The sequence below is a fragment of the Amblyomma americanum genome, chromosome 6 (genome assembly GCF_052857255.1).
Source record: "Amblyomma americanum isolate KBUSLIRL-KWMA chromosome 6, ASM5285725v1, whole genome shotgun sequence".
Taxonomy (NCBI): Eukaryota; Metazoa; Arthropoda; class Arachnida; order Ixodida; family Ixodidae; genus Amblyomma; species Amblyomma americanum.
Window position 1 is genome coordinate 75,423,049 of NC_135502.1, and position 508,584 is coordinate 75,931,632.

The 508,584-nt window shown below is 46.7% G+C and overlaps 4 protein-coding genes and 1 pseudogene across 13 annotated transcripts; 1 reads left to right on the forward strand and 4 right to left on the reverse strand.

Annotated features, from left to right (window-relative positions):
- Positions 1–117,275: 117,275 nt before the first annotated feature.
- Positions 117,276–121,067, reverse strand: LOC144094773 (uncharacterized; annotated as a pseudogene).
- Positions 121,068–125,984: 4,917 nt separating this feature from the next.
- Positions 125,985–136,646, reverse strand: LOC144093722 (BOS complex subunit TMEM147). 2 transcript variants are annotated; one of them, XM_077627377.1, is made up of 6 exons: positions 136,374–136,646; positions 135,873–136,011; positions 132,649–132,669; positions 131,134–131,355; positions 128,841–128,962; positions 125,985–126,207 (listed from the first exon to the last, which is right to left on the reverse strand). In XM_077627377.1, exons 1-6 carry the CDS (start codon positions 136,448–136,450, stop codon positions 126,078–126,080), a joined length of 711 nt encoding a protein of 236 aa, XP_077483503.1. In that variant the 5' UTR covers positions 136,451–136,646; the 3' UTR covers positions 125,985–126,077. The 2 variants fall into 2 exon arrangements, with proteins under 2 accessions (XP_077483503.1, XP_077483504.1); XM_077627378.1 differs by lacking the exon at positions 132,649–132,669 and having other exon boundaries at positions 136,374–136,638.
- Positions 136,647–138,350: 1,704 nt separating this feature from the next.
- Positions 138,351–182,368, reverse strand: LOC144093723 (DDB1- and CUL4-associated factor 8). Of its 8 annotated transcripts, none has more exons than XM_077627379.1 (14): positions 182,211–182,368; positions 180,644–181,006; positions 176,128–176,351; positions 173,923–174,273; positions 166,524–166,664; positions 164,418–164,512; positions 161,726–161,833; positions 161,499–161,565; positions 159,097–159,154; positions 157,848–157,955; positions 149,067–149,197; positions 147,610–147,729; positions 142,619–142,738; positions 138,351–139,077 (listed from the first exon to the last, which is right to left on the reverse strand). In XM_077627379.1, exons 1-14 carry the CDS (start codon positions 182,218–182,220, stop codon positions 138,970–138,972), a joined length of 2,004 nt encoding a protein of 667 aa, XP_077483505.1. In that variant the 5' UTR covers positions 182,221–182,368; the 3' UTR covers positions 138,351–138,969. The 8 variants fall into 8 exon arrangements, with proteins under 8 accessions (XP_077483505.1, XP_077483511.1, XP_077483506.1 ...); XM_077627385.1 differs by having other exon boundaries at positions 138,351–139,109; positions 182,151–182,355; XM_077627380.1 differs by having other exon boundaries at positions 182,101–182,355.
- A 71-nt stretch (positions 182,369–182,439) lies between these two features.
- Positions 182,440–218,421, forward strand: Hsl (hormone-sensitive lipase). The gene is made up of 17 exons (XM_077629099.1): positions 182,440–183,400; positions 183,898–184,134; positions 190,406–190,588; positions 191,684–191,794; positions 193,580–193,724; positions 196,317–196,535; positions 197,031–197,701; positions 200,861–201,055; positions 201,135–201,169; positions 204,961–205,726; positions 207,069–207,305; positions 207,835–208,020; positions 208,525–208,641; positions 209,874–210,018; positions 214,514–214,732; positions 216,872–217,446; positions 218,066–218,421. Exons 1-17 carry the CDS (start codon positions 182,894–182,896, stop codon positions 218,276–218,278), a joined length of 4,761 nt encoding a protein of 1,586 aa, XP_077485225.1. The 5' UTR covers positions 182,440–182,893; the 3' UTR covers positions 218,279–218,421.
- Positions 218,422–219,800: 1,379 nt separating this feature from the next.
- LOC144093725 (cell adhesion molecule Dscam1-like) lies at positions 219,801–486,331 on the reverse strand. Of its 2 annotated transcripts, XM_077627387.1 has the most exons (37): positions 485,749–485,995; positions 346,089–346,412; positions 342,181–342,339; positions 333,636–333,782; positions 332,747–332,864; positions 328,972–329,162; positions 322,972–323,247; positions 319,497–319,663; positions 317,225–317,474; positions 309,192–309,350; positions 295,314–295,598; positions 289,244–289,363; positions 272,031–272,204; positions 270,078–270,219; positions 267,142–267,296; positions 265,644–265,775; positions 263,100–263,282; positions 262,248–262,318; positions 260,662–260,914; positions 259,655–259,804; positions 258,855–259,037; positions 257,530–257,672; positions 251,982–252,150; positions 250,372–250,486; positions 242,635–242,789; positions 241,675–241,692; positions 240,222–240,332; positions 232,119–232,394; positions 231,084–231,395; positions 230,033–230,197; positions 228,141–228,338; positions 227,494–227,582; positions 227,324–227,390; positions 225,494–225,649; positions 224,555–224,654; positions 223,181–223,233; positions 220,063–220,277 (listed from the first exon to the last, which is right to left on the reverse strand). In XM_077627387.1, exons 1-37 carry the CDS (start codon positions 485,885–485,887, stop codon positions 220,210–220,212), a joined length of 5,973 nt encoding a protein of 1,990 aa, XP_077483513.1. In that variant the 5' UTR covers positions 485,888–485,995; the 3' UTR covers positions 220,063–220,209. The 2 variants fall into 2 exon arrangements, 1 of the variants encoding a protein (XP_077483513.1); XR_013306314.1 differs by lacking the exon at positions 241,675–241,692 and having other exon boundaries at positions 219,801–220,277; positions 242,631–242,789; positions 485,749–486,331.
- Between the last annotated feature and the right edge of the window lie 22,253 nt (positions 486,332–508,584).

The window sequence follows — 508,584 nt, forward strand, 5'->3', positions numbered from 1 at the left end:
ATTTAACTGCCACCTACCACGGTGGTCAGCTTGCTCACAATGCGGTGGGTAGGTTGTGATGACGCCGCAAGGTCACGTGACCAAGGTTGCCCACCTGCCTCCTAGGTTGCTTCACTAGAGACTTTTCGTGGATTTTTCGCTCACGGTCAACGACGACGCCGACGGCGATGCCGAATTTTCTGTGACACGAGCTCCTCAACGCTATATATGAAATATATATAGAGAGGATATATATAGAGAGGATATATATAGAGAGGATATATATAGAGAGAAATATATAGAGAACATGAAAGGCAGGAACACAGTAAAAGGTCTCGTGAACCTCAGCGACGCACTCTGTCTGGCGGGCATCGAACTAAATTCCTTGCCCATTCCACACGACTCAGCGAAACAGTAGCAACTGGGACATTAAAACTGGAAAAATTAAGAACGAAGTCAAACAATTAGAAAAAATATCGCGTAGACAGCAACATGCAAAAGACTGGAGGTGGAATTGCGTAGCCTGTAGTGGGCCATTCAACAGAACAATGCCTGGTGTTGTCTGAGCACACTGCAGTCTTTCAAAAAGACTGGAAATGACTGCCTAGATGTTCACAGAGCCAACCCTGTGTGCATTCATTGCTAGGATTAGTAATGTGTTGATTCTAGAAGGGCGACTACTCATTTTCTGTATGCACATTTTCATTCTTCCCTATTAGGTGGTGCGAAATGTAAAATTTTGAAGGGTTAAATTTCATTAAATTTTACGACGTTCCTCTTCAGCTGACCTTTTCAATTTGGCAAGCGTGATTCCAGGACGGTAGGGAATAGTTTGGCGTTATTTGTTTTTTAATACCTGCGAATAATACAGAAGGAGTAAAAAGGAAATAAGCCGTACTTTAGCACATTCCCTTTTATAAATGGGAGTGCGCTAGATGACAGCTTACTCTTTTTTTACTCCCATTTAGGCATAATAGTGTTCAGAGTGCATTTCCATACAAGAAATGAATGGCTGACATCTCGCTCTTATTTAGCCGTTACGTACGCGCTAATCCTTTCCGGATAATATGCCCAGCACTTTAACTCGTTCAAGGCTTGCGCTTGCTTCGAATCTTTTTCGTGCCCAAACCTTCCCTGTCCTGTCGACTCGGAAAAGCAGCGAGGTATAAGTTCAGCGGTTTTACTTCAACCGAAATCTTGAATTTTTTAAGCATTTCTTTAAAGAGAAGCCGTACACCAGTAAATACACATATGCGAACAAGTCCCTTTTTTTCTGGCATTGGTTCGTGAACTGCACGACGTCATATAGATCTTTTGCGGGTGCAACGCTTCGCCTGATTCAACGTCACGTCCAAACTCATCTGGCGATGTCGGGAACGCAATGTACGACTGCGAGCGACGCAGAAAGCCGTCACGTCCTCTACACCGTGTGTACATCCTCTTCCAGACGTAAGATCAAAACTGACACGCACCGCTTCTCCGCACTACTACGCTTAAAAATGTATAAATACTTGCTCTCTGGAATCGACGTGGGTGCTCGGGAGCGTATACCTGACGTCTCTCCGGGAACTACGCAGGTCCTTCGGTTATCTTAACAAAACGAGGCGGGCCACGTGGGTAGAGCAGACCGGCCCTCAGCTGAAAAAACAAAGGGCCAAGCCTTAGTCGGGAAGGAACTGGTCCGTGCTTGCGAGAGCCGGGAACCCCGGAGAGATTTAGGAATGGCGAGAGGGGGGGCTAACAACGCAGTGCTCCTGAGACGGCGAGCGCACCCTCAGGAGCCGGACTGTTGGGGGCCCACTCGTGTGCTCAGCCGGGCGCGCTCGCGCACTGGGTGAGGGGCCTGCCTTCCTCCTTCCCGACGCCGCACCTGGCAAGAGTCGCGTAGGCTGCCCAGGAGCGCTGGAAGCCGGGGCCGCTGGTTGCCCAGGGGGGAGGGGGAGGGGCCGCTGTGCAAACACGCCGCCGGCGCGCGGAGGATGGCCTCGCTGTGCTGCTGCGGACTCGAACGGCAGACGGTCCGCGGCAAATTTGCTTGCTGGGGCGCTCGCGCTCGCGCGCACACACACACACATACACACAGACACCCGTGCGCACACGCGCATGGTCTGATGCTATTGCCCAATGCCTGCATCGCTCCCTCTCTCTCTGTGCACCCTTCCCTCTATGCATGTTCTGACGCTTGCTGTGTGTGTCTGCAGCAGTTGTTTGCCGGACGCCCTACAGCGTTATTCCATTGGCTGGCAGAGCTGCCCGTGTGCCGCCCGCGGGCCATCCACGGAATGCCGCGTTCCAACTCGGGCCCCGGCAGCGAGACCTTTGGTGCGGCGGGAGAGCGTGCGAGGCTGTGGGGCACCGCAGTCGGAGCTTTAGCTACTTGGATGCAAATGCTAGAAAGGTTTCATTTTAGCCCTCTGACGTCAATGTGGAAATTAAAAAAAAATTGCGTCACGTTTTAATTAAGGAGAATCGATTATGAAGATGGCGGGTGTTGCTGTTATGATTCCTCTTATTTAATGCAATCGGCAATGGAACTCAAAAGTGTAAAAAATTACAACACTGGTGTTTTGCTGGGGAGCTAAAAGCACAATTTTTTTTTCTATCATGAGTTGCTGTTTAAGCCTGAAACTGCTCGTTACAACCCTTTTACCACGTCACACAGAACCAACAATCGTGTATTGCCAAGCTCACGAGAAGCTTACTGAACTCTTTTTTGAAAAAAAAAATCCTATAAATACATCGCTCAATGAGGCTCAGTGAGCTACCCCTTCCCCCCCCCCCCCCCCCCCTTCGCTTCCAAGGGGTACTCTTAAATGCTGTACATCGAATATATCTTCCCACACTTCGAAAAAAAAAATTATCGGTCCTCCCTACTCAGACAAAGGGTATCAATGCAAGTATATTTGTTAAGGAATGAAGACGCGCTTTGGTGGAGTGAAGTGGTAAAGGGTTGAAAATTGGGAGCGGGTGGGTGGTGCCACAGCACTATGTGTTGTGGAGTAATCTTATGAGCCGCTGACGATTTGATACTTAACTTTTGCTACGACGGTAGCGTGAGCGTGCTATCTCCATCGAGAGAATTATCCGCTGAACACTAAGCTTCAGAGTCCAGGGTATTTTTGCTGCCACTAACGTAAATTCTTCTGTTGTTGCCAGGAAAAATGAAAAGGAATGTGCACAGGCCTGCCCACTGGCTCAAGCTGAGACACAATCGCTACCACGTGCTGAAAATAGGAGAGTTGAAAGATAGGATAGAAAAGACGCGCGCTATAATGCCCCAGGCCGATCCCGGAGGCAGTGCAATACCGGGCCAACCGGTCGCAGAAGTGAAGCAACCTTCAAGCACTCCGCTACATTTCCAAAAATATGTTGGGTTCAAATGGGACCCGGATCAGATATTCTATAACAGAAAACGGCCCACGGGGCTTCGAACCCAAGCACCCTCTCCTCTTAACGTAAATTGCTGCACCGCCTGCCAGGACACCCACGGATGAGCGAGCCAAGCCGACTGGGCTGGTGGCGACATCTGCTGGGATTTAAAGGAATTAGAAACATGGCGACTGAATCTCGCAGGAACTCCCATGTGGCGAACAGCAGGTTTTATAATTATATATTTATACATGCCAAGCTAACACTGCCTACAGATACAATCTGTAGTTAAGTGCTATAGGCGACGTTTGACCACATATTGCATAACGAGCACCGAGATCTTAAAACGTTAGCTTCTCTCGGATTTCGCCCCCATCGGAATGCGCCTGCCGCGACTGACATCGGCCCCTCATGCTCGTGCTTAGTGGCCTATAGCGCCACAGCCAATGAGCCACCACTTTGGAAATGAGCTAGAATGCTGGCACTTGTAAGCTGTGTGATTAAATTGCCTGTTTTGAAAATCACAGGAGGTGGTAAGGCGTGTCAAATGAAGTTAATTTTTAAGAGTTGCACTATTTGCCTTACCTTCTCCATTTTCATCTGCAGTTTCAACATGCATCCACGTCCCATCGTCAAAGCTGGCTACGTGCGGAATGGTTTCAAACACAATTTTTACGGCAGCTGCTAATGGTACAACCAAAGCCTTGTATGGAGTCAACGGTGTTCGACTAAATGACGTGATGATTGCCTCGCGCTCTCACTCTTACTAGGACGCTCTTACCAGGGCTGCGTTCCAATAGTACCAAGTAGACGGCTACTTAGACGTCTAGCCGGACAGCCGCCATCTTGGGACGCGTTCCATTTCTCGGCGAAGCAGTCTCATAAGACTGCTTCGCCGAAGTCCACATCGATGCAGGCTAACTTGCTGTCTAAAGATGGCGGAGCTGATGTACGCGGATGAGCGAGTCGTGCTCTTGCGGGCGTCGGACTGTACACGGAGTATAGGAAAGGAAAAATGTGAGTCATTCCATTATGTTATTTGGTACGCAAACTAGTGGCTAATTAATCTTCGTGGACGTGCGATTCCTAGCAGTGAATCACGCAGGAGAAAATCGTGCAGTTGAGAGCTTTGCTACAGCAGCGGACGCTGTAGGTCTGTTTACGTGATCCGGCATTTGACGATGCCGGATCTTAATTAGCACCTTGATTTTAGAGAATACTCGTCGCTGTCGTTGGTTTCCTCGACGGGCGTTAAGACGGCTGGCGTGACGGTTAACAAATGTGTTCTTCTGTTGCTGTATTAGTTACATCAACTCTTTCGCGTGCATTCCTTTTTATCTCTACACTCTGAGAACAAATACACCGGCATGTTGCGAATTGATTTGTCTTTGCAGGATTAAAGATCGCTGCTGTATTTAGGTCTCTCGCTGTCTCCGAGTGCCACGTGCGGCAGACAGCAGGTTTAATGTCACGTATGTATCTTCCTGTTGCAGTGTATATTAGCCGTATCGCATTTCGCGCATATTGATTACAGTCTTTCGTATTCTTTCTTATGTTTACAGGACCGTCTGGACGAGCACGTTCGAGGAGCATGTACAGTTTAGCATCAATAATAAAAGAATAATCGCATATATCTTTAGCGTCGTCTTCTGAGAGCGGCCCCGTCTGCTACAAGTAGACTGACCGATAGGCACATCCACCAGTCCGGTTTACGCGCAAAGTCATTGCAGAAGAAATGTGTAAACTTGTTGAAAACACGTTTTTAATTATCGTTATTGCTCAGTTTGTGAAAAATAGTAGTACAACTGTTCATAAGCTTTAGTTACATTATTATGCCGCGAGGCGGCGTGAGCAGTAGACAAGTTCCAATACACGGACATGTAGACTGCTTCCTAGACGTCACACTAGACGTCTTGTTAGACGTCTAGAGTATTGGAACGCAGCCCAGGGCAGGTTCTGCCTCCGTGCGCAGCTAGTCCTCAGTGTTCACGGTCAGGTTTTTTTTCTCGCTTGTTTGCTGTTCATTGAAGGCTAAAATGTATAACCGCCCTCTTGTGATGGCAATTATGTTGGAGCAGTTTTAAGTATTCTTTCGGTTTTGCATCTGATTTTAACGCACGTGGAGGTCCATTAATTTGATGAAAAAAAAAAGGTGAGCGTTAGAGAATCGTTTGCTTCAATGGGTGAACTCGACTGCTCCACAAAGCCACCCTCTCCTCATGATCGCCTTAGCGCATGATGGTTGGCGCATGATGATCTTAGTTGCCTATGTGCCATAATGCCCAGCATAACTTTCCTCTGCTTCCGAAATCTTTGGAGTGCACTGCACCGCATGTATCACTAGCCACAGTACTAGAACTCTTATAGTTTGAGATTTATCATCCCAAAGCGACTCAGGCTTTGACGCCCAGCCGCGGCGGCCGCGTTTCGAACCCGAGAACCACGGCTCGGTTGCCGAGCGCCCTAACCACTGAGCCACCGCGGCGGTTATTGCAGACGCTGGTGAATTTCTGTTCATCCACGATGGTCGGAAACCATGTCTTTAAAAGGTGACTGCGAGTTTTGCCAGACTTCCATTGCCTGATTCTGTAATAAGCCCATCCTTAAACCTACTCTTGGTTCCTGGGAGACGGAGTTCCTGGGAGACCGCCACTGGGGCGCTGAACTGAAATCGCCGTCCAAGGTACAAGAAACATTCATTTTCTACGAATAAACGGTTTATAATATCTATTTTAGAACGCGAAACGGGATCAGAATTAGGGGGGGGGGGGCTGAAGAAAGCAGCGTCATCAGATATGCTATGCTTATCATGGGGTGAAAGCTGGCTCATTACGCACGAAATTGATGACCCGCCGAAAAAAAAGCAAAATTAAATGCGTCGGCTTTTTGGTTGCAGTGGATACAGGCTACGAGTTGTAAATAATTATTATTTGCGGATATTAAATAACGCCATTAATGCAAGACTGCGGAATGTAATTTCGCCTGAAAGTAATATGCAACAAGTAAAATGAGCAGCTAAACTCGACTGCTCCACGAAACCACCATCTCCTCATGATTGCCTTAGCGCATGACGGTTGGCGCATGACGGCTTCAGTTGCCTATATGTACCATAAAACACAGCAAAACACAACCCACCATTTGCTCTGCTTCCGAAATTTTTGGAGTGCACTGCACCGCATGTATTACTAGCTAAACTACAAGCACTCTTATGGTTCGAGGCACTCCGTAATGGAGGGCTCCGGATAATTTCGAACACCTGGGATTCTTTGACGCGCACTGACATCGAACAGTACACGGTTCTTTAGCATTTCGCCTCCATCGTAATGCAACCGCCGCGGTCGGGGTTGAACCCGCGCCTTTCTGGTCCGTGTTTTCTTTCGCAACTCTCTGTTGATTCCTTCGTTATTGTCCCTTACCCTCATGTCTTTTTGATGGTGCTATCATCATTCACCGGAAGTTGAGAAGCAGGCATGTGCTAAGATTATGAGCTTAAAAGAAACGCAAATACATTGATCATGATAACATGTTAACTTAACATCCGTTCCGCCAAAACAGTATAATAAACTAAGGAGCAATGAGATCAGTCTAAGGAAAAGGTATACGCAGGGCTCAATATGTACTGAGCCAACTTTGCGAGTGACAAAAGTTGTACAGAAGACGCGTGGCGGGTCTGCTGCGCCATTCCTGACAACCCGAAGCCCTAGAAAGTGAGATACATGCACAGAACATGCACATAACATTTTTACAGAGCATGCTTACAGAACATGCTTACAGAACATACACGATCAGCCGGGACTACGAACTCTTGCGAAGCATTGTAAGCGTCAGCGAAAAACCCCGAAAGAGCGACAAAAACTTCAAGGTACAGGAGCTCCAATGAAACGCCTGACCTTTCACTGCTGGTTCACGACTCCTTTGGGGAAGCAGTAACCATCTTGTCAAGTTTACACAATGACTTCTTTCTGAAATAAGATTCAGGAAGCAGTGAATAGGTGTTCAGAAGAAGTGAAAAAAATGTGATAAAATACAAAAAAGCGTGGATAAGGACTCGGGTTAATTGTTCCGAGCTTCTTGAAGGTAAAAGCAGTGAAGGACAGCATGAACATTTCAACCGGACGTTACCTAAAAGGGTCTCAGCTCTGAAATATACTTGTTCAGCAATGGGTTTCCTTTCTCGTTTATTCTTAGTTTTAACAGCAGCCAAGTTGTCTTTAATTTCGGACTGTTATAATGTCCGGATTTGCGCGTATCAGAAAAAAAAATAGTACTTAGCTCGTTCGTGGGATTCTCAAGCTTTAAGAGAGGACAACTTAATTTAGACGCATCGTACTAATAGGCCGATGGGAAGAGAAATTTCGCAAGAAAAAAAAAACTAATCTCTTCGCACCAGACTTCACTGGAAGGTCGCTGAAAAACTACGTTTTATTTTTAATTTTTGTCTCCTCACATCAATGCCGAGAAGTGCTTTGTTAACGACGACTCTTGTAAACAAAAACTGGGTGACGAAAGGGATGAATTATGTGCATGTGTAAGCCTGTCAATCTATTTTCGATCATATGTTGTAAACTGGTAGCGTCGGTCAAAAAACACAAAACCAATCGGTATACTGTAAACTGGAAGCAGAACATATGATTATGCTACGGTATCTTAGGATACTACACCTGAACGCTTGCATAACAGAAATAGACAACTGTGTCTGCTCTTTCTGTCTTCAACCGCCGCGGTGGCTGAGTGGTTATGGCGCTCGGCTGCTGGCCCGAAAGGCGCGGGCTCGGTCCCGGCCGCGGCGGTCGAATTTCGATGGAGGCGAAATTCTAGAGGCCCGTGTGCTGTGCGATGTCAGTGCACGTTAAAGATCCCCAGGTGGTCGAAATTTCCGGAGCCCTTCACTACGGCGTATCTCATAACCTGAGTCGCTTTGGGACGTTAAACTCCCATAAACCATAAACCAGTTTGCTTGCACGCATAATTCTTAATAATACGATGCATATTTAATGCCCTACGTAGGTAATCATGGAAGAAGGAAAAAAAACCGTCCTGCTCAGTACCTCTCCGAATTCTGTTCCGCAGCTTGAACCGTACTTAACGCTTAGCAAAATATAAATTAAACAGAAGCCGCGGAAGATCATCTAGCCATGAGAAGACAAACTAGCGCGAATAAAGTTATTTAAAAATTTGTAGCGCATTTGTCGCTTCAATTACTGGAACTCCCGTCATAAGAAACGCAAACGGGGCAACTGAAATGTGCGTACGGTTCCTCTTCCCGCAACTGGTTTCCAAACTCTGGCATACTAAATTACCGCGTTCCCCTGCGCGCTCGCAACTATCTCGAAGCATCGCATATATACACTCCCCAAAACCGCCCACTTTCCGGACACGAAGCGTTTTCTCCACGTTTCACAAGAAGGGTTTCGTAAGGGCTTCTCTTGTGAAACACTGCTGACCATCTTCGTACCGGGCTTCGGTGCCGGTCTTGCCTTCTGCCCGTAGACTAGAAGTTTTTCTTCACTTTTTTTTGCAAGTTTTCGACATACTACTTCACAAGCTTAAGCAGTAAGTGCTCTCAGTGCTATTGCCCGAGTCTAGTTTTAGTTATACTCCGGTATCTTGAATCAACTAAATCGCTGCCAACGTACCCCCCCCCCCCCCCCCCCCATGTTTTCGCTAAAAATTTCCTCGCCCACTTAAACTCTGCTTGCCACCAATGGGCTTAATGCGTATGCATCAGCAATTTACTGTTGCTTTAGGCTTCGCATTCTTTTGTTGTATTCTTTTTTTTTTTCAATTTGCAGGCAGCTTCACGGTTATGCATGGCCGCAAGTAAGGATAGGCGACAAGCTTCGCGTGATAATACTGCGACCGCGAAGGAATCTTATGAAAGATGAAAATCAAGACTTGGGCGTTGTAAAAGCGCATGCGTGTTATTAATTCTTCCTGACGGGTTCTTTCTATCACAGAAGTTTGAAGTTCATTACTTCTTGAACTACGTCAAACGTACAGACGCATACCTGTTAAAATACATAACGAGGTCCCACAGTAACGTACTGCAGGAGGACCTTTTCAAATAAAAATGACAAATTAATGAGAATTGCTCACGACATTAACAACGATGACAGTATATAAATGAAATATATAAGGTTATCATCATAATATAATTGGTAAAAAAATATCAGCACTAGCAACAGTGACAGGAGCGAGTTGCAACATACATGCTAACCATCATAACAAAGTTTGCTAGCCAAAAAACATGTATTGAAGCATAAAGTGAATATAATGAATAAAAAACGTCAAAAATAAGGGGGAAAAAGAACTCAAGCAAAAACATACTACTGTTTAGAAATAAACACACTAAGCTGGGATTTAAGTGCGAGAGATGGAGCTGCTTTAAGGTCCTCAAAGGCTCCAACCGGCGGCGGGCACCCACCGCTGATACTACGGGTACGAGCTTTTCCACGGCCTAGTGCTTGGCTTATTTTGGGTGAAATGCTTGAAAACTGAATCTTTGACCCCACCTTGTATAGACAAAAAAAAATGGGCTGTGGTTTAGCTCTGGTTAAACCTGGAGTGACGCGATAGCTACAGCTGGCCGAGAGGAACTTGGTCACGTGACCAACCACGTGGCGAACCACGTGATCAGCCACGGCGCCGCGCCGCCGGCAGTTGCTCCGCACCACGTGACCAATCACGTGACAGCGTGGCGGCGCAGCCACAGGGTGGCGGCGCCGTCACGCTGAAGGCTCGAAATCCTACCGTAATCTAGCTTTCGCTGCATTATCGTGTGCCATGGCGCCTTTTGGCCAAAGCTGATCACCCTTGCGCCGTTAAAACAAATCATCAACATCATTACCTCTGATAAAAGATAACGAATTAAAAAGCTAGAAAAATGAAAACCCCACGGCTTGGATGCCAAACATTGCACGAAAATTTGCTAGGAAAAAGTTAGTCTGGTGGGAAAAGTATGTGACATTATAGAATTTGTAACATCTTTCATAACATATTATTATGATCATTATGCACGGATTATGAGACATTTGTGATATGTTATGATAATCGACCACCCGAGTGCCAAAAACACCAACACTAATTTACGCGGCGAAATAGTTGCAATACATGAAGAAAACAGAAGTTTTGCAGTACAATGTGTCCTTTCCAAACTGCTTACAAAATAATTTAATTGCTAAAAATAGAGCGTTTTATGTCCCGCAAAAAAACGAATACGTGCTTATAGTAAAAAGTCTTCTGCGACCAAACATGACCTGATAAAATCGAAATACGCGGGCGCTACGTGCGCGCGGCTATGTATATACAGTTTATTTCTTTCCTGTAAATAATTGTGCGCAGTGGCCGCTTGCGGGCACTTATTTTCGAACAGAGCCTTAACATTAGCGCGTGAGCGGCGTGAACTTGATTGTTTTATGTATTTTGTAAATAGTGTACAAAGCCACTCCTTTCTTGCTATCGCTCCGCTCTATACTTCGCCTCGCTATCCTCTCCCGTTCCCTTTCATCTCCGCCGGCTTCAGCTCGGGTGCTTAAGATATCTGATAGCAATTGCCGCGGCCGGCAACATTCTTTTCCTTCCGTTTTTTTTATTTTTAAATAAACCACTACTACTCATACTACTACCATCTTTTTGTTGAATAGCCCGATTTATATCAGAATTCGAGCTAAAAATATATTGAACGATCGTTACCCTTCGAATTGTTGCAAAAATGAAACCCGGAAACGAAGTCTTGTTTATAAGAGGCCAGTCACCGAGTAAGCATTCATCAGAAGTTGATTCCTGTTGAATACGCTTCGCGAAAGTAATGAAGAGCGGACTGTCTTTGTTGCTCTCGTTGAGCATGGGGCAGCATTAATACGCATGTGTTCATATGCCCCAAATAAAACTGCTTGGTGTGCAGCTTGTCATTGTCGGACATCGTTTCGAATGCGGTTCTAGCACAAGACCCATGGGGCCAGAAGGCGTCTTTGGTCGTAAAATTCGCCCATTGGCCTCAAGGAAGCGACTTCACTTGACCGGTGCATTGCTATTGGCTGGATGGGAATGACATCACTTCCCGTCTGATGACATCATTTCCAGTAAAGGCATCAACAGTTGCTATTGCTATTGCATTGCAAAGACATAGTGCAATCAGGTGAATTTTTTTCGCCCTCTGCGACGATATATATGTATTTTTTTTTACCATGTAACAGTAGCTAGCCCGGCAAAAAGTATTAATGAATCCGCGTGAAGGACATCCGAAGGTTACACACTCAGTGTGCTGGAGGTGCGTTTGCGGCTGAAATGTCGCACACATTTGTTCATCATTTCTGTTTAAAGGGACACTAAGGGGAGGGGGCAGTAAGGAAAGACTAATTACGTGCCGTTAGATCCAGAGATTAAAGACTTGGAACTACGAATACGTTATTTTTACTGAAATATTTTTAAGACAGAAAACTACGTGAAAGCGAAAGACTGCAGCCACGGCCCTCTAGAATTTAGGTTGCTGCGCCCCGGTGAAATGGATTCTTCGTCGGCCACTACTGGTCTATTGCTTTCACGTGCAGAACTGCTTCGACTGACAAAAGCAGTCAAAATAGGAGGCAGCAGCACGGTGAGAGTGCTACCAAGATGCGAGAATGAGAATGAGTTTCCCATGTCACTTGGTGGGCCTGCGTGAAGCCGCCACGTGCAAATCTTCGTAAGTGCCATGCAAGGAGAAGCTCTTCGAGTATACTTCGGGTCATTAGTGCTCTTTCCGAACAGCGAGGACGCCGTGTTTTAAAATAAGTCAGATGGTGATGATAATGAAGTTTAACAGTATTATGGCACCGCCTATTGGTAAATATTGTAAAAAAGTTTTGAGACGAAACTTAAGCTGCACCTTAAGGGTATCACGCGATAGCGTAGTGGGTTAGGCTTTCCATTCTGAGCAGCTTGACGCCTTTGAACGCATTTTTCATTTTTGTTCAATTATTGCAGTTAATTAATTGGTCCGTTACACACCCTGAATTTTCTTAACTAGCATCATCAAGCATTGGATTTTCACTCTGAGCATTTGGACACCTCTGAACTGCCCTTTTTCAATTTTTAATTTTTTTCATTTCTTTAGTTAGTTAGTCAATTAATAACAATGAATTCGTGAACTAGTCGTCGCTTATCACACACCTATCAATCATCAATCACTATAACTACAAATTACCATAATACCATTTTTTTTTTGCGCAGCCCCCGATTACTTCCGACACGCGGTGCCGACTATGCCGACGTGGTGCCGACCGAATGAGCTGTATACCCTATCGCGTAAAATGGCCTTCTCATCGCAGAACAAGGGATTTCGTATTCGTACGTGTTCTCTGATTCGCCAAGAGCCCTGACAGTCTACATGCCATAAAACTGACGAATCATTACCCACGTTGCGCAGAAATGTTAATGGGGCAGGAAATCCGGGATATCATTTGCTATCCTCTGATGAACGCAGCCAACTTATCGTGAAGAGAAAAAAAGCATGCTGGTAGAGTTTCCAAAAACCAATCTCTTAGCCTCATGTAGCTTCTTGTTGCCACATATTTCCCATTAGCATTTCTTATAATATTTCCCGCCATTATATAGTCCTGTGAAAACAACCATTACACAAAAACCTTGTTCGCTGAGCCCCGAACTGCCCTATCAGAAGGTCGTTACGTTAGAGTTGTGTTCTTTCGCTTTTTTTAAAAACGTCGCTGACTTAAGCGTACAGTATAAGTTACAGGACAGTGGAATGGATATTCTAGCCTACAACATGGGTGTAAATCAGACTTTCTAGTAAAAGAATCACCTTTGGGAGAATGTAAAAATAGAAGGACGCACGAAAACGAAGACAGCTAACCCTTGTAAAGTGGCCGTGACAGCTGTTTTTTTTTTTTAATACGAGAACACCGTACTGCCTCAAAGACAGGTGTCATTCCTCTCCGCCTTTGTTTTCTGCTCCCCGCTTAGCGTGCCAGCGCCCGAAGACGTCAGCAAGGGACAGCATATGGGGCTCATAATTCCGAGCCATCCGGGGAAGCAACGCGACATGCGTCGAGGCTCCAACTCCGGATGGCAATTCACATTGGTTTGCCATGGCAGGAAGGCAGCCGTTCGTTTGTGCGTGTATGCGAGTGAATAGCCCCGAACAGCAGCAGCGTGGAACGAGTGGTGAGGCTGAGCAGCGCATCGGAGTAGGGAGCACCGCTGCCGTCAGATGGCCACGGTTAAATCTGGCTGCGTGCGCGGCTGCTAACAAGATTTGCACGGCACAACGGCTGTCGTGCCGGTCGTACACGTCTCGAGGCGCAGCTGGCCTTCAATCTCAATTTGTCTCCACTAAAAGTTCTCTGCAGGGCACTTTCTGCTGGCTCGGCAAGCATCGATCACTCCTCCGGTGCCCCTGGGATTCAAATCGCTGCGAAGCCGTCGGGAACTGCACGCCGACAGTTCGCACCCCGGGCACTATCCGGAGAAGGGGGGGGGGGGGGGAAGCAGCCGGCAGGAAGCGGCACCGGAGCAAAACAAAACAGAGAAAATGGGGCCGCGAAATGGAGAAAGGTCGTAATAGACAGAGCAGAGCGCCGAGCTTTTATTTCACCCAGTTTAGGCCTCGACGCGTCTGTGTCGGCTTTCGAGTCGCCGACTTTTGCTTTGAGCGCGACCCGCTTTCGTACGTGAGTGTCGTGTCGTCTCATAGTCGATCGAAGAACAACATAAACCAGTGGCACTTCATTCCTGAGGAGAAAGAGCCCGGGCAAAAAAAAAAATGAAAGCGAGAAAGTAAGGAAGGCGTTGTTCGGTAGAACTATTTAGAATGAAAGGATTGCGTTTCGGGACAGACATGCGCGCAAGCGCACGCGCGGGAACAGTGGGAAAAGTTAAACCAAGAGCATATCTTATAAAGCGAGCAGGAAAATATTACGCCTGCAGTGCACAAGCTATTTAGAGTATAATTGGAGGTCTAGGGCTGTGGCCAAAACGCGACATGAATAAAACTGCAGCGTTCAGAGTTAAAGAGAAAATAGAAAGTGCATCTTCGCGCCTGCCTTTTTCAGGCGTCGACAAAGGATGACCGAATGAAGGTATATGAAAAGGGGTAGCACGTTGGTCTAATTTCGTATCTACGGAAGACAACATGCCCACTAAGGTACAAAGTTATTCGAGCATAACAGTTGGGTCTAAAGTAGTCACAGCGGAGACCATCGCTATACCCGACTCAATTATATCGCCGACATGCTTACACACGCACCGAGCACTTCTCTGTGGTTCTCTACACATAGGCGCCCCCCCCCCTCCCTACTAAATAGGCACGGAGGATATTTTCCCTATATTAAGGCGAAAGCCTTTAATGGCTCACACTCACGGCGTCCGACAATCCGTCCGTCCGTGCCTTGGAACGGTGCCAGCTGTGGCCTCTCCCCCTCACACTCACTCAGCAATCACGTGATGGCACAGCGGCGCATAGCAATAGTTGCGCCGCCACAGCTGTGGCCTCTCTCTCTTATACCCTCTCAGCAATCACGTGATGGCACAGCGGCGCGCGTGGCAACGCTCCTTCATCAGACGTCTTGTTGCAGCAAGTCGAGTTGCTCCCAAGCGGCCCGGTCATGATTCCATGGCAAGCGGTTCGGAGAAGCGCCCCAAGAATGTGGATTCCCCCGATACCAAACGCCAGAAGAATGAGCGAATGCGCATGCGGCGGGCTAACACGTCACCGGGCACCAAGGCCAGGTAAGCGGAAAGACACGGCATAGTCAGTCGAATGGGCACAGGCTTTCGCCGAACACACTTTGGAATTTACAGTGTCCTTCAATTTTTCTTCCTTGCTCCTCAGATGACATGAACAAGTTCTATTGTGAACTTATCGCCCTCAACGAACGTTCAAATCGTCCCTTGTCTCGGCCTGGCTGCAAAGCTTCATTCATCACAAAAAAGATTGTGCAGATGCTTTTTGAGCCTTGTGCATCATGCAAGCTCGAAAAAGCAATGGTTCAAGCAAGGTTAGTTAGCTACAACGGGCCGTTTCGCAGTCATCGATGAAAATAAAATGAAAATTGGTTTTGGGGAAAATGAAAAGGCGCAGTCTCGCATATCGGCTGACACCCGAACCGCGCCGTAAGGGAAGGAATTGTAGCGACCCGTGCGGCCGGCAGTGGCGGAATGGCAAAACCGACGAAGTGTCCCCAGCACGCACTCGGTAGAACGCTCGGGACCTTGGCCAGGGCCGGACGCTGCCGCCGCCGGTCCGGTGTTGTCTCCTTCTCGGCAGCCCTCTATAAATGGGGCCCCCTCCACAGGATAAAGGAGGGACTGAAAGGAAAAAAAGAAGAAAGAGGTGCCGTAGTGGAGATCTCCGGAATAATTTCGACCACCTGGGGATCTTTAACGTACACTGGCATCGCACAGCACACGGGTGCCTTTGCGTTTCGCCTCCATCGAAACGCAGCCGCCGCGGTCGGGTTCGAACCCGGAAACACCGAATCAGTAGAGGAGCGCCCTAACCACTGAGCCACCGCGGCGGGTTTCATCGATGTGGCATATTTGTCAATCTGCCCTTGTCCTAAATTGTGGAGGTAGCACAAACACAACCGGGAATTGCGACCAAAGAAGAATTAAGCGTTTGCAGGCACGTTAACTTTACGACAACGAACGATCACAACTTCCATAAGCGATGCTTCTGGCCGTTCCCAGTACAGGAACGCTCAACGAAATTCAAGTGAGCTCTAGAGCTTTCATAAGCGCCCCTTGGAGCGTTGACAGAAGTTTGGTAAGTACAAGTGCAAGTGCAATGACCATGCAGAGAAATCGAAGGACTGCAGCTGTTGTAGCCTCTTGTGGCCGGTGGAAGTCCCAATCACTTTACATGCATTTAGTGATGAAAGAAGCGTGGGTACACGTCTTGGATATGTTTTCTTGTGAGAGCAAGTCTCCTCTGAGACCAGTCATATGGTTTTGTAAACAACCTTTGTTACGTACGTGCGACAGAATGCGAAATAAAAAAACAGTATAAAACAGTTTCCATGCTGTCTATAGATCTTCAGTCCTTGTCACATAAATGTTACAGAGTCACTGTGACGCAACAGCCGCCTATCAGCTATTCAGCGTATACGTAGAGTGTGAGTCGGCTTGTTAAAAGGGATGACAAGGGAAAGAGAAAAAACGAGCACGAGGACCAGGCCACGAGGCATACTGGGCATGTACAAACATAACAACCGCAAAAACACTGAAACGATCAACAGACTCACGGCCATGGTCAATCAGAATGTGCGGCTAATCAGACGGATCTCCAGCAAAAGACGAGGCATGAAAGAAAAAGATCTGTGTCGACTTCTGCAGGCTTTCGTGCTTAGCAGGGTCGTCTACCACATGCATACTGGGCATGTACATACAGAACAATCGCAAAAACAGCGAAACGATCAGCAGCCTCACGGCCACGGTCAATCAGAATGTGCGGCTGATCAGACGGATCTCCAGCAAAAGACGAGGCATGAAAGAAAAAGATCTGTGTCGACTTCTGCAGGCTTTCGGGCTTAGCAGGGTCGTCTACCACATGCATACTGGGCGTGTACATACAGGACAATTGCAAAAACACCGAAACAACCAACAGACTCACGGCCACGGTCAATCAAACTGTGCGGCTAATCAGACGGATCTCCAGCAAAAGACGAGGCATGAAAGAAAGATCTGTGTCGACTTCTGCAGGCTTTCGTGCTTAGCAGGGTCGTCTACCACATGCATACTGGGCATGTACATACAGAACAATCGCAAAAACAGCGAAACGATCAGCAGACTCACGGCCACAGTCAATCAGAATGTGCGGCTGATCAGACGGATCTCCAGCAAAAGACGAGGCATGAAAGAAAAAGATCTGTGTCGACTTCTGCAGGCTTTCGGGCTTAACAGGGTCGTCTACCACATGCATACTGGGCGTGTACATACATTACAATTGCAAAAACACCGAAACGACCAACAGACTCACGGCCACGGTCAAGCAGACTGTGCGGCTAATCAGACGGATCTCCAGCAAAAGACGAGGCATGAAAGAAAAAGTTCTGTGTCGACTTCTGCAGTCTTTCGTGCTTAGCAGGGTCGTCTACCACATGCATACTGGGCATGTACATACAGAACAATCGCAAAAACAGCGAAACGATCAGCAGACTCACGGCCACGGTCAATCAGAATGTGCGGCTGATCAGACGGATCTCCAGCAAAAGACGAGGCATGAAAGAAAAAGATCTGTGTCGACTTCTGCAGGCTTTCGGGCTTAGCAGGGTCGTCTACCACATGCATACTGGGCGTGTACATACATGACAATTGCAAAAACACCGAAACGACCAACAGACTCACGGCCACGGTCAAGCAGACTGTGCGGCTAATCAGACGGATCTCCAGCAAAAGACGAGGCATGAAAGAAAAAGTTCTGTGTCGACTTCTGCAGTCTTTCGTGCTTAGCAGGGTCGTCTACCACATGCATACTGGGCATGTACATACAGAACAATCGCAAAAACAGCGAAACGATCAGCAGACTCACGGCCACGGTCAATCAGAATGTGCGGCTGATCAGACGGATCTCCAGCAAAAGACGAGGCATGAAAGAAAAAGATCTGTGTCGAATTCTGCAGGCTTTCAGGCTTAGCAGGGTCGTCTACCACATGCATACTGGGCGTGTACATACAGGACAATTGCAAAAACACCGAAACGACCAACAGACTCACGGCCACGGTCAATCAGACTGTGCGGCTAATCAGACGGATCTCCAGCAAAAGACGAGGCATGAAAGAAAAAGTTCTGTGTCGACTTCTGCAGTCTTTCGCGCTTAGCAGGGTCGTCTACCACATGCATACTGGTGGTCATGTACATACAGAACAATCGCAAAAACAGCGAAACGATCAACGGACTCACGGCCACGGTCAATCAGACTGTGCGACTGATCAGACGGATCTCCAGCAAAAGACGAGCCATGAAAGAAAAAGATCTGTGTCGACTTCTGCAGGCTTTCGGGCATAGCAGAGTCGTCTACCACATGCATACTGGGCATGTACATACAGAAAAATCGCAAAAACAGCGAAACGATCAACGGACTCACGGCCACGGTCAATCAGACTGTGCGACTGATAAGAGGGATCTCCAGCAAAAGACGAGACATGAAAGAAAAAGATCTGTGCCGACTTGTGCAGGATTTCGTGCTTAGCAGGGCCGTCCACTCCCTCCCTTACCTGCAACTGCAGCTCGCGGAAAGGAACAAGGTCGAAGCTACAATCCAGCAGGCCTACAATGCGGCCCTTGGGCTCCCGCACAGTACGTCCACTGAAAGGTTGCTGGCCCTTGGGGTTCGCAACACACCCTCGGAGCTGTGCGAGGCGCACTTCGTTTCCCAGCTCGGACTACTCACTCGTATGAGCGCGGGAAGGGCCATCCTATACAGACTAAAGATGTGCGAACAGCTCCCAGAGAGGGACTCGAAAACGCAGTTACACACGCACATCAGGAAAGCTCTTTTGATTAGACCCCTACCCAAGAACATGCACCCCGCGCACCACGAAGGCCGACGCACAGCGAGGGCTCACGCCCTACACACCAAATACGGCCGAAACGACAATGTTTCGTACGTTGACGCAGCGGAATACCGACAAACCCCGAGAAAAGCGTTTGCACTGGTCGCAGTGAACGGGAACGACGCCCCGTAGGCGGCCGCGTCGATAGAAACCACCTCATCCGAGACGGCGGAGGAAGCGGCAATAGCCTTATCGATAGCGAACACGCGGGCTGATATTATATTCAGCGACTCCAAAACAGCCATTCGCAATTTCGTGGGGGGCCGTATCCGCATCCTTCAAAACACACCCCTTCCGATTAGAGAAGTTGAATCGATCTGGGTCCCGGCCCACTCGTTTAATCCAGTGAACGAGGCGGCTCACGCGCAAGCCCGAGGTTTCGTCGACCGGGCAGTGAGCGCGCCCTCCGACCCGAATTTCACGAGGGACGGGTTGATCTCATCTCATGGCATCACCCATCAGTTTAGGCTGGAGAGGCGCGCATATCCTCGTCCCCACAAATTGTTAACAAAAGCGCAGGACGCCGACTGCAAACACGCTCCCTTCTGAATCCGGCAGTGCTTGCCCTCATGTACCCTGGCCAGTACGACCCAAACTGCCATAAATGTGGTGAAAGGGCCGCATACGACCACATTCTGTGGAACTGCGCAAATGATCCGCCTCCGGCAGAGTTAATACAGCTCCCTTCTCCTGAGAGGTGGGACGCCGTTCTGGTCAGCTCGGACCCTAAGATTCAAGTACGGGCAATCGAGCGGGCCAGTGAGGTCGCCACCAGCCATGGGCTAGAAGCCAGCTAGTATTTGTCTCCTGCTCTCGACGCAATAAATGTTTTACAATCCAATCCAATCCACGGGGCGAACGATAATCACGTGTTTTCCTTACGCTTGTCTTTGCTGAGCGCGTATTACTGCCTCTTTGCCCTTCAGCATATGTACTACTCCCGCTCTCGTCACGTCTTTATTTTACGTATGGAATCAAGTGAGTATGTCGGCTAAGTTCACATGTACGTTTATTCCCCAAGATCACCTCTTCTACAACACTTACAAGATCCCCTAAATGTATAACCAGCGGAGAGTGCGCTTGATAGGATACCTAAGTTTCTTATCCTCCCTGTGTACTGTGTACATGTGGAAAGGCTGTGGTCCAAAACGAATACTTTTCTAGACTGTTTCAGAATTTTCCTAAGTGGTGCTTCGTTTGGCCCATACTTGACCCTCTGTATAGTATTGCTTGCATTGTGACCTGTGGTTTGGGTGTTAAAAGAGGTGTCGGTGATTATTACTTCCTCTCCATTTCCTTTCTAAGCTAATTTTGTTTTAATAAGCCGTCAGCTGCCCGGTATCAGGTATCAGTATTGCTTATACGCCCCTAAAACATCTTTAAAAATACCAACTTACTGTTAGATCCCAGTTATTGAGTTCTTTTAATTAACGTATTTCCAGCGATGTCGCTGCGCGTCTTTGAGTGCTTTCCTTCAGCCTAATCTTTTATAAAGAAACCAAAATTTAAGTCACTAAACAAGTCAGTAGATGAACGTCGTTTCGAAATCCGACGTGTTTTATGTTTACATGAGGCGGTCAAGACAAGGTTGCTTCTTATATAGGCCGCCGCGGTGGCTGAGCGGTCATGGCGATCGGCTGCTGGCCCGAAAGACGCGGGTTCGATCGCGGCCGCGGCGGTCGAATTTCGATGGAGGTGAAATTCTAGAGGCCCGTGTGCTGTGCGATGTCAGTGCACGTTAAAGAATCCCAGGTGGTCGAAATTTCCGGAGCCCTTCACTACGGCGTCTCTCATAGCCTGAGTCGCTTTGGGACGTTAAACCCCATAAACCCAAACCCGCTTCTTATATGGCATGACATGACGCAAAGTTCGGGAATAAGCTATAGACTGGAGCCAGTAATAAACTGAACATTACACGCACGCGACATATACAGTGGACATTTTGCAGCTCCATCAAACATCCATATTAGACTTGTATACCAAGAATCTACGTACCATAACTCCAAACCTCCGCCTCCTTCTTCCTCCTTCTCCTCATCTTGCTCGCAGCGAATCCACTTTCCTTAGACAACCGCAAATAAATTCTCTACCATGTGACCTGCACAACCACCACATTACTCAAGAGCTTTCGCCATCCCCGCTGCCAGGTATGTGGCGCCTACCCTGACAACACACACATATATTGCACACTTGCCACACAAGCCGCGTTTACATGAATACGACAGAAGTCGACTCCAGCCCCCTTCTTGAGGGAAAGTGCAAAAACGTCGAGACAGAGAGTAAAAAACGAGTCACGCCTTTCCTTCTCAAAACCTGCTCTTTCCCTCAAAACGGGGACTAGAGTCGACTTCTGTCGCATTCATGTAAAGGCCGCTACAGTCACCGCACTACCTCCAACGCAGATTCCTACCTACCCAGATGTCCTCTTCTTAGAAAGCTGGGCCGCTCCTTCTGTTGCACTCCGCCCAACACAGTGACCACTGCTCTTTGCCCATATCGCCCATGTGCTGGGCGATATGGGCTCCGGCTCTTTGAGTTGAGGCGGCGACCCGGACCAGGATTGGGTTATAATTTTTTTCTCTCTCTCTCTCTTTCTCCAAAATCAACGTCCGTCCCCTGCTTTAGATGGCTGTTAACTCTAGATGGCTAGATGCTGAAACTGCATGTGAACGCGATATTTACGGATTTCCAGCATGAAGGATACACGAGCCGTCCACACGGTCTAGACATTTATGCTGTACGTGAAATACCCGTATACATGATATCAAAAGATTAACTCATCATTTCATACAAATGGACATCTTTGGTCTGCTAAAAGCAAACATTTGTCCAGACAAGCTCTCAAGCACGGATACAGTGAATATTGCCGCGAATATTTGCAGTGTGTTCGTTTTTCAAATCTGCCGCCACATCACTTTATCGCTTTGTTTGCTACGCAAGACGCGACTAGATTTATCTCGATTGACCACAGCCAGGCAGAGCTGATTCTACGTTGTTCCGGAATGTTCTAGTAACTTTGCGCTCTTTATCTCGAAAGTTCGCTATCAGCTTTAAATTGAGCACGGCCGACAGCGGCGGGCATTCTGTTCGACAACTGCCGAGCACGCTTGTCGCTTCCCTGCCGCCGACTGATTCAGTCCATTTTGGGTGCAAGTCAGCCCAATAAACAGTTTTCTTTTAGATCTTTTGTCCGTCTTCATCGCTGCTTCGACTGCCGTCACCACTACGTGACATCTGGTGGAGGTGCGGGGTAGCCTTCCATGTTCCGGGCGAACCCTTCAAGTCTTGAAGCCAGCCCTCAGCGCTTCGCCCCCGAGGACGAGCCAGCAGCTCAGCGAGCCAGCCGACGTCTCCAGAAAGAGGAGCCTGAGTTCGGGACCCTGCCGGACCGCACCAGACAGCGAAAAGACGCATCCACGAGCACCGCAACCTCGCCGAAAATGTCGAAACCGATCATACTGCAGCAGCCGCGGGTGCCGCCGACTTTCAATGGATCCATAGGCGAAGACCCTGAAGAATGGTCAGACCAATTTGAGCGCGTGGCGTCATTCAAAGGTTGGATGATGCGTCAAAAATTGGACACGTGTTTTTCTCATTGGAGGGCTCCGCAAGCACGTGGTACGAAAACTACGAGTCGTCCCTTACTACATGGGAGCTATTCAAGAGAGAACTATTGAAGGTATTCACCAGTGTCGTGAGGAAAGAAAGAGCCGAACGACTCCTCGAGTCAAGGATCCAGCTTCCGAATGAGCCCGTCCGCGGTTACGTCGAGGAGATGAAGCACCTATTTCGCCGCGCCGACCCCGAGATGACCGAGGAAAAGAAAGTTCAGTTTTTAATGCGCGGCGTAAAATAACAACTCTTCGCCAACCTCGTCCGCCAGCCGCCAAAAACAGTCGAGGAATTCATGCAAGAAGCCTGCACGATTGAAAAGACCCTCGACGTCCGAGCTCGGCAGTACAATTGCCCTTCCTCTGCTTTTGCAATCCGTTCGGACAGGCCGGCCACCACCAGCGACAGCTTGCGGGAAGTTATCCGCGAAATCATCCGAGAGGAGCTACGCCGGTTACTGCCATTCTCCCTACAGCCACAAGCAGCGACTCTGATGGACGTGGTACGGGAAGAAGTGCAACAGGCACTTGGCACCCCGACGGCCACAGAACCCCAGGCCATGACCTACGCCGCGGCACTAAGGACTGCTCAGCCCCAACGACAACCCCCACGTCCTCCCCGAGATGAGCCACTTGTTCCAAAACGCCACCTCCTGGCCCCCGCCCGCCCAGCCTATGACCGACGCTCAATCCCCAGGAAATGCGACGCCTGGAGGACTTCCGACAACCGGCCATTGTGCTTCCATTGCGGTGAGTTCGGCCATATTCTTCGTCACTGCCCGTACCGACGTATCGGTCTTCGAGGATTTGCGGTTAACGCCCCACGACCACGCTTCGGACAACGTCCGCAGGAAATCGACGAGTACCTGCGTCGAGAAGAGTACACGCCGAAACGCTTTTCGCGCTCACCATCGCCGTCAACCTCGCGCTTTGCGTCGCCACGCCGCCGCTACGCAGCCGCGGTACGAGGAAGGTCTCCCAGCCCCCGTAGGCGAAACTAAAGGCAGCAACCTCTGGAGGTGAGGTTGCTCAAGAGCGAAACGCCGAAGATCCTCCACCGATCACGGCCCATGAAGACGCTGCACCCGCGACGCCGCATGAAGAACCGGCACTCGCTGCACCGACGCCGCACACAATGAGAACCCCGACCACGACGCAGGCTGCCTTGAAAACGACGCCGCCACCAAGAAGAGCTTCGACCACACGCCCCACCCGCAACTCGCATACGCGACGAAGCCGTGACCCGACGCCAAGAGTGACGTGCAATGCAAGAGCCAGGACCTCTGACTTAGAAGTGACTATCGACGGCCGGAAAGTTACCGCTCTAGTCGACACAGGAGCCGATTACTCGATGATGAATGGAACATTCGCTGCGCAGCTGAGAAAAGTCACAACGGCTTGGGACGGCCCACAAATTCGCACCGCAGGGGGCCACCTCATTACGCCATCAGGACGATGCACAGCGCGAGTGACTGTCAAAAGACATACCTATCCTGCGACCTTTGTTGTCCTACCGCAATGCTCCCGCGAAGTGATCTTGGGTATGGATTTCCTTAATGAGCATCAGGCGATCATCGACCTGCAATCCAAGCTGATCACGCTTTCGACGGACGAAGCCATCCCTTCGATGAAAACTCGGAAAAATCACGTTGACCTGAGTGTCCTGGAGGAAAAAGTGAGCGTCCCACCCCGATCAAGCGTTATCGTGACCGTAGGCGCCACGAAAGCCATTAACGCTGAAGCCATCATCGAGGGCAACATGCAGTTGCTCCTAGACCGAGGAATCAGCATCGCAAGAGGCATCGCACATTTGCGCAATGGCCAGGCCGAAGTACTGCTGACTAACTTCAGCGAAGAATACCGGCACATTAACAGAGGAACGACGATTGCTTTCTTCCACGAAATATCTGACGTACGAGACTCATTCGCCCTCTCCGACCCCTCCGCAGAAGGTTCGCCTGACCAAGAGAACTCGCCCACTTTCGACATCAACTCAGCCCTGCACTGGAACAGACAAGACCAGATCCGAAATCTGCTTCAAAGCTACAGTGAGTGTTTTTTGACATCGCCGAAGGTGCGACCGACGCCAATTGCCAAGCATCGCATTATAACGGATCAACACGTCCGACCTCTCCTTCAAAGCCCCTACCGTGTGTCACCGCGAGAACGACAAGCCATCCGGGACCAAGTCGAAGAAATGCTTCGCGACGACGTCATCCAGCCTTCAAACAGCCCATGGGCGGCACCGGTTGATCTAGTGAGAAAGAAAGACGGCTCACTTCGATTCTGCGTGGATTACCACCACTTGAACAACATAACAAAGAAGGACGTCTACCCTCTCCCCCGCATCGACGACACACTGGACCGCCTCTACAATGACAAATATTTCTCATCGATGGACCTCAAGAGCGGCTACTGGCAAATTGAGGTCGACGAAAGAGATCGCGAGAAGACAGCATTCATCACTCCGGATGGGCTGTTTGAGTTCAAGGTGATGCCATTTGGTCTCTGTTCTGCACCGGCGATGTTTCAGTGAGTAATATAGTGCCGGCAGGCGTGAAGTGGCAAATTTGTCTGGTATATTTAGATGACGTCGTTGTCTTCGCCTCGAACTTTGAAGAGAACCTCAAAATATTTCGAACAGTACTAGACGCAATCAAGTCGTCTGGCCTAACCTTGAAAGCAGAGAAATGCCACTTTGCTTATGAAGAGCTGCTGTTTCTAGGCCACATCGTTAGCAAGGAAGGAGTACGCCCAGACCCACAGAAAACAGCTGCTATTGAACAGTTTCCACCGCCGGCCGATAAGAAAGCAGTGCGCAGATTTCTCGGACTGTGCGCATACTACCGACGATTTGTGAAAAACTTTTCGCGCATCGCCGAGCCCCTGACCAACCTGACGAAAGCAGACGTGCCGTTTAAATGGGAAGCGCCGCAAGCAGAAGCCTTCAAGGAACTTCAACGTCGTTTACAGTCCCCACCGATCCTCGCGCATTTTGATGAAAACGCCGATACTGAAGTTCATACCGACGCAAGCAGCGTGGGCCTAGGGGCCGTTCTCGTTCAAAAAAGCGACGGGCTGGAAAAAGTTATCGCATACGCTAGCCGTTCTCTTTCAGAGGCCGAGGCTAACTATTCGACAACTGAGAAGGAGTGCCTTGCCATCATCTGGGCTACGTCAAAATTCCGCCCCTACCTCTACGGACGGCCGTTCAAGGTGGTCAGCGACCACCACGCTCTCTGCTGGCTTGCCAATTTGAAGGACCCCTCTGGCCGACTCGCTCGATGGAGTCTGCGTCTCCAGGAGTTTGACGTCACCGTCGTTTACAAGTCCGGACGCAAGCACTCTGACGCCGATTGCCTCTCACGAGCCCCTGTAGATGCATCGCCGCCGGACGACGATGAGGACGTCTTCCTGGGACCCATCAGCCCCAGCTCTTTTGCTCAGCAGCAACGCTCGGACCCCGACCTAAAAGGCCTCATCGAGTACCTGGAAGGCAAGGTTTCTTCACCCCCCGCTTCATTCAAGCGAGGACTGTCTTCCTTCTGTGTGCAGAATGAGGTCCTTGTGAAGAACTTTACAGCGAACAAAACAGCCTACCTCCTTGTTGTGCCTACTTGTCTCCGCGAAGAAGTTCTACAGGCTTCACACGACGAGCCGACAGCTGGACATCTCGGGTTTACTCGCACCCTCCGCCGCATTCAAGACAAGTATTACTGGCCCTGTCTGCCGATGTCGTACACTATGTGAAAACCTGCCGAGATTTTCAGCGACGAAAGACTCCTCCCGCACGACCAGCAGGATTTCTGAGCCCCATTGAACCTCCCTCAAGGCCCTTTAAGCAGATTGGCATGGACTTGCTTGGCCCTTTTCCAACGTCAACATCTTGAAATAAGTGGATCATCATAGCGACCGACTACCTGACCCGCTACGCCGAGGCGAAAGCCCTACCGAACGGAACAGCAGCAGAAGTCGCCAAATTTATCGTGGAGTGCATTCTTCTTCGACACGGCGCCCCCGATGTGCTCATCACGGACAGAGGAACAGCATTCACGGCGGAACTAACGCAAGCCATCCTGCGCTACAGCCAAACCAGCCACCGGAGGACAACTGCATACCATCCGCAGACCAACGAACTGACCGAGCGCCTGAACAAAACAATCGCCGATATGCTCGCTATGTATGTCGATGCCGAACACAAAACCTGGGATGTCATCCTGCCTTACGTCGTCTTCGCCTACAACACCGCAGTGCAGGAGATCACCCAGATGACGCCTTTTAGGCTCGTCCATGGCAGGGAGGCCACGACCACGCTAGACGCCATGCTGCCTAACGTTACAGAAGAAGAGAACGTCGATGTTGCGGCCTACCTTCAACGCGCAGAAGCAGCTCGAAGGCTTGCCCGATGACGGATCAAAGATCAGCAGCGGTCCGACGCCAGACGCTACAACCTACGAAGACGCAACGCGGAATACAAGCCAGGAGACCAAGTCTGGCTTTGGACGCCCATTCGCCGCCGTGGATTGAGTGAAAAGCTTTTGCGCCGCTATTTCGTCCCGTACAAGGTTCTTCGTCGGCTAGGTGAACTGGATTATGAAGTCATCCCTGACGCAATGACTGCATCCCAGCGACGCCTAGGTGAACTGGATTATGAAGTCATCCCTGACGCAATGACTGCATCCCAGCGACGCCGCGTACGACCAGAAGTTGTCCATGTAGTCCGTCTGAAGCCGTATTATGCGCGCTAAAGGCCGCTGCATTTCCATGCTCTATTTTCGCAAGATCCGTTTTTTTTCCTTACTAGTCGCATTATTTGTTTTAATGCATCGGGTCGATGCTTCTTTGAGAGGGGAGTAATGCCGCGAATATTTGCAGTGTGTTCGTTTTTCAAATCTGCCGCCACATCACTTTATCGCCTTGTTTGCTACGCAAGACGCGACTAGATTTATCTCGATTGACCGCAGCCAGGCAGAGCTTATTCTACGTTGTTCCGGAATGTTCTAGTAACTTTGCGCTCTTTATCTCGAATGTTCGCTATCAGCTTTAAATTGAGCACGGCCGACAGCGGCGGGCATTCTGTTCGACAACCGCCGAGCACGCTTGTCGCTTCGCTGCCGCCGACTGATTCAGTCCATTTTGGGTACAAGTCAGCCCAATAAACAGTTTTCTTTTAGAAGATCTTTTGTCCGTCTTCATCGCTGCTTCGACTGCCGTCACCACTACGTGACAATGTAGTTTTGGTACACTTTAACTGCTCTTGGAATACAGAATGATATGTAATTACATTGTCATACAATTTTTCACCGAAACATATTTGAGGGAAATAGTAATACCGTACCGCAAGCGGTACACACATCTCTTTACTAGCCCGATTCGAACAGATCAGCTTCACTCATGCTTGCATACCACTCAGGAAAGCTGTCCCCATGAAGGCTAGTGTACCTTTTATTTAGTTATCTAAATAAATATTGTGGCTTTTTATTCATTCTGGGTACTATACAGTTTAACAAGTTCATCTACAGAGTTCTGTTAGTGGAGAGCTGTAATTGTTTCCAAAACACTAAAATAAGCTCAAGTATCAGCTGTTGATTTGAGTGCATTGCTCATTCAAACGTCGACCCCTATGTCATACATCCCTGTGATGTACAGTCTTTGTAAAATTGCATCCAGTCCAAGGAGTCTGCTTCCGAGCCCTGCAGTGCAGCTCCTCTTGCATACTCAGGGGCCCTAATCTCACGAAGGCGGGAAGAACTGAAGTCCTCAACCCTCCCAAGCTTAATACTGTCAAATGTGCTAAAGAGCCTCAATACACGGCCTATAAGCAAGCCCCTTGGCCTGTATATTTTTGACAAACACTGTACATTAGACTGCCTGTGCTGCCAAAATGTTTAGTCCGTATATCCAGGAAGGAGCCGTTCAAGGTAAATCGCTTCTTTAAGGCAACTGGGCCCAAATTGCAGAAACACCAGTGGTCCCCTAAAACGAACTGCAATTGAACAATTTTGAACGCGTACTTCCAAAAGCAATTTTGCCTAGAACTTTAAGCAAACGCACGAATCAGATACAGGCAGAGGTCACCAGGGTCGAACCAATTTACCTTAACAGTCATCCTTGAACTCTAGCATGCGTCCAAAAAAATACGACTGAAGAGAAGTGTATGGGTATATTATATGGCTTGCATTCTTTGGTTGTTACTATATCTGCCCTATATCTACACGTAGCCTAAGACTTTTGCCCATGGGCGTCCAGAAGGGGGGGTAAGGAGGGGCGGGGGGGCGCATACCCCGCCCTCAAGGATTTCTGGTGATGTATACTCTTTGTATGCATTAGCAAAAATCTACACAGCTTGATAAGCCCATTCAAGTCCCGCAAATCCGCACGAAACGCCTTTCAGGATTGCTAGCCAACTTGACACGTTGCACACTATATGACTAGTCTTGCCGGTCATGTCACGGCAGTGGAGCAAAAGTGGCTGTACTTTCCATCGAAGATGGTTAACGGTTCTGAGAGAAAGGTAAACGTTTTCTTTTCCTGAATTCAAAGAAAAATATGCAGTATTGTTGCGAGAAGTTGAGTTTTAGGTATAAAATACTGGCTATATTCAGATGAAAATCTTGACAGCTACACTTAGTGGGGAGCATCTAACACCCTGCGGTAGCGTCACATCTTCTCGTAGGCCCTTCTTGCATCCCCCCCCCCCCCCGCTGACATAATTTCTACCACCCATTCCCCCAAGACCCCTAATCTGACCCAAAAATCCGCCCTTCAAAATGCTTGTAAGATTGTAATATATATTGAACGTCAAAGAGGAACCAGTAGTATCCTTATTACGAGAACCATTTCTTGACAGGACTAAGATATAGTTATACTGGTCCAAGTTAAATGAAACCTAAAGCTATTTTGTGCGTGGTTATTTATCTAAATAAAATAGTCAATTAAATACGTTTTTCTATTCTGAAAAACTTTAGTGCATAACATTGTATGCCTTTATTCGTTTTCTAGGCATGAGAACGAGTGTCAAGCGCTTCAGACGAATACAAGCAATGCAAACACCCAGGAAGCCGCACTGTACTCAACACGGCTGCGGTGCAGGTGGTGCGGGCGGTTATCGGAGGGAGATTTCAACTGTCATAGTTGGCATGGTTGGTGCAGTGGTGCCAACGAAGCGTCGGCTGGCGTTGTGGAGAGAAATCTTCATGACAACTAGGCGCAGTGTAGGGTCCCCTACACCATGGACTAGGGTACTTACGGAAGAATTTTCGTAAGAAACACCCGTTGCAAAGGGAAAGCCACATATCCAAACCCAAATCTCTACAGCGTGGAACAATGCATATGCCTTGGTGGCGGGCTTTATACGGCGAGAAGGGAAGAATGTAACGAGCAACGATTACAGTAAGAAAAGATGGATTAGAAAAATGAAAATCACCAACAAGGTCAGGGGGAGATAAAAATAATGTTAAAAGTTTGCCGTTTCTAATTTTTGTTTTACCTGTTTGGTTATGACCACAAATAGTGCCTTTCTGGTAGTTTACTACATTTCACCCCCCCCCCCCCCCCCCTTGTGAAAAGTGGTGTGGACGCCCTTGCTAAATGTAGATAATACAATGCGGGTTCTCTGTTGGCAAATGTTGAAATTTTGGCACATGGGACGTCTAAAAGATGTTACCTCAGGACACTGACGTTTAGGCTCAATCGAGACGTCGCAGAGATGTTTGCAGTTTATAGCGGAATAACGCAGCAATTATGGTGAAAGAAAAGGTACAACGAGCTGGCTTCTGCTTTAATATCATTCCTGATCCAACGGTCACACGATACCCTCAGCATTTAGTGCGCCTTGAGCGCCTCATGGGAACAAAGAACCCGAATTCTCTTCCTTCTGACAGGCATCCTGAATAAACAAAATTATGTTGGACAAACTATGATGATCGATGGCCCTAATTTTGCAGAAAAAAAAGTGTTTAAATGATCTTTTTTTCAGTGCCTTCTCTTGACGTTACACATTAGCGCATTCAGGCAGTACCGCACTGGTGACGAACGATTTGCGCCTCGTTAAATTCGGATTGTTCCTTCGATACCGCATCCCACTTCTTCGATCCCCAAACTATCATAATCGTTTTGTTTCCCTTGTCAGTTGTTCTGCCCCTTAGTATGAAGAAGCAAGCTGTAACCCCCCTTTTGGTATTTTTCGTTTTCGGTATTCATGCATGAGTGAGTTATCTTTATTAACTGGCACGAAATCCATGCATGCAGCTATTCGTATTTTTAGGCTATGCTGTTGGTGATTAACGTCTTGTAATGATATTAAGATGCTCGGATCTACGCAATATTCACTTGTTTATTGTATTTGCTTATACAAGGCTTCAAGTCGTGTTGAACCCTTGTTGCGAATAGGGAAGAGTGCGGAAATAATAAAACATACATGCTGGTATATAAGATACGCATAAAAAATTGTTACTGTGTATAAAACAGCAACACAACCGCAGGCTGGCCATTTAGAACCATAATATTTCAGGACTCTACAAGATCGCTATTATGAATTCTTGTTTCTGATACTGGTGCAGTTGTTTCACTTCATTTATTGCTTTAGGAGAAAATATACACGTTCTATGGTTACAAGTTTTCCTATTGTCCGCACAAGCTGCGCCATCTGATGGTGCTACCAGGAAACGCAACGGGCGTTCGAATAATCTGGCAGACTGGTTCCAGTGACCTCAATCTCAAGGGTTTGTACTGCGGCAAGAAGGAAATAGTTGCAGCTGAAGAATATTTGCATTAGATACCAAAACTTCTAACAAGAAATGCCATCAGTCGCTTGGATTTACGTGGCTTATGCGCAGAGATATCCCGCTCGAAATAATGTGAGTTGTGTTTGCCTGTCACCCTCAAATTATGAACACCAGCTTAACAATGCCTCTGAAAATGGGAAGTGTGCAAGTATACAGCACATGTATCTTGCCAGTGCTCCGTTATTGGGCCGATATTGGCGCAGTGAGCAATGTAAAGGTAACTAATATGGAGTGAAAAGTTTAGGCAATAGGACAAGTTGTCGGACTAGTTGGTGCTAATCCACCTCGCCGTCGCCAACCTCTACCAGGAAGTGTCGTGAACTTTCTACCATCGCCGATTGGACCACCGAATTCCTGTGGCAGCAAATCCTACCAAGTCTGCGTTCAGCGCCTGTGACGTCGTCTTTCATGTTTTCTGCCTTCTGCCCGTGTTTTTAAGCGCTGTCAACAACAAAGGTTTAGGCAGTTTGCCGGAATTGCGCGGCCGGAAATGGCACAGTACAACAATTAATTGTAGGTCGTTGGAAGAGGCAAACCGTGGTGAGCTGAACTTGGCTGACAATGGCGATTATGGTGGCGACGCTTGGAAGCCATCACACAAGTTATAAAGAGATGAAATGGCACAAACAGAAGCACTGTACTTGCCTTAATTTGTGTCACAGTTTGTGTTGTCCCAGAATTCATTGTTTTGAATAGAAAACGCCGATTTCAGCTTGTGAGGCGATGATGAAATCTCATTGTAATACAGTTGCATATTCAAAGATATGTGCTATAATAATATCTTTAGATACCAATAAATTAAACAGACTTTCCCTATCTCTGATAAAAAGGAGCTATTATCAACCCGCATGTCATGCAACCTTAGACTGCTTATAGAAGGGAGGAAATTTACAAGAAGCTTGCTGACAATAATCGAAATCACATTGTAGGTTTACGGTTAGCTCTTCGTAAATACGGGCAACTCTCCTTGAAAACGACAGGCATAAAATGCTCTGTCGCAAACTGCGCAGCCTACTTTGACTTCTTAATATTTCCTAACGTTGTGCATACAGAACGTTACCGATCGACACCCACAAAACCTGAGAGCGGGGCCAGGCAGGACCGAGTGAGCGTTATTTTGCAGCTTGTCGCTCAGCCTACAAGCATCGGTGTTATATATCTATTCTTTCTGAAAGCAATTACCACGCTGTGCATTTCCGGCAAACTGAAAAAGACAAAAAGAGCCAGCTGCCGTATGTCTGCCGCATAACTTAGACGCAGTCATAAATATTGCATTCAGTAGTTCCATCGAATCGAATCTGCCATTTTCACCATAGTCAACACATGTTAGGAAATTCACGCCCATTCCTTATGGGTCAGAAAAGGCAGCACTTGCCGTTGCAACCATGATATTTTTGATACTTCCCTTTGTACGTTAGTTTTATTCACTTGAGATAATCTTTCTTTTTGTGTAGTTGAGGGGAACCACTCTCGTGCATTGAACCGTGAACTTGAGAACCCGACTGCGGCGACTGCGTTTTTATGGAGGCAAAACGCTAAGGCGCCCGTGTGCTGTGCGATGTCAGTGCACGTTAAAGATCCCCAGGTGGTCTAAATTAAAAGAACGTCTTGCTGGGCAAGTTGGTACATCTTTGGATTACAGGCGCGAAAACAGACAGACCACAAGGTAGATAAACGGGACGGAGCGCTCCCGTTTATCTACCTTGTGGTCTGTCTGTTTTCGCGCCTGTAATCCAAAGATGGTCTAAATTATTCCGGAGCTCTCCACTACGGCACCTCTTTCTTCCTTTCTTCTTTCACTCCCTCCTGATCCCTTCCCTTACGGCGTGGTTCAGGTGTCCGACGATATATGAGACATGCTGCGCCATTTCCTTTCACCGAAAACCAATTATTATTATTATTATTATTATTATTATTATTATTATTATTATTATTATTATTATTATTATTATTATCATTATTATTATTATTATTATTATTATTATTATTATTATTATTATTATTATTATTATTATTATTATTATTATTATTATTATTATTATTATTATTATTATTATTACCAACAGCACATGCTATCACTGTGCACACGGTGTTAAGAGGGAGCCATGAACGGAGGTTTGTTCTTGAGGCTCTCCATCTCCTTGGATTCGCAAGATGTAACGTCGCTCTCAGTTAAAACTTCCCTCGCCCTCCCTTCCTTTTTATCTTCTTTATATTCATTTCTTGAATCAACACTCAATAGAAAAGATAGTACCGCAAGAGCGTCATAAAATTCACGCGGTTTAACTTTAGGGCTCACACTTAACGTTGTGGGACATTCAAGTTTTCCTTCTGACTCCTTTGCTCTGTGCTTCCCCTTCGTTATTCTTCTTGACGTCCCCATTTAACGAGGGAGTGTGCTAATGAGCCCCGCGCACCGCAGGACAGCGTAAAATAAGAGAAGGGCCCAGCGGAACAGAGAAGCTAATGCGCTTATCAAACGCTTAAAAGAAGAAAAAACATCCTGCGAGAGCTGCACTTAGCTCGCAGCGTTATCGGGGCTGCCTTTCTTGCTCGACTCGTTTCTTGAAACCAGAGCCGCACGCCTTCGTGTTTGCGCGTCTTATTGGCGCTTGCGAAAAGCAAAGTCAAAGCCTGTATCATGCCGCTTCCCGTTTTCGCTTGGCTTTGCAACTTTGCTGCCTTCCATGGGGACCTCGAGAGCTGGATTGTTTGTATTAGGAAGCTGCAGTCGGAAAGAATTACCGCTGAAAGGCTGAAGGGAGTAGCTTGAACACTGGTTCTAGCCAGAAATAAAGTTCCTCCCATCCTCTGACTTACCTTACTCCGAAGAATACTGGGAATGTCCTGTTAATTTCAGAGGTCTTCATAAGACTTTCACAGTTCGAACACCTTAGCGCAAACTTTCAGGCATTGCCTGTTTGCACTGCGGGGCTGATTTTAAACGCCGAGCATTTTCTGTAACATTCAGATGCAGAAGCTAACGTGGAGCCCGTCTAGCAGGCACACGGATGGACGAAAAAAAAAAAACAGCTCGCTTCCTCATTCAACACGGTTTCAACGGCTTCTTTCCAGCGTTTGATAGGTACGGCGTAATCCAAACAGAAAGGTGTAGAAAGTCAGTAAGCTGTCCTCTAGCGATAAAAGAGTGTTCCCAAGAACACAGCATACTCCCTTTTAACTCCCATATAATCGTATTAGTGTTTAAAGCGTGTGCTCACGCAAGCTACGTCAGCGACAGTATTTCATCACTAAACAAATCCTCCCAATTATGGTTATGTAGATGTACACTGACCTCCGAACACTACGGTGAATACTTTGTTTAACGAAGAAGTGCAAAAATACGATTTCTGAATGACCGAGCTCGTAGCGTTACGCATGGTGAAAGCATGCTTCCTTTATAACGATTATTCTTCGCTGCCATGAGAGGCGATGACAGAAGAATTAATCGCTTCAACACACATTAGCTGCTGCACACGGTGGTTGTGGGACTGCAGGCTCACTTCTTCATTTAAGCGTGCCTGTCCTGGGCCTTTAAGCTACTTCCATCCACTGTGACGTTTTTCTCCATTTATTAGTTCATTTACTATTTATTTGAAGAGAGGAACAACAGCCGAGAATTTTGAAAAGTGGTTGGGGAAAATGCAGACTAAGATATCATATGAAAAGCTTAATATATGATCAGTATCTATCATACGACACGTATGCTCCCTTGCTAAGCAACGATGCATGAAGGCAGTCTGATTGAAAGCTAGCGTTTTGGCGGTAGGATTGTCATTTTCTTTCAGCTGGCCTTCATATATATAGGCGTATCTCATACCTGCCTACCGTTCTTTAAAATGACGTAAAGACAACGCCCCCAATTTTATTTATCACTGAAATGTACTTTGTGGCTTTTTGTGGCAACAAAAGGAGCATTTATTACTCAGAAAATGGGTTTAAAAATTGCATTATGTTTTACATCGAAGCTGTATACCTCTATCATCCAAGGAAATTTTCTGATCGTCGGCGTCGTCAGAAAAACACGGCGGGCTAAAACTGAAGACTACTCCGAGTGGAAAAGTATCCAACAGCATAGAAATAGTATATCCTACTGATCACAAAGCAGTCGTAATATAGAAAATAAAAAATAGACAAGAAATAAAGAATAGAAAAAATTGAATGCAAACAGCATATCTCCTTTGAAATCAGGCATACAGCATGCAGCTCAGTACTTGTCTCACTTGTCTCTGGTTTCACTCTTTGTAGAGCCACGTGTGTGAATTTTCAAATGACGTCGCAATGGGTAATTGGGTGTCGTTTTACAGCTTCGCTGTCCAACCACCTTCACAGCGTGGATTAGAGGCACATTTTTTTTCCTTGCTACTCATGGAGTTACATTTGGCTATCCAATTGCTTTTTTTTTGTGAGAGATGTCGCGTATGCCTCAGCCTGCTTGCTGAGAGCCGCTATCTTAAGTTTCAATCTCCGATTATGCTTTTGTCTACGCCATCTCTTAGAGCTTTCCTGGCCTACCACAGATGCATGAGGTGGTTTTCCACCGCCGGTGAGTCCTCATTTGTTTGTAGCGTGGTCGTGTATTGTTCTCTCCTAGCAAAATTTCAGCAAGCGCGCAATATAGCTCAATGCAGAGAACAAAACTACTGGTATGGGTGCCCGGACATCAGGGAATAGACGGGAACGAGGCTGCTCACACAGCCGCCCGAGCGTCTCTCCCCCGGAGTTCCACTGAATTCTCAGACTCTGTCAGGACTCCTGTACCGAATCCGCTTACCACATATGCGGACATTACAACATATCTGCGCCTCAGTAGGCAGATGTTTCCAGAGCCCGCCAAGGGCTTGGATAGAACTGAGGAACGACACTTCAGAAGGCCGCAAAAGGGGTCTCTTCTTAGGCCTGCGATTCTAAAACACATACCAAACTTTTTCGGGGTACTGTAATTTTTTTTAGATGTGGCACGACGCACATCATGTGGTATGGGCCTGCCAGAAAAATTCGCAAATAAAGAGAGTAAATCAGCCAGCCATACAGGGCTGAGAGGCAACCTTGTCCTGCTCCTTGGACCTGGAGTCCCAGAGGGCTCTGGTTCAAAGAGCGTGGGCAGCGGCTACCGCCAATGGTGTCCCGGATTGAGGCCCACCACACAGGCAAAGGAGTGGAGAAACCTTCCACTCCCCTCAAAAACACGCCTCAGTAATAATAATAATAATAATTGTTTTTTGGGGGGAAAGGAAATGGCGCGGTATCTGTCTCATATATCGTTGGGCACCTGAGCCGCGCCGTAAGGAAAGGGATAAAGGAGGGAGTGAAAGAAGAAACGAAGAAAGAGGTGCCGTAGTGGAGGGCTCCGGAATAATTTAGACTACCTGAGGATCTTTAACGTGCACTGACATCGCACAGCACACGGGCGGCTTAGCGCTTTTCCTCCATAAAAACTCAGCCGCCGCGGTCGGGTTTGCACCCTAGAAATTAAAAAAAAAATTAGAAACATTCCCCTATGCACCTTGGTTTCGGTGACTGTTGGCTTCCTTAATATGTTTGTGAAACGAGCCCCTCATTTCATTTGCCTTGTCTGCTAACAGCTTAACGGGGGTCTCGGTTCTGGCAGTCTTCATGCCATAGGTAGCATAAGAGGACTCTCGCACAGTTTCTGCCCTCGCCATTAGATGACATTCTACGTCACACTCGCAGTATTACAGGACGTGCTACGTCCACCGCTATGGACGAGGGTGGCGCTGATGAACACTCTCAAGGTTCCCTTACACGCAAAACATAAATACCCAGGAAAGCAGCAGATTGGACGGCCGTCGCAGTAGCTCAGTTGGTAGAGCACCGGACGCGATATTCGGAGGTCGTGAGTACGGATCCCACCGGCGGCATGGTTGTTTTTTCTGCTGCTTTATAAGTCATTTTCTTTAACCAATGGACTGGCACTAGAAATTTAAAAAAAAAGTTAGAAACATTCCCCTATGCACCTTGGTTTCGGTGACTGTTGGTTCGGTGCGTGCGTGTGCGTGTGCGTGCGTGTGCGTGCGTGTGCGTGTGGGTGTGTGCGTGTGCGTGTGCGTGTGTGTGTGTGCGTGTGTGTGTGTGTGTGTGTGTGTGTGTGTGTGTGTGTGTGTGTGTGTGTGTGTGTGTGTGTGTGTGTGTGTGTGTGTGTGTGTGTGTGTGTGTGTGTGTGTGTGTGTGTGTGTGTGTGTGTGTGTGTGTGTGTGTGTGTGTGTGTGTGTGTGTGTGTGTGTGTGTGTGTGTGTGTGTGTGTGTGTGTGTGTGTGTGTGTGTGTGTGTGTGTGTGTGTAACGAAGAGTGGTAATGGCATCTCGAAAGCACTGGATATAAAGAATAATGATGAAGTATGTCGTAGCCGAAAATACCAGATATGACGAATAGTCTTGTCTAGTATGTCGTAACCGAGAAGAAGGAACGCGCTTGCTATCGCGCGAACTCTTAGGCGGTGCCTAATCGTCCCCTATTTCTTTTAATTAACCTGTATTATGTGTAACCAGCTTTATTCTGAAGCAAGCTGTGTTGTTCGCCTAGCCATAAAATGTATACCTACTTTGCATACTCCTGTGTGCAGTTTTTGCGATGTTGATTTTGTGCGGGAATATTTTGTATTTGTCCTGATGCAAGTCACGTTACCTACAATGGTTATTGAATGTACTTGTTTTGCACTGTCTCACTGCTGACAGACAAGGGTGTCGAGACCCGTCAAGCGGCCCACCGCGCTGCTTTCTTTTCTCGCCACTCTCAGTTTTGTAGATAAAAACTAGGATAAGCAGAACTGATAGCAGCAAGTATAACGCAACCAAGCGATGCTAAATAAAACGCAGATGCAAACAACTCTCGCTGTGGCATCGCTCCACACGAGCATTTATGTTGTTGTTTATAGACGCATTTAATATTGAGTATCTTACACCGGAGTGATTTCCGTGCTCATGACTCAAGGACCGTACCCAACCCTTTGTGTGGTTGTTACAACTTAACGCAAACATTGGGCCACGAACACTAAGGCCAGGCGATAAGGCCTATAGCCATTATGACAGTGAAGGGATCTAAAGCCGGGAATACGTAAGGCAAAACACTAAGTAATGAATTCGCTGAGATTAATATACACTTGCAGTTCTTTGTCTGTAGTACTTGTAACGCGCTTTGCAACTTGTGTTCTGCTGTTTCAATGGTTTCAGTATTTAGCCGTTTCGAGAGCAGCGTGCGTAGCACATGGTTTCGTCGTAGTTTCTGACCTCTACCTTCTGTGCCCTGTAGGGTGCACCTCAGTCACGCTCAGTGAAGTTGAGCGCATCTGCAGCAAAAAGGCTGAAGTGCTGTAGGTTAAATTTTTACCATTTTCTTTTTGACGTGTAACTTGAAGAAGAGAGAGGATGAAAAGAAAACGCAGGGAGGTTAACCAGATGTGAGTCTCCGGTTTGCTACCCTACACTGGGGATGGGGGATAGGGGTTAGAAAGATGACAGAGAGGAAAACGCAAAAAAAAGGAACGTGCACACATGGAGACACACAGTCACAAGGCGTTCCAGTTAAAGTCTTTCACACAGGCCGGTAGATTGTAAGAAGCGCAAAAGCGCTTACACGGCCTTCTTCTGCGACGGTAGGTCCTTTCGATGTAACTTGAAACATTGTTTCGAGGGAAGCAGGCAAAACCGTGTCAACGAATTCTGCCACATTTGTTGTGTTCAGTGTTGTGCTCTGTCTGCACTTCTCTCGCGCTGGTGGGGACGTATCTTGCACTTTAATTTAAAAAAAATGCCACAAAATAAATTTTACTGGCCGCCCTTCTTTATCGCAGGTGCAGTGACGCGAAAGGCTACTAATTAGAGGCACACGCCGGAGCGCATTCCAAGATAAAAGTCATACAAGACAGCTGCAAAACCGAGAATGAAAGCGAGGAGGAAACCACTCGTTTTCCGTTCATGTTTCATTGTGTTGTCGTCGGCATAGCGCTCCTAGCCCTACAGTCCTGGTTTCTTTGTACAATGAGCACTCAGATAAGCCTACCAGATTCTGACATAGATGTTATCGGGACTGCAGAGAGCCCTCAAAGGGCTGAGTTCGGCGGCAATCTTCGCCGCCAAGCTTGTCGCTCTTATCACATCTCTCAGCACAGCCCTCGTAACGTATTCGCTTGAAATTGATAAGTGGCACTTTAAAAATGGTCGTGTTTTAATGTATTTAAACGGAGTAGACGTGGGAAAGCATCTGTTTAGCGTGATTTGCTCATCGCTTTGCTTTGCAGGGTCGTCGGCACGTCTGGCAACGATATTAGACTACGGTTAAGCTCTGACCGAGGTTAAGCTGATCTGATCTCTTCGCGCCGCCGATGAAAGTTAACGAAGACGACGACGTGCAATGCACAGCGCCAGTGTGTGCTGCAGTTTAATTCTAGGAGTGATCGGCTGCGGCGAGAGCCCAGGTGCTCTCGTGAAGTGGCCAGGAAGCCGAGTTGGTCGCGCCGCCTCGGGTTCGAATCTCAGTCGCGGCAATATTGCTTTGTTTATTTCACACACAAGAAACTTCACATGGCGTCGTTGTTGCTAAGCAAAGGCTCAAGACCGTAAGATCGGTTGATTTGACTCATGGTCGCAGTTGGTGAACGTAGTTTCGCACTAAAATGCTGTCGACACATGGTATACCGTTGGACAAACTCCTCGCGTCAATGGCGACGGAAAACTTCGATGTCGACATGCCGACTCAAATATATACGTCATGACAGCCCAGTGCCGTGGCGTCATCTTCGAGGATTTAGAAACATTGCACCGGCATAAAGAACGGAGACATCAAAGAGAAGCAGACACCACAATCCCTTTGGTGGAGACGTTTGGTCCTCTTCTTTGTTTGGGAAACATTCCGAAGTTGTAATCACCAACGCGTCCACCTTTCGGCTTTAATTGAAGTTCTCAGCGATCATTGCCTGAAAATTACCCTGCGCCTGCGAAACTTGTTGTACACCTGGCACTCGCGCTCGCTCAAGACAGTGCCCTCTAGCGATAGATCGCGCAAAGTCGGTAGCGAGTCCAATTAGCGGCAGGAAAGGAAGACGACGATAAAACTTTTATTTCCTATAAAGAAATTACTACCCACTTCAAGAAAGAAAGACAAATCTTCCCAGAACCGCATAGATCTCTAAGTAAAACACAACAAGTCAGTTGGCGGCAGCTCCAAGCAGACACCTTTAGGGTGCCTCGATGCCAGCGCCGGGTGGAGACTACTTAAGCGACGCCGCCATATTGAATCACAACTGGCCTCTCCCATGTGCCGCGAAATGCTCGACTGGTAGCCCAGTGTAGCTCTCGCTGCAAAATGCCGTTCAAGTTAAAGCACTTTGAAGCGCGCCGAGAGCATGAACGGCGCCGTTACAAACGCTAGCGCCGCTGATCCCGTGTGATTCAATATGGCGGCGCCGCTGAAGTTGTCTCCACCCCGGCGGCGCTGGCATCGAGGCACCCTAGACACTTTCTTTAATCCGTACAGGTACTCCACCTTGTTCCCAGAGCAGTTCAGCCCCGTCTGTTCTCTCTGTGGACACCGTAAGGCAGACACACCACACATCCTATACTCATGTAATCAAGACAAGCCGTCGAATAGTCTGCAGCTCTCTACCCAATCGCAGTGGGAGGCCACGCTGCTCAGCTCGGACCCGGAGGTTCAACTCCGAGTCACGGAGCGGGCCGAAGAGGTCGCTGACCGACGATTCGTTCGGCCACCTGGCGTCCGGCCTAGAAGAGGAGCCCAACGCGGGGAGGGGAACGTCACCCCAACCCGCGCCTAAGACCTGTTGTTGTTGTTGTTGTTGTTGTTGTTGTTGTTGTTGTTGTTGTTGTTGTTGTTGTTGTTGTTGTTGTTGTTGTTGTTGTTGTTGTTGTCGTTGTTGTTGTTGTTGTTGTTGTTGTTGCTGTTGTTGTTGTTGTTGTTGTTGTTGTTGACCTCACACAATGTCAAATATTTAATAATGTTTGCCTCCTCCTCCTCCTTTCGGCATGGTATTTGAATGGACCAGGTCAATACCAATCAAAGTGCTTACAATAGACCAGAAGCGTTTGGAATCGTGCTACTAAGGGAAGGAAGAAAGAGTAGAGTCCGTTCAATGAAAAAAAAGAAACGATACCTGCTGCAACCTTCTTTTTACTAACACATCAAGCAATGTTCAAAAAGGACGCCATCTAGAATACTGCACTGATGACAATGCAAATGTCACAGTATAACAGTAAAAACTATCGTCTGTCATGCGTGCAGCTCTTGATATTCCGCAGCTAACGCGATGACATTAAAGCGCAATTCTTCATCACATCATCATCATCAGCCTTGCTACTCCCCCTGCAGGACAACGGCCTCTCCCTTACCTCTCTAATCAACCCTGTCCTGTGCCGGCTGCGGGCACCTCATCCCCGCAAACTTCTTTACCTCATGCGCCCACCTAAAGTGCTGCTGCCCCCTCCTTCTTGCCTTCTCCTGGTATCCACTCCGTTACCTTCATCGACCGTCGGTTATCTTGCCCTCGCATTAAATGCCTTCGCATTATGGCGTCCACGAGCCCATTATATTTTCTTTATTTAGGTCATAATGTTGTCGCCTGAGAATATCTGGTGATCACCTTACAACTTCTTCGTTGTGTTTCTTTCTCACAATTAAAGAAAGCTTTATTAAGATTAATGGCAGGACGCATTACCAGGATATTTGACGATGTTGACAGTGATGGATGTTCTAGCATGCATTTCGCGCAGTTTCTGAATGATGGAGGTTGGTATTGGGGCGTGTTCGCCGGCAGTACGGTCTGTTCGAGTGTGGAGAAAGTTTTTGTAGCCCGCAAATAAAGTGTCAGGGTAAATGCCTACCTTTATCTACGTACGACGATGGTAGCGAGAAATTAATTTCACCCTATGATTGCACGGAAACTGCATATTTTGGCATATGCTAGTGTCACCACCAGTGTGGGATCTTGATAATCAAAAAATCTTAGTGCAGATTAGCGCGATTTATTCTCTCAGCGTGTTTAAAATGTAACTACTATGAAACCTACTTTGGCATAGCATCACAACGTAAGATCGCACGGTTGTGGCTTTTTTTACGAAATGTTTTATTACGACTGCACGCGATGTGAATTTCCCGTTCTTCCTGCACATGATTCATCGTGCTTATTAAGCCCAGGTCATGCGAATCATTGCTATATTTATTCTCGGGGCATTCTGGAGATATAGAGTGGCGTACCACTATCATGTTTGCGTTCCGCGCTATCTAAGTCATACTGCCATTTCATGACTGGAGCTTTGATGGTCCTGATTGTGCGATCATGCAGCCTGTCAGAAACTTATGCGTTGGGTTAGAGGAGAGTATAGGCATGCTTATGCGAGTGAAACTTGTAAGAGGACGGTGACTGTACCTAAGTACAGATTCTCTCCGATTTGGAAGGAGGCAAAGAAGGCAAACACCAATTTTTCAGTTATATCTCTACTAAAGCTGAAAATAACTTTGGGACATTTTGAATTTAAAAAACTAGGTAGAAAACAGTATAAGGTGTGCTTTCTATATATAATGATGAAGCGGTCATTAAAGGAATGCTCAAACTGTTCCTTTCATGCTAAAGGGAGCTTTAAATAGAATATCACATAATCTCAAGGAGGTTTCACAGCGGCCCGCGTGGTTAATGTTGTTTTGTCTTCACCCCTGAAGCTAAACTGAGTCCACAGAGTGGTTTCAGTTTGCTATAAAGCTCAGGCCCGTTTATGTTCCGCATGCATGCGTGGTGGTTTACCGTAGAATGGCGAAGAGTGTGGCCTTAGGTGTGCACCCACGAAATCAGAACTCCTTCATATCATGGGGGATAAAAAATCGGCAAGCAAAATTCAAATATACATAGATGGAACTCAGGTCTCGGAGGTAGAAAACATCCGCGTGTTAGGGCTACAAATTAAAAACAAAGGTAATTATGCCATAGCGATTAACAAACTAAAGTCCACGCGCGAGCAAATCTGTAGGATGATTGGCAGGCTATCTGGAAAGCACGGTGGACTGATAGAAAAGGAGACGTTACGCCTGATGCAGGCTTTCGTCATTAGCTGAATAACATATGCAGCGCCCTACCTCAAACTGCGGCAGAGCGACAAGAAGAAATTAGACGTAATAGTCAGAGCGGCCACCAAGAAGGCGCTTGGACTCCCCTCCAAGACGTCCACTGGTCGCCTCCTCCACCTAGGAATGCATAACACGCTGGAAGAACCACTCGAAGCTCACCAAACAAGCCGAATAATGCGGTTATTGGCGACCAAAGTTGGTAGACGAGTCCTCGAGGATCTGCACATAGCGCTGCCCCCAACAACAGAAGTCAGAGGGGACATTCCGAAGGACTGGAGAGATGAGCTACTAGTTAAATCAATACCAAAAAACATGCATCACGAGCACAATCAAGGTAGGAGAGAAGCAGGAGCTAGAGCTATAGAGGAGTATTAAGGCAGCAAAAATGGCACGTATTATGTAGACGCGGCGGGCCCTACGCAAGTGGGCATCTGCACCGTCGCGGTCATACACGAGGGAAAGCAGGTGGATGGACTCTCGGTGCAAACTAGTGAAGTTGTGTTAGCCGAGGAAGTGGCGATAGCGCTGGCAGCCACTCATTCCGACGCCACGCACATAATTTCTGATTCTCAACACGCCCGTCGAAATTATATAAGGGGAAGAATAGCGCCGCTGGCCAGCAAAGTTTTCGCAAACGCGCAACATAGCTCAATGCAGAGAACAAAACAATTGGTACGGGTGCCCGGACACCAGGGAATAGAAGGGAATGAGGCTGCTCACACAGCCGCCCGAGCGTCTCTGCCCCGGAGTTCCACTGAATTCCCAGACTCTGTCGGGACTCCTGTACCGAATCCGCTTACCACATATGCGGACTTTGGAGCATATCTGCGCCTCAGTAGGCAGACGTTCCCAGAACCCGCCAAGGGCTTGGATAGAACTGAGGAACGACACCTCAGAAGGCCGCAAAAGGGGTAGTTTCTGAGCCCTGCGATTCTAAAGCACATAGTCCCAACTTTTTCGGGGTAATGTAAATTTTGTGAGATGTGAGCAGACGCATATCTTATGGCATGGGCCTGTCAGAAAAACCCAGAAATAGAGTAAATCAGCCAATGAGAGAGGGCTGCGAGGTGACCTTGTCCAGCTGCTTGGACCTGGAGTCCCAGAGGGCTCTGGTTCAAAGAGCGCGGGCAGCGGCTACCGCCAATGGTGTCCCGGATTGAGGACTACCACTCGGACAAGGGAGTGGTGAAACCCTCCACTCTCGTCTAAAACCCGCCCCAGTTGTCAGTGCGGCCTGGACCCTGAAATTGGCAACAAAGAAAACACCAAAGTCGTTGCAGTTTGCTCACGTAAGCAACCAGTCGCACCGATGTCTAGCTTAAAAATGCTCTGTTTTCATTGAGAGTAGCCGATTTGTCATGAGAACATGATAATCTATTGACACAGGCCAATATAAATTTGCCCTCAGTTTCTCTTTAGATGACGCCGCACACAGACTGCGCTGCTCACAAAGTAAAAAAAAAAAGCCCTACGACCCAGCAACGCTTTTTCTCTACCAATTTCAGTTGCAAATGATAAGAACGTCTTTGCTCTGAATGCGACACACCCCAATCTGTTAACCAAAACACACCCATGGTTTGCGCTGCTTAAGAACACGCCTGCTTTCGCAGCCGTGAATGAAATGAGTGCCAGGCTCATTTCAGCGACAAAATGTTCGGAGCTTTCTCGTTGCTCTGTCGTCTCTACCCCCTAAACTAATTTCCCTGTCGAGCGGTTTTCAATGCTCCACTTTTCTGATGCGTTCGCGCACGTTTCGCGAACATTCGCTTTCCTATAAGTGTCGCGCTGATACGGCCGGCACTTTCCTCAAAACTTTGTTTTTTCGCATCTCATAAAGAACGAGACCTGCACGCGATCAAGCCGAGCGAAACTCGACAGCTCCGAAAAGAAGAAGAAGCGCGAAAAGTTTGGAGCCTTCACACCTTGTCGCCTTTAAATCCACATCGAATCAAAAAGCGCTCAGCAAGAAGGGTTCAAAACTATCTGATCCAACATGCATACTAGATCGAGACAGCGATGAAAAAAAAAAGAGTAAAAGACGGCCCTGACGGGCCGCCATGACTCTGCAAGGCAGAAAGACAAGGAAGAGGAAAAAATACATTCAAACGACCCAGACGCTGCGTTCGACATCTTCATATTCAAAGGGCTGAGGATGGAGGTTTGAAAAGCAATAACGTATACATGGCTTTACGATTTGTCAAAGCGCAGCGAATGCCCAAGAAGCGGATTCTGTACGAAAAAAAAAATCGGGAAAGACATAAAAACATATAATTGCGTCGCGAAAGTAAAAAAAAATGCAGTACGACTGCTTCCTCGAACAACGTTGCTATATGTTTGAAGTAGAAAGGGGTTCAAGCATGCGCTAAGGACAAAGCACAAGCTCCTGCTAAGCACCGCCGTAAGTTTTTTTTCTCTTTAACATATTTTTTCCTCCTTAATATTATACGGAACAGCATCTTTAATCCGTACGGCGCAGCAAGTATTGAGAAAAAGCATATGCTGAGTTGGAATAACCATTAAAGAATGGGTCGCGAAAAACTTTTCTGACGGATCCTAAGGTATCAATTTTGGAAGCAGCAAGACATAAATCGAGAAAGCCAACACAGACGGCTGATTTACAAGCACTGACGTGGAGCTTGACAGATTCCTAACCGCCCGCAAGGGACATATAATGGTGAAGTGATGGAAGACGGCTCGTAAGAAGAAAAGGAAGTGCAAAAAAATGTATTTTGTTTTTATTTCATTCTTCGAGCCATCAAAGCCACCTATGAGCAAGATTATCCAGTAGTCATAGAAATAAGGAGTCGCCCCCCCCCCCCACTCCCCCACCCCCACCAAAAAAAAAAATATATATGGCATGACATGGCACGAGACGTGCCGCTATAGGCGCATGCGCGTGCTGCGTACATGCACATAATGAATTTTGTTATGTGTCATTACCAGACCCAGATCACTGCCAGAAACGTCGCTTACCGCTTGGAAGCAAGTTCGGCTCCACCTAAAAAACGCATTTTTTTTTGCGCATAGTTTTTGGCTGTCACTTTTCCAGAACATGTACCTATTCAACTGTGGTTGCGTTTGATTTTGCTTCTTCCCCTGGAATCTCGTTTTCATAAAGCGCTAAGTACCACACTCTGTACGCGTAAGCGCTGGACGGGAAGGATTGGTTTTAGACCCATCAATCAGAGCACTCAAGCTAATTAATGGTTTATTATTACCAGCAATTTCTTTCCAATTCTTTACAGCAGTATAGAAACCATATTTTTGGCCGTGTGTTTTCTCCGTTGTAATGATGCGTATATTATATATGGAGCACCATGTGGTATTCGTCGACGGCTAATAAATGACTTATAATTCAATTTTTTCTCAGACCTGTTACAAACTCGGTTGCAACAGCCTAGCGATGGCTTTGACTTCAAAAGTCAGTTTAGGTCACCTGAGGCATGAAAACACTGCGATGAAGCAGTGATGATATTGCAGCTTTCTTCATGCGCCACGTGACCTATACTGGCATTTGACGTGACATCCGCGCTCAGCTGCAGAAACCAAAATAGGCGAGAGAAAAAATTTAATTGTAGATTTTTTACCCGTTGTAGACGAATACAACGTGGTAGTCCATATATGCCAATGTTTATGCATCATTACAAAGAAAAAAACATGCAACCGAAATTTGGCGCCTATACTCCTTTAAAACAGCATTGAAGCCTTGCAAGAATAAAAGTAAATGCACAGGATTAGGCCAACCAACATTCTCACTTCATGCCCTGTTACGCAAACTTGCTGAAACTCCAATACCCAGGAGCTCAGAAGTTATGCCGTTGTGGATACACCAGCATTGCATTTCACTTTGCCGAGCTAGTCACTCGCATAGCACACGTGCTGAAATTTCCGTTTTATTTGCGTGTGTGCTTTTGTGGCAAGCTGCAAGAGCCGTAAACCGTTTACGGTATTATTCCGCTGCTGCACACGAATGCTGTAGTGTAAAATTTTCCTTTTTCCCACGCAAAGAAAAGACTGCAGGTCACGCATCTCAGTATTACACATGCCGGCTAGCAGATGAAACAACCGCTACTTTTTGCTCAGCTGCACTAAAACAATCTATATTTTCCTTTTTATCCGCTCCGGTAACAAGAAACTCTAAATAAACTTGAAATACTTTACGAGGTAATCAGACCAACACAAACTTTGCTGCTGTCAGCAGGAAGGTAGTGCGGTACCTGAGCAACGGTGCGGCTCTTAGCTCAGTGACGCGTTTATTGAAGGCTCCTTTCATCCAGCTGTATCAACATACTGTCAAGTACAGAAGTCTCCAGGACGCGTGATTGTCTATCCAAGCGTATAAGGGCGATGTGGGATAAAAGAACGTCTGATTTAACTCGCACGCTTTGGAGAAGGCGAGCTGAAGTTCATCTCCGCAAACATGGTCCCCAGCCACATGCAGATAAAACAGCTGTACGTGCACGTTGCTGCTCGCGCGTTGTGGAGACTTTTGTCCCCGATAATACATATAGTCCATATTTTTTATTGGCCCCATCCTTATCAACTCTGAAGGAGTTGGCTTTGCTGCCACCAAACAAAAACTCCTCATATTTATTTATTTATTTATTTATTTATTTATTTATTTATTTATTTATTTATTTATTTATTTTTTTATTTATTTATTTATTTCAATACCTTCAAGGCCCATGGAGGCATTACAGAAGGGAGTGGAATGCATGAAAAATATCTATATGTATGCAATTATAACACAGGAATTGCGACAATACAGACGGTAAAAATAACAACAACAACAATAACGCGGTAAGATGCAGATTACTTGAAGTAAACATTCTTAGAGAGCAGATTTGAACAAAATAGAGTCGGTAATTGTGGCAATTGATGTTGGCAGGTTGTTCCATTCATTGCTTGTCTTGGGAATAAATGAGTGGAAATATATGTTCATGCGACAAAAGGGGATGCCTACTTTATAAGGGTGGTCTCTACGGGACGAAATGTATTCAGGTTCGGAGAGAAGCGCTTCTTTAAGATGGGGATTGCGATGATAAACTTTGTGAAAGAGAGATAAGCGCGACGTTTTTCTTCGTAAGGAAAGAAGTGGAAGGCTTAATGTAGCCTTCATGTTTGATACACTAGATAAACGAGAGTAGTTGTGAAGTATGAATCTTGCACAGCGATTTTGCACAGACTCCAGCGCCATATGGCGCAGATGGTACCGAGCGGAAGCTTGCTGGAAGACTGCTGAATACTCGTCCGCCATTTTGGAATCTTTTCTCGCATTCACTGTACGGCATGCTATCCTTCTTAACAGACTGCTGTTGTGAGGGGTAAGGATAAGAGGGGGAGGACATGTTTTTTTGCAGCAGCCGTTCGCCCTTAGCAGTACCCACGAAGACAGTGTGCACTAGGGTTGAAAAATAACAGAATAAAACTAGAAATATGTCATCAACATGCGAGCTTTCAATTCAGTGAGACACGAGATAGAGTTCCCAAATGATATGCGCAGCGTTTTGCAGTGCTTTAAAGCAATCCACGGCTGTCTCAGCGTGTGAACCAGTGGCTGTGGTCTCAGCGTGAAATGCGTCTGCTGCATAACATGATGCACTTAGGTTTGCACGTTTCTACTGTGTTTTAATAAATTACTTGCTCGCCAGTGAACAAGCAGAATGAGTACCACTGTCGTTCACCATCATCACGTAGCTGATAAAATTAGAAGCCCAGCTGACTGCCAGTCAGGATAAGAAGACCAGACCACTTTTTTTCCAAAAGTGCGTATATGTTCAGAATATGATGATTAATTTTTATGGCGAAAGGGAAGCTGTGGCAAAAGAGCGCCATGACACCAGGTAGTTTGCCCAAGGTGGGGCCAAAGACCAATTTCCCAAGCATATCAGCCTAAAGAAGCCGAGCACCCGACGGGGGAAAGCTTGTACCCATTGTATCACCGGTGGGTACCCGGCGGCACTGGGGATCGAATCCCGCACCTCTTGCATGCGAGGCGGATGCTCAAACCACTAGGCCACCGCTGCGGTACAACATGCTCAGAATAGGCCACAGGCCAAAAGCTAAAAAAATAGCCTGAAAATGCCTGCGGACTTCATAAAAGCCACGTGAATAAGAAAAAAAGATACATGCAGCGGAGGCAGGTCGTACGCGAGCACACTGCCGGCCAATTATGAGCAAGAAAAAGCAGAAAACATCCTCGTACATAGCAGAGTAATAAAGAGGAATTATGAACTAACTACTTGCGAAACATATTAAGGTCAAACAAAAATACATTCTATGTTTCATACACTGGTGGGGCGATGATAACGGGAACCGCAAAAGGATGTGCATACATACTGTAATGAGTAGAGGTTATAAAAATTTGTTTTTAAGTTACAATTTGAAATCATGTCGCGGGAGGTTACAGACGCTAAGTCGGCTAGATTTATACCAATTTAGTATATCAGATATAAGTTAATTGAGTGTTTGTTTACCGTACTTTGTTAAAGTGCGTGGATGGGACCATTTCTCAGTGGCTCGGGTTCGGCTTTAAAAATGCAATATTACGCTAAAAATACGAATTAATGGCGAAGAAAATTTTAGGTAGTATAATTGACGATACTTGGGGAAAAAATTTGCGCGGTTTACTTCACATTGGTAAACTAATCAGCCGTAGGAGCAGTAAACCTAGCACCTTGGATATGCCTGATAGCTTTCTTTTGAAGAATTACAATTTTCTGAAGATTCGCTTTAGATGTGGTAGCCTATACTATGTGGCAGTAGATAATGTGTAATTGGAACAGGGCACGATAAATTATTACTTTTAGACGTGGGGAGAACTCAGTGCGGTAGCGAGCAAAAAAGCCAATGGAAGGAAGGTGCTATTTTCTTAACGAGATGCGTTGCATGCGCGGTCCAGCTCATACAGGCGTCAGATACAACGCCCAGTGATTTGAAGCTCACTATATTTACTTTGTGGTCTTGGTTAGAGTTAATTTTGAGGTTCCTGAGTCTGAAAAAAAATGCTTTTGATTTAGTGGTATTAATAGACAACCCATCAGAACAGCGAGCTATGGAAAGGAAAATGGCAGGTATAATGTTAAGAGACCGGAATAGGCAGGGTGAGTGAATGATCAAACACAGGTTAACGACATCCTAGAAAAAATCAGGAGAAAGAAATGCGCTTGGGCAGGGCATGTAATGCGAAGGCAAGAGAACCGATAGCCCTTAAGACTAACGAAATGGATTCCAAGAGCAGGCAAGCGTAGCAAGGGGCGGAAGAAAGTTAGATTGGCGGATGAGATTAAAAAGTTTATAGGGATAATGTGGGCGCAGCTGCCAAAGGACAGGGTTATTTGGAAAGGTATGGGAGAGCCCTTCGCCCTGAAGTGGGCGTAGTCAGGCTGACGACGACGATGGTGCTGCTGATGATGATGATGATGACGACGACGATGGTTGGAACAGGAACATACATGCAGTGTCTTAAGAACAGTGTTGTCGCGATTTAGTAACTCGTGTGTTGAAGGGCCTGTTAGAAAAATACTAGTGTCATCTGCGTACAAAATTAATTTCTCGCTGCTGACAATGCTTACACGGTCATTTATGTACACATTAAAAAGAAAAAGACCTGAAAGGCTGCCCTGGGGCACACAGAAATTTACGGTCTGAAGACTGGAACGTGGCCAGCACATATAGCAGCTTGTTTACGATTAGTGGGGCAAGAATGTAGAAGATTGAGACAAATACCTCGAACACCATATTTTTCTAGTTTGGCAAGCAAAATATCATGGTAAAGAAGGTCAAATGCTTTGCTGAAGTGAACAGGTTAGGCATTACCGTTCAAAATTTTGCAAGATGAGTTCTTTTTCAGGAGTGCAAACTGCTGGGCTAGTTGGTTCATATTGTATAGAAAAGGAACCAGCGAAAATAGACGCAAGACAAGAACAAAGGAGGCACACACCACAACGCTGGACTTACAACTGATTTATTGCGATGAAAAATCGCTCATTTTAAAGGAATTTCCTGCCTGCGCACCCACCCTACAGACAATACACTTCGCGCACCACATGATGACATGCCTGCTATAACGATAAAAACTTGTACTCCTTTTCAGTGATAATCACAGACGGCTCGCTGACGCATTTCTGCTTATTCTTTCTGATCATGAATGCCTCCAATAGCTCACGCTCACGTTTAGATTTCCCCCGCCCGATAATGCTTTAATGTTCTTTTTTTGTGTGTGATAGCAGAGCAGATTCAGTACAGCGTCTCTTTCGAAACCCGAACTGTGAATCAGTTAGCAAGCTGTGTTTAGTGAGAAAGTTGTCCATTCTTTTTAGTCTTATCTGTTCATACACCTTTGAGAAAACCGGAAGTACAGACATTGGACGATAGTTAGCCAATACGGTTTTATCTCCTCCTTTAAGGATAACTGCTACTTTGGCATTCTTCTTCTGAATTGGAAAAATAGCTGATGAAAGGGATAGCTAAAAATGGAAAGCTAGATGTGGGACTATTATGTTTAGAACAAACTTAAGCGGCTTCACTTGCAGTTCATCATAATCAACAGAGCGTGTAGATTTCTTATTCATTAATACTGTGAAAACTTCCTCGGAATCACTTTGATAAAAAAAAAACACAGATTCATTAGGCGTATTAATAATTATATTAGTCGCAGCACTGGCATTTACACTCGGCGTAAAGCCAGTGAAGTTAATTTTTCTGCAAGCGAGGCTCCGGATTTTCAACAAATAATTCAACTAACCCTTTGTTATGACTTTTATGCGTTGCATATTGCAATCACTCAGTTCAACCCTTGGGCGCGGCCGGGCAGCCACCAAACCACGTGACGTGACGTCACGACAGCCGGAGGAAAAGCTGGGCCCCAACTCGCGCGGTCGCGCGCGGCCGCAGCCACCAGCTGACTCCCGATCCTCCCGCTAGGGGCGCTGCGCCGGCGCGTGACGTCACGGAGGAAAAGCTGGGCCCCAACTCGCGCGGCCGCAGCCACCACCTGACTCCCGCTCCTCCCGCTAGGGGCGCTGCGCCGGCGCGTCACGTCACGGAGGAAAAGCTGGGCCCCAACTGGCGTGGTCGCGCGCGGTCGCAGCCACCACCTGACTCCCGCTCCTCCCGCTAGGGGCGCTGCGCTATGATTGACGTCACGGCATATGTATAAAAGAGCTGCGCTCCTTCGCCGGGAGTCTTGTACCCCTGTCACACGGGCATTTCGAGGGCCCTCGAACCGATAGTCTATCGACTCAAAGGCGATCGAGCGCTGCTACACGGGCAGTTTCAATGGCGATCGAGTCAATAGCCTATCGAGTCAACGGAGCAGCACGGAACTCCATCGAGATATGGAGCGCATTCTTGGCTTAACCAAGCTAAGCCTGGCCATTTTTTGAGAACAAAAGCTTCATTCAGAACTTTCCATGGCTGTCGCGGATTGTGCACGTTATTACTAAGTAAGCGCTGTTGATAACCTTACTTTTTCGTTTCAACATTTTAATAAGAAACGAGGTTACCTACGGACGTCGGATCTTGGATTTTTTAGTTTGTGAGAACACCAGTAACAATGCTCCATCAAGAGCCACTGTAATGCGGTGTAGTGCAGTGTAGTGTATTGTAGTGAAGTGTAGTGTAGTGCAGTGCAGTGCGGTGCGGTGTGGTGAAAGTGTGGTTAAGTGCAATGCAGTGTAGTGTAGTGTAGTGTAGTGCCGTGCAGTGCGGTGCGGTGTGGTGAAAGTGTAATTAAGTGCAATGCAATGTAGTGAAGTGTAGTGAAGTGTAGCGAAGTGCAGTGTACTGTACAGTGTGCTTTACGAGAAACGGAGCCATTAAGTCACCGCGAACAAGTTAAAACGACATGTAGAAAAGTCATCATTTCCGCCAAAGCAAGACGACTGCCATGCAGAGTAGAAAATTAGTATACACAAGCACGACTACCCTCAGCACTGCTCCCACTTTCGCCTAGAATTAGGTGTCTGAAGCATTGTAGCGAACCGAGTACAGTCACAAACGGTCACAAAGGTCCAAACTGGAATGAACAAGAGCATGCACATGCATGCAGATTTAAATATATGATTACTAAAGCAATAACTGGCTTTCTAAAGAAACAATTGAAAAAGTAATTTCGTTGCTAAATTTCCACAGGTTTCAAAGCCGCATGAACCAGCAAATGCGGTGTTAGTCCAAAAGCTTGGCGCGCAGCATGATACTGAAAGACGCGCAAAAGAACTTGGGTGGTCCAATGAAGCTGCTTTTAAGCGAGTAAGCCATTGGCAGCTGTGTGGACGAGGGTCGCAGGATGTGAATGTGCCTTCGCCCCTTCGGGGCGTGTTCGGGGTTTCCTGGGCATAATAATGGCGGTGGTCGAAAGTGCGGCTATCCAGGGAGAGCCTATAGTCCACCCCCACAGTTTATGTCGCTGCCTGCTGCATGCTTAGTGGTTAATTTCACAGGCCTCTTTCCCGGCTCACGCCCACCTGACCTCCCGAATTTTCGTGAAATTTTGATACCGACCTCAATGTGTCCATGCGCTTGACGCTTGAGCTGACGTCTGAGTTTACGCTTGTGCTTATTTCTAGATAGGCATGGTTATTTCTTGTTTTGCTTATTCTTCTTAGCTTCTTTTGCCTGGGAAACGGCTCTGAACCATCTGCATTTCCGGTTCCTGCCCCACCATTGGAAATAACCATATTAAGAAAGAAAAAAAACTCAATTCTGAAATGAAGACATTTAGTTTTTATATTGTCTTAAGAGACCGAAAATACACGGTCTCGACTTTTAATACAACTTCAGCTGCGTGCACATCTGCCCCTCGTCGTTTCTATTTTCAATCTGGCATGTACAAAAACAAGTCTCACAAAGAGCTGCAAACAATAACACCCCAGAAGTGTCCTGAGAGGGCCAGAAACGGCTTTGGATTTATTGAGAACCTGCTTTCTGTGACCACCTTTCTGTCCTACGAATACTGTATGACTGATTTAGCCCGAAATCGACAGCGTCACTCTCAAAACCGGGTTATGACCTCCCGTGCGAATAAAATGGAAAGCGGCATCGGAATATTTTTCGGTTTATTACACGCTTTCGACAGCAAGCCTTTTTGATGGCCTCTGAAACGCTTAAGCTAACTCAGAGCGCCGGCATTAGATTGAGTTAAGCGCAGTGAGTATGGAAAGGAAAATGAAATGGAGTAAAAGAGGCTCTTGTCCTGAAGATGACGCAACCAGGCTAGTGATGATGATGATGACTAAGAGAACGATGATTTGGCTTCATCGTGCGAGTCGGACGCGTAGTAACGCAAGAAGGAAAATGTGATCAATAGAGGCAAGAAAAAGTTACGGAAAGTGGGATATCAAATCAAAGAATGCGTTTTGTCTGCCGCTTGCGAATAAAGGAACTAATTCATATCAATAAAAGCCGGATATCTGCGCTAATGTGCACCTCACGGGTCCTTGAAGTAAAAAAAAGAGGCCGTTTCGCAAGCACTAGCTCATTTTCTCTTCGTTTTCGTCTGCTTTCCGTTTATACCAAGCGCGAAACTTTTCTGTAAAGTGCCTAGAAGTCTCCGAAAGTCCGTGCTTTTTCTAGAAAGTCAAAAGACAACTCTCAAAACAGGTTTGCACTGATGTTCACTTCGCAGTGTTCGTGCATATTCGTAGCACTGATCCAGTGGCTGGACTCAATACCCGCAGCACTGATAAAAAAAAAGAAATAAATAAGAGAAACAGGGCCGAACCCCGAAAAGCAGGAATGGTGTAACGCCTCCCTACAGGGTATATACGCTTTCTTGTTTGCATTAACGGCGCCTGCGCAGCATCAACTACGGTGCAGAGCAGCAAGGCGCAAAGAGGTGGCAGAAAGGAAAAGAAAACAAATAAAGAAGAAAAGTATGGAACAGTGAGAGCATTGCCGAAGGTGGCGGGCGCCTAGCGTGAGGCAGGGCCCACGGCGTGCAAGACTGCGGCAGTCTCAGGTAAGGCGCAACCGAGGAGCAAGAAAGAAGAAAAAAGAGAGAGGAAGCAAGAGGTGGGGAGGCAAGGAGCTGCTCCGGCGAGGCGGCAGACGCGAGCCAGCCTCCGTATAAAAAGCGCTGCCTTATAGACTGGCTCCGCACGCTCCGCTGGCCGCAGGTGAGATGGAGAAGTCGCGCCCAGGGACCGTATTTCAGGAGAACAAAGGAGAAGGCCTGAGTTATAAAACAACAGAAGCCGAAACCGAGCCAAGTCGAGCCTACAGGCCGTGCCGCTCGACAGGCTGTAAAGAGAAAGGCAACCCGCTATTATTTTTTTTTTTCACCTGCGCCTTCGTATATATATATATATACATCTGTGTTTTATACGCACATGCAGCCGTGTCTATATATGTGGGGGGGCTTGACGCGTAGCCGGAACGGGGAGAAAGGCTTGGAGGAAAGGGGCCGGGCCTTAATATGGCAAGCTCGCCCGTGGCTCGCCCTGGCAGCAGACTTCAAATAAGAGCCTGACGCCCTGAACGAGAAGAGGCGGGAACCGAACGCCAAGAAGCGGGACTCCGGGGCGTATACTCCGACGAACAGAAAAAAAGAAATAATAAAGAGAGAACAGTAGGAAAGCGGTCCAAAGTGGCAAGCCACAAGCATAACAAAAAGCTCGAAGTGGTAAGCTGGGTTCCTTTCTGCCGCGAGCCCGGTAACTTCCGATGCGCGCTGAGGCAATACCAGAAGAGATTGCGAGGATTGCGCAACTGTCGAGGGCTTTAAGGTTTCAACGCTTCCCGCGTCTTTGCTTCTCTAGTGGACGGGATGGGGCGAAAAGCGTTGCGTCCTACCGCGAGATGTCTTACGGTGACGTCGGAGCTCAGCGTCACATATAACATGTCGGTTTCGTCAGCGGAGGAGATGCAGCAAGATGCACTGCTGTTCCTCGACACGTGCGGCGATGCGGGCATTGGAAAAACTAGAGGAGGCCGCTTTGGATTTACCCCCGCCTTCTGCGCTCAACTTCCGGTAAATAATGACGCTAGACTGCGCCGCTTGCTTGCGCCACTGTCAGCTGAGTACCGGCGTATGAAGGCTCGCCAAAGGGCGCTCTGGTGTATCCCACATCCCAAGTAATGAGTTCTGTATCAGAGTATAAAGTTCCTGCCTAAAGTTCCCAGCATCCTGATCATGTGCGTCATCATATCGCAACTTTTCATGCCAATCAAAATACCACGCATCGTTCAGGAAAGAGCGGCGTTTTGTTGTTGCCTGCAACCTCCCCAACGTAAGCGCAAGTCCGCCAGGGGCGCCTTCCGGTTCATGCCTTGAAGTTCAGAAGACTGAAATCCATATAAAGCGCGTCCCTATCGCAAGAATCCATGACGCAAGCAAGAACTCTACTTGCCCAAGTTTGTGTAATCAATGTGGCGCGAAATTCCAGACACCAGCTTCTCTGCCGTTGCGTCCAGACACAGGGCTCTGATCTGTCGACATCGTAGCTCTTTAGAGGAAAAATAGAATAAAACAGAAGGAAGCGAAGAGGGCGCAAATAAAAAAGCGTAACGAAGCCCTGGTTAACTGCTTCTTAGGAAGCCACTTCGACTACATCGTATCACGTGCGGTTTCGTCGGCTATCGCAAAGCTATATTAACATCGCTGCATCATATACCTCCACCACCGCACGCTCTGCCGTCATTATAACGCCGGTACCTGGCCGTCCAGAACCCGTTCCCAAAAGAAAGCATTCGCAACAGGCGGCAAGAGCGCGTTTTACGGCAAGACGAACCTCGCAATGGCGGGCTATCAGTGTCGAACACTCCTCCTCCCTTTCCTCCTCATCTTGCCCACCTGTGCTCGCGGCAACGACTAGCGCCTGGCATCGCTGTAGTGCGAAGCTCGCCGGTCCGCCGCCAGTTCACTTTTGCAAATGAGGTTATTATCTCTCAGCGAACTCCACGTAACGCTTTCAGTGTTCGATCCAACCTTCATTGCAGTACGGTCTCATCGCACACTCCTGCTGTGCCGAGCTACGGCTCCGCACCGGCTGTAATCTTTGCATCTCGCTCGCCGCTGCCGACGAAGAGCTCAGTTTCTTGCAGTCTTCCCTTTTATTTTCGTCCACTTAACCCGTTCTCCCTTATCACATTTGCTTTCTTTCCCCACGCGAAAGTGAGAAGGAAAAGGCGGTGTACCGCTCACACTGCAACCTGCATAGAGCAAGAAAAGGCGCAAGGAATAAGGCGGGGTCTGCTTTTCTGTTTCCCTACGCTCCTTTCCTTCCCCTCTTGAAGGAAGGGAGGAAGAGAACCTCCGCTACTATACGGCGACCCCAAATTTTGCAAATTGCGTGCGCCGGACGTATTAACGAGACGAAATGAAAACAAATGGCCACGTGGCGCAAGCTCCATTTCCGCCATTATATGCGAGCGCACGGGCGCGCTTTTGTTCCTGCCACCCTTTTTTCCCCTTTTCCTTTCCCCCTTGACCCGGCAGCCCTCGCCCTTTCGCGTCTGCCACGTCTTTTATTGCTGCTTGACTCGGGCGCGTGTACAGTCCGAAGAAACGCGCCTGAGGCCGCTCTTCTCCTTCCCTCTGTCTTCCCCAATTTTTGTTTCTTCCCCAACTCCCGTTACGGCGCGCCATAAGTAGGCAGATTACAAAATAGTGCGGCCTTCCTTACGAAGTGCCGGCTCAACCTCAGCCGCGCACCGCGGCTCGGAAACCAAGAATATTGGATGCGCGCAAGCAGGGCTCGTTGTAGTCGTTTGCATGCTACATAGCGGGCCCGCCGCGCCAGGCGGCGAGGGCGAGGCGCGGGGAACTAGGGATGTCGGTCTGCGCCGGCGGCTAGGTGAGGCGGAAGGTGGGAAACAACGCATTGTTTTCGAGCCAGAGAAGATTTCGCGATGGAAATGCGCTGCGGCAGCGCTGATGACGGGCGCTTTGTTACCGCGGAGAAAGGGGTGTCGTTACCGCCGCTGCTTCCCGAATCCCGCGCGCGCTTCCTTCTTGGGGATTCAGCTGAGAGGCTGCTCTGATTGTTGAGGAAGCGAGCGCTCGCATTCGTGCGAGAATGGCGGCCAACATTTCCTTTTCTTTTCCTTTTTCTTCCCTACATCCACGTGTGGACCGCCTTGGCGGGAATGAGCTTTGTGGTTGCCTCTGCATAATCACGAGCGAGTGTTCGCGTTAGGTTGATCTTCGTGGTCGTTAAAGACATTTGTGTTTCCTCCCGGCGCCCGCGGCCGTAAAACAAGTGCCGCAACCAGCCGAAAGATTTTGCATAATAAGCGACATGGATAAGGACAAACTTTCTCCTGGAAGTGCAAGTGCGTTAATGGTGGCGCCCCCTCGTAACAAGTACAGAACTGGCACAAACGCAAAGACAAATGCGTATGACTAGCCGCGAAAGCAAAGAGCGTTTGTACGAAAAGCGAAGGCATTGTATAAGTAAGCAGGTTTCAGATGTTGTTTTAGGCGCGGGATATGGACGCGGGAACCTTAATTAGGGTAAATTCGACTCCCTAGTTTCTTCTGGACAAAAACTTGGTCCTTGCCCAGGAAGTGTTAGCAAGAAGATTTGAAACGTTTCGCAGACTATGCTTAAGACTGCATAGTCATTTGATGAGCATGTCTTCTTAATACAGTTTGCACTACCCTCACACTCTTCCTGCAGACACAAGGTTGAGGTGTGTCTCTATTTAAAAGACCTGTAATGGTCGGGGAGGCGATAAAAAACCAGCTGACGTAACTCTTTTACAGCCCTGGCGTTTGCAGCACAGAACGAGGGATGATAATATTCAAATACTTTATATGTACCCTGCAGATTTTCACCTGCAGGATCGTTCAGTGATTATCTCCTTGACCACTGTTCTTTGGAGGATGCTGAAGAAGGGAGTGAGTTTCCAGCCTGCCAAGCCAGTTTCGCTAAGTGACCGCTGGTTCCTGTGTAGTAGTGAATCTTAAAATTTAACCGTCGCCTCATCATAAATCCCAACAAAGCCAATACCGCATCGAGAAACGCATCGAGGGGTCCGGATAACCTAGCAGCGTCGGACGAATTTGCCAGTACCACTCGTTGATATAATGACGCTGTCAAACCGTACCAGGGGGCCCCTAGAAGAAACCAAAATTTTTAACTAATTAAGTGTGCATTTATTTCTCAATGCGAGAAATTAGGTGCTGTCGTCCGGTAACATCTAACGAAGTCTCCCTCCGCTGACGTCTGCATGTGACCCATATGACACTTTGTCTACGTCACAAACTTGAACAAGGGGATGGAGGAAACCCGCATTCTGGTAAACAACGCTTCAAGAGTACTGAGACTCTTCGTGAACATAGAGGGACTGAGAGACATTATCGCGTATCCGCAGAGTGCGAAAATGGATCTCGAAAATGCCTTTACAAGCGATAGCTATGCAGGTGACTCTTTTCGTGGGGCAAACGGTGAAACCGTAGCATGTCGTTGCCCAAAACTCCGGCGGTTACCTCCTGGCCAATAAGGGTGCCGTTCAGGCGGGCCAGGTAGTGGGTGTTAATCTAAGAGAGCATGCCGCGTGTGTGGCCATGTGATTCAGGTGAGCCTCTAGCCTATGGGATATAGCTGGCAACGTAGAGGAGCTCTATAGTATTAACGAGAGGGTAGTAGCTATAGTAATTAGGCTGAATAGGAGGTACAAGCTGAAAGTGGTGCAGGCCTACGCGCCCACATCCAGCCATGATGACCAGACCGTTGAAAGTTTCTATGAGGACGTAGAATCGGCAATGAATAAAGTAAAATCACAGTACACTGTACTGATGGGCGACTTTAATGCGAAGGTGGGCAAGAAGCAGGCTGACGACCACGCGGTAGGTGACTACGCGATAGGCTCTATAAATAGCAGGGGAGAGTTATTAGTCGAATTCGTGGATAGAATTAACTTACGGATCATGAATACCTTCTTCCGCAAACGAGAAAACAGGAAGTGGACCTGGAAGAGCCCCAATGGTGAAACTAAAAATGAAATCGACTTCATACTATGCGCTAAACCTGGCATCATGCAGGATGTGGCCGTCTTCGGAAAGGTGCGTTGTAGCGACCACAGAATGGTAAGGTCTAAATTAGACTTGAAGAGGGAACGGAAGAAGCTAATGAAGAGGAAGACCATTAACGAGTTAGCCGTAAGAGGGAAAGCACAGGAGTTTAGGATAGCGCTGCAAAACATATATTCGGCTTTAACTGAGGAAGACGATCTTGATGTTCATTCAATGCACGATAATCTCACATCAATAATTACGGAGTGCGCAGTAGAAGTAGGCGGTAGGACAATTCGACAGGATACCATCTCAGGTGACGAAATATCTGATTAAGAAGTGCCAAAGCATGAGGGCGTCAAACCCTACCGACAGAATAGAACTAACAGAGCTATCAAAGTTAATAAATAAGCGTAAGGTAGCCGACATAAGGAAGTTTAATATGGAGAGAATCGAGCATGCTCTAAAAAACGGAGGTAGCCTAAAAGCAGTGAAGAGGAAACTAGACATAGGTAAAACCCAGATGTATGCATCAAGAGACAAGCAGGGCAATGTCATTAGCAATATGGATAAGATAGTTAACGTAGCCGAAGAGTTCTACACAGACCTGTACAGTAGCCAATGTAATCAGAGGGTTAATGAGAAAGACAGCAGTGCACAGCAATGCGTCATCCCGCCAGTAACGAAAGATGAAGTAAAGAAAGCCTTAGAAGCATTGAAAAGGGGAAAAGCAGCTTGGGAGGATCAGGTAACAGCAGATCTGTTGAAGGATGGAGGGGGCATCGTGCTAGAAAAACTAGCCACCCTGTATACGCAATGCCTTATGACCTCGACTGTACCAGAAGCTTGGAAGAATGCAAACATTATCTCAATTCATAAGAAGGGAGACGCCAAGGACTTGAAAAATTAGAGGCCGATCAGCTTACTATACGCTGCCTACAAAGTATTTACTAAGGTAATCGCTAATAGAGTCAGGGCGACGATAGACTTTAATCAACCAAATGATCAGACAGGCTTTCGTCAAGGATATTCCACAATAGATAATATTCACACTATCAATCAGGTGATAAATTCGCAGAATATAACCAACCTCTATATATAGCTTTCATTGATTACGAGAAAGCATTCGACTCAGTGGAAACCTCAGCAGTCATACAGGCATTGCGTAATCAGGGGGTAGAAGAGCCTTAAGTCAAATTACTAGAAGATATATATATATATATATATATATATATATATATATATATATATATATATATATATATATATATATATATATATATATATAGAGAGAGAGAGAGAGAGAGCAACTGCACAGCTACTATAGTCCTCCATAAAGTCAGCAATAAAATTCCAATAAGGAAGGGCGTCAGGCAAGGAGACACGATCTCGCCAATGCTGTTCACCTCATGTTTACAGGAGGTATTCCGAGGCCTGAATTGGGAACAGTTGGGAATAAGAATAAATAGAGAATACCTAAATAATCTGCGATTCGCTGATGACATTGCCTTGCTGTGTCACTCAACAGGTAAACTGCAAATCATGATCAAAGAGTCAGACAGGCAGAGCAGAACGATGGGTCTAAAAATTAACATGCAGAAAACCAAGGTAATGTTCAACAACCTAGCAAGGGAACAACAGTTCACAATTGGCAGCGAGAGCCTGGAAGTTGTGACAGAATACGTCTACTTAGGGCAGGTAGTGACAGCTGATCCGGATCATGAGAGGGAGATAACTAGAAGGATAAGAATGGGGTGGAGCGCATATGGCAAGTTCTCGCAAGTCATGAGTGGCAGTTTACCAATTTCCCTCAAGAGAAAAGTGTACAACAGCTTTATCTTACCGGTACTCACCTACGGGGCAGAAACGTGGAGGCTAACGAAAAGAGTTCAGCTTAAGTTAAGGACAACGCAGCGAGCCATGGAAAGAAAAATGATAGGTGTAACGTTAAGAGACCGGAAGCGGGCAGAGTGGGTGAGGGAACAAACACGGGTTAATGACATCCTAGTCGAAATCAAGAGAAAGAAATGGGCTTGGCCAGGGCATGTAATGCGAAGGCAAGATAACCGCTGGTCCTTAAGGGTAACGGAGTGGATTCCAAGAGAAAGTAAGCGTAGCAGGGGGCGACAGAAGGTTAGGTGGTCGGATGAGATTAAGACGTTTGCAGGCAAAGGGTGGATGCAACTGGCAAAGGACAGGGTTCATTGGAGAGACATGGGAGATGCCTTTGCCCTGTAGTGGGTGTAGTAAGGCTGATGATTATGATGATGATGATGATGATGAACTTTTAGGGCCTTGGAGTGGACCATTTAGAGATCCGTTATAGAGCTATCGCGGCCGACGAAAAGGTTTGGCGGAAAAAAATTTCAAAGAGAATTCACGGGCGAGTGCCGACGCGGGCCCTTCATGGGCCCTTGGCTGTTCTAAAAATTGGTGGCACACTCTATTATTGGTTGTGCAAAGCTGGCCACCGGTACGCATCGAACTGCTAGCTCGGCTCCTACACTGCTGTTCCTTTTTTTTTTAATTCTAGCCACTGTTAATGAAATATGAGGTATGTCCGGCCATAAGGGAGCGGGGTCGTGTCCTTGATATTAAGAACATTCACAGGCACGGAGCTGGCCTTGACTGCCACGCGCTCGCATGTTCGCTTTATTATTGTTTGCCCCTGCAAATGTGAGCATCAGTACTTGTATTACTACGTCACCATCCCCACACATGAAAGCACTCCAGGGGTCAGGACCGAGATGGCCAGATGACTTGTACGTTCAGCACTTCAGCCCAGGATACAATACCAGGCTCAGTTCTATCGATTGACAAGACGGCAATGGGTGGCACTAGAAACAATCGGAGCGCAATGCGCGCCATCATGGCCTTGCTAAAACTTCCACCCATCCTGATTCTTCAGGAATATGCACAGCTGAATACACTTACTGAACTTTTGAACAACGAGAGGCAACTAGACATCTAAAGTGAAAGTACCTTACGACCGCTGCAGCTGCATACAATGAGGTGAGAGCACCGCCGCCGAAATGCCATACCAGTCTTCGTGGACATACGCTCCAAAAACAACAAACAAGACGACCAAGCTCCATCGTAGAGCAAAGCCGACAACTCGAATAGTGATTGATATAGATCCTGGAATGTGCGTAAGCTATATGTAACTTATACTGACGCATCGGTCATAGAAAAGGGCGGAAGAATTGCGACGACTAGCCCTACACATTGAGGTAACCACACATCGGGTACACGTCTCGGACCATCCGGACTCGCTTGTGATGGAGCTGTACGCTATCCGAGGTGCGATGGAATCTATATATAACGTAGCGTCTATAAGAGAACCCCAATTTCTATACCGACTCCTTAGTGGCTATTTTAAACAACTCGAAAGAGTGACGAAAACACTAAGCCTCAATCAGGAGATGAAAAATATGAAACGCATCAAGATTCATTGGATACAGGAAGGTACGTAGAACATTGACCAGAGGAAACCAGACGCTCTTACATAGCAAGCCCAAAATTCGAATGCCTCCCTTTTGATCTCCGCTCCGCTCTTGCCATATTGTCGTCCTCTATAAGGAGAAGTACACGTGTTCCGATTCCCCCGTGCACTTGCCCCCGCCCTTATAACTTAAGGAGATATATTAACGAGATTGGAAGCGGAGTCGTTCAGAAGGATAAGGGTTGGGCCTTACTCCTTCGGTGCCCAGGACATGTCCCAAATGTTCCATGCCGGCCGCTGAGCTGGATCTCCTCCACCTTTTGTGGGCGTGCCCAGGAACGCAGGATTCAAGCAGACGAAGGTTACTGGAAGTTGGACTTCCGGCTACTAGGGAGGAACACACTTCCTTGTGGCTAACGGACAACTCTAAGAGCAGGAGCCTGCTCAGGTTTCCAGCTGAGAACAACCTCCACGACCTACTTCAGCTTATTGAAAGCCCCTGTTTATGCCACACCGCAAGCCTTCGAATTAAAAAATAAATTCACCGCATACCACGTCACGGCGCCGCTTCATTTTCTTCGTTTCCACTAAACAAATTCTCTTTTTATTTATCGGACGCTTCCACTCAACCACTGTGAGTCTACGACTGACTGGAGATATGGCTGCGTACTACTGCCGAGGCGACAGTCAAGGGTCAGCTCGTCAGACTAACTGCTGGGTGACCGTCGAGACACTGTTTCGAACATCACCAGTGGGCATTTTCTCCGTAGACCTAAAAAAAGCTCCCTCTGCTAATCTTCAATCAAGTGCCACTCTGTGAAAAAAAAAAAAAACAGGCATGCCACCATACCCAGAGTTGTCTTGCGATGACTTGAGACACCAACCGGAAAGAGCATTGGAATTCAAGTGGCTGTGCCAGAAGAAGACGACGCCAAAGAACAACATGTCAAGGGTACAAACTTGCCGTGCATCCCTGTGCTCCTTGCTGGCAGTCCTGCTGCTATGTCCTTCGCTGAGCTCTTGCGGCGGCGACCGGAAGTCCGGTCCGGCAAGCTGCGACGCGCGGCGCTGCGAGAAAGGTTGTGTCCGGGATGGTGCCGACGGTGGGGAGTGCCACGACACAGCCTGCGTTTGCGTCCTCGACAGATCACCCGAGGAGACACTCTTCCCTTACAAGGACTTCATGCCAACCGACGACGAGCTGGGTGGCGACCGCTGGTAGCGTCATACGCCAAAAAAGCATGCTCCTATACGCACACGCAACCGACCGCATGGGTGCCTGGCGTCTGCTGCGACCACCTACCACAGACGACAGTGTTCTGATGTGTAAAGTCAGTGGAACTGTGCTTCCTGCGTTGCCAGAACGCTGGATTGCGTTTTTTTTTTGTAGAGCCAATAGCGCTTAGACGCAGTATCGAAACATTCGTGCAAACCCTCGCTGTTCACTAGTTAGTTTTGTGCCTTTGCGTTGACTGTTATGCGACTTGCAGAGCAGTATTTTCAAGGCTAAATGACGACCATCACCCAGCAGAGTTCATACGACTGAAACCTTCGTTTTAATGTGCTTGACGAAAGCGTTCGGCTAGCTCTCGTTATCAGAGTTGGCACATCAAAAACTTCCCTCTCAATTTTGTTTTTGTTCCGACTGGCTTTTTTTTTTTTCACAGAAGAACGTCGCCGATAAGACTCGGTATCGAGGAATCTCTTGGAAACTCGGCAAAGTTTGACCATTACGCGCTGCGACGGATGACGCAAGAAGGCAGCCAGCAGCGCACCGCGAGGCGCTAAGAGAGCCGGGAAAACAAAAGCGAGCCGGCGCACTCCCTCCCCTCCAACGACAGCAGAGAGCGAAGCGATCTATCACGTCAGTCCCATCTCCACGAGGGAGAGAGCCGGGCGCCCCGTAATAGGCGTGCCTGTCTTTCTCGTACCTGCGAGCTCATTGTCTCAGCTTCCCTTGTACATCTTTTTCTCTACATCTCTTCGGCTGTTCACTTATCGTACCAGAAACTTCGTTTGCGAGATGATCTTCCGAGGAAATTCTCTCTATCCCTTCTTTCTCCTTCTTCGCCCGGTGATCTCGTTCTGCTACAGCGGGTGAACGTACGGAGCCTTTCTGGGTGCGACCAGGTGTGAGTAGCTGCAAAAAAGACAAACGGGAAAGAGCGCGTTTGCTCCGTGGAACAAAAGACGTTGCCCGCCGCCAGTCGTATAGGCGTCGCTGCCTCTGCTCGCTTGTCTATCTGTGTTCGCTTGATTAATCTTCGCCCCCTTTTTCCGACCGTGGGGCCCCCTTTGTTTCGGCGCACGATTCGCCACGGTTCCTCGCAGGGCCGTCGCGTCGGGCGAGGCCGACCGGCTTGCCAACGTTGGCGGCTGGTTTGATTGGAGATGAATGGCGAAGAGCACACCCCTTTCGCCAAAACTTTGCGCGCAGGTGCCGGCGGGGCAAACTTTTGCCGAACGACCCATGCGTGTACGTTTTCTGCGAGGAGCATCGCGGCTCGCGTGCGCGCTTGGACATCCACTTGTTTGCCGTCGCCGCGCTGACGCTACCGCCCCCACTCGGGAAGAGGAATTGTGCGGGGAAGTTCGCACGCCTGTGCTTGCAACGGCACCGAGAGGGGTCACGTGAGACGTGTCCTAGAGGTGTAAATTGGTCCCTTGCTTGCGCAAAGCGCGGGATACTTGTCACCGCCTTCATTGATGTACGGGACCGAAGTCCTCATAAGAATAAGAACGAAGAAACATGGGAGAGACGAAGTTTGCCCGCTGGCGATAATAAATCTGGTCGGCAGAGGAACAAACGAGCGGGTCCTCTTGGAGGTCGTCCCACAAGCTCATCGTGGTCACCGCACCTTGTCCAGCCCATAGAGAACGCATTTCTCTGTGCGACACGCGCGATTCACCACGAGAGCAGTGTGCGATATTAGCTATTTTCACGACCTAAAGAGGGCGCTTCAATTGATCCAAAATGGCGGCGCTACGGAGGCCTGCTGCCAGGGTCAGCCTATGTGGAATCGCGCTTGGTGTAAAATTTCACGATAAACTCGCTCATGTGTGCTGATGAAAGCAACCTCGTGTGAGTCAAGGACAGTCTGTTCTCAATTATACAAACGAACAAACGAGAAACAACGAACAAATCGTTGCTTCCGTTTGAAAACGGCCGACACGATGGTGGAGCGGGAGACCACTGACACGCGTTCCAAAGAGAATTTAAAATCCCTGACATTCTATGAAGAAGAATTTTGTACAGCGGGTGAATGACAAAGCCAGGAGATCACGTAAGCAGGCCCCACCGATTTTCTCATAAAACAAGCTAGAAAAGTTTGGCTGTCATTGTCGCTTGTGTTTAAACTGATAGTGCTGCGCCTTCTGCGTTTTTTCATGCCCACGAGTTTTAATTACTACCTGCTACATTAAATGAGTATCAATTTTTAATCGTAGATATTAAGTTGAAAGCGAGACCAACGAGGTAGCCTGGTTCCGCGCACTGTGTTCTCGAAGCAATTAACCGCACCCTGGGCCCTCAGTATGTTTGTATTCAGTGGATGGAAAGCATGAAAGGAATGTAAGATACGATTATTTACGTTCACTTCTATTCGATTCTTGTCATCCGTCCGTCTGTCTCACTGATTCCAACGACAGCAAGTGCGTGCGCAATATAAGTTCAAAAATAATCACTCTGATATGGAATTAAAATGATATCATTGAATCGCCCCCTCCGTGGATAAGAAAGCCCCATGTCACCATATACGCATGCCGCAATAAGGCCTGCAGGTACAAAGAATCGTGCACAAAACTCTTCTTGCTTGAAACATGCCCGGTATAGTCTCGTGTGTTCAGCGACGTTTTTTTTTCTTCATCATATAGTGTCTCGTATTTACATATATGCTCTTTTAGTCCACGAAAATCATATTTTTACAATTATGTAGCTTAAATGACGAACTGTGCTGTCATGGTCCTGCGAGCATTTCACGGCAGCGAAGAAACCTCCTGTTGGCATGCTTTCTCTCTGCATTGCTGGCACCAGAAAGATCACGCAGTGACACTGTGACATGCATGACATGCATGACATGCAGTGACATGCATGCAACAGCGCTCCCAAGAAATATTTTTACAGCAACATTTTAAACACATCTGAATGTGCCGGCCAACCATTCAGGCATCGGAGCAAACGATGCGGTTCCGCGTGCCGATTCTTTTTAAACTACGAAAATTACAGAGTCGATCACAGTTGTCTAGAGCGCTCGGGCTGTGCCGCCCGGCGGAAATAAAGCGAAATTCTAAAGTAAATGTTGACTTTCACTGATAATACTTGCGCTCGAGAGCAGCCTAATAGACATGTGAACCGCACAGGCACCAGCACCTTAGCCCGAGGAAAGCATCTGCAATAAGATTTAACTTAATTTTCTCCCAAGCACAGCACTCCAGCGCTCTAGACAAGTGTGACCGACTCTGTACTCTTTGGATGACCAGTTAATTGGTTCATGATAAAAGTTACGACGACGCGAAAGGACACGGACGTAAGGAAGGGACGAACAGGACGAGACGAGAGCCGACGCTCGTTTCGTTCCCTTTGTTCCTTCCTTAGTCTCGTCTTGTTCGTTAAAGCCAAAGGCGCCCAAGAGCATGTGCAGTCGTCCACAGACCTGTCTAGAACGCTCGAACTCCGGGCCGTCTGCGCTCTGCAGCGCGCAGAGCGACGTCTAGCGGCAACGCCTGGTTTGAGATAGCGCATGTCTGATGCTCAGACCAAGACCTACTGAACTAGAGACCTGCACATTTGACACATGCTCCAGCGCGCATGTTCTAGTTCATGCTTTTTGCCGCTAGGGAAGGGCAGCTACGGGCTGCGTGGCGCTACAGTTAACCTGTTGAGAAAGATGGCGTCTGTTATTTTACTTCAAGGATATAATAGTTTTGTCATTTGTCTACGTCTTGAGTATTCATCATTCATCCATTGCCTAGCAAAGATGCCAGAAAGTCTCACGCATGCATGCGCGCAAACAATATTCACCGCTAGGATTTAAAGAAATGTCATATTTGCATCGTTAATTACTAGGTTTCAAAAAAAGAAGACAGGACAAATGCACAGGGAGGCAGTGAGAGGAGAGAAATCATTTGTTGGAAGCAGACGATGATGATGATCATGACAGACGAACAGGTCAACCGAGCGCCCTCAACGGCCAAAAAGTTAACGAAAGTTGGCGCACGCAGTCCCATAGGGCCCCGCCATATGTGGAGGTCTCTAGTGCAGTAGGTCTTGGCTCAGACGACACTCAAAGATGCGCGATATCGAACTAGGCGCTGCCGCCAGAAGTCGCTCTGCGCGCTGTGGAGCGCAGACGGCACGGAGTTCGAGCGCATAGACAGGTCGGTGGACGACTGTATACATGCTCTGAAAAAACTGCCTGTACTAGAAGGCGCATTTCCAACAGCCTCTTTTACGCTGCCATGTACACTGTACATTAGACGTTTTACCTAGGGCGCCTCGATACAGTTTTCCTTTGATATGGGTGGCGACACGTGTTGTCCAATCGGGAGACGACCCATTTTGAATCACAACGCATCGCGCCGATGCCTACAGTAAAGAAAAAGGTTCCAAAATGTGATTTAAATTAAGACTTGCTTGTCTAGAACCAGTACTGGACGCTATCATATGAAAAGGACGCAAAAATGCCGATTTCCGCGAGAATACATTGGTGCAGTTTAATGAGCTTGTGCTTCGAAATGACGGAGATGTCGCCAGCATACCACTGTAAGCTGCATCTAGGCACCCTAGTTTTATCTCACATTAAATGAAAATGGAAATTGGTTTTGAGGAAAGGAAATGACGCAACAACTGTCTCGCATATCTCGATGGACACCCGACCCGCACCGTAAGGGAAGGGATAAAAGAGGGAGTGAAAGAAGAAAGGAAGAAAGAGGCGCCGTAGCGGAGGGCTCCGGAATGATTTCGACCACTTGGGGATCGTTAACGTGCACTGACATCGCACAGCACATGGGCGCCTTAGCGTTTTTCCTCCATAAAAAAGCAGCCGCCGCGGTCGGGTTCGAACCCGGGTGCTCCGGCCATGGCAGCTATCTCACATTCCATACTTCTCGCTTCTGAAACGTTACAGTGCGGTAAAACGCGACAGGGGGCTAAATGCGACGTTTTTGTTATCTAGCGCCATCAAACATTTAAATAAGAAAACAGATTAACTTGACATTTAGCTTATATGACCAACCACACGTCCGCTACAGCTGACTTTAAGGTTGAAGAGATTGTACCTTTTCGAGCAGAGGAAAAAAATTGCGAAGTGAGCCTTGGTGAATGAGAAAGCGCTTGTAAAGGCGCAAAATTCTTCACGCCACCATTTTTTTAAATGTGCAGCTGAATTAACCTAGCGTCCTAGATTAACGCAAGTCTGTGGTACTGTGCCGGGTTGGGGTACGTGAGCGTCTGCAGTTGTCTGAGAGCCACCGCGTGCGCCCTGTCCAGCTTGTCGTTGGGCGGAGGGAAGGTTCGGCGGGCCAGGCAGAGGGCCTTGGTAATTTCGTTGTATGTGGTCAAACAGTCTTTGGTGCTGTCCCATGGACGACGCTAGAACTGTGTGCCATGGAACAAAACAGTGCCGAGTTCAATCTGAGTACAGTGTCTGTCAGTCGAAGTCTCTCTCAAAGATTGTAAGATGTACATGGAGCTAATTTAGTGTGCATTTATCGCAAGGGTGAGTTATACGTTATTTTGAAAGTTTAAATGAGACGCGTCTGATTTTGCCCTATGCACTGTTTCGTTTTGTCCAGGTGGGGCAAAATGTGACATTTTGAAATTTTAAATTTCATTGTATTTTATTATGTTCCTCTATAGCTGGCCTTTCCATATTTAGTGAGCATGATGCCAGGGTGGTAGGGAATAATGCGACAGTATTTGTTTGCTGATAGCTAGAAGTAAAAAAATATTGGCGGCGATTTTAAAGTCTGTGTCGTGTTTTACCCCACTCTACCCTATACAACTAAGAGAAGTTATGAAGTTTTATTTATTTATTTATTTATTTATTTATTTATTTATTTATTTATTTATTTATTTATTTATTTCCAATTCCTCAAACGCCCCAGTGAAGGAGTTTTACATGAGGGGTGGGCATTCGTAATGACAGGTGGGTTCTTCAGTAAAACGCTTGAAGTGGTCGTGATTGTGGAGTGACAGCAACAGCAGAAAGATCATTCCAGTCCGTGGGCGCTCGTGTGAAAAATGAGGAAAGATGGGATGTTGAGCAGGCTGAAGATGGATACACGCAAAGCCCCTAGATAAGCTGGCGCGCGGTCTTGTCATGGCTGAGCTGGCAAGAGTGGCGGCGTGCTAGCAAAATAGCAAGGTTACGTGGGGATTTATGATAGAATTTATGGGAGAGGGAGAGGTGAGTGAATATGCAACAATATAGAAGAGGTCTGCTTGTGCTTTGAATTTAGGAGTACTAGACGTATATGAGTAATTAAAGAAAGATAAAACGCGCAGCACGGTTCTGCACGAATTCTATTAAACTGATGTGGTTAGCGGACGATGTGGTTTGCGGAAAGTGATCGGTCGATGAAAGGTAGGCAATTAAGTTAATTCATAAGTACCTGTAAGTAGTTAAGGAGCTGAGGTTAGAGCCAAACAAAATGTATTTCCGGATCGGGTGGGCCTGTCTACTATGGAAGGTAAGAATAGATGATTTCTAAATTTTTGAAGACTTCAGCCATTTTTCGCATCAGTTTTTGACGTTTTCAAGATTGGATTGAAGCGCATTAACACGTTTGTGTTGTTAATATGGCGATAGATCGCACAGTCTAACGGGAACAAGCGGATATTTGAGGCGAAATTCAGGCAAAATATGCAATGTACAGTGTACTATACTGAAACGTCCCGAGCGATCCTTTTTCAGCAGACTATAAAAAGCACTGCAGAGACACTGGCGAAAGCTTGGAACCTTGCATGTGCGTCGAGTGTCGCACTTCCCCGCGGATTGAAACCATTACTGCGTCACAACAGAGAGAGATGCGTATGCGCCCATTCTTGAATGCCGTCCATATGGGCTGGGCTGAAAGATGCGCTTACGTCACTCTACTGTGTCATGTCCACAGAATTGGCAGCAACGGGAGCTTTTCCTTGGCGCATGGTTCCCGTCTCCTTTTCGCAAGTCGGCACTGTTAAGTGAAATAGTGACTAGCAACAACATGGTATCTCGGTGCGCAAGAAAAACGTCAAGAGATGAATGAAGCAGAGATTTAACGGTTAAATAGTCATTCTCCGTAAGTGTGAGTATGTTGAAACCTCATTTCAACATTTCAAGCGTTTCGTAGCGAAAGCTACATTGTCCACGAACTCGCAGTTTCGCCGTGGTCGCATCGCACCACGTGACCAACCGCGTGAAGAGCTCCGTGACAACAACTAGCCAGACAACCAGACTAACCTGGACTTGCAATCAAGATTAACCAAGGCTAACCAAGCTATGCCTTAGCTTTCGCTACGTATATCCTGGCATAGCAGAGTCAAGTCACTGCCCATTTTTTTTATTTCAAAAGTGTCCCTGTTTCCAATTCGTTGAATGCAAAAGAAGCCTAGTGCTAATGCTCTTGCAAAACATTGGCTGTATAGTTTAGCTCTGGTTAACCCTAGTTGAATTGCGAAAGCTTCGTTTCCTCGGCACGTCGTCTACGCAGCGTCTCATTCCGACGCTCTCGAGAACTCAAACTTGTCTCTTCCGTAGTTGAAGAGTCACTCCGGGACGTGGCACGACTTCTTCTAGCCGCATCTTCGTTACGACGCTTCTCAAGTCGTGCGGCGCGTTCTTTTGGCGTCTCTTGAGAGCGTTATCTCTTCCTCGCTTCGTTCTGTCGCTGTTGCGTCTCCTTCGCGCTCTCCATAACGACTACAGTACACTGACTGACTGACGTTGCTGCGAGGAAGTAGGAAAAGGAAAGAGCACGGGCCTGCCTACTGGCTCAAGCCAAGCCACGCTCGCTGCCACGTGCTGAAAGTAGGAGGCTTAAAGGATAGGAGGGAAAGGTAGATAGATAGAAAAGGCGCCGCGCGCTAATAGGCCCATAGGCCACGGGCCGATCCCGGAGGCAGTGCAATACTGGGCCGACCCGCGCCAGAGTGCGTCTAGCACTCCGCCATATTCCAAAACTAAGTTTAATGTGTTGGGTGCAAGGACCAGCAGCAGATAGTAAATCAGGTATCAGGTATCACCGTCCTAGTACACTAAGGCGAAAGCGAAGCGCATATATATATATATATATATATATATATATATATATATATATATATATATATATATATATATATATATATATATCGCGAGGCGAGACCTTCTCTCCCTCTACCCCAACGGAGCACATCTGGTGGAGCGAGCGGCGACAGCAGCGGCGTCGACGGCGGCGCCATCCGTTGGAGCGCGGCTGCGGTGCTACCTAGCCACACCACAGCCGACATACGGCATACGGTGCGACGAGCCGAAATGGCTCGCTGGCTGGCGTAGTAAAGCTTTCGCTTAAAAAAAGATATAGCATAACAGCTGAGCAACAATATTCATGATGTCCACGTGCTTAACTTTCTTTTTTAAAGCGCAGTGCGTTTAAGGGCTGCTGCCCGAGGTTTCTTTCCGGGAATTTCGGAAAGGGTTCATGCTTCGAGCCATCACAATCAGTGGAAGGGGTGGGCCTATAGGAAAAAGTAATCGGTGTTTCCATAAAGGTAGCCATATCCCTATTTAGAAATCGATTTGTAGGGCGTTAATTGTACTTGAGAAGCTTTGGTAACCTAATTAAGAGGTGGATGCAATAGTGAAGTGACTCGCCGATCTTTCTTTCTTCTCCCCTTACTCTCATCTGTCTCTCCTCTTCCGCTGAAGCTTTCGCCGCTGTCGTAGACGTGTGCTGCCGCTGTCGAGGTATGCCGGATGCGCCCGAAAGCGCCAATGCGAACCATAGCCACTGTATTAAGGCATATTCGCCCCTCCTCCTCCTCTTTCCTGTCCTTCTCTCTCTTCGCTCGGTCGTTCGCGGGTATGCACGGTGTGTTAGCTGCATTACCTGCGATATTGTCTACGATTCGCCTCAACGAATTTCATTCTACAGCACACCAATTCAGCGGGAGCGAATTGGACTTTTTTTTTTAATTCAAAACCACTGATTTTATATGAGCTGCATGCAGCATCACCCCTTCCTTATACGAACCAAAGTTCTTGCAATGAAGTAGATAATTATGAGAGCTAAATCCACTGCTCGCGCCTTCATCATCCTATCTCGAGCCAACGGCATGAAAAATTCCTGTTCCCGTAGATCCCATACTCACACCTTGCGCCACCCACGTCCGCTCTATCACCGGGATTTTTGAGACCTCATCGTCCCATCCAAGCGTAAAAATACGAAATTTTCGGCGAGCTGGTCTAACATGATGTCAAAACAGCGAAACGTCACGCGAACAAAAAGCGAACACCCTGTATTGCGTCGTTTCTTCGCTCTTCGCCCCTGCGTCTTCGCGCTGTTTTATCACCATCCCTGCGGCCATGACACGTTTCCCTTAACTCGTTCTGTTCGTCTACCGCTCTGTGCATTACATTGTCTTGCCATGCCGTGTTAACGACCGGGGTGTAAAAGTCTGTGACATTGCAGAAAGCCCAGAATAAACCCACAGCACTAGTGCTGCTCACAGTAATCACTTTCTCCGCAAGCTTCAGCGGGCTTTTTTTTAGCTAATTTTTTTTTGCAAGTAAATCTAAAAAAGAGGGTACAAAAACAGCAACGGGACGATCTCATCAAAAGGTCAAGGTGCTCAAAGGTAAGCAAAAACAAAAAAGGTACCACGCATTCGCGTATGGTTGGATGGAAGCGTACTGCTCCTTAAAGTTTAACGAACTGGACGAAACGGGCTGAATAGCAAAGAAGCTGTCAAGAGCCACAGTAATGAGAAGCCGCACGATTAATTTATTCGCACGAGGCGCTCGCGTCGAAAAATGACTTTTAATAATAATAAAAAAAAACTAACCACGTCGCACGAGGTTCCGGTGAAGACTATAGGGCGGGCATCGCTGCTGTTTCATCAGCAGCAGATCGATTGATTAATCACGCTGAGAAAGCAGGCTATATATATATATATATTTTTTGGAGGGGGAGTGCAGTTACGCAATCCACCCGCCATCTTGTGGAGAAGATTAAACCGCATGAAACGGAGCAAACATTCAGAGCAAAGTCAACAAAGCTTTCGGCAACATCAAAGCGAGGACACGTGCGGCTTTCATAGCACCACCGCCATCACACGGTGAAATAAAGAAAATTGAGCGGCAGCGCAACCCGAAATACGAGCTTACGGTGATGCACATAGGAACAGAAACAAGAAATAAAAAAAAGGCAAGCGCGCAGCAATAACGCGAACGCGGTGTACCGAGGAAGGGAGCACATGTGTATAAGGAAATGCAGAAGCACCGAGAAAGCAAAAAAAATACGGGCAACAGTAAGTCAGAAAGATATCTAAGACATGGTCACAACCTGGCTCGGCATCGGGACTGAAACACCTTCGCTGCGGCAAGGAGATGGGCGACACCGCGCGATAGCGGGGACGGAGGAGGGGGTGGGGGGTTGAGACTCGCCGTGCGCGGTGAAGCGCGCCTAGTTACGGACGAACGCTCCGCTCTTCGATTGAACACATCGGTTACCTGCGACTGACACACGCCATCCTTCTTGAGACCCGGCCGACATAGCCGAGGGCTGCTGCAAGGTGGAGCAGTGGGGAGGGGGGAGGGGGGGGGTGGAAGGCGCGCGTACCTATAATATAGGTTCTAAGCCTCGTGGTGCGTTCTTCTCTTCCTCTCTCCCACCTTTCTTGCCAACCCTCATTCGTGGCGTTTCTTAGCTCGGCTCCCCTCTCCCTTTCCCCCTCACCTATGGCCCTTCCTCGGTGTTTGCGCGCTCTTTTGTGATTGCCGTCTTCATTGTAGCTCCCGAGGCTCGCCCTGCACCGGCGTTACCGCGACTCGAGCCCCCGAGACGGAAAGCTGTGTCCTTCCTTCCACACTGCGGCAACCGCCGCAACCTTTATATACGCCGCTCCGCCGCCTCTGTAGGTCGTTTCGGCGAAAGCGTGCCGCGTAGCCTCCGTGTTCGAGACCGCGTTCGAGATATGTCACTCGATTTTCTCGACGCGGAGAAGAAAATTCCCACTTCCCATTACTTCTCCGGTCTCCTCTTCTTCCCGCTTTACTTTTATTTTACTTCCTGCGGTCTCTCCAAGGGGGCGCAGTAATTCTCTCCGCCTCGCTCCGCCGCAGCGGTACTTTCTCGAGACTCTCGGATTTCCGTTTTCTGTTACCTGAGGTTGAAGTACGGGGACTTTTCACATTATATCACGCAGCATTTCTTGCTTAAGTCTGCTGCTTGCAGCAGCCGCGCTTCCTAACTTAGGGCGACAGTGTGAAAAATAAAAACAAATCCTGCGACGTTTAATAGCTTCGTCTCCAAGTTCTTTCTCTCACTCTCTCTTTTTATACGCTTGTGTGCTGCATTTTCCGGTTTCTGCACCACTACGAGACCACGATCTTCAAATTGAGCCCATTTGTCAAATCGTGCTTCAGTAATAACGTGTCTAAGAGTTTGGCGCGTAAGCGCCAGCGTTATCGTTCCTGAACGCAATCTTTCTTTCTCTTCGACCTTGAAACCATCATTGGACTGCGAGGCGGCATACCTGCTGCAAATTTCGAGCCCGCGTTCTTCATATGTCTGTTGTGTTCTTCTAAAACACTTATTGCCACTTGATCTTCTGAAACGTACAGCCGCCCTTCGATTCGAAGACACTGTTCCAATTCATTAGTCCTCTAGCGGACTTTGACGAGTTACGCTCGTCATAAACCGACCGTCATTTCTCGCTCATGATGAGTTTGGCTTTTCGTGTATTTTCCGCCAGTCTGAGTCCGGTTTAATGCGAATAGGGCTTGTACATAGCATTTCTTTCATTTGTCGACAGATGGCATCACGGGTACTAAATGACCATATTGGCACCATTTTAGAAAGAAAAAAGGTGCCCCCAGGTGGGTTAAGCGGAATCTATAAGCAGCAGCACGACTTTGCCCGTTCGTTCTGTCCTTCTGCCTTTTCTCGCGGATAGAACAAAATACACTAAGTATTTCCGTGGACCAAAAAAAAAAATTACGAAAGTGCGGGACAGACCTGGACGAAAGCGGAGAAGATAATTTTAGTTAAGCTCGACAGCTTCCCGTCAGAACGGACGACACTAAGTAATCACAGCTTCCTTCCGAAAGCATTTTGCATAATATATATAGGCTGTACATGAGCCTGTTCGTATGTAGCAACTCATATGAGCTAACCGGCTCATTGCACGCTTTCGTAATCACAGTGGCCACAGCAACAAGACCACCGAGTATGGGTTCATGTACGAAGCGAACAAAAAGGACGGCACATTTTACTACGATCCAACGATAGGAAAAAACTGAGGCAGCTTCGTTCTCAGTTCTTCATATTTTTTTTTCGCTCGTAAGCCGATTAATGTTAGGCGTTCTTCTTCCTTCCGGATTAGTACTTATCGATTACGAAACATACTTTCTGGATACGTGGACAGAGGAGGCTATGTCTCTAGAGCTCGTTCCAAAAATAACTTTTTTCTCTCGGGCGTCGTTACAACTGCGCGAAAGAACGAAGACAAATTAAGAAAACATGTACCGTGTATTTTTCTTACACCTGCCCCTCCTGTTCGCTCAGTAGAAACGATAAAGAGCAGTGAACCAAGAGCCCAGTAAGTTTTAGTGACGTTTCTCTTGTTCGGAGTCACAAGCAGAAAGCACTGTCATTCTACAGTGTCCATCCGGACAGCAATAAGAACACCAAAGCAAAAGTCATCACCAACCATGTTTTTAATACCTGTTTCGTGCTGTCATAATTGCTGCGGAAGTAGTGCGCAAAATATCGTTGTTTTCAATAGCCATTGCATTTTAGTTGCGCCGTCGCTTTGAGTCATACCCCAAGCCTTTCAGCGTCTGTAAGCTTGCAGTACCTCGCTGTGTCAAAGCGTATCCGTGTGTTGAGGACTTGAAAGAGTTTCGGGGCAAATATAGATGCTGTGCAGTCTATGGGGGCAACAGAAACGGCAGTAAGAAAACAATCGGTCAGATTGAAAGAATTATTAGACACCAAAATTCTGCCCCGCTTAAATGACGACGACTAAAGAAAGTGTCCCATTTATACAGCAAGTGCAACCTAGCAACACATTCCAATTAGAGCTTTAAAATTCGAACCACAAAAGGGACCTCCTTCAAATCTTAGCAGCTGCTGTGTGACGAACTTGTGTGGAGTCACAGAAGATCTGACGGTATGGGAGATAGTAAAGAGGCCGTGGGAAATTAAGTGAATGTTGGTCTCATAAACTTGGGGCCTTCTTAATCACATTCTTAAAGAAAATGCGATAGCATTTGGAGGTTTGCCCACACCCAATTATTCCAAAAGACCACCAAATTTCTGAAGCAGGCCCATTCCATAAAACGAATTAATGTGGATTAGTAGGAATAAGTATGTGGATCAATGAGGATTAGTGTGAATTAGTGGGTGAATTACTTCGATAATTGGGGAATTGTTGGTGACTAAGTTGTATTAGTGGGGGTTAGTGGGCGGATTAAGGTGGAAGATATTTTTGGGTTAGTATAATGCCACAGAATAATTCAATGGAAGGTACTCGAACATTCTATTCCTCAGATTTAAAAATTTGGCAGTGCTGATGACGTCATGACTCTCTCGACCAATCAGGAAATTTTCTACGGATAAAACGGATGGTATTTGCAAGACGACAGCCTAAATACTAACGCATTGAACAAAACATACAGGCTTTCCACAAACTATAATTTCTTTTCACACACTATCCTTTCTAGGAGCACCACTTGGCGGCATAATAAATGGGAATGGGAGAAAATATTCATGTTTATTCGGCATGAAATGCTCTATTCATGGGTGCAAGATATTGTCACTCATGACTCACGTGATGTCGTTTTCAACGTCTCATTTACCTTTGGCTGTTGTGGTCTTTCTGGGCTTCTCAGATAATGCATGCTCGCTGGCGAGCTTTGTTCACGTCCTCGCAAAAAGAATACCAAGATGGCGGAACAAAGAAAAGCAGCTAAAATGAACATGTAAGAAGGCGCCAATTAAAAATGAAGACACTCTATGCAGCGTAAAGAAATGTGTAGGCGATCAGTTCTGGCTTAACCTGCCTAGATGAAAGTGTTCTTTAACAGCTTACTTTTCAGTTATAAGGGAGAGAGCATATCAGTATTTATAGCCCTTCGATTCTTTCATCCTAAAGCCGCCGCGGTGGCTGAGTGGTTATGGCTCTTGGCTGCTGGCCCGGAAGGCGCGGGTTCGATCCCGGCCGCGGCGGTCAGATTTCGATGGAGGCAAAATTCTAGAGGCCCGTGTATGGTGCGCTGTCAGTGCAGGTTAAAGAACCCCAGGTGGTCGAAATCTCCGGAGCCCTTCACTACGGCGTCTCTCATAGCCTGAGTCCCTTTGGGACGTTAAACCCTCATAAACCAAACCAAACCACCTTTCACTATGTGATATCCTGTTTACGAGAAAAAAAAGGAGGACACACTTAAACTGCGCCTTAAGGTTATGACAAGATAGCTTCAGCGGGTTAGCACCCATATATGCGGAATTAGTCATTCTCTACTTCACATTCATAGATCCCTGGGTGTCCTCATACCTGTCTTGGCGCTGTGGTGTAGCGTTTAAGCGATGGCCCTGCGATGGCAAGTGCTCCCAGCGATGGGCTTTATGCGACCTAGGTTGTTCTTGCCGAGCGACGAATCATTAACTGGCACCTGCCACGGTGGGCAGTTTGCTCACTACCCGGGCGGCAGGTCGTGAGGGCGCCGCAAGGTCACGTGACCTAGGTGGGCCACCTGTCTCCTAGGTTATTCTCTGATTACCACTTGCCAGAGCCATGCCCATGAATTTTCGGTCACAACGCCGGCACCGGATATTCTGCGTAACGGGGCCTTTAACGCTACCGCGTTAAAACTGCGTCGTCGTCGCGCCAGGAAAGACTTTTTTTAAAAACGAAATTTATTACCCCCGGGGCATCAATGATGGGTGAAGGTGTGATGAATGATATATTAAAGATTAAATGAATTGAAAAAGGTTAGCTGATTTGATGAAGTCCAGTAGAGAGCGATGGTACGGTCCCTGCGTCCAGGCAATGTAAGAAGCAGGGTTGCTTGGTGAAAGACCTGCTACCATCAGGTGCCGGATCCTTGTAGGCTTGAGAGCTAGGCAGTCCCAGAGTAAGTGATGAATGTCGGCCTCAATGTCCTCGTGTTTTCATATCGGACACCCTGGCCGAGGAAGCAATTCTCGGTACTGAGGCCAGGAAAGACTTACTAATATTAATCTCGTTAGGTCAGCGAGAAACTCGACCACATTCACATCGCTTCGTTGCGCACAAGCAAGAATACGAGCACTGGCATGTGCGCCATCAGCCACCCGTTCCGTTGAAGTCTGCTGTACCTATAGGCATACGCAGCTACGTGTCGATGCGCCACTTAGAAGAACGACTGACCCGGTCGAAATGTGGCCCTTATGTACATACGTCCAATATGATTTTTCCTTCACGTAACAGTCTCGCGAGAGTCGACAGCACAGAGGCTCCACTCCTCTACCCGGAACTAAGGCGACAGGACCGATAGAGTGAGAAGGAAAGAAAGCTAAGAACAAACGCCTAGAGCCAGGCTGTATAAGCCCTTGGTGTGCAAGGACAATGGTTCCCTCTATATAGTCGGGTAGGCAGTTTCACCGGCAGGGACGTCGAGTCCGCGGCGTAGTCCGGTCCGGGCTGTCGCGACGCGGCCGAGGAGGGCCGCTCTCGCGATACGTATTGCACGACGTCGCTCTCCGCGGACAGCGGGCGAGGGCGCGCCTTTTACGACCTCCAACACAGCGCCACCTACGCCGGAGGTAAGGGAGGACAGGTACGCGAGCGGTAAATTTCGCAGCGCTCTTCGCGCATTGTAAGCGCCGCGGGGTCCCGAGTTAATACCGGCGATTTATGGCATTGGCCCGGGCCCAGGCGGCCGCGCCATTAATCTCGGCCGCATTAGCCTCGTTGCCAGTTTTGCGGCGTTAATTTTTAACGAGCCAACTTTGGTGCTTGCGCGCAGCTATTGCGGCCGTCCCTTCTGCACTGGCCAAATCTCTCTCGTCTCCCTCCTCCTCCTCCTCTAGCTTTCTCCGCACCTCCGCCAGCGCAGGCGACAGAGTGTACAGGACACGCGCTTATCAGAGACAACATTGCGTCACTGCAGCCTTCACGCCCGCGAGGGTATGTCTGGGTTTGCGGGATCAGTACAACCTGTCCACGGTAAGTGCGTCTGTCACAGAAACGCTCGTAACAGATGTGCCACGCCAAGGGAATTTGCTCAGTTTGAGCAACCGTAACTAAACTTGAGTTTGCGACAGGGAATGGTTAGTGGAAAACCTCCAGGAAAAAAAAATCGTGTGACGTTTCGTGTATTGCATACCAACATAAATTTCACGCACAGAAGCGGTGGTCCATTTGTTTGAACATCCGCCTCGTGTGCGGGAGGTTCGAGGTTCGATCCGTAGTGCCGCCGGGTATCCACCGGTTTCCAATGGGTACAGCATTTCTCCGGACTTGGTGTTCGGCTTATACGGTGTGAAATGATCGGGAAACGGATATCGGACAACATTTTGTATAGACCAAACTATCTTCTGCCATTGAGTTCTATCGCCAAACTGGCCAAGCATCATTAAAATCCATCATCCATTCATAATCTTCGGCCAGTAGATGCAAATTTGCACTAGGAGAGAAGCTTTTCATGAACATGCTCTTTTTTAACTTTTTTCTACTTCCTTGGCACCGGCGTATATCCGACAGATATGGGCCTCCTGGGTCTCTGAGGGAAACGTGGCCGTTCCCTTGCTGAGCCTTTCTCGTAAACTTATTTAGCGCACCCGCACAGGCACCAACACTTTTCAACACGTGCGTCAAAGCAGCGCAGAAAAATGTGGCGCAAATTAGTTTTACGGTAAAATTTATCTCACTTATCTAACACACATGTAGAATAAAAACGAAACTATGCTAACTAAACATGAACTGGCATTTAATGCAGGTGCTGGCAGGACGAAAACAACGTAGAGATTCTGCTTAACCTTCGAAGAGAGACTTTGACATTGAAAGAAAAAACAAACTGCCCATTAATACTCTGCAACAAATTCACATGCAACAGAAGACTTTGTCATCGTTTCAACGTCATCCAAGAGGGCAGTTATGATTTCGAAAACGAGAAAAAAAAGGATAAAGACCGCCGTGCTTGGAAGACAAGTAATTAGCACTAATTCAAGTTTCCCAACGCACCTGGCAATCGCGGCTGCCCCGTCTAATGTTGCGCACGCAAGAATATCGACCTTCGCTCAGCTCAGCAATCCAGGCGCAGGCACGTTTGGTAACTGCCTCGCTCGAGTTGTGCGGTTACAAGTGCATTGGCCGTTATAAAGATATCCCGAGCAAGCGAGGCTCCTTTAAAAGAGACGCCTTTCCCCTTTCCCGCGCCCCTTCTCCCTTCCACGTGAAACTTACATCGTTAGGCGCCCACAGAGAGCCGGGTTACAGCGCGCATGAATGTCGTAATGAACGTTTTATGAGTTCGAACGGCCGACGGTTATGGCGTCGTTTCCCATCGGAAACGCGCCCATGCGAGTCGGTCTGAGGGCGCCCGCGAGGGGGCGCAAGAGTAATTTGCCTCACATCGCTGACGGTGGAAGAACGTAAACACTGGCAGGCGGCCCGGAGCTGACCGATGTCGATTGCGCCCAGAACCCCCCGAGCCGAGTGCGCTTTCTTATAATGCGGGGAATCGTGCGAGTTCGGTCAAGAAAACTAACTCGCGTTCGCTTGCAAGTGGTCGAAACTCAAAGCTGGCCACGAAAAAAAGAAAAAAAAACTAAAAAAATAGGTCACGTGTAAGCGCACCACCGTCGTTTATAAAGTCATTAAAAGTTTTCGGTTCCGCATTCCCCATGAAGAACTGAATTAGTGCGTATAGCCCGTCTTCACTTACCATCTTAAAATAGGCTGAAAAGTGTTGACCAAAAGCAAGATGATGTAAGCTGCAGGTAAGTTTAGCCGCGCGAGATTTCTAGAGCAACTCATCGTCCAGCGCGTACGTAGGTTCAAATCATTTCTAAAAAAAAAGAAGAAGGCATTAATGTGAGAAAGATTACGGCGACCGACCGACCTACCAAGAAACCCGTTAGTATTGTTTTACGTGAACACAAGGACTGCATCATATGCTCTTCGTAAGTGACCCTCGGAGTGCTTAAACGGAATATTAAGCGGGAAGGAATACTAAGCTTATCTAATTGAGAGACTAGTGTTCCAAGATCGCATGTGAAATGCAGCGGAACACGTAAAGGACGACGTTCACCGGAGAAAGTCTTTCATACAGCTATTGTGGTGAAAAAATAAAAATGAGAACAGATTTCATTTGTCCTTTCAGTACTCCAAAGAGATTCAATCTCCCCAATGAACCCCGAACCAACGCGCCCAAACGCCTCCATTGCAAATGCGGCATTTTACCGAGAAAAGCACTTGGATAAGACAGAAAACTGCGTAAGAGTAGAAGACATATGCGACGTCCCTAGCGGAATCCAGTAGCTACACCCGGTCAAGGAAACTCATCAAAGGCCATGATTGCTTTACCGCTTTCGTGCGCAACGCTACTTCGACGCGGAGAAAGCATGCCGAGTTAGAATGATGCAAAACATCCCTCGCTTTGTGTGCCACATATAGTCGACCTGCGTGAAGCAGAGCTGGCTTGTGAAGCTGTCGTGCTCAGCTACAGATCAGAACCGCAAGCCAAGCAAACTCCCTCAGCGCTCTGTCAGAGCGGCGTCTTGAGCCCTGTGGTCTTGAGAGAAGGCGAGAGAACAGATAGTTGACAGTATGGTGGCGCCATCTGTTTTTATGTACGAGCTGAAACAAAACGGGTGTCAGTTCGGCGGGCCAAGTAGTTATGTTTTTTTTTGTTTTTCCTTTATTGGCTAAGAGCTGAGAAAGATACAAGTCATAAGAAGGAACGTAACACCACCAATCCTGCATGGCGTTGTGAATGGGGACCGAAATAGAGCAGTTGTAATTTTCTCAGCAACGCAGCCATCTTTTCGCGCAGAACAAACGTTTTTTAGTGTTCTAGAAGGCTCATCTATATCAGTACCACGCAGCTCCTTATTTCAGTTAATACTTCTCATTAATGTCCCTTTAAAGCAGTTGAAATGCCTGCTGCTAAAGCGGACGGAGGTATCCGGATTGAAAGTGTGGCCTCAACCTTAGTACGAAGAAATCCACAGGGACACCTAATTGCATTATGTGTTGTCAGTGCGACAGCATTAGAAGCTGTTGACACCTTTTCCAGAAGTGACGTCACTTCCATCCAGCCAATGGGCGAATATTTGTGATCGACTACACTTTTTTTTCCCCGATGAAGATTTCAATGATATCGCATTAAAACTCCTCCGAGAAGTGACAGCAACACGTGCACTGCCACCTCTCTGCTGCTTGATCATAGCGTTCGCTCATCTTCCCACATGGGCCAGGCCCATCTGATTCTATTGATCATAGAAAACGCAATCTGACGAGCGCACGCTTCGCGGTCAAATAGATAACAATGCCTTTACTCCGGAGAAGGTTTCTCACACACGTATAGCGGTATAAAAAATGAAGTAAAAACAGATTTAATTGCATGTGCGCACTGCAAGAAGTTTGAAAGGGGCGCAGGCAACATATGTCTGTACACAAGTAAATTGGTAATGAGTGGCGTTCGCTGATGAGCACGCCATTAAATGGGCAAATGCATAAGCCCAAAGCAGCGCACTGTAGTCAGGTATTAAAATGAGGGTTCATCAAGTATTATCTTCCTGCCACTTTCACACACACTTACATTCGACACAAAAAGTAAGAATGCAGTTAATGATACAACAAATGCCGCAGGCACTGTGTCCTTGCCACCACCGCCATTTGTGCCCCAAATACCATTGTCCTTCTGTTGCATAAGCTCATTCAATATGGCTTTAAGATGGAACATATGCCATCAAGTTACTCTTTGCTGCGGCCCAGCTCAAAATAAAGAAGTGTCTCACCTGTCTTTTACCTGCACGAACGCGGTGCACGCACAGCCACAGGGCAGCAGTGCAAGAACTTTCGATTTATGATCAAAAAGTTTCCAAGAGAGGTCGATCCACTCCGATCTAAAGACAACGAACTACCCCCCCCCCCCCCCCTTTTTTTTTGTGGCGTGGTAACGTGAGTTCAACAGAAGAAGATTGAAAGATTTACGCAGTGTTTTTAAATTCGCTGACGCAATTAGTCAGCGCACTTCGCCATTCTGCCATCTATACCCCGAAACACTGTCTGCTCTCTCTGCTATGTCCGGTCTGTCCACGTCCGCATAATAAAGTAGCCGTCGTCTATCTCGCAGATGTCCTACCCTTCTCTTCTGCCTTTCCCGAAATTGAATTTGGAATAAATCGCTCTCCTGCATCTCACCCCTCTTTCTCTATCGCCCATTTTAACAAGCCGGACACAATTAAGGACCCAACGAGACGTGTCAACAAAGTAATGTAATTACGTCGGCTCTCGAACGGTCAGGTCAACTTGCACGCTTTGTCGACACGTCTAATGACTACACCGAGTCGCGGAGGCTGATTAGCTAGCGCGCTCATTTAACTGCACTAACAAAGGTAAAGAGCAGAAGCTGACGTCCGTCGTGCTTCGCAACTCTACCAAGAATTGGTACGACTGGCAAACGACGCACTCACTCCAGGAACGAACACGATGACGGCAATATAAGCCCCTCAAGGCTTTGAATTAGGACTGGCACCGGCTTTAATAAAACATATTTCGGCGCGCGGCCATTCAGCCAGGCTGCTTTGACATATTTGACAGTTTTGACACCTTTATAGAGTTTCCCTTTCCTTGTGAACGCATATGTGGTATAAAATTACAACCCTGCATAACGGTTCCCGAGGCAGGCGAAGTGTGGATTTCTTCTCCAAGTCAAAAGAAAGAAAAAAAACAGAAGCAAGAGAAAAAAATTGCCATCAGGAAACATATTAGGGCGCCCATTAATATGCGCACTTCCGGCACTTTCGCAGCGCCGCGGGAGAGCCTAGGTCTGTTTCATATGCAGAATTTTTTTCCCTCCCAAAACAAAGACTTTCTTCCGCGTTCAAAAAAAAACGAATATAAATGCTTACTTTACAATGTATGAGAAGTACGTTGTGGAAACAATAACCGCGGGAGCTCATATAAATTATTTCCTCGCGCGCCCGCAGCGCTGCCAAAAATTAAAAGAGTTGTACAGAACGCGGACATGCTGGGACATTAGTTACTGCATCCTATTTTCGCGCACAAAACGAAGTTCTTTCGAGATTTTCGTTGTTGTTATCGACTTGTGTGGTAGCGCTAAAAGATAATCAGGAGCGCGCTGCACCTTTTAATGTTTACAGATGAATTTCAACGAAGGACTGCTGCAGTTACTTTTGATGCGAATCCATCCTCGCATCCTGCTGACCAGTTGTGATTTATTTTAATTTTGCTCATAATGCATTACACACTGACAGGATAGAACTAAAGCTATTTCGGTGATAAAATAATAAAACAAAACGTCATACACGTATTTCAAAGTTGCGCACAGTCTAATAAGTTTCATAAGAAAGATTAAGTGCAGAGAAACGGAACAACCGGGTCAACCTGAAGTGTATACTAATATAAGAGTTGGAGAATTCTGACGCGAAAGCTTAGGAAGCCACCGCTTTTTAGATAATGATGCTGCCACCATTGAGAGCTTCTCTCTTTTCACACGCAATACTATACGAAAAAGACGGTTTCTGTCGGCCATGCTTCCCTATAACTTCCAGAAATAGGTGGCCAAGGGAATTATGAACAGTCATTATCTTGTCTCATTTATCATTGAACGGTTTTTATTGCAGTATTTTTTTTTTGGTGAAATATCTGTGCAAGCACCTAAATACCGAAACTCAGGAGGAAATATACCCTTCGTCGTCTTACAACTTGCGACCTCAGCAACTGCCAGCAGCTCTCATTAAAGAAGGATCGCCAACTAACAACTGTTTCACGAACTGTACAGCGCTGACAATCGCAGTGGACGTATTTTAGTTCATTTTTCTTCTCTTCCGTCCACTTTTTCTTTTCCCCCTCATAAAAGATATATACAGCATGAGAAGACCTGTCATTCTTCTCGTTCCCGAAAGCTTCTGAAGCTACAGAATTAATCAGTAAGCGTTAAAAAATGATTCAGAGCGTAATGACGAAAACAGTGTCAGGAGGGAGTGAAAGAATAAAGGAAGAGGAGGTGCCGTAGTGGAGGGCTCTGGAATAATTTAGACCACCTGGGGATCCTTAACGTGCACTGACATCGCACAGCACACGGGCACCTTAGCGTTTTTCCTCCATAAAAACGCACAACCCGACCGCGGCTTATGGAGGAAGAACGCTAAGGCGCCCGTGTGCTGTGTGATGTCAGTGCACGTTAAAGATCCCCAGGTGGTAGAAATTATTCCGGAGCCCTCCACTACGGCACCTCCTCTTCCTTTATTCTTTCACTCCCTCATTTATCCCTTCCCTTACGGCGCGGTTCAGGTGTCCAACGATATATGAGACAGATACTGCGCCATTTCCTTTCCACCAAAAAACCAATTATTAACCTCCCTTGTGCAGAGGCTATACAGTTAGCGAAAACCGCGGTTAATTACCTTAACCGCGGTTACGTGCGCCCGTGTGACAAAGGTATTAGACGCCGGCTTTCTTAACAAGAGTGCTGTGCATAAATAAATTAAAAGACGAAATGGCGACTTCGTTTCGTCGCACATACGCTGGGTCCACAAAGTGAAATTCCAATGGCATGTTTTATTGGAAGGATAAAATGCCTTGCACTTCCCAGCTAAGCCTACCGAGGCGAAATCCTGTCGCTTCCTGAAGTGGTGATGAATTTTTGCTATTCAGAGCTGCCTTTTGCACACTCGCTCTCAGCTAGGAGAGAAAGTTGTTGAATGCGCAAAATGAACAAGAACTAGTCCTCTCTGCCGTTATAAATCGTACTTGAAATCGTTCTTGAAGCGTTCTTCAGCGTTTTTTTTTTTCATTCTTTCCTGTCTAATGCACTTACACAATATGAGCAATACCGCACCAATTGAACGTATACAGAGGATTCTATCAGCATTGGCCGTGCGGCAATTCAATATGGCACGACGCAAAGCTCTAAAGCTTGCCAGCCGAGACAACACCTGACCAGGCATTTTCCTTGTTCACCCACCCGTTTGCTGTTCAAAACACCTACGCTTCTTTAAATCCCGAGCTCATAACACGAATCACTCAAGTCAGTTGTCACAAAAACTCACGCTTCCCAAAACCCGCCCGGCAAAATCACGAAAAAAAAAGCGGACGCTCAAACTCTCTTGACGTGCAGGCGTATAAACAGAGTGACGTCTTTTGAAAAGCAAACGAGCTTTTGCTGCCGCGTCCACACGAAGCTTTGGCGATGTTGCACCTTTTTGCCGCCGCGTGCCATTCAATCTTTCCCCTCGGTGCGAGCGACGGTGAAAGCGGGCCGGCAGCGAGCTGTCAGTCCCGCCGAGCTCTTGCTGACGCCAGAAGACGCCGCCGAGGTCATATCCGCGCGGCAGTGTCGCTTTCCTTACGGCCGGCGCGGTGACAGTCGTAATCCAATTTGCTTAGCCTTTTCCCCGATCTGACGGCGGACGTACGCTGTCAAAAGACGTGGTCCGCGGTAGCCGCCACGGCGATGCCCGTCCGGTCGCCGCAAAAGAAAGGGATTGCTCTCGCCACCGATGTGGAAATGCACGCGTGTACTCGCGCAATCACTTAGTGTCAACCTGCGTACTATCACTCATTGTTAGCGAATGAAAGGGGAGCCCATAGACGCTGGCAATGGCGCGTCATTGCTATACACTTTCCCCTGCCTGCCCCCCCCCCCCCCCCCCCCCGCCTTGCTTTTCTCCATATGCGAGCTAAATAAGGACCCGCGGTGGGCAATCCATGGTAGGAAAAATTACCGCGTGTACAGTTTGCCCAGCCCAGCGGACATTGCACGAACTGAATGGACGGGTAGAAAATAATTCTTTACGATGTCCAAAGTCAACTTAGCGGCTACTGCGACGATTCTTCAACGAATTGCTCATGAATAATTAGGGATACGTTAGATCTTTATTAGTATTAAAACCTTAAGGTTGTCGAGGTTGTTAGCCTTGATTAGTAAAGATCACCTTTAAAAACGTTAAGGCTCTTCAAAGTGTTTGTAATTACTCCTCAACTTCCCCTCCCTCCCTCCCTCCCTCCCTCCCTCCCTGTGCTTTTAGACTAGTGGTATAGGTCCTTATATGACCAGTCGCAAAATCACGGAAGGCTTGCGTCTGCATAAAGTGCATACAGTGAGCATCAAATTCTAACAGTAGCGAAATATTAGGTTTGCAGCAATAAATTTCGAAAATGCAGCTCTGTTGCAGACACAGACTTCGTGTCTTTGTTCAGCAAACATCACCATATAGATTTAAGGCGTAATCTGGCTCGTTTAACGTTACACCCGCGCGAGACGTTGACCGTATTACTCTGCGTACGTTAAAAAGTACTCACCAGAGTCAGAGAATTGCTCGTGACTGGACAGAGGTACAGAACGCCCTTCCTGAAAGTAAGAAACAGCTGCCCGTCAGCAAAAAGCATGCCACGACATGCTTGCTCACTCTAATCTTAACCCGGCTAAGCTCAGACAAAAAGATGATACAGTTTTCATGACTAATCAGGTTAAAACAGAACCGTAAACTACACGTGCTGGCCCGGAATTTCGTAACAATGTTTCCACCCGTAACTGGCGTCAGAAGGTTTCGAGCTCGACTTAACACGGTGCACCGGAATGTGACGTAATCGCGGGAAAGAGCGGAGCGCGAGGAAGCAAAGAAGGCCGCGGCGTCGTACAACGCGCGATATGAACGCGTCTCGCAGGACCAGCGAGCTCGCATTAATCTTATCTTCGCGCGGTTCTCAGCGCAGCACATGCTAATGCTATTTCGGCAACGGCGTAGCAGCCGCTCAAAACAGCGCAAACAAAACCGGCCCCCGCATTGGGAGCAAAAAGGAACGGCAAATTGCGCGCCTGCCACCCGAGCGCACTCGCTGAGCCCACGAAAGCTAAGATAGGAAACACAGGGTCCGCCGGGAGTTAATTAAGCGTGTGCGAGGGGTAACAAGCCGCAAAAAAGGAAGCAATCCAAAGAGGAGGCAGGCTTGCAAGGTTGGAGACAGAATTGAGGCTAGAGGACCCATGAAAAGAAAACAAACAGTAACGAAGTGATTCGAGGATATGAAAAAAGAAGCCTTCTTCACGGAGCTAAACAGTGCGCTTTCAGGCGTACGCCAAGACCACATGGCGCATGAAACGTGCCTGCAAACATTGCCGAACCGACGGGTAGCGCTGCTGCCGTCGTCACTGAATGCGAAGGGATGCCAGCGAGCGTTCACAAGTAATCTCGCTAACCTCACGCCTTCCTGCCTGTCTCTCTCCCGGCACCTGCAGAGACGCTAAACGAATTAAGACCGCTGCCGCTGCTCCTGGCGTGAGCGCGCTCTGGCTGTTTCTGCGCGCGCCCGGCTTCAGCGACAGTCAGCGCGATAAGAAGTGCCTGCTCACTGCGGGGAGCCTCTCTTGCGACGGAAACAGGGCTTGTGCTTGTTGGTTGCAGCGTGCGTCCGACGGCGCGCAGGACAGCTGCTGAGCCGGTTATCGTTCTCGTGAATGCAGACTCGGTACGGTGTCGCTATCCTGTCGCCGTCAAATTAGCTCCGCCACTCGATGCTTCCCCCGTACTTAGGTGCGACTCTCACTTGATGCTCTCTTTTTGCTCACGTCACTGATACCTGTGCATTTCGCTTCGTCAGTGTCGCTGTCACAGCAGCAGTGACCAAAACTGCCGTCGCGTGGCGCTGACATGGAGAAGAAAACGCTCAGAGGAAAATGTGGCGATCTCAGATCTCAGACGGGCAGTCCGGTCGCCATCCCTGGCCCGAAGGTTTCGGGCTGAAGCATGCCACACTGTAAATGTGCAGCGTTAAAAAGAAAAAGAAAAGCTAATACGCTCCTTTAGTAACCTTTCGTTTTGCTAGTAACGCTGCTAGCACTTGGGGCTAATACATCTAGTTTGATGCGAATGTTTGTCACCCGTAAAAGATATACAGAACTGTCAAGCTAGTCCTAAATTGGCAGAAACTCAGCGGAGCAGGACGATGGGGAAGTGAGTTCGCATTTATATCCTTTAATCAAAGTCCCAAACAGGAAGGACCTCAGCTAGAGAAACACTGTCTCTTCACTACTAGACATAGCGTATTTATAGGCGGTATATTAAAGGAATTGAATTAGGAAGAGCTTGGGATAAAAGTTAATGGCGAACACATTCGCCATCTGGCTCATATACAATTCGCTGGTGTAACTGTCATGCTAAGTAACGCGGAGAACGAACTGCAGGCGATGACTGAAAACCTGTATAGGCGATGCAGAAAGATGGGTATAAAAAATTAATACGAAGAAAACTAAAGGAATGTTCAGTAGCCTCTGGAGGCCACAACTGTTTACGATGCGATATCGAAACGTTGGTTGTGCTAAAGGCAGGTAGTGACCGCCGATCTCAGCAACGAGAGTTAGAGAGCCACAAAATAATAAGATGGAGCGCATTTGGTAGGTGCCCTCTGGTCGTGAATAGCAGTTCACCAGCATTCATCAAGAAGAAATTTTGAAATAGTTGCATCTTGCAAATACTCAAGTATGGGGAGGGAATTAACTTGGAGGCTAACGAAAAGGGTTCAACTTAAATCGAGGACAACGCTGCGAGTTACGGAAAGGAAAATGACAGGTGTAACTTCAAAGAGACAACAAGAGACCGGAGTAGGTCAGCGAACAGATGCAAGTTAATGATATAGTACTCGCTGAAACCTAAAAAAGAAAGAGATGGGCTTGTGCAGGGCATGCGACACTGAGAACAGAAGCCAAGCGTGGCAGCGGGCGGCAGAAAGTTAGGTGGGCGGCTGAGATTAGGAAGTTTGCGGGGATCAGGTGGCCGCAGCTTTTACAGGACAGGAGTAATAGGAGAGGTATGGGGTATTCCTTTATTAGGCAGTGGACTTAGGTACGTAGGCTCCCGTTGATAAATTTTACCTCTGCACTCTAACCTGGCCGAGGAAGGTACAGTAAAAAAAAAAGTTACAACTGGCTTCTAGTGGCTGTCATTTCACGTTGGAGCCGCTGGTAACAAGGCGGCAGACCTTCTTGTCCAAGAAGCCCGGCATCCACCTTCAGTGGCTGTCCCTAAGGATACTTCGGCTGCTTCTGCACCTCCCATGCGTTACTCGAGGCTTGTCGCGCGACAAAGCTACTCTCTTGTATCGGCTTCGAGCGAACTCTGCCTCTACGCCAGTACGGATGCTCAAGATTCACCGCGCCACCGCCCCTATGTGCGTACACTGTGATGACGTGGGTTATGTGAGTCACTTCGTTTTAGTGTGCCCGCGTGATTGAACTGAGGTGATTGAACTTTCCTTTGGACGACGTTCTCTCACATTGTGTACCGTGAGAGCTACTGAACTGAGCGGCGATCAATACCACAATCACTCTTGAAGCTTTCAAGGGACATGTCGTGCTAAGTCGAACTCGGTAGATAGATAGAGCACATGACGCCTCTGTTCCACAACCATCTTCGTGACCCAGCAGTGAAGGCAGAATCACGAAGCTGGGAGGTTGTGTGTGCTATCGCACAGCCGAGAGGATATGTGGCCCAGGTTGGCTTCTCGCCACTTAAGAGTGGCGGGCCCGTGACTGCGGTGACTCAAGCCAGGGCAGGAACCCAGCAAAGTCGGGTGTAAGGTCCGTAGTGGATGCGGCTGCGGGGGTGGATCTGACCCGTTGCGCCTGACAGGGTGACGCTTTCGTGGAGGCAGAGGCAGAGGCAGCAATATCCCAGACATCAGGTCGGATTCCACACAGTCCTCGCTGTCTCATCATCGTCATCATCATCAGTTATTGTCTCAACAAACAAGGCAATAATTCTATTTTTGTTAATGGTAAACAGCGGTAATTGAATTTCTTATCTATTATTAAGCTTAGACATTAGTCAGTCAAACTATTTTCTCGCATTCTTCACAATTGGAAGAAGACGATGATAAAGTGCTTCAGAGTGGAAGCAACGTAGTTCAAGTCAGAAGAAAATTCTAAACTTGGAAATAATGGCTATTTGCAGAGTAATCGGCCGTCCATTACAGTGTAAGGCGTTCAAGTAAAAATAGGGAAGATAATACGTTGCACACTACCTTTCAAAATCATTTATTTACGCAGATTACTCGGAAAGATTTTTATATTCAACGAGAAAATAGTTTTTTAAGTCGGGCTGCAGAGCCCTGCTTTGACGTTACTCTGTTATCCCTCTGCCAGAGGTAAAGGGAGACACAGGGGGAAATTGAAGTAGGCCTGTATCTAGAGGTTACGGCATCCTAACGGCATAGAGACCACTCCAATTCAAAAAGCGAGGGGGAAGGCGGAAAGCGGAAGGAGGAAAGCGAGCGAGGAGAGAAGGCAAATGTAGCAGAGGGCGGCAGAAAGTTAGGTGGCCGTATGAGGTTAAGAAATTATGGCATAAATGACGGAATAAATAATAAAACTACAAATTAAAAAAGAAAGGCATCCCCTATGCCCCTTGATTTCCGTGACTGTTGGTTTCCGTCATGTCTGTCATAACGAGCACCTCTTTCCGTTCTCTTGACTTCTGAATCGCTCATCGAGGGCCTCGAATCTGGCAGTATTGATGCCGTAGGTAGCATAAGAGGGTTCTCGCACGGCTTCCACCCTCGCCGTTAGATGACGTTCCACGTCATACAGGACGTGCTACGTCCGCCGCTATGGACGAGGGTGGCGCTGGCGAACACTTCCAAGGTTCGCTTACACTACTAATAAACAAATTACAAATGGTGTTTCTCAGGGCAGTCTTTTAGGTCCTATAGTTCTTAACATATATATAAATAGTATATCAATATACACAAAGAGATGAAATATATTATTTATGCTGACGACACCAATTTATTCTACTCTTCCACTGATATCAAACAACTGACGGATACTGCGAGCACAGCGCTGGCTGGTCTGATGGAATGATGTTCCTTAAACTCATTGTCATTAAACAAACGAAAAAACAAAGGCGATAATATTCCATGCTAAAGGTAAGGTACTAACAAATGTGCCACCTATCTTTTTCAACGGCACTGCAATCGAGTACGCTGCGCCATTGACGACCCTTGGCATAGATTTTACACCCACAATATCATGGGCTGCGCAAATAAACAGTCTGCATTGCTCTATATAAATTTATAGGTTTTGTCTCTCGCAATAAATATAATCTGCCCTAAAAACAAAGCTTGACCTTTTCTACGCACTCTTTTTCTCATATGTAGGGCATTGCCATTTTATATGGGGAACACTACTATGTCGAATATGCGTAAGCTTCTTGTTCTTCAGGAAAAAAAAAATGTTGGAAGTTATCCCAAATGCCCCTTATGAACGCCCCAATTCGCCCCGTACGACTAAAATATAAAATTATTCGAGTCAACAAGCTGTTTCAGTACAGGCTTGCTTGTTTCAATAAAAAATCACGGGGCGAAATGATTCCTTGTGCAATTGTGCAAATTGTGCAATTTGTTACATTAAATACCTTACACAACCAGAGACAACGCAATATTTGTACTACCCACGTGTAGAACGAACTACGGTTTCTCTACGTTGGGATATATTCTGCATAGATGTTTAAACACTACTCTCTACATGAACCTAAACAAAATATTTATTTCTGCACTTCGGGATATTCAATGATTATTTATTTTTTATTTTTATTTACACAATACCGCAGACCCTCATTTGAGTCCAGGCAGAAAGGGAAGAAAAATACATTCACTCAATACAAGAGCACCTACATCGTAAAACACAGATCAATAAAATTGCCTAATGCAGTACATATATCTAAAATAGCTCACAGAGTGCCTTGTCAAAATCAACAGCCGATATCACTCGTAGAGGCAGGGCGTTCCATTCATCAATCGTTCGCGGAAAAAGATAAAATTTAAAAGCGTTAGTATGCGCGAAGTATGGTGCTAAAGTGTGATCATGATGGCGATGAGTTCTACGCGTTTCTGAAAACTGCACATAGGAAATTGGAGAAATGCCTAGTTTTCCATGAATTGGTAGGTGAAGGAAGGATAGGCGGGCTATCTTGCGTCTGACGTGAAGTGGTGTAATATCATTTGCTGTCATTAACGAAGATGAGGAAACAGTTCTATTGTACCCATTAAATATAAAACGTACTGCACGTCTCTGTATTTTTTCTAACTCTCTTATGTCTTTTTTTGCATGGGGGTCCCAAACGATGGCGGCATATTCGAGTTTTGGTCTTAAAAGCTTATTGTAGGCTAATAGCTTGCAGCTACTAGGTGCGCCCCTAAGTTTACGGCGAAGAAAACCAAGTTTACGTAAAGCTGAAGATTTAATGTGGTCTATATGGTCATTCCATTTTAGTTGCGAGTTTATTACAACACCAAGATACTTATACCTTGGCACTTCTTTAACTGAAACGCCAATAATGCAATAGTTGAAGGAAAACGGAGTTTTCTTCCTTGTTATCCGCAAGAGCACAGTCTTCTGAGTATCTATTTCCATGCCCCACTTTTCACTCCAGGAAACGACACTAAGCAGAGCATTATCTAAATGCCCCTGGTCAGAAACGGAAGATACCGGAGCATATATCATGCAATCATCGGCAAACAGAGCAACCTTAACAGCTGAATTAATACCGGGAACTAAATTTACATAAATAAACAAAGTAGGAGACCAAGCACACTTCCCTGAGGGACCCCAGAGGTTACAGGGAGCGGGGGAGAACAACTACCGCCAATCTCCACGAACTGCGTCCTGTGTTGTAGATAAGCTGCAATTCAAGCAATGAGCGGAGGTGGTACACCAATCAGTTTCAGTTTTAAAAGAAGCTTGTTCTGTGGCACCTTGTCAAAGGCTTTGGCGAAATCTAGAAATAAAACATCAATTTGGCCTGACTTGTCTAAAGCTGCACTGAAATTATGAATAGCTATTATCAGTTGGGTAGTGGTAGAGAATCCCTTCCTAAAGCCGTGCTGAGCAGGGTTTAAGGCACGATTACTGTTTAATATTGCAAGTATATGATTTGCAATAATATGTTCTATAAGCTTACTACAGGATGCCGTTAAGTAGATCGGGCGGTAGTTTACACAGAGTCGATCATCATTTTTATAAACAGAAATAACCTTCCCTTTGAGCCAATTAGGCGGCAAGGAGCAAGAAGATAAGGAAGCACGAAATATTTTGGACAAAAACGAGACAATGATTCAGCATAGCGCCGCAAAAATGCATTAGGGATGCCATCTGGGCCGGGAGAACACTTCGCATTTAGTCGGAGTAGCATTTCAATGACACCTTAATCAGATACAATGTCCAAAGGTTCAAAAGAATCGCAAACCAAACCGTCAATACTTTCATCTTCTGCAGTTGAGAATACAAAGTGGAAATGATCAGTAAAAGCTGTGACAATGCCCATTTGGCACGTAACAACGCCTCCATTCGAGACTATTTGTTCGATCGGATTATGAGACTCTCTGATATGATTACAAACCTTAGCAGGATTACTTTTTATGAATTCCGGGAAACATTCTGTGAAGTACCGTTTCCTGGCAATTCTAATAATCGAGGAAAGTTCAGCTGCAAGTTCTGCTAAATGATCAACTTTTCCCCGTTTCGACCGCTTCAGGCGCTTGACTTTACGTTTCAGATTAATAATGTGGCGATTAATCCGCGGATTCTTTTTCTTTACAGCTTTTTTTTTGTCTGGAATGAAATTCAGCAGACAAAATTTGCAGTGCTCCTCGAAAGTACCCCACAAAGCCGAGACGTCTTCATCCAAAAATATGTCAGAAGCAATGTCTAAATAATCAAGTAGTGATTCAGCATTTGCACTGAAAAGTCTTTTATATCTTTAAGCAAATTTTGGCGTGGTTTATCACAAGAAGAAAATATTAGAGAAACAAGTTTGTATATGTGAACAGGTTGTATATGTGACTCGTTAGTTGAAATTTATACTTTATTACTTTTCATGCTTTGTTTTTTTCTTGTTTCACATTGTATTATGTTCCTCTCTACAGTAATAAGTGTTCTCGTTTGTAAACGCATCAAGCGCCACTGCTGACTTGTCGAATTCTATGGGTGACGAAGCTCGATAAGCAGCCATCGTGAACCGCTTTTTTTTTCGTCACCCACAGTTTTTGTACTGTATGACAAAAGCTGAAACATTCATTCATTCATTCATTCATTCATTCATTCATTCATTCATTCATTCATTCATTCATTCATTCATTCATTCATTCATACCCACGAAACCAGAAGATTTGGCAGCCGTCGCTTAGCTCAGTTGGTAGAGCACCGGACGCGAAATTCGAAGGTCGTGGTTCTGGACCCCACAGGCGGCATGTGGTTTTCTTCTGCTTTTATTAATCTCTCGTTTAATAAAACTACGAAATAAAAAATGTGTATTAATCTCCCGTAAATGAAAACTACGAAATTAAGAAAAAGACATCCCCTGTGCTCCTTGGTTGCGGTGACTGTTGGCTTCCATCACTAATGACTCGAGAGATACTTGCTACGAGGAAAGAAAAAGGCTAGTAGTCTCACTTATTTATGAAATTTCAGGTGCTGCACATCCCTCTAGAACAACACAGCTGCTGAGCATATGTACAGCTTGAGAGAATTGTAGCTGCACATTTTACCAGCCGCCATATCTGATCTGTGGAGAGCGCCTCAAGCACTGTCCTGCTAAGTCGAACTCGGTAGATAGATACAGCACATGACGCCTCTGTTCCACAACCATCTTCGTGACCCAGCAGTGAATGCAGAATCACGAAGCTGGGAGGTTGTGTGTGCTATCGCACAGCCGAGAGGACATGTGGCCCAGGTTGGCTTCTCGCCACTTAAGAGTGGCGGGCCCGCGACTGCGGTGATTCAAGCCAGGGCAGGAACCCAGCAAAGTCGGGTGTAAGGTCCGTAGTGGATGCGGCTGCGGGGGTGGATCTGACCCGTTGCGCCTGACAGGGTGACGCTTTAGTGGAGGCAGAGGCAGAGGCAGCAATATCCCAGACGTCAGGTCGGGTTCCACACAGTCCTTACTGTCTCATCATCATCCTCATCATCAGTTATTTTCTAAAAAAAAAAAAGAGACAATAATTTTGTGTTTGTTAACGGTAAACAGCGGTAATTGATTTTGTTATCCATTATTAAGCTCTAACAATAGTCAGTCAAACTATTTTCTCACATTCCTCACATTTGAAAGAAGACTATGACAAAGTGGCTCGGAATGGAAGCAACAGAAGTTAGTTAAGCCAGAAGAAATTTTTAATCTTGGGAATGTTGCTCTTTGCATCATAATCGGCCGTCATTTGCTGTGTAAGGCGCTCCTAGTACAAGTAGGGAAGGTAATACGTTGCACACTATCTTTGGAAATAATTTATTTATGAAGATTAGTCAGAACAATTGTAACGCAATAGCGTTAAAGGCGGCCGTTACCTAGAAAATCCAGCGCCAGCGTTGTCGCCGTCGGCGTTGTGAGCAAAAATCACGAGCATGACCCTGGCAGGTGGTGCCCACAGAGCAACCTAGGAGGCAGGTGGGCCACCTACGTCACGCGACCTTGCGGCGTCATGACAACCTGTCCACCGGGTAGTGAGCAAACTGCCCATCGTGGCAGGTGGCAGTTACTTGAATCGGTGATTGGTCGCTCTGGAAGAGCAACCTGGGCCGCACAAGGCCCACCGCTGGGAGCACCTGCCATCGCAGGGCAGTGGCGCATCGCTTAACCTCTGCATCACAGCGCTAGGAGGGCTATGGGGACTCCCAGCCCATACAAAAATGTCCTATGGCCGGCTATAGAACTTTGGCCCAAATAGCTATAGACCTTTCCTATTTCTGTCTATAGCTGTCTATACAGGCTGATATAGTTTTCTATAGAGAGCTTAAGACAATTGTGCGGCTCCAAAGCTATAGCTTTAGTGGCATAGATTCTTCAATAGCTGGCAATAAGCACCTCTATAGGTGCTTATAGACGTTCATAAAAGGCCATAGACGGACATAGTTTTTTCCATAGACGCCCATAGGACTTTTTTGTATGGGAGGGGTCTATGAATGTAAAGTAGAAAATTATCTTCTGCATATATGGGAATTAGCCCATTACGCTATCGCGTCATATCCTTAAGGTGGAGCTTAAGTGTCCGCTTCAATTTTTTTCTTCACCTATAATTTTCTCCTTTTGCAGGTCAACTTCAACGTTCATGTGAACTAAACATTCTGGCTGACATATAACTTTCTGTTTCGATGAATAATACAGGCTTGTTTTCCAGCATATGATCAAACTTAAAGCATTATAAGCACAATCACCGATCTTAAAGAACGTAATAACGGCGAATCTAGCGTCGAAGTACAACAAACAGAAAGCTTCCAGAGTTTGTTTCTTCTTGCCCACCGCTATCTTCACAGCAGGGCACCAAGACAAGACCGGCCGAATGGTACGTGCCAAGAACGTGCCCACGTGGCTCGGTTTTCCAAGAACGATCGCGCGCCCTGTACGATATGGTTTGCTGCCCTGTTCAGAGAACAAAATTACATCGCTCGCTAGAGCCAGCAGAAGCACACTACGCTGGATATAAGGACAATAAAACTGAATACAGCTCACCAGAACAGTTTAGGGCTGATGCATGCTGAAGCGAGCAAAACAAGTATGGCATTTGCAGAAATGATTTTCGCCATCACGCTGATAGTACGGCGCGAATATCCCAGCACATAACTATGGGCAGTGACGCAATTGAGCAATGCATGCTTCTTTCAAAAATACCGCAATAAAGCAAGAATACCACTAGTAAATCCGTCGGGCCCTTCTGATCAGCTCGACGTCCGCAAAACACCTGAACCATTCATTGCGCCTGGCCCACTGTTCACTCCTAGCCCTGCGACCGCTCACATTTGCGCAACGCTCAAGGAACATCTTGCCCAACTGTACACAATGTTACACTGATGATGATCATCATCATGGAATTTCAATGGCGCTAGGGTAGCCTTTATACAGAGCGCCATCTCACAAGGTGTTTGTCTACCCAAGCAGGGTTCAAAGACCCATATACCAAGAATTTCAGTTCCCCCTCCGATAAGACGAGCACTAAGCTCTTTGGTAACCGGAGGGTACCCGGCGGCACTGAGGAGGAAAAGGACAAACTTTATTTTCATCGACCAAGGTAGCAGTTGATGTGAGGCTATAGCCCCATCAAGTGGCCATGAGCCCGTGGCGTTCGGCGACTTCTAGGGCTCTTGTCACAACCCGGATCTGTGTGTCCGAGTCGGAACTGAGCAATGCGGCCTCCCACTGGTCTGGATTCGAGAGCTGCAAACCTCGCGGAGGGGAGTCCTGAGGGCAAGCCCAGAGTATGTGGGATAGAGTGGCATGTTGGCCACATAGTTGACAGGAGGGAGAGTAGACCCCAGGGTATATGCGGTCATGTATCGCGGGGTTGGGGAAGGTGTTCGTTTGGAGTTGCCTCCACGCAACCTCTTGGGATTTGGTGAGAGAAATATGTTGATTAAGCCCCGCACTTCCCGCTTACGTGTATTTTTTAATTCAACCACTACAATCTACCGACCAGTTCAATCTAGTGCAGGGTATTCGAACTTAATTGCAGGGGGCCGCGGTAAGTCAACACTAGCAGATAAGTACCAAAGATCGCACGGCCCGATAGAAAGCGTTTATGTTAATGCTGAAAGCATTCGTCATGTAGTACAAATTAAGATAGTGGACAGTGCTAACTTATCCTTCATAATAGAGAAATCGAAGCACCATCGCCTTCTAACGAAACGTTCCGGTGGTAATTTAAACGTCACTTGACGCGGCCCGCTGCCTACGTCACAGAGCGGACGGCGGTAGATGGCGCTCGGGTTTGTCTTGGAAAGTTTGTCTTGGAGAGTAAAATACTATAAGAAGAACGCCTGAGGAAATTGGACGATAACAGGTGGACAGCAAAGGTATTTAAATACCTATACAGAAAGAGCGTTGACTCACAATGGCGGAAAAGAACTAGGAAGCTAACCAGTAGCTATGCCAGACACGAGGACGGAGAAAGAAAGAGCATGAAACGACTGGTTAAAAACGCAGAAGGCAAAAATTGTACATATTCACTGGCGAAGAAGCATAGTGAAGAACTATATCGATACTGGAAACAGCAGATCAGGAAGGAAAGCGTTTTATGGTAACTCAAGAGGCAGTGCCCTACTCTTTTAAGCTAGGTCAGGATGTCTTAGAACGCGCAGCTATAAAAAGAAATTCAACGAAGAAAATGACACATGTGCTGTGTGTGGTAAACCTGTAGAAACAATAGAACACTTTATACTAAAATGTGATGGTATCCATCCTGATGTCGATGCAGGCACAGTCCCTCTTCCTGAGGCCCTAGGGTTTAGAGATAACAATGGTCACGTGAATAAATATGCGGTGGAAATTAGCAAAAAACGATTGGAAGATGGTGGCTCACAGAGGTGACATAAGGTTAAATGTGCAGGAAGACGTATTTAAAGAAAATGGCGAAATTCAATAACTTACAACACAGTTAAACGAAAATAAAGGGACAAAAAAACTGAGCATGGTGGCTACTGCCATCACCCCGTTTCAAAGGGGACGCTCCTACCTTCCATCCATCCAATAGGGTTCAGGGAGCGGGCGTAAGACGCATTCTATCCTGAAACAAATACGAGCAGAAAGTCGATAGCTTCCCCCTCCCCCCCCCCCCCCACACACACACACACACTCAAACATTTCGTGCGCGAGCCATTACCTACCTTCGCGTTTTCGACGAATAGGGCGGATCTCACACAGCTGCACTGGTAAGGAAATATAATATTCTGGAAGGCTCTGGAAGGGGCTGCTCTCCCATGGTGATGTAAGCAGATCAGCAGGCTGTTTATTCGCTACTTAAGCCAATTTGTGAACATAAAACTTGGTCTACTGTCCTCACAGCTGGTAAAGGTTTATATCAGACCCTAATTGGCATCACAGCAGCATGAACTAAAATCTCCTGTTTACATGAGGAGCAATTTTTTTTTATAGACATGCGCCTGTGCACGGTAAATGCATGGCGCTCGTTTTCATCAACGCTGCCTCACGAATTACGTCGCCATACTGAAGAGCACGGTCGTTTGTCTCTAACGAGTAATGGGCACTTGAATGCTGGAAATTACTCGATGCGCTTGAAACTGCACCTCGCAAGCGCTTTCGGCAGCACGCCACCCAATCCATCTCCATCCCTCACGGCCTCGCTCTCAAGCGAATGCAGACGATATTGCCGGCTAAGTGCTGCTCGGATAATACGGGCTTTCGAGTGTATCAAATGATCCGCAGTATGAAACTAAATTAAATATAAAATTTAGTAGCCCCGTAGTAAACAATTTATTGCGAACAATTAGGTGATTGAATAGACGGTGCGAACGCTCGTGTCGGAATCGGCCAGAGGTAGCCTATTTATGAAACAGGTGCAGGCAGCAGCGCAAGCCTAAATTCGGCCATTCATTAATCGCGCGCGCTCCGCCTGTTCGGAGAGACTGGCTTCTGAAGCCAATGCTTCATTACGCTAGGCAAAGCCGATTTCGCCGTGCGCTGCCGGTTGACCTTCAAGTGAGCCAGAGGTCAAGTGTGGCTATAGGCCTTACCATATGTGGTCCACCATGGCGTCGCACCACTTGACCTTTGACCTTTCGACTCGCCGGCAGGTGGTGGCAGAATAGTCACGTGACATCGCGTGATGTCGCGCGATAGAAACTGCCGTTGTGACGTCAGTCTGGGGGGAATATATAGGCCGCAGCGTTCATTGGGTGACCAACCTCCTGCGATCAACCATTAATTTAGCTGTCACCTGCCAGGGTGGGCGCGCTGTCTATCCAGTGTGCGGAACGCACTCAACGTTACAGACCTCAAGCCACGTCTACTTGCCCGATACACCACAGCTTTCGCTCTCGAACCAGATTCAGCAGTAGTTAAACCACAGCTAATTTTTTTCATAACAGAAGCAGTTCTGCTTGAAAGTACACCGCAGCGGTGGCTTAGCGGTTTGGGCATCTGCCTCGCATGCGGGAGGTGAGGGGTTCGGTCCCCAGTGCCGCCGGGTATACCCACCGGTGATACAATTGGTGCAAGCTTTTCCCTGGCCTGATTCTCCGCTTCTACGCAATGAAATGCTTGAGAAATCGTCTTTGACCCCACCTCGTGAAATGGCAATACCTCGTAAGTACCTTAGCGCTCTTTGCCCAAAGCAGCCCTTGCGCCATTAAAATTCACTGTCACCATCATCGGTCTCAAGGTTTCAATGGTCTCAACGAGGCAGATTGCTCTGCTTCGGGATCGGATGAAGTATTACATGATTCGGATCCAGCAGGCGTGTGACGTGTACTCTGTATGTGCGACGAAAAGAGCAGCCATGCTCGACCATTAATGGCGCATCTGCGCGGTCACTCTGTTTGCCCAAAGATGACACGATAATCCGAACATCTCCAACACTCTCGTCAGCTAAAGCGTAGCTGCACTGGCTACGGTGATAGCTGTATGACATCAAGTCAATGGTGCGCGCGCTGTACTTACCTTTCCTCGCGCAGTGTGTTCTGTTGGTCTCATTGAAGTGGCGCCGAAGAGTGGGTCTTCAAAGGAAGTTCACAACTGCTACACAGCGCGAAACCATGGAGGACCGGGCAAGAAAGAGACACAGCACGAGCGCTAGTATCGCGTCTTTTTCTTGCCGCAGTTTCACGCTGTTTAGCAGTTATGAATCACAACCAATAACTCGCCCAACAAGCATCGATCCTTGAAAGGAGTTGCATTGCTATCGCTGTGAAGCATTATACGTATGACATAGGGGCCAATGTTTCTTTTTTGTTTTTAACACACGATAATCTGGGAGCTTCGACAACAGCCATGGGATTCAAAACTCCGGCAGGAAAGATCCCCAGGTGGTCGAAATTATTCCGGAGCCCTCCACTACGGTACCTCTTTCTTCCTTCTCTCCCCCTTCATCCCTTCCCTTACGGCGCGGTTCAGGTGTCCGCCGAGATGTGTCCGCCGAGACGGAGTGCGCCGTTTCCTTTCCCCCCAAAAAAGCCGATTTTCAAGCCAAAAAATGAGCGCCACGCTTGTCCTGAAGTGCGAAGGTTGCTTCTGCAGCCGACTAATACCGGAGGTGATGGACGTCAGAAAGCAGGCGAATTAAACTGGTAATCTGGTTAACTAAAATCCAATGGTTAATTTTTAAACTAATGCATGGTACAGTACGGCGTGGTATTTGTATTAATGCGATAAAATTTAGGATGTCACCTCGAAAAAACAACCACGTTTCTCCGTAACGAAATCCCCCGATTGGTCAAGAGGGTCGTGACGTAATCAGCTCCCCCAAGTTTGAAGATCTGTTCGAGTTCGAGTACCTTCCCTTGGATTGCCTTATAGGATTATAATAACCGACCCACTTTTCCATCTTAGTTTACCCACTAATCTCCACTAGTCCCTACTAACTCCCCTTGAATACGACCAGCTCTCAGGATTGTTGGTGTTGCATCGTTTTCAGCAGCGCGTAGAAGCACGAGGATTGAACACAAAAAGCGCTGAACTTAAACTTTGATTCGGAGGATTGCCAAATCAATCCATATACACCAGCAGAAACAAAACGCCCACCAGGGTTACAAAAAATGTAAACATGTTGAGAAAGGAAGGTGTCACAAGCAAAAGCGAAACGTCGAGGAGTACAACAAATGATATTGCCAAGATTCCATACCTATATGGTGAGCTGCCAAGCCATCATCTTTAACGAAAAGGCAAACAAAAAGGCGGAAAATTGCATAGAAGTATAACAGGCCAGTAGGTAACACGGCTAGAATATTCGAACAATTTTTCTCATTTCCTCTCTTTTTTTATTTTTAAAGAGAATCAACAGGAGCAGCATGTGTAAGAACAAGCTTCAAAGGCGATGAACATATAAAATCTATAATGAAAAAACCAGCGTTACATGAAGGCATGAAGTGTTGTGGATGACTGAAACTAAAAAATGATCCCCTGAGCATACTCTTAACATACTATATAAGTGACAGCCAACAATAATCACGGCAACACAAAATAATGACAGAGATATGACAAGGGATGTGGTCTAAAAAGGCTAAAAACGAAAGGAAAATTCGGACATATGTAAAACATGGCAATAAAACCAAGGTTAAAACTAGATAAAACCAGAGAGGAATGCAACCTCTTTGTCCGAGAGAGAAACAGGATTTAAAACTCAGGAACCTTTGCGCAGCGAGAAGGACGGAGCGCCAACTCGTGCGGAAGAAGGACGACAGACAACTGAAGACGACCTTCAATAGGCTGAATTCTGCTATTAGACGGCACACGAACAAGCTGTACAGGTCGCGATGGGCCTCATTCTGTGCTAGTTTGACTGTGTTCTCACCGATAACGAGAATATGGCGAGTTATTGGCAGCCTTGCTGGAGAATCTCGCCCTTCGAAGCCTTTTGAAGCTCTTGCAATACGCAAGGAAAAACCTATTGCGTGCTTGGCAGAGGAATTTGCAGACGCACTCGTACGCGCTGATTCTGGAATAGATATATATTCACCACCTGCTTCCTCCAGGTCTATCATGGACGTCCCGTTCACGCTTCGTGAGCTTCAGACTGCGCTCAGTGGCCTGCGGCGGCGGTGTTCACCAGGTCCCGACGGCATCACCAATCAAATGCTGAATAATCTGCCCTTGCAACTCAGAAAGGAGCTCCTCAACTTCATCAATCGAGTTTGGGAGACTGGCGATGTTCCTCCGTCATGGAAGGTGGCACATGTAGTTCCAGTACTGAAGCCTGGCAAAGACATGACAGACCTTGCCTCGTATCGCCCTGTGTCATTGACCTCCTGTGTAGCTAAGTTGATGGAGAAGCTGGTAAATGAACGCTTATCATGGTGGCTTGAGGACAGCAAGGCACTGTCATCATGTATGACAGGATTCCGCCGAGGTCTTAGTGCCCAAGATAGCGTCTTAGACTTGATCAGTCACACTGAACACCAGAGAGCTTTCGGCATTTCCACCTTAGCCATTTTTCTTGATGTTGCGAAAGCTTACGACAGCGTGCTTCAGAGCTCAATTCTAAACAGTTTGCAAGGCATGGGCATACAGGGCCATATGTTAAGATTCATTTACAAGTTTATAAGTGATCGCGCGGTTCGTGTACGGTTAGGGAGAACGTTAAGCACCGAAAGGGTTCTATCACGAGGTGTGCCTCAAGGAAGTGTTCTTTCCCCCACGCTCTTTAACGCCGTAATGGCTGGACTACCCGATTCGTTGAAAAAAAGGTGCAGGCAAGTGCGTATGTCACTTTATGCTGACGACATCTGTATTTGGATTACTGGCTATCAACACAAGCGATTAGCCCTGATAGCTCGACAGGCTATACGTTCGGCACAAGCTTACCTTCAAGGTGTGGGGTTGTCTCTGTCAGTGGACAAATCCGGCTTTATTCTGTTTCCAGGTGTAGGAAGACGTCAAGCGCGGTTGAAGATAGACCTCGGTCACTCTTGCATCCGTCAATTCAACCACGCGCGTTTCCTGGGCGTCATTATTGACTCCCGTCTACAGTGGCGAAAAGCTGTAGACGCGATTGTTTCATCTATATCTTCTCGTCTCAATGTGATCCGCAGAATTGCACGTGAGCAATGGGGAAACCATCCTTCTTCAATGGTCAAACTTCATGAAGCGCTCGTGGTCAGCTGGATAATGTATCAATTACCTTTAATTTCCCCCTCGGCATCACAACTTGAGCGTCTCAAAGTTGTCCACAGAAAGGGCCTAAGAAGAGCCATTGGAGTTCCCCAGGCGGCTGCGAATAAGGCAGTACTTCATGAGTCCCTATCGAAACCTCTTAGCCTTATCGCTTCTCACAGACTATTAATGTATCTTGACCGCTTAGGAGAGACGGAAGCTGTGCGATCCCTTCCCCAGCGGCTCTGCAAGAGATATGAGTCGAAGGCTTACTTGGCGCTCAGTACTCTTAGTTCTTTAGGCATCAATGTCCGAAGGAAAAGGAAACGGTTGAAACCCCCCTGGTCTTTTCCGACCCTCGACTGTAAGGTCACAATTCCCCATGTGAGCGCAAAGCGCAGCTGTCCTTTGGCAGCAACGCGTTCGCTTGTACTGGAATACTTGGAAACAAGGTATGCCTGTCATCTTCAAATTTTCACGGATGGTTCTGTGAACAAGGTCAAACAAGCTAGCGCAGCGGCTTTTTACATTCCTTCTTTGGACTGTAAGTGGTCCGAACGCTGTACTGCTGTCGTATCCTCCACAACGGCTGAAAGTGTTGCTATTGAGGCGGCTTTACGGAAGTTAGGGTCTTGTCCGGCTCAACCTGTTGTCATCCTAACTGATTCAAAATCTGCCCTTCAAAGGTTAGAGCGCGGATTCCCTACTGACGCCTTGTGTCTAAGCTCTCTGCGCTTGGTGCAGAATCTGCACAGCAGAGGCTTTACTCTACATTTCCAGTGGGTGCCCTCTCACATAGGAATCAACGGTAGAGGTGGCAGACAGTCTCGCCCATAAAGCTCTCTCAAGGATTCCATCAAAAAAAGTACCTCAAGATGAAAAATGTCTTGCAGGAAAACTGTGCTCGATCGCTTCAGTACCCTGTGGAGTGCGTCCCACAAGCCATGTGTGACCAAGGGACTGAGAAGATCTCAGGCGACCCTTCTACATCGAATTCGCACGGCCTCTGCTCGCACTCCTGCATGGATGCATAAGACCGGCATAGCATCGTCTCCGCTCTGCTCTTTATGTGGTGTGTGCGGGGATATCGAACATTATATTATGTACTGCCCAGAGTACAACGCGGAAAGGCAGGTGATGTTCGCTTCCTTCCAGAAGACAGGAACCCGTCACAGCACAGTGCGGGACATTGTCTACCCGAGTGGAAACCAGACATGCAGAAGGGAGGCTGCACGCTTTCTTTTAACATTTCTGCAGAACACGGATCTTGTTTTTAAATGGTGACAGCAGGAACGGACTATGGCCTACTGTGATTGAATGTGTGCGTAGATGGTGTCTTTCGGAATGCATTACTTTATACTGTGAGTGAATGTGTGTATGGAGTGTGGCACTACAATGGCCTATGTTCTACTGTGACTGAATATGTGCATAGATGGTGACTTCTGGAGTGGACTGTGATGTGAACTGTGTGGATTGATTGTGTGCATAGATGATGACTGCGGGAGAGAATGTGTGCTATTATAAGAGACTGTGCGCTTAGCGGGGTAGATGCGGCATTGTTAATATCGAAGGGACGCTGCGGTGGAGCAATTGCCGGCAGATAAAGCAAGGCTAATCCCACCTGTAGCATTCAACACCTCAACCTCAACCTCAGAGGGCGTGATGATGCATTCGTTTTTGAACTTTGCAATCTTGGCGGCTTCCACTATTTCGTGTGTCAGCTTATTACGGTATTTTGTCAAAACTTGTTTCTTCGAACACACGGGAGCATTTTTCTTTACCGTCACGTTTTCGAAAATGAGCTGGCAAGTTTCTGAAAGATGAACCTGATATATCATTGCGATGATCCATATGCGTTTCTTCCATACATCGGCCTATATACGCCCCGCTCTTATTGGTTTTATTAGCACGTTTTACATTCCCCTATTTTCCTTCCGTTATTAGCCTTTTTAGACTTCACCCCCCCCCCCTCCATTTTCTCTCATCATTCTATTTTAGCCGTGTTGCCGTGTTAATTGTTGGCTGTTACTTCTGTATGCTTAGAGAATGCTCACACGCGTCATTTTTGTGCGTTAAATCATCCACAACACTTTTTCATGCCTTCATGTCGGGCTCGTTTTTACGTTAAAAATTCCCATGTGTCCATCGCTTTTCAATCTTGTTCTTCCACGTGTTTCTCCTGTTGATTCTCTTTTAAGAAAAAGAGAGGACGCGAAAAAACGTGTTCAAATATTTTATCCGTGTTACCTACTGGCCGGTTATACTGCTTTGTAATTTTCCACCTTTTTGGTGCCTTTCTCATTAAACATCGTAGCTTGGCTGATCACTATGTCGGTATAAAATCTTGGTAATATCTTTTCTACTCCTCGATGTTTCGCTTTTGCCTGTGGCACCTTTTGTTTGGCAGTTCTCCGAATTAAAGCGCTTGTTTCCGTGTCTTTTTGTGCTCTGTCTTCATGCTGCTCCGCGCTGCTGAAAAGACAATTACCCTTAATCCATCAAAGAACCAGCCTTCATTTTCTGAGGTAAGCCTAATTCCAAAATTTGGGGGTCCTGTGGAATATTTGAGGGAGGGCCAATTTGAAATGCTATCGCATTTAATTCTTCTTTAAGAATATGGTTATGAAGACGCGAAGTTTTTGTGCCTGGCCGTTAGTAATAGCCATATTTGTTTTTAGGCCTTTGGAAACCAGACTGCGACATAGCAAATTCTACCCCCGCCCCAGTGGCGCGCCAACCCGAAACCGTACGGATGCAGAGAGCACGCGTAAAAATTGATCAAGATGATGGACCACGGGCCAGTTCTCACCCGCAGGTTACGCATCACGTGACGTCCCACTTCCGTTTCGCGACGTCCCCGCCTGGTCATATTGATGAACAATATGATTAATGAACGTATGGAGGTGTTGACGTAGGACAGCGAAAAGCCGCGCGCATGCTTAATCCATTTATCGCCCCTAGCAAAGAAAAAAGTCGGAGCAGGCGGTAAGCAGATTAGGTATGCGCCCGGCCTTTTGCTGTGCCATCATAGCGCTACATTCATGACCGCGGGCCAGGCAGGGACCTCGCGGACCGAGAGTGGGACGTCACGTGATGTCTAATCCGCGGACGACCTCCTGCAGGTTTTTTTTCCCCAGATTCGCGTACTCAAATGAAACTTTTACAGACGGTTTTCCTTCCCGTTCTGATCATTTCCACCAAGTTTGGCAGCCGTGCAGCAATTCAGTCCTGCACAAATCGAATTTAAAGTTTGCGGTTCGAACCCGACCGCGGCGGCTGCGTTTATATGGAGGAAAAACGCTAAGGTTCCCGTGTGCTGTGCGATGTCAGTGCACGTTAAAGATCCCCAGGTGGTCGAAATTATTCCGGAGCCCTCCACTACGGCACCTCTTCTTCCTTTCTTCTTTCACTCCCTCCTTTATCACTTCCCTTACGGCGCGGTTCAGGTGTCCAACGATATATGAGACAGATACTGCGCCATTTCCTTTCCCCAAAAAACCAATTATTATTATTATTATTATTATTATTATTATTATTATTATTATTATTATTCCCTGGCCACGTGATTTCTGCGGGCAACTCTGCGTTTGCGACGTCACAAACATTAATCGCACGTTATTGCCGTCATTAACATTTCTATTTCAGCCATTCAAAGCGCGTACGAATGTTTTTCGAGTAATTTATGTGACGGCACCGCTGCTTTAACCGGAGCATCGTTTCTGGCTCTGAATTGAGCTTCGGATTGCTATTTTGAAATAGTTCTAGTTGGTATCTCGAAGATCGGCTTCTTGTGCCGGAGACAGGATCACCCAAGGTATGTGATACGACCATTAACTAAAAAAATGTTGGAAAAACCCGGGAAAGGTCCGTCGTGTGAATCACTTGGTAGATTCAGACGACACGGACTGGACCGCGGACCGATCCCTCGGGGCTAACCGTGCGTGGAACAGCCCGCGACAGCATTAACGCGGCGGGCCACAGTAGCAGTCGACAGACCAAGCCAGAGGCATACACTCTCGACCCCCCGGCTCCGCGAAATGCTCGTAGCACGCTGCCTTTCATCATTTCGGCGAAAATTAGTGCTTACATTTGGGCGATATTAAAGTGCCCACCAAGAGGTGTTTTCTTATGAGCAGTTGGTTAAAAGTGTATCCAGACAACGTACCACGGACCTGTTTTGGCCAACGGACCAGACGTCACGTGACGTTCCACTTCTGGTCTGTGAGGTCCGTGCTGGGTCCGCGGACCGGACGGACGAAAAATTCCAGAACATTTTAGAGCGAAAAGCTCTCTACTCCTCCCATGCTGTGCCTGAAGGTCACCTGGCTCTTGGATTTGACCTCTAACGGGAGGCGCGCCGCATGTGCAAAATCACGCGTGGCAGGTGCCTCGACCCTTTTCTTTATCGACGTCATAGCTGCGCACTTGGCGGTCACGTGACTCACGTCCGCCACTGCTCTGACTGCTGCTCGGCCGCTCCTCCTCGCCAGTTGTGACATGCAATGTGTGCGACCGCCGCTCGCTCGTGCACTTGTGGCGCGATGCATCACGTAACTTGTCTTCGCTGAAGTCCAGAAAAATAAAGGTGAACCAAAGGTAAATCGTGTCTAACCATGCTTAACAGAGCTTTCGCTCTGTATCCTGGCTCAGATGAGTTGAGCCACAGCCACATTTTTTCAGGTGGTGGAGCGCGGACCTTTGGCCGACCACGCGACGAACTGTACGACAGTAATTAGGTGTAGTGTTAGTATCTTGGAAACCTGATGCGCGTAGGCCCCGCACACACCGGCACCAGGCAAGAAAACTCGATACTGATCGCCAACGGGCAAGGTGCGTCCACAGACCGCTGACGCCTGTCTGCTCTAGCTAGGCGGTGGCATGTGTCACATGCCCCTCTCTGTCTTGCCCGGGCAGATGTTCGCTGCTTCAGCCCGGGTGAACCAAGATTACGAGACACATGCGACGGCCACTAACGTGCGCTTGTGGGCTATCTACGTGCTCGCTTTATCCGTGTGATTTCGGTTTGATGCGCCGGGAGGGCCAGGATTAGCTGTTCCGTGGCGCCGCGCATGATCGCGTTTTCGAAATGATGAAAACTGATATGGATATTAATAACGGCCAGCCATAAATATCTAATTACAAGCGGCTAACTTTAATAGTTGCAAAGTATAGAATTCAATTCGGCAGCTTATGGCTGACTTTACATTGATTATCATGGTAACAGTTTATGGCTATTATTTTCCGCATAAATGGTCTTTATATAATCTCAAGGATACTGAGCATGAAATGCGTTTAACTCCCACACTCGGCAAGCTCAGGCGAACACCATCTGGAAAACGCGGCCAACCCGACACCGAACTGGAGGAAGAACGTGAAGCGAACTTTGTCTGAACGGTGTGCAGCGTGGCGCACGACAAAGGAACTGGCTCGATACGATCGGAAGCGCGCCGTGCTGTGCTACGAAAGCTCTGTCATCACAGCGAAGGTCCGGTTGTTGTCGATAGAAGGTAGCGCTGTGTTGCAGCGATTCCATCTCCTTATTAAGGCGAAAGCCTTTATAGGCTCATGACTCGCCAGCGTGTCCGGTCCTGATGACGTCATCGATTACGTCATCATTGGTGTAGTATGCCACGCGAGCGTGCGCAGCGAAATGATAGGCTGCCTCGGAGCTTAGCAGATGAACCATTGAAAAACGACGTATCCCTGCGGCCGGCCGGCGTTCCCCGCTGGCAGCTGGCTGTTCCCGGCTTGTCATACACTAGACGCGATGTGCGGTATGCCGTAACTGGAAACTCGGGGCACGTTGAATGCACTGCGCATGCGCAAGGCGCCAGCAGACTATGCACCTGCGATTGTCTACAATCGCATAGTCTTTGATTAGTAGTTTCAGCACATAAACAGCCACAGGAGCAGCAACACCACCTAAAAAAGCTTTCGCCTCATCGCACTTTAGATCACTAAAGTGCCCCCTATTTTTTTTTTTCTCGCAAGCCATGACGCCTGCCGACCTAAAGTGACTCAAGTGGCAAGGTTGCGTTTGTGTGCTGCTCTGGTTGAGGCAACGAACAGACGCGGGACGCCCATAAAAAAAAAACTGGGGGCGATCAATTGGATTGATGCCGAGAAAATGCGATGGCATTCTTCTTTCACTCGCCATAGCCAATCTCTTCCAATCCCGACTGCGCAACTACGCAAAATGTATCGCATTGCGGCAAGCCCTCATCAACACCGGCGAAGCGGTTCAGCGATGCGCCACTGCACTGGCAGGTGGCTGTTTCAAACACAGCCTCTGATGGGGCTTGTGTGACCCAGGCTACAAGGCATATCTCTCGCAAGCCTGATTTTTGCACATATATGGTTCTAGGGACGCTGTGTATTTTGAACATAGGCCTGCTGTTGTCAGTCATTTTCTGCTTAGTCATTTCCATTTGGGCTGAGTCATTCTTTGTCTCTGTCCCTCCTCTCCCCTATACGTAAAGAGGGGACGGTTGGCAGTAAGGGAGAGAGAAATCCCCCTAAACACAACCTGGCAGGTGGAGGCTTCACATAGACGTTGTCGCCGCCGGACAGCCTTCGCCTTCGTGGCCCTCTTAACACTGTCGCATCACAACTGAGGGCGGCGGAAAGGAGGTGGCCCGAGGCGCGCGCTCTTGGGCCCAAATGAAGTCGCGGACATATTGGTTGAGCTTGGCAGGAGGCGCTGGTGGAAGCTTTTATTGCCGACGATGTAAATGGTGGGGGGCGAAGCCCCTACATGACACTTGGATGCTTCCTCATTGTGAGGAAGCAACAGTACAAAGCGAAGGATAGCCCTTGGAGAGCAATCCTTCTCAGAATGCTGGAGATGAGCCGGCGCTGGTCATAAAAGTTTCGGTCAGAAGAGACTCCCAGTAAGACTCCGCCACGGTCGGTGACGGGGGATGAGGGAAGGTGAGGCATGTGAGCAGGGTGTGTAGAAAGTCTCCTGGCTTGCCGAAAAGTTTGCATGAGGAGGGGAATTGGTCTGGGTATCGGTCATGTAGTAGTATGGGGTATGGAGCAGTCCGAGTTTGTAGTCGTCGCCTGTGTGCGGCCTGCGCTATGGTGAGGGATGGGGCTGGGAATGCATACTCCCTTCGTTGTTCCCAGTAGTACGAGAAAATATCACGGAAGGAGAGCAGGCGCTCCTCGGCCCGTAGAAGAGGCTCGACTCCCGCCCGTAATGGGAGACCTCGGGCCAAGGAATGAGCCTCCTCATTGCCAGGGAGGCCGGCATGTGCTGGCGTCCAGATGAAGGTTATACGGCGCCGGGGCTGCCAGAAGCGTAGTAAACGAGCAGCAGTGCGGGATATGTAGCCATTGGCATTGTTGAGAATGGCAGATTTAGAGTCAGAGATAATTTTTGTGGAAGATGTAGAAATGAGAGCAAGCGCGATGGCTGCCTCTTCTGCCTCTGTGGTAGAATTGCTGATGGTTGAGCTGGAGGTCAGAAGCTTTGTTTGATCGTCTGCTACCGCCAGGGCCATGCGGGAGTCTGACGTGTACTCCGCTGCATCCACGTAGACTACCTTATGGTCATCACCATACTGTTTGTGGAGGTTCTGAGCCCTTGCTACTCTGCGGTCCCTGTCCCGCTCAGGGTGCATGTTCTTGGGGATGGGGAGTACGTTGAGGTTAGAGCGGAGGATAGGAGAAAGGGGGACCCCCTCGATAGGGTGTGCAGTTGGGGTGAGGTTTAACCGGGATAATAAAGTGCGGCCAGCCTCCGAGTTGGATAGACAGGATATTTGTGCCGTAAAGGTAGCTTCTGTGAGTTGCTCAAAGGTATTGTGGACACAGAGTTTGAAGAGTCGGTCGTTTGATGTGCTGGGGGGATACATAGAGCCGTTTTCGTGCAACTTCGCAGGAGCGCATTTACCTGGTCTCTCCTTCTGTTTGAGGGGTAGGTATGGAAGGGCATATGTGGTGCGGCTTATGACGTAATCCTGGGTAAGGCGAGTCGTGTGTCGTTCGCGGAAGTCAGCCCGGTGGTCCGCTATGTGGCGAATCAGTCGGACGGTCTGTTGACCGTGTGTTTGGAGTGTCTTTATGACCTCTCCGTGCACGCCATGGGAGTAAAGAACAAGCCCAAGCACGCGGATTTTGTCTGCTAGTGGGATGGGGTGGGTTCCTAGGGTGAGGGAGATGGGTGGATTGACCGAATCGTGTTGTTTGGGCCGGTAGAGAAAGAGCTCGGATTTTGAAGGGGAGCAGGTCAGGCCACGCTCCAGTACATATGTGCCGATGGTGGTTAGGGCAAATTGTAGGTGTTCTTCTATTTCGGCATCACTGCCGCGGTTTGCCCAAACAGTGATGTCGTCGGTGTAGAGGCTCAAATGGATGCTAGGGATTTGAGCTAGCTGTCGGGGTAGGTGAAGGAGTGCGTGTTGAATAGGAGAGAGGACGGCTCGCTGGGGCGTCCTCATGCTCCTAGCGTGACACCTGGGAGGCGGTGGTCGTCGAAAGTAAGCGTGGCTGTGCGGTGGCTGAGGAGGTCTCGGATGTTGTACATCCTAGTGCCAACTCCCAGGGTCGTAAGGTTTTGGAGGATAGCCGAGCGTGCAACGTTATCAAAGGCCTTAGTGAGGCCCACCCCTATAATAGCTTTGGTGTCGGAGGTTTGGGAGTCGAGAATGTGATGTTTTAGCTGTAGGAAAACGTCCTGTGTGGAAAGCCCAGGACGAAATCCAAACATGCTAGTCGGCATGAGATTGTTGCCTTCTAGGCATTGGCAAAGCCTTGTCTGGAGTACATGCTCCATGAGTTTGCCAACAGAAGATGTGAGGGAGATGGGTCTGAGGTTAGATGTGAGCAGAGGTTTGCCAGGTTTGCGTATGGACGACTTTGGCCTCTTTCCATTCCGGTGGGTGGGTACCCATTTTCCAGCATTCATTAAAGTATTCGGTAATTGCGGCAGTGGATTGTGCGTCGAGATTCCCGAGTGTCTTGTTATGTCCGTGGCTGAGGACGGGTTAAGTCTCTGGAGTTCAGCCTGAACCTCTGCTTCTGTAATGGGTTGGTCAAGGTAGTCGTTAGGGAGGCTTGCATAGTGGGGGTGTGTTACAGGAGGGTATGCGGGGAAGTATTGATTGCAAGTTCTTGGACGAGCTCCGGTGGAGGCGTATCGGAAGTATATATGGGTCTGGTGAGGTGTCTTTGGGTAGTCTTAGAGTGAGTGGAGTCTATTAAGTGCCTGAAGAGGTTCCAGGTCTGCGGTATACTCATATTACCATCTAGCTTGTTGCGTAGTGATTCCTAGTTTTGACGTGAAAGAATCGCTGTGTGTGTCTCTATCTCTTTGTTAAGACGGGAGAGGTGGCGCTTAAGTGTCCGGTTCCAACGCTGCCTTTGCTAGCGTTGCTCTAGGCCTGCTTTAGCTTCCCATAAATGTAGGAGGCGGGAGTCAATTGTGTCGCTTGGGCTGTCCTCTGGTAGCGGGCGTGTTACGGATCGGACATCGCTTTGTAGTTGCTTGGAGCATTCGGTGACGTCCGTGATGGGGGCGAAGGTGCGGGCTGCTCTACATGAGCGGAAAGAGTCCCACTTTGTGAAAGTGGTGCCTCTGGGAGGCCTGCGGTGTAGTTGAATGTTTAAGAGAATCTCGATAATGCAGTGATCACTACATAGATCATCTTGTGTTGCACCATGTGGCGTGAGGAAGGCGATGTGCGAACGTGAGGTCTGGTGTGGTGTCTTTACAGACACTGTTTCCCGTGTGTGTAGGAAAGGTAGGGTCGGTGAGCAGGGAGACACTCGGCTTGTTGCCCGGCTAACCAAACCCGACGTCCTTTCGGTGTGTCGCGTGGGTAATCCAAGGCCGTATGTCGGGCGTTGAAGTCTCCTACGACGAGTAAAGGGCCCTTGTTGGCTATGTGCTTCGCAGTGTAAAGAGGCGTTCAAAGTTACTTTGTAGGCATTCAGGGTGGCTATATACATTTAGGATAAAGAGACTGTTCGCTCGAGCGTTTTGTGGCACAAGCTCAATTAGAATGGGAGATGGTGGTGATTGAGAGACGAACTAGAAATGCTACTCAAGAGGGTGTGGGGGATGTGGGCAGAACATAATAATAATAATTGGTTTTGGGGGAAAGGAAATGGCGCAGTATCTGTCTCATATTGTTGGACACCTGAACCGCGCGCGCCGTAAGGGAAGGGATAAAGGAGGGAGTGAAAGAAGAAAGGAAGAGGTGCCGTAGTGGAGGGCTTCGGAATAATTTCGACCTCCTGGGGATCTTTAACGTGCACTGACATCGCACAGCACACGGGCGCCTTAGCATTCTGCCTCCATAAAAACGCAGCCGCCGCGGTTGGGTTCGAACCCGGGAACTTCAGATCAGTAGCCGATCGCCCTAACCACTGAGCCACCGCAGCGGGTCGGGCAGAACAGCAATATAGCCGGGTAAGGTAAGTGGGTTCCTGCAGGGCGAGGATGCCAGGCCCCGTAGCGCAGGACAGCATTTGGTGGGCCACGTGACGCTTCTGGCCAAAGCCCCGGCAGTTCCACTGCCAGAAGAAATTGGAACTGCCATCATGAGTCTTTAGTGGGGGGGAGCCGTAACGAGGGCGTGGGGGTCCTGAGCTACGGCAGGGATAGGGTTGTCCGGTCCTTCCTGTGCTTTGGGCTTCTTGCGTCCGTTTGGGGTGGGGTCGCACTTTGGGAGGCTGGTTTCGTAAGTGCTGAGCCGGGATTCAATATCGTTATAGCGGTCAGAGAATCCTTGGGTTAGTACATTGAATCGGTTAAGAATAGCATTATCTTGTGTTATAAGGATTGCCGCCTCTTTGAGGGCTGCACATTCCTGGTTGATGTGACTTGCAGCGTCCTGAAATTTTGCCTCAAATCGAGCAGCAAAGGCCTCAAGCAGGATTGGTATGCTGTCTAGTGAGATGGGCGCGGAGGGAGAGGCGTTGTGCGCGAAGGTGAATTTGTAGAGGGTTCAGTGTCAGCCTCCATATATAGCAAATCAGGAGAAGTAGGTTCGTAATGCCTGGGCAGAATATGGGCGCTGGGTGGGTTGGGAGGGGGAGATTGGGATGTGGTAGGAGCGGGGGTAGATGGAATGGGAGATCCGGTGGCAAGGGTACTTATCTAGGCTTCCAGTCTTGCGATGTGCTGTCGAAGGGCGGCGGCTTCTGCTTGGGCTGCTGTAGCTTCTGCTTTAGCCGCCGCTGCCTCCTTCTGGGATTTTGCCAGGGCATGTTGTAGATTGGGAGTCGCTGTCATGGATGTCGTGTGGCCGTGTGAAGAGGGGGAGGTGTTCCAAGCTTGTTTCAACGGCACTGCCCAAGCTTGCTTGTGTTGGTTGGGCTGGATGAATCTGGATGACAACTGGGGAAAAGTACCACATCCCTGGAAAAGTGTCCATTTGGGATGTTGTAGGAGCGGGGGTAGATGGAATGGGAGATCCGGTGGCAGGGGTACTTATATAGGCTTCCAGTCTTGAGATGTGCTGTCGAAGGGCAGCGGCTTCTGCTTGGGCTGCTGTAGCTTCTGCTTTAGCCGCCGCTGCCTCCTCCTGGGATTTTGCCAGGGCATGTTGTAGATTGGGAGTCGCTGTCATGGATGTCGTGTGGCCGTGTGAAGAGGGGGAGGTGTTCCAAGCTTGTTTCAACGGCACTGCCCAAGCTTGCTTGTGTTGGTTGGGCTGGATGAATCTGGATGACAACTGGAGAAAAGTACCACATCCCTGGAAAAGTGTCCATATGGGGTAGATGGTGTAATAAATGGGACATGAAGCTAAATTTAGAGAAAACAGTATACATGACGATAACTAACAAAAAGGCTTCCTTCTCATTTCCTTACAATATTTCATCTCACCTTCTGACCGAAGTCAGCGAGTACAAGTATCTAGGAGTTACAATAACGAAAAACCTTAGCTGGAATAAACATGTATCAAACGTATGCTCCTCAGCCTTTCGTAAGCTCTGCTTTCTTAGACATAAACTAAAACTTGCCCCACCTGAACTTAAAAAATTAACCTACTTTTCAATAATAAGGCCATCACTAGAATATGCGTGCACCGTCTGGGATCCCTACACTAAACGTAACATCGAGGCCCTTGAAATGATTCAACGCAAAGCCGTCCGTTTTATTTTTTCAAAGTATCGTGTAACTGACTCACCAACGACCCTCATGCAAACTCACGGTATTGAAACATTACAGCTGCGCCGGAAAATTCAGACTGAAACTACTTTTCTTACTAAAAAACCATAAACTGTCTATGAATGCAGACCCCTTCCTTAAACCTAACACTACGCGCCAAACACGAAATCATCATACACAATCATTAACCCCTTACAGTGCTAGGATTAACGCCTTTAAATACTCATTTTTTCCACGCACCATTGAGGAGTGGAACAGGTGTTCGCCAGATCTCTTAACCAGAGGTGATTCTTTTGACTCAATGTTTTCTTCACAGCATTTGAGAGCCGTTTTTTTCGTTCACTTTTTGTATTTTGCATCTGAGCCTTGTATTTATTGCTGTATTTTGTGTTACAACTTGTATTTAACATTTTTTCAATTTTGCTAAGCCTGTTCTTTTTTGCATATATTATGTACTCGCCCCTCCTGCTTGGGCCTACTGTAGGCCTGCAGTATGTTCTAAATAAATAAAATAAATAAATTTGGGATGTTGTAGGAGCGGGGGTAGATGGAATGGGAGATCCGGTGGCAGGGGTACTTATATAGGCTTCCAGTCTTGCGATGTGCTGTCGAAGGGCAGCGGCTTCTGCTTGGGCTGCTGTAGCTTCTGCTTTAGCCGCCGCTTCCTCCTCCTGGGATTTTGCCAGGGCATGTTGTAGATTGGGAGTCGCTGTCATGGATGTCGTGTGGCCGTGTGAAGAGGGGGAGGTGTTCCAAGCTTGTTTCAACGGCACTGCCCAAGCTTGCTTGTGTTGGTTAGGCTGGATGAATCTGGATGACAACTGGGGAAAAGTACCACATCCCTGGAAAAGTGTCCATTTGGGATGTTGTTGGAGCGGGGGTAGATGGAATGGGAGATCCGGTGGCAGGGGTACTTATAGAGGCTTCCAGTCTTGAGATGTGCTGTCGAAGGGCAGCGGCTTCTGCTTGGGCTGCTGTAGCTTCTGCTTTAGCCGCCGCTGCCTCCTCCTGGGATTTTGCCAGGGCGTGTTGTAGATTGGGAGTCGTCGCTGTCATGGATGTCGTGTGGCCGTGTGAAGAGGGGGAGGTGTTCCAAGCTTGTTTCAACGGCACTGCCCAAGCTTGCTTGTGTTGGTTGGGCTGGATGAATCTGGACGACAACTGGGGAAAAGTGACCCTGGCTGCGATCGCTTCTTGCTTCTGCGTTTGTGGGTGGCTGGGCTGTTTCCATGGCTGGTGAAGGTTTCGTCCCTTGCAGGATCCCGTGCCGGTAAAGAGAGGGCCCTCGCACAGAATGGACTTGGGTGTGCAAGGAGGGTCTTGTTCCGAATCTTGTGCTCCACAGCGGGGGCAAAGATTGGCCTTGGGGCTTGGGCATACGTCGTGGCGGTGACCCGGCTGTCTGCAATTAGTGCAGGCATCCGGACTGCCGCGGTATGGGGTGCAGCGGTGGATGGCTCCCATGTATTTGATGGAGTGAGGGACCGTAGTTGCGTCGAAGGTGATTAGGATGGAGTGCCTTTTTCCCATGCAGCGTGCTGCTAGTATGCTGTACTCCAGATTTCTTCTGACCAGGTCTTGGTAGAGTTGCGTTGGGGTCTCATCGTTATAGGCGTTCGTGATCACTCCTCTGGTAGCCCCTGGAGGGGGAGCCATGTAAGCTGCACTGGGGTAGGTGTGGTCTCCAATGGTGAGGGAGGTCAGCGTCTTGAGAACCTCGGCTGCTGGGAAGTGTGTTGTTGCCATGGTGAAAGTATTGTTGGTCGGGTGGATACGCAGGCAGAAGTCGTCCGGTGGGATGATTTTCACTGGGTCTGCACTGCCTTCAAGCGTCGAGGTGTTGGGATGTCCCGCAGTCATAGTTCACCTCGTACGTGAACAACTATTCGAACAGCGTTGGGTGGGAGCTGCGGCAGCTGCTTGCTGCGCTGCACTCTGAGGCGAGCCTTCTTCGTGGCAGGTGGTAAGCGGGCTGGCGTCTTGGCCCTGCCCCCGTTGCAGCTGCTGCGTCGTGCGCCGCGTTCTCGGAGTTGCGGTTAGCTGCATCGGAGGTAGCGTTCTCGGAGGGGTAACGTGGTTTCGGCGAGCTGGCTGGGCGGGAGGCGTAGGCTTTATACAGAACTAGCGTCCAGTCGTTGGAATTCTTGTGCGGTCACGGTGCGGCCTTCAACCGTTACAGTCGAACCCCGTTACAACGAATGTTGCTTGAACAAAATTTTCGCTTCAACGAAATATTCCCAATTCCCTGTCAGCTCGGCATAGAAAGTATAATGAAGCAAATTTCTCATCACAACGAACCATTTTTGGGGTGCGTTTCCGCTTCCACAAAATTTTTGCTATGCGAAGCTGGGTTTAAAAATCTATCTTACAATAAAACAAGCATATTGCCGCCCATCTGTGTACTTCCGTAGGTCCGCGCTGCTTTGCTTCACTAAGCTTTCGCCGGAACCAATGATCCTCTCATTCAAACGCTCATGAAGACCACCATTGCTTGGTGGTAATGACAATCAGGCTGGCTGCCTTGCGACAAGGCGCAGGTGCAAGCTCCCATTTTCATCCAAATGAGAGCTGCAACCAATCCGTCGCCAAAGGACGCAGCAGCCTGGTAACAGTAGCAGCGCGTTTGCCCTAGTTTTTTTGACTCGCGCTTGTGCGCTGCAATCGACAAGAGCATGGCGACTTTGTCCAGGAAGCGAAGTTCCTTTCTCTTGAAGAGAAGGCACGAATTGTCAGGATGGCATCCAGCGGCAGGAAAAAGGGAGATGTTGCAGCGGACTTCGGCATCTCACTGAGCCTGCTGTCAACGATCCTGATGTTTTGGGACTAAGTTGTTCAACCTGACAGTGTTTTTGGGCTGTTTTTGCCTCGATGAAATTTTTCATGCACCCCGTGGATTTCATTGTAGTGGGGTTCGACTGTACTTCGGCGAGCCCCTGAAAAAGAGGATGTTTTAGGTGGGACGCAGTAAGTGTACAGGCCTGTCATTGATAGCTTAGCAGGTGCATCTCTGGTTCGCGTTGCGCTTCAGCGAACAACCTGTACACATTTCTTATTGTGTAAAAAGTTTGTGTATACTACCTCTCACCCTCTCTTCTCTTACTGTCCCCTCACCTTTCATTTCATTTCTCCCTTCTGCCTGCTATTCTTTATTTCCGCTGCCCCAACTCAGGTGGTTCAGTATCGATGGAAGGGGCTAGCAAAAATCTTATCCTTCCTTTTTATTACTATTTTAATAAACCACTTCTACTACTACTACTACTACTTCAGCGAGGTTGGCGGAATGAAAATTGGTTTTGGGGACAGGAAATGGCACAGTAACTATCTCACATATCTTGGCGGACACCCGAACCACGCTGGAAAGGAAGTGAGGAAGGTGGGAGTAAAAGAAGAGGTGCCGCAGTGGAGCGCTCTGGAATAATTTCGACCACCTGGGCACCGTTTGCGCTTCACCTCCATCGAAACACTGCCGCCGCGGTCAGGTTCGAACACGGGTACACTGGCTCAGTAGCAGAAGTCGGCGGCAAAAGAGTTTTTGAAGCGAAAAGCTTCACTGCGCCAGCTTTTCGAGCCGTCAGCGAGGCCGCAAGCTTGACCTTGAATATAGCTAGAGGTCACACGATAAGCATAACTGGTGGCAGTCAGGTTTGACACGTCAGCTACAGCAGCGACACCAGCGGCTGTTACACAAACTATCTCGACTTCGACCTTGACTTCGTTCAAGCATCTGCCGGCATCGCTTGCGCAGGTCATGAAAGTGGGTTCTGCATAAAACGCCAGTGCACTTTGATGCATTCAGCGTGACCCTAAGTGTGATCAATGCGATGCCTGTCGTGGAGACCGCCAGTCGCTCGACCACAAACGTAGCCAGGGAGATGCAGCTTTCCGTTTTCAACCAGAGTTAACCAGAGCTAAACCACCAGCAATTTTTTAGCGAGAGCTACACTGGGCTACCAGCCGAGCATTTCACGGTGGCCGGGGAGGCCAGTTGTGCACATGCGCAGTTACCACGGCAGCCGGAGAGGAGCAGCATGTGTGGCGTGCGCTTCGTCACGCGCCCGCTTCACTCTCGGAGCTGCACGTGACGTCATGAGGATGAGCAGTTGTGGATATGCGCTGATACCATAGTAACCAGAGAGACCCCACTGGTGCGCTGCGTGCTTCGTCGCCGCACTATCACCCGAACCGTGTGTCGCATGCACAGCATAACGTATGAAAGGCAGAGATGTAATGGGCGGCTGTATCACAACGTTTAACATGGATGCAGAGAAAGAGAGTCCAGCCGCTGCTAAAGTGCAGTACAGAATAGAGAAGATTAACTCTTCCGATCCTGAGGTTGTCGCCTGGCACTTGGCTACTCAACAAAAAGAGAATGAGCGTAAGAAGGTGAAGATAGCAGCGGAGACGCCCGACCAGAGAGAGGAACGGCTTGCCAAACGGAGATGCCAGACTGCCGAGCGTAATAGACAGCGCATGGCCGCTGAGATGGAGCCTATGGAAGACGGCGCAGAGCGGCTGAGATGGAGCTTATATCTCTCTCATTGCTGAACATACAGTGACCACAACAAGCACAGCCAGGGAAACGTACCGCTCGCTACGTATATATATCGTAGCATAGCCGAGCTAAGCCACTGCTAATTTTTTTTTTTGTGGCGCGGCATGACCACTCCAAGAATGCGGCTTCCACCATCTATAACCCTTCTAGTGCTCAGCAGTGCTCAAAAAAGGTTTACCGTCCCAGAGCGACTCAGGCTATGAGGGATGCTATAGTGAAGGGCTCTGAAAATTTCGACCACCTGGGGCTCTTTAACCTGCACTGACATCGTACAGTACAGGGGCCTCTGATATTTGAAAATGAAAATTGGTTTTTGGGGAAAGGAACTGGCGCAGTATCTGTCTCACATTTCAGGGGACACCTGCGCCGTAAGGGAAGGGATAAAGGAGGGACCGAGGTCTTTAATGTGCACTGACATAGCACAGCACACAGGCACAATTTGCGTTTCGCGTTCATCGAAATGTGGCCGCCGCGGTCAGATTTGAACTTGGGTACTCCGGAACTTCGCCTCCACCGAAATTCACACCTCAGTTTTGATACATCACAGAGACACATCAACACTTATAACATATGCGGGCATGATCGCATGACATTAGAGAAAAAAACAATGCGTGGCACCTTGCAACAATTCCACAATCAAAAGAGCTTTCTAGCTCTTCTGAAAATAATTGAACACACAAAAAACTCAACTGCACATGTAGAAAACTAAGCAGTGATTGGCACATGGTTCTTTCAGTGCACTTAGTTCGCCACAGCACGAGCGATGATCGAGGTTTGTAAATGGAGCGCACTGAGTGCCCAAAGCCGCGATTTGGCGGTAAATTAATGAAAGCGCTTCTTCGCGACTGGACTACCTGCTTAAGGAACACAGTCGTAGGACAGCTACAAAAAAATATCCCTCCTTTATTCCATTGTTCAAGTACGTGTTGATATGTTACAAGTCCAACCACGTGCTATCGGAGAGTTAACGCATGGAATCTGCTCCAAGTTTTGAGCACAGACAACAAAGACTCTGATCCATACCTTAATTTAGGCACAAATCACCTATTAATTGCCATAAAAATTCAGCGCAGAAAGTGACAGCTGCGTACTGTTGGTGTGCCGACACGATACCTCACATGGCAGTTGATGCTATTAAAACGTTGGCACAGTAGTGGTTTAGCTCTGGTTAAACCTGGAGTGACACGATAGCTACAGCTGGCCGCGTGGAATTCGCTCAGTCGAATCGCAAAGTCAGTCTTTCGCCACTCCGTTTCGCTGGGCGTTCCTGAACGTGGATTCACTCTCTCCTCCTCTCCACTCCCCCCCACTCGGTTTCGCAGCTGCTCCGCACCACGTGGCCAACCACATGACCAGCTACAGCGCCACCAGCCATAGAGCTCAAGGGTGGCCACGCAGCTGAAGGAGTGCCACGCTGCTCAAGGAGTGCCACGCTGCTCAAGGAGTGCCACGCTGAAGGCTCGAAGTGCTAGCGTAATGTAGCTATCGCTACAAAATGCAAGAAACTGAAACATACCTCGTTCCCGCACGCATCGCAGTATCCTTACAAGAGTGCATAGCATACGGGAGCAGTGTATCAGCATTTCACATTTCAAAAGAACCGCAGCTGTTTCAACCCAACGCTGGACAGCTGTTTCGTTTTCTCGACCGACTCAACAGGGCAGGCCTCATTCTCGGAGTGCCAAGAGATAGCGCTGCGCATTTCGTCTATCGCATCGTACATTTTTTCCCATGCAAGCTGTATTGCGAGCTGAGCGACAGACGTCACAACGACTGGAGCGCCCCCGTCACCACATTGTTTAATTTTTTGAGAGGAGGCTTCATCGCCACCGCATTACACCTGAAAAAGACCGCTGAAGCCTAACCCTTTTGGGGCAGCTCTACTTACATTATCGACACTGGGCATGCAGTAAAGCATGATAGAACTGCAAAAAATCATCGTCGCATGAGCATAGCCCATTTTCTCACCAATTAAACGCACTTTGATGCCGAGTGGTTTTAAGCTGTCTTTTTTTGAGGGAGGGAGGGGGGGGGGGGGGGGGGCATTTGATAATTCGTCCGTCAATCAATTCTAATATTTTTCCAGTCACTTGAAATCCACATTAATGGTGTTTTACAGTACTCGGAGAGCAGCACTTAAATAATTTTTTTTCAAACATGCAACCAGTTGGAGACTGCTGACTGAATAAAGAGATCAATGTCTTTCACCCTTATTTTAGATTGCGCAAATGCTAGAACTATGTTTACAAAGAGAAAACATTCCAAAATACAATTTCCATGCACAGATGTCCACGAAGCGCATTACAATTAATCTTGGATATTATGAAGGTGAACTTCCGATTAATGAAACCAAAATCTCTAGCCCCTTAAGGTTTGAATTAAAGAGAGTACTGTACAACTTACATTGGTAGGACTGGAGCATCTCTTCAGTTAAGCTTTAACTTAGATTACAGATATTACACCATTTATTCCACGTGTCCAGAACTAAGCCCTGATATACACCGCACCAACACAGACAATGACAAAAGCACACCCATAAGTGTAAAAATAACTTTATAAACAAACTTTCCTAGTCCAAAGGGTGACTATGATAATGTGGTTGTGGTCACAAAGAAGAGAGGGAAGCATCTCAATATGAGTTCATGCTTTGTGTGAGGCTTAGATAGATATGCAAGGCAGACAGACCGACACTGATGGCTGCCATCAGTTTTACGGCCAACACAAGCCAGGGACCAAATGCCAAGGTCTGGACCATCAACCTGAAAAACAAAAAAAGAAAGTCAGTTCCCATAATTATAATGCTTGCTTCCGGTCCTCACAGGAACAGGACAAATGGGTTAAGCTTGATGAATTATGTGTAAAACACCTGCTGCAATGTGTAATTTCAAAATAGTATCATATCTGGTCTCTCAGACCTTACCTCACAAACAAGCATGAATCCAGCCCTACCACTAAGGTTTGCATTGAAGTGATACTGAGGACAAACCGAAGTTGGGCTGTGTTCATAGATTACTGCATTCTATAACAAAAACTATTTTTAAAGCTAGAAAAGGCCGAAAGATGAAAAACAAATGCCACCATCACAGTCCGATTTTGCTGGAAAACTGTAGTGCATCGACCCATTTACCACATATCTTAGAGGAGGCTAGGCCGCACCAGTATTCACTTCAGAATGGTGATTATGAAGACCTTTTTTTGGAGTAGATGTCACAAGTTTGAATTCAGTGGCTGGAAAATTTTATAATAGAATTTTCACAGCAAGCAATGCATTTTTCTACAGCCGATCAACGTAGCCAGAAGGATCCAGAGCATAGATTTTTACTAAAAGCAAAAATTGAATGGAGCTGTCTGTCCTTAGTGTCCCTTTAAAGTGCATGTCATGCATTTCGCACAAAGAGCCTTAGTTATTGCAGATATAAGTGCCAACAGCAATGTTATTCAAGCAATGTTATTCAAGCAAAATGCACAACTTTTTGTGAGATGATGCCTGGCAATCGTACTAGCAGTCAACACTTCAGAAAATTCTTGACACCAGTGTACACCACGAGTAAAATCAACTACCTCAGATTATTGAGTGCAGGGGCCCTGCAACCTTTAGCTGATATGAAGTTCACTATGGACACAATCGCATACCAAACAACCCACCCCCACCTTCCATAAACGCACATGGAACGACACTGAACTTACTACTCTCTATAAAAAGGTCTGACAGCATGCACATATGCTAAAACTTTAGAAAGTCCACTTCAACAACCCAGAAAATGATTGATTAGGGATGCTTCATAGTGAGTGGCTTGCACACATTCAGCCGAGAAATGGGATAAAGTATGTGTACGTGGAGGATGTGACAGCATTGTTGATTATGGCTTTAAATTCTGCCCCATTTGCAACAGTCAAATGAACATTCAAGAAGTGTTGCAGGTCGAAGGCAACGGACAGCATGGAGGAAGATGCTACTAGGCATAGATGGCTGTATAGAAGTGTCTGTGGACAGCAGCCACTAAGTGGACGCATCATTTAGATTTTCACACAACTTTTTTGTTGGATATCAGGTGAGCATTAGAATTGCAGGTGCATTATGTTTGAGTCACCCCAGTATATTTCGCCTGTGCAACCTGCACGCTTGTTTAATCGTGCATCCCATACTTTTTTAACTTTCGCAAGTCACATACTTTTGTCGAGAGTGCAGAAAGTTCAGTACTAAAACTTATGAAATTTGTTTACCTTATCTACTCTTAACGACTATTTTACCGCCAATCAACCTTGAACTCATCAAGCAGGCAATGACTGCTAGAAGTGAGTCCCATAGCCTATTTCTGTCTATAACAACTTGTTTTCTCAGTCTAAAGGTACACTTGGTGTCAAGCTTGTGTAGAGTGCTCGAGCAAAGAACTGCCGTGCAAAAAAAAGAAAAGAAGGCAGCTTGCCTTGGCTGATAAGACCTAGAAGCAACGCTTGTGAAAAAGCACAGCCATGTAAGCCTGCTAACTGCATTGGCACAAGCACGTTATCTGAAAACGACCTTTCATTACCTAATTTTGCCTTTATTTTTTTGCTACACATTGTTCGCACTCTATACAAGCCTGATGACAGTTGTACATGGTTACTACAATGGGAAACCAAGCCTACAGACATACTGCTGTCACATGGGCACTTCCCATCCTGACCAAGTCTTACCCTAATTGAGGCTCAGAGTGTGCTTGCCATGTAAAGTTGCTACACATTCCCATCTAATCCCAATTGATTAGTTGGCCTGCTACATACAAGAGAGTGCTGCATGCACACAAGTTGTATGAATGGCAGTAAACTAATGGGCTTTCAATCAAGTAAAAGTAAACAAACACTTCTGATCAAAAATCCCATGGACTTGACGCAGCTACAGCAGGTTCCTTCACAGATGCACACAAAACAATATGCCAGCACCATATGCATATGGGTGCTGCGTTTGTTCACTGCTGCCAAGGTAGGCTTCGTGGTTTTGGCAGTGTTACAAAATTTTGGCAATAAAGTTGCACTGAATAAAAATAAAATCTGATTTTAAAATTTTGGAGCTTTTAAAGAAAAATCTTTGTCAATTTCATTTTTTTAGTTCGCTTCCAACTGTTTCCTGAACATAAGGGTAGCAGCCTTCCACCGGAATCAAAAGGGCCAGCTGCACTTCATGAACCGGCTTCGTGTCAAGCAGGACCAGGCTCAACAGCGACTGAATTGGCTGGGTAGCAATGCCAGATCTGCACCAAGTTCGATCACAATTGCCTCGATCATGACTGAAAGTGTGCATGTGACAGCTGTATTAGAAGAGCAATGAAGCTTTAGCAACCACTCCTCTGTGTCTAGTCACTGCAAAGTTAGACCAGACTTTCTAATGAGCAACAAACAAAGTTGCACATACTCTATAAGCAGTGACCGGTAGCAGGTGATGGCAAGCAGCACTGTGACCACAGGGAGGTGCACTTTCCGCAAGTCATGGCGGTTCCACAGCCAAACCAGCGTGGCCGTGCTGATGTGGTTCACCTGTGGAAAAAACACCACACATAGTACACTGTTGTTTGCATACTGTTAGAACTTATTTCCTGAAAAACTTGTTGCTGCAGTGCTAAAAGGCACCAAAAGTAAAGTGTTCAGACAAGTAGTGCTCAGACAGCAATTATAACAATTTTTCATGTAGGAAAAAAAAAATCTGAAATGAGCAAAAACATCTCACGCAGAAAGAAGGATGCAAAGGATATGCTTAAAAACAAAGTTTTAAATGCAATAAAACCCTTGTTGTCATAAAAACATGCTTCACACAAGTCACTGTGCCCATTTAATGCTTTAAAACAATAAGGCAGTAATCTGTTTGTAGCTTAATTAAAAAAAAAGGAACATAGAGAAAAAGTGAGAAACAATTAATATGCAAAAAATTATTATGCAAAAAAGGACAGTAATGCTCAAGAGTTTTGGAAGCAAGTAGCAATTTATAACAGGAAGCAAAGCATTGGAAGTGGTAAGGGAATACATCTGCTTACGGCAAGTAGTCACCACAGATCTGTACCACGAGAGTGAGACACTGAAATTTGCACACTGAATGAGCTTTCATATCAAGTCCCTGATCATGATCCTAACTGAAGAAATCCCAATTGCTCCGTAACCGCTTGGGCTTGTCCAATCCTTACTGAAATAAGCTTTTTCCTCCTCCAGACTGTACAAAGTTATTATTATTAGTGGTTTTATTTCTAATCAAATCAATACGGAAGGAAAATGTGTAGCTATGATGATGATGGATTTTTATGGTGCAAGGGCATCTGTGGCCAAAGAGCACCATGGCACAAGGTATCTATCTTTTTCTACTCAAGGTGAGGTCAAAGACCCATTTCCAAGCGTTTCACCCTAAATAAGTTGACCACCAGACCAGGGGAAATCGGCGCCACTGGGGATCGAACCCCACACCTCCCGCATGCGAGGCGGAAAAAGGAAGAAGGTGCTGCTAGCCGCAGCACTTGCCGTCGAGGCCTGAAGCACCTGAGCTGCAATATACAAAACGCTCTAAGAACATAGCGCTAATATGGATTGATTAGCACAAAGTAATTGCAAGCAGGAAGGGTGCCCAGACCAAACAGGAGTTAAACGAATGATATAAACTACAGCTTAGCAACCACACATCTTGATTGTCTCAGGGATGTATATTACACATGTGCCATACTGAACTGCAAGAATCTAGAAGTCATGAGGAGCCACACCTGAGACTGTGTTCCTCTAAGTGGGCAATGCAGTAGATTGCCCATCCCTGCAAGTTCATAAGGGGTACAAGAGGGGGACAACAAACCAACGAAAGTTTTCAAAGCTTTCTACTGGTGCCTAGGTCCACGTTTCACTTCATAAAACTTCCTTTACAGCCTACTTAGCCTCCTCAAAACCACGAAGACAACCTCAGCGTCCACTCTTCACTACCGTATCTTGTGAACAGCAGCCCAAACATGTGGTATGATTATAGTTGCATCACATGCAAGTTTTCTGGGACCTTTGTTTTCATTTGTTAGCCTTGTTCGCACGGTGCAACAGGCTTCAGAACTGAAACAAGGCTCCTAGGGGCCTTGGCGTTTGGAGCTGCAAACATGTTTATTGACTAAATCAGCTCTTAGCCCCATGCATAGAGTTTTTCAACCAGTTCCAAGGAGTTAATCAGACTGCTCTTCTCTTGCTCAATGCAAACACAAACCATTTACCAAACACAAAGCACCACTTCTGCAATGGCTAGATACCTGTAATGTTCAATAAAGCATTATATGCAAAATAGCTAAGTATAGCTTAATACAACACAAAAGGACATATGTAAAATGTATATCTAAGAAGATGTGTTATGCTTACAGTGCTCTAAGTATACCAGGGCGGAACTAATAATATGCAAGGTTACAAAATTACATATATACAATAATGGGGAGACTGCTACTTGTGTGTGACACAACCACTTAAAACTCTGGTATGGCCGAAGATTTGCAAAATTCAGAAGTTTTTCGTTGTGTATCTGCATGAATGATGCAGTCTAAAAATAAAAACAGGGTCTAGCAAGCAAAGAGGTAAGAAACACAGGAACATCAAAGAGGCCACAATTGTGAAAAAGTTTTACTACAACTGCACACAGCTCGTCTTAGCAGCAGGTGGTAACCAAAAAATGCAATACGTCGCCAAAAGATGCATAAGCTCACCAATGAAATGTTGGAGTCAAAGCTCAGCTGCACGTAGCGCCAGTCAAACTCCATGCCCCGAGCACCAACCCAGAGAGGAACGAAGCGTGTCATGAGCAGCTCTGCACTGGCCCACCCCAGACCAGCAACAAGGAATTTCGTTTCGCCCTTGCCAGCCACCTTGGTCATCACCAGGTGTAGCCCCACAAGGTCGGCCAGGTCAACAGTGGCTTTGAGAAACTCCTACATGGCAGCAGCAGCAGCAGAAAGCACAGAGCTGCACTGGTCAGTCAATCATCAGAGGGTCAACAAAAATGTACAATTACACATGCATGATATTACCAAATACACAAACAAGAACCCATACACGTGCACACACACAGATGCAGGTTCACCAAGCAAGCAAGGCTACTGTAAGGATAACCAGTTCACAAAACGGCAAACACCAATCGAAATGCACATGCCATACTACTCTCGCACAAGCAATTTTCAATATGCAACATAAGAAGCTCATCAGCTCTCTATTAGAATGAGAGCCCATGTGCACTTCATTTCATATACCAGGGCCTACCACTGATATTTAGTCTGTACGTTGACAAACTGCTTTTAAAGCCAGCTTCCATTACTGGGGTGTACATCATACAATACCTACTTAGTGCAATAAGCACTAAAATGTGGAGGGGGTGGGGGGGTGCAGTAAGATGTCACTGCCCACAACTTCCTTTTCCACTATGCTGAGTATGAGTATGTGTTGGAAGGAAAAGATCATCACAGGTATCAGAAAACAAACCTCAAAAGGTGCATAAATGAAAGGTCAGCACTGCTAGAAAGTAATAGGCTTCTCGGAAACAGTTGTTACAACACATTTCACAAGGAAATGCCATAGGCAAATTCTAAAAACAGCGCGGCTGAGCGCTTACTGCTTGATTGTGCATACTCATCATATCTGAAACTTACAAATGCATTTTAGCACCCTTTGTTGGAAACCTATTTGAGCGCCCTTTGGAAAGCTAGAGAGGTTCAATGCTGCCAAGCTACTAACTTCTACATATGACTGCACCCTCCTCCTGCGATTCTTTGGGGTCGTCTCTGAGAAGTTTCAAAGATGTCCAGTACGTGAGCATAAAATTGTTGGCAACTAATTACTGCCAGAATTATGTTAACCTATTTGTAAGCAACCTAGCACTTATGTTTTGAACAGAATCCTCCCTCTCCGCAAACACATTTAGAACAAGGATCTGCGTTCCTTCATCACAACTATGTGGCCCTGTGAACTCAGCACTTGTTTATTTTGGAGATGGAGGCAGGCAAATTGAAATCACTCAGCATTTTCTTTGAGATAAAAGAATTAAAATGCACTGTAAACAGCATGCAATACATGAACATTGTTTAGAAACAGAAAAAGGATGCACGCAGATCATTTGTCCAACAACAACAACTACAAAAACCAAATGCAGAGGTGTGCAAAGCTAGGCTAATTCTACTGCTACTTGCAGTAGTCATGCATAATGTACACCATTCTGATGAAGGGCTCACCACATCCATTCGAAAAGGTACCTGGTAAAAAAGAATTCAGAGCAATGGTTTCAAAAAATGTGGCCAGAAGCATTATATACCTGCACGTATCATATGGCCTCATAATCCAATGACATGAACAGATAAGAGTGACAGCACTGCGTGGCTTAATCTGCCTTTTTCATAACATATGGCACCCCTTGAAAGTGCATGAAAATCTGTCTGCTACACTGGAAACTGGTTTAAAACAAATGCATACGGGTGCTGCTGGCACTATCTGCTTCTGTGTGGTGCGAGGCGCACATGCGAAGTGGCAGGTGTGTGCTTGCACCTGCCGGCAACACTAACTGTGCATGCACAGTACAAGCACGCAACCTGTACTGCAGAGCTCAGCAGAGCTCTGCCAACCAGCAGAGCTCAGAAGAGGGCACAGGTGTGCATGCGCCGAGGGGCTGCATCAAAAAGGTGGACTGGTACAGGGTCATGACAGCTATCAAGCACAGAAGGTGCAAAAATGAGAGCTCCAGTGCTTATATATGGCCGAGTCGGGAGTGGTGGAACAGCAGAGGTAAACAAAGCCCTGTTCATAACTGTTGGCCATTAAGTTTTCCTGCCCCGTTTCCCAAGCACAGCACTGTTACATTAATTTTGTGTAAATTATAATTGTGAACTGCAAAACGTTCTCTATTATGCATCTTGCTATGTAACGTACATCTACTGTCGATACAATGTTATCCATATTTGTTGGTGCTCTTTTGCTGCAATAATGCTGTTTTCTGTGACGGCAACTGCCGCTGTGTCAATGATGCTGCACCCTTCGAGGATAGAAACCAACCAGGAGGGCATTTCCACCCTTTTGTCCTGCCTCTCAAGAGCAAGAATTCTGTATTGCCGAAACAAATAAAAACTAAACATTACAAAACTGCTTTAGTCAACTTTATGTCCAGTAATCCATCCACAAATTAGAGAAATGCCCGTGGGCAGGACATGCAACATGTGAACCTGAGAGCCAGTGTTCAAATTGAGTGTCAAGAGTGGATACCAAGAGAAAGGAGAGATAAAAGGGGGGCAGCCTAGATGCAGATGGAGTGACAAGCTTGAGATTTGCTGGAATACTGTACCTATATGTGGAATAGTTAGTGGTCATTGAAAGAGGCTCCTGTCTTGCAGTGAATTCAAATTGGCTCATGATGATGAGTATGTCCAAGTTGTGATTAGTTCCAGCAAACAAATGTCGCAATATACACAACAACAGTTTTTATGTTACCTATATCGGTTTCCATGTCAGTTTTCACACTCACATTTTGTCTGCTATTTGTTTATTTGTTAATGGCATCCACGTGGCCATAAAGCAGTGTGGACCTTAGTGGATGGCTTCAGATTAATTTTATTAAAATCTTAGTACACAGGTGCTTTTGGTGTTTACCTCTGCTGAAATGCAGCAGTAGAAGCTGGGCCACTGCGCCACAATGGTCGATTTTACCATAGCTCGAGTTGAGAGCTGCTAAAGAGTACGTTTCACTGCACCGCTCTGGGTAACACCTGGCAACCCTGCTATAATTTCATTTTTCCTGCTATGTTTTGCTACATTTATATCAATCTGACAGCATTAGAGCAGTCACCATACCAAAACCCCTTTGCTGGATGTCAGGAAATTCCCTGATATTCCAAAATAACCCCCCCCCCCCCCCCCCCCCCCAATTTAGGACACCAAAATTTAAGAGGGCAGGAAAGTCTGGACTAGACTGGATCTTGGTGGGAAAAGTTGAGCCCAACGGCAGCGCGGCGGCGCATGCGGCCGTCGCAAGCTGCTTCTTTACACCAAAACCCCTCTGCCGGATGTCGGAAAATTTCCTTCTGAAATGGAACGCAAGTTAGCCTTCCCCTTAAATTTAAGATGGCAGGAAAATTCGGACTAGACTAGATTTTGGTGGGAAAAGTTTCAAATAACGGCAGTGGGGTGGCGTGAGTGGCAGTCACAAGTTGCTCTTGGTCCAGAAAGGATGCGTCACAGTGTACTCGAATCAAAGACAACTCTCTAATGCTATCACCTTTCCTTTTAAGGATTGCTTAAGTGGCCCCATAGCTTTTTCAAACAACTTTGCTACATTTACATCAATATTTCATTTTGATCTAACTCCCTTTTCTCCTTCACCTTTACACCTCAACATCATCTTCCTCAGTGCAAGGTATTCTCAGTTTGTGTTCTCATTAAACCTCCCTGCCTTTCCTTCTTCTGATGAATATTCACAGCGCAAGGGATCTGTGGCCAAAGAGTGCCATGACACAAGGTTTTTTTCTACCCAAAATGGTTTGGTTTAGGTTTGGTTTACGAGGTTTAGCGTTGCAAAGAGACTCAGGCAATGAGGTACACACTCCGGAAATTTCGACCACCTGCAGTTCTTTAACGCACACTGACATCGCACAGTACACGGGCCTCTAGCATTTTGCCTCCATCGAAATTCAACCACCACGGCCGGGATCGAACCCACGTCCTTCAGGTCAGCAGCAAAGGACCATAACCACTGAGCCACCGCAGCGGCCCCTACTCAAGGCGTGGTCAAAGGCCCATTTCCCAAGCATTTCTTCCCAAAGAAGCTGGGCACCAGGCCAGGAGAAACCTGGTACCTATTTTGTCACCAGTGCAACCTTTCCTTCTCCTACTCTTATTTCAAAATAAAATGGTGCAAAATGCTTTTTCCTGAGACAAGCAGTGAACAAGGGTGTGGGAGATAATTGCCCCTTAAAAATTCTGTTATGATAAACTTTAAAACTTGTTTTTAGGCAGCAAATTCTAAGCCATACTCATGTTTACTGGTTAACTCAATGAATAAAGCAACAACACAGTTACATTAAATGAGCTCTCTGGATTCTCATATGGCCTTGAGTGAAAACTATTAAGCACAGTGTATTCCTCAAAACGTGAGTTAATAGCCTGCACACAGTTTCACCAAGCTGTTACGCTATTCTTAAATCTTAAGCATTACAGCGAAGAATGTGCAGATGCATATCCCACCAAGAATCACAACATGAGAACAGGGACGAACACTGCAATAGAACGCATATCACACCATAATATAAAAGTTGTAACCTTATTAAACGTATACAAAAAATATGCTCAGCGCTACCTAAAATACTAGTAAAATCTGCAGCTCTGTCTTGAAACTTTCATCAAACACTAGCGTTTCACAGGAGGACCAGGAACGCTGTCAAATGACAACTAAGGATTTCAGTCAATTACTTACGCCGAGCACATCAAAACCTCCAACTGAGGAGACGTCACCAGGCGGAAAAAACGTCGCCAAGATCAACATTTTGCACAGCTGCATGACAATATACATTGCTGCAGCCTGAACACATTTCCAGAATGCTCCGTATTCAGATCTGGAAGTAAAAAAAGGGGCACAAAATTCATTTGCACCTCTTCACGTGAAAACGTTCAACCATCAGTTCAACCCGCCACACCTACACGTTCACATTCACTAACCGAACTCGCAGGCCTCACAGACCGGCATATCTAGTACAACGACAAGGAGCAAAACTACTTCGTTTCTCCCTAGCCGATGACTGTGGGGCGCATTTCTTTGCCTGCCATTAATTAAGTCGTTCCGATATTCGACTGCTGCGAAACATGGGGCGCCAAGTCTGAGGACCAGTACCTTTCCTGTCAATGCCTGCACGACACGACTAAGAGCTTAGCGAATATTTTGTTTCAGAAATTCGCAATAGCGCCTTGCATTACTTACAACCCCGAGTACTTGTAGGTGAGTAGGTACGGCACGTATGCCAGGGCGACGCAGTTCCCGAAGTGAAACAACGTCATACTGCGGAAAGACACCGTAAAGGTGCTGTCAGTAAAACGTTCCCGATGACCGAAGACCCAGGCTTGCGAATCCTCTTTCAGATATTTCGGCGCTGTCGGCCCGAACGCAAAATTACACTCCTACCGAAATAATGTCCTTCCTCGAGCTAATTCGGCAAGTACAGGGACGGAAAGCGCCATGTTGTAATACAGCAGTGAAGTAGAAATCCCGCAGCAGAATATTTAGAAAAAAAAAAAAATCGAGGTTGCTGCTATTCTAGGCGCTGCTGCGCAAGAAAATTGATAGAAATAGTTTGTTCGGCCGCCAGCCTATTTCACTTCTTATTTCATATCTATTCGTAATCGTTTTTTTTATATCCTATTTGAATTTCGATTCTATTCGGATTCCCCTTTTGTTGTTCTCATTCTTAGTATTTCTAACTGCACAACTACTCGATATACACACATCCACTACTACCGATCTATCGATGAACTTTGTCCCTCAGCAGCTTGAGATAAACCTGGACGAATTTTCTCCTGTTTCGATCTGCACCAAACCCTGGCCAACCCCCCGCCGTGGATATGTGCCATCGCTTTTGAGGCAACAACTTTGTCACCCATTTCCCAAACCTCCCCTCAGTCCACCTTTCCTCTCCCCGAACCCCTTCCCCATGCAGTGTAGCAAGTCAACGGATTTAAACGGCGGTTAAATTATTTTTCAATTGAAGAGCTCCTCTTAGATCTCATTCTAACTACTGAGTGTATGTGTTTTGGTGTGCCAACTGCTAATTACAAACTAATTAAAGCTACACACATTACACTTGCTATACTTCTAGTACTATACTGGTACTACTATACTCCACCTTTCTGACTGAGGCTTCACACAGACAAGTTTTCTCCTTAATGGCATTAAAAAATGCGTTTGCACCACAGACATTTCAGGAGTGAAAATCGAATTTGACGAAAGGAAAGATGCAGTAACTGTCTCACTACTCGCTGGATACCTGGAGGGACATCGTAGTGAAGGGCTCTGGAAATTTCGACCACCTGGGGTTCTGTAACATGCACCGATACCGCACAGCACACAGCTCCGGAAATTTCGACCACCTAGGGTTCTGTAACATACACTCACACAGCGCACGGGCCTCTAGCATTTCTAAGTGGGAGAGAGAAAGCGGCACCAGTCTGGAGGGCTACAGAATGATTCAGACTACCTGTGGTTCTGGGGTTCTTCATCAGATGCTCCGCGCATTGAACATTCTTGCGATGTATTCCAATCAGTGATTCAGAGCAAGTTTTCATGCTCGACGAAACTGAAGGATCTGCTTCAATGGGCGATTTGGATTCGGATCCAGAGTTTCGAGTGCACTGCAACAGATAGCTTGCTCTTTCACAGATTCAGAGAGCCGCTACGGATCGCAGATTAGAATATGCCATTATTACATATCAGTGCCATCTCCATAATCACATCATGTGTGCATGTAGCCGCCCAGAGCCAACGCGATGAAGGGTGAGAAAGGAAGAGAAAAAAAAAAGCATTGTGAAAAGCAAATAACAAGCAACAAGGTAAACAAATGCTTCAATGCCCATGGATTCTTTTCATACTTCATGCAAATGCCCACCTAGCAGAATCCACTGTCGGTGCTCCGTGCTTTCAAAAGTGGAAGCCGGTAGTAGTGTGAAAAAGCAGATGACAGATAGCCATTCATTTTTTTTTTTCAAAACGTGTGGCTAAAAAATACTGTTCAAAACAAAAACTTTATTGTGATGAAAATAATAGTGCCAACAGGCTGGAAAAAAAAAAAAGTGCACTGAAGAGGTAACAGGTTAGCCAAGCACAAACCAACCAGTTACTAATGTTTACTCAACCCATCAACATGACTGGTGTAAAAATGCAGTGAAAAAGAAAAACAGCCGTAACTGAATCTGCAACAACCTCAGGTATCACTTTATTCAACTAACACTCCTTTACAGCAAAATAGTACTGCACTTAATGTACTCTCCAAGATTGATAACATCGCTTTTGCTGGTTACCATGTTTCTAGAAGCCAGTTCTATGTATGCCCAGCATATTAATGTGGCACCTTTATTACATATTTGCCTTCTGTATTTTTTCTGTACTTTATGTAATAAAATTTGCGCCTCCTTCGCAAATCTAATCAAAAAGAAACACCACACGCACATTCATAAAATGTAAATGAGGCGAAGAAAGGATGCATACATAATTCGAATCTGAGCCATTACATTTGTACAGAGACATATAAGTATTCACATTTTGTGCAGTGTTTCTACACTAGTACAAAAAAAAAAGGAAAAGAGACAGCTGTGCAATCCTTTGATGCAAGGATCATTCTGTATATGCACAGAGGATCACACAGCGTTCTGTGTGTTTTAATTGATGACAAAGCAGCCGATGCTCCTCGGGAAGTGTCCATTGCACACAGTCTTTTTCCTTTTCATCACATGAAAACAATCTTCATCCCTGGTGGCTTGGGACAATGAGTCCCCCCTGCCCTCCCCCCACTTTCCGCTCACACACATCACGACTGCACGCACTGCACAGAGTGCTGAGTGTCCATGTCATCATCATCGTCACTGTTGTCACTGTCGGTACTGCTGTCGGCGCCGCCACCTCTGTCACCACGCGCCTTTAAAGGTTCAAAAAGAGAATGTTATGATGCTGAAAGAGAGATGGTAAGTATAAGCGTGTAACTGCCTAGGCATGAGAACATTCCCTACAAAGCACTCTTAATGCCAAACAAACAACTACTCTACAAGAACATGGCATATACATTCACTGGCAAGGTGATGTGAAGTTTGGAACTACCGACCCGTTGTCCTCGTTTTAATTCACTAAAATATGCACGTACCTTGGTAAGGCGAAAAACACGGTGTTCCCATGAGCTGATAAAGGATAGCACAAAGAAAGCTAATGGAGCACTGCACTGCGATAACATGTTTATTTACTGCAGTAATTTAAAACGATACCTAACAACACACTATAACAAAATGCAGATACCCTGTGGACATTCATTAAAGCAACATGACATTTTTTTCTTGAAATTACGCTTCGGTTATTCCTTTATTTTACTTCAACATCCTAGTTACAAAGAAAATGGTTTGCCTTAAATGCTAAAAGCAGTATACCAGGTCCACAATCAAAATTTACTTCCACGATTTATAATGTTTACTTTCACAAAAAAGCTGCACAAATCTGGTCAAGAATTTTAGCTTTGGTGAATTTCACAAGATATATGAGGTTAGATGTCATGACCCCTGAATCAAATCCACTTGTAATTACAGCAGAAATGCAAGAATTTTTCAGACTACTGTATAATACTACCTGCCTAGGTGCTGTTACTCCAAGATGCATGAACCCTAAAATTTAAGCAAGTGACTTGCTACTTTAGAGAGGTACAACACTTACAGGAATGTGAATGATTACAAAAAACGATGGTATTCAGGGTGCACAGGTTATTGCACAGAATATTTTGTCAGCAAACTACACCGTGATGAAAATGCACAATACCCATACTACATGGGGTTTTCAGATTACTTTATAAAGAATGTCAGCCAACTCAGGTGCCAGTTTTCAGATAGTCCAAATTTTCTAAAAAAAAAAAAATTGTTCCAATGTTGTTTCAGTCAACTGCGTAACAAGCGTGCCTGGGCTTGCACCACTCAGGCAGAGTGCTCGGAGGAAGGCACTGCTTTGCCTTTGCTGGTAAGTTTGCAAGCTCTAGTGAAGAGAATGCTCGTCCACACACTCGCTACATGTCCCACGTTTCTGAGCAACTAAGGGAGACGGAGCATCCAAGACTACGCTAGCTAGAGGAGAGAGGAGGTTTGAGCATGCTCATTGCAAACCCTTGTTTCCATTCAGTGTGATGCAAGCTTTGTGTCTGGTGATGCAGGAGCCAGTGCACTTGAACAAGAGCCACAGGAAGCACAAAATTCCCACACAAAAAAGTTGTTTTAAAACACGCTGCCACTGCTGCTGGTCACCCAGAAAAAAAGGGGTGCAAGCAATGTGCGCCTCCCGGGTGCCTACAGGCAGAATTTTACAAAGCAAGCTGCCACTGCTGCTATTGCACCTAAAAACAGAGGTAGAGATCATACTGTTACGTCATGCAGTTCATAAAATATAAGTGCGAAGAAAATGAAGATGAATAAATGATACTTTACTCTTTCCTTACTGAGCCTATTCAAATCATTCAATTTGAACGATCGTGTGAAATGACCTATTCTGAGCAATGTGGGCCACTTCTGGACAAGTCACGCCATTCAGAAGGATCGTACTCCAGTTTCAAAAGTGTTCTTTTTTTTTCTGCCGCCTGACGGAGTATTTTTAAATTTTGCGTGAAACGTGTCAATACGGAGAGACTGTGCAAGCATGGCGGCCAAAGTGCCGTTCCCTTCTAGCACTGACCCTGTTCAGCCACGGCGGTGTTTTCATGATTTCTTAGCATCGACCTTGACTCTACAGGTGCAAGCAACAGCTCTGTGCAAAAAGGTGACGTCTATTTGTCTTATTTCTTAGTCCAGACAGAGATGATTGCTCCGCCCAGTAAGGACTATCAACAGGTGCCGGTGCCCGTCTAAACTTTTGGTTCCGCAGTTGCCGGGGGTATTCACTGCTTTCAGGGCATACATAGGAAAAGCAGGCAAAGCTACCAAATGCTAACGCATGCGTCTGCATTTAATGCAGTCACACTATGGGTGCTTTCCTTGATGTCTTTTCCTTCTCTATAATTTTTCACGCAGTGCCTCAACTCTATTTTACGTTTTGCCAAGCTGTGCAGGTGCATACACAACTCTTGCCCAAGGGGTGGGCCTTTAAGGAACAGCAAAGGAAATGGCAGATGAAATGCTAACGGGAATGATGTGGGCATCTTCTGGACATGACCAGATGACGAGACTGAAGCCAACCAGTATTCTCCACAGAGCTAGCGCAGCATGCTTGAAAGTTATGAATTCCAACAAAAGAGCAGGCCTTTAAGGGCACCAAAGGAAACAAGATACAGAGCGGCAACAGCAAAAATGCTGTTGCCTGGAGGTACTTCAACAGCAAAAGTTCATGTTAACAGGATGCGGTTGTGAGTTTAAAAAACCATCAATTTTGCTGCCATCCACAAAAACCAAATTGTTCATAACGCCTGAAAGCATGAAGGGATGTGTATGCTCTATCTGCTGGTGTCAACACCAGGAAAATGCATCATGAGGCTTCGCTGTGATAAATTTGTTTCAAACATGTGCATCCTCTAACTGTTTGCCACCGACTGTGCATAAGACAGTGTGGACCTGCAGAAGCATGCTGTAGATTTTGTACATATGTTCACATAGCCACAGCCAAGATATAACAGCGCACTTTGCACTACCATTTTGGTAACAACTGTCACCGAAGTGGACTCAAAGGAGTTTTCAGTTATCACTACAGAGCATCCTACTTATAATGTAAGTGTCCAAGCCTTTCTCAGGTGCTATCATTCTGACATAATCAAGTACTAAGATGCAGTGTCAGTATCACTACCGCTGTACACGAGGTGGAATCTTGCCATTACGTTACACATTAAAGAGATGATTCTGCACTGTCATTTGCAGAGAAGTTACCAGATACACCCAGCTTTCTACTCAAAATAGATTGAACTGGAAATATCTGCACACAAAGGCACTTGCACATTTGGGCCAAAAACGTCTGAAGCTGAACCAGGTAACAGTCACTGATCTTCTCTCATTTCAGCCCAATTTTTCCTGTCACCACAATCAGACAGAAAGACTGAAAAGTGCTCTGTCTAGTGATACATCCAAATATCAGCTGGCAGCACTGACACAAACAAGCTTCATGAAGAAAAAAGTATCCCCCTGATTATGCCAAGACTGTAAGAATGCTTACCAGTATGAGGAGACTGCTATACTAAAATTTCATGCAGTGAAACCTACAACCAATGGGTTGCACCAGAGGTTCTGTGCAATGACAAAAGATTGTTTACAGTTCAATATTGAGCACTAAAACTGTAATTTGCAGAATATATAACACCAAGTCAAGCAGTGAGCAGACAGCAAGCCTGAGATGCTCACCTCAAACGAATTGGAAAGAAAAAGTCACCTCAAACGAATTGGAAAGAAAAAGAAATGCGAGGCAAAAATGCACTCATAAATTTCGGTTAGTTACTTAAGAGAAAGCCTTACTCGACTCTGGGCTGATCGATGTAGCTGCTGCATGAGGTACCACAACATTTGGCTATCAATGGCTTCGTGACCCTCACGTTTCCTTTCTTCTTCCCGCTCTTTCATGTTTTTGCAAACCCTCTGCAAATGAAGAAAAGAGGGACACATGGCCACACCCTTATTCAAGTAGCCTTGTTTTCATAGATGAATGCAACAAAAACACAACAACAAAACAGTCACAGGTTTCAATCACCACAGCAAGACTAGGAAGAATACACAAACAAAGAAGTTCTAACAAGGAGTCATGAAGGTTGGCCTGTGTCCATGGTAACTATTTGTGAATTCCAGACATCACAAAGGAACACCACTGCCTTTTACAAGTGCCAGCAAAAGTATTCAGGACACATATGTGCAAAAAATCTTAATTTGATCATCGCCTAGAGGCACAGCCTGGCATTAAGGGGTGCAATCTGCAGGTCACATAGAGAAGTGCCCTTCAGTAATGAAAACATGGTTCGACTGGCCGAAAATTAGCCTTTGTCGCGGCTTTCTTGCTCTGAAAACTTCTGCAAGCATATACTATGCAAATAGTTTGTAAACCTCAGTGTCATGAAAATGCATGCTCAAGCCCTTCAATGGGAATCCCATTCTGCATGTAAGTTTTTAATGCCTTTGCCTGAACAGATGCTTGCTGTATGTCCTGTACTAAAACACTGCCTCCTTTCTGCCAATTTCAGCTACACTAGTGTCCTCACAAGAGCTTCCTCTGTTGCCTGACGGAGGAACATAATTGTCCTCTTCCCCAAGGCTGTTTTCATTGTCAGTGAACTCGTGTGAGTCCCTTTCATAGATGCAAACACGGAAAACGTCGTTATTATTGGTCACGGGGATTAAATGTGTAGCGAGATGGTTGGATGCACAACCAGCTGACTGCGTTGCGTTCCCTCTTGGGCACGAAAAAGATGCTATACAATGCATTTCAGAGGAGCCACAAGAAAGGGTGCTGGTATATACGTAGCAAAAATTAGGCAAGAAAGGGTCAGGAGTCCCAAGCCAAACTTAAGAGAAAAAGCTTGGTGGGGCAGAAGGTTAACCCAAGTTTTAAAATAGTAGTTAAACCTCCACTTAATGAAGTCTGTAAAATTGGCAGGTTACTTCATAGTACTGAAATTTTGCAGCACAGAAATTCGCCTCCTAGCATGCTCAGAAACCACTAAAAATTAGCTGTGGATCTCACAAAAAAAACATTGTTATTTGCGATTAAAGTGCTCATTGTGACCTTTCTTCGTCAGCAGCAACGGTCTTACGTGCATCTTATGTGGCAAGCTCGCGAGCTGCCCCAGCGCGATGGGCTTCACAGCTGACGGGTGTGCCAACGGCACTCACCCTTTCAGTCCTTTTACTAATCTTTGGGCATCTGTAAACTCAATAAACACAGCGCGCCGCCTCCGAGCACAAGCAGCGCGTCACATTCGGCGCCGATTCGCCGATTTTGGACGAGACAGCAAGAGTTGCGGGCTGGCGTGGCAGGTTGCCAAGTTTGCGCAGACGCTCCTGCCAGCCTCACCCGTACTGCCCCAGATGGCACGGCTGGCAGCGTGCTCACCACTATAATCGTCGTTACATTTACGTCTGCCATGCGCTCCGTTTGTGACAGCAGTGCGGTGCCTATATTAAGTATGCGCTCCGATACGTGCTTCGGCCCGCGCTCCACTCAACCACTTGCACCTGCGATAAAAGTTTTCCGCAGCTTCATTTCCAGCCAGCAATGAAGTTTCGTTTCGAGCAGTCACGCGCTGCTCGATTTTCTAGATGCAACCATGCTCGGAGGCGGTTGCACGCCCCTCGCGACTCTGGAGCAGCTCTCCGCTGCGCAAGTTGGGGCCTGCCGAACAATGCCTGTCTCTTCAGTTTTGAAGATGAAAAAGAGGCCTTCCAATAAGTTCAGGCTTTAGAGAAGGAGCTGGCCGTTGTCTTCCAGGAAAAAAAAAAAGCAAAAGGTGATGACTGAATTTTTAGAACGATTAAACAGGGTAATCTCATTACCAGCCTGCTTCCCGATCACAGTGTACATGTTCTGTTCACTTTCGTTAGTTTGAATTTCGGTTAATTTAAACTGTGTCAGTGCCCCGTAGAGCTTTTACTGTACAGAAAACCTTTTTTTAGAGCTAAACTACAGAGGCATCAGCTTTACAAACTTTGCTATTCCGTGCAGTCTGGAATGGAAAGTAAATAATGGCTACTGCTATGCTGAGGTATAATAAGGGGTCAGAGTTTTCAGGTTTTACTTGAAAATTTGGACTTTTTTTGGCTTTATTTCAGATGCAGTTTCCGTTTTTTTTTTGTGAACATTATTTTCAAAAGTGGAGTTACCGGTGCTTTCCGGTGTATATTGTGATGTTACTGCATTATCAAAGTTACTTTTAGTTTACACTGATTTTTTTGTCAATACGAGCAATCAATTTTTTGTAGGGGTGTGCGAATATTTGAAATTTCAAATACGAATTGAATATGTTTGATATTAGATTCGCATTCGAGAAACTGATATTCGAGAATTTCCAAATATTCGAAAATTCCTGAATACTCGCCACCAATCGTATACTGCGCAGACTTTCATAAATTTGACCGTGGCAAAACGACAATATCTGGGCAAATTAGCGGATTATCGAGTTAAAAATTCCAGGAAAACAATACAAAGGTCCTAGTCCCTTCCTTCTCTGTCATTTATCATGCGGAGCGATCAGATTCCGACGGCGCTAGGCTTGACCTCGCAGAAATTCCTCAAGTGGGCTTTCCCATATACCACACGTGCTGCAAACAAGATGGCCGACGACCTGGTTCGAACAAATGCAACGTGAAATCGTGCTTTTTTAAACCCTTCCGTAATACGTTACATATTTAATGCCCACATCCGAACAATGCGTCCTGTCGCATTCATAACTCTCCGAGTGTGACCTCCGCCATCCTGTTCTGTAAACTACGCTATGCGGGAAAGCCTACTTGTGGAATTTCGCGGGAGCCTCCTGAAGGGGTGCGTCGAGTTGTCACAATAGGGCAAGCGTTCCTGTAAAAATCCCGCCTATTGCATGGTGCATTGTAACTCGTGCAACTTTTTAGTGGGCGTAACGGCATGCGCGACAACGATCAGAAGGCCCCTGCCGCTAGGTCAAAAAATAGCCTGGCCCCGTAGTTTCGGTTTCTGAGCTTCACCGCTGCCCCGTGGCAACTGCAACTGTCATTTGCCTGCGCATTTGCCGGTAGTCCAATCCCAGCTCCGCGCGGCTTTCGGACGCAGACTGGCGCGTCGCAGGTGATTTCTTTTTCCTTTTTAGAAACCGTGTCACTGTTCCGACGCCAGTGTGTGTTCCCTGGCCCCTTGGTTCCATTAGTGCTGTTCTTCCAGCACTCCAAAACGGGTGGCTCGTCACGGGCTTACAGGTGTTAGTGCGATGGAGCTGCCTCATAAGGCCTTACTGCATCTTTGCATTTTTGGCAGGTTTTTCTTCTTTTTCCAGGGGGGGGGTGCACGGAGAATTTTAGAAACCGAGGCCTTGAGATAAACCACGCATTTCTTCCGGTTCCTTGAACTCCGAATAAATGAGGTTTTACTAGTTATGTTAGTTTTTGTTGCCAGTCTTGTCATTTTATAGATTTTGTTTTGCATGATCTCTTTACAATTTGTATACTGTTATGCTGTCTATCAATAGTATACATTTCTGTGCACATGTTTTTTATATGGCATTGAGGCAGTCTAGTTTTGTTTATTTTAGTTTCAAAGACCATACATTATTTAATAAAAATAAGGGCAACAACACTTGCTTGTTTATCATTTTCTGAATTTTTTTTTGTACTGAACAGATATTCGATTCAATATTCGAAGCCATTTTTTCTTCATATTCGTATTCGATTTGTAATAAAAAATTTCAATATTTGCACACCCCTATTTATTAGTAATTAATACTTAATTGGTCATAGCAGGAATGTAAGTGACATATGGAGGAGTAATAGGAGGAAGGGAGTTGGCTGGCTGTTTTTACAATGCATTTATTGTACTTCATGAAAAAAAATTCATTTTTGTGTTATTCCCATAGAAAACTTTTCACTGAGAAGGGGAACCCCTGCCCCCTTTTTAATTTGCCCCAGGTTTACTTAGCTTATAGAAGGAAGTGCTATTGCCATTAAAAAGAAAGTAACGAAAAATGAATGATGGAGCTGTCAGACAAAAGTACAAGAGGAAATTTACATTTAAAAACTGGGTTGTCTTTTTATTGTTGGGCTAGGAGTGTGTTGAGAGTGGGGGCTGGATTGGGAGTGGGGCATCACGTGGTCAGTTATTGTTGGGCTGAGAGTGGGGGCTGGGAGTGGGGCATCACGTGGTTAGTGTGCTGATGTCAGTGATGGAACTGCCACTGAAATGTCGCGGTTGCCAGAGCATGGCATTTTCTTGTGACGCTTGAGCATAGTTCTGTGCGAGTGTACTCAACATGCAGTGGAGAAAGCTACTTAAACAAGTAAATAGCCTGAGCGAGTGATCAGAGGGAAAAAACTGTGCTTTGCTGCAGAGGCGTGTAAGATAGAGAAACAATGCCTCAAAACACACACTTGCACAAATCCAAGAGTACCACTATCTCACCCTGCCCGTGGCTACCATGCCTTTCATTATCTCCTCTGACTGAGTGCAACACCTACATAGTCAGGAAGTTGCGGCACGCATGTCAAGGATAATGACCTTTTTTGGTTACAGCTGAATTTTGAAAATTAAATATTGCCTACTTTTATTGTAAATTTTTTTTTTTTCTGGATTGAACTGAAAATTCCCAACCCCTAGGCATGATCAAACCTTGCACATCTTAACTTTGTCAATGTACGGCTATAGCAGCTGTATAACAATGCCTTCAGTTCTGCAGCTCAAAAAAAGCCGTGATGAAGATCTTGCTCCACCATGCTGTTTCCCGAACAGTGGTGCGTTTACATGACCACGCAGATTTACATGACCACATGGATTCCCTCACCGTCTTCAGGTCAGACATGTAGGGAGGGGTCTCACAAGAAGGCACCCATATTTTGACATCTTCATCCAGGCCGCTTGTGGCAAGAATAGGGCAGCTAGGATGAGGCTCCAAGCAGTTCACCTGGAAAAAAAGATAGAAGGCAACAAGGTGCCTTTCTTCTTCTTTGTCCTCGCTCATCTGTGCTCCTGTTCCTTCTGGTTTAGCCATGCTGACAACTGCAGGTAAGCAGCTCATGAACTAGTAAGTCCTACTAGTCAACAAGACCTTCAAATAAAAATAAAGCTGGCAGCTGTTAGGTACACAACTCATTACAGGTATACTTGCAACTTCAACGATCCTTATGTTTCAACACTCCCGATATTTCTTTCACCACTACCCACTCATAAGTTGGTGCATCTGTACTACTCCAATTCAAAATCAGTAGTACTGGAGCTTAACAACTACTGATTACCACAGCTTGTAGCAACAGCCATGTTATGCTCTGGAGCGTTTTAAGGGGACACTGGGACAAACTGAAAGTGGGGCCTATATTGATTTATTACCACATTCTAATGCAGGGGTGGAATTGGGAGCAGGTTGGAAGCACACAAATCACATTTCTAAAGTATGGTGATACATAGCATGGAGTGACAATTTGTATGTGCACCCCCCCGCCCCCAACCCCAAAGGCTCATGACAGGCATAGCATGCACTGAAACTACTCTGCATTTTTACCAGTTAGGAGCAACTATAGCTAGTGTTTTCACGCAGCCTTTGAAATCATGAGTGCATGTCGTCATGCGACTACGAAGATTTTCTTTTTAATGCGAGAGCATTACTTGGCTCAGTGACCGAAAACCCCGCCACTGGCAGAAAGCCGTGGCAGGCACACGGGGCAGAAACGCGGCCTGCGAATGACGTCATCACCCCTCCTGGAGCAAGAGGTCATCACAAGACACGGGTAGATCGAACAATACCTTTTCAGGTGAATAACAGCGGACTGTGCACAGTGGCGTGTCAGTTCCACGAGATACGCTAGGAAATACGATGCCCACTGTCATGTTCACGTAAATGTGGCTTATAGAGTCCATCATCCGAAGTTGAATCGCTTCTGTCTACATCATCAGGCAAGACAGCAAAGTTCACCGCTGACAAAGTACGAGATCATTTCAATGCAGTAAAACTACGTTCACCACCCAAGCCCCCAACAACAACTCAGCGACACTCAGAGACAAGTATGCACAGTGCAAGAATTTTTTAGGTGTCCCCATAATTTTTTTTTTTTTTTTCCACTGCCACTGCTCCATATTTCTCTTCTTATGTCAGGACTTACGTCCACATGTTAACAGAAGAGAAAGAATGCCCAGTGCAGAAGAGAAAACTTGTCAATTAAGACCATTCCCTAAGTTTTTATTTTATTCGAGCTGCCCCGATAGAAGAACCCACTCAAATTCATTAAAAAAAAAAGAAAAGCTCACCACGCCCTCTTCGTCTCCATGCATGGAGTGGATGATGTGCTCACTTTCCTTGTCCCACAGGTAGATGTAACCACAGTCACTGCCACTGATGACGTACTCACTACGGAGACCCATGTAGTTGACGCCCTTCACTGCAGGTAAGAAAAGTGGAGACCATCCTTCATAGCATCACAACACATAGTGAACGAGAGTACAAGGTTATGTGGTCTAAAACAATGGCTGCATTCATCATCGCACCCTGTAGACAGCCTGGATTTTTTTTTTTTCAAGATGTCGCAGGCAGTGTCACAACAGATGCACTTTGCTCAGATGCGTACAAGCAAGCACACATGAAAAACTGAATACAATGCCCGATTTGTGCGATAACTACAGAGCTTTGCAACGTGACAAATGAAAAATTTGGCTGTTCAACTTTTACGAAACTTGGGAGTGCGTAAAGAGACAGCCAAAACACCAGAAAAAAAATTTTGTGGTTCGCAAAGAAAAAAAAAAGTGGCAGTATTTCATTCAGTATTTCAGTAATAAGTAAAGACCCATTTTATCTTTAATAACTGAAGTGCTGTGCATATTTTTTCTTGAAATTCAAAGGTACTGAGATGATTTTTAAATATTTGTTTCATTATGTTGACTGTTCATTAAATTATGAAGCATACCAATGCAGGAACTCGGGCACCATGGTGGGAAAAATCAGGCCCAGTGTCTAGTCAGAACCTCAGATGTCAAATGCCAGGTATTTCGAAGTACTGGGGACCACACCCGCAGACGAGTGCTGTTGGGCATGCTAACCACGCAAACAGATAAAAAAAATCTCAATGTTTTGGATGTCACCTGCTACAACCATGGACAAGCAAAAAAGATAATACCAGTAACGGAGTATGAGCTGACTTTGAAAGACTGCAGGCATGCACTGCCAACTGTGTAGAATTGTGGGAGTTAGGCATAACAGTGGAAAATCGATGGCCCAACTGAAACAGCTGCATGCAATGTCTGGAACAGCTTGTCTGGACAGCACTCTACTTGGCACAAAAATGGCCTATAATTGTGAGTATACGGGCCATGACTATCAGTGCATCTATGTTATATGTAAGCCAGTTAGTAAACACAGTCCCTGAGCACAATAAAGCTGTGACACAGAAAGAAACAAACTAAATATATAATATGCAGGCCCCCAGAAGAGCGAGCAGAACAGAGAGTGAGAGAAGTGAAGCTGATGAGCTTTGCTCTTCACAGTGGGAAATTAGCAGTGTTGTGAAAAGAATAAGCATATGGAACACCAAGCATGTCAATCACCAATCAGGATGATCAATTAACGATATGCTCAGGTGCCTCCAATGCAGAGGGTATGCTTAGTTCATCGCAAGTGAAACAAGGCGTGGCTGAGGCTGCATTGAACAGAAGTGCTAGTGAGCTTCAGTTTCAATCTGTACCATATTTAGCCATGCACAAGGCTCTCATGCAGTAGCAGACCGATTTTATAGACCGTGATAATTCAAAACTTGTGCAATTTTTTCAGCTCTTGCAGGGGTACTATCAAGCACCTGTTTCTGAAACTGCCACTTCAGAAACAGGAATACAAACTTTTCTTCGCACTTCTGAAGTGACAACTTCAAAAACCTATAACTCAAGTTGTATGGTAGGCAGGCAGACAATTTTACCCTTATTGCATTCCTTTATGTCAAGAGAACCCATAACATACATTTCAGCAAGTTCTCTGCAGAAAATTTTCTCCAAAGCTCTTCACGAAAAACTTGCATAACAATTACATAAGTGCTCAAGGAATTGTTTTACATGAAATTAATGACATATTCAGATTTGGCGCACAAAAGTACGTGTTGCATGAAGATTTCTCAAGTGTGCCTACATTAATAAATTTTCTTTTTACAAGGCCAGGCTCCCCCCTTAATGACCATATGGGCTATGGACTGGCTTGGATACGCATGGTGATTTCTGTGCCTCATGGTGCCCACTCGAAGCAATGACACACAACACTACTCTTCTTTTTGAGGCTCCTGCAACGCGGTCACATGCAGCGATGGCAGCGCAAGAAACAGTTAATGAAGATAAGCGCGCCATTGCACAACAGTGGAAGCACCTATCATGACTCATGTTGAATTCCAATGGCAGATCGAGAGCGCTCTGCCGGATCACAAACGGAGCGCGTAGTTCAAGCGGAGATCACTCCCTCCCATTTTGCCAATGGAATGCATGCGCTCCCGCGGGGGCACTTCAGCGCAAGAATAGCTCGAAGTTCAGGCAACATGGCGGCGCCCATCGAAGCGCAGCCTCTCGCTTCACCAGCGATTAGTCCTTGCCGCCGCTCTGTCTCCCATGTTCACGGCAAACAAAAGGCGCACGAAGCTTTCGCTTTGTGTGATGATGCCCGCACCACAAAATTCTAGTGATGAAATGCGCCAAATTTTCAGATTGCTTCCTTATTTACAGAGCTGCTAGGCTTAGAGAGTACACGTCGTCTGATGTCAGAAAGCGCGGGAGGTTCAAACAAGTCAACGATTTTGGTCTAAAAAGCGGTCACAAAGTATTGACCGCGATGGAATTGACATCATGTTAAGAAAATTTTTTTTTGTTTTAACTTGTGCGGACGCGAACAAAACGAAAAATAATTACATTTGGGAAAATTCAATTAAAAAAGTCAAAAATACTGCTTGTACGTTGCCCGGATCACCGCGTAGCGACGACAGGAAGGATGCAGCCGGTCATGACCGGAAGCAGACGCGGGAAAGTAAAACGTCGCGCGGGGTTCCGGTCAAATCTGCCGATTTCGGCGGAGCAAATATCGCTGCTCCACAGAGCGATCCGGGATCGACGTCTGATCTCGATCTGCCATTGGAACAGACAACTCGCACTCCCGTTTTGCCATTGGAATACGATTGCTCCCAACAGAGCAGAAAAACTTGATCCGGATCTGCCATTGGAATTAACATCAGACACCGCCCCCACTCGAGTAATAGGGAGCAAAGAAGAGGGGGTGTAACAGAGCCTCTTGCTTCCCGCATGTTCCCTTTCCCAGCCCACCCAGACACTGTTGCCCTGGACCCAGACTTTTTCCTTGCCTCACATGATGCACAAGGCATATATTACGACACAACAGCATAGAATTGCTTGTCCGTCCATGGCATGGTTTGCGGTATGACCTGCAGGCCGCAGAAATGGTGCAGTCAAACCCCGCTACAACGAATGCAGCGACAGCGAAATTTCCGCTACAACGAAGTATTTCCAATTCCCCGTCGGCGTACCATACAAGGCAATGCAATTGTTTTCCCCCATAGCAAACAATTTTTGGAGCGCGGCTTTTTTTTTTTCGCGTCCACACGTGCCCATATCTCGTTAGGTTTCACCAAACACGGCTGCCGAAGACAGTCTGCACTTGCAAATAGCACAGCTGACATTCCGTAGAGAATCGAAATTAATGTGCAGTCATGTCCATCGGAGTGAAATTCCTTATTTTTTGTAGTAGAGCAATGAAATTTGGCACGGTTATTGGGAAGTGTGCTGAATGACTAATTAAAAAGTTTAATTGATATATCTTGAGTAGTTTTGACATTACTAATTTTTATTTGCATGCAACTTGCAGAAAGGCTGCATGACAAAAAAACGTGGTTGAAGCTCATAGTTGCTTTTATATTTTAGCCAAATGAATAGTTCATGCAGTGACAGTCTCAAAATATTTTTATCACCCTTATTTTTTTTTTAAACAGGACATTATATCCATGTTTGAAATATGCGGTCGTTATCAACATGCCAATTTAGGCAAACTGTAAAAAAAATTAGATAGTTATTAAAAATATAGGAATGTCACTGCATAGAGAATTTACTAAGAAATACAGTGCAACAAACCCCATGCAAATCCCACAAGGCATAGTTGTTCTATGCTTTCTGCAAGCAGGACAGTCGGCACGAAACTCACTTCTGAGAAAACTGGCTCGAAAGTTTTGCAAGCACTGCAAATTTATTAGAAAGCACTAGAGCTTTAATATTTTGCATCATTGCTGTCAGGCACCTTCTTCCACCTTTGCCTCTTTGTTTGGTGGGCTTTGGACGCCTTCTTCAGGTGTTCTTGGCCCTATTCTTGAGCCCTCTTGACGGCAAGGGCACCATGATGCACACCCAAGGTGGCACACATTGCCGAGTAGGCTCCTTGACTCCCTGAACTGTAGTTCACGACTGCCTCATTTACTGCAGCCTCTATCGCAAAAAGCAAGGCACGCTCGTTCTTTGACAGCACTGACCAAACTTCCGTTCAGTTGCGGACGCTGCGCGAAGGAAGTCGCAAACGCTGCATGTCTGTGCTTCTGCCGTCACTGCCGACGACACGAAACACGGCTCGAGGCGCGCCTGAATGGTGCTAAGTTCGGGCGACGATTCATCAGGTGAATCTTCAGCTATCGCACTATAGCTCGTCGACGGTTGGGGCGCACTCACAGGCTGGGTGTCCGTGTCGCACGATGCGCCAGAAACAGAGCATACCATCTCTGCCGGCGTCGCCTCCAACGCTGCAATCTCGGCTACCGATTCACGCGGCCATAGGCAAAGGTGCAAGAGACTTCGTTGGCGCGTCTTCCATCGACTGGGTTATCGGCGTCGATGGCACAGGGCGATTGTTGGCTTCGCTGCTGGAGTAATGCGGTGCAAGATAGCGCGACATGTTTTCGTATGTTCAGTCGGGCGCTATGCTTCTCCGATTGTTGGCTTCGCTGCTGGAGTAACGCGGTGCAAGATAGCGCGACACGTTTCCGTATGTTCAGTCGGGTGCTCCGCTTCTCCCGTTGGCCGCCGTCTTTTTCTCGCCGTAGGAGGCTTGCGCTTCCGTTTTCCGAAGGCGTGCTTTGTCGAAAATTTTTTTTCAAATGAGCGACGATCCATTACTAACCTGGGGGCTTTTAGAAATCCGAATTCTGCGTGTCAAATGAAGACCGGCATAGTTTGCGGAGCAGAAAACAGCGGTCCGCTGTGGTTGCCAGCTTGCCCTCTGGCGCAAGAGCAACCGATGGGGAGGTGCCTTTCAGACCGGCAGACAATTGGAGGCCCACTTTCATCAGAGGGCCCGTGTGACCACCCCTGTCATACCCGCGCTTCTTTTGTGTTCGTGTGATAGCTACAAGATGCCGACGACTGTAGAATTCAGAAACAAAATGGTGGAACTTCGAGCTTTCAAACGATACCAAGATGGCGGCACTTGGTGGCGGGAAAGACGAGATAAGGCTTCGCGAACTGCGGTGATTTTGCGCGATTTATAACTGTTTTCTCGCCCTGCGCACTGACAAATTAAATTTTTTGGGGCACTATTAGTGCGTTTTCAGCAAAACCATTTTGATACAACGTAGATTAGGCGTTGCAGATACCGAAACACGTGGTTTCCAAAAATCGAGTTTCTTAGCAATATTCGCGATCTGATCCCCGCGTCTCCTCTTAAAGATGCGATGTGGCACACAAATGCCTGCGATGGTTTTGTATGCTTCGCTGAGGAAGCATAACGGAAATGAGTTCTGGAGCACTCATTTCAGTGAAGCAATCATGTCAACAGTGAAAATATTAAACACCATATGATAACTGGTGGCTAGTTCCAGAGCGCTTTTTCCGAGGCTTCTTTGCGGAGCACGTTAGGCATTAGGCCTATTGACATCGAGCGACGCGTAACAATCTGCTGTCACCCAGCGCATCGGTGTGTGGCACGTCGTCGCAAGAAGCCTGACGGCGGCTAGGCCACTCTAGTCTTGCTTTTGTGCCGCAGGCGAGCATCATAACAGAGTGTCTTTTTTTCCCGTCTGGTGCATCTATTTTATATGTACTGGCACTGACCGAATACAGCCACTGCGAGTGTCGGTGGCTCTTGGTGGATGTCTCAGCAGAAAGTCACTCCGCCGGTATGTTAGTACCGCACGTTGCAAAACATAAAACGTCTTCGAAGAATCGGAGCAACTGCGTTTTTAGCACATCATCTAAAGGATTGATTTTGGCGTGCATGTGACCGCTACTCAACACACAGTGACACGGGCGCACGCTCGCATAGTCCAGGCTGAAATGCCTCCAGGCGGCGCGGCATAAGTACGGGTTCTCGCACAACGAAAGCAGGGGCGCTTTTAAAACATGTTCGGAAAAAAAATATTAATAGTTGACCCGCCGCGGTGGCTCAGTGGTTAGGGCGCTCAACTACTGATCCGGAGTTCCCGGGTTCGAACCCGACCGCGGCGGCTGCGTTTTTATGGAGGAAAAACGCTAAGGCGCCCATGTGCTGTGCGATGTCAGTGCACGTTAAAGATCCCCAGGTGGTCGAAATTATTCCGGAGCCCTCCACTACGGCACCTCCTTCTTTTCTTCTTTCACTCCCTCCCTTATCCCTTCCCTTACAGCATGGTTCAGGTGTCCAAAGATATATGAGACAGATACAGCGCCATTTCCTTTCCCCAAAAACCAATTATTATTATTAGTTTTGATAGCAAATGTAACATGTGTGCTTAGTATTATGTGTTTGAGATTTTCAGCGTGCCAAGAAAATCGCCATGATGTCGATTTCGAAGCTGCGAAAGACAAACTGACAAATTTTTGTAAAATAAATGTTGTTCAAGAACTACCCGGTCCAATCTGTCAATTTGTGGCACGATTTCATGACAACGAAACCTCCGCTTCAATGAAATATTTAGCGGGTCCAGTGAATTTCGTTGAAGTGGGATTCGACTGTATCAGTAATGTGCACTGTGCCCAGCACTTGTGGGATGCTGACATCACGGGAGCATGACTGTGGCTCAAATATGAGCTAACATAATAGTTTGTGGGTTGAACGTGGCAAAGTGCAAACCTTCCATTCTCTGACAGCCAGTTTTATCTCAGTAAAACTGATATCTTTAAGTTCCCAAATTTTTCAGGCTCTTCAATTAGTCGAGCCCACATATAACCGCTCCACTTAAGATGAACTTTCGCTTATAACGAATGAGACCTGCACGATTGTCAAAATATACATTGTTTCAATGGCACAAAATCACACGTATAATGAACGCCATTAAGCCCTGCTGATCGGTTACAGCAAACGAACGGCGTAAACTCGGCGTCGCGATGCGAGATAACCTGCCTCCGACCCCTTTGTGCGCCCGGCGCGCGCTATGTTTTCGGGCCGAGCCTTATCCCAAGTGAAATGCCCGCCCCGCTTTGTGCCACTCCCAAGCGAGCTACACTTTCCCTGCCGACACGCCTTCCAAGATCGCCCTCCTGCCCCTCCTCGCAACTCCACTTCCTTCTTCTCTCTTTTGCAAATCCGTGCGTGGCCTCCGCGATCAACCGCCCCACTGCCGGTGCCGATCGCGGAGGCCACGCTCCGTGAAGCAGGCCTTCCGTGGGAGCCAAGAGGTGGCTGCACTGACACTCACGGACGCCCCTCATTGGTCTCTCCGCTAGCGTTGTGCGTCTGTATCTTTAGCTTGATTGGCTTGATTGCCACCTGTGTGCGTTGCACGTCTACCCCATCGCGCACTTTTGTCACTCTTGTTGCAGTGCGGACGATTCATTGGCTTCGTTCAAATCTCGGGCCCTGGTTGTAATTCAGGATGGCGGACGGGAACACTGTACCCATTTCCATTGTATTCAGCGGTAGAGATGATGAAAGCGGCCTGGGCGGAGGTGACGGCCACTGGCGAGCAGAACTGCTTCCACAAGGCCGGCTTCGTCGACACAGTGTCTGATGCCGAGCCCGATGCTCCGGAAGATGACCAGCATAGCGGCAATTTGTGGCAGCGCATTGCTGACTCCGACATGGGGGGTCATGACGTTGGTTGGAATGATTTTTATTTCTGTCGATGACGACACCGACACCGCAGAACCGTGCATGGACGAGGGCATCATTTCTAAAGTGTGGGACAAGAGTGACGCAGAAGAATCGGATGAGGGTGAAACTTCGGAGCCAGCACCCATTAGCGCGCCTGTAGCAATGGGCTATAGAGAATTTCAGACAACTTGTCTATGCAAAAGGCCTCGGCGAAGAGCACGCTTCTGCATTAAATAAACTGGAAACCTCCCCCATCGGATCTGCGCTGCAAAAACACGTCCACCACGAACTTTTTCACACAGAAAAAATTTACTGTTTTGACAAGCAACTGTCTTTAAAGCTGTGGTCCGATTACTACGAACTTCGGGATATAACGAACGGACGCCGCGTGACGCTCATGTTCGTTATAAGCGGGCTCGACTGTATTTGAACCATTTTTCTATTTTTCAGGTCCCACCCAGTCCGAAAATCCATCAGCGACTGCGTTTTGCTGTAATGATGATAACTTGTAGCAGCAGCAGCAGCGGCCTTATGCAGCATGAGCGGCACCAGCTGCCGAAGACGATGACGTCAAAGTGCAGCCGAACTGAGCTCCCTCCCTCCTCTTGCCGGTGTCACGCGCCGTTCGGTTCTTTCTCGGTCCAGGCATCATAAGCTCTAGCACTTCAGCCAGTAAATTGGTCATTACCTTCATTGCGCCGGCCTCATACTGATTGGTGCGACAAACTGGTGAATCTATGCTCTGCACTAGTTCACATAAAATGTACAAATCCAGTCAGGGGAGCTACAAAATTCCTCATATCACAAGACAATCATGAGAAACACTAGCTTCTTCTGCTTCTTGGAATGCATAATTTCATCATGAAAACTGGCCCTCCTTACATGAGGTGGCCAGGCAGTCATTACAAAACATTTGTTCATTGTATTAAGAAGCACCTTGCTCACTCTGGGATGATGACCCAAAAAAAGCAGAACCAACAGATAGGAAAAAGAAATGAACTGCTCACCTGTCTGACTGTTTCTGTGACCTTTATATCTATGGACGAATTCTGCACCATCAGAATGGTTAGAGTTGAAGATGTAGATGTCTTCATCATTGTAGGAAGCCAGAATCTCTGTCATAAAAAAAGGAAAAGTACACACATATCACAAATTAGGACACATATTTTGAAGCATGGAAAAAGCATGTGTCAGCAATGCAATAAGCGAAGTTAAAGGCAAACTTATAATTAACAAGGATGTGTTCTAAACAACTGGCTCCATTATTAGGCACATGCAACTACAGGAACAAAGACATGTTGCACCCAGAGTAATACAATATTTTTTTTTAAGCTAATCATATCTTACAGTATAACCAAACATTGTCTTGCGGCATCTCCTGGCGGCAGATACAATGCTACCACCTCTCCCGACTAGAAGCAGCTAGCAGGCAACACTTATCCTTTTCAAGGCTTGCAAAACACACCTTCAACTGTGCAAACCTGCATGCAAGAGGAGCACAAGTAACTCAACTCGGCTGGCTTTCTATCCTACTACATGCGAAATAAACGCAGCTGTTAAAAAAAACACAAGGCTCCAAAAAGGGGGTGCGCAAATTACACGAAGATTTCGCGAACATGTCCTTAAAAAAGCTCCGCAAAGGTCGTAACACGCAATACATATACCGTGCATTGACACCGGTACGTCGATCCCCCCAACTCGCACCCTTCACTAGCAAGAAAAAAAGTTGATTTAAAATGTAGAATGCACACCCTCTCCCGCCCCTTCTCATATTATGTAGGCCCCTGTGGGATGGCATGACAGCGCATGCGCAGCTCGAAGCAATAAACGCACGACGATACAATCGCAAAGCCAGCAGTCGCAGGTAAATGGAGATAAAAGGCAATAAAATGGCGCCCTCGCATGTGGCCCAGCTGACTGGCAGCAAACAGAGCAGATGGTTCGTTAGTTTCGGATTCCAGTGCGTGCCGGAGGTTGCCAGAAGCTTTCTCTCTTCACCGCACGCCCGGGAAAGTTACTGCCAGTGTGAGCGATTCTCGCCACTCACACTTTTCATAGCTACACACGGCGACACAGTTGCACCGATCATCCCAAGCTTGCCCTGCGCCCACCAGTCTGCACGCTGGTAGTCTGGTGCAGCAGGGAACACAAAATGCGCAAGTAAAAGGTTTTTTTTTTTTCAAAAATCCGCATAATAAATTAGGCGTGCGCAAATTACGCAAGTAAACACGGTAAGTGTCAAAGGAGCAAGCATACCAGACCCATCGTAATTGTACACCAAGCAGGAAACGCTAGCCCGCACCTCGCAGTTCATCTGCAAAACAATACCAAATGAACAAATAAGTACTAACCTAAGCAAAACACTGCTCATATGTTGATTGAAAATAGAATAAAAATTATTAGACACAAGCCGTTTGCCTGAAAGATGAATAACATGTTGCCTGAACATTTGTAGCCCCAAAGAAGGACAACAAGTATTAGTCGCAAGCGGTTCCAGATGACAGAACCTTCACGTACTAATTTCTGCTTGGTAAACAGCAATGCATGCACAGTAAAAACCTTGTTAATTTGACACCTGTTAATATAGAAATCTGGATTATTCGAACTGCCAGCTCGGTCCAGGCCAACCCTCATGTAAATCTATGGCATTGGATGCTCGCTAATACAGATGCTACGGGTCTCACACCAATGATTTCGAATGGACTCCCAAACAAGGCCACATATAGGTATGACCAGTGCAGCAAGAAATCGTTGAAATAGCCCTACTCAAAACCTGAGTTCCATGCTTAGAAGTCGCCCGCGTGCCTCCGAGGTGCGCGTGACTGCAAGCTTGACGAAGAGCGAACAGCCCCGTCTCCAATAACAGTCTGACTGTGCTTAGCTTCAATTTCACTTTTCTGATCTTTGCACCAGCCTGAAGCAATGGTGGCTCGACCAGTCAGCATCTACCAGCCAACCTCACCCAGCTGAGAACTGTTCTGGATTGCCGCACCGCTGGGGTTTTCTTTCTTCATTTTTATTTTCTTGTCACTTCGCGCCGCTAAGCCGTTTCCTTTGCTTCCGCACACATACCGTAAAAACCCGCGTATAATACGAGGTGGTTTTCCCATAATAAGCGTCCTAAATTTCTGCCTAGTACTATAAGCGGATCCGAACAAAAATTTACGAAGTTGCTCGAAGTTTTGGTTTCGTTATTGCTGCGTGGCTACGGCTTGGATTCCTTACTCTCGACAAACGACGTCACGATGTCGTTTCTTTGTTGTTGATCCTTTGGGTGTGCCGGGGGGCTGTGGTGTGCCGTGTGCCCGTTGACAATGCACGTACTCACATGTAAGATACGCTTCATGAAGTGGATGTTTTTTTGGGAGCAAGATGTCAGGGTCTCGAAAACAGCACTCGGATGATTTCAAGCGAAAAGTGATTTTAGCTGCGGAGAACATCGGCAACAGTGTGGCCGGGAGACAGTTTGGTGTCATCGAGGGAAGCATTCATGGATGGCGACGACAGAAAGAAGCCCTTTTCGCATGCAGCGGAACACGACGAAGCTTTCGCGGCCTGAATAATGGCACATTCCCATAAAATGAACTTGGCCTGACGGAGTTCGTACGGCAACAGCGAGCCGCGCATCTAGCTATGAGCGTGCAGCTTATGCAGGCAAAATCTAGAGAGCTTGCAAACGAAAAAGGGAGAACGCGCTCTGCCTTCAAAGCGAGGAAGCACTGGATCCATCGCTACATGTGCCGTGCTGGCTTTTCACTATGCCGGCGGACCCTGACTTCACAGAAGCTGCCTGAAGCGTTCAAAGAGCTGCTTGTGAGTTTTCAGCGCCATGCTATTTCTTTGTGCGAGTCAAAGAACTTTCTGTAGGGCCAAATAGCCAATGCCGATCAGACGCCGGTTTACCTGGACATGCCAGAAGATCTTGTGTGTCGTTCTTTTAAGAAGCGCGGCATCTCGAACACCCTCGATGGCACGGAAGATGGGTGCGTTTGGGATGATTTGCCGGACAAAGAAATGTCCAAAGAAAGCGCTGGGGAACAGGAAAGTGATCGAACTGAAGTGCGGGATGCGATTTGAATAAATGCCTTCTCTGAGCTTTCGTCACTCCTATTACACGCGGGTAAAACTTTTTTTTTTTCTTCCATTTCATGTCTCTAAAACTTCACCTCGTATTATATTCGGGTTTGTATTATACGCGGGTTTTTACGGTAGTTCTGTTCTTCCAGTGCACCGAAACTGCGCACTCGTCACGTGCCGTTCATTGTTCGTGCGGTGCAGCCTCCACACGTGATGGTGCCGCTTATGATGGGTGTGATGCGGTAGCAATGAAGTGCCACTGAGTCGCACCATGAAGGATGTGGGAGACTGTTAAGATTTTCGAGCAGTTCTACTTCGATGCTACTGACAGTATGCACACAATAAATCATTCATGGAAATGTGAAAAACAGTCATTGCCACACAGTTCCGATCTAGAAATTCGGAAACCATTGCCCAGTGTTCCACCATTAAATTTACTGTGATGCAAGCAGTTCATGCCAGTTTTTTTCGGGGTCATTCAATTTTTCCTTTCGGAAAAGTCTAACATTTTTTTCCGTTCCTTGGAGTTCGAATCAATGAGATTTTACTAATGATGACAGAAGGGTTTGAAAACCACTGACCAAATGGTGCGGACAAAATTTCTTCACTGGGTTTGAATCTTCCCTTGTGTATCGCCGATCATAAACTCTGAAAAAAAAAAAAAAAAAAAAAAGGTTCGTTAGCATAGCAGTAAGCTTTCTAAGTACATTTTGACAAAAAGTGCTGATGAAGTGAAAGGCCAGTAAAGATATGCACTCTGGCCAATGCTATGGACTGGCTTAGTGCCTGTCACGAAGACCTCCCTTACCTGACATAGTGATCTCTACCTCCAACGGCAAACTCATTTGAGTTGGTAGGGTTAATAAATATTGTGTAAAGGGGAACTTTCTTTTCGTTCTCCTTCACCAAGACTAGTCTGAAAAAGAAAAAGTGCAAAGGAATAAATCAGTTCATGAATTCAGGAGACAAAAGATTAAGTAGTATTACTAGCACGATGAAAGAAGATCAAGCTTCCATGAAGGCTAGTTGGTTCATGCCTGATAATAAAATGCTGCATGAAGGAAAAAATTAAAGGAAATAAACATGGTGCTATGTCCTCTGTTAAGAGTGCTTACTTTGCTTTGTCCTTATGCACAGCAGTTTCTTTGTCCTTATGGACAGCGGTACACATGCGGCCCGGCCCGACTAAATTTCAAGTGCCGACAAACGGGCAATGGTGCCCCTATGTACCGTACAGTCAAAACCCGCTACAACGAACACCACCATGACAGCAAAATTTCCACCTTAATGAAGTATTTCCGATTCCCCGTTAGCATACCATACAAGGCAATGCAATTATCCCCCCCCCCCCCCCCCCCCAACGAATTTTGTTGAAGTTCCGCTTCAACAAAATTTTTCAGAGTAAGCGGCCTATTTTTTTTTTTTGCGCTTCCACATGTGCTCATATCTCATCTTAGGTTTCACTAAACATGGCTACAGAAGACAGCTTGCATTTTCAATAGCGCAGCTGACATTCCGTGGAGAATCGGAGTCAATGTGCAGTCATGTGCACATAAAGATGCGATGCGGCCCACGACTGCCTGCGATGGTTTTGCCAACAGCCCGGACTCCGCACATGCGAACCGCGGTCGTTGGTGCAAGGCAGCTTTTGACTTTTTCACTCGCTTCGCTGATGAAGGCATGATGGAAATGAGTTCTACAGCGTTCATTTCAGTGTGAAGCAGTCATGTCAACGAAAATTGGTCAAAATGTTAGTTATATGATAACCGGTGGCTAGCTCCAGAACGTTTTCTTTTTAGGCTTCTTTGCGGAGCACGTTAGGCGTAGCGCCACCGAGCAAGCAGCGCACAACTATCCGCGCTGGTGGGCGGTACGGCACTGCAAGAAGCCTGACACCGGCTTGGCCACTCGTCTCACTTTTGCGCCGCTGGCAAGCATCTTAATCGTTTTTTTTTTCTTCGTGTGGTGCACTCCAGCACTGACCGAATACAGCCACTGTGAGTGTCGATGGTTCTTGGTGGATGTCTCAACAGAACGTCACTCCACCGTTATGTTCGTACCGCGCGTCGCAAAATGTAAAACGTCTTCTAAGAATCAGAGCAACTGCATTTCTGGCACGTCGTCTAAAGGATCGATTTCGATGTGCATGTGACCGCTACTTAATGCGCAGTGACGCGGGCGCGGGCGCGCTTAGTCCACACTGAAATGCCCCCAGGCAGCGTGGTCTAAGTACGTGTTCTGCAACAACGAAAGCAAGAGCGCTTTTAAAACGCATTCGGAAAAAAATATTAGTGTTGATAGCAAATGAAGCGAGTGTGTTTATTACTCAATTTGGAGATTTTCAGAGTGCCATTAAAATTGCAACGACGAAGATTTCGAAACGGCGAAACACCAAAACTGACAAATTTTTGTAAAATAAACGTTGTTCATCAACTATCCGGTCCAATCTCTCAATGTTGTGGCCCGATTTCACGACAACGAAGCTCTCGCTTCAATGAAATTTTTTGCGGATCCCGTGAATTTCGATGAAGCGGGATTCGACTGTATTTTTGCATGCTGAATACTGCTGAAATGTCAAAGAAACCACTCGGCATGTATTTTTCCACAATAGGCCTCCTTGGCGTTCTGCGTTTCTACAAGTGCGGGGGTGAAGCTCAACGCAGCCCAGTTTGGCAGGGAAATAAATTTGGCAAAATTGTTGAGCTTTTGAGCCTGTTTCTTGTCAGCTGCCTCATAATACTTACTGAAGCAATTTTCAATGCGTTGGAAAAATTTGAGATATGGATATGTACCACATCTGAGGTCCTTTTATGAAGTTGCTGGTATAAATGCTCCTTTTTTCTACAGGACCGGTGGTCAAAACAGCTTGAAAGTGATGTCATCCAATTTGTGAAGTCATTCTGAGCACAGCTTTACTATTTGTATGCACGTGAGACTTGTGTACAGCTTGTGCCTTATAAAGGGTTAACGGTGGTGACAAAATAACTTTCAGGTCACTCTTTTCTTCAGACGTATAATTTGCGGACCATTGGAAGCTGCATGTATTAAAATAAAATGCCCCAAGTAGCCAAAGCAACATTTCCACTCTGGTCTTGTTAGCCAGCTGTTTGCGACATTACTTATAGGGTATACAGCTCAGATCTTAGCTAATTAAATGATAATGACAAAAGGCATTGAAGTGACCACTGAACGCAGCAGCGTGTTATCCCACAAGCAAGCTACATCGCACCACACTGCACCTATAAGGGAGACATTACGGTTATGTTCACTTTGACAGCTCCGAATCTCTGGACTGGCGCAGTTTTGCGAAGTCCACACTTGAAATACCTTCAATTTATTTCTCATCAGTTAAACTTTGAGCACCAAGTCCTTGCAAGCACAATGGACAGATGCACCAACTTCTCACACAGCACCTTCTTCAATACACAGATGTAGCATGCATTCTTCTAGTCGCACAACTAGAAGACAAGTGCATTGGTACACTGAACCAAGGTTCTTACTTGTCGGGGCTGCTCTTTCGCAGATCAATGCCAAAAACGTAAGCATCCTCGCCACAGCTGAGCACTGTGTGTGGCGAGTCGTTTTCAATGGCAAGCTGCAAAACAAGAAAAAAAAAAGACAGAACTTTGACATTTTTACAAGGATAGAAAAATAAAATGCATGAGAAAACACCGCTGTCAGTTCTCAGCATTTTAACCACAATGAGTACCACCACAGTGGGCGCTTCAGAAACAAAAATTCCACTTAATGACTATAAGACGCACACATCCATTTGAAATACTTCTGAGTCTGGAGCTTCATAAAAGCTGATGAACTAACAGTCAAAGGTGTAGTCAAAGGCTTATTAAAGTGCAAGCCTTTTAAGACAAACTGTTAAACTGAATTCTCTGAAAACGTCAACAGTGTAGGAACCTTTGCTTTATCCCTGGTTGACATAACGCCAAAAAATGGGGCACTAACATTAACAGTTCAGCTACACTGGTTTACGGTACCTCTTGCATTGCCACAAAATTATAACTCAGTGTGTCCGCATCATCAGCGTCAAAATGAAACATTAACATGTTAACTAAAATGTGAACACAAGAACACAAAAACATTAGGTTCCATAGAAAAAATACAGGCTGGGTTCATGGACACTTCCACGCAACCGTCTTCATGTCATTAAAGTGAAAATTAAGTGCACTAGTATTCATTCTCCTTCAGCTAAAATCTTCTCATTTTGCCGTTTTCATTTTCACTGTCTTGTTTGCGTTTCATATGATGCCGATTATATATTTACAGTCTTTGTCGAAAATATACTGCCCAAGGAGTTTGCTTCAAAGCCTCGGAGCGGGGCTCTTAAGCACATTTGATAGTCCTAAGCTTTAGAGGGTAGAGGACTTACCAAGTTCCTCTCGCCTTCGTGAGATTAGGGTCCCTGAGTATGCAAGAGGAGCCGCGCAGCAGGGCTCAGAAGCACACCGCTTGGGCTGTATACTTTTGAAAAAGACTGTACATGTTCTTCCAGCCTAGCAAGAGCAATGGAACGTGGCTGGTCTGCCATAGTAATTAGGCACGTTTGCCTATTTAGTACCTGCACCTATTTGAACACTGGATGACTATTTCTGTATGTGACAAAAGAGGAGACATCAGAGAAGAGGCCAAAACTTGCAACAGCTGAACATTTTACCCTTTCAAGTGCTAAGCGATATTTCAGATGGTATCTTCATCTCAAAGCATCTGATAAAAACCTCATAACACGCTCCTCCTAGACTTTGTTTATCTCATTTCTGGTTTCCTAATGGTGCCCACAAGCACTGACACAACCTTACTTTTTTGGACACTTTTATTAAGGAAAACAGATCTGTCAGACACCAGCTAAGCATGTGCAAATATCCAAATTTAGGCTGCGAATACAAAAAAAAAAGTTTAGCTGCAAACTGAATTGAGCCTGACGTGCATATCACACACAGAGAAATAAACTAGAGTTTCAAAAAGGAAAATACACACTGCTTTGCACTTGTCTTCATCTGTGTGCATGCTATACACAACATATGCCACAGCAATTATCCCCCCAAAATGTATTAGAAGCCTTCAAATAAAAATAATTGAAGCATTTTTATTATGCAGCAAATATTTCATGTTAATTAAGCCTGTGAATTTGGTGAACTGGTAATGGCTTATAGCTTAGTACAGTACAGAGACAGACAGGACAAACAAGAATACAGGACATGCCAGGAAAGAGCATGTCCTGTATTCTGAGCAAGATATCTTTCAATCTGTGCCAGCAAAAATGCTAAGCTACCCACAACGAGGTGTTCCATGCTTACACCTACTCTCAATAATGAAACAGACCAGCATTTGGCAAACGTATCAACAATCACGGCCGCTACCTATGCATGATGAACAGCGCACCCCAAACAAAGCAACAGCAATACAATAGTGCATAGCTCTTTCGCTGAATGTCGTTTATGTCTTTTCTGGCACTTCTTCAACATTAATCCACCAAATTCCTCGGTTTCCGACTTTGGTTGAGCAAGATATTTAAGGAAAGATGCAAAGCCACACAGAATCCTGGCAACATGTGAGGCAATATTCCTGGTATATTCCTGGCAACATGTTCTGACCTTGTGAGCAGTGGCACGGTGCTGAGCCAGTCTCCTGGTTGTCTTGCAGACACCCGTGGAGGAAAGCTCCGCCAGCCGAACCAGGCCATCCCGAGCACAGCTCACAATGTAGCAGTCACCGGTCATGGGGACAAACTTGGCCTGGTGGGCAGAACACATACAACTGAGACCGAGTACCACAGCAATTTGCAGTTGTCCTTCAACGCTTTGAAAGCAACCTTCTGGCTTCTTGGTAAATTCACTTAGCGAGCCCCTGTTTGAAACAAACCTTTCTACTGTTCTCCTTTCTTGCAAATGGCAAACCAAACTTGTTCCCTTTTAGCTCATTCTCCTAGCCATAAGAATTTTAAGCTGCAGCCTAGCAAACAGCCTGTCTTTAAGCAATGGTTTGAACACATCACAGCATGGCTAGGTATACTGTGGTAAGCGGTGTGTGGTAACGCTGAGTTTTATGCTTAAAGCAATTCATCTTTTCCTGAATTTTTTTTTTCGTACTGAACAGATATTTGATTTGATATTCGAAGGCAATTTTTCTTTACATTCATATTCGAAAATTTCAATACTCGCACACCTTTAACTAAAAGCTAACTCGAAGACATGCCTAAAGCGAAGAGGCCAGCGTGTTCGAAAGCACATCATCCCGAGCAGTGCTTCCTTCCCTCGACACTCTGCGCAGTATGATGCGGATGATGGAGAGCTTTAGGGCTTGCTGCTGCGTCGGTCAGTAGCAACAAAGTCTGCTGATTACAGAGTTACCTACTTCGAAGGAGATGCACAAATGTGTTCTGCAGACACTAAAATTGCCATAATCTGGTGGCCAGAGATAGCTCTGACCATGACAATTGTGCTGCAAAGTGCTGGTAATGGTTGCATTTAATTTCCCACTGGTTTTTCCAGTTTTACTTCCTTTTCATACAATTGAAAGGCTCGTTTAATCTGAATATTTCTAGAGGTCCCATTCCTTTTCTTGAGGACGTTTTTGCAATAATAGCTGCCGAGAAGAAATGCGAGGCACATCCCCTCTCTGGCCTGTCTAAAAGGCCCAGCAATATCATTGCTCACGACCTTCATTTGGCACACTTTGGCACAATATTGGTCACTTTTATCACGTTGGTACATAAAGCCGAGCCTGGCTCAGAATTGCGCAGAAGTGCAAGTAAAGCACTCTTGTACTCCTGTCGGAGCCTCAGCTGTTGTTTTCATTTGTGAATCAACCAATTAATAAAAAAAAAAATTTAGGGTCCCCAATCCATAACTTAACAGCCTTTTTTTACAGCGAACTTTGCCTCCCGTTCGCTTCAATTTAGTTACATCTGCTTCCTGAGACCTGTGGAATGCAGCTATCAAGCATGCGAAGAAAGAGTCAGTTATTCTCCAAAGAAAAGCCACTCATTGGAAATTAGCTAAGGTCAATATCCAAGACAGTGGAAAATTCCTTCCAGTATCTGCTTTAGAAAAAAGTGCTCCCAACCAAGAATGAAAAGATAAAGAGGAAGATAAGGCAGCCAGCCGTCTGGACACACAACAGCTAATCAGATTGAGTGCGGCAAACAGCTTTTAGCACATGCTGCTTAAAACAAAAAGCACATTAAGTATGAGTGAAAATAAAAGCAGCAATAAGTCAAACAAGACAAAAAAGAGCTGTAACATTAAAACTATTAAACGGCCTAGAATGCCAAACAGTAGTTAAATCTAAGTGTATCAAACAAGACAAAAAAGAGCTGTAACATGAAAACTACTAAACAACCTAGAATCCCAAACAGTAGTTAAATCTAAGTGTATCAATGACCAGCCAAGGTGGAAACTAAGAATACCAATATGTTCATATGTCCTGCCAATATGAATGAAGCACACCATAGCTTCACAGGTTTTTGATCATGAAGCAAATTTTTTCGTAGCGCTGACCACGAAGTTTCCTTCAGTCATACAATTTTTTTAGCTCTCTGTGTTCAATAAAAGTAAGAAAACTGTTAAGAGGCTCCCTTCAAGGGCATGCACCTTTCAACAAAGAGTTCTTAATCTTCTACTGCCGCAGCAAGTTGCAGCTTTCAGCAAAGCTGCAGTACCTCTATTTCATTACAATTCCACTTTTTTCAACCCCAAAAGACAAATGACGAGTGCTAGTCATGTCAGAGGATAGCAACATATTATTGTGAGACAGACTGGAGCGGCATAGACAGTGGCGCAGGATGAAATGCTAGTTATAGGCCCACCGACACCTAAAATCACCATCTTTCCCACTGTGATCCTCGGCGGCTTGCCGGAAGTGCAACAATATACTAATTAAGAGCAACATCCCAACTAAAAGAAGCTGCAAAACTGCAATGGCTCCGATTGCTCAGTACTGTCCCAACTAGGATGACATTTATGAAATGCCAGCTAAATAAGGCCTGCACACAACCGACATCTAAGAAAACTATAATTTCGTTTTCATGAATATTTTGAACAAACCCAGTATTTTTTTTCCCTTGAACAGCATGAATAATTGTGTGGAAGAAAGTACGGGCACAAAATTTAAGGATCAAGGGTATAGTTTTGAAGACTTATCAATCCTTGATGGGCACTAAGCCCTTGACTGGCGCATTACATAGATTTAAATGTTCTATGTAAGGGTTTTTGAAAATTGCCAGTAAATGCGTTTAATGAGCAGAACGAATGCTTTTGAGCATTTAAACTAAGTATGAGTCCTCAAAATGGAGCCGGCAGCTTATTTGAAAAAAAAAAAATAAATGCAATTTTAAAAATTTGTGGGCTGATGATAACTGCACAACGATGGTTTTTGGAACTATTTTCTGAAGTGTGTACACTATGAGTACTGGTGAAGTCACAGCGAGAGACAGGCCACTAGCTGCCATTCGCTGCAGCCACAACAGCCATGACATCAAGGGCATACTTCTGGTAACCGTGGAACTCTGCTCACACCTGCATGAACCCCTCAGGTGTGCACAAGGTCTGTGCATTTATGCACATGGTTCCTATTCACTGCTGCTGCATCTTTATGTTGGTGGTTCTGGAGTCAGTTGCTGCGTCTTTTGCATTGGCCTGAGATGAATACACCTTGCTGTGTTGTCAGCTGCAAAGCCAGTAACTGATGAGGCGTTGAACTCAGGCATGAGCGAGCTGCCTGGAGCGTATCGGACTGCCAGCGTTGCACACCTGCCATTAAGAGGCGAATTCAGCGCAAATGATTGACATACTCATAGGTAGGGCGCAGTCCCAACCTGTTCTCTCAATTCATTCTGTCGTGTTGGAGTGTATGAGTTGAGACGATAGAGGAGGAGCATCATTTTTATTGCCGATATCTTTGCTGTAAATGAAGCTAGCTCAAAAACTCTTGCAGCAGAGCAACGATTGATGAAATACCTGCCACTTGTTGGCTTTTCTCAACCTCGGTAATTATCCTTTCATAGTCCCTTCAAAAGTTTTTTTCTCACACTACAGACACAAACTTGCAAATGCCTAACTTCCACTATTCGCAAGTTTCACGGCCTATAGGGGGCGCCACTGATAATCAAACATGGCCACCTGAGAGATAATCTGACAGCCGCGCTAGCCCTGTGCCGTGCTACGCTGCCTGAGGCTGCATTAAAATTTTCGTGCGAGTGTGGTTCTTAGGTGGAAAAGCTCTCGGTGCAGGTGCTGTTTTGAGCAGAGCCGCAAGGATATGCATGACATCATCAGTCAGCGTACAAGCCTTCTGTTCGCAGGTACCACAGGCGCGATAGAAACCACCCGGTGTAGGTGCATCTGGTCCAATATGCAAAACATTCGGCTGCTGACAGCGTGAAGCGGCAGATGCGACACATACCGCGGTGGTTCTAATCGCGGGAGGAAAGGTGGTGGGGACACAAGCGCGGAGAGAAAACATGGGTACAGTAAAATCTCGTTAATTCAAGCTCAAAAGGGACCCGGAAATTGTTTGAATTATGCGAAGTTCGAATTATCGAATGGGCGCCAGAATGAGCGGTCATTGCGCCCCGCCGCAAAGGTAAAATCCAGAGCAGTCACATCTATACTCGTTATCACGAGCTAGGCGCTACTACACGTTTGCGGCAGGCAATTCTGAGAATTTAATTCATCCAATCCTAATGACAAATGAAATAAATTGATTGGGCAGTTATGCGCCAGAAACAAGTACTGGAATGCACTCGCGTGAGCAGTGAAATTTAGTGCTGGAATATAGGACGCTATTTATGCTCCCAAAAATGTTTATTTAGGGGAAGGGTTGCCAAAACTAAAAGTAATCAGTGATGATCATTTGCTTGCGTATCTTCTGCCGAGACTCCATCGACATCATCTGCAGCTTGCCCAAGAGCTCCAGCGCAACGCCTGCATTCTTAGTGGCAGAGAAGTAGCGTGCTGCAACATTGAGCGTCGCCGCACTCGGGCTTATCTCTGTCGGCTGTGCTCACCGCACGTAAGCCCTGTGGCGTCTGCTGACAGCGTGCAGCCTCAATTATATCGGCATCACTAAAGGGCTCCACTGTCTCCACAGTGCTGTACATGTAGCTCGCGGCACCAACAAAAAGCATGACTGTGGCGCCTGGACCGCCGTACTGCGTTGTGTACACCACGTGATAGCGACCCAGTGACCGCGGCACAATGAAAACTTGGAACTGCTTGCGCCAAAGCATCGGCGGCGCGGGCGAGTGCTCTAGCAGCGAAAACCTGCTTCGGCATGCACCGGAGTGCAGGCTCCGCCAGCCTCATGCGCTCGGCTTTTTTCTTTTCCATTGTTTTACAACTCTAGTAAATTTTCAGTGCGTTGTGTACTCGCTATGGGTCAACTTCTGTCTACGAGGAGCGGTGTAAGCCAGGGGCTCCTAGTTCGAATTAACCATAGCGGAGGCCGACTTGTTCGAATTATCGGGAGTTTTCCCCTATACAGGAGTGTACCGGGACCCGGGCGTTAGTTCGAATTAACGAGCTTTTACTCCACCAGAAAAATTTCACGCTTTTATCCCATTCATGGTACTCGCAGAGGCCAGCCTTTCAAGATGTTCATAGTCAGTGGCCCCAATTTTCACCCGATTTCAGCACGTACGCCGTTGCACCTGGCTTACCCAGACAAGCAGAACCCCAAAAATCATGATCTAGACGCACGAAGAAAGCAAGAAAACAAAGTAGCAGTGATGATCTGCATATTTCGATCCCTCTGATTAAGTCTGGAGAATTTGCAGGTAGGCGATGATTTTTACTGATGTAACTCGTGAACAAGCCATGACGGAACTATTCTTCAGCAGCGACTGCTTGACAAACGAAGTAGCACCGGCTTTAAAGAGAAGCCGTGCTACTACTTTATCAGTGCCACAAATTCTGTGGATGTAGCTCCACTTCTCCGTAACTCAACAGACATCGATTTAAGTGCACATTAGGCGACTATTGATCGCAAGCGGTGTACACAGTGGATCATGCAAGAAACTTTTTCATTTCTTTAAAAGTACCAGTTGCCTTTAAGAGTGGTTCACAATTTACGTCAGTCAAGATAACTGCTCACATGTGGTGTGCTAGAAAAAAATAATTGGGGCAGAAATCCTCACTGAAAACTACCAGAGTTTTGGTCACAGGTTTTGCAATGCACACCTTGACTTTGCTGCAAATTTAAACACGTGCGTAAAACGAGAACGACTGAAAGAACGCAACCAACAGGACAGCTACAGCGCTAGTGTTATCGTTTGTGTTTCTTCGTCGCCACTGTTTCATCGCGCTGCTTTAAATTTTCATGATGAATAACCAGCATACCCACACTGAGATTTTAATGAACTTGATTATCCACTCCTTCTTGAGCTTATAATTAGAGGGAACGGATGCAGATTTATCTCACCTATGACCGAACAGTTCAAGAACTACAGTAGGCAGAAAATGCAATCACTTTACGTTTTCTTCCCACATTGCGTGCTTTGCAGGTGTGCTTGGAGGTCATAATAATGTATTGCCAATGCTGAGTGAATAACGTTACTCAAAACGAAATAACACGCCAAAAGCGCCGTGCGATAGAAATAATAGCACAGAGGCTGGCTGGGAGATGTCGGCCCAAGCCGTTCGCCTTCAGCCGGTATCATCTCTCAGGCAGTTCTGGAGGAGGCCTCTTGGTGGCGACACCGTATGTGAAACTAGCAGATAAGCGCACAGTGCAAACCTACAATGAAATTTCTAAGCCCACGAGTACAAGCTGGAGTATGCTCAGCCTATAAGTCCTATTACTACTACGAAGAAAGGAACCTAGCCAATAAGAAAGAAAGTGAATTTTTTTAATTACAACATACAAATACTATCTCCGCTCTTAAAGCATTTAAAGTCTAGTATTCAAAGATATTTATTATTATACAAGGTCAGTCGAATTCATGCACAGTGAGAAAATGAGTTTTGCAGTTCGTGACAGCACCACAAATTTTAAAAAATCTGTGCTCTATCAGACCCACAAGCCTGGCAAGCCTTAGTTGCAATTAATCAGAAATGCACTAAATTAACAACATTTTGTAGGCACAGATTCAAAGGGGGCATCATTTCAAGGCCTATAACCTGTTGCTGTACAGGTGTCCTAGTGGCATGCTGGAAATAAACATGCTTTTCTGGACAAATGTCAACACCAAATGGGCACCAAAAGGAATAATTATCATCATGGAGTTATGAAGCTATCCAGATACAATTTCATCGGTACGACCAATGTAACTTCCGTGCACATTGTGAAACTTGCTGTGTAATGAATAGTTACTGTAAACAATCGTTTTTTCAAAAAAATCAGAATATTTCGCTAGCACTACATTTTGCAAAGCAGAGATGATAGGACCCATAGAGCTTCATTTGAACAAATTATTCATGAGACCCAATTTTCTGCAAGGTCTATGCAATTCGCTAAAACACAAAAATTATGTCTTTGCAAAAATTAAATCATCTGCAGTGGTTGTATCTGACATAAATAGTCTGCACAGCAGACGACAGCAAAACCCAAAACATTTTGAAAGTTCCTTCATTTGAGGAGCAACAATGCCCAACCACATGCATAATTAAATGAAGGCTGTTTACAGTGATGGCACTATGAGGTGGAAAAGGACCTTCGTACTGGACACTCTGTCCTCCATTGAGGAGCACTGATCTGGGAGAAGCTTATTCACAGATGACCTTAACAGCTACAGCTTTGAACAATACATGCACTCACGTGCTTGAACAATTTATTATAGCAGGATTTCTACTCTGGACTTTATTTGAAACACTAAGAGCAAAAGGCTACATGAAATATCATTCATGTGTGCCACACGATGCACATGTGTGGGTCAACTAAAAAACAGCACGCTCTTTTGTTGTCAGCCCAACCCCACACGTTTTACAAACAAGCTGTAAAAAAAAAAAAAAAATCCCGTTCCCTTAGAGTTTACCATGGCCTCGCTCTTCCACCCACCTGAAACACGTTGCTGCGGTGACCGCTGTCATACTTGAGCACAGGCTCGCCCGTCGCCCAGTCCCAGATGACCACGCTGAGGTCGTCGGAGCCGCTGGCCAGCCGAGTGCCCGTTGAGTTGAAGTGCAGCGCATTGACGCAGCCGTCGTGCGCGTGCATCTTGTACATGAGCTCCAGCCGTTCCAGCATGCGCCGGCTGCCATAGCAGTCCAAGCGAAACTTATCCACATGAGACACTGGCGTCTGCTGGCCATATTCACGCTGTGTCAGTGCCCGCCAGACTAGCCACTTGTACGAGGGTGCAGGAGTGTTGGGTGTCGGGTCATAGTTGCTCTCCAGGCTCTCTGTGTCCTGCATATCATACCACAGTCACAAAAACACTTTCGACTGTAATGAAATTTAATGCAGATCTGGGGTTGCTACAGGGCAAATTCGCTAGTTATCGAGCCCAATCCTGCTTGACCTCAAGCGAGTCCCTGAAGAAGCGCAATCAAGACTTTTGATCCTAGTCAAGGGCTGCTAACTTCATGCCCAGGAACCATAAAAAGCAAACTAAGAAAGAAACATGCAGAAAGATCCTGCAAAAGTTATAAAATTTCAAAAACGTTTTGCGCAGCTTGATTTCCAAGACTGAGTCAACACTGTCCACACCAAGAGTCTATTTCTGTAGCAGAGAGCAAATACAGCACCCAAGTATATGTGCTGACAGAACCTGCTGCCGCATCGTCATATTCGCAGTAGTTTTCGTCACAAATGTTTGTTTGCTTTTACTTGACTGCGAACTCATTTGTCTGCCACCAATTGCATGAGTACATATGCCCGCAGCAACATCTGGTATTTAGCAGGCCAAAACCATCGGAATCGATTGGAAGTTTAAGTTCAATCAGAACTGGACATAATCAAGACCAGAAATGCCTGTGTGACAGCAGTAGAACATGGCAGCTGCATTTACAGGACCATGATAGACTTGCATAGCTGGTACTCTGCAGCTGCAGCATAGTTGAATGCCACAATAACAAAGGCCAAGCTGCACCAACCTAGTGATGCTATAAATAATATACTGAAGAGTTGCCAGAAGGACATGACATCACTGATGCATTTATGCACCCTTGGCACTCAAAAGACGGTCACAGTCTCAGTTTAATAATGGACTACGTGCGCAGTGGTTCATAAGCCTTGGTCGCATGTCAGAAGTTTAACACCAATTGAATGCATCAAGCATACCTTCTAGGCACTTTGGTGCTCCTGGGATAATATCTTTATAATGTAGCTACCACTGCTCAAAAAGTACAGAGAAGGTGTTAGAGGTGGGGCTCCAAGTCTCCAAACGTAACAAAGGCTAATAATATGTAATGACTGCCACTGCTCACTATGTGTCATATGTCAAAAAATATTTTTTTTTTAATTTAAAAGAAAAAAAAAGAACACATCCAATTACAGGTGACAAATAATTTTTGTAAAAAGCAAGTTCTCAGGCCACACACATGTTGTTCAAGCTGTACAGCCAAATTTTCAAACTCAAAAGTTCAGCATTTTCCCACAGTTCTCATTATTTTGCTGTTCAACTGCAGCGATGCGGGTTGTATACATGACAGCATGCTCCATGTTGAAGCGCGACATGCAACAGGAAGATGAGAAACAACGCCAAGTGAAACAATAAACAAGGAAAAAAAAATTTGTAGCCATAGTGTACCCAACTGCAAGACATATAGTGCCAAATGCTGCGCTCATCCCATAATTATTCAGACTCGTTTCTGTTGCCTGTGCTAGACGATACATGAACTGGTAAAAAAAAAAAAAAACGTCACGCGGTTGAGTACAAGCAAATTCATTTTTAAACAAGTGGAATGAAAACAAAACCCAGATGCTTTGATGGAATCCAAAAAATGAAAGCAGTATAAAAGTGTAATAAAAACAGCAAAAAGAAAAGATAGATAATAGATAGTAATGGGACGATAGAGAGATAGAGCAAAAAAATTGATTCTAAACAAAGCGAGCCATGTTTTATGGCCTGAAGTTAGAACACTTAATGAAATTGTTATTATTGGTTCTGCATTCACTTTGGCTCACTAGAAATGTTAATTTGTAACTTTGTGAAACAACACTTCGGAATCATACGAAAATGAACTATCGAAAGCAACACAAACACATTGGACTGATTTCAAATGCAAAAGATCTAAGCAATGCAATCACAAGTTACGTCACCTCTTCCCTGTCATCTTGGCTCATGTGGAAAGTGTCGTCACTATTTATGGAGATGTTGTCGTCGGAGTCCTCAGTGAAAAAGCTGCTGCTGCCACCACCCCTGGTTGTGTCACCACCACTGGTGTCCTCAGATGCTGAACCCGACCTTCGAGTCCGACCCAAAAGGTTCAGTAGCCGGCGCTTTTTCTTCTCTTCCGTTTTCTGCTTTTTCTCCTCCGGAAAGCCTGAGGTGAAAAATGCAAAGAAAGCTTTATCCTTGGGCTGATGATCTGCAGCCTTTGGGCTGCTGACAGAGCAGGGTGTGATCTTTGGTAGTGTCATCCACTCTCTGTATTCGTGCCAACCCTATACTCCATTCCATACATCAAGTGCAAAGCTGTGAAAGGTACGGAAGTAGTCCGCACGGGAAAATAAAGGCAGGCGTGTTACTCAGCGCTTGTTCTGTGGCCGAGTGGTCTAAGGCGCGAGAAAGCCACAGCATGTCGTCAACAATAAGAGTGCATTTAATCAAGCTCATGACAAATGTGTCATGTACTAAGCCTGCAGGCAAAGGATTTACGATGTTCCGCTCACCACAAGGAGCGCACTACTTTTTGGTCGCAGATGCAGTCAGTGCAAACAAGAGCGCTAGCTTTGGCAGCATTGCATTTGATGTACGACCTCTGTCCGTAAAGTTTCGAGACTGATTTATTTTCTTCTCTAGAAATGATTCCCCAAAACATATGTTGGTGCATATGTGTAGCGCCATCTTTTCGGGCTAATCTGAGCTATTTATCTTAATTGCTGTGGCAGCCGCTAGATGGCAACACATGTAAAAAATATGTTGTCACTAGTCGTCTGCGCATTCTACTGTGAGTGAATGTGGAGAGATGGACGTCCACATCGAACAGTGTGTAAAAAAAAATTCTGTGAGAAGCTTGGCAAGACAGCCACACAGACGTATCAGCTCCTTCGTGATGCTTACGGCAACGAGACATTATCGCGGGCGCGAGTTTTCGAGTGGCACAAGAGGTTCGTTTTCGGGGAGAACGTCGGTGGAAGGCGACACAAGGCAGGGGCGCCCTTCAACCTCACGGAACGAAAACAACATGGCTCGGATCAGGGAACTTGTACAGCAAGACCGCACCATTACAGTCTGCATGCTATCAGATGCTCTCGACATTAGTAAGACAACATGCACCAAATTTTGCGTGAGAACTTGGGGAAACAAAAGCTGAATGCCAGACTTGTGCCGTACCCCGTTGTGTGTGTGGGTTCAGCACTTGTGTAGTCTATTCTCTCCTTTTGCCCGTGTTTCCTGCACTGTTGTGAATAATGAACACGTACCAACTCGCCCAACTTTTTTCACTCATCCCTCACGCAGGACCAGAACGACACGCGGGCATCAGTGAGCGCTGATTTGCTCTCCGAGGCAGAGAAGGATGCTGCATTCGTCGACAGCATCATTGCTGAAGACGAAACATGGTGTTTTCAATACGATCCTCAAACAAAGAGGCAGAGCACTGAATGGCGGTCCACAAGCTCTTCCGGCGTCGAGAAAGGTGTGGCGACCGAAGACCAAGACAAAGACAATGCTGATAGTTTTTTTTCGATGCCAGAGGTGTCATACACCACGAGTTCGTCCCACATGGGCAGATGGTGAATCAGGAGTTTTATATTCGCGTGCTCCAACACATGCGTCTCAACACATCCGTCGCCCCGACTTATGGGCATCTGGACAATGGCGCCTTCTCCACGATAACGCAAGGCCGCACACTGCTCTCAGCGTGACAAAATTTCTCGCCAAGCACAGCATTACTGTACTTCCCATCCGCCATACTCGCCTGACCTCTCCCCATGCGATTTTTTCCTGTTTCCTCATGTGAAGAGAGCCCTAAAAGATCGCTGGATGGGGAGTGTGGAGGCCATTCAAGCCGCCACGACAAAGTAGTTGACAGCCCTGTCAAAAGAAGCGTTTTCCAACTGTTTCCAAGACCTCAAGAAGTGTTGGAAGCTGTGCATAGACTGCAAGGAAGACTATATCGAAGGGGTGCTGCACAAATGATTTCAATGTTAAATGCATATTTTTTTAATGGACTCAGTCTCGGAACTTTAAGAACAAAGGTTGTGTGAAACGGAGTATACAATTTTTGCACGGAGGTTCACACCGTGTTCATCTGCATGTGTGCTATATCATTAGCGTCTGCAGCAAGCAACCAGGAGTATGTGGAGTACGTGACCATGCTTCGACAGAGCGAATGATTTGCATTGGTGGGTGCAATGTTGAAATTCACGGTCATATTTTTTTGTGACCGGTTTTCTGTAGGGTAAATGTGACACAGTGTTGCATAGATTGAAAAGCAAAAATCATAATCAGTTGGAAGTCAAAATCTGTGAGTGCGATCGAACAGCTAACATTTAGAGGAGCATAGCTTCTCGTGAACGCTCTCGCCGCCTGCTTGGCCATGGCAAGTGCGGTAATTTAGACTGTAGAGCTTATGATGGAATCACCCTGTTTGAAAATTCAATATTGGAGACAACAGTGAGCTATGTGACCGAAATGAATCCACGTCTGATCTTTGGAATGTTTGTTTGTGTTGGCAAGTGCGATGAAACTAAAATTCTGTCCCCACTGCCGCTCATGTAGGGTTGTTCGTACAATGAGTGACCCAAGTCAATTTTGCTTCTGAAAGCAATAGGCATTCGAGCCTACTCTGCTTCCTCCAGCGCTCACCAGTTCACAAATACTGGCAGGTTGCCTAGGTTACGGTAGGTTAAAAAGTAATAGGTTTGTACATTAAAGAATGACGTTCCTGCTTATGCAGAGGCCAAATTGTCGCACCTGTGTATATAGTTCCAATCTCGGTTGGGCACGGGCACCGTTCAAGGCGTCACATTTGTTGTATGTTTGGCAAGGTTATGTATTGTCTAACTCAGGGGACCTATTTGCAGTGCATTCCATGTGATATCAGACAGTGCATGCCGGAGTTTATTGTCCTGTGCATGCCGTGGGTCCTTTCTCCTTTAGCTGCCGTCGGTTGATTTGTGTGTACTTTGAGTTGGGTAAAAAGACTGTGCCGCTGCTTTCATTCATGCTGCGGTATGCAAATTCAATTCTTCATACCATTGGTATGCTTCTTTTTTGTTCAGGTGGCGATGGCTACACGCATCCGATGTTTGTGAACAAGCAGGGTGATGACACAGTGTGGCCAAATTTGTGAAGTCCCTACATCGTGCGCTTTTCAATTAAGACAGTTTTGTCCACACCATCCACAAGTCCAGTCTCCTAAAATTGTGTAGAGAGTAGTTGATAGGCCATGCATTGTGCTTTGTTTGTGCGCAAAGTTAAGTATAGACAGTGGGGCTTCTGTCCACATTTAATTCCCAAAGTGTTCTATACATATGTGTAAGCATGTTGTTGGCACAAGTCTTTTTCTTTTCACCATCAACATCCACTGCCGATGTAACTCAGGGTTGGTGGCAAAGTGGCAAAACAAAAACACATCACAGCCGTACTGAAAGCTTGGTTCTCGGGTTCTCTTTTCTTTGACTTTACCGCAGCCTGTGATAAACAATTAAATGTCCAAAGGACTGTGGAGTTGCGAACAACATTGCAGCTTTTGTTGTACCGACGCGAACACGCACTTGACTAGTGGCTAAGCAGCTGGACATTTCTCCGCGCACTGAATTAACAGCCCAAAGGAGGATGGCAACAGTGGGATGTCGTGCTTAGCGCAGGTGTACGAGTATGTAGCTCCCTCCCACCTGCTCTTGGCAAAATAGTTTATACCAGGCCTCTTCGATTTGGCTGCACTAGCTACACTAGTTCCGTGAAGTTTTGCGGCGGTGACGCCAGCGTGCAGCATCAGTTCAAGCAGTTCCAAGTGCAGCTTGATACTGGGTGCTTCAAAACGAATGGTCGAGTCTAGGCCTGGTTGTACGCTACCCTTGCCGTCGCCAGCCAATTACAGCCAACTGCGGGCCACTGACATCAATGGCTGCCAAAATTCCGTACCATGTGAAGAATATTCAAGAAGCAAATTGCAATGAAGTGTTGCCAGAACCAGCCCTAGGGAATTTGTTCGATTAAAAAAAAAAAGTTGTATGTATATACACATATGAATATGTGCATACGAATGTATTCATTTACGAATATGAGCTGAAATGCTGCCCATGGAGCTCGAATTGACCGCTTAATTATGACACCGCAAACAGTTACTCACTTCCTCTTTTCAAGAAAAAACTGTCATAATTTCATTAGGAGACTACTGCCATATCTTCTCCGCTCCTCCAACCTACACATGGGCACCACCATATTGCTGCACTACAGCTGCATTTACACTTTGGAGAGTGCAAGCCAGCCAAGAACTTGAGCCACACTAGACTGCCACTTTTCCAAAACGAAGAGGGAAGTGCAGCGGGCATGCGCTGCACTGGCAAAACGAATGCGGAAGTGCTGCACTCCATAAACTGGCACAGAAAGTGCAGCCAAATCGAAGAGATCTCATATCTCGTTGACCTTTGTAAGTTTACTTACCATCACTGTCATCCTCTGTTTCTGTTGTTGGCCTTTTCTCCGCTGTGCCAGGTGTCTCTTGACGTTCTGGTGCCCCAGCCTCAGCGCAGTCTTGGTTACCAGAGTCAGGGCTCTCCTGGCCACCGTTAGCCGGCTGGGCTGACGATGCTTCGGGCCGGTCATCGGCTGGTTCAATACCGATGCCACTGTCGTCTTTCCTCATGGACTTTCCATCCAAGTCACCCTGGCTCTTGCAGTCGTTGGCGTGTTCATCTGCACCAGCTTCTGCGCTGGCAGTTGGCTCATCACAGTGACCACTTGCTCCACTGTTGGCACTCATCTTCACAGCTTGGAGATTTTTTTCACTGCTGCGATAAATTTCATCTGCAAAAATAAGCAAAGACTGTACTGCAAAAGAAAAAGAACAGGTAAGGTATGACAGGCATAAAAACAAGGCCGTTTCAGCCAAAAATGAAGTATAATTTAATGTGCACCTTTTACTGATCCTGAATAACAAGCGTCATACTGGAAAGGTAGCGTTGTAAAACGGCCCTGATATGTTTGGATGCTTACAGTAACAGTATTAACATTATAATAATGCAAGAGTATTAACATGAATCATTTCAGGAGCCGCTCGACCTAATACAATCTGGCCAGGTACCATAAGAGCAGAACTACACACTGTCTAAGCCAACGAGCAAGGAACTGCCTAGTTACTTAATCTTCATATGTTGTAATCGGTGGTATATATAAGCAATATGATGTACCAGTGTGGTCCTTGATGCCGATCGCCGCCAAACAGACAGCGTAACAACTTACCCTATCGACTAGCACCGCCTGCTTCGTAAAACCGATTTTATACCAAATAATAAAACTGCTAGAGGAGGAAGCTGCAGATTACAGTGAAAATGCATACCGCATCCACAAAAATTAATTTCGAAAGCACGGTATGCTGGCTTAAATGGACAACAGACTGAGGCAACGATGTTGCTCACAACAATCTACCACTTTCATTACTGATCATTTTATATGTTCTGATGGAAACTAGATTTCTCTTTCGATTTTTGACACACCGAGGTTAACATACTGTCGCGATGTTTTCGGAGTGCTCGTTCGTACGTGAACAAAATTACGTAACTATATCTCGCACCTTAGTTCCAACACAACGTTTGCAGCACCACAGCAACAACTCCGGGATCACCGCAAGCCTTTTGTGCGAAAGCGAGCTAAGCTGTTCGACAAGGAACTTGGCATGCGCATCTTTCATCCGTTCAAAACAAACGGAGCAACGCGCACCACGACTGCCATTTTTTGCAAGGTTAAGCCTAGAGATGCGCAGAGCCAGGCGCTATTTTGGCACCTATCCACCATCTTTACGAGCACCGCTGAAAACTTATTCTGCTCAGTGTCGCTCACACACGACTCCACCTGCGCATCGACGCCAATATTATGCGAGATGGAAAGCACGCACTACCAACCTTTCCGATTTCTTTCCAGCTCGCATTGCGCTTCGCGCAGTGTTTAGAACCTACACAGCTGATGCTTGTTGTTCGGACGCGAGTGTTGTACGAGCGCCTCCTTTACATACCACTCCACATTCGCAGACACAGTCAAGCTTCCTGATGAAAAAAAATTTGCAAACAATAAATCGAATGCGTGTTACATCCTGAAAACCAGTAGTAATGCCCTGCCAAAGAAAGGAACAGTCAAATACGCCTTTAATTTCCGACACTAGAGGGCACGAGTTGTTTCCGCTGTTTTTGTTGTTACTTTCTGTTAGTTTTGCAACTTTTATTTGCGCTTTGTTTTTTGTTGATGCTTTAGCCGCATGCGTATGCTCTTGCGTTACCGGTGGCGGGGGCAGCCGGATCGCAGAGGCCGTACGGCCAGTTCGCTTTGTTTTATATGCTGTGCGTCGGAGGTTCCGTGATGCCGTGGCCAAATCTATTTGGGTCTTGGAAAGCTTGAAGACCTCGACGGTTTAACTGGCCCATTCCAGATCGCTTAATGTAATTCATCTCGATGTCAACATTCAATGTGTGGTCTTGTGATTCTTTTTTTCTTCTCGAATGGAAGCAAGCTGTCAGCCAGTAGCGCTGGAAAGTTTGAAGAAGTGCCACTGCTCAAGGGTGACTTTCGTGCTTGCAACGAGGAACATATCTCTGTTTTAGTTGCCTGTCGTCGAGCGCGATAAGACGTCAGTGGAGTTCCCGTGTTTCGCAATATGACGTGCGCGTGATCAGCACATCAGAAACATTTGCATCGACCAAAATGGACGAAGGAAAGTGCGCAGAGCTTCTGTCGCTCATCGAAGACAATGTGTACTATTTTGAAACTGCACAATCTGACATCGGACTGCGCTTCTCCAATCAATTCGGCGATCTGCATGATGCGGTCATGCAACTTCGTGAAGACTGCGCGTTGATCGCTGTCAAAGCTCACCTGTACGACTTCGATCCCGAAACACCTGGAAATGGGTACAGGACGTCGCTGATCATTGTGAACAGGTTCCTCCCAATTTGCATTAAACTCTGTCGGCATGTTATCTCCAGCAGAGACTCGATGTTCTTCAGGGCAGACTTTTATCAGAAGGAGCTTGAGGCACATTTGAGCGTGGTTGCTGGAATGCAAGTGAGCGCCCAGTTCTTGCGACGAATGCTGGACGTCGGAACAGTGGGCGATTTGTTCGTCGGCGAGAAGCTGAGCATAAGAGAACTCCTGGAAGAGTACGGCTCACTTCCGCAAGTCGGCTTCTACGGGAGACTGGCTGGCTTTTATGTGAGTCAGCCTTGCCCTTTCGATAATTTCTTCATTTTATGTAGCGCTGCCAAGGCGTTTCCTACCCGGTAGTTTTTATTGCGCGAAAATGACGTAACTTCTTCGTATCGCGTGAATTACAATAATTCAAGCTGTTTGTTGCCAGCCTTTAAAACTCTGTTCTTCTACTTGTACAGGAAGTGTGTCTGTACTTACTGCTGTCAGTGCACGTCATTTTTTAACGTTTGCGAATTTTATATTGGGTTGCTGCTTTGCCATTAGTGCTTAACGGCGAAGGAGCAGAATGTTCACGTCAAATACACAGGTGTAATGTATAACATAATATTGGTGCCATTAGTGCCCTTACTTGATTGGTGTATGTTCTTATAATGAAGTAAAAACTATGTTAATATTGAAAAAAGTAAAGAATCTGGTGTTCTATAAATAGCCATGTAATTGACATTGAGGTGCATAAGCCTTGATGTATAGCACAAACAATGAGTCCTATTTCCTTTCAGTTTTGCGAGTCGATGAGGCGCATCATCACCGGTCTCAACATTGTCATGGCCTCATTCAGTGACCAGTACCGCCAGTCAGGAGGAGCACTGGCCCATGCCGCAGCCTCACTTATTAACTGTGGCAAATACACCCTCAACCCGGAAGCCAGAGCCAACCACATTGTTGACGTTACTCAGAATGCATCTTTGGAGTTTCTCAAATCTTTCTGGAGTCTCAACGAAGGAAATCTTCTCAAGGCATGTTGCAATCTTTCTCATTAAGAACACTTACTATGCTCTGCCTGCTGACATTATCCTTTCGACATGTGCTCTATGGTAACATACTTCTTTCGTGCATTTTGGTCCTTGAGGTAAAAAATTACTGGTGAATTTGAGTGCACTTCCTGAAGCTAGTAAGCTGAGCAACAGTTGATGGCCACTGCAGTTGCTATGTGTCCTTGGATATTAATTAATTGCGTATATAAACAGTCATGTGGTATTAGCACACCTTTATCACATGTGACAGCATCACTTTTCATTTCATTTATTGAAGCATTAAGGGCGTGGGCCTTACATAGGGCGGGGGCAGGAACAGTATGCAACATCATATTAATACTTGTTTATGAAAACATGAACACATTTCACTGATCTTTGGGGAAGGTGGGGGAGGATAATTAGCTTTCATGCTAGCATAACATAGCATCCCTAAAAAGGTGCTTTTATTGGAGAGGTGTATTTTCACATTTTTCTGGGAGTTTTCTGCCATTTATTTGCCATCGAGAAAGCTTAAAAGTCACAAAACACTTGTAACTTCAAATAAACAAAAAGCTTGTGTCGTTTTCTACTAGTGCAGGCAAAGCCATTCATATCACCCTGTGTTTTACGTTTCTGTTATCTGACATGAGATATGCCTTTCACACTTTCATTTTCTATGTGAGTGATGAAGCAGGTTGTCCAGGGTAACAATCTGATAATTGTAAAAGAATCAAAAATATATTATCATATTATCAGTGAGCGCACTGCCTAACATAGTGATTGGCAGCACATGTTTTCTTTTTGTACCTTCTTGTCATTTACATTATGTCCTTTCCATGAATTACATTCATCAACACTTATTTCTAAGCACTGAATTTTCCACTTACTCAAGCAGTTAACGAAGTGATCGTTCAAACATCCGGTGGAGTGAATCATTATGTGCAACATGAAAGGTTTTTTGTGCATTTTTTTCTCTTTTTCTCAGACTTTGGCATGTTCTTTGTATGGCAGCTAAGCCCTCCAATCACAGTGTGTGCTTTCACATAATGCTATCTTCCGCTGATTGCAAACTTGGCTTCTCTGCTTGTCAATATTCCACCAGCAGCAGTTTTTCTAATCACCAGAACAAACTTGTGTCGCGTGCCACCTTCACTACACATGATACGTACAGCATTATCACCAGCCTTGTTCCACCCCTGCATCATGCCTATTGCCCCGTACCTTGTCTCTCATTTGAAAATAAGCGCCTCGCATACATGGTGCTTTTGCCTAATGAATAACTTGCTTTATTTTTAAGTTTTGATATGCACCAAACAATAGGGATTTTCCAAAAAGTTTTGTCATGAGGACTCAAATGTTGCTCATCAGCTTAAGCAGAGCTTTAGTCTCTACTTTTTTTACCATTGGTGGTCGCTCTTTGGCTTTCTTGTCTTTGCATCAAAATTATGTGTTTATAGTGAGCTGTTGGACCCTTTATTGCTTCTGCATTCATTCACATCCATTCCAACATTGTTTGCTCTCTCAGGCTCATAATTTTGGCACATTATGCAGCGACATTTTTGCTATTCACAGCGACGGAAATGAGTTGAACTAATTCAATGTAGTCAAAGAATGATGGAGGCAGTTACTAATTTTCTTCCTCAATACAAACGAGGAAACTTTGCTTGCTTTCAGTTTCTATGGCTTTGAGGAAAAGGTTACTGTGACTGTGGCCATGAGGAAAAAAAGGCATTGCATGAGTCAGTCGCTATAGAGGCAGGCACAAAGCTCATACAATTTGACATCGGTTGAATGAGGGTTACGACTTTACAATTCTTTTAATAGGTTGTTTAGTCACTGCATCATTTGCTGTAAAGAGAATCACAGAGTGGCATTTTGTACCTCTGGAGAAGATGTACTCAGATTGCGTGCCAGTTTTATTTGCAGTCTTTTTAGTTAACAGAGTATCATTGGCATCAAAAGGTCGCGGTATATCTGACCATGGAAAGTGCAAATTGTTGTACGTCCTGTGATTGATGGGTGTACAGCTTGTATTGTGCATTCAAAAGCCAGATGGACTTCTTATTTCCAGGGTGCTTGCTTGGCAGTGTGCGACAGTCCAAATTTTTCATTGATATTGTGTGCCACACCCTGATTAATGTCATGTGCCCATAGTACATTATTGGTAAGTAAGAAATTAATTAAAGTATTCTATACTCTCAATATATACTGTCAATAGTAGGATGCCTGTTATACTTAGTTGCACAGGCAGGGGCATATTGGTTTACATTCTTTTTCTGGCTGCCCCACCATACTTTTTGTCAATAGTAGGAATTAGCAAGTGGTAAAAGTTAAGCTTGCAAAAAAAAATTAAAGGGCAAAAATGAAATCACTTTGCAACTCTTTGCCTAAAATAACAAGTACGGGAATAAATGTTTCATGGGACATTTGTTGTTAAGAGCAGCTGTTCTTCTTACTGATTCGAATATACAGAATAGTATCCAGCTGGAACTGTAGTATAGGTACCAGGCTGTAGACATTAAAGAGATGAGCATGACAGTTGTCAGATTTCTTTTCATGCATATGATCGGCATTCTTAGGATTAAAATAATAGAAATGCCGAAGAAAGTAAATGAAGCTATTATTATTCATTACAATACTTTTCAACCCTTCAAAGCAAAAGGAACAGCATGATGTTGCAGGAAGGTAATTGAGTCAGTACTGTTCCTCTCACTGGATATCAACTAAAATTAGCTTTAATTGGGGTGACCACACGTTTTTGAAGTTCAATTTTGTGAATTTCCAATTGTATTTGTGTTACCGACTCTCCTTGGCACCCTGTGCAAATGTCATTAAATAATAGCAGCTCTGTTTCTGTAAAGTATTTACTGTGAGATGCATGTTACATTGTCTAAGGCCACTTGTCTTGAAAATATATGATATCACCACGTAATATCACTAAGTTATTAAACCTTGTGGTCATGTTGATAAAACTGTACACATCAGGAGTTTGGTGAATTCATCAAAAACACATTGCATTTGGGTTATGTCTAGTAAGCATAAATCTTCCTTTTCATCCTCATGGTTCTGCAGCTCACTCAAAAAAGTGCTGCTAAAGGATATGTATCAAAATTGTGGCACATGTTTGTTTGGTCCAGTTCAGGCCTAGTCATAGGGCATTCGTTCCACTGAGTGTGCAGTTTGGTTGCCTCTTTGAAGTTCTTGATCATTATTATCATCAGCCTGACTACGCCCACTGCAAGGCAAACGCCTCTCCCATGTCTCTCTAATTAACCCTGTCTTTTAATTGCCAACTGTGGTCACCATGTGTAGTAGTAGTAGTAGTAAATGGTTTATTAAAATAATATTAAAAAGGAAGGAAAAGATTTTTGCTAGCCCCAGCATCTGCCATCGATACTGAAGCATCTTGAGCTGGGACAGTGTAAATAAAGGATAGCAGACAGAATGGAGAAATTAAATTAAAGAAGTGAGGGGACAAGAAGAGAAGATAGTGGGGAGAGGTAATATACACAACCACCATATCCCCGCAAACTTCTTGATCTTATCTGCCCACCTAACTTTCTGCTGCCCCTTGCTACGTCCCTTGCTATGCTTGCCTTCTATTGGATCTTCTATGTGCCTGCCATGCAAAAAGCAAATTTTAACTTTATGAAGCAGAGAGAAGACAGTAGACCTTAGAGGTATTGTGGCAAGTGCCATATGCCTCTGTTCTGCTGGTCAAATTTTCCTCTTAAGATTTGCTTATTGTTTTCTAGTAACCATCTCTAACCGAGATCATAATTTTCAATGGTGTAAAGTTGTGACTAGAGCTGTACCCGCCATGCCAAAGTAGGGGCTATGCAACACTTGTCTATGCAGGGCTTAAAGTCAGGGGTGTCTTTGTCTTCATTGTCTTTGGGTATTAGCAAATCTAAATCTGCATACAGCGATCTTTTTTTCTGCAAGCGAGCATACACAGACTCACCCTCCAAATTTGTGCACGCACGCACCACGGTCCACTGTACACTGTTCACATAGCTTCACCGCCTTAGAAGGGTGCTTCTTTCTTTCTCCATGCACTTTGCATAAAACTGTGTTATAAACTGAGCAAAAAAACCACCCTTAAATTTATTTCTCCCCATTGTATAAAACTATGCGTAAAACGGGCTGCCAGCTGCTTTCTGTCTCTCTCTCTCTATTACCCTCTCCACATGTGCTCGAATCACTAAAAGCCCCTCCTTTGATGGAGCCTGACTTTAAGCAATGTGTCTATGTACTACTGGGGACAAAAGTTTCCGGACGGGGACGCGAGTTTTGGGAAAAACGTTTATTGTGGCTCCACCTTGCTACCCAGTCACCTGATATTGTATGAAGGCATTAAAGGCCTAAATGCTCCTTCCCCTCTTCACTATATCAGATGACTGGGTAGTGAGGTGGAGCTACAGTAAGCATTTTTCCTCGAACTCGCATCCCGGAAACTTTTGTCCCCTGTAGTACATGCTTGCATGGAGCCTGAATCTAAGCAATTCCATACTGCACAATAATTTAGTATGCATGAATTCATAGGGTTTTATCATTGCTAGTGAAACCACAAACCTATTCGAACAGCCAGTGGACATTCGAAACATTTATACATTTAGATTTCCGCTAATTTCTCAACAAGCTCTCAAGAACATCGTACAGAGACCTACAGTACACAGAAAAGGTATTGATCAGATGACTTTTGGCAAGAGAGGAGCCTTAATGCAAAGAGAAGTTAGAAAAAAATTGGCAGTGGCTTAGCTCCGCTATGCCAGGATATACATTGTGGGAGGTACGTTTCCCTGGCTGAGCTAGTTGTTGGCACTGTATGTTTAGCACTGAGAGACATGTCCGCTTGAAATGTCCGGGTCGCAGATGCACTTTCGGAAACTCGAATGGTGTGATCAGTCACACGATGGGCCTTCACATCCTCTTCGGTTGGTTGCCGTTGACTGACGCCTTCCATAGGCTCCATCTCGGCGGCTATGCGGTGTCTATTACGCTCGGCAGTCTGGCATCTCCATTTGGCAAGGCATTCCTCTCTCTGTTCGGGTGTCTCCGCTGCTCTCTTCGCCTTCTGATGCTCGTTCTCTCTTTGTTGAGTAGCCAACTGCCAGGCGACAACCTCAGGATCGGAAGAGTTAATGTTCCCTTGTCTATACCGCCGTTTAGCAGCGGCTGGATATCCATTTTTTATACGCAAGGCTGCGCATGCGACGATGCGCGGTTCGGGTGATGAGCGCAGTGTGACTTCATAGCAAGCGGCGGCGGCGGCGAGCCGTGCAGTGACGTCATGCCAGATGGTGCTGCAAGCGCGCAAAGCACAGTAACCTTCTCACATATCTCGGTGGACACCCGAACCGCGCCGTAAAGGAGGGAGGGAAAGACGAAGCGTGGGTGCACCCACCCCTCTTCCCCGGTTGCCATGGTAACAGCGCATGCGCACAACTGGCCTCCCGCATGTACCATGCTCACATATCTCGGTGGACACCCGAACCGCGCTGTAAAGGAAAGGATAAAGGAGGGAGGGAAACGACAAAGCAACAGCGCACCCACTCCTCCTCCTGGTTGCCATGGTAACAGCGCATGCGCACAACTTTCCTCCCGCATGTACCATGGTAGCACATGCGCACAACTGGTGTCTCACCTATACCGCGAAATGCTTGAGTTTTAGCATAGTGTAGCTCCCACTACAAAAATGTGCCTGATGGTTGTCTTTGGTCATCTGATGTGGTTTGTGCACCTTTAAGTTCTGATAAACCCCCTGAGAGAGCCCGATACTTTTTACTTTTACAAAAATATAACAGCTCATTGACACCATGCCACTCATAGATGTGTTGCATATCTATGTGCTCTTGCATGTGAGAGAGTTGCTTTGGCTGTTAGGTTATTTAAAGTTTAATACTGAGGATCCTTGATCTCTGTTATGATATTTAAAAATACTCTTCTTTTCCAAAGATGCAGCCTAGCTTCTAAGTACCTCTGTTTTGCTTTCATGTTCTTTGCATGTTACAAAGACAAGACAGCTATATCAGGCTCCATGTTGCTGTTTCTCTTTCTTTTCTTCCTCCGTCCACTGCTGCATTATTTTGAGAAAAAAAGCACTGCAGGTCTGGCAACGCTGTTGATGTGGCAGGAAAAGTAGTTAACGCTCTTTAAACGCAGGCTTGAGTCCAGTTTGCACATTTTTTTTATCTTTACTGAGCATCTGTTTTGAGGGGAGCTCTGGAGTCATGTTATACACACTGCAACTTACGTCTTCGTCTCCCTGCAGCGTGTACCTCAGTGGATCTGCCCTTCACTGGAAGTGTGCGAAGTGGTCAGTGTGCCAGCAAAAGTGCAACGATTGCCAAGTGAAAATGGGATGGCTTGGGTGGACATTCCTGTGCCCTCCTCGCATCTGCCAAAGGCTGCAGTTCGTTGCCGTCTGCTCTCATATCGGTGGAGAGAAGGGCAGGTGAGTTTAGCACAGCATCTGATTGAATAAGCACACTGCTGTTTTCTCAGTGGGGATGTGCTCAGGTGCTTCTCTGTATTATTAAAGCTCTAATTGTGACTGTGGTAATGTTGAGGGATCCAGTTTTGTGTACTGCAGTACTTGGTTATCTTGTGTGCTAGTTTTGTGCTTCTTTTCATTTATGTTATTTTGTTTCTGCATTGGAAAGCAAAATGTGTTTTTAGGTCTTTGAAAGTTAAACCACCTTTTGAACTTGGCAAGTCTTCTAGCGGGTAAGTAGGCTGTGACATTTGTCAGCAGAGAGCTGTTTTCGGGCGTGCAATTCAAAAGCCAATGGAGGGGAGTTTTCGAGTTGATTAAAATGGCAAAGGCAAATTTTTGTTCATTAAATTTTTTCACTCCTATTGTCTGTGTAAAAGAAATTTTGGTGCGGACACAGTGCTCCAAAAGAACCCTGCAGTCTCGAAGGTGTCTCATGTAGTGTCTCTTGCTTGACTAAGGAAGGGTCCACCTGGCCGTCTGTAAAAATATCTCTGAAATGCACCCAAAAATTATAATGCCAATTGCATTAGAGTAGTGGTATTAGGTATGCTGATAGAAACTTTAGGGCACTTAGTACTGACCAGAGATAAAGTCCACAATGTTACTGACTCTATTTACAGAAGTTAAAAAGTAAAGAATCTTCCTTTGGGCTTTTTTTTCTAAACAGCTGGCAAAAGCATTTTTTTTATGATGGCTTTTTTGGAAACAACTTTCTCATTGCCATTGTTGGCTGGTTCCTGGGATGCCAACAGATGTATTTTAATGCCACTTTAGAGGTTGAAATAAAGATGCATCCAGTTAATGTTGTATTTTTTTAGCCGCCTCAGCCGCCTCAGCTGCAGTGAAGCACTACAGTAGGTGCTGAATTAGTAAACAGCGAATGTACTACCAAAACCGATTGGTTGAGAAAAAGTTGTTTCGTAACCTCTAGTCGTATTACTAAGTCGGCCTGTGCAAGCCTTAAAAATGGTTTAAAGGCAACCCTCTTGTAGTACTGCTTGCATACCATTGTTGCTTTGTTTTCATACAACTGAGTGATCCTTATGTTTTTAGGAAGCTGTAACAGGAAGCCGATGGTTTGCTAGTCCAAGCCCGGCATCCAAGGGTCTGCTACTTCACTGCCATGGCGGTGGGTTTGTGTCTCAAACACCAGACTCCCATGAGGTAAGCATTTCTTGTGTTGTAAGCACTTTGCTTTAGTCCTATATATGCTCTACAATCCATTTACTTATGCACTTTCTTTAATTTTATTTTAATTTCCTCTTTGCTTATTTTTTGTTGCCATTCTGTAAAGTCAAGTTGCTTGTTCTCTGTTCGTAACACAACCTTGCTAGCTTTGCTCCTTTTTTTGATACACTGGTATAACGTAATATATTAGATACCAGTCTGTTTTGCCTAGGATTTATCTGCAGAAAGGAAAGGATTATGAGGATGCATGCTTTGAATGCAGCCATGTGGCTGATGTTGATGGAAATTAAAGTTAAAGAGGAGTTTATTCCACCCTCAGATGGTAACACAAGGTCACTTCCAGTCTATAGGGCAACCACATGAGTAACAAGTCAACCACAACTAAAGCTATCCTAGGCTGCCTGAGGTTAGTTGCGATTGCAGGTTTGAGCTGCGCATAAAGAAGAATCTTTTTAAAGGATTGCTGGGTTGCCTGAGGTTGGCTTTCTTAAAGTAATAATTTTTCCCCTCTAAAATGGCTAAGTTAGCACAGTTTCTCAATGACATCTAGTTCCGACAAATGTATTCATATTGAGTGTCGATCAGCATAATTACAGCCGAATTGTGCAGCTAGTCTATTAGTGTTAATCTTTGTTGTAGCTCCAGCTTTTGTACTTGTATTCAGTATTTGAATGTATAGGTAGGGTAACCGATCAGGCAACTACAAATTATTGCACAGATAATGACTAGGGCAATCTTTGTCACAAAACATGGTGGTGAAGATAACATCAGCACAAGCCAGTACTCAACCCATATATGCCTAGCATCCAGTGTGTAGGACAGCGCTTTTTTGCACAGTAACTGTAAAAGTTTATTGCGTACAAGCTTGTGCTTGCTAGTGTAGGTTCAAGAGGGCCTAAACTTTTCCTGTGCAAGGGTTGTGTTGTGTGCATTCAGAAAGGTCCGCCACACTTCTCTGGACGTCGCTTTTTAAATTTGATCCCATCAACTACATTGTAATTCTACAAGAAAAACATAATTTTTGCGCATTGTCATAAGGAAACCACCACGCATGATGCGAAATGTGATTTTATAGTCGATGTCAAGTGTTTGAAGCTTTATCACATGTAACGAGTAGCGAATTGGCCTAATATCCTGATTGTAGGACGGCTCAAAAGTCGGTGTTGAGAAAATTTTTCCATCAATAGAAGGATGATTCTAAATTTTGAAGTAAAATAAACATTTTATATTGAAAAATATTTTAATTTTTTTCAAATTTCTGAAGCTTCGGCATGTATGGGTTAAACTTGCTTTGATATCAGTCCTTTTTGTAGAGCCCAATGTGTCCAGAAGCTGCATTTTATGTTAACTCTCTCATGTTTTCTTAGCAGTGAGTGCTTTTCATTGTTTTTAGGTAAAATAAGAAAGTTGAAAATGTGTTTTATATAGTGTCTCCACGTAGTTATTCATCTCTCTGATATAAACATACACTAAACCACTTGTATGCTGTCAAGAATTAACTGTGGCTGCTTCTTGTTGTAGAATCCACAGTCATTTTTTAAGAGTTGGTTTGCAACTTATTTGATTAGCTGTGTGGAGATCACTCCTAATCATTAGTTTGTGAAGCATCAGCCTTCTTGGTACTTTTTGCTACCTTCCACTTGAAGCTTCTCTCTTTTATTGTGCCTGAGTATTTTCCACATTTGTCGCTTTTCAAGCATGACCACCTTGTTTTTTTAATCAAGTCCTGTCTTGGTTTTTCCTTGTCATTTGATGCTGCAGATCTACCTGAGGGACTGGGCCAAGGACCTTGACGTTCCCATCCTGACAGTGGACTACTCTCTGTCTCCAGAGGCTCCATTTCCTCGGGCCCTAGAGGAAGTGTTGCACGTTTACGCATGGGCGCTTATCAACCATGAGAAGCTTGGTAAGCTGCTAATGTTGTCAACACTTTTCAAGGGATCAATTAGGCAGATGGCTGTGATGCTGGTCATGACTTAAATGACTGCTACGCTTACATGCTTCTGCTTAAGTCGTGTGCACCTGCTGAAACTTCATGTTTCAACTCTTGGGATGAATTCTTGTGCTTTACAGCAGCTGCCGTGTGGAGATGTAAATGTGCTCATAACTCTATTGTGGGTGGGAAATGTCAGGCAAGGTTCACTGGCTCACAAAATGCAGAGAAGTTGCGGAGTTGAGACATCAGTGGGGATGGGTTTTATGGATGCAAATAGTACACTGCCTGCAGGAAAAGGCAGTTTCACTATAGTAAGTGCAGAAAAACTTAACACTGGTTGCAATTACCAGGCTGCTTTGATCAGCACAGAGTTGACCAAGTGGAAACATTACAGTACTAGATATTATTGTGTCTAACATGTAATGGGACAGTGCAGTTTATCTTGCTGGTGATGGTCACAGAGCTCTGTGCTTGGATGGTAGCATGCGGAGCAGCCGTACTATCAATTGTTATATGTTCTTGGCCAGCGAACTTTTTTCGGGATTTTTTAATAGTACACAAATGAATCACCATTCCAACGCAGTCCCATATTCGCACAGTGAACTTGACCCTGGGGGAAGAGAACTGTGCTTTATGTACAAAGCTGAATTCCATTATGATTGGCAGTGTTTGCTAAGAAGATTGTTCCCATTGAGCGAACTGGGCAGTGGCTTCCCACATGTGTGACCAGGGAATGGGAATGCAAGGAGGCATCAACAGATGTAATTAAGCTATAGTTTTGTTATAAAGCCTTTTGGCAAAAGCACATGCTGGCTATTCAAAATAAATCAAAACATGCCACTGCCTACTGGGAAACTCCTACTGGTACTGTACGCTTCTGCACTAGGACCTTGGTGTCATTTGAATGAGACAGTAAAGTGCTTGCTAAACTATGAAGTGGGGTAGGCAGCAAGTGTGAGACCTTGCTAGCAACTGATGGTTCTCTACTGGCTCATTAAGCTATGAAATTCTTTACATTAGTCTGACACAAACACCAGCTGCATGATTTTAACACGAAAGCTTTAGAGCGGACGTTCGAAGCAAACCCCGATGTCCTGTGACGTATATACGGATTGGTGAAGAATGTCGTGATGTCACAACCACATGAACTTGCACTGGTAATTCAAACACCCCACAATGATACATAGTACAACAGTTGTAATTAAATGAAACATCATATTGAAATTAAATGAAACACCATATGAATTGTGACTGTTAAGGTCACAACATGACCCAAATGTCATTATGATGTGCAAGAAAGTAAATTGCACTGAATAGAAAATTGGGGTGAGATGGGAATCGAACTTGGAACCCTTGGGTCTCAAGTCATATATGCTACCCCTAGGCTATCGATGTGTTCGATAGACTTGTTTAAAGGGAGGCCTTGTGTATCTTGTGGTGAATGAAAAAAAATTAGTTAACGAAGTTAAAAATAAATAATAATAAAATAAAATAAAGTACAGTGTCTGTGAAGTGAAGTGGTGAAGTGATATGCAAAGAGGACCATTGAAAAGACCCCATTGATACAGTTGCATCATACCCATAAGGCGGAGCTTAAGCATCCCCTGAATTTTTAATGGTGGCGAAACATAAGATAATAATAATAATAATAATAATAATAATAATAATAATAATAATAATAATAATAATAATAATAATAATAATGATAATAATAATAATAATTGGTTTTTGGGGAAAGGAAATGGCGCAGTATCTGTCTCTTATATCGTTGAACACCTGAACTGTGTGGTAAGGGAAGGGATAAAGGAGGGAGTGAAAGAAGAAAGGAAGAAAGAGGTGCCGTAGTGGAGGGCTCAGGAATAATTTCGACTATCTGGGGATCTTTAACGTGCACACTGACATTGCACAGCACAGCACACGGGCGCCTTAGCATTTTGCCTCCATAAAAACGCAGCCGCCGCGGTCGGGTTCGAACCCGGGAACTCCGGATCAGTAGCCGAGCGGCGGGTAAACATAAGATGCCCATCTACTGTTTTTATCGTAATATGAAAAGCTCCCTGCCAAATGCCATTTTTGCAGGAAAAATTTATGCAGTGGGCTGGTATTTATAGGGTTCAGGGGGTTGTACAGATAGCTTTGTGGGGAAGTTGGGTTTGTGTGATACACGCTGTATTTCAGATTGCAAAGGTTCCTGGGCAAGGCATGTTTGCCTTTGTTGTTTGTCAAAAAGTGCCCATGCAACCAAGTGCGAACAGAAAGCAGGGGGCAGGATGGGCTCCCTACATGGGCTTCCCACATGGTCACCCTGGAAGGGGGGAGGCGATCACCTGCCCACCCCCGTGCACATAGCCCGTACTTTGTGTCTCACGCTAACTTTCCCAAAACAAACAGAGGTGAGTTTACCAGGAAAGGCATGTTTGTGTTGGTAGGCATTTTGCTGCTGAGACTGACCGCATGAGCTGTATCTTTTTGTGCGCTATCATTACCACATGCCAGCTAGCATTGACTGTTTGCATTACTAGTGATGTGATTACATTTAATTTTCTTCTTTTCCTTTTGCAGGCTGGACTGGTGAAAACATCTGTGTGGCTGGTGACAGTGCAGGAGGAAACCTGATGCTTGCACTCTGCTTGAAGACCATTGAACTGAACATTCGGCGTCCCAGTGGTGCGTTTGCTGCATACACACCTGTCATGCTCAGCATGGCACCATCACCCTCGAGGATTCTGTGTGCTGTGGATCCATTGCTCCCTCTTGGCTTCATGCTGACCTGCCTTCATGGTAAGCCACAGCTTTGATGGGGGGCCATTTCATTGCTTTCTTCCTAAGGCTTTCTTGTTGACTATAGGTCTACAGCCCATCTTGATAATATGGCATGCATGTTTCTCATGCAGGTAAAAAAATATGAATGCTTTCCTCACTCTCAGTGCATGTAGGTATGTGGAGTAAGTGTGTTTCACGTGGAATGGCTGAATGTGTGCAAAATTTTAGACTTCAGATATGTAACATAAACAGCTTGTAGTGATCTGCCATTTATCATGCTGGAGTTTATACAAAGTCCAGTTACATTTTACTGTAAGTTTGCAAATCTAGCTGTAAGAGTAGAATTAAATTTAATTATTCCTTTACAGTTGCTGTCACTCAAATTCTTTTCTTTAGCTTCTGCTTGGTGTTGGATAATGCTATGACACTATGTAGCTTGTGTAGATTTACAGGGGGCATGCCTACTTTGTGTGCTTGCTACGTTTCTTTATCAAGCATCTCATCTTATTGCAGCGTACATTGGCTGTGTTCCGGAACCAGACATGAAGCCATGTCCCAAAGCACCACCTACAAAGTCAGTGTGTCCACAAAATGGTGCGGACAGCACATCAGATTTTGACCACAGTCCCAGGGAAATTGGTCACGTCTCAAGTGCAGAGCCTACAGTCGATGGTGCCACTGAGACAGACAACTCTACGGGCAACATCTCGCCAACATCAAAGGCCAAGATGCCTTTGACAAGGACAAAGAATGTTGTGCAGCTTGAAGTTGCTGGCGAGCTGCCAAGCCAGTACCTCTGCCGCTTTGCATCCCAGTGCGATGATACTAACGTCTTGTTCCCGGCTGAGCAACCAGAAGATGACCATGTGGTGCTGGAAATGCCGGTGGACCTGACGTTTCCCGTTCGCAATCGGTGCTGCCGGGCTGCCACCTACTGGGTGCGGGCGTTGGCCACTGTGCTCAGTGCCAGCCACGTGTACCAGAGGCATGTGCTGGCCAGCTGGGAGCTGTTGTGTGGCCAGAACGGCAAGAAGAGGAAAGGCCTGGCTGTTCCGTGGTTCCGTAGGGCTTCCCGCTTTGACCGCAAGTTCCAAACCATGAAAATCCTGGCCAGCAACCCATTCATCTCGCCATACCTTGCACCGAGCTGGATGCTCGAGAGGATGCCGCCTTGCTACTTTGTGGTAAGAACTTGTAGCTGAGTACTTGTGACGTGTACTGTCAGGAACAAATGTTTCCAGGACATGTGGTTGGTTATTATATTAATAATGCTCAAATGGCTAGATGCGGTAGTCGCCTTCTAGCATCTGTGTGCCAGTCAGAGCTGTGGTCCCTAACCCTTGGTGCAGTGAGCCGCCACCATGGCGGGTATGGGCCAGAGGGGGCAAACACGAATCTTCTACTCAAAGGAGTGTTTACTGCTCTTGAGCTAGAGTTCAGGCAACACATCAACAATCATCGCAGTGAGGGAGCGTTCTGCATGTGTACAGAGTTAAAAAAAACATAAGAAGGGGAGCGCATGGGGAAGAGAAACATTCAGCTTACCTCAGCTGGCTGTGTGCTTATGGCCCGGGCCAGTCAGTCGCATACGATGACTGGGTGATTCAGTGGTGGTGGCAGTCCAGGTGGAAGATATCTGATCCATGCACGTGCATAGCTCCATGCCAAAAGACAAGAGCACGTCGGGAGAAGCAGTTTCATTCCAAGCAGTGGAAACGGTGTCTCTCCAGTTCCGAGAAGGGAAAGAGAGAAGGCCATTGCAGTGGCGTCACTGCGGGGGCGTCAAACGCAGCAGTGGGTGGCATGTGCCTTCTCCACGTAAACATTCTAAATGCTGCTCGCATAACAGTGCATGATAATTATGCATGGCTCTTACTATGGGACAGGGGATACATGTGTATCCCTGCAATATGAGTGGCTGTGTTATTGCCCAATGACTCAAGACAACACTAGTGAAGGTGGAAGTCACTCGTGTGCTGTCAGGTATGGTACTGAAATGAAACAGTCATTTTCAGGCATGACAACTGTGCACCCAAGTCACCATTCACACGTCCTGGAGACTTTTTCTCTTAAGTACACAGTGTTCTAGGCTTGTCCTGAATACATGATTGGTGTTCTTTAGATAGAGGTTGGGGTTATTGGTCTAAACCAATAAAAACAAAAAAATACATACTCCAAATTCACTTTTTGAAATTTGGTTTTTACCAATAAAGTTCAGTATCCTTGAGACATATGCCACATCTTGCTGGCTTCTGAGTTACAATTGTTTGCAAGAGAGAATTAAAGTGAGAAAATCAGGAGAGCACTGATGCAATATTGAGACAATTGTTGGGATAAGTTGTACAATTAAATATTTTAAGGGGACAGGGTAAGCAAAAAATCCAAAAAATTTCAATTTTTATTTTATTGTTGACAGAACATTGTTTTATGCATCTTTTTCACTATCGTACTTCTTCCTGGGTTGTATATTTCTCTCTAAAGGATAGCTTTAAAAAGGAGGAAGGAAAAGGCAGGCTACCTTTTTTGTAGAGGCAGTGTCGTATCAGCCATTTGAAATACAGTTTCCATGACTGGAACTGAATGTTTCTTAATTCACTTGGAGTAAAAACATATTTGGGAACAATCTTGCAGCTCTTAGGCTTCATGGTAGCATATTAGTCCTTCATTTGCATAATCTGGGAGCAAGCTCCAAAAAAATGCTTCTCTAGTAGCAGGAGCACTAAGGGTGTAAACTGTAGATGCTTTCATAAAGTTCAGCGGCAGTAACATAGCAAGAGCCAATGTTCTAGAGGCCCTTAGGGTAACATGAAGCCGTAATACTCTTTGCCGGCTGACAGTTGACTGGCATCAAGTATCCTCTGCTGGCTGAGCAGCACAGCAAGTAAAAAAAAGGCTAGGATACTAAATGAATGGTAAAGAAACACAAAGAGTTGAATAATGACCATGGAGGTCATGCCTATGGAATAAATCAGTCAGCGAATGTTGTCAAAACAAAAAATTGCTTGATAAAGTTACTTCACTTTAAACTCATTTATCTCAAAACAAGGTTTTTGTAACAACGGTACCATTATCTTCATAACAGTATGAGGCTAATGGCCAATTAAATTGCCAGTATTTTATATGACCATGCAGGAATATACTGAACCAAAATTAGTGACGTGCAATGATCTGTTTTGATTTTATAGACAGAAACAATGCCAAAAGTGGCCTTAAATCTAGTCCTAGAGAGAACGTCATCAAAAATTAGTTTTAATTGTGTTGCATAGTTCTGGTTCAGTCGAAAGAACATAAAGCGACTATAAAAGCATGTAAACAAGTAGCTGCTATCTGTATTGGTTGTTGACAAGAGTTTACCGAAACATGCCCCAGAAATACATTGAGAGAGAGAGAGAGCCCCGCTACACCTGATAGCGGACCGCCCATATTGGCTGTGCGTGCGGTTTCCCAGCTTGGTGTAGGTGCAGTTGCTATCAGTGGTAATGAGTTCTAATAGTCTAGTGCTGATCAGTGGTTCTGTGCTTTGTTGAGAAAAAAGCTCGGATTAAAAACGTCTTTTGAGAATTGTTCTATTTGTGTTTTTTTTTTTGCTTTTCAACTTTCTTATTTAAACTTTTTGGCTTTCTTCATTGGCTTAAATTTGAGTGAACAATTTCTGCTTAGCCATTGATTAGTATGCTGTAAAGTATGCATCAGCTTGCTGACTGCAGCAACCAACGTTACTGCATCAGTTTTGTTCTGGTGTCATATGCCCTTTTTTTTTTTTTAGCCGCCGCGGTGGCTGAGTGGTTATGGCGCTCGGCTGCTGGCCCGAAAGACGCGGGTTCTACCCCGGTTGCGGTGGTTCAATTTCGATGGAGGCAAAATTCTAGAGGCCTGTGTGCTGTGCGATGTCTGTGCACGTTAAAGAACCCCAGGTGGTTGGGACGTTTATACCCCTATAAACCAATATGCCATTTTTTTTGCCTTTTGGCTAATGTTAAGTGTGATACCTGCTATACTATCCCTGCCAAACCTCAACAGGGCAAGCATTGACATTCAGTGGAAGTGCACAGTCATGTTTTTACCTCACTGCTTTCCTGCAGAACACAAAGGTGTGTACTCCCTCCACAGATACCTTTGTTTAAATCTTAGTGCAGTGTCACTGTGTGTTAGGGCACAGGAATAAGTGATGTCATGTCCTACCCACCGTAGCATGGTTTGGTAGCATGAGATGCTACCTGCCATGTGCATGTGAAGTAAGGAAAACCGTAGGGTAATTGGAAAGAAGTGGAGAATTTCAGAGTACTCTGGTGAAAGAAGTGTTGTTTAATGAGAATACTGAGTACCATTGACTTTTCTTCCAGGGCCTTCACCTGGACCCAACTTTGGATGACCTTGTTATGCTGTCCAAGAGGCTGAGGAATGCAAACAACAGCGTGCAGCTAGAGATATTGGATAACCTTCCACATGCATTCCTTAATTTCCTGCCTTTTAGCAAAGAAGCCCATGAAGGTTCCAAGAGGTGTGTCCAGATGATCAAGCAGGCGCTCAGTATCCCGGTTTTATAATGTTCCCAGTGTAACTGCACACTGTCCCAGTGCCTTACAAGCTTTTTCTTTTTACATTCTCTGTGAGCAGGGATATATGTACAACATTCCCTTGTGTGGCCTTGCGTAACTATTACATGGCGCACAAATTTTTGAATAGGTCATTGTTTTTTAAATTTAATATGCTGTGGCTACTTCTGTAATTTATCTTAAAACTTACCAACGAGAACATGTGTAGATGTATCGAGCTGGCTCTTGGTACAGTTTTATTTTTATCTGCATTGCATAGAGTTTAAATGGCGGTAACTAAAGCTATACCTTTGTTTTTCTTCCTCAAACAAAATGTGAACTAAAGGGCTTTTGTGTTGCAAAATACGAGGCATTGCGACAGCTACTTAGTGGAATGTTTAATATAAGGAGTGGTTTGTGTACTTTTTTTTTAAATCCACGTGGCCTTTTCATTGAGAAGAATGTAGAATGTTCCTACATAATTTTTAGCATGCTGTAGTCATTTTTGATCTTGAACGGTGAATGCAGCATGGGCATTGCTGCTTTCTTTCTACCTCATGAGCTGAACTGGCATGGCTACTTTTTATTAATGACACAAGAATAAAATTGAAAAACCATCGATGGTTGTTCTTTTGTTTGCTTCTGGCTCTGTAGTACTTCATGATTTCGGCACTGAGCTTGGAACAGATTTTGTGGATATTTGTACTAAAATTTGTGTTAAAAAAAATTAATGCGGGTCTATGCTGGTCGCATTGATCTTATCATTGTATTCTTTTCTCTGGTTAATGTGTTCACAAAAGGCTTCTTGATGAATTGGCTGAGGGTTTGAGATGAGCCTTTTTTTTTTATTATATCTCCCTCAAATGACCTTATTTAAAGAATTCTATAGCAAATGATTGCATACATGGCTATTCCACGTATGTCACTCTGTGAAATGTTTTTGAACAGTCACTCTGCAGTTTAGTTAACCTGTAGTACACAGTGCCCAACTAAAGCTAAGTGAGAAAGGCTACCCACAAGTGGATAGTGTGAGTTTTTTTTTTTTGTGACATACTGTGGCAGAACATCGGACTGTTGTCACAAAGCATTGATTTGTGTTTTCATCTTTTGCCATTTTTATCTATGTCAGTATCTCTTTTTTCTAGTAGCACTGACCAAAGTATGAGGAGGCCAAGGCAATTTAATTTTCGAATAGGCATGGTGCCTCTGGTTGTGCTCCTCGTAAATAAAATGAACAAATTGTGGCGGCGATAGCTTCACATACTTGCTCACCAGTGAGGAGGCCTTCCGGAGGCTGCATTCTTGAGAACAGCTGTCCTACTTGGGGGCAAGAAGGCTGATGAAAGTGGCCAGCAAATTTTTGGTGTGGCTCGGATAAATATTAGAGCAGCGACCATAACCTCTTGCCTCCCCTTGGTGTTATAACTAGAAGTAGGACATCATTAATTTGATGTTAGCAATTCTAGCTGCACTGGAATATCATTACTTCAGTATTCTGCAATGAATATTGCAATCCTTACACATGGAGGCAGTTTGTGCTTGAGAATTTGCACAAGCATTGAGGTCCACAGGCTTTAAGAAGTTGTGCAGTGCACTGGCATTTTTTGTGCTGTTGTGCACATTGCAAACTCTTATTGAAGTGCTAGTTCTTGTATACCAAGTGCAGCTATGTCATGGTAGGACGCAGTTAATCATTCATGTAAATGTAGTCTTTTTAAAATGTACAGGCCACCATGCTCAGATTGTAGCATGCCTTCTATAGCACCACCAGCACTTCAACTTTATAAGGAGTGAGGGGAACTACTATCCTCATCTTTCCAAAGCTTAGGGCTCCAGGAGTGCTGCAGGTGTACTACTATACAAGAACTAGTGCATACCAGATGGCCTAAATTTTTGACAAGGGATGCATTTTTAGGTTGCTGTTACCACTGGTAGTTGTGCTGGCAACAAAGTAGCTAGCTCGTGGATTTGTGCCAGTACCAAAAGCATTTTCATTTAATGTCACTATAGCTCTGCTCCTGTGGAGCCCCGAGAAAATATTGGCATAAGTCTCTAGTACACTTGTAAAAAATAGCAGACTGCTGAGCATGGCTAATCGCAGAATATTGTGCAGTAGTACTACACCTCAGGTTCTTGCACGCTAAAAACATTTGACCTGAAGGCTTTTACCCAGAAAGCATTTACCATAAAGGCCTTGACCCAGGTGTACCCTTCACCAGATGAAGCCCTGCCAGGTGTACATACCTGGCAGGTTGCCCACAACCTGATGGACAGGCTTCAGGTACGTACATACGCCCGAAATCGGAAAATGTGCCTATAATAATGTTACTACATTAAAAGCCTGGTAATTATCAAGTGCATGTATCATTGCATGGTTGCTCATGACCACTCTGCATGCAATTTATGGAAATTTCTGCAGGTTGTCCTCCATTAATTGATTTAGATCCCTTGCATCTTCAGCGATGCCAAGGAGGGAAGATTTTCCCTTAGCCAGTTCCATGTGATCATGCTCGTTCTGCAGCCTGCAAACGCCATGTAAAAGGCGAGATGACCTAGTGATAAGTAAATTAGTTACGATGAAAGAAAAAAGCGCCAAAATTCACTCTCAGTTTAGCCGCGCCCTGGTCGCAGGCATATGACGGAGGAGGAGGGAAAGAGGAGCCGTAATGGAGGGCGTCTTGGGTTTCGTAGGTCTGTTTCGAAATGCAAAATGCGCCCGCGTGGCGTGCACATTGAACCTTGGGGTAAGGAAGGGCAGTGAGAAAATGGGGAGCGCAAATTTTGTACCATGTTGTCTTTCCTGCTTCCCAGAATTGCGGGAGCATGATTTGTCAATTCTAAAATAGAATGCAGCCGTCCGCACTTTCAGCTACCCGCTGCGGGGGCTCAGTTCACGGTCATGTAGTTTGTTTGCCAAGTATGAGGTCGCGGCATCGAATCCAACCGCTGCGAGCCACGTACTGTGCGAAGTTGGCGCATCTTCAAGAACCTCGGCGGGAGAAATTTAGTTTGAAGACCTGCACTGCATAGTGCTCTAGAGCTACTGCGCCTGTCTTCTGTGCCTCCTTTCACTGTTTCCTTCATCCTTGCTGTGCTTCCTCTCACGGCGCCATGGAGGACAGAAAATGAAATAATAATAATAATAATAATTGGTTTTTGGTGGAAAGGAAATGGCGCAGTATCTGTCTCATATATCGTTGGACACCTGAACCGCGCCGTAAGGGAAGGGATAAAGGAGGGAGTGAAAGAAGAGAGGAACAAATAGGTCCGTAGTGGAGGGCTCCGGAATAATTTCGACCACCTGTTTGGGGAAAGGAAATGGCGCAGTATCTGTCTCGCACATCGGCGGACACCCGAACCGCGCCGTACGGTAAGGGATAAAGGAGAAAGTGAAAGAAGGAAGGAAAAGGTGTCGTAGTGGAGGGCTCCGCAATAATTTCGACCATCGCATATTTGAGGCAGCAACAATTTCGACCATCGGGGGATCTTTACCGTGCATTTACATCGCACAGCACACGGGCGCCTTTGCGTTTCGCCTCCATCGAAACGCTGCCGCCGCGGTCGGTTTCGAACCCGGGAACTCCAGATCAGTAGCCGAGCGCCCTAACCACTGAACCACCGTGGCGGGTAGGCGGATAGAAGCACGGCACGATTTGCGATTTGACAAATTTGGCTCCTGGAAAAGATAACCCTTACTCCAATGCCTCCGGAGCACCGGGGCATCGAATCAATCAACGCTAAGAAGTAATTCCCGTTTCTTCTTTATTTTCCCCCTTATTCCTCCCTTCATTACGCGAACCTGCGGTGAAGCTATTTCTGTGCGAGATCGATGCGTTGACACGGCCGCACCACAGGAGGCTATGGCCGCAGCCACATTGAGAAGTTTCGGAAACTGCCGCAAGGTGAAGTGCGCCGCTCGCCCTTGCCCATTTAGTCTCTCCCTCTTTCTCTTTCTCGCCCTCTGCTACCGCACGTTTTCTTTCCGTACGTTTCATTTCCCTCTGCTTTCGGTCTCCGGTTGGAGAAAACAGGATTTGGAGGTTCGTGTCGCTCGGTCATGTCAAGCAAATGTTGTGCTGCAGCAGTGATTCCGAAACCCTCGAGGACAGCAGGGAAGATCCGGAGCCAGGAAACTGCAGTCTGGTCAACATGTCACGCATCGGGAGGCCAGGCACCGGCCTCTACGAGATGCTTAAGGGAATGATCCGCGCGAACATCGAGTACTTCAGAGACGTTGAGTCCGAGACGGGAAGTAAGATTCTTGCGCACCTAAACTCGATGCAGGAACTACTGCATTGTATTGAAGGCTCTGCCCACAGAATCCGGTGTTCTGCGCATCTGTATGACTTTGATTCTGAGACGCCTGCTAATGGCTTTCGAAGCATCATCACAGTCGCGGACAGGTTCATCCTGCTTACCACCAAGCTGTGTAGAGCGTTGCACATTAAGCGTAGTTCACCGTTTTTCCGAGGAGACAGCTTCGTAAGGGAATTGGGTGACCACGTCGGCGTCTTGCGCGGCATCAAGGCTGGGACGTCCATTTTGGAGCATATGATGGAGCACACGGAGAAAGGGAGTCTGTTTGTAGATGAGAGCATGAAGTTTAATGACTTGTTCAAGGAATTTGACAGCTTCGACCCCACGAGCTTCTACGGCCGCTGCATGGGATTCTACGTAAGTAATATATGCATGCATGTAGTACAATACGGAAACCAGCGGCACCTGGCCAATGTAAACATTTTCATCTTCTAGTCCTTGGCTCGTGTTTTAAGTTCTCATTCCTTACCCGAGGAGGAAAAGTGCTCGGCTCTAACTTTATCACATACTGAAACGTGTACGGCCTTGCTAGGATGGTTTGCTCGGATAGATATAATTAACTGCTTCACAAGATCGAGCAAACCGCCCAATAGTTCTGAACAGGTGCGCTTTCAGTTAAAATCAGTGAATCGCCGTATCTTGAAAGGCGCAGAGCGCAAATTGATTTAGCCTGAACTAATTATTGCTGCAGTGAGCATTGGTTTCATAAGCGTGATTCTTTTAATTTTCGGCAAGAGTGAAGTTGGCGCTGAGTGATCTACCAGAGATAACGAAGAGAATTTTAGTATCATTATCTGTATTTTATGTTTAGAAACCATCTATTGCTACTTAATTGTGTGGCGTTGCAAGAGGTTTTCGTACTTGCCAAGCTCTCAAAATTTCTGTTTAAAAAGTGAACATTGCCTAGACTTTCAGATTGTCTGCTACGTTGTGATGTAGTTGCCATGCTCATGTTTGTGTTCCCACCCATTCCCTAGAGAAGTGCTGCGCTATTTCTTCTCCTTTTTTTTGCTATCATAGTCAGCAGTCTTTATCTCTTATTCTTTGCTTGAGTTGGCAGAGTAGCAACTGTTACGCTGCACGTCTGATCTGAAGTGCTAGACCGAGCTTCACTGACGAAGTTAGATTCTTGGAACACAATTGTGAAAGCCTTATCAAATGCTTGTGCACTTCAGAGGCCTTGCACTCGATCCTGTGAACCCATTGAAATGTTTGTTACATTCTGACTTCATCAACTCAGACTGTGTCCAGAGCAGTAGGGCAGTCCTTGGCTTGGCGTAACATGCTAGTTACGCATTGATCCAGGCATTTTTGTATTAAACTGCGGAAAAATATGAATGTAGATTATAGTATATCCGTATCCCACTGCTTGACCACGCATGAATATTCAGCTCCTTTAGCAGTACTGTTTGTTGAACTGTCACAATGGATCGTTGGCTGTCACTTTCATCTGCTGGACACGGGGCCATGTTTTGATGGAGAATAAATGTAAGATACCTTTGCACTGAGATTCTGGTGCATGCCAAAGAAAACCAGCTGGTCGTGACGAATTTGAAGTCATCGACCACTTTGTGTATTTGTGTATGTTGAATGAGCAAACCCTTTACGTTAAGAATTTTGCTCTGCGATTTTGGGGTAACTTGTACATAGCTTTGTCATATGTTACACTGTGCGAACAGCCTTTTAACTTTCCTTCCAGTTTTGTGATGCCATCAGAAAAACACTTCGCAAGGGCCATGCTGTTTTGTCAGCATACAGGGACCACTATTACCAGTCCGGCAGTGGGTTTGGAAGCACCACAGCACTGATCTGGAGGTTTGGGAAGTACAGCATGGATTCCGATCTGAGAGCCAAGCAGATGCTGGAAATGCGCAAAAATGTCCACACGGATTTTCTTAAAGCCATGTGGTCACTCAACGAGCAGGTCCTTCTCAAGGTGCGTGTTTTTAGCAGCAGCAGCAGCACTCGATTTTGGCTTGTAGCACTTGCAGTTAATGACGATTTCTTTTTTGGCTGCAGTAATGTCTATGTGGAGAGAAGCTCTAGTTTTGTTGAAAACTTCCAGCAAATAATTAAGAAGGTGTTGATGCTGCCTACTCTGTTAACACTGTAATTTGTACAGCAAAGCAAGTGAGATTGGGTATGAGTGTATTATCAGTGAGGTTTTGCACTTAAAATTCAGTTTGAGCTCTTGTTTTAATCAGGATTGGCCATTGTCTATAAATGTCACAACTACAGATTCATTTGTGGAAAACACAGCAGGGTTATTCATCACTTGAAATTGTCTCCTGCGGAAAGCAAGTTCTAGGAGCACAATGTTTTTGGAATGCTGGCTCAGGTGGAATCATTGACGTTAGTTTGAGGAATTATTTGTTGTTCACTTGCATGAATTCTTTTTTTTTTTTTTGCTAACGAAAAGGAAGTTGTCATGCTTAACATGTTGTCTTTTTTTTGCTGGCCTGTAGAAAGTGAACAAGCTTATCTCTTCATCGCTGCAAGTTTGCTGCGATGTGGTGGTTCCTCTAGAGCGCCTGAATCTGCCCAAAATCGACGAGCCGTCCACTGTTGTAGAAATCCCGATTCCTTCTGCTCACGGCCCTCCTGCTCCTATACGATGCCGACTCCTATCATCTGCAGTTAGAGATGGAATGGTAAGTGGCCACTGTCTCTCTAATTATTTCCAGTGAGTTGTTGCCCTGTAAGCGAAATTTGTGCTACCTAAGTTATAGCAGCCAGCCTATGTGGATAGCACCCACAACCATTGTGCATACGTGCTGAGTTTGTACTTGGCACTATGCCGTTGTTATTTATACACATGTCCAAGACCCGTGACACTAATTCTGGATGTCAAAACCATGTTGTCAGTAAACATGCATGTTCTCTGAATGCTTATTGTGTTATTTCTTTCAGCACACACTTGGCTTGTGCCACAGGCTGAACAATATTAGTGGTAGTAGTGTCATCAAAACATGTTGGCTTTGCTGCTGGGACATGTTTGTTTCAAAAAGGAGGTTCCGGTTCGACCAGATGTGGTGCAAGCATGTGAAAGAGCGCCTCTTATCCATGTCGACTTTCACCTCTAGATAGCTAGCAGTGCACACTTGGCATGATCTGAAGGCCTGAGCTCATTTACTTCTTCCTTTGTTTGTCTTCAGCAATCACTGTTGCCGAGCAACCTTGTCAACTCCAGTGATGTCCTGCCCCCGTCTCATGGCCTCATATTGCATTTTCATGGAGGTGGCTTCATTGCACAGTCTGCTGAGTCCCACGAGGTGTGTGCAAAAAGTAAACTTTTCTCTACACATTTTAATGTTCCGTCTTCACTTGTGTATTCAGATATATCAGATATCTTTTCAGTATAAAAATGGGAACTATAAAGCTGTCAGATGGTTTGCTAACTGAAAGTGGAATAAATTCGTGCATTGATGGACACAGTGATTATTTACTGCTGCAATATAAAGAGTATAAATGTGTAAATGAAGTTGGCCTCAGTACAAGAAGTATTTTCTGCCTATGACAGAGTTGATAGGCGCGAGATTACTGTATCTGCACTTTTTTTTAGAGGACTATTTATTACATTGCGCATTTAGGGATAAAAAATGAGTTTCATTGTGGTGGTCACATCTTTCACTCATCATCGGTTTGTTGTGAGTAGGTTTGGATTTACAGTAGAATCGCAGAGCATATAAAGAAATTATAAATGACACATACAAGTGTAAAGCTACATGCCGGTGTTATATTCCAGTGCAGAAAGAAGGTAAAAAGGAACCTCAGCAGAGCCTTGGCTTATAATGCGAGGAAATGATAAGAATCTCTCATGTTGTATATAACTGCTTTTTACTTGAGAAAACGTTGTCATAAAACCGCGAATGATGACAATCAGCCTTGTGAGCGGTGTAATTTGTTGCCAATTGCACAATGAGCATACTGAAGCATTCGTGATTCCTTCGGTATAAAGAATTTATATTGTGAAAAACCTGATGCAGTATTGCATATGGTTGCTCTTTGCTCTGAGAAAACAAATTTCACTTTCATTAATTTGATTCATCCGTGCTGCCAACTTGAGTTCTGGAAAATATGTAATTTTTAGACTGTGGTGGCACAGGTGAGTGAATACTGCCAGAAACACTACAGTTTTGGACACCTTTGCTTATTTAACAGAACCTCTTTTGAGCTATGCACATTGCTGTAAGCAGTTAAGGAATTGTGTGATGTGTAACAAGTTCCTGCTGGATTTTTTTTGGGATAGCTTTACTTCTGGAAATGTTGCGAGTGGGGGCTGGTCATTATTAAGCACTGTCTCGTTATTTTGGAGAGGAAACTTCTTTTGCTCATTGAGTGCAATTTGTTTGGCTCATTTTTAGGCAAAGCATCAACTTGGTGTGCAGTAGAGTGCTTCCAGAAATTCAGCACTGATTACCTTGGTCAGGCGGCAACTTCTTCAGTGAGCACTAGTAGTGCTGGTGGTAGCGCTCTTAGTCATCGGTATTTTTGTTCCATCCAGATCTACCTGAAAGATTGGGCCCGACTGGTGAATGTGCCAATTCTCTCAGTTGACTACTCCTTGGCTCCTGAAAGCCCATACCCTAGAGCCTTGGAAGAAGTGGCCTTTGTGTATGGCTGGGTTCTCAACAACTGCCACAAGTTGGGTATGTGCCTCTTGTTTATTTCTCTCACAGGTACAGCAACCTCTTATGTTACATATTACATTTTCTGAGCCTTGGCAAAATTGGCTTTAATGTAGCATGAAAGGCATTATGGTGTTAGTTGAATTTTGCATAATTGAAAGGACAAATATCAACAAAATTGAAGTGAGCTTTTGCAGTGCACAAGGTTTTTAGAAACCTTCGGGAACCCGTCTCGCTCTCCCTGGCCCCTGCCCCACACCCCACGTGAAAGAAAAAAAGAGATTGTGGATATGTGCTGGGCTGCTATCGATGTAATATTTCGCGTCATTCCTCATGATCATTCACAGCCATGCATCATTCACAGCAAGCACAATTGAATTCTATTGCACAACTAATCAGTGTCGCTCAGTGGTTACTGCCCTGATTCGTTATCTTTCATGAAATACATTTCCTGCACATCGGTGTTATCTGTGGGCAATATATAAAGTGAATAGGGGGTCACACTGCTCTAACAAGATATCTGATGCTTTTTGACTCATGTTGGTATAAGGGAATCTACTCTTTTTCAGCCATACTGGTTAATCCAGCTGTCAAGCTGATACCTGTAGTAGTGCTATCATGCTTGCTACTTTGTCTTAATTGCAATGTGCTTTCTTATGAGAGCATTTAAGTGCTTAAACACATCAAATACTTTCTGAGCAGTGACTGGCCACTTTACCTCACTACTCGGCAAAATTTATTCCCCAGTCTCTTAACCTTTGCCTGCCAAGCTATTGTATATTACCTAATGTAAAGGAGCTGAAGCAGCAAATGCAGCTGTTTCTTTAAATCCTTCATTCTTCAAATCCTCTTCATTGTTATTGCTTCACATAGCAGGCTTCATAATGCATTTTTTTACCTGCTCTCTGTGGTGCTGAAAACAATGATTGAATGCTGGTCCCTTGGAACAAGTTTCAATTAGCGAAAATTTCTGTTTACACACAGGTCTTCTTGCAAGTCTTCGAAGCCTCATGTTTTCATGCATTTACCATTTCAGTATCGTAGTACAGAGCATATTGTAGAGTGTGTGGTAAACCTGAACTTTATGATCCTGCTTAGATTATCAAATGCAGCTTTTTGCATAAATCTAACCAAATTGTCGAGATTAAAAGAGAGGAATATGACTATACAGAAGATCGTGGCAAGTATCGTTTGCATTTCAAGAGTTACGGGAAAAATTATGCTGAATGCTGCGAAAACAGACATTAGTGGTTCCTGGTAATCTGAAATGCTGTTCATACTAAATTTCTTTCTTTCTTTCTTTCTTTCTTTCTTTCTTTCTTTCTTTCTTTCTTTCTTTCTTTCTTTCTTTCTTTCTTTCTTCCCCTCTCTCTCTCTCTCTCTCTCTCTCTCTCTCTCTCTCTCTCTCTCTCTCTCTCACACACACACATCTGGGGTAGCGATACAAGTAAAGAAAAAGATGAAACATGCTTTGGTTCTTGTTCTCTCTCTTGTGCTTGGCACTTTTTTTCCCATTGTTCTGCTTCCTGAGTGAGGGGATTGCTTCATAATACCTATGGGGGGTGGTGCTTGGAGGCGTAATGTGATTTAAAGACTTGGCTATGAGCATTTAGCAGAGTAAGTTAATTAAATCTGAATCAGTACTTGCATTCACACTCAGAAGTAAAGAATCAGGATCGCTTGGATGAAGATTCATATTTCTAGAACAAGAAAAGTAGCAGAGGGCAGTGCCCCTTACACGAAATTTTTTTTGTGATAAAAACCATAGAATCGATGCCATACTGGAAGATGTTGAAGGAGCAGCTTCAGTGCCTTTTTTTTCTTTGCTTTGCTTTTTACTTGAGCGCACCTGGATTTTTTTTCTCGGTAGTTTGAGGCGTACTTTCATGATGTTATTTATTTACAGAGCACCATTGTCCCCTTTGAATTAGTGACCTAGAAAGCTGACGAAGCTGTAGGGTGCTGCATGGATAATATATTTGATAACACATATCTAGAATGTGAACATTTGTGGCCACACTAGTGCCTGCACTTTACCTTGCTTTTTCTTGGTACTTTATCTGAGGAGCAAAGTATAGTCTTATTTTTTTCTGTCATATCCTGTCCCCTTTGTATTGTGATAAGTGAAGTACTTGAGTCTATGTCTCAAGTACCAGGTTTTTATTATCAGCAGACTTATTGTATTTCAGCTGCAAGCAGATGCACTTCAGTAAGGTTGCACAAAGGCAGAAAACTGATAAAGGTGCGGCAATCTACTAAGGAGTGAATGTGCAGTGTCTGGCTGACACAAAATGCGGCTGGGCACATTGTTTTTTTTTTTTGTCCGATTGTCTGATAAGAGTGACAAACGATAGGCTGGGCAAGAACCTGGAATGTGGCGTGAGTTGAATCAGTGGCGCTGTGGGTCAAAGAACTGCGAGACATGCTCACATCTCATGAATTTCCTGCTCCATATCTGTGGCATGTTTTGATGTAAAAGGGAAGAATGAGGAGAACACTGCATAGAGCTGAATTTTAATGCACTGTGTACTTGCACCTGCATTTATCTATTTTATAGTATTATTTTTTTCTTTTAAGCTAACACATTCAATTCATTGAAGCCAATAGAACTTGCTGGGTTTTTTTTGTGGTTTAGTTTTGTGACCTTTTCTTGTCTTGTGGCCTTAGCTAGATATGAGGTGTGGACTTCTTCAATTGTCTTGTTTGGTTTTCTAAGACAAATCAGTGTTTATTTTGCTCCTGTGCTAAATATTAAATTTTAGTGTAGGTGTATTGACTCTTGAAGCTTATGCTTACTTTTCAGTACTGAAAAACTTTGCAGATCCCACACTTAACAAAGTTATCGAAAGCTATTGTTATTGTGTCTACTTTTCTGCAGTGAAAGCTTTTTGTACATTTTATGATCATTCAATTGCAACCTTTTTGATACATATGAATTGGAGGGGAAAAAAAATAGCTTTGTTGTAGAGAGATGTAAAGTATCATAGCTGTGCTGCTTTGTTCGTTAGTTTCATGGCTATTTTGGTGACACTGGTAGTACTCTAATAACCCAGTAAAAAATTAACGAAAAATTTCTGCTTCCTCGAATCCTGGAACACAACCAGTCCATGTTACTTTTCTTTAATCAAGTGGTTTAAAGCAATATTTGCTTTCTACTTGACAAGTTGAAGCGTTCTCTTTTCAGGGTGCATATGTGTCATGTACACCTTTGATTCTTGCGCCCTCTTAAACTTGTACTTCATCTGGCTATTTTATTCTTAGAAAATATCCTGCTTGAGGATGTCCCCAAGGATATCATGGCATTTAAGGGTGGACGTGTCTTTCAACACTAACTTTCTTATTTTTAATGGATTTTGATGAAAATTGTTTTTTGCGTGTGGATAATGCTTCCAAACTTAAGCGCACAGAATTTCCTCATTATATGTGAAGAACTTTTTTTTATACAAATATTTTTTTTTCCCAGAAGACTGGTTCAGCATTCACTGCATTTCTGAGTGCATGCTACCTGTGATGACAATCTTATTTTTTTTTTTACACAAGAAAAATTATTTTGTTTTCATTTTTTACAAAGTAGTTGGCATCAGCATGTCTAAGCTGCTAACGAGATGTCATGCAAAAATCTACAATTCATCAAAAATAAAAACCAACATTGTCATCGCATGTACTAGTAGATTTCTGTGATGGCAACAAAATAAAATGGAGTCAAAATAGACAAAACAGTCGTGAAAAAATGTGCTCTACAAGGTGAGCATCCAGTCAGAATACCGGAACAGAGAAAAATGTTGATTTTTAGAGCTTTTCTCTGATGGGCAGTGCCACCACAGTTTAGTGGATTGAAACTTCGAGACAACATAGCAATTGGGTCATACGAGCAGACGCAATTAAAAAAAAAAAAAGCGATTTTCTTGGCCATTTTTCGTGATTTGAAAGTCATGCCCAAGTTTGACTTATAGCCATGCAATAGCACAATTCACATATATCTGACTTCTTTCGTTTGTTTGCAAGCCTTACATAATGAAAAATGCTCTTCCCACTGGGGCATTGCTGCTTGATGTTCGTGTTGGGCATATGCGGCATGCTCTGAGTGCTCATTTGTCTCAGTTGACCTAAATCCAGGACAAATGCCTGCTTTGGCCAAGGCAGTTGGCAACCCTACTTTATTACTGCTTTGATTACTGCTTGACCTCATGACACACAGTTTACTAGGGCGCCTGATTGATCAGATGTGCATATAGTAAGTATGCAAACAATAGACAAGAAAATTCTGCCATGCCTCAGCTTTGTGCACTGCAAACATGCCCCTGAACCTTCATAACATGAAATTGCTAGCTTGTTGTGCCAGTGTAGTGCACTAAAGAAGCATTGTGTTCTTTTGTGACTGAGGGAATATGTGTCAGCTTCAGATTTTCTTGTCTACTTCATCGTGCTCATAGTGTGCTGTGCTTCTGGTACAGTGAAGGAAAGTTGTGTTCCACTTATATGGAGGATCATTCATTCACCTTGATATGCCTTGCAGGTTGGACCGGCGAGCGCATCTGTCTAGCGGGAGACAGTGCAGGTGGAAATTTATGCCTTGTGCTGTGCCTGAAGATGCTGCAGATGCAGTTGCGCCGCCCTGATGCGATCTTTTGCGCATACACGCCAGTCATGCTGAACGCCCATCCATCTCCGTCCAAAGTCCTCACGTGCATGGACCCGCTCATACCGCTGGAGTTCCTTCTTACGTGTGTTTATGGTGAGCACGACCGTGCATGGCAGAAAATGTCACGTTCAGGGCTGTTCTCAGAATCTATGATATGCAGGTTTCAAGCAGAAAGTACTGTGAATCAATAACTGAGGCTAGCCAAGTGGTGGCAAAAATGCATCAAATGCTGAACCGCTCTAAAGGTTCAATGTGGTTGGTGCTTGATGCATTCTCGCCGTGATTATTCTTGAGTAGCCTAGTTTGTGTCATGCTTTTGGCTTCCCTAGCCGAGTGGTGATGCTCATACTTTGGCCGTTCCGGGGCAGCCGTAGTTGCATTAAAGAGAGCTATGTGACCACAAAATGTCATCAGTGGGTTAAGTGTGTCAAATGTATCGGCATTTTAAGTGTGTCAGTGCGAAAAGTGTGTCATGTTAAATGTGTCAGTGGGTTAAGTGTGTCGGTATGTCATGTGTGTCGTCATTTTAAATATGCCAGTGTGTTAAATGTGTTAGTGTGTGTGTTTTCTTGTTGCTGCCGTCCACAAGATTCTAGCTACAGGAGCTCTGATATAGCTGAAGCAATGTTATTGCGTATAATGTGGTTGGGTTTCTTTTTGCAGTGCCAGACAACACAAAGCAACCAATTGCACACCATTTCATGCTTGTGCCTGCCATCAGGGATATGACAGACTGACATTTGATTTTGCGTATCTACAAGAATTGTGGCAAAACTAATGCACGAGTGTAAAATATGCATGTATCAGCTGCTTTTCTAGGCATCAATGTGTCAGCATCATGTTTTCGTGCTTTACATTGGAGAAGCTGTGGGATTGCTACTGAGGAGTAGAATTTGACTGAACTGCAGCATATGTGCTTGGTGCATGATGGCCTTAGCTGCCTATATGCCATTAAACCTAACACAACACAACACTGAACTGCAGCATAGCACAGCAGAATGCAAATTATGCCTGCAGTGCTTTGTATCTTCATTAACACAACACTGGAATTGCACAGATCTTTGTTTAGCCTTGACATTTGTAACTGCACCTCGTAAAATGAGAATTAAATAATAATAGCCTCTGCCTAATAAGCCAAAAATTATATCAGTCATTGCACTTTAATGCAATTTTTCAGTGTACTTGAGGCCCAAAGTTGAGGAGGCGCAGGAATATGTGGTTAAAATTGTCCGGATATTGTAGTCAGTAGGCATTGTTATGCGCCTTAGGCATATATTTCATGTCAGTTGTTATAGGGAAGTAGTCTACTGATCATGCTGCCGGCACAAAGCATTTGCAATTGCTAAAGCAGCAGAATGCATGGCCAAGTCTATTTACACCCCTTGTATAGTGGCCACACAAAAACGTTGCCTTGTGTTTGTAAGAAAAACGTAAGCACCGATAGCCTAAGATGAACACTTTTTCTGTCATGCTACTCGTTTATAGATTTGATGTAAATATCGTTATTTTAAATTTTCACTGCAAGCAGGTTGGTTAGGTGGACCTGTAAACAAGCTGTGCTTGTAAGACCTAGGTGTGTATGAACCTGCCAAGCTTTTTTATAAAAATATGATGGTGTCACTATTGATAATGGAAATCCTCCACATTGGTATCGTTCTGTGGTTTGTTATCATACAGTGCCTGATGATATGCTTATGTTTGAATCCCAAGTAAGAAAATAAAACTGATAACAGCAGTCGCATGAAATTGTGATATTAGTGGTGTCACATCGATAACTGTTCACATTATCATATGCAGTAGTATTAGCTGGTGGTGAAGCTTGTATCACTTTGAGTGAATGTTGCTGCAAATTTTTGCAAGCACCTTTGCCCTATAACTTAAAAATTCCTGGATACCTCTTTGATTAAATAGTAAAGTATTGATGGCTCTGTGGCAGTTATTCAGATTAAACACCTATGGGCCAAGTGTAGTGGCTGCTGCTCAGCTGCAGCTTGGCTCAGAGCAGTAAAGTCATTGCACACCTGCTCCGCGTCCTCTCCAGGCAACCATTTTTCCCCACTCCACCATTGTGTAGCCCGTAGCGAGGAATTTGGAATCTGAATTTTGCATTTAAGTTTGAGCTTTATGATCTGTTAAAGCTTTTGTCTTTGTGATGGGTTTTCAATGTCTGTATGTACCGCTAGTTGATGAGAACAAAACAAATATGCGATCCTCTGCTTGTCTCATATGCAGCATACGTTGGCACAGAGTCACCTGACAAAATGCCAGATACAAGTGACACACATGGTGCTCACAGAGAAGCAGAAATGGCGGCATCATTTGTGCATGATCCAGAGTCTAGTAAGGATGCAAACGAAAGGCCACAGACAGAGAACAGCATACCGCTAGATCGGCCACCCTCAGAAGCGCCTAGAAAAGAAGCACCATTGTCTCAAGATGACGTCGAGTCTAAAGGGCCAGATGATTCACTCAAGAACAGCATAGAGGACACCTCGTCGGAAGCTGCGAACAGCCTGGAACTCAATGCTGAGGAGGAGCACGTCATATTTGAGATTCCATCCGACCTCTCCGCGTCTCTGCGGCGAAAGGCAGCAGAAATGAGCAAGCAGAGCCTGGAAAAGGTCTCTGGCCCCTCCAGGAGACGACTGCCCAAGACTCGTCGTGAAGAACTGCCTTGGTTTCACCCTGAGAACCCGGCTCGCCTGCAGACACTGGAAGCACTGGTAGCACGAGCTGAGGACCCACTGATGACACCATACCTGGCTTCAGATGACTTGTTGAGCAAGATGCCGCCAGCCTACTTTTTGGTGAGCACTTCAGAGAGTAGTTCTCCTGTCATGATTGGCTGCAGTTTCTAGCAGAGTAAATGCGAACACTTTGCTAAGGTTTGTCCAATTTTTTGTGCTGAGACATGGTCGCTTAAAGCCACACTGGCTAAGCAGTGCTGAAAGGTTTTTGGATTGATGGAAATGTCCAATTTATATGTGTGCATTGTGGTGTGTGTACAAGCACACATGTGCCATAAGGGAACAAATTAAACATGAGCAGAAAAAATAGCAAGATATCAATTCAGGCACAATAAACAGTCTCGTTATTAATTATCGCTCTGAAAGTGCAATGGCTACTCCTTGCTAGTAATGACAACCTCATTTTTTACTTCTTCTCCTTCAGCTATTATTTTTGTGTTTCAGTTCTCTCGTTCACACTTCATTCAGCCATAATAATACGTGTGTATACTTGTGGTTTGTACTTGTTTGTGCGACTGAAAAGTCTTCTGTGACGGCTATGCACCATTTTGTTAGTAACAAATTATACTCAGGTTTTTATTTTGTTTCTGCATTGATTGCTGGAAACAACGCTATCTGCTCAACAATTTGCAATGATTTCTCAGTAATTTCTGTCTTTTTTGTCTGGCTTTGCTTCCAGTGCCTTCACCTTGATCCGACCCTAGACGACATGATCATGTTTGCGAAGAAGCTGCGTGCCCTGGGCTGCCAGATAACTGTCAAAGTGCTGGATTACCTGCCACATGGTTTTCTCAATCTTTTCCCCCGTGGGAACGAAGCCCAAGAGGGAATCCAGTGCTGTGTCAACATGCTGAGGTCTGCCCTCCAGATGGAGACACTGGGTGGAAAATGAGTATTTTTGATATGCTCACTATTATACAGCTTGGCAGCCGCATTGTGCAGTAGTTATGTTGGCGCTTGGTTTTCTCAAAGCATTAATTTACAGTGGAAGGTGAACATTCTAGACAGTGGATCACGTATATATACATGGTTTTATAATTTACCAGTATACGATGCCTTTAATGAACTATGGTATTTACAGCCGTCGTATCATTGTTGACAATTTACAAATGGAACTATGCATTTTCTTTGAAATGCCAAAGTGAATGCTTATTGTTACAGTAGCATTATGGCCATTGTACTGAATAGGTTTGTTTTAACCTGGAAGGAAAGTTTACATATCGCTGCTGGAGATTATTATGACTAACAGGGTGTCGTATAATAATGCCTTACCACTTGATAATGCCCAAGAGCTTTTACTGATAGCTGCTGTTTGGGACGTCTTACCGTTCTCGCTGGTTTTTCGAGTTATGACTGGGTGAACATCTCATGATTGATGGCGATTTTGCCAAGAGGCATGCCTCGCTGATAGCAGTTACACTGCGTGGTTGTCTAGTAGTGTTTTGTGTTAAGAAGACAGCACACTAGTGATCTGTTTTTATTTTATTAGCAAAATAATTTTATTCTTTGAACAGTCGGTATACAACTCATGTACATACATAACATATGTGACACTTGTTGCACTCCTGGCAAATTTCTTAACTGGCACTTTCGTTTGAGAAGTGTTGTCTACGTGTCAACGTAAAGCCTTTGTCGTTCTGTGTTACCTTGTCAGAGATATGTGTTATGATGAGCGAGTCCAAAAGGTCAACATCCCACCACGGTATTTTTTCCTTTCTTGTGGCACTGATGTAGTCAAGCATGTTTGATTATTTTTTTGTGTATTTATCCATCCCTTTTATTTGTGTGTCATGTTCTATTTCTGACAACTTTGCATGTTGTTTGCCGTTGGTGGTAGCTCACTTAGGTCACACACCCACTCAGCTTTGTGTGTTTGACAGCACAGATTAAATGCATAGTGTTTAGATATTCATAGCTTTTTGCAAGTGAGTTGCAGTGTGGGGATGTTATATATAAGGGATGTTATATAAAAAAATAAAAAGAAAGTTAATTTGCAGGAGCATTGCCAAGTACTGCACAAGAAAATTAGTACTTATGATGGGAAAGAATGTTCTTGTCAACAGCATTAACTCACTGCCAAATTGCTACGTAGTAGTGCATACAGTTTGATACTTGACACTTGTGTCTATCTGCAGGTTGTGCATCAAATACACTTAGAAAGAATCATTTTGTAACTCATTTGGGTTTACATCACGTGTTTTAGCGCCTTGACAGCACTGTCATGCTATTTGAACTTTAGGAAAGCAGTGCTCAGTACACAACAGACCAAAGGTTATGGTTAACGTTTGTGACAATTCAGAATTTTCTTTTCTTTTTTTTTTCAGTCACTTCTGTTAAATATTGCAGTACTTGTGATGACCTCTACACATTTCATACTGTGTAGCCTCTAACCTGTTTTTGCTATTGTTTCTTTCTCTCTCTCCCATTCTTTGTGTTGCAACCATGCTGATGTATCACTACTCAACATGGCTGGTCACACTTTGCATTTTCTTACTATTACGTGAAATGAGCAACAAACAGTCAGTATTACATTTTGCTCAAAGTTGTGCTCAAAGAGCGCAGTAAACTTTTAGCATGGCAGGTTACTTTCTGTATGTACACTAGTTCTACTTAGCTAACATTAGTTTGCTGTTTCGCGCAGCTCAAACGATATTTTCTGGTTCCTTGTGGAGTGTACTGTGCAGAGTACTATTTGCTGTATCCAAAGACTTGTTTTTTTTTTTGTACTTTGAGAGGTGTATAAAGTGTCCAAACACTCCCTTACCCAGATTTCCATAGTTATTCTGCGTGATGTGTTTCACTGCTCATAAGACACCTGCACTTCTAAGAGAACTTGATTTCTTCTGATGCATACTCCATTTCCATCCTTGGGGAGAGGGCCACGCAAAAGGCTGGAAAAAAGACACGTCAGCTTTTCAGCCAATGCACAACAGGCAGCAGGTTACAGTAACTGAGTTCGTCGAAAAAAATTCAGTAAATAAGTAAAAAATCATAAAAAAATATCTGCTCCTTAAAAAGCCTTGGAAGGCATGCTTAAACCAGGTGTGATTTTGAGAATGCTGTCATGTGCGTGCAATTGCCCTCAAAATGTGTGGCTCTGCTGACACTTTGTCAACTTTAGAAAAACTGCAGAGAAAAATGTCAGATGTTTTTATTTACAGTTTTATGATATTGTCAGATAGACTAACACCTACTGTTGGCGCACACACAAGTTTGCTTGTCTTCTGAAAAGTGTAGTGTCTACAGAGCAAACGGCACATTCAAATTAATTTGAAAATAACTGTTGACAGTTTTCTGCAACCAGTTCGTTTGCTACTGTTAAGAATTTTTATATGCGAAGCAGTTGTTGAACCAAGCGGATTTCAGTACGACTGTTCAAATGCATTAAAACATGTACCTGGGGTTAGCTCATGAATCTGCAAAATAAATGGTAAACCGTGGGGTGTAGCATCCTGAAGCGACACATGAGCTGTGAGGGACACCGTAGTGGAGGGCACCGGAATAATTTATACTACCTGTGGTTCTTTGACATGCGCTGACATCGTACAACACAAGGGTTTCTTGAGCATTTTGCCTTCGTTGTAACGTGGCCACTGCGGCTGGGATTGAACCCAGGTCCTCCACCTCAGCAGCCAAGCGCCCTAACCACTAAGCCACTGCGGCAGGTGTCGTTAATCTGCAGCTGAATTCACATGTTTATGTGCAGAGAACTAATTTTAAGAATTTAAATAAAAGAGGCTGAACATTTTAGTCAAGCATTGGGATGGGTTGACAGTGTTGTACTAACTAGCTGGAACATTTATTCTCTTCAGACAGGCAATTGCTCCCGTGTGGACCTAAAAAATATGCTATAGCATTACGTCTAATATATCATCGTGCAATTCATCATGTTGCTCTAGGAAATTGCGGTCGAGGATGGACAGGTGCAGCGACTTCGTATTGCGAAAAGTGCGAACGATGAAGCTAAACACATGTGCAATATTTCACTGCAATTGGTCCATTCTACTTGATTTCTGTTCTCGCCTATTGGCGCGATGCACATGGCACACTTTCAAAGCCTGCCGCGGTGCCACTGTAGGCCCTATTGTGGGCAGCTGCAGGCAGCTTCGGTAGCGTTGCACCCGATTCCCACTTGTCGCTGCCAGAATTACAGTTTTCAAGGGCGAGGTTTCTGCTCGCAAAAGCCATAGGTGGACACCTGTGCTGGTAGATGACATCTAGTCATGTCGCTAATGTTGTAACTCGCACAAATCGCGTGCAAACTTCGCATTTTCCGGAGAAAATTCTGTGCAGCTGCACATTCCTGCAAATAATGATATATTTGTGTGCTATTGTGCGACCTTTTTTGTACGCTGCTGCCAGGGTACCATGAATAAGATTGATAATGCAGAAAACCTAAACTGTCAATCTACATATGAATCTTGTTCGCCTGCAGGCCTGCTCTTTTACAGTGACAGCTGCTAATGGCACATTCCCTGGTTTGGCATCGTTGTTTGCGTAGCGGTGTCTACACGGAGGAGTGCGAGGAGAGTCTAGAGAGGTGCACTGTGGGTAGAGGAAGAAAGTGGTGAGGGCTGATATGAGTCTTATTATGGACGGAGTGGATGAACATGTGGGCGTATGTGTGGCAAGAGGATCTCTATCTTGTGCTGTTGCTGAAATGCATGGTACAGAGTGGTAACCGTCCTGTGAAGATGTTCTATTTTTTAGCATTTCATGTTTGGTGCCTGAACATGTGACTGCTAAAGTAGGGTGTAAATCACTTTGCATAGATGTGTGATGTTCCATCAACGCACTAAAATGCGTAGTTTCTATGTGTGTTGAGCCACAAATTTCTATCAGAATATTTTGTTTTGCTCAACAATCCGGTACAATAGCATTGTCATCAATACAGGTATGCAAAGTAGATTGCACTCCTCTGCGTCAGGTGTAATTGCCGTTGTACTGTGACCTCATTAACCTGCGCTGCAAGTATACCCATTATTTCAAGAGAACTTAGAGTGCTTTGTATCAGAGTGAATGCAACACTATTTGCTTAACTCATATATTACATCACACATTTTGAAAGTCACTTTAGTTTAAAAAAAAGTAACTTTTGTGCAAAAAAATTCTGGCTTCGAAAGTATTTCCGTTTCTGATGGCGCACAGGGGATATCCGGGGCATAACACTAAATGAACCGGACAGAAGCCGAAAAAGCATGGAGGACGGGGGCAGTGCTTACCGGAAACGCAACTGAAACTTCGAAAACACACTGCGATGCAGACAGCTGCTGTCAACACACGGCTACAATAATTTGGAAGAGCATGTTGGGATGGTGCAACCAATGCGGCGCATGAATGAACAATAATAAGTTTGTCTACACTTGAGTTTTCTATCACATTGACATTTGCTGACGAGATATGAGTGTTTTGTTCTCATCTCTAGCTTGCTTTGGTAAAAGTGGAATTTTTTGTACACATTATTACAGCTTAACAACCGCGGTGTTTGTCAGTAGCTTCAAGATGTTACAGTATTGCATTAAACACAAATAATACAAATTTGCATTCAGGAAGAGTGGGATTTTGCTCCGTTCATTCTGGTTGCTTAATAGTGTATATGGACCGGACCATAGAATGCTTCTGCAAGCTTATATTTTTCACGTGGGAGCAAATTGCACTTTCCTTTCCACACTAGCCACACTGCTGGCAGCATTCTTACAATGAACTATTCAGTAGAAGCGAAACTACTGATTTAGTTCTTCTATTGAACTACTAAATTACTGAGCAGAACCAGAGTGTTAACATATTTCATTACCTTCTACTTCATCGCTGCGCAGTTCTTCTCCATTGAAAAAGTAAGTCTTCTCTCTGAAATTGAAAGTGCACCCCTCTGTGAGAAAAACTGGCTGGTACCAAGAAGGCTATGCAGGACACAAGCACATTGCTAACCAGGATGTGTTGAAAAGACGCAAAAAAAATTTAATTCCCTGTCTTTCTCGTGCAATGTTCGAACGCTGCACCTAACACATACACAGTGAATTCAACCTTGCGAAGTGTCGAGAGCTACGAGAGCATTGTTAAGAATAGCTGCTAAAGTCTTGCTCAACATCTTAATTTCTAGCATAGTTATTACTATTCTCATTAGCCGAGGGCTTTCTTTTTAAATGCTATTTGATCCAATGATCACCCGACTATATATACAGAACATATGTTATATGTTACTTCAGTTTGCACCATATGTTACTTCAGTTTTCAACACATGTTACTTCAGTTTGCACTGGCTTAGTTGCTCAAGTATATACACAAGGCATATTTGAAGGCAGAAGCAAAATCATGCCAATTATATGACGATGGAGAAATGACCAAAATTAATTGGACAGTTGGCATACTTGTCAGCTACAGCTGTGATAGTGAGTGCAAACTATTTACGCATCTCAGCTGCACATACCTGAGCACACTCCAGCTGTTTTTCACACACATAACCTCAACTGCGGACTGTCTGTGGTTCTAAACCGCGGAGAGCGCCGACGCCGGCGCGCCACAGTGTAATCGGCAGGCGTGACTTTGCTACACGAACGTCCAGCGTGCGTCGGGCACTCCGCTGCCTTTCGCTCGCCGACGTGGCTTTGTGCACGCTTTCCCCCTTCCGCTGTCCTTCTTGCATAAAGAAGTAACTGGGATGAAAGAGCCAAATGCTCTGGCGACAAAACGAAATGCTCTGGTGACCACCGGCGCAGAGACGCAGGCGACACACCAGTGCAGAGCAAAAAGGCTCTGCAATGTCTGTTTGCTATTGGTGGCTTGATAAAAGCGAAAAGAATTAAGATGACTGCTGAGTGAAGCGGTTTGTGCATATTTAAATTCTAGGTGAGTGATGCTAAAACTTGACGGATAGCTGTGCTTACTGCTGATATGGTTATCGGAAAACACAACTTGACCGGATACGCGCGGAGTAAAGTTAGATAAAGTTTGGATCACAGAGTAAGATAGAAAAGAGCGCCGTCTCTGCATAGCCTTTTTGTACGGCCGATTATTGCAGAGCAAGGTATAGACAGTATCTCGTAATGACTTTAGTACGTCGCGCTTCGAAAATTTGAATTGCACCGTAGTGATAGTGAGGGAAAGGAAGAAAGGGCTGCAGGCATAGCACACGATTGCTGAAGACCGAATGTTTTCAGTCGGAACTCACATCATGGTGGACCCCGAGTTGATAAAGTTGCTGTTGCTTCTTCTGGACCGCGGCCACCGCGGTGACTCATCCCCTTCGGTCTCCATTTCCAGCGTGGACTCTGCGTGTGTCGAGGGGACAGATAAAATCGTTAAGTATGCCACGACGCCTCCATTGCATACTCTGAGCAGTGACCACATACTCCCGCACACCCTTGATGACCTTCTTTCTTTTTTTTTTTTTAATGAAACTTACCACCACCATCACCACCTCCTCTCGGAGTATTAATTTACCGTTATGAGGCATCTCCTTTACTTATGCACGTGTACTTTTCTGGCTTAAAAAACTGTTTTGGTTGTCTCCTTTTCGTCGTGAATGGGCATGTGCTGCGTACATATACGTGGCGGATTTACATCCTTTTATATTTAAACAATATATTTTCTAGTTGTCAGTATGAGGCCACGATATTTCCCGCTTGTTTTATTTATTTATTTATTTATTTATTTGTGGAGTGTATTTGTCATTGGTATCAATGTGGTGGGCCTCATGATGAGGGGCCAACATGAACACATTCTTTTTAAATCAGCAGCACTGAAAACTGCTGGATACTTATAATACATGAGGCATTAGTGTCTTGCTTGCAAAATACAGAGAGGCATTAGTGTCTTGCTTGCAAAATACAGAATTACCAAAGTCCCGCTGGCTCTGTAACATCAAATTCTTCGACCTCCTGATGCCTTCTTCCCGTCGTTAATTCCTTGCCGGGATGGCTTCCACACATGACCCAAAAAGCTCTCTCAAAGCTTACAAAGCTCCAAGTGCAAACACCTTTGATTTACTTTATAATTTGCAGTTAACCGTGTACTCTTCAATTTCCGCAACTTAATGATTTCTCCTGTTGACCTGTAGGTGAGCGTCGTGCAAACAACAAAGGAAATGACAAATTCATGTTGTGCTCACTGTTTTCTTGAGGTATCACATAAGGCCGATTGCCTTTTTCGCCCGTGTGCTGCCAATTCTTGGGACAGCCCGCTTTCGCCGCCTTCGGGTTGTCATAGTGGTTGAACTGTGCTGTTGGGGTGTGAGCTTCGGCGCCCTTGTCTCTCCTTTGCGCATCTGTAGAGCCCGAAAAAGAAAGTGAACTATGGGTGCTGTGCAGGTATCCTTCCTAGCTGGCGGAAATAGCAGCAATTATAAATACCTTTAAAACGTGTTGCATACGTATACTACGGAATGGATTCAAGCACCAAATCACGGTTCCACATCGCTGTATTCATGGATAGCTTTCGCCCAGACATTATTTCATAGTGTTTTCGACTAATGCGCTGATTTAAACTGGCATTTAGTTAGACTGACGACAGGCGTAGATACAGTACTGTATCATTCAAGCTGGGAACTTCCTGTATACAAAATGTTACCCAGACTTACCGATTTATTAAGTTTAATTTTTTCCATCTGCGTGCTTAGTTTTCTTGTTTCGGCTCTCAAGAAACATTTCATTGCTTATAAAAAATACAAGGCCGTGAATAACGCATTCAGCAAGATGTTCATAGTTATATACAGTTGAACTCTCAGATAAAAATATTTTCCATCATTCGATGGCCTTCGCCTAGCAAAACAAGCACAAATCTCTCAGTTTTGTGTGGATAAAAATGTATTTCGAAACCTGATTTTGTCTGATACGATTTTTTTTATTTAAACGATATACACCAGCAAACTATTATAAACTGTCTTTATAATCCACACGCACGCACGCGCGCGCACACACACGCAAATTTTTTTCTCCCTTTGATTAGTACCTCACTCCCAACCACGGATATAGAAGAGAAGGATGCGCGTCTTTTTTCTCGACTTTTATTCGTGCCATTAAGCTGCTGCTTGTACTTAAAATGTTTTTTTTTTTCATAAATGCACTTCGCTTGTTGTTTATTTACCTTCCTCTGGGCAGCTTACAACCTGTTGCCGAGAACGCACAGTGTCCAGTTTGACTGCAACTAGACGCACATGTCAGTCTGGCTTTGTTCTTTATTTTTTTACCAAGTATTATGTATTAAATATAGCCGCACTACGGTCTGAACAAAAAGACAAGAATTATATCCAAGCAAACGTGAAAGCACTGAATTCAAGCCTTCATAAAGCTCATATTTAATATACGTGTAAGTGATCACCGTGCTTCATTTTCTGACGAAATATGATACCAGCACCCTCTGAAAAACGGCAATATTGCCTGAAAAAGAAAATGTAGAAATAACAGAGTTTGTTTCATCATGTTCGTTTTTACGCATTCGGGTGTCATTACCCACTGACGTAATTTATGGCACTCTCATTAGCTGTCTTCAATAAATTTTTGGACCTAGTGCGACTTCAGTGTCTCGCCTCAAGTTAATAATGAGCACTGGTCTGCCTTCGCCGACTGGCAGTTTGAGTCGCTTGTTTTTGAACCCGGAGTCGCGACGACCCTTTATTTCGCTAAAGTCTAACGCACTGTCATTACGCAAACTGTCCGCGATTAAAGATTTTTTGAAACACAGGCAGCTGAATTTTGCAGCTGTAGGACCATCCAACGTAAACAACTTCACCTGAGCCTTCTCACCATACGTTCCTAGAAAATTCAGATTTTGTCGTTTGTATGATTTCTTTTTTTAGACAGTGCAGTGGGCCGCCTTCTGTTTTTAGATATTTCACCAGGACGAGAAGTTTCGAAATTCAGGTAGTGTTTTCTTTAGTGTTACGCACAATTCATGCTTCTTGCTGCAACAGCCGCTGATTAGCTTGGAATTTTTCACTCACCATCATTACTGGCTAGCTTTTGTATTGAGAAGGGCCTTTTTATTCTGGTGTTCGCAACAGGTTGCTCCTGCAAAAAAAAAAAAAAGAAAGGAACAAACATGAGTGCTTATGCCGCGACATCACCCATTATACTTAATAAAAACGTTTCTTCTCAGTACTGGGCGGCTTACCTGCGTCTTCTTGAGTACTACTCTGCTATTGCTGGACTTTACTTGAGTTTCGGGAAATTGTGCATAACCTGATATGTCATCAATGGAACCTGTAAACAAACAGAAGGCGTGATATAGCGTACCGAGCATGGCGGGAAATTAAGTTCTGGTGGGTAATATAGGCGGCAGGTAAGCGCTGTGAAAGTTTTCAAGAACCCAGTGACAGCCGTATGCAGCTGATTATCGTGCATTCGCGCACAAACTTCGTTTGCTTGATCAACTGCCAAACCACTACACTTCCATTTTATTTTGTTCACCTTAGACGCCACATTCATTATTTTAATCGCATAATGTTGTAACGGGTAGAAATATATTTACGAAAAGGTATAGCGGATGTATACAGCAAGAGACGGCTAAGGAGTTATACAATAAGGGCCAGCGCCCGAATACACTTCGTCCTCCTCGTCAGCCACACACAAGCGCCATACTTCGTCAACTTATTTGTCCAATATTCCTAATCTGTTGCGCCAGTACGCATGCTTCTTGTGTAAAATTTACTAAGCATTTCATTCTGGAGACCGACTGATAAGTAAATAAATAAATATTGAATAATAATGGCTCCTGAAGCATACCGCTCAGCTATCCGGTCGCGACTGCTGCCTGCCTACCTTGCGTGGGCGTGGCGGCGGGTGCCACCACGGAGTGGCGCGCAGGGGAAGCCAGGTAGGACGAGCTCTGGCGGCCGGACGCCGACGTGAGAGTCGAGAGGACGTTGTCAAGGCTGGAGCGCTTCACCAGCGCCGACTCGGCCAGGGCGTCGCTGCTGGCGCAACGGCCGCCGCCGCCGCCGCCCACCGTGTGATTCTCTGCCGGGAAAGCAGATAGAAAGTTATGGGCAAAAATTTGTCAGCTGATATGTAGAAGATCGTTACGTAAGTTTATCGCCGCCATGAAGAGCCAGTGGAGTTCGAATACCGTGACTGGGTGTGTCCTGTAAAGCGTGCTTCACAGCATGAAGAGTTGTATAAAGGAAAAGTACTCGCTGGGCTCAGGAAACGGGTGGCATCAAAACTAGGGGAATATGCGTAAACGAGAACCTTGTTACGGATTGCATCGTTTTCACAGCAGTAGCTGCACAAGGCACTTCCTCTGGGGTAAACAATGTAGGTGTAGTACGTCGTAACAGTAAAATGCTGTGTTCTCATTCTCGCTAATGAGAGTTGAGGAAACAAGGGTATGGACACGAGGGGCTCGTTATAACATGTACTTGAAGGAAACCATCAGTCGCGGAAACCAAGGAAAGCATAGGAGAATGTGTAATTTTCATATTTATGGTGCTGATCACTGATAATTAGTTTGACATAATAATAACAACAACGATAATAATAATAAAACAAAAACGTGCCTCCAGTGGGATCCATCCCATGGTCTCCGTATATCTCGTACGGTGCTCTACGAACTTAGCTATGGCCGTGAAAGTCCACCCTTTTACTTTTGGGTGTATCCATGTTTCACGTAACCTGACCTTAAGAGTGTTCACCAGCGTAGATGCATACGGGAGGTGTTGGGTTCGATTCCTAGTGCCGCCGGGTACCCACCGGTGATACAATGGGTACAAGCTATCCCCTGGCCTGGCCTACACAACGGACGTAGACCGTCTACGTACTACGTCCGTTGCGTTGATGGGTCAGTCTACGTTGACGTCTACGTTCTACGTCCGCCGCTACGGATGAGGGAGCACTGGTGAAAATTTTCAAGGTTGAAAGTAGAAGGTTGAGCCGACATACGGAGGTCATGGGTTCGGTTCCTAATAGCGGCATGTGATAGTTTTTCTTCTACTTCACAATAACTTTCATATACATACACAAACACATTTCCTTATGCTTTCATTAGTTTCGGTGACTGTTGGCGTCCTTCAGATGTTTTCCAATGAGTGTTATCCTGGCGAGTCGATGTGTTGTCTTTTCCGAGAATATGCTGTTCATGCTCGTGTAATACAGATGAGCTTGATCCATGTCTGAGAGTAGATGCTTCTATGAGAATGAAGGGGGGGGGGGTGCATCTATTACATCCGATACTTTTTTTTTTAACATCGGCTGTAACAAACGAAGCTTTCGGCAACGCTGCTAAGACTCATGTCGTACCTGTCGTAGCTGTGTGCCAGCTACGATTCATGTCGAGATTCAGTAACCGTACGTCCTAATGCTGAAGCTGAAGAGAAAGGGTGTAGACCTATTAAGGGCGCAACATTTACAACATGCCATGTTTTTTTTACTGCCTGATAACCTAACCATTACTAATGATAGTGCGTCGATGCCCAGCTTACTGGAATGTTGGCCATGCATCATCTACTAGAAGGGCCTGGACGTGACAAAGGATGTATGTTTTTCGATGAGGAAGCTCGTCGGGAAAAGCCTACGCTTCTGTTTCGGTGTCGCAGTCATAAGAACACACTGACTATAAACTGAAAAAGAAATTCCTCATAGCGCAACAACCTGTGCCCTTGTGCCTTTCGGTGTTTTCTAGAAAGGGGGGGTGGTGCGAGGTGCATAGGGCTCACCGTGCTCCTTGGGGAAAGCGGGCTCCGCGCGCCTTCGGCAGCACACGTAGCCCAGCACCAGCGCGGCTGCGGCCAGAGCCAGGCTGAGCGAGGTGGCGATGGGCACCAGCAGCGGCAGGTCGCCGTCCGCACCGTTCACCGCCATCAGCTCGGGAAGGACGGTGCCTGCACCGTGCATCATATAGGTGGGCGGGGTAGGGGTGAAGAAACATCTTCAAATTCCAAACCATGCATGCGCACTAAGAGACGCCAAATTTTTACGCTCTGTTTTTTTCTTTCGAGTTTGATAACGGTGCGCAGGGTCTTAGGAACAACAACCACAGCTTGTCAAATCCATTTTCTCACGCACGTTTAAGTACTCCTTCGCTCATGGGATGCAATGCTCTCACAAATAACAGCAGCGGGAATACATGTGTGGTTGCATTTATGATCATCCGCCTCGCATGCGGGAGGTGCGGGGTTCGATCCCCAGTGCCGCGTGGTACCCATCGGTGATACAATGGGTGATCCATAACAGCGCGACAGACGGGACAAAGAAGAGGAGACACAACACACAGCGGGTACAAGCTTTCCCCTGTCTGGTGCTCGGCTTAACAGGGTTTAAATGCTTGGAAAACGGGTCTTTGACCCCACCTTGAGTAATCGAAAATACCTTGTGCCATGGCGCTCTTGCGCCATAGACGCCCTTGCGCCATAAAAATCCATATTCATCATCATCATGATCAGCATTTATGATGTCTATTGCACCGAAAGAAATTGGATCGGTGTGCGTTACTGTACTGCACTGCGGTTTAAGCAGTTATGAGTCCATTCGCGCGTTGTAGGGCCGCAGCGGGGACGAGCGATAGGACTGATTGCTTTCTTTTAGCTTTGTACAGTGAAGAAGGCAGTCTTTATCACTGCTTAAAGTCAGCAGAGCAGCTGGAACATCAGCTGTCTCCCGAACGCATGACTCGGGGACTGGCCCATGCAACTGGTCGCTTTGAAATGCAGTGTACTTCCGTGTAGCAATATTACCACCTCACCGCAAGTAAATTGTGCTGAAGCTCACCTGCGAGCGTAGCGGATGCCGGCAGTGTGCGGATGGTGTACTCGGCCACGGCGGGACCGGCCTCGGTGTGAGCCGTGACGCGCAGGCTGTACCAGGTGTCCGGGCGCAGGTGGTGCAGCGTCATGGGCCCCTCGCGGGGCTGTAGTGCCCGCGAGGCCACCAGCCAGGGCCCCGTGGCGTCGCGGGCCCGGTATTCGACAGCTAGGTGCGACACCGGGCACGCGGCCGCACCGGGGGCCCAGGCGCCCGGCCGCAAGGTCAGCGAACTGGCGTTGGGCGACACGAACGCCTCCTGCTTGGGCGACGCCGGCACTGCGTGTTCCCCATCCGTCCCCAAAGTACGCGGTCATAAGGAGCCGTCCGCGCATCGTGCGTGCACTAGGTAGGAGCCTCGGCAGAGCTTTAACAATGTTTGCGCTTTTTTCATTTGATTAGAAGTGCCAGGGTGAAGCCTAATAGATTTTTGCATTCGAAATGAACCGAAGGAGCGCCGGAGGAGTCACGTCGTAATGGAGGGCTCAGTATCAACTTCGATGACCAACGGTTGCGTAACATATGTACCCATATATCAGAACATGGGCGCTTTCGCATTTTGCTTCCAACAAAATGCACCCGTGTGGCCGGGAATCGAACCTGCGACATCTTACTCAGTAGCGATCGTAAAATCCAATGAGCTCCTGCAGTGGCTCATCGTGCACTTCTTTTACTAATGTAATGTAACGAAGGGGCGCGCCGACAGGAACCCTTGTACAAGGCGCCAGCAAAAAACTTGAGTGTGAAGTCTTCGCGTCCCAAAGTATGTCCCAGCCACGCCATAACACAACCACTAATGTAAGCAGCAGGCTGAGAGCTCTACAAGCCGACATTCAGCACACGTCTCCGGACTTGTGTGAATGAATGAGCTACTAACCATTCTCTGATTCGTGCATATTCGTGTAAGGACCGATTTCCTCTCTGGAGGTATTAACCTGCGCTCGCAGAAGCAACTCTGCTTCGAGCTTGATATGTGGCCTCGGTGGCCCTGTGTGCGCATACCTCCTCCCTGCGTCCTGGCGAACACGGTGTCGCTCGGCTCGCTGCGTCCCCTGTCGGCCACGGCCACGATGTAGATGTGGTACTGCGTTCCGCAGAACAGGCCGGTGAGCTCGTGGCTCAGCCAGGTGCCGTTGACCCAGGCAGCCGTGGCCGGTCCGGGAGAAGGCGCGGGGGCGCCTCTGGGGGCGGCACCTTCGGGCCTCGGCGCCGAGGACGGAGGAGACACGCGCACCAGGTCCCACGAACCCTGCTGTCTCTTGTAGTGCACCTCGTACTCTGGATGGAACACAGGCCATTTCAAAAGCTGCGCTGCTTAGGCAAACAGCGACGTCTTAGAGAGACAGGCAGAGACGTTAAGCGCAATCTACCAAGTGATGAGCCCAACGAGTCCAATCCCAAGCACTTCGGAACACACGCGTATGTCCTGTAAGGAGTTTTCACTCGGATCGGGCGAGACTGCTAAAAGCGCTGGGCATAACTGGCGTGCTGTCAGTGCTGCTCAACTTCTTAAAACACTCAATTTCTCGATTCGCATGCAGGCTCCCAAAGTGTCGCCGAGGTTTCTACCTGCATCATAGGCGAACACTGCAGATATGAATTTCTGAAGCGAGTGCTGGTGGATGTGACTGGACGTGACTGTGAACGCGAGCGGAGGGTGGAGTACGAAAGCAAGTGCCGCAAAGCGTCGCTGAAATTGAGGATGAGCGTGAGTGACCGTGACTGCAAAATAATGTCAGTGCGAGCTAGGGTTAAGATAAAAAAGAAATGATGAACGGCCATACGAACTGATGCGGCGAAGCTGCGACAGCAGGGAGCTTTTGTCTTTCGCTTTACATTGGCCGCATTCCCAATGTGTCTTCGATTTCGCCGTCACTGTTTCATTCCGCTGCTGCGAGTTTCTGGTGAGTGTGTGGGTGGGCGGTGGGTTTCTGGGTTTCTGGTTTCTGGGTTTCATGCGTTTCTGAAGGGTGGATGTGGGGCGGGGAAAGAGGGGGGAGGAGGGGTGGCGCTTCTAGAGGTTAGATGCTTCACTTCTTCGCATAATACGCCGACACTGGCATTTTGCATTATGGCCTTACTCCTACTGTGTAAGTAAAAAAAAAAATTGGTGCCTGGTGTGGATCTTTCAGTTTTGTGGAGGTATGCTACAGAGCAGCAACAAGCGGAAGTGACACAGCTGTAGCTCTTATGTTCCATCCAATAGCGCAGCGGCTTGGCTGCGCATATGACTTGAACTTTAGAGGCAGGCCAGAAAGCGACTGCAATATTGTGCTAAATGTTTCCACTACAGCGTGCGCCAGGACACAAAGTGCACCTTACCTTATGTCAATGAGATTCGCAATTCCATCGCATAAGAAGCCGCAGTTTACTCCAAAATGTTGCTTATCCCATATGCCAAATCATAGTGCTAACTGGGGGACAAAACTGTCTTCAGTGTATTGCTCAGCGACATCTCTTTTGCCGCTTTCCTTTCTAAAAAGCTACTAAGACCGCAACAACCTCACAAAAATCATACAGTACTGCGTAGAAAGCACACAGACAGGCCAAGATTAAACAGTGATCTGTTGACATGCATGAAAGGAGTTTATTTTTTGTCGCAGAGTTCGCGCGACTTGAGCGTTGTTTCCTTCTCGCTACGCTATGCCTGCAGGTAATCATCAATGCGGTGTTAATAGGAGCTTTCTCTTCAAAAACACTGACATCAATAAGACTAGTAGATAGAGGCATAAATGAAACCAATCATGAAAGCAAAGCGAGTCCAGTCATGACAAAGTACGTCAGTCACCTCAGCTGCTATCTGGGCAATAAATAAACTATTTAACAACAAAAGATGCCCTCATACATTTCACTGCAAACTATTTCATCATTTGCTCAGGCTGTAAAGTAAAAGTTAGAGGTGTAGGAAAACTGACATTTTGACGTGTTTGCGAATAATGTGATAGCCGAAATGGTTCCTTTCAGCCGAAAGCACCACGCGCAAATAAAATGCGAAGGTTCCAACCGGCTATTCGGCAGCAGCTGTCAAAGTCAATTGCCTTGTCTTTGAAAAGCTGAAGAAAGTTGGATGACGTTCCCTTGGAGGCGTTGAAATTGAGGTACCTTTGTTTTATTTCCGATCAGAGCGATCAGATGGCTGTTAGTCTATATTAAACAAGGTGTGACAGACTGCGAGAGTGCTATCGCCAGGGCAATCTCTGGCGCACATTCGCATCTATATATTTCCGAATCTTGTGGCACCAGTGAGAAGTCAAGATAGCGTCGACGACTCGTTTTCTTCCACCAAAAAGAGTTCGTGCCAGTTTCACACGTTGTGCTGGCACATTCCAAGCGGATCTTTTTTTTAGCTTGTTTAAGCTTTTATTTACTTTGAGAAGCGACGCTATATACGGCACTCTCGTGACAATTAATAATTTGGCAGCCCTTGAGAGGCGAAGATGTATTTGCGTCAGGTGTTGACTGGAAGGCGAAAATAGTCGCTGGAAGTAACGCTAGCGATAAGCAAAAATGCGTCTTTCACGCTGGGCCCGCATGATTATGTCGAAACGTCGCCGAAGCAGCGAGGGCTCCGAACGTTGCGGAACCGGATTTCCCGGCGCAAAAGTTTCGTTCAGTTTCGCTTTTGTTCCTGACAGCGTTGGGGAAAAACTTTTCCTCTTTCGTTTTCTCTCACGCGCTACAAATCGGTTTTCTCCGTTTGTTTACAAACTCCGATGTGACTCCGTAATGGCCGGACCTGTTATCCCGTTTTGAAGTACGCCGCGCTACGCGAGCGCCGACGCGAACAGGAGGAAAGACGCTGAGCGCGCACGGCCGAAAGACTTGTTTGTGCGCGCGCGTGGTTTGGGAGGCTCAGGCTGGCACAAGCAAGAAGCGAGAGGCGTGCCGCGATTTGCAAAGAGAGCAGCAGGCCGCGGCGTGTATGTAGCAAGGCGAAAGAAGCTTTTGCCGGAAAACAAAAACAGTGTTGCATCTCACTCACGAGAGAAAAAAAAGAGACAAAGTTGAACAAGTTTTTAGCTTTCTTGGAAAGTCTGCTTAGGCCCTCACCCTTCCACGCACGCACACAGCCGCCCCTTCGTTTCGGCCTCCCTACACCCCCTCACCACCCTTCCCTTCGTTTCCACATCTCGGCCGTTTTCCGCGCACCGAGAAATCAAAATCGTATTTTATGCCATTTTCTGTCAAACTCGCGTTATTTTCGGCGCCCCGAACCGTTTTGCGCTTGCCACTCTCCCTTCTGTCTTTTTATATTTCTGTTTATACGAAGCAATTTTTCTTCGGCCCTTTTTTTCCAGCTATTCTGTCTCTCCCCGCATTTCAGACCGCCACCCCGTGCGCCGGCTGGAATCGATGAACCCATATTTATTTGGCGGCTGGACATTCGTTCTTTCCTTTTCCTCCCATCCTCCCCACCGTATTCCTTCTGTTCATGCGCGTTTTTCTTTCTTTCTTTTTGCAAGTTTTCTTCGTTGTCGTTCATTCGCACCGCTGTCTCCGTTGCCTGCCGGCTCCCGTCGATCTCCGCCCGCAGGTTTCCACTCAGACGTTCGCTGGCTTTCCCTTCTTCCCTATAGGCCTCGAATCGAGGCACCCTTCTTTCATCTCCTCTTCTCACCGTCTTCCTTGCGTTTTCTCGGCGCTCGTCGTTTCTTTACTTCCTTTCTCTCTCCTCCTCGCTTGGATCCCTTCGCGAAGGGTTTCTCCTCCTCCCCCTCCTCCTCTTTTTTCTACTCTCACTCCCTCATTCTCCTTCTTCCGCCGGGAAATCGTCGCACCACGTGCGTCGCGGCCGCATCTTGGCGTAACGTTCTGGTCTCGCACGCAGCTGCCACTGTTCCATCTTTCCCTGCCTTCCCTATTCGCCTCCCCGTCCTCTTCCCGTTCCTTCCCTCTGTCCTCACCCCGCGCACGCCCCTTACTTTTCAATCTTGAGTGCTGCTTGCACGCTTCCATTCCTTCTTCCTTCTTTGTCTCTTCCTCCCTTCCCTCCTTCCTTTCGTGGAGCGCAGCGTTCGGCGGTCTGTGGAGGGCCCCTCAGCGCGCCTCTTTTCTTGGTGTTCCCGATGCGGGTTCGCCTTCGCTCGTCTCCGAGAAGGCGACGCATGCACCGAATGCCTTTCCGGATCTCTTGCTTTTCCCTTGTTTTCGCTGCGCGACGCGGGAGCGCCTTGGCGTCGCTTGTCTACTTTCGAGCGCCGCTGCGGTAACTCAGGTGTACGGGCGCCTGTGCGGCCGAACCTAACAGCGTGGCGCACTTTCCCGCATGCGTGCTCGCATCACCCTTTATATTCCTTTTCGTCCCTTTTTTTCTGCTGCGTGTCAACCGACTTTTATTCTGATTAATCCGGCCTGCTAAGCTTTTCTCTTTATATATATATATATATATATATATATATATATATATATATATATATATATATATATATATATATATATATATATATATATATATATATATATATATATATTCTTCCAAACTTATGAAGGGAGCCAACAGTCATCGAAACCAAGGTGCATAGGGGAATTTTCTTTAATTTTTTAATTGTGTAGTGCTAATCAGTGGGATAATTATACTTAGATTAATCTATCGCCTTAAGAAGATTACTTATAAAGCAGCAGAAAAAACAACCATGCCGCCGGTGGGAACCGAACGCACGACCTCAGTTGGTAAGAGCACCGGACGCGATATTCGGAGGTCGTGGGTTCGGTTCCCACCGGCGGCATGGTTGTTTTTTCTGCTGCTTTATAAGTAATCTTCTTAAGGCGATAGATTAATCTAAGTATTATTATCCCACTGATTAGCACTACACATTAAAAAAATTAAAGAAAATTCCCCTATGCACCTTGGTTTCGGTGACTGTTGGCTCCCTTCATAAGTTTGCCAAAACGAGTCCCTCATTTCCTTTACCTTGTCTGATATATATATATATATATATATATATATATATATATATAGTCTGTTTCCCGTTGGATGCTGCTTTGTAATAATAATTGGTTCTTTGGGGAAAGGAAATGGCGCAGTATCTGTCTCATGTATCGTTGGACATCTGAACCGCGCCGTAATGGAAGGGATAAGGGAGGGAGCTAAAGAAGAAAGGAAGAAAGAGGTGTCGTAGCGGAGGGCTCCGGAATAATTTCGACCACCTGGGGATCTTTAACGTGCATTGGCATCGCACAGCACACGGGCGCCTTAGCGTTTTTCCTCCATAAAAACGCAGCCGCCGCGGTCGGGTTTGAACCCGGGAATTTCGGATCGACATTGTAAAAACATTGTAAACATTATAGAGAAGTGATACTGCAAGTTACTGCAAATGATTATATTGTTGCTCTGAATAGCACTTCGTTTGGGACAAGAAGATAGTGACCACTGTAAAGCTTCTCATGGCGCGGGTCCATTTTTTTTTTATCTGGTTACAGGTATGAAATTATGCTACTCCGGGTGGCAACATCGGCGACGGAAGGTCGATCATCACTGAACTGAGGAGTGGAATCGATACAATACGTCTGTACCGTAATGTAAGGTTGGTTATCAACATCAACGCAGCCCCCGAAAGAAGCTTTGTTGTTTGAGATAGGCGGAAATTTCGCGCTGGCCTCTCAGGCTATTCAACACTGAAATACCTGTGGTTACAAAAGAATAAACAGAACAGACCATATCACGTTAACATTACGGCACAGCAACGTAGAGTTCATTAACTTTTTAAGAAGCTTTTTTTTCTTCTGTGTTGGGAACGAGAATGAAACGGGCGGGGTGGGGAAGAGTTGTTTACTATGCTGCAACATTATCAATGATATTGTGTTACATATTTTCTGTCTCACTTAACCTGTCCTCTAACCACCGCTGACTAGCATTTATACGTCGTATAGTCTCGTTTGTGTTCTCGTTGTCTTTGAATCAGAAAATCATTTTTGCATAAGTTTGAACAAACGTTCGCTTGAGTAGTGTCCTTACTGTTCCACAACTTACACAGATGCTGACAAGATATCTTTTTTTTTTCACGCCTTTTTCATTCAACTGATTCGTTCTGTTTGCCGGGCTCTGAGTGTATATATATATATATATATATATATATATATATATATATATATATATATATATATATATATATATATATATATATATATATATATATATATATATATATATATATATATATTGCTGCTGTCTAATCTGCTTTTTGTATACACACTTAATTGCCCCAACTACTTTCTTCAATTGTTTGGCTAGTCGCTGCCTTTAAATTATGCTGCTCCCACTCTTACTCTAGTTTTTTTAGTTCTCGCAGTACAACTTCCGAGTTCGATGTGGATAAGACAATGACCTTCAATGGTTCAAAAGGTCAGACGGAACTTAACTGCGTGGCGTAGTTATGGTAGTATGACCACGTGATGATGACTATGACCATTGGGTACCTGACTTAGACCTTCACCCTTTCACCCTTGACATTTGATTTAGGACAGTGGGCACCACATCAACAATGACCTTCAATGCCTCACAAGGTCAAACCGAACTTAACTGCGTGGTGGTTTGGCCCAAGCTATGGTAGTATAACCACGTGATCATGACTATGACCATTAGGTATCTGACCTTGACCTCGAAATTGACCTTGGCATTTCATTTGAGACAGTGGAGACCATGCGTAGCAGAGCTTTCGCTCGTATAACTAGGTTCAAGCCAGGTTAAACTCCAGCCATTTTTGGTCCCTTCAAACGGCACTGTTTTTCCCTTGCAATGCTTTAAGACCTCTAACTCATACTGAGCGACAGACGCTTGTTGACTATAGAAACACTGCGATTAATTCTAGACGTAATCGCATCTGCTAATTTACTTCGCGAAAGAAAAGTTCATTGTGGAATAAGTTGATCTTCTTCACCGTTACAGCAAAAAGGCTCGAAAAGATGCCAATGCCGAACAAACTGCCACGATTATACGCTATCTAGGACCGCGTCCGGTTAACACATCTGTCACTGAAATCCGTTTAAATGCTGGCTAACTAAAAGTGCTCTGCAACGACCAGACGACGAAAGCCTTCGGAATTATAAAAATCTTAAACTGCATTTTTAGGTTTAAAATTCCGGAAGTGAAACCTTCTGATGCATGCATATCTGAGAAGCTGGAAACCTCGCCTTTCTATAAATAGATACATTTCTTTCCACGTTTTGACACTTGACATTTCTCCAAACGACTACAAAAAATAGCGCTGCTTCTTTCACTTTTTTTAGATACGTCGCCTGGGCACCAAGGCGCCTCAGAAATTTGAGTTTAATCTTTTTTTTACTTTCATGCGCTTTTCTCTGATCATCCCAATAGAACTTGCATTATGTCCCCTCGACAACCGATATCTCACGGATTTTCACATATTCTCTCCTTTCGATTTTTTTTATTTTGCTGGCGGGTCGGTTCTTACCCGGCGAATTGTGCGCCGCAGCGCGCGCGCGCGCCTTCACGTGCGGAATATGCAGGCGCACTGGAGCGTTGAAATCTGAAATGAACGACGAGTGCGCCGGCCTCCCCAGATTCAATTACCTCTTCTCTTCTTCACTGAGGCGTCCCCCGACTGATCTGTAGACGACATCAAAGGTTTCCAACGAAAGCGAGATGTTACAGGCACGGGAATCTTTCGGCTTAGACCCACGTTGTGCGCGGGATGTTCGGATCACGTTCTTTCATTTTTTTTTCTTCTCTCATCTTTCGCCCCATGTCTTGCATTGGCTTCGTCTGACAAACACATCGCGTGCAAGGAATAACAATGAAAGTGAATTCAGACTGAAAGAGAGTGTGTCGCATTTGTTGCTGTTGTTTTTTTTACTCCCCCCCTCCCTCAAACAATTCACTTTGCGACGCGTGAGCAAAATTCACAAGCTCTTTGTGGACGCTTCGGGCCCACATCTGGTCGAATCGAAAACACGACGATTTGTTTTCGATTCTTTAGTCCGCCTCGCTGAGTCGCCCTTCTTGACTGAACTTGAATTAAAGGCTTAGAATATTTTGAGTTATTTCACGAAACGAACACCAGCAAAAGTAGAACGCGTGACCGACAAAAAAAAAAAATATCGGGGTTGTCGGCGTTGTGATTCGAACGATCGAAGGAAGAAGCATACCTTTGACTCTGGGTGCGTTTATTCCGTTGGCGGTGTTCCTCTTGAGCCAGCCCAGCGTGATGCTGTTCGACGTTGTAGACAACACGCTCACAGACGCAGGCCTCTGGGGAGCTGCGCGGGATATTGGAACGCGGCGTTATTTGTCCTGGCGCGGTTCAGGTTGTACCTCGACACGTGATTTCCCATGTGAGGTGATGTCTGGAGATTTCGTGGTATTAGCGCAAAGCTGGAAGTTTTGTTGTTGGGTACAGAACGTACCAAGCAGGCCTTAAGCGAGCTCAAACTACCATGTGAAAGCACACTTCTTAATATTGTGTAAAAAAAATTCACTGAAAACTAGACACGTTGACAGATTTGCCTGTCTGGTTGGGTTTGAAGGCTTATAATAAACTTATAATAAAAAATACAAACTTCTAATGAAGGCACACAACTTGTATTCAGTCATGAAAACCGAAATTAAACTTGCAGTAATGTGCGCACAGAAAGGAAATTTTGTACTAATTCAGATAATCTGGCACTATGTGTAAAACAACTAAACTAAATTGTAACATGCAAAGCATTCACATTTCTCTAGAAAACCGTTTCTAATTTTTTGTTTTTTTCTGGTTTTCGCAACAGTAAATTGATGTGTTTTGCTACTTGTACGAAGGCAACAGCTTTCGTTGTGTTTTTGCCAGTAATTTTTTTTCGCCTTTAAAACGTTACTTTTTTTTGCCGGTTGATGTTGCTGTGAGATTGTCTGTGACCATGTGTTCTGCAACTGGTGCCCTTTTAGTTTTGAGGCTCAGTAAGGACAAGCATAGGTTAATCAATATAGCACGCTGAATAATCTGCCGGGTCTCCAAGACTCACTAATTTTCAATAGAAGCCGTTGTAAATCTTGTGGCGGTGTAGGGGCGTTGTATGCATTTTCAAATTAGTACTTTTTGTCTGCCGGGTTAAGGTTATGCATCGGATTGGCACCCATATATCCACGAAGGGCGCATGTGCACTGCGCATATGTACTGCTGTATATGCTGTACATAGGTGAGTACTGCTGTGGTTGCTGTTTTAGTCCTGGTGAAAGGCAGTGCAATTGGGCATGAAAAACAAACAAACAGACGAACAAGCAAGCAAGTGGAGGATAATTCAATACAGTTTTTAGTTTTCTCGCGTTGAACTGATGGCGTGCACTATATTTGCCTAAACCACTATAATATCGTACGCTATAGATGGCTCAGGTCTTGGCCTTATCTTTCTCGTTTTTTACAGTGTTCCAGTTCTTTAAACAATCTGCGGAAAAAAATTATGTTGCAAGTAATGTAAGTTGCTGTGCTGCTTAGTCAGCCTTAGAGATTTAGTATTTTTCTATTTTTTTGTTTACCAATTAAGAGGAAATATATATTTTCTGTCTAGCACTGGGTCGTTATCGGTCTTGCTCGCACAATGACTAGAATTTTTGTGGATTACTTACATTTTTGAGATATGTTCACTGCGAGAGAAAGGAAACCAAAAATATAGATTAGAGACAAGATATTCGCTTTGAGATTTTTGACAAAACGAATGTAATACGATCGTAAAAAAAAAAACAAGGCATATGTGGTTGTACTTTTTCTGCAATCTGTATAGTAAAAAGAAAGAAATTCTAATTCACAGAAAGAAGCCCCATAGCATGTCGTCGCAGGGCAATCTAAAGAGCTAGATGAGTAACTTTTTTTGTTTCATTAAGACCGAAACGCGGTATATACTTTTGAGGATTCAATAAATAAAAAAGGTGACGGTCTTTAACATTGTGCATGGAACAAAAAACATTACACTGCGCACATGCCAGAAAAGATAATTTAGAAGGAGGCCTGTAGATAAAGTGTGGTACACTTATCATTTTGACCATTACAGAACGAAATTTCTAGCGAATCGTCGCGACAGACAGAGCCCAGCACGCGCATTGGTCCAATATCACGAGATGTGGTTCTCAGTGTAAATATGTAGCTATCTTTCCACGTGGTGTTTCTTAATGACAACATTCGCGCGAATGGAAGGGAAGGACCAGGTTGCCAGTTCGCAAATTGCCGTCAATTATAGAGGGCGGCTCTTAGCTGTACACTCTAAACAGAACGGAGTAAAAAGGGTGTAAACTCTCCTCTAGCGCGCATCCTTTCATAAAAGGGTGTGTGCCAGAGGACAGCTTATTCCCTTATGGGTGTATTCGTGTTTAGAGTGTAGGACGCGCCAAGGGTGCAAAGTGTAGTACATTCGTAATGGTAAAATGTTTAGAGAAAGCCCCCAAGGTGGAGCAAATTTGTAATAAGGGAGTAATTATTCCCTTATTAGAGTACTTTCGTGAAAATTCCACTTTTATGTACCTTCGCAGTGCGAACAAGACGAAACTATGAGCGCTGTGTGAGAGAAAGGAAGAGGGGAGGGATATACTGACGGTGTACTTGGACGGCGTAGTGGACGGCATCCCTGCCGTACAGGTTGTGCGCGTGGCAGCTGTAGTTTGTGGCGTCACCCGGCTCGGCGGCCTCGATGTGCAGCGTGCCCGAGGGGAGCACTCGAACCCGCTCGCTCTTCCGCAGTGGTCCGGAGCTGCAAGGTGTCACCTCAGTCACGTGACGTCGGACTCGGTACCCGCGCGGCTCCCTCCTTTTCATTCAGTGCTGGCCTCTGCGCACTCCTCCGCGGGCCGCTCAAAACACGCCAGGTCACCGCGCATGCAGGGCACCTCGGTGAGCGGCGGATGCAAAAGCCGCATTACTTAGCGCGGAAGCATTCAAATCGGTATGGGACTTTCCGGTTATGGAGGGAAGCCAGTCCTTCGAGATGACGTAATTTTTTTTTTTGCACTGGCCGCGGTCGCCACTGAGTAAATCGATCGATCAATTAACCGATGGGTTATTGAATCAATCAATCAATCGATCGATCAGTCAGTCAGTCAAAAAATAAATAGATATAACAATTTCGAATAAACGCAATGAATCAGTCAATCAATAGTCAATCAACCAATCAGCCAATCAAGCATTCAATCATATAATCATTAGCTCTATGCGTGAATATGATCGGCTATTCTGGATGCCGCTTCGCCACCCGCCTATGTTTTCGAGACTAAAATTCTGTTGCTGAGTGAAGATAGTCCTAGGGTTAGTGGATAGAATTTTGGGAATAAAATTTTCCGCCGGAGGGTGACTCAATAAGGGGGCTTTTTTCACATATCTACTTTCTCAGCAGACAAAAACGATGCCATCTGTTCATCGCCCCTACTGAATGCAGGCAAAAAAAAAGGGGGGGGGGGCGGCAATAAAGGGAGGAAAGTTGTGCGCATGACAAGTTACCGTATTTTCCGACTATAGTCCGCACAATGCGTAGAGTCCACAGGACCCAATTTTGGCTTTAAATAAGAAGTTTTTGCTTAGATAGTCCGCACCGCTGTATAGTCCGAAGGGACGAAGTTCGGCTCAAAATAAGTTTTTTTTTTTAGGTTGTCAATAAGCAGTGCACAATGCTAAGCAAAAAGTTTGTTGTCTACAAACTATGGGCCTTTCATTGATCGCATAGAACTCAGCTCTAAAGCCCGTCAAAATCACTTTTCCCTAGGCTGTCGAAGTAAAGGAACTCAAGCATGTGAGATTGGACGAACGGTTCGTCACTGTCTTCATCGCCTTTAGAATCCTACGCATCGGTTCCAGTTGTATCTAGTCCGGCTTTTGTTAATCTGTTGACAACTTCTCTAGGACGTTAATCATCGACATTCTTTCTCGTGTGCTGACAAATCTGAGCACTGAAACGCAGCCATCACGAGCAGAATTCGCTTGCATGTCAAAACTGATTGCACATGAGAACTGAATTCGCAATGTGATTTAGCACGGTAAAATGTCGCAGGACCGGCATTCGGGCTACACTTTTTATTTACTTTGACAACCATGATACATCTTTAGCTCTGACGAGTAACGTTAAAAAAAATTAATGCATGTATAGTCCACACCGCACCACACAAAATTGCAGCTTTTAGACACGCATAGTCCGCGAACTACAGGCGCGGAAAATACGGTAGTTTCTTTTCTCGCAGTTATATTAGTGCATGCTGCCACTCTGCTGTTGCTTCCGGACGATGGGGTTGCATACATTCGCTCCACTTTTCTGTCCTTCTCGTCACTTATCATAACCCTCTTTGTCTTCTCTCCCCCCAGTGCAAAGTAGCAGCGAATTATAGCTTGGGCCACCCTTCATGTATTTGTTCGCAGGTTAACCCCCCCCCCCCCCCCCCCCCCACCCACACACACACACTTTTCAACCAGGAGCTGAAAGCGGAATAACCGTGAAGCCAAATCGCGGCACGATAAGCGCAGCTGTGTAGCTTTCCGCTCGACTGAAGAGGCAGTGCATCTTCGTGCCAAGACCCCAACGTCCAGTTCTGGCGCACATATGGAGCCGATGACATATCGTTCGGAGCCCACAGAATGAGTGAGTCGGAAAACTTTCGCGCGCTTCACTTCACGAAGCAATCTAATTATAATCCGTCACTCCGGCTCTATTTGAGCGCATCATTCCGGAGACTTTCGGCCGCTTTTGAATGGTCCCTCTCGCATTGCGCCATTCCTAGCGACAAACATAGCGTGCAGACGGGGGAAAAGTACAAACGCACTCGAAACGTTCCGTAGTAAGCACTACGCAATGATAGTAAGCGCCAGATCAAAGGAACTAATTAATGACCCCCCCTCTCGAAACAGCCCGATTAATTTGGCGCAATCCTTCCGCGATCCCTCGGAGGTTGCCCCGGACGGCAGCCAGTGATATATATTTCTCGTTTTCGGCGGCGGCAGTCCCTCGCAAGCGGTAGCCCACTCCCGCCGCTGCCGCCGGCGTCCGCACTCTCGAAAAGCCCTTCCGTCCTTCCCAAAAGAGCGAGCGAGCGAGGAAAAAACGGGAGAGCGTATAGGGAGCACAGTGCCTCAGCAGGATGCTGCAAAATAACCGCGATTCTTTTTCCTTCCCTGCCCCTTCCGCAGATGCTGCACAGTAGCTGGGTGGAAGAGGGTAAGTAAGATGAAGAGGAAAGGGGGAGAGAGAGAGAGAGATGTTTCAGCCAGAGGGCATCTGTGGCATTCATTGGTGGAGACGCGCTCTGGGGCCTCGTTTTTTACGCTCTCACCTTTGAGGGAGAGGAGAGGGCTTCGGGGCGCCCATTTGGAGAGAAATAAACGGCGCCGCCAGCGCTCGATTTCGGGTTCAACACTAGGCCTGGCGCACACAGGGGGAATCCGTTGCGTCGGCGTTGGCGGAGGCAACGGCAGCGGGCCCGAGGCTCGCCTCAAGGTGCTTCCTTCCATCGTGGCAAAGCCGCTCGCTTGACCAGTGCTTGAGCCCGCTCCTCGGGCTTGGGGCCTCGTGGGCCGCTCTTTTGTTCGGTGCTCGCCGTTGCCGGACAATGCGGGAGGAAAGAGAAGGCGCTGCCCTCTCCTTCTCACCCTCTCCCTCCCGTCAACTCTGGGGTTCACTGTTTGCGCCTGCGGCCGGTCGCAATGGCCGGACTCATCGTTGGCGAAGACAGCGGCCGTCCCTCACGCCGGACGGAACCTCAGAAATGGAATGGAAGAGGGTTTGAGGGGGGAAGGGCGTCTCCTTTCTTCTCCGGACAATCCGGAGGCACAACGAGATGACCGGAGAGGAAAGAGAAGGGAGGGGTGGGACTGGGGAGGAGAGGGAATCGCCGAGGATTCGGATGGAACCGTGCTGTGTGCGTGTGTGTGATTACGGGAGGTTTCCCGGTAACGACCGGCTCTCGGCGTCATTTAGAGGGGGTCGGAGATGCGTCGGATGAGGGGCCCTGCGCGAGGTGAGGATAGGAAGAGGGCGCGGGATAGGTGATGCTCCCCGCCGGCAAGCAGCGCGAAGCAGAGAGGAAGGTAATGAAGAGTGGCAAGGGTGATGGCACGCAGAGACAACGCTCGCAGGCTGCCGTAACTACCGCTGACGAGAACAAAGAGGACAGTCGAGCAGATTGGGACGATGAAAAGGGCGGTATACGTTACTCGAGAGGTGGAAACAAGAGAGGCGTGTCTGGCGGCCGCGCCGTTCGTGCAGGACAGCAGTTGGCGGCAGTGACGCTGCAAGCGCTTATGAAGGCCTGCGCTGAGTCGCAAAATAACATTAGCATTAGATAATAGAACCTCCACCTATACGGAGTGTTTCCTCTGACCGAAAATTTAACAATACACGGTGAAGCCCAATGTCCGCTTAGAGTGGTAGTGACTGCGGCTGCTCCTACTTGGGTGCACCGGGACAGCGACCATGCAGTACAAGCGCGCCGCCAGGAATGAGCTTGAAAGCTCGCTTAAGCCGCAAAGGTTTCGGTTCTCACACGTATGGTTTGAGCGGTTTAACGCGATAGCGTTAGAGAGCTCGTGTCGCAGAAAATCCGGCGTCGTCGGTGGCGTCGCTGACCGCGAGCGAAAAATCCCCAGAGAAGCAACCTAGGTGGGCCAACTAGGTCACGTGACCTTGTGACGTCATCGGAACCTACCCACCGAATTTTGAGCAAACTGCCTGCAATGTCAGGTGGCAGATAACTTAATGATTGGTCACGAGACGTTGCCAGGAAGGGCAACCTGGATAGCATAAGCCCCACCGGTGGCAGCACATGCCATTAAGCAATAAGTATTAAGCAATAAAAAGACCCCCTAAGATCATTGAGCGTTCGCCTATGATACTGATTTCAGTTTTATGCTCGCAGTAGGCCCCATTTTTCATTGTAAAACTTCGCTCCAATTTCGTGCAAGGGTGACAAAAATCTGTATTTTTTCGACATTGAAGCACAAAAGTATAGATGTCAAAACAAATTTTGTAGAGGAGGCTAAACACCATGTTTGTTTCAAAAGCGTCACTTAAGAGTTTTGTGCCTTCTATACGGTCAACGCATACACGAGAAAATAATCCCTAACTGCACGTAAAGCAAGAGCGTCAAGAATATAGGCCCTACATTATAAATCTTGCCAGCAACGCAGGCAAAAAAAAGGCCTCCAGGGAAAGTTTTTAACACCGCAAGATCCATGAAGTTCTTCGCGGTAATGGGCTTTTAATGAAGCCTGGCTGCGAAACAGCAGGTCTTAATGCTCTGGATCTGGCCGTGGTGCCTTGTGTTTTCCATCATGTGTTACTGAAACGAGGCAGATAAAATGACCGTTTATGTTTAACGGGGATTAAAATTGCAGTCATAAAAAGAATTAACAAATATTTCACCATCGCACTTTTCTGTCGCTGAACGGACCTCCCTTTTCCCCACACACGGTTTAAAACCTAGACGATTTTGGAGATTTGTTAACAATTTCAGTCTGGACTGCTCACACAGTAATACTGAGAGCACTGGCGTAATTTTCTCCTACAAGATAAAGAATATATCGGTCTGACTACGGGTCACTGCTGTACACACAGCTTGAACTGTACTTCTTTTTATTTACGGCGCAGCTTAATCTGGAGGGCTAAAGATAGTACTAGAAATGGCGTGAATTAATTTATTGCGCATGACTGAACAGTAAAACATTAAGTCCTCGCCATCAGAAAGAGGGCTGGCCGTAGAAATTGAAATGTGAGGTATCAGGAAGGAGACCGACCACCGTTGTACCACGGGTTATGCGAAAAGTAGCCTGCACCGTGCACGTGTTTCGTATTGAATCCTTCTTTGAAAAAAGTATCATGCGCTATGCCGCACTTCATTGGTGTATTTCATGCATTAGCAGAGTTATCGTTTTTTCCGTGTGTGCAATATGCAAATAAAGTGCCTCGCGCATGCATATGAGGCCCTCAGAGCCGCAGGTGGTGACATCTGCCCTTTCGCGTGGCCCAGCTTGACAGCATAATATGATTCTACTGGAACCGGCCGGAACCACTTCGGATTCAAATGTGATACCTACGAAAACATCCGCGTCCACTTCGTAGCAAAATTATATTTAAATAACTTGTTCTCCTCTGGAGATTCGGTGTCGGCGTGTGGGGAAGGTATTGAGGTTATATATACCCCTATATTGCAGTTTTGCACTTGCTGCGAGATTTGCGAGTCCTTTTTGAATATTTTAGCTGTCTTTGCCACAAACGCGTCTGGAAGCGCTTACGCTAACATCCGTCCAACGAGCAGTGCGTAAAACCGAGTGCAGCTTAACAGGATGAAGAGAAGACACGAATTTTGAGGCAAAGAAACCATGTAGTCGAAGAATCTGCGCTTCTAAGTGCTTTTTTATGAGCGTTCGTTGACTATAGCCGCCCGGGAAACCGCAATTGTTGCTTTAGTGTGCCGTAGTCGTCAATCATTCGTCGTCTGACAGAGAAATCTGCAGAAACACTGGGAACTGTGCCGCGTTTCGTATCGACGCGCACGGTAGCGTATACGGCGACTTCTTCTCGGCTCTCAAAGGTGAACTGTTCAGTGAACCAGGGCTACGCATCGTCGAGGCGTGATAACATCTGTATGCTCTGCACTGTACCTTGTGGCGGCAGTTTCATATCGTGCGCTTGAAGTACCGAGAATTCCTTCGACGGACTGATGTCAGTGCTTGCATTCTTAAACCTTCTAATCGCCTGGAGAGCGAAATAACTGTTGCTGGCGAGGTGTTATCCTTGCAGCGAATCACTCAAGCTGTAGGAACTGACGACAGTTTTCTGCAGCCTCGAAAGGACAACGCAGCAACCTCGAGCGACTTTGGTGTAGCAGTTATCAAAGCCTTTTATTTATTTATTTTCTATTCAGCTTCTACCTTCAGCACATTCAGCCAGTTTTTCGATTCTCGCTCAGAAGATGGTTGACTGCCCAGACGCTAGGGCATAAGACTCGTGTTCGACAATGCCTTGTTGCTGATATAGCCTGTAGCAGCTGTTCGACAGCGGCAGCCCTTGAGTGATTATCACGTCTAACCGCGCGGATTCCTGCTTGAAAGATCCGATTCCGAAGTCACATCGCCAGCTGCTAGCGGAGGATGCATCTTCAAAGGTGCCTATGAAACCGTGAGCATATCAGTGCGGTGATCTATAGCAGAATAAATGCGCAACATCACAGTTCTCGTACGCACTTATAGCAGTGTTTTTTATTTCAACTGCTGGTCAGTATATCTACGCTAATCAGTCGTGAGGCTCTCCGGCTATGACACTCAAAAGTACCTCGACGAGCACCACCGCTTATTGCAGAACATTAACTCTTAACATAGTTTCGCCGGTGCAACTGACTCAAACTTCATCGCAAAAAAAAGAAGAAGAGTTTCGTGCAAGCTACGACTTTTCGTCATACGCAACAAAGCAACAGCACAGTCGTAGCCTATCTCCAAGGCACAGCGCTCTCAACATCAAGAATCAGAATAGTGACTGGCAGGCCTTGAGAGCCGTAGATCGCTGTTTCTACCGCCAGAGAATATTCATCTCTGTCAGCTGGCGAGGGTTAAGGAGGTGTATACGGCGCAGCAAAGCGGTTGTTCTTCCATTTCTTTCCCCCAGTGCAGGGCGGCAAAGTGGTACCTTCTATTGGCTAATTCAACCTACCCTCTTTCTCTCTCTCTCTGTCCGTAAAACTTCCTCACTGCTTCCACGTCGCTTCAGCTTCCAGCTCGTTTGGTCCGAGCTGTATCTTCTCCGCAACTCCACGTAGACATCCTGTTTACGCTGGTCGTCACTTTTCAGAGTCGAAGATGCGACTTGTCTAAATAACATGCATCATAGGCTGAAGCACGAGCGTTGGTTCCTCTGCTCACCTGTGAACACAAATTACGGTGAACTGGCGAAATTCAGGGCAGCGGTTACCCGCTAACAACACTCAAGCGTGTACGTACTGCGGGGACAAACACTTAGCGGGAACTGTTGAGCGCGTGGCTCTGCGGCCCGCGCAGCGCTGCGATCGGATCGCACAGATGGCGCATTGTCACAGCGTATAGTCTCTGTTACACTCTATGTTCACGCGTTCCGTGTGAGGCGCCCGAAGCATGCGCTGCGCGAGACGCGAAGCCACCCGCCCGAGTATTCACCAGGAGGGTGACTGCAGCGCAGAGAAAGACGACACACTTAGTGCAGAGAACACAGGAGAAATTTTGATGTGTGCGTGCCCTATTTGCGCGAGAGTCAGTTTCCGATTTCCTAGCCATGCACTAACAAGCCTAACCATGCATCAGCTAGCCCAAGCAAGTCCTTCTACACGTACCTTGTTCGCCACTCCCTCACTGGCATTGGCTGGCCCGCAGTCCTGCACGGCAGCTCCAGGTCCTGCTTCAGGGCCACGCTCACTTCACGGCTGAACGACGCTATGCGCGCTGGAGCTGTGAATAATAATAATAATAATAATAATAATAATAATAATAATAATAATAATAATAATAATAATAATAATAATAATAATAATAATAATAATAATAATAATAATAATAATAATAATAATAATAATAATAAAGTCGTGAGGGAATGAAAACCCTGCCCTCGACAGAGAGGCCTCTTTATTACCGTGTTAACTGAAAATAAGGAAAGAAACATGGCCACGCACGGCTGACTATTATGGAGTGTATAGGTGGTGTCCGGACAATAATGTCGAAACTTGGGCTTGCTGGTTCATACTCTGCGAAGGCTGCAGCGAAGCCGAAAATATGGGGTTATTTGCGACGACGTTCTGTCCCCTTTTCTTGTTTTCTGTTGCATTACAACCTACCTTCGCAAAGGTTTAAGATGTTCGCATACATGCACAGTTCGTGAGTATGGCTGGGGCCAGACAAAGGCGTTCGCAGAGCATGTGGAGAGGGCTTTGTCTTAAAGTTGACTGACCATACTGGTGAGTGTCATGATAACTGAGCGGGATTATTACTACCCGCACCAGTTGGTCGCGACAAGACGGCAGTTATATGGAAGGCGTCTGCAGACTTTGAGTTGGCTGCTTGAAAGGCGAGTCTGTATGCTGAGTGTGCGCCTATATTCTCTACATAGGTTTACCTCAGTGAACAATGACGAACACAGCTGAAATCGTCCGGATTCGGAGTATTGTGTACGAGATACCCATAAAATATTGCGTTTTCTTGGTAATCACGAAACCCGCTCTCTGTACAGCAAATGACCACATTCACAGTCATCACAGAACAGCCGTTCAGGACTGATACGTCACGACGGGATAGCTAGGCAACATAAACCTTGTCTCGTCGTCTGTTACAATTAAAGGTAACTTGCAGACGAAAAGACAAGAAGTAGGCAGGACACGCGCCCTGTCATGTTTGTTTCTCTTTTACCTTTAATCACGGGCGAATTTAGACTCTTCCTGCTTTCTGTTTTGCTTCTCTCTGCCTTCACTCTAAACAGGACGGAGTAAAAAAGGCAGGAAGATGCCCTCTAGCGCACTTTATTTCATAAAAGGGAGTGCGCTAAAAGACAGCTTAATTCATTTTTTACTCTCATATAGGCGTATTCGTGTTTAGAGCGTGGTTGGCATTTTGAATGGTGTTCTTGAATCGCGCTTTCAACGAAGCACTCTGGATATTAAAGATCCTCCCTGGGAATCCTGTCCTGTCAGGACGTCGGATATGCCCTTGAAACCACCGCGTACAAGCAAAAACCGGGGAGGCAGCCTTGCGCACGCGTGATGGCATCGAATCTAAGGCCGGCGCTGCACCAACACTGCATTCCCAGTGCCCTCCAGGTCCCTAGTTCCCTTTCTTTGACCGACTTCTTTGAGTCTCACGGTGACTTTCAGCCGTCCGGATGTACCAGACGCAATGAACGCGTCAAGACGGCGGGAATCGAGGGTGGCGATAAACGGGAGAAGCGCTCGCTCACCTCGTATTTCGGGGCTCTGGGTGACGATTCGGGTGGCTGGGCCTTCTCCGGCCCCCGTGGATGCGGTCACCCAGAACTCGTAGCGCTGTCCCGTCCGCAGGCCCCGGGTCTCGTGCCAGAACTGGGACGAAGGGACGGCCACCGGTCGCGCGGGTACGCTGCCCGATGGCTGCACGCGCAAGCATGAAGTTGGATTCTCGTCCTCTAACGGAAACCAGAATCCTGGGCCCGAAACTTCTAATGAAAAGAAAGCCATCAATATCTTTCTTCCACTTCCTTCATCCCTCTCTCTCTCTCACGCGTAAGGTAGCAGACCTGTACTGCCTAGGAAACTTTCCTGGCTTTCCACTTTTATCTCTCTCTCTCCTTTCGTGCGGTGCGGTTTATGTGGGGTTTCTGATTAGCCAGTGACGTCGGCAGTGAAGAGAGAAGTCAGCCTCCCTTTAAAAAGTGTAAAAGGGTCGTGAGCCTCGCGGGGGCTCTTTGGCACGCTTCACAAAGCGACGACTCCAGAAACACGTTTTTCTAGCTGAGCTCTCTCACTTCATTAGTGCGTGCAGTGGCTTGCTGACCTTTGGTGCAAACTGCACACTCGTTGCCAGAGCCTCGCAATTCAAGCCTCTCGTAGCCGAAACTGACGGAATAAAACGCTACTGCATCAGCTGCTACCGACTTTCGCCAAATACTTTGCGAACAGAGGCTGCTAGCGACAGTCGCAGATAACTGCGAAGTGCTACTGCGCTGTAGTCGGAAGTATGCGCGACCAACTAGCCAGCTATTACGCATTAAACTGAGAAGTACTCACTGTCGCAGGTGATGTCGTCTGCAGCGCCTTACACTGAACATGTGATCATAGCTGGTGCATTCTAGCATTGTATCGCTTGTACTGCTTTGTACCGCTCATTCAAGATGCCGTGGTATAAAAAGTGAAAAGTCCGCAGTGGGCAATACAGCAATTACCGCGTGGACTTCTCGGCTTCCTGAGGGAATGATGACCAACTCCTGTGAACAAAGTTAATGCCGGAAGGAACTAAAGCACGCATAAGGAGAGACAGGCAAACAGGTTTTCACCTTCACTAACGGAAAGAAATACAAAAAAACTCCGCCGAAAGACTGCAGGTCGCTGTGGTTCTGACATAAAAAAAAATTGCTTCTCGGGATAGAGGGGCGTAGGGAGGCTCCCTCGCAGTTCTATAAACATTTTATTCTATAGGGTGATTATTAAAACAAAAACACGAGGGGTAAGCTGTGAGTTGCTCCTCTTAAATTGTTAGAGCTGAGAGAGAAAATAAAACAGCTTTGGTAACTTTTTTAGTGGATGGCTTGCTTAGCGTTGGTCCTCCTCTATTTCGTGCGTGGTTGCCTGAATACACAGAATGCACCCAGAACTTAGGTATAGACGGAAATAAAACGCATTAATTATTTACTGAATCTTAGTGCGCCTGCGCATATCGCTTCACATCGGCATAGTAAGACAGGGACCACTCATCCGTCTTCACTAAGCGCACCAACCAAGCTTGGGCACGCAAATTGGAGTGTCTGAAATGGGCGTCGAGCACTCTCTGAAGTTCCGTGTGGAGTCTTTTTGACCCTCCCTCTCCCCCGTCCTCTCCTGCACCCATTCTTTTTGTCTGTGAAACAAGCGCAGCGAGAACTGGGAAGAAGAAATAATAATTTACAGCCAATAAACTGCGCGATGGCAAGACCCGCTCCCTGACGTGCACGATTACCGCATTGAGACGGGGGTGCGCAGCTCCTCCAGGATCGCGTCACAGAACAAACAAACAAACAAACAAACAAAGACCTGGCGCCCTTCTCCGCCCAGTGGCAGTGGTGTCAGTGGTAGGTTGTAAGATTTACGGGAGCACATTCGGTCTCCCATAGCTCATCGGAGAAAGGGGCTCCGAGAAAGAACGCGTCGGGCCCGATCCACTTTTCAAGTTCGCCAGCCGTCGTCCAGTCCGGAACTATGGCTCCGCCAGTGGCAGCCAGCGGCAGATGCGCCAACAGCAACAGCAGCGCCGCACCTAGCGGGACGTCGTCGAAGGCGATGTCTGTTCTCTATCAATCGCGACGCACTCATCCTATCGGCGCCACGCAATCCTATAGAGGCTAAATTTCGAACAACACGACGCGCGTCTCCATCCTCGCTTTGCTTTCCCCCCCCCCCTCCCCCTCTGATACGCGACTGGTTTTTTGCAGCTTGCTGTGCTGCCGCCGTGTACGGGACACAAAGGCTGAGCTAAGAAATTTTTCCAGCGGGGGGGGGGGGGGGGGGGGGGGGAGGAAACGGGGAAGACTGGGAGACGAGAACAGTTCCTTTCGACTTCACACTCGTCGCCTCTTTCGCCCGCGTCTAGTACACAACGCGCTCTCTTTTCTCGCATCTGAAGCTAGCTTGCTTTTCAGAGAAACCCTTTTGGCCGGGGACTTCTGGAAGTTCTGTTTCTTTCCCTCTTTCTTTAGCTTAGCTTCCCGTTGTTGCGTTTCCGCTCGGAGCGAAATCCGGTGAAAAGCTGTATCGATTCGCGTGCCGTCCGCGCCACTGCCACTCCGTGGAGTCGTGGACTCGAGAGGAAACGTGGAGAGCGCGAACGGAAAGGCGAGGGGGAGCAGTGGAAGAGTGGTAGTGAAGAAAGAAGGGTTACAACATCCAGCAAAGAGCGCTTTTCAGGGGAGAAGAAAAAATAGAAAATTTGAGACTTTGGCATCGGTCTTTGTCGCTATATTCCTTTCTTCATTTTACTTTTATAAGACAGAACGGGTTCGGAAAGGCCTCCAGGACTACTGTGAGCCAAAAATAAAGCAAGGAAATGGTGCCCTGCCAGCGCGTTCAAAGTCTTCCACTTGAGCCCATGAGCAAAACGGTCTTAGCTCATGCCTGTGCTTCCCCTGTAAGTTCCCACTATTCTCCCCCACTCCCACTCCCTCTCTCTCTCTGCCATGCACTGCTGCAAGGTTTTGATTTTGAGCTTCAAACATTCTTTTCGCCTGCCAAAAAAGAGAAGAAGAAAAACAAGGGGGGGGGGGGGGGATTGGAGTGGAAAACCCCTTCGTGCGGTAACAAATTGACTCTCAAAAAACATTGCTACAGGGGCAGCTTGGCTCGTTCGCTTTTCCCCCATCCTCTTTTTCCCGGAGCTCAAAACGCAATGCCATATGTCATTCACCGAAACTCAGCCGAATGGCCCTGATGAAACGGTGGACGCTCGCAGAGGGCCGCTGCACACTTTTCTCTTTGATATCCCTCGCCTTATTCGCGCCTCGTACGGCGCTTTCCCAATTCCAAGGATCGAATGAGAGCGATACTTCTTGTGCCCAGAAGAAATGGCCGCGCTGTTATCGCCGGCGACGCACCACCGGCCGGCCGGTGGGCCAAGAGCGAATCCGCGCTGATTATTTTTATCGGCGGCCCGGGCGAGAAACCTACGTACTGGGTAGAGGAGTGAGATGATGGAGAACGTAGGCGTCTGTGGGGAGCTGATCCCGACTGTGCCAGCGAAAACGCCTGCCGTTAAAAGGGAGCCCGTAACGCACTTTGTCGGCTGGCGTTGTATCTTTTCTCTCTGAGGCTTTATACCTCTACTCGGCACGGCAATAACGTGCCGGAAGGTGCAAGGGAAGGCATAGCACGCAGCACTGAAAAAGCACGTGATCATCGACCAATCATGTGTCAATATCCTGCGCCTCTGAAACTCCCCCTCTCGCCCCCGTTTTATCGTTACTTTTTTTAAAGTTATGGTCGGGAAAAATCTCTACTTTTCGCCCGTACAAAAAGCCTGGACAATAGCGGCGTTTTATTTTCAGTGACAGAACTTCAGCCATCGTGACGCAACAGTGAAGTGCGGCGAGAAGTTTAAACACAGAAAGGGAGACTGAGGAGTGCTTGTCAGGCTCTTCAAATAAGCTTACAGCTTTCTTGGCGGGTGCGGGCTTAACCTTGCGGACGGTATTGCGTAGCGAACAAAAGAGCATCTCGCAATACGGCTGGGCAGCATCATAAGAACGCCTATTCATCATGGCATGATCAACAGTGCTCCACAAATCTAGAGTCAACTAGAAGTTTAGGTGCATTAAGAAAAATCTTGGACTAGCTTGAGAACTCCGTCTATACGCTAGTCGCCTCATTCGATGATAGCTGTTATTCCAAAGATACAAGGTATATTGTATAGCGATATAAGTAAGGAGAGAAGCTCTTAGAGAATGCGGCAACAAAAACCCATTGCCATTATTGCGCAGGCATCGAAGTTGCAGGGTTTTCCGAGAGGATCCACACAGCGCTCTTCCATCACCGAACGTGCTCAGGATGAACGAGATAAAAAACACGGTTTATGGCGATGGCTAGACAACGCCTGCAGCACAGGTTAAGCCAAAGCTTTTTCAGAAACAGCTGCGTTATCCGTGATGCAGTTATGCAACAGCTGCAGAGTATACTACTTGACGTCGTTTTGCGAATTACCTCGCTAAAGCGGGCAAGAAAGAAAAAAAGCACTTGATACTAACAATTCAGTAAAACCTTGTCACATGACGAAATTGAATCCAAGAGTGAGCCTTTCCAGTCTTTTACTGATGCGCATGATTGTGGAAAGTGTAGCGCACTTGATAAGAAGCACGGTAACGTGTTTATCGTGCGAGATACTCTGTAGTGTGAGTCACATAAAAATTTTCCTGCGGGTATCGGCAACGTATTTACATGCTGAAATCTAATGCAAATACTGCCGTCGTTAGACAACCATTTGAATGGAGTTCCAGCCTCGTTTCTGCGTCTCTTATAAAAATAAGTAAGTGCAGCACTGTTCTTGAAGAAAAGTTGTATACTGGAGGAAATCTTCCTTGAAAAACTAAAACCTAAATTTGTGCGCGGTGTGTTTGCCCACAAGGTTTTAAGTCAGCATACTACAAAAAAAACAAGGATATTCAGCTCACACAAGGTCTTGGAAATTTTCATCGCGCTCTAGGTTAAACGGATTAGCCCTGAGGTTGCACCTGCCTGACGTCGAATATCGTGATCATAACGTATCGCTGATAGCGAAAGACGGCCGGGAAAGACGGCCTTCAGTCGGCATGCGGCTATTTTGACAGTGTTCTTACGATGCTTGGCTAGCACTTAACGAGTTTCTTTTTTTTATAGCGTAAGCACAACCTGGCTGCTGTAGGTAACACACACACACACATACACACTTAATTCATCACTTAAGTGCGAATTTGTTCCTTGCTCTTGTTTTGACGGCAAAAAAACAAAAACAAAACAAACAACAGCTTAGGCTGCCATTTATACGTTGATGAATGAAACAAACATTGCTGAGGTGTCATTCACACAGATTGTGCTCTTTATGCCACAACAGTACTTCTTCTCAACAAGGTATACCCAAATTACAAGGTATGCTCCAGGAATCTTGCTAAGAAGGGTACACGCCAAGGTACACGTCCTTTAAAAAGTCCACGGTAGAGAGAAGGCAGGTAGATGGGTTTCTTAACTACACATACACAATAGACTTTTTCACTCTGCGTGTGTTGTCTCCTAAACAACGTACGCGCACACGCTGACCTGGTGTTCCGTATAGGCGTGCACCCGGCTGTAGACAGTGTATCGTTGCAGGACCCCTCTGGTCTTGGCCGGTGGGAGCCAGCTCACCAGGATGGCGTCAGGAGCCAGCACCAACGCCTTGATGTCCGCGGGGGCCTCGGGCACTGCGCAGCAAGCCGCCCTGTCTCGGTCAAGGCGTCTTCTCATTGCCGGAATTTGCAAGCGGAGCTCACACGCTGCAAGTACTCGACACGCCACGCCTCGCGGCGAATAACGTATGACGCGACTGAAGCCTATGCGGCTTACGACAATTCGCCGGAATGCTAAAGTTTAGTCAGAGCCACGATGCCATTCACATGTCATCGTACGGAAGGTCATTAATTCAACGGTCGGCACCTAAACTGTGCCAGTTTGCCTAAGCATGTGCCAGTCATGATGTTCTCTTTAGCTATAGTCATTATGATGCTTAATAAAAACGTCCAACAGCCAGTCATTATGGTTGACCGATCTTGCCTTCGAACACATACGGACAACACTTGCAAATATCGGTTCTGAATGCGACTATACGCAAGTTACTTTCTTTTCTGTGTGTTTCATCAGTTTTAAAGGACACTGAGGATTAATTGAGGTTGGCCTGTATCGGTAGATTAGCGCAGTCTAACAACAAATACGTTACTTTAATTGAAAAAAAAAGAATTTTATTAGATAAACAATGCCAAAGCATGAAAACGGCTGTCGTTATTGCCGACCGATTTCTCAACTAAATTGAGGTGCGTTGACTCAATTTTTGGTCGCGGATCCCAGAGGCAAGGCAACACTATTCACTTTAAAACACTGATCACGGACTCTTTTTCGTCGTAGACGTCACGAGTTTGAATCGAGTGGCGGGAAAATTTTTGTGCCGTTTTCTCAGCTATACGTGCGTGTTTTGGTGCCGGCAAACGCGAACATTCAAAGAAAGATCCTGCCGATTTTATATTTACCAATAACCGAAATTTACCCTATAACAGGCATACCAATTGCTCTCAGGTAACAGTCTTAAGTCTGCAGAAGGTTGTTTTACTCCTTTCGCAAATGTTCGTATACGTGCGTCTTTGAATCTGTAAGTGTCGGGGTGTTCCGGCTTACGTGCCTGATGTCAGGTTTGCATAGCCGCACGTGCTCTGCTAGCGTAACTCCTCCCTGGCCGTTTTCGTGCGCAGGCTATGGCGCAAGCAGCGATGGTATTTTGAAGCAATATCTTATCGGATAAAGTTCTTCTTATAATAAAAAATGATAAATAGGCTCCCTCATCCGCGCACTCCACAATTCACGCACTGGCGGGCATTGTCCCTGAACACACTCACCGGCCTCGGGAGTGCTGCAGTGGACGGGCTCGCTGAACGCCCCGGCGCCGGCCCCCGTGCGGGCGGCGACGCGCACGCTGTAGTTGCGGAAGGCCTCCAGTCCGCCCACCACGGTGGCCGTCGATTCGGGACCCACGTCGCGCTCGGACCACGCGGGGCCGCGGGACGCCTCCTCTTCCGAGCCTGTCTCAATGCAGGGCGGGCAAAGAAACAAACGGTCAGCTGCGACTCTGCGCACACCACGCAGCCCCATATCTCGAACCGGTGCATTCAGGCCACTGAAACGGACAGCAGCTAGTGTGTGAGGATATTCTCATAAAGACGACAAGTCCTGCTGTGTAACGTGCTTGTTACGCAAACATAACAATTATGTACTCCTTCGCCCAGTCGGAGGTGACTGTACTGCACTTTGCTGAGGCGCATGAGAACGGGTCCGTTGATAAGAATTGATTCCTACGGGGAAAGGAACAAAGGTATAAGGTACAACTGTGCGGACGCCTCCTTTGACAAGCGATGTGCTGTGCCAGTCAGGAAAGCTTGGTGGCCGCGCGTAGTGACTATATAAAATTGGTACTGTCGTGCTTAGAAACTCTTTGCAGTCCCTCTAGAGAGAAGAAATATTTTACTTTTAGTAACAAGCAAGAAACTATTACTGAACAAGAAACCACACTGCCGGCAAGCAAGACGCCAGCAAGGTCAAGTGCCCACTAACAGCCACTGCCTCTTAGGAATCTCGGGTGAGTTGACCCACCCGACCTGCACCTTTAGCACTGCAATGCCAAGAAGCTGGTAAAGCGCACCGTGCAGTCCGTGGTCGGCCAGCTTGTAGATGAGGCGGTACCCCTTGTGGACACCGTCCAGGCTCTTCTCGTGCAGGACAGCCCACGAGACGCGCAGGCTGGTCGCCGAACTGGCCGAGCAGTGGACGCCCGACGGAGCCACCTGCGGCACTGCGGGTGAAGACACGTCACCACAAGTCGCGAAGCTCACCGAAGTAGGCGGGAACGCATGGCATGCAGCGTCCCGGTGCCTTCACTCAGTAAGTATTCACGTGTAAAATTTGAACCTCGCTCTCAAGTGAAAAAATAAAGGTGTGTGAATGAAACAGCATGTACATGATTTTCTTTCATAAGCGCTTAGATAAGGGTATATATAAGGGTATAAGGAGGCTCTTCTTTCGCCGGCTTGGACAAGTTCTCGTCGTGCAAAGTAAAAAAAAAATGACTAAGGGTTACAAGCTGGGGTCGGTATTTAATCTACCAAGTTGCTCTAATTTTTTTCTTCAATACGGTTAGGTAGTTCGCAGTTTTGGAACAAATTAAAAGGAGGCGTTTTCTACACTTGCTGCAATGCACTTGCCTCGAGGCAAATATCATCGGGTCTCGCCACAGATGATGCTTCATGACCACACAAAACCTATTTAGGCCGGCTACATCAATAGCACCGTAAATTGCAGTTTAAAAGCTCGATCCGTTTCGAATTTCCCGTCGCCTACGGATGACGTCAGCGATGGTAAACGCTTTTAAGCCTAATGTGCTTTTTTTTTTCTTTTTCACGCTGTTGTGAAACGTTTACAGAAACCCACTGGCATAGACACTCAGCAGCATAGCTTCCTAGTGCGGCTGCGGTCACGAGCGCCTACCCCTGCAAGCTATGGAGCGGTGACCCAAAGAGCCCTGAATGGAATGCAAAGCACTGCGCAATCACGACAACGCGTAGAAATATCCGCGGTATGTAGGCGTCAGCAGCGCCCCCGCCGTCTTTCTCCGCGCTCGTTCCTCGTCAGAGCGCGTTCTGGGGCACCCACCATCCTCCGCGGTGTAGACGACGGCCTCGTCGGAGCGCGGTCCGGCGCCGATGGCGTTGTAGGCCTGCACCAGGACGCTGTACTTGGTGAACTTGCGGAGGTTGCTGAGCACGCACTCTCCGGCCGCCTCGGGATCTCCGCCTTCCCCTTTGCTCTCCACAGTCTTGTACAGGTGCAGGTCGCTCGAGTTGTACAACTTGTAGCCCACGTAGTAGCCCTTGATGCGGCCGTGGCGAAGTTCGGGCACAGGAGGCTGCGGATGTTGGTTTTTAATTTTTATTTTGCCTGCTTCAGACTGAAACACACTTTTGCCTGCTTAGTGTATACATCGGTCTCTGCACTAATGTGAAGACTTCTGAACTGCGAAGAACACTGAATGTAAGAGCTCGTCATTCCGATTACATCAATGTATGATTACAAACTATCCCACCTGTATAAACTTGGATTAAAAGAATAATGAAGCCATAACTAGTGTAGCAAAGTTAAACGAAAACTATCCCGCTTTTAACGTACACTTCTTAGAACCGTGGAATGTAACCAAGTGCAGAACAAATTACAGTGCACAAATGTCAAAATTTCTATTGCCTATACTTGTCAACAAAATATTCAAAGAAACGAACACTGACATATCCACAGTATCATCAAAAGAATTGCGTGTTATGTTTGTACAACGATGTGCTATGATGTATATTTTCCGGTATCTGTTTGTGCTATGCTTTACACTTTCATCTATACCTGCTTTGTGTTTTTTAGCTTCTCACGTGTGTAATACTCACACGTTTTCGAATGAGTGTTCGTACTTCAATTAGCCGCACGCAACTGCATTGTCCCGTATGCTCGGGAGGTGTCATGGCTCTTCAAGCAGTCCTTACAGCTTTGACCTGGCCTCCCCGTAACATTCTTTTGTTGTTGCCGAATAAGTTTCAATTTAAACTGCGTAGGTTCTTGGGAAGACCACAATTATGTGCGGTTGCACCTGGAAACCACGTGTCATTTTTTTTTGGTCTTTTAATGTCCACGCACACCAACGCTGAACCGATGCTATTCACACAAACACAATTACAACGGCACGCGCTCGCAATAACCTCGATTGGGTGATGCAGTGGACAGGATTTTCATCCTTGGGGGTACATTCCGTTCTACACACATGAGAGCGTCCGGAAAAACGCCTAGACATGCCGTGACAATGGCACCCAGTGCTGATGTCATTGGTGGTGGGACTGAAACCCCTGAGTTCAAGGAAAATGCTAAGCTTTTAAGTAAGTGGAAAGGGTCGGATTACACGTACAAGTAAACTGAAGAGTTAGTTTGCACACAATAACGAATTAAGCTTTTTCTTCCTCATTGAAGCTGGAAATACCACAAGAGCGCAATCCATCCAGAAGTATAATATTTACAGCAGAGGAATAACTGTATTTGTAACGCATACTTATGGGGTAATTGTTAGTCAAATAATGCGTTCTCTTTCATGTTGAAGTTTCCTGACCTTATTTGACTAAGGTGTCATAGAAAGCGCATCCCTGGGGAGGCAATAGGTAAACGCAAACAGGCGTCAATGGCACTAGAATCAACGTCGCGGTTCATACCTTCCAGGTGACTTTAAGGGACTGAGGCCCTAGCGTCTGGACGGAGACGTGCGTAGGTGGGCTTCCAGGCACTGTAAAATAAAACAAAATAATTAAAAAAACGTAATGGGTCTCTGTTTTTGTAACGATTCTGTTCTCAATACATTAATTTGCCTGTTTCCTGATGGTTGGCCCTGCTTTTAATAATGGTTCGGGCGGCTGGTACTGTCACTCAGGTATCTTCCCTGACGCCAGAGACAGCAGTTGCCAATAAAAAATCCCCCCCCCCCAAAAAAAAATGAATACGCATACTGCTACGCCGTCTGAACATACGTACACAGCTCACCCTCGTTCCTTTCCTCTAAAAAAAGTACGAAGAAGTTCTTGCACTGTAAACAAGCCAAAGAAGTTGCCGTACTATTGGCAGCAAAAGTTTACGCATGCACGTCTGCTCATACCTTGCCACATTTCAGGCGACTGATTTAAGTGACTGAGGCGGAATCCTTTTTTTTTTCAGCACGCTCGCATCCCGTGAACTTTTGGAGCCAATAAATAGCATACGTTTTTCGAGCTCGAGCCGCGACTAAATGACTGTAGCTTTCGCTACTTACATTCATCGCTGAATTCCAATCTATGAAAGTAGTGAATATTGTTAGGTCAACGCATTTCTTCATCTTGGTTTCGCTCGTAGGCGTTTTCCTTTCCGTTCCTTCTTCTGGCCTCGCTATGAAGTTACGCAAGGTTGTGCAGGCGGAGAGAGAACAGTGAATACGCTGCAACCGATATAAATGCTCGTAGTGTTTCCTCATAGACAGGGAAATGACGTCACACGGATAAAATGTCTGCGTGTCACAAGGGTCTGCGGGAGCGTACCTTCCTCGTCGGTGGTGACCGTGAGGGGTGGCTGCGTGAAGGGTCCCACGCCCAGCGCGTTGACCGCGGCCGCCCTGAAGTGGTAGGACGTGGCCGGATGCAGACCGCGCACCGTCCACGAGCTCTGGTCGCGGCCAGCGGTCACGTTGCGCAACCACGAGTCCGGCTGTGCCGACCAGCTTGCTGCGCACGCGGCAGTGTCGTTCTTCTTCGTTACAGAGCCCCAACCTCACCCCACATATGCCCACCGGCCAAATGCTCCGAGTCATTGAGCGTTTTAATGGGGATTTTAATTTTCAAACAATTGTGATGAACTGTAATTAGAGAACATTTACAATATATCAATTCCTTCTTTACTGTACTAAGTCAGCCTTGCTGCTGTGCCCTCCCTCTCGACATGAATGCTTGATTATTACGTTCTTACTGATGCCCTGAACATGTATATTTCGATGCAATGTGCGCTCTGTTTAAACAGGCATAGCATGTGCTGTAGGGGTCGGGGATCCTCGTCAAGCCTATGTAGGCTTTTTGTCCCCACTCCTCACATCCTTGATGTGAATTAAAACCAGATTGATTGATTGATTGATTGAATGAATGGATGAATGATTGTCGATCGATATGCTTGAGAAAACGGGGAAAACGGGGTAGTACGAATTCATAGTGAATAGCAGGTCCAATCCTCGCTCATGGAGGAAGTATATAAACGTGTGACACAACGACGGACAACGGACACACGGAAGTGAAACTTTGCTACCGCTTTTTTTTATTGGTGGTTAAAATGATCGCAACAGTAAAGACTGACTGCATCTATCGATATCTGTCACTCTTTGTATCGCGCGTTTACCTCCGCTTAGAACCAATTCCAACTCGCACAGTTGTAGAATGTGCTGTCTTAGCACAATGTTGTACACGGTCTAGCCATTACTCAACAGGCGCAACCTGCGCCTGCGCTAATCTAGGCGGTGCGCAATCCACAGGCACGCTCGGTTCAGTCTAACACGTTGCTGCCGTTCCCGCACGGGTGCAGGGTTCCAGAACCGGCCCAGAGCACCATGATGTACGGTTAGCAGTGTTTGCCATTGAATGTACGCCAGGTGAGGAAGTACACGGCGGAAGTTCAGTGGTATACACTCTAGCTTTGCGCGAGCATCTCATGCGAATCATGCGAAATCCTGCAAGCGCATGCGCGAAGCAACAATGCACACACATCCTTTCCAAGGATGCGATTTCCTTTGGGTCATTTGAGAAATTTTGAGCAATTTCCTTTGCGCTCGTCCTGTGCTATGTGTTCTTCTCTTTTGTGTTGTGGTTTTGGCGCAATATAACACGGCTTCTGTAGACGATCACCAACTAGCCCGACAACCGCTCTTGTTAAAGCCTATTTCCTTTGAGTGCTAATTGCATAGGGAATCTCTATCCAAGCTATAGTGCAGGAAGGACACCCATTAGAAGACGTTGATTTCAATTTATTTGTATTTGTTTGCACAGACACTAAATAGGTTTATGTCTATAAACGTCAGTAATGTCATGGATTTGACAAGGTTTTGAAAGCATGGTGTCGGAAGAACGACACACACGCACGCACGCACGCACGAACATCACGCAAGCATATCAACTAGCCGTTTGAAGCTTTGTTGAAGTTGCTGAAATTCTCTAAGAATGCTCAATTGCTGAGTTTGCTTCTAGAATAGCACATTTTAGGCCGCCATGCCTGGAAATATAAAGGCCAATACAGAGAGCCTGAGCTTTATTCTTATTCTTTTGCCCTACGTAGCGATTGCCTAGCTGTTAGCGAGTGGCAACGAGTTTTGGAGCACAACTCTTAGGCGCCTATTGCCGGTTTGAGCGGCATACCTAGCCGTCGTTGGAGCAACGGAGCGCGGTGCGCTGCGGTGCATGGAAATACGGCGAAAGCGAAGAGAGCGCGAAGAGGAAAGCGGAGGAGAAGGGTACGGCAGTAGCGTGAAGGCAGGTTGCGCGGTGGCGACTTACGGCATCAGAGTACCGTACGCCGTCGTCTGCTCGCCGATGACGTCATCGGTAAGGTATGCTTCGCTCGCCAGAGATGGCGCCAGAGTTGCGCACGCTGTAAAAACGCTGGTCGTTTGCCGGAGGCGAGGCTCATTGGCAGCGAAACGCTGTGTGCGCTGCCCAAGTCGAAACCCAAAGCCGCCTCCGTCGGGCATTGCGTGTTCCGTATGCGGTCGCCGACGGATAGAGTATCACAACAGCTGCGCCCAAAAATCGCATTACCGAGAAGCGTAATCGTAGGTTAACTTTTTCATATTTCACTGACAGCGCCTTATCGACAATGGATACACTCGCCTAATTCACTGCTTTCAACCAGCGAATTGGTTTTAGATAGTGTGAGCTGCGGAGCAGTCCGCGCATTCGCTTCGACGACACTTGTGTTGGTCTCACTTTAACAAGAAGGAACTGACAAATAATCAGTGCAAAAACCGCTCAACCCATACCTAGGCGTAGTAGTTTTACTTCCCAATTAACATGGGGCTGGCGTAACAAAGGCTAAAAAGTGCAACAAACCCGAGGTGTTCGTGTACTGGATGAGGTAGGAGAGGATAGGGCTGTTTCCGCTGTAAGGCTCGCTCCACATCAGGCTCACGGACCGGCTGTTTACGCTGGTCACGTTGAAGCCTGGAGGTGGTTCCGGGGGTTCTGCGAAGATGCCACGGAATAAATGGGTTGTAATAAGCACTTCATTCGCGGGACTCTTTCTGTGACGTACAAGCTTGGATGGACGCAAGATATTTATTTGCATCATAGAAAATCAAATTTGCACAGAGATAGGCCTGCTTGACCAAGAATCCTTTGCGGCCATGACACAGAAGTGCGACATTGTTTACGGGCCTTTATAGGCAGCTTAAAATGCAAGAAAAAAAAAGCCAGCGTAGTTATCGACGTTTATGAGGCGTCAAGCCGAGCGCACTGACGCTGCAAGCGTCTCGTTTTATGGCGCTTTTTCCTCCTCCTCTTCCTCTGCTTTCGTTCAGTGGCGCATTATTTTCAACGAATGAGCTTGTCGCTGGCTTGATGCAGCCGCCAGTATTTTACGATGCCGCATTTATTGCAGCTAAAAAGGTAGACATCCAGCTTTAGGTCGATGTAGATAGCGCCGCGCTTTACAGGGTCGAGCTTTTCCGCCGTTTCTACCCAGCAAGCATGAGGCGTGTCATAAAAATCTCGACATTTTATATTGTGTCTACTTTTGTGAGCTAACAGACACGCTATGAAAGCAGCCTCTTGTTAACTTACATTGCGCTCATGCACAGCATAAAGAAGGGATAAGTCCACTGGGTGTATACATTGTATACATGTAAAAGTACATTGGATGCATACACAGATCCAATGTACTTAGATGAAACCCCCAAGGTTAAGCAGATTTCCTTAAATGAAACGAGCATGTAACCACATTCTACGTGCAAATTTGTAGGTTCTTTGAATTTTATAGATCAAATGGTTGATCGTTCTTACACAATTTTTTTAGGAGATGTTATAGGAAGCACGCATTTTGCTAAGGAGCGGACGAAATACCTATGCTAAAGGTATACACTGTACAGGAAAGAATATGCATGACTATAACTACGAAAAAACGTACACACAAGCCGGAAAAATGTAATATGGGCTTCTGGCAATGTTACAAAGCTCAAATATAGTCAATTTTACGAAGCAAATTTATACGTAAGAAGGTATGAAGTACGAATCACGAAATGAGGGGATTTTTTGGTGAGCGATCACGGTTTGAGAAAGCTGCACAAATTTTATTTGTATCTGTACGACGGTGCTCCAATGGCCGATAAGCGTAATTCCGATACTTGCCGCAGGTATCTCCAATTCGTCGACATTAAGCCAGGCTGAGCCACAGGCATATCAAATATACAAGCGCTCATGCATCACGACCAATCTGGAATGAACTCGGGGTCCAATAAACAGTCTGTTTCTACTCCTCCTAAAAGTGCAAAATACGGATTCCGCGCGAACACCCAGCTACAAACGGTTAAAAGGGTTTGAGGTGGATGAATACCTTGCACGATGAGCCTGATCTGGGTTTCGTCCTGACCGTAGTCGTTGGACACCTCGCAGACGAATATGCCAGAGTGGTCCCGCTGAGCATCAGGCACTGAGAGCGTGGAGACATGTCCGTCCGGCAGCGATTGGTTCTTCACCCGTGAGCCCCGCCTGCCGGAAATGCACGTAGCGATAAAAAAGAAAAAGGTACGGTCATAGTACTCAAATATGTTCTAGAGCACTTAGTACGGAGTGTGGAGGCCCGCACGTCGTATGTGGTGCTCGTTTTCCGTAGACTGCCTCGATATTGTTCCTTTGGCATGCTGCATCGACCCTCACAAAAATGGCTTATAGACAGTATATAGGCGTTTTGTAGACTATATTGCCTTCCTATAGATATTTCATTGTCTATTCATAGTCTAGGGTCATTGTCTATTCATAGGATAGGGTTAATTGGAGAGACATGGGAGAGGCCTTTGCCCTGCAGTGGGTGTAGTAAGGCTGATGATGATGATGATGAGTCTATACACTGTCGATAGACAAAAGTCTGCTGAAAGTGTATAGCCATAAATCTATAGATCGTCTATAGACTGCATATAGGATTTTTATTGCCTGTAAACTGTTCTCTTGGGTTTGCCTATACAATGTGTACAGACTTTATAGACGGAAGTCTATGGACAGTCTATGGACTGTCAAAATAAATTTTTGTGATGGGAGGCACCTTAGTTCTTCGTTCGCTAAGACGCTCTTTGTTCATATAGAGCGCAACTTAACTAGAGGTATTACGCGCCATCTCAGAAGAGTCGTGAAGGAAAGATGATATATTCACGGAACGCGCCAATGGCGGAATCACAAAAGGGGCAGGGATGGAAAGACAGGGTGGGAGTCTGACGAAGCGGGGAATAAACCCAGCTCACGAAGTGGCAGATATTTTGTGCAACCGATGCAGTTAGTCCTATTGCCAACGCGATTAGTGGTATTCTGAGAGAGGCCACCGTGTTTCGGCGATAAACGGTGTGAGAGGGCGATTGTGACTAAGACGACTTTCGCGAACCTCATGAAGGGAAACTAAGCGCCGGAGAGTCACTTAAGTCGTACTTTAAGTTTAAGTTTGGTTCTTGAATACGGCGGTAAGTTTTGGCTTTCGTTTCTTTTTTTTCCCTTGCAGCGCGTTTGTTAGCACTGATACTGGACTAGCCGACTCTTCATTGGCGATTTTCGCAATGTTTATCTCCACTAAATAGGCAGGAGCTAGCATTACGAGGGAAATGTGAAAGCAACCATAACTATTTTTTTCTTATATGTCGTTACTACAACCGTTAAAAACCACTGCACCAATAGCCACACCGATTACACAGTTGCAATGCCAGAAATTTCAGTGCGATTATATTTGTATCAACGTGAAACTAGAATGTGATTATTGCAATTTACGCCGGTTCAGATACATAGGGGGAAACAGCCATTTCCTGAAATAACAAAAAAGGACGCGCACGCAACTGCAGCTTGCGATGTGTCCAAAAATGTGGAGTTGTAATAGATGTCGTAGAGGCACAGCTGTCGCTAAATCCTTATCTGACTGTCAATTAAATGTCCATGCACGTTTCAGAATGTTACAAATCTTTTTTTTTTAAGTGGCAGACATCTCTCATCGTAATGCTCCCTTCTTGTCAAGTTCGGCCGCGAGCTCTCTCCCTTTCTCTCCGGTGCCGCAATCTTCACGAACGAGCGGAGCCACTGATTTGTACCACAGCTGTCGCCAGACCAGTGTCCGGGTGCGCAAAAAGCCGCCGAGCGTTACCCGTCGATACGGTTCATTTGTTCCTCGGGAGAAACTCCCCGTCTCCCAATGGGCGTGTTTGCCGGCAGCGGCGCTCACTAGCGGAACGACGGCTGGAAGAAGAAAACACGAAGAGGAAACAAATGACCGCGATAAAAAAAAGGTCTCCGAAAGGGGCGAAGCCTTTGAAAAGCCGGCTGGGACGAATTCATTTGGCTTCCGGAGAGGGAAGGAAGAAATATCGCCGGCTCGTTTGAGCTTGTTCATCTCTAATGGACCTTTGCTTCGCAGGGCAATTCGAGACCAAAACACTTCCACGCGCGCACACGTTTACCAGGGGATCGTTTGTTTTTACCACTGCCTCAGCCATGAGAGCGGCCTCTCCTCTTGCATAGCGCGCCTTATGTACCGGGTCCGTGTTCCGTGCTCAAAACAAGCTCCATCGCGGCTACTTTATCATACGACTGCCGTCAACGCCAGAGACAACAACACGAAGGGTCTGCTGGAAACGGTCACGCCGACGACGAGACACGGGTTCCTCACCCCCTCATCCTCTTCAGCCAGCCACTTCTGTCCTCGCGCGCCAAGTTGCAGCACGTCTTTGCTGTTCTTTCTTCCCCATCTCCAGAGCTTCCCTTTTTTCTCTCCCTTTTTGGGGACGTCCCTTCAGAAGTTTCCCTTTTCGCACGCCTCCTTTTTCTCCCTAGGCCAGGGGGCGCGCGCTTCGCTTGCCGCCGCATTGCCTTTCGTTTCCCTTTAATGATCGCGCGGTGGAGACGCTGCCGCGGGCACGCAGTTGGGAGCGACACCGACACGGGAAAAAATGGCGCGGAAGTTGGCAGCAGATGGGCATTTCTCGTGCTCCCCTCTTCTCCCGCTTCTTCCCACCCGCTCATCCACCCTTGCGACCCCTTCTCCCTTCTTCTTTCCGCGCTCTTTACCGCGATGGGCTCGCTCCCCCCCCCCCCCCCCCCCCCCCTCTCTATCGGCGTGGGTGCGAGATTGGCTCCTAGCGTCTGCGACAAAACGCCGACCAGAATGTCGAGAAGGGTCTCGTCAGAAAACGATGAAAACACTGTTGCAGAAGGGCGGGAACGGAAGAGGAGCGAGGGATTGCAACGAGCTGGGGCAGCGGAGAGGGAAGCTGGACAGGGAGAAAGAAAGAAGCAACGCACAATTTGTGAGTGTCCAGTCGGCGTCCATTGCGGCTCCAGCTGATGCTGATGGGCGCATCGCCGAAGGCCCTGCACTCGAGGCCGACGCTGTGACCCCTCTGCACGGTCTGGTTTCGGTACGACTCGCCAAACCGCGCCGGCACTGCGAGGAGGTAGGAGACGTGTCGATGCGGCGCGGCTTCCTTCAGTCGCTGAGCGAAAACCAAACACCTTCGTGAGCGTCGTTCCTGACGCTTGCGCACACCGTCGAGTAAGCGAATAGTGACGACGCAGGAAGAAGTAGTGCGTGAGATAAGATATAGTGCTGCTTAGAGACTGGAACGCTGCTTCGCTCACTTTTTTGCATGCCAGTCGTTTCGTAAGCATTACATCGTTTACCACTGTTCCCCCTGGGCCTTACACCCCTCATTTTTTCCCGAATTCTCTCGTGCATGGTGGTGGGCAAGTAATGGGATGACGAGACAGCCTCTGTGGAGACACTAGACAAACAGCGCGGTTGCCTCCAGCTGCTTTATTTCAGCCCTTGCTGGTACTATATAGTCGGGCACAAATCAGGAACGAAGAGTTAGATGCCTCTCAAAGGGGGCTCTGCAGCCAATACCATCGACCGACTCTCATGACGTCGTGCTTAATCTCCCTTGACCTGCTAATGCGAAATCGCAGGCGGTGGCAGATGAAAGAGGATTAACCACGGCTTATTCAGATTAACGGCGAAGCCATGAAAATCGGACGACGCCACTGGCTGGAGGGCCTCCTTTGAAGGGTACCTGCCGCTTCGTTCTTAAGTCGTATACGGCTATATTTTTTTTCTTTACCGTGTTAAGACGTCTCGCGTTTGAATATTGACGGATAAGCTCACAAAACATGCACACACAGCTCCGTCTTAGAAAACAAATCCGTGGTTTTTAGGTGGTAGCCATGTATTTTAGGAACCTAGATGTAAAACATAAAGAAAGATATGGACAAATCACACTCCTCTCACGCGAGGAAAGAAGTACATCGGACAAACCGGTCGCTGTATTAACGACCAATTAGCAGAACATAATCGGGATTTACAAGATGGTACTGATTCACATTTGCCACATCATTGTAAAGCCTGCGGAGACGAAAGAAAGATTAAGTGTGTAGCAAGGCTGAAAGAAACGAAGGTTTTAAACAGAAGTAAGGACCAGACAGCCCGTGAACTGTTATAGGCCTTCTATAATAAAAGCAACTGTAGTGATTGTGTTAGTGCACCATCTATCGCCATTTATAAGAATGAAACTGCATTTTTAGATACACGGGGTTGAGATACCTGTGTGCCTCACCTATCTATCCACTTTTTTTTTTTTGTAAAACTCTCGCGCGCATGTGTGGTTCTTGCTACCGACCTTGATTGTTGTCCTTACATTCATTCGCATTCGCGGTGAATAACCAGTTGAAATTTGCGCCTGTCCCGTCTCACTTGCTGTGTGTTGTCTCTTTCGGCGCTACAAACATTTTTCCGGAAACATGCACCAACTAGCCCCCCAGCAAGTATTACACAAAGCACATGGACGTTCCTTGTCCACGCCTTTTGCAAAATTATTAAAATTCAATTCAATTCAATTTTTTATTACCTTTTGAGAGGCGGAGACAGGAATAAAAGCCGCGACAACGGCTTGACGCGGGTCCAGGCTCCTTACATGTGAATGAACTGTGTATCGAACTGCCAGCAAGGCCGTCTGGGTTAGCTTTCTGGTCTTGCCCTTGCTGTATGCCCGAAAGTTGTCTTATTCTTGTGCGATAAATCAATTTGGTTACACCATTTTCTGGCGTGAAACGCGAGCTATACCAGCTTGGGAAATGTATCGCACGAGGAATCAAGGGTACCTTGAGCGTAGCCTCCTGTGACAAAGCTTTGGCTAACACGTTGCAGCCAGTTCAAACTAAGATGTGTTGTGTAGCAAGATCACATCTTTCATGTAGGCTTACCGTGGACTTTGAGCGTAATGACCGTACTGAGTCCCGTGCCGACGCCATTGCTGGCTTGGCACAGGTAAGAGCCGCGGTCCGACACCTGGACCTGCGCCACCCGCAGCGTGCCATTCTCGAAGACCTGGTAGTCCGGACCGCTGAGGATCTGCCGATATTCCGTGGCAGTCGGCTCTGTGCAAAAACGATACATAAAGGGAAGATGGTGAACGTCACGTACTAGTGTCCGATTTGTTGGAAGAAACGCGGGTGCCTCAACAGCGTCGCAGTCTTCCAGTTCTAAAACATTGCTGATGTCAATAGTGCAACGCTTCAGGCTTCTTTCACAAATTTTTGCAGAAAAAGAAAAAAAAATCTTAACGCTCTTCGATGTTTCTAAAATAAGAAAGCGAAACGCGAACTTTCGCAGAATCTCGCACATGTAATTTTCCTTCCTGATGTCCACCATGAAGAACAAAGGCATACAATCGGACGGCACCGAAATGATGTACAGCAGGATACAATTCTTTCTTGGTACTGTTTCGATTTATCGCGGGATCAATAAACCACGAATATGCGAAGTATGACGAAAAGGCCAGGCTCACTCCTAGCGCCTGTGGAGGCATGATCGCTGACAACTTTCTTAGCCGGCTCAGAGAGGTTTAAGAAATGCTTTTAGCAACGAAAATGTGCGCGCATGGTGCCATAAAAACAGAAGCACAGTAAAGCGATTAATTTCGCTTCAAACTGTTCACAGATTCTACCGTTTGCTCAACAGCTGGATATTAAATGAAGATGATTTAATTTTATTGCCGCGGAGGCTGTTTGTCTAAAGAACACCATGAATAACGCGTTTTGGAGCGTAGTCTCCTTGCGGAAGGCATTCTGCGACAGTTTCACGCGTCGCAGCAGTCATACCAAATCGCACGCGTTGCTGAGCCAAGTTCTAGGCGCCGCTATTGGATGGCGCTGCAGGCGCTCGCAGCTCGCAGCGCAGATGCGTGTATCGTATCGCAAGCCTTGTATCGTATGCACCTAATCAGTGGTATATAAAGAAATTTACTGATGCCAATTAGCAAAAAATAGGAGTATTTTTGTGAGAAAGGATAAAAACATGAAGTGCCCGTTCCCGTCAGTTCAGTGGTGCAATGAATTAAAGCTGTGTTTTAGAACGTGTAAGACGACTAGGTGACTCGGATTCACCGCCTTGTACATTACTCACCAGGTGCGCACTGGAAGCGGATGACGCTACATGGGTTAGGGACGCGGACAGGGGCGGATTTAGGAGAGAGGGTGGGAACAGCCAACTTGTCAGGGAGTAAGTTTTTTTCGACGAAGAAAGTTTAAAAAATTCAGTGCGCAAATAGGAGCGCCCCGACAATCACTCCTTACAAGAGCGACGCACGAATTCAACCTTGCACGTGGACTGCACAAAAAGGCGTGCCTCTTGAGTCACATAATAATAATAATAATAATAATAATAATAATAATAATAATAATAATAATAATAATAATAATAATAATAATAATAATCACCAACATAATGTCTTCCATTAACATCCGGAATACGTCCCCAAAAGGTCTACAGCCTCTCCTGATGCCCTCAAACTGTCTCAGTCCTCTGTCAGCTAGGCTTCTAGCTTACGGCTTCGTAGGATCCGTTTAACGATTGTGAGGTGTGTTAAACGGAAGCTGCTACTGTGGCCACGTGCTCAAGAAAGGCTCCTCGCGTAGCTGATCGTACAGTACGGGACAGGGGACGTCGGAAGGTCTTGCGACACCTGCCAGCAGAGTGGAGGACCTTGCGAAGCTGACGAGTGCCTCGACATGTTGATGAACTCCCTGAATTAATGCTTCTTTCCACCGTTATCGACCAATATATTCCAAGCGCTCGTGCTGCGAATTACGCCTTTGGGATCTTTTACAGAACTAGCTGTTAGAGGGACCTGAAGCAGTGCTCGGCGACCGACGGATTCATACGTGTTGCCAGTTTTGAGACCGTATATTAAAATCCAGCGGGCAAGCCAAGCGACGTTAGAAGTCATCTCGAGAAGCGCGATCAGAAGCGCCTCCCTTGCACGATTGTTCCCGTTGTCTTGCTCCGACACGGGCATTTTGGTTGCGCTACGCACCGCGGTATGAAGATACGGCGGGCTGCGCATTGCGTTTCGATGTCGCCGCCGATACGATCGCGTAATTTTTTAACGCGAAAACGTTAAGGTTCCGTTCTGTTGAAAATCCGGTGTCCTCGTCATCGTTGTGCCATCGTCGTCGGTGTTATGAGCGGAGAAGCAACCGGGGGGGGGGGGGGGGGGGGGGTGACCTACGTCACGTGACCTCGTGGCGTCATCACAACCTGCCCGCCGCATTGCGAGCAAACTGAACACCGTGGCAAGTGCCAGTTAAATTACTGATTGGTCGCGAGAGGTAGCTCGGGAAGAGCAACCTGGGTCGCCCATGCCCCACCGGTGGCAGCACCTGCCATTGCAGGGCAGTGGCGCATTGCTTAGCCGCTGCACCACTGAGCCAGGAGTAGTATGAGGACTCCCGAGTATCTATTAATGCAGAATAGAGAATTACCAATTCCGCATCTAAGGGCATTAAACCAGTAACGCTCTCGCGTCATAACCTCAATTTGGAGCTTAAGTTCCCGCTCCATTTTTCTTTCACAATCGCGCGCTGCGAATTCCTCAGCACAACGCAGCGGTGGCATATAGTGGCTGGACCATCCGCCTCGCATGCGGGAGGTACGGGGTTCGATCCCCAGTGCCGCCGGTTACCGAACGGTGATACAATTGACACAAACTTTCCTGTGGTCCGGTACTCGGCAACCGAGGGGTGAAAATGCTTGGAAATTAGGTCTTTGACCGCACCTTGCGTAACGAAAATACCTTGTGCCATGGCGTTCATACGCCAAATGTGCTGCCATTGTTTCATTAGAGCGCATTGTCAGAACCAGTTCCACAGCACGATTCTCGCATAAGTCTTCGTGGCGCGAGCCTATGCTGCTCGTTAATAAGAAAGCTCGATGTTAATATTTGCCTTTGGGGTGATGTCAACGACGCCATTTCGTTTAGGACAATCAGTTTTGTGATGCCGAAGAGTTATTTTGCAAGTCCTTATTTTCGGTTGGCTGCGTCACAACATTGTCCAATACACCCTATCGTACACATGTAGAATCAATAAATCAGGTATAAATTAAGGATCCTCACGTCCAAACTTAATGTCTACGTAGGCCATTTAGAAACAAAATGGCGCCTCCCAACCGAACAACGTTTGTCACCGGCCTAGAGCAGGCGCTGGAATTAAGGCACTGTGGAACAAGTTTCAACTGTGCATACAACACAGGCGATGCTGTGATGCCAGTAGCATGATTATTTATATGATGCTTGCGCGCTGAGTGGCCGAAAACGATTTCCTAGGAGCCTATTACTGTCGCTATATTGTATGCATATTTCTTGATCTTGCGACTCTACTGTTTTTTTTAAATTTTTATTAAAATTGATGTGCTGCTGGACGGGGGAATTGCTCCCGTGAAACGCTAGGTATATTGATAGAGATGTGGGGCGTTGACATGGAACGCACTGCGAAGTGCACTACAAGGAATTGATTAAAATGAAAATAGGTCGAAACATTGAAGGCACTCACACGATCGCGTAATATGTATGACTGACAGCGATGGGTCTGCGTCGCAGTGTTTGCGTACACGTTAACTAAATGTCACTGAGGATGCTGTTGAGTTTGGGTTAATGATAATGTGTTCGTGACGATGGTGTTATCTTGGGCTTGCCGCGAAATCAACGTAAGAACAGTGCCGGCTTGAGTACTCCGCTCGCGAGTACTGCACTCTAATCGCCTCCTCATGGGAGGCCGCTCTGCGAGCTGCTCACCCAGCTGGCCAAACATGGTTAGTGGACAGAGACAAGTAAGAAACCACCCCTGAGGGCCTTTTGTACTTCTGTAAATAAAGTTGTAACCATCACCTCCCTCTCGGCTGCTCTGTTAACAATCCAAGCACGTGGAATTGACAGCTGAAATGAGCTGACAGGCACGCACTGTAGCAGGCAGGGTCTAAAAGCCGGTGTTCGACCGCCGAAAACTTGTTTTACAGGCGCACACAGTATCCTGAATTAGCCACTGAAGGTGCTCTGTCATTTCCTATTAGCGAAAACAATACGTAATTGCTTCAGTTTCGATAAATCTGACGCGAGGAACTGTAACTCCAATCTTTACTTTTCTCTAGGGCGATTAATTTTCCGCTTTATTAGGCGGCGCGTAACGATAAGCCCGCGTCATTGATTACACTTTATAACCAAGGTTATCCCCCGTAGCTTCTCTCTTAAGACGCGCAAACGATTCGAGCTCAATGACTGAGCCTCCGAAGCAGCTCTCGGCCAGGTATGCACTTCTGCCGGTGCGTGGCTGCTCACAGAAGAGCGCTGTCGAGGGGAGTCGATAGCCTTAATTTCACAGCGTCGAGATAGAGAGGGCGGGTGGGGGATGCGGACCAATAATTGACCATTGATCCGGCCTCATAGTTCTCCCGCTTATTACACAGGCTTTACCGTTCATACCTTTCGAGGAGCAAAAAAGTCCCAAGGAAAGCGCGAAACCTCAGCGATAAGAAAAAGATTACGAGATAAAAGTGGCCGCTGCGGTGCTTTTTAACTCGATTTATATCTAGTCAATAACGAATTTTGCGCACACAAGAGAGAAGGCGGAAGCGAGAAAACGGTAAGTGGACGCAACAGAGAAGCCAGAAAATGAGGAAATGTGGCATGAGGGTCGGAGGGGAGGGGGGGGGGGGGCAAAGAGAGGGGAGGGAGGGGCAGAGGTGGCGGAGGGTGAGGCGAGTTATCGGCGCCTGAGCCGACTGGAAACCTTAAAGGCGAATCGATAACCCCGCGCGCTCCACTTTGGAGCGAGAACTAATTACGCGGAACGCGGCCTCCCTTCCAATCAGCGATCGAGGAAAAAGTAAAGGAAACGTAAAGAAAAAGAACGAAAGGCGGATAAAGAAAAGAGGTAATGGATGAAGCCGATAAACAGAATACCCCCTCCGCAAGCAATGCCCGTGCGCGCGTTCATTACCTTCCTTATTATTTTTTTTCCTCCGTCACATCTCGTTGCTTCCTCGCGCGACCTGGATGATGCCCGTACGCGCTTCCTAAGCTGCAAGTATTTTAGCTTGCTCCTCCTCTTTGCTATCTTTGGCTACATCTAAGACGCTGCTTTCTGTGACTTTCCTTTTTTTTCTGTTTTCTTTTTGAGCTTGAGGGCGGGGAGAGTGGATGGATGACCGTTCTTGCTCCTGGTCAGCTGCTGTTCACCAGTCGCTGCTGCTGTTAATGCTGCTGTATATGCTGCACTTTTGCTGCCACCGCGGCGCTGCTCGTACTTTCCACTGAGTTCCCACACCGTGGATGTGTTTATAAGCGCCCACGTTGATAAGATGCAGCGATCGGGTCAGGAATGGAAGCGCTGAAGGCAACCCCAAGAAGAGTGACGCCGAAGTTGGACCGTTTTCAGAGAGAGAGACAACACAAGGAGAAGAGAGTTGAAGCGAGCCGATGTCGACGCGTTTGCAGGAGAAGTGTGACGTGAGGAAGGAAGGGAAAGGGCCGGAGTCGCCGGCGACGCTCCGCAAGCTGAGCGAGCAGACGCGAAAGAGGGGCGACAGGTGTCATCCATCTTCATTTGGCGGCAGCCCTCATTGTCCGCGCGTCGGTTATCTTTTGCCGGCTGCCCCGGCGGCGGCGTTGGTGGCACGTGCGAGAAAGCAGAGAGCGCGCCCGTATATATATTTTGTACGCCCCCCCTCCCCCCCTCTTCTCTCGATCGTTAATTGCCGATTACCGCCCGTTAATCTTCCACCCGCTATTCACTATTTGACCGTGTGCCGGGGTTCCTTCGCTTTCGTTCCCCGCTCCTTCCCACACTCTATTCGAGATTGAACGATCGCGCGATATCACGCGATGTGTAATGGGTGCAGACAATCTACGCGTACAAAGCGCTGCCGCGGATAAACGCGGGCTCTCAGTTATATTGCAGTTATATGTTTGCTGAAGCCTTTTTTGCCTCTGCTTCGGGCCCACGTCCACGTTCTGAAGTAAATGAAGAAAATAGAGAGATAAAGGAAATAGGTAAAATGTCTGTGTTAAATTTCGCGCCAGCCAACTGCGTCTTCGGGAACAGGTCACTCACATTAGGACGCTTCCCCGAAGATAATTATTTTAACACCTGACCCCTATTTCTTTAGCTAGCGTTAGTGGTAGCTCTTGAGCGTTTTACTAACTTTGTATTAGCAATGGCAAGAGTGTGAGCTCATTGTAAACTGAGGAAACGCGTTACGTATAAATATAATGGCGCAAAATTAAACGCTGGCGCATTGGGAAACGTTATTGCATTAGTCCTCTTTACCGCAAAGAAAAATGGTCTCCGGAAGCGACCTTCCGAAGACGTATGAGTGAGACTGTAGTCACTGTTGTCATAGCAGAGACTGAAATGCACACGATGATTAAGAGTGAAGCCTTGTGCTCCAGGATTGCAACCAAGTATGCTGAAAATATAAAGCTGAATAGCAACATGAAGCGAAAGCCTTAATCGAAAGCATAACATGACATCTTTCAAGGTTGGAGTAATTGACAAGAGTGAAGCATTCGATACAAAACGTAAGATGTACTCAGTGTGATAGTATCACGACGTCGATATGCTATTAGAGAAAAGAATATCGAACAGTAACACAAGAAGAAAAGAGAAGGAAGCGGAGAAGAATGATCCCCAAGAGAAGTCTACGAAACAGACGAGCTCCCATTCCCACACTGCACTCAACATCGTTTAAACCGCCTGACAACGAAAGAAGCATCAAATGAACTGAGCACCCTGTGTACGTTTCTTTTTTTTTTTACTTTCCCCGTGTTTCAGTCTTTCCCACCTATACTTCACTTATCGCCCGGTGTCCAGCAGTTTGAGCTTATTTATGTTCAACGCCGTTACCTCCCCTTTATCCCACTACCGTCGCTCCTTCATTCCGGTTCCTCTGGAAATAAAACCGGCACCATCACTCTCGCCGGAGACGGGAGGCTGCCCAGAAGGAAATTACTACTCGATTTTGATAGAGCCTAACCGGGCATTGATGGAGGCGCGTGTTTCACCGCGACCAGCGCTCCTTTCTCGCCGGAATCCCCCTCCCTCTTCCAGCACCTACAACCCTTTCCCCGGATCTCGCACCGAGCGGGGCCGCGGATAATGGCGTTACCACGATAAGAACCGAATGATTTATCTACGGCTCGGAGAGGCGAGACGACGACGATGCTAGCGTGCGAAACACGCACGCACGCACGTACGTCGAAGAAGAAGCGAGACACTCCCGCCGCTCTCATTTCGTCCCGTAGCAGCAGCTGAGAAGGATTTCGGCGAGGAAAAAAAACGATCCTGGCTTCACCACCGGTGGGGGGAGGGAGGGGGGGATAGTGATGTGAAGGAAGGAGTTAAGAGTGGAGGAGAGCAGAGGCGCTGCGCCTCTTTGCTGCGTTTCGCTGAGGCTTCCGGCGCCCGGGGACAGCGCATGAAAACCAGAGCACGGCTGCCGCTGCTCGGAGCCGATCTCTCGAGCGGCCTCCGAGAGCTGTGGCGCGCTGGCGCGTGTATCTCCCGCGGCCGCGGGATTAGAAGCCCGGGATCTAATCGCCGCTTGGTCATCTGTCAGGGGCGCCGGCGGTGGTAGCGGCCGCTTAAGGCTCGGCCACGGGATTCACAGGCGCGCTCCGGCAGTTGGCCAAGGTTTAAAGTATCGTCAAGGGACGGCAGCACACGGCTCGGCGTGTTCCCGAATACCGCCCCTCCCCCTTTCTTTCTCTCTTTCGTCCTGGTTCTTGACGTGACTTTCCTTACCTTTTTTTCTTGCTCTCTTATTATCTCTTTTGTTTCGTATTTATTTAATCCCCTGGTGCGCTCGGTTGCGCGCTGTCGCTGTCATCGTCTTTTTCCCGGATGGCGTGTTCGCGGAGACAATTGCGGCGCCTCTCATTTAGTTCTTTCCTGGCTTTGTGGTCGAGAAGCGAGCGGTGTTTCGGTTTCGTCACGATATATAACCCGGTGCGTCAACCGCGAAAGCAGATTTTTTCGGTTTCGTTTTGAAAAAAGACTCAAGAGGTAAAGTGCGCTTACTCAGACTGAGTCTCCTGTTCCCCCCCCCCCCCCCCTTTTCGCCTCTCTCCCCTACCTCCTATTTTTTTTTTGGAAAACTGTTCGGAAAGGGTTGAAACTATTCCGAGGCATGGTTGTTGCGCGAATGTTAAATTGAGATGAAAACTTGCCTTCATAGTCAAGCGTATTTGTGGGTTAAGAAAGTGGTTGACGCAGGGATTTGACCGTCACAATCTGAATATTCACGGCCAGCAAAAGACAGAATAAGAATGAAAAAAAAGAATTAATAAATACAATGAAAGGAAGGAAGCAAGCAGGAGTGACATATGACGCCAGAGTAAGCGCTAAAATAAAATAAATAAGTTTGCCAATAAGATGTAAAGTTTCTAATTATTTCGAAAAGTTTCGAATTGCATGATTTCTGCACTTGCCCTCATAGTTTTAGGCACTAACAAAATAAATACCAGATAGAAGTAAGTTTTTGTCTTGCTACTTACTATGTTGTACTTAGTACATTGTTGGCGCGTTTGGAATCAATATATGTATGGCCTGCATCATAGCAAATATGTATACTATATGCATAACTACCACTGTATGTCATTGTTTGTAAACTGCCATCCCCCATCCACATGCGATAATATTGCCCAAATGGGCTCTATATTTATTGAACAAACGAACGAACAAAAAATTAACTAATAAGTGCAAAACCAAGCTAGCATTCGCGGAAGGCTCCTTGAAAGTGTGACCTACGCGCAGTGTCAAAATACAGTCTTCACCGAGGGACGCATTAGGAACTGCACCACCCATAAACGAACATCCGCACACGCAAGCGAAAAAAATCAGTAACACTTCTGTTGGGCCTAGTTGGTGCACGGTGATACAGATGAACGACGTGCGCAAACTATTCGAAAAAATTCAGCGCCAAGCACAGCAAGCAACGGAAACACATGGGTGCGTGAAGAGACATGAACAACGATTGCGTCACAACCGCAGTGGCTATTTGTTGTTCGCAGCGCACGAATCAGACTCCAATCTCGGCCAAGCAACACGAGAGGCCAGTGCGATCTCGGAGCGCCTTGCACTCAGCGTTCCGTCGTCTCGCGCGTGAAGCTGTCTCACGCGGGAACGAAAAGATTAGTCGCCCGCCACCTCCCCACACACCGCGCAGTAGGGAGAGCGCGCGTCTTGCATACGGGACGAGCCGCCTATTCCCCGGCCACGAGTAGTACATAATGCATTTTTAACGGGAAAACCCAGCGCGCGAGCGCTCCCCTAAAGGGGAGGAGAAGCAATGCACTTGCGCTGTCGTCGATAAGCGAACGTTATGCCGACCGAGAGAGAGATTTTCTTCCTTTTCGCGGCCCTGTTTCTCGCGCTAGACTCGCGAGGCTGCTGTTGTTGCACCCCCCCCCCCCCCCACCCTCCTGGTTCAATTTGTGAAAAACACCTCGAGCCATGAAGAGAGGGGAAGCCGTATGGCGTAGTTCGCCCTATTGCTTCACACACGCGCAGGATAGCGCGCTACCTCACGCTACTCCACTTTGCGCTGCCTTCAATATTCAAGAAGCGTTGTGCGAAGGCAACAACTTACAGAAGCCATGCATGTATGCGCGATGGAGTTCTCTTCATGATGGCCGAGTTTTCTTTTCTATACGTATAGCGACTGTCGCGGCTTGAAGCCAAACTTTATTTCCTCTGCTTTCGTTCTCACACCGGAACAAGAAATGCATATTGCATTCCTCTATTTGGGCGCTGTCTACGAGCGTGTTTTCCTTTGCGTTAGCGCGGAGAAGCGAACACTTTTAACGACACCGGGACTTTACTGTGCACTTTCCTGGGCGTGTTTCGTTTACCCTCCCTCGCCTACGTGCTACGTGCCAGTTGTCTTCTCATTGCATACTAAAACAACTAAATGCGAAAAAGTTAACAAGCAAATTAAAGCTAAATTTATCAGTGTTTCGTTTATTAAGGTAGGTCGATATACATGTTGTCGTTGGTGACTTCATACTCAGTGGGTTCGAGAGAGGAGATAGGGCTGAGCAGTGTTTCTCTAAGGCGTTTTCAATTCAAGAAAACGGAAATAAAAGTTTTCAGGAGTTACTGTGCACTTTCAACAAAAGCAGCGAGCTTCGTTTGGAGAGAACGTCAACGCTACGTTAAATACACGTGTACCAGATAACCGCGGCGGTCTCCCTTGGAAGAACGAGTCCTGAGGTGCGTAAAATAGTTAGCTTTGGTTAGGGAAGAAAAAATACCGCCTGATTGGCTTAAGTGCGTACCATGATTGGCTGCGTAGAATAGTTAGCTTTGTGAGGAAAAAAATACTGCCTGATTGTCGTAAGTGCGTACCATGAGTGGTACGTGATTGGTACGTAACATCGTAATTAGTCAGCGATTGTTATCTTAATGTTACGAAGCACAATTCCTGTCATAGTCGAAGCAACGCGGGTCGAAACATTGCTCTCGTGGTAAAGATAGACTACAGGACAATATATTCTCGCTGAAAAGAACAGAAAGCAAAGACAAAATTAACCATGCTCATTTCAGAAATCCACAAGCAGCTATTTCAAGCGCTGTGTGGCATCCCATAAACTTGTTTTCATACGTCTCGATAACAACTCCGCGCTGAGAGTACTCAGGCCACCAGGTTTGTTTTTTGGGCGTTTGAGTGAGACACGTTTTCCGTCCTCAGGGGTTTATATATTCCGTGGTTGACGGGAACTGTTGTCTTCACATCTGCAAATTTTAAGACATCCAGAGGCTCTACAAGGACCTTACTGTACGTGGACGAGTGGCGTAAATTTAGGCAAAATATGTACAGCGCTGTACACACTTAAGCGCTCCTGAGTACGCTGGCGACATCTGCCGCTGACCCTTTGGTCCCACACAACTTTTGGAGGCGTTGTAGGCGTTGCGTGGGAAGTCAACCGCAGGCGGTTGAAAATGTGCACCTACGACAGGATTTTATTCCAAGCACTATGTCTCCTGTAATTAAGCTAACGCGTTGCACAGTGCGCTGTTCGCGCTCTTTAGACGAATGTGTGGAGGGCTGTATACATACTCGCTGGTCGATGACTCCGCGATTGGTCCTAAAAAAATATATAAAACCCTCTGCAACAACAAAAAAACTATTTTTCCAATTTTCTATATGCTAAAGTGATAAGATACCTTTACTCTTAGGGCGTCTCCCCACTTCGACGAAATAAACTGTCTTTCAAAATACCCGGGTCTTTCAAGCAAGGTAAGTTTCATTAGGTAGCAAAATAATATTGATAGTGTAGTGAATTTTTACGTGCAAAAGCAACAGTTCCGGCTACAAGACACTCTGTTTCGGAGGGCTCTAGACTAATTAAAAGAACTGGAAGTTCGTTAACGAGGGCCGAAATCTCAGTTCAGACCGAAGCGTGGCCTTACGGTTCAGCATCCGCCTCGCATTCGGGAGGTGCTGGGTTCGATCCCCAGTGCCGCTGGGCACCCGCCGGTTTTTTAATGGGTAAAATATTTCCCCCGGCCTGGTGCTCGGCTCTTCTAGGGTGACATGCTTGGAAAAAGGGCCCTGGACCAAACAGTTGCCTGTACGAATCAGAGATAAGTTCCGCCGTCAGGCAACCCTAAATCCGCCTTGTGCGGTAGAAGCCCAACTTGTGACTATCAATAATATTGATAGAGTAGTGAATTTTTACCTGCAAAAGCAACAGTGTCGGCTAGAAGACACTCCTTTTCTGAGGGCTCTAGACTAATTCAGAGCTCTGCGAGTTAGTTAACGAGGGCCGAAATCTCAGTTCGCGTGCACATTTGCATTTCACCTTTGCTGAAACGGGGCCGGCGAGGCTTGAGTCAAAACCGCGACCTTGGCCGAATACGTGTTGCTAACACCAAGAAATTTAATTTCTCTGTCTTCTAACAAAACAAGAAAATTATAAGTAGACAAGCAGCTAAGGATGTCTACAGCGGAAACAGTCTTGAGCTACGTTTATCGTAATGCTCACAATTGCAAAGCTCCGTATCCGTGGCTTCACAAGCAGGGAGTCTCAGAAAGCGTCTCCTTCGTTCAGAACTGCTGGGTTGCTGCACGAAGAAATTCGGGTAACGATGTTCAAATGTTAGCGGTGTGACGCGTTGGTATGTGAAACGACGAGCAGATCATACGCAGAGTAATAAAATAGGCACATGATTCATTTTTGACAAAAAAGTACATTTAATGCTACTGCTTATACTACTACTACCACTAAAATAACAATATTCAAAAGCAGTATTAGCTGACGCCCTGCGTCACACTCGTCTCAATATCGCCACCGAGCTCCCTGGCTTAAAGAAAGCGAAAGCCTCATCACCCGTCTTTCTTCACAGTGCATTAGGTGTGCATGGCGTGAAATGAACCACGCGAGCGGCCGTATTGATTTTTATGCCTCAGCGGCAGCGTAGCTCCAAACTAAAAAATAAAAAGCACCTTGCTTGCTGGGGATGAGGTGCTCTGGTTTTGACACACTGGCTACCGGTTCAATTTCAAGCCGGAATGCAAAACACGGAGATACACCGCCTCACGGCAAAATGAAGAAACAAAACCGGCTAGATGTTGTTCCATATTTGTAAGGAGTGTGTGCTATCTCCCTCACCAGGATAGTATTTACGAAGAGAGTCCAAGATCCAACAACAAAGAAGCCTAAGAGTCCGTTTTAGCTGCGAGATCTGTAGTGTAACAGCGGAGAAGAAAAGGTCGGCGTTGATTGCCAGATGACAGGAGGAAGCCGTTTAGCTGCGAGGAGATGCGTGAGGACTCGATTTGGTTTCTCGGTGAATATTCGTTTTGGTGTCGAAACTACATATGAATTCACGTCCTGAATCGAAGAGCGCAAACTCTGTAAACCTCGCAAATCTGGGAGCACCACACTGGGCGAGTGTGGTCAGTTGCACGAAGCCACTGGCACGGTGGCCGCTAGTCGCGAGCTCTGCATGGCATGCATGCGACAGATGAGTATTATTCGCAAGTTGCTTCGAGCCAAAGTTCTGAAAAGTCAGGCATTATACAATAATCGCATCCGAGCAATATTCTTAGTTCTCTTTGCGCACTTACACTCTAAACATAAAGGAGTAAAAAGAGAGTAAGCTGTCCTCTAGCCCACTCCCTCTTAGAATAGGGAGTAAAAGGACGGTTTACTCTGTTTTTACTCCCATATAAGCGTATTTGTGTTTAGAGTGTAGTTTTTCGTGGTTTTGCGGTGTCGCTGTTTGTGACTACTCAGTAGAAGTACTGGAAGAATAAAAGTGGTCGTACCGATATTGTTAGTAGTAATATGTGTCGTCTGACCGATAAGAATGGGCATTGCCGGGTTCATATGCTGTTCAGTAAGAAAGCGACATCTGGCGTCTTGTTGTCTAGGTGTGCGTTCAATGTTCTCCGGAGTGGGTTTCTTCGGGAAGGGGAATTGAAAGAGTCAAGAGGTGGCGCAGCTGTCACTCTCAATGTTTCCACTAGAGAAAGGATGATTTTTTTTTAATTTAGTTAATCAGGATTCTTTGCATAACTTTTTAAACGATGAAGAAGCGTTAAGAAGATTTAATGAGATTATTGAATGCAGAATATAAGAAAGAGGAAACCTTCTCTTTTTCTTGTGACGGCAACTATTTCGAACATTTTGTCGCGCTCGAAACAAAGCGCACAAAAATTTAAGTTCTTGCCTCTCCTAGTTTTTTTTCTGGTCGATTAATATTTAATTACCTGGCCATTTTGGGTGAAGTAATTATCAAAACAATAAATTGTTCCCGCTTGTAGTACGTTACCGCAGGGAATGCTGTTGTCCTCGCTTACCGCTATCCCGCATATCCTTAAATCTTGGTCCCTGTTACTTGAAACACCATGTACAAGCGGATGCCAATGATTGGGCCGCAGGAAGGATGTCAGCGCACATAATTTATTTAACGATAGCTATATGTATCACTACTTCAGCATTTTGCGGCACCTGACGTAGCAAACACTCGACGTCAAAGTCACGCATCCCCACCAACAACGGGCAGCTGTGGGGCCGAATTACGGAATGCTCTCAATTTGAAGACAGCCTCAAAAGCGTCTCAAAGCCCCGCTCCTATTGGCTGGCCCCGAAGGGCCGACCAATAGGAGCAAGGCTTTGAGGCTGTTTTGAGACTGTCTTCAGATTAAGGGCGTTCCGTAATTCAGCCCCTTCCACTCAAAATCGGTGAGTCGAGTGACCACCTCCCTAAGACGAGCGCCTGCACTTAGCACTCTGAGCAAAATGCCGTACTTTGCTAGGTCCATTATTATTTTCCGAGCCGATAGATAAAGACTTACAATGCAAGCCACTCTTTGTGTACTCTAGCTATCACAAGGCACATGAAAATTGCACTACACAGAAATTTACACCTTCAATGCCGTTTTTCTTACATTTATTCGTTTGTGTTGATGATAACTGACTGCCCACCATTGCCTTTCTGGATGCTTCCGCTTTGAGAAGAAGCAAGCTTCCTCCAGCCTTGCATGTGAAGCAGCGTCGCATCTCGTCGGCCCGAGTTGATCCATCGCAGCGGTCGCTGGCTTTCATATTACATAATTGCATATGTATCCCGTAATTCTTTGTAATCAGCCCTGGCGTAATTCAAGCGAATGTATGCAGGTGAGCTGGACGTATTATTGCGGTGACTTTCATTATATAAATCAGGCATTATATAAATAAAACACAGAGGATTGAAAGCACTGCTCTTTGAGCACCTCCGAGCAGCGCGCAGAACTGCGCTGAAACTTGTAGGGCTCTACGGCACCTTTTTAGCCATTTAAACTGCGCGCTCTCTCTTCCAGTCATCTAGGTCAATCTAGGTGCGCGCGCAGGCAGCGCAACTGCGCATGACCGAACTGTTGATGGCTAGATGTGGCGATCGCTGCGATGAAGGCTTGATAAGGGCAGCGAAGCGGCGCGCGGTCACGCATTCGGCGCTCAGCACGAGCCAGCAGAATGTAACACGGACGGCGGGGCGGCACCGTACCGGGATGAAGAGCGCCGATAGAAGCGGCATCTGCAAGGATGGAACAGCCCTTTGGCGTCAGTGGCTGCTACGCAAGCAGCCAGGTTGCATGTAGTGCTTCAAGCCGCTTGGTCTAATTCACGTCTCCCGGTACTTTCTGTTTAGTTCTTTGTCGCTACCCTTTCGACTATATTTTTATTCTCTCGCGCTCAAGCGCAGCGCCTGTTTTCTTGTAGCATTAGCCTTGCACGGTCCCGAGAGGTAACGCGTGCTTGGCTCCGTTGTTCTATGATTTGCCCCGGATAAAGCGTTGTTTTGGTGAGGAACAAACCGGCATTTTTTTTGCTGACTATGTGTGAGTCACTAGTCGGGAGAGACCACGGCTCGCGGACCCCGTTCCCTGGAAGGCTCCCCCCCCCCCTCCCCAACGTGAATTGTTACTCGAAAAGTGGTTCACCCTGAGTGCGTCCCGAATTGCTAATGACTTTCCAGGGCCTCTTCTTTTTTGTGCTTCACCATGCCAGGAACTTCAAGGTCACCTTGCGGTACCTCTCAGTCTGCAGTGAAAGAGCCGTCCCTGAATGCAGACTGTGCGGAGGTGCATTTGCAGGAATCATGACCACAGGAACCCCCAAAGCGCACGGTGAGTGCAGTGCCGTCAACTTCTCGTCTTAATAAAAACCGCCCGGACAACGCGCCGCTAGTCATGGTCAGACTGGCCGGAATAGAACCTCTCGCCCGTCTAAACACAGGCTCGACGTCAAAGACGCCAGCGAGGCGAAACGTCTCATTGAGCACCTCCGAGCACCGCGAAGAACTCATGCGCTAAAACTTCTCCCATGCTTTCCGGCAGTTCAATGCGCAATATGATGGCGCCCAAAGGAGCCTCCTTGCAAGGGTCTCTAAGAACGGGTCGCGGGGACGGTACAAGAAGAGCAAAATAAACCAAACGACCACCTAACGGGCTTCGAGTTAGCCGCTCTACTCCCTCTCTCCACATAGTAAAGCGGAGGTATTTGAGGAAACCAGTTCAAATATGCCACCGGCGAAACATGCGCTTAATATGTCTAGGAAAGAACTGCGCAAGCGGGCCGAGGCCGAGCGGATGTGACGTGCGAGCCAAACGGAGGAGCAGCGAGCTTGAAAACGAGCTGCGTAACGTGCCGCCAGTCATTGCATGCTGGCAGATCGCGAGTATCGAGAGAGAAAAGCATCGGCGAAACGACGTGCCATCTTTGAATCACCACTACTGGGCAATCACCACAATTTCTCTTCCCATTTCTCTCCTCCCATTTCTGTCTCACTATGCTCCTTTTACACGAGAAGAGCTGGCAGTCACGGACCCCCGCTATCCAGCCTCACCTATTGCACGACATATCACCCTCTTTCTGGGCTCTACAGCTGCCTCTGCGCCCTATATATCTTTGATGGTCATGCATTTCTCATAATTGAGGGCCACCAGGGATCACCATAGTTTGCAAGGAAATTTCCACAAAATGCACAGTAGTCATGCAAAATGCATTATCTATCAGTACTTCATATACGCATGATAAACAAGCAAGCATCCAAGGGAAACCAGAGGCCTCCCCCCCCTCCGAAAATCGAGCTCACTCTCCACCGCCCCCTTTCACAATTCTCTTAACAGGGCTCTTGTCCGGCTTGCATCGCTTGTCCGGCTTGCAACACTTTCACTGTGTCCCTGTCGGGATATCCATCCTCCCATTTCATGCTTCGTCGTCGCCGCTCTGTTCAGGCGTGTGGAGAGCGGCCGTAGCGCACAGGCATTGCCTGGCCGGACACCTGAGTGTACCAAGTGATATGCATTCGGCCCACTTTCACTCAGAAAAAGCCAATTTTCTGCCTGAATCCTTGCAGCAGCCACGCAAATTTGCGCACTTTGTTCCGGTGTGCCCCAAACGGGAACTCGACACATGTAATGCATTTGCCGCAATAAAGGCTGTGCCACACATCCGATGATAATGATGGACACACCTCAGTCGACTTGGACCAGTAACGCGTGGAGGTTACGGGAAAATGTGTCTACGCTATTCGGCTTGCCACGTGCACACGTGACAGACGCAAAAGAGAGTAGGCCTCAGGGGCTCACTCACCGACTCCCCTCTGCCAGGTGACCCTGGGTGTCGGGTGGCCATCTGCGACGCAGTCCATGCTGGCGCTGTGGCCCTCCACGGCTGACATGTCCGTTGGCTCTTTAATCCAGTGGGGCGGCACTGCGTGTAACAAAGAATGCCCTCTTTACCTGAAGCGATGCACAAAACCTTCGAACATTTTATGAACAGTTCTCGAGCGAGGTGCATTTCACTGCAATGGTGTTGATCAGTACAGCCTGTGATGCTTTGTATGCAGATGATCCTCTCGGAAGTGTTAAAGACTTGCAGCTAGTTATGTAGGTCGATAAGCATGGTTTTATTCGGGATATTAGGAGGGAGGGAAAACACTTTATTTGGGCGAGGGGACTAGAAGGTAGCCGAATTATCTCTATTTCCTTAAAAAAAAAAATGGCGCATGTAATAACCGAAGTCCACGGCACTACTCCACTTAAAGCTGCACCTGTTTCAGTGAAGAGACTGTGATATATGAAAAAAATAAAATCAAATTACACAATTCGGCTTGTTCCTATACCGTGTTTCCGGCCGTAATTTGTGGCGATTTTGCTGAATCACGCAGTATAAATTCGTCGATTCGAGCACGTGGTAGAGATGACTGGGTAAGCCACATAACTGACACAAAGCTAATAACTTAAACTACAGTCGCAATCCTGATTAATTTACTTCGTGTCGAAGCCATGAACTAACTGATGTTCTTACATAAGAACAAAACAGTTCTGTACTTAGTGCTTTTATTTGAAGCACCTACGATACTATACGCCGAAACGTCTCTGCTGTGCGGAACTTTATTGCAATTTTCAGCATTGTATACAGTCGTTTTGCTATGCACAGTCAAAAGCAGACATGTGCCTGATATGAATGTGGTCAATAGACACATTTATCACACCGTATACCGTGTTACCGTTGCCGTTACCGGAGTACCGGAATCCCGCCCACCGGCAGTAAGCATGCGCTGATTGGTCCTGATGCGGAAAGCTTGCGCGCAGCTGCAGGGTACCTGGCGCCATCTGGCGGCCTCTAGGCGATCTGCGCATGCGCAGTGACGGCGCGCAGGATCCCGGTACTCCGGTCACGGCAACGGTAACACGGTACGCTAAAGGTGTCTATTGTCATGGGTCTTAGCGGCAAAAGTGACGGCCGAGATTAGGCAACATTACGACAAATTTTTGCTTCTTTTTTCTTGCCTTGGCTGTTCGGAAATTCTATTCGGTAAACCCGCGGTCGCACAGACGTCACGGGTGCAGAAGTGCCACGCATGGCTTTTAGAGAGAGAGAAAAATAAATGGTGAATGTGTGGGGAAGGTAGTGGTAAGTCTTCCACTCGGGCTAACCCGGCATTCTGTAACACATTAGATTAGATGTTGCCCAATCAACGCGTTGCGACAGAAGAAGTAAGAACGAAAATTATATTTTGCTCTGATGGGAAGGCTTCCAGTGATTTTCTGAATCTCGTAATGCGGGTAAATTATGCGACTGATCAGAGCAGAAATGCGGCCAGCCTTCTTACCAGGCATTCCTCTAACAAAGAAAAAGCCCCTGCTTTGAAGTTATTACACGTCACACACAAAGACTCTGTCGGCACTGTAGTAGTGCAAAAGTTGCTAAAAAGAAAGTGTCGTACCGATTCCATGCCCACTACTCGGCGGTGGCACGTGTTCAAGAAAGAAAACACTTGCAAATAGCCTAAAACTAAGTACACGCCTACAACGAAACGATATAAACGGCTCTTTCCCCCGCTTATCTCCATTCGTTCGGAGCAGATTGCAAATCATGGCTGCACAAAGAGAAACGGTTTCCTCCGAAACGAGTGTATTCAGTTTGTCTTAAAATTACGACCTTTATTGGCTCGGGGCTATGTGTCTTTCAGAAGCTGTTATCTGCAAAAGGAGAAGTACGTTAGAAAAAAAAATGGAGATGGAAGAGCGGGGGGAGGGGGGGGGGGGGGGCAATGAAGAAACAGCAGAAGATGCCTTAGGCAAGCCGAGTAGAAAAAAAAAATGTTGACAGAGAGAAATATAAGGCACGCCAAGACAAGCGTAGCAAATACAGATGGCCACACTTCTTTCTGACATTTTTCGTTCTATTTTCCAGCTGGTATAAACACGCAATCTCGGCGTGCACAGACACACTCGTGAGAGCGCTCGGCGTCCGAAGAGAAAGAAGAGTTCAGAGAGGAGACGAAAATGACTTTTTTTTCTTCTTTTTTTTTCCTCCCCGAAAGCGCGAAGCCTCCAGATGAAGCTGTTTCTAATAAAGAGAACTAAATGTTGACTAGCATTCACAAATCAAATGTAAGCGGTGTAAGTACGCCCTGTCCACAATAGACAGGAACCCGAGGAACTCGCTGCGATGGCAACGATACAAACGCAATCGGGGGATAATAAAAAGCGAGGAGCGGTCGCCGGGGCCATGTTTTTCTTTCCGTGGGCGCACACACATACACGCAAGGGCCTTATTTCCTGGTCTCCGCCAACCTTGCGCAAAAGTCTGACAACTCGACGCTTGCACTTTTTGTCACCAAGTTCACTCCCAAGTTTCCCAACGCTCGCAAGTCTTTCTCGCGTGTGCTTGCTTTCAAGTTCGCACTCCCGGACGAGAAAGAAATGTCTTCTTTCGAAGTGGAGCTTGAAGAAGAGAAGAATAACTTAAAAATAAAACGGCCGAGTGGACAGAAATGGCACTGCAAAGCAGTGTGTTATAATGATAAGAATCTCGCCTCGAGTGCAGATGAAGCTAGGGCTAGAGTTCGTCTACCACGCTTTGTATACACTTTGTGAGGAAAGAAAAGGCGACAGGCTAGCAGATATTTTATTAACTCGCCGTGACTGCAATGCTACTTGATGACCTTTACATATACTTTATTTTCGGCAACCGCATTGTTCGGGCGTTTGTTTTGTTGCGTTGTTGCCGACGTGTTCCGGTCGCAAAAATGTGTGTTTGGGCTCTGTAATTACGGCGGCTGCCTATGTGGAAAGAAAAAAGGCGCTACCATTTGCAGGAATCAGCGTTTTCTCTAACAGATATTTCAGTACAAACTTTAAGAAAGCTTAGTTCAATACATACTACTTGCTAAGAACACTTCTTTGCCCCTCGAAATAAGCGAGCCTCTCATATTCTGCGTGCGGAAAGGTAGCTAAGTACAAGAACCGTACGGCAGCCATTAGGAACGCCGGCCCCACAAAGTAAGAAGAATAAAAATACCTAACATCGCGCGAGAAACCGTCAGTCAAGATGCATATTATTCGCCTTTATTAAGGGTCATGGAGGAACGTATGTGACCTGTCGCCGCATTATCACGTCCTTTCTCCTTTTCTTTGTACGGGCACTTGTTCTGTACGGTACACCTTTTTTGATGAATGCGACGATAATGTCCTTAATGCAGCCTTTAACAAATGTTCATCAGCTGCCTCGCCGATCATTAACGAGCGCCCTAACTCTTGCGACAAGCCCCAGCATCTCAAAAGCGAGGCGTCAGCATAAAGCTCCGTGCACAACACCAAAATTCCGGTTCTGCAGTCAAGAGCCTCATCCATATACGCTCCGCAGGAGCAAGACGGGAGCCCCGAGAACCCTCCCAGTCTCCCGACAAGGAGAGGGGGGGGGGGGGGGGGGGGGGGGGTAGGAAGCGCCACGATTTCGGAAAACCCATCCGAGCGTGCGCGAATATGAAGGACACGCCGCCTCTGGTCGTTATGTCGCGTCAACCCCCCCCCCCCCCCCCCCCCCATGAAAAAGCGAGGAAAAGGGGGAAAACACCAGGGCAAAGCAGGAAGCAATCCCTACAGCGTCCATGCGGCTCCCTTTCTCCCCAATCTTTCCCCATCGTTGTTTCGGCCGTCCACCTGCTCCCTAGTCAGGCTCGTTAAGCAGAATGTCAACTAATGGACCGACGCCAATGTCTCCCTAATTGACTGACGCTCTGGCGGATGCAATGACGACGCGACGGCGATTATGTTTTAATGAAGCCTTCGGCGCGGCCGGGCGTGGCGCGCCGCCGCCTCCGTCAGCTTCATCGAGCACGACTTGGACACCGCCGTTGGGCGGCACTGGTGGCTGTTTTTGGGTTAATCTATTCGCAATTAACGCCCTTCGCGAAGCAGCGGCCCGGGGCGGCTGCGCGGCCACCGCCCCTTGCCTCCGGCCGATGATTCGGCGGCATACGCCCCCTCCGAGCAGTTGTGGAATCCCGGGTACCAACGCGTATAGGCTTCGGGCGGCGGCAACTGCGCGCCTAATACGGCCACTCGATGGCTACGCGACCAGGCAGTCCCGATTGTAATTGCCTCTTCCCAGCCGCCGGATCTTTGAGGGAGGACGTCGGCTCCTTTGCCTCCCGTGTGGTCGTCGTCGTTCGTCGCAAGCCAAAGACGAGCGGCGCGAGTGTCGCAAGCAGGCAATTATGGAGCTCTCTTCCGGCCGGCGGTGTTGGCGCGGTCTGAGCATCGCGAGACCCGGTTTTTGAGGCGGGAAAGCGAGGTTGAGGAGGAGGTAGAGAGGAGGGCGGCTGATGAAATGGAACGCGCGTGGCGCTTGATGAGAGCCGCGCTGTTCGCCGGAGAGCGCTTCCTCGCGTGCCGAATTGAGTGCTCGTTTGAGAGATACGATAAGAACGCGCACGATCTTGAGAGGGAGGCAGAGAGAGAGATGGAAGGAGAGAAAGTGGAGAAAGGATTACGACTTCCTAACGGCGTACGACGAGTCCTCTCCGGAAAGTGTGCGCCTACATTGAATAGAGTAGGGTCTCGCAGCTTTTACGAAACTTCGGCGAAAAGGCGTTGTCTTGCGCCGTTACTCTACCGCTGGCGCGACGCCAGTGGCTGAGCTCCTATGCAGCGCAAACGTCGCGTGACGCATGCGAACAAGTTAGAAAGCTGTTCTAATTACTTCACAAACATATGGTTAGCTACATGCATTTAGCGCCTGTCCGTATAGTTAGCACCTGTTCATGCAGTTAGCCACATAATCAGTGCCTGTTCCCGTCCGTATTCATCGCTTTTGTGTCTGGTCTCGTTGTTAGCACTAAAGTATTTTGTAGCAGTCATCACCAACTAGTAATTCGGCGAGGTTTGATTTACGTTGGAACGTTACGTTTCTCGCCCTAACGACAAAATCTCAGCCAAAGGCAGTGTTTACAATAACTTCCTTTCTCTATGCTATAATACAACTCCGTAGAAGAGAACTTAAACTTGCATGAAAAATGAGTAGCTAAATAAGCTTCTAGCAGTTTAAGAGCAATGGAGTCACTGAAGCGTGTACAGAAGTAAGCTCGAAAAATCTCTTAACAGCTTGCAGTACGAACATGCTGCGTTCATTCGAATTATGTAGGGGTAGAAATGACACATAAGTAGCCATGGTCCGCACGGTCGACCTTTCTGTCGGCAAAGTCTCCTCTAGCTCTCACTGTTTGGCTGCTTGCGGACGTACACACGGGCTTTTACCGCACCCAAGCGAACTCGTAACTGTTGATCACATTTCCGGGTAACTGATGTCCGGACAGCAAGCGAAGCAAATGAATTGCACAATATTTAAGTGCCTATACATGCAAGCTTTGTCTCGTCAAGCACGTCGTTAGTGAACGCAAAGCCTTCCAGTATTGTTTATTTCACGCGTGCCGTGGTTCCAAGCGCCGCACCAAAGGCCTTTTCATCGTACACACGCAGGAGTCAACACGCCTGCTTTTGGAATTGGTACTAAAAGGTAAAGGAAGAACTACAATCCAGCCAGTAACATGGCGACGCACAAAGAGTGTGAGCGCTTTTTGGAAGAGCCGTTAGCACAAGACATTCTTCGGCTTTTCTTCGAACACCGGCCGTGATACACAATATATTTTTTTCCCCTGTCTGAAACCAGGTAGCACTGAAAGCCATTTTAAGTTTGATTTGTTTTTGCTCATTTAAACTCTAAATGTAATTGAGCGAACTGGACACTAAAAAAAATTGACATAACTGATACATGGACAAAAAGAAGAGCGTTGCAGGCTCGCTGTAACGCTGTAAGGCTTCGCTGTAACGAGTATTTCGTAGAAACGAAGGCCATGCCAGCGGGATCTCACCGTGCACCCTGAGCGGCGCAGTGTAGTTGACCGTGGCGGCGGCATTGGAGGCGAGGCAGGTGTAACTGCCGTCGTGCCTCGGGCTGAGGCTCTCGATGGCCAGGGCCACCGAGAAGGCGTCCAGCACGCGCACCTCGATGTCCGGGCCAGACTTGAGGGGCCGCCCATCGCGCAGCCACGTGATGCTCACGGGCGGGTCGCCCCTGGCGATGTTGCAGTACACTCGCGTCCGCATGCCCTCGTGCAGGTTCTCGTCGAAGGCGAAGCGCTCGATCAGCGGGGGAACTGCACAACGTGGTGACATACGTAATACAGTTACACCTCGTTCTAATGAAGTTGATGGGGCCCGGCGATTGCTTTTTTATAGCCGTAGCTTCGTTATAGCCCGTGTTTACCAAGCTTGCAAGGGGAATCGTCAATCCTTCGTTATGTCCATTGTTTCGTCATAAACAGTTTCGTTATAATGACTTTAATTTCGACCACCTGGTAATTCGTCAACGTGCACTACCACATCACACAGCACACGGAAGTACTGAAATCCTGCCGCGATAAGCATACTTTCAGCCTGAAACCTATTTTTGCACGCACGGATACATATAAGCTTTCTTTTTTTTCCAAGAACAGTTTCTGAATGGAATGCTCTACCGGAGAACTCTCCGTTGCTTTCTAATCATTCTTGATTTCTTCATTGTTGGTTTGGTAGCTGCACTGTAATCGCATTTTCAATTGTGCCTTTGCATTGCATATTTAGTGGTATCTATTTGGTTCGGAACTGTCATACCTGCTTTGCTTTTTCCCTTGTAAGTACTCGTATTTCCCTCTCCTGCTTGGGCACACAGCCTGTCCGTGGTATTAAATAAATAAATAAATAAATAAATAAATAAATAAATAAATAAATAAATAAATAAATAAATAAATAAATAGCTGTATGGTTAGTCCGCTCGGTTGATGAGCCCGAGGACATGAGATCACTGCCGCCGGCGGCGGCCACGTTTCGATGGAGGCGAAAATAAAAAAATATGCCTGTGTGCTCTTCGATGTCATAGCACGTTATAGAACACAGGGGGGTCGAAATTATTCGGGAGCCCCCACTACGGCACCCCTTTTTCTTTACCTTCTTTCACTCCTCCTTCACTGCCATCGAGGAGTGAGACAGTTATTGCGCCCTTTCATATGGTGGTGGTGGTAGTGGGTTTTTATTAAAATAATAGTAAAAAGGAAGGAAAAGATTTTTGCTAGCTCCGGCAACTGCCATCGATACTGAAGCACCTGAGCTGGGACAGCGGAAATAAAGGATAGCAGGCAGAATGGAGCAATGAAGTGAAAGAGGTGAGGGGACAGGAAGAGAGGACAGGGGGAGAAGTAATATATACAAACTATTTACACAACTATTTACCTTTCATTTCCTTAAAACCAATTTTCAAGTACTGCAAAATGCTGGGATGACTGTGTAAGTGCCTCCGTCAGTTCTGCTCTCACAAAAAGAGATGTCCTATCTTTTATCATTCAAGTGTGACGCTCGATGACTCATCTGTCTTTCATCACTCTGTAGTAATGCCTTGCAGACATTATCGAGAGTATAAGAATCTGTTTCTTGCATGTAATAAAGATCACTTGGAAGTGAGCGCACGTGTTGTGTGTCTTATTGTCGTCCTTATTTTTTGCGCTTTTACGTTCAGCAAATGCAAGTTTTACATTGGGAAAGGAAAGACGCAGTAATTGCGGAACTGAAGGTGGGCATGAGAACCATGCCACGAGATAAGAGATGAATGAGGGTAAGAGAGAAGGCAGATAGAAATAGGCGCCGTAGTAGAGGGCTCCGGATTACTCTCGGCCGCCTGGGTTTTTTTCAACTTGCAGCGACATCGCACCGCACACAGGTGTTTTGTAATTTGTCCCCAACGAAGTGAGCCCGCTGCTGGCGAGGTTTAATTCCGCGACCTTGCGTTCATCAGCAGCATCCCGTAGCCATTGAGCCACCGCGAGGGTCCCGGAGGGAGTTCGTTGCGTGAGAAAACCATAAAAACGAAAATAATGTCGCAGCTCGAGTGCTGTCCAATCGAAAACGCAGTGAAACAGACACCAGGCGCTCCCTTACCAATCGCAGTCAAGCGTGGAAACATGCAGAGGCGTTAAAAAAAAGAAGGCAGTGCTCGCACAATACGCGCCTTGAGGGATGAGAGTGACCAGAACACGTCCCCGCTGCAATGGGTCGGCTGTAGCGCTGCGTGGTGTAAATTACACCCCCCCCCCCCTCCCCCCCGCCCCAATGGCAAACTGTCGGCATTAGGTTTGTGAAAAGCTAGGCTGTTCTGACGTGGAGAATTTTTGATGGAGAATTCGCCTGGTTAGATTGCCACAGACGAAGTTATATATATATATATATATATATATATATATATATATATATATATATATATATATATATATATATATATATATATATATATATATATATATATATATATATATATATATTGTTACGGTGTGGGATGCCACGGGGTGGCCACGGGCCCGCCCAGAGAAATATAGCAGCAGTACGGAGGAGAGCCGGCGAAGCACGACCGGCGGCGGCCAAGCTTTCTCGTTCTATATCCCTCGTGCTAGAGCCGCGCACTCGCCGCTCGCGCTCGGGGGGGGGGGGGGGGGGGGGGGGGGGCGGAGAAGTCAGGCCGTGCTTTGATGCAGGGTTTCCTGGGGCGATGCAATGTGGGCTCGCAGATAGGAAACGGGCACACTCTTCGTTGAATTCGAAGTGTGTGAGCTGGGCGAAGGTGTCTGCAGTCGCCGAAGAAGGTCCCACACCGGTTAGGCTAACTTCAGGGAGTTTTATGCATATTGAGCGGCGATCCGTTTATGGGACTGCATTGCGTGGGGAAGGCATGGAGCCAGCAGGCGACGACGGCACTGATGAGGACCCGGTAGCTAAGTCGGAGTCACCGCAGGTGCCGTAGACATATCGCTTCATGTTTGAAACATGCTCTGGGAAAATGTGGTGCACACCGCATGGTCGATGCTCTGGCAGGTCTTCGAGGCGGTATGTCACGGGGCCGAGTCGGGCAACGACACGGTAAGGGCCGCGGTATCGGGGCAAGAGTTTTGCGGCACGGCCAGGCGCACGGATGGTGCGGCGAACGAGGACCAAGTCACCGTGCCGGAAGGGGGGATGTGGTGGTGCTGCCGCGTTGGCCGCTTGCACACGCGCGTGAGCCGTGAGGAGGTTGCGCTGGGCGTAGAGGCGGGCGGAATGAAGTCGTTGAGCAGATTCAGTTGGTGACGCAGTAGGATGGGGAAGGCCCAACTGCGCGTCGAGAGGGATGGAGGGCGTTCTGCCATAGACGACTGAGAACGGCGTCACATGCGTTGTTTCTTGCGCTGCAGTGTTGACTGCAAAAGCTGCAGCAGAAACAAAACGATCCGAGTTTGTGTGGGACGGAGCGACGTAGGATGCGAGTATATCCGTGAGGGTACGGTTAACACGCTCCACGAGGCCATTGCACTGCGGATGATTGACGGATGTAGTGGAATGCGCAATGCCGAAGGAGCGGAGGGCTCGCTCGAATTCATGGGACATCAAGCAGCTCCCACGGTCCGTGATGAGGCGCCGGGGAACACCGTGCCGAAGAACGAGATGCTGTTCCACAAACGCGACGGCATGAGCGGACGACGTGTCTGGAACGGGCAGTGCTTCGACCCACTTGGAGAAGTAGTCGATCGCAACCAGAACATACCGGTTGCCGGCACGCGTCTTCGGAAACGGGCCCAAATGATCCAGTCCAACCAGCTCGAAATGTGAACTTGGTGGCGAAAAAGCCTGCGGGGGTGGCTTGGTTACACCTGTGGACGGTTTTCTGTACTGGCATGTCTGGCAGGACGCCACGTGTTCCTTGACATCTCTGGACATATTAGGCCACCAAAACCGCTCCGACACTCGTGCGTAGGTCTTGCCGCGACCAAGGTGACCAGCCGTGGGAGCGTCGTGTAAGCCGCGCAAGATTTGCGACCGCAGTGTTGCCGGCACAACTGGCAACCAGACGGGTGGTCGACCACGGAGCCGCTTCACATGACACAAGAGGTCGTCCTTCATTCGATAGACCCGGCGTAGTTGGCCGAAGCCTGCGCCGGCGGCGGTGCCAAGGGAGTGGATTATGGCAGCAATGGCGGGATCTTGCGTTTGTGCAGTCCTCAGGTCCGTCAAAGCCGTCACGGAACAAGGGTGGCGAGAAAGGAAATCGGCATCTTGATGGGCAGAGCCGCGCCGATGCGCTATTGTGAAATTGTACTCTTGAAGTTGCAGGGACCAGCGTGCAATCTTGGCATTCAAATGTTTGGCGGACTGCAGCCAAGTGAGAGCGCTATTCTCCGTGACTATGGTGAAGTGACGGCCGTACAGGTAGGGACGGAACTTCTCGACGGCCCAGACAACGGCGAGGCACTCGAGTTCTGAAGAGTGGCGGCGGCGCTCAACGTCGGAAAGCTGGCGGCTGGCATAAGCTAGGACTTTGTGGTCACCAGACTCGTCTTCTTGTAGGAGGACAGCGCCGAGCCCATCTTGGCTGGCATCCGTGTGGAGGACGATGGGGGCCGATTCGTCGTAATGGGCCAATGTAGGAGGCTCGAGGAGGGCGTGCTTGACGTCAAGAAACGCGAGCTGTTGGGCCTGCGTCCAACTCCACGGTGCATTCTTCTTCAGCAGGGCGGTCAATGGAGCGCTGCGCTTGGCAAAGTCCGGAATGAAACGACGGAAATACGAAGCAAATCCAAGGAAACTTTTGAGCTCCTTGGCGGTGGTGGGAGCTTCGTAAGCTGTAAGCGCTTTTAGCTTTTCAGGGTCGGGACGGATGCCATGCCGGCTCACAACGTGACCCAAGTACATCACCTCCGCGAAACCGAAGAAACATTTTTTTTGGTTTTAAGCGAAGCCCAGCAGAGGTAAGGGCTTCGAGGACGAGTTTGAGGCGTCTCTAGTGTTCTTCAAATGTAGCCGCGTAGACAATTACGTCATCCAGGTAGACCAACGCCATAGTCCACTTCTAATGGCCTAAGACTCGGCCCATGAGACGCTGGAAGGTGGCTGGAGCGTTCGAGAGACCGAAGGGCATACGGTTGAACTGGAAAAGGCCGTCGGGAGTCACGAAAGCCGTCTTTTCCGCATCATCGGGGTGAACAGGCACCTGCCAGTAGCCCGAGAGCAGATCTAGCGTGGAAAAATAACGGGCCCCCTTCAGGCGGTCAAGCGCATCGTCGAGGCGAGGCAGCGGGTACACGTCGCAATTAGTAATAGCATTTAGCTTCCGATAGTCAACGCAGAAGCGGAGTGTTCCATCCTTCTTGCGCACAAGGACGACAGGGGAGGACCAAGGGCTACAAGAAGGGGCAATGATTCCCTGGTCAAGCATGTCGCACACGTGCTGCTGGATGACTCTCCGTTCGGCTGGCGCTACACGGCGAGGTTGGTGATGAACGGGCCCGCGGTTTTCGGTGTTGATCCGGTGTTGAGCCCAGGAAGTGCACCCGAGTTCACCGGCGCTGAGAGCAAGGCAACTGCGATGCTCGAGCAGCAAGGTCTTCAGAGAGGCGAGCTCCGCGCAGGTCAGGCTGGGTCCAAAGTTAAATTCTTCCCATGATAGGATCGCCGGCGCTGGAGGGTGGCGAGGCGGGGCTTCAGGTTGCAGAGACGCCACTGGTGACCCGGGGTCCAAAACTGAGGCTGTACCCAATTGCGTGCCGGGAGTCAGCGCGAGAGGTACGCTGCTGATGTTGAGTATAAATACGTGGGCCTCTCCTTTGAGCACAGGCAGAAGGCTTCGAGGGGAGGTCATCTGACGGGCTGGAGCTGAACACCGGATGGGTTCGAACAGCACGTCTGCTGTGACCGGACTGTCAAGCTTGGCATACACCCACGTTGCCGCACCCGGTGGCAGGGTCACGGCGGACGCCACAGTCACGGTAGTGACGTCGAACGGCTTGACTCGACATGGCCACTTCGTCGCGAGGTCACGCAGAGATGCTGAGGCACGCTTGGTCGCCGACACCAGGGACTGCCACAGGGCGACACCGAGGCTGGAAACCCGGCTAAGCCAGCCCGGCCCACAGAGAGTTCGGCTCGCCCGTGGTTTGGTTCTAGTAAAATTAAGGACGACTCCGGCTTGCTGGCACCACCCGCACCCGAGGACCACTGGCCAAATAGGGCTGTCTGCGACAACAAACTCGGTGGAGATGGTATTTCCGAGTGCTGTCAGGTTGACGACGACACGTCTGACTTGCTCCACAGGGGTGCCGTTAAAAGCTAAGAGCCGGGTTTTGGCGGCTGGCAGAAGCAGGTGGGGCGCGTTAGCAACAAACGATTTGTGCAGTACATTGACAGCCGCTTCAGTGTCAACCAAGGCCTTTACGTGCCGGTCAAGCAGGGCGACGTCGACGAGCACGTAAGGAGCATCAGTGGTAATCGGAGCCGACGAAAGGAGGGGACGCGGAGAACGAAGGAGTGTGGCGACGGTCTTTATTCGGCGGAACGGTGCCCCCGGAGTTCCGCCAAATCGTTTCCCGACGTTGGAGGGCCGGCACAGTCCCTCGCGTAGTGTCCCCGCAGGCCGCAGCGGAAGCAGGTCATGCGGACGTCGTTACGCAGGCGTCGGTTAGAGGCCGCAGTTGGGGCTGCGGACCGAGGAGCCTGCACCCGGACGCTGCGCTCGGCAGACGGTGGCGACCCCCGCGTGGCCAGCAAAGTCAATTCCGCCTCGATGGCGAGCGCCATGGCGGCGCGGACGGAATCAGGGCGGCCAGAGCGGACCAAGCGCTGCACCTCGGGGAGTCGGATGGCGTCGACAAACGCCTCGGTGCCGACCAGGGCCACGGCGTTCTGAGGCGCTCCCGGCAGCGACTGCAGAGCCAGGCGCTCAATGGCGGCGGCGAGGTCCTGGTACGTCTCCCCGGGCTCTTGACGGCGGGCTCGCAGGCGGTGGTACTGCACACGGGGTTGACCTGAGGCACCATAGTGGTCGGCGAGGAGGCCCGCCAGAACAGTGTAAGAGCCCAGCTGGTCGGGCGGCACGTTCTGCAGCAGCTCGGTGGCGCGGCCCCTCAGTTTTGCAACGAGCATCCATGCCTTCATTTGCTCGTCCCAGCCTCTCGCCGCCGCAATACCGTCCAGCTGGATGCGGTAAGCATCCCACGAGATGGTGCCGTCAAATGTGGGCAATTCCACAACGTCCAACGAACACTGCGGCGAGGACGCACCCGCGCCGAGCACGCCATTGGCGGCCACGACCGCAGGCCCAGCGACGGCAGAGCCGTAAACAGCGGCGGCGGGGACGCCCAAAGGCACCTGACCTGTGCTCGGCTCGGCTGGCACCAGGCGACGGAGTTCGCGCCGGAGAGCTTCCATCTCCCCAGCCTGGGCAGTCAGACGGGCCTCCCATGCGTCCATCCGTTGGGTGACTGTATCCAGGAGGCGCTCAACACCGGCGTCCGGCTGCTGCGAAGAGCCGAGCCCCTCCGAGCGCCTAGGTCTAGCGGCGCCGGCCGCCGCGTCGTCGGCGCTATCGGCTGGTGGTGGACTCCTGTCGTCTGGCACGTCGGGTGCTTGATTCTGGGAGCGGGTGAGCGGCATGATCCCACCGCTGCCACCAAAATGTTACGGTGTGGGATGCCACGGGGTGGCCACGGGCCCGCCCAGAGAAATATAGCAGCAGTACGGAGGAGAGCCGGCGAAGCACGACCGGCGGCGGCCAAGCTTTCTCGTTCTATATCCCTCGTGCTAGAGCCGCGCGCTCGCCGCTCGCGCTCGCTCTCCGCCTCTTCTTTTATTCCCGTATCAATATATATATATATATATATATATATATATATATATATATATATATATATATATATATATATATATATATATATATATATATATATATATATTGTGTTCTAAGCACATAAAGACCGCGTTCACTGAAAACCGAGCTTTTATCAGCTAGAAAAGACAAAGTGAATACAAGTGTCGCCATCACCGGTTGATCATCGATCAAGAGGCTACGCTGCAGCTTCATTCTCAGCAGAATAGTGGCAACTCGTCTTTCTCAGTAAGATCGTCACGGGTTTGAATCAACTGGCGGGAATATTTTAAGATCAGATTTTCTCGCCTATAAATGCGTCTTTCGCTGCCGTACAAACGTCAAAGTAGGCAGGAGGATTCGGCGAATATTTTTTTATTTACTGAGAAAAATAATTGAATGAAGTTATCCTTAATGTCACTTTAAGGCAGCTTGAAATGTGTTCCGGAAGCGCAGATGAAATGCAAAAAGTAATTGCACGCGTACACCACATGCCGCTTCGCTCCCAAATGACATTCCCGGCGTACCATGCTCGGTTTTGTCCTGTCGAGTCTGCAGAATTATTCAGGCGTCTTAATCGTTGCATGCAAAATGTAATATCAATGTTTATTCTCGTACACTCTAAGATAAAGTTAAAGATATCCTTGGGATACGACGCCGTATTATCGCGCGGTGCAGTGGCGGCAACCAATCGCACGCGTACTCCGTTACGTCACACCCACCTGCAGCATTGTTTTGTCGTGACGTCAGAGAGCCGCCACCCAAAGGCAAGCACAGTGCTATCGATGTACAGCTATCCCAGCCACTTGTTAGCCCGGGAGGAGGAAGATGGAGTGAAAGAGGGACCTCCGAGTTTTTACAGATCCGATCTCTCAACTTGCTTCGTACTGCAGTGACAGTAACCGGCGCGATAAAATAGGTATTAGAGCCAAATTATTCTCGTTTCAATGGCCCGTCAGTTTTGAACATCAATTTTCACTATCTTTCTATCCTTCTCACGAAAAACAAAGCAAACTCTTCATCATCTTCATGCATCGCCTTCAAATAAATCCATCTTGCCAAATATCGCATGGCGAATAGATTTCCTATGATCAACGCAGCATTTCAACGTAGCATAACGCGACAGCTGCGAGAGATTTGACACCCATCTAATGCTAGGAAAGTAGCACATACGCCGAGCGTGAAATCTGCTGCATAGTAAGTAGCTATAGAAACTCTGTGGTTCATCTGGATGACATCTGTGACACTTTATCTACTCGACACTCGCTCATGAAGTAAGCTGCTGTCACGCGTCATAATTTTATTGAGAGGGAGCGGTAAATGTGGCGAGTGCAGCGGAGGGACGTTCCGGCGGCGATGCATTTCGGAATCCCGCGATTTTGCTTGATGCGTTGCGCAAACGCTTTGCTGACGGCTTTCAAGTTCAGGCTGTCGACCTTCAGCTCGCGAGCCTTCTTGACGTACGGACCTGACACTTGTTTATGCCCAGCTGTTACTTCCGTGATGACAACCCACAAAGCGCACACATCAAGCATCCAGGAGTACGCCACTGATCCAGCGGCAATCGCGTGCAATACGACACGCGTGGCTAAGCTACAGAAATGACACTATAAACAAATAGCGTCATCGCAGCAATGTCGACCGCTGACATAAAGTCTACCGTACGGTTTCCCGACGTTTACCAACAAATGCTGCGCAGTTAACTTCCCACTACGAAGTTCGCGACCTTTAATTCCCAAGGTGCTGCCGTCTTTCCCCGAAAGAAAGATGACTTGGCATAGATCACCATTCCTGAGCAGAAACTTCAGAGCTGAACTGTTCTTTATTCTTCCACTCCATCCTATTTTTACCTTCTTCATGAGCGCTGACTCACCGGCAGAGACGGCGCGGCCTTTCTTTTCAGAGACGCGGAGAAGGCAGACAAGTAGTGTCGGGGTCACACGTCACAGCGTGACGCCATTTCACGCGCAGCGAGCTTCTTGTTTCTCGCGGTGTGTGTCGCGACGCAGACAAGCGTGTCGCTTGCGGAGCTCTCTTTCGGCCGCGGGCACCGAGCGCAAAGGGCGCCCATCGATTACTCTCTCAGCTCCGAGGAAGTCCTGCAATGCTCCAGACCCCCCCCCCCCCCCTCCCTCCCCCCGCACCTTCTAAAAAAACGATAAATAAAAGTAAATCACCAGTAGCCAGCGTAAACAGAGTCCCGCTCGTGCTTCGCGCGGGCGGGCTCAGTGAAGGAACTCATTTCACGCGGGCTGTTTGCACAGCGGTGGAGAATTAGGAGCGAGCCCCGTTTCCGCGGCGTTTTCAGAATCATTGTGTGATCTTTTGAATCTAATTCTAACCCCCGGGCGCGATATTAGGCCGTCGCCAGAAAAGCGGTGCTCTCGCCAACAATCTGAGGAAGCGCGAGCTACTAAATGCGACACCATTGTGTGTGTTTCTAGCCTGGGAGCTGAACAATAGTGACGACGAAGGCGACCCGCTGCGCGCTGCTTTTGGCCTCGACCGGTCCTGTGTCAAAAGAGCGCGCCGGGAGTGAGCGCCCCATTGTAACAAGTGTCGGCGTATTGACATCTGTTGTTTGTCTGTCGTGAGGAGCAAGTTCTCTACTGCGTTTGATGCGTGTGCGGTCTGTTTGGTTTCTGCCTGTTGGCGAGAAACATTGAGGCGGACCGGCCGATTGAAGAGACGCCGCGCACTCTCGGGATGCGAACAAAGTGGTCATACCGACTCGGATGATGATGACAAGCGGTATTGATAGGACGTCGCTACAGGGTCCTAGGTAATGAAGAAGGTTTTCTGGGGTGGGTTACTAAAAGATGTGAAGCATTCCATTTCAGTTACACTTGCAGTCAGATCTAAAGCTTTTCATAGGGTATTAGGGTACAGCTTAAGCTGTCAGAACGAGCTGTATTGCATAGCTAAGTGCCACTTACAGTGAAAAAAAAATTGATGTGGCTTTGCGAAAACCAACGATGTCCGGGGCTCCAGCGATACCACACGAAGCGTGGTTTCAGCTGGTATAAGTTGACGAGAACGTAATGACAGTCATTCATGATGAAATTTAAGATGGCCTTTTTAATATCCTGTCATTAAGGTAATGGTTGTTAAGTTGAAATTTAAGATGGCCATTTTAATATTCTTTTATTAGGGTAATGCTTGTTATGTTAAATCGTGCGAAATAGATCTGAGTAAAATATTGACCTACGATGCGAAATAAGCGGTATAGATAAACTACTTTTCGCGGCAGTCACACTAATTTCACGACGATGAGGAAACTATAAACTAACCTGCAAGGTATTGGACCGGTGCCTGGTCAGTAATGGGTGATTTGACATCGGAGCTTCAGTCAGGCGCATCATATTCTAATTTTAAGTGGAGCAGGCTTTTATGCAGCAATGGTTTTAATGAGCTTGGTGAACAAGAAAGCTTTCTCAGATAATTGGCTATGCACTAAGTTAGCGTTATTCGCTGCAAAGACGACTCGAGTTTCCCATGACAGGTTACTTAAACAAACACTCATGTACTTGTATGATGTCGCAGTTTCCGGAGGAAAATTAATAAGGTTGTAAGTAGGAGCATGTGGTACGCACACGAAAGATGCGCATGTGCTAGCGCTTATTAGTGTTTACTTCTATTTTCCACACTGTAAACTGTTCTAAAACGTTGTTTGCAGCAGGCTGGAAGCTAGAAACGTCATATTCATCATAAATTTTCTAGCAACCTACATAGATGCCAGCGAAATGACTAACAGCTGAACCTATATTAGAGGGTAAATTGTTTATGTAAATAATAAAGATCAGGGGTCAATGAGCTGAACCCTGACATACCCTAGAAGCAACGGAAGGCTGTTATTGGTTGTTACAAACGGTCGCGGTTTGTATCGGGAAAAGGGCAGCCATGGAGATAGGTAACCAACAATGAGACCGAAGACGAAAGTACCTTCAAACGCAAGGTCAGTTTGCAATCGACAACAATTTTACCTATGCTGGTTGGCTACCGCACGGGTCAGTCACAATACGAGTCATTCTAACCGTCCACTTGGCAGTCGCTCTCGGCCGGCGCACGGAGGCTGGAACGTAACAGACACATCTCACATTTAAATGTCTTGGTCAAGAGAACGGATGGCGCCTTTTTCAAGCGTTTCATTCCAGTAGGAAAGCCGTCGGATTCTTGCACCTGTTCGAAAACCGCTAGTATCCCCGCGGTTTCGGAATTCTTACCCAGTACCTGTCACATACGAAGTGAACGATATACCACTAGCCATCGCTGCTGTATACTAACGACGCAGTACATCTCTGTGAATTTGGTCTCATACGAGCAGAAAGCATATGTCTCATTAGGCGGGCGTGTTATCGAAAATAGCGATTAGAGATGCCAGAAACCGCCTTTTCAGGAAGAATTCTTCTCGCACGTTTGCTTTGTGCGTGCATTATTTTTTAAACCTTTTAAGAATGCCTGCTGCGCAACATACATTGGAAGTGCTAAACATATCTATTAAATGAAAGGCGTGCGTCCACATTTTCAAGTGCTGCCTGTGACGAAGTGTCTAAGGGCTAAGTGGTCGAGTTTTCATACGCGGGCACAGGTAGTTTTTGGCGGTGTTATTGCAGTAGGTATCTGCTCACTACATTCTTTCTTTTCAGCGGTGACAGCAACTGTCACTACGCGGCAATAGCGCAGGCGTACCAAATACGTGCCATCGCACGTAGACGGGATGCAAGGATTTACATAAACGGAAGCTCTACGCCCCACACCTCTTCGGATTGCCTGCCTCTGTGCATGCATGCCGGCGCGTGCGCGTGCATTAAAGCTGAAGATGAGATGGGATGCAGGAGACCGGTTCTCTTTTAATCTCAGAGATGCTCAAGAGTTTCTACTTAAAAAAGTAAAATAAAAGAGAGATCTTAAGAAAAGGCCGAGCACCTCATTCGGTATACCTGGCAAAACCTTCATTAGGGAAGCTTGTCCTGGGGGAGAATAAACGTGAGGATTAGGGGCTGGCGAAAATTGTGCAGCGATTTTTGTTCACCACAATGACTACATATTCGTCACTGCTGCGACGTGACGCGAGTTGACACCGTCTCCGTATTTTAATAGTGTACTCAGGTGACTGCACAAGGAGTGACGAACAGGCACATCGGACTGTGACACATCGGTCATGATTCTTACCAACGAGTCCAACATATTGCTACTTTTTTTCTTCGATGTCGTTAATATGCTTCACAATATATGGTGACCAAACGAATGTATTATGTCCGCGGGCATGCTCGTGATCAAATATATCGAACCAGTCGTTCATTCATGAGGTAGACCCACGTTGAGGCACGCACATTTTCTTTTTATTTACTGTTTACATACTGTTGAAACTCGGGTGAAACCCTGTGCGTTACGCCGCGTGCACTGGTTGTAACTGTCGCTCGATGCACTCTCAAGGCTCACTGCAGCCACGTTTCCAACGCAACATCAGCGTACACAGTCCTGCACCAAACACAATTTACGCCCGGCACCTTCTTTGCGTTCCGAGTGCTTCTGCTCAAGTGTGTTTAGGGGACTGCGGGCAACACCATCGGTCTGACGTGTACCGAGGACTAGGAAAGGTAAATCTGGAGTGCACTCACAGGGAAGCATTCTCAGCTCGTGCACGGTGTCATTCACTACACTTTTCTCTGTATGCTTTGTTCTTTTTTATTTTTCTACTCATCCGATTTTATAGTGATGGGGAGGTTTCTGCGCGTTTGAGGAAAGCGTAGTCTGGTCTCTTGATGCACTCTCGCGGCACTGCTGTCGGCCCTCCAAAGCTATATTGATCGAGTGAATGGGCCTGTCTTCTTTACGTTCTATACTGGAGCCCCGAAGTACTCAGAGTGCAACGATGGTTGGTGACCGGGCATCGATCACCGCTTTTGCCAAGTGCGCAGTCAGACAGTGGCCGGTTGACGAAGTGGCCCGCATAGACCGCGCGTATGCTTTTTACGCTGAAAGATCGATATCAGTCCCGTCATTATGGTCGCCAACCATCCTCTCTCTCGAACACCGTTCGGTCTTTGCGTACCTTTGACGGCAACGTGTAGGCTGGCGCTGGCTTTCTGGCCCTCTTCGTTGGATGCCACGCAGGTGTATTGGCCGGCGTCCTGGACGGTGGTGGCAAGAACCAGGAGGGTGCCGTTGGCGAACACCTTTTGCCGGTGGTGGAAGGGAAGCTTGCGCCCGTCTGCACGCAATACAACATCCCCCTTAGACACGGAGGCAAGCAAAAACGCGGACAAACGTAGTTTTTGCTTCTGGTAATGACACTTATTGATCGGCCCCAAAATTAGCCCTTCATGAAAAGAAGAGAAATGTAACATAAGGAATGGATTTTCGGCTTTACGTTTTCAATCGCGCATACGTATGTGCGTGTGTGCGAGCGTGTGTGCGTGTGCGGGCGATTGGATGTGAAATTTGCTCTGCTTTGGTAGTGAGTGCGGACATGTTTGTGACCGCGCATTCTGAGTTAGCGTCTTACTTCTGTACGTGCGAAGAAGTTAGCTACTAAGCTCAAGTTTTTGGCTTTCAGCACGTAATAGTGTATCTTGCTATCCGTCCCCTCAGTGGAGGGGTGGGATCCAGCTGCCACTGCCAGAATTGAGGCTCGTTTGGCTAGCTCATTTTCCTTGACTTTTACAACAGCGCAGAGCATCACGGGTAAATAGAAGAAGCATATGCACACTTAGCGCCTCCTGCGCTACCTGTTGCCCCAAGTTTTATTCGGAAATGTGTGCAGCATTTAGCGCAACTTGAGCGCGTTATTTTTTGTCCTTTGCAGCGCCGTGTTGGTCTACAACACATGCCGCTTGAACTTCTAGACCATGAAAGAGGGTGAAAAGTCTCGGCAATGTCTTCTGCATTATATTTATTCTGGAAAAATATAGGAAAGCACATAGTTAAATCTAGAGCTCTGTTTTTGTACTAATTAAAAAGCTCGACAGCAGAGAGCTGTAGATATACCCTGCACTGAGCCCCTTTATTTCCTTCATATAGCCCATAGGCAGGTGCAGTGTAATATGAATTCCACGCGTCTACGACTGTCATACTTTGCCGCCATCATGCGTTGGAATCCACAAAGATGAGTTTTCAACTAACTGTTATGAAAACGTCACAATGTTTAGAACGCAGCCATCGGTTACTCTATAATTCCATGCACCAACTTCGGAGCGTTGTGGTACCTTTAACTGGGCAACAGGCTTAGCCTCAGCGAGTGGAACCGTTACTGTCCTATGAAAGAATGTTAGGTAGAAAAAATGATAGTACGCGAAACCAGCCTTTGGTGACACTACAGTCACAAATGATGTGCATTAAGGACTCTCTGATTTCTTACGGCAGTACTTGATGACAATTAGTATGTTAGTGTATATTTCATCGAAGCAGCCGCATTAAATAGTTAGATTAGCCACGCATGAGACAAGCGGATACATCAGGGGCCAAGAACGGTCCACTTCCTTGAGCATTTCATGAGAAACTCGACAACGTAAATTTAGGAAAAATCAGTTATGCCAGTTTTACGTGGTTGTAAGCTCCCCCATTTTTTTAGAAGGAAAATATTCAAAATTTGTGAATCTTGCAAGATTCATGATGTAGTTGGTTCAGCCAAAGGAAGCAGATAAACTGGCGAACGCAATGCTCAGAAAAACTTGCCTTAAAAACTAAAATTTCAATCCTCAAGAACTTTCGTTATTACCTCACCATTACAATTCATATTTTTGTATTGCGTGCGTATCACCATCTGCTTCCTTCTCTTGTCTTTCATCATAATTCTTTGTCGAAAGAAATTGTCGATGTGAACCGGTATTATAATAAGAAAATGTAGTCAAGGTTTTGACGGAATGCTGTCTGGTAAATGTAGTAGCATAGTCGAAGGAACCTTCGGTCACTGACCATGTCGAAAGGCGGAAAGATTTTGTGACATGGTCACTGACCAAAGATTAATTATACCATAAATGAAATACTCTGAAAAGTACCTTCATCGAAAATGTTATCGTGATAATTTGATGCCTGCTGTGCCTGCTTTTTTTAGCTTCAAACACAGACTGTTTAGGTTTCTCGAAGGCGACCACAAGTAAAGAAAACGTGATTCTCATTACTAGCTTCCCTTGCTGGCACAAATATGGTCCCGTAGTAATATAAACAGACTCTATATTCGGTATTTGAAAACTTGATCGTGTAATAATACATACCGACTGCGTATTTTCTCAGAATTACTCACAGCGATAAACACCCGTCATGTATTTACGCAGGTTGACGTAGAATTAAAATACAACGATATTTTGTTGAGCTCCTTAGTGGCACGTTGAAAGCAAAGGACAGAAGCGTCATCAACGAACGATACGCGCTTTTCCCTTTTTTCTCGCACCTCCTTATCTTATTGCTCTTTTTTTTGTGTGAAACTACGCGCAGTATCGCATAGGTAAACTAAGTGCACGACAGCACAGTATATTGCCGACGCACATTCAACTTGGTAGATATATCTGGCGAGCGCGTGCAGCGTTCTTAGAGCCTGCAGCACGAAAACGCACCTTCGGCCCAGAAACGAGCGCCATGGAGAGGTGAGCAGAAATAGGAAAACGCCCCCTACACACAGCGCTCGATGTCGGGGCAAATATACGATCCTCGAAGCCGTCTGCACGCACGCGCCCCTGCATGGCGCGCTTTAACTAAGACGGTATACTACAGGCGCCTTCGCTGATACCCCTCCTCTTCTCCTCGTCTGATCAGCCCCCTCTCTCTGGCACCCCAACCCCCTCTCCCCCCTCCTATTCCCAACTTCTCGAAGCGAAAGCGAAACTCTTGTGTATTCCGTTTTGCCTCGCACTTCCCCCTGATCGGATGCGGGTCACGTATAGGTGCTTCTGAAACGAGACGGCGCCGTGCCCCGCGCGCCAGGTTTATTTCGATCTCTCGGTTTATCTTCCTTCCTTTATTTTAGTTTATATCTCCATGTCTGCGCGAGTGCTTTTGTCTTTTTTGTTTTGTTTTTTCGAGAGGTGCCTTTGCCTTAGCTAGCACCAGCTCGCGCCTCTTCCGGTCGTATTGATTTCCAAAGGGAGCCTCCAATTAAGGAAGGGGCGAATTCGCAGTTTATATAGGGAGCCTTAATCTCGGAGACCCCAGGGGTCCGTGCTGCCCACGGAAGTAGCAAGAGAAACTTCCCCGCTGGTTTCGCACTCTCGCACCGACCACACACCAGGGTGCGCTCGCAACGCGCAAAGGCGGAGTCGACGACGACGAAGTCCTGTTCAGGCTGCGCTACCGTTTCTCCTCCTTACTCCAAACAAAGGAGAAAAAAAAACTAATAAACGGCCGAATGCAAACGAGGGTAAACGGAGAAGCGGAAACGCGGCTCCGGAGCCTCTTCATTTGGCGACAGTGTTACTTCATTTTGCCGCGCAGGCCTGCGCGCGCCGTTATATAAGCTGCTGCGCGGGTCGAAGCAAATGTAAACGCGGTAATGTGTCTCCACGCCCCGACGTCTTCTTCTAGTCTCCGTGCCTCTGCCTCCTCGGCGCTTCTTGTTAGCCTCCGGTTTTATCATTCGCTTCTTTTTCTTCCTTTCTTCCTCTCTTTCTCTCAATAGAACGAGCGCGGCAAATCAAGTTTATTAGCGTGGCCGAGCGCTGCTAGTATTGCGACACCCTCCCCAGCCCTTAGCAAGCTTTTGGGTTTCTCGCAATCTGGAAGCGCGCAAGCACCGTGCTCAAAGCAGGAAAGCTACCCTCGTATTTGAACTGTTTCTTCTGTTTTTTTTTGTTTCTTTTAAGAGCGCAGTTTCCGAGAGTGGTTTAACTTTCCAGCAATCACCGGCTTTAAGTAAGTTGCGCGCCCACGCCTCGTTACGCCTTGTTGGTGCCATATGGCCGCCGTAAATTTAATTAGTTCCCGAGTAATAGGACTCTGATACGCGCCGTGTGCCTAAACGGAAAAGAGCTCGTTTGAGAGCTAAGTTTCTGTTTTCCTTCTTCTGTTGTTTGTTTTAAAATGTTGAAACAAAAAAAGATGGATTGTACAATTTGTACAATAACGGTCAAAAAGTGAAAGTTCCCGAGTACGATTGAATGCACGCTTACTTTTGATGCATGCAAGTTGAGTTCAATAATCTGACCCGAATTTGGAGTGTGTTTTCTTTTTTTTTGTGGTTGCTGTTTCTGACGTGCAAAAATGTTGCTCTGGACAGTGGCCACTGCACAGCATTGCGTCTCACCTTCTTGGAAAGTATGCTTATAGAACGAACGTTGCTTTAAAAGCAAAGACAGTTCTCTCGATTGTGTTTCTCTCACTTCCTTAAATACTTTTGTTGTCATTTCTAACCAGATCTCGATATAGCAGCAGTGGTAAAACTACTGTTTCTTTACGAAATACACAGGTTAATAATTAATAATTGGTTTTTGGGGAAAGGAAATGGCGCAGTATCTGTATCTTATATCGTTGGGCACCTGAACCACGCCGTAAGGAAAGGAATAAAGGAGAGAGTGAAAGAAGAAAGGAAGAAAGAGGTGCCGTTGTGAACGGCTCCGGAATAATTTCGAGCACCTGGGGATCTTTAACGTGCACCGACATCGCACAGCACACGGGCGCCTTAGCGTTTTTCCTCCACAAAAACGCAGCCGCCGCGGTCGGGTTCGAGCCCGGGAACTCCGGATCAGTAGCCGAGCACCCTAATCACTGAGCCACCGCGGCGGGTGAAATACACAGGTTACGAACAGAGATGAGTAGCAATGGAGGACGAACAGAGATGTGTAGCAATGCAGTACTTTTCCTATATTTGGAAAAGAACAAAAATGACTTCTGAGTACTAGCTGAATTCAGTTCTAACCTGTGTACCAATTCATTGCGATATGAAGAACAGAACACATAAATTAAATCAAAGAAAGAATAGTTCTGTTACTAAGTTACATGAATCAGATATAACTTGAAACGCAAAATAAAAGCACGAAGTTACGTAAACTAGTGTCAAGGGGTGTACGCTTGTTTGAAGCATGTATTGAATCATAATGAGACATTCAGCGCACTCTATTTGCTAGGTGCTCTTCATTTGCGCTCTGATTTTTTTTTGTGACACATCTGCAGATGACAATGCATTACCAAGTAACTCAAGGGAAGACTTTGAGCGCATGGCTCAGGCTGTTAACATTCAAAGCAGAATGGCGAAATCAAAATAATACTAGTATTTCGCCAGTATAATAACCATAGAGGCAATAAATTCGAGGCTAAGGAAAAGGTTTTAAATTAAATTGAGGGTCACGCAGCGATCTATACAAAGAAAAATGATTGGGGATTTATGTTAAAGAACCGGACAGAGAGCAGAATGGGTCAGGTAGCAAAGGCGAGTTAATATCCCGGGTGAATTCAAGCAAAAGAAATAGACTTGGAGCTGAGCATGTACTGCAAAGAAAAAAGAAATTAGCAGTGGCTTAACTTGGCGAAGCCTGGAATTCAGCGAAAAGCAAACACGCTTGCTAAGCGTCTGAGGTTCGTCCATAACAGCTCCGCTACACGCTCACGACAGTCGTTTCATATATGTATACTCACACGTGCACTTTGCTATGACGTCGTATCACATGGTCTTACGGCACCCCCATCGGATGTCATCACGTGAATTCACATCACACCATCGGATGTTCTTAAGGTCAAAGGTCAACCCAAGGTCAGGCAATGTCAAAGGTCAACTAAAGGTGATGGGTCATTGTCAGTTGTCAAGGGTTCGACGCCATAACTGTACGACATATGGTCATATACGGCTAACGTGGTTGGGCTGAAGGTTGTTCAAGGTCATTCTCCGGCCTATGCGACGACTGATTTACCTAGCGTAGTGAAGCTTTCCGCTTCAAAAATAACCAATGTTTTCTTTAAGATAACGAAGTGGATTCCAAGAGAAGGTGAAAGTAGCAGCGAGCGGCAGAGTCAGGTATGTAGATTGGATTGGAAAACCTATGGAGTGGCTGTAACTGGTGCAGGGCGGCACGAATTGGAAGACAACGCAAAAATACTCACTTCCTCTCTTTGTCTTGCTTCCAATCATTTCATTCCGTTGTTGCATTTCCCCCTTGTCGTGTACACTCTATGTGCCCATCTTTCTTTTTATTCTACTACCTTCCCCGGTTCGCTTCACCAGCGTGATTTTAATAAAAATCATGGTGAAAAGAACTAACGTATCGCCCCCAGGATAGATATGCAATCCAGTGATGTGAGGCTATACCAAATATTAACGCTAAGTGCGTTAATATATTAGTCTCCCCTTTGCCTGTGGCATAAAATTTTCTAAGTATTCTTTATTGCCCAAGAAGTGTTATCTCTCCTTCAAGTCGGTCCACCCTGCTGCTAGAGAAAAGTACAACTGATTAAATCAAGATAAGAACAGAATGATCACAAGGAATGCTGGGATCTGTATGCATACGTTCTGTGTTGTTGATCTGCTACAATCCGCTTAACCCGGATTGCAAGGGATGATATTGGTTTATAGTTCTTTGGGAGAGGAAATGACAAAAATGACTAGCGAGGATGGAAACGAGTCAATACCTGGCCTCTCAACAACACAGGCCAGACGAGCTTAAAACGTTTGACCACCAAAACGCTTATTGCGACAGCTTAAAAACTACACATTTTTGTTGGAGGCATCTAAAGCGGTCTGCTAGACCAAGCTCTTCAACCAAATGGGGCCAACACAGGTGCTTCGAATTGTCGATGTGCTGGAAGATCAAGAAAATGCTGGCGGGCTTCTGCGTTCTAAAGTGTTGCAAAAAAAAAGTGCATGTTTCTATCCTTTTTCTTTATTCTTAGAGACCGTTGAAAACCTCTTATTTGTGCCAGAAAGGCCTGCCGCACAGTGCGAAGGAGTCTGTGCGAAGGCTGAAAAGAGCAAAGTCTGAGCCTTTCGGTCTACGGCGCCCACTTGCCGAATTTGCGCAGGCTCGCACAGCTCATTGTGACCATATAACGCCCGTATATTTATTCACGCGTGCTGATTTCGGTCGCACCGTTATAAACGATAGAGGGAGCTCAAGGACAGCGCTACTTCTTTGCTTTTTGATATGAGCCGTAGCGCTTTGACCACAGTGGCTTGAAATAAAAGTCACGCAGAAAAATTCCGCTGTTCGTTAAAAGGCTTTTCGAGATCGGAAATAAGAAATGGAAACGACCAACCTCAGCATTATCTGCGCCTTTGCAGTATGACGTGAAACGCCGTCAGAATTACGTCAACCTCGCAGAAGGCATTTGCTATGTAGGTTATACCGTGTTTTGGGTTCTAGAAAAGTTGTTCAGTGGCACTTCCAAGTAAGTGACCTCGCACACCAGTGTCCTGCAAAGCTCTCATTGGTAGCACTCTCAGAACTGCTTTCAGCATCATCACACTGTTCCCAACAAAACCGTTCTGCTCTTTCATCATGGGCACAGTTGACAATGAGCTGTCAAATAAATTCCGCACCCTCTGACTACATCTCGGCTTTAGAACGCTCCCCCGTAAGGCTTGTAGAAAGTCCAGACAAGCGCCAGACACATAACGAGTGTCCTATGCACAGGTATTCCACAGCATTATGCTATACGGAGAAATTGCAGGATTGCACTTGTCTGCTTAAAAGCGAGAATGCGCAAAACCCTTCCCAGTGCCTTTTATCCTTCCATTTTTAATATATTTTATTGGCTATAATTGTTTTATTATTTTTATTTACTTTGTACTATTTTTATTTTTAATTTTGTTTTTAATTTTTTTTTCTTTATTTCATTACATATATCTTGCTTATGAACTGTTGCTGGAGCAACTTTTACATTTTTGTTTTATTTACCATAAACTTATCATTGACAGCTCGTGCGGACAACTTCCGTCCGCGCCACTCATGAGCCAAGAAAGGCTTACACCTTAACAAATGGAACCATTTTGGCTGGCTGTAGTTCGTGCATGCAGTAGTAACAGCGCAGCTATACACAGCCAAAAGAGAACAGAAGTGGATAGGGCACAGAAGCGAAGCACTTCAACTTGTTCCGCCTCTTTTTCCTGTTTTGTCCGCAAGTGCCAATTTGCGCTGTAAGGGGGCGCTCTGCGACGCCGTGACTCGCCTTTCTCCCAGTGGACCGAGTGGAGCGGGTAGCTGAGCAGGCCGCAGTGGAGCTCCAGCGTCTCGGTGGCCACCGCGGTGCGGTTGCTGGAGAAAGGTCGCACCGCGGGCGGACCGCGCACGGCCACGCGCGCGCTGGCTTCTGCCGCGCCCGCCGTGTTCACCGCCACGCACTGCCACAGGCCGGCCTCGTCGCTCCGGACGCGAGAGATGTTCACGTAGCTCGCCAGGTGGTTCTCGCCGCGGGAGGCCTGCGTCGATTCGAAACACGTGGAACATGACGCCGAATCACCGCACACTGTTCAGAACGTATTGATTGTGGTCCCATGCACCTTGAACACTCTTTTGATGTGGCCCTGTTCTGATAGTTAACTGTTTACTACGCCTAACTGGGGCATTCTAACAGATCAAGGAATCGATAGGGCACTGTTGATCCTTGCTAACAGGCTGCAGCGTAGCGCATAGAAAAGCAGAGCGGCAAAAATTTCACATAAACGCCTGCAATCGGTACACGTGTCGACGGGAACTGAAATTGTCGGAAGGTGGATAGTCTATGCTTTCTTTATGCAGACGTGCAATGAATGTGCTGCCTAAATGTAGCGCTGACGGTCACTACCGCAAAAAAAAATGCTCAAAACAAAGATGCTCTTTGTATAGGCTCAAGCGTGCGAAGGTGAAAAGAATGGACTCATGGAGCTGAAATGCAGCAACCCATTTAGCGCAGAAGGTGTACTTGCTGACTTCAGCCACATCCTCGAACTTGCTGCTGTCGAGAGCTGCTTATGGAAACAAAGTTTTACGACCCATTACTACAAAGGGCATGATTTACTACCTATATGCTTCTAAAGAATACAATTTATAAAGCTATTACAATAATCGCTAGTCAGTTCCGTTCACTGCAGACAAGAGGGCTGTCTCTATGTCATCTTATTGCCCTCTCCTGCGCCAGCATAAGCACCAACCTTAGAAATCTACTACTTTGGAAAGCTTCACGAAAAAAAAAAACGAGTTTGTTCGGCTCTTTCTCGCGCTCTTAGAACTCATATTTGCTGCAAGACCCAACGAACCTCTTTTTTTATTATAGAAACATATATGCAAACAGTTTACACGTCGGGACTGACACAAGAAAATGAACACAATATATTTTATGCACCAGTGCAGAGCTATGACAGGATGAGCATAATGAGCTCAAATATTTAGTAGGCATTGAAAAAAATTCTCGTGAGAATCGTGCACTGAATCCCACTCAACACGAACTTTTGGGCCAGCTGGCCTGACAAGATCGCAAAAGAGTGCAACGGCGTATGGACAAAGTGCGAAGCGGGAAAAATTAATTCTGGGGTTCTGTCTTTCCTTCTGCCTCCATCGTTCACCCGTTGCGCTGCTTCACCACCGTACACATCATTGATCAATTTCTTTGTCCCACAATGATGGAGTGTCAAACAGACTTCATTCTAGGACTGATACTCTTAGTGCGCGGCAAAATTGAAAAAATAAAAGGTTTACATATTTCAACCTAATCAGAGTAAAAGGTAGCTTTCTTAGCAGCTTTCTATTTTTTATTTATAGCTAATAGTCGCATATTAATTGCTGCACATTATTAGGAAAATAAGCCTTTGGATGCGGTAATATATTTAAAATGTACCGTAACAACGTGCAGTTTGGCTAGTTGATGCAAAGTCATTTCAGCGGCAACAGTAAAGCACAGGTACGGAGAAAAAAAAAGAAGGAAATTTTTCGTGCATTAAATAATTTCATTTTTTTTAAATATTATCTATTTCAGGGGCCGGTCTTTATCACCAACAAACAGTAGGAGAAGATGGTCGAGAATGTTATTTGCCTGCTAAGATTTAAAAGTGACATCGAGAGTTTGATGAAGACAGCGTCTCAATTTGATAGTTCGTTATTTTGCGTAACTATCAAGTGAAAAATCATTCGAAAAAAAATTGAGCAAGTCGAAGCATCTGCTTCGAGAGCGCGGACCTCGCCTAGCTTTTGAGTGTTGTAGATGGCCTTTGCCTCAACTCAACGAAATCTAACCCATATAAATTTTATTACTCATATAGGATACGTAGAAATAAAGTACGTGAGTTACATTTCGTTGCTTGACGTCTCGAGCATGTAACTGGATTTTTTTTTCTTTTCTTTACCGGCAAGTACACGACTGCAAACAGACGAAAGAACGATAAAGAGGACAGTTTTGGGAGTGCATCCCGAACCGCCAATATAAACTGCTTCTACAGGCGCTGTAGTACAAAGAAAGAAGTTAATACCTCACTGATGTTGACTCTGCTGGATTTCATGTGGCGAGCAGGGATGCCGTCGACACTCCACGTGATCTTGGGAGCGGGGGATCCCGTAGCTTCACATTTAAGGTGCAGAGATTCACCAGGCTTCACCTTTGAGTCCCTGGGTGACTCTAGCAGCACGGGAGCGGTGTCTGCAAAGGAGAAAAAAATCCAAGACAAGCATTACAGTCTCTAAACACAACGTATACCAGAGCGCATGATTATATATTAAGAAAGAACGCTTTACTCGAGCACACCTGCGCATTGTAGTGCAGGCTTATGGCATCAGATGAAAGGAGAATGCACCGAAGCCACAGCCACAGGGGCGCTCACATTAGCGGGAAAACGCGCAACGCCGGGCGTTTCCCGCGTGCCGCTTCCCGCCCAAGCCGGTTTTTCTCCCGCGGACAGCCTGCTCTCCCGTCCCGCGGAGCGATGGGTTCGGTACCTATTTTTCCCGTGCCGGTGATTAAGGACAGCCAATGGGCGCCGACCGTGAACTGTGACGTCGGTCCCAGCTCAGTGACCCCTTCGGCGGCGGCGGAGGCTGCGCGCGTCCGGCCGGCCGGCCCCGGCCGGCCGGGGCACTCGGCGGCTGCTTTGCCAGGGCGACGGGAGGGGAGCTAGCAGGGTGCGCTTTCCAGTCTTCTCTAGTGTCACGTGACTATCCCCTTCTCTTTCTGCTTGTTCGGGTCCTCCCTCAGCGCCTCCTCTCTCCACATTCCAAGACAACCGCAGCGAGAAAACGCGCGTAGTGTGAGCGTCATTCCGAGGAGCTGCGAGGCAGCGTCGACGTTGACGCTGTGCCGGCGCGGGAAGCTTCCCGCCAGTGTGAGCGCGCCTTTCGGTACCTATTTTTCCCGTGCCGCTGACGAGAACAGCCAATGGGCGCCGACCGTGAACCGTGACGTCGGTCCCAGTTCAGTGACCCCGTCGGCGGAGGCTGCGCGCGTCCGGCCGGCCGGCCGTGCACTCGGCGGCTGCTTTGCCAGGGCGACGGGAGGGGAGCTAGCAGACGATCAAGACGACGACGCGAGAAAAGGGTGCGCTTTCCAGTCTTCTCTAGTGTCACGTGACTATCCCCTTCTCTTTCTGCTCGTTCGGGTCCTCCCTCAGCGCCTCCTCTCTCCACATTCCAAGACAACCGCAGCGAGAAAACGCGCGCAGTGTGAGCGTCATTCTGAGGAGCTGCGAGGCAGCGTCGACGTTGACGCTGTGCCGGTGCGGGAAGCTTCCCGCTAGTGTGAGCGCGCCTTTACACTATCTCTGCTCAAGTGTAGACACGTCGTTGCAGAAGTACAAGTAGCTGACTGGGACCACTTCCCTTTCCGGTTTCTGAGCGACTTGGCCGGAATTGTCGAAATTGTTCACCGAGACAGTTGACATCACGAAAAGCGCCGCACGCAGCTGTTCGCTGCGAAACAGCTCACTAGAGTAATTCGATGTGGCTCCAGGGCTACTTCATTCACACGGAGAGCTCCGGGGCACACGAAATCGCTCCACTTTCCAATAGGCGGCGGAGCTACTGGGTGCTCAGCTCGTTCTCGCCTTGCTGCTCACAACTGCGCCGCCCACGTGTATCGTGACGTGACGCGCCCATGCTTCACTGAGGCACGTGTGCACCAGCATCCGGACTTCCCGTCCTTATATGCGTGATCCACGAGCGCCTGGATCTGCTTGCCTACTACGGCTTCATCTATTGCGCACGACGAGTTCCGGGCCACTCCGGAGTCGCGGTTAACGAGTGTGACCACGAAGTAGCCACCGCCTCACGGCAGCAACCACACAGCGTGCTTCCACTCACTCTGAAGGGCGTGCGTGCGGTGATCGAACACCGCCCCCTGCAGCCGCGCCCGGCCCCACACATCTTGTGTGGCGAGTGACGCAATCAGTGCGGGATCGCTCTCTCGTTCTCAACGTGCGCTGTGACTGGTCATCGGCTGCGTGCGGACAGCGGACCGGCGGATGCGCCATGTCCCAGATACGCGAGCCGCGATGACGACGTGGAAAAAACCCAGGTTTATCTGCCGCACCTCTTTCTCCCTGCCGCGAAATGATTGCGGCTGTCACCGCGCTGGGTAGCTCCCTAACAATTACGTGGCGTTCCTGCGGCCTCGAGTCAGTGCACGCATCCGCATCAGGGTTCTGACGACCTCGCGTGCCTTCATCGAGCGCCGAGCTCAATAGCCCGAGTTCCGACTGCTGCTCGGTAGTGGGAGTATAGGCCAGTGATTGCACAATGACCTGAGGGCACTTACACGGGTTTACTCCTTTTACCCAGTATCGCCCACTTTTAGGGTGGCCACACTGTTTGTTGGATACTTGTGTGCTAACGAGTTGGAGCAAGCGGCACGAGGAGCTGCCATGGTTCCCGCACTTCTTGCACGTGCACAACAACGCGGACAGAATTCTGGTGTGACGCTCTGCTGAACTGCATCACGCACCACTTCGACCTCTTTCTTCAACTGCGTCGCTGTGTGTGGGTGTGGCATTAACAAAGGCATATTCCCACCTAATGGCAATGGCAGAGACTCTGCAGCGTGTGAGAGCTGCGGGTGTGATGAGACGATTGGGCGCCTACTTTGTGACCGCCCTCGGTTTGAGAGTGAGCGTGTGCTTCTGGCTGAAATTATCCACGGCGCTCGTCCTCTTGGAGAAGTTAAGGTTCTTGGGCCTTGGGCTAAACCTTCACCATAGAGGAAAGACGGAAAGGCGCTTTTATAATTATCAAAGAACTCAGGGTGGGGTTCATGGCTATAAAATTCCAGGGTGTGCTCTGTGTACCTTTATAGCAGTGGCCTACAGACACGTGCAAAACTGATCTCCCATTCCTTTCTTCCCTTTTATTTCTATCCCTTTGTTCCCCTTACCACGTGTGAGGTAACATACTGGGCGTCCCATAGTTGGCCTCTCTGCCTTTCCGTTCTTCCCTTCTCTCTTTGTCTTGTTTGCGCATGACTGGCGTACTAGCACACCCTACAAGCATGCACACACCATAGCTCTCAATTTCGATTAGATAACGAGTGAAAAATGTTGCAAGGCAGTAGCAAGCTCCGTTCACTTTTGTCTGCACCTGTACGCGCTAGAAGATTTTGAACCGTTATTATGCTTTTATGATACTTTAGGTATGGACGGTATTTTTCTGACCTGACGCAACGTAAACATGTGCTGTGGATAAACAATCCTCATCTAACGCAGCGTAGCATTCGTGATCATGATCACGCCAACATAAGGAATTTGCGCACGAGACGTGGCAGGACAGAAATTAGGGGGAGCTTCACTTGCGCTGTACTTCCATAAAGTACTGCGAATTGAGTTGAAGGCACGTTTCGCACGCCATGGGTTGTAAATAATAAGTAGTAATTAATTAGTAATTGATTAGAAAATAATTAGAATTCATCGATCGAGTGATTTATTTATTTATTTATTTATTTATTTATTTATTTATTGATTGACGCACCTCCGAGAATGAGCTGCGCCGAGGCCTGCGCCTGCGCCAGTGAGTTGGACGCCAGGCACTGGTACATGCCGCCATCCTGGGCGCCCACGGTGGCCAGCTGCAGCAGCCGCCGGTCGTCGAGCAGGCGCACGCTCACCCCGTCGGCCTGGATCTCTTGGCCGTCCTTGTACCAGCGCACGTGCGGCACGGGACGGCCCGCCGCCACGCACTGCAGCGACGCCGGCTGGCCCACGTGCGCCGTCAGCACCTCGGGCGCCAGACGAGCTTCGACGGGGGCTTGATTCGCGTCCGAAAAAGAAGAGGCACATGGAAAGCTTTCTGAGGCCCCCCTTAAACCAAGCCCGCCAGAATGCTTTGATTTGACAACACCGGCCCTGGCTCTTCTTTGTCGTATTGCGGATATTTGAAGAAACAAAAAGCTACGCTTACACGAAGCCACAGTACTCGCTGAATCCATGAATGCAGAGCCTTTGTCAAAAGTAAGTAACCCAAACAGCGCGCTCTTGTATGATAGAAGAAGGTCCTAAGTTTTGGAACGTTGAGTACTAGAGCTCCTCTCACCTTCAAGAGATTTGGTAAGCTGGCAATGCGTAACGAGCCACACAGCGAGGCCAACAGAAGGACCCCTTGGCTCTATACTTTTCACAAAGCCCATATGCGGCGCCAGCGCGGGACAAAAGGTAGTGTGAGAGAGCGAGGTGCACTTGCTCAGAACAACGAAAGAAAGAAGGAAAGAAGGAAGGAAAGAGAAAGAGAAGGAAACAAAGAGAGAAAGAGATAAAGAAAAAAGGAACGATTGGAAAAAGATAAATTTTTTATTTGGTTTAACGCCCCAAAGCGACTCAGGCTATGAGGCACGCCGTAGTGAAAGGCTCCGCAAATTTCGATCACATGGGGTTCTTGAATGTGCACTGACATCGCACAGTACATGGGCCTCTAGAATTTCGCCTCCATCGAAATTCGACCGCCGTGGCCGGGATCGAACCCGCGTTTTTCGGTCATAACCGCTGAGCCACAGTGGCGGGCTGAAAGAAAGAAGGAAAGGAAGAAAGAAGGAAAGAAAAAAGAAAGGAAAAGAAAGAGAAAAGAAAGGAAGAGAGAGAGAAAGAAACGAAAGAAAGAGAAAGAAGAAAGACAGAAGGAAAGACCGAAGGAAAGAAGGAACGACAGAAGTAAAGAAGGAAGAAAAGAAAGAGGGAAAGAAACAAAGAAGGAAAGAAAGAAACTAAAACGAAAACATCACTGTGTCGCAACAAGCGTATCATGGTAGTCATCTAGCGCCCTACTTCTAGGCTAGGAAAAGCAGAATATCAGCGGAGCAGAAACAAAACGTTTGACGAGATGTGGTTCAGGAAACTATTAAAAGCTGTAGTGGCTTTCTTCGTTCTGACAAAGATTGGTTGCCGTGTCCAGTGACTGCGCTCAGCAGTGGACCATGAATCATCGTTATGTTGCCCTCAGTTTACATTATTTGCTTTGTTGTTGGTGAAATCAACTTTGACGACGTGTTTGGAAACCTCTGTTGAAATCTGTGAGCGCGTAATGTGACGTCGGCGCACCATTTCAGGGTGGCATTGTGGAATGTTGTAAATGTGCTGTGTATGCAGGGAAGGGAAAGAAAAGCGCAAACAGTGCAGCCGGCAAGACGAAGTATTTTAGTACTTCAGGTTTTTTTTCATTGTTTTTTTATTCGCTCTAACTCATTGCGTTATCGAAGAGCGAAAGGATGGATGCAGAAAACGAGTGGTCAATGGCTAACCTGCTTAAGCTCAGTTAGTTTCATGAGATGCAAGAACCAGAAAAATATCGTTGTATCTTCGCGTCAAGATACGTGTTAAAACAGGAGGACTCAATACTAAAGAACAGTGATGTGGGTAATAGAACTGGCGAAAACAGAAAAAAGAATGTTCGCTACCTCAGGACTACTACGCACTCCTGCGCATTAAACGACCAGGTTTCGCTCTTGCTTGCAGCGTCTCGGAGCGACGAATGAGTTAATAATATGCCAGCTTGACTATAATACTGCATACATTTTGCTAGAAAAAAGAAGAAAACGAGGCTTCCCAAACTATTTTTCTTCCCAAATTCAATGTTGGGGTGTCCTGCAGTGGAGCGAGCCTGATATGCCATGTGCACTTTCACTTTCCGCGATGCTGATCGAGAGAAAACCGCGCTGCAGTGCCATGCGGGAACCGAGAACACCGGAGTGTATGCTGTCGCAGCACGCGCCAGTTGAGTTTAATAAAAGATACGAGCAACGCTCGCTTTCGAAACACAGAATCGGCCACAATCTACATATATATTGAATTTAGAAGCGAGGAGCCCTATTTCGTTGCGTCGGCTGCGGCGTAGATATTTAGTGTCGGTTTCCCGCAGAGTAATTCTCACAAAAGCTATATCTATTTATTTTTCAGTTTTCCGTTTGTGCTAACTAAAAAGCTGTTTCGCTTCGAGTTACATGCCAAAATTCACAAACAAAAGTGGTGCACTGTGACTTTTCTTTGCTCGGACGCTTTGCCGTTCTTCTAACAGTTTTAACGTCTTATGTTTTGGGAGAATTAAATTAAAATGTCCTGATACTAAAGTGGACCAACGCACTCTTAGCGGTAATGAAATAATAAGAGTTATGAATTCGAGGAGTTCGTTTAAAACGCAAATTACCTCTGTCTCCTGTAAAGCGTGTTTTGTCGGCACTGCAAGACTGTTACGCAACGAAGCAAACATTAAGAAAGTGGCGTTTAGGCATTGCGGTGAAACGTTCTGTTTGTGGCTTGCCGGTGCCGGCGTTTCATTTCTATGGTAATAATCACATGAACTTGTAACTCCTCTTGGTAACGTTTTTGATATTATTTAATTCTTTTCATTCCTTTGCCACGCTGAAGAAATAAACCTCCCAAGTTTTCAGCTATATTCTAGTCGTCGCTGCTACGTGTTTTTCTGTCAGCGTTGTTTTCTCTTTTCTTTTACAAGGTCCACACTATGAGGTTATTTAGCTCTCTGCTTTTGATGACCACGGAGTAACAAAGACAGTCACATGACGTCACCTCCAGCCAGAAAACGGTTATTTAATCATTGCGGTTAGTGAACTCTCAATCGGAACACGGACACGTTATAACGTCAACTGCTGGGACATAGTAGGCGATGGAGCTTCTAATTATCCAATTAGCTGCGCGGTTAGCTTTCTATAGTCCTATGACTGAGCAGTTCATCAGACTGCCAAGGATGGGACGGCCGCCAAGCTAGCGTGAGAAATTGCATTATTGACCCTATGCCGGTTTTCACAAGTGGTAGACTCGGAGTGCTGTTGCCAATGTATGTGATGAATACAAGCAATTGTCAGACAAAATGCACACCATTAAGAATGTGTCATCTGTGGTAGTGTATTCCATTTGGGGGGTAGTACTTTTAAAATTATTTAGTTCTGTACAGAATTCCCGGTAGTGACAGCACTGTTGACGAAGCGCTGAAATGCAGGTGACAGTGCTAGCACAAACGCCCAAATTCTGTTGGACACTTAATAAGAGGCAGCAAAACTTCGTTTTTGGCGGAGAGGATGTAAGAGCGCCTAAGACGTGACAAAGGAAGCGAGAAATACACTTGTGCTGATTACCAACAAACTTATTTATTGCAACTTGTGAGGCAGCGTATGAAGGAAACATGGCGAGAAAAAGTAACAAGAAAAACCACACAGCCACACAACCGGAAGGAATTATTGAGTGTCACTAATTAAGAAGTGCAAAATATTATGGGAAAAGAGTTATCGATGGTCTGCTGCCTGCGTCATTAGTTTTGTGCATATTGTAGGCCTAGGAATCGAGCCTCGAGGTCTCATCTTTATACCTGATGATGAGAGCGGTTCGATACAAAACTGATTCGTAATTTTCGCTCTCAGCCCTCTGTAGGGCGAGATGGTTTCTGCGTGACTTGTTCTCTATATCTTTTATGTGCTCACGTAGTCTGTCTTAATCAGTGACGCTTAATCACTGACGCTTAATCCATCTTAATCAGTGACGCTGAATTATTCCTCCCGGTTGTGTGGTTGGGCAGTTTTTCTTGTTATTTTTGCTCGCCATGTTTCCTTACATGTTGCAATAAATAATTTTATTGCTATTCAGCGTAAGTGTGTGTCTCGTTTCTTTTGTCGAGTCTTAAGCATTGTTACATCCTCTCCGTGGAAATGTACCAACCAGCCTGCATCAGCCCTCTTTTGAAATCCATTCCCTCTTTGGCAAAGAGGGAACGTTCAATTTACACATTTCGCTTCGCGCTTTGCGGTAACATTGCGCCTAAATTTTATATTGAACAATTCTGTCGTAGCATTCGTTTCCACAGTTTGCAGCTACAGTGCGCAACATTGCGCGAAGTTAATACGCAGCTAAGTTCTTTGTTCGCAAACTGAAAATGAAATGCTTCAGTTTTCTTATTACTCACCGCGTTCTTATTAAACATTCTCCGAAGCGCCTTCACTTGGCAGCTTACCTGCCTCAACTTCTCGTGACCTTACATTTTAGGCTCGAAGCACCGGTGTGATGCGTCAAAAATACGAATAGCCACTCGTTTGCTGGTATTAGGAATTGGTGGCATTCGCGAATTTTCCTTGATTGTCGACACAACGATCAAGTCAATCAGCAACAGCGCCAACATATATCGAGTTCAATTTCCCGCTTCTCAACCCAAGCCTGTGCTTATGATGACGATATTGATACAGCTGCCGGGCCGACAGCTCGTTCAAGTGCGAGGGTAGTAAAGATGAACGCGCCTCTTTCTTTGTACTAACATACACTGAAGATATTCGGCGTGACGTTGTTTCCTTGCTTCTTTATAGATTTTGCTTTCTAAAATATAATAGGCAAGAAAGTAAAAGAAAATTATATATTCCAAACCACAGTGCCAATTCCGACATATTAAAAACTGCGCTCGCTTCTTCTCGCTTCACATGTGTCGTTATTATAGCTAGAACCCTCTAATTAGTGCAAGTAAAAAATAACCGTACTTTTTCCTTGTGCATTCACACCCTACATTACAGCCGTTCGGTTTGGGGGTCTGCCATAGTCATAGACAAAAATAATCTGACCACGTTACAAGAAAAGAGCCATTCGATCTTTTGGCACTAAGAGTGAGCGCCATTTTTTTGTGACCCAGAATATATTACAAGCGTACAAACATAAAAAAACGTAGCAGCGTGTGTACATATAATACTTCATTGAAAAAAATCGTTAACTAATGATGTCTACAGCCTACGACATTTGTACTAAGAAGTATGCAAACTTCGTATCAACTGTGGTCTATAAAAATTGGCTTACCAAATATCAAAAACATTAAATATTTATCCGGACATATTTATTCCAATACAGTCATTATAGTAGAAAAGTAATTTAAGAACATTACTCGTGATTCATTGGTCGGGTAGTTCTCTACTGTTCTTGGTCGGTTGTGTGATATTCAATCTTGTCATTTTTTCTGTAATCGCATGTCTGTTTTCCCAAACCTTAATAACTTCATGCCACTTCCCAAAAACTCCGACCAGTCTCTTTTCAACCTCTTATCGGCCCTTGCGTCGTGTGATATATTTTGCGGCTTTTTTTTCACGCATATAGCTTTCTTTTTCTTTGTATCCTGTATGGGTTAGTGTATACCTTGAAGTTTCCTTATTGAATAAGGTAGTGGTTTCTCTTGTGGTTATGCCTTTGCGGTTAAGCCTTGGTCAGATGTTGATAACATCTCTTATCTTTTTTTTTACCCTGGTTCGTACAATTTTCTGCAAAAAAAAAACTGATATAACGTTCACTTCGTATGCTAGCTAATGCATTGTTTTTCACTGGTTCTATGCGTATGCTTTTTTTTCCCTACAAATTGCACTTTTTTCAGAGTCCTGCTCAGATCCTTGGGAGCTGTTGCCCCTAATATTTTAGCTTTCTGTAGGACAAGTGAGAATGAATAAAATGGAAGCAAAAAATATCGCGTTCTTAAACAGATCAGAATCTTGAGGAGCCCGCTCACATCGCACGTCGAGCGTGATGGTGGCGCGCTCTTCGCCGACGGCGTTGCTGACTAGGCACAGATATTTTCCGGCGTCCTGCGCCTCCACTTTGCGTATCAGCAGCGAGCCCTCCGACGGCTCGTGTCTCGAGCTCCCCACGAGCACAGGGTGATGAGGGCTGGCGTTGTCCGCCGACGTCAGTCTTTCCCACCTGAAGTCAGGAAGCGAAGAAAGCGAAAGCCAAAAAGATAGTTAAACACGTTACAAAAAGTATTGCTTTATCGCTATCACGCCAGGTAAATAGTTAAAACGTAAACAGACTAATTAACCTGAGCATGAAGCCCTGTAAACACGTAAAAAATAACAATAAAAAGAGAAAAAATCAGCTCGTGCAACACTAAACATCAAGTTGCTATACTGATACGGCGTTGACCATTCCCGCTTTTCTCCTCAGCACCTGCATAAAAAAGTGGTATGGTATTCACGTAGTTAAACCGAGTAGTCGTGCGGAAGCATGTGTTTACCGTGATTGTCTCATGGTTTCGCTTTGTTGGTTCGTCGGCACGTCTGGCGACGATATTAGACTAAGGTTAAGCTCTGATCGAGGTAAAGCTGATCTGATCTGTTCCCGCCCCAGGCGGAAGTTGGTGATAACGACCATGTGCACTGCACAGAGCGATAGTGTTGCAGTTTAGCACGAAGCGTGATAGACTGCGGTGATAGCATAGTGCTCTCATGCGTCGCTCTCGTGCTCTCTCGCATGTGCTCTCGCGCACAAGACAAGTCAAGATTCTTTCTGTTGGCTTGTGCGTATGCAGTAGTGCTTTCGCAACAATATGTAATCAACGCCACCTCTAAGCTATAGCTGATGTCGCTGCTCTTGGTCTGCCGTAAGCAGGACACGTTCTGCGAGAAGTTGAAACTCATGACAAGGAACGCTTAGCTTGGCCGAAGTAAATCATGTTTAATGAAATAAAACTGCGCAAATGGGGAGTGCAGGAGAAGAGAAAGCCCACAAGACAGATAGGTAGTCTGTGATCTTAATTGCTAACCATACAAAATCTAATATATTAGATTGATATTAGAATGTTGGGACACAAGGGGCAAACAGTCCGATGTCAGCAGCTCTCTCCCGTAGCAGACGACACCAGACCGGCGTTTCCAGACAGGTCTGCGTCTGCTTGGCCCCAGCACACGGCTACCTAGGCGAGAAAAAAATCTCGAAAATTTTGAGGCGGCCCGATAGATGTCTCTTCAACGTATTGTTTTCAAAAAAAAAGAGAAAGACAAATAATGACTGCCCGGTTTTAAACAAATAATTAATAACAAAGCATTAATTTAGAGAACATCGGCTGATTTTAGGGCCGCAGTCGGATTGAACTTGCATTCTACCCAAGTCTCCGGATTGTACCTTCAGTGCGTACAGCCAAGAGAGAATTCGGACATCGCTTGATTTATTCTCCAAGCAGACTGGTTCTTCACACCAAGCTTACGGCACATCCACTGAGCCGATTTACTTCACGGCGTCAAGACACATAGTGAGAAATTTAGTTTCTCTTTCTTTACCGGTACCTCCTTTTCTCTTTTTTAAACCCTCTTTACGTTTTGTTTTCAGTACGCCTTATTTCGGAAGACCAGGATAATCTATCCCGCGGTGGGCTGTCACTCTTCCGGGCGATTCACATTGCAAATTCGATAGTGTGTGTCGATATACGCGCGCTGTCTTCTTCCTTCCTTTTTTCGGCGCCTAACCACCACCTTGCTTGTGCATTTCATTTTTGTTTCCTTCTTCGCGCCCTGCTGGGAGGATTGCGAGCGCGATCTCCAAGCCTATTTCAAATTCAATCGATCCGAACCGCAGGCAGGCCCCGGACGACAACGGCAGCTCCTCGGCCGACGCGCCGGGGCTATTTTGTTCGCGGCGTGAAAGTCGAGACCCCTCCCGCGAAGATAGGGACGCGCCGGGGCGTCCAACGCACGTATTGTGGGTCCGCGCCGGAGCGTGTGCGGTGGACCAGCCGGGCAGGAAGGCAGCGAGACGAAGAGAAAAGAAAGAGAGAGAGGAGCGTAAGGAGAAAGGATGAAGGCGAGGAGAGTGAAAGAAAGAAAATGAAGGACGAGGGAGGAGGAAAAGGGCGAAGAGTTGCGCGAACGACGCTGGGAGGAGGAGGGACGATAAGAAGCGAGTGCTTCGTCGCTCGTCTGCGGCGCTTCGGAGAGAAACGTGAGAGCGCTGAAGGGTATGGATATTGACAGCAGCGCGACATGTTATGCACGTGGCCCCCGAAAGGGCAGCGCGAGGTCCTGCGCGCGAAGAAGACGCTGCAGCGCTCGCTTCTCGGACGACGGTTGCGGCAGAAGGGGGAGCGCACGCGAGGAAGTGAAGAGGCTCTCTGTCTCCATCCATCAAGAGACTGCGGCGTCGGACGGCGCGGGAGACTGGGAAAATACGCGGGACGCCATCGGGTTCCCCTTTTCACCCACTTCTTTCCTTCTCTCTCTCCCAATCCTTACTTCTCGACCCAATTCGCCTTGCTTCTTTCTTTCTGCAACGCCGCCGCCAACGCATTGGTGGGGGACCCCTTCTTCTGACCAACGCTCTTTCTCTCCTCGAGTCCAGCCGCACCTCGCCAGAGACCGGCGATCTCTTCCTTTTTTTTTCTCTTCTTTCTATCTTTCCCCGGCATTGCGTAGCCGTCTCAGTTTCCCGCGGTGCTTCCGACTTCTCCGTCTTTTATTTGTTTGCCTCCTCCTGGTATCCTTCTTCTGGCAATTGACAGCGCTTCCTTTCTTCTTTGAAACTTTCTCCAGAAGGGACGAGGATTTTGAACCGATATTCCTTATTTATTTTTTACAGCACTCTCAAGTGTGGAGGACGTATCGAAACCAACCCGCTCTCCGCTTTTTCTCTCGCATCCCGTCGGAACTGTGCTTCATAACGCTGTGCGGAAGACGCGGCTCGTGGATGTCCGGCTTTTGGCGTGATGCATTCTGTGCTGGTAAAATTGCACGAGTAAATCTTCCGTCCGCTTACCTGATCCTTATATATATATATATATATATATATATATATATATATATATATATATATATATATATATATATATATATATATATATATATATATATATATATATATATCACAGAGCCACGATGCTCTGACAGCCACGGCGAAAGTATAAGAATTAGAAGAAGGACCAAATTAAAAAGAATGAGCAAAAGTTAAAGTTTGTTGTTGGTGTACAAAGATTTACTTCGGCTGATACATTATGAGACCCTATTTCCAGTGTTGCTGAAGTATATATGCGCGAAGGACTATACTTACACGCCAGCATGTTTCCATGCTTTTTCTTAATCCTACAAACGCACACTTGCTTCACTATGTGCTGCGTTGCACTAAAGTATAGACGATAAAGGACGTTCAGAATTTCATACAATTCAACACAAAAAGAGAAAACATATATTTGAAGTTTCTATATCTTGTGCATATACAGTGTCTATCATACTTAGTGGGAACACGAAAAATGGAGCGAAAAAAAAAGAAGGTGGAGATGGCTTGAGAGGAGGAGTCTGACACTACTCTCCTGTTACGCGGTCAAACCTACTTTTTCGAATTAAGCGCCAGTTTCACCATTTCTCGTGCTCTCATTAAGTATGACACATACTCTACATGAACCTTTGCTTCTTTTTTATTTCTGTCACCAAATGCGATTTCTTTTCAGCGTGCGATAAATCAGTAGAACAAATGTAATTATGAAGAGAGAGAGAGTGAGAGTAAGCAAAAAAAAAACTCACAAGTACTTGGGGGGAGGGTAGCCTTGAGCGGCACAAGGTAGTTCCACGGAGTCTCCTTCGTTTGCCACCACGGACGAGCGAACGTTTGTGATCCGCGGAGGCACATTCACCTTTAGATCTGCAAAAAATTGTCGAGAAAGGACCGAGAAAAAAAAAAAGGTTTTGTCTCGTTGTGTTACGAATATCAGGAGCAATGCCACACGCGTTAGTCACGAGCAGTACTCCGTCTCATTTGATGACCGTCAGAATATCCTATCTGCTCACTCCTATTAGCTAGTAGAAAAGCGCTGTCACAAAACAAAAATATGCTGTGCGTGCTAATTTTGACAGCCGGAAGGTAGTCTCTGAAAGCTCTTGCGATGGGAGCTCACGAGAAGTTTATCATTCTTGAAACTCGAAAGTTCGCCAGTCGAAGACAATTGCAAGTACGGTGACGTAGATTTGCAGAGAAAAATGCGGTACGTACGTAAATACCTTTTCTAATATTTCGTTCCTTTGCTGCTCTTCCTAGCCACGTTTTTTTTTTCTTAAGGGGGGGGGGGGGGGTAATGGGGGAGCTGGACAGGGGAGAGGGTGGAAATCGGCGACGACCACTTTTAGGTTGCTGCTAATGTTGTGAAAACATTAATACCGCTATGAAAAGCTGTATATTGCAATAACCTCATTCAGTTTTGTCATACATGTAGTGCTGTACACTTATCATACAAGTGTCATACACATTTTATAGATTTTTACACAAACGTATATTAGGCATTCAAATGTCTATAATATTATGCAAATTGGATGACATTTGTATGACAAAGCCCGAATGAGGTCATTATACCATACAGATTTTTTTCACTGGGGCAGGATGGGGCAGAAGAATTAAATCAGAGGCAGCAATCTTCACCTGTGACGACGAGTCTGCCGTAAGAGCTGAGTTTCGTTTCCCCGGTGAGCCGGTGCCACGTCCGACAGCGAAAGTCTGCGGCCGCGTCCGACTGCTGAACGCGCCGCACCTGCAGCTCTCCGCTGGGAAACACGCTCATGCGGCCACCTGGAAAGAGAGGGGACTCTCGTTCACCCTTCACAGCCGTCGCAGGTCCGTCACCCTCCTGGTTGCCAGCACTACAAGAAGGGTGTTAGAACCTCTAGCGGTGAATATTGCTAGCGCCGCCAGTCGGCAGCGTTTCCGCTCCGGCCAATGTGGCAGTGGGCTAGAAACTTTTGACAGACGCTTTGACGCTTGCTCGCATTCACTGAGCCGCTGCATCACATATACATGCCATACTCGCACTTAGAGCAGGAAATTAGTGAGGTGCGATTTTTTTTCTTGTTTCTTTTTTTGTCATTTATTGAAGCGTTTATCGGAATTTTCTTCACTTACCAAAACTTGAACAGAGCGCCAAGAGAACAAGAACAACTACAACAACTAAAAAACTTCGATAGGTACAACAAGATTATTTCTTGGGGTAGCTGATGGCTCATAATATTGGACGGGTATGCGCCGGACAGACTGGAAGATGCCTAAATGAAAGACCAGCAGAACACAAGCGTAATGTTAAGCCACCGCGTTGGCTGTGTGGTTATGGCGCTCGGCTGCTGGCCCGAAAGACGCTGGTTCGATCTCGGCCGCGACGGTCGAATTGCGATGGAGGTGAAATTCTAGAGGCCCGTGTGCTGTGTCATGTCAGTGCACGTTAAAGAACCCCAGGTGGTCGAAATTTCCGGAGCCCTCCACTACGGCGTCTCTCATAGCCTGAGTCGCTTCGGGACGTTAAACCCCCATAAACCATAAACCAAACAAGCGTAACGTTGCACAACCAAGCAGCGGTCATCTGTCAAGAGCACTGCCATGATTGTCTCTTCAAAACTTGCTAGCCTTCGTTCAGTAATTGCATGGTTGAAGCGAGGAACATAGACCGACACATGCGTGGGATTATAAAAGTATGAACGATTCGCAAGAAGGCAACCGAGTGCTTCAGTATACCGTCAATTAATCTCTCGGATAAGGAAATGGCATTCCTGGATGGCATTGGCTCACGCATGCGTTTAGCTCTCTTTGTTTTGTTCTACTCGGTTCAGTATTTATATGTTTTCACGGGTTCAATAAAGTCCACTTGCAAGTTAGCCCTTCGTTCTGTGTCTATCACATGTCCACGTCTTCTTGTGCGCTTACGTTTTGGTCAAAATCCAATGGGTAGTTCTGTTATATACCTAGAAGTGTCATCCGTTACGCAGCTTTGTTCAGCCATAATAGCTTGCTTTGCTTCACATTTTAAATGGCTAGATAAAAACTACTCGTAAAACCGATGTAACCAATTAAACACGCTCGTTGACCCTACGTTGGACAGATGAGCATGGCTTGATTAATTACAAGCCAGATTCCCTCTCCTTTAACTCACCCCTTTGGTTGATACTGTTGAAACCTGCGATGTAGAAGCGAAAAAAAAAATCTCCAAGAATCGCACTTTTTAATATTTTCCTTAAACGAGCGATAGTGGAAGCATGTAGAAGAAAGCTCTTTAAATAACCGCGACCTATTCAAATCGAACCAAAAAGATCTAGGACTGTCACAAACTTCATGGCCGGTAGAGAACAAGATCTTTTCCGCTGGATGGCGTACTGTTCACATGACTCTCCGCGTCTACTCACTGGTCGGGGCCGATAGCAAGAGTGTGGCGGCTCTTTAGCCGATGACGAACCAGGGAACTCAATATCATTGGAATAAAATTGATCTTTAAAGGTGATCAAGATTTCATTTTTTTTTGTTTTTCACGTTTCATAATTACCAACGGTGTGAAGTTTAGTCATTGCCTGCGTCACCACGAAGGTCGAGTTATTTAGTGCATAATAACGAAGGACCATGATGATGCATGTGGGTTGCCTAAGTTCTGTGTCGTCGTCTAAAGCAGCAAGCGGCTGAGAGTTGCAGCATTGTGCATCGACAACACCCGCCTCTTTGTATTCCTGTAGGATACACTGAGTTTTTTTTTTATTTTATAAGAGGATGGCCTAATACACAGCTCGCTTTTGAAGTAAATATCTGCTTGCGTGCCTGTCTTCACCGCCATGCGACCTTATTTGCTTTCTCTTGAAATGGTAGTTCATTCATGAGAGGATGCCTTTCCCTGAAGGGGTGGTCCATATCTTTTTTTTTATTTTAGAGAGAGGGAGGAAGGCGGTGTTCAGCAAAAGTGGCCGTAACATTGTGGGACCCTCTTACGCAAGCGATGAGATGAGAAGCAGAGGGAAATCACAGCGTTTAAGTCTTTTTTACCAAGTCGAGATTCCGCTTCGCCGCTTCTTTAAATATATAAAAAATAACAAAAGACCAAATGAGAATGAAAAAGCTCTTTATTCGTTTGCAGAATACCGTCGATGCGCCAGAGAGGAACTTTTTTTTGTGCTCGGTAAATAGGCCGTGATTTAAACGACCACAGACCCCCTTTTTTTCTTGTCTTTTCAATTGGCAAAGAACGTAGCAGCTGGCAGTCAAGCGAGCACTCGTTATGGAAACGTACTTTCCTTCGCTGCTGTTTTAATTTCTCTGGGCCGCATAAAAGCGCCTCTGTTGGGGTCGGTGTCGCATGTTTGACACACTGAAAGTGTATTTTTTTCTTTTAATGAAGCTTATTGTTCCTCTGAAAAGTTTTTATTGTCATTTGTTTCCCCGTGGTTTCCCCTTACTTTGATGCTAAGGTTAATCAATAAAATTTGTTGGTCCACCACCGTAACTGCTTTAGTGTTTTGCCATTCTTGGTTGGTTTGAAAGCATGAAAGTATCACAACGCCAATTGCATGCTCTGGTTATCTTAAAAAAAAAACATACTTTAGAAGCTCATTTTGCTTTATACCAAGCTTTCTTCGGCGTGATTTTGTAATAGATTTGTGAACATTTCCTTACAGAAGCAGTGTTTTTTTTTCCTTTTCCTTGAAAGATTATTATTTCGTGGCCACTAGAAAGAAACTCTCACATTTCAATTTCAAGGGAGATATCATAGAAAGGTGGTAAATTGGGCCCATTAGCATTCATTCACACTGCACTGCGCTGTGATAACGAAGACATTAGATAGAAGCTTGCGTAATCTCTTAATTTTCTCCTTGTACATTGTCGAGGTTCAGGGCTACCAGAAGTCTGGTTGTTTTTATAACTTGCTTGCTATAACTCTTTCCTCAAGGATCCCTGGGCGGGACATTGCATGTTGGATGGGTATATCAATAGGAAAACGTCGTGTATTATTTACAGTTATAGGCTGTGGTTTGCAATAATAGACGTGCTACTTCAGTGGAGCATTTATAGAAACGAGAGTTGAAAATTCTCGCCACTTCTGTCCGAAGGTCACTCCAGTCGCGGGCAGTCTTCAGGAAGAACGATTCCTGTAATATTATTGTGTATGCATCTTCCAGGTAAACAGCGGTGGGATGTTCTGGCGGAAAATAGGATGAGCGCGCGTATTTATTTGAATAACTGCAGTAACAGGGAAAGAAATCTTTTGAAATAAACGAAGATGAGCTACTTTACGACGGGAGGCGAGTGTAGGTAAGTGCAACCAAGATTTAGCTCAGAGATGTTGATATGACAAGATGACAAGAGTGACGGGGTGAATCTAGCAGCACGATTTTGGACTGACACTATGGTAATAATCAGGTTAGTCTGGTGCGGACCCCAAAAGAGTTAGCATATTCGAAATTTTGTCGGAACAGCGTTATTGCATGTGAAACAACAGAAGTGTGCGCTAAAGCAAGTTTGCGTAGCAGGTATCTGAGGACTCTAAAAATGGTCCGTACATGACTAGGACGACTTGTAGTAGCGACTAGTGCGCGATCAAACTCAGCACAGGAGGAATAATATGCTTACTTCCAAATTAAGATGGACCCAAGCGCTCTGTGCCAAAGCTTTTCGGGACCGAAAAAAAAAAACTCTCCTCATATCACTGTACGCAAAAATGAAAGAAAACTTCAGTTCGTGACCGAGGAGAAGGCTGAGCAGAAGCTGAGTTTTCTCGGTAACTCAGTGCGAAGTCTTCTCGCCTTAAGACAACCAACCTCCTCCCGCCATTTTTCTTCCAGAATAAAATATTTCAGCCTCGTTTTTGTACTATGGATAAAAGAGAAATGACGTCCCACGCCACTGGGGTCATGATTGCTCAATATACGCCCCTATAAAAAACAAATAATGCAAAGCACTTCGAATCCGAACGCTTGATATATTCTACGCAAATATTTGCCCTTTTACTGAGCTGCAAACAAAATTTTTCTTCGTTTAGATCAATTTGGAGTTTATTCAAAGTATGTGTGTGTTTTATTTACTTTCGCATACACGGAATCGTATTGCGTAACGACTGGGCGAGCAGTGCCGAGACAAATGTACGCCTACAGGGCGCCAAGCATTTCGTCATTTTTGAAAAGAAGAATCAGTGGTGCGCCAGCACTCGGCGTTTTGTATACACTTCGCGGATCTCGTGCATATGAATTGCCTGCTCAGAGAAAGGGCTCAACTGGAATCTGCTATTGCGTGGCCTTATCGCTGTCTGCCTGGGCACGGCCTTTTCTTTTTTTTTGTTTTTGAAGAGCCTACCAGTGCCTAGATGGCTACGAATTCCTTTTTGTCGTATTTTCTTTAGTAGGTTTAAGAGCAGACCACGATATGTGACCCAAAGTGCAATATATATCAATTTGCACAGAGAATTTTATTTTTATTCATTAGACTATAAAAGCAGTGGTGGCATTAAAACTTCCACGGTTATTTTTACGATGATCTATTCCGCAAAAGTGGATCTCGAACGTAAGCACTTTCTTGAAGCGACGCGCGGATGAGTCCTAACGTTCATTAACTGATGTGTGGTTTGGTTTAGTATGTGAGGCTTAACGTCCCAAAGTGACTCAGGCTATGAGGAACGCCGTTGTAGAGAGCTCCGGAAAATTTCGACCCCCTGAGTTTCTTTAATGTGCAATGAGGTCTAGTTGACTTTCAGAGCAGACCGCGATATGTGACACTGAGCACCATAACTGCTGAGCCACCGCGGCGGCTTTTTAATGATATTTAGCACGAGGTTTCCTAAAGAATGATCGTTTATTTCCTGGCAGATATGGAGTAATTTTTACATTTAACATGAATTACAAGAATCGCTCTCCACCAGTCGTGTATATGCCATTATAAGCTGCGCACGTTACATAGGTTAAAAAATATCCTTCACAACTACGACGTAACATATGACTTGAGATGTAAAATTTTCAGAAATTTTCATTGCCATAAAAAAGTGAGGAAAGAAGCAAGCTTTTTTTTTCTTTAGAACGTAATGAAAACCTTGGATATATAGTCGAAACTAGAATATGCCCGCGACTTGTTAACAGGCGCGTCAGAGGTTAACAACGAAGCGCTATTTTTAAGAATTTTCCTAAAAATGCATTAAAAAAATTTACGGTCTTAACGTAGTTAAACTGAGTAGACTTGCGGAAGCATGTGTTCATTGATCGCCTCTTCTTTCTGGCATCTGCATGTGCTCGCAACCGCGTTTCTCGCTCTTCATCGTTCTCTCTCCACTCGACGGCAGCTGGCGCAACGCCCTCCTCCCATTGGCTGCAGCTGGCGCGACGCTCCTCCAAACTAACCCGAGCTTCCTCCCATTGGCTGCAGCTTGCGCGACGTTTCTCCGAACAAACCCGAGCTTACCCGAGTTTCTCCGATCACACAATTAAGACAAGATTCTTGCTCGGGGTTGGTACGTCTGGAGTAATGCTTTCGCACCGATATTTTCTCGTGCTTTGGCTTCCCAAAGACTGTCGTTTGCTTCGGTGGGGCATCTGTGGGGAGACACGTTTGTGTGCACACATTGCCATGGTGAAGCAAGATGCGAGAAGTGCCGGTCGGACATTTTGACATCTGGTCAATCAGCACAAGGCGGTGATTCAGGGATTTCGTCTGCTTGCTGTCGCTCCAGGAGCCAATCCAATAAAGTTGTGAGATCAGGTAGTATGTTGTCGAAAGTTGAAAACACCAGCTATACGAAGAAAGGTGACATAAAAGCAGATCAGTATACTTCCATACAAACAGCGTCTGCTGAGAGAACTGCACCGAAGTGTGAGAACTAGTTTGATGAGACACTGCCACAAACGGTATGCACTACAGTGGGGCAGATTTAGCGTTCAGGAACTGGTGCCATCTGGAAGCCTTCAAGCTTCGAAGGCTAGCATTTGAGCCATCGCCAAGACACTCGCTAAGTGAGCGACTCCTGAAGGTTGAATATGAAAGGGTGATGAGGAAAGTGAGAACAAGCCCTGTACTGCAAGCATATTCACTTACTGACCACCTTCTACTCTATTAACGTACACGGAGAGGGCGTGACGAACTTTCTCGCGGCTACGTCAAAGCCAATACTCTACACTACCAAGGAAACAGATCACAGGCAAGCAGGATAGTCATCATCATCATGAGCCTGGCTACGCTCACTGCAGGAAAAAGGCCTCTCCTATATCTACCCAGTTAACCCTGTCCTGTGTCAGCCGGTCCTGTGAGGCCCCCTATCCCAGCAAATTTCTTGTTTCCATCCACCTGCCTAACTTTCTGCCACCCTCTGCTACGCAAGTCTTCTCTTGGAATTGAGTCCTTTACCCTTACCGGACATCTCTTGTCTTTCCTTCGCGTCATGTGCCCTGCGCATGCCTATTTCTTCTTTATTTCGACTAGGATGTTATTAACCCTCGTTTGTTTTGCTCTCTTCCTGTCCCTTAACTTTACAGCCCACCACTGGAAATTGAATAGTATATATCTGCAAGGATTTCAAAACTTAATGAAGAGCTTGCAGTGAGAAAGAGCTTGTCATATATTTGTTTTGGTTTAATTTATGGGGATTATTGTCCCAAAGCAACTCAGGCTATGAGGGACGCCGTAAAGATGGGCTCCGGAAATTTAGATCACATGGGGTTCTTTAACATGTACTCACATCGCACAGTACATGGGCCTCTAACATTATATTTACAGACAATGAGATCAATTTAAAACTACATATGAGCTATCATAAGCCAGCATTATGCCATGTGATTTTCTTTGAAGTAATCTAGGTAGTGACGCTGCAAGTATATGAGGGGCGGGGGGGGGGGGGAGAGTGAGGTGCCAAAATGTGCGATCAGTAACTTCTAGAACACTTAGCTAACGTATCTTTGATTTTCAGCCCGGTTCTGTGAATGCATCGCTCTTTTTTTTCTCTATCATTCCTACATTTCAAGTCAGCAGCTAAAAATTTTCCAGAAATTAAAAACAGGAGTGTCGTGTTGTTTACAGGCTCTGAAGGGAGCATAAGCTTTTTTTTTTTAAGGCAGCAAAATTATTATGCGCAGACAAGCAGTCCAGTGTTTCAAATCCAGGGTTTCAAATTTTCACCATGTGTAGCCGCGCTCTCAAGTGGAACCAAACTGCGCAACGTTTTTGCTATCATCCTGGCCCCAGTACACTTAGAACGGGAAGGAAAAGACACTTCACGAGAATGCAGTAGGCAAGTATTCTTTCTTGCCGCACTCATTTAGGCCTTTTTTTTATGAACTGACAGGTAAACATGATGTCGACAACTAAACCTGGAATTACTTTGCAGCTTAGCCATAATGCAGAAATAACCGGCACTTTTTGGCGCTTTTTTTTCTTTAAGCAGCTGTTTATCTCACGTTGAATTCTGACCAGGATATTTTCTGATTACAATCTTTAAGGGCCACTAGACAGATCAGTTTTTTTTTGCGATTTTTCATACCTCGTGAAAAAAAATACAACGAGCACAGTTTCTGTTTTCTTTTTTCAATTAAGAGGGTTTCAAATTGGGCTAGTTGGTTGTTGACATGGTCATACATAACTGCGATTTTGAAATTACTTGGAACGGCAGAAACACTGGTGCGATATGTCGTTACAGTGTTTGTTCTAAGTCATTTCAAAAGCGCAATTATGCATGACCATGTTTTTTTTTTCTTCAATGTTCTCTGTTTTTTTTTCAAATTCCCCCTCCCCCCCCCCCCCCCCCCCTTCCATCACCACCTCTTCAAGCGAGGAACCAAGCAGCACAACCCAAGAGAGCGACAGTTTCCGGTTCACCTGATGCTGCCGACGTCGTCACGCTCTCACTCCTAACCCCTTTCTTGCAGCAAAAGCTCGGACCCTGTTTGCTCGCAGTGTTTAATGCGTCCGGTCTCCACCGCTCCTTTTGCAACTTCGTTACGAACAAGAGACGCGTACGAGCTTGTGTCCGCGCGGCGAATCATTGTTTATTAAGCCCTTCAGCGAAACGACTCAATCAGGTGTCCCCTGGCGGGGATGAGAGAAACCCGGAAGCATTTTCCTCGCTCCGTGTAGAGAGCACGAAACTGCGCAGAGGATACATACTAACAGCCAAGGCGGTAAGCGAAAGTGAGCGAGTGCAAACAAACCACCACCACCAACAACAACAACAGCAACAAAACGAGAACCTCACCGTTTGCGACGACGCTGGTCTTGTCGGCCAGCTTCTGCTCCCAGGAGACAACGACGACGTCGTCTCGGACGAAGGACGGTACGTGACAGCGGAGAACGGCCGTGTTCCCGGCAATGGTGAACTCGTCGTACACTTGCACTTCGTAGTACTGCTCCACAACTGCGCAGGAGAGCGAGCGAGACGCAGTGAGGGGGCGTTTCGTGAAGGACCTACTTCAGGGGTTACGCGCTTATTCTCTGTACACTCTAAACAGAAAGGAGTAAAAAGGGAGTAAGCTGTCCTCTTTCTCACTCCCTATTATTAAATTAATTACGCCAGATGACATATCACTTTCTTTTTACAACCATATGGGCGTATTCGGGCTTAGAGTGTAGCCACAGACTGGGAACGTCCCCCCGGCGTTCGCTCAGGTTACGTTGCGTTCAGCAATCAATAAAACCTAACGTGTGTGAAAAGAGAGAATGCAGTGCGTTTGGTGTAATTCTAGGCACCACGTTTTTCTTCTTTTCTGAGAACAATTCACCATTGCCAGCAGCGGTATAATTTGTTAATGTTGTTAAATCGGTGGACTCCGCTGCTTCTTTAGTCGAAAAAACCTTCTGCTTACTGAATGAAGATGAAAAAGATCTTCTCTGCATGCTTCCCCTGGACATTAGACCGTTGTGTTCTCTATCACAACTGCGTACTTATGTCCTGAGTGGCAGTTGTTCTCTGCAAAGCCCATCGTATTGGCTCTATTGAAGCCATGAACAGCACTCAGCGAAATTACATTGTTACTTGCGTTTCTTTGTTTAACTCAGACCATATTCCAAACCATTTTACATAGAGTGCTTTTTTTAATATATAAAGTTAGAAACATGCAGAATTAGCCACTACATGTAAATAAAATGCAGTCCCGTAATAGATACGTATTAAACATCATTGCAGCCCCGCACTGTGGGCCTGCGGTTATTAAAATATAGTTAATGTTCTTTCCCCGCGCTCGCCTGTCAGGCAGTAAAACGTGTCTATCTTTCAATACATCTCATTTTATTACTTTAATGGCAGCGGTCTTTCCCGCCAAAGTTTGACTAATGGCTTCGAACCAACTGATATTCCATAAAATTGAAACAAAGAAGCCAATCTCTTGTGATGCATCTGCAGTGTGAGTCTTGCCTGCGCACTTCTGGGATCGCAGCGAGATAAGATAATCCAAAAGTAATATTTTTTGGGAAGTTGTTTTTCGAAAAGCTTGAGCTCGGAAAACACGATAAACGGACGTATGAGAGACAGCTTATAGTTGGGCATGTTGGCACGTGGCATGGCCAACAGAACGAAAGAACGGAGCGAGTAGCGGCGGGGAAAAATGCGTGGTAGTGCTCTAGGCGCCATTGACTTGACCGAAAGGCAATCAGCCTAGTTAAACCAGCCAGATCTTCGTTAATAGCTTTACAACGTTCATGCAGGCCTCGATCGAGTGCCTTGCCCTGGGTAGTAGATGAGAGAACAGCTTTAGGCCACGCCGCGATAAAGTACAGTTCTATCCAAAGAATGCCACCTTGCCGACGGGTATACGAATAAAATGCGCAAAAGAATACACAATAAGCCCAGCGAAGAGCCCGTCGGTCTCGTGGTCATCGCTAACCAGGCCCAGACAGAGGGCCGATCGCTACACGACTCGGTGGCCGGCTTCCGGCAGCAGGGGGTGTCCTCGCTCCGGTTTCCGTTCCCGGCCATTTCCTCGGGCGGTGCACAGACCCTTTCCCTTCCCCTTTCCCTCGGAGACATCAGGAGAAAGAGTGGGCAGGGAAGTCCGGCAGCAAGCGGCTCGAGCCTCAGAGACAGGCCGGAGCCGGGCCTTATTTGTCACGCGTGGTCCTCATGCTCGGAGAACTCGTGTCGCGAGATCGCCCTGTCCCCTCCGCGGCTGCTGCTTCTCTTGCAGGCTCCGTATCCTCCCCTTCCTTCGAGCGCCGCGCGATGCTCTTGTGGCGCCTACGTCATTTTTCACGGCTGCGCGCGCTCCCGAGTATTTGCGTTGTGGACGACTCGCCCTCGGCCACTCATTAAAGGAGATGGTGTGGCTGTTGCCTCCTGACAAGCGCTGCGCTTTTTTTTTTTGCCCCTCTTCCCCGGCTCCTAACCCCTCCTCCTCTTTTTACCCCTCTTTATTTTTACCGGCTTGATTGCTTGTTCGCTCGTGTTTAAACCAGTGCTGCCGCTCATCTACGCGGTCGAGCGCGCCCGCGTGTTCTGTCTTTATTTCATGGGGCGGGAGCAAAGAGTGCGGTCATTAGTTTCGCGGCGCTGTGACGGTCCAGTTTTCTCAGGGAAGTTGGAAAACAGGGGACGCTTAGTTCTACCTTTTCTGTATTTTTTTATTATTTTGGTTTCTTGCTTTGTTCTGTTCAATGCGGAAAACAGAGCTTGTTTAAAGAGAAACGGACGCTAAGTCTAGTGCGTACTCTTACAGCGAATATTGTGTTCACTTACTAGACCCCTGTTGGACTTAACAGATCAAAGCAATTTTTCAAGCGCTGAAGCTCTGGAGAGCTTATCCGAACTAGTGGGTAAAAATGCTTGCTGGACCGCTTCGTACAGCTCAGCTGATATATGCTCAAGCTAAAGATTCTCGAATGTCCTTGGCGCTGGCTTGCTCTAGCCTGGAGCACAAACCCGGCGGTAACTGAAAGAATGTGGCTTGCCTGCGGGATGTAGTCAGAAAGATATGGCTGGATGGTTACAAGGTAGATAGCTTAGGAGGTGGTCATGGCAAGATAGAGATATTTGAAAAGTGCGAAGAACGGTTGCTATGAGGTCTCTGAGTGAAATATATATATTGAATCGCAGTGGTGACCGGAATTTGTGGCATCTAACAAGCTTAAACATAATTCAACGAGCTGACTGCCCCAACGTCATGAGCGGCATTCCATAGGTCTTTGTCGAGCAGTGTAAGCAAAACTTAGTCCCTCAAGCACCGGCTTGGGTCGGCTTGCACACTTTTTTGAGGTAAAATGTCTTCAGACGCGACCTGTCCCTGTAGGGGCCTTCAAATAGAACTCATGGGATCAGCGATATGCAAACAATTATTATCTGTTAATAAGGAGAGGAGGATCTTAGGGTGTGTTGGAAACAGGAGCGTTGTTATCGCGAGTCCTCTACAAAGAGACATATGGTGCAGTCGGGTGACTTCTGGCGTCGAGAAAGAGCTAGAACGTGCGACACCAGACCAGTACTTGTGAGGGTGTTGCCCACCTAAGCTAATGTTGATTATGCGTTGCGAACGCCAAAGCGGATGCACAGTGCAGTCCAGTATTGTCACATATGATAAGCTGTCTGCGAGACATCCCATCGTTTGATGAATTCGTTAAAGGAAGCTGCGCCCTATACCTTAGAAATTTCTTTGCAATTCTATTCGCTCCTCATAGAGATATTTGAAAATAAATAGACACAATTATAAATGATGTGAACAAAAATAGCCGGAATCATATTGAAGATAAGCAGCGTTCACATAATGACAGTGCAAACGGAGATAGTGTGTGATATAGTAAGCCTTAGTCTTAAACACTGTATCGCTGCCATAGACGTAGTACAGGTCCTTCGCTTTGTCTTTTTTATGAATTAGTCTTCTGGTGCAACATTCAACCTCGTAGAACTCAATCGCAATCGACAAAAGTAATCATCAAATACCTTCTCGTGTTCGTGTAGGCTGTTCAAGAACAAAAAGTCAGCAGCTACTGCAAAGCGATGCGGCTTTAGAACTGTATTCGTGGCGTATCTATGACACCAACGTTGCAGTGGTTACGGCAACGTGACGCGAAATTCATTTACTAGAACGTAGAGATGTGTACGGTCGAAAACGCTTCTCGCAGCGTAATGGAGGCAATGCTAGTGGTGGCAATGCCTTTGGATCAGCCCCGTTTGCGTACCTGCTCGCACTCTGACTTCAGTGCTGAGGACGGCGCCGAACAGGTTCGTCGCCCGACACCTGTACGTGGTCCCGTGCACGTCCTGGCGGAACTGCGACGCCGCGAAGGGCGGGAACCGCAACGTGCCGTTGGGCAGCACAAGCAGCACTCCCTCGAGGGTCGTTAGCTCGACGTCCTCACGCATCCACGTCACTCGGGGCGCCGGCTGGCCCAGGGCGGAGCACTGCAGAGAGGCCCCCGTCGAATTGGAGAAGCGGAGCTCCGCGGGCAGTGGGTCCAGCAGCCGAGGGCCCAGGCCCTGGGGACTGCCTCGGGCGGGACGTGCTGCAAGAAGAAGACAGAGAACGACGAGGTGGTCACTGCAACGTCACTCAAAAGTGATCGACGTCTACAGGGGCTGCTAATTAATAAATTCGACCGCGAAAAAAAAAGCGCGCAAAAAAAGATGTGTAAGAGGAGGTGAAAGAGCTTTATTCTTGTTATGTGCCGCGTGGTATAGCTTTAGTTTGAAGTTTATTTTTTCAGTTTACACATACGAAGCGAGGGTATGAGAAAAAAAAAAGCTACGAATAAGGCACTGCTAGACTGGTCTCAGCGACCTTACAAGTCGGCACCAGGCATAAGGCATAAATCCACTAGACAAAGGAGTACAAATTATGTCCACTCACAAAGATCAAAATTGACAGAAATAAGTATTTCATGCAATCAGCAGCGCTAATCACAGAAAAAAAAAAGCTTTTGCGGCAAGAACTGAAGCAAATCTCACCAACTCGCCCAAACATTTAAGCTTCTACATTCTCGTCCAACTAATACACGTTTTTTACCGGGCGTCTCCTGCGCACGCGCAGTGATGTGAATGGCGGCCAGGCGGGGCCACTGGGCGTGCGCTGGAGGCATCCGGCAAACTGGTGTCTCCGGTACGCTAAAAACATTTCCGCTTCGTTCGGTGCTGGCATGTTAGACTTTATACTGCCCCTTCCAAATTCTTAGTCGTGTTTATCTTCCATTCAACAGTGCCGAGTAGCCAAAGGGGCATGTGTCTGGTTCACTGCCCCCCTCCTCCTCCCCTCAGTCTTCTTTTCGTTTCTTTTCTACCCTCTCTTCCTCTCCCTCCCATTATCTTTTTTTTTATAAAACATATTCGACGCCGCGATGAATCGATCCTGCCTTGTGCTCCATAGCTAGAACGCAGCGGCCACTTTTCGCGGTGAAACCAGAGCGCACAGCGTTGTATGCACGAAGCGATCGGAAATCAGTGCACAAGCAAGATAAGCGTGAAGCGCACGTGTCACCGAGAGCGCGCTGGCGAAGGACTTTGTGCTCAACCGATGGATCTTAGCACCAGACTTTCGCTGGGGCAACTTCTACAGAAAACTTGCGTCAAAAAGGAAAGAGACGCTTAGAAACAGAAAAGTGGAACTTGGGCGCACTGAAAGCACGCCATTCGGGGCAGGGGTACGAAGGTGGAGAAAAATGTAAATAGAGCTCCTAAATATTAAAGAATAAAGGAAAGCAACGAAAGAAACTGCCCGAGCCTTATAAGGTCAGCGGCGCGACCGCAATGCCTGTCTGCCCTCCCTCCCTTCGTCCCTATGGGGAGTTCTCAATTTGTTTTTTTTTACTTTCAGCTCTTGAGCTCTTGAAGACAGGCACGTGGAGCGGCGACCAAGCTCCGAGAAGAAAGGCTTACGTAGCGACCCGTGCGATCCATCCATCATTCTCGCTATCCTCTCTTGAAATATAGCCTTTGCTAGCCGTGCATGGAAGCGAAGCAAACCTAAATAATGATGAAAAAAAAAAAACACACGGCCTCTCAGGACTGGAAAGTATTGAAACGCTAACGACAAGGTCGGTTTAAAAGGCGGCGCTGGGTCTTGCCGAGCGGACAAAAGAGCTGCGATGGGATAATAGAAACTTAGAAGAGATACCCGGTGGTTTCTGCTGCACTGGGGCAGTTGCCAATAGGGCTACGTTAAAGAAGGACGCGGAGGTGGGCTTAGGAACGACTGGGATGCGTAGTACAGTACTGTTGTTTAAATGAAGAATGATTTCATTCGTCTGCGAAGTGCCATTTTTGCGGATGAACCAGACGTAATTCCTTCGTTCAGTGACTGTGACGATATACCTTATAATTACTACCTGGTAACCAGAAAATCAGGATGCAATAATAGCGAGATTTGGCGCGATATTCGTTCACAGCCACTTTACCACGCTGATACAGACCTAAGTTTGAGAGCTAAGCGTTGTGATACCAGATTGGAAGCCCAACAAAGCATACCGGACTCTGCCAGGGGTTTCACATTGCACAAACCAAGATTTTAAAATGCACTAGGCCATTCTGCTAAAGTAAAACACTGACTTGAGCGTTAGCTTAGTGATTTGCATTTTCTTGCGCTTTCTCCAAGGCCATTTATTCTTTTTTTCTTTTCTCTATTTTATCAACAGTGCCTTTGCTAGAGCAAATGATTGAGAGGTTTCTTGTGACCCTGTAGGACTTTCTTGCACTATTTCCACATGCCACAACTTATGACTGGCACAGACAGAAACATTTTTTTTTTTGGGGGGGGGGGGGGGGGGTAAGATATGCTGGACACATTAAAAAAAATGATATGAGGAAGAAGTATGGTCTTTTTATATCAGGTACGCCCGGCCGGCAACGCGGCAAGGGCAGGACGCAGTTAATAATTTGATGTGATTAATTTTACCATCTCACAAAGCGCCCCCCAAGTGTATCTGAAGCCGACACATATTTGAAATGTGGCAGGTATCGGCACTCCAGCCTGCTTTACCCCTCACTTGTGCCCTGATTGCGCTGCTGTATCTTTTTAATGTTTTAGTTCAAGTTACGCGAAAGAGCCTTTTTCAGTGTGAGTCCTTCCTCAACAAAATTGTAGACGGCATGGAAGCAATCGTTGTCTACTCCAGGCCAAATTCCTAGTATATAGTGCATCCTGTGTATTCGCTTTACGACCCGTATGTTGTAACGCGGCTAAAATCAAGAATCCTGTTCTTGATGCCGGCTAGATCGCGTGCAGGTAGCTGGCGCAATAGTCTAGTCGTGTGACGTCATGGGAGAGGTGTAAGCAATACTAGCCTATTCTTTCAAAGGACCAACACTCCATCGCCTATTTCACTTGATAGACTTTTGCAGAACGATAAACAGCACATTAAACATGTCCCTCCTTCGGATCTTAGCCTTATGCCTGACCCCTCTATATTGGCACCGAGAATTAACTCGCCGCTCTAGCAATGAAAATAAGATTGCCGCTCTGAATAGATTCCAATGAATAACAACTACAAAGAGAAAAAAGAAATGCTCAGCAACATTCCAAAATTTCTTCCTTCAATATCGCTAAATAAAAGGGTCATTCAGATAAAGCTGCGTCAGCTAAAGGCACGTCGCTCCTCCGACTGCGCGTTGGTCGAGCCCGCCCAGGATCCCCCGCTCGTTTGACTGAGGAGGGTAGAGAGGGAGGCCCGGATTTTGGGTAGAAGCAGCTAGAACATGCTGACACCAGCACTGCAGCTGCGTTATGCAAGGTATGCTGGTCTCCGCCCCAGCAAGCTCGACCATGTTTTACGATGAACAGAGTTCAAGGCTTCTCATCTTAACAGTGTATTATGAGCAGGCGCTTGCTGCAATTTCAGATTTCACACAAACAGAAGCCATAAAAAACGCTGACCTATGGAGCTTAGCCTAGACGAGCGAAGATAGCTTCAAGGTGCAATAGCTAACCTTGATTAGAGACTTTCGTGCTTGTACAAGAAAGAAAAAGCTCTTCATAAGGCTTTGCTTATCGAAAACGCATCCACTTTATTTTGTAGCAGTCTCTGCAGAAGTTAGGTGCTCTTCGTCGTGGGTAAGTTTTGGCATCGTTTGAAGCAAAATTTGTGAGAACTGGTGCTGTTGACAACGGCATCCACAGGAGCAACGTTGGGCGGATGAGTGGAACAATATCTGCGCCAGTATTTGGGCGACCAACAAGTGCACTAAAATCAAAAGGGTTATAGCAAATTGTTGATGCTGAAAATTAACATTAATTAGACCTCAGAATCGGTCATTTCTTAATAATGATTCACCACGCGTGTACTCTAAAATGAAACTGTAAGGACGATAGGCCTGAAACCGACCGCGTGTTAAGTGGTCTGACAGCGCCGTTCCGGTTAAAGAAAGGAGGTTTGCGCCCCGCTAGTCAAAAATAGTTCAGTGAAACCACTGTGACAGTGTCTAATTTGAGAACTAGGCAGCTGCTGTTTTTGGGAGCGCTTTCGCTCCGTCGTTCTCATGATTGGCCAGTTACGTTCTGTCAGCATTAAATCCCAACCTCACTGAATACGGTGCGTTGTTCATCTCTCAAGAGTTACTGGTTGCATGGCTTCGGGACTAATTGTTAAGATCCGCCGCGGTGGCTGAGTGGCTACGGCGCTCGGCTACTGGCCCGAAGACGCGGGTTCGATCCCGGCCGCCGCGGCGGTCGAAATTTCGATGGAGGCGAAATTCTAGAGGCCCGTGTACTGTGCGATGTCAGTGCACGTTAAAGAACCCCAGGTGGTCGAAATTTCCGGAGACCTTCACTTCGGCGTTCCTCACAGCCTGAGTCGCTTTGGGACGTTAAACCCCATAAACTATAAACTATAAACGAATTGTTAAAATAATACCATGAAAGTTATATCAATAATGCTTTTTCCACACTAATTTCTGTGTCCTACGTTCCCACTGGCTAAAAATTGCAGCACAGAGCGTTACATTTTTGTGCTTGGCTCAAATATTGGTATAGTCTTCTTTTTCCACTTTCGGTATGCGATCTCAGTAGCGAAACTAGTGACTCCAGGAAGCCGTGTATTTGAGAAGTGAAAGCAAGTTCACGCTTGAAATGGCCTGAAAAATTAGCCTTATGTAGCTGAAAATCAGTGACGCATCATTCGGCAAAGAATTTAAAAGTAAAATGGCAATTACGAAGCTCGGTTCTTTGTTAGAGCTTCAAGTATGTTGGGCAGTGGAAGAAAATGTTGGAGAACCCGGGTTTCTTTAAGTGGGCGACTAACTCGTCAAGTGCATGTACTCCACTCATTGTACGGATAAGCGAAAAATGTGAAAGCGAAACTGCTAGATGAAAATAATGTAAAAAGAAGTGAGATCTTGCGCTGATTTCTCTGCCATGCGGGAGAAATTAAAGAAATAGAAGGCGATGACCGGTGAGCGTGGCTTTGCGTTTTTATTTTTCTCTTTTCTTTAGTACCGTGTCGAACATAAGCGAGTTCCTTTGTTCGCGAGAAAACTACAGGAGTACCCGACAAGACCCAATTAGTCTTTTCGCCCCGAGAGACGCTTGAAGCTTACGACGAAGGAATTAATGAAACAAATATATAACTTTTCTTTTGTTAAAGAAAAGTATCGCTTAGTTTAAAGGCACCACAAATTCGTGAACGCTGGCTAGCCGCACACGTAATGACGCCCTCAGTGACTCGAAAGCGCTACGAGTTTATTGCAAGTCGTTATACTGCTGCTCCCCCCCCCCCCCCCCCCCCCCCCCCCCCTCCCAAATACTCTGCAGCACCAGCGCGCCTTATCCTAAGGATCGGCTCAAACTCCAGACTGCCGTGTCGTTACGAAGCGTCAACAAACATCGCTATAGCTGCAAGCTTCTCCATAAATACACGAAATGAAATACTACCGCGGCGCCTTACGGGCGTTATGAATCGCAGATGAAACACCACGCGGAAAACTTCGCCGGTGGCGAAATCACCCGCGCACTCGCGTATATATTCCTGCATCCGAGAAAGAATAATATTGACAGAGAAATAAGGAGTACGTGTTCGTGTCGCTACGCACCGAGCAGCAGCAGCAGCGGCTTGGCCCGTAAATACAGAGCGAAGCCAGTGCGGCTGCGACGCCAAGAGAAGAACGGGGGGGGGGGGGGGGGGGGGTGGACCCCGACGACGGCAATATCGGGGATAATTTAGAAACGTCCCCCATGTTTGGAGAGCCCTGGCAACTGGCTTGTTTCGATGCTGGGACACGCGCCTTCCCCTTCGCTAGTATTGCCGTACACGCCACTCTCTTCCCTTCCCTTCTCTTCCACTCCCTCCGCCTTCATTGCCTGTTTCGCCGGCCCGCCATAAAGAAAACAGGGCACTATCGAGTTGTTCCATGTCCGATGCAGGCGCGCGCACATAAGTTGGACGCCGCCGCCGCCGTTGGGTCCCCGAGCGGAGCTGCTTATCCCAATGAAATTAATGGTCCTCCTCCGGCGCCTTCCCCTGGAAGAACCGCGCTTCTTCTTGTTCCTATTCTTTTTCACAGCGGCCCGACTTCGAACAAGAATCACAGCTGCGGTGCGCGACAAAAGAAAGAACATGCGATGAAGCGAAGAGAGATGAAGGTGGTGCAAGAGCAGCACAAGCAGCAAGACGTCTGTATAAAGAGGAAAACAAACAGAGCCTCCATTTGAGCCCATTCATTGCGGCGTATATATGTAGTCCTCGCAACGCCTTTACAAAAAGAAGCGGGCAAGTCAAAGCGATCTTCCTATAATTAAACAGAAACTCCGATATGTGGCCGTCCGAAGGGCATGGGAAAGGAGCAGTGTGATTGTGAATAAGACGCGCTAGGAAGTGCGACCGTTTGCGTTAGCGTGTGTGCGTGCGTGAGCGCCTGCGTGCGCGTGTGCGTATGTATGTGTGTGTTCCCGCTCCCGCGTATTTGCGAGTGCAGCATTAATAAACCTGAAATAAAAGCAAACAGCAGTAGTGCTAAGCCCTGCAGAATGCAGCACATGAAGCAGCAGTAGTAGCAACAGCTTGTGGACTCGAGTTAAAATTGACTTGAAGCAAAAAAAAAAAAAGAGTGAAAATCAAAAGTACCAAGTTCGCACTGGCCTAGCTGTATAGCCCGTTGTGCTACTGTTGCGGAAATTAGAGGAATGTGGCCGTCGCCGTTTATCGGTCGACGCTATCTCATTTTGTGAGTTCCTGCATCCCTGCACCGGGCGTTTTAGCTTTTCCCAATTGCAAGCGCCGGGACCCCGCAGGCTGCCTGCCCATTTCCCTCGGCAGGCCTGGCTGAAATCGGGGTGGTCTCTTTAATGAATACCGTGGGCTCGGAACGGAGATAAGCGGGAATTAGATCTCATTGTATTTGCTGGGAGCCTAACGACATTTTTGTTTTTGGGGTGTTCGCTGACATCGTTATTGCCAAGGGATGGTTCGCTGTGCACAAGGCGTCGCTGTTTTTTTTTTTTTTCTGGAGCATTAACGCTCAGAGAAAGAAATTTGACGTCTGCTTTGAGTTTCCGTTTCTGTATACGCCGTTGGATTTCTTTCACTCGAAAGGATAAGTTCCGTGAATATATATACTGTGTTCTGAAGCTTTCAACATGTCGCTGGTCGAATAATGTTCGGCTTAGAAACAGTTAATTCAATTTTCTCAAGTCCAACTCTAGCGAAGTTAGAAAGCTAGAGCTTCCAACTAATTAAGTGAGCATTGTTTGTTTTTACAGTAAAAAATAAAAGGTGTTGCATGCATAGAGGGCAAAGGTGTAGGCCAGAATTCAAGGGTTGTGGGCTTATTTCTTATACCACGTTCATAAACAGCAGCAGCTTCACTGACTTCGCATTTTTAGTTAGACTACTAAACAGGCGAACAAACCGCCACCATTGCGGGCCATAACACTGTGTTGTATATCGTCGCATTTACGTTTAGGTAAATCCTGGAATCCTCAGACCTGTACGCACGCAGTGGACCAAAAAGGCTTAAAAGCCATCAAAAATTTTGGCAAAATTATAAACAGTAAAACATTTCAACTGATCAAAGACCTCTTGAACATTGGCAAGGACTGAACTATTTGCTTGAACGAAACGGATCTTTTTTGAAGGTCTCCAATCTAAAGGGAAACTAAATATGAAATACACCGTAAAAATAATTGGCATGAACCTTTCCAAGTTCAATTTAGGGCCTGAAAACTGAAAATATGTAGCTGTTCCACCGTAGATTTCCTCATTCACTTATTTGGAGCGATAGAAACAGTTCCTGAGGGGGCATGTTTATATTAACTGTTTGCACAGATCGGACCGTCGCTAAGATTTACACCACTTTGTACAAAATCTGCTCACTTGATGTTCCCTTTTTTTTTACGCCCCTGAAACATTGACTGTCATAGCTAACATTCTATTTAGGACACTGCGAAATGAAAGCTTGCAGTTCGTACTTAAACTTCGCCGTCAACTCAACCTTTGTTCAGGCAAGTTCTGAGCGCGAGGTGGTAATATTGTCCGTTTCTTCTAAGTGGCCAAAGCTGCAGTCAAGAAATTTTGAATGCACGCTCCAAATCCATTTTCGCCAGCTATTTATAGACTGCGAACGCATCGAAGACATAAGAGACGGGAAAATAGTTCACGTTGTTGTCCCGCCAGCTAACTCAATTGCGCTTGCAAACAATTATGAAGAACCTGTCTTAATAGAACTTCAAGGAATTAAAAATGGAAATGCGCACAACACACAACCATAGAAACACTCCTAATGCAGTGCTCAAACACCTTTTACACCATTCACGCCGAAGTAATCAATTGTTAATGCCTCTAATGCCGACTCGCACAAAACTGTTGTCTAACGGAGCAGCGAATTCAAGTAAAGACCAAAAAAAGACCGTTTTGTTGCAAATGAATTGCTGCGGGGCAGTAACGCGAGGAGTGACGTCATTGCACTCGCGGGTTCGTACTGCGCGTGAATTCCGCGCGAACATCGTCCGTACGCTAAAGGGGCTGAACGCTGCTCGCATTGTTCCAAACTGGAGCAGTCCGGAAGAGCTGCAAGAAGAACGGCGCTGATTTTAGCCGCGTGAACAGGCGAGCGCGCCCTCCGCTTAGCACGGCGCACTCGCCGCCGTTGCATTTAATTACGTGGCCGGCGAAGATTTCTAAATATATTACCGAGTGACACGCACGCCTGGGGCTCGGCGAGGCGCGGGCCGGGACCCCGTTATGGCCGAGTTGGCGGTCGACTGTGGCGGTGATGGCGTGACTCTTTCGCCTCGCGTGCGCTGAACATAGCGTCGAACGCGGGAGGAGTCATAAGCGCGCTTTGACGTTGGGAACGGACGTCGCGTTGTTTGCACAAATGCGCGGCTTAACGGTGGGCCAACGCCCCGTTTTAATAGAAATCGGTGCTGTCCGCAAAGGGGCTTGCAGAAAGTTGTGAAGAGTCGAGCTGTCTTTTTGACGACCAAACAAACTGAAGCGTTAGAAGGCGGACAACAAGGAATAAGTATGCACGATTAGTGGCGAAGTGATAAGAAAAAGAAAAGGCGAGGCAGAAAGAATAGAAACAATTCAGGCAAGTGGCGTGACAACCGTACCCTACAGGGCGCGCTGTGCGGCCACTCCCGCAATTGTTTTTTTTTATGTAATTTCCTCAAGCTCTGCTTTCCTCGCGTAATAAAATTAAAGTGTTAAGAATGTATATGAAACTACCGACGCCTCTTTCACGTATTTGCTCCTAATGCGGCCGTTTTTTTTTCCTCGATAGAGCACAAAAAAAAACATTCCAATCATCGGAATATATATCTCCATTCTCTCTGGCGTTTGGCGAAGAGAAAAAGCTTCTCAGTTTTTTTCTAAACGAAGGTCCCACGCGTTGTAAATAAATTGCACAAAGCTATTTTCTTAAAAGAAAGGCCATGGTTGCGTGCCAATATTGGCGCGTGCTCATGGGAGCGCGCCGACGATGAAGACGAAGTGTGCGTGTGCCGGTGGGAAAAGACGAAGTGTGTGTGTGGTTCGGACAGCCATCTTGTGAGTTCCCTGCTGTGCGCTGGACTTCGCTGAGACTGTGATCTGTGCCGGTCCTGTCTTCGTTACAATATTGTGTATATTATTCCTGTTCTTATAGGCGTAGTATAGGAATAATTGGAGGTCGTTGGGAGGGGCCACAGCCTTGCTGTAGACTCCGCACTCCGTTAACCATTGCTATGGTCGTGATAATGAATAATGGCGATGACAATCACGTTGAATTGACGGCGTCTTCTGCGTACTTTACAGACGTTTACGACACTAACACGAATCCTAAACTCCACCTGTATATTGTAATGAAAAACCGGGACAGTGGCACTCAGGTGCGCCGATCCAGTAAGTGCGTTTGTTTCGGCTGTAATTTGTGCTTTTCATTTTTCAACTTTTTATTAGCGTTCTTCTGTTCCGTATAGCATCCGAAGTTTTGCACTGACTATACATGCTGCCTGGTGGCGCAGCAGGCTGCGTTCGTGCCCGTAGCGTTTGTAGTTTGCCAAGGTACGATATGGTACCTGTAAATAGTAAGGTGAATTAGAATTAATTGAAAGGTAACGAGATTTCCTTCAAGTCCGTCTATTTAGACAATAACTGCGACTTGCCTGCTGATTAATGATAATGAAAAATTTCGTCTCACGACGTTCAGTTCGCACTTACCGCTTTCAGCTGCCTTACTTTGATGTAATTTCTCGATTATGTTTTCGAAGGGCCCATCGATAACTTTGACAAGGGGACAAAGGGCGTACACTTAAAGCTTGATGTTTATAACAGAGAACTCAACCCCGAGTCCTTTAAGAACTTCAGGAGCGCCTTCACCGTTGACCTTTGTGATAAAGGTTTTGTCCAAGGCCCCAGAATCTGGGAATTTCGTTGCCACTCTTTCTTCCCTTTTTTTTTCTTATGTTCCCCTCCCCACGTGTAGGGTACCCTACTGGACATCGCCTGGTTAACCTCTCTGCCTTTCCGTCCTTCTGTTTCTCTTTTTCTCTCCATCTCGATTATGTTATACACAGGCATGTTAGTATTTATACGAAGCGTCGCACACTAATCGTAATCAATGAACTCGCTGCGCCGACTGCGCCACTCGTTTTCAAGCGCTCTTCATAACTGGCGCACACCTGCTCCAGCCGGAAGATACATCCGCCTTATTTCCAGCGCCGTCCTATTTGTATAGCGAGAACCTCCTCCTCTTCCCTCTTATTCGCGGCCCGGGCGATTTTATTCATGTCAAGACCAGGCCAGTGGCTCAGCGCGCAACGGTCGCTCGCCTGAATGGCGAACAGCAACTGCGCCGCGCCCGGAGTCGTGCCCGAGAGGGCGCGCGCGCCAAGTATCCACAATCGTTAGCGAGAAGTGGGCGATTAGCGACGGTCGCGGCGGCGGTGGCCCTCTTCCGTGGTGCACGTTATGGCCTCTTGGTCCTCGCTCCATATGCATGCAGCCGGCCGCAGTTTGTCCGAAGGGCCGTCGACGCCTGTGCGAGCGGCGAGAGGAACATCGCTGCCGCCCTGAGCGCCACTGGTGGAGAACCGTTCATCCCGTGAAAGGAGGGGAGTCGTGCCGAGGAGGACTCGTCAGATACGTGCCATTACAGAGAAGAGCGTGCAGGGAACAGCCACTCTGGTGGACACTGAAGCCTGGCAGTCTGGCTTCTTGCGATGGAAGACGAGAGGAAACACGACGAAGAGAAAACGAGAGAAGGGCGGGAACGGGTGGTCGTTACAGCGCAGCCAGGCATGTTTGGACCGATTAAGGGTGGTAATGGTATAAACGGATCTTTACGTGCCAAAACAATAATTCAAACAGGACCGGTTGGTCGAAGCAAGGCATACTACTACTGAGTGAAATTCGTGGTAGTTTCACAACGCATGTCAAGGACAACCTGTTGTCTCGGTGTTGGCGCATGTTTCTTTACTTTGCCCAGGTGCTTTTTTGAGATGGTACGTATGTCGATTAACTCGGGACTCTACACTGGGGTATAGGAGGCATGCTCTTGAAGTGGACCAACTGAAGTTCTTTAACCTGCACTATAATATAAGTGATAGGAGGGCTTTATCTCTTGCCTCCATCGAAGTGCAGCCGACGGTGCCAGGATCGAATTCGGGAACGCGTATTCAGTGTTAGAAACACAGTACCCACTAGGCTACTGTGTTCGATTTTGGAAAGATTAACGTTGAAAACAGTCGTGTTCGTCTGTTTCTCTTTATTTTTTGTCGTTTCATTTCCTTCCGGACAAAAATGCACCTTTTATGGCCTTCGACCCAAAGTAAAATTAATGGCGTAAGATGTCTCTGAAAATAATAACACTAAAAAAAACTCGTTAGGAACAGATACGATATTGCTGACCACAATAACGTACGCCACCAGCTCTATGGTCACGGCAGAAGTGGCGTAAATTGATGAACACTGCTATCTGATTTCTTTATATTCATGAAGGAGTCCTTAGCATTTTGCAGTGTGGTCTAGCATATACGGTACCATAATGTTATAAGCTAGAAGATGTGGACTAGTTGTACCATCGCGTTCAGTATGACTTTCAAAGCGTCTGGAGTGAACCAGTTGGAGATTTCGTTTTATAGTAAAATAATGCACCCTTAAACAGAGCACCCAGGTTGCACATGTACCTAGCGGGGACACGTGCTTAAAGAAAAACGAGTCACTTTTAAAAATAAAGGAAGATATATCGCTCTTTTGTTTCATTTACCTAGCCCAGTATGTCGACTAGATGATTTCCCTGAATTGAAAATTGTCCACTCAGAAGACTGGTTCAAGCGAGGCCAAAAAAAAAAAGCTACTTTTGTACCGTAATTTCCGGACTATTGTCCGCATCCGGTGTGTTGTTCGCAGGGTGAAGTTCTGACTAAATATAAAATTTTCTTGTTTATATAGTCCGCACCCGGTATATAGTCCGAAGGGGTAAATTTCGGCTAAAATAAAATTTTCGAAGCAAGATATTAAATTTTATTGCATATCGAAGTTGATTTGGCTGTTATTTAAACAGCACGGTAACATGTTGTGGCGTCCACTCGGTACGGTTTTTTTTTCTTCTTTTATAGCCACAGGTAGACTTCTTTGGCTCTGAGAAACGGTCTAAAAAAGTAAAATCCTGTATAGTCTGTGTGACCCAAGATTTCAGCTTTTAAACATGTATTTTAAAGAAGAAAATACCAGCCAAAAAAAAAAGACGAACACACCAGGAGAGAACACACAGGACAACGGCTGGACTAACAACCGAATTCTTTATTGAGTACAGACCGCCGAGTAATCTCAACGCATGCGCCAAGGCAGGACAGACGCTCAAGCATACTTATTCAAATAATCAAGTTCTTTTATGGCCTTCGACCCAAAGTAAAATTAATGGCGTAAGATGTCCCTGAAAATAATGAAACTAGAAAAAAACTACCGTTAGGAACAGATACGATATTGCTGACCAACATAAGGTACGCCACCAGCTCTATGGTCACTGCAGAAGTGGCGTAAATTGATGAACACCGCTATCTGATTTCTTTATCTTCATGTAGGAGTCCTTAGCACCTTGCAGTGTGGTCTAGCATATACGGTACCATAATGCCAGCCGTTGTCCTGTGTGTTCTCTCCTGGTGTGCTCGTCTTTTTCTGGCTGGTATTTCCTTCTTTAACATGCCATACCAACAGGCCCACCATTCTGCTCTGCTTAAGTGCTTAAACATGTATAGTCCGCGGACTATTGTCCGGAAACTACGGTAATAATTTTTTCAATAAAAAATTGGCACCCCGCGCATTAATGCTCACAAAATCTCTTCAAACGTGACGTTCAATAAGTTTTACTCAGTATATTAAAAAGACGAGTTCGCAGTTTGTGGTCACCAAAGCCATTAATTGGAATATATGGCTTTGTTTTTTGTAGCGTATTCTACTTGAGTGCGGATGATAATAAACATGGAAGGGGTGCGTATCGGAGCAACGCCACTGTACCTAAGTACTTCTTTCTTGACAGCTGTCTATGTTGAAATACGTACAAAAGGTAGCATAAGAATGCGATTCGTCCTGTCAGATTGACGGACAGGCACTTAGATGAATTAACTTCCGCATCAGACCCGCGAAGTGTTCTGACAGCTAGCTTGTCCTGCTTTCGCGAAACACATTACGGTGATTCGTTTGTGTCGCCTGTCATGGAGCTGGCGTGTTCTTTGTATGCGTACATGTATGTGCAGGATGCATGGCCGATATTTGAAAGAACCAATTTAACAACGTAGCTCGAATATCCTATAGTCCTACGAATATCGAATAGAGTAGTGCTATATTTGCCACGAAAACGAGTACTTAGAGTATTGAAAACTTGTCCTTGTTCATAAGGAAAACGATCGAAAGCGTGTCTCAGAAGGTTATAGGCGTGAAAGGAAAAAAAAATGTATAGAAACATCTTCTTAGCCTAATCTAAATGTTTTCGCTCTGCTGCTAACTGTAAGAGAATATTGACGTGCTGTATTTTCTTTTCTACCACTGAATTCTCGTTGGTTGATTAGTGGTGAATTCTGTGCAAATAAACAGATTGATACCGACACGCACCCACTTCTCGCTGTCAGTGGGGAGTGCGGCAGCCTTTACATGGCTTCGTTTTCATATTGCACCCGAACACGCGCTTAAAGTTACACCGACTACACTAACGCGATGCTCCAAAGCACTAAGAAAGTTTAATGCAAACAGTGTACTGCTCAAAGTTCCTTATCCTCTACATCTTCTCGGTGCGATTCTGAGAGCATCATGAAATTGAATTGTACAGCCGAAGATCCCTTATTAAGCCTGTTTTTTGAGAAATTTGACGCCTTATGAAAAGAAGGGGCACTGTCAAGCCGCCATATTGCGGCTTTTTTTTTACAACGTCTTCAGCCATGTTGCTGTACATGTCTGGAACTTATAACAGGCTCGGAGACTCAAAGTTTGCGGAATTACAAATTCTTATTTTGTTTTCTTAAAAGGGGATCGAATACCGTCAACTAGGTGAAACTTACGTTTACATTTTGAGCCTCTTCCGGATTCACGGAAGTAAATTATAATCTATTATATTCCAAGGGCGGTCCAAAAAGCTGTCTTTTCACTTCGGCACAAAAGGTATTCGCTTCGCCGCGATAACAAGAGAAAAAAGGGTCTTTGGTGGTTTCCCGTCGCTTCGACTAGACCGCACCGGCCTTGGGGGTTCCTTGCGATGTGGACACGAGGTCGCAGGTTGAGACCGTGTGATCGAGAAATATCTTATTCATAGGGCTGCTTTCCGAGCCGCGGTCTTAACTCGGGTCGGTGGGACTTCTTCTGAATGCTTAAGTTATTCGGTGCAAGAAACTGGCCACGGTAGCCTTTGGAGGAACGTGGCGCGGGCGGTTCAGCTTACCGAGGAATAATAATTGTTGAAAGGAAATTGAATCGAGCGAAGGGATTGAAATGCCTTAGCAGCCCTTGGTGTGATCTAGAATAAGTGTTTGGTGTCGTGATATTCATCGTACACTTGCCTAGGGCGTTGCTGGATATCGCGAAGTAGAGCGAAATTCGGAAGCGAGTTGACTTCACGAATATCTGTACCTTTTTGCACCGTAAGCAAGAGGAATAGTCCGATGGAGCGTGTTGCATTTGTCCAGCAATCTATGATATAGCTCCTCTCAGTTTTCTTATGGCTGATACTTTTCTTTTGGAGTGTAACTGAATGGCCATGCTGTGCGCTGCTGGCGAGTTACTTTGTCGAAAGAGAGGGTGTGCACATCCTGATTACCTTTTATATTTCCTCATTATCCAATAATCATTTTCAGAAGAATGGGGGGGGGGGGGCAGACTATAAACGGGCATTCAGTCAAGCTGCCGATGAGTGTAATGCACGCATAAATTGCAGGTGTAGCCTATAGCCATAAATGCGAGCTATCTGTTCATGAAATAAAGGGTTTTGCAGTTTCTTTCAATATGGCCAGTGTGAAGCAGAACTTGATCCTGCTAGCTGAAGCCTTGCACCATCCGGAAATCTTGCTTTGGCCTCATAACTTTAAAAATTGCATTACACCCATCTTAGCACCTAACGGAACGCCGAGAACCAACGCCCAGTAGTGAAAAGAAGCGTTCCGTGTCTTCTTCAGTTTCGGACAGGGATGAGCGAGTGCAGCTGTAGCAAATTTGGATGGGCTTGGCTTGATTTGTCTTTGCTAGCCTGCACTTGGCTTGGCTCATAGTTCGCCATCACCAGACTGGAAGTGTTCAGCACGCACGCAACACAGTGCGGCGTTTTTTCTGAGCCTGCCTTACCAAATACGTTTTGCCCTGAACTGATACTTTTCATAGGCAGCAAATTCGCAGCAGGAAGCACAGTTGTCGACACTTTATTTTAGTATGAATTAATGGGTGCATTTTTATCATGACAAGTAACATGACGACTTGCTCCGAAGAATTCATGGCAAAAGTATAGCGCAGCTACACAGATAAGAAAGAGAGACACACCGCACTGGCAAGCTCCACCATCGAAACAGGAAGCGAGCACAAGAGAACGTAAATATTTTACATGAATCGAAGGCATTTACGGAAAGAACAAAAGTAGAATCTATACAGAACAGCTGTATTCAATGCGGCTTGCGCATTCCCACTTCGTTATTTTATATCTGCTTTGTCAGGCAACAGATTCAGGGTTCACCATATATATATATATATCGAAGAAGTGGCCCAGAGTATACTATTCTGGTTCGTTATTTTCTCTCCCACACCAGTCCCCATAATCGAACACCCACATATTTAAGCATAATTATGCCACCTCGCCAACATATCTACGGGTGCTATCTCTGAATTAACAATTGAGCGAAATTAAAAACGATATAACTTAAACAACTCCAAAAACTGAGGTCAAATGAAGCGCCCACACTCATGCCGGCGTTTTTACGATGGCGGTGTCGTAACAAAGCGGTGTGTCTGAAAAAAAAAATGAACGAACGAGACAAAAAAACCATCGAGGATTATGCGGGCTACTTACTCCTTTTGAAGGCGTAGCGAGCCGTTTTATAAGCATTCCGCTCCGGTGGTTTGCACATCGTTTGCCAACACGTCGGAGGCGAAATTTATTTCATGCTCCAGTCTATAGCGCTTTTCCCTTCGCCAGTGGAAGGCCCGCAAACCTTTACTTTCTTCCCACCGACCTCCTTCCTTTCGCTTTCAGCTCAACTGTGTACAGAGTGGGCCCTGAATGTGTTTTCTCTTTCTTTTGCGTATAAATGGAGCGAACTTAAAACAATCTTTCAGAGCGGCCCAGTTCATTTATCACCGGCTCCGGCGCGCTCCGCGAGCCCTGGGCACGAGAGCGGCGCGAGCGTCAAAGGTGCCGAGCAGAGGCGTATAGTTCGGGCCGCCCGAGACGTGAGGCATTCATGAATCAAAGGAAGGAATGGTGCATTGCCTCGTTTTAGCGCTCGGTGACTCGGCCGTGCCGAGGGGGAAACGCCGGGAGGAGCCAACAATTTACATTCATTAGCAATGCTAATTAAGCCACGTCAGGCAGATTCCTGGTCTTGCCCTCTCTCAGCCTCGTGTTTTATTTCCCCATTCATTCGAACTTGTTTCTGAAAGGGAGGCCTCGTTTATTATTTTTTTTGGCCCGGTTGTTACCTTTCGAAATGCGGAAGCGAAGAAGAAAGCGAGTGAGTGGTGTGGAGAAGTGCTCCCCGACAATGTCAGCGTTTCGATAACAAGTACGTATTTGCGGTATGTCCTGGCTCGAGCAAAAAAGGAAATGTACTTCCTTCAGGTATTTATTTTTTTGATGACCTGAAAAGAAGTCATTCAGCTTTTGGTTTTTGTTACTTCTCTTTTTTCATTTTTATATTATTTAGGTCAAGTGGAAGAAGCCTTCTTAAAATTATTGTTTGGTATTGCTTTTAGTGGTGTGTTTGGCGACACGATTGTTTCCAGTCAGTATGTCTTAATTTTACGACGGCAGTGATACGACAGGCTTAGAAAAGAAACCACTTGAACAATTTTGTATTTTTTTGCTGTGTCTTCTCGTTTGTATGACATTCAGGTTTCAAATTGGAGCAGCTAAGACAGCGACAATGGGTGGCAGCCTTATTTGCGGTGAAAGTATTAGTCATGACCGCAGGCGATTTTCCGTGCTCGTGTAGTATGGTAAGAACTGCCGTGTAGAAAATAGCCGACTGTGGAATAAATTTACAAACTTTTTTCATGATGTCACACAATGTAGCATTCTTTTCTGCCTTCTTTAATTGATTTCTAATATGAGTCAGAAAAAGTTAGCCTCAGGGGCAACGGCTATACATTTTCGACTGACTCTCGCTAAGAAAAGTGTTAGGCTATAAGAACTTTCTAATAGGCTTTTCATTTTGGTGACTCAGTTCGGGGCCACATACATACATACATACATACATACATACATACATACATACATACATACATACATACATACATACATACATACATACATACATACATACATACATACATACATACATACATACATACATACATACATACATACATACATACATACATATACACACACATATATACATACAAATACATACATACACATACATACATACATACATACATACATACATACATACATACATACATACATACATACATACATACACATACATACATACATACATACATGCATGCATGCATGCATACATACATACATACATACATACATACATACATACATACATACATACATACATACATACATACATACATACATACATACATACATACATACATACATACATACATACAAGCGCGGACATAAGTAAACGGGGCACGCGATTTTGTTCTAAGTGCAAACACGTCTTCCCTATAGGGACTGAAGAAACATTGTCCGTCCATGAGAAAGTGCATTGGCGTCCCCTACAAATAAGTACACACCATTGCTGGCAATTTAAATTAGGCAACGCGTAAAAAAATTTGGAAGCCAATATCGTGCTCCGTTTACTTTTGACCGTGCCTGTACATACATACATACATACATACATACATACATACATACATACATACATACATACATACATACATACATACATACATACATACATACATACATACATACATACATACATACATACATACATACATACATACATACGCACGCGCACGCGCACGCACGCACATATATCCATACATACAGGGTGTCCCAGCTAACCTTACCCAGGGTTAAAAAATACGCCCAAGCACTGTAAGACGACGCGACCAAATGCATGCTGCTGGCTATTGTATGGAGCAACTCACACTAATTTTGTCTTGTGATTAATTGCGTAATTAGTTGGCATTAATTAGCCGACTTCTCATGAAATGGAGATAGGCGAAAAAGGCCAATCAGAAAGTTGTAGAACGGTCCGCGAATCTTCCGTTTGAACGGTTTTTAATGCTCCATTTATTACGTGTCAGCTTTTTTTCCGCTCACTGCAAATGTCCGCGAAGCACAAAAAATACCACGTCACATGCCCGCTTGCGCGCCGCTATTGCAGCGCTCTCTAAAGTTCGCTATAGGAACTAACAGATCGTTTAGCCCAGTGTGTTGCCCCTTAAAAGGCGACAGGGCAGGATGCAGCAGCTGGCTCTGCGATATAGGCCAGCGGTATGCTTCCCTCGCGGCGCTTCATGATAGCGACAAGCAGACACAGTCCTTATCGCTAGCGCTCCCGTAATCGCACAGCCAGCGCGTGCGTCGGAGGCCTGTCACCTTTTAAGCAGCAGCACATCCGTCTAGATGAGCTGTTTGTTGGGCGGAACGTTTGAGAGCGCTGCAATCGTGGCGCGCAAGCGGACATGTCACGTGGTATCTTTTGCATTTTGCGGGCACCAGCAGTGAGCGAAAAGAGCCGATACGTAATGGATGGAAAGGTAGACTCTGTTCAGTGGGACGTTCCGCGGACCGTTCTACAACTTACTAATTGGACTTTTTCACCTATATTCGTTACTTGCGAAGTTGGTTAATTAATATTGACTAATTGTGCAGTTAAGAACAATACAAAAATAGTGTGGTTTGCTCCATACTAGCCAGCAACATTCATTTGATCGCGTCGTCTTAGAGTGCCGCGGCATATTTGTAAACCCTGGCTAAAGTTAGCTGGGGCACCCTGTATATACAACGCACAATAACAATAATAACAGGAAAATAAGTATTCAGGTTCAGTCGCACATTATTTACGTATTGGTGTTGTGAAATGATTTGCCGAAGAGAATGTAAAACTACACAACGCTCTGTGTACCAAGACTGAAATAATGCCGTTCAGGAGATATGCATGTTGCCTAAAACGTTCGAAACAAATCCTTTTGAGACAACAATAACTAAAGAAACAGAAACAAAATGCCGAATCCAGAGCTCACCATGATGTATTAGCGAATTAGGCCGAACACATATCGCATTCCAGTTATGTACAACTACACTCCCTTTCCCGTCGAAGCTACCCGTGGCCCAAGACAACAGCGGTGTAAGTCATGGTGGACAGGAGTGCTTGTTTCTAGAAGCTGGAAGCTCAGACAATGATGGTCGAAGGAAAAGGCGCTGACATCGGCGTAATGGTCCGAGGGAATCGCGCATGACGGCGTCGCATGCATATTGCGCTCGTGAGCTTGCCGTGGCGTTCCGTTCATAGACATTAAAGTACCCGGCCTTTCCTTCTGACCAGCATAGCAGCACAGCAGCCCTCGCGAAGACGAACAAATGGGCTCGATGATCCGTAGAAAATGAGCTGGAACTTTACAGCGCCGAGACCCGAACGACTCGAGAGCTCGTTGGATCTTAAAGAAGAGGATGCGTTGTCGCATTGAGGAGCAGAAAGATGGGGAAGAGGAATTGAAGCGGGCCACTGAAGGAGACACTAAAGCGAACGGAGCGCGCGTTCCGCCACGGACACATTGTCCGCCGCGCGGCAATCTCAACCAATGGCCGCGCTTCCGTAAGCGGAACAGCTCCGGCGGAAAATTGCGACTGAGCGATGGCGGCCGGGAGCATCCCTCGACCCATAACAAAGTCTCCCGCGGGAGGCCTGCACTGTCAAGCGCACCGCCATTGTGAGCCGAGGCACAATGGGCACCGGCCTTCCCCCTCACCCCTTTTTCCCCCGAGAAAGGGAGCTCGGACAGCGGAGGAGGCTGAACCCGTGGATGTTCGGGGGAAGGAAATGCGGAAGAGCGGCCACTGAGGAAGGCCGATACACTTAATCGAACTCATCTGCCAAGACCAATAGCGTCTTTCTTGCTTCGCTCGTTTACTCGCTTCTACCCTTTTTTTTTATTTCTTCGCGTGTTCGGGAAAGAGAAGAGAGAAAAAAAGGAAGGAGGAGGAGAAGGGAAACGAGGCCGAATTCTTGACACAATAGCAAATCTAATTAACCGTAGCTCGCGTTCTGTGTTTGGCGGAAACCGGGGGGCCCTGTGCAGTAGTTAGGCCACCAGGCTGTGCCGGGAAAGAGTTGTGTCCGAAGTTGCGAGGCTGACTTGTTTAGCGGACGACATTAGCGAAGGCCGCGCTGACTGGAGCCACTGCGTGAAGAGGACTGCTGTCTGGTCACCCGCGTCGCTACTGCGTTGTATTGTCTTTTGCTGCAATTTATTTTCTCCCATTTCCTTCGCTTGAACTGCCGACGCACGCCTGCTGGCCGCAACTGTCACTTCTCCTTCCCAGCTTCTAAAGGTGTTTTAATGATGTGTGCGTGTGCGTGCATGTGTGCGTGTGTGTGTGTGGGGGGGGGGTGGCGCCTTTAATTTACAATGACCCCCAAGTTGTATCCCTTCACCTCCAAGTGTGTGCACATTCTTCAATGCACAAATAATTAGATATAGGAATGCGCATGTGCGGGTGCGTAACGGGGAAGGAATGGCAATTTTTGTTTTCTCCATCAGAATTTTATAAAGCGAAAACGAAACAATGCAAGCGTCTGAAACATCCTACAGGTGCGGGCAGAAAGATAGGAAGCAAGCTACGCGGTTGTCATCAATTACACGTCTGTTTCTAGCAGAAATTATGCGTCACGGTGTGTTTATGCGGGACGACCATATCCAGGGTTTCTGCTAGACATTTAAGCCTTTAAACCTAATTCAGTACCGCAACTTGGCAAAACACGAGAGGAATTTAGAACACTGAAGGATGCGTAATTTACATATTATGTTCGCACTTGTACAATGTAGCTTTGCAGAAACAAAAGTGAGCTTAGATCAAAGTTTGTACTTCACGCCACCTTGCGAAGATTCCGCTGGTCATTAATGACTTCAGCCTCGCTCTCTATTGAACAGCTAGCCAGCGGCTTTCCTTGAAGCAAAGTGATTGTTTCCTGCTGCCAGTGAAGAAGAGTTGATGCTGTTGTGAGCCATGTTGTAGTTATGCGTGTGCACGAAGTAAAATAAAGGTTTTTCAGGAAGTTTTAGCAAAGTTTTAAGCTTTGGCAACATGAAAACTTGAGGTAGACTAAAGAGTTCATAGAACATGACACCTGCTGAACTGCAGTATGTCTCGGCAAATGAAGACGTTTCGTTATCGGGAGAGGTCAAATGCCCTGGACCTTATAAGGGCTCACTGGGGGACAAAAGCTTGTTTTTTTTTCAAAAATTTCGTTCTTGAGGGATTTCGTCTAAACCAGCAGCTGTAGCCTTATTTCAATTCCTTAGCTGAGCAGCTAACCGGGCGAGAGCTAGACGTTGTGTTTTTCAAATAACAGTAATTTCTCTGTCATTCCCCCCCTCTCTCTCATGCAACAATAAAATCCGCCGTTGTCAGTGCTAAATGCAGGGTTTTTTTTAAACCTTTCCTAAGTCCAAGATCTTATTTCGAGCTGTGCCGTGCGATATCAAAACAGCCCCAAGTGGCCGAAATCAATCGCGAGCTCTCCACTACGGCGTCTCCAAGATCATTTGCAACTTTGAGACGTTAATCCCTACATACCATACTGTACCATACCATACCATACCAAACTATACAAAACTAAACCACACCGTACCATACCATTTTGTTACGATCTTAAGTTTGACAACCAGAGCCCTCGCCGCTTGAAGCTTGAAATGCGTAGTAATGCAGGGCAGAAAACTAATGTTTTATTATTAATTCGTTGACCGTAACAAGGAATGTTTCTGCCATTGTGAATATGGAAGAAACATGCAAGAATAACACCCGATTCTTGACTTTCACAAGCTCTATCTCTCAAACTTTCTTTTTTTTTACTTTTGTGGCATTCCGCATTACAATTGACGTGATACGGGCCGGCCTGCAGTTCTCATACGAAAGCACTGGCCATCATGGCTTGCACATTAATGAAGGAAATGCAGATTAATGCAAAGCGTCGGCCGGTTCTTCTCTGAGCGCGGTTCCTTTCGCGAGCACTCAGTCGTATTATTTTTATCGAACGTCTTCGCTGGCATTCGTCCATTCTTTTCCAGCTTTCGCGGAAGCCTCACCGCTCTCTTTTAATTATCGCCGTCCAGGGGCCATTTCGTTAATAAAAAAGGATGGGCCAAAATATCTCCTCGCTTTCCATGTGGAGCTGTGGGAACGAACGACAGTGTTTTGGCCGGGAGACATCGCTATATATTTGGCAGGGCCAGAAAGAAAATTGCTTTATAACACTGTCGCTCAAGGACTAAGCTGCGGGCTAATTAAAAATGATCGCGCCAGAAAAAGGAAAGACAGAAAGCTAGCGGTTCAATTTTAGCTCCGAATAATGGAATGGGGAGCAAGTAGCGACGGTAACGAAGCGATCTTGTCGTTAATAAAGGCATAAATACGTGATCACGGGAAAAATAACGAAAAAATAAAGAGATAAGGCGGGGGAAACTTCGCGGCATAGAGGAAAAAAAGAGGCTCTGGCTCACTTTGTCAGTAGCGATATAAAAAAAAAATGTTTGTCGCTTTTAACTCTACCCTGTAGCGCTTGCTTTATGTCCGTGCTTGAAGAATTTATCGAGCGTTTCGAACGGGTAGTAAACGCGACTCCGTTTGACACCGCCAGCACTGGACAGCACAAAGAAAATCGTAGTGTCCACCCTCGTATTTAATCGTCTGATTAATTTGTCGTTCCTGCGTTTGCTTGGCATATTGTCATCTTTTCTGTCTTTCCGTCTTATCAAATGTGAACATCCCTTTTCCATTCCTTAGACTGCATGCAGACTGTCAGATTCCTACTGTAGACTTGCCGGGATTGCTCCGTTCCTTAGGCGTTCGACAGCTGAGCCCAAGGTCACGTGTTCGAATCCCCGCGTCTGATGCCGCATTTCTATGGAGGCGAATTGCATAAGCCCCCGTGTTCTGTGTGGGATGTCGGAGCACATTAAAGAACCTCAGGCGGTCGAAGTTAATCCGGAGCCCTCCACCTCAGCCTCCCACATAGCCACGTAGCCTATGCGTGGCTTCATAGGCGTTAAATGCCACATACACCTTACTATTCCGGATTCCCTACTTTGAATCAGCTTCGACATTCTGCATCTCATAAGTTGCTGTGCGCTGTTAAGATTTCATATTATATTTAAGATTTTCGCTATTCAACAATGAACCTAGTTCGGCATGAAATACTATAAAACCAACTCACTACAGCACCCCACTAGCTTGGTTCGACAGAAACTGTGTGTACATTATCACTGGTTATTTCTGGAGACTGCAGCTCGTATATATAACAGCGACAGTTGTGGGGCACCGTCGCGATACTGAAATGCGACATGCTTTGCTTCGAAAAATTAGGCACCGCGTAAAAAACGAGGGTGACGAAGGAACACAGTGAAGCGTATGCATTGCGGGAGAAAAACTTTGTCGATGCGCCCTGGGTTCCGGAGTAGCCCGAGGTCTTGCTAGCCGGGCTCCGACAGAAGACTCAGTGAACCCAGCTCCGGTCCCACAGCAGTACTGTGACGTTTTTACCTACCGTAAGCTAAATCTCAGAATATACCCCCTCCACCCCTCTTTCACAAAGGAAGCTGACGCGGAAGTAGCCGTACCTTGGAGGCAGCTACAGACGAACACATTGCCGCACATCCGTCTCTTACATCACATACATTCCACATAACACATTACCTGCTATGCGGGGAACACCCTACAATGTATCACAATGTATGGACTTGCCAAAGCATGCAGGCCGCTCCCAAAATCCTAAACCTGCAGCCTGAGCAGTGGTAGGCCGCGCTGTCCAGCTCAAGCTTAGAGGACTAAAGACAGCTAGTTCATTAAGCGCTGTAAAACAGCTAAGGCCGTAGGAGCCCGGGACTATGGTCCCCTTCCAGTTCAAGGGGCGCTAAGATTTTTACAGAATAAAAATCACCACCTCCATCACCTCGCGTATCTGATAATCTGGTGTTGTGCGTGTTTATCTCATGGCTTTCTGTGACCGTAAGAGTTTTTTTTTGTTGCTGCCGGGTGCACCTTCAGGCTTTGAGTTTCCCGCAATGGCCATATGATGTTCCTGCCCCGTATGAATTGTGGCCTGCTTGCTCCAATAAAACAATCGGTAGTCAGCGCTTCTGCCGTCTCTGCTTCTTCGTACTACCACTTTTTTTCGCGTTGCTTAATGTTTCAAGATGAGTAAACGACTAGCCCATACCTAGTCATTAGTCAAGTGTTTTATTTACATGATTATTTTATGCTATATACATAAGGCACTGTTCATAAGAGCCTACATTCCTCTCTTTTTTTCGATATGAGGGACATAAAGTATATGCCATGAGCATCTGTTACACCCGTCCCTACCGGCGCCAATAGCTTAGATATTATTTACAGCTGCAGGTGTGAGAGGAACCGTACGGTGGTAGCGCTTCGCTGTGTCTCTTCTACCGGTCGATTTCTGAGAAGTGGACATGAATCAGCACCAACTCGCCCAGTTCGCAGCCTTAGTGGGCATCATCAGTCCGCGCAGCTTCCCGACCTCACTCACGAGCCTACTGATGCTTCCCTTTTCCTTCAGTAGACGCCCAACGAACTTTAAAATCTACCCAAGACTAAAATCTAACCTGTTTAGCGCGATTGCGTTACTGTGGTGTCCTGACTCGCAATGACATCTGCGAGCACGTGACAATAGACGCATCGCATGTAACCGGTGTGGATTCCTTGGGAAACGTCACCAACAAATACCGTATTCCAAAGCCTTATTTAAGACAAATTGATCTTTTTAGTGCTTTTGCCTGTCACCTTAAGTATTAGGACACAAATTTCAAGCACTACGGGCAGCCAACCTCTGGTAAGTTTAATAATTGTATGGGGAACTACGACAAAAGCAAACATGGAAAACCTGCTTATACTACAAAAACGAGTCATACGATTAATAGAAAACTCTCCATATAGAGCCCCCTCAGCCCCACTTTTCGAAAAACATCAGATATTAACTATCACGAATATCATGAACAAAAGAGTAGCTTTGAAAATATATGATCAAATAAAAATGGACCCGGCTGGGTTCTCGCAAACTTTCTTCTTTAGAGACCACGACCATAACCTTCGGCATATGACCTGTAGAAAAGAACTAGTGCGTACGAACTACGGTACACAAACGCTAAAATATCGAATCGCTGATCTTCTAAATAAGTACCCGGGTATTATAGAAACCATTCAAAACAGTCGTTCCACGAAAGCATTTAGCAAAAAGATAACCCATTTCTTTTTGTGACATAGCAATGGCTTACTTTTTCTGCACATATCTGCCCTATATTAAAAAAAAAGAAAAATCCATGTTTTTATTAGAAAAGAAAACCTTACTTTGGCCGGCATAGTTAAGCTCTTCTTTCCTTTTGTTATATTCAGTCACACCGATATTTGTATTTTATGTGCAATTTTGTGTAACAATGTTGACTCGCGAATATACTTTTTACAGCATTTCTTAATTGTGTACCTTAAATGAATATGTGCTGTTTTTTTTTATGTTTTCGTGTATAATGTTATATGCAATGTCTCTTTGGTGTTATGATCTGTTTTTCTTTGGTTAAACCTGCCCACTGCTCAGTTGTAGAGTGTAAAGGGGGCGGACGCTTCGTCAGGCAACTTTTGATTGCCTTTTTGTTCGCCTCCTCGGCAACCAAGTGTTGTTGAAATAAATCTGAATCTGAATCTGAATTATCGCACTGCGCATTATTGAACAGGCATTCGCTTCGCGACCAGTAGGAACACGATTTCTGGAGTTCGCACTTTGATTTCTCCCGTAAAATATTTTCGGCAAGACCACATTGTTGTCGTTGCTTACAAAGTTTCCGCGTATTCTAGAGCTTTGTGAATGCGTTTTAGTTGACATTTTTAGCGTAAACGTTAACTACGCGTTGGAAGTGGTAAGAGAATACGTCTACTTAGGACAGGTATTGACCACAGATCCGGGTCACGAGCATGAATAAATATGCGGTAGAGCGCATTTGGCAAGTTATCTCAGATCATGAATGGTAGTTTACCAATATCCTTCAAGAGTAATGGGCTTGGACACGGCATGTGATGCGAAGGCAAGGTAACCGATGGTCTTTAAGGGTACCGGACTGGCTCCCAAGAGAAGGCAAGCCTGGCGGGGGGTGGCAGAAATGTGGGCAGATGACATCAGAAAGTTAGCGGAGATAAGGCGTCTGCAGCTAACGTAGGGCGGGGTTAAATGGAGAGATATGGGAGAGGCCCTTCTCCCGCAGTGGGTGTAGTCAGGCTGATGATGATGGTTTATGGTATATGGGGTTTAACGTCTAAAAGCGATTCAGGCTATGAGAGACGCCGTAGTGAAGGGCTCCGGAAATTTCGACTACCCGGGGTTCTTTAACGTGCACTGACATCGCACAGTACACGGGCCTCTAGAATTTCGCCTTCATCGAAATTCACCCGCTACGGTTGATGATGATAATGATCTTGAGGAAGTCAGTAGATATGAGAGAGGCCTTTCTCCCGCAGTGGGCGCAGTCAGGCTGGTGATGACGATAATGATCTTGAGGAAGTCAGTAGATATGAGAGAGGCCTTTCTCCTGCAGTGGGCGTAGTCAGGCTGGTGATGATGAAAATTATCTTCAGGAAGTCAGAAGCTTCGCTGGATAGGCATGCTGTAACTTCAAAAGATAACATTCAAATTTATTTGGGACTTGCTAATTTACGACTTAAATTTTGCCACAGCGTGTAGTTACGAGGCAGTTTTGAGTTGCTTATCGTGTCTGATGCGAGGGGTATGCGTGCGGAGGTCCATGCGTGTTCGGCTCTGGAAGCGCTGTGCGCATCATCCATAACGCATAATTAAGTTCGCTGAACTTCCCTACTGAATCGCATGTCTACTGCCGGGACACAATTGCTGTGCATTACAGCGCCATTATATGGGTGAATCCAGCCTTGATGTGCAATACGAAAGCCAGGAGACGTGTGACTCATACCAGTATCTTGTGGAGTTCTTCTGTGAGTCAACAAAAAAAAACGTTATTATTATTTTATTTCAAAAACAGAACTCTGAACAAACTCATGATCAAAGGCTGGAAGCTTGCGCGCACAAAAAAACGTAAGAGATCACTGCGGCACCTGCATTGCAGAGATGCGCAAGCACACAAGCGTTTTTTCGACACCATTGGCTCTAACTAATTACCCAATTAACCCATGTCGACCATTTGATTACTGGTTTAAGTTTTTTGATGTTCTATTCCACGCTTACAGTGCAGAAAAGCTCCCGTCCACGCCGTTCTGGTGTCCACAGAAGCGTTTATCGACCTGATTCGCTCTAATTAATTACCTAATTAACCTACATCGACCATTTTGTTACTGGTTTAAGTTTTTGATGCTTTATTCCACATTTTCAGTGCAGATAAGTTCCCGTCCGCGCCGTTCGGGTGTCCACAGAAGCGTTTTTTCGACTTAATTGACTCAAATTAATTACCTAATTAACCCACCTTAACGATTTCGTCACTTGCACATCCTCTTTTGATGCTCTATTCGACGATACTATTCTTTTTTTGATATACTAAATAGTTTTTCCGTTATAAGACCGAGATTATCCACTCCACGCCGAAACCACCTGCATAGCCATACAGTGCTTGCGCATTAAAACAGTCCCCAGTGTAAAGTGGTTCCAGCGTGAATTTTTAGCACCGGGGCCATCAGTGGTATTGTTGTTTCCCAGTGCGTGCCTAAACGCAGGAGAAATTCATCCATTATTTATCCCGTCATCATATAAATACGTAGAGATTCATCTTAACTTCGACACCGCAAATAAATTTTCAAGGAGCGCAGTCTAAGCGCAACAGCTCGATCACGTTAAGCGATAGATCAGTAAAAGTCTCAAGCGCAAGAATAAACGCCCTAAATTATTTCGGCCCTGCGCTTCGTCTGCACTGTTATCACAACACCGGCTCATGTGAGCCTAATGATGTCAAGTATTAGCATCAACCACATCTTCTCTCTGCCTCATTTCGAACATGAGCCTCAGAGCACGAGTTCACAAAGATGAGACGACAGCGGTATAGCGCACAACACATTCGGCTATAGTAGAGGCGCCCACTAGCGTGCCGCTCAGGCACACATCTCGTCTGTACGGTCTGGTAAGGCGAGAACCAAGATGTGGCGCTCTTATTTATCTCGCTTGTCCTGCTTTTGGCGATTTATATTCGCTGATATGAGTATCAAAGGGGATGGAGCTGCCTGATTGTGGCACGAGCCACTTGTCGCCTAAGCGGTTCAAGTATCATGTTAAGGGCATATACAGCCTTAGAGATGACGCAGAAGTACATCACATTGACTCAGTGAACACATAATATGGCAGTAGAAAAAGCATGCGACTTCTAGCACGCGCCTTAACTGCTGACTTAACACAAGCAAGTACCAAACAATAAATAAAGAGAAGGCAAACCAACAAAGACAAGTTAGGGCATCTATTTAGTGCGACAGACGAATTGAGAAACAGGCTATAGCAGTGAGTGGGTTAGGAAGAATTGTACGCATGCATCCGGGGAACATCCAGCGCGCAAAGCTTATGGCTCAGGTACTAAAGGTACAAGAAAAAGTTCCACTAGTTGTGGCCTGCAGTGCTTTTCCCGGCTACCAAGAACACTTTAAAATAAATACCCACTGGCTTACGAAGAATCCTTAGTGGCCACGGATGCCACCGTTCTTAACCAAAAAGGTCGAGGATATATTGGTGCTGTCGTTACCTCGTGGGCGTTTTTGAGAGCAATCTATTGGACGACGTCTCTCTTGGATCCAGAGTATAGGATGTTGGAACTATGAGATGCTCTCACTATGCTAAATTTCATGCATCTTTATCCGAGCAACTGATTTCAATTTCTACTTTAAGTGCGCATAATGGCTTGGCTTAATCGAAAAGGCAGTTACTATCAAGTCTTCAAAATTAAAAACTCAAACATGCTAATTTTCTGCCTCTAACAAAGGCACGCATAAATTTGCCGGGACAACATTGTAACTGCAACGTAAAACACTCGGTAATATCGAAACACGAACGCACGGGCTTAAAAGTATTGCGATCGTAACTCTTTCAGGCAGCATAAACGACAGTACGCTCTGTATACTGATCGGGAAGAGGCACTTTCGATTTCACTTACTTCTTCCGCTGCTGCCGGCGCTATATAAATGCGAGACGCGTCTCGCTTCTTGGCCGCGGGATATGTACAGGCTGCGGACCCTGCCGCACCGCGTGTCGTCGTGCCGCCTCGTGAAGAAATAAATAAATAAATAAATAAACGCGATCTAGAGCCCGCGCCCGCGAGGTGGGAAACGGGATTCACCGACGGGGAGGAGTATTAAGTGCTCCAGGCGAAGAATCAGACAAACAGAGTGACCTCTCCGAAACAAATCGCATCTAGTTTCCTGCTGCCCCAAGCATTACTTCTGTCCGCTCGGTGCGCTCGACGCCGAAGTCGCGAGCCGCCACTCCTGCTCTTCGAAGACGAAGAGGACCTGCGGGGGAAACGCATTTTGATGCAAAAAGGTTTCCAAGCCGCGGGCCATTCCCCTCCCTTCCTCTATATTTTCCTTCTTTAACTTCGACGCGGAAGCGGCGAAGCCCTTCCGTATATCTCTGCGCTAGGCGCAGTGCTTCTTTTTCTTTGCTAGCTTTTTCGCAGTCTTTTATACACATATATCCTGTCTTCGCGTGTCTTCAGCCCCCCTTAAGCATCGCCCCAGAGGCTATCCGAGAGAGTCTCGTGGGTGATTCCGCTGAACGCCGCGAGGGATCTCGGGAGCGATTCGACTCGAAGGAGTCGATATATATGCGCATCGGTCTATGTGCCTCCCTCTCCCCTCCTCTACCTTTTCATTCCCCCTCCTCCTCACACGCGTAAAAAGTAAGATGCCGTCCGGATGAGGTAAAAGCGCAGGCGACGGTAGGGAGTATGGGGAGATGTTAAAAAGAAATGTATCCACATGCACGACTGACCTCGCCGTATACGGGAGGAAGACATTCGGCCTTCGGGATATGTCTTGCCCATTTTTTATTACTCATTTTTGCATACAGGAATCAGGATCTTTGTTTAACTCCTGAGAATTTTTATTTCCTTACTTCGCGGGAAGGAAAACCAGCAGCAAATAAGATGTGTACATCCCGACGATTTCGTACTTTACTTTAGCGAGTATGAAAAATGGCGCTTGATGGCAGAGGTCTCTCGAGAAACAGGGAGCGCTGGGGATAAAGATGGGAGATGAAGGAGCAAAAAAAAAAATAATAAGTCTGCGCGACTGGAGCGCGAAAAATTGCTTCACGAAAAAAGGTTCTCTTTTTCTCGCCCTCTCGGAGAAAGAGTGAAAGGGGATCGGACGTAGTCGAAGCATCGTGGCGCTCCTAAGATGTTCGAAATAAATGAGGGTGAAAAGGGGACCCCTTGGTCGAGCAGAAAAGGCGTAAGGAAGAAAGGCAAAAAAATGAGATTCCGAGGTTTTTAATTTCTTTTTTTTTTGCCTGGAAACGGGAACAAAAGGCTGGTATGAAAGAGGGGCGAATGGGAGGAAGAGAACAGGAAACGAGTCCAAGGAACGTTCGTAATGAAACCATACGTCAAATTCGACGCTTCCTCGCAGACAGAAACGAAAGGAGGCGGGCGTTCCCGGAAAAGGGGGGAAAATGGGGATGGCGGGTATGGTTGGAGTGACGGCGGCGGGAGAAAGGGAAGAACAAAGGAAAAGATGTTCCGACGCGCACTCTCTTGTCAGCCGGGAAACCGCAGTAGACCGGCGGTGGTGGCGAAACCCACGCCAAGTAGCTGTCATACTTGATCGAAGTTCTCTCTCCGACTGAGCCCGCTGCGAGAGGCTTGCAATCAGCAGGTCTGTTTGCATTGTCGAAACTGAGTTCTCCGCTAAGCGGGTTCTCTCTCTTGAAAACTGTGGCCTCACTTTGAATCATGGCTGTCTTTAAGCTCCGTCTGTCTTCGAACATCAAAACGCAAGAGTTAAAGAAAAAGAGACCTCTCTTCAAACGCTCGCTCCCCCAGGAGAAAACATTAGAGGGCTAAGACACAGTCTTTCTGTTTTTATAAAGTTCCTCGTGTCAGTTGAAATAGAAGCAAAAAAGAAAGAAAAGAAAGTGTCTTCAACATTGTATAGCCTACAGTGTTTGCACACTCACACGGCAGCATCTCTGCAAAGGGACGTGGTGTATTCGTCTTTATCAGATTACCGGTTTTGTTTGCCCCCATCCTCGCGTGTTCCTCGACCATCTTTCGATATAGCGTGCTCGTCACGCTGTTTCCAGTCTTCGAAAGGCTTACACCGGGATTCCCGGTGTGGGTCCCAGCGCGGCAAGGTTCCGATTGGTTGGCGTGAGGCTGCGAAGAAGATCGTCGCCTCGCAGAGTGCCGCGCCTGCTGTCCGTGTGACGCGGAGCCCAGCGCTGTGATGGGCAGGGAAGGGAGGGACGGCCGGGCCAAAAACCGAGTCGCCCATCAAGGCCTTCTCCTCTTCTCTCGCCACGCCAAACATCGACGCATCGATCTCCTGGGAGAGCTCTGCTTCTCGGATTACAAGTCACTGCTCCTCGACCACACGGGGCCCAGATATCGATAAGCTGGCGCGAGTACGTCCCTTTTTTTTCTCCGCCTTGCTTCCCGTTTTCTCCCTTTCTCGAGCGAGCCTTCGCCGCGTGTGTTTATTCGCGGTACGCAACATCATCTCGCACCGCCGTTGGGGCTCTCTCTTGTCGCTCGTCCTGGCCGGTTCCGTGCTTTGCGCCCCCTTCTTTTTTTCTTTTTCTTCCGGCGCTTCTCTTTGCGAGGACCAAATCCACCTCTTGTTTCTCTTCTTCCTCTTCCTGTGTATGCTGTGCTCCTTCCTGCTCCGCATCCTCCTTCCATCCCAGCACAGCCTCCGGCGTGGCAGCTGTGACGGGACCAACAGTCCCGCCTTCCAGCGCAGTGGTGCAGTGGTTTGTTATCATTTTTTTCCTTTATCGGGAAGATTCCCTAAGAGTTCTGATATATTGCGAGGAAATACAGGCAAGCTTTGTTGTTTTACGGTCCAGGTCAGTAACACCAACAATGTTTTCGCCTACACTCACTTTCGTTGCCCAAGCCATCTTGGGCGACTTCTTTCTTCCGGTTAGGCATTTTAGAAAATTTGCACAAATTAAAAAATTAAAGAGCGCTCGTTGCTTATCAGCTTTTCTCTCATCTCTTTCATTTGTATTGAGTAATCGGTTGACTTTGATCATGATCTCTTTGCTATGCTCATCGGGTATTGGAAACACAACACGGGTGTCACGGTCCTGAAAAAAAGCCTCGACTTTTCTGTGCTCGCATGTGCCTAAGATATGCATTTGTGCGTCATTTTTATGGCAGGATGAATCCTACACTGGACACCAAACTATTGCTACAGGTGTATACCTTGTAAATATTAAAGTCGCTATTTTATGTTTTCTTCTGTGCTGTTATGGTTTACGTCGCCAGTATATAATGTTGGAGAAGCTTCTTACGCCGCGATGGATTCTCGGATCGGTCGGATTTGTCAGACCTAAGCGGGAAGGCCAAGAGGCGAGGAGCGCAGCTGGCCTTCTGATGGCCTCCGAGAGAACACTTTATTTTTTCGCGTGGGTTTCACTACATAGTTCGCCCGTGCTGATAGATAATCACAAGAAAGGAAAGGATAGCTTTGAAAAATTAGCCTATAACCCCAGTGTCAGGATGCGGAAATTCTGTCTATTTGCTGAAAGTATGCGAAAAAGTAAGCCCATGTGAAAAACAATGTCAGAGACCAGGCCTATGTGGTTTTGGACTGTGGCAGGTCAATGATAAAGGTAAAGCTTCGGTAAAGCTATGACGCAGGTAAATTTTCAGATGATAACACATAAATAAGAAAAATGTCCCTCACTGAGAACCGGATCAGTACGCTGGTACTATCTTATTGTATGTAAAGCGGTTCAGTCTGGAGGACAATTTTCGAGAGCATAACGACGATTACAAGAATGCATTTCAATTTGCACAAAATTTTTCGAAGCATCAACTAGGTCAGTTACGGGCAGGAACAGACTTATTCTATGTTTCACTTTTCCGTTTTCTTGAGATTCATTATTATGATGGCTCTCTTTAAGGTTTGGGAATCAAGAGAACATTTGTGAGCATGATTTTCAATTGATACGCGTTTGTGCCGTGGCAATCAAGAAAAGTGAAGACTAACATATTTTACCAATCATTTATCAGGTGCAATTTTTTTTTTTTGCGAAGGGCGCAAAGAAAATAAAAGAATAACCACTCGTTACAGTTGATTAGTGATATGTATGAATTGACATGACGATCTACGAAAGAAAATTGGCGGTCAGTTATTTCCGCGAACAGGCATCTCCAAGGGATAAACCAGTATAACTTGACGGCGGTAGCACCAAGGTAGCAACAAAGACAAAAGCGCGGACGATATTCGAGTTGGCGGAAGATACTTGACAATAAAACACGCAGCCTCGTTCAGTATGACTCGCAAGCACCGGTGTCTAACGTACTCCGGTTTGTGCTTCATAGGGGTGCAATACCGCATTGAGACACGCTGTAGAAGGCAGTGAACTTTTGATTCGCAGCTAGAGGCGTGACTTTTCACTACCATTGGTTTTCCTCTGTTTTGTAAAAGAAGCTGGCTTAACACGTTACGTGTTGCAAGTCAGACTGAGCACTACTGTACATATCTCGATCCTTTCGGAACCTTTCGGCGCTCAACACTCCCGTAATGTGCTGTGGAAATACCAAAAGTTTGTGTAGAATTCGCCACCAAAAGGCGCCTTGACAACGGAATACTGTTGCCCTCAAACGGATATTTTCTTGAGAAGCAAGGTCACTGGCAGGAGGCTGCCGTAGCGATTTTTACGCTACGCTTTGGGAACTTCGAACTAGTATTCGTGGAAGATAGCCCAAATGTTACCTTGTGGTTATCGCCTGCCACGCATGACATGTGCTTGGTTTCGCGATGCCGTGAACAAATTGCATTCAGCTCAGCACTGTTTCTCATGAAATTATGGATGCTTCCAGAGTATAATTAATAAGCAAAAGAACTTACACGTCATGACTGCTCCGTCGCTGTTTTCATTTTATAATTCATGTATCTGGCGATAACGCCGTCAATTCCCTGAATTCAATCGCTTGCTTTGAAACCGCTGCTCATCTTAAGGCACTATTATATTTTGAGTGGAGATCCGCCCGCTATGGCTCACCGACATCAGCGATAAAGTGTTGTGATCTCGAACAGGATAATGTGCTCCTCCGGCAAGCAAAAGAAGAAAGACCTTCCAAACTTGCTTGCCTGCAGTTTTTCGCAAATGAGCTTGGAATTTTGAGGAGTACTCAATAAACTGCGAAGACTTCGCAATAAACAGCTTGCGTGTACAAGGCGCTGGCTCCGAAAACCCGTTAACCAGCAGTCACAGCAATCACTGTCTTCTGGCGGAGCATGACCACTATTTAGCTTGAGTAAGTCTTTAACTTGTCATTTTAGCAGAAAAAAAAAGTACGCGGAGCCATTCCCATCAACAAAGTGGCATTCTGAGGAAATTAACGAGTTAGAAAAAATTACTTTTATTTATAGTTACCTTGTTGCGTTGTCAGCGCCGCTGTCGATGGGCTACGAAGGTGGATTAGAAGAGAAGAGCTGCAGGGGAGAGTGGAAAGCTGCGCCTGCTTCGACTTCTTTGTGCAGGTCTCGAAGGACAAGACGCGTAACTACAAATACGCACATATGACCTCTAAAACAAGTGCAATCTTGGTCAAAAGTCTTAAGGTCGAAAGCTTTTCGCTTCAGACCCATAATAAATACATCACGGCACTATTAAAGACCGAAGTACCTTGAATGCTAGCAGAAGGTTTCTTATGGATGTAGCGAAGCTTCCTGCTTGACTTGTGTTATAAATGACCCGCTACTCGAAGCGTTCTAGAGACATTCATTCCTCTGCAGGTGAACGCTATGGCCTTAGGACTTTTGACCAAGACTGTGCGTTGCTCCATTTGATTCTTACTCCGGGGATGTAGTGTTAAGGAAAGAGGTTACAGCTGTATGATTTTTCAAGGGAGTAAGGTCTAGCTGGTCGTAATGGCTGCTGCTCAAGATGCCCAGCAGTGCGTCAGAAAAAAAGTGGCAGCTTATGGATCGAACCAACCACCGCATGTCGGTTTCTTCAAAGTGTCCAGCAAATTCCCGGAGTCGTTCTATCTTATATTGGTCTGTCGTATTCGCTAGAGCAAAATTCTGAATCTGCAACCGTCTGGGTTGCGGCGTGGTCTCGTCACTAAACCATCTTTCTTGTAGACATTAAGCCTCCACAGTACTATTTCTGCCTATAATGGTGAACTGGTACTGAAACTTGCCAGAATTAACTCTTGTTACTCATATGCAGTTTATAGCGTTGTTAAACTTTTAAGAGACTCAAAATCACTCCTGTGTTATGTCATCTGGTGCGACGTCAGTTCATGGTTACGAACCCAGGTGGTCGCCGCTAATCTGAAGCCCTAAACGGCGGCATCCCTCATTGCCAACGTGCAGCCTTAGCACGTTAAACCCCACATACCGTGCACATGCAACTACAATACCTAACATGCGAGTAGCCCACAAATGCGGATAGTGGACCAGGAAAACCGAAGCGCGATTCTTACAATAAATTTCACGCCGTCTCGAGCGGTGTTTCATGTCTCGAACTGAAGGTCTGTAAAACGTTAGTCCTGAAAAAAAAAGAAGGCTGTGCTGCTCGCGTGCATGAAACGACTCATAGCGCACGCTGATCAAAGCGGTGATACATGGCAAGACAACAGTCTGAGCTTCGAGGCACCCCGCAGTGAAGAGTAATTTCGCACTCCTGCTAAATTTCTCCATGTGGCAATATTTAACATTCACTCTCAGCGCACAGGTGTCTTTGAATTTCGTCTGCATGAAAATACGCTTGTCTCGGTTGAGATCGAATCTACACACTCGTGTTCAGCGCGGAAAAGTCATAGCCAGAGTCACGCATCATGTGCGTTACCACGTTATGACGTATACTTTTCTCTAGTGTCCTGCGACCAGTAAGAAGAAAACAAAAATAACGCACGGAACTAAGCGTAACGGTAGGAAAATGGCCGTCGTCGAAGTCGCCGCGTGTTAAACCGCTGAAGCCGCAGACTGGTCATGTCACCGACATAGCGTATTTTTTACGCTTTTTGCTTTTTAGTTACCACTACGCAAAAACCTGCCGGCGCGCTGTAGGCTTGCAGTGCGGTACCGGAACAAACATCTGGTGCTGAAACGGCCCACTTGTCACGCGGCTCTCAGATAGTGTGTCTTTTCGCCTGTTGACAACCCTCATAACACGTCGGCTGTTGAAGTAAGAACGCGCTAAATGGACGACGTGAGCGCCTCCTAGCAGCAGCGTTTACGCAGCTTCGAGATCCGTTTACCCGGAACAGCCACGGCTGAGCTCCGCTGGGAATTCTGCGATGCTTCCCCCCGGCATTCTATCCCTGCGCGCTTCTCGCTATTTTCAGCTCTGTCAACAGAACGCCTGGCTCCGCTTCATGCTTCGACAGTGTGCTTATGGGCTGAACCGTCACTGAACTCAGCCCCGCTGTCCAGTTGCCATCTTCAGGGTACGCCTATAAACTCCGGACTTGTTTTGTTTTTTTTTGTCCATGTATGTACCTTTTTTCCTCTGAGAGAACAGTGAGTGTTTGGTCACGTTGGCGATGGCAAAATATCTTTCGCTCTTGCTCATTAAGACATGCGTATAAAACGCAGAAGCGGGTGCGTGCATTTATGAGAATATATGCCTTGTTCCTGCCCTGTTATTAGCAATGGTATTGAAGTGGAATCTGTTAGCTCGTTAAGAAAAAACGAGGGGAGGGGGAGACATCACTATGTGCTAGCCAATCTCTCAATTAGCCATGACAAATCGAAACGAAGCTACACTGCAGGTCCCGACGGCATAGTGTGCGCGCAAGCACGAAAGTGACAGTTTAGTGACTAGAAGAGCCAGGCAGAGCGTAGAAAAAAGAAAGTCGACAGAATTAGCGAGACGGAAATGTTCAAAGACTACGTAGAAACGCAGGTCCCAATTGATCATAGCGAGTGAGATAAATATAAGGTTATTGGCGAATTGGGGCCATCAATCTTGGCGTAAAGGGGGGTTTCTTTAGCTCACCTCTTAGGTGGACGTAAATCTGACATTCAGAGAATATCTTCTGAATAGCATTCCATTTGCTTATCGCCATTTCCACTAGTTCCAGTTGTTTAACTGCTCATAAATGGTTCTTGAGGAGGAGGAGGAAAAGACTTTTATTGGCCGTCTTAATCTAGACGCCTAGAATATCGACGGTGAGCCAGACCACAGCTCGCTCTATACCCTTGTTGGGGTTCGGCGACCGGGTGGCCCAGGTAGAGGAAAGAGGATGGGGACCGTGGGGGAGGTGAGAGCGACGCGGCAAGAGAACAGACAGTGCTTGAAGCAATAATTTTTATACTCAAGTTTTTTGTTGAAATTTCGCTGGAGCCCTAGCTGATAATAAAGACATAGCCGATGAATGCTTTCGTAGTCGGCCGCTTCTCTGTGTTCCACTGAAAGATATTTTTCTTCATTTCTGGTCAATCGACTTGCCGTCAAGTTCGATTCGGGAAATGGAAGATGAAGTTTTTTGAATACTTTTCAAACAGAGCCTATTTTGTTGTATCGAAAGCTTCGCTGTTGTCCGTGAAGTAAATCCGTATTTCAGCCTAAACTTTCATTTTTTGTCGCTACTTCTTTCAGGCAGTCCTTTGTCGGCTGTTTTTTCAAGCACCGAAGAAAGGCCTGTCCCGTTTGAGTTCGCCCTCCGCGATCGAGATTCGAAGACCGAGCTCCTGAGCGCAGTGCAGCTGCCAGAAGCGCAGAGCTGGGATGAGGTGGGCGGCTGAGTGCACGACGCGGAAGCTGAGTAGCTGATCCCGTTTGCAAAGCACATAATCTCCGAGGAGCCGAGGAGGTGCAGGGCAGCACATTGTGGCGAGGTACTCTTCCTTTCCCGCCTTTCTTCGAGCTTGTCCGAGTTTGAGGACCCGGAACCCCCCGAGCACGTGCCTCGGTTCCCGAATAAGGATCTTGACCTCGCGTTCAAGTGGAAACGAACAAACGCAAGGAGTATAGTGGCCGTCGCTTCCCTTGCCAGCCCGAGTAGTGAGGACGAGAAGGAACGCCGGGAGGCTGCCGATGCCCGGAGCAAACAAAACGAAAATAACTATATCGAATGAACGAGGGAGGGAGAGGTGTAGGCTGCCCTCTCCGGCTTCCTTTTCGTTGAAGGTACTCCGTCTTTTGTGAAACCGGGACATCTTCTGACTCGCAAGGCTTGGAAAGAGATATGCGTGCCCAGTATGAGACCCTACAACTAAAAATGATATTGATAAATTAGAAAAGGCCCAAAACCTGGCTGTCCGTTTTGTTTCAAATACATGCAGCAGAAATTTCAGTGCCAGCAGCGCAGAAGTCGTTTAGATGGGTTTCGCTGCAGAGATGCAGATACGTACTTCAGCTCAAATTCTTTCACAATATATACTATTCTAAACAAGGTATTGACCGTCACCATTGCTTCTTTACGCCAGACTATATATCTGCAAGAAGAGATCACACTTTCGAAGTAAAAGAAATAAAATGCAGAACTGATTTACTAAAAATATCATTTTTTCCAAAAACAATAAATCAATGGAATAAGCTGCCCCAGAAAGTCGTTTCAACATCTAACGAATCGTTTGCCGCGGTGCTGTAATTTTACACTTGCTTGTTTGTACCAAATCATGCTGCAGTGTATTCTTTGTGAGTATTTTTTTTATTTTTTCCCTGCCACTATGCCGTATGATCGTTGTAACTCTCCCCCCCCACACACACTGTAATGCCAAACCGGCACGGTGGGTAATGCGATAAATAAATAAATAAATAAATAAATAAATAAATAAATAAATAAATAAAGTTATCGGCTAGCAGCAAACGCACCTAATGCACCGTTTTGTTGAAGTTCCAGCTGCACGTAGGATTGGAGAGCCAGCACTGATTCACAACGCGAAAAGTAGCCATAGCGAGAGCAAAATGTTTGTCGTTATGCTTCACAGCACATAGCTTACGAATCGTTCTTCAAACGCAATAGTTATGTGTCAGTGTGCCGGAGTTTTGGTCTGTCTTAAAAGAAACAGACAATGCTACGGTTCATCCATGCACACCAAGCGTAACGGGAATTTGTCGCCCGTATTCAGAACCATGAGTTCTGGTGTACTGCTTTTGATTGCGCACCCACGGCAAGCTTCGCGGTAGACGCCCAAGAAAAGGAGGACGAAGTATGGGGAGCATTTCTCTGTTATGGTTTGCTAATCATGGTAGGGTTTCGTTTACGAAGGCTTAGCATAGTACACACGCCTCCAGTGTTCCGCCTACTTTAAAATGAGACAGCCATGGTCCGGATAGAACCCGCGTCTTTCGGGTCAGCCGCCGAGCACCATAACCACTGAGCCACCGCGGCGGCTTATGGTATCGTATGGTATGGTATGGTATGGCATGGCATGGTATTGTATGGTATGGTATGGTATGGTATGATATGGTATGGTATGGTATGGCATGGCATGGCATGACATGACATGACATGGCATGGCATGGCATGGCATGGTATGGTATGGTATGGTATGGTATCGATTTACATTTAAAGTTTAATATCCCGAAGCTGCGCATGAGCAAGGAGATAACGCGTAGGGAAGGGCTCATGATTACTATCAAACAATTTGAGTTTTTAACGTGCACCGACGTCGCATAGCACACAGCCGATTTTACATTTTGTCTCCATCGAAATGCGGCCGCATGGCCGCAATTAGAACCCGCCACCGTGGGCTAGGTCAGCAGCGACTCTGTGATGTTTGCCGGTTGGGTCATGCTGCCGATCAACGAGAAACAGAGCAGGAACGACACTGCGTCTTTGCGCTCATTTCTTTTCATGATCTGGGTGGCTGAACGTATTACTTTATGGACAGCCGCGACGTGCCTAAATGAATTATTACACTACGAATCTTAAACACAGGTGATGATATAGCGTACTTGCATCTCAGGCATAAAAAAGAAATATAGTGAAATCCAGCCTCAATGGCAGAGAACAGGTGAATGCACTTTCCTTCCCCTTTGTTCCTAAATAACGCGTTGTGTTATTTGCTGTCTGGCCAGTCCTTCTCGCAGGTGCGCGTAAAATTGTCACGGCTTGATATTGTGACGAGGACGAGACAGGATGAGGTAGTCGGAGTCTAGATAAGTCCGTAAGTCGCAAAGTCATCGCCGGCACAAGACGGTCGTGCTTCGCTGTCATCTCCTTCAACTGCTTCAACATATTCGAGGTAACACGAACAACAGGATTAGCTTTCGTCGTTGACATCTTTTAATATGGAACACCAGTGCTTGCGCTCTTACTTGTCTGTTAAGACACACCGTGGTGCCTGAACGTTCATAACAGAAACGGAGGACATACTAGGCAACCTCATGTTCATCTGACTTGCAAGCCCGCCAATATATTTTTATGCTTTAAACAAAGAGAGAGATGGCCTGACGTCGCCACCTACCATCGAATCCTGTTTTTTTTTTCTTGCGCTATTTACTAAGTGTGTCTGAGTAATCAAGCCTTTAAACTTTGGGAACTCTGCTGAGTACCTTTTATTGGGTATCTTATGGTCTCACTTGTGACTCTTTGCTTCATTTCTTTGTTTAGACTACTATTTATTTCCTAGGAGTACCGAACTGCGAGCAAAACAAAACAAGAAGCAATACAAATCGCTGCTTTTCGTTTTGCAGCTAGACTCTCGAAGTCGGCCTCGAAGCACCACCTCGTCTTCCTCGTCATCCGTATCCGTGAACGTGCAATCTCCGCGCTCGCATAGCAAGCACGTATCCCTCCGTCGGCGGAAGATTTGTTCTTTTCTTCCTCCCCCGACTTCCTCTTCCGGTCCGGCGGACTCACCAGCGCACGCGAATGCGGGACAGTGAGTGTAGTGAGAGGAGCGCCGTGGGTCGGTAGAGGATGAGGAGGACGGAGGGGACAAGGCGGACACGACGACAGCGCGGCGTGCGAGGCAATCAGAGGGACGCGCTGGGGCTCTAATTGCGACATTGCTCGGGACGCTGCCTTTTTCTCTCTCCTGTTCGCTACGCGGCGGCTGGAGGAGGAAAGCAGAGGGTGGAGAAGGGGGGAGGGGAAAGTAAGTGCGCTGCCACCCGACGACGAGCCTGGCGGGACGACGTGCGCGCCGGACGAGCCTCGCGCTCCCCGCCGCGAGGCCTAATCCGGCTCAGACCAGACTCCTTCATCACTCGGATTCAGCTGGCGTGGACAGTGTTAGCGCCGACTTAGCGGCGAAGAGCCCGCAGCGTCTGCGCTGTCCTTTCGTTCGTGTGTTCGGCTGTCTGGTTCCCGTCGCTATAGGAGCTAATCTCTGTCGAGCGCCGGTCCCGCTTTTCGCTCGTTATCGAGGTTTTGTAGGCCGATGAGCAGCCGGCACACAGTCAGCAGCCAGCGCGCTGTCCCCGTTCGGCTTCTAACAAGCACATGTGGGAGGCCAAGATGGCCACGAAGAAAAGAAGCACGCTACGATGAGCGAGGTTGGTGTAATGCGCATCACAACACCTGAAGAGACTTTCTTAACCGCGAGCGGCGTTGTTCTTTTGTGACAGACGTAAGCTTCTGCTTTTGGGTGCACTTCTTACTATTGTTTTCTATTCACGCTTTTCACGAACTCTATGTAGGCGGCGCCGCAGTGCAGCCGAGATGGCAACCATAAATAAAACTCCGCCTGTGGTCAGCGTTGTAACTTGAGCCTTCAGTTGCGAGGGAACGCTTGTGATGTCTTCTTTTTTTTGTGTGTCCGCTGTTGTCTACGCTGTTTTTCATCACGGACTCGTAAACAACTTCCTCGATAGCACGATTGAGTAACGTTTTCTGACGAAGTTAGCGCCTAGTTTTAGTTGAACACTTTGTATTAGTCGGTGTAAAACACGGGACCGATGACAACCTGACGATCGTCGACTGTGTCTGTAAACGTCCTGTATGAAAGCGGAACCGCACGCGATTGCCATCCTCATCCAGGACGTTTTTTGTCAAGGATGCCCGTCAAACGAAGTACCTGCTGTAAAACGTTTGCTCTGCAGAGGACCGCTCGAACGCCCCGATACAAGCCTGCGGACGTCTGTACATTGCGGCGCGAACTCGATGCCATCGAGTCGAGGCGCACCCTCAGAGACGTGACTGCGCGGGTAGCGCGGGTCTCTTCGATTCGAGGTTTTACTTAGCGGAGCGCGAAACACGAGTGTTTAGAATGAACAGATACAAGTACCAAGATATAAAACTAAGAGAGGAAAAAATAGAATGCAGGTGCCATGGTTACAGCTTGGGTTACAATGAGGTACAATTTTGCCGGCATTACGGTTGTATCGCGGCAGCAGTTACAACGGCCAGCCACGATTATCACTCTCCTCGTTCACTTAAAACCAAAATTGTGATGACGCTTAGTCCTTACCTGGGTTAAAGCAGTCGTCTTCCTGAAAATTCTAATTCCGCGAACACACGACCATCGGCGCTGTGAGTGGCTTGCCAATCGGCACTTTCTGCGCCCAAAGCTGCCTTTTCTTCCGGCTGCTAGCAGTGGCTAAGCAATGGAATGATACTTCCCGGCTTTTCTATCACGCTGACGTACAAGAAGGCTCGCAGCAGTGCTGCCGATCTTTCTTTTTTCCGCCACGTTCCGTGGACGACATTCGAAAGTACTTGCTACGCAGCCCCTGCAACACGCATCGCGAATCTGTCTGGCGAATTCCCCGTACACGGGATCGCGACGTGGTGACAATGTGTGGCGTCTACATCGGGAAAACTGGAAATATTTTTATAGGATGACTGTGAGAACACTGAGTGCGCCGACAAAGCACTCGCAAAGGATCAAAGAAATGCTTCTTCACGCTGCCGATCCTTCATAGGCTAGTTCGCGGCGCCGCCGCAGCGTGGCGTCGATTTCGTGAAAATCGCCAGTAAGCAAGCAGGCGCCTTTGGTGAAGAATCGCAGGCTTCGAAAATTTAGAAGGGACCTTTTCGTCTTTATTTTTATTATTGCGTTACTTATGTCGAACATGACTCATTTTTAATGAGCCAGCATACTCGTCTTTAACAATAGAGTGCGCTACAGCCCTATACATTCGGATCGAAACGTAGTTCTTTCCTTCCTCCATGAATCGGAAGAACTGGTCATCAAAAGCTTGTTCGCGTGGTCTGGAAAAAATAATCGTTCTCTAAATAGTGCTAACTATCAGTAGAGTTTACTCCTGCTTGGCGTACCAGAGAGAAAAGCGCACTGTGAAGACATAAAAAAAAAATCTCCAAAGGAGCATTGTTGACTGTGGTATACGATTTTACAAAAGGCAGGCGATAGTCGGATTAGCTCGTTTGAGCTCCATTGTTGTGCGATAGACGCTTCTTTAGATTTCCTTGTAAATACTTTGTCTAATCTGCCACCGCTCTCCTCGTTGACCTAAGAAGCTTTAAAGAGATGGTCTACTTACTTTTACTGATAATATATATATATATATATATATATATATATATATATATATATATATATATATATATATATATATATATATATATATATATATATATATATATATATATATATTTGTCATCAAATTGGAAGCTTCTTGCTGAAATAAACAAACAGCTCGCTATGGCGCTTAGAATCCCAGCTGGACAATTTAAAACGCATTTTTTTCAATATGTTAGTCTCGTTTTATAAATGATAAATGCGTCTGCAAACATTGACGTTTGGAACACAATATTAAGGTAGTATAATAGCTGTATGCAACTTATGAACATGACGCTACCGCGCAGCATATATGCAGCGTGCAGTTGCAATAATGAGGGTTGCAGTAACTGAGAATCATATATAACTTGAAAACGACATTCGGGAGCACTAATGTGGTTATAAAAATGCTACCTTTGAAATAAATCTGGTTGGAATTATCACCGATACTAGCAACTGCAGTGGATCGCAGCGCCGCTGGTAGTATAGTGGCTGTCTGTCTATCTGAAAACATAAGAAATGATGAGAAAGCATGGTCGAACCGTGATAAAAGTGGCTACAAGTAGCAAGAGAAAAAATAAAGCCTCTAGATTTTCTTGCAGCAAAAACAAAAGAAAAATAACGCTACCTATTTCTCTCGGTCCTTTTCACAAGTCAAGTATACAAGCTTCAGGCGTTGTAGCCGGGTTACTTGGACAGCCACGAAGCTGCAACACAGCGCGGTGCAAACGCCGGCTTTGGCATGACTTTCTTTCCCAATTTCAAATATAAATTCATTCCGAAACGTCGAGTTCCTCCTGAGCTATTGATATTGTAGAGAAGGGTCTACAAGAATATGCCAATATTTTTATACTCGTCACCGGCAGCACCCTTTAACTGTTCAGACGAACAGTCAACTCCCTCCCCCCTCCCTCTATTTATTCCTGAAGCGCGGCATCTCTTGCGCTGCAAATGTTGTGCTACTGACCCGCCTCAGTTCAATGTGATAACGGCTAAGTCTCAACTCAATTCAGCCTTTCAGTGGCACGGGCTCACCTCCGATCTTCCCACGCGACGTCACCCACCGCGTCTGCCCTCAAAGCTGGCAAAGCAGCTCTTTGCGGAACTTGAGATGCTTGACTTGAACGTTCTCTCTGATAACTGCTTATGACGCTCGCGGCTTTCTCAAAGACGCCTGACGAATAGCCATCCAATATCGAGTGTGGCACGCAGTGACACGGAGAACACTTACGCAAAATATTCAAACAGAATTCATCATGCAGAACAGTGCAGTGGCGAATGCCAACGCCGTCAAAGCGAGTAGACTCCTCGCTTCTTCAACTTTGCTTGTCCATGAACGTCGCGGTTAACATCAAGTCCGTCGGCGGCGTTACTTGGCGGAGTCAGCCTTTTGAACCCTGTACGAAGAAAACTTTATACACTGTGTACAATATTCCAGATCTTGGAACCCGGGGGTGTTTATTGCGAGGCGTCTAGACTTGTTTCAATGGCGAGAGGAGCACCGTGCAGATGCCGAAAACCGACCGCTCTCCCGTCTCTTCCGGCTCACCTCGAGACGTTTCTTTTTTTTTTTTACTTTGAACCGTGCAAAGTACGAGCCACTCAATAACGTCTTCGACACTTTTTCGTTCCGGCGCCCAGTGCTGGGCTATCCATCATGCTGAAATATACCCCTCCTCTTTTTTGAGCCGACTCCAAGAGCGAGGCGTTATATGTTCTTTTACCTTGCTCTCCTGGGCTCCTTTCAGTAGGATAGTTTTTTTTTTATTTAGAAGAAAAAAATTCGCCCGTTTTGTGCATTTTCTAACGACAGAGAAAGTTTCGGTCAGCGAAATTTCGCGCGCTGGTTTTTTATCGTTCGTGGAGAGCCAGACGCTCCATTTTATTCTAGTCTGCGGGCGTCAGCTTTGCCTTTTTCTTTTCTTTCTAAGCAAAGGCCCAAATTCTCTTGAAGTAAATGATAAGCGTGGATGATACAGCAAAAGTTTTAATATTTCAAGCATGAAGGCGTTGACTGAGGGCCGCAAAGGCGCCGACGCTTCGTTCTTATATTCAAGTTTACTTTTTCAAGTCATTCACGGCCTCAAGTGGCGCTGTTTTAGCGTCGGTGTTGCACCGATCACATTTAAAAGAAAGGTGTATGGTTTATGAAGGTTTAACGTCCCAAAGCGACTCAGGCTATGAGAGACGCCGTAGTGAAGGGCTCCGGGAATTTCGACCACCCGGGGTTCTTTAACGGGCACTGATATCGCACAGTACACGGGCCTCTAGAATTTCGCCTCCATCGAAATTCGACCGCCGCGGCCGGGATCGAACCCGCGTCTTTCGGGCCAGCAGCCGAGCACCATAACCACTGAGCCACCACGGCGGCTTATTTAAAAGAAAGAAAAAGTTATTTCATGCTTTCTTCACAGTATATCCTGGTAAACATTTTGTGTCGAGAAGGCTTTAATTAGCAATGTATTTTGTAATTAGGGTTCCGCAGACGGCTCGACGAAGCACGGTTCTGCACTAAAATAGCATGTATTGAAGTCGGAAGTATTTTGGTCGTTTTACAGCTCCTGTGGCACTAAAATACGCTTTGTCACTCACTCACTCACTCACTCACTCACTCACTCACTCACTCACTCACACACTCACTCGCTCACTCACTCAGTCACTCACTCACTCGCTCACTCACTCACTCACTCACTCGCTCACTCACTCACACACTCACTCACTCACTCACTCGCTCGCTCACTCACTCACTCACTCACTCAATCACTCGCTCGCTCACTCACTCACTCACTCACTCACTCACTCGCTCGCTCGCTCGCTCACTCACTCACTCACTCACTCACTCACTCACTCACTCACTCACTCACTCACTCACTCACACACTCACTCACTCACTCACTCACTCGCTCACTCACTCAGTCACTCACTCACTCGCTCGCTCACTCACTCACTCACTCACTCACACACTCACTCACTCACTCACTCACTCACTCGCTCGCTCACTCAATCACTCATAGGCCCCGCCTTCCCGTTAACGGCTTTCTTCCTAACTGCCAGAGCACGAAAGTGTCTTTCTCCGGCTCAGCGGGGATTTGTCCTTTAATGCACTGGCTCCTCGGTACGAGATCTCTTTAATTGTCCGCGTTGCCATTCCAGCAGCGGCTCTAGCCGCAGCTAAAACGACAGGAAAAAAAAAAAAAGACGGGAGGCGACCGAGGCGCCTTTTCAAAGGCGAGGCAGGAGCAGCGGCAAATCGTTTTCAAGTCTAGCCGCACCGTGTCTAGCGCTCGGCAAGAAAGCGGGTAATTATCCAGCGTCTCGCTGCGGCCGGGCTCTCGACGGCTTAAAACAACACCGGGACCCTTAATGGCGACGCGTGTGCTCATTTAAAGCTCGATTACTCCTCTCCGGCTAATTACATGGAATTCAGCCAGCTCCCTATTGACCTGCGCGCGCGCTGCGAACTTCAGCAACGCGGGAGCAAACAAAAGCCGCCGCTCTTTTCTGGGACGCGCCCCGCTCGCGGAAGAGGCGCGGGAAGCCGTTTCAAGCCGTCGCGCAAGTAGGCTTCACCGCATTGACGCGGTTCTGCGCTCGCGAGCATCACGTGTCTTCAGCTGCTTCCGTCAGCCTCCCTTCTGACGGAACAAGCGGCTATATGACAGTTTTCCAGGGAGAGAATGGTGTACGGCTGGGCATGTCTGAAGCTCAAATGAAGATAATAGAACAAATTGGTAAACACTTCAAAACGAGTAGGTCTACAGGTTCGCAGCACAGCGGTATAGGTTGCTATTTGACAGAAGAGAAGAGGCCTTTGTGTTTGCTTAAAGGCGAGATCTGACTTTCAGTAAAGGACAAGTTTTTCTCGTTTGTGAAATCAGACACAACAACTCGCTTCCGAATTGTCAGAAAATTTGGCTTCGTAAATTTTTATGGGCGCCACCAAGCCACTGAAGCGAATAAGCAATATTAAAATCAATCGCTTGAATAGGGTCCTTCTTCAAACTGCAAAAGAACACCTCTGAATGGAATCGTACCTGCTAAGAAGCTGTATTGCCTTTGACACTGACGCGGTGCAGGGAGTGTCATATAGTTTTTCTGTAGCACTGCTAGGAAGTGAGCATTCGGGCTGACTGCACAACAATTGCGTGTGCTTGACCTAGAGCCACTTGAGTAGCTACATGGATCTGCATGCATTAGAAAACATTATTCTGTTAATGAAACAGTCAAAATTTTAGATCACACATACTTTTCAAAGCGTACATAGGGTTAGCTTCCGCCGGCTTTTACCTAGCATGGAAGAAAAGGACTGCGGCTTTTAAACTGTTAATTGCTATTACTTGTCTCAAATTAGCAGTAATTTAAAAGAATGCGCCAGATATATCTAGACAATAAGCTAAACAAAAATCACTCTTTCTGCGAAGAGCCGATTGCTGGCTCTTTAACAACATAGATACCTTGTAACATGCGGTCAAAGGCTCCATCCCTTTCTAGCCTAAGAAATGCACTAACGAATGCACTAATTAATAGAAAAATAAATTAACGACAAGCTAAGCAAACTATTGGCTTCGGAGAAGGAGCGTAGAACCCCTTTTACAGGGCTCAGAGCATCACCATGTTATTTTGATTCACCAAACCAGAAAAAAAAATAATTCGTTAAAGCTGCCTTGCGAATAAGGTTCTGTATTTCAGCCGCATTTTCACGATTCTGTTGTCAGGGAATCCATTCATGTCACTGTACAGGAACTCCATTACACTTCGCCCGACTACACAGCGGCCAACTATAGGAACAATGTCTCAGGCGAGAAAGCGTCCTTTCGCACAGATGAAAAATGGATGCCCGCCGGGTTCAGCGGAAGGGTTTCTTAATGGTGCGGAGCACTACGACTCAAACTCCGACGGCGTTGTTATGGTCAATAAAACCGCATTCAGTGATCTCTGTCTTCTAACTAAACAAGCAGTTAATGCATAACGTCATAAATGATGTTTTCACGCACTCAAGCATTCACCTTTGCTGCTCCACTGAACAATGGTGGAACAAAAGTCTTAATTCTTGCTACTAGAGTCTATTTCCTCTTCCGTTCCTCGATACAGCAGCATTAGAAAATTTAGCGAAAGAGAGATGTTCCATTATACAGGCCCGCCTTGGCGCAATTGTCTATTACACTACTGAAACGCTCGTTGTCAGAAAGCAATAAACTGACACAACTGTGCATAGGTGTAACCAGACGCGAAGCGCGGAGTTTTCACTTTGCTGAAAACGAGAAAATACGGATCTTTTTTACACAGAATAAAACGCGTAAAGCTCCGCAAAAAGGCGTTTGAGTGACCTAGCAAAAAAAAAAAAAATCAAACGATTCGTTTGACTAGCCGCTTTAGATGAAGCAATATTTTATCCGCCAACGTTTAATCTAATAGGCATACTAGCATGGTTTTCTAATCACTCAACACGATTTTCACAAGGACCCAATCAACAACCTCTGAAACTTATGTGCACTGACGCGTGTACAAAATAGTATCTTTTCACAAAGCACCAAAACTTGGCCGAAAAAAACAACAACTAAACTTGGACACTTCTTAGTTCTCGCATTTCTTCACCCTTTCGAAAACAGAAGGGTGCGTCCTTATCCTGGTAGCGCAATGGTTTGTCCAGGACGTATTTGGCTTTGAAGAAGTATCTGCGTTTTTTTTCAATAAATTTTGCTTTATGCTAAAGCTCGATAACCTTCTTCGTGCTTACGCCCCTACCTGTTCAATCGCAGAACTAGCGTAGTATCTACGAGGCGCTGCCCGCATTTTAGAATGGTTTCAGGCACAGAATACACAACAAAGCGAAAGGGGCAGGCCCACCTGACAAGCGATTGTACTGCGATTAGTACTGCACATTATCTACTAGCAATGCAACTAGCAGAACAATCCTTATAAGCAGATACTGCTCCTTCACATATAAATTTGTCAAGTTTGTAGTGAGTCTACACTCGCCAAGCTTAATGAACGTGCATTTTGGAGTGAAATGAGTCCGGAGCACTGCCAGTGAACGGCGGAGCACACAATGCGAGATACGCTGTAGAAACGAACTGCACAGGACAAATGAAACACCTCGGGAGATAATTCGAACGAAGGCAAGAGAAGTTGCCTGCACTACGTGAGCGAAGCACGTGTTCTACCTGTCAAGTGGGACCAAGCGTTCAAGAGAACTTTTCAAAGCCACCTGTCGGTTAACGGACGTTAGTCGGTGGCTCAGAGCAACGCCGACAGAGATTGGTGAACGCGCTGCGCGGCGGCGCTCGTTGCTCTGGCGTTGGCACGGAGGCACCCTAGCGTTTCGCTATCAGCACGGGACGCGAGGCGAAGCCGGTCGCGATGATGCGGCACAAACGACGAGCTGCTGAACAAACGACGGGAAGCTTATAACTGGAAGCACTCGTGGCAGTAGTCGATGCAGCATACGAGCTGCAAGACTGGCTGAGGTGCACGCAGTGCTCAGGCCTTGGGACCTGACGCGGTGGCTGTGAGTCAGCTGTGAGTTTGTGTCCCACGGAAGCCTTCGCTGGCAATGTCCAATGCGCAGGCCTGCTGTCTTCCGTCCACCCGGTTCCAAGCGGCTCGCGCTTATCTTAGGTCAGCTGGCCACGCTGTCCCGTGTGTCTACATCAGCTTTCGCTAGGCCCTATACTTTCCCTATGCTTGTCCTAGGCCCTTAAAATACGATATTGTGAGCACAGTGCGTGACCCTCGTCTTCATCTGTGAATATTCATCATCCTCTCGCATCTTCGTCTTTTGAGGAGTGGCCGCCATATTTACCAGCGGGAATAAAGAGCTCGCTTGGTCCACAGTCTCACAAGTGGTGGAGGTGCTGGGTGAGAAACTGGTTGTTCGTTGCACGGCAGTATTGTAGGCAAAGGTTACAAAGGGGAGCATGGCGTCCCAGTTGGTGTGGGCGGGGTGAATGTACATAGACAGCATATCTGACAGGGTGCGGTGAAACCGCTCGGTGAACCCATTGGTCTGGGGGTGATAGGCTGAAGTTGTTTTATGGGTGGTCCGGGAAGCATGAAGAACTTAGGCAAGGATGCTGGAGAGGAATGACTTGCCGCGGTCACTGATAAGCACACGTGGGGCTCCATGGCACAGAAGAATGGCGCTGAGGAAGAAATGGGCGATTTCGGAGGCAGAGCCAGACGGAACGGGGGCTGTTTCAGCGTACCGTGTTAAGTGGTCGACGGCTGTGGCGATCCAGCAGTTGCCCGATGAGGTTAGTGGCAAAGTACCGTACAGGTCGATACCAACGACTTCGAAGGGTGAGAAAGGACAGGGAAGAGGTTGTAGAAGGCCAGCAATATTCCTTATTCATTACATGAATTCTTCCTTTTTCGTAGTCGTCGCATGGCCTCGGTGCCAGAGTACTGTGGCAGCGGTGTTGGCCCATATGTGCTATAGTGCAGTTGCAGCCCAGCAACAAGCGAGAACGAGCACACAAGGTAAGGTGGCTGCTCAGCGCCGCGTTCTCCGAGTTACTTTGTGAGGTCTGAGGCGAAAACGCGGGGTCCGGGGCACCGTCTCAGCCATCATCACTGTAGGTCTCCTCGATTTGGCTGCGCTCGCTGCACTAGTACCGTGAACTTCTGCGGCGGTGCCGCCAGCGTGCAGCGGCCGCCACGGTGGCACAGTCAATATGGCACTTGGTTGCTGACCCGAAAGACGCGGGTTCGATCCCAGCCGCGGCGGTCTAATTTCGATGAAGGCGAAATTCTAGAGGCCCGTGTATACCGTGCGATGTCAGCGCACGTTATAGAACCCCAGGTGGTCGAAATTTCCGGAGCTCTCCACTACGGCGTCCCTCATAGCCTGAGTCGCGTTGGGACGTTAAACCCCATAAACCAAGAGAAACCAAACCAGCGTGCAGTGTTGAGGCAGTTCAAGTGCAGCTTGGCACTGGCTGCTTCCTTGTAGCGTCAAAGAGATTTATCCTACGCGTGTTTTGCTGTCAATAGAGAGCAGTGAATAATGCATCCTTTACATAACAAACTTAACGGGCGAAGGAAAACCCTCAGTTCCCTGACCATTGTGTTGAACAAGATAACCTTCCACGTATGGCGTCTTATCAAAACGCTCATCGCCTTTTTTGGGGTGACAATATTATTGCGTTCTGGTGCCAACCCCTTCCAATAAGGACAAAGCTTAGCCGCTAGAGCAAAGCAGAATTTTTTCTAGCGTTGTCCATAGTAGTCTTAGTGGCCATGCTGTGCTGCCTACTTTTAGTGCGTTAATATTTTACTCCCTCGTTTCTGTTGTGTTTAGCCAATAAAGACACAGATACAGTATGGTTTGCGAAGTGTTTAGTCGAAAGGTGGCATATTTAAATTCTGGTCCGCACTATGGGTTGAATTCGAGCCGCACTCCTAACAGCTCATTTTTCTTTTTTTTTTTCTCCTTACAGCAGTCTGCTGCCTAGTCAGCTTAAGAGCTTCTAAGAAGCTAGACAGACAGCTGTTCGGCGATCTCCTGCTCACCCAGTACTTTTCATGATCGGACAGGGGGAGCAACCAGTTAACACTCGAATATACTAGCCATCGCTTGCCGGACCGGTTCTCTCGTGACACGGTTGTTAGATGAAAAGCTCTTTGTTAAATTAAAGGGGGGGGGGGGGGGGGGAGCAAGCTTAACGAGCTAAAAAGAAACGAACTTCAGTATCAGCATTCATTTGACCATGTCTTGAGAATATATGTGTCACTACCGAAAGCATTTTGTTCATTGCCATGATTATACATTTGTTAGCAATCCTTGTGATGCTCTCTGACATAAGATATGAAGCAATGCTTCAATTTCCTTGATTAACAGAAACCTGAATTCCATCTACCCGTATTATGTCACTGTGGCTAACCCTTCAGTTCAATGACAGCAGATGATATTACGTTTTCAGACACTTCTTCATGAAGAGTTTACTTTCTTATTTGTTTTTTTGTAGCAAATATGGTAAATAAATGTGTCGTCAGAGCTTAAAAATTACACTCCATTCTTCCTCTCAAGTCAAACTGCCAGCATTAAAGCCTTCTTTAATAGCTATAGGACAATGTACTCTTCAGAATGCATGTATCTCGTAGAAAGTGACTACTGGAATATTAGAATAGAATATAAATGTTTTAAAATGAGAGGTGTTTTCGCTTCCCCAAACGAAGCATGTTTTAGGAACGTTGAAACGGCGCGCTACCTACAACATAATTCGATGGAACTTATTACAAGCGTCCGTATGTGTAAGGGAGCTGATTAATTGGTTAAAGAGCTGTCTGAGAATGCGTGAACATCCTGGACCTCCCTTTAATCAATGGGTCTTGTGTCGGATTACTCATGTCAGCCTTAAATTTTGTTTTCTCCACAATTTGATCACACTTTAATGCGCAACAGACGGAAGTATTTAACTTTTTGTGCACGCTATGGAGGCAGCGGCTCAAAATTTACGTCTTGTCATTTGTGTCACAAGCTCAACAATATATACTTTTTAAATTCAGAAGTAAAAGTAGTCGTCGATAATATCAACTTCTGTGCAAGGTTCTCTGCACTTTCCATCGTTCTGCTGTTGCCTCTCTGATCTAATACAGGTCAAAATTACGCGTGTATGGCAGTTTTCGCCCGTTAAAATTTTTTAGGTGCCATCAAGTCGAATAATGTTTTATCTGAGTGATTTCAGCGCCGCTTTTCTAGAAAATATTTCAACGGTTGCCAAGTTGCACATTAATTTCTTCGATTTTGTTAGTGCACACAGAATTTTCTAATTTCTGAATAAATAGGGCGCGAATAAGTGACGACGTCATATGCCTGTCATTGCATATTCGTTTGGAAGCGTAACGTGGAGCCGTCTTAACGAAGCACCATAGTGTTTTCCGCTAAGAGTGCTCGTCAGGATCGCCGAGGGGTCTGAGGCGCCAGGTTTAAGCTCTGGACCTCGTGAGAGGGCGTGGGTTCGAAATCCACTCCTGACACAAAACTGTTAACGAGCAGTTTTCTTTTTAAACTCTGCGAGAATGTTCTGCACCGCAGTCTCTCAAAACCAGGAGCCACTGAGCCGAGTAACCCTTCAGTATAGTGCACAGAGTGAAACGACTTAGGAATATTAACTTCTGGATGACCAGTACCATCGTTGAACAATGAAAAAAGTGTAGACGTGGCAGAGAGCTGCATTGTTCTTCATAACAAAAGAATGTTGGTTCAAACTGCGGTCGTGAATGGGGAGACTGAGCCAGAAATTGGTTTAAAGATGTTCCTGTACTGCCTATTTTAATGTTTAATGAACGGGACGGTTTTGAACAGTTTTTTTTTGTAAAAAGATTATAAGCATACACGAAACCTACAAAAAATAAAAGAACATGATTAAACTGAAAGGAAGTTTCGGAGCATACAGTGAAATTGAAAGAAATCTACAGTGTGTAGCTTTTCTTTCTTCTTCTTAGAATAACCTTTTTTTTTCATGAATTCCACCGGATCTGCCTGGCATCCGTTGGATTGCACTGATTCTAATCAGAATTTTTTTCTCTATTTCATGGACATTCTGTGGATATCACTAGCATTCTTCGGATTTCAACGACATATGCGTGCGGTCTCTTCGTTTGTGATGATTTTTTTCGAATCCTGCTGGCTTTCCCCAGTTTCGGTGCGATGATTTCTCGTTGTAGACTATGTCCGAAGAAGCACTGATTATGTAAATGTTCTGATGAAGGCGACCGAATTTTGAGGAGCATCTACTCTTGAAAACTAAATGATGCCAGCAGTTGGGCACATACTTCTGTGATCAAACTTTTTATGGCCTAGGAGTGCCTGTCTAGAGAAAGGATAATCGACATTGCCGAAAACTGAGAGACAGTTTTCAATGATCCGCTTCCCAGCTTCCGTCGCGCGGTGCCAGCAACGTTGCCAAATACGTAATTCATATTCGAAAGATATTGGCGCCTGCAGTGCACGCGCGACTATGTAGCAAATCTGAGAACTCCTGTTGATTCTTAGGTGACCTGGTCGGCCACATGTTCAACTTCCATTACCAATTGTGCACCTTGGGACGGATGCCAAGAATATTCAACAACCACGGCTCTCATCAACCAGCGACAAACTGCGTGTGTCTTGTGAGGACAACGTTTCTTTTGATAGGCTTATTCTCAGTGACAAAAAACAAACAAACGAAATAGTAAAATTCGTTCTTAAGATAAGACTATATAATTTTCTATCAAGCAGAGGCGACGAAGTCACCCCGCCCTCCTCCTATTATTAACTATCACCCTTAAACTTTCAGTGTGGGCCCTGGTTACAATTATACGCGCCCTTTGTATCCTGCGTAACTTATCTCTCGCTCCTCCTCTCTCACCCTCCTCCTCTCTTCTCTTTATTTGTACCCCGCCCCACGTTTAGGTTAGCATACTAGGCAGCGCCTAGTTAACCTCCATGCCTATCTTTTCCTGTCTCTGACTCTCTCTCTCTCTCTATCCACAAGTTTCGGCCCACACATGTTCGCAGATCCGCGCAGCACAGAATCATGCTTTCCTAGAGATATTTGACAAAAAGCATTCCCATTTCACTAACTAAAGCAGAAATGTTTTACTGGTACCGCATTTGCTGTCGGCTCGAAATTTCCGAGGATGGAATTATCGAAAGAGTGCAGAGACACGTAGGAGCAAGGAAGCACACAGGCAGAGCACTCATTAGCGCCCCGTCAGTGTGCTGCATTGCTCGTCCTTGCACTGCTTCAAATATGTCGCACTAATTTCCCTTATTGTCCACTGTGGGCAACAGGATGGACTTTGGTGAACTGTGCTTGCGTGCAAACAGTTGCGCGTATCGGCCACAGGGACCTTTAGAGTAATGGATCGAATATAACGCTCAGCCAAGTATCCCCTGATGTTAGTTCCTGCTTCAAATAAACTGTAGGTTGTGAAAAGATTGTCGTTTCAGTTTATTTTCCAGAAAGTAGCTCTACAGCACGGAATGATTCTTGTATAAAAAAATGGCAAAGTCATATGTTACACTAAAGTTGCTTCAGTTTTTTTTATATAATAAACAGCTTACCTGGATCAGACACTTCGTTTATTCCTGTTTATAGCATTCCATAGCATTTCCTGCTCATAGCATTCATTCCTCCACGAAGTTTCCTATCGCTTACTTGTGCGTTTCTGAATAAAGGTAACATAAATAGCAACCCCAACGATGACTGAGCGATTGTTTTGCGAGATGTTCCAGTAGGCTTTAAAGCAGTGGTCTTTAATTAAGCATAATCCGGCCATGAACCCTATCGCGCCAGCTGTCATGATGGCTTAATGACGCAAATCTACTGAGCATTTTGTTCAATATCTCGCAATTACGTTATTCTTCTTTCATGTGTTTTTTTCAATATTTTTAATGAAGCGCACTTAAACTGAGCAAAAAGTTTATTATTGTGAAAAAAAATCGGCAAGAAGCGCGCACTTAAGTTTACAGAAATTAACGACGGCGGAGCATCAGCGTCAATATTAAGGGGGCATTTTTCCACTGGTCAGCTCTCCCACGACCAGTACGTACAGTTCCGGCACAGTGACAAAGACCAAATCCACTTCCTGATGAAATCCGCTCGCGACGCTGGACACCTGCAGGCATGAAGCTATTCGCACTTGCAGTTTCTTCTCTTCTTTCTCAGTTCTTCGACAGCCTCCCCCCGTCCCGCCTTTCCTTTCACGCGGCGTAGGACTGGCATCGGCACCAATGCCTTTCACGCCCGCTTTCTCCACTCCCGCGAACACCGAGCCGGGGGTAAAGTGAACCCGAATGCTCGGCTCAGTGCCGACATTTACGCTTCCCTTCCTTTTCCTCACCTTTCTCTCACCGGGGCGCCGCCTACCGGCACTTCCAGTGGGAAAGGCTGTACGTCGCGCTCGTAAGGAGAGGCCGCATAAAGCACGGCCGTAAATGTGTCGCGGCCCTCTCCCTCGTGTTTTATAAGGACCCCTGGACAGGGGTGGGGGCACTGGTGCGGTGTCGGCCGGAGATGGAACAACAGAAGGGGAGATAGAAAACAGAAGAAGAAAAGAAGGACGCACCCCCGCTGGTCTTCGAACTAACACCAGCGCCGCAGTCAACGGCGGCGCCATAGAGAGGCACCGGGCTTCAATTAATCCAAAAGCGCCGACGTGGCCCCCACTATATGGAGAGGAGCGGCGAGGTGAAGAGGAGGCTCGGGAGAGTCCTCGGCTAAAGAGAAGGCGTCCTGCGCCGCGCGGACGATACCTGAAAAGGGCGGAGCCCTGGATGGCTCGCTGGCCGACAGGCCGTTCTCGCCGCCGGTGCCCACAAAATTCTCGCTGCTCACTTTTACGCGGCGGCGGGCCGCTTTCATTTACGGCTCCGCACGGAGCCTTCAGTGCTGGACACGAGTGTGCGTTTGCCGCTCTCATCCACGCTTCCCCAACCGCCTCTCTCTTTTCCCCCCCTCTCGCCGAGTTAACGTTCGCGCACTTTTTATACTTCTTCCCCAGGGAGTCGGCGAGTTAGCGCTGATAATGTAAGCGCGTCGGACGTGGACGACCCGCACCACGGCGGCTCTGGTGGAACAGGCGGGAGGGAGGGAGTCGCTGTGGAGGGGTTTGCAACTTCTCACTTTGGCTGCTGCTCCTGTTTTCCCTTTTTTTTTTTGCTGCTCCTCCGTTGCCTCTCGCCTTCCCTCACAGTCGCAACTCTCGCCGGCCCGCTATAGCCAGGAAGGAAGCTGGGTGTCGCTCAGAGCGCGCGCGCGAAAGCCGCTTTAGGGGAAGTGTAGTTGGGTAGCTGGATCCGCTTCCAACGAGGCCTGCGGGCGAGCCTGTTGAGAGGGTCGCTGTCCGTCGCTTTGCGAAGCTCCTGCTAGCGTAGCCCCAAGGTGTCTCGACCGGGCCACCCGGATATAAAGCAGGCGCGACGCCAGGCATGGGGACAAGGGGAACGCAGGGAAGCGTCAGCCGTCGGTGCCATCTTCTCAGGCGCGATACGCGGTGTCGTTTAGAGGTGCTTGCTGCTTCGCCGACGCTATGCGGGAAGGGGGCTCAAGCATGGGTCTCGAGGAAAGGCACGCTACCGCTCCACTTCGTTTTTATTTTTATTCTTATCCCACTGGGCGCGCTAACGATGTCGCTCGAGATGGGGAGGTGAGATAAAGGTTCCTGCCACGCAAGACGCAATGCTTGGAGAAGTCGACGAGAAAAAATGGACTACATATGGCGTGATTTGCTTCTTTCTTCTCCGCCCGTATGACTGTAAGTCTTTTGTTTGTCCCTACGCGTTTTTTTTTACTTTTCTGGTAACCTGTGAGAGTGTATAGACAAGACTAGAGGCTAGTCTTTTTGTCAGTCGCTATTTTTGTCGGTGCGTTAACGGAAATAGCTTTTGCTGTCCTCTTTTCTTTGGTCTTGCTCTGTTTATGTGGAACTACCCTTTTTAATTTCAGAAGTCACTGTCGAAAGTCCACAGACAATCATTTATGGTGCTGGTAAACTTTAAACTGGATGACGGTGAAAGAAGTGCACTTAGGAAGACAGTACGAAATAGGATTGAAGACTGGAGACAACGCATGATGAAGTTTCGATACCTTCTTTTGGATAACACAACACAGGTTGTCCTTTGAAACGGCAACTGACGCATCTCAGTAAACAGCATGTACTCGACCTCTTACGACATCACTACGGACCGCCCATCACTCTCTACTCACTTTACTTTATTTCTTTTATTTGTAACATTCTTTCAGACAGAAACGGTCTAGGATGACAGAGCAATACCAAATCGCCGCTCATTACAAAAGCAGCCGCTTCTCCCCCCCCCCCCCCATCACACCATTTTTCACTAATTTTAGAATTACAATGTGGTCTGGCGGCAACTGCAGACAAACTGCAACAGCTCACCTTACCTCCTTCATCGCTACCACCCTAACTTGATCCTCCCATTCTGCTCAACATGTGGGGTGTCCAAGGCCACCCTGATGCACTACCTCTGGGAATGCCCCCAACCCATGGCAGTTCCCCCATACCCAACACATTCCCCTCCTCGAGGTCGCTCTGCGAGCTGCTCAACCAGCTGGCCAAACATGGCTAGTGGACAGATCTCTCCGTAAGACCCTGACCCATGGACTCTTCGACAAGTAGGAGCCCACAAATGAGGACTTGTTTTTTTTTGTTATATAAAGTTGTTCCTCCTCCTCCCTACCTATTCTTGCTATCTGCGGCAGGCATCTGTTGCTGCAAAAAAAAAAGATCTCAAAAAGACGACAAGAAGAAAAAAGAGACATAAGAAGGTTGTCCCGTTTTGAGAAGAGTGAGGCAAAACACGACAGAAATTTTCAAATCGTCGCTATTATTTTTTGTCCAGAGATATCAATAAACAAATACTGCCGAATTGTTTCCTGGCATCTTGGAAAGACGCTCACAAAATATGAAAAGTCCATTCGAATAGAAATGATGCAATAAGTTCTATGAAAATTAAAATTTTGAAATGTCGCATTTGGAACCACCACACCCAACAATTCTCTGCAAGAACATCTTTGAGCGGGAAACAGTTTATGAACGCTATTTTTTCATATAATGCGAGATTTCAATATAACAATTAATACAATCCGCATACCACAAGACGGCTGTCTCGATTTTTTTTTGCTATTAGCGTTTTTGCTGTCGTCAAAAGCGGTCCCAATTGGTTTTTTATAGCAGTCTTAATTGGTCGATGCGATCGATGGAAACGCATTAAAATAAAGGTTTTTGTCATACGTCAGAAGAACGGACCATAACCTTCAATATTTCCATAACAGTATCTTACATCCTTTCAATATTTAATTTTTTGTCCCAGAAAGTTGGACGTGCCGTGAGACAAAATTCTTACAATGAATGCTTTCATCTTTGCATTGAGTGCTCTCATCCTTGCAATGAATGCTGTCATCCTTGCAATGAGTGCTATCATCCTTGCAATGAGTGCTCACATCCTTGCAATGAATGCTCTCATCCTTGCAATGAGTGCACATGGAGTTGGCTCCGTGGACATCTAGACAAGCTTTGCGAGCTTATTCGAATGATAGACGCTGCACTAATACCGAACCCACAACTGTTTTCTTCCATGGCCAACTAAGTTCCATGCCCTTCCACCGCAAGGCTAAGGGTGTAGCCTGGCTACGTGATGTTTTTGGATTAAGTGCCTTAATCGCAACTTCTTTACTGCCATCTCATTAAGAGGTCTGTATAGGCGAAAACCGTCAGGCGGCGTCTGTTTGAAGTCTTCACCTGCTAGGTGATGTGATGATTCTCCTCTCTCCACCTGCCAGCTGTCAATCGTCAACCTGACCTCCTGCCCCTCTCCCCTTCCCCCTCTCCACCTGTAGGGTAGAAAAGAGGCGCCGCACGAAGACTGACTCAGTTTAAAATTAAAATGACTATTATCAAATTGGCTTGTATTTGTGACAATTTGCCAAATATACTACGTGCCAAATATAAAGCTTGAGGCGCTAAATAACAAATTATCGCGTTATGTAGAAATAAAAACTGCGTTTTGAGGAAGGGAAATGGCGTAGTAATTGTCGCACATCTCGATGGACACCCGAACCGCGCCGTATAGGAAGGGATGAAGGTGGGAGTGAAAACAGAAAGAGGGAAAGAGATGCCGGAGTGGAGGTGTTCGGTAATATTTCGACCACATGGGGATACTTAACCTGCACTGACACAGCACACGAGTGCATTTGTGTTTAGCCTCAATCAAAACGCGGCCGCCGCAGCCGGGTTCGAATCTGGGTACTCCGGCACGGGTGATGTACTCGTATTGTGTGAAATGGAACATCCGTCTGATGTCATCAGACAGACAGTATAGTGCCCGGACGAAAAGAAATGATGAAGTCAAATAACAGTTAATGAGGATAATAATAGTGTCTACAAGTTAAGTGTGACTCATCGCATTACCTTCACTTCAGATATAGTGCGAACAGCATTTACGTAATTAAGATAATTTGCAAGCGCGCATGGCCTAGCCGCAGGTGACGCATTGTCTCTATCCTACAGTGGACAAAACATGGGTGATTATGTTGATGACACTGGTTCTGATGATGATTATTATGTTTATTTTTCCCCACGCGCATCTACTTTCCTTTTACCCCGCCGATGTATGATTTGTTAGCTTTTTTGGCTTTTATTGCACTTTTATTCCTCAGTGATTATTTAATTTCATTAAAACTGCAACATTTCTTCTCTGCTGCTCTGCTAATGCAGATTGCGATCCAGCAGCCAAAGAATATGTAAAAATTCATTAATTCGAAACGTGTAGATAGCCGCACAGCGTGTTTTTCAATGATGAAAGCCTTTATTGGCAGTTGCCATCGAAACGTGCCGCTGAAGGGCCGCAAAAACAGTGTGGGAAGTGAAACAATATGTTTATTGAAATCGGGGAACAACGAAGTGATGGGAACAACGAAGCCGTGTCTGTTGGCGGCAAAGCTGAATATTCTGGAGATACAGTTTTGTATTATTAAAATAATTCGTCTGTTTTCCTAGGCGTTCCTGTCAAAACTGCTTCGTGCTGCTGTCTATATTTACTTTTCGAATTTTTGAATTTTTACTTCTGCTACTTTCAGGTCACCCTGTACTACACAACCTTTGTCCGTAAAGTTCCGAGACTGAGTCTATTAAAAAATGCGCTTAATATTTAAATCGTTTTGCAGCACCCCCTTCGAAATTGTCTCCCTTGAAGTCTATACAAACCTTCCAACTCTTCTTGAGGTCTTGGAAACAGTTGGAAAACGCTTCTTTTGGCAGGGATGTCAGCTACTTTGTCGTGGAGTCTTGAATGGCTTCCACGCTCCCCATTCAGCGACCTTTTAAGGCTCTCTTCACACGAGGAAACAGGACAAAATCGCATGGGGCTAGGTGAGGCGAATATGGCGGATGGGGAAGTCCAGTAATGCTGTGCTTGGCGAGAAATTTTGTCACGCTGAGAGCAGTGTGCGGCCTTACGTTATCCTGGAGAAGGGTTATTGTCCAGATGCCACTAAGTTGGCGCCGCGACGTCGCAGTGCATCACGCATGTGTTGGAGCACGCGGATAAAAATCTCCTGATTCGCCGTCTGCCCTTGTGGGACGAACTCGTAGTGTATGAGACCTCTGGCATCGAAAAAAACTATCAGCATCGTCTTTGCTTTAGTGTTCTGTCGCCACACCTTTCTCGACGCCGGAAAGCTTGTGGACCGCCATTCGGCGCTCAGCCTCTTTGTTTGAGGATCGTATTGAAAACAACATGTTTCGTCTTCAGCAATGATGCTGTAGACGAATGTAGCATCCTTCTCTGCCTCGGAGAGCAAATCAGCGCTCACTGATGCCCCGCGTGTTCCTCTGGTCCTGTGTGAGGGAGTGCGGCACAATTCTGGCATTCAGCTTTCATTTCCCCAAGTTCGCACGCAAAATTTTGTAGCATGTTGTCTTACTAATGTAGAGAGCATCTGATAGCATGTGGACTGCAATGGTGCTATCTTGCTGGACGATTTCCCTGATCCGAGCCCCATTGTTTTCATTCCGTGAGGTTGAAGGGCGCCCCTGCCTTGTGTCGTCTTCCACCGACGTTCTCCCCGAAACAAACCTCTTGTGCCACTCGAAATCTCGTGCCCGCGATAATGTCTCTTTGCCGTAAGCGTCACGAAGGAGCTCGTACGCCTGTGTGACTGTCTTGCCGAGCTTCGCACAGAGTTTTATGTTTACACGCTGTTCGATTTGGACGTCCATCTCTCCACATTCACTCACAGTAGAAGGAGCAGACGACTAGTGACGACGTATTTTTCTACACGTAGTTCCATCTAGCGGCTGCACAGCAATTAACATAGATAGCTCAGGTTATCTCGAAAAAATGGCGCTACACATACGCACCAACATTTGTTTTGGGGACTCATTTCTAGAGAAGAAAATAAATCAGTCTCGAAACTTCACGGACAAAGGTTGTATATGCATGTCGACTTGTCATAAGCGATGTCTTCGACCCTTTAAGGTGGCAATAAATGGGGTTTAATGATGACATCGACCGCAGAGAGAACACCACCAACAATTTACCGCTCATTTCTAAAGCAACTGCACGCTCAAACACATTTGTGTACGGTACGACGTCGATGACCCCGGCTTCGAGGGCTGCCTAGTTACGAAATTAAGCAACTTTAATATATATTTGAGAGCAATTCCCCCAGATGGTGACATTTAGATGTTGAAAATGGCGTTTAATTTCTTTCTTGTGCTGCAATAATGCTCTCCAAGAAACGGCGCTTTGGTGCTTAAAATGACCTGTTCCATTGTATGTGATTTACCTGAGACAGTTTATTCGTTTAACTGGCGCCTGCCGAAGCTGCTCCAAAGAGCAAGCTCATTCAAATGGCACGAGTTCCGCCGCCGCTTTATCGCATTCTGCTTGACAAGCAGCAGTGCTGAAAGAAGGACAAGAGGAACGCATTCCTTGTGCGTACCAAACAAGGACTTTGTTTCCGGGGAGGGAGCGGGCCACAACACACTTCACCTTCAAAGAAGGGGCCACGTTATTTACCGCTACGCGAAGCATATTGAACTTTCTTGACACATTGTCGATAGCGGCGAGGGACCCCAGCACCGGCAAAGTAAGCAGCGGCTGAATTTATTGTTTTTCCCCGGCTGTCAGCAAGGCACAAGCAGGGCCTGACTTGCGCCGTCTGTTTTTTTTTTCTTGTTAAGTGCAGTGCACTGTGTCCAAGCTAGACAGCCTTGTTCACCGCAAACTGCACCCGCGCTCGTTTGGCTGCTCAGCTGAGTCTTCCTTTCTTTTTTCATTTACCATCAGCGTTAACTCAAAGTTTGCAGTTTGTGCAGCATTAAGGTTGAAAGTGCGATAGACTGCACCATCATCGATCTGTGGGAACACAGAGCGAACAAGGCAACTTAGTTCGAGACAGGGTTCTTTTCAGCTTTAACGCATACGACGATCTCAAAAAGGAAGTCCGTATCCACATTTTTTCACGCCAAATATTCTTTCTCAGTTAAGAGAGAACAGTCCAAGAAGAGACACAACACACGCCTATAAAGGTTAAAAGAAGAAAAGCGTAAATGGTAACTCACTTTTGTGACATTCCGTGTGTGCTACGAGGATCCACGTTCGACGGCGCGGCGTAGACGGAGACCCGTAACAGCGGCATCATCAATTACCCAGCCCATGCTCTTTGAGTGACGACCAGAAAAACCGGACCCGCCGCGCCCCGGGGAAACAGGCTTTATCCTCCCCAATTTCCGGTTACATTCCAGGACAAGGGAGCTGTCAGCGGGCCAGAGCGCGCCGTACCACAGCCGACGCTATGCGATACCGCGAAGACGACATTCTTTCCCTCCCCCCCCCTTTGTCGTGGGCTATCGCCGGGAAGGCACCCACAGCTTCCCAGAAGGGCCGCGACGGACACCTGTCATGGCGGACAGGCAGTACTCGCCAAGAAGGTGGAAAGACAGGCGCTAGTGAATTAGCTCCGAAGAGAGAGCCTGTGTATACTCTCACTTGAGAGAGAGTGGTGGCGTTTTTGTTGTTTATTTAGTTTGTATTGTTAACAGACTCTGGGTTCGAGGCTAAGCCCAACCCAAAGGGGTGGTCCCCATCTCGCATGTTATTTTGGATTGGAGAATTGATGCTTTGGGCGGGCCACTGGAAATGACCGCCCTTAGTCCTTTGTTAATCAAGTGCTTAAAAGCACATGTAAACGGATGCAGTCCAGTCTGAGCTGGGGCTCCATGCTTAGCATGTAATGTGATGCTACTTAGGCACTAACCTGCCCGGTCGATGAGTAAAGAAGTGCAAAGTTTGTTCTGTTGTAAAATTATGCTCTGCTGTCATCATCTACAAGCTCGCCTCCTGTTCATCTTCCAAGCCGAACGACACTAGAGGAAGGGTTTGTGAACCATCCTCGAAGAAACGGACGACTATTGAAATTCTACTGCAAGCACGCTCAGGACGACATCGTTTGCCAAGAGGGCCTTCAGCGCCGAAGCCCGTCAGCGTGCAGCTTCTGCCAGCAACCGCTCGAGCCCAACTCCGGAGCCACTCCATCGCCCCCATGAAGTCGTCGGCACGTAAGCTCGGACTCCCCAGCCTCTGATGAATAATCTTAATCATGTGTAATTATTGAATATACCTGTTTGTTTAAACTGAGCCATACGGTGTCTCTTTGCCTCTCCGTCCCGTGTGGACCTGCGCATTATGGGGGTCATCACACTGGTGTCAGAAGTGGGGTCTCAAAAGCAAATGTCCTCTGAATGCTGTGACATTCATGACTTCAAAATTGTAATCAAAAGGGAATCACGGGACTGATTGTGGGACTTTTACCCCCATTTGAGAGGCTTGAGGCACTGGAGGGCTTGAAAAAAAAAAATGACTGTATCTGAGGGAGCTCCCACTCCACAGCCGTCGCTCGGAGCAAGCATGCTGGCATTAGGAAGCGTCATTCCGACGTTTACGGGAGATAAGACAGGGGTTCCAATCTGCGATTTCTTTTCCATGCTAGAAGAGATTGGGAAAATGGGGGGATGGTCCGATGCTCAAATGCTGGGAATGGCGAGGTGTAAGATGGCAGGAGCTGCTCATGATTTTGCATGGCGAGACGAAAAAGTAAAATCCACAAAATCATTTGCGGAATTTAAGAAGCTCGCGTTTGAGCATTTTGACACTGAACCACGTCACGTGCGAGTACAGAGGTTCCGTGACGCCGGACAGATGGTAGGGGAGGACGTGCGAACGTTTGCGTCGCGGCTTCAGCGCTTAGCGCGCGATACGTTAAGCAGGGAGGAGGAAGGAGACCAGCTTAAGAAGAAATACGCGGAGGATATACTTAAAGAGGAAATGACCGCTTTGTTCGTGGCTGGTCTGCAAGACCCCGTGCGCCGGTTCGTGCTCTCGCGCAAGCCGAGCAATTTCGACCAAGCCGTGGAGGCCGCATTGGATGAGGAACAAAATGAGGCGTTAACGACAGCCGCAGCGAGAGTACGCGTCATAGAGAGAGCGGTGCTCAACCCTGAGGTTGCTCTCTTGACAGAGCGGTTAGATCGCTTAGAACAGCTGCTATCTCAGCAGGTAGAATGCCAGGTTGAAGCGCGCGCTCAACAGCGCCCATTCGCTGGAAACCGGAGACCGCCACAAAGCTACAGGCGCGGTATGCGAGATTTTGAAGAAATCGTATGCTTCGCTTGCCAGGGTCGCGGACACATCGCCAGGTTCTGCCAAAACGTGCGCCGTGGGGGAGCCACAAAGAGAAGCAGGCGAGACACGCCCTAAGCAAGCCGTACAGCGGGGCTCCAGATACCGAGACAAAAAACTAGTTAGTCCTCCCCAGCCTGAGGAGCGTGGGGAGGGAGCAGTGGATGATGAGGTGGTGGTAGTTTGTGTGGCCGACGAGGCATGCCCTGTTGTGCGTTGCAAGTTAAATGGTTGTTGTATGGAATTGTTGATAGATACGGGGTCAAAGGTGACATTGCTTAAGGAGAGCAGTTTTAACACGCTTCGAAGGAAGGGGGACCGCGAGGTGTTGGAAGCGTCTGGTGGTATGGCAACCAAATTTGTAGGCATAACGGGGGATCCTCTTGGCATAAGTGGACTCTACCGGTTACACTTCTCTCTCGGCGGAATTGCATTGGAGCACCCCTGCTACGTATGCCCGGACACGGTGTCTCTGCCAAACGGAGTGTCAGGTATATTAGGGCAGGATTTTTTGAGAAAAGGGAAGGTAGTAGTCTCATTCTCTGAGGAAGAGGTTAATGCGGGCGGCTCAAAAGTTCCGTTTTTGAACAGGAGAGGGGCTGAGATTCGCATTACCGATATTGACACCCGTCAAACAGTGGGATCATTGGAGAAGGTATATTCGCGGGTTGCCGTCCGGCTGGTCGAGGAGGCGGTCGTCCTTCCTTGGTCGGAGCACATTTTGTACGCGTTTGTGCCTTCAGATGTAGAGAGCGGCGCCGTGGGAGTGCTTGAGCCGGTCGACTCTCTCAGCAATGGCCTGAAGGCAGCCGCGTGCCTCGTGACAGTTAATGACGCCCACAGAGTGCCCCTACGGGTGGTTAACTGTAGCCAGCAGCCACTGAGCCTTCCCAAGAACAAAACATTGGCTTTCTTCACCTCTGCGATAGAGCAACGTGAGCCCACCGATACGGTACTCGCAACTGTAGAGCATGCTAGTCCTTCGGCTGCTCCAAAGGTGTCGTTCGATCTTGCTCACGTAAAATCCAGGGAGAGGGAGGCTCTGGCTGGTTTGCTGAACGACTACTCGGAGGTATTCGCCGCGTCCAACCTGGATTTGGGCTGCTGTGGCGTTATAAAGCACAGGATAGAAACCGGCACTTCATCGCCCGTTTACCAGCGTGCGTACAGGATTCCTTACTCCCAACGTGAGGAGATGGAGCGGCAGGTGCAGGACCTGATTGATCGCGGCATTGTCGAACACTCAAAGTCACCCTGGGGAGCACCAGCACTATTGGTGGAAAAGCCAGATGGCTCGTATCGATTGGTAGTGGACTACCGCAAACTAAATGCCGTAACTCGCATCGATCCATACCCCATCCCCAATATACAGGAGACGCTTTCTCAGCTGGGCTCTGCCAGGTACTTCACGGTAGTGGACATGGCGGCGGGATTCTGGCAGATAGCAATGGATCCGGCAGATGCCGAGAAAACGGCATTCAACACGCCCTCAGGGCACTATGAATGGAAAAGAATGCCGATGGGTCTGGCCAACAGCCCTGCTGTCTGGCAGAGAACCGCTGATGTTATCCTGGCAGGTCTTCTGGGGAGGCTGTGCTTCGTGTATATGGATGACATTATCATATACAGTGGCAGTTTTGATAACCATTTGCGCGATATTGAGCAGGTTTTGGTGCGACTAAGAGCAGCGGGTCTCAAACTGAAGCCCTCTAAGTGCCAATTCCTCAAAAACGAGGTGAAATACCTCGGGCACGTTGTTTCAGCTGACGGCGTGCGACCGGACCCTGAGAAACTAAGGTGTGTCTCGGATTTTCCATCCCCGACTAGCGTCCGCCAGGTCCGGCAGTTTCTCGGCCTGATCGGTTACTACCGAAGGCACATAGAGGAGTTCGCCAAGCTCGCTAAGCCGCTCACCGCCTTAACAGCCAAAAATGTCGCCTTTCGTTGGGACGAAAACGCGGAGAATGCTTTTGGGGCCCTGAAAAGGAAGCTAATGAGTGCACCGCTGTTACGCCACCCGGATTTTAGTTTGCCCTTCGTTATGGCCACAGATGCGTCAAAGTTCGCAGTTGGTGCCGTGCTATCTCAGGTTATCGAGGGCAAAGAACATCCCGTTGCCTTTGCTAGCCGACAGTTGAGCCCCACAGAGCAAAAGTACGGAGCTACGGAAAGGGAGTGCCTCGCCGTTGTCTGGGCAGTAAAGCACTTCAGATGCTACCTTTACGGCCGCAAATTCAAGCTAGTCACAGACTGCCATCCTCTGAAATGGGTGATGAGTGTCAGGGACCCTAGCTCGCGACTCGCTAGATGGAATCTACACCTGCAGGAATACTGCTTTGAAGTTGAGCACAAGTCAGGAAAGACACATCTGAATGCTGATGCACTCAGCCGCACAGCTGCCGTGGCAGCTATAGAAGAGTTTGTCCCCGTAGTCGACCCCGCCGAATTACGCACAGAGCAGTGCAAAGATCCTGACCTGAAGCGAATAATCGAAAGCTTAGAGGGCGCACCGTCTCATCCCGAACAGCTAGGTTATTTCATTGACAAAGACGGCACCCTGTGTCGGCGCACGAGGCCAACCAGGAAAGGGAGACCAGAGAAAACCGCTTGGGAGAGAGTCGTCATACCTCGGTCGTGGACAGAAAGGGTTCTTCGCGCGTTTCACGATGCGCCATGCGCCGGTCATTTTGGCGTAGCGAAGACACGCAGGCGTGTGGAGCGTTTGTACTTTTGGAGTGGCATGCGACAGGATGTTAGAGACTACTGTGCGAAGTGTCATTCCTGTCTCGAAAGAAAAACACCCAAGGGACGAAGACCAGCTCCAATTCAGCCGTTCCCTGAGGTTTCGGCTCCCATCGAGCGGACAGGTATGGACATAATGGGCCCATTGCCCACGACCACTTCCGGAAACAAGTACATTTTAGTATTTGTCGATCACCTTTCAAAATACGCGGAAGCGGTAGCACTCCCAGATCAGAAGGCAGACACGGTTGCAAGAGCATTTGTCGAACAGATCGTGCCCCGACATGGACCCCCGAGGCAACTCTTGACAGATCGGGGAACGAACTTCGTGTCGCAGCTAATGAGGAGAGTTTGCGAGCTGCTTAAGATCGCTAAGAAGCAGACAACACCGTACCATCCGGCTTGCAACGGCGCGGTGGAGCGACTGAACCAAACCGTGGCCGGGTTCCTGTCGCATTTTGTTTCGCGCGACCAGCGGGACTGGGACTTGTGGCTCCCGTATGCAATGTTTGCCTACAATTCCGCAGCACACGAGAGCACGGGCGAATCGCCATTCTTTCTTCTCTACGGCCGAGACCCGGACCAGCCTAGTGAAGTGCCAGAGGGCCCCCGTCGTGTCCCATACGCTTCACTGGACGACTATAAGGTTGAGCTAGAATCGCGCTTGCAAGTGGCGAGGGACATCGCAAAGGAGTCCTTAAAGAAAGCGGCGAAGCGCAGGAAGGAGGTGCACGATCGCAGTGCTAGAGACGCGCCGTTTGATGTGGGGGACAGCGTGTACATTGAAAACTGCCAAAGGCAGATTGGGCTAGCTCGTAAGTTCCAGACGAAGTGGAGAGGACCGTGCGAGGTTGTCGAGAAGCTTTCTCCGGTAAACTTCAGAGTCCGAGACGTGAACCGGCGTTTGATAAGGATACACGCAAATCGCCTCAAGTCGGCACCGGTTCAGTATTCACGAAATGAGGAAAGGGAAAGCGCGGATTTTGATGGGGACAGAAGTGAAGCGGAGCGCGCAGATAGTTCGCAAGAAACGCCCTCTCCTGCATTTGTTTGGCAGGCGCCCGAGGTGACGGCCGGAATGCCACCGAATTTACTTCATGCATTGCTAGAAGAAGAAGCGCGCGAGGTTGCCGCGCAGATAACGCCAGGAGAGGCTCCTGCCACGAGCCCTCGCGAGTCCCAAAGCAGACAAAGGGGCAAAGACTTAGTATGACTCATGAAGGCCGATATCCGCTGCGAAATCGGAAAGCTAAGTCGGACTAATGGCGTAAACAGAGCGGAGTTGTGAACTGGTTAGAATTGTGTAATGCCGCAGCTCATAACATTGCTATGTGCTTATGTGTTAAGTTATCGGAGTTGGTAGTTAAACCTTTCTGTCATTAAGTAACACCTGCACAGGAGAGCATGCGGAGCGCATGCAGAACCTGCCCTACTTCCTTTCGTTATCTATATTTTTGTCTGTGCCGTGATCGTGCTAGAAGTGGGAGCTCCTTTGTAACTGTGGTAAATTTATTTCGTCCAGTTTGGACTAGAAAGGAGAGGCTTGGGTGCTGAGTTTCATGTTTATCTGTAAAAGAAGATCAGTGCTGCCCCTGGAGACGCCAGTATTGACAGCGGAGGCATATGGTGTTGTGCAGTGGTGTTGAGTGCAGCGAAAAGTGTTTTGTCGGACGCACTGTGCGAGGCGATTCAGAAAGACAAGGGGAGCTGCGTGGACTCAAATGTTCGGAGAACATTCTTCTGGAGGGTGAGCGAGTGTGACATTCCGTGTGTGCTACGAGGATCCACGTTCGACGGCGCGGCGTAGACGGAGACCCGTGACAGCGGCATCATCAATTACCCAGCCATGCTCTTTGAGTGACGACCAGAAAAACCGGACCCGCCGCCGCCCCGGGGAAACAGGCTTTATCCTCCCCAATTTCCGGTTACATTCCAGGACAAGGGAGCTGTCAGCGGGCCAGAGCGCGCCGTACCACAGCCGACGCTATGCGATACCGCGAAGACGACATTCTTTCCCTCCTCCCCCTTTGTCGTGGGCTATCGCCGGGAAGGCACCCACAGCTTCCCAGAAGGGCCGCGACGGACACCTGTCATGGCGGACAGGCAGTACTCGCCAAGAAGGTGGAAAGACAGGCGCTAGTGAATTAGCTCCGAAGAGAGAGCCTGTGTATACTCTCACTTGAGAGAGAGTGGTGGCGTTTTTGTTGTTTATTTAGTTTGTATTGTTAACAGACTCTGGGTTCGAGGCTAAGCCCAACCCAAAGGGGTGGTCCCCATCTCGCATGTTATTTTGGATTGGAGAATTGATGCTTTGGGCGGGCCACTGGAAATGACCGCCCTTAGTCCTTTGTTAATCAAGTGCTTAAAAGCACTGCGCACTGGACCTGCGCATTATGGGGGTCATCACACTTTGCTCTAACCAGACTGGCCTAGAGACATAATAAGGCAACCTTTCTACGCGTTCTGAGTAGTGATGTCCTCGAACGTGGACTCGCCTTTGTTGGGCATGTTATCTTAGGTGATAAGTCTTCACTTTATGTTTCTTATGACGAAGGCCAGATTATATTAAATTATCTCAACCGCCGTTGCATACTCACATACTCCGCCGTTCGTGAATTACTGAAGCTGTAGTTTCTTCTACCGACGTTGAGTGCTTTTCGTTCGCACTGCTTATCGCATAGCCCAACGCTTTCTATTCAAACGCGCTCGAACCCCGCGTTTTCATCGACGCCGCGTCGAGCCACCCCGGCGTTGATGTTAGTGCCGCTGGGGCCATAAGCAGCCACTCTTTGTGTCAGGCGGCAGCTACAAAGGAAAGGATACTTCGCGCGAAAAAGCATCTCCCCGCTCCCGCGAGCAGCAACGGATAGAAACGCAAAGTAACGCCTGGCAGGGTTCGGGGCACAGGAAAAACAAAACAAAGAAAGTATAGTGGAGGCAGGAGGGGGGGGGGGGAGGAAGGCTCTCTTGCTTGAATTCCGGCTCCAGTGGCGCGTGCCTAGGGGCTGCGAGTCTAACACGATTAGTCAATATCACGCGAGGCCGTGCCTTCGGTGCTCATCGGCTATTCAAAACAGGCGGCACTTCTAATCTAATTCCGGCAGCTACACCGTCACCAGGTGCCTCACGCTGACACGAGAGTTGAGAGGGAAAGAGGACGCCGAGAAAAAAAAAATAAAGCGAACTGGAGAGGGTATAGAAAGGGCGTAAGCCTGCATTTGGGCTGGCAGTGCAGAGGCCGCCATTGTATCAAGTCAACAAAGGAATTACCTCGAAATATTGTCCGTATTCTTCTTCGAGTCTAGTATTTCTGGTTTCTTTTCTCGGTATGATCCCGAAATCGCGGTAACAGAATATAGTGCAGTTTTCTTCGCCACTTTCTCCCTTCCTTTCTCCCTTTCTTTCTTTCTTTCTTTCTTTCACTCAAGCCTCCCTCTGTTCTCAAGCACAAATTGTTGTTCCCAGCTTGCTTCCGGGTCCAACAATGCGCTCGCCCACTTGTTGTGCCGAAGCACACTCCCCACGAGCGACGTCTGCCACAAAAAAGTTTCCCTCCGAGTTCGAAACGTGTTCCACTCACGTAATTCGATTCGGCAGACGCCGCGCCTCTGAGGTTGCGACGCCTTTGCGCTCTTAATCAGCGGTAGAAAGAGGGAGAGAGAAGATTGTGATGGACGGAAGTGGGTATTGTGCGGAATCCTTGCAAGGCACAGTGATTAGTTTATGCGAACCAGCTGCACTATTTATTGTTTGCTTGCCAGAAATGAGGTTAGAATGAGCGGTGCACGTGAACAAGTCTTACGATGACTTCTCAGCGTTGTGTTTATACTAACTAGACGCGTAAACAAACCTCGCATTCATAGTGTTTACGTAGTCTGCGCTAGTATGCGGTTAATGCTTTCTATCTTTTTAACGTGAGCCCTGTAACTTCTCACTTTTGCTGCTTTGTTTTGTACATTGTTTCCTGTTAACTGTGGCGAAGCTCTACTGGATTAGCGTGAAGCTCTACCAGACTAACAAACTTATGTATACTTATGAATAATGGGTTAAAGAAGCCAACGTACATTTGGTGCCAACATTTTAAAACATGTGAATGATGCCGTTGCTGAAGTAAAAGAGACAAAAATATTTAGCGGTGACGGTATAGAGTTAGGCACGTTGCGCTCTTAAGCATACAACAACAATCGTATGTTGCTCAGGAGGTGAAGTTTTACCGACTACGAGAAATCTCGCACTGAACGGTTCATACTCCATTTTTCTGCACCCTACTTATCGGGGAGGGCACTCCTGTAACTTTCACCATCGTAGTTGCACTATTTCTCGCTGCCACCGAATGAGTTGAGCTTGCCGCCTCTCGGTGGTGCGTCAGTATGTTCCTCTGTCGAGCCCATGTTACTTGTGTGATCTCGTGACTTGCATAGACACTGCTTATACAAACCTTGAGCCTGAAACGCAACGACGCGGGCGGCAAGTCGACCGGTGACAAAGCACTGCCCATATGGGCTTCACCCGCCACAGTGAGCCATGTCTGTTACTTGACTGAACTAGAAATTCCATGCATTTGAATTCGATCATGTGTCGCGGAGCTCAGCTGTATAACGCAGATCTTCACATCAGAAACAAGAGAAGAGTATAACTACGGATAGGGCCAGTTGTTCTTTAGCAACCCATGTATACTTATATAACTTTGCCTTGCAGTGCTATATATTTGTTCAAAAGTGTACTACATAGAACTGTGCTCTCCTGAATGTAGAACTGCATGCTACTACCGCAAAGACTCTTCAAAGCACCCAAAGTCCGCGACCTCAGACCCATTTCAATTGATTTCGAATGCCTTCTATATCAGTGTATTTGATTCCTTGGGCCATGAGAAAAAAAACCTGGGAAGGCTTGCCAGGGTCCAAGGCCCTCTCGAAAAGGCACCGGTGGACGGAACAGAAAAAGAATAAAATTTAAATTTAGTGCCGACGCAAATAAGGCGTTCCAATAGAGCGATCTATTACACTTTAGTGTATGAAATGCAGGCCTCCGATTTCAACTTGGCTTTGTGATTGCTGCCGTCAGTATTAAATTAATGATGACGCACGACGCGTCCCTTTCTTTTTCTCTCCTGTTTTTCCGTTCTTCGTTCTTCACTCTTCCCTCGTTCCCAATGGCTCGTTTATGCGCGGTAAAGGAGCACAGACACGGCGGTCTGCCCCGTATACACTCTCCTCTCCCACCGCTGCCCGCGGACCAATCCCGGCGGCGCGTTGTCGACTCCGAGCGCAGCTCCATCCGGGCTCCGGATCGCGCTCCCTTCAAAAGACCATCTCCTGTCATCCTTGGCCAGCGCGGACAATTTATAAAGCGCGCCGGGCGTCTAGCCGCTCTCGGGCCTGGCTCGGCAAACAGCGATCATTGCTCACAACTGCTGCTGCCGGCATCGGCCACCGCTGCTACTCGCGATGCCTTGCTCGCGTTCTGTTCCCGTCAGCCAGGCAGAGAACAATGCCGGCAGCGTTGTATTTCTTGCTCCGAATGGGGAGGAAAACAATGAGTGTTCGAGGCCCGTTTGTCATTTATTTCCGCTCCGCGAGAACAACATCTACTACTACTCGCATAGCAGCGGATCTGTGCGCCAGAGAGGAGTCGGGGAAGAGACGAAAGGGGAGGAAGAGGGAAGAGGGGAGTAACATGCAACCGAAGGCCTGGTTTCCGGATGCAAGGCACCGCTAAAACAAGCCCCAGTGAAAAATACGGTCTACACACACTCTGCATGCTATGCATGCACCGCAGCGATAGAAGTCCTGTTTTACATGCATAATTCTGAAGTGTCTATTCTTCTTTTATTTCTCTCTCTCTCTTTTTTTTTACTCTCTCCTCTCTCAAGGACATGCATTATTCAGCTCCCGGAACAAGCGAAGCACGGAGCATTCGGGGAATTTCTACATTCGCGTTGTCTGTTTTTTTTTCTAGTTTTAATGGTGCCCAGGGTGATAGAAACAAGGGAAAATAATTCAATATGAGGGTCACTATAGCTTGCAAATAAATAGACACCACTTGGCGTGTAAAATGGCGTGTGGCGAAAAGGAAGTGAAAACGAGAGCCAGTCATCTCCCGGCTAGCCGCGAGGCGGGCAGAGACCCTGCCCATTTATCATGGTACGGCACGCTGTATCGCCATGATTGCGTTCACGGTCTTGTTCTTCTGCGCGCATAAAAAGGCTGAAGACTTTGGGACGGAAACCTTACCCCCTTCCCCTTCTTCTGACTAGGGTAAGGGCTCGAGCGACTTGAAATCGTCTGTCCCGTAAGCGTCCACTCTTATTTCAGGTACTATCAAAGGTGGAAAGCTGATTTCTGAATTTCCAGAGCTGGCTTTCGTTATATAAATTTAAGCATAATAATGCAGATTATTCCGCGTTTTCTTATTCCTCTTCGATCACTCTGTCATTGGTGGTATCGGCACGTGGGACTGAAACGTGTCGATATGTAAACTGACCAACTTTTTCCATTTGAACACAGCGTCCTGAGAGGACTTACAACACAAAGAAGCCTCTCTTATTCTAGGTTGAAGGATGACGAAATTCAGATTTTTTCTTAAAACCTAATTTTACCTAATCATGCGAAAGGCGTGCTGCGAAAAGGACGAGGCGCGTTCCCATTGAGGTTGAGGTTAGTTTCTCTCGGGTTAAGCCCGATAAGTGTGCATTAATGAGAACGGCGGACCCTGCGAGCGAAATCTATCGTTACGAAGTTAGACGAACTCATCTGTCACACTCGCGCAGGAGCTGGTACGAAGGGTTCCAGGCGTTGGCGCTGCTGTGTATATAAATTGCGGTGAGCAGAAAGAGTGGAGATACTACTGACCAATGAAAACGTCGGCTAAAGCCTGTAATTTGAGCACGCCCTGTCGATTTTTTCGTCACTCCGCTAAAGAAACACGTCTCATGCCGACCCCGGCTGAAAAAAGATTCGAAATCTTTGCTCTGCTGAACCGCGGTCTCTCTGATGCGGAGGCGACGGAACTGTCGGCTTTCATTCGCATTTCATTCAACTCGTCCCGTATAACATTCTTCATCGTTTAAGACACTTATTTGAACATTACCAGGTTTTTTACGTTGCTAGCGAAACTAAATGCCAGGGGCATTTGCAGAACCTTGGCTTATTGCCCTGCTTCCCGAAAATAAAAGCGGTGTGTCACTAACTTTAGCCTCTATTTTTACATAGTGTATATTACCCCTACCCCTATCCTTTCTCACTATCGCTCTCCTTTCCTTTCCCTCTCCCTGTCCTTTTATTCCCGCAAGCCGCAGCTCAGGTGTTTCAGGTTTCGACGGCAGATGCCGCGGCTAGCAGCATCTTTTCCTTTCATTGTTATTTTTATTAATAAATAGCCACTAACAACAACAACACTAGCTATTCGGAAATTCAGTTGAAAGGAAAGTTGTGCTATAGTGGGATACAACTTATGTCTGCAGTGAAGCTTCGCTCACATTGAGGACCGCCGCACGAAATTGCTCCACGACAGAAAAGTAGTCCGTTGTGAAAGCTTTTCTCCTTATCAAAACAAGAAGCTAAGCTCAAGACAGAATTATCAGCTCATGAATTTTAGTGCCTCTAGCTTATTCGATACAGTGAAGCATTTAAAAGCTCATCTTGTTTACTGTCGTGATACGTCAGCGGACTAATACAGACTGCCGCGCATCGCGGCCCATTTGTAGCAACTAGCTTTTTTTATTTGTATTTTACTATATTTGGTACTGATTCTGCATGTTTCGAGAGCAAACAGAAGGAACCGGAGTAAGATGGATGACAGACGGGCTATTGTTAAGGCTACGCCCTAACCGCAGGAGGTGATTAAATCTTACAGATGCAGTAGTAGTAGTGTTTACCTGGCCATATTGTGCAACATGCCCCCAAGGAGAGGCTAAGCGAGGCATAAAGAGCATGTCTCCTGACAAGGCCTAGGCACCGTATTACAAATCATGACACCGGTGACCGTATGGCAAAACACATTCATAACAGAAAATGTTTTGAAATAAACGCACAGTAAACTGAAAAGTTAAATTAAAATATAAACACGCAGGGAATGACCGTGACAATCCACATACCGTTAAATATATGCTCTTTGACCATTTATTGGTAAGCATTGCGTATACTCGCTCATGTCCATGATTAGTACCGACGCGTCCGAGACATCCTGGTCACATTTCAACGATTACGCCAGCAGTGCGTTTACCCAAAGTCTCTCCCCCATGGTCGTCGATTTTTTTTTCAAATAAGTCGCCTTCGAAGCTTGACATGCAAAGTTACAAGATTTAAAATCTTAAAAAAAACAATTACCAGCGACGCTCCCATCCAGCTTTGGCTCTCCTTCTGCCAGAATTCCCGGCTAAAACGGCATGGAGCAAAATGACTGTGAAAAGCAAGCAGTCGACAATATAAACAAAAAAACAGAAAATCTAAGTGCGCCGGCCTTCTTCCGTTTCTCCGAAACAATGAATCTCCGGTCACGGCGCAAGGAATTCATTATCGGAAATCGACGCGTCGCGCAGGGGCGAAGCCGGGTGCGCGCATCTCCACCGTGGCCACCGCGGACCGCACTGCACGCACAGCCTCTAAGCCTGGCGAAGCCAAGCCGCGCCAATCCACGCCAGGCCAGCACAGCGAACGAGCGCGCGACAGACCGGACGCGAATCACGCCGAGTCATCAGGAGGACGGTTCTCTCCCGACCTTAATGAGCCTCGCGCTTTCCTTACCCTCCCCCCTTTGCGCCCTTCATCGGCGCTTGCCTAATTTCGACCGCAATTAGTCAAGTTTGACATTTGGCACGCCGACGCTTCCCTTCATTCATCGCCAAAACGCGCGCGGCAACACACACACACACTCTCTCTCTCTCTCTATAGGTTGCCTCCGCACACCACGCGTTGCAGCGTCGCGGTTCCGGCGGCTAACAAAGTTTCCCCGCTCGCGGCGAGGTCTTCCAAGTCCGGGCTTTCAAACCCGGTTATCGGCAGGTGGGCTGAAACCGCTCTCGCGAAGGAGCAACCGGCGCAGCCAGTATGTATGTACTGCGCTCTTGTGCTACGCTTGGAGGGGCAGAGGGCGGCGGTGCTGGTTTCGCGTGGCCTCTGCGCTTGAGCGGCGGGACGCGAACAAAAAGGACGAATGCCAAGCTAGGTGAAAGCCAGCATTTCAGAATAAAAGAGTGATAAACTCGACGGACGCTCGGGAGAGATGTGCTATGCTGTGACTGACTTGCTGGGCCGTTTCTCTTCAACATATTCTCCTTTAATCTCTTATGCAATGAAGTCGGACGTGTTAGCTGGTTGGAAAGTATTTCCTCGGTGAGCGTGATAAGCGCGAAATAGGTAAATATCGAAGATAAGAGAGTGCGATGCTTGCCGTAGTTAAGAGACATCTTCATTAATTTAAATTATATAAAAATAGAAAACAAAAGTGCAGCAAAAGGGAGTCCTGCAATGCGATACAGCAATACAGACTCTACTGTCCTAATCTTTTTCGTTTGCAAAAATATGTGGAAGAGATGTAGCTTGGAAAAAAAATGTAACGTTTTGTGTTATCTTTTAAATCACGAAGCTGCGTTTCACCTGCAACAATGTGAAAAACAGCGCAATGAACCCGGATGAAGGAACGGACAACACGAACGCTCACTCCTATTCCTCCTCTGTTGCGCTTGTCTTTTCACTGCTGTCAATGAACTAACCAGCAAAGATTGCTGCTGTCACCTACATTTTATCTGACGTACGCTATAGAGAAGAGGCCTGGGTTAATTCCAGCCATCTCGTAACTTTAACGCGGCACTCACTCACTCACTCACTCACTCACTCACTCACTCACTCACTCACTCACTCACTCACTCACTCACTCACTCACTCACTCACTCACTCACTCACTCACTCACTCACTCACTCACTCACTCACTCACTCACTACTCACTTGCTTACTCTCATTCTTAATAGTCTGTGGCTTCGCAGTGTTCATTGAAACAATTTACGAGAGGCGAAAAATACAGATACAGCAAAGTTTTCCGGACGCCCACCGCTCCCCTCTCGGTTAGTCATCTGACTAAGCCAGCGAAAAGGAGGCAGCCTTGCGTTGACTGCCTCCGCTGAGCACAGGTGGCCACAAGGCACGCGCCATTTTAGAGCAGCGGGAAAGAAACGAAACAGAATCTCATTTTCAGCTCAGCTTCGCGGCCACTGATGCGTGAACTTCGGTCCTTCCGTGGTTCCGCACTCTACCCCCCCCCCCCCCTTTAGGAGATTGCCAAACCCTTTTGCTCTCCACCTTCGCTTCCATTGTCCTCGACTTCCCTGTCCCCTCCCCTTGGCGCTTCCCAATCTTGCACCTTTTTAGACTTTCCTACTGGACCGAATCTCTGGTGGTGACAGCTAGGTGGGAGCTGGCCTGCCGCTTTTCATCCGAGTTCGAGAGAGTTTGTGGCTTCAGAAAGAAGACCGGAGGAGTCTGTGTCGTTGCTGACACTCGCAGATTGTCCCCACTTTGTCGGCTTCTCACTGCATAGCTTCTTTCTTCTGTTTTGTCAGGGTCAAAGTTTCACTTATTTCACGATTAGTAGCCCTCCCAATCTAAGACAACGGCAACCAGTCGGATACACACATGCTTTTCTTTGTGCAACAAGGTTCCTGTTCCAACCATTTTTATTCTTTACCATGTCAAATAAATGTTAGACCTCGAGCTATTCTTTAACAGAAAAATACACCCAACGAAGTGAATAAAAATTCGTAGAGCTATGTTTCAATATAAGCTCTAAACCTTAACTCAATTATAAGCCGCCGCGATGGCTCAGTGGTTATGGCGCTTGGCTGCTGACGCGAAAGACGCGGGTTGGATCCCGGCCGCGGCGGTCGAATTTCGATGGATTTGAAATTCTAGAGGTTCCTGTGTTGTGCGATGTCAATGCACGTTAAAGAATCCCAGGCGGTCGAAAATTCCGGAGCCCTTCACTACCACGTTCCTCTCAGCCTCTGTAGCTTTGTGACGTTAACCCCCAGAAACCTAAACCAAAACCGAAACCTTAAGTCTGTTATGAATTGAGGTAGAGCTGCGCTAGACGCGTTAGTGCGAATTCCTATTGTGCGCTCTTTTCTCGGTACCTGTAAGGAAACCTGCTATGCTCTGTTAATAGAGGCGCAGTAAGCCGCGATTTGTAGGACGCGGCGCTAATATTTATAGTTTTCGGGTGAGGTGATATCATATTTCGTCTCAAAAAAGTTTCATTCTGTTGCAACGTCACAACTTTATTGCGCCTCCTATATCTGTTCGCATGATTTGCCCTCAAAAGTTGTTTCGAGCCTTTTACTTTGAACTTGCACTAGTAGCAACCATGGTAATGTCCTTCAATAAAGACCCGCACGGTTTTTATTTTCTTTTTAAATAATCCTAATATTCCGCTCTTTCGTAAAAGCTATTTCCTGCGGCAGTCGCACCAAAGCCGTAGGGATCTCCGACTTTCGAGGCACCTTCGCACTAAGAGACGAACTGCTGCTCGCGACTTAGACTGAACTTCCACCTAAGTGCGTCACGCGCAGCTTCATATTTCTGCACGCTCGAAAGCCCCGCGGGGAGATGTCTGCAGCAGGTCCTCCTACTTAAATACCAACGGAGAAGGTGCCTTTCGGGAAACTCGTTGAGCCCGTCGCGGCCACGCGGCGATCCGGTGCTGGCATCTCCACATGCCTTTCGACTCGGGTTGGAGCACACGCCCAAGAAAGGGCTTATAGTTTAGGCAATTACAGCCGCCTCGCATCGGCCCTTCCTCGTCGCCCCGCGCCACTGCATAAAAGACCGGGATTCAGCGCGTGTCTCCTTCCCATCTCTCTCTCTCTCTCTCTCTCTCTCTCTCTCTCTCTCTCTCTCTCTCTCTCTCTCTCTCTCTCTCTCTCTATGCCCATCGCAGCATTTTGTACCCGCCGCTCGGCTTCCGACGACGCGGATAAAGGGGCCGAGGAATTTTAAGCATCGTGGAATCAGGGTCGCCTTTCTTTCCGCCCGTATTCGTTCCATCGACGAGTATACGTCGGCTGCCTAGCGACCTCACCGTGAAAGGACGCCGCCGCCGCCACTGCTCCACCCTTCCCTTCCAGCCCACACAACCTGTCCTTTGAAAAACGCACGCTCTAGAAGCTCGGAGCGTGTGTTTTCTTTCTGCACACGTGGCACAAGGTTATAGGCTTCCTTCGTTCTATCTTTGCTTTCTTCCTTTCCGCTCTTCTTCGTTTCTAACGACGCTCGGAATGACAGATTTTTTTTTCATGTCTACTAGATTTCTTGTCGAACGTTAGGCTAGCAGCAAAGGTGCAAGAAAAAAAAAAGAAGCAGATGCACTGAGCGTGGTTTTTAACGACCGCGGCGCGGGAGTTCTGCGTTTAGATCTGGAAAGCTGGGGATCAAAAAAGGGCCTCTCCGGGACATGCAAAGGCTTTTCATGTTCCTGCGTGCAACTCCTTATCATTCAGTGCCGGTATTCGATTTGGTAACAGGGAAGAGAGCGCGTGGCTTTACAAATTCTGTTTGCACTTGCACGGTAGAAATTTCTTGCGCGGATGCCACACGGAGCTCTACTCATGAGCAAAAGCACAATTTCCTCTCCCATGTTACTGGGCTTTCAGCGGCCATAGTCTGCAAGCATGGAGACGCGCACATGAAATCTAAAGATCGTGGCTTTCCTAGTACGGCAGCGGGCTTCGCAAAACCTTCGTATTCTTGAGTAACAATGTATGAAGGCGTGTCCGTGCCATGAGGTTGGGTGAAGCCAGAAGTCTCGATTGTTCGACCATTTCGGAATTGTGTGTGCCAGCTGATTATTCTGCAAACCAAGGTTCTCTTTTTTTCTTCTCTTTTAATCTCTGAAGAAATATAAATATATTAAATCGCTTGTATAAGCAAGAACCTCACTTGCTATACATGCCAGGTGGGTATACGGCTTGGCTTCGTGATGTACGGCTCTCCAATTTCTTAGTAATTTCATGGTAGCGTCCACTATGCGGTTGTTCAAAGTCGCTTGCAGGACCGCAGTGACAAAGTGGACGAGAGTACGCGAGCAACGAGTGTTGTATCGGTTGTGTGACTGTCACATATAATAGGGAGTCGAAAATAGAATTATGAAGGAAAGAGGTGTGAAGAAGACGACGTGGATTAACCGAAGACTAAAGAAGATGAAGCATTCGGTGACGTGGAGAGAGATGATTGGTGGAGAAGAGAAGAAGCAGAAGACGACGACAAGGCTTACGTGGACTAACGCCAAGGTTATAAAAGGGCCAGGAGAGCGAGGCACGAAGGGATTGAACAGAGCAGCGGAGGCTCCGGCGGGTCAGGGACACATCGGCTGGAAGATAGCGACGCCGGCTACTGCCCCGGTGAGCTCGCGTTCTACGGCTCCGCATCGTGGACTTCCTGTCGTTCCTGAGCCCGTTCCGGGGAGTTAATTGAGGACGCTACCACCTGCTACGGCCAGGGGTGTCTCCAGCGCTGTTGCCACCCATCCGGGTGGTGCCTCCAACGCCAACAACACCGGCTTCACCTCCACGTGCGCGTGGACCGGGAGCGTGTACGACGTAGCCAGCGACGTCAACCGCAACACGTCGAACGCCACCTCAACGCCGGCTACTGGACCCATACAACGCCGCAGGCGCACCGAACCAACCGTGAGCACGAACGTCGACCACTAACAGTAGAACGCTAGAAGTAGACGCTGGTAGCAGCAGTGTTCCCGGGTCGTGTGTATTTATAGTCGTTGTGTTTTGTATTAGTTTTGTTAGTTTTGTGTGCTAGTGTGTTTGTCACGTAGGGTGTATTAAATGTGCGTCTGTGTGGGTACACCTGTCGCCTAGTCCATTCTTTCGGTCCGAGTGTTTTCCGGGGAGATCCGTGTCAGTGATATGCGTCACGGGATCAGAACAGTCGAGCAGACAGAGCTGCAAACTGGCAAGCGTTCTGTACATATGCGCGTTCTGTAGCCCGTTTCGCCACTGCCATCATACATGGGATTCTGAACGACCACCTGGTCGACGCTCTTATGATATTACCAAACAGTTGGAGAGCTGTGTTGCGTGGCCAAGCGATCGCAGGACACGATGTTATCCCGTCATGGTGAAGATAGACAAGGCGGTAGACGACAGACGGGCACTCAGGCTAACAATGAATTAAAAAAATATATTGGACAAACCTACACCCGCTAACAGAAACCAACTGACTGGCGCTGATAGAAGCAAACACTGGCGACTGTTGCCGTTCTGAAAATGCCTATTGCTCTCGGCCGCATTCAGTTAAAGACGACAGCAAACACCGACAACAATCCGCACCGCAGAAAATGCTGTAAGTCATCACGACGGGCATTAAGCCATGAACATCCTTCCTCAGGTTTTCCTCTAGCGTTATTCGCCTTAAAGAGCTGCAATGTATTTTTTTAATATCCATCGGGCTTCCCGCGTGACGTAGCACAGGTCCCTCTCATTCCCTATTTCTCTCTCTCTCCCCCAGCGACCATCTTCCCTTGGACGCGATCCCTTAATCACGAACGGGTCAAAAATGCTGCACCCGCTATTCAGCGGCGAGATCAATGCCGACCGGCTGGCTTCTCTTCCCTAGCCGCCAGGCGAGCCACTGACGAATTTCCTACGACGAAGCGCGGCCGGAGCTGACGTGCTCGCAGCGGTGTCGGCAAGTATAAGGAGGACCGTGGTTGGTCGGCGACTGCAGCGCGGGAAGGGGAGACGTTGTTATCGGGTGTCCCTGCGTTCCTAATTCCGTAATCGGGCTTAATTAGCCGGCGCCGGAACAGCCGGAGGCCGGCCTTTTAATCTGACTGATTAGCGCCAGCGTCGCCGACGTCGTTGGCGCTGTCGCCTTCGCATGAGCTTCTCCCTTTCTTCCCGGAGTCTCTCCTGGGCCCTTTTTGCCTTGCCTGCCTCCTGCGCAAGCTTCTTTCCCTGCCTGCACGCAGGAAAAGAAGCGTATAGGACAACAGCGGAAGCATGGAAGAAGCGACGCGGCCGGGGGCAAGTGTGAGCGTTACTTATGGCGCTCAATGCGACTCCCTTCCCATCTTTCTTCTTCCTTAGCCCCTTAAGCTTCTGGTCCCGCTTCCTTTGCTTTGATTCGCCGCTGCTTCTCCTGACTATAGTCTAGACTCGCTTCCCACCAGCTTTCTTGTTCTTTTTGTATTCTGTGATCCTAATGTCAACGCGAAGGAGGGCAGATGTGACGCTGAATGCTGTTTCTTTGTTTTTTGTCATATTTGCTTTTTAAATATTTTTTGTTCTCGTAAAGAGCGAGAAGAAAGTCGCGTTCTCCTAATTAGCGAACTCTGGAGCTCAAGCATTAGGAACGGTGTTGCGACAATGCTCGAATCGATTCGGCTCCAAGAAGTGCGCGTTGCTGGAGGGTACGTTCTGGAAGCGACTCGCTGATATTTTTGCTTTATTTGGATGCTCACCGTGGGGCCCGCGGGAAGGGTGTCTGCTACGTTGGCGCCTTTTCACGGCGAAGGAGCTCGACCAAGAAATTACAAAACTCCCCTAGAGAAGAGAGTCAGTCTGGAGTCTTTTTATGAACAGAGTTGACATGTGCTACAGAAGTTTGCAGTTTGATGAAAAGGGCAACAAAAGGGCGAAATGCAGCGAAGCTTCAACTAAATTCTAAATGGTAAAGATGTTCGCCAGAAATCCAATAACGCAACCTTAGAAAAGAAATTGTGTCGTGTTCTCTTGAGGCAACCAAAGAGTCAGGAACTAACATTTACTTTACAGTGACAAAATAAACAGCTAGCTAGTGGGGCAGAGGTTTGGAATTAAATAATTACAGGACTGCCCTATTCACTTCGGAGATGATCACGAAGAAACTGTTTAATGTGGTCAGTAAGAATACTTATTTCGGCAACCATGTGCTAGTACTAATACTTAATCTTGATTTTAAATGACTACGAGCAAATGTACTTACTGTAATGACTTCTTATTATCTTTTATGCTTTTCACATGTGTTGTACACGCACTGCAAGCTAATTATTTTGAAATACTAAATCTCGTTATTGTAGGTGCAAGTAAATAAGTTAAAAAGGCAAGGTTCCAGGAAATAGTTCGAATGAACTTTTACTTGTCCAGCTTGAATGGGAGAGATCAAAAGACAGCCATCGCAAAGGACATAAGAATAGCTTCTTTCAGCGTACGGTTACTGCCAACTACTACGGAGAACTTTGTTCGTGCATAGTTAACCTCGCTGAGGCTCCAATTTGGAGCACTTTTTCCGCATCGTTATTTTGCCCCCTAGGATCGGTAACTACCACTTGTAAATCCAGGAATGAAGCTATTGACCAATGCCATGCCGTTTTTCAGCTCTGGCATCAGCGCGGATTTGACTAGCGGGAAAAGCACTTAGTACCAAATTGTTAAAGAAAACGTTACAATAGAAATCCGTTACTTCGCATTTCAGGTGGGGGTTCAATAGTCTTTCGACACGTGCTTTCGTAATCTACAGTAGTAGTATACATACAGACCTACTGGCTGTTGCTCCAGACTTCCTTCTTACCGGACTTTCAAGCTGTTTGCCTCTATATATAGTTTCATTCGCTGCGGCGAGAAGTTCACGAGCTTGTTTACTGTGATCGGCAGAGTGATATAATGATTAAATTAATTTCGATTGCAATTGTTTTTATTTCTTACACAAGGTGGGGTCAACGCCCTGTTTCCAAGCATCACACCTCTGAGATCATTTTACTGTACTCTAAACAGAAAGGTGTAAAAGGGGAGTGTAGCTGTAGTCTAGCACACTCTTTTTTATAAATGGAAGTGCGTTAGAGGACCGTTTACTCTCTTTTTACTCCGATATAAGCCTATTCGTGTCTAGAGTGTGGGGATCGAACATCGCACTTCCCCCATGCGAAGCGGATGCTCTTTGCCAGGGCTAGTGGCTAGCAAGCAATGCATACGTTGTAAGCTCAGCAATAGCAAAGGGGGAACACACGAACTGGAAAAAGGTCTGTAACAAAATTTGGCTTCTGGATCTTTATTTTGCAAGTATTTTCCCCTGATTTAGCTCTTCCCCTTTTCCTGCGTTACTATCCCTTACAAAAATGGTCTATAGTCAGTCTTAAGACTTCTGATAGACTCTATCACCTTCCTATAGATGTTTTTTTCTGTCTGTTCATACTCTATAGACAGCCTAAAGACAGTCTACTAAAAGTGTCTATAGATTGTCTATAGACTGTCTATATGATTTGTATTGCCTACGGACTGTTCTCTAGGGTTTGTCTATAGACTTTATATACATGTAGTAGTCTATGGACAGTCTACAGACTGTGTAAAGATATTTTTGTAAGGAAAGCTAGCACTTGTGACGTCATGGTTCGTAGTTAACGAGCATGCTTCTCATCCCAGCTCCGTCATCAAATACAGATAAGAAGGCAAAAAAGTTATTTGGAGAAATTGTCGATATCTGCGCTCTTTACGGCGTGCAATATTACCTGCAGCGCTTCAGCAATTTTTTCCTTATTTTTCCTCATTAATTTATTTGGGCATTACCCGCGACCCCATTTGCCCCGGTCTTATAACCTGCAGCAAAATGATATTGCAAATGGTTAAACCAAAAAAAAAAACACATATTCAGAAAGCGGAAATTAATTAAAACAAAACAAAGAACCAGAAATAACATAAAAATTTCACGTGAACAGCAAGACAAGTAATAAGCTTGACTTCAGACTATAATTACCTGTGCTGGTCAGTAAACGTGAATGACAGCAAGCCGAAGTTGTTCTGATGTGTTAAAAATGCAGCTTTGGGAATGAAATTGAGCAGCCGCATAAACAAATGAAGTAGCAAGTAAAGAGTTGGTCCTGTGAGATACCGGAGTCACGTGCCAGATATCTTTCTTTCGCGGACGTTTTAGAACGTTCACTGTTCTAGCTCGTTGCTCAAAAAATATGGCGTCCGTTGCTTCGCATGAAGGTTGACGCTGCTGCCATGGAAACGCACGTACGGCACAATAGTCTGATTTATCTCCATGGAATGACGTAAACCCTGGCATAATCTCATACAGACCAATCAGCGTGTCAACGAGCCCAAAACAAGAATACGGTATTAGGGTTCAGAAGATGAATAGCGTCCAACTCGCCCGATAGTCCACCTTGCTGGAGCACCTGTGCTGATTGCTGCCGAAATTTTATAGAGGAAGCTGCATTTTCTGACCGCAAAGCGATCCGGCAACCCCGATATCAGGAGCGAGAACGCCGAGCCCCCGTAAACAATACTGCCTTACGTGCCATGAAAACGGCAACAATGCGAAATATTTTAAAAGTATAGTAAAGTACAGTATAGAATAGTATATATTTTATCCTATATTATGCACGCTTGCAAGAAATCTAACTGCCAGCCAGCCTCACACATTCTAGTCTTCTTTTTCCGGTACCTGTTAGTTCGTTTACCTGCCACTCAATATGGACCAACTTAATGAGAACCAAGAGGTGTAAGTACAGAATGTGCTGCCCATCTGGCTAACAGCAGCTTTGCCCGCCTCGGGGGAAGCGCCTTAGAGTGCGTTCCTCTTTACTTCGAGCAAGGATTTTCGGGCAAGCTTCCCAGCCATGCACGTCGGTCCCCGCTAAGCCTAACTGCTACTCCTAACCGAAGAACGCAGGCGCTTTCCGACGCTACGAATACCTTGATGCTGGAGCGCTTTCGACTAGAAGCCCGTTAGGTTAAGCAGCTGAGCCCACTGGTTTCACTCAGAGCAAACTAGGAGGCCATCTACGAATCTCGCTGTTGGGGCCTCTGTGCCTTAAAGATTCAAGGGAGTGCCTTAAGCGGGATTGTAGCCTCAAACAAGAAGGGGCTTGCTCATTTCCTAACTGATGTCTTGCAAACAGTGCCCTTCCGCGTTAGCGGTAGAGAAAAATACTGAAAATTGGTCGACTCCGGGCGGATTATTTTTTTTTTTTTGAACAGCCAGGGTGACCGAGGACTAAGGACAAGGAAAACATGCAACGAACTCACAACAGTGCAGTTAGTTGTGCTAGGTAAGGTATTACCGTAAGTAAATTGTAGTACGGCTAGCCAAATAATAGATTCTATAAAATCATGACAGGAACGAAGAAAAAAACGTGAGCAATCACTTCGTGAATAATGCATTCACCACTTTCTTAACTTCTTGCCATTGTCGACAGTTGCGTTTTGTTATTGGCCTTATGGTTAATTTATGAACGCGGGAGAATTTGCTCCAAGAAATTGCTTTCGACTGTGTATCAGTTCTAATGTTTGTAAAACTATACCACGCCCTCTGAATGCCGGAGAAGAGGGGCAGATGTTGGATTGCGACGAGCAGCTTCGACCTTTCTTTTAACTGCCGTCTTTCGACTGAGAGACGGTTGTCACAAGGATAGATGTATTGTGCATCACTACTGTGTTTCATATGTTCGAAAAAGAAAGGGGACAAAGAGTGTGCTTACAATTTTTGCACCTCATTGGCGTTGTATTCTTACAGCTAACTGGCGCGAAGAAGCTCATTCAATTTCGTGACAGTGTGCAACAAAAATAAAGTGCGCTCGCTATGTGGAGACTGCAAAGAATAAAAGATAAGATGGTTTAAAAACTCGTAAGAAACTGGTTAATCAACTTGCATAGCGTTATTGAAGATATGGAGATTTATTGTTAAGTGGCGATGAGCTAAAAGAATAAAATACTAAAATAGGGCCTGACGGGGAAGGAGGGGTATTCATCAAATTTCCATTACAACAGTAGTGGTGCCACGTGGGAAATTATGTTTAATCAATCTCGCTGACCTATTTAATTTTTGCGTGAAAATCATCTAATCTTAGCTTGCATTTTTCGACTTCAACGAAGTAACTACGCTTTGTTAGTTTATAGTCATCTCCTCGGTCCTGTGTTTTTGCCGCGTGCTTCCGGGAATTATTTAGACATGCCTTTTTTTTCAGTCTTGCACAGAGCAACGGCAAATGCCGTCAGCGTCGTCGAGCTACCTACGGCATTTCGTCTTCAAGAGCCGTCGCATAGTTAAAAAATGTTGAAAGCTTTTCTTAAAGCTGTCAGAAAGAGATTTCTTTGTCTTCAGCCATAATGTATACTTTTCGGAAAATGATGTAAAGCCGCTCAGTGTTCAATCCTGGACTGTGGGAGGCTCATAGAATTGGAGAGAGGATGTACGCAGCTCTGGCACAATCTCGCACTGCAAAATATCGCCTGCCTCGAAAAGTTGTCAGGCATTCTTTAGAGCTTTAGTGATATGAGTACAACGCGCATTTTATTTGCTCAGTAAAGCTCTTTTCAAATTTTACTTTTTACTTTCTGCTTCAAAGTTATCTTGCATTCATCCTCATAGCTTGCAATTAATGCCAGAACTGAGTGTCCACAATAGTGTTGTGTAAAAAAAAGCGAAACATTTTCGCCCTCCATGCATTCTCCGGCTGCTTCAACCACTTTCCATAAATAATCTCGCTGTTAGCTTTTTGTACTTCAAACAATGACCACCTCAAGTTTCATCTGCCTCGCTAACATGTGCACTTAATGCTCGCCTATATATTTGTTGTAATTGTTTGGTTTGTGCTGACCAGCGAAGGCAGCCGCACGCCCCCCTATTGGCCTGAGTTCCTATCGTTCATGCTTCTCTCCCTCTTCTGTAACCCTCTCAGTACGAGAGGGTATATAATCGCGGTTCTGGGCAATAAACGTTGTTGTTCACTGCCGACCATTGTTCGAGATGCTGCGCGGTTCGCGCTGACTTTACTACAATATTATAACTAATTTCGGCGATATAACTGGCGCGTCATTTCCAAGACACAACAACGTTTACAAACGCGAGGAACTGTTTTGTATCATTTCGCTTTTCCAGAATAAGCGAATCTCTTGGGAATGCTGCGAATGATTCTTGGTTTTCTTATGTTGTCAGATTCATCGCTGTCGACACATCGCCTTAAATTTTGCCTGCCACACCGGACGCGACCATATTACTCTGCAAACACCTTTTCAGTGCGTATCAGCTCGAACAGCATTCGAAATTGTGGTCAGTGTTGTAGGAGCTTTTATCTCGAAGGTTCGATGTCATTAATTGAGCGCAGCCGATAGATACGGAGATTCTTCGGATTCCTCACGACTGATAGGAGCAAGTGCTTCTATCACTACCACTGAAGCGCACTCGGGGATCCGGAGTGGTTCTCTGGAAACCCGAAGGAGCAAGATGTCTTTAGGGAGTCTAGGAACCATGTTGTCGCGACCCAATCAGAACTCGGGATCTGAATTCGAATGACCCATTGAAACACGCCCTTCGGTTTCGTGAAGAAAGAAAACTTGCTCCGGATCGCCGATTGAAATACACCGTCAGCGTGCACAACTACACCCAAATAAATAGCTTTCGAGTTCGGCGCGAGTCGGCTTGTCTCCCTTATCGACTGCTTACTGTTACCCCTACGCGACAATAGTTCATTTGCTCCCAAAACCTTTATACTGTATGACTCGGGGCAAATTTGATTACGTCTGCACCCCGCTCAGCTTAACCGTGTATCCCGTGCCTAATCTCGTGTCCGCGTGTGTGCCTTGCGTGTGTGGGAAGTGCACTCTTCCCGCAGGCGTCCTGCCGGCCCGACGACCCTTATCCCAAGAGTGAATCTGCCTGATCCACTTTCCTCGCCCAAATTTGTTCCTTCTTTCACTCCTAAAAAATAAAACAAGGAAACACAGCGAACTATTCTCCGAAGCTGCATCTGTATGAAATGCCAGTGTTCCCCGAGTTCCCAGCCCCATCAGTATCTGCCCCGGGAGTCGGCACCGCCCGCTCGTTTCTCTTGCTGGCTCCTCAGGCGGCCGGTTTCGAATGGCTCACCGCCGCACTGAGCCGCCGCTTCAAAGAGAGGCCCGGGCGCGAATAGGCCGTCAAGCCAATTAAATCGCCACGGAGAGAGGCGAGGAAAAAAGCGGGGAAAAAGGGAATGGGGAAGAAGGCGACCGCCCAGCGTGAACGGCGCACCAGCGAACCGGGGGGCGCCGATCCCTCCAACGAGGTTATCATTAATGGGACTCTTTTCGTGTTTGGGAATGGCTACCGCGAATGGGGCCCTGCGACTGCCTTGGTCCCATCTGCCGGGTGGATGGTGGCCCCGTTTTTCCAACAATGGCGTCGTCGTCCGCATTGCTGGTTGGGAATAGAGAGGAAATGTTAGGAAAGAGGAGGAAAAGGAGGAAATGGGGAGAGGATAAGGTGACTATACTTTGTAGACAGCGTGGAGAGTGTGGGGCTACAGTCGCGCGCGCGCCTGGGAGCGACATTCGCGACCCCTGGAATACACGAGTACCTTTTCAGGCGGCTCCCGTTCCCTTTTGGGGAGCCGTGATCCGCCTAATGGGATTCAACGATGGGCTCTGCCGGCACGATCCACGCACGCTACGCATGCCGATCTCGTGCGGCCGTAGCCTCCATCCCAGCTTTCCATCCGTCCCTTTCCTCCTCGCCCTCCTCCGACCACGTAAATGCGAGAAGCCAGTGTGGCTTCAACAACCCCAAGGGTGGACCCCTGTTGGGGGAAGTCCCGTCAGCCCGACACAAAAGAAAGGAATGAACAAAAAAAAGGCGAAATACTGCGGTCCCTTTAAGCTCATTCAGAGCGCACGGTGCCCGGAGTTGAATAAATGATTTCTTCAATCATTTGGCGGTGGGATTCGGCTCTTTGCAGGAAAAACGAGGAGCGAACCGTTTAGCTTGAAGCATTGCGTGTTTGTTGTTCTCGAGCGAAATGTATAATTCGCGCATATTCGCAGGTGTGTGTTTGCGTTTGAAACTCCTTCCCTCAGTGCTTTTTTTTTATTGCAGCCGGGACCTCTCTTTCACTGTTTTTCTAGTGTCCCCTATCCTGGTCTTCTCAAACCCGCTCGCTCAGATGAGCAGTTCTAAAGATGCACACACTCAAAGGTGCAGGCGCTAAAACGTCTGCATCTTCTGTACGGCTAGAAGCGCTTAGTCTCCATCACACGATCAGGAAAAACACAGCAAGGCAGCGCCAGAGGTTCTGTAGCAGTCTCGCATAAAGGCTTTCCGCTGCGCTTTGTAGAAAGCTGTATTGTTATGGCAGGCTTTGTGTTCGCGTTTGTTTGCTGTTAATTTATGTAGTCGGACGTGAAAGCTGCGACTGCGCCAACGTTTTCTTGCCATTTGGCAATGCATGCGTCTGAGCGGGCCCAGCACTGCTCAGACGGGCCCAGCACCACTCCATAAGGTAACGCCAAAGCATTACTTTATGGTGAAGCGTCCGAAGTTGCCCATTTATTCATGCATCCGATGCACGTCACCCCGGCCTACGTTATTATAGATAGAGGGACTGCGTTTGCTTCGCCGATGATAGCCGAAATATTTCAACTGAGTGGTACGACGCATCGCAGAACTAATATTTACCACTCGTAGACAAATGGGCCGAAGGAGCGGCTGAATGAGATAGTGGCGGACATGCTGGCCATGTATGTAGATGTGCAACACAAAACTTGAGACATTATCATTCACCTACAATACGGAAGTCCAAGAGATACGTTTTACACCATTTCACCTCATCTACGACTGATAAGTACATATGATGCTCGATGCAAAGCTCCCAGAAATACTGATGCGCTTGCGCCACGCGGCAAGTTTCGAAATATATATTAGTCTTTTAGTATCTATTGGTCCAAGCAAGAATCAGTTTGAGTGAGGACAGCGGATTCTACTTAGCATAACTGTCCTAGCTAGCCTATAGACTCTCGAAGCTCAATTATTACGCCGCATAGCATCTACTAACATTAAAGTGCAATTACAGAACATGTTCCGTCCGTTTTACTCTTGCTATATTGTTGTTCGAATCTTTCACAACGAATGACTTCTAACTTTGAGTTAATTTTGTACGTCTTTATCTCACCATGAAGACCTTTTCTTTGTTTACTTCCAGGAGCTAGTCGAGCTTTTCTTTTCTAATGTCCTCATAAGTGACACGGTTGGCGTAGCATTCGCGACAATAAAACGGCGAAGACTCTCAAAGCGCGGCAAGAAAGCGCCATAAACTTCTGAAGCAAGCAATTACACTAAACTTTTTATTGTGTACTTAGTTCGATTTTCTTCGTGCATCGTTTGAGACCATTTTTCGCAGAAGAACTCAGCGCACGAAGCCGTAAACGAGGACAAAGCTCGAGGAATGTCGTGAGAGTAATGACGCGAACTCAAACACTCTTGTCCTTCCGTTTTTCAGCTCGCCACATTTACTGCTTTCAGCTAGAACAGTCGTCCTAAAGTAACGGTCATTAACTTTGTTGCTGTCTTATTTGACAAGCAAAAGGAAATCAAGAGCGCGGATTAGTAGGAAAACGCTATTTTTCTTTTCTTTATATTTTCATTGAGCACGTTTACGCGTAAGCGAAAATTTCAAATGAAGGTGATAGCCATTTCCTTGTGGACCTCCCAGCACAGCGACCTTCTGCTTTTGTTAGTTAAAACTAAGCTGGTACTAAGGTACCTCCATTTCTTCTCTTTAGTGCGAAGTCCTATCCGTATATGGGCCATATACCTTTATTCGTAAGTCATAACACCTGCAGTCTTCCTGGGTTACATATAAAACAAAAATTTTGTCGTCAAGCCCTACCTAAGAGACTTTTAACGACTTCTCGTTTTGTTTTCTTTCCATCACGTAGTACCGGACTAACGATAACCATAACCGCGCAAAATAGAACTGCGTTTTAACAACCCGCAGTGCCCTTTATACTTTTTTCATTAATTTTATCTCGCTCTGACTTGCCATTGTATTCTTAAGTGCCGTTCAGCGCAGAGAAATGGTGCAGCTGGCGTAAGCCAGACACAGCTGGAATTGCCAAAGCTATTCAAACAATGGAACGGTGCTCTATTGGCTCGCCACCATGCGCTCACCAATTACATTAGCCAAAGTTGCAACCGAAAAGACGCCACTCGTCCTTTTGAGGATCCATTCCTAAGATAGCTGGCGCTCGCTCTAGCTCCCACAGCACTGCACTCTATTAACGAGACGGACACGCAGCTAGCTACGCAAGTACTATGCGGACCCATAAAAAAATCCCGCGTAATTAGCTGCGCAGGATCGACCCGCAGCCCTAACAAGCGTCCTTGACTCAGCACCTTTTTGCGAGCAGAGCATGTCAGAAGCGTGTACGCCGCGGCCGCCGCAGTCTCTCTGTCGAAAAAAAAAAGAGAGAGAAAAAGAAAGCAGCAGCGTCGTCGTTCAAAACGCGAAGTGCTTGCGACACTTGTCCGACGTCAGCACCTTCGAGCCTCCGAACAATAGTTGAGGAGGGCGCGCCAGCACAATAGCTGGAAAGAGGAGAGGGGGCGAGGGAGGCAGTCGACCTTTGCTAATTCTGTCCACCCAGCTAGAAATTGAAAACGAGCTCGCGGGAGCTGAAAAGAGCTCTTCGTACTGGGTCAGTCGCTGCCCAGCCGGGCTTTTTGAATCCAAAACGCACTGAATGAAAAGTATATCGTCGCCTTTGACACCTTCATCTTTTCTCTTTCGTATTTTTTTCTGGGTGATGCCTGCTGTGCTTCTGCCGCGACTGTCTGTGGCAGAGCGCCGTGTTCGGCACGTTTCTTTAAAATGTGCGCAGCGTGGTGAGCATGCTTTAACTACGAGAGCGCACGAAAGTGTTACATTAGAAACTGATTAAAGGCATCTCTCATGTAGGGCTAGTTAAGAAAATAACGGCGAGAAATATAAAGCATCATGCCATGTGGAAACCCAAGTACGATGCGTTGAATTTGCATTGAAGATTCAAGCAGAAGATACGTAAGAGACTGCCGCTCTTGTTATCTATGTCGCACTGACCCGTACAGTCTTTGCCAAAAGTAACCAGGCTGCATGATTTGCTTCTTCCTCATATTGTGGAGCCCCTAGTGCTTTCCTAAAAACCAAAAGGTATTGGAAGCTGAGAGAAAGGGGTTCTCCTAAGCTCACAGTGATTTATAGCTTGCTGGGTGCGATCATTGTACCGCTAACAACTGAGAAGCAAACCGGGAAGCCTGGTTACTTTTGGCAAAGGGGGTACGCGCCCTATAATCAGTTCTTTTTACGGAAAAAACTGGTCTCAAAATATTTTTCAGGTTTACCATATCACCATCGCTAAAACAAATACTGTCACGTAACCACCACCCGGAAAATATACAATAGGTCTTTTTCAGCCACAAGGAGTTTGCGGCGTTACGTCACGACACCAGGTGAGCTGGACGGCATCCCAGCTGTACCTCTCTGAAAATGGAGAAGCTATATTGTGTCGCGGTTTTGCATAGCGAGTGGAAAGTCGCGAGCTTGATTCTTTTTGACACCATCGTCATCATCGTCATCACTTATCATTTGTGTGCCTTCACTGTGTCTGCGTCGTTTCTGCCAGTTTTATTCTTCTATCATCATCGCTGTGTATCCGGTTAATAATTCTAGAAAAAAAATAATGACCTCTCTAACCAGTCTTCAACACACTCTGTCCTGCGCCAGCCACGTTCGCCCAGTCTCCGAGAATTTCTCATTTATCTACCTGTCTGACTCTGTGCAGTCCCTTTTGTACGCCAGTTTATTTTACAGCTTTTACCTCAAGCATCGTATTGGCTTCTTTCACACATGTACCCTTTACACTCACTAGTGTTACCACAATTTAACAATCAATTATCCAGAGTTGTACGAAACCCGCACTACGCAGTGGTAATCCGCTGTTGTTTTTGTGCGTACTTGCTTTTTTATTTTCTCAGGGAGGTACGCATGAACGGCCAACGTGTCGGTCTCGCAGGCCCTTCGTCGTAGGTTACGCAGTATATGCGCTCAGTAACACAACCCCTGGGAGCCTTGAACGTAACGCCACCCAGTAGTTGCGACAGTAACATGAAGGATCGTCGCGCTGACGTGAGCAACAAGCAAGGGAAGACGAGAGACCGCTTTGTCTCGCTCAGGACAAGCGTCTCGTGCGCTCTTACAAGGTGTCCCCTCTCCTCGGCTTTCAATAAATACTGTCAGCATGAACGAGCCCACTATAAATAGCCCCGCAATATACGAAGAGCTACCAGAAGCGAACGAAGACGGGAATAAAGCGAAAGAGGGGAGGTGAAAGTCAGAAGCCTCCGCGCGCGAGCGCGCGTCTGTAGAGCGCGCCGCGCGGACGGGGCAGGAAAAATATATTGTCTCGCCATTCCACGCTCTTCTTTCTCTTCTCCTCCCCCAGACGGCCCCCGCGCGCACCGCGTTCTGCTGGGCGCTTTGGCCTCGTCTCCGTATCTTGTTCCCTTTTCCCTACGTCGTCCCCTGGCCATCTATTTCGTCGCGCGTGCTCGAAGCGGGAGGGACGTTTGTCTACGCCTCGCGAACCTGGAGAGACGTTGGAATTCAGGGAACGAGAGAAAGCACAAAAAAAAAGAAGAGTATAGGGTGTGCGGGAGATGAGAGAACGAAGAGGGGGCAGGAAAAAGAGCCCCCTTCGTCCACCACCACCACCGCCGCGGCGGTGGCGGTCATAGGAATTCCCATATGCGTTTGTAGTCGTGCGCGGTGGCGGACGTCTGTACGTCCGGATAAAAGAGTGGGAATGCGGGATGGTAAATACGGCTTTGGAGCCTGCAGGATATGAGGGGCCACCGCCGAACGTCCGTCTCCAACTTTCGCGCACTCGTGTGGGCCTTCAGAGATAAAAGAGCAAAACAAAAAAATGAATAGAATGAATACGCCGAACGTCGGACTGGAACGCACTCGAGGTATGGAAAGATAAAGGGATGAAGGGGCAGCAGGGCTTGAAAAGAAGGGGTGCGAGCCCTTTCACTTACCCTTCCTTTCTCTCTACATATTGCAGTCCTCTTCTCAAGCCCTCGCTATTCGGTGGTTTCGAAAGAAGGAACAAAGAAGAAAGAAGGCCGGCCCCCAGGAAATTCCACCTTCGGAGGACTCGCGCAATCGCTCCGCAGCTAGATGACAACGGGCAGGTTATAAGAAACGGTCAGTCATCTGTCTGCGAGCCATTATATTAAAAGTGGCTCCGACTACTCGAGGCCGGATTCCCTTGTTTTCGAAAGACTGCGGCATTCGTCTTTCTCCTGTTCTCCTCGACTCGTGCGTCCTATTTCGTCCTATTTTTTTCTTTTGCTTGCTATACGTCGCTTCTGTCATCTTTGCGTCGCCGTCGTGCTCAAGCCTCCAGCCGGGTTGAGTTTCTCTTTACCTCGTCATCAGTTTTATTTCTTTCTCTTTGCCCCTGTGACCAAAAGAGAATTCTTTCTCAAGGAAGAATTTGACAAAATGATGTCCCCGTTTTTTTTTCTTTGCTCGCATTGCAGCACGTTATAGCCCTTAGCAACGAGACACGGGTATTATGCGGAAGATCGGAAGGTAATATTTATTGCGTAACGGATGACTTGGTAGCTGACTATAGCTCGTTCTTTTTCTGGTTCTCTCTTTCCTCATACTTTCTTTGTAGGGTTAAGTGATGTTTCAAATGAGACTCCCACCACAGCCTGTACTTCGGAACCCGAAAATTTATAAAAATAGCATCATAATATTTTTATACATAATAGCAGGCACGCACCGCGGTTGCTCTGTTAAAACGTTAAAGAACCTCAGGTGGTCTAAATTGACCCGAAGATTCCGAACAGAGTGTGTCTGATTGGAGTTATCTCGTCCTTGGCGCGTAAAGAATCCTCAATTTTTACAGTAAAGAACCTAGGGTTAAGGCCCCTTGCTGTTCGCTACTAGATTTCGGTAGAGTGCATTGTGATCTTACTAAAATCTAAAGTTACAACTTTGCCGTTCACGGTCATATTTCCTAGTCACTTTGATAAAAAAGATAGAAACGCTGCTTTTTTGTGTGAAAGTACTGCGAATACACCAAATGCGAGTAAATCAAAGGTCATCAGTAGTGTACCGTTCTAAGTGCCGCACTTGCAACTGTAAGGTGCTAAATCTTTGGCCTGTCTAGCTTATTGCAGCGTTTCACGTGCCCCGTGGTGATTAATTATAAACCCATGCAACAGAAAAAGCTGGTCCAACTCCGAACATACACTTCAAATCAATACATCAAAATTTTTCGCTCCAGACGAAGGGGAGTCTACACGCGCGTGGCGCCTTGGTCACGCTATCCAAACCGGCGCCTCTAAGCAGCGAGGCATCCCTTGACTAACACCAGTCGTACCGGCTCCCAAGGGCTGGCCTGGGAAAAGCTGTCCTGGCGTTCCCAAAAAAGCCACCCCTATTCTCACTTTCACGCTACCGTTCCGGCCTCAGCCCTCGACACACTTCTCTCGACACATCCGTTATGTGGCATCTTCACAAAGCTCCGCGTAGCCCTTCCTTCGCTTTCAGCCCCCCACTGGCTTGGACCACTATCGGAAAACTTCCAAAGCTGCTCGTCGCTCGCGGGCACGTGACTTCTGCCGCGCACGTGACGGAGGCACTTCGTGGGACGCCGCCAAGTCCCCGCGCGTGCGGCGTAAGCGCACGCACAGCAAGGAGCTCCCGACTCTCCATCTTTCCCTAGCTCCCCTTCCCACCTCAGCCATCCCCACTACGGCGTGGCACGCAATCGGCGCGTTTAAGCCGCGACGGCGGCGGCGTTAATTTTAAAAGCGCGTGCCTCGGCACGTGCTCGGGACTCCATGCTCCATGGCGGGGTGGGGAGACGTGCGCCCGAGAGATAACACGCCCTGGAGAGAGAGCGGCTTCTCCCCGTCGCTGCTGGTTGGCCTGGCGGGAAAGAAGCTCGGGATGAGAAGATACGGCCCCCGCGACGGGCCAGATGTGCGCCAGAGGAACGGTACGCTCGCGTGGAGCCGAGCGATGGCTTTGCCCGATACAGGCTGCGCACTCTAACGCACGCAACCGACGCTGGCTTCTTGTTTCTTCCCTGTGAGGCTGGTCCGCGAGAAGCGCTTCTATAATAGGGTTTAAACTCTCGGAGGGAAAAGAACCATCCATCCATTAGGCACTGATGCCGAGGAAGTTAAAAGCAGCGGCTGGCAAAGAGTAATTTTTCTTCTTTTCTGGTATCGAAGAAAAAAAAAAGATAGCATCCTTCTTTGAACAGAATACGAAAGAAAAGATGAATTGAATCGATATATTTTTTTAACATTAGCCTTCTTATCTGAGCTATAACAAGATCCGTTTCTCAGCATTAGCAGTTCTTGCTCACTCTTCCAATCGGACTTCGCGCAGCTGTATCGACCCAAAGAATTCCTCGCTGCTTTGTAAAGCTTTCTTCACTGCATGCAGAGTCTATAAAAGGTGAAGCCCACTTTCTAAAAACGAAAACCGCGGTGTTTTTATTGGCGGATAATGTCGGCCTGTATTTCTAGAGTTGACTGCTTTGCAAACACCAGTCAGGAGGAGTTGCGCCACTGTTATAATTTGTGTATTTTTTTGTTAACTCGATAAAGTATTTGCAACCAAGCACAGTTAAACGAAAGATTCTCGCGAAATTCTGTTCCTTCCGTAATAGTTTGCGGGCCAAGGGATGAAGTATGTTTACTCATTGTTGTACTACGTCCCACGCTTCTATTCGTGGGGGCTGTTTTGTGAAAGCCTCCCAAGAGACGGACTGTGTTGCGACGCACACGAAAAGAAAGAAAAAAACTGAATTTTCACTGTCCTATGGCGGGACGAAATGGCAACTATAACTGAAACACCTCTTTCTCTATCCCTACTCCATCTCCCTCATTCCCCAAAAGCTCCCACTACCACCTGCACGGCGCACCAATGGCTCAGGGTCATCTAGGCACGCTCTCTTCGATCAGAAATAGAACGCGACAGTTTTCTGTGACGACATGCTTCTACACCAAACAAACACTCCAGCAACACTGTAAATAATTCTTCAATATAAACAAAAAATACAATGATGTAAAAAACAAAAGGGTCTATCTATACAGCGTGACATTAACAATGCGAAGTAGAAGATGGTGGCTCACGAAAGTATACTTCGTTGAAGATAAATTACTCGATTGAAAACGCATTGAAGTACTAGTGGCAGCACCAAAAGCGTTCATAGAAATTTCAAATAGAGGCCACAAGGCGTATTATCAGTGTCGCTATCATTGCGCGAGGGTCATAATAGAGGCCTATTATGTGCGTGTGCCAGAGGCCTTGGAGGAAAGGATCCTGGAGACGGGCGCAGATGCGACGCCGTCCATACGAGCCATTATTCTTAATACTGGCAGCAAATGCAAGGCAATAAAGAAATAGGAAAAAGAAATGCTGCTCTTTTCCAGGCCCGTAGGTTTGCGCCATCGTCGGAACCGGTTTGCGAAGATGCAGCAATACCGCGCTCCGAAGGCGTTTCTTTTTGTAATGTCTTGCTCGGTTATATTCTGTACCTTTTTCGAAACAACCAGACTCGCTTACTTCCTTGCGCAAATTCCTCTGTTTCGCAACGATTTTTGGTTATAAATTCTCGTATTCTGTGAAAAGCGTCACCCATTTAGCGCCATATGAATATGCAAGTAGCTGATCTATTTCTTTGGGCTTTAACTATCAGGAATTTTCATGGATTTGAATGTAGAAAGTTTAGCAGTACAAGGCAAAATAAGTTTGTCTGCGCCGGTGTGAAAAGTTTTAGCAGACATCCTGGTTAAGGATATACACCGAAGTCACTCTACTCTGAACTTTACTCAGTTATTCTTAAAGCAGATTTGCAAAGTTTTTTTCACCGGCGTTTTCTTGCTAGAGATAGCCTCAATGCGATAATTTTTTATTTATTGCGTCCTCCTCTTCTGGGTAAGATTTTTAAGCTACTAAATGTAAGTCTGCTTGTATTTGACCAGCTCCACGGGTGACAGTCAAGCATATATCGATCCCATAACTCAAAAAAGAATTCAATACAACGTAATTTCAACCGAATTTTTTTTTCTGTGCCAAACACACCGCGAGCTTACGAGTGCACTTTATTACAGCTCTGAAAACCATTCGGACAAAGGCTCTCACAGACCCCAGCGCGCGTTAGAGCAATTTCCTCGAAGCCTTCGCTTTTCTATGAGGCCGAAGATGCAGCATTCTAAGGGACGTCTATTCCACTCGTACTGAGACAAAAAAGAAATAGACGAAAAGTGAGAAGATGGGAATGTACGCTCCAGTAACGAACTGAGCGAGATAAAAAAAAAAAGTGCCCAGTAAGAGAATGGCTCTGAATAGATGGGCGAGTTCATAGTACTCGACGCAAAACAGAGCCAGTACTGAGGCATAAGAAGAAAAAGAAAAAAAAGGGGGGGGCACGTTTCTTTCTCGGCAGGAAAAAATAAAAAAAAGAAGAGGGAAGAGTTGACGGAGCGAGAAAGCTTCCTTGGGTTTACTTCTCTTCGGGGCCCGGCTCCGTCGTGCAATCTGCGCTCTGCGATGCCGCGCGCGCTCGCCTGCGCGTGCGAGTCGCATCTGGAAACGCATTCGTCTTCCCCAGTAAATGCCACCGTTGTTTTCCCCCGGAATCCTATCATAAAGACGTCGTTCAAAATGCAAAGCAACGAGTGCAGCGAATGCACTAGTCATACTCCAGCCGGCCGGCTGGCTGCCGTAAGCTTATGAGTTTTATTTGTGTACTTTATTTTTGTTCAGGACGTTGATTTCATTTTTTTTTCTGCCGGCTCCTCCCCTATCTCTCCGTTCCTTACGTGTTCCCGCGCGAGCTTACACGTACGCGCCGTGTTTTGGGAGCGTGTTCTGAGAGCGTGAGAACACATCTGTCTCGATTCATCCTCTATCCTCGCTGTGCACGTTCGTAGTCATCGTTCTTGTTGGACCTTCTTTTTTCTTTATTCTCCGCCGACCCCGTGGAGATTCCTCATTGCACAGTGCGCTCGTTCGCTCGTTGGCGTGTCTATGCTCTCACGGAACCTAAGCGTCTCTCGCGCGTTGGCTTTTGCTCTATTTCGAGCGAGGACCATCAGACGGAACGTCGAGCTTGTCGCTGTCTATATAGCATCGCTTCCGGCACCAGCGCTGTTATTTCGATTTCGCCGCACACCGTTATCGAAGGCACGGTTTTTGCTCTTCCACCAGCGTTGGCAGCAGCGTTAGAAACGAAAATGCTTCATGGGCGGCGTAGAGACCACTTTAAAAATTTTACGTTTGGTGCCTAAGTTTTTGGCATGAATTGCTATAAGTAACAAACCTTGGTTGTTCTTGATAAAAAAGAATAAAAAATGATTAACTGGTGTTCTGAGCAGAGGTCACTACAAGTTAGTTGGCTATAGAATATTTCCTGCAAAATTCGCAAGTAAATGTCTTCGTCAAGTTCAGAAACGAGTTGGCCTCCCTACGCTACATAAACGATTAATCAATGGGTTTCTGCTCAACGAGGCTGGGAGATATAATCACCAAGAGGGTGAATTAAAAAAGATAATCTCACTTAGTTGAAAAGGTGAAAACTCTGTTGAACCTAAAACAAGACCAGAGAAAATCAAAATGATATCGCGAACTGTCTAAAGTACTGGAAAAGTCGAATAGTCGACCTCGACTCCCAGAGAGAAGGACTGAGAGCTATGAAGAACAAAATCACAGGGAGCAGGACCGGCCGTATCCTGAGGCCGGTCACAGTACCCCGTCCATATACCGTTGCACTCCACAGCCTTCCAGCGGCGCCTTCTTTTCACGGTCGGCCCACCCATTCTTTTCTCTCTCTCTCTCTCTCTCTCTCTGCCAGCTCCGATCGGGGCTCCCTTCCGGAGCAGCCACGGCGAACAGATTAGCGAGCTGGAACAACAAATGACGGACCTCCGCCGGGGTCGCGTCTACAGCTGCCAGATAACGGAGAGCGCCGTGCCCGGGAGTCTTCCCTTTCAGCTCCTCCCTGTCTCACTTCTGTCTCACTCTCTCCCCATCTCTCTCCCCCGCTCAAACCTCGGACACTAAGGCTGGGTGGTGCGTCGTATTGTCTGGCACAAAAACCCTCGCCACTGCCACCGCCGCCGTGCGAGCTGCTAAGGAAATGATTTATGTGGGGCAACGCCGGTATCCCAACGCTGCCTCTTGGGACAGTTCTTTCTTTTCTCTTCTTTTCTTTTTTTTCTGTGGCTGCTGCGCGCACTTATTTCTATTCCCGGCTGTCGTGTGCGTGCGTCTGTGGGCCTGCTGCTCCCGTGTCATGCGTAGCGCTGCCTTCACAGCGGCTCATATAACAAGAGTGAGCGTTGGCCCTCGCTCCCGATAGTCGGTACTGCGCAGGTTTTGGTTGGACGCTACGGGAAGGCGGTCAGTTCTGAATCACTGCTATAAGTGGGCCTGATGCCACCCAGTAATCAGGTTCCTTTTTCTGACGGGTTTAGAACTGCTAAATCAAGAGAAGTGAATCTATTGCAAGCGAAAAACGAACGGCGTCTAGACCCGAGCTTTGTCGTGTATTGATTGCAGGTTTTTTGCACTAGCTACAAAATTTGTTGTTTTCAAACCCATCAGTACTGAAACCATGCTTGCAAGCAAACAAAACAAAACCCTGCTACAACATGAACGACGAAAAGTTTGCCAGCTATCGGCTTGGGCTTACAGTCTCTACAACCTTTCGTTGATGAGGGGAGGAAAGACTGTGACGCGATACGGAGTTGACACTTCCGAGAGCGCTGCGATTTTCAAGTTAGGGGCACCGTTCAACAAGGACAAAACACGAGCAACAAGCGTTCAGTCTTTAAAGAGTGTAAAAAAAAAACATCCGTGTTTCTTATCACGTTGCTGAGGGTCGGGGAAAAGGCGAAAAGGGAACGACGCGTTTCTTGTCTTTCGCCTTAAGGCAGACCACCCCGGTGGAGGAGACGAAACTGGAGACCTCGCAAAGCGAAACCAAACCTCGGTTGAGCGTCCATCAATAAGGTTGAACATCACCTCTTAATCTCGAATTTCCAGCGCCCGCAAAAGCGTCGCACAAAGCTGAGACAAAGGCGCCTGAGGAGGATAACAGCAGGAGCATTCGTGTTTTCTGCTCGTCGCTACTTTGCCCCACGTTTCGCGGTAAGGACCAAATTTACCGAAAGCGGCGAGTCTGCGTTCCGGATAGAACGAAGACGAAGAAAAAGCGGAGAGGTAAAAGAAAAATAAGAAAAAAAGAGGCACGGCACGCCGCTCGTTGGCGACCTCGCGTAACCGAGTGCCGGCAGAGTCCAGAAAAAAAAAAGGGGGGCAGTGAGAGGCTAGATCTGAAAGAGAGAGAAAAAAAGACGAAGGTGGACGTCCTAAAACGAATTACTCTGTCTTCGTCACACAGACAAATACGCCTCAGTTGCTTGGCAAACACGTCGCACTGAGAGCTCGACCTCTTCTTCGTCCTGAAATGTGTGTGTGTGTTGTTTCTTCTGAGAACTTCCCCTCCATGATGACGGCTACTGTAGCAGTGATGGTGGATGGGGAGGGGAAGCTCCCCGCCTGTGAAGCAGCGCCTCTGTTCGCGGGTGTCAGCGCGAATGTGTCTCCCGCGTGCGTATGACTACTTTCCTCATTGTGTGAGCTAGAAACAAAAGGAAGGCTATTTTTCGCGCCATTCCTATCTGGGCGAATGTGTGCCCTGGCCGTTTCGTCTCTGTCTATATATATACACGTCTAAACATGGCGCGTTTCCCCGTGAGCGAGGTCCGTTTTCCCAGGCAGAGAAGAAGACTGATACTCGTTCTCGCTTCGTTCCATCTGAACCGCTTTCAATTCCAGCGGCCTCGCTTGCATGTGTTCTGTTCTCCTCTTTAAGTTCTGCTATATTTCATACTTTTAAGGCTTTTTGCCCCGCTCCTAATCTTAGAGAATAAATGTTCGCTAATAAGCGTGCCCTGAGTTTTTTCCTTCCTTTTCGTGTGTCTTTCCGGGCTGATTAGAACGTTGTAAAGGCGAGAGATTTCCGTTGGGAGAAAGAAGCTCTAATGGGCCATCTTTCTAGATAACGCGCCCGGCGGCACTGACACTCCTTTCAGTCAGCTTTTCAGCTCGGGCTAAAAAGAGACATTTTCTCTCTCTCTCTCTCTGACCCTACCTTCACACCACTCTGATCTAAGAAAAGTCTATGCATGCGAACTGCTGATTCGACCATTAGTGCAAAGCTACTAATAACGCAACGCAACGAGGGTGAAGCTAGGTGGAAGCGAAGCAAACGCAAACAGGCGAAATGAAAAAGAGAATAATTTCCGTTGCAGGAGGTACGATAATATTCACGGTACCTTGTTTTAACACTGGCTGGGATTAGCACCCAGGATATAGGACAAGTAAACTAAAATCGTACAGGGCGTCTTTTAAGAGTTTTTCTAGTTGCTTAATCCGCCATGAGCTTCATTTCTACAGAATATTCGCTTAAAAACGCTTTCACTATTGGAGTCAGAAATCCATGCACGGAATTAGTGATTACCGGCCAGCTGAGCTGATGCCTTTGCAACTATTATTGTCTTGTAAGGAGCTCACAGCTGCACGCGTTGATTTACACTGTCCGCTCCAGAGAACATTATCGGTGTTCCACGGTAAGTGATGATGATGATGATGATGATGATGATGATGATGATGATGATGTATTTTTGTGGCTCAAGAGCCTCTGTGGCCAAAGAGTGCCTTGACACAAGGAGTATTCACCTACTGTAGGCTTGGTCAAAGACCAATTTTACAAGTATTTTGTCCTAAGATTCCGAGCACCAGGCCAGGGGAAAGCTTGTACCCTTTTTATCACCGGTGGGTACACGGAAGCACTGGGGATGGAACCCCGCCCCTTCCGAATGCGAAGCGGTTGCCAATACCACTACAGACCACCGCTGCGGTGCCTGCTGTGGTGATTGAACACAGCATAAAGAACCTATAACGAAGTCCGAACCACCAAATTTGACTACATCGACGGTCAAAGCGTATCGGTCCCAATCTCTGGACCGGACCAAAAAGGGAACAGGCTTCGCTCCCCTGCTCAAACGCGAATGGACATTTAGATACTTTCGGCTGTCTTGCAGACACGTGTTCAGTCCCCGGATGAGTTATGCACAAAGCAACCTTACTGAGCAGTTTGTGTTTCCGTGCCGCTTTATTACGAAGCACTTATTCATCGTCATGATGAATCACAACAATCCCTGTGAAACTAGTGGATGTGAAGCAACACACCAGCACATACTTAGTGTCCACTGGTAGTTTATTATGCAGGGGGAAAAGCTGCATTATGATCTAAACTGATTCGACAACCACTCTCTAAATGCTGGAGCACAGGACACTTATTCGTTAGCTTCAGCGCTCGTAATCCCTAAAGGCTTTACATATTCTACCTCCACTAATTGTGACAGTTCAGCGCGCTTTCGAAGCTGCTAATAACAAAACGATTATATTATACGGTATCATTTATAAGGCAATAATAACAGAAAGGCAGGTTTCTATTGCCTAGGAAGGATGTCAGTATTCATTTCCTACTGCCACTTCCTTGTTTTCTTCAGTCTTTTTTACCCTACTTCAAGGTAGTCAGTCGAAATCACTTTTGATAAACCTTCAATTTTGCCTTACTTTTTCCTCCCTCTCTTTTCTCTCTCTCCCTCTCTCTCTCTCTCTCTCTCTCTCTCTCTCTCTCTCTCTCTCTCTCTCTCTCTCTCTTTGTTTCTGTATTTTTGTCCACGCTGAAGGTTCATGGCTGTAGCATTTAAAGCGAACTGCGACACATTAACTGCAGAATCACATCAAGATGTAAGATACGTGAAAAATTTTTATGTTGAAAGTGAGAATGAGCTCTAATACAGAGTAAGGAAAGAATATTTCTTGTGAAACTAGTAAGTTAGATCTTGCAATTTGTTTTGCTACGCGATATTCACATTAATAGCGGAAATAAAGCACGGCTTTTGCATTCATGACACTCTGGTATCCCTTGCTCGCTGCACAAAAGTCAGTATCAGCAAGTCTAACTTTAAGCTTTAATTTAAGAGATCGCTTTTCTTTTGATGCACTGCTGCTCAACTAGCAGTTTAATTATTTGCGTTAATCTCCACCTTGTTTTGGTATATATTAATTCAGCAATTTTGGTTCCTTTCCTGTGATATAGTCAATTATCGTTGATCTTTAGCTAATTATTTATTTATTATTTATTTACAACATACTGCCAGCCTCATTGTGGAGGCTTTCGCAGGGCAAGGATAAATTATATACACACATAAAAAACGTTTACAGCCAGGTTACTGCAGGAATGAAAATAATAACAATTAAAAAAAGAACCCTGGTTTCAAAATAACTTGAAAAAAAGAACAAGGCAATGCAATACAATCCGGTAAATCATGTCCACAGAAAACAAAATAAAAACAAACACTTCCAAAACAGTGCACTTATTCCGATTCAAGATTTGACAATCCTTCCAAATAAAGCATCACAAGAATTACAGGTGACCACATCATTTGGCAACACATTCCAATCTCGGATGGCTTGTGGAAAGAACGAAGATTTGAATGTGTCACTATCAAATATTTACTCGCTAATGTGCTTAGTATGCTTTGTTCTCGAGTTTACTGAGTTCGAAAACAACAAGTACTTTTTTATCTATTTTGAATGCATCATTTAAAAGTAGAAAAAGAAACTTTAGCCGCAAGAATTTGGCCCTATTTTGTATATTGTTGGAAGACCAGCTTTGCGTAACAGTGCTGTAGGGGAATCGCTACGGCGGTACTTGTTATAAATGAATCTAATGGTCTTTGGATGAACGCTTTCTAATTGATCAATACAGTGATTAGTCGACGTAAACCAACAATTTATGCTATATTCGAACATGTGCGGTATAGGCTAATAATTTGGTGTCATGTGAAGCAGATATTAAGGAACGCTTCAACGAATAGAGCGCAGTAAGTGCCTTAGATATTATATACGAAACATGTCTATTCCATTTCAAATCCGATGAGATCAAAATTCCTAAGTGCTTATGTTCATCAAGTTTATTTAGTTTCTGGTTCTCAATATCATAAGTAAATATTAGAGGATTTTTTTCCTGGTTACTGTCATAGAGAGAGTTTTATCTAAGTCAAGCGTCATCTGCCAGTGTTTGCACCATTCGGAAACTGGCACTAGTGAGTTGTTAAGAATTAATTGATGTTCATAGTTACAGATTTCGTTTTAAATGATACATTCGTCTGCGAACATATGGACCCTAAAGTCGATGTTGTCTGCAATGTCATTTATGAAAATAAGAAAAAGAAATTGAGCTAATACTGTGCCTTGAGGCATGCCGGACACTGCTTCAGCACCTCCCGAACGTTGCCCTCCATATTCAACGAACTGGAATCGATTAGTCAGATAACCCTGAAGCCATTGTGTTATATTCCCAGAGCCAAATAATATGTGTAGTTTGTGAAATATTGTTGCAATTAGTGTAACTTTATTCCAAATCCCTGTTTTATTTTTGGTATGTGTTCTGTTATTCCTTATTAAGCCTATATTTTATATTTTACCGTTCTCTAAACATCTCACGGCTGACTTAGTGTAACGATCTTTTCCGTAAATAGGGATTGTGAGTCCCAATCTGGTCTTTATATTCCATGTAATCGCCTTCAGACTAAAATTTCAGTAATAACTTCGGAATAAAACATTTATTTTTTTTGCTACACTAGCGTATACACTTGCGTAGAAATTCTTCATATTGGCAGCCAAACAATAAAGTTGTAAGTTGGCGCTTGTGTGTGCTTGTGCTCTCCTGCTGTCCTGTCACTTGATCTGCGCCATTATTCCGTTAAGCATGTCTGACCAACTTGCCCAATTCTTTACGCTTCTTAATGTGACTATTTTCAGGTATATATTAAAGCTTTTAAATGATGTTTCATGAATCGATCCCGTCAGATATTTTGTGGCGCTTAATGTAGGATGGTGTAGCGGGTACTCCTTCACAATTTCCTCATTACAGTTTTTTTACATAAAGAAATCAAATGAAATCAAGCGTCTCCGCTAATCGAGACTGAAAATCAAGCCCCGATGATGAAAGATGACTCGGATACTGAAAATTTCATGAAGTTTGAAGGTCGCGCATGAGCGGTACGTGAATCAGGTTAGGCTCTACGTTGTCCATAGACTGTTGCAACTCCTGAAAACATATGTTCTTTCTTTTCTATTTTTTTCTCTCTGATGCCCTATAGTGTAAAAGAGATTTTCATAGTAGGTCATTGAACCCGCGACCTGCTCTTGGCAGAAGGATACCTACACTTCGGTGCCTTGACGTCACTAAGAGGGCATCAGACTTCTCATGAGAGGTAGGGATGCAAAGTGAACCGAGCAGAAATACTTGTCAGAAAATAAGCCTTTAGCAATGGCGATTAAAATATTTTCCCGGCTCAATCATGTTTCGTGCATGATGAAAAACTAAAGGTTAATTTGCAATATTTCTTGAACAGACACAAACACTGGCGGACAGCTACCGTAGCGTTTCACACAGATCAATACCTCCAAAAGATGTATTTTGCGTACACGTTATTGCAACCTGAAATAGCATGACGTGCAGGAAATCAAGTTGAAGAAAGGACAAAGCATAAAAAGCTAGAAAAAAGCGCCTTATTCAAAAGCACACAGCAAACAAAAAAAGTAACCCAAACTGGTGTTTCGCGCGTTTAAATATAAGTACTACACCTCCCAGCCATTCAGTTGTACATTAATAAAAGAAATAACATCATCAAGCTATCGTTAGAATCAACTTATCCTCAGCTTTAGCGCTGGTGCGACGTAATAATAATAATTGGTTTTTTGGGGAAAGGAAATGGCGCAGTATCTGTCTCATATATAATTATACACCTGAACCGCGCCATAAGGGAAGGGGAAAGGAGGGAGTGAAAGAAGAAAGGAAGAAAGAGGTGCCGTAGTGGAGGGCTCCGGGATAATTTCTACTACCTGGGGATCTTTAACGTGCACTGACATCGCACAGCACACGGGCGCCTTAGCGTTTTTCCTCCATAAAGCCGCAGCCGCCGCGGTCGGGTTCGAGCCTGGGAACTCCGGATCAGTAGTCGAGCGCCCTAACCACTGAGCCACCGCGGAGGGTGCTGGTGCGACGTAAAATAACGAATATCACCCATTTTCCAGCACAGAGCACAGAATGCAAAGAGTAGGAGAAAATGAAGAACGGGTTATTTACCACCTGTCGCAAGGGAAATGACGCACCACCTTTCTGCTTCATAGAAAAGAAGGAAAACTTCATTCCAGTGAAACCACCTACAATTAAAGCCATCTTCATATTAATTGTCTTTCCTTTGACATGACACTTCAAAATGAACGCGCAATGTGCTTCACTGGCAACACCTCAAAGCCAGAGAGTGATGCAAAAGACTAGCGCATTAGACTGGGACAAAAAAAAATAGAAACAGACGACGCTCGTTTTATCTGCTTCTATGTATTCCTTTGCCCCAGTCTAATGCGCTAGTTTTTTTAATCAATCATGAACCACAGACTTGCCCAACTTTCTGCCTTGACAGTAAAGCACGGGAAATTATGTTAAAAGCGTCATTTAGATGCAGGCCCACATCCACGCGGCTTTCACGGGTTGTCATTTCACTGTATTCATCATACTGTCTCTCACCTTGTAGTTGATTAGCTGCTGGTTAAGTTGGGTGAGGACTAGTTCTCTTCTCAACGTGTCCCTGACTGTCCGCAGCCGGCCTTTTCCTACTCATGATATCTCGCTGCGACGCGCCAGAGACGTCTCTATAATCTCTGGTAAGGGGGACAAACATTTTTCTGTCTTCCTAGTCCCCATTGACTCTTATATAAGCAAGACTTCTCCTTCGTCGCTTTAATGTGTCGACGCCGGGAAGAGAAAAGCCAATTACACATGAAGCTGTTCCCTCGAGAGACATTTCCATCAGTTTGGAGCGCTCATCTGCTAAGTCGACTTTTTTTCTCTCTCTCCCTTCGCAGTTTTCTACGAGCGTTCCCTCATGCATGATGAGAGAGAGGGTGCAATGGTGGTGCATGGAAAGGAGAAGGGGCGCACATTTCGCGTTGATCGATACGTGGAGCGATTTCGCGACGCGCCAACTCACCAGGCAGTGAAACTTGGGAAGAGATGGACGCTCCCTGCAAACCTAAGATGCCCGCTCGGGGGAAAACTAAAAGTAAACAGATAATAAAGCAAGTAACAGAAGAAGAGGAAGCGGAAGTAAATAAAAAAGGATACGCACGCGCACACAGAGTGCGGTGGAGCGTCGATTTTATCAGCTACGCGCCGTATTGACTTCTCTTTGATGCCCACTCACTCGAAGGGATTTTTCCCACCCCCTGGTCCGCCGCCAGAAGCCTAAAGGGATTTCCGATTTACTTCTGGTGTTCAGTCGGCTTTGCGAGCGCGCGCGCTATGATATCCTAGCTGCGCATTCTTCGATGCGAGCGAAGTGTGGGCGCCCCACGGAGACACGAGCCTCGCAGGAGCGAACGTCAAGGCATAGCTAACAAACGTTTTTTTTAGGCTCGTGAATTGCGTACTGCCTGCACTTCCGGAATTTGGAACGCACTAGTGGGATGATGCCATGATGATGATGATGACGGTGACAACGATGATAATTATGGTGGTGGTGATAATGATGATGATGATGATGATGACGACGACGACGACGATGATGATGATGATGGTGGTGGTGGTGGTGGTGGTGATGATGATGATGATGATGACGATGAAGACGACGACGACGATGATGATGATGGTGGTGGTGGTGGTGGTGGTGGTGATGATGATGACGACGACGACGACGACGATGATGATGATGATGATGATGGTGGTGGTGGTGGTGGTGGTGGTGGTGGTGATGATGACGACGACGACGACGACGATGATGATGATGATGGTGGTGGTGGTGGTGGTGGTGGTGGTGGTGGTTCGCGTGCTTCCCAAAAACGTTTCTTTTAAGGATGATATCCGACTGGCAGCCAGTAGGGATATATTCGCCTCTTAAGATTTGCTTTATTAAGATAATCAGCGCGTAACTGGCGCGTCTCCAGAGGCAGACCACAACATGCAGTGTACAGGGTATCCGCGAAATCTTACTTGTAGTTCATACGGGGTATGAAAGAAGTGTGTTTGAATACTAAACTTACTTAAACTTCCCTAAAAGGCGCGTGGAATTGGCACTGGACATGTCATAGAGCACCTAGCAGACGTCAAATATTGCCCGGAAGGGGAGTATCGGTTTGATAACGACCAAATATTAGCGCCAAGTTGCACTGTGCTTGTTGGACAAGTGGAGAAAGCGGAGCGTGATGTAAAAACACTAAGCCTTTCTTAATTACTGCGACGCCTTCCTATCATCTCTATATTACTCAATACTGTCACGTCTGATCATATTTATTTCGGCATGGCGAACAATATTTTTTTTTTCACTTTAGCATGAAACGTTGTGAAAAAGATGTTTACAAAGGGAGCCAAAGTAACAGCAAAAATGTTTCTTCACCCGCCAAATACGTTTTAATGATACCTTCACAGTTTATACTGCATAAGCCCATTAGTACGTGTAGTTTTCGTCTGTATGCAAAATGAATCAGCTGCATTTTGATGTAAATTAAAAGTTTCTGCTTCGTGCTAAACGTTTTTTTATTGGGCCTAACCTGCTACATGAGAATAACTGAAATTAAAGCACCCCCTCTATTCTTTCCCGATGCATACATAAAACTTGTCAACCTGACGTGTTTAAAAATAAAGGGAGGTGCACAGCAAAAGATGCTGACGACCGCTTTGCAAAGCCGAAATGCACGACTCAGCTAAGTCTTTGCACAGGGCAGCTGAAAAGCCTGAAAATGTTTTAACGCGAACAATGGACGCTGTTTTCCGTACACACGGAACATTCAGGGTCTTTCATCCGCTGCGTAGAAGCACTCACCGTTCGGGACGCTTTTTGAGCGGCGAACGTCACAGAGTGCAGCGCGAACCGGCTGCGCGAGGTCGCCCTTCACGGGGTTTCGTCAAACTGTTCCGGGTGGGTAGCCCGCCGGCTTTCAGCGCCTCTTTCCGGTGTTAATGCAGCGCGCCATTCCCACAGCGCCCTGGACCGGAAGATGAATTAACGAGAGAGGGAGAAAAGAAAGAATGGGAGAAGGCAGACGCACTCACAGCCCCGCAAATGGGAGCTGCCCAAGCTTTGATGCTGCTGCAGAGGGGCATCGCAGAAGAAGCACTCGTGACCCGTGGATCTTTTCGGGCCCTGGCTCGAGCCTGTATTTCAGTGGCACCATTCTGGGAAGAATTTTTATGCTTAGCGGCGCTATCTAGTTTTCAGGAGTAATAAGAACGAAACTGATGGACTGCCTGCGCCAGATCGGAATTGTTCTTGTACCGTGCACCATGTAGACATACTGGGATGCTATTGTCAGAACTTCGCGTAATTGCTCAAGAATAATCAGGCGGAAAACGTTATTTGTATCGTCCCCAACAAGCATTAATTTTTTTTAACAAATGCAATAACTGTATACCCGCCGCACACGTGCACATCATCGCACCTTCACTCGTTTTTTTTTTTCCTGAAACAGCGAGAGACTGGACTGATCTGCCTGAAGAAGCGGTTCACCACTCCAGTGCGACATATTTCAGGAAAGCCATGGAAAATTTCCTTTTATGAAGCCGCCCACCCCTCATGTCAAACCCCTGTCCAAGGGGCATTTGAGGACTAAATAAATAAATAAACTGATTGGCGTACTCTTCTATATCAAATTCATCCACCTCATAAAACTCATCCACCTCAACCCGTAGTGTCAAATGATAAAATGATGTTCTAGAACGTTCATGAAACGTCTCACTGTAAAAAGAAAACAAAAACGCACAGTTCCCAAGCTTTAACGTGTCAGTGCTGTGGCGTGACTTAGCAGCGCGCCCTTTTTTTCATCCGCCCCTAAATGTCGACAGGCCGCGGCCACTTGACACTAGGATGGCTTTTCGAGAACGCTGGCTATGCGGCCGATTTTTTTTTTTAATTCTCCACGAACGATACACTTTATTACGAGCTATAAAGCGTGGATCGCTTCTACGAGATAGTTCAGAATGACTGAACCAGAAATTAATCGCCGGTTTAGATGGAGCAGCGCGTTTCAGACTTTTTGGGCAAATGTAATGGCTTTCTTTCCGCCCCATTAGCAGAGGGAGAACGCGGCGTGCATTAAAACCGCCACCGAGGTTGTCTCGAAGCAAGTCGGCTCGCGCCCTGACCCTTCCGGGTCCGGAGGCGTGTTGGTACGGATTCTTGCGATGCCTCACGTCCCAAAGAAAGCGCCCTCTATTTCGAGCGCAGGCCTTTATCCAAGTTTCACTCCTCACACGCCCACAACGGCTTCTGCTTCCATGAAGGTCTTTCCGCTTTCGCACTGTCTTGTATTTGGAACTTGTTCCCGCGATCTGTTAGCTTAAGCCTATTTCCTGCACAAACACAAGGATGTCTAACGGCAATGGTTTTCTTTGTAGCTCTCACCATGTGAAGAGTTTGGCAATGCATACTCCGTAATTACAGCCACAAAATCCTCGATGCGGTCCCGCTTTGCGACACTTTGCTTTTTGACTACAATCGCACTCACTCCTTTTTACAGCGATAGCTTTTATAGGCCAGCTCCCTGGGTTTCATGTAGTGTAGTAATGCGTAACCGAAGGGTGGTTTCCAAGGAAACGGATTTGTACGCAACGAACAATATATGAAAGCATGCTCATGGTGTGGCACCACCTCTGCATTTCTTCATATAACGTGCACCTGTAACTGTAAACCACTGGACCTAAAGCCGTTTAATGCGGCCTTGAAGCAGCGGGAGGTGCGGCGGACCAGCGCCACCCCATGGAAACCAAGGAGGCGCTTATCGCCACCTCCACGGCATCGGCCAGAGCCACTGGGGTCTTGGACTCAAGACTAGACCTGTTTTTCTCCAAACCACCTTTTTCTTCCCCCTCATTAAATGCTTATTCCTTCCTTCCTTGAACTTTACGGGTTACAGGCAATTGATTAATTTGAATTCTGTAATGCGTTGATTACTTTTCTCAAGGGGGCCGCCGCGGGGCCTCAGTGGTTATGGTGCTCAGCTGCTGACCCGAAAGACGCGGGTTCGATCCCGGCCGCGGCGGTCCAATTTCGATGGAGGCGAAGTTCTAGAGGTCCGTGTACTGTGTGAAGTCAGTGCAAGTTAAAGAACCCCAGGTGGCCGCAATTTCCGGAGCCCTTCACTACAGCGTCCCTTATAGCCTGAGTCGCTTTGGGGCGTTAAACCACGCAAACCATTAAACAACCACTTTTCACAAGGTGTAACGTTCTTTGTAAACCTATTACTTTTTAGGTAATCAATTACCAGTAATCTGTCGCATTTTTTTTCACAAACAAGTTATAACAGTGGTATACCATCGAGAACCTGGAATGAGAACAGAATTCCTTCTCGTTAGAGCGACAATGGCCGAACTGCGGAGAAGCCGCGCGCACGCGCAAACCCAAGCAGCCTGGCTCCATGTTGCGCCCTTCTCATTCCACATTTCATCACGACTGAGCAAAGAAATATCATACTTAGTAAAATCGGTGCTTTGTTCGTTCAGAATGCGAACTAATAGCAGAACGCGACACATTGCGTAACTCGGAGGGTGTACGCAACTTCTTCGTATGTGAAAGCAACTCCCTTCATCCGGCGCGTACATCGAGGTAAGCTTCAGTGTCGCTATACTGGTAGGTTTCCAAGAAAACATAAAAATATGCCGGAGAAAACTTCGAAAAACAACTACATTTGAAATTACCAACGTTTGTACTGCGACAAACTAGAGACAAAACAAGCTGCACCAGCTCATTCTCGCCCGTGTATATTTGTTCAATGCTAACAAAAAATGAATAATAAATAACGTGATAGTAATCGATTACTCCTATGTAATTGATCAATTACATCTCATAGGTTGTAAACTGGCCTTTGAAATCAGTTGCATTTCGGAAGGCGTAATTGCAATCGGTTGCTCGTTTTTTGTAACTTGCCGTGGGACTGCCGTGAAAGAAGCATTGCCTCCAAAATGACTAATGCGCTTTGGGACACTTTCATAATGCCACAATCATTTTAATGCAACCTCATTAGAAGTTATAGCTCATCACAGGGCAAGGAAGGAGAACAACACTAACGCACAACTTCCAAAAACTTTATTTCGGAATGGCACAACTATTTATACATGTTACTTTGTCGCGATTCCAAACGTCATGAGTGTAATCAGTAGGAACGGAAGTAATCAAGTTCTTTTTTTTTTAGAAACTGACATAAGGTATGTTCCGGCAACCACTTCCTAGTTTGGGTATTTTTTCCGCCTCGATGATTTCTCGTGTGCCCTTGTATTTACTCTTTCAAACTAAGAAGCTACTAATCAAGGAGCGGCTTACAAACTTTACTGGGGCTGAAATGTTTAGCAAGCTGTCCATCTTGTTAATTCTTATTTGGATGCAATGTCTCGCCGTCTGCGGCGGCTGGTACGAAAAGCGATGCCCAAGGACAGGCCCAGCTGTGGTGGCGCCTCGCGCCTGGAACCGTGGACCGGAGAGGAGAGTAAGTCGAAGAACGAGTTTGAATAGATAACTAAAAAGAGTGTTCCATAACTATGCAAATATGCACGTCGCTCTCCATTTATTCACCTCATTATAGCACGAAATGAAAATACCTGAGGAAGTGTATCTGAATCACAAGCTACGAAGTGGTAACAATCCTGCGAGTTTTTACAGCGACATCTGTCAAGCACCCGTTCCTGGTTTTTGCGTCGGTGCAGTAGTAGTAGTAATAGGAGGAGGAGGAGGAGGAGGAGGAGGAGGAGGAGGAGGAGGAGGAGGAGGAGGAGGAGGAGGAGGAGGAGGAGGAGGAGGAGGAGGAGCAGGAGCAGCAGTCGGCGTAACTGGTTAGTGGTTGCCGTGGGAACCATCAGGAGGGTGGATACCGTGGATGGAGGAGGGCGTGACGAGAGCGCAGGAATGGGTTAGCCGAAAGTGGTCACCAGAGGGACCTTCCAAGAGAGCGGTTACCGTGGAAAGGCAGAGGAGGGTACGGCGAGTGTGAGGAATGCGCAACCGGATTGTGGTTGCCAAGAGAACGACCCCTTGGATTCTTGCCGTTGAAGGAGGAGGGTATAAAAATAACGTAAGAATGTGCAATGGAAGAGGGGTTGTCATGGGAACTACCCGCAGGTTGGTTACCGTGGAAGGAGAGCATGGCGATAGCCAAGTCCGTTACCAGAAGATGATTACCACGGGAGATATCCGGAAGATGCTTACCGGGAAAGGAGCAGGGTATGACGAGAACGGAGGAATGCGAAACAGGGGGGGGGGGGGGGGGGGGGGTTGCCACGAGAAGGACTGGCAGAGCGGTAACCATGGGAGAAGTGGAGAGAGTAATGCCTCAGCAGTTGTCACTGAATGTCGTGTTACGCAGTGGTAATGATCTTGTGATCTTTGGACGTGCTATATAGCCAATTCCAGCTTCTCCGAAATCCTGGCAAAGCTAGTTGGGGCTGTTGATGCTATGTCAGGCTCCGACGGAAGCGTAACATGCGTGTTTAGGTTCAGTTGTTGGGGCACTGCGCAAGCGATTTAAAGACAAATTAAACACGCTTATGTATTAAGGATACGCAGCCGTTTAACGTAGAGGAAGCTCAACGCAGAATAGCGCATATGTCGGGGGTACACGCGGTTGGTTCTTTACAAGTGTCGCAGCTTTACAGTTTATACATTCCAAACGTGTAGAGAAGATTTTTGTTTGGACAGCACATTTATTTATAAAAACCAGAAACTACCAGCTTTGTGAGTCCTGATTACCACGACTATTGTAGCGATATTTTCCAGCGGCTGTGACTGGACAAAAGTTGGTATGTCAGAATATTTCGGAGGAGTGGAAAATGCCTCCTGTATGTGGTAACATCGCGTGCCTTGAATTTGGTAAAAAAAGAGATATTATTCATTCGTCCACATCAGACAGAGCAATGTAGAGACATAGAAAAAAGATATATAAAGTACCTTGAGACAAGCTTTCAAAATGAAGGCAATAATTAATTTCAGACCAATAAAGTTCTCTGCTTTCATTTCTAATAATCAAAAAATTGTTTCTTCCTGACAAAGAAACGTTTGTGAAGCGGAAACAACCAATGTGTGGCCAGTACATTCAACGCCAGATTTGTCAAGACAAGGCTCCATAAAAATTGAGCGTCTGTATGACCGCCGTGAAATGGCGTTCTTTCATTCCCTCCCATCTGCACTAGCACCTGCCTCTTCTGCGATAACGTTAACCTGTCCGGTTTTGTGAAGGCAGAGTCGGGAGAGAAGAGGAGGTGGGGAGGGGGGGGGGGGGACGCACAGGATGTTCTGTCCACGCTTTCTCATGGACCGCCAGGTGCGCCTCCAACGCCATGCGTTCGTCTCGGCGGCATTCGCCGGGCATCCCAACTGCCGTCTAACGCCGGGGACAGCCGCCCGTTTCTCTTGCTCTGCCCGCACCGCTGTAAAAACAATCGCCCTTCCCAAGACGAGAGGAGTACACATACTGCTCTTCTTTTCCTTCCTTTTCCTTCTTTTTCGCTCATCTTCTTCATTCCTGCTTTCCTCTCGTTCCGCCACCGGTATCGGCTTCCCTAAGACTCCTTCCCCCTCCAGCTCCCCATCCTCCTTTTCCTCCCTCCTCCACCATCCCCATCTTCCCAGCGCTTCTGCAAGCAGCGTTCCTCTCCCTTGTGTGTTTAGCCCTGTGTCCGGCCTTTTGTTCCGGGCGCTTCCTCTAGTCTCTGTCGTTGCCGCGGCTGCTGTTACAGTCGGGCCGGAGCTCCCTCGTTCGCCAACCCCTTTTCGGGACGCAATTTATTTGTCTCGAGGCGAAAGCTTCATTTATTTGGCTCTGTCCGCGAAGACGACAATTTTTCACGATCTCGGAACATGGGACACCTCGCACAGACAGGCGGAGCAGCGGCGCAGAGCGCGCTGTGCAGCCGGCTCCGGATTGTGTCCGCCACATCACTTTGTGTGCCGCCATTCGTTTTTCCTAAATTTGCCTCCACATTTGCTCTTTCTCTTTTGTGTGTACTCACTGTGATTACAACTGGACAAGTGGCTGCCTAACTCCTTTTAACGCACGAACGACGGCGGTCGGATCGCAGGTTGTTTCGTTCTTTCTTCCATTCGTTTTTATGTTTTTATTTTTACGAAACAAGAACGTCGTTATCGAGAAATAAAAATTAAGCGTTAAACTTTTCGGATGAAGCGCAAGCTATTCGTGTCATTAGGCTCCTCCTTAAAGGTGAGGAATGATGGGGAATTAGCTTTCTCTTTACGCATCGACGCCAGTCGCATAATTTAATCACGCCCAGGAGTTGAGCCGCTTACGCCGGGTTTTAAAAGGATATTGATTGAGATTAGTCATTAAAGGTCAACTGTGAATAAAATTAAGAAATATGAATCGTCCTACGACAGTGTAAATTGTCAATTAAATATAAAGCAGCTTCGATGATAAACAAGTGGAAATATAAGTCGCTCTTATGAAACGCAAATACTAATGTAATATCAAGAGGGTTGCAACATGCTCCCAAACTATCAATACTGCTTTCGGGGACTGGGTTGAAATACGAGAAAAACGCGTAAAGAGCAATGGGGCTTTTCTTATCAGTCGCATAAAGCGTTCATTGTTAGCCTCCATTATTATCTGATTCCTATTTGACGTTATCTGATCTGGCTATCTCATTTCAGTTTCGCATCAGTGTCTGTAAAGTACCTGGCTTGTTGCTCCACTAGTTATATTGTTACAGTCAAGCCGCGCCCATAGTTATGTTAAAATTAGTGTTTTCACCTCCTGCTTTCAGTGTATATTGATAAAATAAACATGCACATGCGCTCTCGTGCCCTACAGGATCAAATTACTTAACCTTCAATCCATATAGCCTGCTTTGAGTCTGGCCTCAGGGTTCTATGCCCATTTGCCTGCACTATATGCCGAGCGGCACTTCGGAGTTTGACAAAATTTAGATTTTTTATTTGGGTTTAATGCAAAGCTTTATTTGTTTTCCTCGCAATTGGTATACACGAAAATTACCGCGGCTTCTTTTATGTTTACCTCAAATTGACTCTTGCGCCGAAGCAGCTGACAGAAATTACCAACATTCACAATTTTAACATTAAATGCATACAAAGGAAATCATTTCTTGAAACGAAAAATAAAATCGCTCCCTGTTATTTTTGTCTTAGTTTCTAGTATTTTCTTCGATGAGGCTATGTGCGTCTCTCGGTGCGCGACACGACTGCAATATTTTGAGGAAATCGAAAGTATCTCCAAGTCGATCAAAGCCTTATTAATGTAGCCAGCACGCTAACCAGTCAGCAACGGCGTAAATGATGCAGCCAGCTTTGCGAACTCGGTTCCTGGCTGGCCAGAGCAAGCTCTTTACATTCTCCACCGTCGCGCACGCTTTCATTGAAAGAGTGTATAAAAAAACAGTAGCAAAGCAAAGCAGCTAGTCAAGGCAAGATGCTTCCAAAACAAATCATGCATGCGAATCACCTTACCCGCCGCGGTGCCACAGTGGTTAGGGCGCTTGGCTACTGATCCGGAGTTCCCGGGTCCGATACCGACCGCGGCGGCTGCGTTTTTATGGAAGAAAAACGCTAAGGCACCCGTGTGCTGTGCGATGTCAGTGCACGTTAAATATCCCCAGGTGGTCGAAATTATTCCGGAGCCCTCCACTACGGCACCTCTTTCTTCCTTTCTTCTTTCACTCCCTCCTTTACCCCTTCCCTTACGGCGCGGTTCAGGTGTCCAACGATAAATGAGACAGATACTGCGCCATTTCCTTTCCCCAAAAACCAATTAATATTATTATGCGAACCACGAGCACCGCGCCAACCTGGTCAAACAAAAGCGCTCATAAACGAAAAGATATGTCCCAACCATAAATCTCAAGCATAGTTTTGGTGTGGAGAAAGTTCTTGTATTCGGTATTTCACATTAAAGCAGAGTGCCTGTAACCGACGCCACCTGCGCGGGCAGTGGCTCGAATTATGCCTGCCTCTCCCAGCGTTCCTGCCACAGCTGCATGCTTTGCAACTCTCCAAACACGCGCGCTAGGCCTTACTCCCCTCCCTCCCCGTCGCCCTCCTCTCAAGACAGTTCTCTTTTCCTTACGAGTTTTCCGACATGTTTCCCCACCCTCCTCACGGTTCTCACTCCCAGCCTCGCTACCACCACGCTCTCCTGTTTACGCCATCGCTGGGCGTGTTTTGGTTGTACACGTGTAAGCACCGCCGTCAGTGTGTTTACGAAAACATGTGCGCTCCCCGCCAGGGTTCGCCCTCGGCTTCTTGGAAAGCGGACGTCAAGTTTAAACGCGGACAGAAAAGAAATGTACAAAGGCGCGAATATGATGGAAAGTTTTTCATCCTCGGGCCTTGAATCCACATGCATGGCAGAACGTGTACAGTGAATAAACGATTTGTTCTTCCAGTCGGTACGAAGCGCTTATTATTTCGCAATTCCGCGCTTAATTGTTGTTCTAGGCACGTGCTTCGAAGCGGCCGACCTCTTTCTCGGCTGCTCCCAGCGCTTAAAGTTTATATGGTCCTTACAATGGTGCGCGTAAGAGCCACTTTGGAACGGAGAATTTTTTTCGCTTGCAAGGTGCTAGAACTGTGTACTGCGATCTGGGATGCGTGAAAAGGCGATTAATCTTATAATTGGGTGCTATCGCTAATTGCTAGCAACTCTTAATCTATTCAAAAATATATTTTAATATAGGCGATAAAAATTAGGCAGTACACCGTACAGTTTAAAGAAAACTACGAGTTGCCCTTCGTCATTTTCAAATTAACGCTAAAGCACTCTTAGCATGCGACTGATGAGATGAAATACGAGACGAGATACGACAGGACGAGAGACGACAGAGAAACGAGAGAAGAGAGGAGATGCGACGCGATGAGACGAGATGAGACGAGATCAGACGAGACGAGACGAGATGCGAACCGAATACATGAAGCTGGGCTAAATGCTTCGCATAACAAAAGTAGGATATTTTATGGAGAGATCTCGCATAAATAGATAGAATTCACGGACACCAATGTGGCCGCCAAGTTATTGAACCGTGGGTACGTAATATATCCGCGTCTGTCGGAAGGTTGCTTAAAACTATGTGGGATGCATCATATCCTAAAATCACCTGCAAGCAAACCATGAGAACAATTTTGTTTGCTGTCTTAACATATGTGTTTAAGAAAATCGTAATTCTCGATAGGTCGCCGCGGTGGCTGAGTGGTTATGGAGCTTGGCTGTTGACCCGAGAGAAGCAGGTTCGATCCTGGCTGTGGTGGTAGAATTTCGATGGGGGCGAAATTCTAGAGGCCCGTGTGCTGTGCGATGTCAGTGCACGTTAATGAGCCCGAGGTGGTCGAAATTTCCGGAGCCCTTCACTACGGCGTCCCTCATAGCCTGAGTCGCTTTGGGACGTTAAACCGCCGTAAACCAATGAACCAAACCATTCTCGATAGAATATCATTGCCCTGGACGTAACCGGCTGCCCCTTCTTTATCTGTTGAACTGAGTCTGCAGACTTTCATGCCGCCACGCCACGTTTTATTGCATCGGGAACCCAGTGTGTCTTTACTAAGATTTAATTGCAAGGGCGTTCCCGCGAGCGTTGACTCTCGCATTTTTTATCTCAACGGGAGCTAGTGCCTCGAGCTTCGCAGGAATAGTTTGTCCGCTTCGCGTTGTCATAGGAGGGCACCGGAAGAGATTGCGGAGACCTTGTCATAATAATCTGTATCACAATTCCAAGCAAAACATAATAATAAAAATCTCAGTGGTCTGAAGAAGCATTTCCAACAGTTCATCAAGGTCTGCCCTTCCAACCTTCTTTGATCCTCAGATAAAGGTGCCCTTGTGAAGATTTAGGCATGTGCACCTTGCAAACTGTGCTCTCATTGAATATTATATCTGACACATAAAGGCAGAATAACCGCATTTTACGAAGCGTCATGCGCTGCCGCCTCTGCATTGATTCGCAAGTTAGAAAAGGAATTCTGATTTTTTTTCTGATTGTTACAACCACTCGCTAGAAACTATGCGCACGCTGATAACAAATGCCGCCAGGCCAGTAGTGTCTGCGTTTGACGCCGGAGCAGAGAAGCGTTCTGCTGTTGTTCAACGGCTCCTATATATGGCCGGATCAGGCGAGCAAGGGGGCCGAACGCGTCGCTAAAACCACAGAAGTATCAAACCCCGCTCTAAACACGTACTGTATGAAATATGGCCGAGGTCTATGCGAAGAATGAATGCAACTCGCAACATGTATGAGCCGTTCTAACTTCTTCAGCCACGGCGCTCACAAATGTGTTCGCGACTTGTTCTCTAAAGTATCTAAAATATGGTCAACGGCTTGATCTTATATTTGGAACCTTTTTCGATAAGCCACGTACAAACACTTAAACCCAGGCGTGTGAAATGAACGCTGATAACTGCTTTTACGAAGGAGGCCCCTGTTATGCGCCTATGTGGCTTCGGATCTCATGTGTATATCCAATCGCTCCTTTGCACGAATCAGTGAGTTCAAAAGCCCGAAAATAGGTTGAATACTTTACAAAGGCTCAATCTTACAGAAACGAGTCAAAAGAAATACAATCAACAACCTGAAAAGAGTGTAAAGTCATGACAGGGAGATACCAAGACCTGACAGAAATCGCTTAATTAATAATCAGGGAGTGCTGAATTTTTGTGTACAGTCAGAATATCTTCCTTCACAAAAATCTGAAATTTCAAAACTTTTCCTCCGACACTATTAGGATTCGTGACTGAAGCAACCAAATTACTTTATACAACAGTCCATAAAAACATTTCCCGCTGAAACCTACCATAAGTGTTGGTGAACCTTCTCTTTATACTTTTTGTTTCCTTTCTTCACGCCGCGGTTGAAGAGCCTATACTCAGAATGGGATCAGTCCGTGCCTTTTTTCTCTTCGCAACCCCTTTCTCCTCGAACCACCCGCCACTCACTGCCTGCTTGGTGAGGTGTCCACCAAGAAATGAGACAGTTACTATGCCGTTTCCATTCCTGAAAAGTTGAAAATTGGCGGCTAACGCTATATAATCACCAAGCAGGCAGCCGGCGACTATTCGCACAGGTAGACATTCCGTGCATTTTTCTTTTCTTTTATTTTTGTCGTAAGACCTTCCTGTCTTTGCGTGCGAGGACACCCACGCGATGCAAACATGGGGCACAAGCGCCTTCACATGAGGCCACTAGCACATAGCACCTAGCAACACCTCCAATAGCCTCACCCTGCCCCTTCGGCTCACGGACCGAATAACTTGCAACACTTTCGAGTGTTACTCTTATTCCATTGCGTCCATGATACATTGGGAGAGTCGCGGTAGACGGACTGTGTTACCCCCTTAGTGGACGTATTCAGTACTGTTGTAGACATGTTTATCGGCCCAGAAATAGAAAAAAAGGAAGGAAGGAAGGAAGGAAGGAAGGAAGGAAGGAAGGAAGGAAGGAAGGAAGGAAGGAAGGAAGGAAGGAAGGAAGGAAGGAAGGAAGGAAGGAAGGAAGGAAGGAAGGAAGGAAGGAAGGAAGGAAGGAAGGAAGGAAGGAAGGAAGGAAGGAAGGAAGGAAGGAAGGAAGGAAGGAAGGAAGGAAGGAAGGAAGGAAGGAAGGAAGGAAGGAAGGAAGGAAGGAAGGAAGGAAGGAAGGAAGGAAGGAAGGAAGGAAGGAAGGAAGGAAGGAAGGAAGGAAGGAAGGAAGGAAGGAAGGAAGGAAGGAAGGAAGGAAGGAAGGAAGGAAGGAAGGAAGGAAGGAAGGAAGGAAGGAAGGAAGGAAGGAAGGAAGGAAGGAAGGAAGGAAGGAAGGAAGGAAGGAAGGAAGGAAGGAAGGAAGGAAGGAAGGAAGGAAGGTGCTCTTATATGCTGCATCACCCGTGCTAGAGACGTAGAGTGTGAGCTGACTTGCCCGGCTTGAGGACGGTACCTTCGAAAGAGCACCTTTCCTTGCCTGTCATCAGCTCGGAAAACTCGAAGTCGGCAATTCTGTATACAGTGCACGTCGCATTTAATTTTAACGCGAAAGCGCCGACTGCCCCGGGTCGCAGAATATCCGCGTCGTCGTCGTCATCGTCGGCGTCGTTGCTAATGAGCGAAAAATCCCCATAGGAGCACCCTAGTTGGCAGGTGGGCCACCGAGGTCAAGTAACTTGTGATGTGATCGCAACCTGCCCAAGGGATTGGGCGCAAACTGCCTACCGTTGTAGGCGGCAGTTCAATTAATCATTGGTCGCACAAGCCCCACCGGTGGCAGCACCTGCCATCGCAGAGCAGTGGCGCATCGCTTAACCGCTGCGCCACTGCACCAGGAGACGCATGATGACTCCCTGTGATCTATGAATGTATGAATGTAATTTAGAGAATGAACAATTCCGCATATATTTACATTAACGCTATCACGTCATACCTTTAATGCGGAGCTTAAGTGCCCATTCCAGTTTTAGTTTGGAGAAATATCGAGGTTGCTTACGAGCGGCCTCCAGTGGTCAGTGCTGAATATTTTTTTTTCGCCATCTCCTTCTCGCCGGCAATGTTCACCGTGTCTGTGCGCAAATGAGGTTCCTGTGTTTGTAGATTGTTACTAGTAAAGTTCTGTCTTATAGAGACCACACTTACGTCCATTCAAATGGGTCATAAATGTTACCACTTTCATCCCATGTTTTCCTTTCTTGTTTTTCTTTTTCTCATCTGTAAGACATTCCTTTTTCTCGCCGTTCATTTTCAGCATACGCTTAGCAGCGAGCGCCCGTTTTTTTTACAAACATCAACCAGCACATTTTTCTTCTTTCCCTGTCTTTAAACACCTTTCCTCCCTGATGAGCAAATAATAGTGCTACATTCGGTATATCTTGAAGCAAGTAAGTGCCACGCACAATTTTACCAGGTGCTTGTTATCCCGCTTTTGCTATCTTCGTTCTAGAATTGATTTTATTCTGTTTTTTGTTACTTCCACACCTGCTCTCTCACTGAAGCTTCACACTCCTGTTAGAGAGAGAGAGAGAGACTCTTTAATGAAGAAACAGAGAATTTAGCCGGCGTTTCAATATCGCTGGCATGCTACTCTGCGTAGGGAGGGGAATTTGGGAGATAAAGACTGAAGGAGAGCAGCGTGGAAGAGGTGGAAAGAAAAACGAAGATAAAATGCAGCCATGAAATGGGTATAAGGATGCAGTGGCGAGTATTGATGTAACCTATGGAATGATGGAGTGCATAGTCCGACGAATGGGCTGACGAAGTTCACTGCAAGAGGAATGCATGACGGTAACCTGCAAGTGAATTTAGAGCTTATCGAGATGTCCAATGTCTTTTAAATATGTAAAAAGAAAGTTCATTGCAAGTCTCTGTTGCCTGAAGCAGGCTAAGGGGCCTAAAACTTTGTCCATTGTTAGGGGCACTGGGCAGAGCTTCTGCATGCAATGTTCATAGTACGCACGCTCGTTAGCATACGCAGGGCACTCAAGCAGGATATGTTCCACAGTTTCTATCGAAGCACAGTTGTCACAATGCGGACTGTTCATTTGTCCAAAACGGTATCGCAGGCGATTTGTATATGCAGCATTCAGACGAAGTCGGCGATAAAGTGTTTCGAGTTGTCGAGGAATTCTGGGTGAGAGTTTCGATCTAAGATGTGGGTCGATTGAGTGAAGAAATTGGTATTGATGTGTCGGCAAACTCCAAAGCCGATAGGTTTCTTCGTACGCAAAACTTTTAGCCATTTGGGACGCATCAGATTTCGTGAGAAAACTTCAAATGTATCTCTGATGTTGATGGCCCTTACGAGCCGCTTCATCTGCTTTTTCATTAGCCATAATGCCACAGTGAGCAGGTACCCACTGAAATGTTATGCAGTGACCTGCGGCAATAGCTAAATGATGGATATACCCAATGTCCAGGGAGTAACACTCCTGTTACTTTTTCTTTATGCGCTTCTGCCTAGGCTCTGCAACTTGTTCGGAAAATTACACTGGCTATCCTGTACGGACTTTTGTAGCGTCTAAATCCCTGAAAGTGTTTATAACAACGAATTGGCATAAATCTGAAGGGCTATTAGAATAATTGAGGCCGGTGCAGTTTTGTAATTTATTTATTTATTTTTCGTGCCAATTCAAGACAGGTGCTAAGGCGAGCCATATTGGAAGGCTCAGAAATAGTTTCACTTATTTGAGAGTCTCTGAAGAGATATTCAGGACAACTGCATTAAATTATTGTTCTTAGAAAAATGAATTATCTCGCTCTTTCGAGGTATGTTAACGTTTGTGCGACAGTAAAATACGCATTTATTGCCGATTTAATTTCAGTTAAAAATTTTCCCGCCACTCGATTCGAAATCGTGCCGCCTACACCAAAAATGACTGGTTGCCGCCGTGTTAAAGTGAGTGGTGAAGCATAGCCTCCGAGATTCGCAATGAAAATTCGGTGTCGACGCACGCATTTCAGTTGTGAAATCTGTCGGTAATGACGCCACCTGTATTTCGTTTTTTAATCTTTTCTAGCTTATAATAAAAGCTCCGTTTGCTATTATAGTGGCATTTGGTCGTTATAATGCCGTCAGAATACAGGTCAACTTCAATTTCACCTCAATATCTCCTTAACATCGCCAGAAATCTCAATTCACAGCAGTGACATCGAAAATTTAGCAGCGTAATGGGCTGACCGTAAACCGTGCCTTTCAGCGGCCTGGCTTTAACGTCTCCAGTGAGTATTCCAAGAGCCTTTATCTTTTACCGTCTGAAACGCAAAGACAAAGACACACTATACTGGCAACACTTGCAGATTGTGCGAAATAGGAAAAACCAGTTAAGACCTGCAGTCGTTCTCTCCTCCTCCTCTTCACCTCTTCCTACCAACTCTCTCTCTCTCTTTCATTCAGCGGTCCCAAACGAGGGCCGCAATAAAAAGTCGCCAACTAGGCAGTTTCCTCCAAAACGCCTAGCTCGCATTTGCGACCACGAAAGCCTCATTTTCTAAAGCCCCCGGTACAGTCCTGCTCAAGCGACGCAACAAACACTATCAAACTCTGCAGTGTTTACCAAACTGAACACGCTGTAACAAATGTCGCATATTAGCGCTCACACACACGCACACCAAGTCAGCAGCTTGTTATTACCATAAGCCTTCGCGGGAGACAGGCTTAGTTCAGTGCCCTTCTGTGACCGCGTCTTGGCTTTCGGGAACCGCTTCTCAGGCCCGTCTGGCCATCTCGCTTACCTCAGCGTTTCGTAATATCGCTTCTTCTTCTTCTTACTCGACAACCGTTCTCTCTCTCTCTCTCCTCAGCACCGCGGCACAGGCACGGCTATACACGGAGAAGGCCCGGCTGCCACAGCAGGGAAAACAAGGCAGTCCGGGAACACGCTGGAGGAGAAGAGGAACACTGAGGGAGCCAGGGAAGGAAACAAGTCGGGCACGTAGAAAATGGTCCATCTGGCGAAATCAATACGGCTAGGGCCTCTTAGAAAACCGCCAGCTTATTACTGCCCCGTTCTCATTCTCTTGGCAATACACTCTGCCTCGCTTTGACAATGACGCCAACGCGCGCTCGAACACACACACATACACGAACAGACACGAGAGTACCTCTTTCTTTTGACACGTTTTCTTATTTTGTTTGAACTGATCTAAAACCCATAGCCTGTCTTCCATACCTTTTTATTTCTTCTGCGATGCGGCGAGAGGTAAAAAAAAATAAATGAAGAAGGTGAGGGAATAAGCTACCGGATAGCCCGCTTTCGTGGCTTCTTTGTTTAGCTGCTGTCTCGACGATCTGTGTTATTTTGTATACGCCTTAACGGAGAGTGCAAGGCGCCCGCACAGGGGCTGGGAGAAAAGAATAAGACCTTTTATATATTTTTTCTCGTCCGGTGATTTTATTTCACTTCATTTTCTTCTTTCCACAATCTCTTTTTCGGGAGGATGGGAAGATATTCTTTCTCTTTCCTCCCCTTTGAACCAACGAAAAGGGAAGGAAAGAAGTGGAACCGCTGTACGAGGGAGACGTCAGGAAAAAGGCTTGACTTGAAGGAGCCTGGAAGAGAAGTAGTCAAGGAGGCAGGCTCAGAGGCGGAGGAGGACGTTATAAATAGTCTCGTGCATTCGAAGAGTTTCCGCAAAGGGCTTTATAAAGATGGAACGCAGTCATGGTACAGCCTTCCACTCCCTTCTCCCCCTCCACATCTTCCCCGCACCATCCCAATTCCCTTTTTTTTCCTTATGCTTCCCTCGCTTCTTCTGCTTGTCCTTCTTTTTATATTTTTTGCCTGATCTTTTAAGCCATTACGACCCGATCGCAGTTTATGGCCCTCAAAGCACAAAAACATGATGTGCCCTTCTTCCTTGTCTCTTCTTTCTTTCTTTCTTTCTTTCTCCTCTTAGGCACCTTAGTAGGTTCGGCGTCGTTGTTTCCATCCGCCGCTTTTGTGCCTCGCGATGTACGTGTGTCCCTGTTGTTCGCTTCCGGATGTTGTCTCACTCACGGAGAGCGCGGTCGTGGTTTATACGAGCGTCGCACGGGGGCGACACCGACGGTCGACGGCGACGAAGACACACGTCCCTTCTGAAGCTGCTACGTGCTCTGAGCGTCGATTGTTCGCGGACGCCGCTTGCTTCGCGCAAAGCCCGCTTCCACCGAGAAACGCGCAAAATGAGTTTATACACAAATCGCGCACAAAGTTTCCCTTCCAGGTGCATGTCGGAGGTGGGGGGGTCCGAATTTCTTCAGCTCGGAGGAGCGAGTGTACATCCGGGGCAGTAAAGTAGAGAGTGTAGGTGCGCATGCGAAAGTAGTCTTGCTTGCCGCGAAGACTGCTCTCGCGGGAACTGTAAACCAATGCGACGCCCAGCTTCGTCGACGCGCCGCGGGTGCAAATGCGATCTCGGTGTTTTCCCGTCACGGCTAGTCCAAGCTATTTCTCAGATGAGACCCTGAAGGGAGCGAAAAGTCGCCAAGTCAAAGCCACGCGGCCGCTAAAGAATCGTTCTGGTATTACTCGTAAGAAGTGTTCCGTCCAGAGCCAGGTGAAAGTGCGTGCTGCTGCTGGAAGGTTTCACGCGCGATTCTCAGTACTACTGTCAATTTTTTGGGCTTCACCACGCGAGGCGGATTTAACTTGTTTGACGGCGGAATGAGTTATTGACACTTCAGCGCATTGGTTTGGTCAAAGACTCTTTTTTTCAAACATTTTACTCCATAAAATCTTGTACCCATTAAAAAACCGGTAAGTACCCGGCAACACTGGGGATCGAAGCCAGCATTTTATGTGTATACATACACATACAACTTTATGTGTATATTCCGCTTTTTATGTATGTACATGTATTCAAAACATGTATTAGTGAACATTAAGTACATCTTTGGGATTACATTACATGTGTATTTCCTGATTACGTATTATTTTGCACTAGGCGAGCCTAGAAGCTATATTTTTAACCATACACTTGTATTTATTAAGCGTATTCATTGTTTGTATTTTATAGTATGTATTTTTGTTCTCTATTTTGTGTCTTCCTTACGTTTATTTCCATCACCTGATATGTCGAAGCCACTGCTATCTAGCGGTTTTTCGGGCACAGTCAAGCTGCAAAAGCAATTGTTTACCTGGAAATCCTTCCAGTTGTTCTGGAGAAAATAAATTCAATTCAATTAAATTCAATTCACCCTATATTTTGTAAGAAAATATCGTAAAAATCAGGTAGAAAGATCTGCCTCTGAAATATAGTGGCATGCCGTGTGAAACGCGACTCGACGTCAGGACAGTGAGTGATGAGTGGCCCTCTGATGGCCCCTAGGCCTTTAGTTAATTATTCCGTGTCCGACCTTGTGCCACCCCCTTCAGCACAGGCCTGCATGCATGCACGGGGGTCATTTTCAATGAAATAGTGACAAATGAAACTGTTCAGTCGTTATGTGCAACGTTTTAGGCAGCTAAGCACTCGGAACTATTTTCGTTGTAACGTGCAGTCATGGGGCTCGAAACCGCCACCTAATAAGTTAGCATACTTCAGCATAAAAAGAATACTGGAGACGTATACTTAGCATAGACATACTAGACACCGACTGGTTCAATAACTTCTTTTGCACTTCTTGAACTGAACGCATCTTGACCTGCATAACTTACTTTAGCGTCCTATGACAGGAACGGAAGAAAGTAGGAGAAAGAAAACACACACACACAGGTTGACACAGCTGTTGACACAAAGACGTTAACACTGAAGCCACAGTAAAAATGCGACAAGTGTAACACTGGGCCTGGAAATGGCTTACAGTGATTTCATTCGCAACCTCACCTTCGTGTTATTTTGTTATGTCTAACGTCCGTGCTAATATCGGTGCTTGCATGTAATTTGTTAGTATAATATTAGCAATTCGTTTCGGTGCCTAAACAACGCATACATTACAGGATGCGTATGTTCACGCACATCATGACACGAGAACAAAAGCAGTTGATTTCGACGCTGAGTTCATGATGTTTTACAACATGCGAACCTGTAAATAAAAATATTCGTGGTTTTTAATAATCGCTGTTCAGCACAAACCGATAAAGTACTTTCACAGAAAAAAATTATGAAAAAATTTCGGCTGCGTAAGTCAGGAGTGCACTTGCTATTTCCGGAAATTACGTGCAAGAGAAGAGGGAAATGACGACGAACAGAGAAACATAAGGAACGCAAAACGCAAGTTCTTAATCAATGACCAGTGATTGATGGCACCAAGATATATGCTAACGAAGTTATAAGAAAAGCTGGCGAATTAAAAAAAAACCCAAAGGCATGCAAACAAATTAATAAAGAGTAAGTAACATTGCCTCGTGATGCTTAAAGTAGGGCGCTTGCTATTACAGCGCGCCCTTTTGATAACAAAACTACGCCTCCGCCGAGCACAGGAGGGGTGAGACGGGTTCCTTATGCGGGAAAATTGAATTACCCGCTCTAATTGATGGCTTCCCTTTTTGGCCGGAATCAAAAATGGAACGCGATGAGATTAGAAGCTAAGCGCCGGGCCTGCGCTACGGTGTCGTTGTGGTTTTTATTGTTTGCAATTAACTTCCTGAAAAATCATTGAATTATAGCCTGCTCGTGCGTTTCACAGTCGCAGCGTTCCAGAATTACTAAAGCTGCCGAGAAATCGGTGCTTTCTTACTAGTGAGTTGAAACCGTACTGCCGTTGGTCTGAATCATGAGCGCCTGTAATAGGTGGGCATGCACTGGGCAGAAGAGGTGGCAAGTCGGGTGTCATCTAGGCTCCACGACACTAATTTACTGTCTATTGCTTTAGTACGCTGCACCGAGGCTCAAGATAGATAACACCATCTATTTGTTAATATCGATGTCATTAACCCTCAGCCTGAAAATTAGCATTGCTAAAGCTCGTTCAAGCTTTTTTTTCCCTTTAGACTCTAGACGTCAGTCTGACCGACTTATTTCACATAATTGTTTCGCTGGCACCCAAAAGAGGTGTTCGTTATGAATCATGTAGAGTGAGCACTGAATTGTCTGCGCGAAAGTTGTTCGCTATCGCGTCTGCGGGAGAGTTGGTATCTTGTGAGATTTCTTAAGAACACTCGCTTACATTATTATTTCTGTTTACAGCGTTTTTTCCTTTCGCCGTTTTTTTTCCTGCGTTGTCAGTGGAAATGCATTCTGCAATAGTGATGAAAGGGCTATCTCAGTTCTCTACAAGACCTATGAAAGGCGCCGGGTCTGCGTTCTAGGTCTGCAGACTGTGACTGCACAGTTTCTAAGAAAAATGACAGGAAAAAAAATGGGTTAGAAATAAACCCACGAAACATCAGTGAACGGCAGCGTATTTTGCCAAAAAACTGCGAAATACAGACAATGGTATTAGAAGTAATATAGGTTGAAGAACTCGAAAACAGACACATGCTTAGGCTAGCATTACTGCAGAGCCCATGTCAACAATAACGGTTGATTCCTAGAACATCGAATGAATAAATGTCGAAAGAATATTATAATACCTTGTTGGGTCTCATAACGGCTTCGCGTGCGACTTTCAAGCTTTGGCTTGAGCTTCCAGCATTTCGTTCAAAACATTTCTGGGTTATCGATTGGAGAGCCCACAATGAGTAGCGAAGAAGGTTGCCTAAAATTACGAAAATTGGTTCTTTTTGCCTTTCAAACGAATGCTACTTCCAAGGGCTGGGCATTCCTCTTCAAGTCATCTGTGGTTCTGACAAGCCCGCAATTGTAACTTGGGTGGAAGAAATAAAAGTCAGAATAGAAAAATTCAGAGCTTTGTTTGCAGAGAACAAATAAATAGCGGGTTATTATCTCAGACGCTGCATAATCTCATTGCCTGAGGGACTCGTGCAAGTGTCATGACCAACAGTAGTCCTAAACTTGGCAGACACTGACACCCAAAACGACAGAACGAACTGTTTCTACTCAGCCTTGCACTCGCTCTACTCTACATGACTTCACCTCACCAACTGGTCTAGACGTTAGTGCCTTGAGTTGTTCTGACTCTACGTATCCAAGTGAACTGTACGCAGGTGAACAGCACATGCATTTAAAAATCAGGTGTTCTCTCATTAAGTCTCCATCTTTTCCACAATCTCTAGGAAAACGGTTTAGTTACCACAACCAAACTGCATAATAAAATGAGATGCACCCTTGAGGACTGGCTCCACACCGCGGCACTAATGATGACCGCAGGCGAACGCAGTGCGCCGAGAAATCATTGAGTTTCAACGTGCAGAACAAGGTAAGTACGTTAACATATAGTGCATACAGGATAGCCCGATATTTCATAATATAAAAGAATTTGTACGCGGCCGTGGCAGTAACTTGCAGAACACATTTTCAGTAGAAAATAAGTTACGTTCGCACAGTGAGTTAATACTATTGATTCAACACATACAATATCTTTCTCAGTGGTGTCCTTTTGTTCGCGAACACTGTTTGTTAAGTTCTCTTTTATATGTTATGATCTCTATTCCACGGTTTTTTATCCCTTTGCACTGCGGCACATTTGTTTCGCCTTCCAAAAGTAGAGGTTCTGTCCTTGTCTTCCTAATATAGCTTTCAAAAGTTTACCCCACATTGACAAGGTGCGCACGCAGCTTCTAGCCCAGTGGACCCTCCGGTACCTTCACCTGTAAATAAATTGTATCTCAATGACCTGAAATTTTAATCTTATAGCATTAGATGGGCCACGTCTGTGTGAACCTTTCACCTTCCAACCGCCCCCTCTCCACTTGTAGGAGAAAAGAGAGAGACGCCAAACGAATAATGACTCAGTAAGAATCAAAATAACTAATAAGAAAATGCATCAGACAACAGCAGGCCTACATGCAATTCAAGCAGCCTTGCGAAGAACTATCTGTGCAAATATGAGGCTTGCGGGAACTATTCCTTCTCGCATTGCTCGGGAACAGCAACCTGGGTCTCACAAGCCCCATCGGTGGCCGTGCTTGAAGCAGCCACCTACCATTGCAGTGGCGCATCGGTTAACCGCTACGCAACTGTGCCGGTATGCTCGTATCACGACTTGCCGTGATCTATAAATGTGACATCTTGCGTAGTCAAAATCGGAAAGAATCATAACTGCAATAGATTGGGGAAGAGAAAGACAATTACTTCAGAATTGGAATAGAATATAAATTGAATGAATTGGCGAATTGGAGAAGAATGCTATCGCATTTTCTCCGCATCAGTCCAATTGATTTCTCCTGAATTTTTTAAGCAATACTCTTTTTAATGCTGTTCCTTCGCGCCACTTCTCTGTTACATAAAATTTTTTAAATTTACAGTGGTCAGGGTTAGGGCGCTCAGTGGTTAGAGCGCTCGGCAACTGATCCGGAGTTCCCGGGTTCGAACCCGACCACGGCGGCTGCGTTTTTATGGAGGCAAAACGCTAAGGCACCCGTGTGTTGTGTGATGTCAGTGCACGTTAAAGATCCCCAGGTGGTCTAAATTATTCCCGAGCCCTCCACTACGGCACCCCTTTCTTCCTTTCTTCTTTCACTTCCTCCTTTATCCCTTCCCTTACGGCGCGGTTCAGGTGTCCAGCGATATACGAGACAGATACTGCGCCATTTCTTTTCCCCTAAAACCAATTATTATTATTATTACTACAGGTTCCAATATATACAAAATTCCACAGCTCTCTCTGTCTACCTTGTGCGCCTTTATTTTTCTTCATTCTATAGTACAATGCCAAGATTCATTTAACTTTTACCGTGAACTGTTCTATAAAGTAAACATGAGGACTATGTATGTAACATTACAACGCATTTCTTCTGCAGTGACAGTAGATCGAATCCGGGGGCCGCCAATAGCGCGGTAGTTTTTTATGCTTGAAATAAATTTTACTGTTACAGTGTGGCTTTCCAATGTCCGCTCATTCTTGTCCGACCGCCTTCCCGCAAAGGTCAGCCGCCTGTGCTCTGCACCTGTGCTCAACCCGAGCGTCGTAGTGCATTTCCTTCAGTGGGAGATAACCTCATTAATACAGGTTTGAGCGAACCTGGAAAAGAGAGGAGTGATCATTTATTTACAAGCATGGACGATATCCTCGAATAATGCACGCAAGGAGGTGGCTCGTTCTGCAACAAGAGATACCCTGCTGTATTTTTTGATAATAATAATAATTGGTTTTGGGGGGAAAGGAAATGGCGCAGTATCTGTCTCATATATCGTTGGACACCTGAACTGCGCCGTAAGGGAAGGGTAAAGGAGGGAGTGAAAGAAGAAAGGAAGAGAGAGGTGCCGTAGTGGAGGGCTCCGGAATTATTTCGACCACCTGGGGATCTTTAACGTGCACTGACATCGCACAGCACACGGGCGCCGTAGCGTTTTGCCTCCATAAAAACGCAGCCGCCGCGGTCGGATTCGAACCCGGGAACTCCGGATCAGTAGTCGAGCGCCCTAACCACTGAGCCACCGCGGCGGGGCCTGTATTTTTTGAAGTAGAGTAATCCAGGCGTACCACGGATTAGCTTCCAAGCATTTCAAGTCGATATAAGTGCACCTCCAAATCATGCGCTCGGCTTTCACGAAGCAGGAGAGACACAGAGAGAAACAGAAGAATGGACAGGCAGGGAGGTTAACCAGGCGATGTCCAGTAGGCTACCGTACACGTGGAGAGGGAAACAAAGGGGAAAAAAAAGGAAAGAAAGAGCGGCAACGAAATCAGTTTTTCACTGTCAATCGACCACTATGGCAAGGGGAAAGAGGGCGCACACCTAAAGCTTTAAGTGTTTAGTCAGGAACTCAACCCCGATTCCTTTAAGAATTTCAGGAGCGCCTATACCGCCGTCCATTGTAAAGAACGTTTTGTCCGAAGCCCCAGTATCTTGTTTTCTGTAAGCAGAAAAGCTCAGTAAAGGTGAATGCTTCGTCACCGACCGTTTCTGCCGTGGCATGAAATGGTGCTGCGCAGAATTTTATTGCCGTGCGGCGACGCCAACTTTCGTTCGAACTATTGGTCGCATTTGTTTTATGAAACCTTTAACGATCTTCAGCGGTTGTCTGTCATTGCTTACTAAATGTGTAACGACACAGCAGTAGGACTCCTCGCTTCATACGTGCCGAAGTCTGGTATATTTTTTCGAATTAACTATCTTCTCTTAGCCACGTCTTTATTTACGCAAGAATGAAGGACACTGTGGATTTCGACTGGACGACCTAGATGCTTCTGAGGAGCAGGAACTCGGGAAGAAATTTCAAATTATTCGAAAAACGTGGGACACTAAATCCTCACTTTACCAACAAAATCTCCTTTTTTTTTTCAAGCGCTCAAATTTCTGCAAAAGTAGCTGCCACGATAAAAAAAAAGAGTGCGGCGGTCATATCAATAAGTAAAATCATGAATGCTGTAGAACCTTCGCGTACACTGAAAGAGAGCAAAAGCGGTGATCTCGAAGACTCGTGGTCTTTATTCGCTTGGATCACCCTCGCAACCAATCAGGTGCGGTCATGCAGAAGCAATCCAAGTCGAGATTTGCGCACTTATCAGGGCCGGGCAGCTCTTCATACTCGCTCGTTCGCTCTTCTACCTCCTCGCTACCGAAGGATCCTCGGCCGGCTTTCTCACATTGCCGGGGACTCAGTCACCATGAATGTTGCCAGTCGAGCAGCTCCTGGCAGTCGCTGAATTATCTGAATGGGAACGTTTCATTTCCTCGGTTTTTTTTTCCTTCTTATCTTACAGCCTTCTGTCTGTTCTGTTCGCTACCGTCGCAGTAGCATGCAAAAAAAACATCCCCGCGCTTATATATTTGCCGTGCCTGTGACCTGACTGCTAGGCACTGCCAGTGAAGCCCTCTGAAGCTTTGGCATGCCTGTCATTTGTATTTTTTCTTTATGCACAATAAAGATTGCATTGTATTGTGCAAAGGTGAGTACAAACTCATTCTAAAACAGTGCAACCAAGACAAGGACGAAGGAAACGTACAACACAAGCGTTGACTTTCAACTCAGTTGAGTTGAAAGTCCTTTTCATGTTTGCGCTGTTTTAGAATGAGTACCTAAGAACTCTTCCGGGCGACTACTTTGGCGAGTACAAACGCATTAGAAAAAGCGCATATATGTGCGCGTGTGAAAGGAGTGCCCGTGCGTGCACGAGCTTATGTTTCGCACTTAGTTTGCCAGTTCGTTGAGTGACTTTTGCACCAAGCTTATAAGGAGAGCTATAGGAAAGCCTTTCACGAGAAGAGTCCTCAAAGACGTATTTGTAGTCACTGTCCTACAGAGACAACGAGATAAGAAAAAAGTTTATCCCGGAAAATAAAGACAGAGAACTGAAATGCTTCATCAAGAAAGATTTTCGTACTTACAATTATTTACGTGCGTTTTTAACTAGGATATTTTCTTATAGGAAATAAATTCAGCACAAGAATTTCGGCCACTGAGTGAAATTCATTTTTATAAAGCGTCGAATTGGGCAATCAGAATTTTCCAGCGACCCTTCGGTATGCTTGATAAAGTGATCCGAGACAAGTATAGGGATCAAGGGACTAGTGTTGTATCGTTAAAACGGCAGCATGATGCCGTATGAAAGCGGCAGGAACTACTGAGCTCGACACAACGCCAGTGGCTTTCAACTTATGTGTTTGTAACAAAAAGATGGTAACCTTAAACCACAGCATTGTCAGGAATCAGAAGACGGGACTGTCGAGTCTCAGCAGAGATCGCTAAGACGGTGCTTAGAGGTCTGACAGCTAGCGCTGTGTCACCATGCTTTCAGGCAGTTACCGTATTCGAGCGGATGCAGCTACAGTGACAGCCGGGACGCGCAAATTCACTCATTCCTGAGGCAGAGCAGTAGTGCAAGACGGGAGGATCACAACCATACGAAGCATCTGCAGCTAGTTTGACGTTGTGTGGAAAAAGCACGCATATATCAGACCGTGTGACACACTATTATATTTGTTTAACGTCCAGTGTTAAGCCATAAGTCCAAATGCGCGCAATATGTCTACATTCACCTATGTTTGTCTTTAGGCATGCATACTGAGATTTCTTTAAAATACAATTTCAGTTGTGAGCAGCGACGGGGGAAGTGTCTCACCTTTTCTATGGCTGTGTTTAGCTGTTGGGCGCACGCCTTCTGTGGTTCTGCTCACGCTTTCAGATTCGCAAATCCACTACAATTCATTGAGCTCCATTCGAGAAATTTCGTTTCTATGAAAGTAAGCCTACAAGAGCCTGTGGCGCCTCCAATGCCCAATGATTGTTTCGTGAGTGCTATCGTGGTAAGTTTTCGCTGCAACTCTTCGTTCATCGTTGACATCAACTATTTCAGGAGCGACAGATCGCTACTTTGCATATCAGCTATTCCTAAACTTGTTCCGCTGGACATACTCTCATAGTTTAATGATACGCCGCAGTTATTCGTTCCTTGCCAATGTCACTAAACAACACTAGGTATATATTTTCGAAGAGAACATTTTCGGCGACGCACGACATTGCGCGACTGTTCATTGCAGCTGAAGGAGACACGAGAAAATTGCTCTCGCCTGGAACCACTCCGCTGTGGAGGTTTAAAACAGATAGACGCAAAAAAAAACTTGCCGTGAAGCTAAGCTCTTCATGCAAACTGAAACCTTCAGCGACTTCTGCGGACCGGGCTTACCGGCAAGTGACAGACAGAGAAGAAGCCAGCTGGCGAGGACGGAGGTGCAATCCTTGCGGACGCCGGAGCACAACCCCGACGATGACGGCCGGAGAAATGTCGCCGTCGCCGCGCCAAACACGTGCGACGACAGAGCCATGTGGTGTGTCTCTGCTTCAAGTCGGCGCTCCAGGCACGCCGCACCGGACGGGGAGTGAAGAGCGACGACACACGTGGAAGTAACAACCACAGAGAAAGTGACGGAGCGGAACTATCTTTCCGCTTAGAAAGGACACAGCGTCGTGGTGAGCGCAGCACAGTTCTTTTTCTTCTCGGCGCTCTCGAGAGAAAGACTCGCGAGAACAGTAGCAGCAGCGGAGGCGGCTCTGAGTGTTGGAGAATACAGCGCGCTGCCGCGAGCGGCTACGGGCGGCACGAGATAGCCATGCGGTACCGCGCGCCCAACTAACGGGCCGTGCGCGCGCCAGTGACAGTCTTCTCAACTAGCGGGCTCGCCGAGGGGGGCCACACTGCAGCAGCCACCGCCGCCTGCCGTCGCCGCTTTCGGGACCGGCCTCTCCGCTACTGAAGCCCGAGCGCGATTGATTCGGGAACCGGGGCTGAACGGGACGCCGAGGGGAAGCAAAAAAGGGGGCGGTGGCTGTCAGGAAAGAGCGCACCCTCCCTCCCTCTCTCCTTCTCTCTCTTTCTCTTCCCGCACAGTGAACAGCGAGTCGCTCACACTACCCTCTCCTTTCGAGTTGAGCCCTCAGGCTCCCAACTTCCCCTCCTACCTTCTCCTTAGGCACCCTGCTCCTTGGCATTTTCTGTTTCTCTCTGCATTCTGTACGTTCCCCTTGCACCGCTATCATTGTCCGCTTCTTTTTGTCTCTGTGTGTGTGCGCCTGCTACAGCCGTGACTATGTGGGCCATTCGGTTTCTCGCCTTTTTTTCTGGCTCTTCGACGCGCACCCCCACTTGTCAGTTTCTTTTTTTTTCATTTTGTAAAAGCCAAAAACGACTTTTCCTCTCCTTTCGGTTTTGTTTCGGCATCTAGAGGTTTCGTTTCATTCGTCTTTCCTCCTTTATTTCTCACGTTTCATTCCCACCTCGGATTCCCTTTGCCTAATTCCTTCACTCTTTTTTATGTTATTTATATTTCAAAGCCATCTTCTTAACTCCAAATGGCGCGGAAGACACCGCTGTCCTCTACCCCCTCCCCCAACCCCATTTCTTGTCTTTGGATTTCCTGAACATTTCCTGCCAATTTCAGCTCCCTTTACGCTCTTTACCTTTGCTTGTGTCTCATATTTCTCTCATTCCTTTCTCGACTCTCATCTCCCAAACTTTTAAAATGATTATAACGCATACTCGTTACCAAACTCCCGTAATTACGCAGTCCTCCATCCCTTCCTCTGTTTCTCTCCTCCTTTCGGGACGCAGACGCCCGTCCAGCACTTCTCCCTCTCGGCTTAGTCCTCCCCACTGAACACTGCTGTGAGAATAGAAGAATTTGGGGAAAAGGAGGAGGATGAGGAGGAGGAGGGGGAGGGGGAGTGGAGATGCCAGCCCTGTCTGCCGCGTCCTCGCACCGGCTGCATCGTCCCCGGCGCGCCCCCTCCGCCGGGTGGCGATGCTTGACGGAGCGCGAAGTGCCGGCCGGCGAACAGCGCCATCCCCGTGTATCGCGTCAGCGGACGCAGCACCGTTTGGAAGCGCGTCGCCGGACCGGCCTCGCTCGCTTGCCGCTCGGCTGGCTCGGCCGTCCAAGCGGTCGCCCCGATTGGCCGCAACAACGAACCGTCCCGACAAAGCTGCGAGCAAGCACGCGTGCACGAGCGACGACAAAAATGGGAAGAAGAAAATGAAAAGGAAAGAAAGTGTAATGTTAGGGAAATGAACAAAGGAAAATTGTAAATGCAGTGCCGTCCGAAAAGGAACACTTCCAGGAGGAGGCGTCCTGTGGTGGTCGGTGTGCGCGCCACGTACTGTGTATGTGTGGGATGTTTCTGAAGGGGTGCGATCATTTCGATGGCATGCTGGGGTTGATGTGATGCGCACTGCAAGGAATGTAGCGACACACGCTAACAGGCGCACAGTGCGCGAAATAGTCAAATGCGTTTCTCGTGCGTTTGACCTGCGATAGGTTTAAAAACGCGACCAGGAAAAAGAAAAGTAAACTGTTAGGCTGCCGATGCTCGTAAACGTGTTACCGCTTGGCCGAATGTGTTCACTCACATCCTTCCCAGCGTAGCGTGGTTAACAACATCCATGAACGAGCTGGACGAAGGAATAAACAATAAAAGTGGCAAAGTGGAAGGTAAAGAGAGTCGGACGAGCTCACCGAAAATATGTTTCCGTAAAGCTGCTGCATCGTTGTTGGCTGTCGTAAAAGCCGCCACCTAGCCTTGGTTTGTGGCACTGTAATTGCTTGATTCAGCAGCAGAAAGAGTCCACTATCTCGCGCATTGCGCAACATGCTACTTTTCTATTTCAAGAACTATGGTATCTAGCGATCACATCGCGATCACATCTTCCTTTCTTCCTTTCTTTCCTGCTTTTTCCTTCCTTCCTTCCTTCCTTCCTTCCTTCCTTCCTTCCTTCCTTCCTTCCTTCCTTCCTTCCTTCCTTCCTTCCTTCCTTCCTTCCTTCCTTCCTTCTTTCCTTCCTTCCTTCCATTCTTTTTCTTTCTTTCTTTCTTTCCTTCTTTCTTTCTCAATTCCTTGCTCTTCTTTATTTATACAATGCTGGCAACATGGCTTGCAATGAGTGCATAAACCTCGGCTCATCCATTTATAATTAAAAAATGCAGGGCCATATATTCAGGCTATTCAAAAGTAAATCACAATTACTTCTCACTGCCATTATATAAGATTCTGGTGCATCGCAGCTACCGGGACCATTTGCCAGGAGTGCAACATGAACTGGAGCAACTTTCATGTTACGCTGCCAGCCACCCTCCGGGTTCTCCCCGTGGCAACCACCTCCCAGGTGGCGTTTCGCTCTGCTACTTGAACAACCGGTTACGCCGAATACGCCCACAACTACGCCGACTACGACGCGGAAGCCTGGAATAGGCGCCATAGGGCGGCGCTCCAAAACGCGCAACAAAAGCAAGCGAAGTGCAGCGAAAGTTTATACGCTGGAGGTTGAGGTTGACGTTGAGGTTGAGGGGTTGAACGCTACAGGTGGGGTTAGCCTTGCTTTGTCTGCCGGCAATTGCTCCACCGCAGCGTCCCTTCGACATTAACAATGCCGCATCTACCCCGCTAAGCGTACGGACTCTCATAATAGCACACATTCTCTCCCGCAGTCACCATCTATGCACACAATCAGTCCACACAGTTCACATCACAGTCCACTCCAGAAGTCACCATCTATGCACATATTCAGTCACAGTAGAACATAGGCCATTGTAGTGCCACACTCCATACACACATTCACTCACAGTATAAAGTAGTCCACTCCGGAAGACACCATCTACGCACACATTCAATCACAGTAGGCCATAGTCCGTTCCTGCTGTCACCATTTAAAAACAAGATCCGTGTTCTGCAGAAATGTTAAAAGAAGGCGTGCAGCCTCCCTTCTGCATGTATGGTTTCCACTCGGGTAGACAATGTCCTGCACTGTGCTGTGACGGGTTCCTGTATTCTTGAAGGAAGCGAACATCGCATGCCTTTCCGCGTTGTACTTTGGGCAGTACATAATATAATGTTCGATATCCCCGCACACACCGCATAAAGAGCAGAGCGGAGACTACGCTATGCCGGTCTTATGCATCTATGCAGGAGTGCGAGCAGAGGCCGTGGGAATTCCATGTAGAAGGGTCGCCTGGGATCTTCTCAGTCCCTTGGTCACACATGGCTTGTGGGACGCACTCCACAAGGTACTGAAGTGATCGAGCACCGTTTTCCTGCATAGACTTTTTCCATCTTGACGTACTTTTTTTGATGGAATCCTTGAGAGAGCTTTATGGGCGAGACTGTCTGCCACCTCATTACCGTTGACTCCTGTGTGAGAGGGCACCCACTGGAAATGTAGAGTAAAGCCTCTGCTGTGCAGATTCTGCACCAAGCGCAGAGGGCTTAGAGACAAGGCGTCAGTAGGGAATCCGCGCTCTAACCTCTGAAGGGCAGATTTTGAATCAGTTAGGATGACAACAGGTTGAGCCGGACAAGACCCTGACTTCCGTAAAGCCGCCTCAATAGCAACACTTTCAGCCGTTGTGGAGGATACAACAGCAGTTCAGCGTACGGACCACTTACAGTCCAAAGAAGGAATGTAAAAAGCCGCTGCGCTAGCTTGTTTGACCTTGTCCACAGAACCATCCGTGAAAATTTGAAGATGGCGAGCATACTCTGTTTCCAAGTATTCCAGTACAAGCGAACGCGTTGCTTCCAAAGGAGAGCTGGGCTTTGCGCTCACATGGGGAATTGTGACCTTACAGTCGAGGGTCGGAAAAGACCAGGGGGGTTTCACCCGTTTCCTTTGCCTTCGGACATTAATGCCTAAAGAACTAAGAGTATTGAGTGCCAAGTAAGCCGAGTCGCTAACCCACCCATAGATTTCCATCTGAATGGGTTACCTGAACGCGAAGTAAACGCGTCACAGAAATGAAAGAGAAAATGATAAAATGAACAAAATCTCCTGGCGTTTTCTGTGTGAGAGTGTGCATCTGTTGAAAGACTCGTCAACACTATTTCCTAAACAAGGTATGCACTTCTTTTCCTTCGAGGCTTTCCCTCTCACCTTTGTTAGCGGCTTTGAAAATGCGTGCGTACACTGTAGTACGCATGCAACGTTCTCCAGCCACTCACGCAGATGTAACTGTAAAATACTCCGCGATGCGTTGCTCGTTTTGCACCCGCTACAGAGGCTCAGCTTCTGCGGAGTTCAGCTTCTGGTTACGAGTTTGCGGATTCGATACGAGCTGCAGCAGCAACATTCCGGTTAAGACGAAATACAAAAGCGTCCGTGTAGAAAAATTGCTGTGGTGGAAATGAGTCGCAAAACTCTTCACAACTACATGCATTACGGACCACGGCATTTCTTTGCCTCAGAAATGTTTATTAACGGTCCTAATTTTACGTTGCAAAAATGCACGCGTGAAGACGTTCTCCTCTTCTCTCCTCCTATTCTCTTCTCCTCTTCTTTCCGCCTCTCCTCTCCTGTCAGCAAAAAAAGCTCGACAGCGGGTTTTTCTGTGTCAGTCAGGGCGCTACGAACAGCAGGAGACTGTAGAGCTTTGGAGAGCTTTATAGTTTTTCGAAGACTTTCGTAGACAGGAGCTTACAAAAGGCTGGGTACTTCAACACTGGCGCTCACAAGAAAACGTAGTTTTATTGAGTTATACCACGTCTGAGCTGCTTGAAAGTGAAAGCACATTGTAAAAAATGAATCGCATTCTTTTTTGCATATATATACGCGTCATAAATTGTGATAACTGTCAAGCTAATGACAGAAACAGGCAACCGATTACTTTAACCTCGTTTATTTATGGCTGATTGCAGGACGAAAGTTTATTTGAACATCACGCTCTTTTTTGTCTTGTTTTAATTGTGAACGGAATAGGCGTCGTAATTAGGGTTCGTTTCGCTCGAAATTGGGATTCGCCCTTAAAGCGAAGCCTCATTTTTCCACGCAGGCTTTGCGGCGTTCACAAAATGAGACAAAAGCGAAAGCATTGGGCGGAATTAGTTCGTTGTTGGCGCGACACGCTACGAGCGAACAGCAGCCTTCGCTTCAACGGGCGCTGTCATGTGCCCCCGACGCTAAGCGGCTTTATGGCAGGTGAACTTTCGGATAAAAAATTAATTAAAAGTTGAATCTGGGACAATGGCCCGGGTTCAGGCACACAGCGCGGTTGAGGCTGTGCGCCTGCGCGTTATGAGGCCGCAAACTGCTTGGAGTATCCTGCACAACCCCCTTCTTCCTCTTAACCTAAGCCTACTAAATAAAGCTACTAAAAGAACGGGGCAAGAAATTTATTCACGCCTGTAAACGGCGTGTGTTCACATTACTGCCTTGCGGTTTATAGAGGACTCTGTCCGGCTCAACAGTCTTGGCTGTTGTTTTATCCAAAGTGCGCTAGCTCAAACGCTCTTGACTGAGTCCTCTAAAACTATTGCTGAGCGAATACCAAAGGCGCATTTTAATCATTCGCAGCGTTTACCAGATAATCCTCGCGACGGGCAAAAAGACATCTGCTGCAGTTGTGGCGTGTAGGGTGTAGACTCGATCGGCAGGTTGATATCACCTTATATAGGCTGCCTCGTAAACAGGCTTCGACTACTGGCACTTAATTATCGCATTGCAGTGCAGGTAAACTGACATTACGATTAGCATACGTTGCGTATAATGTCTAAACAGGAGGTAAACTGATATTACGATTAGCATATGTGGGGTATAAAGTCGGAACAGGAGAGATACGTCTGCCTTTAGATTTGTCTCTCTACATTTTTCCATTAGAGTCAGCTCACCAAGTCTTTACTTCATAAATAGAGGGTTCATATATTTATTTTTATTTGTTTCACTGACAGGCACATCGCGCAGTTCTTCTCGGGTTGATGACGCGTAGTGTTTGTTCGTTGTCACGGTAGTGGCAGAAGTATGTTTGTCGTGACCAATAATTGAATGACGTCACACCGTAACCTGCCGCGGTGGCTCAGTGGTTAAGGCGCTCGTCTACTGATCCGGAGTACTCCGGTGCGAACCCGACAGTGGCGGCTGCGTATCGATGGAGGCGAAACATAATAATAATAATTGGTTTTGGGGGAAAGGAAATGGCGCAGTATCTGTCTCATACATCGGCGGCCACCTGAACCGCGCCGTAAGGGAAGGGATAAAGGAGGGAGTGAAAGAAGAAAGGAAGAAAGAGGTGCCGTAGTGGAGGACTCCGGAATAATTTCGACCGCCTGGGGATCTTTAACATGCCCTGACATCGCACAGCACACGGGCGCCTTAGCGTTTTTCCTCCATAAAAACGCAGCCGCCGCGGTCGGGTTCAAACCGGGGACTCCGGATCAGCAGCCGAGCGCCCTAACCACTGAGCCACCGCGGAGGCGAAACGCAAAAGGCGCCCTAGTGCTGTGCGATGTCAGTGCACGTTAAAGATCCCCAGCTGGTCGAAATTATACCGGAGACCTTCACAACGGCACCTCTTTATTCCTTTCTTCTTTCACTCTCACCTTCCTCCCTTCTCTTGCGGCGTGGTTCCGGTGTCCACCGACATAAGTGAGACTCTTACTACGCCATTTTCATTCCTCAAAAACTAAGTTTCATTTTTTACACCTTAAGCGTGAATGCAAGCCAAGATTGTAATCTGGGCTGAATTTCAACCGTTTTGTAGCGACAGCTACACTACGCCACCTCTTCGACCCTTCAGCGTGGCACCATTTGAGCTCCGTGGCGGCGCCCTTGGTCACGTGGGTTGATCACGTGGGTTGATCACGAGGGTTGATCCCATGGTGTGGTTGTTGGTCACATGGGTTGGTCACGTGGTGCGGAGCAGCTGCTGCTGCTGCCGGCGCGGAGCGCAACAGCCGCAACAAACAGCTTTGCGTATGTTCCGTGTCAAGTGGGACGAAGATGAAGAAGGAACGCCTAGTGAAACGGAGCGGCTAAAGACTGACTTTGCAGTTCGACTGAGCGAGTTCCACTCGGCCAGATGTAGCTATTGTGTCACTCCAGGTTTAACCATAGCTAAACCACAGCCATTTTTTTTCTTTTGCTCTTTTCTGTTCCTCTGCCATTGGTCCTGGCTTCCCGGTGACGTAGGCCATAGCGGGTGACGGCATTCACAGAAGAACAAAAGAAAGGCAAAAGTAAACGAAACATTAGGAAACATGGTCAATATTGTGTAAGAATATTAATAGCGTAACAAACTGAGCTAGTTGGCTATTCGGTCGGTCTTTCTTCTTTGCGCTGTACAAGAAATGCCAAAAGGGCTAACGGTAAATCAACAGAGGACACTGCTGCACAGCAATGCCCTGTGTTCTTTTACCCTTAGTACTGTCGGTGCTTTTTGAAGAGCGCAACTATACAGAGTCATTGAGAAATACGCCCACTTTACTCACATCATGCAGCTGGGTCTGGACAATGCGGGCTCTGTGGCCTGAATAGGGAGCCCTTTCGGCAAGGAACGATTCGAAGGCAATACAATCGACGAGTTTTCATTTTGAGAAGAAAAAGAAAGCTTTGGCAGTTTTTTGCTTGATTAGTAATCCCTAATTTTTAGGTCTCCAAGAAATTTGTTTAACAGACTTGCCATCTTGGAAGCCACTGCTCTGTTATCAAAATAGTGTTGACACCGAAAAGGCATTCGAAACATCTGCTATCCCTGTACGGTTACGTCTTTTTGAGCAGAGTGCGTGGAGACAGAGTGAATCCGAAACCAAACACCGTTCCGCATCTGCAGCCTTGTTACATGAATGCAGAAATTCGCCCGTTCGGCGTTCACCGCAAGCTGTAGCTGTCAGAGCATGCGTACCAAAAGAAGTGAAGGCCCGTCAGGAGAGCTGTTCAAACAGAAGTCGCTTCTGTATAACCCAATCCCCATTCTCCTACCTTCACACGCTCGAATTTTCGTTCCACAAGCTATGCACGCTGGAGCTCATTCGTTTAAGTGTTCCGCCTCCAGCAGCGTGACAGCAGCGCACCATCTCTTAAGTAACGAGCAGGCACTATTTTAATTCCGAGTTTTCTTACGCGGCCAGTTTCATTTCACTTTTTTTTTTTTGTCTTCTCCGGAGTTTTTATACGCTTGGATTCACCCATCCCTCGGGCTTCCACCGCTAGGGCGGCTGCCAATAGGCCCCTCGGTGACAGACACCTTCAAAGCTAGGCCGCCTATAAATAATAAATGAGAGCTGTCTTTTGATGGCTATACCGTTTCGTCAGCTTTATATTCGTCATACACTCCGCGTCGTTGTAGAAAGGCGATGCCTCGAGGCGGCCCTTCCGTTCTTACTCTACGTCTAGCACATTTTGTTCTTAGCGTGAGAGACAATTCGTATTAGCGATCCTCGCCCGCAATGCGCAATGTTCATATTTTGTTCGCGGTCGCTCTTCGCACGCATTAGCATGATAATGAAAGGAAGACTCATGTTATTTCGCATATTGCTTCTCCTATTTTCCTATTCTATGTTTGTTCCCCTATTCCCTTTTCCTCATGAAAGCAAGCTCCTCCGGCTCGAGACCTTTTTTTTTCTCTGCACTATGTTTGCTGGAGTATTCTGGGCAGGTACATGAAAGGCCTGTCACCGTATTTCCGGGTCTTTCTTTTATATGCTCACTTCTCACACTCTTTCACTCTACATGATGTTTAGGTTTTGAGAGTTGGCGTTTAAGGGTTGCAAGTTTGCAGTAAGAACCCTTTCAGTCTTTCTTTCTTTTTTCCAGTCTCGTTTCGCTATTCGGCAGGGCATGTGAGCCCTCTTTCAAAATTATAAACTACAGTGGCCTTCATCTAGCCAAAACATAGAGATTCAGTAAAATTTTAAAACTTTCAACTCGTCGAACCACGCGTAACGGCTCCTTTTGTAGCGCATTTGATTTTCCTTATGGGCATAACACACACAAAGGCACACACACGCGCGCGCGCGCAAGCACAAAAGAAACACCGGCAAAATTTTGTATAGTAGTAGAGGTTGGTTTTCAGCGTCCATTTTTCTTTCTATTTTAGTCAAGCGGCTGCTATTCTAAAAATGCAATACATTATACTTGTGCTCTCTACCTAACTTGCCTTGAGGTCTAGTGATTCATTGCAGTACAAGTATACAGTAGTTTTTCCGAGAAATTAAGCAATGTCAAAACATTCGCTGGAAGATAGTTCGCGAATTCCTCGATGGCGTCTACCGCACAACCGTCCCGGAAGGGAACGTAAAGACAGAGCTCTTTATTGAAAAGAAAGATAAATTAGCTCTCCACCGCCCCTCTGCTAAGCCACAATAAAAAGCGGCGCCGCAAGAAAGCAGGACACCACCACATCGAGAAAAGAAAAAAGAAGAAGAAGCGGTTACAGAGACATGAGAGAAACAAGAGGCAAGCCGAGCTTTATTTTTATACGCAGCCGGACTGAAAGAGATGCGCACAGCGGTTAACCGGAGATGTTGATTCTTATATATAATTCAAGCCCCGAGCGAAGCTAATTAGAGTTAGAAATTGTCGAAGGACGCCGCAAGACGAGTTGCCCATCTCTTCTTCCTGTGTTTCTTACTTTTTATATATATCCATCGTCCGTACGAGAGGCGCGCCGAGAGTCTAGCATTCGTCCCCCTTTTTTTTACTTCTTCTAACCCGGAACACCAAACAAACAAGCTACAGTAAATACGGGGCGGAACAAAGAGACCCGAGTTTCTGTTCACTCTGCGGGCGCTGGGGACTGCTTAACGCGGACAAGACGCGAACGAAAGAAAGAAGAGAGAGCCGGTGGAGGGGGAGGATGAGGGGGAGGAGAAAGGGGAGCGCTCGCTGCACGATACGAATGAAGCGAAACGCGTCGGACTTCACTGGCATGCAAGTTTGATCCGTCTTATTACAAATCGCTAAAGAATTCATGCTCGCCAGCAGGTTTCTCACGAGTGCGCGTTCGTAACGAACGGGGTACGGCTGTATCCGCTCGGCGCGAGCCTGTTCCTTTATTCCCAGCCGCCGTTCGAAAGCACCGTTTCCAAGGTGCGTATGCGCTGTTACGACTTTCGCGCAGCTTCGCTTAGACCTCACTCGAGCCAGCGCGAATTCTGCAGCGAGAGCTGGAACTCGGGGAATAGAGAAAAAAAAGAAACAAAAGCGAGGCGCGAGAGCTTAAAGATGAACGACTTTGTTGAAAAATGGAAGGCTAACACGAGCGGAGAGTTGTGTGTGCGTGCCTGTGTCGGAAGCGCGAAGAAGCGGGCTGGGTGGGGCGCGCAGTGCGAAGTGTCCCGCGAGAAATCAGCCTTTGCCTTTGCTCGAACGATGAATACATAATTCAGGCCGCCCCTGTCTCGCCTCCTTCCTCGCCTCGCTGTCGGTACTTCGTGTAGAGCCCCCCCCCCCCCCCCCCCCCCCCCCCCCCCCCAACCCGAACCCCGAAGGCGAGAAAAGCCGAGGGCGTGGAGTCAAACGCCCCGCGGACTGGAATCGCGAGAGAGCGCGCGAAACTTCGGCGAATAAAGGAGTGACCCAAAAATAAATGATGAGGTATCACATTTTCTTCCCGAAAGCAGGAACAAAGGGAACGCATGCGGGATCTTCTGTTTCCGAGTATAGGGTGCGTAGGATATACCGGGCACTGTCGGCTCTTGGCGCAGGTTGAACTAGTTAAGATATAGTTAACTTTCGCGCGGAATATTTTCTTGGGGCTGTTGTTTCATCTCATAAATGAAACAACGCTTAAAAACAAAATTAAACTCCTATTAGGCACGTCGCTGAGTTGTAAATTAAGAAATATTTTCAAACATTCATGAAGGGTGGTTCAGGAATTACAATTCGATCTGCATTATCTTTTCAAAGTCAAACTGTTGCAGTGAATAAAGCAAAACAAAGAAACTTATCACGGCATCATTCCAGCTCCGCTTATAAGCATTGCTCCTGACGTCGAGCGCAGTGACTAAGCCGATAGATGCACGAATGTGAAATTGCAGCCCCTGGAAACAACTAAAAAAAACAAGGTTGCACACCCAGGTACTGAGCTTCATACTGGTTCAGTTAAATATGGAGTTCGGTTCTGCGTCCACATCGCGCCATCACCTGCCGTGACACACGCTGCGGCGAGTGAAGCGGGTAAAGCGGGTAAAGGACCTAATTCGCATTGGATAACTTGATCTGAAAGCGCGCTACTCTGGCTGCAGAAAACATGGCACACAAAAAGTAACACACTTGTTTGTGTCTGTTCCTCCGTTCAGCGTACTTCGTGTAAGTTTAGATAAGTTTTCAAATCAGGTCCGCGGAGGCCCACTGAAGAGTAGGTAAACAAAAGCAATGTGCTCCATACAATATCACATTTACCGACCAGCCCGATCTGAGCTCTGCGGCCCTTGACTCTCTACGCTGTAAGAAGATGGGGGGGAAGGGGGCTTTCGGTAGCCTGTCGGAGCAGCCGTCGCGCACTATAACCGAGCGAGCGGTGTCAACGCTGCTTAGAAAGGGGCGCTAGTGTCGCATCTTCTGGCGAAGTTGGTTGACCTTCTCCCCACTAGCTGTACTTTTCCTCATGTCTGCTTAGAAACGACGCCACATTACATGCTCACAAATTTCTTTACATCGATGCAAACCCGTATCTCAATGTTACGGAACACAACTATCTATTTCCTGTTATGGGGTACCGTTCGTAGGAAGCAGCCATACGTTAAAACTTTTACCGGCGCACTGATGCATTTAGAGTTTTCAGCCCCAAGAAATTCTTTGCTGGATCTATCCTCCGAGTGCAAGTCCTGCTTTGCCCTTGGCCAAATTTCTTAAAGGTATTAATTTCTGTCGGCCTTATTTATTGTGATTGACTTCTACCTGCCTAGTTTTTCCTTTCACTGAAAAGCAGAAGACACTTCCTTATATCTTTTTAGAGTTCTTCTCCCATGTTTAATGTTTTGCCGTATTTCTGCCTACGTTGCAGCTCCCCCCCCCCCCCCCCCCCCAACGCTTACTTGCTGGGCCCTTGGGTAAAAAATAAAAAGTGTTTCTGATGGTAGTGATGAATATGATGATTAATTTTAATGATGCAAATACAGTTCAGCCAAATAGCGCCATGACACGGGGTGTTTCTCACTAAACGATGTGGGGTAAAGCAGCCATTTTACAAGCACATAACCCCTGAAAACCCGATTGCCGCTTCAGGAGAAATCTTGCACTGACTGCAAACCAGCGTGCACCTGAGGGTCGAACCCCGTACCTCCTGCATATAAGGCGGATGCCGGAACAGTGCACTAGGCCATCGCTGCGGTGAAATAATAATGTATAAATAGAAAACTGCAAATTGCTAGGCCAACACGTGAGGCCTGACTAAGGCATGTCCCTCCGGATGACGCTGAAGCCAGCCTATGGTGTCGGCGCTACGGGCGGAGCACCACACGGCAAAATGTCAACGGCTCAAATTTTGCATGTGAAAAATAGAATGACGCTTTGAAAATTAAAATAAATGTTTCTGGTCTGCCACTGAGAACATTTGGTGCAGCCTCTTATTCTTTCCTTCCTCCTCTTTGCGTCTTCAATCCTACTACACCAAATTTCATGGCGCACTTTTGCCCGCGAGTTACAGTAAGGTACACCTATTTTAGGCTACAGCAGGTGCGTCCAAGTTGCGTTGACGGATGCCTATGCAAGCTGCAAAGTGTCAGACTATGTGCATCGTGTTACTGTTCTTGCTACGCTGGCGATAACACATCGGCGCCTGAAGCGCCTTTTTCTATAGCCACTTTGATGGCCAGCGAAAAAACTTGAGAGAAATGACATGCTCATAACTTCCTGTTTTTGTACGCGAGACAGGAAACTATTACATTCCTATATTGCGCAATACCCTCCTATCATCAGCACACGGGCCCATGCAGATCAGAAACCCGAGATGCTTTGTCATCTAATAACAGAAGAAAGAGGTAAGAAGAAATTGATGATTCTTGGAGGGAAGAGCGAGAGTAGCTTATCCAGGAAGAAGAAGAAATTAGCGTTAGCAAGACACAACTCTCGTTTGTTGTGAAAGCAGCTTGTTGCACCTTGGCTTGTTTTACGCATGTCACATTAAGTTTTTCTTACCTCCCGCTCCTGCTTACAGCTTCACCTAGAGGCTACCAGTACCCTATAAATAAATAAGTAAATAAGTAAATAAATAAATAAATAAATAAATAAATAAATAAATAAATAAATAAATAAATAAATAAATAAATAAATGATGCTAGAAAAAGCTTTAGAGGCAAAGTGAAAACTTTCACAACCGCGACCCTCATAGTTGCGTTCACTGCTGGGCAAAGGCCTCACCTATTCTTTCTTTATTTATTTTTTTTGCCCTCAAGGCCTCGGGAATTGCAGAGGGGAGTGGATGAATGAAATAAGTACAATACAGAAAGATAGTGCTAAGCAGACAAGTTAATGATCGACATATACAATGCTGGCTAATGCGGTTCTAAAATGAGGAATGTTGACAATGCTGGCAATTGATCCGGGAAGGTGGTTCCAGTCTTTGGATGTTCGAGGAATGAAGGAGTTGCCGCATGTTTTCGTCTTGTATGGTGTAATTCCAACCTTGTGCGCGTGGTCCAGATGAGATGAGGTGTACGGAGGCGAAGGGATGAGTGCGCTACGAATCTTGGGACAAATATGAATAATTATATAGAATAAGCAAATGCGAGAAAATTTCTGAAGAGAAGCTAATGGAGGTAGATTAATTATATTCATTGATGTTTCCACTAAACCCTCTCTTGAACCAGCTGCGGCCACCTTGTCCCTGTGAACTTCTCAAACTCATCCACCCACCTTTACTTCCCTTCACATTTCACTCCGTTACCGGTACCAAGGGACCATCTACTCTCCGCATTACATGCACTGCCATGCCCATTTCTTGATTTTAATTTGTACATCCCTAACTCGCGTTTATTCCCTGTCGCACTCTGCTCTCTCCCTGTCTCTCAACTTTGCTCCTATCATTTTCCTTTCCATAGGTCACTGCGCCGTCCTCAATTTCATTTCAAGCTTTTTCAATTGCTCCCAAGATTCCGCCCCAGGGAAAATAATGACAAGATGCGTCTATAATGCTTCAGACGAGCGCGGAACTTGACAAGGACTTAAGAAGAAGGCGATTAGTCGTAATCTTACCGACTTGCCGGACTATTCGCTTTAGCGCAACTATTACGCACTTACCTCCTTGTGGGATATCACTAAGCTGCAATTCATGAATTGGTAGTGCCTGCCAAATACACTCTATCTCTTTTTTTCTCTCTAAGCTATTTCCCTCTTGTGTTCCGGACTGTAGGTCACTACTTGGCTTAAATAGTTGCGTTCCCTCACCGCTTTCAATGCCTCACTGCCTATTGCAAACTGTTGTTCCCGTCCCCACCTACTGAAGGTCACTTTATTTCTCTTCCCCATACAGGTATAACAGGGAGCTGCAAAAAATTGATATACGCGTATGATGTCCCCTATGCCATATGTTGCTCCTTAAATATCACCGAAACGTTGTTCATGACCTGTCAGTGTCGAAAATCAGCTCACGTATTCTCAAATATGCTCGTTTAGTTAAGCTCGGTTTGTGAATAGCTGGCGATCGTGTGCTAGCTAGTGATGGTAACCATTAAGACGACAGCCAGTCTCCGGCCACTCACAAACTGATCGTAAAATAAAGCCCATTAAATTAACTATAATCAACGATTCCCCCCCCCCCACGAGTGCGCGTGCAACCCCATCTCCTCCCCCCCCCCCGCCCCCCCCCCGCCTTTTTGTTTCCTAAGTGTTTTTATACACAAACAAAGGAGACTCGTGGGACGTCCAAACTGTCCAAATTCTACAACGAAGCAAACTTTAGGCCCTCAGGTACCACAAAACTAAGCGGAGTGCCCGGCTCGGTTGCTGAGCGACTACAGCGTTAAGCTACGAAGCGCCGGATTCGATCACCGCCTCGATGACCGCATTTTGATGGAGGCGATATGCAAAAACTCTCGTGCAGTTCAGAGACGTTTGTGAACGTTAAACAGCCGTAAGTGCCCGGAACTGATTCACAGGTCTGCACTACGACGGGCATCTCGGCCCGTTCCCTGGCTTTGGCACGGTAAAGTATGAATATATAAACCAGCCAATAGCGTGCCACCGGCGTAGTCTGGTCATACTGGGCACGGCTCTACATGCTACCAGCTGCGTGAACGCGGCGCCTGGGGCTATGACGACTGTCAGCACAACATGCTGGTTCTTGCTTCATACGACTGAATATGATGAAGCACTACTTTAGATGGCGCCACGAGTGCAGATCTTACCGCGACGCCTTCCGCTTCTCTCTGAAATTAGAACTTCGTAGGTTTTCATTTTTTTTTAATATATCTCGCCGTATCTAATATCTGCGTCGTAATAAGACACGTCCTGCACACGGTTAAGAAATGGGCTTCTTTGCGCGTCCCGAAGCGCTGCTTCCTTCCACCTCTACGCGCGTTACGACCGGTGCCCGGAGGCTAATAAAGACTACCGACGTCTTATTAGGAACCAGGCAATAATAACGCGTGCCTCTCCGGCCAAATAGTATTCCGAATACTTCGCCGAACGACCCGAGCAGTGCCACTGTTATACAAAGCCGTCATTATGATTTGTTCGACTTTGCCTAGAACGTACCGCATTCTCATTTCGCAGGCTACACGGGTAATGACTCGGATGGTACGGCTGGAAGACCCCGCGAGAAAACAGCAATTTTCGCCACTGCGCGCAAGGAGAAGGCACAATCTAAAGAGTCCAGGAAAGACAAAAATTAAAATACTTTTTTTCTTTTTGCGTCAGACGGCTCCCGCGGGAAGCAAAGAGCACTGAGCTTCCCCGAGTCGTGCGTGCTCAAGAAGGCATGATCTGCGGGGAAAGTCTGAACAGAACTGGGGAAAGTGGATGGAAGGGAGAGGAGGGAACAAGAGGGAATTGGGGAACTGGAGTGAGGGAAGAACGAAAAGGACGAGGGAGAGTTCCGGCCGAGACGCTGATAGCGCTCGTTAAAAATTATGCGGGCATGACAAGAGCGGAATGAGGGAAACAAGTAGGGACAAAACAAAGGTATAGAATAAATGGGGATAAAAGGAAGTGCTGGCGCTGGCGGATTCCTGGTTTGTAATTAAAGACGTGGGGAAGAGGAGGTGCCCCTTGGAAGCAGCATATCGGAGAATTCCAGTATTCCGGGACGAAAAAAAAATGAAAAGCGAAGAACCATCCTTGTGGCAGCTCCGAACTGCCTCGGGACCGAAGAGGCGAACGCTGCTCCAGCAGGGTGAAAAATAGGGAGGAGCACGGGAAAACGAAGCTGCGCCCCTCAAGAGGGGAAGTAAAGGTAGAAAGGAAGGAACAAGAGAAGCCAGTAGGCAGGCCAGGCCGACGAAACCGGATAGAAAGAAAAAGCGAGTCGGAGAAAATGAAGGAAGGCTGCGCGAGGCGGAACGCTCAAGCGACTCGGAAATAAATGTGCCCCGTGGGAGCAATGCTTCGTTCCTTGTCGTATATTTTATAGGCCGCGCGCCTTCATCCGCCGCAAGAGTGCCTAACGTTTCCAATTAAAGACTGCCTGCGCCCCCAAGTCTTCCAGCCGCTTCTCCCTCTCTCTCTCTCTCCTTCTAGGCCGATATGAACGGCCTGCGGAGTGTGTTGCAAGCAGTGTGTCAAGATAATCGGCGTCAGCCATGCAGACCGCGAGTGTGTACTGCCCTGGTACGCTACGATGATAACCCGTGTCTTGGCTGGTTCTGTGCAGCTTGTAATCACCGCCTTTGCCTTCTTGGGGTCTTGTAAACGAGGAAACGCAGCCTGTAACTGCCGCGTCTGGCTGGCATGAATGAGAAGAAAAATGTCTTTCGCATTGGCGGTGCGCGGAAGAAATAGTCTGAAACGGTTGCATTGCAACCACTTAGTTCCTGCCGCTGAAAGTACGAAATAGCAGTCATTCTGCAGACAGCCTTTGCATTCAATTCTGCATCCAGTGAAGAAATGGCACTGGAGTCCTTTAGAGCATACGGTACAAGAGACGCTTTCGTAATCCCCATCACTTTGTACAATCGTCTGCACAGCGTATGTTTCTTGATCTAATGCGCGCCTACAGTAGTCACGTAGCACTTATTTCACTGAAATCCTCTCCGTGTAAACAGGAAATTATTATTAGTAGCCAGCTTGGACTGCAACTCAATTTTTTTTTGTGAAGCCATGCCACCTCGCAATTAGGTAAGGGCACTAATGTGTCTTCGTTTTGCTTACATCTGCGGTCTCAAGCACACCCAGCTAAGGGCTCTGTGCTGGAGTTGTTCCTACGACATTGGATGACACGTTTTATGAAAGCGGAAGCCCTAATGGGCACCGAGTTTATGTGAACTTCGGGGGGAATCAGGCTGAACGCCACCTTCGGCGTCTTTCAGCAGCATAGGGACGGGCGCCCAGCGCAGATCTTACTAGAGATCAAATGCATGCACAGCATAGGTTTTACAGCTGCACACCAGGCGTAGGACGGCTGCTCGGTGTCAGAACTTCTTTAATGCTTTTGCTTACGTCTTCTTGATTTGACACGTTGCTGAAAAGAGGGTAAAATTAACTCACTTCTACAGGGAGGAGGGAGATGCGTTTACTGATGGCTTAGAGCTAAAATGCAGTTAGTCACAAGGGATGGAGTCCTTTGTCCAGAATCTCACTGAATGCTGTTGCAACCTTGGTCCTTGCAATCAGGTTCCGCTGATCCTCAAGGCAAGAGCTGGCCAGCTTCATCTCTCATTGCTCCTTAGTGGTTTGGAGCTTAACTAAAAGAAACAAAATAAAAAACTGACCATGAGAAACTGTAATATAAATATCACGCTCGGTGTTAAACGCGGGTAAAACTTAACTTTGAGCGAAGCGCTGCAAACTCGTTTCATAAATAGTTCATTTTATACACTGAAATTCTGATCGTTTCGTCGTAAATATCGGCACTAGAAACTCTGCTGCGTTCGTATTTATGCCCCTTGAGCCTCTTTTTTAGGCCTACCTTGTTTTTGCCAGAAATGAACACAGAAGAAAGTTTCGCCACGTTATTTTTTTATTTATCTATTTACATACCTCACAAACACCCACTGGAGTAATATGTGAGGGTGGTTACATAACAAACTGGGGTGCGAACAGAAGCAGATAGAACATCATTATCTAAACGTCGTTATACAATAGTAAACAACCAACTAGAAAATAGAACTAAATTTGAAAACACTTCAGAACAAAACTCTGCTTATTTTTTCTTTGAAGATAACATGACCTGTTATGTGAACAGTGTTGTCAGGAAGACTGTGCCAATAAATGATTGCACGGGGCAGGGCTGATGAGTTGAAACCGGCATTCTTCCCGAAAGGCGTTTGAAGCTGAGGTGATTACGCAATCGGGGATATGTGCGGCTCAATTCTGTAAGAGGTAGGGTGAAAGAATGGTGGACGTAAACAATTTAATAGAAGAGGCAGGTAGATGCTATTGTTCTGCGCGATTCAAAGGACGAGAGGGCGAGCGATGCCTTAATGTGAGCTATGCTGGAACGTCGGGTGTAGTTTCGAGCAATAAAGTGAGCGGCACGATCTTGTACGCACACCAGGGAATGAATTAAGCAGTGTTTATGAGGTGACCAAATGGAAGATGCGTATTCAAGTTGAAGGCTAACAAATCTTCGATATGGAAGCTTCCGCGTGGAAGAACGCGCACCTTGGAGGTTACGTTTTGAATAGCTTAATGTAAGGTTAGTTTTGGCAGTAACTTTTCTATATGGGTTCTTCATGAGAGATTAGGTAAAAAATGGTCGCCAAGGTACTTGTATGATGACAAAAGAGTGGCCGGTCTGTGGTTAAGAAAACAATTGAAAAGATAATGATATCGTTTACGGCTAAATGTCCTTAACTGGTATTTATCAGTGTTAACGGACATTTTCTATGATGAGCACTAGTTAGGAATGCGGTCTAGATCTTTCTGAAGAGTGATGTGGTCATTACCAGAGCGGATTTTGCGAGAAATAGTGCAGTCGTCAGCAAAAATTTGATGGTCGAGGTATTGCTTAGTGGTAGGTCATTGGTGTATATTAGAAACAATAATGGGCCTATTACGCTAACTTTCGGAACGTCAAATGTTACAGCCTTTAAAACGGATGTATAGCTATCAGTACCAGAGAATTGTTTAGGAAACGATAAAAAAGTTTCTTATCCAAGAAATTTTAGAAATTGCTAAAGAATCGAGGAGCACGGATGAAAGTTTAGCTACTTGATGACAATATGGAAAACGGTCAAAGGCTTTAACATAGTCGAAGAATATACAGTTAAGTTTAAATTTTCGGCTGTGCCGTGAAGCATCATCATCATAATCATCATCAGCCTGACTACGCCCACTGCGGGGCGAAGGCCTGTCACATGTCTCTCCTATTAACCCTGTCCTTAACTCGCGCATAACCTCGGTGGAAGCGCCCTTGACTGTTGTGAGAAGGCGGTTTAGGTATCGCTGGCCTAAGCTCGTCCTATACTGGGAAGGCAGCGCCTTTCCTTGAAGTTGCCGCCATTCTCCTCACTTTTAAACTTCTTCTGTATGTTCCCTCTTCCGCATCTGCGATGGTCCCTGTGATCATGCGTAATGCGCCGCACGGCAAGCAGTGACGTCTATTTTGCCTTAGAAAACGGTCAAAGCTTCAGCGCATGCGCAAGACACGTATCGTTGCCGCTTGTGCAATAATATTTTTATCAATAACAGGGGCTCTATTTTACAACGGTCCATTTCGTTTTAGTTTAATTTCATTTAAAGAAGTAAAATAAAGTTGCTCTGCTTGCACCGACCTTCAGTGCACAGAGCGGCCATGCGATAGACACGCGGCCCGTCTGTGCTGTCAATTTCTTGGAAATCTGTAAATGACAGTTGTGCGAAAAATTAGCGCAGTGCTTAAAACTGTTTTCTCCACCTCAACGTGTTTCAAGTGGTTCGCCCTGAAGGAAACTGCGGTAAAAAATAAAAATCAGGGGGGGGGGGGGGGGGGGCACTTTGTTGACCTAAAGTGCTGTGAGGCGGAAGCCTTTAGCGCGGTGTTTCTGCTTGTGTCAGTTATGTGTGGTTAAGATGCTGATTAAGTACACAATTGTTTGTGAATCTTAAATGCTGGAGACACCGGAGGACGTTTGGTTTGGTAGGCATCCGTCTGAGTCGACGCCTTTCCGCGGACACTTTCCAGCGTCCTTACGCTAGACAAGGAAAACTACATATGCGTTGGCAGGAAGTAGTGTAGTCGTCAGCACGCTCGGCTGTAGAACGTAAGGATGGTGGTTCGATTACAAAAGATAAAACTGAGCAGGGGACAAGACACAGGTGAAAAGCAAACAAGGCGAGCTCTGACTGAGCTTTTCCTGTTTGCTTCTCTCCTGTGTCTTGTCCCCTGATCAGTTCTACGTTTTGTAATCATGTCATACCAACTAGCTCCTCATCGCTCACCACTGGTTGTTCGAATCCCGACGTGGACAAGGATATTTTTTCTTATCATCGTCATCGGAGTGGCATGACTTGAGACCGGACATGACCTGAGATCGGACAAGGTCATGGCCGCAAGTATGAGCCATTAAAGGCTTCCGCCTTAAAAGAAGCACTCCTGTTTTCGCATCGGGTGTTTAGATTCGTAACGCGGACCTTTCTGTCCGCGTCAACGTATTACCTGGCCGGCATGAAACGCGAAGGATTTACATGGACACGCAGACATACGCTGGTTCCCATTCATATGTTCAGCGATCTTTGAGCCAGGTTCAAACACCTCAATGTGAAAGAATGCTATGTTATGTTGTGCTGTGTTATGTTATGTTCTGTTCTGTTATGCTATGTTATATTATATTTAATGTTACACGTTATGTTATATGTTATGTTATATCTTATGTTATATGTTATGTTATATCTTATATGTTATGTTATACGTTATGTTATATGTTATGTTATATGTTATGCTGTCTTCATCTCCAAAGCTGCCCATGGGCTGAGACATGACGTAGTGGAGGACTCTCGAATAATCTGGACCACCTGGGATTCTCTAGCCTGTGCTGGCATCGCAGCACAGGGCGATTTTCGAATTTCGTCTCCATGGAAATTAAGCCGCCACAGCGGGGATTCGATCCCACGTCCTTGGTCTCAGCAGCCGAACGCCATAACCAGGAGCCATCGCGGTGGTTTCAGCGTGAACGGTTACGCCAACGGCACGTTGAGCAAATAGTTTTGCATCCGTGAGGCGGGCCGATAGCTCGGCTAAATACGTTATATAAAGTGTCGTCGTGTCTTACGATGGTCCTTCAGTACACATGCCTGTCTAGCAGCGCCAGAAGTCGAAGACCCAGTTTTTGCTTCTGCTATACGTGGACGTGTTTCACGCGAACGTAACGAATGAAATCGCAAAGTGTCAGATAATCGATAAACCGGATACTGCGCCCACTGCTCGGGCAAAGGTTCAGTGATACTCTGAATGCTTTAGATAGCCGCCCACTGTCCCTGGCAAAAACCCTGACTCGTTTTTCAACAAGAACATTGAAATAACGCACAAACACGGACTTCAGTAGACTTGCCAGAGGCGTGAAATATCTGGGAAGAACGTTAGGTTTCCCGTTCGGGTATTATGCCACCTGATTCCTGTGCGGGCTGAAATGCATCAGCTTTGCATTTGGTTATGTGAACTCTGTGAGCAGGAACTGGTTTGGTCTGCGTATTTTTGGTGTATGTCTGGTATAGGTACCCATCATTCTGCGAATTTAATACGATCGGCAATGTGTATGTTATGATTACGCGCATCTTGTGTTCGATATGTGTCATATGTCACCTAGGATATAAGTCTCCGGGACGCATGAGTAGGTTTCGTTTAGCACGAATAGAGATCTGGGCTCATTTCAGAGATATTCTCTAATGATCACATTATTTCGCTACAGGAGCCAAGTTCAGTCTTTGCAAGTCCCATTTCCAACTACCAACCGATAACAAAACTACGCGCTTTAGTTGCCGCACACATATCCTCGTGACTTTTGTCATTGATAGCACATCGTGTCCAGAAACTTTGTTCATCCGAAAGGACTCATTGGAGTCTGTTGTTTTCCTTTTATAGATATCTCGAACGTTCCTAGTACGTATATTTATTTTTCACTACGCATTATTCATATCACGAGAGAAAGAGTAACTGGCTCCGACAGCAGAGTCCGACATCTCCTCGCATCACAC

What these genes read in the sequence shown, in the direction of transcription:
- Hsl (XM_077629099.1), top strand. Translation starts at nt 182,894, where the DNA reads ATGGACGAAGGAAAGTGCGCAGAGCTTCTGTCGCTCATCGAAGACAAT. An exon ending in GGAGACTGGCTGGCTTTTAT is followed by an intron (nt 183,401 to 183,897) that starts GTGAGTCAGCCT and finishes ATTTCCTTTCAG; the next exon opens with TTTTGCGAGTCGATGAGGCG. An exon ending in AGCAGGCGCTCAGTATCCCG is followed by an intron (nt 201,056 to 201,134) that starts GTTTTATAATGT and finishes CTCTGTGAGCAG; the next exon opens with GGATATATGTACAACATTCC.
- LOC144093723 (XM_077627379.1), bottom strand. An exon ending in CGAAAGAGCAGCCCCGACAA is followed by an intron (nt 161,834 to 164,417) that starts GTAAGAACCTTG and finishes TTTCTTTTTCAG; the next exon opens with ACTAGTCTTGGTGAAGGAGA. An exon ending in ATCGATCAGCCCAGAGTCGA is followed by an intron (nt 139,078 to 142,618) that starts GTAAGGCTTTCT and finishes GAACCTTTAAAG; the next exon opens with GCGCGTGGTGACAGAGGTGG.
- LOC144093725 (XM_077627387.1), bottom strand. Translation starts at nt 485,887, where the DNA reads ATGGCTCTGTCGTCGCACGTGTTTGGCGCGGCGACGGCGACATTTCTC. An exon ending in CCAGAGCCCCGAAATACGAG is followed by an intron (nt 250,487 to 251,981) that starts GTGAGCGAGCGC and finishes TATTATTCACAG; the next exon opens with CTCCAGCGCGCATAGCGTCG. An exon ending in CGCTTTCCCCAAGGAGCACG is followed by an intron (nt 228,339 to 230,032) that starts GTGAGCCCTATG and finishes CTTTCCCGGCAG; the next exon opens with AGAATCACACGGTGGGCGGC.
- LOC144093722 (XM_077627377.1), bottom strand. Translation starts at nt 136,450, where the DNA reads ATGACGTTGTTTCACTTCGGGAACTGCGTCGCCCTGGCATACGTGCCG. An exon ending in TACCTTTTCGAATGGATGTG is followed by an intron (nt 131,356 to 132,648) that starts GTGAGCCCTTCA and finishes GCTGCCATGTAG; the next exon opens with GAGTTTCTCAAAGCCACTGT. An exon ending in TACCGGTCACTGCTTATAGA is followed by an intron (nt 126,208 to 128,840) that starts GTATGTGCAACT and finishes TTTGTTTTTCAG; the next exon opens with GTTGATGGTCCAGACCTTGG.